The sequence below is a fragment of the Aquarana catesbeiana genome, linkage group LG06, assembly GCF_042186555.1.
Source record: "Aquarana catesbeiana isolate 2022-GZ linkage group LG06, ASM4218655v1, whole genome shotgun sequence".
In the NCBI taxonomy this organism is placed as follows: Eukaryota; Metazoa; Chordata; class Amphibia; order Anura; family Ranidae; genus Aquarana; species Aquarana catesbeiana.
In genome coordinates this window covers 71270662-71847377 of record NC_133329.1, presented here as the reverse complement: position 1 = coordinate 71847377, position 576716 = coordinate 71270662, and the positions used below count along the sequence as shown (strand labels likewise).

The 576716-nt window shown below is 43.6% G+C and overlaps 2 protein-coding genes and 1 gene segment (V, D, J or C); all 3 read right to left on the bottom strand.

Moving 5' to 3' along the window:
* Positions 1 to 32892, bottom strand: part of LOC141147984 (uncharacterized) — a gene marked incomplete at its 3' end in the record, with an annotated part of 183235 nt that extends 150343 nt beyond the window's left edge. The window contains 3 exon segments of the mRNA XM_073635139.1: positions 15395 to 15694; positions 28363 to 28683; positions 32862 to 32892. Coding sequence (XP_073491240.1) covers positions 15395 to 15694; positions 28363 to 28683; positions 32862 to 32892 — 652 coding nt within the window.
* An 89200-nt stretch (positions 32893 to 122092) lies between these two features.
* On the bottom strand, positions 122093 to 528719 carry LOC141148597 (uncharacterized). Of its 2 annotated transcripts, none has more exons than XM_073636195.1 (17): positions 528656 to 528719; positions 487583 to 487903; positions 472053 to 472352; positions 450286 to 450570; positions 388504 to 388611; positions 385484 to 385801; positions 384004 to 384348; positions 376282 to 376590; positions 351068 to 351412; positions 348779 to 349087; positions 343839 to 344192; positions 341408 to 341707; positions 336545 to 336892; positions 327259 to 327555; positions 163461 to 163808; positions 157550 to 157846; positions 122093 to 122476 (listed from the first exon to the last, which is right to left on the bottom strand). In XM_073636195.1, exons 1-17 carry the CDS (start codon positions 528696 to 528698, stop codon positions 122133 to 122135), a joined length of 4971 nt encoding a protein of 1656 aa, XP_073492296.1. In that variant the 5' UTR covers positions 528699 to 528719; the 3' UTR covers positions 122093 to 122132. The 2 variants fall into 2 exon arrangements, with proteins under 2 accessions (XP_073492296.1, XP_073492295.1); XM_073636194.1 differs by lacking the exon at positions 122093 to 122476 and adding an exon at positions 135423 to 135832.
* LOC141147360 (Ig mu chain C region secreted form-like) lies at positions 180190 to 204092 on the bottom strand. The segment is given in 7 exon segments: positions 180190 to 180215; positions 180327 to 180680; positions 185107 to 185415; positions 187606 to 187950; positions 199178 to 199486; positions 201023 to 201367; positions 204008 to 204092. Coding segments are annotated over 7 exon segments (1773 nt in total).
* Positions 528720 to 576716: the final 47997 nt, after the last annotated feature.

The following is a 576716-nucleotide window of genomic DNA, read 5'->3' as shown; positions in this document are numbered from 1 at the left end:
CCTGCCCCAGCTGCTGCACCGCCGAAAGAAGTTTGCTCCCAGCCATCCACATGCCCAGCGGTTGAATGCTAGCTTGGCAAAATTGCTAGCACTTCAACTGCTGCCTTTTCAGTTGGTAGACTCTGCCCCCTTCCGTGAGTTTGTGGAATGTGCGGTTCCTCAGTGGCAGGTACCCAAACGCCACTTTTTCTCATGGAAGGCGATTCCGGCTCTCTACCGGCATGTGGAAGATAATGTCCATGCCTCGCTGGACAGGGCGGTCAGCGGTAAGGTGCATATTACCGCTGACTCATGGTCCAGCAGGCATGGACAGGGACATTACCTAAGTTACATGGCGCATTGGGTGACTCTGCTGGCAGCTGGGCAGGATGCAGGACAAGGAGCAGTAGTGTTGGAGGTTGTTCCGCCACCACGCCTCCAAAATCCTAATGATTGTGACACACCTCTCTCCTCCACCCCCTCCTCTTCTTCTTCCTCCATGGCCTCTTCCTGTGCTTTGTCCTCGGAACCAGCGGTGCTCCGTAGCCGTTCAAGGGGCTACGCAAGAACGCAGGCCAAAAGATGCCATGCGGTGCTTGAGCTGGTGTGCTTGGGGGACAGGAGCCACACTGGGGCAGAGGTTTTGTCAGCTCTGCAGGGGCAGGTTCAGAGGTGGTTGACGCCACGCAAACTTAAGGCAGGAATGGTGGTTTGCGACAATGGCACCAACCTCCTCTCTGCCCTCCGACAGGGACAAATGACCCATGTGCCCTGTTTGGCTCACGTCCTTAACTTGGTGGTGTAGCGGTCCTTGGGCAGGTACCCGGGCTTACAGGATGTCTTGAGGCAGGCCAGGAAAGTCTGTGTGCATTTCCGCCGGTCATATAATGCCAGTGCTCGGCTGACGGACCTCCAAAAGGAGTTTAACCTGCCCAAGATCCGCCTAATTTGTGACATGCCCACCAGGTGGAACTCAACGTTGGCCATGCTGCAGCGGCTGCACACGCAGCAGAGGGCCATCAATGAGTACCTGTGCGACTATGGCACCAGGACAGGGTATGGGGAGCTTGGTTTTTTTCCCCACGCCAGTGGGCCATGATCAGGGATTCATGCACTGTCCTGTCACCATTTGAGGAGGCCATGAGGATGGTGAGCAGTGACAGTGCATGCATCAGTGACACTGTCCCCCTTGTCCACCTGTTGGAGCACACGCTGCGTGGAATAATGGACAGGGCACTTGAGGCAGAACAGAGGCAGGAAGAGGAGGAATTCCTTAGCTTTCAAGGCCCCCTTTATCCAGAGAGTGTTCCTGCGTGCCTGCCGATCACACAGGAAGAGGACGAGGAGGAGGAGGAGGAGGAAGATTGTGTCAATATGGAGGTGGAGCCTGGCACTCAGCATCAGCAGCAGTCTTTAAGGGATCAGTACCAAGAAACACATGGACTTGTATGTGGCTGGGAGGAGGTGGCTGCGGACCATGTCGTCCTTAGTGACCCTGTCACGAAGATCCTGCCAGTAACCGGCATCCCAGGCGCACGGGAACCCGGCCACGGGTCCCATTGCGCATGCGCGCGCGTTCACGGGTGCGGTCACGCACGGGCACGCGCACTCCCGTTGGTGTCAGGTGGGCTATTTAAACCTGCCTGTCACACTCCATCCCTGCTGTCTGCTCTACAGCGTTCTGTGAGTGTTACCTGATCTGATCTGTGTTTCCTGTTATCTGACCCGGCTTCCTGTTTTGACGATCCTGCTATCTGCCTGCACCAGACTCTCTTGGCTTGCCTGACCATCCCTCTGCATTACCCCTGGTACCTCTGCTGTCCGAACGTTACTGACCACCGGCTTGTTGACCCTCCGCTGTGTTTCATCAGCTTTCAGTCTGCTATTACCTGCTGTTGTTCCTGGTTCCAGTCCAGCTTCCAGTCTGCTATTACCTGCTGTTGTTCCTGGTTCCAGTCCAGCGTTCCAGGCTACCTTCTGCTGTGTTCCAGCCCAGCGTTCCAGGCTATCTTCTGCTGTGTTCCAGTCCAGCGTTCCAGTCTACTACCTGCTGTTGTTCCTGGTTCCAGTCCAGCGTTCCAGGCTACCTTCTGCTGTGTTCCAGCCCAGCGTTCCAGTCTACTACCTGCTGTTGTTCCTGGTTCCAGTCCTGCGTTCCAGGCTACCTCCTGCTGTGTTCCAGCCCAGCGTTCCAGGCTACCTTCTGCTGTGTTCCAGCCCAGCGTTCCAGGCTATCTTCTGCTGTGTTCCAGTCCAGCGTTCCAGTCTATTACCTGCTGTTGTTCCTGGTTCCAGTCCAGTGTTCCAGGCTATTTTCTGCTGTTGTTCCAGTCCAGCTTCCAGTCTGCTATTACCTGCTGTTGTTCCTGGTTCCAGTCCTGCATTCCAGTCTCTGTCCTCAGTCTGCTCCTCAGGCTACTGACTCCAGAGGGTGCCACCACTACTTTCAGCAACTGTTGATCCTGCCAGGCACCCATACCACTCTTCACTCCTGACCCTCTGTCTCCATTCCAGGGGAACGGGAGTGGGAGCTGTAAGGGAGGTCTTTTCCTGCACTTCAGGCTCACAACCTACTAGGTACGTGACAGTAGCAGACAGCCATGTCTGAGCCTGAGCAGGGAACGTCTCCCATGGAGGAACTCTGTGCACACCTGGCAGGATTGACTGAAGCAGTCAAAAATCTGCAGCAAGGATACACCAGACTGGAGGAACAAGTGTTAACCCTGTCTAACCCCATTGGGGCCCAGGGAGCTTCCTCTGCGCCTGCTCCTTCAGTTGGGCCTTCCTCAACGTTGGTGATGCTCCCTCCGGAACCTAAGGTTCCCACACCTGAACGTTTCTTTGGAAATCGCCATAAGTTCAGAGCCTTCCGCAATTCCTGCGAACTATTTTTTGCTCTTCAGCCACGTACCTTTTCCCTGGAGGCTACAAAGGTGGCTACGTGATTTCTCTGCTCTCTGGTGACCCCCAAACCTGGGCCCATCGCCTCTTAGAGCAAAAGGACATATCTCTGACCAACCTCTCCACTTTCTTTGACGCACTAGGCCAGTTATATGATGACCCCCAGCTATCTGTAACTGCAGAAGCAGCTCTACATACCCTTCAACAAGATCGCAGAGCAGCAGAGGATTATGTGGCTGAATTCAGGAAGTGGAGTGCGGATACTAACTGGAACGATGCGGCTCTCCGTTATCAATTTCGGTTGGGACTTTCTGATCCTCTGAAGGATGAACTGGCCAGGGTGGGTACACCACAGACTTTAAATGCTTTTATCGATCTAGCTATCCAGATCGATCGACGCCTACGAGAGCGCAGGTCGGAGAGAGCTATGGGGTCTTCTCGTCCAACTTGGGTTACCCCTAAGGTTCCCCATCACCCATCATCAACACCACCTACCTCCACGCTTAACTTACCTGAGCCAATGCAACTAGGTGTCTTGCGACCTTCACTCACCCCAGAGGAACGACAACGTCGTCGTGTAAATAACTTGTGCCTGTATTGTGGGGAACCCAGGCACTACGTCAGGAACTGTCCTCTCAAACTCCGTAAGTGTTTATCCCTATCTACTGACTATGTGACATCTCTGGTTAAAAATACCACTCACCTTGCTCTTCCTCTTCTGCTACAGCTTCCAGGGAAGGATCTACAAATCACCGCCATTATTGATTCAGGAGCTTGCAGCTGTTTCATGGATTCTCGTTTTGCCATCCAACACCAAATACCCTTGTCACCTAAAGCCCATGGACTTTCTATCCATCTAGCTGATGGGACCGCTATCAAGTCTGGACCTGTCACCCAAGAGACTATGCCAATACCCGTTTTCATTTCCAACGTCCATCAGGAACAGCTGCGCCTGGACATTATCGCTTCACCCCTGTTCCCCATAATACTCGGCATGCCATGGTTACAGGCCCATAATCCGGACATAAATTGGATCACGGGTGAGGTGACCTTTCCCTCTCCTTACTGCCAACAGTTTTGCAGAACCCAGAACATCCAGGAGAACTCCACTCTGTTATGCCTAGATACAGATCCTAGTCTGCTTCAATCCATTCCTTCCGCCTATCATGATTTCCTGGACGTATTTAGTAAACAGAGGGCAGAGGTGTTACCCCCTCACCGGGCCTATGACTGTCCCATTGAGTTACTTCCTGGTGCTGAAATTCCTTTTGGAAGAATATTTCCCCTGACTGAGGTGGAGCAAGGGGCATTGAAGGAATACATTGACGAAAACCTCAAAAGAGGCTTCATTCGTCCATCCACGTCCCCCGCAGGTGCAGGCATCTTCTTTGTGCAGAAAAAAGATAAAACCCTCAGGCCGTGTGTGGATTACCGCGAACTAAACAAGATTACTGTGAAGTATCGGTACCCTCTCCCCTTAGTACCAGAGTTGTTTCAGAGACTGGGGACGGCTACCATATTCACCAAACTTGATCTCCGTGGGGCCTACAATTTAGTTCGTATCAGGGATGGAGACGAATGGAAGACCGCTTTTCGTACCCGTTATGGGCATTTTGAGTACCTCGTGATGCCTTTCGGCCTGTGTAATGCCCCTGCCACATTTTAATACTTTATTAATGATGTGTTACGTGACTTTCTAGACCTGTTTGTCATCGTCTATTTAGACGACATATTGATTTTCTCTTGTTCCCTTGAATCCCATCGCAGGCACGTCAGAAGTGTATTGGGCCGACTTCGACAACACGGTCTATATGCAAAGGCTGAAAAATGTGAATTCGAACAGGAAAGTATTCCATTTTTAGGGTTGGTCATCTCCAGTAAGGGCATTAAAATGGACCCCCAGAAGGTCACGGCTGTTCTAGATTGGCCAGTCCCGACTGATAAGAAAGGAATCCAGCGATTCGTTGGATTCGCTAATTTTTACCGCAAATTTATTAAGGGGTTCTCAGCTATCATTGCACCCATCACACAGCTTACCAAACAGGGTACACGCTTCCATTGGTCGGCCGAGGCTCAAAAGGCTTTTGAGACTCTCAAGGGCCTTTTTACCTCCGCCTCTGTACTGAAGCATCCAGATTCCTCTCTGCCATTTATTCTAGAAGTGGATGCATCTGAAATTGCTGTAGGAGCAGTATTATCCCAAAGACAGGGAACCAAAGCCCTGCTGCATCCTGTGGCTTTCTTTTCTCGTAAGTTATCCACGGCAGAGAGAAATTATGATGTAGGTGACAGAGAGTTGTTGGCAATCAAGTCAGCATTGGAGGAGTGGCGCTATCTGTTGGAGGGTGCCGCTCATCCAGTTCTAATCTTTACAGATCATAAGAACCTGGAGTATTTGAGGTCTGCAAAGAGGTTGAAACCACGTCAGGCCAGGTGGGCTCTCTTTTTCTCCAGGTTCTCCTTCCATGTCACTTACCGTCCTGGCTCCAAGAATACCAAACCTGACGCCCTGTCTAGGATGTTCCACAAACCTCAAGAGATTTCCCCTCCAGACACCATTTTGTCTCCAGGGAACTTTCTTCTACTTCAGGGAAACCTGCTTTCACAGATTAAACAGGCCTCCGCAGAAATAGAATCTTCCATTAAGACAGAACTCCAGGTTAAGGATGGGTTATTGTGGCATGAGAATAGGATCTTTATACCTGAAACACTACGAGTTCCAGTACTAGAGCTCTGTCACGATCATGCGCTGGCTGGGCATTTCGGTGTGGCTAAGACCACTGATTTGGTTCAGCGCACCTTCTGGTGGCCTCAGCTGCGCAAAGATTGTAAGGAGTTTGTAGAGTCCTGTACCACCTGCCTTAGGAACAAAGGGCACAAAACAAAGGCATGGGGTCTACTAAAACCCTTGCCTGTCCCAGATAGACCCTGGAAAATGCTCTCAATAGATTTTATTGTAGAACTACCCCCGGCCGGGGGCTTCACTTCAATCTTTGTCATAGTGGACCGGTTGTCGAAGATGGCGCACTTTGTCCCAATGAAGGGTACCCCTTCAGCTACAGAAACAGCACAAGCATTCATTAAAGAGGTCGTCAGGCTCCATGGGGTACCAGTTAACATCGTTTCAGATCGAGAGGTACAATTTACCTCTCGATTCTGGAGGGCTTTGTGTAAAACCTTGGACATTGAACTCTCATTTTCATCGGCTTATCACCCCCAGACTAATTGGCAAACAGAAAGAACAAACCAGACCCTTGAACAATATTTGCGCTGTTTTTCTTCCTTTGCCCAAGATAATTGGATTGCTGTTTTACCATTGGCCGAATTCGCGTATAACAATTCTATTCATTCTGCTATCAAGCAAACTCCGTTTTTTGCGAATTATGGTTTCCACCCCTCATTTTTACCAAACTCTCTTCCAGAATGCACAGTACCCGCAGTCCAGGAGAAATTGGATTTCTTTACCTCTAACAACCAGGTTTTACAGGACACCATGACCAGAACCCAGGAGTACAACAAAGCAACCTTCGATAAAAAGAGGCGAGGTGAGCTCTTACTTGCACCTGGGGATCAGGTATGGTTGTCCACCATAAACCTCAGGTTGGCCTGCCCTTCCAAGAAATTGGGTCCCAAATTTCTTGGACCATTCCCTGTTAAACGGAGAATTAATGAAGTTGCATATGAACTTGAACTCCCGGATTCACTAAAGGTACATCCAGTTTTTCACATGTCCTTGCTTAAACCATCTATTACTAACCCATTTCCAGGTCGAAGTACGGATCCTCCTGATCCAATCCTGGTAGATGGGGAAGAGGAATTCGAGGTGGAGGCTATCATGGACCACAGGAAAAGAGGTAACCAAAATCAATTCTTAATAAAGTGGAAGGGGTTTGGCCCAGAGGAGAATTCTTGGGAACCAGAGGATAATATTCATGCTGAAGATCTGTTACAAGCCTTTAAAACAGCTCATCCAGAGAAATTTTTTCAAAGGGGCATCCGGAGGCTGCCCCTTGGGGGGGGCAATGTCACGAAGATCCTGCCAGTAACCGGCATCCCAGGCGCACGGGAACCCGGCCACGGGTCCCATTGCGCATGCGCGCGCGTTCACGGGTGCGGTCACGCACGGGCACGCACGCGCGCACTCCCGCTGGTGTCAGGCGGGCTATTTAAACTTGCCTGTCACACTCCATCCCTGCTGTCTGCTCTACAGCGTTCTGTGAGTGTTACCTGATCTGATCTGTGTTTCCTGTTATCTGACCCGGCTTCCTGTTTTGACGATCCTGCTATCTGCCTGCACCAGACTCTCTTGGCTTGCCTGACCATCCCTCTGCATTACCCCTGGTACCTCTGCTGTCCGAACGTTACTGACCACCGGCTTGTTGACCCTCCGCTGTGTTTCATCAGCTTTCAGTCTGCTATTACCTGCTGTTGTTCCTGGTTCCAGTCCAGCTTCCAGTCTGCTATTACCTGCTGTTGTTCCTGGTTCCAGTCCAGCGTTCCAGGCTACCTTCTGCTGTGTTCCAGCCCAGCGTTCCAGGCTATCTTCTGCTGTGTTCCAGTCCAGCGTTCCAGTCTACTACCTGCTGTTGTTCCTGGTTCCAGTCCAGCGTTCCAGGCTACCTTCTGCTGTGTTCCAGCCCAGCGTTCCAGTCTACTACCTGCTGTTGTTCCTGGTTCCAGTCCTGCGTTCCAGGCTACCTCCTGCTGTGTTCCAGCCCAGCGTTCCAGGCTACCTTCTGCTGTGTTCCAGCCCAGCATTCCAGGCTATCTTCTGCTGTGTTCCAGTCCAGCGTTCCAGTCTATTACCTGCTGTTGTTCCTGGTTCCAGTCCAGTATTCCAGGCTATTTTCTGCTGTTGTTCCAGTCCAGCTTCCAGTCTGCTATTACCTGCTGTTGTTCCTGGTTCCAGTCCTGCATTCCAGTCTCTGTCCTCAGTCTGCTCCTCAGGCTACTGACTCCAGAGGGTGCCACCACTATTGGACTTTCAGCAACTGTTGATCCTGCCAGGCACCCATACCACTCTTCACTCCTGGCCCTCTGTCTCCATTCCAGGGGAACGGGAGTGGGAGCTGTAAGGGAGGTCTTTTCCTGCACTTCAGGCTCACAACCTACCAGGTACGTGACAGACCCAGAGGACTCCGGACCGAATGCCTCAGCAAACCTACGCTGCATGGCCTCCCTGATCCTGCAATACCTGCGTAAGGATCCTCGTATTCGTGGTATCAAGGAGAAGGACCAATACTGGCTGGCAACCCTCCTTGATCCACGTTACAAGGGTAAGGTTGCGGACCTTATCTTGCCATCGCAGAGGGAGCAGAGGATGAAACATCTTCGGGAGGCCTTGCAGAAAGGTCTGTGCAACGCGTTCCCAGAGACTGGGAGGTTACAAACTCCAGTTTCTGGACAACGTGTTGCTGAGGCTTCGGTCAGTCAAAGAAGGAGCGGTGGAGAAGGTGGCCGTCTGACCGATGCGTTCAGACAATTTTTTGGTCCGCAGCCCCAAGGTATGATCGGTTCCAGCAACCATCGCCAGCGTCTGTTTTACATGGTGCAGGAATACCTAGGGGCAAGATCTGACTTGGACACCTTTCCCACCGAAAATCCTCTGGGTTACTGGGTCTTGAGGATGGATCACTGGCCAGAGCTTGCACAGTATGCAATTGAGCTACTGGCCTGTCCTGCATCCAGCGCTCTTTCGGAATGCACATTCAGTGCTGCTGGAGGCTTTGTAACCGATCACAGGGTGTGTCTGTCCACCGACTCGGTCGATTGACTGACTTTCATAAAAATGAATCAGTCTTGGATCACCACCAACTACCAAGCACCTGATGCTGATGTAACCGAATAATTTTCTTTGAAATCTCAGATCCCTTCAAAGACTGCCTATGCTGATGCTGAGTGACTATCCCTGAGTAGGGATGAGCTTCAAGTTCGAGTCAAACTCATGTTCGACTCGAACATTGGCTGTTCGCAAGTTCGCCGAGCAGCGAACAATTTGGGGTGTTCGCGGCAAATTCGAATGCCGCGGAACACCCTTTAAAAGTCTATGGGAGAAATCAAAAGTGCTAATTTTAAAGGCTTATATGCAAGTTATTGTAATAAAAAGTGTTTGGGGACCTGGGTCCTGCCCCAGGGGACATGGATCAATGCAAAAAAAAGTTTTAAAAACGTCAGTTTTTTCAGGAGCAGGGATTTTATTAATGCTTAAAGTCAAACAATAAAAGTGTAATATCCCTTTAAATTTCGTAGCTGGGGGTGTCTATAGTATGCCTGTAAAGGGGCGCATGTTTCCCGTGTTTAGAACAGTCTGACAGCAAAATGACATTTCGAAGGAAAAAACCCATTTAAAACTACCCGCGGCTATTGCATTGCCGACAATACACATAGAAGTTCATTGATAAAAACGGCATGGGAATTCCCCACAGGGCAACCCCAAACCAAAATTATTAAGGGGAACCCCGGCCAAAATTAAAAAAAAAAATGACGTGGGGTTCCCCCTAAATTCCATACCAGACCCTTCAGGTCTGGTATGGATTTTAAGGGGAACCCCGTGCCAAAAAAACAAAAAAAACAACGGCGTGGGGTCCCCCCAAAAATCCATACCAGACCCTTATCCGAGCACGCAACCTGGCAGGCCGCAGGAAAAGAGGGGGGGACGAGAGTGCGCCCCCCCTCCTGAACCGTACCAGGCCACATGCCCTCAACATTGGGAGGGTGCTTTTGGGTAGCCCCCCAAAACACCTTGTCCCCATGTTGATGAGGACAAGGGCCTCATCCCCACAACCCTGGCCGGTGGTTGTGGGGGTCTGCGGGCGGGGGGCTTATCGGAATCTGGAAACCCCCTTTAACAAGGGGACCCCCAGATCCCGGCCCCCCCCCGTGTGAAATGGTAAGGGGGTACTTACCCCTACCATTTCACTAAAAAACTGTCAAAAATTTTAAAAATGACAAGAGACAGTTTTTGACAATTCCTTTATTTAAATGCTTCTTCTTTCTTCTATCTTCCTTCATCTTCTGGTTCTTCTGGTTCTTCCTCCGGCGTTCTTGTCCAGCATCTCCTCCGCGGCGTCTTCTATCTTCTTCTACTCGGGCCGCTCCGCACCCATGGCATGGGGGGAGGCTCCCGCTCTTCTCTTCATCTTCTTCTCTTCTTCCTTCTTCTCTTCTTCATTTTCTTCTCCGGGCCGCTCCGCACCCATGCTGGCATGGAAGGAGGCTACCGCTGTGTGACGGCGTCTCCTCGTCTGACGGTTCTTAAATAATGGGGGGCGGGGCCACCCGGTGACCCCGCCCCCCTCTGACGCACGGTGACTTGACGGGACTTCCCTGTGACGTCATGGGGAATGCCACAGGGAAGTCCCGTCATGTCCCGTGCGTCAGAGGGGGGCGGGGTCACCGGGTGGCCCCACCCCCCGTTAGTTAAGAACCGTCAGACGAAGAGACACCGTCACACAGCGGGAGCCTCCCTCCATGCCAGCATGGGTGCGGAGCGGCCCGGACAAGAAAATGAAGAAGAGAAGAAGGAAGAAGAGAAGAAGATGAAGAAGAAGATAAAGAGAAGAGCGGGAGCCTCCCCCCATGCCATGGGTGCAGAGCGGCCCGAGGAGAAGAAAATAGAAGACACCGCGGAGGAGATGCTGGACGAGAACGCTGGAGGAAGAACCAGAAAAACCAGAAGAAGAAGATGAAGGAAGATAAAAGAAAGAAGAAGCATTTAAATAAAGGAATTGTCAAAAACTGTCTCTTGTCATTTTTAACATTTTTGACAGTTTTTTAGTGAAATGGTAGGGGTAAGTACCCCCTTACCATTTCACACAGGGGGGGCCGGAATCTGGGGGTCCCCTTGTTAAAGGGGGCTTCCAGATTCCGATAAGCCCCCCGCCCGCAGACCCCCACAACCACCGGCCAGGGTTGTGGGGATGAGGCCCTTGTCCTCATCAACATGGGGACAAGGTGTTTTGGGGGGCTACCCCAAAGCACCCTCCCAATGTTGAGGGCATGTGGCCTGGTACGGTTCAGGAGGGGGGGTCGCACTCTCGTCCCCCCTCTTTTCCTGCGGCCTGCCAGGTTGCCTGCTCGGATAAGGGTCTGGTATGGATTTTTGGGGGGACCCCACGCCGTTTTTTTTTTTGGTGCGGTGTTCCCCTTAAAATCCATACCAGACCTGAAGGGTCTGGTATGGAATTTAGGGGGAACCCCACGTCATTTTTTTTTTTAATTTTTGCCGGGGTTCTACTTAATATCCATACCAGACCTAAAGGGCCTGGTATGGATTTTAGGGGGACTCCCACGTCATTTTTTTTTTAAATTTTGGTTCAGGGTTTCCCTGTGGGGAATTCCCATGCCATTTTTATCAATGAACTTCTATGTGTATTGTCGGCAATGCAATAGCCGCAAGTAGTTTTAAATGGGTTTTTTCCTTCGAAATGTCATTTTGCTATCAGACTGTTCTAAACACGGGAAACATGCGCCCCTTTACAGGCATACTATAGACAACCCCCAGCTACGAAATTTAAAGGGATATTACACTTTTATTGTTTGACTTTAAGCATTATTAAAATCACTGCTCCTGAAAAAACGGCCGTTTTTAAAACCTTTTTTTGCATTGTACCATGTCCCCTGGGGCAGGACCCAGGTCCCCAAACAATTTTTATGACAATAACTTGCATATAAGCCTTTAAAATTAGCACTTTTGATTATTCATGTTCGTGTCCCATAGACTTTAACGGTGTTCGACCAAACTTTTTTCCTGTTCGCATGTTCTGGTGCGAACCGAACAGGGGGGTGTTAGGCTCATCCCTATCCCTGAGTAATTATCCTCTTCCTCCTCAATCATCACGCTGATAGCTTGTAAGAACATTTTTGGTTCTGGGCGCCACCACCAGTGGCTAAGGCCCAATTTTTCAACCCCTGTTTAACAGGGGCGTGTAATTACAATTTTTGATGCAATACTTTGCAGCAGGGCTCGTTTCTGCGTTACAACTAGAGTATCTGTGAGGGGTTGCAGTGTTGTGGCATCAGCACCAGTGCCTAAGGCCCAATTTTTCAGCCCCTGTTTAACAGGGGCGTGTAATTACAATTTTTGATGCAATACTTTGCAGCAGGGCTCATTTCTGCGTTCCAACTAGAGTATCTGTGAGAGGTTGCAGTGTTGTGGCACCAGCACCAGTGCCTAAGACCCAATTTTTCAGCCCCTGTTTAACAGGGGCGTGTAATTACAATTTTTGATGTAATACTTTGCAGCAGGGCTCATTTCTGCGTTCCAACTAGAGTATCTGTGAGGGGTTGCAGTGTTGTGGCACCAGCACCAGTGCCTAAGGCCTAATTTTTCAGCCCCTGTTCAACAGGGGCATGTAATTACAATTCTTGATCTAATATTTCACAGCAGTACCCATTTCTGCACCCACCAAGAGCGAGTGAGGACTTACAGTGTTGTGGCACCAGCACCACCACCACCACCAAAGGCCCAATTTTTCTGCCCCTGTTCAACAGGGACATGTAATTACAATTCTTGATCTAATATTTCACAGCATGGCCCTGTGAGGGCTTACAGTGTTGTGGCCACAACAACACCTAAGGCCCAAATTTCTGCTGAGTATATAGGGCAGGCCCCTACTTTCAAACATCTAACTTACAAACGACTTGCAAACGGAAGGAGACAACAGGAAGTGAGATGAAATCTACCTCTAGGAAGGGAAATTCTCTCCTGTAAGAGTTAATATGGGAAAAACATTTCTCCTTTCCACTGATGCTTTCCAATCCTTGTTCCACAAAAAAACCCCAAATTTTCAAAAAACATTTGTCATTGGGACAAAAAGTGAGGTGAAATCTTCTGAAGAGGAGGACAGACAGCAAAACAAATGTCACAGGGGTGATAACCCTTCCCTATGTTTTCCAAAAAGCTTAAAAAAGATTTTTTGGCTGGAGCTAAACACGTTAAAAATGTACCTATTCAAAATTACAGATTCTACTTAACAACAAACCTACAGTCCCTGTCTTGTTTGCACTGCCTGTATACTGCTGTTCAGAGTATATAGGGCCTGGTGGCCCCACACCTTTCCTTATTTTAATTTGGGTGCGGGGTTCGCCTTAATATCCATACAAGACCCAAAGGGCCTGGTAATGGACTGGGGGGTACCCATGCCGTTTGTCTCACTGATTTTCATCCATATTGCCAGGACCCGACATTACATTAAACCCACAAGCAGTTTTAAATGAGATTTTTTCCTTTAAAAATGACATTTGGTGCAGGGACTGTTCTAAACACCGCAAACATGCGCCACTTTACAGGCATACTATAGACACACCCCAGGTACGATATTTAAAGGAATATTTCACTTTTTTTTTTTTTTTACTTTAAGCATCATTAAAATCACTGCTCCCGAAAAAACGGCCGTTTTTAAAAGTTTTTTTTGCATTGATACATGTCCCCTGGGGCAGGACCCGGGTCCCCAAACCCTTTTTAGGACAATACCATGCAAATTAGCCTTTAAAATGAGCACTTTTGATTTTGAACGTTCGAGTCCCATAGACATCAATGGGGTTCTAATGTTCGTTCGAATATTCGGTCCGTTCGCAGGTTCTGGTGCGAACCGAATCGGGGGGGTGTTCTGCTCATCCCTAGTGGGGAGGATCAGTAGGAAGCATTGCCAACAGGAAATTTGAGCACTGAAAGGCATCTAGTCGACAAAGAGTGGGCGATTTTGGGTTTTTAACCACTTGACCTCCAGAAGGTTTTACCACCTTCATTTATTAATTTAACTGGCAATTGATCAGTCATGCAACCCTGTACATAAAATAAAAGAAAAAACCGTGCTGAGAAATAGTGTAAACACTTATAGCTGCACGGATAAAACACCAATACCTGTGTACAATGAAATTAAGAGAAAAAACAAACGTGCGCTCATATTAAACAAATCATAATCTGTGTAAAGAATAAATAATTAAAAATTGAAAATATACATCAAAAATAATATTGATAATTATTGAGTAGTGGAGAACTGTGAAAAACATGCTTAAAACATAAATCATAACACTTCAAAGAAATTTTCACAGCCCAAATGGATAAATAACAGTCCTTAGATGGAAAAAAAATTGTCCGGGAAAAGATGGTTCATATAATGAACAGTAGGAGAAGAAGTCCCATAAACAAACAGATACTTCACAGAAGCAGGAGGAAACATCCAAGTTCCGACCGGTCAGACACCGCACATGTATATGGGGAGGGAGAGATGTGAAGATAAGAGCTCTCATATAATCCCACAGTGTTAAAAGGTGGACCCTTACCCTCAATGATGGACCTCCTCTCTGGCGAGGTCTCACACGCGAGCAGACTTTGCCCTCTGCAGGGACTGTGGATGGATGACGTCCGGATCCAACTCGTGTAGTGCGCGTCTCCAACTTAGCTTGTACAAACTCGTCCACCTGGGGGGGGTGACAAGCCCACTTATCCCAAAGGGAGGTGGATAAAAAACAAAAGAGGGGCTCCGATGGTGTAGTAGAATTTTAAAATGTATTGCTAATTAAAACAATAGAGTCACAACAAGTAAACTCCGTAAATGCAATGTAAAAAAGCCGGCATAAAAATAGCAAGCACCCGTGCAAATCATGGGGCGGACTGAGTGATGGCTTACAATGCGTTACATAAACGGAAAAAAGACCAAACAATATTTTATACCTTCTGTTATAAAACATATCTAATAAAATCAAATTTCTTCATAAATTTAGGCCAATATGAATTCTGCTACATGACTTTGGTAAAAAAAAAATCCCAATAAGTGTATATTAATTGGTTTGCGTGAAAGTTATAGCATCTACAAACTAGTGTATATATACTGGAATTTTCGCTGCTATAAATGCTATACTGTAATGGCGGTGATCAGAGACTTATAGTGGGACTTTGATAATGTGGCGGAAAATCTGGCACTAACAGACACTGGCTTGGAGGGACACTAACATCGCTAGTGACACTAACACAGTGATAATACTGTGCACTGTAATCATAACACTGGCTGGGAAGGGGTTAACGTCAAGGGGAAATCAAGGGGTTAACTGTGTGGCTAACAAGTGTAATGTGTGTAATGTGTGCTGCTTTTACTCACAGATATGACTGCTTTTGCTCCCTGAAGTCAGATTTGATTTTAGGGAGAAGAAAAAGCCAGATCACTGTCTGTGTACAATTTTCTGTATATTTGTAAGCACAGAACTCTGTGCTGTGATTGGCTACAGCCAATCAGCAGGTTTCAGCCAAAATTATTGGCTGAAATCTGCTGACAAACCCCTGCTGTGTCCAATTTACAGCATGGGTCAGCAGGGGGCGTGCATGTGAGCCCCAAATCTGGAAGAAAGGCCAAAACATATGCGTACATCACCTAGCCTAGCTGTGCCGCCAGTCCGCAGTAGATGTTCTGTGGGCAGGTGGCACTTGGTTAATTTCATTGCAGAGGGGCTGTAAAACCCTTTTGCTCAGTCCCATCCTTTTTATGTGCACTTTGTAAATATTAGAGTATATTACCTCCATACACCAGCTGGAAGTCTTCCTGGAGAGGTGCAGTAAGAGACTTGTGTTGGACTCTACAGGAGAAGATCTGTTCTCTGTCCTCCTCAGTGGGTGTTATTGTTACTGAGCTCCTCACACTGTACGTCCCATCCGGGTCTCTCTGAGGTGTCTCTACGATAACTTTGTCCAGTATTTCTCCATCTCTGAGCCATTTAATGTCGATGTCCACCGGATAGAATCCAGAGATGACACTACGTAGGGAACTCTCTTTATTTTTTACAATGACATTGTCTGTAATGTTGATCTGTGGAGGAGCTGAAACATATATATCATGTTATCCTATAAATTGTAATAAAATGACTAAAATCTTTTTATAGACAGTATTATTTTTTCATATATGTGGGCTTATGTGTATATGCAGATTAAAGTAAACCTTTTGCTATGGAGTCTAAACAAAAGTAATGACAACCTGTGTTAAAATGGTTGCTACAAGTACCTGACACTTCCGAGAGAGTGCAATACCAACTCACTCATCGTGTGCTTTCATTTCTCTTGGTGGCTCCTACATAGCTACAGGTGGGGAGAATTGGTAGCGTATAGCGGAGTAACAGATATTCCACCCACCCAATACAGTCTGGGGATCAGCAATGCAGTAGAGTGTTTGAAAACACGGACCACCAAAAAGTAATAGTATAGAGCATTTCTATTTACAGGGTGGCATTTCTTTAGTTTAGACCCCATGGTGATGGAGTCACTTTCAGCACTGATACACTGGGGTTGATTTACTAAAGGCAAAAAGACCGTGCACGTTTCAGAGCTTAGTAAATGAGGAGAAGCTCTGCTGACTTCCATCATCCAATCATGTGCAAGGAAAAATTATGTTTTTTTGTTTTCCTTGCATGTGATTGGGTATTATTTGCAAAGTGAAGCTTCACCTCATTTACTAATTTCTGGAGCAACAGCACTTGCAAAGTGCACAGTCTATTTGCCTTTGGTAAACCAACCCCAACTGTGTCCTCTTCTCCACATGTGGATCTGTACATTGCATTTGCCCTCATTACCTAGTTCAGTTTTCCCCGTCATTACAGTCTGAATAAGTAGTAAGTTATAACTCAAGCGTAGAAATGAATTCTGTCAACCAGACAGGTCAGCTCCTAGAAAGAATAGTTATTATAAAGCCCAACAAGGATCAAATATTCTGTGTAAAACACAAGATGATTGAGAGTAAAGCCTCGTACACACAATGAGAATATCGTAAGAATGAACGTCCTTTGTTTTTTTTTTTGCATGCTAGTCTCATCTCAAAAACCAATAGGCTACTAAAGTTAAAAACATGACAGAATACACCTTCGGAAGTGATGTAATGTATTTATTGTTTAAAAGGAACACTCACATTTGTGGAGATAAAAAAAGCGCTTGTATTGTAAAATGTAACGTGGGACGGGCTCTGCTGATGCCACTGCGTCACATTTTACAATACAAGCGCTCTTTTATCTCCACAAATGTGAGTGTTCCTTATATACAATAAATACTCTTTCTTTTTTAAATGGAATTACACTATGTGCCCCTTTTTCCTTCTTTCCTCATAATCACACCATATGGGAGGCGTACGCCTGTTTGACTTTGGTAAGCCTTTTAATTATTGGTGGTGGATAATCTATCCACAATTTCTCTGCACAATCCTTCACTTCAAGTCACAATGATGTTTAGCTTTTTCCTTGATGGACATTGAATCACTTTTGGACATTTATTTCACTGTCATACCGTTCACTTGTTTGGTTGATTGCATCTGACTGTCTTATTCATTAGAGATATATCATTTAGATAATTTTGCATTAACTGTCATGATCGGCTCTCAAAAGCTGTGTACTGATGATCAGATTTTCGGATGATTGTTTTGAAAGCTGTATTTTTCGTCCAGTTTTCTCATTGTGTGTAATAGGCATAACACAAAACAGATTTTTTGAGGTTAAAAAAACGGGTAACGCTAAAGCTTAATGTACACGGGATGTTTTACAACCTCACCTGAATGATTTAACGTGACAGATTGTAACCGCCATTTAAAAACGTCTATTTCCCACGTTTACATGCCACGTTTAGCCACGTTTGCGTTTAGAAGCGTTCTTTTTTTTCCCCCAGTCAAAAATTAACAACGCCTATAAACGAAACGCGGCTAAATGCGAGTTACTGCGTTTACACGCGTTTACAAGCTGTTACAGGCGTTTGGTGCTTCACATGCCTCTGAACATTCGTCCTGAACGCTTTTTTTTGCTTTCCACAAAATGCTTCTAAACACAACTGCATATAAACGACTATAAACCATTGTATGCACATGTACTGATAAGATAACATAGAGGAGAGTTCAGGCGCAGCTGAAAAAACGCCCAACTGCTCCTAAACGTCTGTTTACCAGCAGCCATGTACATGAAGCCTAATTCGGCTCTGTACAAATTCTAAAAGCCAGTTTCTTATGTGCCACCTAAATTACAGTTGTTACGTATAAGTATTGTGAAGGTTCTTATTTATCCAGGTCATGGTGCAACTAGTAGTAGTTGTTCACTGTGACAGACCTAGCCGAGACAGAGGCTTTTGGAGGGGACTGAAGTGTTCTGTAGCTGCCTTTGTGTCCGGAAATGGAATGTCTTAAATGACTTTAACCCCTTTCGTACTCGGGGTGTCGTTACAACTGGTGGCAAGCAGTGGAATGATTCCCACAGCCCAGAAGGACAGCTACAAGAGGACGTCCAAACCTCCACCTGGATCCAAGATTGGCATGGCAGACTTCAGTCACCCCAGCGGAAATATGGATCTGGCGTCAGGGTTTGCGGGGCTGCTGCGGATCGTCCTTTCAGCAATCCTCAGGACTGTGTCTGCGGATGAATATCTGGAGCTCAGGCAGAAGATTCGGGTAAGACACTGGATTAGAGCCCTCCAGGTTGCTGGAATGCAACAGGGCAAGTGCTTTCCAACCCCAGAGCAGCAGGCCAGTGAACAACAGGAGTTACGGATGCAATTCCTGGGAGAGCGGCCCCAGGAGCAATGGGTGACAGGCTGGTCCAGCGGGAAATAGAGCTGGAAAATTGGTATCGGGCTCTGCAATGGCACGCAGAGCAGGGATATTTAGGGGAGAGAACAGAATGCTCTCCGGAGGGATATGACTTTGGTGGCCCTGGATTGCTGTGGGAGAGCCTTTCAGATTGTTTTGTGTTTGGCGATGAAGGGGAACCTACCCTTGAAGACCTGCGAGAATACAGAGAGGCTATGCTCGGTCTTGCAGGGGTCTCAGAGCTTAAACCTGATCTAGACTATTTGCTAAGGAAGGAACAGCACCTCGAAAGGGCATACAGAAAACTGCTAGAATGCGTTCAGCAGCATGCCAGAGAATCGGCAATGAAAACTCCGGAGATTGCCGTCTCCAAAGCTGAAGTGCTGACAACAGGGCAGAGCTCTGCTAACCTCTGCCCAACACCAACAGCAGCTTCAGCCTCCCGGAGTGAAGAGGCAGTTGGCCTTTCTCCCACAATACTGACAGAGACATGGGATTTGCTGCCAGCAGCATCGGTGGAGTTACCAGAAACTTATGCAGCTGAAGCGCTGACAACTGGACCGTGGGTCCAAGACCTCTGCCCCACACCTGTGGCAGTTCTGGAGGCACAGGGTGAGGAGGTGGTGGTTACTCCCGAGCAGCTGATCAGGACCCAAGAAGAGAATGCAATCTGCACCTCACAACTGCAGCTTGAGCTGATATCGGTGGATGGGACTGCGGTCTCCACTCACAGCAACCCAGCAGAAGGGCTGGCAACAGAGCAGAGTGCTGCTAGCCTCTGCCCTCACCTAACAGAAGAAGGAGTTCCTGTGGTGGTGGAGGGGACTTTGGTCTTCACTGACACAACTCCAAGGATTGGTGCAGCACGGGACAGGAGGATGTCAGCCATGCTTTGCAAGCACTGGGGGATGTTTGCCTACCGGGGGTGGATGGGACTTCAGTCTTCACTTGTATACCCCAGGGATGCTGGGCGGTCGGCCCAGATCCCCAAAGGCATGACGGAGTGAGCCCAGTGACCCTGTCTTCTGTCCAGCGGCTGAAAAGACTCCAGGGAGAAGGGCCAGTCCAGGCCTCTCCCCAGTGGCGGGCGTGTTCTCTGAGAGAGGCAGAGGTTGGCTGGGTAAGTAATGCTCTGTGTGGGACAATTTATTTGGGGTACTGTGTGGATACCGGCATTGGGGGACTGGAACTATGGACTAACTGCGGAGTCAACCCGTCTGGGGTCTCCTCCTGTGTTGGTCTCCTGCCGAAAGGGGAGAAATGTGACAGACCTAGCCGGGACAGAAGCTTTTGGAGGGGACTGAATGCCAGCCTCTTGCCGACCGATTATGGGCCCTGGCATTTGGGGGAACTGTGTTTGTTGTGAGCTGTATGCCTGGGGACCCTGGAAGTGATATTACTTTGGATTCAAGTCCATGTCCCACCAAAACACAAAACTCTGGAAACCCCTTATGTGCCATATTATAGATAGTGACTGCTTCACAATGTTGTGTGTATATATTGTGTGTTGTCTCATGCTGCTGTGTACTGTTTGCTGTGCTAGTTTTGGGTGGGGCTGTATTCCAATGTTCTATTGTGTCTGTCTGCCTTGGATCACAGGATGTGTATCTTTATGGAGGGAGGGGGGATTCCTCCAGCAGCCCCCTGCTGATAAGACTGTGTACAGATGAGAAGTTTGAACACACCTGACCTGTGTGTCTATTGTCATTGGACGGTTTAACCCGCCCTCTTTTCCAAGGGTGGGGGCAAAGAGTCTCTGAGTTATTTTATCTGTTGTGTCCATGTGTGAAAATAAATGAGTTGATTCCTGCTTGAACCTCAAGACAGAGCTTTGTCTCGTATTTGGGGGGAGAATTATTAGTATGGGTTCCTTATTCGGCTGATTGAAGTGTTCTGTAGCTGCCTTCGTGTTTGGAAATGGAATGTCTTAAACGACTTTAACCCCTTTCGTACTCGAGGTGTCGTTACATTCACATTCAGCTGTATTTATTTAGTAATGTCAGAGGTGTTTCACCTCTCATCCAGATGGCTTTCTCAGCTCTTATGGTGGTTGGGAACATACCCCATGATTTATAGGTAGATCAGGAATATTCTTTTAAGCACAGTGAGGTGCACATTTTGGACAAAGAGGACAACTGTTCTGAAGCAACATGAAACAAGCCATCTACATCAAACTTGCGCAACCATCTCTGAGCAGGGTTGGGGGCCTTTGACACCATCTGTCACCCTCACATAATGCCATTTATATAACCCTACCCTGGCAATTTGACAATTCACACCTTCAGTCATGTAACTCAAACATCTAGTAGCCACTCCACACCACGTGAAACAACAATAATTGGATTAATGAAATAGAACAGGGAGGTTCCTCAAAGTTTCACACCTCTCATTTTGTTTTTGAACAATCAACATCTGCCTTGACGCATTGCATGGTGATCAGATTAATATGACTGAGTTACCTGTGTGACTATAAGTTTTGGTATTTTTCCTAGCACAGGTTTGATTTAATGTATAACTAAAGCCAAACATTTTTTTAAGTTTTGGACAGAGTGCAAAGAATAGAACATATATCAGATTTTGACTGCTGTCTGTTCCTTTTTTACATGGGGCAGAGCGGACATGGACAGAGCCCCTTCTGCTTTGTGGGTAACTGGGTGTAAATGGACTCCACTGTCTGTTTTCATGTATCTACCCTCTGATCTGATGCACCTAGATGGAGATGGGCAGACCGCCTTCCGTTTTTTTAGCGGACTGGATTGCAAAGGAAGTAGGTGTGTGACTACACCCGCTAGTCCATAGGGGTGAATGGAGGGTCCAATAAGGTTGGCCTGAAAAACTAACAGGTGGACCTGATCAGACCCTTCGTGTGAAAGGGGCCTTAGGGAGATTCACCTTCTCTATTTGTCCTGTTTATTGCTATAACAAAGATTGAAAATAAAGGAAAATCCAAATTTTGGGTTGTCACAAGAAAAGGAATATAGGTGGCATCTTTCAATGGGGACACTAGTGCTTGTGACCCTGGTGACAACTGAGAAAATCCCTCACTTTGGAAGGACTTCTTCTAACTTACTGTTTTGGCTATGGGACAGGAAGTAAAGAAAAAAAAAAGTTTGCCTTTAGTTTTTTTTTTATAGACAGGAAGTGGATTTTTTGGTTAATATATACAGTATCAAAAAGTGGTGTGCCTGGATTACAATTGAGACAGCAGTATTCATTATCTGTTGCACATGAGAAATAACCCTTTCCAAACCAGAGGTCATTGAAGCCTAGACCAAATTGAACATTGTCCTTCTGTCATTGAGCCCTCGTTCACACTGAACATTGTTTTGAAATTGTCAGTTCACCTGGGACCAGGTGACAGATGCACTCTGTAGGAGTCGGAAGTGCACCGCTAAGGTAGTGGACCCTAGGACTGACTGCTGTGGATTGAACCCTGGAAGGTTCAGGAAGCAGGTCTAGAAGATAACTAACATGGATCCCAGTGGGAGCTAGAGCATAGATTCCCCAGGGTGCGGAGTCTAAGAGCCAGCGGGTGTTCACCAGAGCCTCTAGTGGTGAGGTTGGACTGCGCTGCAGTCTGGCTCCAGGTCGTGGCCCCCAGGGTCTCACAGCTCACGCTCACCGTAGACTACAGGAGAAGAGGAAGGGGGCAGCAGGCTGGAACGACAGGGAAGTAAGGGGTAAGCCAAAGGTCAGGGTGACTAGCAGACAAGGATAAACATAACACGCCAAAGGTCAGGGTAACAAGCAGACAGGGAGAGTCGAGAATAGGCCAAAGTTGGTAACAGGAATTAGACGTAGGAAACACAGCAAGTACACATGGTGGCTAACACACAATGGTTGATCAGCACTGCTGGCTTGTAGTGCACAGGTTAATATAGGGTTCCCTGATAGAGGCTGAGGTGGGTCCATGCTTAGAGGAGAGGTTATAAAACCAGTCAGGTGAGAGGCAGCTGGTCTTTAGAGATGAACACATGGAGACAGGTAAGCTGACAGAGAAAACTATTGCATAACCATGACAGTACCCCCCGCCTGGGCCCTGGCTTAAAGGGAAACTCCAGATGAAACTTCCTCAACAGACGAGGCACAAAGATCTCAGATGCAGTGATCCAAGACCTCTCCTCAGGACCAAACCCTTCCCAATGTACGAGGTACTGAAGAATGCCTCTACAGCGCCGGGAATCGAGAACTTGACTAACCTCATACTTAAGATTATCCTCAGAGACCGAAACCGAGGTAGGGAGAGGACGAGAGGACTTATTGAGGGCTAAAGGCTTCTTAGGAATAGGTAAAGGCATAAGAAGGCCATCAGGAGTCTGAGCAGGGTCCCCCAGACCCTTAAAGATGAGCTGGACATCCAACATAGGATCATCAGACTGGGCAGAAGTCAGTGGATCCCTGAGACCAGGTTGGTTATAAAGTGATGTGTCACAGAAGTCAAGCTGGATAGCTTCACTGGGCATAGGCTGAACTGGTGCAGAGGCTGACTGAACAGCATTGCCAGGTGCAGCGACCACCAGAATCGAATCACAGGGCGTAGCGACTGTGGAACTGGTAGACGAGTCAGCCTGGGTGTGCATCCAAGGGGGTCCAGGAACAGGCAAAGGTAAATGACCATGCAAACTGGAGTGAATGATCGGCTCAAGTTCACAGGTGGGCTCCTCATCCAGAGTGCCACATGACCCAGAGAGTGCCTTAGCCCAACTATTGCAGGAGACATTCCAGAAATCGCAATATGCAGCGGGAAGAGCAGAAGATACTGGGATGGTGGCAACAGGAAGTTTCTCTTTTGGGGTAACCTTGAGTAGGCAGGAAGAGGAACAGGAGGAACCCCAAGCCAGGATCCGTTCAGCAGTCCAGTCAATGTGTGGAGAATGGAACCGTAACCAAGGAAGACCTAATATGATAGGAGATGAAGCTTTAGGTAAGACAAGGAAGGATACAATGGAGAAAACACATATGCGAGAGCACCCAAGGCTGCACAACCCAAAAGTATAATACAAAAAAGACAAAACAAAAATTCCCCAGGGGGTTTTTTAGGCAGCAATACATTGAATATTATTATAACAATAAAATAAATCAAGTTCATAAAGAATTCGAATGTACAACAAATTTATTATAAAATACAGACTCTGGTTCACGTGTAACAAACATCGGCATAAAACATCAACCATGGCTAAAAAGGGCCCCCAGATGAATGGCGTATCATCAAATTATTATCCACATGAATACCCAGATGCATTTCGACCCATTGGTCTTCTTCAGGGGGATTTAGATTCTAGGGAAATATATCACAATTAGAGTTTGAACTTGAAACTTTAGTCAATATGTCAGACATTTACACAGCTGCTGTGTCCGCTTCGTGTCCCGGGGTGGCATTCCTATCTCTATCTGACTTCCCGGCACGTGGGGGGGAGACGCATTACACTTGTGCGATTCTCCCCCTTGTGGTCTCCACGACAAGGCTCTTGTTTAAGAGCAGCCGTGGGGAGCTTCTCCCGTGCCGGCGGCGTTCCGTGATTACCGCCGTACTGTCAGTGACATCACGTGTGTGCGGGTTCTCTCGCGCACGCGCGTGGCGTCACGCAATTGCGTCGGGGGTGACAGCGACTGCCGGGGCATCCGCCTTCCGGAACGCCGAGGGGGCCACACAGACGCCGCCAGTCGGCGGCGTGGACGTGTGGGGGTTGGTGTGTCGGGGAGGAGCTTACCACCTGGAAGTCGTAGGATAGCCCCCTGAGATTGTATAAATTGGCAGTTCCTGGTTGATCCTTAGTTGTACCTCCGGAAAGCTGCCACTCTACTGAGAAGTATCTAGCACTAGGTAAATGCTATGCTTGGTATACTTACTACAGGTGATATTGATTTCATTATTATTAATAGTACTATCACTAACCCACTACTTTTTGGCTTCAGGCATGCTTACTTAGCATACCTGTTTCACCTCTGCCATCACCATTTACACACATGCTCACATTTCAATTTTTACACTCACCCCATACACTCATGGTATCTAACTCAATAATTGAGACATGGCTTTTTCCGTTCACTGGTACCCATACACATTTTTAGTTTTTATCACAGTTTGGTTTGTTTTAATTTTTTACACCATTTGGTTTTTCACTGTACGCTCCACAGTGCATTCCCACACGATCATCCCACATCCATTACTGTCACCACGGCACTACCAGCACATTCACTTTTTCCACTCATGATCCAATTGGACTTAATACTCCTAATTTATTTTTATCACCCATCATACCCCTTTTACTCATTTGCATCTCACAATCATTATATTATCAATAAATTACATACTTTAAAGTAATAGGTCCTACTAACAAGATATATACATATATATACAAACAACTACCTCGGTGAGGGCTAATCAGCTATTGCCCTACGGCACTAGATACTTTTAGATACTTTTAGAATATAATTACTAAGGTTTGTAACAAAGTCCTTTCATATACAATGGCAGGTGCCTCGCCCCCGTCCTCTCCCTCGTCCCAGTGTGTGGCCCCTTGTAAGTCCGATGGACTGCAGATGTGCCTGTGGGGCACGGAGGGATATGTGTGGTCTCTGGGATCTCTGGGCCTTCATGTTTTTAAACAATCTGGTTCGTGTGGTGCATCTCCACCATATCATCCACTCAATGGTAAATATACCTCCATAGATACGATGTAATACAGTTATTTATTAACGCCAAATGCTGTGTAAATGTCTGACATATTGACTAAAGTTTCAAGTTCAAACTCTAATTGTGATATATTTCCCTAGAATCTAAATCCCCCTGAAGAAGACCAATGGGTCGAAATGCATCGGGGTATTCATGTGGATAATAATTTGATGATACACCATTCATCTGGGGGCCCTTTTTAGCCATGGTTGATGTTTTATGTCGATGTTTGTTACACGTGAACCAGAGTCTGTATTTTATAATAAATTTGTTGTACATTCGAATTCCTTATGAACTTGATTTAGTTTATTGTTATAATAATATTCAATGTATTGCTGCCTAAAAAACCCCCTGGGGAATTTTTGTTTTGTCTTTTTTGTATTAGACAAGGAAGGATATCCACTCCTGGTGGAGTGTCCTTACCGACATCTTAACAGGGAGGGTCTGGAAGTGGATAGGACCCCCTGGGAGAACAGTGCCATCAATCGCCAAGACCACCAATGGCGTTGAAAGGGGCAAAAGGGTAAGTCTCGTGGAAGATGCAGTTTCCCAATCCATGAAATTGCCAGCGGCTCTGGAATCCAGATGTCCTGAGACCGAACGAGGGGAAGCGCCGACATAAAGGAACACCAAAAGAAGAAGACGAGAAGGTGAAGGTGATACTCCACCTTCCAGATGTATTAGCCCCGATCATTTTTCCAAGCGAAGAGAACAAGTGTCAAGAAAATGACCTTTGGCCCCACGATAGAGGCACAGCCTCAGAGTTCTGCGCCTAGCGCGTTCTTCAGGAGACAACTTGGTCCAGCCCAGCTGCATAGGTTCCTCAGCGGGCAGGGGGTGCTCCTCAGATCGAAGAGAAGGGACTGGGAGCTCAAGCTGCCTAAGGAACGGGGAGTACTGGCGTCTTTTTTCCAGGACCCTCTCCTGAAAGCGAATATCGATCTGGTTACACAAGGTGATGACACCGTCCAGATCAGCAGGAAGGGATCTTCCTGCTAATTCATCCTTCACTCTATCAGAGAGACCAAGTAAAAAGGTTGCAACTAGGGCCTCATTATTCCAGCTCAATTCAGCTGTGAGGATACGGAACTGAAGAGCATACTGTCCCACAGAAGTGGACTCTTGACGGAGACGTAAAAGAGCGCTAGCCGCTGAGGAGACACGACCCGGTTCCTCCAAGATATTCAAAAAAAGTTTCAAGAAATCAGACAAGCTAGAAACCACTGGATCATTCAGTTCCCACAGAGGGGCAGCTCAAGCTAGCGAGGGATATAATATAGGCTACTTTTGCCCGATCAGACAGGAAGTTTTGGGGCTGAAGTTCAAAATGAATCGTGCACTGGCTAAGGAACCCCCTGCAAGCCTTGGAGTCTCCAGAGAAACGGGCTGGAGCTGGCAGTTGTAATGAATGTGTGGCTGTGACTGGTGCGATAGGTGCAGCAGCAGATAGCGGTTGAGGTTGTTGAAACGGGGGTCCTAAAGAGGCCTGAACCTGTTCAAAACGGGATGCCAAATCCTGAAGGAATCGCATCACTTGGGTCTGATGCGATTCCTGGGTCTCAAGTCTGCGAACTAAGCCCTGCAACGGATCATCTGCGGGTAGCGGCACATCAGCCGGCTCCATGGCTGATCAAACTGTCAGGTCACCTGGGACCAGGTGACAGATGCACTCTGTAGGAGTCAGAAGTGCACCGCTAAGGTAGTGGACCCTAGGAGTGACTGCTGCGGATTGAACCCTGGAAGGTTCAGGAAGCAGGTCTACAAGATAACTAACATGGATTCCAGTGGGAGCTAGAGCATAGATTCCCCAGGGTGCGGAGTCTAAGAGCCAGCGGGTGTTCACCAGAGCCTCTAGTGGTGAGAATGGACTGAGCTGGAGTCTGGCTCCAGGTCGCGGCCCCCAGGGTCTCACAGATCACGCTCACCGTAGACTACAGGAGAAGAGGAAGGAGGCAGCAGGCTGGAACGACAGGAAAGTAAGGGGTAAGCCAAAGGGCAGGGCGACTAGCAGACAAGCATAAACATAACACGCCAAAGGTCAGGGTAACAAGCAGACAGGGAGAGTGGAGAACAGGTCAAAGTCAGTAACAGGAATTAGATGTAGGAAACACAGCAAGTACACACGGAGGCTAACACACAATGGTTGATCAGCACTGCTGGCTTGCAGTGCACAGGTTAATATAGGGTTTCCTGATAGGGCCTGGGGTGGGGCTATGCTTAGAGGAGAGGTTTTAAAACCAGTCAGGTGAGAGGCAGCTGGTCTTTAGAGATGAACACATGGAGACAGGTAAGCTGACAGAGAAAATTATTGCATAACCATGACAGAAATGGTGCAACTTCATCGGAAAATGCACAATTTCAAAGCCGTGACTTCGGGAGTGACTTGAAAGACATCTGTGCGGCCTTATGCACAGATGTCTATCGAAGTCCCACCCGATATCGGCAAAAGTAGTGCAGGGACTACCTTTGCAAATTGGTACAACCCTGCAAAGTCAGTTTCGCACCGATTGGAACAATGCCATTGCCGGAAATAGGCTGCAGCTTGTCATGCAATTTGACCTGTTAAATTGCTTCAATGTGAAGGAGGGCTTATGCCGCGTACACACGAGCGGAATTTCCGACAGAAAGAGTCCGATGTGAGCTTTTGCATCGTATATTCTGATCGTGTATATGCCTCATCGGACTTTTTCAGTCGAAAATTCAGACGGACCTAGATAGAGAACATGTTCTAAATTTTTCAGACGGAACTAATTACTATCGGAAAAAACACTCGTCTGTATGCTGTTCCGAGGTACCAAAAACGACGCATGCTCTGAAGCAAGTACGAGACGGAAGCGATCGGTCTGGTAGAGCTAACAAACTTCTACTAACACGAGATAAACACGAGATTAGCAGAACGAGCCCAAAGGGTGGCGCACTGGCTATTGAACTTCCTTTTTCTAGTCCCGTCGTACGTGGGGTACGTCACCTTGTTCTGGCCAGTCAGACAGCTTGAGCGGAATTCCGTCAGAACTCCGTCGGAAAAACCTTCAGAGTTTATTCCGACGGCAAAACCGGTCGTGTGTACAGGGCATAAGACAGGAAGAGAAGTTTGATCCTCCTAATAGGGAACAACAATAAAACCGCAATGGAGGTTCTAACCTTACCCTCTGCTATACATAATAAAGAAAAGTTTAAGCCTGAGCTGGGCAATATTTATTTGATGAAACTTTAAGATATATCAGCCAAAAAGTATGTTCTAGACTATATTAAACTGCGTACCTTGTACATCTAGTCGGATCTCCTTCTCTTCTGTCTCTGACCTGTACAGTATGGAGCACTTATAGATCCCTCTATCTGTTATATTGATGTTTGATATCAACAGATCAGCGATTCCATCCTCTGCCGGGCTTGAATAGGACACACGAGGATCTGTAGATTTCACTGCTGTATTCTGAACACTTAATATTTCCTTTCCCTGGAAGTACCAAATTATTAAGAGATCTTTGCGATCAATAGGAGGGCTCTTGACTGTGAAGGAGCAGGAAATGTTCACATCTTTCCCCATCATGGCTTTCTGGGCAGACAACTTCAATGCCCAACCTGCAGATAATAAAATATATACGGTAGTTATACATCAAAAAATCATATAGGATATCCACGTTAAAACATATAAATTACAAATGAGCAGCCGCTTAAGCAATCTGTGACACTAGATACAAGAATTGTGATAAATATATGAAGCAGTACAAAAAAAATTAACTCAATATTGTGAAAACACAAAAATAAAATCAATATAATGACATCAAACTTATTAGGTGAAAAAACGTGTATAAAGAAATCACACCAAATATGTACATAATGTCTATAAGAGCCCATTGACAAGGGCTAAAAAGGAAAAATATATGTGAAACAAGAAAGTCCAAAGGAAACAAATTATCCATGATTCACTTGTCCACCAGTGTCCCAACAATTCCAATTTGTAGTGCTTCCACCACCAGGTGACACCAAGCATTAAAGCCTCTTACCGGATCCTGTGGACCATATAGTGTGGTCAAATGCGCGGGTTACATCTCCTTATGAAGGGAGACTCCAAAGCGCCAAACGTGACCCAGTTGGTTCATCAAAAGGATGAAAAATAAAAAGCATATACGCCCATAGTGTAACCCATGAAAAACATTTATTCAAAAAATAACCACTAAATCTTGCAAAGGGAATCACACTAAGCAAATCCTTGGCAATAGGTATAAAAAAAGCTTGCATATAGCAATAAAAACAGATATATAACAATATAATTGATTTTCCAAAAAGCAGCAGGTTGTGTGGCTGCACCAAACTCAACCGCCGGTCAGCAAGCGTGTGTGATAACGAAGCGCTTTGGAGTCTCCTTTCATAAGGAGATGTAACCCGCGCATTTGACCATACTATATGATGGTTCACAGGAGGCTTTAATAGTTGGTGTCACCTGGTGGTGGAAGCACTACGAATTGTGATTGCGGGGACACTGGTGGAGCAAGTGAATCGTGGATAATTTGTTTCCTTTGGACTTTCTTGCTGCACATATATTTTTCCTTTTTAGCCCTTGTGAATGAGCTCTTATGGACACTTATTTTTATGTCTTTTTTGTGTTTTTACAATATTGAGTTCAATTTTGTAGCACTGCTTCAAATATTTATCATAAAGTTATATATACCGGTATATAACATAAACAGCAATTTTTTTAACCACTTCAGCCCTGGAAGAATTTGCCCCCTTCCTGACCAGGCCATTTTTTGCCATACGGCACTGCGTCGCTTTAACTGAAAATTGCGCGGTCGTGCGACGCTGTACCCAAACAAAATTGACGTCCTTTTTTTCCCACAAATAGAGCTTTCTTTTGGTGGTATTTGATCACCTCTGCGGTTTTTATTTTTTGCGCTATAATATAGATAAGAATAGATAAGTCACATCAAAGTCGTATCAAAGTTGGACTACAAATTTGCACTGAAAGCCTTAAACAGAAAGTATAATGGGTCACTTTGATCAAAATGTGTTTTGTTTTTTTTTTTGTCATGTCTACATGGATTTTTATCATTTGTGTAAAATCTTTATTTCACATTTAGTACAGGATGCATTTTTAAACTGTATTTTTCCACTTCTAGCCCCCGTTCACACTGATGTCAATGCAAGCCACACATGAAGAAAACGCCTACTACAATATATGTTAAAGAAAGAAATACTAATAAACAGTGATAGTAGGACAAAAACAACTATACAGTGGAACCTCGGATTACGAGCATAATCCGTTCCAGGTGAATGCTCGTAATCCCAAAGTACTCGCATATCAAAGCGAGTTTTCCCATTGAAGTCAATGGAAATGAAAATAATTTGTTCCGCATTGACTTCAATGGGATGCAATACCGCATGCGGCCAGAGGCGGGGGGTGCCAGAGAGCCTCGGAAATGGGCGAAAAGGCCTGTGCACACTTCGGCTGACCTCTGCAAACCTCGGAAAGACTCCGTTCACAAGCCTTTCCGAGGTTTGCCGAGGTCAGCCGGCCTTTCCGTGCATTTACGAACGCCGACGATCGCAGCTGTTCGGCTCCGGCGCCCCCCACCTCAGGCCAAAAGCGGTACTGCACACCGCTTTTGGCCTGAATCCTGCTCGTTTTGCGAGACAACACTCGTAAACCAAGTTAGGATTTTTAGAAATACAGTGCTTGTTTTGCAAAACGCTCGTTAACCACGTTACTCGCAAACCGAGGTTCCACTGTAGCTTAAAATGAGTGACTGCAAAACTAAAATGTGTCTGATCAAGCATAACAGCATTTCCCACCATCCTGAACATTCATATAACCATAGCTCCCAACTGTCCCTGATTTGGAGCAAAGAGGGACTCTCTATCTGTCCCTCGTTTTGGTCTGATCTATATAGTTGTATATAAAATGCACTTTTTATCTTTCAGAAAGTGTTTCCCTGTGCTAAACCTTTCATCCAAATTCTAAATTGCTGCATTTGTACATTTTAAAAGCAAATATAAAGGAATAGTAGTGGTAAAATAAAGCTCTTGTGGATTTGATTAACCTTTTTTTTGGTTAATGCTCCTTTAACCACTTGCCATCCGTGCTATGGCTGAATGACAGCCACAGCGCGGACCTGAATTCCCGGGAGGCCGTCATATAATGGCCTCCCCTGTGCATGCGCCCTGCGCGCGCCCTGCAGGGTGCGCGCCGAGCGCGCTGTGATCACCGAGTCACTGAGACTCGGCTGATCACCGATCCGAGTAAGGGGCCGGTCCCGGCCCCTTACCATGTGATCAGCTGTCAGCCAATGACAACTGATCACATGATGTAAACAAAAGATCGGTAATCGTTTTTTTTTCTACTCATGCTGATAGCGTGACTAGAAAAAAAAGCCGATCACCGGCTCAGATGAGAGGGACAAAGGTCCCGAAGTGGAAGAGGCACATCTGCCTCATCTTTGCCAGCTAACAGTGTCACCTAACAGTGCCCACAGTGCCACCTAACAGTGCCCAAAGTGCCACCTAACAGTGCCCACAAGTGCCACCTAACAGTGCCCACAAGTGCCAGCTATCAATACCCACCAGTAGTGCCAATCAGTGCCACCTAACAGTGCTGCCTATCAGTGTAACAGATCAGTGCCCATTATTGCCACCCATCAGTGCCCATCACTGCCACCCATCAGTGCCCATCACTGCCGCCTATCAGTGCCCATCAGTGCAGCCTCATCAGCATACATCAATAAAGGAGAAAAATTACCTGTTTTAATTTTTTTATAACAAATTATACATTTTTTAACAAAAAATAAAAACCGCAGAGGTGATCCAATACCACCAAAAGAAAGCTCTATTTGTGGGTAAAAAATGATAAAAATTTCATTTGGGTACAGTGTTGTATGACCGTGCAATTGTCATTCTGAAATAAATGGCTTAATATTGTATAAAAAGCCTTCAATAATGATGATTCTCGTGAGACGAATTTTGGAATTATTTCTGCTTGAGTCAGCTTAAAACAAAACCGTGTGTTTTATTGTACACACATAAACTTGGAAAATACTTACAAAAATAGTACATTCATATTCAGAATTAGTGTTGTTTCATATATGCAAAAAATGTTCAAATATAGTTCATTTGTTTCAAAGATCTGAAAAAGTCCTTAAAATCATTAGACATGTGCTTCCTTTGTGTTACTTCATTTAAGATGGCCGATTAACCTCTTGTGTCCTGGCTTGGAAGAGATGTATGTAAAGAATAGATGTGTCTGGCTTGGAGGCAGGAAATGTAACAGCCCAAGAAGACTGGAACCCTTGTGTCTATATGAACTCAGTCTTTCAAATTCGCGCCCAAACACAAATCCCTCCCATACACTCCCCTTTTCTCCGTCTAAGAGCGGGGGCTAGCAAAGAGCAACATCTGTTTTTAACTGAACCAAACCTTTTAAACATGAAACCAGATATATGTGAGAGGCTTTCAGCAGACCTCTTAAAACATAAACGCATAAATCAAACAGAGTATCGGTTACATAGGAAAATTCAACCAAAACATATATTATTTACAAAATCCATCAAATTCTGACAGGGTCTTGACCTGCATTTTCAGTCAATGAATGGCCATCTGGAAATCACTAGCTCAAAGTCCTATCATTCACACAAATATGGAAATGCATATTCTTTTCAATAAAGCCAATTAAAATTTAGATATGAAGAATATAACATTCCCCTCTGAAATATGAATAACAATCATATTTTATCCATTCATAGCATACATGGCCCATTCATACTGACCTTGATCCAATAACTCCAAATATATTTCCATCACTAACCGAGTTTGCAATACCAAAACCCATCTTTCTCTTAAGCTTATTTTGCAATAAATCATCTCCTTTCTTGATTTCATTTCTAATTTGATAATATAATTTTTTCATTCTAAACATCAAACATAACTGGAATATAATGAATAACATAATAATAATAAAACGAATAACTATAGGATGTGATAAAATATTTCCTGCTGCTGAGGTTATTGAAGTTTTTCCCCAAATTGATACACTATTACTGAATTTTTTCCACCAATTACTTCCTGAAAGTTCTGACTATTGATGAGATATCTCTTGCAAATTACCTTGTTCATGTTTAAACAATATTTCTGCATTCTGAAGTTCCTTAGCCAAAGCTATCAATAAACCTTTATCCTTATGAATTACATTTGCCCATTCTTCCCAAGGAAATTCATCTATCTGAGATATATTATATTGTGTGGGAAGAGCACTTATATTTTTCATAAGCATGTTTGTTAAATTTGTTCTAAACCCATTAATACTTATTGCTACAATGTCTCCTTCTATACAATACAAGCCTTGATTTAGGTTTTCTGTATTTGTACAAGAAGAGAAAAAAGTTTTAACCCTTTTTGTATCTGACATGATCTGGAAACAAACTTTCTTTTTATCTACACGAGTAATTAATTCAGAAATTGTTTCAACTTTTTCTATTCTTGCTGAACACAATGTATGATTATGATAACAAGAATGAAAAATACTTTTATCTTGATTAGGTAAACAGATAACTTTAGACTGAAATTGTAAACATGATGACAAATCTAATTGTTCTAATTCAGAATTTTCATTGTTAAATGCAAAATCTGTATACTGAAATTTATAATACAATAATTGTGTATTGCTGACGGGTAATCCCAAGACAGTGATTGGAACCAAAATTTGTTCTTGTCCTGCTATTGGAATCATAGAAGAACTATAACAAACATCCTGTTTACATCCTATCCATTTATTTACCCATAAATCTGTATGATTTATAGCATATACATATTCTCTGGGTAAATTCTGTAAAATGCCAAGAGGGGTTATTCCACTCTGAAATGCTTGTGCAATAATTTTAAAATTAGTGGAATATTCAGTCTGGATCTCTAAACATGCTCTGGCAATATGAGAATGTTGTTCACTTAACATTAAATCAAGAGTAATATTTTGAAGATGTAAAATAGATGGACCCATTATATTAGCTGTTTTAATAACCATATTTTCTAAAATTTCATTTAAATTTCTCTGTATTTTAATCCCGTTACTACCCACTAAACCAGCTGTCTCAAGATCAGACTTTAAAGTATTAATGTCCATACTATTAGTAATACTCCCAATTGTGCCAATCCCTCCTAAAATACCTTCAACAATACCACGCTTATTTCTGTTATGATTTCTATTATTAATTCCAAACCATCTTTCAATACCCAATTCCATATTAACCAAATGTCCTTGACATTGTGGAAACCTTGTAGAAATTTTCCATTCTGAAACATTAAAGTTCCACAATATAATGACAAACTTTCCCTCTCTCAAAAGAGTTCTGGATTGGAAATGGTTAATCTGAAATGGATTTGCTGAGACACTTTTCTTACCAACACATGGAGTTTTCCTAGGAGACCTAACAACAACACTTCCCTTCGTACATTTCTTTGGATAATTTACTATTGATATGCAACATTCATATATACCAGTATCATTCAAAGATACTCTAATTTGTTGATAAACAAATGTATTATTGATCCAATTCACACTACCATAAATTCCTTTATGAATCATCATAGTAGAACTGTGAAGAAAACTTCCCAAAAATTAATTGTTCCTTTTCCAAGTTACCAATGAATCTTGAGGTACAGATATTTTTGTTTTACATATCAAATGCAAACTATCATTATCTTCAAAAATGTTCAAAGATTGTGGGAAAATATAAATTTCTGGAATAATCATGTTGACCACAGAAATACTAACTTTAACCCTTATTTGTGTTAATTGTCTTGTTACTTTAAAATCCCATTTTCTTACAACATCCCCTTTTTCATCTCCAATTATATTTAAATGTTCTGGATCTAATATTTTTACGAAACTTTGAAAAAGGTAATAAAAATGATCTAGGGGGTAAAATACTTTCCCAGATCTTGACATAGTATTAGTAACATCTCCAGACCAAATTGTTGAGTCATTACCCTTTAAATATATAGCCCAGAAACTCCTTAACAATATATTGCATTCAAAACTTCCAGTTTTGTTGTTTAGTCTATAAGATCCCTGCATTTTAACAAAATTTGTTTTAGATTCTATTTTAACGTTGATTTCGATATTATTGCTATGAATGAAATACAATTGCAGACAGCAATCATATCCCTGACCTACACAAACAAATCCATACAAATCTTCAGCTGTATCAATATCAACGTATCTAAAATCATGATTCTTATCAAATGCATTAATATCAATAACTCTCTCATTTTTGTCCTTTCTATTGATATTAATGTTTTTATCATTTTGTTCCTCTGAATTGACATCAATGTCTACATCTCTTTTGTCTCTGAATAATGTAATGTCTTTGTAGTGTAATTCTTCAATCCTGTTAACCTCTGCATAGCTGGAACAGTTGGTGATATATTTTACCACAGATAAAATTGTCACTAGGGAAAAGATGAATCCTGTGATGATGATAAATCTTCTCTCTTTAACACTTTCTTTGTTGAACTGTCATCTTTCTTCTTTTTTGGAATCCATGATTCCTCCAGGTTAATGAAATATAATTCATTCCTAGGAAAAATAAAAGCAGCATCATTTATCTCAGAATATTACATTTGTTATACCCACATTTTTATTTATACATGCTTTTTCACTAAATTGAGAAATCCTTGAACTAATACCATTGTCCCTTGAACATCCAAGATGTCAAATGGACCTTCCCAATTACTTTGCCATGGTCCACTTCTCCTGAACCTTTAATTCTGCCTGTGACATGTATCTCACCATCTCTGGGTGTGACCTTACACATGGCAACTCTTTAATCACCATTTTTCTTTCTGTATAAACTTATGCTAACAGCATCTATTTTTTGATTTAAATAAATCTTTCCATTCTTAATCATCAATCTTGATAAACCGTTTATCTTGAATAAAAAATAATTTTGGTTTTAATAATAAAATAACAAAATGTTACAAGAATCAGATATGTGTGTGTGAATGTAACAACAATTATTATGCTGTGTATATGTCTTGTGTATACTGGAGTGAATGTCTGTTCCAACGTCTGCTGGAGTGCATGTCTGTCAAAAAACTCTGTTACAGGCATTCTACTCCTAAAAAAAACAAACCCCCTCCTTTCTTATTCAGAAAGGTTCTTTTTTGTCTTGTAGTCCCACAGATGCAGACTCTCAATGAGTAGTCCCCCCCCTCCTTTTTTAAAAAGGATGGTGTCACATCACTCTCAAATTCCTAAGGGTCGGGCTATGTGCTCTGTGAGTAACCATTTAACTTATACAATACAAGTTTCTTTAAACCTCTAAAACAAATACTACATATCAGTATATATACAAATTGTCTCTTAATAATCTCCTAAACAATGAATATTGTAAAATAAAGAAATTATGATCTTTTAACTCAAACTTAAAAATTTGTGGAAGGACCATTTTTCATACAAGTAACTGCATATAACACCATTCTGTTCAAATTGTCCTGTATCATCTATAACCAACACTGTTATGCAAAAGGAGCACAAAATACCAAAAAGCAATATCATTTTCTGAATGACATTCAATACCTTTAAATAACATCCTAATATCCCTTCTCAAATCACAAGCATTGCAGTAAAATACACTTCAGAGACACAATAACAATCCTTGCTGTATATTGCCAACCAAACATTCATTGTGAAACACAAGTGACAAAATAATTCTTCCTGTCATTAAATCTAATGAAGAATACTCCGTAACTGAACAAACTATTCCCAAGATTTTACACATTACCTGCATGATTTTACCTATAAAATGGAATCCTCTGCCACTACTGAGGTTTGCTAGTATACCTCAAACTAGAAAAACATGATTAATCCATATCCTGTCAGTAATTAAAATATCTTTGTACACAGATTAGACAATATTTAATTACTCTGTCTACCGTCTCTTCCATTTATCCCAATAGAATTTCTCTTTAAGAATTTCAAGCAATTTTTGCTTACCAATGTGATCTAAACTGTCATAGTTAAATTTAGTGAATTCCACCTGTAGGTGTTGTGGTACATTAAAATATAGAAAATCCATCTAAGTCATGATATTAAATCCAGTTTTCATAAACAAAATATAGATATAATATCACCCGATGAGAACTCAAAAGATTAATTTATCACCTTTTAAACCTCTGAAAACGAAGGAAAATCTTATATTTGTTTTTTCCACAACATAATTTTGACCATATTCAGGTTAAAATCACTAATTCTCCATACAAATCTGCATCCTTTGCTAATTGAGTACAAAGCTGTTAATTACCCCCTTATCAGATGAACTAAACCTCTCAATGTTCCATCTGGACAAAACATGAAAAATTAAAATCATAATAATCATAACTGGGAAAAATTAATAAAAAATTAATAATCCAAAGGATTATCCTTGAAAATACTAAAAATATATCAAATAAAAACCAAATCTCTGAACCTCAAATCATAACCTTATTATCCATAGCAAAGAATCAATAACCAGAAAATCCTTACCATCCATGCAGTTCATTTAAGGACTGCTAACATTGTTTTTCACAGTGTTATATGATACATAGTGATACCTTTCCTGTCTTAATGGACTGTTTGCAGTTTGCAATCTTTGCATTTGGGTCTTAAAAGGAAAATTAGTTTGATTATTATGGCCTCTATACCTCAAATTACTACACCAGCGCACAGAATACACTTCATAGCGCCTTGGCATCGTTTTCGGATAATACAACCTCTTTTGTATATCATTATTATTAGCCATCACACAAAACCTAGCTATGTGACCATCTCTTTTGCAAACTAAACATTTAAGAGTTGGTTTTTTTGCATATACCTTTCTTTGAGTATATGGCGATGAAAATTTACATTTCTGTTGAATATTACTAATATTCAAATCAACAGACTTCACGCTTTCATTGTCTGAGGAAACATTAACCTCCTCAAATTATTCCACTGAGTCAAATCCAGAATCAGCATCATTATCCCTCGCCTCTGACTTTGTCACGTGTTCATAAGCTAAACACTGAGCATGTGCAGAAGACTGAGCTTGCAATAATTGCGTTTTAAGCAAACAGATAACATTCTCTTGTTCAATTTCTTTCTGAGTTAAAAAAGCAATACAACTTTCTTTTTCTTTAACTGATTCCAATAATGCATTCATTTTATGTTCTAATGCATCTTTTTCAATCATTAATTGCTCAATATGTAAATTCTCCTGTGTTTGTGCAATTTCTGTTACACTTTGACTTTGTTTTCCTGGCATATCAAAAACCATTGCATTGAAGACTGTAACTAATTTCAACACATTGCTTAATTTTCTCTTAGATTTAGCTAATGAAAATCTAGATTTATCAATTTTATTATTTGCCTGTAGGCATTGCTGAAACATAGATTTCCATAACTTAGCATCAGAAAAATGACTGGCTAAACCTTCAAATTCTAAATTACTTTCTTCAGCTAACACATTTATAAATTCCATATTTTGGTACTTACCGAATATAAAACTTTTCCGTTTTCCGCTGGACTCTAATTAAACCGTCTGTCAAGACTTCAGAATTTCCAAAATCCTCTGGTCTTCACGAATCAAAGTAGCGATTCTAGGTTCTTTCAATAATTGCAAAGTTTTTCTGTTCCTCGCTTTCCCCTCTGAACAACGGAAAAGTGGCCAAAACTTCTGACGATTGAAACTGGCTGGCTTGCCAATGAAATAAATGGCTTAATATTGTATAAAAAGCCTTCAATGATGATTCTCGTGAGACGAATTTTGGAATTATTTCTGCTTGAGTCAGCTTAAAACAAAATCGTGTGTTTTATTGTACACACATAAACTTGGAAAATACTTACAAAAATAGTACATTCATATTCAGAATTAGTGTTGTTTCATATATGCAAAAAATGTTCAAATATAGTTCATTTGTTTCAAAGATCTGAAAAAGTCCTTAAAATCATTAGACATGTGCTTCCTTTGTGTTACTTCATTTAAGATGGCCGATTAACCTCTTGTGTCCTGGCTTGGAAGAGATGTATGTAAAGAATAGATGTGTCTGGCTTGGAGGCAGGAAATGTAACAGCCCAAGAAGACTGGAACCCTTGTGTCTATATGATCTCAGTCTTTCAAATTCGCGCCCAAACACAAATCCCTCCCATACACTCCCCTTTTCTCCGTCTAAGAGCGGGGGCTAGCAAAGAGCAACATCTGTTTTTAACTGAACCAAACCTTTTAAACATGAAACCAGATATATATGAGAGGCTTTCAGCAGACCTCTTAAAACATAAACGCATAAATCAAACAGAGTATCGGTTACATAGGAAAATTCAACCAAAACATATATTATTTACAAAATCCATCAAATTCTGACAGGGTCTTGACCTGCATTTTCAGTCAATGAATGGCCATCTGGAAATCACTAGCTCAAAGTCCTATCATTCACACAAATATGGAAATGCATATTCTTTTCAATAAAGCCAATTAAAATTTAGATATTAAGAATATAACACATTCAAAGTGCATCAGTGCTGAAAGCTGAAAATTGGTCTGGACAGGAGAGGGGTTTAATTGCCCAGTAAGCAAGTGGTTAAAGGAGTGTGGCAGGGGGCGTGTCCTATGCCTACATACATTTGTTAGTAGGTGTCCCTCATTCCCATCTCAAAATGTTGGGAGGTATGATACCTTTTACAACATCTAATGAAGTTCTAGCAGCAAAAACATTAAAAGCTGGATTACACATGCAGCATGGACTACCGTGCTTCTGAAAAACAATTCACAGTTAGTGCAATTTTCAGAGGCATTTGAAAGTAGGTTGAGGAGGTGATATGAGGAAATCCCTTGATTATCTCCAAAACTATTGTTTCCATTGGAGGATTTCCCCTCTGTTCACATTCCGATGACAACCCGAAATTTGGATCTTCTTTCACTCACTCTTGGTGATAGCAATAAACAGAACAAATAGAGAGGATAAATTTAACTAACGGAGGAACAGACAGCAATAAAAACAGCAAAAAAGTGTTTTGACTTCAGTTATACTTTAATTCTACTTTGATCCCCTCAAAAAATCGCCCAATGGTGGCCATACATGCTTCGGTACATAATTCATTCTATAGTCAACAACCTATTCAATCGATATGTCACACACAGGGAAGAGGATTTTGATCGGTAGTTAAAGGGTAACTTCACTTTCCTGGAAAAAAAAAATTATCATGTATATAAAAAAAACAATATGGTGTATCCAATTGCGACACAAGCCATATTGTAATTGGATGTTATTAAAAATGATATTCCATTTCAATCCGCAGTGCAGTCATTTTCTGTAAAATGCAATATGGCCACCTGGAGGCGCTCTGTACACAGATGATATACAGAACGCCTCCAGGTACGTCATTTCATGCTTATGTGATTGGCTGACTGATTTTCCCAGAAGTCTGCACTAAGATACAAATCGGATTTTTGGCATCTCCTGCAACAAAAATGTTATGTAGCGCCCTCTACTTGTAGGTAGGTGCTTTATTGTGTTTTCTGATATGTAGGATATAGAGACAGGTAAATTTAGCCAGGCCTGTCTTCTTTACTAGGCCTGGATATTAATTCAGGATTGGAAGTATCAGGATAGAGGGGGTGTGGCTACACTTAGGGTCAGGGAGACCTTCTCTGCTTAACAGTGGATTCTGCTGGAAAGAGAGGATGGGCTGAGACCTGAGTGGCAGGAAACCCATGTGAGAGAATTGACCAATGGGTAATTTCTATGGTCATGGGGAGGTCTCTCATAAAAGGGGGGTCACATGCTCTGGAGGGGGCAGATTCAGTTCGGGATTCAGAGTCCACAATTTAGGCCCAGAGGCCCGGGAGTTCAGAGATCCCGGAGCCCTGGAGCTGCAGGAGAATCCAGGGGGGCCAAGAGCCTAGGCCCTGAAGAAGAAGTCAACATGTAGTTGTTCAGGAACTACAGGACGTTCCCATGCGGGGATGTACCGGTCGGAGGAGGAGGAAGTAGGAGCAAAGCGGCAGAGCAGGAGGAAGTAGGAGCAAATCGGCGGAAGCTCAACTGGGTGATCAACTTTCTGTGAGTAGAACATGGACTGTTGATTGGGAGAGAGCAAAGGGAGTGCAAACCCAGAAGAGCTAAAGAAGGACTTTATACTGTGCATCCAAGGAACACAGTATTAAGCACTTTCAGGGACTGAGGGAAGATTGACATACAAGTCATGGAAATAGGCAGCGATGGCCTGTGACTTTGAGTTCAACACCCGTAGGATATCTATCAGTCTGACAGAAGGAATTATTCAGAGTAATGCCGCGTACACACGAGCGGACTTTACGGCAGACTTTGCTCGGCGGACTTTTCGCCGGACTTTGTCGGCTCCTTGCGCCGGACTTAAAAAGGGACGGACTTGGCCACACACGATCACTGCAAAAGTCCGCTGGTTTGGAACGCGGTGACGTATAGCACGTATGACAGGACTATAAAAAGGAAGTTCAAGCCCCACTACGGCACCCTTTGGGCTCCTTCTGCTAATCTCGTGTTTATCTCGTGTTAGTAGAAGTTTGGTTAGAGACGATTCGTGCTTTTCACACTTCAGCTTATTTTGATCGTTTTCTGCGGTTCAGTTTGTGCTTGTGAGGTTTGTATCTGCTTTTCAGTGCATGTTGGTCAGTTCGTAACCTGCCTTGCAGGCCGTTCTGGTCCGCTCGTTCCTGATTTTCAGGTCGTTGTTCATAGGTCTTGCTGTTCTTCAGTGCGTTTGTTATAAGTTTGTTTGTTTGACCAGCCGACCGTTTTGAAGCCATGTCGCGTGGACGTACTCGTTCTCGAGTTCGTGCTGCGTGGGGACTTGGTGTTGGGGTTAATACTTTGACCCTAGTCCAGTCCATGAACAGGGCGAGGAGGAGTTCATGGATGAAGAATTGGTTGCGCCAGCGTGACCAATTCTCGCACATGCCTTTGCTCCGTGAGCTCCGTGAGAATAATCCTGAGGATTTCAGGAATTTTCTCAGGATGACGGACCCCGTTTTTGAGCGTCTGCTGGCTATGCTGACCCCCTATATCAGCAGGCAGGATACCTGCATGAGGCAAGCCATCAGTGCGGAGCAGAGGCTAATTGCCACGTTACGTTACTTGGCGACTGGGAGAAGTCTTCAGGACTTGAAGTTCTCGACAGGCATCTCCCCCCAGGCTCTGGGGATAATAATCCCAGAGACTTGTTCTGCCATCATTCAGGTCCTGCAGAAGGACTATATGAAGGTAAGATTTATCCTTTAACATGACATATGTATTAAATGTTTGCTAATGTATTGTATAAATGTCCTCCTTACCTAATTGCCATGCTTTCAATATGCTGTGAATGTCCCCTTTATCTTCATGCATGCCTGTTTTTGGACATTAATCCTTTAATGCCCTACATGCATATTTACCTTCAATAACCTCCCCACCATGCAATCCTGGGTCCATTTATATCTCTAGCCTATAGTCCCTTGAACAATGTATATTGTCTGCTCCATTGTCTTGTTTGACCCTCCCCCACCCCACAAATGTTTAAAACAGTCAGGTGTGTTTTTGACCCTAATTAGAACCCCTCCCCCACCCCACAAATGTTTAAAACAGTCAGGTGTGTTTGTTAAGCTAATTAGAACCCCTCCCCCACCCCACAAATGTTTAAAACAGTCAGGTGTGTTTGTTACTTAATTAGAACCCCTCCCCCACCCCACAAACGTTTAAAACAGTCAGATGTGTTTGTTAACCTAATTAGAACCCCTCCCCCACCCCACAAATGTTTCAACCAGTCAGGTGTGTTTGTTAACCTAATTAGAACCCCTCCCCCACCCCACAAATGTTTGAACCAGTCAGGGGTGTTTGTTAACCTAATTAGAACCCCTCCCCCACCCCACAAATGTTTAAAACAGTCAGGTGTGTTTTTGACCCTAATTAGAACCCCTCCCCCACCCCACAAATGTTTAAAACAGTCAGGTGTGTTTGTTAACCTAATTAGAACCCCTCCCCCACCCCACAAATGTTTTAAACAGTCAGGTGTGTTTGTTAACCTAATTAGAACCCCTCCCCCCACATTCAAATGGATCAATGGGCCATCAGAGGGGGTGATTAATCTTATAAGTGGGCCTTATGTTTTTACAACTTCAATTACAAACACACATATTAATAATGTTTGACTGCTGTTGTTCACTAATGTTTTTGTGTAATCTGATATGCAAGTTATGTTTAAAAGTCCTTATCTTAATGTTTTTTTTTTTTTCACTCCACAGTTTCCTTCCAGTACACAGGAATGGCAGACTGTGGCCTACCAGTTCGCTGACCGTTGGGACTTTCCCAACTGTGTAGGGGCAATTGACGGGAAGCATGTCCGCATTGTGCCACCACCGCATTCGGGGTCTTATTTCTATAACTACAAGGGGTTCCATAGTGTAGTTTTGATGGTGGTGGTCTCGGCACATTTGGACTTTCTGTTTGTGGATGTGGGGAAGAACGGCTGGATGTCTGATGGAGGAGTCTTTGCACAGATAGAGCTGTGCCAGCGTCTCCAGACTGGTGGCCTGGGATTGCCACCTGATGACCAGAATGTTGATGGACTCCCCTCAGTTTTTATCGCTGATGAAGCGTTTGCTCTCGGTGAGCACTTGATGAGGCCGTTCTCCCAAAGGACACTCAGCCATGAGAGGAGGGTATTTAACCACTTCCCGCCCGCCCTATAGCGGATTGACGTCCGGGAAGTGGTTCTGTTATCCTGACTGGACGTCATATGACGTCCAGCAGGATAACATGCCGCAGCGCGGCCCCGGGGGCGCGCATCGCGGCGATCGGTGGAGCGGTGTGTCAGTCTGACACACCGCTACACTGATCTTGGTAAAAAGCCTCCGGCGGAGGCTCTTTACCACGTGATCAGCCGTGTCCAATCACGGCTGATCACGCTGTCAATAGGAAGAGCCGTTGATCGGCTCTTCCTCACTTGCGTCTGACAGACGCGATTAGAGGAGAGCCGATCGGCGGCTCTCCTGGCAGGGGGGGTCTGCGCTGATTGTTTATCAGCGCAGCCCCCCCGCAGATCACCACACTGGACCACCAGGGATCGCCACTAGGACCACCAGGGAAGGGGCAACATGTGGATGGCCAGGTATGTACCCCATGGCCATCCACATGTGCCCAGTGTGCCAAATCTGTGCCAATCAGTGCCCACAAATGGGCACTGATTGGCACCATTATGTTGCAGTGATGCCCAGCAATGCCACCCTTAGGGGCATCACTGCAAACAAGCAGTGTCATCAGTGCCACCCATCAGTGTCCATTCATGCCACCTGTCAGTGCCCATCAGTGCCCATCCATGCCCATCTGTGCCAACTATCAGTGCCACCCATAAGTAATCATCAATGCCACCTATGAGTGCCCATCAATGCCACCTATGAGTGCCCATCAGTGCCGCCTATAAGTGCCCATCTGTGCCACCTATGAGTGCCCATCAGTGCCCCATACCAGTGCCACCTATCAGTGCCGCCTATCAGTGCCCATCAGTGCCGCCTATCAGTGCCCATCATCAGTGCCCGTCAGTGCCACCTCATCAGTGCCACCTCATTGGTGCCACCTCATCGGTGCCCATCAGTGCTGCCCTATCAGTGCCCGTCAGTGCCCGTCAGTGCAGCCATATCAGTGTCCGTCATTGAAGAAGAAAACGTACTTATTTACAAAAAAGTTTTAACAGAAACAAAGAAAAACTTGTTTTTTTTCAAAATTTTTGGTCTTTTTTTATTTGTTGCGCAAAAAATAAAAACCGCAGAGGTGATCAAATACCACCAAAAGAAAGCTCTATTTGTGGGAACAAAAGATAAAAAATTTGTTTGGGTACAGTGTAGCATGACCGCGCAATTGTCATTCAAATTGCGACAGCGCTGAAAGCTGAAAATTGGTCTGGGCGGGAAGGTGTCTAAGTGCCTGGTATTGAAGTGGTTAATTACCGGCTGGCCAGAGCAAGAAGAGTTGTGGAGAATGCCTTTGGGATTCTGGCCAGCCGGTTCCGTTTGTTCCTTTCAGCAATAAATCTGGCGGACTATAAACTAAATTACATCATACTTGCTTGCTGCATCCTACATAACTTTTTAAGGAGACATTCAGCTACATATATTTCTTCTGTTGGGCCTGAGGCCGGACTGAAACAAGATACAACAATGACAGGCCTAGAAATTGGCTGTATTGGCTTGGCCCCCCGAACCGCACGTCAAGTGCGTGAGAGTTATGTTAATTATTTTAATGGTCGGGAGGCCATTGCTATTCAGCAACAGCTTTAATTTTACCAAAAAATACAATAAAAATAATTGATCAAAAATATCTTGTTTTTATTCTTGTTTGCATTTAGTTTTGTCTGTCTCCTAGTGCACTTGTAGTAGTGGCAAGTGCATTTACCTTTAGTTAATCAGGCCCTTTGTCACTGTAACCACCGAAAAAAAAGAAAATTATTTTTCTGAAATAATCAGCCGCACACATTGTATTAGTAAAAACTTTTTACTGTGTGCACATTGAAAGGTGCATTTTTGAATAATTTTTTTGTTTTTATTTTTTTTTCAGATTTTTTTTGGTGTAAAAATATATATATTTTTTAACGTTATTAAAGGCATATTTTTGCTAAAATAGACCTTGATAAAAATATTTACATTCACAACAGTGTTTTTAAAAACATACCAAAACATTAAAGAACTTACAAAGTTCAACATTTAACCACTTGCTTACTGGGCACTTAAACCCCCCTCCTGTCCAGACCAATTTTCAGCTTTTAGCGCTGTCGCACTTTGAATGACAATTGCGCGGTCATACAACACGGTACCCAAATGAAATTTTTATCATTTTTTTCCCACAAATAGAGCTTTCTTTTGATGGTATTTGATCACCTCTACGGTTTTTATTTTTTGTTAAAAAAATTTAAAAAGACAGAATTTTTAAAAAAAAAATTATATTTTTTTTATATTTTGTTATCAATTTTTGCAAACAGTTAATTTTTCTCCTTCATTGATGTACGCTGATGAGGCGGCACTGATGGGCACCGATAGGTGGCAGTGATGGGCACTGATGGGTGGCGGTTATGGGCACTGATGGGTGGCAGTGTTGGGCACTGATTGGGCACTGACTGATGGCAGCACTGCTAGGTGGCACTAATAGGTGGCACTTGTGGGCATTGATAGGTGGCACTTGTGGGCATTGATAGGTGGCACTTGTGGGCTTTAATAGGTGGCACTTGTGGGCTTTAATAGGTGGCACTTGTGGGCACTGTGGGCACTGGCAGATGGCACTTGGAGGCACAGATGAGGCATCTGTGCCTCCTTCCTCTTCGGGACCGATGTCCCTTTGACATGAGCCGGTGATCGGCTTTTTTTTCCTCCTCACACTGTCAGCGTGAGGAGAAAACGAAACCGATCACCGAGGTTTTGTTTATATCATGTGATCAGCTGTCATTGGCTGACAGCTGATCACATGGTAAGGGGCCGGGACCGGCCTCTTACTCGGATCTGTGATCATCTGAGTCTCCGTGACTCGGTGATCACAGCGCGCACGCCGCGCGCCCTGCAGGGTGCGCGCGGTGCGCGTGCATAGGGGAGGACGTCATATGACGTCCTCCCGGAGATTGAGGTCCGCGCTGTAGCCGTCATTCGGCTATGGCCCGGACCTCTAGTGGTTAAAGAATGGTGCATGTGATGTCACCCTTGGAATCGTTCATTTTGAATATGCTCAAAATTAAGCATTACAAAAGGGTCAAGTCAACATGTGCTATCTCCCATCATGGGTGAGCAATGTACGTGTTTTGTGTGTGCAATCCCTTTTTGTTCCAATCACCACAAAATAATTTTGAGGATGAAGGGGTTGCAAACACAAAACAAGTACACTGATAACCCATGATGGAAGATAGCACATGATGACACATCGTGTGCATCATAATGAAAATTTGGGTATCACAAAAAAAATTAAAAACAATTTTCTAGAAAAAACAAACTTCACAAGGAAATGAAGAACATGATTGATGTTTTTAGGCAAAACGTTATTATATTCTGCCCAAAACATCAATCATGTTCTTCATTTCCTGTTGCATGGAGTCTAGGCGAAGTTGCATGCTGTGAATTTGTTCACGCATTTTATCTATTTGGCCATTCCACAGCATTATCTGGCCAATCAGTCTTTGGGCACTGTCTGTGCTGAATGGCTCTGGCGCTTGGCCTTCCACAACCAGAAACTCACCTAAAATGAGTGAATAAAAACAAATACATTACCTTAACCACTTAAGGACCGCCTAACGCCGATTTACGTCGGCAAAGCGGCACGGGCAGGCAAAATCACGTACATGTACGTGATTTGCCTTCCGCGGGTGGGGGGTCCGATCGGACCCCCCCCGGTGCCCAAGGCGGTCCCGTTCTGTTCCCCGGCGATCCGAGATGAGGGGGAGGCCATCCGTTCGTGGCCCCCCCCTCGCGATCGCCGCCGGCCAATGGGAACATTCCTTTGCTGCTGTATGCTAAACAGCAGCAAAGGAAATGATGTCATCTCCCCTCGGCTCGGTAGTTTCCGTTCCAGCGTCGAGGGGAGAAGACATCAATGTGAGTGCACAACACTACACACACACACAGTAGAACATGCCAGGCATACAAAACACCCCGATCGCCCCCCGATCCCCCCCCAATCACCCCCCCCCCGTCACAAACTGACACCAGCAGGTTTTTTTTTTTTTTTTTTTCTGATTACTGCATAGTGTCAGTTTGTGACAGTTACAGTGTTGGGACAGTTAGTATTACCCCCCTTTAGGTCTAGGATACCCCCCTAACCCCCCCTAATAAAGTTTTGACCCCTTGATCACCCCCTGTCACCAGTGTCACTAAGCGATCATTTTTCTGATCGCTGTATTAGTGTCACTGGTGACGCTAGTTAGGGACGTAAATATTTAGGTTCGCCGTCAGCGTTTTATAGCGTCAGGGACCCCCATATACTATCTAATAAATGTTTTAACCCCTTGATTGCCCCCTAGTTAACCCTTTCACCACTGATCACCGTATAAACGTTATGGTTGACGCTGGTTAGTTCGTTTATTTTTTATTGTGTCAGGGCACCCGCCGTTTATTACCGAATAAAGGTTTAGCCCCCTGATCGCCCGGCGGTGATATGCGTCGCCCCAGGCAGCGTCAGATTAGCGCCAGTACCGCTAACACCCACGCACGCAGCATGCGCCTCCCTTAGTGGTATAGTATCTGATCGGATCAATATCTGATCCGATCAGATCTATACTAGCGTCCCCAGCAGTTTAGGGTTCCCAAAAACGCAGTGTTAGCGGGATCAGCCCAGATACCCGCTAGCACCTGCGTTTTGCCCCTCCGCCCGGCCCACCCAAGTGCAGTATCGATCGATCGCTGTCACTTACAAAACACTAAACGCATAACTGCAGCGTTCGCAGAGTCAGGCCTGATCCCTGCGATCGCTAACAGTTTTTTTGGTAGCATTTTGGTGAACTGGCAAGCAAGCACCAGGCAGCGTCAGGTTAGCGCCAGTAGCGCTAACACCCACGCACGCACCGTACACCTCCCTTAGTGGTATAGTATCTGATTGGATCAATATCTGATCCGATCAGATCTATACTAGCGTCCCCAGCAGTTTAGGGTTCCCAAAAACGCAGTGTTAGCGGGATCAGCCCAGATACCTGCTAGCACCTGCGTTTTGCCCCTCCGCCCGGCCCGGCCCACCCAAGTGCAGTATCGATCGATCACTGTCCCTTACAAAACACTAAACGCATAACTGCAGCGTTCGCAGAGTCAGGCCTGATCCCTGCGATCGCTAACAGTTTTTTTGGTAGCGTTTTGGTGAACTGGCAAGCACCAGCCCCAGGCAGCGTCAGGTTAGCGCCAGTACCGCTAACACCCACGCACGCACCGTACACCTCCCTTAGTGGTATAGTATCTGAACGGATCAATATCTGATCCGATCAGATCTATACTAGCGTCCCCAGCAGTTTAGGGTTCCCAAAAACGCAGTGTTAGCGGGATCAGCCCAGATACCTGCTAGCACCTGCGTTTTGCCCCTCCGCCCGGCCCAGCCCACCCAAGTGCAGTATCGATCGATCACTGACACTTATAAAACACTAAACACATAACTGCAGCGTTCGCAGAGTCAGGCCTTGATCCCTGCGATCGCTAACAGTTTTTTTGGTAGCGTTTTGGTGAACTGGCAAGCACCAGCGGCCTAATACACCCCGGTCGTAGTCAAACCAGCGCTGCAGCAACACTTGGTGACGTGGCGAGTCCCATAAGTGCAGTTCAAGCTGGTGAGGTGGCAAGCACAAGTAGTGTCCCGCTGCCACCAAAAAGACAAACACAGGCCCGTCGTGCCCATAGTGCCCTTCCTGCTGCATTCGCCAATCCTAATTGGGAACCCACCGCTTCTGCAGCGCCCGTACTTCCCCCATTCACATCCCCAACCAAATGCAGTCAGCTGCATGAGAGGCATTTTCTTTATGTCCTCCCGAGTACCCCTACCCAACGAACCCCCCCAAAAAAGATGTTGTGTCTGCAGCAAGCGCGGATATAGGCGTGACACCCGCTATTATTGTCCCTCCTGTCCTGACAATCCTGGTCTTTGCATTGGTGAATGTTTTGAACGCTACCATACACTAGTTGAGTATTAGCGTAGGGTACAGTATTCCACAGACTAGGCACACTTTCACAGGGTCTCCCAAGATGCCATCGCATTTTGTGAGACCCGAACCTGGAACCGGTTACAGTTACAAAAGTTAGTTACAAAAAAAGTGTAAAAAAAAAAATATATATATAAAATAAAAAAAAATAGTTGTCGTTTTATTGTTCTCTCTCTCTCTATTCTCTCTCTATTGTTCTGCTCTTTTTTACTGTATTCTATTCTGCAATGTTTTATTGTTATTATGTTTTATCATGTTTGCTTTTTCAGGTGTGCAATTTTTTATACTTTACCGTTTACTGTGCTTTATTGTTAACCATTTTTTTGTCTTCAGGTACGCCATTCACGACTTTGAGTGGTTATACCAGAATGATGCCTGCAGATTTAGGTATCATCTTGGTATCATTCTTTTCAGCCAGCGGTCGGCTTTCATGTAAAAGCAATCCTAGCAGGTAATTAGCCTCTAGACTGCTTTTACAAGCCGTGGGAGGGAATGCCCCCCCCCCCACCGTCTTCCGTGTTTTTCTCTGGCTCTCCTGTCTCAACAGGGAACCTGAGAATGCAGCCGGTGATTCAGCCAGCTGACCATAGAGCTGATCAGAGACCAGAGTGGCTCCAAACATCTCTATGGCCTAAGAAACCGGAAGCTACGAGCATTTTATGACTTAGATTTCGCCGGATGTAAATAGCGCCATTGGGAAATTGGGGAAGCATTTTATCACACCGATCTTGGTGTGGTCAGATGCTTTGAGGGCAGAGGAGAGATCTAGGGTCTAATAGACCCCAATTTTTTCAAAAAAGAGTACCTGTCACTACCTATTGCTATCATAGGGGATATTTACATTCCCCGAGATAACAATAAAAATGATTAAAAAAAAAAAATATGAAAGGAACAGTTTAAAAATAAGATAAAAAAAGCAGAAAAATAATAAAGAAAAAAAAAAAAAAAAAAGCACCCCTGTCACCCCCTGCTCTCGCGCTAAGGCGAACGCAATCGGCGGTCTGTCGTCAAACGTAAACAGCAATTGCACCATGCATGTGAGGTATCACCGCGAAGGTCAGATCGAGGGCAGTAATTTTTGCAGTAGACCTCCTCTGTAGATCTAAAGTGGTAACCTGTAAAGGCTTTTAAAGGCTTTTAAAAATGTATTTATTTTGTTGCCACTGCACGTTTGTGCGCAATTTTAAAGCATGTCATGTTTGGTATCCATGTACTCGGCCTAAGATCATCTTTTTTATTTCATCAAACATTTGGGCAATATAGTGTGTTTTAGTGCATTAAAATTTAAAAAAGTGTGTTTTTTCCCCAAAAAATGCGTTTGAAAAATCGCTGCGCAAATACTGTGTGAAAAAAAAAATGAAACACCCACCATTTTAATCTGTAGGGCATTTGCTTTAAAAAAATATATAATGTTGGGGGGTTCAAAGTAATTTTTTTGCAAAAAAAAAAAAAACTTTTTCATGTAAACAATAAGTGTCAGAAAGGGCTTTGTCTTCAAGTGGTTAGAAGAGTGGGTGATGTGTGACATAAGCTTCTAAATGTTGTGCATAAAATGCCAGGACAGTTCAAAACCCCCCCAAATGACCCCATTTTGGAAAGTAGACACCCCAAGCTATTTGCTGAGAGGCATGTCGAGTCCATGGAATATTTTATATTGCGACACAAGTTGCAGGAAAGAGACATATTTTTTTTTTTTTTTTTTTTTTTTTTGCACAAAGTTGTCACTAAATGATATATTGCTCAAACATGCCATGGAAATATGTGAAATTACACCCCAAAATACATTCTGCTGCTTCTCCTGAGTACGGGGATACCACATGTGTGAGACTTTTTGGGAGCCTAGCCACGTAAAATACTCACTCAAAAAACGTCTGCAAAATACTCACCATGCCTCTCAGCAAATAGCTTGGGGTGTCTACTTTCCAAAATGGGGTCATTGGGGGGGGGGGGGGTTTGTGCCACCTGGGCATTCCATGGCCTCCGAAACTGTGATAGGCAGTAAAGAGTGAAATCAAAAATTTTCACCCTTAGAAATCCTGAAGGCGGTGATTGGATTTTGGGGCCCCGTACGCGGCTAGGCTCCCAAAAAGTCCCACACATGTGGTATCCCCATACTCAGGAGAAGCAGCTAAATGTATTTTGGGGTGCAATTCCACATATGCCCATGGCCTGTGTGAGCAATATATCATTTAGTGACAACTTTATGCAAAAAAAAAAAAAAAAAAAGTGTCACTTTCCCACAACTTGTGTCAAAATATAAAATATTCCATGGACTCAATATGCCTCTCAGCAAATAGCTTGGGGTGTCTACTTTCCAAAATGGGGTCATTTTGGGGGGTTTTGTGCCACCTGGGCATTCCATGGCCTCTGAAACTGTGATAGGTAGTGAGGAGTAAAATCAAAAATTTACACCCTTAGAAATCCTGAAGGCGGTGATTGGTTTTTCGGGGCCCCGTACGCGGCTAGGCTCCCAAAAAGTCCCACACATGTGGTATCCCCATACTCAGGAGAAGCAGCTGAATGTATTTTGGGGTGCAATTCCACATAGGCCCATGGCCTGTGTGAGCAATATATCATTTAGTGACAACTTTTTGTAAATATTTATTTATTTTTTTTTTTTTGTCATTATTCAATCACTTGGGACAAAAAAAATAAATATTCAATGGGTTCAACATGCCTCTCAGCAATTTCCTTGGGGTGTCTACTTTCCAAAATGGGGTCACTTGGGGGGGTTTTGTACTGCACTGCCATTTTAGCACCTCAAGAAATGACATAGGCAGTCATAAACTAAAAGCTGTGTAAATTACAGAAAATGTACCCTAGTTTGTAGACGCTATAACTTTTGCGTAAACCAATAAATATACGCTTATTGACATTTTTTTTATCAAAGACATGTGGCCGAATACATTTTGGCCTAAATGTATGACTAAAATTTAGTTTATTGGATTTTTTTTATAACAAAAAGTAGAAAATATCATTTTTTTTCAAAATTTTCGGTCTTTTTCCGTTTATAGCGCAAAAAATAAAAACCGCAGAGGTGATCAAATACCATCAAAAGAAAGCTCTATTTGTGGGAAGAAAAGGACGCAAATTTCGTTTGGGTACAGCATTGCATGACCGCGCAATTAGCAGTTAAAGCGACGCAGTGCCAAATTGGAAAAAGACCTCTGGTCCTTAGGCAGCATAATGGTCCGGGGCTCAAGTGGTTAAGCTGGGGTGTCAGTCACTCACTTGGTGGGCTTGAAACCTCACACACTTCCTCCACCTCTCCTTCCTCCAGGTTGTCGGGTGGGCGTGGTCTTGGGCTGGGGCTTGGGGTATCTTCTGCCTCAGGCTGGTGACTTGGGGTCCTGGGATCCTTGGACTGTTGTCTGAGTCTTTTCTCCCCTATGATAATTGAACAAAAGGTATAGTTAAAACACAGTGATATTTAAATCTGAAATGTTGGTTAGGAGTTGTGGCCAATTGCCTTTTTTTGTCATCAAAAATTTAGAAGACAGGATGAACATTCCCTCTAAAAAACAATTATAAACAATGCACATTTTCTGGCAAGTTTCACAGATGCAGACACCTCAATGATCCCCTATGTGTATTACCCCTCTAAAATTTCTTTATGGTCACATAGTACACTATAGTGCTCGTGAGTCCAGATGTGTAAACAGCTGCTGTGTCCTGTCCTTACATTACACTGAATCATTTTTGAAGAAGCATTATATTTTCCAACACATCTACAGCACATCAACAAATTGTGGGAATTGGACAAATTATCAAGACATAAATGTATGTCCAACCCTGTCCCATCATATTTGGCGAAAAAATAACGTCATTTTCTAAAGTATCATATGTATTTTACAAAGAACGGTCTTTACGAACGATGCTGTAGAAAGTCAAAAAATATGGATCAGCATGCAAGTTAAGTATCTCAATAGGAAAACACAACAAGTACTTACTGTTTTTAAGCAGCTTCTTTATTCGCCAATATTGTTCTGGCTCCCGACTTTTGATGTCAGACCACCGCTTCCTCAATTGTTTATTCGACCGTTTAGTGCCAAATTTAGCTTCTAGAGCGGTGACAACTGAGGACATTATTTTGTCCTTACGCATATTCGATCGTGTGTACGGTCCTTTTTTGCCATCGTAGTCCTCCCTTCTCAATATGGACACCATCTCCACCATCTCTTCAAAAGCCATGTTGGTGGCCTTATATCTCCTCCGGGATGTGGATGGTTGTAGCTCCGGGCTTTCCTCCGCGCTACTTCCACTGATTCTCTCCACTATCTTTATCTATCTACTCCCACTGCGCAACGAAGAGTGAAAGGGCGGGGACAAATCGTACTAAAGAATGTCAGGGGCGTGCGACGCAGGCGGAGAATGACACATGCGCAGTGTATATAAAATATTACGATGGCCTACGTATGTCCGTGCGGAAGTAGCGAGCGTCAGAAACGAAGGTAAGATTAAAGTGGGGGTGTGTGTGTTTGGTGTGTGTGTGTGTGTGTGTGTGTGTGTGTGTGTGTGTGTGTGTGTGTGTGTGTGTGTACGTATGTGTCCCCTAGATTACAAACCAAAATAATCCTGTGATTTGTGACTGACATTAGTTTGGATCTTGTGTCTTGTCTTTCAGAAACAATGAATCCCTTTAAAGAGGAAGAATTTTTGTCCCAATTTATTGAGCTCTATCAGGAAAAGAAAAACCTGTGGGAGGTCAAACACCCCCTATATTATAATAGGGATGTAAGGAAGGCAACACTGGGCACACTTTTAGAATTTGTGAAGACTCGAGTCCCCCAGGCAGACCTCAAGTTTGTGGACAAGAAAATTGGTATCTTGCGAAACATGTATAAGCGGGAACACAATAAAATCCAGGAGTCGCTCAGATCCGGTGCAGCAGCTGACCAAGTATATGTACCTAAGTTGTGGTACTACCACAAAATGTGATTTCTGGATGACCAGACCGAAGCCAGGCAACCACTTTCGACCCTTCCCCCCACCCTTCCCCCCACCCTTCCCTCCAGCCTTCCCTCCACTCTTCCCTCCAGCCTTCCATCCACCTCCACCCCAGCTGAGGAGTCCCAGGAAGAACTGGGCCTTTTCAGCATTGATGAAGTTGATGCGCCCAGCTTCAGCCAGGTATCCTTTTTTGTGTAATTTGTGATTGAGTAAATGTTATTAATGATGTTAACGTGTTAATTTTTTAAGTGCTTCCTAAAAAATGACTTCAGCACAAATATTAATATGTAGACATATCACTAGACAGTAGGGGCCAAAAATATACTTCTGCATAGGTGTGCGCAGCCTCTTGCATTAGGGTGTGCACCCCAAAGCTCAAATACATATGCATGTGTATATGTACTGATGGTGTCAGTAGGGCAGTGGACAGTGTCATTTTGTTAATTTTCTTTTCCCCAAATTTTTGGGCTTGTGTAACATTTTTTTTGGGGGGGGGGGATGAAATATCAGTGGTCTAAACGGAGGGGGGGGAATATGCAGCACAGAAGGCAATTAGGGTGTGCCCAGGCACACCTGGCACACCCTGTGCGCACGCCTATGTACTTCAGATATTGTTGATCACCTGTAATAATGGTGGTGTCAAATAGATAGCCTTTACTATTTGTTGAGAATTATATTTGCAAGTCATGAGCTAAAAATTGTGTGTGATTGCGTAACACGAAATTACAACTATGTCCCTTTTTTTGACACAGGATGACCTCAGCCAGGAGGAGGCCTTGCCCAGTGGGAGAGAGGAGGAGGCTGTGGCTGAGCCAAGTCGAAGCCGCATAGAGTGTCAGGTGCCTCCCCTCCGCATTCTCCACCAAAGGCCCAGGAGAATGACACAAACTGAGCAGGAATCCCTAGCCCTCATACGGGAAGCAAGCCAAATTCTGAGTACACCACCCAATGCAGAGGAGGCGTATGGCACCTATATAGCCAGCAGATTGCTGGAGTTGGAAAAGGGCCAACGCCTCCTCTGTGAGGGTCTGATTTTTCAGGCATATCAGAAGGGCTTGAGAGGGGAGCTTACTGCTACCACATATCTGGCAGATTAAGCCACTCCTCCTCCTCCTCCTCCTCCTCCTGCCCCAAGTACACCACCAGAGGCACAACCTCCGAGGAAGGCTGCAGAGAAGCGTGCAGGGAAGGCTCCACGGAAGACTCAAAAGTGATTGCCTGGTTTCTGTCTGGTCTGACTGTGCTCCCTGTGCTCCCTAGTCGCAAGATACCAATTTTCTTGTCCTAAAACTTGACGTGTGTCCTGGGGGATGAAAGGCTTCACAGATTCTAAAAGTGTCTCCAGTGTTGCCTTTCTCATTTTTTTTTTACCAAAATAAATGGATTTTTTTGTTACCTTACATTATTGACTATGTGTTTTTATTCAAAAACGCCATTTTGTTTGGGAGTAGGCAGGTACAGGTCAAAAAAGACTATGGGGTTGATTTAAAAAAAGCAAATAGACTGTGCACTTTGCAGAGGGCAGTTGCCCTTTGCAAGTGCAATTGCTCCAGAGCTTCAGAAATGAGGTAAGCTCGACTTTGCAAAGAGTACCCAATCCTGTGCAAGGAAAATTCGAAAAACAGCATTTTTGCTTGCACATGTTTGGATGATTGAAGTCAGCAGAGCTTCTGCTCATTTACTAAGCTCTGGAGCAACTGCTCTTGCAGAGGGCAATTGCACTTTGCAAAGTGCACAGTCTTTTTCCCTTTAGTAAATCAACCCCTATGTGTGTTTTTGACAAAAGGCTAAATCATTTCTCATATCAAGTGAAAAGTACTAGTGAAAAGTTCACTTTAGAAATTGCACAGCAAGTGCACTTGTTGGAAGTGCAGTCGCTGTAAATCTGAGGGGAAGAGCTGAAATGAAATGAAGCTCTGCTGATTTTAACATACAATCATGTGCAATAAAAAGTTTTTGTTTTTTTGGGGGTTCCTTGCATGTGCCCCTCGGATCCACAGCGAAGGCACTTCAAAATGCTCTTTCTGTGCAATTCCAAGTAGAATTTGCACTTGTAGTGAAAAATGAATTTGCCTTTGGAAAATACACCCCCCTATGTCTAATGAACAAGGGCCAACAACCTCATTGAGGTTCATTAAAACAACACAAAATATTAAGGTTATTGTGGTAACTTGAAAATCCACACAAAAAAAAAAAAAAAAAAATGTGGGTATAATTTAGCACACATTGTAAAATTATGGAAGAGCCCTGGGGCCATCATAAAAAAAAAAACTGAATTCTGACTTTGGAACTCAGAATTCTGAGATTGAAATTAAGAATTGTAAGTTTAAAAAAAAAAATACAGAATTCTGAGATTCAAAGTCAGAATTCTGAGATTCAAAGTCAGAATTCTGAGATTCAAAGTCAGAATTCTGAGATTAAAAGTCAGAATTCTGAGATTTAAAGTCAGAATTCTGAGATTAAAAGTCAGAATTCTGAGTTTCAAAGTCAGAATTCTGAGTTTCAAAGTCAGAATTCTGAGATTCAAAGTCAGAATTCTGAGATTCAAAGTCAGAATTCTGAGATTAAAAGTCAGAATTCTGAGTTTCAAAGTCAGAATTCTATTATAGATGAGTGTTGAAATCAATAAAAAAAATAAAGATGAGTCCAAAATCTAATTTAAAAGTTTTTATTTATGGAGATCTGGCTTTTTACAAATATCATATTAGTCATGGCATGAGGATAAATCATGAAGAAAGTAGTTTGTGAGAACTCTGTGTGAATATAAAGCAGAAAAACAACTTAATTCCTCTCGCATTATAAATAAAAAAAAAGCGCTGTATTAAAAGATCACAGAAGAGGAATGTGCTAGCTTCAATACGAAGGCTAGTTTTACCAGACTGAGCGTTTCCGTCTTGTAATTGCTTCAGAGCACGCATCAGTTTGAGTTCGTCGGACTAGCACACAGACGACCGGTTTGTCCGCTAGAAAGAAGAGTCCGTCGGATAGATTTAAAACTTGTTTCAAATCTACACACACGAGCGGACTTTACGACAGACTCTGCTCGGCGGACTTTTCAACAGACTTTATGACGGACTTTCCGAATGAACGGACTTGCCTACACACAATCCACCAAAGTCCGTCAAATTCGTACGTGATGACGTACGACCGGACTAAAACAAGGAAGTTCATATCCAGTAGCCAATAGCTGCCCTAGCGTGGCTTTATGTCCGTCGAACTAGCATACAGACGGCGGACTTTTCGACCGGACTCGATTTCGACGGATTAATTTAAAACATGTTTCAAATCTAAGTCCAACCAACTTTTGAGAAAACAAAGTCCGCTGGAGCCCACACATGATCGAATTGTCTGACGAAATACCATCCGCCGGGCAAAGTCTGCCGTAAAGTCCGCTCGTGTGTACGCGGCATAAGTCCGTCCAACTTTGGAGCAAACAAAGCCCGCTGGAGCCCACACATGATCGAATTGTCCGTTGCAATCCAGTACGCCGGATCAAGTCGGCCGTAAAGTCCGCTCGTGTGTACGCGGCATAAGGCTTATCTGTATAACTTTGGAGTGCTGTGTCACATAGAGAGAAATGGAACCAGGAAAGGATCAATAAAGAGACTTTAATAACAAAGCTATGGCTATACATCTACATCCTTAACAGAAAATGGGGTCTGATGGGGCATCTCATATACCTCACTGAATAGCCCCACAGACTAATATTTCCAAATAAAGAAATACAAATTCGGAACTTTGACTGTTTGGTGTCATGTGAATGCATGGGAGAATCAGAAGTGGAGTGAACGGCAAAAGGTAATGAACAAACTCAGCAGCCCCCATGGGGGTACCGCTACAGTTATTTTTAGTGAGATACTCCCAATAGGAAATCACATCTCAAAGCAGAGGCGTAACTAGAACCCTCAGAGCCCAGGTGCAAGAAACCATGATGCCCCCCACAAGCCCCATGAACATCCTCCCAGAAATCTGCCTCCCACTTGTCCCCGGGACGTGCATCTAGCGCAATCACAGCAGTTCTTACCATGTAATCAGCTGATCATGTGTAAACAGACTTACTGGTTACCTTTCCTCCCATGCTGTGTCTGTGTATTAACTGATAATTAGTGCTCTGATCATCAGTGCCACCTATCAGTGCCGCCTATAAGCATACCTCCCAACTTTTTGAGATGGGAATGAGGGACACCTATCAGCAAAAGTATGCAGACATAGGACACACCCCTGGCCATGCCCCTTAAAGGAGACTTGTACAAAAAAACAAGATTGGTTAAACCCGCAAGTGCTTTTTTTTACTACCACTATTCCTTTATATTGGCTTTTGGAATTTATAAATACAGCAATTTAGAAATCAGGTGAAAGATTTAGCGCTGGAAAACATTTTTTGATAGATAAAAAGTGCATTTTATATACATCTATATAGATCAGACCAAAATGAGGGACAAATGAGGAGGAATGAGGGACAGAGGGTCATAGCTCCAAATCAGGGACAGTCCCTCCAAATCAGGGACAGTTGGGAGCTTTGCCTATCAGTGCTCATCAATGCAGCCTATCAGTGCTTATCAATCCCACCTATCAGTGCCTATTAGTGCCTCCTATTAGTGCAGCCTATCAATGCTCATGAATGCCGTCTGCCTTCTCAGCACAGCTCTGAGCTGAGAGCGTCTATCTCATGGAACAGCTCAGAGTCGGCATTCATAGTTCTCCCTCCCCTTCCTTCCTCTCTTGCACGGGATGGGAGAGTAGACAGCCGATCTGTGCTTTCTCCCCCTATCTCTTTCCTCCTGTGTGCACAGCGGGAAGTCAATGTGAAGCTAACAAGCTCAGACTTCCTGCAGAGCATACAGGAGAGGAGAGGAAAGGAGCAGATCGGCTGTCTCCTCTCCCATCCCATGCAAGAAAGGAAGGAGGGGGAGGGAGAAATATCAATGCCGGCTCTGAGCTGTATGAGAGAGATGCTCTCAGCTCAGAGCCATGCGACTAGCAACCCCCCTGGGGGCCCCCTGACAGTGGCGGAATGCCAGGGCCCAGTTGCAAGTGCAACTGTTCCACCAGTGTCTAAAGGGATGCCGATCCTGCAACTTTCCTCATTGGAGCCCTGCAAATGCACCAGCTGATTGATAATTATAAAGCCAATCCCATACAGATTCACATGGACACAGAAAAACAAACAGCTATTCCTTCAGAATAACAAAAGGTAGGGGGCGTGGCCGACCGGGCTCTAAGATGGACGTGTAATCCCAGAGCTCCGCTCGCCTCAGGAGATAATCCACAGCCATCAGAGCTCTCCAGCATTTCTAAAGACTGACAGACCTACCCTCTAACAAGTAGGTGCCCGCTGCACACACCGGGGATGACCAGACGCCGCAAAAATCCCCAACAGCCGCAAAAAATGACAAGCTATTACGCGGCTCGCGGCCCTCAAAATGGCGGCGGAACGGCAGATGACAGGACGGAGCTTAGGCCCGATACGCACGGCGGCAGACAAGGTCCGGCATCTGTCCCTATCCGCTCCCCGAACCCACCCAGTGTGTCCTCCTCAAGCCCATCCAGCCCCTCCACGAGAAGCCCGGCCAAATCGAAGCCACGGAGGGACTCACCCATAAGGCAAGGAAGCACACAGTGCATGGAGGTAAGCGGGCCTCACAGCAACCCCACACACCAGAGCAGCACTGACGGGGATCCTATCAGGGAATTCCCCACCGCAGACAGGCTGGTCTCTGACACATTACTCAAAGAAATGCTCCTGTCACTACGTTCCTCATTACAAGCAGACATGGTCAGGGGGATAACAGAGTGTCAGAGGGAGGTACAAGCCATAGGACACAGAGTACATCAGGTGGAAAACAAGATGGAGGAATACACCTCAGCATACAATGTAATGGTGGAGGCCCACACAGCTCAGGGGGAAGACATCACTTGGCTCAAAGACAAAATGGCCGACTTAGAAGACAGGTCCAGGAGGAACAACCTCAAACTGAGAGGAATACCGGAAGATATCCCCCCTAACCAGCTCTTACAATATGCCCAGACCCTATTCTCCACATTGGTGCCCGATGCCTCAGCTCATGACCTGCTTGTGGACAGAATACACAGAGTCCCTAAACCGTCCTTTCTCCCCGCTGAAATCCCCAGGGATGTCCTGCTCAGAATGCACTTTTACCATGTTAAGGACAGGGTCCTCCAAGCCTCACGCAAACAAGAGAACATCCCCCAGCAGTATGCGAATGTCAGATTGCTTCCAGATCTTTCCAGACACACTCTGCAATGCCGTCGCAATCTATTAACGATTACAAAAGCCTTGAGGAACCACAAAATCCTCCATAAGTGGAAGTACCCCGCCACACTCTCTATTACCCACAACGGGGTCACCGTCTTAATATCTACCCTGGAAGAAGGGCTCACGGCCCTAAAGAGATGGAACATCATTCTGGATCAGCCTATCCATCAGGCTCACCCCGCAGAGCCATCTCTCCTCCAAAATGATTGGCAGGTAGTGTCCTACAAGAGGTCTAACAAGAAGCCGACAGGTGGAAGCTCGTAAATGAAACCCAAGTTACTACAGGTTTATCTCCAGGGCTGAGTTTCTATTCTAGAATCTCTCCCTTTCCCCTACATCACCAATAGCAGCTACGACTGCACGAGGATCAATTGTGAGATCCATTTCTTATGTTACTCATGTTAACTTTCCGTTTGGTTTACAGTTTTTTTTTATCCTCTTTTTTAAGTGATATACACAGATTCACAGCACCAATTTCACCTCCGAACCAGCAGATGACTCGTTCCAATACGCCGTCTCCACCAGCAACCCTGCAGCACAGAAAATTACATATGACCGCAGTGAGTACCCCCACAACACAGCCTCACAACCTGACCCCCGTCTCTTAAATGACGATAACCTGCCTCTCAATCAACGCCAAGGGCTTAAATCACCCGGCTAAATGCTTTAGCTTATGGAAAGAAGCTCACAAGCATAAGGCGGACATATTAAGCGTCCAAGAGACGCACTTCCAACTACACAACAATACCCCAATGCACTCATAAGGACTACCCATTCATCTACGTGGCATGTACGCCGCATCGCAAGACAGGGGGAGTTCTCCTAGCCTTCAAAAACTCCATATCCTTCGAGCCCAAAGAAATCATTACTGATGATGCAGGAAGATACATCATTGCAACAGGGAACATCAATTCTAATCCCTACACCATAGTGTCATTATACGCTCCAAACACGCACCAGATAAGATTCATCAACAAAGTGATCCAAAAAGCAAAAGCCTTGCAACATGGCAACCTCCTGATTTGTGGAGACTTTAATGCGACACCAGACCCACTCCTAGATACATTGTCTGGCAAGGGAACTTTGTCCCTCCAATCACTACTACACAAAGAGGAGCTATTCGACACGTGGAGATGTCTACACGGCAATGAACGGGACTACACCTTTTTTTCCGGTAGACACTGCTCATACTCCCGTATTGACTTATTCTTAACGGATAAACGGCTGCTACAAAATATTGAAACAACCACTATACATGATATTACGTGTTTAGACCACTTGGCTATTTCTATGTCTGTTGCTGAGAGGGGAATTTCTCCTTCACCCCCCATCTGGCGCTGCAACACACGCATATTACAAGACCCACAACTCCAATCACTACTATATCAGAAATTACACCTCTTTTTTGCTGATAATGTGGGATCAGTCAATGACCCATACATTCTATGGAATGCACACAAGGCCTTCATGAGAGGCGTCTTAATTCAAATAGGGGCCAGAGAAAAAAAGAAAACGGACTCAGCAGCTACGCACTATCCTGTTAGACATTCACGATATCACCACTCAACACAAAAAAACCCCTACATTACCACTTACTGACAAATTAAACTCCCTCAGAGAAAAACTTAGGCATATGCTCTCTCAACAATATGACATACATGTCAGACGCCTTCAACTGAACTATTATGCCAATGCTAATAGAGCAGGCAAGTATCTAGCAAACAGATTAAAAGCGGCTCGAATTAAAACGAGAATAGCTTTCCTACAGCATCCTACACAACCACACAAAATAATAAACCCTCAAGCTATAGCTGACCAATTTGCGGATTACTATAGCTCACTTTACAATCTGCACTCAGATCCCAACACACACCAACCAACAATGGAACAGATTGAGACATTCCTAAAGAACATCAATCTCCCCACTCTTTCTACACACCAGCTAGAATCATTAAACTCAGCAATCACGGCAAGGGAAATAGCACAGATAATAAACACTCTTCCCAATGGCAAGTCTCCAGGGCCGGATGGCTTCTCCAACGAATACTTTAAAACTTTTGCAAACACTTTATCACCACATATGTCAAACATATACAACAAGGCTGCTGAGTCCGCAACCCTTCCCCAAGACATGTTGAAAGCTTACATAGTAACATTACCAAAACCTGGCAAAGATCCTACCACACCAGCAAACTTCAGGACTATATCTCTTCTAAACTCAGATATTAAAATCTATGCCAAATTGTTAGCCAAACGATTAACAGACATAATCCCACACATTATCAAACGCGACCAGATGGGTTTTGTGAAGGGGAGACAAACCTCTGACGCCACCAGAAGAATTATAAATATGATGAATGTTGCTGAAAAAACCCGAACGCCTTCTCTGCTGTTGTCCATTGACGCAGAGAAGGCGTTCGACAGAGTCCAATGGACATACATGAGAATGACTCTTACCAAATTCGGGTTCCAAGGTCCCATACTGCAAGCCATTCTGGCTTTATATTCACAACCGTCGGCACAGGTTTACTCCTCTGGGTTCTTATCCAAACCATTCCCTATTACCAACGGGACAAGACAGGGGTGCCCCCTATCCCCAACAGTCTTTAACTTAATGATTGAACCCCTAGCTGAAACCATAAGATCTCACCCCCTGATTACAGGCTTCCAGTTTGGCTCCAGTCTGCACACCATAAACCTTTTTGCTGATGATGTAATCCTACTCCTGACCAATCCTGCCACATCATTACCGCAGGCCCATGCAATCCTTAACACATTTGGGGAAATCTCATATTATAAAGTCAACTTTACTAAATCTTTCATATTGGACCTGGGTGTCCCACCCCACGAACGCACAATGCTCCAAACACAACTGCCTTATACGTGGAGCTTAAATGGCAAAAAATATCTTGGTATCACACTTACAAACAAAACCTCCACACTTGTTAGAGCAAATATGCAAACACTGATGGCCACACTGGAAGCCCAAATCAAACATTTGTCCAATAAGGAAATATCATGGTTTGGAAGAATCAAAGCATATAAGATGATGTTGTTACCTCAAATACTTTATATATTCCGTTCCTTACCAATCCACATACCTATCCACTATATTCACAAAATGTCAAAAATAGGTTGGAATTACATATGGAATGGTAAAAAAGCTAGATGCTCCAGAAACAACCTCACGTTCAATAAAAAAATAGGAGGGGCAGGCCTAGTGGACCTATATGACTACTACTGGGCAGTCAGACTAGATCAGACAAAACTATGGTTCAAAACTGAAGATACACCACTATGGGTAGACATTGAAAAAACATTAGCCCCAACAAAGGATTTAACCTTACTATTATTAAGCGATGGGTGGTTGCCATGGAAAATGTCCACTTTTACTCCTCCTATGCAGATCTCATTGAGAGCATGGAGATTCCTTCTCAAACAAAAACATCAGGATAACCAAGAACTACCATACACAATACCAATGACGCTACTAGAAACAAAGATTCCATTACTGAAAGTTAATTACTTGACGAGCAAAGGTGTAAATAACATCCTGGACCTCTATGACGGAACACAACTGAAAACATTTGACCAAGTCATGTCCCAATACAACCTCACCAATAAAGGGAAATATTTACACATGAGGATCACAAATTTTCTTAAATCCTACTCCAGACCGTCTCTCCACATACCGAAAGCAATATGGCAATTTTACTCAAACGCCAACAGCAACACTAAAGGTATATCATTTTTCTACCATAAAATAAGGGATAAAAATACATTCATCAAAACTACAGCAATGTCAAAATGGGGGGGCAAATTGGGCAAAACGTTCTCACCAGAACAATGGCGACAGGCATTCACAGAAATACATAAAGCCTCTCATTGCGTTAAGCACTGGGAACTAGCAATCAAACTAGCTAATAGATGGCATTACACACCTTACAGGTTGGCAAAATACTTTCCCGGCACATCACCACTTTGTTGGAGAGCTTGCGGTCACACGGGTTCTTTACTACACATGCTATGGCATTGCCCCACAGTTAAAAGCACATGGAACCAAATATTTCGACTAATCTCCTCCATAACGGGAATGCTCACACCCCCAGACCCTGCTTTAGCAATCTTACACTTAAACATAGACAAACTCCATAAGGACTTCAGACCTGTAGTGACACACATACTGCTAGAGACAAGATCAATGATTCTTTGCAACTGGAAATCCACTACAGCCTTGAATGTGACAGATATAGTCAAAGCTGTCAACAGGAACTGTACCTTTGAACGCCTCATTGCATTAAACTCATCAAAATGTGCGACTTTTGACAAATCCTGGTCTATATGGCCATATAAGCTGTAACTTACCTGCTCCACGAGGTGAATATAACGTATTAACAGAACCAGTAGGTCTAATACTATACCTATTTACCTTTCATACGAATATAACTTCTGAATGTATATCACTATAAGATGTATATCACTTACTACCCTATTTTATGTTATACAATCCACTTACTTTCATCTCCCATTTTTTTTTTTCTTTTCTGTATCTATTTCTTGAAATACTCAATAAAAACTTATTAAAATTAAAAAAAAGAATAACAAAAGGTAGGAATCTGCTACAAAGTTTGTTAAAATCCCTGAAATGCATATAGATCACCCAGAGGGGAAGGTTTTTTTTTCTCAACAAAAGTGGAGTTACTCTTTAAAGTAGAAAAATTTGTTTTTATTTTGGATACAGAAAAAGGAGGGTTATATCCCCTGTCTTTTTTTTCCCATCTGTGTCCCATTGAGGACATTTCCCTTCACTTGCTGTCCTATAGACAAAACAGGAAGTGAGAAGAAATCCCTCCAAATTGAGGGGACCCCTGGTTGTCACCAGAACTAATATCCCCTGTGCAACATTTTTCCTCTATTACTATTCTGGGAAAAACCCCAAAATTTCTTTCACTTTCATTTTCAGTGATAGCAGTAAATAGGACAGATAGAGAGGGTGGATCTCCCTGAGGCTCCTTTCACACGGGCTCCTATGGAGCGACGAATGTTAGTGGTGACATGTCCACTGACACCCGCTGCTATCCGATCCGATCCTGTCCATGAAATCCAGACAGATGGAAACCCTATTTTCCATCCACCTGGAGGATCGGATCAGATGGGATCGAATGAAAAGGGACAGACGGTCTGTCTTCATCTGATCTCTCCATAGAGGAGAGCGGAGCTCTGACAGGTCTGTCTCAGCACAGTGAGCGGAGATGGATCTGTCATCCGCCTGCTCAGCAGTAATCAGCGGAGTCCATCGGGCATACCGGTCATGTGAAAGAGCCCTAATCAGGAATAGCAATAAAACCTGACCTTTGTTTTTTGTATGTTTTTGTAGCAATAAAAACCCGACCTTCGTTCTAATCTCTCTCCACTAAAAAAGGTTTGCTTTTAGTTCTACTTTAACCACCGACCGACCGCCCTATAGCAGTACTACCGGGCGGCCGTGCTGCACAGTATCATGTATATACACTATATTGTCAAAAGTATTGGGACACCTGCCTTTACACGCACATGAACTTTAATGACATCCCAGTCTTAGTCTGTAGGGTTCAATATTGAGTTGGCTCACCCTTTGCAGCTATAACAGCTTCAACTCTTCTGGGAAGGCTGTCCACAAGGTTTAGGAGTGTGTCTATGGGAATGTTTGAATATTCTTCCAGAAGAAGGTCAGGCACTGATGTGGATGAGAAGGCCTGGCTCGCAGTCTCTGCTCTAATTCATCCCAAAGGTGTTCTATTGGGTTGAGGTCAGGACTCTGTGCAGGCCAGTCAAGTTCCTCCACCCGAAACTCGCTCATCCATGTTTTTATGGACCTTGCTTTGTGCACACAGTGCACACAGTTTGGGGGTGGAGGAACTTGACTTGCCTGCACAGAGTCCTGACCTCAACCCGATAGAACACCTTTGGGATGAATTAGAGCGCAGACTGCGAACCAGGCCTTCTCATCCACATCAGTGCCTGACCTCACAAATGCACTATTGGAAGAATGTGCGTGTAAAGGCAGGCGTCCCAATACTTTTGACAATATAGTTGCAAATATACGTGATCCTGCAATTTTGGGTCTGGGGCGCGAGTGCGTGAAGTCGGTGGCTCCTCCTGCTGTGATTCTACACAGCCAGAGCTGATCAGCGGGCAGCAAAGCAGGGACACGGATCTATGCCGTCCTTAAGCAATAGCACCTTCCACACAGTAGTAAAACACCAGTTAGGCACACATTTAACCCTTTGATTGCCCTTAATGTTAACCCCTTCCCAGCCAGTGTTATTAGTACAGTGACAGTGCATATTTTTAGCACTGATTATTGTACTAGTATCACTGGTCTTTAAAAAGTGTCAGTTAGTGTCCAATTTGGCCGCTGCAATGTCACTGTCCTGCTTTAAGTTGCTGATCGTTGTCATTGGTAGTTAAAAATTTAAAAATTACATAAAAATACCCCACAGTTTGTAGACGCTATACATTTTGCGCAAACCAATCAATGTACACTTATTGGGATTTATGTTACCATAAATATGTAGCAGAATATATATTGGCCTAAATTGATGAAGAAATTGGATTGTTTTACATTTTTTTATTGGATGTGTTTTATAGCAGAAAGAAAAAAATATTGTTTTTTTTTTTTTTTTCAAAATTGTCCTTTTTTTTTTTCTTTATAGCGCAAAAAATAAAAGACAGAGGTGAAATTAGGGGGGTGGAATTAGGGGGCACTCTTTTGTTCTTTTTTTTTCCTTTAAGGAAAGGAGGAGAATAGTCTGATATTAGCTGTTATGTCTGGAACATTAGGGGGAGTAGTTGCTGTGCCGGGTCCTGAATCAGGGGTTGCGTCCCCCCTTGACCAGGTTTGGCTAGCAATTTGGAAAGTGGAATTTAGATGGAGATATTTCCTCTTTGATATTCCCCCAGATTTAACTTCATGGTTAAACGATATTGAATTTGATGATATGTTGTTGGTTGCTTATATACAGGTGATGTATGTCAATTATGGAAGAGGCTGTTCATTTTCCTTTGTTAAAACAAAAATAAAGAAATTAAAAAAAAAAAAGAAGAATATTCCATCCTGGCTGATCGGCTCAGTTTGATCAAATATGATCGGATCGGAGAGGAAGTTTTGGTTATTCGATTGTTTGCTGATGCAACTATTTAGATAGAATCACACATCGATCAGATAACAACGTTGCGGTGTGATTCCAGTAAGATGCGGGGAGATTTCTGTGATTCGAGAAGTGATCTGATCTCTCCCCCTCCTCCTCCTCCTGTTGTCATGATGATGATGATGTCATTGTCCCTATCTGCAGAAATACTAAGCCAGGAGGCGGATTGTCAGCTTTGTGGTCTCATCACATTACCAGATCTATTGTCCTGTAATATATACAGAGCCCGCTGTCACCTTATGCCGCGTACACACATCGGAATAAACTCCGAAGGTTTCTCCAGTGGAACTCCGACGGAATTCCATTCAATCGCTCTTGCCTACACACGGCCAAACCAAAGTCCGACCGCCCAGAACGAGGTGACGTACAACACGTATGACGGGACTAGAAAAAGGAAGTTCAATAGCCAGTAGCCAATAGCTTCCATCTCGTACTTGCTTCAGAGCATACGTCGTTTTTGGGCCGTCGGAACAGCATACAGACGATCGGTTTTCCCGATAGGAATTGGTTCCGTCGGAAATATTTAGAACATGTTCCATTTCTAGGTCCGTCAGAATTTTCGAAAAAAAAAATTCAGATGAGGCATACACACGATCGGAATAGAAGATGGAAAGCTTCCGTCTGACTTTTTCTGTCAGACATTCTGCTCGTGTGTACGCGGCATTATTGTTCTCTCTATACAGAAATAATACTTTGTTTCTCTTTCTATACATTATTTACTACATTGTGTTCTATGTGGAATGTATGCAGCCAGAGATGTGCTACAGAGATCCCAACCCCCTCCTCTCCTTATCCTGTATAGGAAATCATTCCCAGGCCTCACTGTACCCCCATCACCCCCCAACCCCAATGTCCTAATACATAGGGTGATAATCACCATATTATGGGGAGATTACCTGATTGTAGAAGGCAGAGAAGGAGCAGAACGTGTCTTATCATTGTGTCTTCTTGGATATTCTGTTTTTTTACTTTCACTTTTATATATTTTTTTTCCTGCTTCCACCACACAAATTATTACCTAGAGAAGTCACACATAGCCAGCCAAGCCGGCAACAAAGACATTCAGGGCCGTCATTTAGCGCTTTTTCAAATAAAAAAAATATATATCTTTTTTTACTTTCTGCTATAAAACACATTTAATTAAAAAAAATTTAAAAAATAGAATTTCTTCATCAATTTAGGCCAATATGTATTCTGTTACATATTTTTGGTAAAAAAAAATCACAATAAGACCCCTTTCACACTGGGGGGCGGTTTGCAGGCGCTACAGCGCTAAAAATAGCCCCTACAAAGCGCCCTGAAAGAGCCGCTCCTGTCCCTGCAATGTGAAAGCCCCGAGGACTCTCACACTGGAGCGGTGCACTGGCAGGACGCTAAAAAAAGTCCTGCTAGCAGCATCTTTGGAGCGGTGAAGGAGCGGTGAGTATACCGCTCCTCCCCATTGAAATCAATGGGCACCGCGGCTATACCGCCAGCAAAGCGCTGCTGCAGCAGCACTTTGCGGGTGGTTTTAACCCTTTCTCAGCTGCTAGCGGAGGGGGGGGTAAGAGCACCCCGCTAGCGGCCGAATAGCGCCACGAAATTGACGGTAAAGTGCCGATAAAAATAGCAGCGCTTTACTGCCGATGCAGCCCCCTCCCCAGTGTGAAAGGGGCCTAAGTGTAAGTTACCGTGTCTACAAAACTAGGGGATATTTTTACGGAATTTGTATTTCTTTTTATATTTTCTACTACTGATGGCAGCAATCAGCAACTTATAGTGGGACAGTGACATTGTGGCGGATAATTTGGATACTAACTGATACTTTTTGGAGACCAATGACACTAATACGGTGATCAATGCTAAAAATATGCACTGTCACTGTACTAATAACAGTGGCTGGGAAGGGGTTAACATCCAGTGCGATCAAAAGGTTACGTGTGTGTCTAACTGGTGTTTTACTACTGTGGGGGAGGTGCTTTTAGAGGAAGACATAAATCCGTGTCCCTGCTTTGTAGGAACACAGGATCAATGCCTTCCTTACCGACAGAAGGGCGATCTGCCTTGTTTACATAGTAAATACATTTCTTCATCAATTTAGGCCAATATGTATTCTGCTTCATATTTTTGGTAAAAAGAATCCCAATAAGCGTATATTGATTGGTTTGCGCAAAAGTTAAAACGTCTACAAACTATGAGATTTTTTTTTTAATTTTTCTTTCTTTTTTTTTTTTTTTCTTACTAGTAATGGTGCTAATCAGCGACTTATAGCGGCACTGCAACATTGCGGCAGACAAATCGGACCCGTTTCACTTTTGACAACTGTCAAAGCTCTCAACTGTTCCTTATTTCGAGGGACTGTCCCTGATTTGGAGCAATGTCCATCTGTCCCTCTTTCCTCCTGATTTGTCCCTCATTTTGGTCTGATCTATATAGTTGTATATAAAATGCACTTTTTATCTTTCAAAAAGTGTTTTCCAGCACTAAACCTTTCATCCAAATTCTAAATTGCTGCATTTGTAAATTTTAAAAGCCAATATAAAGGAATTGTAGTGGTAAAAAAAAAAAACACTTGTGGATTAAACTAACCTTTTTTTGATTAATTCTCCTTTAAGGGGGTGTGGCAGGGGGCGTGTCCTATACCGACATACATTTGTTAGTAGGTGTCCCTCATTCCCATCTCAAAATGTTGGGAGGTATGCTTTTGACACTTTTTTTTTTTTTTTTAAGGAAACTTTATTGAGTTTTACATCATAAGAATCATCGACAATAACACCATGGGGCCAATTTATCAGAATTAGGTGTAATTGTGATCTGATGGGAGATTTGTGGACAAGGGCTATGAAAGGAGAGAATTGGAGCGCACTAGAGATAAAGTAGGAAGTCTGAATAGAGATATTATGCTACAGAACAAAACAAGGAAAAAAACAGAAAGAAATGACGTGCCATTTGTAACGGGATTTAATACTGAGTACAGAGTACTAGAGGGGATTGTAAAGAGAAATTGGCCAATTATTTGTAACAACCCCCTCCTAAGCAAGATTCTACCATCCAAACCCAAGTTCATCTACAGAAGGGCGAGGAGAAGTAGAGACGGGATTGTGAAAAATGTACCTGACCCACCTAAAAAAATGGTAACCTTTTTTGACCATAAGGGTTTTTATAAGTGTGGCAAATGGAAACCCTGCAGAACTACTAACAAAGGAACAAGAAAAACAATGGAATTCCAATCTAATACAACAATGTTAAAATATAACATTGAAAATGTATCACGTGTTGTAGTACCCATGTAACCTATATATTGGAATGTAGCTGTGGGCTACAGTACGTGGGGAGAACAACGAGAAAACTCTCCATTAGGATAGGGGAACATATTAAAAATATAAGGAAGGGGTTCAGACACCATAGTGTCTCGAATCATTTTAGGAACACACATAATAGAGACCCCACGACACCTGAAATTTTAAGCTATAGACAAGGTAGACCAAAATTGGAGGAATTCAAATTTACGCAGGGAGATATCACGTAATGAAACTTATTGGATTTTTTAATTGAATGCGATGAAACCTAATGGGTTGAATGTAGAATTGGATATCAACTGTTTTATAGAAGATTATTAGATTAAGAATTAATTTTTCTATTTTATTTTTGTTTTTATGTATTTTTTTTTTTTTTATCCCATCTCTCCATAAAGAGGACCTGTCAGGATAGATTCCTTTTACAAGGGATGTTTACATTCCTTGTAATAGAAATAAAAGTGATAAAAAAATAAATAAAATGTAAAAGAAAGTTTAAAAAAAAAAAGTAAAATAAAAATTTTTTAAAACGCCCCTGTAGCTCGCGCTCAGAAGCGAACACACACGTAAGTCCCGCCCACATATGTAAACGGCGTTCAAACCACACATGTGAGGTATCGCCGCATGCGTTAGAGCGGGAGCAACAATTCTAGCACTGGAACTCCTCTGTAACTCTAAACTAGTAACCTGTAAAAGGTTTAAAGCGTCGCCTATGGAGATTTTTAAGTACTGAAGTTTGGTGCCATTCCATGAGTATGCGCAATTTTAAAGCGTGACATGTTGGGTATTTACTCGGCGTAACATCATCTTTCACATTATACAAAAAAATTGGGCTAACTTTATTGTTTTGTTATTTTTGAATTCATTAAAAATTTTGTTTTTTTAAACGCATTTGAAACATTATTGCGCAAATACGTGCAAGATAAAAAGTTGCAACAACCGACATTTTATTCCCTAGGGTGTCTGCTAAAAAAAAGCATATATAATGTTTGGGGGTTCTGAGTAATTTTCTAGCAAAAAAATTATGATTTTTACATGTAGGAGAGGAATGCCAGAATAGGCTCGGTATGGAAGTGGATAAACCACTCTTTTTTTCTGCTTGAACACAACAAGGTAAACATTTTGTTTTGTTTATCAGCAGGGATTTTTTTCTCAGAAAATAGGTGCAGGAACTCAGACCACAACTTCCCAAACCCCCACACACCCTCCAAACAGCACCAAATAGTGGGTGTGGTCAAATTTTACTAACAGTGGGAGGATCTTAATGCACTCCTGGTATTTAGTGCCCCTTTAGATACCAAGTGCAGAGTTGGAAGTTCAGCCTTCCTCCATATCTCAATTCAATCCCTCTCTCAGCTCTGACCTCTACATTCAACCCCCCTCCAATGCCCATATTTTCCCCTCATTAAAAGTGCCACCATCTTCCATGTGTCGTACTTTTGTTGCTGTATTAAGCTGAAGCACCCAACTGGCTCTAGTACCTCTCACACACTGTAGGTGGCTCCGGCTCTCTCACTTGCAGGGAGATCATCCAGTAGGGGTGTAGGCATCTGCACTGCACCCTGGGCACCTGCATCTCCCTTGTCCCCATCCTGCACTCAGTGGGAGCCGCTCGGGGTAACAGATCGTTGGGAGACGAGCTGTCACTTGTAAACACAGAAGCCAAACATGTGTTTACAAGTGATAGTGGTGAACAGGGAGCAGAAGACCTGAGACAAAGGTGATGGAACTAAGTTCCACCAAGTTCCAGCTGAAAAAAAAGCCCTATTTATCACAAAGAGCATTTTGTGATCTTTTAAAAATGTATAGTTATTATTAAATTTATATCACTGAAAAATGCAAGAATTGCATCTGATAATGAAACCCTACACGACTTGAAATGTCTCAATGATCATGGCAAGCTTGTAAAAAAAGAATTTACAGGAGGAGGTCTGTAGCAGGATTATAGAAGACTTTAGGTTAGAACTGGATTCCAACAAGAAAGCAAAATTGTAAGAACATACAGTTAAAGTATAACTAAAGGCAAAAGTTTTGGATAAAGCGGAGAGGCGTTAGAACACCTAGTAGGATTTTATTGTTGTCTGTGCCCCTGTTTGGGGAGATACACACTCTCTATTTGTCCTGTTTACTATTATCATTGAAAGTAAAAGAAAATCCCAAATCTTGGGTTGTCCCCAGAAAGGTAATAGAAGGGAAATCTTCTAATGAGGACACTAGTTCTGGTGACCTGGGAGTCCCCAATGAATTCCCTTGATTTTCTGGGGTTTCAACTTACTTCCTCTTTGGGGTGAGACAGGAAGTGAGGGGAAATCACCACAATAGGATACAGGTGATGCATAACAATCTGACAGGGGTTATAACTCTTCCTTACTCTATTCAAAGTGATGAAAAAAAAAGTTTTGCCTATAGTTCTACTTTAATAATTTCCATATGCTATTTGTTTCCGCCCAAGCCTTTTCTTTGCATTCATTTTCAGTATATCTTATCCTTCAAAAGTGTTTAAAGTGGAAATTCAGGCATGTAACCTGCCACCTGTCCTCCCTCACCCCCAAAAAAACCCAGTGGTGTCCTATTTAAAACTCTACATATCTTTTTTTGTAGTCTTCTAGTTGGTCTGGTGACATCACAGAAGGTTCCTCTTCTTCTTCTTCCAGCAGCGGTGGGGAGCAGACATTCTTTTAGGACTGAGCAGCTTTTGCATAATGTTGTGTGAGTACTGCTTAGTCCAGGGAGCCCAACCTTTTGAAGAGCAAGGGCCGCTTTAGCAACTTGGCAGCTGGTCGCGGGCCACAATTAGCAGAGCGGGCAGATGACAGGTCTGTGTCCACTCTGCATATGCAGAGCAGACAGGGACACAGCCCACTCTACTCTATGGGCACACCCAGACAGAAGGGGATGGATTTCCTTTTGTTTTTTAAGTGGATCTGATTGGAGATAGGCAGATGTAAATGGACACAAGTCCATTTACATCTGCTGCTCTATAGAGGTGAATGGAGGGTCTGATTGGGTCCACCTAAAAAACAGACAGATGGACACGAGTGGAACGATCGTGTAAAAGAGGCCTAAGGCTGCTTTCACACAGATACACTGCGGTTTACCTGCACCTTAACTGACCTCAATCTTCACTTCTTCCTCAGGATTCCCACAGGTATTGCTGGCTGCTGCTGTCCCCCAGGTGGGTATGGCTGGTGGCTGCTGCTGGCTGTCCTTCAGGGTGGGTACTGCTGGTGGGTCCTGCTGGCTGGTACTGGAGGGTACTGCTTTGTGGTACGGGTGGGTACTGCTTTGTGGTACTGGTGGGTACTGCTGGCTAGTACTGGTGGGTACTGCTGTCTGCTACTGGTGGGTACTGTTAGCTGTTACTGGTGCGTACTGCTGGCAAGTACTGCTGGGTGGTACTGGGAAGTACTGCTGACAAATACAGGAGGGTACTGCTAGCGAGTACTGGTGGGTACTGCTGACTGGTACTGGTGGGGACTGCTGGCTGGTACTGGTGGATACTGCTGGGTGGCACTGCTAGGTACTGGTGGGTGCTGCTGGCTGGTACTGGCGGGTGCTGCTGGCTGGTACTGGCGGGTGCTGCTGGCTGCTACTGGCGGGTGCTGCTGGCTGCTACTGGTGGGTACTGCTGGCTGCTACTGGTTGGTACTGTAGGCTGATACTTCTGGGTACTGATACATACTGCTGGCTGGTACTTCTGGGTACTGGTGGGTACTGCTGGCTAGTACTTCTGTGTACTGGTGGGTACTGCTGGCGGGTACTTCTGGGTACTTCTGACTGGTACTGGTGGGTTCTTTTTGGCTCTGCTGGGTGGTGCCTCTGGGTACTACTGGCTGGTACTTCTGGGCACTGGTGGGTACTGGTAGCTTGTACTGGTGGGTACTGCTGGCTGGTACTTCTGGGTACTGCCGGGTACTGCTGAGTGGTACTTCTGGGTACTGGTGGGTACTTTTTTGTTTACAAACGTTTTTATTGTAGAATAGTATAATATCTGGGTGAACAAGCGTTGAAGGTACATGAGGTACAATGGTAATATATTCAGTAACAGCTGAACAATATGATACTTGCATAGTATATCTCGTTGTACAGTACATGCAAGGTGCACCCAATAAATCAGAGCAATGAGAAACATAAAAAAAAAGAAATAATACAAAAAAAAGGGAAAAGGGAAAGGAAACAAAAACATATTATTGTGATAAATGTGCATCCCATTCATATTATCATAGCCATCAATCCATGAGGATGTTATGTAACTTTATTCCTGAAGTCAGGAGGCTATGCAGCTTCTAGAGGTACATTCTCATACAGATTCCGTCTTTTGGGAACATAATCATATCTGTTGTGATTCAGCTATTGGGGCCGAGGGATCTCCTAGTCTATCACTCAGTAGGTGAGCCGTCCAAATATTCCATTTACGGTCAAAAATGTGCATGGAGTCCAGGAGAGTGTGGTGTATTCTTTCCATAGCCCTGATGGACTCCATACGTGAGATCACCTGCGACCAAAGTACGTGGGGATGTTTCCAGTTTAAGGCTATTGCCCATTGGATAGCACTAAAAAGAGTGTGAAATAATTTCTGTAATGGGATAGGAACCTCTGGGAGTTCTGCAAAAAGCAGACACATTGGAGAGGTCAGCGTAATCGAGATACCTGAGGTAAGTGAAATGAGAGACATTGTCTTATGCCAAATGGTATCCAGGGCCTTACAACTCCAGAATGTGTGCAACAGCGTTCCCCTGTCCTGGCATCCTCTAAAACATGTGTCAGGCACCAGGGGATAAATTCTGTGGAGACGATCAGGAGTGTAATACCACCTGGTGTGAATTTTGAGAGTTGTCTCTTTAATGGATATAGATCTCGTGCATTTGTGCATATTAGCTATCATATCCTGCCAGTCCTCCGCTGAGAATTCCTGAGCCATCTCTGCCTCCCAATCCTCCATTGCCTTAGATTTTTGAGGAGAGTTATAGTCATTAAGGTATCTATATAGAATGGATATGGTCCCCCTATCTCGTGAAGCCTCCCCACACATCGACTCAAACGGGGTCTTAGATAAGTCGACTCCACTGGAGGTAAGTGCTGAGTAAAAGTGTCTTATTTGCAGGTATTGGTGAAACTCAAATCGTCCCATATCATGGGTCTGCTGCAGGTGAGCATAAGAGCAAAAGGATGTGTTCTGCAGCAAGGATTCAAGGTTCACCAAACCCCTAGCGATCCAACTACAGAATGGTGATCTGGATGAGAAGGCCGGGGGGAAGGACGGCTCTCCCAAAAAGGAGGACAGGAGGGGTCTATCTGATTGTAACTTATATTTCTTGGAGTAAAGGGACCAAAGGTACAGTGATTGGCCTACTATAGAGTTAAGTGGTGTGATATCTTTTGGAGTTATAGTACGAGACCACAATAGACCCGGAAGGTGGTACGGCGCAACCGAGATCTGCTCAAACTGCAGCCATGGTATAGAGGCGAGGGTGATATGCCACTGTGCCAATTGAGTAAGGCGGGATGCCAAAAAGTACTTCCAAAGGTCCGGGCAACCCAAGCCCCCCCTTATCTGTGTTCTATACATCATCAAACGTCCTATGCGAGGTTTTTTGTTTTGCCATACAAATTTGAGCAGAGCCGACTGCACCGTTGCTAGGGTGGAGCAAGAAACATATAAAGGCAAAGACCTAAACAGGAATAGAAGTTTTGGAAGGATGTTCATTTTTATTGCTTGAATCCTACCAAGAAATGATATACGGTATGAGGACCATTGATTTAAAAGGAGTTTAACTTTGGAGAACGCCGGGGGATAATTTAAGGAGTATATTTGTTTGAGAGAGGGGGCCAGCTTAATGCCTAGATATTGTAAAGAGGTGAGGTTCCACGAGAATTTGAATTTATCCTTAAGTGTAGTTAATAAAGGTTGCGGAAGATGGATGGGCGTCGCCGTACACTTGCTAAGATTAATTCCGAGGCCTGTTAATTTTTGGAAGAAATTTAGAGTGGACATGAGGTTAGGGAGGGAGATCAAGGGGTCCGAAATAAATAAAAGTACATCGTCCGCATAGAGGCTAAGTTTAAATTCTCGGTCTCCTTTTATGTAACCTCTAATGTTCTGGTTTTTGGAAATGGACCTAGACAGGGGCTCCATGGCAAGTGCAAATAATAAAGGGGAGAGGGGGCACCCCTGTCTTGTACCACATTTCAAAGAAAAATAGTCTGAGTTACATCCCGGCAGCTTTATGCGGGTCTTAGGGTGATAGTAAAGGGCTTTAAAGCCTTGTAGAAATTCCCCCCTGAATCCAAATTTTAACAATACTGTGTCTAGATACGTCCAGAGGACACTATCGAATGCTTTATTAATGTCCAAACTTAGGAGCAGTACCTGGTTTGAATGCATCTGGGCGTCCTGCACAATGTTGGTGGCCAAACGAATGTTATCTGTGATCTGTCTCGCTGGGATGAAACCGGTTTGTTCAGGGGATATCAGGGATTGTATCACTTTAGCTAACCTGTCTGCCAAGATCTTTCCGAATATTTTAAGGTCGTTATTAATAACCGATATGGGGCAAAAATTTTGAGGGAGAGTATGGTCTTTGCCAGGTTTGGGTATGAGGGACATATTAGCTAACAGCATTTCCTCAGGGAATTGTTTTCCTCTGAGGACCTGGTTGTACATGTTGGTAAGTGTGGGGAGTAAGGAATCTGCAAATTTTTTGTAGTAGGCTGCTGAGAACCCGTCCGGGCCTGGGGCCTTAGATGGCTTAAGGGAGGATATGATAGAAGTCACTTCCTCAGACGAACAAGGAGCATTGAGGATATTAAGATGCTCCTCTGTCAACTGGGGAAGCAAGAGGGTGTCCAACCATGACTGCATGGGTGGGGGAAGGGAGGGATCTGGGCCCGAAAATAGTTTCTGGTAAAAGGCGGAAAAAATATTCAAAACCTGTTTAGGATGGGAGGTAATGTTGCCATTTTTATCTTTCAGTTTATAAAGGTGGGTTGGTTGGGATGATTGTTTTAGTTTACGGGCAAACATCGTGGAGGCCAAGTTACTGTGAAGGAGAAAACGAGCTTTGGACCACCTAAGGGACCTCTCTATGTGACCAGACAGTATATCGTCAAGGGCCCTTCTCTTTTCAGTGATCTGCCGGAGCAACTCCGTTGAAGGAGTCTGAGAGTGACTGTGATATAAACGTTCTAGTTCTGTGGTGAGTTTATGAGTGTCCTGTTGTCTTTGGCGTTTTTGTGTTGTAGAGATTTCTATCAGGTAGCCTCTCATAACCGCCTTGTGGGCAGCCCAGAGGGTGATTGGGGAGATATCCTCGACATTATTGATTCTAAAATATTCTTTAAGGCGATCCGTCAGCTGAGCCAGGATCACTGGGTCTGTAAGTAGTGCTTCGTTTAAGCGCCAAGACCTGGCCGTGTGAGGGAGGCCTAAACAAGAAATATTGGTGGAAACCATGTGATGGTCCGACCAAGGGCATATATGTATATTGGCTGAGGTGGAATTCACCGCTAGAGAAGGGGTGCAGAAAACATAATCTAGACGAGAGTAACTATCGTGGGGGTGGGAATAAAAGGTGTATTCTCTCGAACCTATATTGTGGGCCCTCCATACATCTATCAACTGAGAGGTTCTCAAGGAATACTGGAGGGACTTGGGAAAAGCCTTAGAGGTTGGGCATGTCCTACTTCTGTCCAATCCTGAATGGGCTACCAAGTTAAAATCCCCTCCAATTAACAGATGGGGGGAGTGAAACCCTTCCAGGATCTGGAAGAATTCTTTTAAAAATGTGGCCTGTGAAGCATTAGGCGCATATAGTGAAGCTAGGGTCAGTTGTTTGTGCTGGATGGTGCCCTGAATTATTACAAACCGACTGTTAGGATCTTTATATGTCTGTTGGACTTGAAATAACACTGAATTCCTGATAAAGATAGCGGCCCCTCTAGACCTGGACCCATAGGTAGTGAAAAAGCATTGTTTAAATGTTTTATCAAAATATGATGGGTGGTTATCGCTGGAGAAATGTGTCTCCTGAAGCAGTACTATGTCCGCTCCAAGTGACTTATAGGCTTTAAACGCTTTCCTTCGTTTTTGAGGGGTATTAAACCCTTTTACATTGTGAGAAATAACCTTGATACCCATAGTGGGTCCAGAGGGGCAGCTTTAAGATAGAAATCGGGTCCAGGTCGAGAGTGGGCTCCACAACAGCATGAAGTCCCCCTGGGTGAGGCCCAGTCAGGGAGTACAGCCCCCCCATAATACATACATGCTTTATCTGAGATAGCAATACATATATCAAAATGATAGTACCTTCTGCATTGGGTAGCACAAAAAGAACAAAAAAAGCAAAGAAAATAAAACAATAGAATAAAATAGTAAACCAAAGCAAAGAATTTGAAAACCAGGCCAAAAAATAGCCCACAATAGTCTAGGGGGGCAATGGGGAAAGACATCCCATATACCCAAAAAAAGGTGTCCATTCGGACCAAAAGGTCCAACACTCTGTGTTTTGGTGTCCGTGTGATCTGCACGGATGCAGATATTTCCGGAGGGTTTACCTGTAATGGGTCCGTCGGCACCAACATCACTAAACAGATGAAGAGCCGGCCAGTCCCCACTTTTGACGAGTGTGGGGTCTCACAGGCGGACGCGACCAGGATTCCACATGGAGCCAGGAGATTTTAGGTGCGTCAAAGCATGTCAGGGAAGGATCAGAGTTCTCAACCTTATGGGAGAAAAACAGAACAGAGCAGCGAAAGGAAACCTCGAAGAATGGAAAAACCCAAAACAAAAATGAAATGCTGCTGCTTTGGTTAGTCCCGTCGTTGATCACGGCGGTCTCTTCTGGGTGGAGGGGTAGCCCAAATTGCTGAGTGTCTTGGTGTGGAAGGTAGCCTGGGTAGAGAAGCAGCATCAAGGAGGCCCAGCTTCACAAGTACTTCCTTGCCTTCAGCCAGTGTAGTCACAGTGTAGGTCATGCCGTTATGGGGCACCTGTAGCTTGAAAGGGAAGCCCCAGCGGTAACGAATACTTGCCGATTGCAGCACCGACGTAACCTCCTTCATCTTCCTGCGTTTGTCCAGGGTAGTGGGGGAGATGTCCGGATAGATTTGAACCGGGGTCCCATCCAAACGAATAATAGGGGTGTTCCTAGAAGCCCTGAGGATATCCTCCTTAATCAGAAAGTCCTTAAGGCACAACACTATATCCCTAGGAGGCTTCTCCGGGGGTGGAGGGGGGCGTAAGGCCCTATGAATCCTATCACAGGAAAAGGCAGTCAATGGGGAGTCAGGCAGGAGGGATTGAAATAGCTTTTGAACGGCTGGCAGCAAGTCTGTCACAGATTCAGGGACTCCTCGCACTCTAAGATTGTTACGTCGATTTCTGTTATCGAGGTCCTCTATGTGTGCCTGTAATTGTAGGACCGTTTCTGACAAAGATTCATGTTCTTTTCTAAGATCAGAGTACCCTAGGGACAGTTCATCGTGCTTAGTCTCCAGCAAATCCTTTCTACTGCCTAGCGCTGCAATCTCCAGGGACAAAGTATTAGTGGACTTATGCAGCTCTGATTGAAACTTCTGGGCAATTTTGTCATACATCAGGGTTAGACTTTCATCCAAATCCGCCTTAGTTAGTTGTAATGAGTACTCACTTTCTCCTAAGGAGTGTGCCGGTGAAGTAGCTGCAGCAGGAAGACGTGCTTGTGACTGTGTCTTCCGGGCGCCATCTTGGGCCTGCATGTTCTCCTCCCTCACTCTTAATAGGTATGTGGTTAGCGATCTTTGAGCCGGTTTGGAGCGGCGACTTTTGGGTCCCGGCATGCGCTGAATGTTCCGCCGGGGGAGTTGAAAAGAATTGGGTCGAAATTCCGCTTGGATGGCCCCGGGGAAGTGCCGTTCTCCTTCGTGGCTCACGGAGCTCTCAGCCTTTGCTTCCTCCTCGGTTCGCGCCGTGCATGCGCCCCCGGTGGGTACTTTTTTGGTACTGCTGGCTGGTACTTCTGGGTACTTTTTGGTACTGCTGGATGGTGTTTCTGGGTACTGGTGGCTGGTACTTCTGGGTACTGGTGGCTGGTGCGTCTGGGTACTGCTGGCTGCGCACTACCGAGTACTGCTGGGTGGTACTTCTGGGTACTGCCGAGTACTTTTTGGTACTGCTGGGTGGTGTTTCTGGGTACTGCTGGCTTGGTACTTCTGGGTATTGCTGGGTGGTACTTCTGGGTACTGCTAGCTGGTATTTCTGGGTACTGCTGGGTGGTTCTTGATCCCTCATACCTACTATCAGTGTGACAGGAGCAGCACTGGAGGAAGCATGAACCGATGCTTCCTGTACCGTGCTGGGAACTGTCACAGTGGTATCACCTCGCCTGAGACAGATGGCTCGGATCTTCCTTATAATGCTCGGGGATGGCGAATCGGGAACCCGCGATCTGGGCTTGCCGACCCGCCATCCCAAAGCAGGAGGTGCGGGCCACATCAGAGGACACCGCTGGTCACATGTGGCCTGCGGGCCAGCGGTTGGGCACCCATGGCTTAGTCCAATAGTGCTGTGAACCCAGCCTGCATGATGAGGTGCCCCCTAGAAGGGGAGCATAAATGACAGGATGGGATCACAAGAAATGGGCTGAATGATGGAGTGTTGTTCTGCCCTTAGAGAGAACAGCTAACACTGGATGAAGAATGAAGTCAAAGACAGAACTGGAGCATGGCAAGGGTAAATGACGATTGGCAATATTTCTTTTTATAGGATAAGGGGAACCTAGAAATAATAAAAAAATCAGTTCTACTTAAAATCATTTTTAGATTCCTTCAGAACAGAGTACATGTGCTGCCCCAATGGGGCATAGAATTTATATAGACAGTTTTCCTAACCATTTTCTATGGACGTTTATATTTAATTCACATGCTGCCATCTAGTGACCTTTTGTGGTAATGCACTTGTTTTCTTATGTTATTTTTCCCTGATGTTATGACACACTTCTTTTGAATGTAATGCTCCATCCTTCTTCCTGTTATTGTACTTCTTGTGTCATGGATGCAGCTACAAGCCACATGTAGCAGGGCACATGTATTCTGCATTGTAAGCTACAGACAATATCATCTTTTGACCGCATAAAAAAAAAAACCTATTCATCTGTTTGTATCCTGTCATCTGCTGTAACCCGATGTTCAGAATAAAAGCACCTTTGTGGATGGAATCCATATTTGGTGAGTTCAAACTATCTGATGAGGATTGTCCTCAGTGATTATATCTTATACAGGCCAGGCATAGAGGTCTCCCAAGGGATAAACCGCTTCACAACTATCAGAGTCAGAATAGTCAAAAGATGTACAGAATTCCTACAGCCTGCTGTGTATATGTGTGTGTCTGATCTGCAATCAAGCTCAGTGCCATCCGCCATCTTGTGAAGCACATGGTTGCACAAGCTTACTGCACCTCATGTGAATGTTAAAAACTGCTTCTCTACATTGAATTGTGTTACCCCACCTGTTTAAGCTACTGTTCATCTTCTTAAAGAGACAGTACCGTTTCTTGCAAGAACTTGAAAAAATGTCTAGACAAGACTCTGAGCACCCTTTTGTGGCTGAACCAACGCAGATTCATCGTGCCTCTGAACCCGCAGACGTACAGGGAGCAGATTCTGCAGATATTGACGAACAGAGTGTAAGACCCAAACGTACAATAAAACCTACACAGAAACTCAAAGAAAACTATGAAACCACTATAAATGAGTTCTCCAGCAATCTGTCAGACTTATGGGACAGAACTTCACACCATATGTCAGTTTTGTCACACGTTAATGATCAACCAGCTGAACTAAGAGACTCTATAAATCGCTTATCTGCCGCGCATGAACGCTACCAGCAGCTGTTTGCTAACTACACAGCTGTCTTGCAGGACTGTAATATAGAGGATACTTCAGCAGAACTGATCAGGGCTGATGCACTAAACTAATAAAGGGATCTCTTAGTGCAAAAAGCTCAGTATAAGGCAGAACTCCGCATCGCTCAACTGCAGGAGACCAGATCTCACAGATCAACATCAACCAAGCACACTGCACGTTCTTCTAGATCCTCTCGCTCCAGAAGTTCAACATTAAGCAATAAGATAATAGAGGCCTGCGCTGATGTGGAATCAAAAAGAGTGCAAACCTCCTTTACCAGAAAGGAAGCAGAAATAGAAACACAAAAGGCAAAGATGCAAGCAGAAATAGAAACACATAAGGCAAAGATGGAAGCTCATCAAGCAGAAATAGAAACACAAAAGGCAAAGATGCAAACAGGGATGAAAGCTCAACAAGCAGAGATGAAAGCTCAACAAGCAGAGATTGTAGCTCAACAGATTCCCAAATAAAGATTCTGCAAAAGGAAAGAGAGGAAGCAGCTGCCCTAGCAAGGCTGAGAGTCCTTGAACAAGCGATGGGAGAAAGTGCTAACTCAGACTGTTCCATCCCAGCAGAACTGCAAGACCCAGTTGAACGCACCAGTGAATATGTACTAAAGCATAATGTTTGCAATGATACAGAGTCATCTCCTATAAGTCCTACTAACAACACTGTTCTGACTTTCAACACAGGCCTCCCAGCTCCATATGCCTGAGCTTCTTCAAGTTTACAACACAAGTGCATCTATGCAGCAAACTACATCACCTCTAGCTGACAACAAGGTGACTTCTAGTGACAAGCCACAGCTCAAGCCACAGCCAGCACAAGCCTTAGGGACTACACCACAGTTAAACGCTCCTGCAACATCATTTTATCCTGGTAAACCTCACCCTACTTCACCAAAGAACTTTCACAGACAAAGTGTTCCACAAGTTACTTTGGCACCAAAGAGTGAGAGATCAGACTTGAATGACTTCGCCAAATATATGGTACACCTGGAGCTCATTAACACTACCCTCTCAAGGTTTGATGACTGTCCAGAGAGCTGCAGGGCCTGAAGATCAATCTTCAAAGCTGCTATTGCTGATCTCAACCTTACTACCAAGGAGGAACTAGATTTGCTCATAAAGCGGCTGGGGCCAGAATCTGCAGATTGTGTTAAAAGACTGAGAACAGTGCATGTTGACCACCCAGATGCGGGTCTTGTTGCTGCATGGGCAAGACTTGAGCAAGGCAATGGTAGCTCTGTAGCAATAGAGAGCACTCTATTCAAGAGACTGCTAAACTTCCCAAAAATAGGGAACGAAGATTATCGCAAGCTCCAAGATCTGAGTGACCTTCTCATTAAACTGGAGTTAGCAAAGACAGACCCACGTCTACCTGGACTAAGCTTCCTGGACACTGCTCATGGTGTCAATCCAATGGTGTCTAAACTACCATACGGCCTGCAAGAGAAATGGGCACAACAGGGCTCAAGGTACAAAAGAGACTATAACGTATGTTTTCCTCCATTCGCATATTTTTGCAGGTTCATCAGTGATCAAGCCTGGACGAGAAACAATCCCAGCTTCAGTGAAACCAACTTGCCTGCTTCATCATCATCATCTTCATAAAGGTATGATAACACAGCAGCTAAACGTAGAGACTAGGGATGAGCCGAACACCCCCCTGTTCGGTTTGCACCAGAACATGCGAACAGGAAAAAAGTTAGTTCGAACACGTGAACACCGTTAAAGTCTATGGGGCACGAACATGAATAATCAAAAGTGCTAATTTTAAAGGCTAATATGCAAGTTATTGTCATAAAAAGTGTTTGGGGACCTGGGTCCTCCCCAGGGGACATGGATCAATGCAAAAAAAAGTTTAAAAAACGGCCGTTTTTTCAGGAGCAGTGATTTTAATAATGCTTAAAGTCAAACAATAAAAGTGTAATATCCCTTTAAATTTCGTACCTGGGGGGTGTCTATAGTATGCCTGTAAAGGGGCGCATGTTTCCTGTGTTTAGAACAGTCTGACAGCAAAATGACATTTTGAAGGAAAAAACTCATTTAAAACTACCCGCGGCTATTGCATTGCCGACAATACACATAGAAGTTAATTGATAAAAACGGCATGGGAATTCCCCAAAGGGGAACCCCGAACCAAAATTAAAAAAAAAAAATGACGTGGGAGTCCCCCTAAATTCCATACCAGGCCCTTCAGGTCTGGTATGGATATTAAGGGGAACCCCGGCCAAAATTAAAAAAAAAAAAATGACGTGGGGTTCCCCCTAAATTCCATACCAGACCCTTCAGGTCTGGTATGAATTTTAAGGGGAACCCCGCACCAAAAAAAAAAAAACGGCGTGGGGTCCCCCCAAAAATCCATGCCAGACCCCTATCCGAGCACGCAACCTGGCAGGCCGCAGGAAAAGAGGGGGGGACGAGAGTGCGGCCCCCCCTCCTGAACCGTACCAGGCCACATGCCCTCAACATTGGGAGGGTGCTTTGGGGTAGCCCCCCAAAACACCTTGTCCCCATGTTGATGAGGACAAGGGCCTCATCCCCACAACCCTGGCCGGTGGTTGTGGGGGTCTGCGGGCGGGGGGCTTATCAGAATCTGGAAGCCCCCTTTAACAAGGGGACCCCCAGATCCCGCCCCCCCTGTGTGAAATGGTAAGGGGGTACAAAAGTACCCCTACCATTTCACTAAAAAACTGTCAAAAATGTTAAAAATGACAAGAGACAGTTTTTGACAATTCCTTTATTTAAATACTTCTTCTTTCTTCTATCTTCCTTCATCTTCTGGTTCTTCTGGCTCTTCTGGTTCTTCCTCCAGCGTTCTCGTCCAGCATCTCCTCCGCGGCGTCTTCTATCTTCTTCTCCTCGGGCCACTCCGCACCCATGGCATGGGGGGGAGGCTCCCGCTCTTCTCTTCATCTTCTTCATCTTCTTCTCTTCTTCTTTTCTTCTCTTCTTCTCTTCTTCATTTTCTTCTCCGGGCCGATCCGCACCCATGCTGGCATGGAGGGAGGCTCCTGCTGTGTGACGGCGCTCCTCGTCTGACAGTTCTTAAATAAGGGGGGGCGGGGCCACCCGGTGACCCCGCCCCCCTCTGACGCACGGGACATGACAGGACCTCCCTGTGGCATTCCCCGTGACATCACAGGGAAGTCCCGTCAAGTCACCGTGCGTCAGAGGGGGGCGGGGTCACCGGGTGGCCCCGCCCCCATTATTTAAGAACTGTCAGACGAGGAGCGCCGTCACACAGCGGGAGCCTCCCTCCATGCCAGCATGCGTGCGGAGCGGCCCGGAGAAGAAAATGAAGAAGAGAAGAAAAGAAGAAGAGAAGAAGAGAAGAAGATGAAGAAGAAGAGAAGAGCGGGAGCCTCCCCCATGCCATGGGTGCGGAGCGGCCCAAGGAGAAGAAGATAGAAGATGCCGCGGAGGAGATGCTGGACGAGAATGCCGGAGGAAGAACCAGAAGAGCCAGAAGAACCAGAAGATGAAGGAAGATAGAAGAAAGAAGAAGTATTTAAATAAAGGAATTGTCAAAAACTGTCTCTTGTCATTTTTAACATTTTTGACAGTTTTTTAGTGAAATGGTAGGGGTAAGTACCCCCTTACCATTTCACACAGGGGGGGCCGGGATCTGGGGGTCCCCTTGTTAAAGGGGGCTTCCAGATTCCGATAAGCCCCCCGCCCGCAGACCCCCAAAACCACCGGCCAGGGTTGTGGGGATGAGGCCCTTGTCTTCATCAACATGGGGACAAGGTGTTTTGGGGGGCTACCCCAAAGCACCCTCCCAATGTTGAGGGCATGTGGCCTGGTACGGTTCAGGAGGGGGAGGCCGCACTCTCGTCCCCCCCTCTTTTCCTGCGGCCTGCCAGGTTGTGTGCTCGGATAAGGGTCTGGTATGGATTTTTGGGGGGGCCCCATGCCGTTTTTTTTTTTTTTTTTTTTTTTTGGCGCGGGGTTCCCCTTAAAATCCATACCAGACCTGAAGGGTCTGGTATGGAATTTAGGGGGAACCCCACGTCATTTTTTTTTTAAATTTTGTCCAGGGTTCCCCTTAATATCCATATCAGACTTGAAGGGCCTGGTATGGAATTTAGGGGGACTCCCACGTCATTTTTTTTTTTTAATTTTGGTTCGGGGTTCCCCTTTGGGGAATTCCCATGCCGTTTTTATCAATGAACTTCTATGTGTATTGTCGGCAATGCAATAGCCGCGGGTAATTTTAAATGAGTTTTTTCCTTCAAAATGTCATTTTGCTGTCAGACTGTTCTAAACACAGGAAACATGCGCCCCTTTACAGGCATACTATAGACACCCCCCAGGTACGAAATTTAAAGGGATATTACACTTTTATTGTTTGACTTTAAGCATTATTAAAATCACTGCTCCTTAAAAAACGGCCGTTTTTAAAATTTTTTTTTGCATTGATCCATGTCCCCTGGGGCAGGACCTGGGTCCCCAAACACTTTTTATGACAATAACTTGCATATTAGCCTTTAAAATTAGCACTTTTGATTTCTCCCATAGACTTTTAAAGGGTGTTCCGCGGCATTCGAATTTGCCGCGAACACCCCAAATTGTTCGCTGTTCGGTGAACTTGCGAACAGCCAATGTTCGAGTCGAACATGAGTTCAACTCGAACTCGAAGCTCATCCCTAGTAGAGACTTTAATAGAGCAATATCTGTTAAAAGGACAGACATCTCACCACCCGTATCCTCTCCTGCTCACCAGAGCGATTTGGGTGACAGAGATAAAGACCCTTATCATCAGTGCCCTATTCACAAGAAGCCTCACCCCCTAAAGAAATGTCGTGGGCTTAGGGCAAAGATGTTACAAGAGCGCAGGGAGATTCTTCAGAAACTTGGAATATGCTACAGGTGCTGTGCTTGTTATGGACTGTCAGGTCACCTAGAGGTTGGGTGACAGATGCACACCGTTGGGATCAGGAGTGCACCACAAGGCAGTGGACCCTACGGCTGACTGCTGCGGATGGGAGTCCGGGTGGTAAGGAGGGCAGGGCCGCTGGGACACCAACACTGATCCCACCGGGGTTAGAGCGTAGGATTCCCTGGGGCGCGAGTCTAAGAGCCAGCAGGTGTTCACCAGAGCCTCTAGAGGTGAGGATGGACTGGGCTGCAACTGGCTCCAGGTCGCGACCCCCAGGGTCCCCCAGCTCACACCCACAGTAGGCAACAGGAGGATAGGGATAGTAACGGAATAAGCCAAGGTCAGGGCCACAAGCAGACAAGGACAACAGAGTACACGCCAAAGGTTCAGGATCACAGGCAAACGGGGATAGTCGGAGACACGCCAGAGGTCAGGGTAACGAGCAGACAGGAATAGTCGGGGACACACCAGAGGTCAGGGTCACGAGCAGACAGGAATAGTAGAGAACACGCCAAGGTCGGTAACAGAAACAAATGTAGAGCACATGGCAGGCAGGAACAGGAAGCCAAACACACAAAGGTTGATCAGCAGGGCTGGCCTGCAGTTCAGAGGTTAATATAGAGTTCTCTGATAGGAGCTGGGGTGGAGCCGTGCTAGCGGAGAGTTAATAAAAGCAATCAGGTGAGAGTCAGCTGGTCTTTAGAGATGAACACATGGAAACAGGTAAGCTGATGGACAACACTATTGCATAACCATGACATGGACATTTTGCTAAAGACTGTAAAGTTGTCATCAAGTGCACAGAATGCAGTAGCGACAGACATGTTACAGCTATGCATCCAGACCCACCCTCAGACAATTCACAGCAGCCTCCAACCTCCAGCCCTGTCTCAAATTATGGCGGGGAGCAACAAGGTCATGCTCCAGCCACAGCTAATGTTTCCTCTTTGTGCACAGAAGTCTGTGGAGAAGGCTTAGATCACAAATGCTGCACTAAGATATGCCTAGTCAAGATATACCCAAAGGGTCAACCTGAGGGAGCTATTAGGATGTATGCCATAATAGATGAACAGAGCAATAGATCCCTGGTTAAGCCCAAATTCTTTGAGATCTTTGGTATAGAGGGACACGCATCACCGTATACTCTCAGAAACTGTTCTGGTCGTGAAAAGACCTTTGGTAGAAGGGCCGATGGGCCGATGGGTTCATAGTCTCTTGTATCAATAAGGGAGAGGGCATACCCCTACCAACATTAGTCGAGTGTGACCAGATACCAGAGGATAGGGAAGAAATTCCTACTTCAGAGGCTGCATATCACCATCGTCACTTGAGGCACCTTGTTAAAGAAATTCCTGCAATGGACATGAATGCTGAAATCTTGATCTTGCTAGGAATGACATTCTCAGAGTACACAAATTATGCAAGCAGTGCAATGGACCTCATGATGCCCCTTACGCACAAAAACTTGATCTAGGCTGGGTAATCATGGGCGACGTATGCTTGGATCAAATGCGTGCGTCATCTGAGATCCACTCCTTTAAAACGTACGTGTTAGGAAACGGACGTGCATCCCACTTCAAATAGTGCCCTCGCCATTATGAAGTAAAAGAGAAGCCTCTTGACATTATCCAAGTACCTGATGTCACTCCTAACCTTTGCAATGACAACCTGGGTACCACAGTGTTTTGTACTACAAGCGATGACAACAAAATAGCCTTGTCAGTAGAAGACAGAGAGTTCATCAAGATAATGGACAAAGAATTCTTCCAGGATGAGTCTAACAGCTGGGTTGCGCCATTACCTCTTCGTGCTACAAGGGTTAAACTCCCAACCAATCGTGAACAGGCTCTATCCAGATTCACGAACACTACCAATAGACCAGCTTTCATAGTGGGGGTCCTGGAAACAATCTCTACATGCCTTAGATGGAATCCGTATAACACTTCTGCCTCCCTTGTCACAAGTCAGAGGAAAGAGCTTCACATCTTCTCAGATGCATCTACTGAGGCTATAGCAGCTGTCACTTACCTCAAGGTAAGAGATTCTTCTAATCAAGCCCACATAGGTTTTCTGTTTGGGAAAGATAAGTTAGCATCTAAGCCCGAACACACAATTCCCAGGCTTGAACTTTGTGGGACTGTGCTAGCTGTAGAAAAAGCAGATTTCATACTGCGTGAGCTAGACATTCAGATAGATGATGTCAGATTCTACACAGACAGCAAAGTTGTTCTGGGCTACATATACAATCAGACTAAATGTTTCTATGTCTATGTCAGCAACCGTGTAGAGAGAATCAGGAAATCCTCTAAACCTGAACAATGGCATTATGTTCCATCTGAAATTAACCCTGCAGATCATGCCACCAGGCCAGTGTCTGCAAGTGTCTTTGCAAATTCTTCTTGGTTAACAGGTCCTGAATTCTTGCTGGATAATCCAGAAGAAACCACAGCTGATGTCTTCAGTCTTCTAGAACCTGATAAGGATCCAGAGATTCGTCCTGGGCTGTCAGCGCTTTGAACGTTTCTCCAAGTGGAGAAGGCTTGTACGCGCCATCGCAAGGTTAGTTCATATTGCAGATTGCTTCCACACAAACCCCACAGATGCTCACTGTCAAGGTTGGCACATGTGCCAAAAGCTTCTTTCTGCAAAAAACATTGCTGAAGGTGAACTGATCATAATACGCAGTGTACAACAGAGTGTCTTTGGCTCAAAAATTAAATGTATCCCTGACAAGAGGGACATTGCAAAAAACAGTCCAATTGCCAACCTGAATCCATTCATTGACAGTGATGGTATGTTAAGGGTTGGTGGATGTTTAAACAAGGCTGAGTTGAGTGAGCAAGAACAGAATCCTCTCATTATACCTGCTCGCCATCACATCACCACTTTGCTCATATGGCACTACCATGAAGAGGTTAAGCACCAAGGTAGACACTTCACAGAGGGTGCCATAAGAGCTGCAGGCCTTTGGATTATAGGAGCAAAAAGTCAGATCACAGCTACACTGCACAGCTGTGTTCAGTGCCGCAAACTAAGAGGGAAGCAACAGCAAATGTCAGATTTGCCAGCTGACAGGTTAAGGACTGACACACTTTTCACTCATGTTGGTTTAGATGTCTTTGGGCCATGGATGGTAACAGCCGCAGAACTCGAGGTGGCCAAGCAAAAAGCAAACGATGGGCAGTGCTGTTCACTTGTGCGTGCAGTACACATTGAAGTAATAGAAATAGTAATCTATGGATGCCTCAAGTTTCAGCAATGCTCTAAGACGATTCCTAGCCATCAGAGGACCAGTCAAGACACTAACATTTGACTGTGGAACTAATTTAGTTGGAGCCTGTCGAGAGTTACAGCTCAACTCTAGGCCAATCCAAGACCTTTTAGCTGAAAAAGGTTGTACATGGATTTTCAATCCTCCTCATTCTTCCCACATGGGTGGCTCATGGGAGAGAATGATAAGCATCACACGTAAAATATTGGACTCTATGCTTATGGACTTGAATTCCACAAGACTTACCCACGAGATTTTAACCACCTCCCTGGCAGAAGCATCTGCCATAACCAATTCAAGACCACTTGTTCCAGTATCCAAAGATCCAGAGACCCCCAACTATCCTTACCCCAGCTCCTCTTCTTACCCAGAAGCTTGGGTCTGTTCCTGTTCCACCTGGAAACTTTAAAGCAGGAAATCTGTGCTATGACCAGTGAAAGCGAGTCCAACACCTCGCCAACTGCTTCTGGAATCGTTGGAAGATGGAGTATCTTTCTACTCTACAAGGACGTAGGAAATGGCAACGCCTGAACCCTAACATACAAGTTGGAGATCTTGTTCTGCTTAAAGACCAGCAAGCTGAAAGAATCGAATGGCCCATGGGACTTATTGTAAAGAGCGTTCCTAGTGATGACGGTAAGGTACGTAAGGTGGAGGTGAAGGTTTCAAGACAAGGGACTGTAAAGACTGTCATCAGACCTATCACGGAACTTATTCTGCTCTTTTCCCTTTGGAGAATGAACTTGTTTGCCTACGCTGCTGGATCCTACCTGTGACTTCAAGAAAAAAGTGTTTTGAACTTTAGTTGACATAACTTGAAGCCTTATATTAAGGGTTATTGTTATTGCATTATATGCATGTTCTTTTTAAGTCTTTCAGGTCTTCAAGACATCAAAGCAAATTACACTGTTTGTTATTTGCAGTTGCATAACTACCGTTCTGATGTATATAGTGACTAGGGATGAGCTTCGTGTTCGAGTCGAACCCATGTTCGACTCGAACATCGGCTGTTCGATCGTTCGCCGAATTGCGAACGTTATGGGCCGTTCGCGCTAAATTCGTGTGGCGCGTCACGGCCCATAATTCACTGCGGCATCGCAGTGCATTGCTGGCTGATGATTGGCCAAGCATGCACTATGACCCGCATGCTTGGCCAATCACAGCGCTGTCAGTAGAGAGAGCTGTAATTGGCCAAAGCCAGGGTGGCTTTGGCCAATTACGGCTCAGGGCATTTAGTACACACCCCACACTATATAAGGCCGCCTGCACGGCGGCCCTGTGTAGTGTGTGTTCCGGTGTGCTGAGAGATAGAGAGAGAGAGAGACAGTGTCATTTGATTTGAGTTAGATAGATTAGGCAGAACAGTCAGTCAGTTAGCTGCACTTACAGTGTATTGTGTATATATATGCATCCCAGGTGTTGCATATATATATATACACTGTATTCAGTTTAGCTAGATCCGTTCCTGTTATCTTCTATCTAGACTATTTACATTTAATGCAGTGCGTCCTGCTCACAGTGTTCAGCTAGATCCGTTCCTGTTAAATTCCTACTGACCGGCAGGCTTGTCTGGTTACAGTATATAAAGCTACCTGAAGAAAATTACAGGTGTTCTATTTGATCCTATTAGTACCACGGTCAGGCAGCTAGACTATTTACATTTAGTACAGTGTGTCCTGCTCACAGTGTTCAGCTAGATCCGTTCCTGTTATCTTCCTACTGACAGGCAGGCTTGTCTGGTTACAGTATATAAAGCTACCTGAAGAAAATTACAGGTGTTCTATTTGATCCTATTAGTACCACGGTCAGGCAGCTAGACTATTTACATTTAGTACAGTGCGTCCTGCTCACAGTGTACAGCTAGATCCGTTCCTGTTATCTTCCTACTGACAGGCAGGCTTGTCTGGTTACAGTATATAAAGCTACCTGAAGAAAATTACAGGTGTTCTATTTGATCCTATTAGTACCACGGTCAGGCAGCTAGACTATTTACATTTAGTACAGTGCGTCCTGCTCACAGTGTTCAGCTAGATCCGTTCCTGTTATCTTCCTACTGACAGGCAGGCTTGTCTGGTTACAGTATATAAAGCTACTTGAAGAAAATTACAGGTGTTCTATCCCAGCTTAGTGCAGCTACAGGCCATTAGTATGTCTGGAAGGCCAAGAAGGAGAGGCAGACAGTCACAAGCCAATAAGAGAGGGCAAGCAGGCTCTGTGTCTAGTGCTGGTCGTGGAGACGGTGCATCCTCATCAGCACGTGGCCATGGGACACGCTTGGCCTTTTTTTCGGCAGCTGGCCATGTTGAGCCGCAACATGCGGAAGACTTGGTCGAGTGGATGACCAAGCCGTCCTCATCCTCCTCATCCTCTCTCACCCATGCCCAGGGTGCTTTGTCTGGCAAAGCAGCGGCCTCTTCCCTCAGCTCAATGTCATCAGTGACTCCTTCCCTAGCTCCACCATGTCCTCATGAGGATTCCCTCGAACTGTTTGACCACAGTGTTGGGTACATGCTCCAGGAGGATGCCCAGCGTTTGGAAGGCTCTGATGACGATACTGAGCTCGATGAAGGCAGTAACATGAGCGCGGACAGAGGGGGTGCCCAAGAAGGACAGCAATCTGGCAGTCATGCTCCCCCTGCTGCAGCATACTGCCAGGTTTGCTCCAGTGATGAGGAGGGAGGGGATGATGAGGTCACTGACTCAACGTGGGTGCCTGATAGGAGAGAGGAGGAGGAGGAGGAGGAGGAGGAGGAGGAGGCGGCAGCACATCACCAACGAGGCAGGATGCCCTCCAGGGGCCAGCCTAAGGGCAGCACATTGACTGCATCACACCCCAAAGCTCCACATGTGCAGGGCGCTGCAGTCTCTGCGCGTTATTCAAAAAGTTCTTTGGTGTGGGCCTTTTTTGAGACGAGTGCATCAGATCGCACCGCTGCTATTTGCAACATATGTCTCAAGCGTATCTCGCGTGGCCAAAATATCTCCCGCTTGGGTACCACATGCTTGACCAGACATATGTTGACCTGCCATGCAGTTCGTTGGCAAGCGTATCTAAAAGACCCACACCAAAGAACAAAGAGGATCTCTCCTTGCTCCTCATCAGCTGAGATTTCCAACCCCACTAGACCTTCAGTCCTCTCTGAGACCTACAGTGAGAGGAATGAAGGTGTAGAATTAGGTGTGTCACAGCCAAGTACTTGTGGGCAATCTGCTTTTGGTACACCGACGTCAGATTGTACCAGGCAAATTTCCCTGCCCCAGCTGCTGCACCGCCGAAAGAAGTTTGCTCCCAGCCATCCACATGCCCAGCGGTTGAATGCTAGCTTGGCAAAATTGCTAGCACTTCAACTGCTGCCTTTTCAGTTGGTAGACTCTGCCCCCTTCCGTGAGTTTGTGGAATGTGCGGTTCCTCAGTGGCAGGTACCCAAACGCCACTTTTTCTCACGGAAGGCGATTCCGGCTCTCTACCGGCATGTGGAAGGCAATGTCCATGCCTCGCTGGACAGGGCGGTCAGCGGTAAGGTGCATATTACCGCTGACTCATGGTCCAGCAGGCATGGACAGGGACGTTACCTAAGTTTCACGGCGCATTGGGTGACTCTGCTGGCAGCTGGGAAGGATGCAGGACAAGGTGCAGTAGTGTTGGAGGTTGTTCCGCCACCACGCCTCCAAAATGCTGATTGTGACACACCTCTCTCCTCCACCCCCTCCTCTTCTTCTTCCTCCATGGCCTCTTCCTCGGAACCAGCGGTGCTCCGTAGGCGTTCAAGGGGCTACGCAAGTACGCAGGCCAAAAGATGCCATGCGGTGCTTGAGCTGGTGTGCTTGGGGGACAGGAGCCACACTGGGGCAGAGGTTCTGTCAGCTCTGCAGGGGCAGGTTCAGAGGTGGTTGACGCCACGCCAACTTAAGGCAGGAATGGTGGTTTGCGACAATGGCACCAACCTCCTCTCTGCCCTCCGACAGGGACAAATGACCCATGTGCCCTGTTTGGCTCACGTCCTTAACTTGGTGGTGCAGCGGTTCTTGGGCAGGTACCCGGGCTTACAGGATGTCCTGAGGCAGGCCAGGAAAGTCTGTGTGCATTTCCGCCGGTCATATAATGCCAGTGCTCGGCTGACGGACCTCCAAAAGGAGTTTAACCTGCCCAAGAACCGCCTAATCTGTGACATGCCCACCAGGTGGAACTCAACGTTGGCCATGCTGCAGCGGCTGCACACGCAGCAGAGGGCCATCAATGAGTACCTGTGCGACTATGGCACCAGGACAGGGTCAGAGGAGCTTGGTTTTTTTTCCCCACGCCAGTGGGCCATGATCAGGGATGCATGCACTGTCCTGTCACCATTCGAGGAGGCCACGAGGATGGTGAGCAGTGACAGTGCATGCATCAGTGACACTGTCCCCCTTGTCCACCTGTTGGAGCACACGCTGCGTGGAATAATGGACAGGGCACTTGAGGCAGAACAGAGGCAGGAAGAGGAGGACTTCCTTAGCTCTCAAGGCCCCCTTTATCCAGACAGTGTTCCTGCGTGCCCGCCGATCACACAGGAAGAGGACGAGGAGGAAGAGGAGGAGGAGGAAGATTGTGTCAGTATGGAGGTGGAGCCTGGCACTCAGCATCAGCAGCAGTCTTTAAGGGATCAGTCCCAAGAAACACATGGACTTGTACGTGGCTGGGAGGAGGTGGCTGCGGACCATGTCGTTCTTAGTGACCCAGAGGACTCCGGACCGAATGCCTCAGCAAACCTACGCTGCATGGCCTCCCTGATCCTGCAAAGCCTGCGTAAGGATCCTCGTATTCGTGGTATCAAGGAGAAGGACCAATACTGGCTGGCAACCCTCCTTGATCCACGTTACAAGGGTAAGGTTGCGGACCTTATCTTGCCATCGCAGAGGGAGCAGAGGATGAAACATCTTCGGGAGGCCTTGCAGAAAGGTCTGTGCAACGCGTTCCCAGAGACTGGGAGGTTACAAACTCCTGTTTCTGGACAACGTGTTGCTGAGGCTTCGGTCAGTCAAAGAAGGAGCGGTGGAGAAGGTGGCCGTCTGACCGATGCGTTCAGACAATTTTTTGGTCCGCAGCCCCAAGGTATGATCGGTTCCAGCAACCATCGCCAGCGTCTGTTTTACATGGTGCAGGAATACCTAGGGGCAAGATCAGACTTGGACACCTTTCCCACCGAAAATCCTCTGGGTTACTGGGTCTTGAGGATGGATCACTGGCCAGAGCTTGCACAGTATGCAATTGAGCTACTGGCCTGTCCTGCATCCAGCGTTCTTTCGGAACGCACATTCAGTGCTGCTGGAGGCGTGGTAACCGATCACAGGGTGCGTCTGTCCACCGACTCGGTCGATCGGCTGACCTTCATAAAAATGAATGAGTCTTGGATCACCACCAGCTACCAAGCACCTGATGCTGATGTAACCGAATAATTTTTTTTGAAATCTCAGATCCCTTCAAAGACTGCCTATGCTGATGCTGAGTGACTATCCCTGAGTAATTATCCTCTTCCTCCTCAATCATCACGCTGATAGCTTGTAAGAACATTTTTGGTTCTGGGCGCCACCACCAGTGCCTAAGGCACAATTTTTCAGCCCCTGTTTAACAGGGGCGTGTAATTACAATTTTTGATGTAATACTTTGCAGCAGGGCTCGTTCCTGCATTCCAACTAGAGTGTCTGTGAGGGGTTGCAGTGTTGTGGCACCAGCACCAGTGCCTAGGGCCCAATTTTTCTGCCCCTGTCTAACAGGGGCGTGTAATTACAATTTTTGATGCAATACTTTGCAGCAGGGCTCGTTCCTGCGTTCCAACTAGAGTGTCTGTGAGGGGTTGCAGTGTTGTGGCACCAGCACCAGTGCCTAAGGCCCAATTTTTCTGCCCCTGTCTAACAGGGGCGTGTAATTACAATTTTTGATGCAATACTTTGCAGTAGGGCTCGTTCCTGCGTTCCAACTAGAGTGTCTGTGAGGGGTTGCAGTGTTGTGGCACCAGCACCAGTGCCTAAGGCCCAATTTTTCTGCCCCTGTCTAACAGGGGCGTGTAATTACAATTTTTGAAGCAATCATTTGCAGCAGGGCTCGTTCCTGCGTTCCAACTAGAGTGTCTGTGAGGGGTTGCAGTGTTGTGGCACCAGCACCAGTGCCTAAGGCCCAATTTTTCTGCCCCTGTCTAACAGGGGCGTGTAATTACAATTTTTGAAGCAATAATTTGCAGCAGGGCTCGTTCCTGCGTTCCAACTAGAGTGTCTGTGAGGGGTTGCAGTGTTGTGGCACCAGCACCAGTGCCTAAGGCCTAATTTTTCAGCTGCTGTTCAACAGGGGCATGTAATTACAATTCTTGATCTAATATTTCACAGCAGGGCCCTGTGAGGGCTTACAGTGTTGTGGCCACAGCAACACCTAAGGCCCAAATTTCTGCTGAGTATATAGGGCAGGACCCTACTTTCAAACATCTAACTTACAAACGACTCCTACTTGCAAACGGAAGGAGACAACAGGAAGTGAGATGAAATCTACCCCTAGGAAGGGAAATTCTCTCCTGTAAGAGTTAATATGGGAAAACAAGTTCTCCTTTCCACTGATGCTTTCCAATCCTTGTTCCACAAAAAAACCCAAATTTTCAAAAAACATTTTTCATTGGGACAAAAAAGTGAGGTGAAATCTTCTGAAGAGGAGGAAAGACAGCAAAACAAATGTCACAGGGGTGATAACCCTTCCCTATGTTTTCCAAAAAGCTTAGAAAAGATTTTTTGGCTGGAGCTAAACACGTTAAAAATGTTCAAAATTACAAACAGATTCTACTTAACAACAAACCTACAGTCCCTGTCTTGTTTGCACCGCCTGTATACTGCTGTTCAGAGTATATAGGGCCTGGTGGCCCCACACCTTTCCTTATTTTAATTTGGGTGCGGGGTTCCCCTTAATATCCATACAAGACCCAAAGGGACTGGTAATGGACTGGGGGGTACCCATGCCGTTTGTCTCACTGATTTTCATCCATATTGCCATGACCCGACATGACATTAAACCCGCAAGCAGTTTTAAATGAGATTTTTTCCTTTAAAAATGACATTTGGTGCAGGGACTGTTCTAAACATGGGAAACACGCGTCACTTTACAGGCATACTATAGACACCCCCCAGGTACGATATTTAAAGGAATATTTCACTTTTTTTTTTTAACTTTAAGCATCATTAAAATCACTGCTCCCGAAAAAACGGCCGTTTTTAAAAGTTTTTTTTGCATTGATACATGTCCCCTGGGGTAGGACCCGGGTCCCCAAACCCTTTTTAGGACAATACCATGCAAATTAGCCTTTAAAATGAGCACTTTTGATTTCGAACGTTCGAGTCCCATAGACGTCAATGGGGTTCTAACGTTCGTGCGAACTTTCGGTCCGTTCGCGGGTTCTGGTGCGAACCGAACCGGGGGGTGTTCGGCTCATCCCTAATAGTGACATTTACCATGCCAGACGGGAAGTGTGCCACCCCAATGGGGCATAGAATTTATATAGACTGTTTTCCTAACCATTTTCTATGGACGTTTATATTTAATTCACATGCTGCCATCTAGTGACCTTTTGTCGTAATGAACTTGTTTTCTTATGTTCTTTTTCCCTGATATTATGACACACTTCCTTTGAATGTAATGCTCCATCCTTCTTCCTGTTATTGTACTTCCTATGTCATGGATGCAGCTACAAACCGCATGTAGCAGGGCACATGTATTCTGCATTGTAAGCTACAGACAATATCATCTTTTGACTGCATAAATACTACAACCTGTTCATCTGTTTGTATCCTGTCATCTGGTGTAACCCGATGTTCGGAATAAAAGCACCTTTGTGGATGGAATCAGTATTTGGTGAGTTCAAACTATCTGATGAGGATTGTCCTCCATGATTATATCTTATACAGGCCAGGCATAGAGGTCTCCCAAGGGATAAATCGCTTCACAACTATCGGAGTCAGAATAGTACGACAGCCAAACTTTTCAGTACAAAAGACCATTTCCATTTTTTTACAGATAATCATGGTCCAAATAAATTTGTTTTATAAAAAGAATTAAAAGGCATGACTATTTTTTTCCTTGGAGTTTATTTTTGTAATCAGCATGATGTGATTTAGAACAACAGAAACAATTTCACTAAAATAAAGCAGAGAAATCCCAAATAAATGTGAGCCCATTAGGGTCCCCATCAACTTCCCACTTACATCGGAACCCCCTTACACCAGAGCCCCCCTTTACATTGGAATCCATATCAATGTCCCTCTTATATTGGAGTCACCCTTACATAAGAGGACACCTTTACATGAGAGTACCCATCAGAGTTCCCCCTTACATCAGGTTTCCCATCAGAGTCCCCTCTTACATCAGAGGGCCAAATTCAATTTTGCAGTAGGCTGAATTTGGCCCGTGGGCCACAGATTGGAGACCCCTGGTCTAGTCTATTTTCTGTCCATAGTGGATAAAAGGCAGTGAGTAAAGGTACACCATTTTTAATAGAGGCCTTTAATGCACAGCCATATACCACAATGATTTTTAAAAGAACATTTATGACCTCCTTTCACTCATATATCTGAGCAAATTGTAGTCAATTTTTGATTGATGATCATTTTTTTAAAATATTTGTTAGGTTGTATGTCTACTCAGATCGGAACTAAACTCACAGAAATACTCACCTCTTTATTCCAGCAATGCAGTGGTTAAATCCATCACTGGCCGCTGTCATCTCCCCGGGTAGCTCTGGAGCCAGGTTTTCAGTCTCTTGATTGGCCGGTGCTGAAGAAATGTTATCCCACACATGTACACAGGGGTCTGTCATTCTGGAACACGGCCAGAATTTGCTAGGAATGCATGCTGAGCTGTATATGTATAGCTCAGTATGCATCCTATAGAAGACAAGGCAAGTATTTGTTATTGCAGAAGAGACACGGTACGCTTCCTCTGCAATAAAGAGCTGCCTGCTCATGTTTTTTTTTTTTTATTATTTAGTTCCACTTTAATAGAAAAAAAGTATTTTACGCATGAATTGTAAAAGCAAATCGACAAACGGGATAAAGGACTATTTACTAGTAATTTCTGTTGTCTCCCTGTAGCTAATCCTTGTTCCATAACTGACTTGCCATACTTTGTTTTACACCATGGAACATTCTAAACAAAGGGCCAGTTTATTGAGCTTCAGACTTGGGGGGGGGGGGGGTCGCGCCATGGTCGATGGAAGTGGAATATGTCCCAGCATCAGTAGGATTAAACAGTGTCCCATCTTTGTTACTAGGGGAATTGTTGTTGTTCAGTCGTTTAGTCGTGTCCCACTCTTTGTGATCTCATGGACCATAAGCATGCCAGGCTTTTCTGTCCTCCACTGCCTCCCGGAGCTTGCTTATTTTCATATTAGGGGAACTTTTAGTGCCCTATCATTAGTATCAGTAGAAGGAATAGTGCTTATCATTGATATCAGTGGAAAGAATAGTGCCACATCGTTGGTGTCTGTGGAAGGAATAGTCCCCCATTGGTGATGTCAGTGCAGGAATTATTGCCCTATTGTTGGTGTCAGTGGAAGGAATAGTGCTTTAAGGGCCAGATAAAGGCAAGCAAAGGGCCACATTTGGCCCCCGCACCGCAGTTTGGAGACCACTGTTCTACACTGTAGGTCTGCCTGAAACACCCATCTTTGTAGAGGAAGGGTTCAAGAGACCGAGGAAACGTATATCTACACAATGAATTAAACAAAATGCAGGGAGATACTTGCACTGCAGATCTTTAGGTACAGCTTCTTCTTCAGCAAAAAGAACAGTGAGCAGCACAGCAGTAACATTTCCAAATCTCACTTCAAATCTCCTAAGACTAGCAGTTGGAGGTAGCAATGATCTCATGCTGCAGACATACAGCTATGAGGCTTAAGAGGAGTGGCTATGTATATAAAGTGCACTGCAAGAGGAAATCAGGATGAACGTGCTTAGGCGCAATTTACATTTCTAGATGTTTCCTATTAAAGTGTAAGTAAACCCCCCTATCGTTTTCAGCCAAGGAAGCTGCCATCTTTGCCTCTGTTTAATCTACAACTGCCATGATGCTGCACATGTGATCAGTTATGACACCAGCCATTGGATGGTTTGACAGTTTGGTTGAGAGCAAAACCAATGGCAGTGTTACATTTCCGGCACGTGCCGGAAATGAAAATGTTTTATGGATGAGTTTACTTCCGCTTTAAATACTCTATCTTTAATTTTTGAGTTCAGGTGCTCTTTAAGAAACTTTGAATGGCCACGGTTCTCTCTTCCCACCAGAGTGGATGCACCTGATTCAAATAACTACTTCGAAATCGCTGATCCAGAACCAATAGTAGATGTACCTAAGTCAAATGAAGACTGTTAATCCAGAACCGCCTAAATCTATGTCACCTTCAGAAACTAGAGAGGAACCTGATGAGCTCCAGATTCCTGAGGCCATAGAAACTGAGCTCTTACTGATGGAGAAGATGAGAGTGTGCCCTCACATTCACCACAGCCAAAAGAAAAACAGTCCATCAGACCACCAAAGAGACTAAGGTATGACGTGCTGGGCGAGAACTCAGAGGAAGTCAATCAATCAATGGACTCTTGATAAGCCAGTCCCTTGCACTACCAATTGTGTGAGGGGCAAAGATACCTCACTCTCTGACACCTCTGGGTGGGTCACCTCTGAATTAATAACATCTAGACAAAGTAACCTCGCCCTCTCTAACAATTGGTTCGAGGTTCCATTATGAGGCTCTTTATACCATATTATGAACCATTTACTTTTATGTTCTTGATAAAAAAAATGTGTGTTTCTTATCCTATAGACCAGGGAGTCTTGCTATGCCTCATGGGACATGTAGTTCTGCAACAGCTGGAGGTACGCTAATTGCATATCCCTGCTATAGACGTTTTTACTTGCATTTATATTGAGCTTTTCAAACTCTGTTGGTTTAAGAGCAAATTATAACACTTTGGGGACCAAAGAGATTTAGTGGGGGGAGTATGTAACAAGGCTCATTGTAACTGAAATGTGCAGGTTTACTAATGTATTATCATATTTAATCTTTATTGCCACAAGATGGAGCTTTGTGAACTTGGATTCATCATGAGTAAAGAGGATTGCATTTTGGGAGTTGTGGTGCCAGCCAGAAAGAACTCCATGGTTAAACAGACACAAAAAGACTTCAAATACCAGCATTCTGGTGTAGGGGAGGAGTTATATAAATTAGAGAACCCGGGAAGCCAGAGAGGAGTCTGGGAAAGAGACTGGTGTGTAAAGAAGAATAGGCCCCATCTGGGAGAGTCAAGGAGAAAGATACAGGGGAAGACTTTGCCTTACCATAGGGACAGTGTCTGTCAGTTCCGGACTACTGGTAAAGCTGCTGACATCTGCCAAGACAAGTCTATGTCCATCTCACTGTGTGTGGGAATGGGGGATCATCCTTAATGCCGGTTCACACGGGGGCGACTTGTCAGGCGACCTAGCCGCCTGACAAGTCGCCTCCCGTTCTGTACAATGGAACCGTTCTAATCAGAGCGACACAAGTCGCTCCGACTTAGAAGAAAGGTTCCTGTACTACTTTGGGGGCGACTTGCATAGACTTCTATACAGAAGTCATCTTGCAAGTCGCCCCGGCAGTCGTGTGCAGGTCGCCTGGGTGAGGCGACCTGCAAGTCGTGCCGCCTCTGGTGTGAACCGAGGCTTAGGCTGTTACTGGAGCCACTGGAGACCCAGATCTGCTGATTTCTGTTGTGACGCTGCTGAATCTATCTAAAGGTTGTTGCTGAATTGCAGAGGTACTGCTGTCTGAATACTGCAGAAATACACCTGGAATCGTTTCATCTTAAAGGGGGCCCCCGTTCATCACTGAAGAAGACCTTCTTCTACCAATACTGTGGAATATTAATCCTTTGTGTCACACTGACTGACTCTAGTGAAATCTATTAAAAATCTATTAAAAATCAAACCTCACTATCCCTCCTAAAGGCACCAACTATCCCTGTATGTTCTGCAACAGTCCTGCTACTCAGAATTTAAACCCTGAACATCTGAGATACATCTTATGTTATACTCCTGATAATTAACCCCTTGTTAGACACTTTGCCACTACGTACTCATAGGAAAGCAGTGTTCTACAACAGTTTCTTTATTGTAGAAAGCATTCTCTTTATTGCTTAAACTTCTTCAAGAGCTCCAACGTGGCTGGCCGAAGCGTGCCTGTTACCCTGTTTAGTCAAGAGTTTATAGTTATTTTACCATCATTGCATTATAGCTAGGCCCTAGCCTCCTCACCAGTGGCGGTGCGTCCATAAAGGGTGCATGGGCGCCACCCCCTCTCTCCTGTCACCTCTTCTGAATTGCATGAATCCATCTATGGTCCCCGCTGCCACCCTCTTTGCATGTGCCTGGCCCCTTTTCTGGCACCGGGCACCTGAATTATGGCGGTGGGGTATTTTTTGGTAGCACCTGATTAGAGCCTTAGGCTCTAATAGGCGTCCAAAAAATTGAACAGCAGGCACCATGGTGGGCGCTCGCTGTTTACTCAGCATTGTGTTAGGAAAGCGAATGAATCACTTTCCTAACACTGAACCCCCTCTCAGCCAATCAGGTGCTCAGGCCTGTTACCTGTCACCTGATTGGCTGAAATGACAGGCGCTGTGATTGGACACCGCCTATCAGGCGTCCAATCATAGCAGAGGACAGGAAGAGAGGACGGGAGAAGACATCGAGGAGCGTGGAGGACATCGCCATGACCCGCTGCCCTGCTGAGACAGGTAAGTGCCGGGCGGGGGATGCTCAGTGGCAGCATTTGATGGGCACAGTAGCGGCAATTGGGCACACTGACAGATATTGGTGGGCACAGTAGCGGCAGATGATGGGCACAGTGTCAGCAATTGATGGGCACACTGGCAGCAATTGATGGGCACAGTAGCGGCAATTAATGGGCACACTGGCAGCAATTGATGGGCACAGTAGCTGTGTTTGATGGCACAGTGGCTGCGTTTGATGGGCAGAGTGGCTGCGTTTGATGGGCATAGTGGCTGCGTTTGATGGGCATAGTGGCTGCGTTTGATGGCACAGTGGCTGCAATTGGTGGGTTTTTTTTCCAGCTTGTTTGCGCCCCCCCAAAATTTTTGAGCACCAGCCGCCACTGCTCCTCACCATAAGTGACTCTAGGTGACTTAGTCATTATTCTATTGATACCAAATTCACCGTCGCCGTATGTTGTTCATTTCCAGTGGGGAAACCTACAGTTTATGCAGCCTTATCAAAACCTAAAGAGGCACTCCTACTGCATTGATTGATATTTGAAACTGTAAATGCCAAAAGGAGTACTGCATTGTGATTTCCTGTTATTTTTCACTACCCATATTCTTAATATAACTCTTCATACTTCAAGGTCTCATATCTTATTTCAGGGTGACCCTGAGGCACTTATCTAAAGTTGATAATTTGAGCTTATTGACGGGTATACTCAAAGTGTCTGAGATACAGAGCTCTTTGTAGAGATCAAGGTAAGAACAGAGGACCGAATTCAACCAGTGGCTCCTGCCGGGGTAAAGCTATATGTGTTATTGGCAAGATCACCAAGTGCAAATAAAGGGAAAAAAACTAAAAAGTCTAATGCAACCATCACATCCAAGGGCTGGACATTTTTTTTCTGGTATAGATGCCCTTTAAAGTAAACTTGAAGTGTGTTATACCCACCTAATCTAGCGATGCCAACATGTAATTTCAGGTACCTGCACACTTTTCTCCGTCTGGCTTCTCTGGGATACCTTTGATATACAGTTACCACCTGGAATTGGGTCAGGAGCCCATCATAGAATTGGCCCAATAGTGAGGCTTTGGAGGTGGAAGGGGGCATGTCCAGAGACCAAGAGAGACTTCACAATGTACAAGGACAAAGCGTTAAAGGTTAATGAAAACTTTTATTGTATGTAATAATGAAAATGCACAACATTTCTGAAGAAAACCAAATATTTCAACAAGCAGATATGATTAACATCATAGAAAAACAAAACAAAAAACATAACACAAAATAGTGACTACAGTATTTATGGAAAACGGATATATAGACCGAAGAGTCACTGATTTCAGCTTCAGCTGGTTACAGGGCTGTCACTCAAAGGGGCAGTTACTTCATAATTATAACTTTCCATATACTGTATGTTAAAACCCAACTACTGCCAAATAGTTCTGTTTTTTATTATTATTATTATACAGGATTTATATAGAGCCAACAGTTTGCACACCCTTTACAATATAAAGTGAGACAATACAGCAACAATACAATTCAATACAAGAGGGTTAGGAGGGCCCTACTCCTAAGAGCTTACAATCTAATAGGGAGGGGCTGGTGAAACAAAAGATAGTAACTGTGAGGGATAAACTGATGAGGGAAGTAGAAGATTTGGTTGTTAGCTGAAGGCAGAATAGGCCTTACTGAAGAGATGAGTTTGGGAGGACCTTTTGGATAGGGTTGAGAGGGGTGAGAACTTGGCAGGATTATATTGCTGTCTGAGACTCCATTAAGGGGATTTCCACCTACACTTTTATTCAAAAATTAAGAGAATTTTTGGTCTTTTTTTGTTTGTTTAGCAAAAAATAATACACTCAGTGGTGATTAAATACCACTAAAAGAAAGTTCTATTTGTCAAAAAAAATAGATAAAAATTTAGTTTGGGTACAGTGTTACATGACCGTGCAATTGTCATTCAAAGTGTGACAGCACTAAAAGCAGAAAATTGGCCTGGGCAGGAAGGGGGTGAAAGTGCCCAGAAGGCAAGTGGTTAATGTTTACTTGTGCCGCAAAGATGGTATAAATATGGTTAAAAACAAATATAAAACAGCTTAAAACAAGCCAAATTGAAAACATGAAATGGTTAAATAGGTTTGCGTGTTGTGTGTATAATACATGCCAGTGTGGCTGTCAGTTTGTGCGGATGTGTGTAGTGTGTCAATCTGGGGGGGGGGGGGATGAGTGCAGTGTGGCTGTCAGTCTGGGGGGGGGGGGGATGTGTGGCTGTCAGTCTCTGGGTGGGGGTGCAGTGTGGCCATCTCAGTCTGGGAGCTGTCATTCTGGGGGGGGGGGTGCAGTCAGGCCCGGATTTACTCCCTTTGCCGCCCCCAAGGCCGGGTCCTTCAATGCCGCCCCCCCCCCCCCCACACACACACACACACACACACACACACACACCACCATTCTTGTCCTTTATCGATGACTGCTACAATAGATCAGTTAAAAACATATCTCCACACACGAGAACACTGAAAATAACTGACTTTAATTGTACAATTGTACAGGGCAATGGCTGGTGTTAGTGCTTCAATCATCCCCAGCACCATGGTTGTTATGGTGTCAGGATGAATGAAACACATTATTTCTATCATTACATTGTAATGTAAAATGAAATAGTTCAACTCACCATAATGCAGAATCATTGGGAGCCCTGAGCGTGTCACTTGCCACTATGCCTGCCACCAGATTGAGATGTCACTAGCCACGCTGCCTGCCACCAGATGGGGATGTCACTAGCCACACTGCCTGCCACCAGATTGAGATGTCACTTGCCACGCTGCCACCAGATGGGGATGTCACTTGCCACGCTGCCACCAGATGGGGATGTCACTAGCCACGCTGCCTGCCACCAGATGGAGATGTCACTTGCCACCAGATGGAGATGTCACTAGCCACGCTGCCTGCCACCAGATGGAGATGTCACTTGCCACCAGATTGAGATGTCACTAGCCACGCTGCCTGCCACCAGATGGAGATGTCACTTGCCACCAGATGGAGATGTCACTAGCCACGCTGCCTGCCACCAGATTGAGATGTCACTAGCCACGCTGCCTGCCACCAGATGGAGATGTCACTTGCCACGCTGCCACCAGATGGAGATGTCACTTGCCACTATGTCTGCCACCAGATGGGGATGTCACTTGCCACGCTGCCACCAGATGGAGATGTCACTAGCCACGCTGCCTGCCACCAGATTGAGATGTCACGTGCCACGCTGCCTGCCTGCCACCAGATGGAGATGTCACTTGCCACGCTGCCACCAGATGGAGATGTCACTTGCCACACTGCCACCAGATGGAGATGTCACTTGCCACGCTGCCACACTATGGAGATGTTACATAGTTACATAGTAGGTGAGGTTGAAAAAAGACACAAGTCCATCAAGTCCAACCTATGTGTGTGATTATGTGTCAGTATTACATTACATATCCCTGTATATTGCGGTCATTCAGGTGATTATCTAATAGTTTCTTGAAGCTATCAATGCTCCCCGCTGAGACCACCGCCTGTGGAAGGGAATTCCACATCCTTGCCGCTCTTACAGTAAAGAACCCTCTACGTAGTTTAAGGTTAAACCTCTTTTCCTCTAATTGCAATGAGTGGCCACGAGTCTTATTAAACTCTCTTCTGCGAAAAAGTTTTATCCCTATTGTGGGGTCACCAGTACAGTATTTGTAAATTGAAATCATATCCCCTCTCAAGCGTCTCTTCTCCAGAGAGAATAAGTTCAGTGCTCGCAACCTTTCCTCATAACTAAGATCCTCCAGACCCTTTATTAGCTTTGTTGCCCTTCTTTGTACTCGCTCCATTTCCAGTACGTCCCTCCTGAGGACTGGTGCCCAGAACTGGACAGCATACTCCAGGTGCGGGCGGACCAGAGTCTTGTAGAGCGGGAGAATTATCGTTTTATCTCTGCAGTTGATCCCCCTTTTAATGCATGCCAATATTCTGTTTGCTTTATTAGCAGCAGCTTGGCATTGCATGCCGTTGCTGAGCCTATCATCCACTAGGACCCCCAAGTCCTTTTCCATCCTAGATTCCCCCAGAGGTTCTCCCCCCAGTGTATAGATTGCATTCATATTTTTGACACCCAAATGCATTATTTTACATTTTTCTACATTGAACCTCATTTGCCATGTAGTCGCCCACCCCATCAATTTGTTCAGGTCTTTTTGCAAGATTTCCACATCCTGCGGAGAAGTTATTGCCCTGCTTAGCTTAGTATCGTCTGCAAATACAGAGATGGAACTGTTTATCCCATCCTCCAGGTCATTTATGAACAAATTAAATAGGATTGGTCCCAGCACAGAACCCTGGGGGACCCCACTACCCACCCCTGACCATTCTGAGTACTCCCCATTTATCACCACCCTCTGAACACGCCCTTGTAGCCAGTTTTCAATCCATGTACTCACCCTATGGTCCATGCCAACGCACCTTATTTTGTACAGTAAACGTTTATGGGGAACTGTGTCAAATGCTTTTGCAAAATCCAGATACACCACGTCTACAGGCCTTCCTTTATCTAGATGGCAACTCACCTCCTCATAGAAGGTTAATAGATTGGTTTGGCAAGAACGATTCTTCATGAATCCATGCTGATTACTGCTAATGATATCATTCTTATTACTAAAATCTTGTATATAGTCCCTTATCATCCCCTCCAAGAGTTTACATACTATTGATGTTAGGCTAACTGGTCTGTAATTCCCAGGGATGTTTTTTGGGCCCTTTTTAAATATTGGTGCTACATTGGCTTTTCTCCAATCAGCTGGCACCATTCCAGTCAATAGACTGTCTGTAAAAATTAGGAACAACGGTCTGGCAATCACCTGACTGAGTTCCCTAAGTACCCTCGGATGCAAGCCATCTGGTCCCGGTGATTTATTAATGTTAAGTTTCTCAAGTCTAATTTTAATTCCGTCCTCTGTTAACCATGTAGGTGCTTCCTGTGTTGTGTCATGAGGATAAACACTGCAGTTTTGGTTACTGAAGCCCCCCGATTCACTCGTGAATACTGAGGAGAAGAATAAATTCAATACCTCTGCCATCTCCCCATCCTTTGTAACCAGATGTCCTTCCTCATTCTTTATGGGGCCAATATGGTCAGTCCTCCCTTTTTTACTGTTTACATACTTAAAGAATTTCTTGGGATTTTTTTTGCTCTCCTCCGCTATGTGTCTTTCATGTTCTATCTTAGCCATCCTAATTGCACCCTTACATTTCTTATTGCATTCTTTATAAATTCTGAATGCTGTGGATGATCCCTCAACCTTGTATTTTTTGAAGGCCTTCTCCTTTGCTTTTATATGCATTTTTACATTGGAGTTAAGCCATCCAGGATGTTTGTTCGCTCTTTTAAATTTATTACCCAATGGGATACATTGGCTAATGCCCTTATTTAATATGCTCTTAAAGCAAACCCATCTCTCCTCTGTATTCTTTGTTCCTAATATTTTATCCCAATTTATGCCTTTTAGCAAGGTTTGTAGTTTAGGGAAGTTGGCTCTTTTGAAATTCAGTGTCTTTGTGTTCCCTTCATGTCTCCTATTTGTGTGATTTATACTGAAACTAATTGACCTGTGATCGCTGTTACCTAAATTGCCCCGTATTTCCACATCTGTTATCAGGTCTGTATTGTTGGTAATCAGTAGATCTAGTAATGTTTTATTTCTAGTTGGTGCGTCTACCATCTGACCCATAAAATTGTCCTGCAAGACATTAAGGAACTGGCGAGCCTTAAATGAATGCGCGGTTCCCTCCGCCCAGTCTATGTCTGGATAATTAAAATCCCCCATTATGATAACACTTCCCATCCTTGCTGCTAATCCAATTTGTGATAGGAGATCCATCTCCACTTCCTCCCTCAGGTTAGGGGGCCTATAGCATACTCCCAGTATTATTTTCCCCTTAGCTTCATCTCTTTGGAGCTCTACCCATAAAGATTCCACCTCCTCCCTAGCCCCCTCAGTGATGTCATCTCTCACATTCACTTGTACATTATTCTTGATATATAGGCATACCCCTCCCCCTTTTTTACCCTCTCTATCCTTGCGGTATAGGGTATACCCTTGAATGTTTGCCAGCCAATCATGAGAGCTGTTGAACCAGGTCTCTGAAATTCCCACAAAATCCAAATCCTCCTTGTACAACAGTATCTCTAGTTCACCCATCTTGTCCGCCAGGCTCCTGGCATTGGTGAACATGCCACATAGTTTAGACCGGTCGCATATTGTCCTCGTATTGGGTGTTTCAAGATTGCAACTTGGACTTGCTACTATACTCACCTTGTGTTTTTGTGCTTTGGTTAACCTACCACTAATGCCCCCAATACTACCCTCTGGAATATCTTCCGCGCTGGCTATCACTGTCTCTGGACCCTCCCCCCCATCGCCTAGTTTAAAAACCCCTCTAACTTTTTGGCCATCTTCATTCCCAGCAGATCTGCACCCTCCTCATTTAGGTGCAGTCCGTCCCTTCTATAGTACCGGTTACCGACTGAGAAGTCGGCCCAGTCCTCCAGGAACCCAAACCCCTCCTTACTACACCAGCTCTTCAGCCACTTGTTTACTTCCCTAATCTCCCTCTGCCTCTCTGGTGTGGCTCGATGTACCGGTAGTATTCCTGAGAACACTACCTTGGAGGTCCTTTTCCTCAATTTAGCTCCTAAGTCCCTAAAATTGTTCTTTAGGACACTCCATCTGCCTCTGACTTTGTCATTGGTGCCAACGTGCACCATGACAGCCGGGTCTTCCCCAGCCCCTCCCAGTAATCTGTCCACAAGATCCGTGATGTGCCGAACCCGAGCGCCCGGTAGACAACATACTGTTCGGCGCTTCAGGTCTTGGTTACAGATTGCCCTCTCTGTCCTTCTAAGAATTGAGTCCCCTACCACCAGAATCTGTCTTTCCTTTCCCTTTGCTGCCCCCCCACTCTCACTGGAGGAGTTCTTCCCCTGGCAGCTAGGAGAGTCCCTCAACTCCAGCAGTGCTGGTCCCTGACTGGTTACACCAATGTCACTCAATGGAGCGTACTTATTGGGATGCTCCAGTCCTGGATCGGCCTCCCTGGCACTTCCCCCTCTACCCCTCCTGACTGTCACCCATCTACTCTTTGCTAGTGCCTGCACCTCTTTGTCTCCACCCGCCTCTGTGCTGGCCCCTGCTGGCACCTGCCGTGTACGTTCCTGGCTCACCTTTAGTATGGAGGGACTTCTCAGTGCTGACAGTTGCTTCCCCAGATTCAGAACCTGGGCTTCCAGGGAAACAATGTGCTTACATTTTGCACAGCAGTATTCGCCCTCGATCGGATGATCAAGGAACGCATACATGCGGCAAGATGCACAAAGAGTCGCCTCTCCACACCCGCCGGGCATCGTACCTATTAAATTTAGTGAGGATTTGGGGATTTTACCCTGTCCAAATTACCTAACAACTAGCTTCCTGGCACTAATACTCAAGACAATACACAGGTACACAATACACAAGTACTAACGATCCACACACACTACTCAGACAACACTCAGATACTCACACTACACAGGTACTATGACCCCTGTTATAACCTCCTGTTTTAAACTCTTGTTTATAACTCCCACTTAAAAAAGCTCCACTTACACCAAGCTCCACAGCTTCAAACTGAGCACGCTCAACTGAGTCCTACAACAAGTTAAATAGTCACCTGGGAGCAATTAACCACACCCTTAATTGATAGACTGATGAAACAAAAAAAAAAAAAAAAAAAAAAAAAAGAAAAGCTATTTAAAAAGTGACAGCAAAAGGCAAGATAAAAACTAAAAGGAAAAGTCCCCAAAATGCAACCCAGCAAACACCAACAGACAGCAGCAATACACACACCAGCAGACAGCAGCAATACACACACCAACAGACAGCAAGACTTGTATACTCTAACTCTTGTTTATAACTCCCACTTAAAAAAGCTCCACTTACACCAAGCTCCACAGCTTCAAACTGAGCACGCTCAACTGAGTCCTACAACAAGTTAAATAGTCACCTGGGAGCAATTAACCACACCCTTAATTGATAGACTGATGAAACAAAAAAAAAAAAAAAAAAAAAAAAGCTATTTAAAAAGTGACAGCAAAAGGCAAGATAAAAACTAAAAGGAAAAGTCCCCAAAATGCAACCCAGCAAACACCAACAGACAGCAGCAATACACACACCAGCAGACAGCAGCAATACACACACCAACAGACAGCAAGACTTGTATACTCTAACTCTTGTTTATAACTCCCACTTAAAAAAGCTCCACTTACACCAAGCTCCACAGCTTCAAACTGAGCACGCTCAACTGAGTCCTACAACAAGTTAAATAGTCACCTGGGAGCAATTAACCACACCCTTAATTGATAGACTGATGAAACAAAAAAAAAAAAAAAAAAAAAAAAAGAAAAGCTATTTAAAAAGTGACAGCAAAAGGCAAGATAAAAACTAAAAGGAAAAGTCCCCAAAATGCAACCCAGCAAACACCAACAGACAGCAGCAATACACACACCAGCAGACAGCAGCAATACACACACCAACAGACAGCAAGACTTGTATACTCTAACTCTTGTTTATAACTCCCACTTAAAAAAGCTCCACTTACACCAAGCTCCACAGCTTCAAACTGAGCACGCTCAACTGAGTCCTACAACAAGTTAAATAGTCACCTGGGAGCAATTAACCACACCCTTAATTGATAGAGTGATGAAACAAAAAAAAAAAAAAAAAAAAAAGAAAAGCTATTTAAAAAGTGACAGCAAAAGGCAAGATAAAAACTAAAAGGAAAAGTCCCCAAAATGCAACCCAGCAAACACCAACAGACAGCAGCAATACACACACCAGCAGACAGCAGCAATACACACACCAACAGACAGCAAGACTTGTATACTCTAACTCTTGTTTATAACTCCCACTTAAAAAAGCTCCACTTACACCAAGCTCCACAGCTTCAAACTGAGCACGCTCAACTGAGTCCTACAACAAGTTAAATAGTCACCTGGGAGCAATTAACCACACCCTTAATTGATAGACTGATGAAACAAAAAAAAAAAAAAAAAAAAAAAAAAGAAAAGCTATTTAAAAAGTGACAGCAAAAGGCAAGATAAAAACTAAAAGGAAAAGTCCCCAAAATGCAACCCAGCAAACACCAACAGACAGCAGCAATACACACACCAGCAGACAGCAGCAATACACACACCAACAGACAGCAAGACTTGTATACTCTAACTCTTGTTTATAACTCCCACTTAAAAAAGCTCCACTTACACCAAGCTCCACAGCTTCAAACTGAGCACGCTCAACTGAGTCCTACAACAAGTTAAATAGTCACCTGGGAGCAATTAACCACACCCTTAATTGATAGACTGATGAAACAAAAAAAAAAAAAAAAAAAGAAAAGCTATTTAAAAAGTGACAGCAAAAGGCAAGATAAAAACTAAAAGGAAAAGTCCCCAAAATGCAACCCAGCAAACACCAACAGACAGCAGCAATACACACACCAGCAGACAGCAGCAATACACACACCAACAGACAGCAAGACTTGTATACTCTAACTCTTGTTTATAACTCCCACTTAAAAAAGCTCCACTTACACCAAGCTCCACAGCTTCAAACTGAGCACGCTCAACTGAGTCCTACAACAAGTTAAATAGTCACCTGGGAGCAATTAACCACACCCTTAATTGATAGACTGATGAAACAAAAAAAAAAAAAAAAAAGAAAAGCTATTTAAAAAGTGACAGCAAAAGGCAAGATAAAAACTAAAAGGAAAAGTCCCCAAAATGCAACCCAGCAAACACCAACAGACAGCAGCAATACACACACCAGCAGACAGCAGCAATACACACACCAACAGACAGCAAGACTTGTATACTCTAACTCTTGTTTATAACTCCCACTTAAAAAAGCTCCACTTACACCAAGCTCCACAGCTTCAAACTGAGCACCAGTTCAGCTCCATAGTGTGTCACTTGCCACACTATGGAGATGTCACTTGCCACACTATGGAGATGTCACTTGCCACGCTGCCACACTATGGAGATGTCACTTGCCACGCTGCCACACTATGGAGATGTCACTTGCCACGCTGCCACACTATGGAGATGTCACTTGCCACACTATGGAGATGTCACTTGTCACGCTGCCTGGCTGCCACCAGATGGAGGAGGGTGGAACAGCGGTGCGGGCAATGAGAGATGTCATCTCTCTCCCCCGCTGCCGCACCGCTGACATTACTCCTCGATATTTTCAAAAATGGCGCCGGGCAGCGTAATCACGCTACTGCGCATGCGCCGCCCAGCCGAGCACTTACGAGCTTTCCCGAGCCCGGCCGGCTTCGGAACGGCGCATGCGCAGTAGTGTGCGGCTCGCGGCCATCATTTCTAAGGGCACCGGTGCCCTTAATCGACTCAATGGGCAGTCTGAAGGGGGGGGCGGCCGCAAAGTCACCGCAGGAGCGGCGCCGCCCCTGCACCACTGCCGCCCCGAGGCCTGGCCTCGGTGGCCTTGTGGTAAATCCGGCCCTGGGTGCAGTGTGGCAGTCAGTCTGGCGTAGAGGGAGAGTTGAGTGGTGCAGTATGGTTGTCAGTCCGGGGGGGTGTGCTGTGTGAGTCAGTGCATCACAGAAGGTGGGGTGGGTGTGCAGTGTGGCTGTCAGTTGGGGGGGGGTGTGCTGGGTGGGTCAGTCCATCGGGGAAGGTGGGGTGGGTGTGCAGTGTAGTTGTCAGTCTGAGGATGTGGGCAGTGTGACTGTCAATCCAGAGGAAGGGGTATGCAACGTGGCTGTCGGTCCATGGGGTGCAATGTGTTTGTCAGTCTGGGGAGGTGCAGGATGGCTGGCTGTCAGTCTAGGGCAGTGATGGCGAACCTTAGCACCCCAGATGTTTTGGAAATACATTTCCCATGATGCTCATCTACACTGCAGAGTACATGAGCATCATGAGAAATGTAGTTCCAAAACATCTGGGGTGCCAAGGTTCGCCATCACTGGTCTAGGGGAAGTGTAGTGTATGTGTGTAAAGATCCTCATGAGATTCACCAATTACTTCTGCATTCCTTGGGGGCTGAAGTTTGTATTAGCAGTTTGTGTGCCTGCAAACCTGCAGAATATTGAATGGTAATACATGGACATCTTTTAAAATGTCTCTCCAGGCAATGTATTTTGCAAGGTTCTCATAAAATATGGCTACTCATAATATGCTTTTTTTTATTACCCTAAGTTAGCATAATTCTTTTTCCTGGTGCTTCCATAACTACTTGTCTTTCTATGCTGGTCCGACAACACTAATTGAGCCTCTATTCAAACAGCTGACCCTGCAAGCATTGGTGGTACCTGGAAGCCCCTTCATTCTGTATGCCAAAGCGGTGGGAAGGTTCCTTCAGTGCACATGCGCTGGAACTGTCTATTAAACATTCCCATATAGCTTCTCCCCTCTTCCCTTCCAGCAGTGATATAACAAGTGATTTCACAAGTTTCACACCCCCTGCCACAAAGCTTTAGATACCAAGGAGGATTTATGGCCATGTGACCATTATAGGACTTATCTAAGGTATCTAATTTGACATTTATCATATTTGGAACATTGGAAACTGCTAAACAAAGCTCCTATGTCACACTGGTCTGTTTGAGGAGGGGAACGTTTACAATTACTTCCTGAAGATTAATCAATCTTTAATACTGCTAAAATAGTAACTTTGTAACTAAACATGTCAGGCGTCACAATGCAGGTCCAGGGAAATTGAGATCATTCTTGGTGTCCTCACAGATGGTCAGATTTGGTGGGATGCAGACAGCTTGATAAATCCATACTTCATATCTAGATACTAGTAGTGTTGGGTTATCACCTCATAGCTTCCATTTGTCCTGCAAAGAACTGGTAGAAAACAATATTGTTCCCCTCAGTCAGTTTCAGTAGGGGTATCTTCCAGTATTTCTCTCTTGAAGATCTGTGAAGGAAGGAACACATCACAAAAATGAGGAAACAAAATGCTAAACAACCTGTATAATGCCACAAGATGTCATTGTAGAGATGAATGTAAGACCCCATACACACTATTAGATTTTCTGCAGATTTTTGTCTTCAGATTTACCAAAACCACGTAGTGCAAGGGCCTGCCTGATTGCATACTAATTGAAACTCTTAAGGTTTGATCTCATATTATATGGTTTTGATAAATCTAAAGACAAAAATCTGCAGAAAATCTAATAGTGTGTATGGGACTTAAATTACACTGTACTTTTTGTACTTCCTAATCCACAGATTTGCTCTGTCCTTCTTCTTATAAATACAATATGTTTTCTTGTGTGACCAATACAGTTAATTTGTTTCTCCCTCCTTTTTTTGTTTAGTGTAGCTGTTAGTCTGAGGAAGTGCGCAGTATGGCTGTCAGTTGGAGGTAGGGTGTGCGCAGTATGGCTGTCAGTTGGAGGTAGGGTGTGCGCAGTATGGCTGTCAGTTGGAGGTAGGGTGTGCGCAGTATGGCTGTCAGTTGGAGGTAGGGTGTGCGCAGTATGGCTGTCAGTTGGAGGTAGGGTGTGCACAGTATGGCTGTCAGTTGGAGGTAGGGTGTGCGCAGTATGGCTGTCAGTTGGTGGTAGGGTGTGCGCAGTATGGCTGTCAGTCGGAGGTAAGGTGTGCGCAGTATGGCTGTCAGTTGGGGGTAGGGTGTGCGCAGTATGGCTGTCAGTTGGAGGTAGGGTGTGCGCAGTATGGCTGTCAGTTGGAGGTAGGGTGTGCTCAGTATGGCTGTCAGTTGGAGGTAGGGTGTGTGCAGTATGGCTGTCAGTTGGAGGTAGGGTGTGCGCAGTATGGCTGTCAGTTGGAGGTAGGGTGTGCACAATATGGCTGTTAGTTGGAGGTAAGGTGTGCGCAGTATGGCTGTCAGTTGGAGGTAGGGTGTGCGCAGTATGGCTGTCAGTTGGAGGTAGGGTGTGCGCAGTATGGCTGTCAGTTGGAGGTAGGGTGTGCGCAGTATGGCTGTCAGTTGGTGGTAGGGTGTGCGCAGTATGGCTGTCAGTTGGAGGTAGGGTGTGCGCAGTATGGCTGTCAGTTGGAGGTAGGGTGTGCACAGTATGGCTGTCAGTCCAGCAGGTTGTGTAATGTGGCTGTCAGTTTGGGGCGGGTATACAGTGTGGTTGTCAAACCAGGGTGGTGTACAGTCTGGCTGCAGTACAGGTAGGAGGGGAGTGTTTTTGTCGCTATGGGGGACGTGCAGTGTGGTTGTCAGTAAAGGGTTCAATGTGGATGTCAGTATGTGGGGCTGTGCAACGCAGTTGTCTGTGAGTCCAGGGCAGCATGCAGTACGGTTGTCAGTTTGGTGGGGAGGTGCAGTGCGGTTGTCAGTTCAGAGGGTGTGCAGTGTGGTTGTCTGTCTGGGAAGGTTTGCAATGTTGTTTTCAGTTTGAGTGTTGTGGTGCACTATGGCTGTCAGTGGAGGGGATGCGTAGTGAATGTGCATGAAGATCATCATGAGAAGCACCAATTACTGTGCACAAGGATTTCAGTATCTCACAAAAGTGAGTTCACCCCTCACATTTTTTGTAAATATTTTATTCTATCTTTTCATGTGACAACACTGAAGAAATGACACTTGTCTACAATGTAAAGTAGTGAGTGTACAGCTTGTATAACAGTGTAAATTTGCTGTCCCCTCAAAATAACTCACACAGTCATTAATGTCTAAACCACAAAAGTGAGTACACCCCTAACTGAAAATGTCCAAATTGGGCCCAAAGTGTCAATATTTTGTGTGGCCAGCTGGCAGCACTCATATGTCTTTTTCCCAAAGACAACCTCTGGATATGACGCTGAGCATGTGCACTCAACTTCTTTAGTCGACCATGGTGAGGCCTATTCTGAGTGGAACCTGTCCTGTTAAACCGCTGTTTGGTTTTGGCCATCGTGCTGCAGCTCAGTTTCAGGGTCTTGGCAATCTTCTTATATTCTAGGCCATCTTTATGTAGAGCAACAATTCTTTTTGTTCAGATCCTCAGAGAGTTCTTTGCCATGAGGTGCCATGTTGAACTTCCAGTGACCAGTATGAGAGAGTGAGAGCGATAACACCAAATTTAACACACCTGAGGCCTTGTAACACTAACGAGTCACATGACACCGGGTAGCGAAAATGGCTAATTGGGCCCAATTTGGACATTTTCACTTAGAGGTGTGCTCACCAAAGAAGTTGAGTGCATGTGCTCAGCATCATATCCAGAGGTTGTCTTTGGGAAATGGACGTATGAGTTCTGCCAGCTGGCCACACAAAATATTGACACTTTGGGCCCAATTTGTACATTTTCACTTAGGGGTGTCTCACTTTTGTTGCCAGCGGTTTAGACATTAATGGCTGTGTGTTGAGTTATTTTGAGGGGACAACAAATTTACACTGTTATACAAGCTGTACACTCACTACTTTACATTGTAGCAAAGTGTCATTTCTTCAGTGTTGTCACATGAAAAGATAGAATAAAATATTTACAAAAATGTGAGGGGTGTACTCACTTTTGTGCACTTTTTCAATAAAAATACATTGACAAAAGAATGAAATTCATATTTTTTTCTTTTCCTCAAAACCATTTAATACTTTACACAGGACCCGGCCATGATTGTAACTGGGGTGTGGCAAAAAAAAGTAGTTTAAACAGCGATCCTGTTTGTAGATATTTTAGCACTTCCATTTTCATGTTTTAATAGTGAGCAGCAACTAGAGGATGGGACTCAGGTGCAAACCAGACATTAGATCAACTTTATCTCTCCAGATAGGTAAGTATGAGCTATACAACGAATTATGTTTATTTTTTTATAACATGAAAAAATTAATCAATATATGATGTATGCGGGTTATTTGTCATGCTCTTCCCTGTTTTTGCTGTGCATCTACTCACTTTTATCAGGTAACTGTTGCTGTTGCTGTAGCTGTAGCGGTCCTGTATGTTTCTCAATGGGCTGATCCAGGCTGGGATGCTCCACTCTACATATGAACTCTGACCCCTCATTGTTTGGTTCATACGACAGGCTGGCTGTACAGCTGTAGGTGTTATTTGACTGTCTCTCGTGTACAATGTCTGGGATGTTGTATTTATGATCTTTGGTAACACATTCATATTTTCCATTGCTCTTCTTCATCCAGGTGACTTTCAATCCTTTTGGGGAATATCCAGAGATTCTGCATTCTATTTTGTATTTACCTTTGAGCATTGATGTTTCTAGGGAATCAATATGTGGGACTCCGAGAAGTTCTGCAGAATAATCAGAAATGATCAATGTAAGCATTAGATACTATATAATATTGTTATTGGATTTTTTTTTTCTTGCAACAGACTTGATTCACAAAGGTACATAACACAGCTTACCTAGCCTGCTATGTAAGTCATGGTGTTTACCCCCCTCACTGGTGGTATTACACCAATGTCGAATTTGCCGGTGTTATTTGATGGCTGTGATTATATGCACAGTGGCGAAAAAACAAAAAACTCAAAATAATTCATGAGAATATTGGGATTTTTCCAGTAAAATGTCCATTTCACAATATCAGTTATACTCTTGGGTGATACACTCAGCAAGCAATGTATATTAGGAACATCTTTACACCTACATATTCATGCAGGTATCTAATTAGCATAATATTGGCCCCAGCCCAATGGTCGGGAGCTTCATGTAATCTTTACATCAAACACCAACATGGGGAAAAAAATTAGTTCTCATGGGTTTTGACCATGGTGTAATCATTGGTGCCAGGTGGGCTAGTTTGGGTATATTTCTAACTACTGATCTACAATTTCCTCCCACAACAGTCTCTAGTGTTTGCTTGCATTAACTTGCTACTTAGTGCAAAAGGAAAAATCCAGTTAGTAGGAGTTCTGTGGATGGAAATGCCTTGTTGAGAAGAGAATTTAAGCTGTCCATAGATGGATTAAAATGCTGCTGAACAGTGGCGGCTGTTTTTTAAATTTTTTTGGGGAGGCAGCACACAACCACCCCCCCGGTCAGTCAGTGGCATCCCCTGGCACCCCCCCGTGGGAAGACGGTCGGACATCAGAGCCCCAAACTTACCCCAGGGGGAAAGGTGCCCATATGCCCCTAATGGACGGTCCGCCACTGCTGCTGAGCCTGCTGAATTATCTGAATTTCAATCTATGTGTGGCCATCCCTGCCTGACTGAAGTCGATCTAACAATTGACTACTGTTGAATGGGGATATTGGAAAATGTTCTTGTTCAGCAGCTGAAGCCAATGCAACAAAGAGGAGCCTGTGGGATTGGGTAAGTGAAAGTGTTTTTCCAGGTCTCCAGACCGAAGCAAGTGCTTAATCCTTGTAGTGACCGTGGCATCTTCACTACAAGGCCGGATTTTGACTTTCCTGGGAGTTCAGCTTCAAGTTCTGCCGCCATCGATGAATAAATACAGACCAGGGCTCCTGTTATTTCTTCTCAATATTAAGTACTACTGGTTCTTACTGTTGATGTTCTTTTAAGCAACATGTTCCAACATGACAGTGCCGCATTTATATAGCCAGAACACAGCCAGACACTGTCAGATTAGGCCACATTGTAACATGTCCAGCCCGCTGTTACCAGTAGTTCTGACCGCACTGGTCAAAGCCCCGCTGATTCCAAAATGTATATTTGCCCAGGAGTGGGTGGAATTTGTACGGTGAGTGTGGTCTTCTGTATGGCCAGTAGAGCCTAATTTTGCCTGAAATGTACCCTGTTACATTTTATAGCCATAAGTGTGTGGACACCTGACACCTGGGGTGGGGAGGACACCTGACCATCCCACCTTTATAAGCTTGATGAACATCTTATTCCAAACAAGGGGAATTATTTTGATCCCCTCTTTGGGCTATTGCTGCCTCCATTTTCTGGGAAGGCTTTCCATAAGATTTTGGAGTGTGTGAGAATTTGTGCTTATTTGGCCAAAAGAGCATTTGTGAGGTCAGGTACTGAAGTTGGATGAGAAGACCTGGCTCACACTCGTCATTCCAGTTTATCCTAAAGGTGTTCAGTAGGGCTGAGGTCAGGGCTCTGTCCGGGACACTACAGTTCTTCCACACCAAACTCCTCAAACCTTGTTGTTATGGAGATGGATTTGTACACCATGGGACAGTCATGCTGGAACAGAAAAAGGCCTTCAACAAACTCTTACCACCAGGTTGGAAATGAACAATTGTCTAAATGTCTTTGTATGCATTGTTATAAAAATTAATACATAATTATCATGTTTGATCTCCATACTGCCATTAGATAATATAATCAAATATAGACAAATGCATTAAAGTAGAACCCCAGACTTTATGCCCACCCAGACATCATTTCATCATTTCTTTCTTAAAGTGGTTCTAAAGTTAAAAAGTTTTTTACCTTAATGTTTTCTATGCATTAAGGTAAGAAATTCTCCACTACACCTGTCATACTCCCCACCCCCTCACTGTTTCAGCGATGTCCCTTCTGCAGCACCGCTCCTCCCCCTTCCTGGTCTCACAGGAGACATAGACAGCAGTGGGAGTCATAGGCTTCTGTTGCTGTCAGTCAAACTCCCATGAGGAAGAAGCAGGGGCAAGGCCAAACCATGCTGTGTGTGTCTATAGATGCACACAGCCTGGCTCTGAGTGTTCCGGACTGTGTGCTTAAGGGGCACCCATAAGAAGAAGCGGAGAGCACCTGTGGGGGACTGCAGGAGAGGAGGTAAGAGACTGCTCTGTGCAATATAATTGCACAGAGCAGGTAAGTATAACATATTGATTATTTTAAAGCAAAAAAAAAAGCATTTAGTTTCACTGTACGTTCTTCATCATATAAATGCTAATGTGCAGCCAGGATGCACATTATTTGCTAATTCAGATCACTCACCCACTATTTGGAGAGGTCCTATTCTTTCTTCTTTTGGCTCCTTCAGACTGGGATGTCCTACTTTGCAGATGAATACTAATCTGTGGTCCATTCGTGTTGGGGTGAAGTGTAGACTGGCTGTACAGCTGTATGTGTTATCTGGCTGTCTCTGAGGTTGAGGAATCTTTATGCCATTAGTAACAAGAACAAGCTGCCTTGACTCTTCCTCTTCTTTAAACCAATTGACGGTCAGATCATTAGGGAAATATCCAGAGATTCTACACTGTATTTTGCATTCAGTGTTGAGGATCAGGTAAGGTGTATCTAGTGCTTCAATTTGGGGGCACCAAGGAAAATCTGTAAAGCAATCAGAATGTAATAATGTTATCAACCAGGTTACTTTAAAGATGAATTCCAGATATGGTATATTTTCACATAGCTACATGGGTCCAGCTTGGATCAATGTAACTATGTATATTCTATACCCCTTGAAGCTGGAAATTACTGAAGTAGATACCACTACTAGAGTGATCTCCCCATCCATCCATCCAGGTCCTGATGCATACTCAATGCAGGAGGTCAGGCACTAAGCATGGATGCCATTCAGGGAATTTATTTATTTATTTCAGGTACTTATATAGCGCCGTCAATTTACGCAGCGCTTTACATATACATTGTACATTCACATCAGTCCCTACCCTCAAGGAGCTTACAATCTACGGTCCCTAACTCACATTCATACATACTAGGGACAATTTAGACAGGATCCAATTAACCTACCAGCATGTCTTTGGAGTGTGGGAGGAAACCGGAGTACCCGGAGGAAACCCACGCAGGCACAGGGAGAACATGCAAACTCCAGGCAGGTAGTGTCGTGGGTGGGATTCGAACCAGCGACCCTTCTTACTGCTAGGCGAGAGTGCTACCACTACACCACTGTGCCACCCAGGGAATGCTTTGCATTTTCTGAATGAGTGCAAAGCATTCTCTGAATGGATGAAGTATAGAGGCAGGGCAGTGGCCTCACTCTTCACCTTGTCCAATCAGAGAACATTTTACATTCATTCAGAAAATGCAAAGCATTTTCAGAATAGCGGCCCTCCTGAGCAGCTGACCTCTTGTTTTCAAAATGCATCAGGCCAAATAAGCAGTTAGAGATCAGTGGAGTAGCGGGGTCAGTGCTGGGATATAATCCACAGGAAGTGATGGAAACAAAGAACATTTTTCAAACACTGAATTAAACATGAAATGTCAAAGCTGCTCTAGAGGAGGATGCCAACTATTTGTATGATAGGCTGACTGGTGAGGACTGAAGGAGGATCTGGAATACAGATACAGAGAGACCAAGGAGGACATTGGAGTCACCCGGGAGGGTGATATTTACAAGTGAGGGTGACTCTCGTGCTATACAGCAGAGGGTCGATGTTGTCTGGTGAGTGTAGGGAGGTCACGAGTGATTACATGGATCATATTGGATGGATGAATGCAGTAAATTATTGTACTGGTGGCCTCTTGCATTATATATGGTGCACAGGGCTGCAGGCACACCTGAGCATTTCGTTTTCAGGCTGAAAGTCGCGTGATTTTACTGAGATTTTGCAGCGCTATTTACCGTGTTTTTGGTGCGATTTTGTACAGGTCAAAAGGTCACCAATGTAAAAAGCAGAAAAACGAATGTAATCTGCCTAAAAAGAAGCTCATGTATTTTTTTTGAGCTTCAGGCGTTTTGTTTCAGGCAACAGAACGCTCAGATGTGAACAGGGTCCATTTAAATTAATGGGATTTTGCTTGTTGGGCGTTTTGGAGCTTTTGAGACGAGCGTTTTACGAGCTGAAAACACTCGTAAATGCAGCCTTACACGTTCGAACTTTCCGACAGAATATGTGCGATCGGAGCTTGTTGTCGGAAATTCCGACCGTGTGTGGGCTCCATCAGACTTTTTCCATCAGAATTTCTGACACACAAAGTTTGAGAGCAGGCTATTAAATTTTCTGACAACAAAATCCGATCGTTCAAATTCCGATTGTGTGTACACAAATCGGACGCACAAAGCGCCACACATGCTCAGAATAAATAAAGAGACGAAAGCTATTGGCTACTGCCCCATTTATAGTCCTGACGTACGTGTTTTACGTCACCACGTTCAGAACGATCGGATTTTCCGACAACTTTGTGTGACTGTGTGTATGCAAGACAAGTTTGAGCCAACATCAGTCGGAAAAAAACAACGGATTTTGTTGTCGGAATGTCCGATCAATGTGCGACCGTGTGTACGGGGCATAAGACGTTTCATTGAAATTTATTTTCTTTAATTTTTGTATTCATAGTATTGCTTTAACACATTTTTTTCTGTTTGTTTTTTATTAATAGAGACACCACTGTGTAGATCAGATATTTAAGGATATCAATGAGCAGCACAATAGTGGCTCCACCAAATCTCACTCTTCTCAAATGTAGTGAGATTAATAGAGGAAACAATACCTTAGATGATACCACACTACAGATATACAGCTATGATGTTCAAGAAGACACAGGAGTGCCTAGGCACAGGAGGAGAACTGATATTTTCAGTATAGAGACTAAAGTGCCATTTTATAACAGGTGCTATCATAAACAACAGACTGTTGTCCAATCCAAATAGATCAGAAGATGTTACTAAACCCACAACAGTAAAATCAGTCTGTATATGCAGTAAAGCATGCTTGTTATACACACTGTGGAACCTAAGGGGTTAATCCTTTGCATTGTGTATAAAGGCTGTTTGATCCTGTCTTCTCTGATCATCCTCTGTCCTTTGTTCCACTGTCTCAAAAAAAGAACCTGATATTTACAGAGCCAGTGGTCGGGCATGCTCAGTTTGGTGTGTATTGCGAGATAGTTTTTTTTTCTTGGGAGGGTGCATGTGATCAGCACAGGGCCAATCAGCACTGTCCAGACAGAGAGGGGAGAATGAAAACTCCTCCTACAAGCTTTACTAGGAACTAATAGAAGGCACAAGACTGCTATATACTGCTAAGGAGAAAAGGTATTTAGCAGTTTATATTTACTAAAATATTGAATTTCTGTGTTCTGTGTACTGTGGGAGACCAGATATAGTGACTGCAGGTTGTGAGTTTAGTAATACTTTATGTTCTCTAAGCCTTCAAAGAGGTTTATGTTTTCTTTTCATATAAAGAGGTGTGTGTGTGTGTGTGTGGGGGGGGGGGGGCTGTGAAGATTGCCCGGTGGCTAGCACTACCACATAGATGCACTAGGTTCACTGATTCGAATCCCAACCATTACACTATCTGCATGGAGTTTGCATGTTCTCCCTGTACCTGCAAGGGTTTCCTCCCACCCTCCAAAGACATGCTGGTAGGTTAATTGGCTCTTGTGTAAATTGGCCCTAGTATGTATGAATGTGAGTTAGGGACCTTAGATTGTAAACTCCTTGAGGGCAGGGACTGATGTGAATGTATAATATATGTAAAGCGCTACATAAATTGATGGTGCTATATAAGTTCCTGTAATAAATAAATGATCCCTTGTGCTACTGATGGCACATTTTTACCTTGTGTTCTGTGGTCATTACCTGGTCCAAGTAGCTCTTTAGATTGAGGTTCTGCCATAGACTCGTGTTCCCAGGTGACCCGTACAGGAAATTTCAGCTGTCTCCAGGGAATTTTGCACTCACTGATAACACCGAATGTTTCCACTTCATCGTCTACTAGAAGAGTTTTCTTTGGTGTGTATAGACTGTATTCGTTTTCTCCAAATGTCCATGTAAGATTAATGTTCTTGGGAAAGAACTTCTCCAGGCGCACAGAGCATAGCACCTCCTCAGGTTCACATGGATTTAATTTCACTGAATCTGTTACCATCGGGGCCGCTGAAAATAAACAAAACCAGAATCAGGTACTTGGAAATGAAATGTAACTATAACTTGAAATGGAATCTACAAACATAGCCTATAATTAGGTAGTAGTATAAAAAGTACAATATGATGTGAATTGTGCAACAACTAGTGATGGCTTTAACCACTTCAGCCATGAAGATTTGGCTGCTCAATGACCAGGCCATTTTTTGCGATACGGCACTGCGTCGCTTTAACTGACAATTGCGCGGTCATGTGACGTTGTACCCAAACAAAATTGACGTCCTTTTTTTCCCACAAATAGAGCTTTCTTTTGGTGGTATTTTATCATCTCTGTGGTTTTTATTTTCTGCGCTATAAACAAAAAAAGAGCACCAATTTTGAAAAAAACCCACAATATTTTGTACTTTTTGCTATAATAAATACCCTAATTTTTTCTTTTAAAAGCAAATTTTTTCCTCAGTTTAGGCCAATATGTATTTTTCTACATATTTTTGGTAATAAAAATCACAATAAGTGTATATTGATTGGTTTGTGCAAAAGTTATAGCATCTACAAAATAGGGGAAAGATTTATGGCATTTTTATTATTATAATTTTGTTTACTAGTAATAACGGTAATCAGCAATTTTTATCGGGACTGTGACATTATGTCGGAGAGATCGGACACTTTTGACACATTTTTGGGACCATTGGCATCTATACAGCGATCAGTGCTATAAAAATGCACTGATTACTGTGTAAATGTCACTAGCAGGGAAGGGGTTAACACTAGGGGGCGATCAAGGGCTTAACTGTGTTCCCTAGGGAGTGATTCTAACTGTGGGGGGATGGGACTGCCTGGGTGAGGAGACCGATCATTGTTCATACTTAGTATGAACAACAAATCACTCTCCTCACCCCTGACAGCACGGAGATCTGTCTGTTTACATTGACAGATCTCCGTTCTGTCTCTGTGTGGAGCGATCGCTGGTGCCCGGTGGTCATCGCGACCGCTGGGCACGTGCATCGACTCCAGGTTGGCACTGCGGTGTCACTCCTCCAGTGGTGCGCACGCGCCAACTAGTGGTCGAAAATAGAACCGACAAACAGCTACGTTGGTTCGCCCAGGGGAGCCAACCTGCCGCAGTACAACTGCGGCGGCTGGTGGGAAAGGGGTTAAAGTGGTTGTAAACCCTTACAGACCACTTTTCACTACAGGTAAGCCTATATTAAGGCTTACCTGTAGCTAGCGTGGATATCTCCTAAACCTGCACAGTTTAGGAGATATCCCCTGTATTAACATGAGCCAACGTCATCGTCATACTTCAGCTGATGTGTCGTTATTGGCGGCTCCCACGCGCATGTGCAGGAGTTACGTCATCGCGGCTCCGGCCAATCACAGCACCGCGATACCTGGAAATAACTTCAGGAGACATGTTGCCGGGCAGAGCAGTGTGCCGGGACCGCTGCGGGGGCTTTGATCTAAGGTAAGTATTTCATAACTAGCTCATTATGCCTTTTGTCTTGCAGGGTTTTTTTCTGTGGGTTTACAACCATTTTAAAGGCATTATAAACCTTCTTATTTGCACCTTGTGTTCTTTACCAGCATAAGATATGCATTGATCATATAGTGTCATGGTGGCTTTCGTTGCCCTGAATACACAACCTAGAGTAAAGTAAGTCTTTACATTTTAGTGTCAGCACTTTGTTTTTTTCATTTGACATGAGGCACGCTACTGTACAGATTAATGCATGTCCTCTGTCTGGAGTTTAAGAGCTGACACTTCCTTTGAAGAAACTACAAATCCCACAATCCCTGGGTCTCTCAGTCTAGAACTAGTGCAGGTGTGGTAATTTTATCTGACACAGCCACAAACAGGCAGAACATTCACAGAGAGATCACCATGCTAGAAGAGATGTGTTTTCATCACATTAGCCCTTACATATTTGTAATGCAACACAGAAGTAAAGGCAATGGACTGGACGTAGTATACCCAGAACAATAAGCTGTCTTGCCCCTTTTGCAAACAGGGACAAGCTAGGTGAATGAATATATGGACATAATGGAACTGATCAGCCATGACACTACAAACTGCAGCTACATCATGTGAGCCCGTCATTACAGGGTAAGGCAAACAAAGAACTACACTGTAAGATTGCCATGTATGCACTGGGATTGTTAATGTCAATTGTAAAAGAAAACATTGAATTTGTTTTTATCCATCCAATGCTTTTTCCATGCAATATAATTTGTTTTCACACATGTTGCACTCAGCGAGGTGCATTCTGTAGTTGTGGCTCATTATTAAAGCTTTAAGTCTACTGTATATACTAGTAGAATTTAATGTAAATAAAAATATCACACTCACTCCAGTAAATAGCAATATGAAAGCAATGGGGTTTCAAAATTAAAAACTCTGCCAGAATATGTATATATACAAATGCACCGTGCTACAATAAAATAATAAACCAAAATGTTCAAATATATAAACAAGTGAAAGTAAAATGTAGCGCATAAATTGTGCAAAAAGTCTTCGATCAAGAAAACAACTAAAATACAGTAAACAAATGTCCACAAATGATAAACATAACAATGGTAAAACTTATAAGTCTCTCAATATAGGTGAAAAAAAGGTCCAGTAAGTGAAAATAAAAAACAAATAACATGGAGTGTCCCACTGAAAATGGTAAGTGGATGTAAGACGACAGATGTTGTAACACGGGTAAATCATCAGATCTTCCCCAAGCTGTATCTCACAACTGCATGTGACTTAGTAAAGTTGGTGTGTAAGAAACTCTTACCAGATACATTGGACTCCCTTGTCAGCGACAGGGAGTCACTCGAGCGGGTTGCCTCTCAGGGCCTGAAAGCGGACATCACAGCTCTGCGAACCTTCTGGGTCAAACTCTGCGTGGATCTCCCGGGGCCGCCAGGTGGGTCCTCCCAAAGGATGGCCAAGGTGCGAACCAGAGGGAACCGTGCGTCACGTGAAAAAACACCAGCCCGCAGACAACCAAATAACCTGTCTAACAGTATGTGTTAAAAGCAGGGCCCTGCTTTTAACACATACTATTAGACAGGTTATTTGGTTGTCTGCGGGCTGGTGTTTTTTCACGTGACGCACGGTTCCCTCTGGTTCGCACCTTGGCCATCCTTTGGGAGGACCCACCTGGCGGCCCCGGGAGATCCACGCAGAGTTTGACCCAGAAGGTTCGCAGAGCTGTGATGTCCGCTTTCAGGCCCTGAGAGGCAACCCGCTCGAGTGACTCCCTGTCGCTGACAAGGGAGTCCAATGTATCTGGTAAGAGTTTCTTACACACCAACTTTACTAAGTCACATGCAGTTGTGAGATACAGCTTGGGGAAGATCTGATGATTTACCCGTGTTACAACATCTGTCGTCTTACATCCACGTACCATTTTCAGTGGGACACTCCATGTTATTTGTTTTTTATTTTCACTTACTGGACCTTTTTTTCACCTATATTGAGAGACTTATAAGTTTTACCATTGTTATGTTTATCATTTGTGGACATTTGTTTACTGTATTTTAGTTGTTTTCTTGATCGAAGACTTTTTGCACAATTTATGCGCTACATTTTACTTTCACATGATTCTTTGGTTGTTGTCACCCCGTATGTAGCCGCTCCGCACCATATACTTTTTGAATTTAGCGCAGTGTATACTTCTATTATTTTTGCAAATATATAAACAAAACAGAAGTTATGAAAAAATGTACTGCAAAGGAACCACGCTAAAACATTGGTGTCCATCAGTCCAAAAAATGACTTCAACAAATGCCCAGATTCTTCAATTCAGGTGTGCCACCCTCAAACGTGCCCATGTATTCACCAGCACCCCCACTCATGTGGGTATACGCTCACCTTCCAAGATGGACCTTCAAATTATAAAAAGTCTGGAGTGTGGAGTCTTCCATAAAGCTGGGACAACCTTATTCCACCATATACTCAACCAAGGAAAATCCCAGACAATGACTCAAAATAAAAAAAATGAATAATAAATATTTTATATTTAAATACATATTTTATTTTTATTGTGTGCCATTGCCTGGGATTTAACTTGGTTGAGCATATGGTCTAATAAGGCTGAATCTTCCAATAGAACTTGTCCCAGCTTTAAGGAGGGCTTTTTATAATTTGAAGATTCATCTTGGAAGGTGAGCATATACCTGCATGAGTGGAGGTGGTGGTGACAAACATGGGCATTTTTTAGGATGGCACACCTGAATCAAAGAATCTGGACATTTGTTGAAGTGGTTATTTGGACCTGTGAATTTAATTTAAAAAATCAGGTTTTTTTTTAACATTCCTTCAAATTTCTATTCATTAGTGGTGTCAAAGCAATCTTCCTCTTTGACCCTAGTGACAACAAAATTTGAAGAAGCAGAATGGAAATTTTTTTGTAAACAAGCAAATTTCTAACAGTGTAAAATTCATTCCAAAAGCGAATGTTAAAAGCAAATGGAATTTTGAAATACTTTTGAACAACATTCATCAATTCATTTAATATACTAAAGATGTTCATACGAATGTATGGCATAATCCACTGGTTTAAAAATGTAGGTCTGGGAAAAAAGAGATTGGGAAAGGGGGTAGAGGAAGGGATGGGAAAAGGAAAAATATATACAGGAGAAACTCAAGGGGGGGGGGGTGAGAATGTCTGGCGGGGGGGAATTGATGAATCAAGGCAACTTAAGTTAAGTGGTTAGAAATAGAGGTCAGGGAACAGGGACAACACAGGACTATAAATATCTCAGCTAGAAGTTTTCAAAAATGGAAAAGCATATCTAAGCCACAATTTCCATATTTTTAGGTATTTCGCTTGCAAGTCCTCGAGAATACTGGATCGTTTCCCATGAACTGGCTCCCTATTCATACGTTCCTTAACCTTTTGGAAATTGATTTTGGCTCTTGTCTGTTTAGCAGTCAGAAACAAATATGTAGATCATTTCTGTTGGCAGGAGAGAAAGCCTGGAATCATATATTGAAGAAGGGTCATCCTGGTGTCTTTTGAGACTTCTATAGGAATCAAGGTTTGAAGGAGGCCAAACTTTCTGAACCAAATTGCGGTCAACTTCAGGCCGAACCACCAAATGTGTAGTACATCACTGCATTTACCAAGTGAAGCACTAAGGCCGCGTACACAAGAGCGGACTTTCCAGCAGAAAAAGTCAGATGGAATCATCCTGTCGGACATTCCGATCGCATGTATGCTTCATCTGACTTTTTCTGTCGAAAATTCTGATGGACCTAGAAATAGAACAAGTTCTAAATTTTTCCAACTGACTCAATTCCTATCGAGAAAACCGTTCGTCTGTATGCTATTCCAACGAACCAAAAACAACGCAAGGGCAGCTATTGGCTACTGGCTATTGAACTTCCCTTTTCTAGTCCCGTCGTACGTCATCGCATTCTAAACGATCGGACTTTGGTGTGATCATGTGTAGGCAAGTTCATTTCAGCGCAACTCCATCGGAAAGACCGTCAGAGTTCATTCCAACGGAAAGTTCGCTCGTGTGTACGCGGCATAACTGTTCCTTCACATAGTAGTGCTAAAAAAAGTACTGCATTTCTTACTTTTTTACATGTGGTGGTATGGAAGGGAACACAACTTTTTGACTATGCATTGGGACTGGCTACCTAGCACAGTCCAATGCATGCGGTGTGAACGGGCTCATCAAGCTAGGCGAGGATGTCATCAGTCAAATCAATTAACCAGCTTCTGGTCTAAGACTTTCATGTGTTAGCTAGCTAGGGTAAAGAACATATTTTGTCATTTTATTTTTGAAAACCAAAACTTCAGCAGACCAGGCCCACATCTAATGCCGCGTACACACGATCGGAAATGCCGCCAGAAAAAGACCGATGTGAGCTTTTGGTCAGAAAATGCGACCATGTGTATGCTCCATCGGACTTTTGCTGGCAGCATTTCCGCCAGCAAAAGATTGAGAGCAGGTTCTCTATTTTTCGGTCGGAAAAAGTTCCTATCCGAAAATGCATTAGTCTGTAGCAATTCCGATGCGCAAAATTCCTACGCATGCTCGGAAACAATTTGACGCATGCTCGGAAGCATTGAACTTCATTTCCTCGGCTCTTTGTAGTGTTGTACGTCACCGCGTTCTTGACGGTCGAAAGTTCAGAGGACTTTTGTGTGACCGTGTGTATGCAAGGCAAGTTTGAGCGGAATCCCGTCGGAAAAAAACCATCCAAGATTTTTCCGACGGAAATTCCGCTCGTGTGTACGGGGCATAAGTATGGATGTCAGATTTCTGGGTGAAATCCAAGGGATCATTAGAATACGTTTCATAAAGTTTAAAGCAGAATTCTCAGGAAACAGTTAAATGTATACATTAAAGTATGTTGTAGAACTAATTGCAAAACTTTTTTTTTAAGTGTGAATATAGTTGAGGGGGGGAGGGATGTTATAACACCTGTCTGTTATTTTTTCTATCTGTGTCCCATTGAGGGGATCTCCCTCCACTTCTTGTCTATAGCCAAAACAGGGAGTGAGAGGAAGTCCCTCTAAAGTGAGATAATCCCTGTACCAGGGTCATCAGAACTAGTATTCCTATTGTCTCCAGTGTCCTCATTGGAAGATTTCCACTATATTACTGTTCTGGAGACAACCCAGAATTTTGGATTTTCCTTCACTTTCGCTCTCGGTGATAATAGTAAACAGGACAAACAAAGAAAGTGAATCTCCCTAATAGGAACACAGTAATAAAGACCTGACAAGTGTTCTAATCCCTCTTCTCTGTATCCAGAAGTAGAAGAATTTTCCTACATATTTGGGAACTGTACAGTAACTGCAAGAGGCTGATACCAAGTCACACTCAGGTACCTAAACTGCTTGCAATTAATAATAAAATACATCTAGTGATGTAATGTATACAGAGTTGTATTAGCCCTGGTTCACACTGCTGTGATTTCTCATTAGACTTGCTGCGACGTGCGACACAGACACAGTCAACACATATTAATTTCAATGGGTGCCATCTTAATTGCTACGACTCAAGCTGCAGTGACAAAAAAAAATAGTTCCTGCACTACTGATTGCCATTGACTGCAATGTTATAACCTCAAAAGTCGCAAGGAAGTCATTTCTTTGTCTTATCTTTGCATCTTCGGCTGCCACTTTAACCCTATACTCCACCCCCATTCCATTTTCTGATGTGTGGCCCAGCCCATCCCTGCAGCTCAAAATCTCCTCCCAAGCATTGTCACCTCCCAAAGTACATTGTCCACTTAGCAAGAACATTTTACAGCTGTGTTCACAGTGCAAGAAAGATGGCTTCCAAGAGACTGAGGGATGCTCTGAGCAATGAACAACTCATGCGACTTGTACGTGGGCATCCTGCAATTTTTGATACAAGGGACCCGACCTATAAAGGCAAGCGGGACCAGGTATGGTTATAAATAGCAATACTCTACCATGAGGATTGGAAGAGCTTTTCGATCACAGAACGGTTAAAAAAAAATGCAAGTTCATTGATATGTGTCACACTCCGTATGGTTATGATTGGCAAAAGATTCAAATCCTCATTCACTAGATATTTTCAAAAGCTTGCCATTGTATAGAGAAACATACAGTAAAACCTTGGATTGCAAGCATAATTCCTTCCAGATACATGCTTGTCATACAAAGGGACGACAATGATGGTGGTGAGGAGGACGGTCTATGTGGACAGCTTTACCCCGGATACCTGCATACTTAGATTGTGCCTCTTTTAACCACATCTGGACCGCCGCACGCCAATGTACATCCCTAATTTGAGAATGGGTATTGTTATTATGGCAGCCGCTAGCTGCCATAACCCTGGTATCCCCGTGTTCGGCTGGCGGTCCAGTATAAGATAAAAGTGGTCTCTGCGGCAGATTCGCCGCAAGATCACTTTTATCGGCGGCGGGAGAGTGCCCCCCTCCCACTGCGATCCGGTGCCCTCCGCCGATTACCGGTCTAGTCGGCAGCGGTGGAGGCGATCGGATCCTTCCTGTGGCCTGACATGGAGATAAGTGAGGGGAAGATGGCCCCCCACCCGTCTCCATGACACTGCAGGGCGGAAGCAAGGTCACTTCCGCCCATAGCTCTTAAAGGGCCATTTTTTTCCTTCATTTTTTAAAATGACAAAATGTTTATTTATTTTATTTTTTTATTGCATTTTAGTGTAAATATGAGATCTGAGGTCTTTTTGACCCCAGATCTCATATTTAAGAGGTCCTGTCATGCTTTTTTTTTATTACAAGCGATGTTTACATTCCTTGTAATAGGAATAAAAGTGACACAATTTTTTTTAAGACAGTGTAAAAATAAGAAATAAAAGGTAAAATAAATAAGAAAGTTTTTTTTTAAATGCGTCCTGTCTCGCCGAGCTCGCGTGCAGAAGCGAACGCATACGTGAGTAGTGCCCGCATAGGTAAACAGTGTTCAAACCACACATTTGAGGTATCACCGCGATCGGTAGAGCGAGAGCAATAATTCTAGCCCTAGACCTCCTCTGTAAGGCAAATCATGCAACCGGTAGAATTTTTTAAATGTCGGCTATGGAGATTTTTAAGGGTAAATGTTTATCGCCATTCCACGAGCGGGCGCAATTTTGAAGCGTGACATGTTGGGTATCAATTTACTTGGCGTAACATTATTTTTCACAATATAAAAAAAAATTGGGCTAACTTTTCTGTTGTCTTATTTTTTAATTCAAAAAACTGTATTTTTTTTAAAAAAAGTGTGCTTGTAAGACCGCAAATACAGTGTGACAGAAAATATTGCAAGGACTGCCATTTTATTCTCTAGGGCGTTAGAAAAAAAATGTATAATGTTTGGGGGTTCTAAGTAATTTTCTAGCAAAAAAAACAGTTTTTAACTTGTAAACAACACATCTAAAAAAGAGTCTCGGTCTTAAAGTGGTTAATCATCAACCATGTGAGTTGCTAAATGTTGTACCTTCATTAAATGTAACCACATTTACATCACTTTTATATGAAGTCAAAATTTGTTAAAAAAATTTTTAGCTTGTCTTGCAAAACGCTCTCAAACCAAGTTACTCTCAAACCAAGGTTTTACTGTATTCTAATAGAGCATGTGAGGAAAAGTATGAGGGAGTTTGGGCAAGCTGGATAGTAGAACCTACAACGGACTCTGAGCAACCTAAGGCGTGAACAGCTGGAATAGTGAGAAAGAAAATAACAAGATGCTGGATAGAAAAGCGAAGGGGTACAGCAAACCACACCATCAACACAAGGGTTTAAGGGGAAGAATGAATGTTTTTTATCTGTTACAACTACTATTAAAGTGGATAAAGTTGAAGATTGAAAATACATGTTGTAATATATATTTTTTTGTAAAATTAAAAAAGAGATTAAAAAAAAAAAAAGTTGCAAATCCTCAAAGTTGCATGAAAGTTGAACTGAAGTCGCAAGCAAGTTGCATGGCTTTGGGGTCATACAGCAGTGCAAACCGAGCCTTATTTTGTTTATAGCTGACTGGAGTTCAGCCTGTAATAAAACACAGACTTACATGGTATGAATAGTGGTTTGGTGATCCTCTCTATAGGATGTTCTAGGCTGGGATGTTGCACTTTACACATGAACATAACCCCATGGTGAGAGGAGGATGGGTTGAACTCTACAGAGGCGTTACAGGAGTATCCAGAATCAGAGTATTGTAGCTGGGAGATCACGGTCTTGTAGGGTTTCCTCGGATTCAGCGGGACATATCCCTGACTTCCTCTCTCCTTCACATACCACGTCACAGTCAGGTTATCGGGGAAGAAATTAGAGATCTCACACTCCACCGTCACTGACCGACCAAATAACAGAACTGGATTGGAGAGTTCTGTAACTTCAGGACGCCACGGAAAATCTGAAAATAATAAGAGATCCAGAAATATCAGAGAATTAACCAACATAACCACAAATACCCAAATTCAAACTTACTCTTCAAAAAATAAAAATGTAATAGTGGTGAAAATGAATTGTTGGACTGGTGCATACTCCGAATGTGACCCCTGGATGGGTTTTAAAACTGTGCAGTCACTACTGTAAAATAATACAGGTCTGACACCATATAGGTTCATAAAGAGCAATACAAACTGAAAATGTTTAAAAAAAAATACAGCATGTACATTACTATTGATTTTTGACTAATCCCCTTGGACCTAGTTTGCCGGAAAGTCCGGTCGTGTGTACGTGGCATTGGACTTTTAAATGAAATGTATTTATTTTTTTATTCATAGTATTGCTTTAACACATTTTTTCTGTTTGTTTTTTATTAAGAGAGACAACGCTGTGTAGATAAGATATTTAGGTATATCAATTAGCAGCACAATAGTGGCACCACCCAATCTTACTCTTCTCAAATGTAGAGAGGAAACAGTACCTTAGATGATCCCACACTACAGATATACAGCTATGATGCTCAAGACACAGGAGTGCCTAGGCACAGGAGGAGAACTGATATTTTCAGTATAGAGACTAAAGTGCCATTTTATAACAGGTGCTATCATAAACAATAGACTGTTGTCCAATCCAAATAGATCAGAAGATCTTATTTAAAGTGTTACTAAACCCACTGTCAGAACTATTGAGGTTAAAAGAATATAGAAAGCCTATGTATATCATATTATTTTTACCCCTATTTTTGTGAAGAAAAGCCATTTTGTGAGAGAAGCCATTTTTTAATTTAGTTTTTCTTCTCTCTCTAAAGTTGAAACTAAGTTCATGACTTATAAATAGAAACTTGTTCAAGAGTTTTTTTTTCTTTCCCTAAAGTACCCAGTGTACAATCTTCCCAGGTTATAAATCTTGAGAAGTCTTAGACAAATAAACAAGAGAAGGGAACCTTGAGCTTACAGACATATTTTTTTTCTTCTCTCAGGACTGAGAAACAAAGATAGGGCTTATTCAAAAAGTTGCCTTATAAACAAACTTTATTACTCAAGTACAAATAATCATATTAGTAAAAGTTATATGGTATTGTGAGTATTTATATGCATGATTAAGTGAATAACTTTACATATATTGGTTTATGTATTTTACTAATAATTTTTCTTTCATAATATTTTCATAATATATTGTTTGGATATTCATAAAACCTATTAATGCATATATATTATTATGGTAAGGGTTGCAAATATGGTATCCTATGAAAAGTTAAGGAGTTCTATTAATGAGAATATTCATGAATAGCTGTTATGCTTCTAGTGAGAACCATGACTTAGAGGGCGTGTCCTGGAAGTGTACCTGTGAGGACGTGCGGATACCGAGCTCTCCATACTCAGAGCCAATCCACCGCCATCCGCAGCCCATCCTTGCCTTGGGGACTCCCGGATTGCAGCCCTTCGAGCCTGGATCCTCCTTAACTTGCTCCAGGGGGCTGGTGTGTTTGGCGGCTAGCTGGGCCCGGAGCGGCGTCGGACTAGACAGCGCGGCGGCCTCTGCCATCTTGGGGCCTACAGACAGCCCGGCGTCCTTCTGCCTCTGAAGGCCGTGGTCCGGGGAGAGCGAGCGTGCATCTGGCCTCGGCCGTGGATTAAACCGCCTCCGGAGGACATCGGGCAGAGTGTCAGCCGAGAGACAGCCAGAGGGACCCCCTATTACCGATCCCTCCTGCTCCGCAGCCGGCCGTTCTAGGGAGCCTGCCGGTCTCAGCTTCAGTCCATCCGGGCCGCAGTGAGTACTATGCCAAAAATAGAGAAAAGAGTTTGGGACTTTAAATGAAGTGTTTTTCCAAAAATTGATACAGTGAGCAGGACCTAAGTATGAATACATTGATCCATATACCAAAGGTAAATGCACATTTCAAAAAGTACTTTATTAAAACATCAACATTTACAATTGTAACCATGTTGCAAGATATAAAAGGAATCAAAATGTTACATTAAGATCATAGCTACAGCAAATTAGCAGCAATAAAAAATACAACAATCAAATCAACAATAGTGGGTACATTAGATTGGTCATTTATTGGTCGATCAATAGAGTTGTCGCACAGTATGCTTGACGCGTTTCGTGAACCATCACTCATCAGGAGCAAACGACAACCATCCATCTATAAGTAACGTATAAATATATATAAGTACCACTGTATTCATAAAAATAAGAATATAGCCAAAATGAGGGCCAAGGGCGAAATTTAGTTGGAATTACTCACAAAATCCGCTACCCCCATGGGCGCCAGGTGCCGACACCAAAGGCGCCATCCAAAAAGTGCCCACCACGGGAGCTGAGGGGGCCACAGCAATGCACACTAGACTGCAGTATTGGACCAGGAAGGGGAAACAAAGTATCCATGAAGAAATCACTGGTGGTCCATTGATCATCCGGGAAGTTCTGTAAGTAGGTATAATACAATAAATTTTAGTGTTTGTACTGTATACAACCGTGTTTACAGGGTAAAATGTTTTATGATGTATTGAGTCCCAAACGGATTCAAACCTAGTATATCAAAAGTATATTTATTTGTTTTTATATGTCTTAGACCTATGCATAATATGAAGCATAGTAATTCATTTGCATATATTGTATATAATTATATCACAAAACCATGAATTTAAATGTATTATAATGATGGATAGTTACACCTATATAAAAACAATAATAAATAGTAAACTGGTAATGGTGTGTCCAACCAATGGAGAGGTGATATGGGGATGTGTAAACAATGCGTGAGTGAAGTGTTGGTGTGCAATGTGTGTAAAATGGTGTGGGGGCAAAAGCAACAGTGTCCGTTGGTGTTGAGGTGAGCAAAACAAACAATATAAAAATATAAAATGAGTGAAATGTCAAAAATCAAAAAGATGAACTTGGGTGGATGAAGTGGAAGTGACCCTGGTTACAGGGCACATAGTGAACGCCATCCAAAGGCAAGTTTTGTTTTGCTCACCTCAACACCAACGGACACTGTTGCTTTTGCCCCCATACCATTTTACACACATTGCACATCAACACTTCACTCACGCATTGTTTACACATCCCCATATCACCTCTCCATTGGTTGGACACACCATTACCAGTTTACTATTTATTATTGTTTTTATATAGGTGTAACTATCCATCATTATAATACATTTAAATTCATGGTTTTGTGATATAATTATATACAATATATACAAATGAATTACTATGCTTCATATTATGCAAAGGTCTAAGACATATAAAAAAAATAAATATACTTTTGATATACTAGGTTTGAATCCGTTTGGGACTCAATACATCATAAAACATTTTACCCTGTAAACATGGTTGTATACAGTACAAACACTAACATTTACTATATTATACCTACTTACAGAACTTCCCGGATGATCAATGGACCACCAGTGATTTCTTCATGGATACTTTGTTTCCCCTTCCTGGTCCAATACTGAAGTCTAGTGTGCATTGCTGTGACCCCCTCAGCTCCCGTGGTGGGCACTTTTTGGATGGCGCCTTTGGTGTCGGCACCTGGCGCCCATGGGGGTAGCGGATTTTGTGAGTAATTCCAACTAAATTTCGCCCTTGGCCCTCATTTTGGCTATATTCTTATTTTTATGAATACAGTGGTACTTATATATATTTATACGTTACTTATAGATGGATGGTTGTCGTTTGCTCCTGATGAGTGATGGTTCACGAAGCGCGTCGAGCATACTGTGCGACAACTCTATTGATTGACCAATAAATGACCAATCTAATGTACCCACTATTGTTGATTTGATTGTTGTATTTTTTATTGCTGCTAATTTGCTGTAGCTATGATCTTAATGTAACATTTTGATTCCTTTTATATCTTGCAACATGGTTACAATTGTAAAACAATGTTTTAATAAAGTACTTTTTGAAATGTGCATTTACCTTTGGTACATGGATCAATGTATTCATACTTAGGTCCTGCTCACTGTATCAATTTTTGGAAACACACTTCATTTAAAGTCCCAAACTCTTTTCTCTATTTTTGGCAACGCCACAGGGATGGAGGTGCATATTCATGTGCACCTCATATAAAGTCCCAAACTTTTTTCTTTTTTGCAGTGAGTACTATTACCCCCTGGGAGACAACCCCTGCAGTGCCTGTCCTCCTGTGTGGCAGAGCCTGTCCTGGTCTGTGGGTTCTGGGCCTCAAAGGAGCCGATCTTCCACATCCAGCGGCCGCTCCTTAGGAAAGTCCCCGGCTTCGGCCTACTCATGGAGGGTGGCGGCCATCTTGGTACTCCAGAGACTCTCAAATTCGGCTGCCCGCTCTTACATTGAATTTTAAGCATCATCTGCCTTACTTGACACCCCCTCACAACCCCTTCATAGGCCCTCAGGACTATTAACTAACAAACACATCTTCTTTAATAGAGCCCTTTCTCTAAATATGTAAAATACGGCCTAGGGGGGGCGCATACGCGTGAGCGAGGGCAATGGACGATTGATTCCTTCGCTCCGCGCCATAGAATACTGTTACCTGGCCAATGTCCGCAGAATTGGACGCTCTCAGAGATAAACTAGAGGACGTGGAAAATAGGGCCCGTAGGGACAACCTTCGCATTCGCGGAATCCCTGAAACAATCACCGACCTGCAGGGAACAGTCACCGCTTTCTTCCAAGAACTGGCCCCTGAAATTCCGGTGGACAGGCTGGAATTTGACCGCATTCATCGGTCACTGGCCCCTAAACCTTCCGAAGGCCCCCCAAGGGACGTCATCATTAAATTCCACTATTATAAGACCAAGGAGAAACTCTTACAGTCAGCTCGAGAACAGCGAGATATTTCTTTTCAAGGCAATCATCTCCAAATATTCGCGGACCTCTCGCCGGTCACCATTGCCAGGCGTCGAGGTCTTAAGCCTTATCTCCAAGTTCTACAATCCCACCAGATCAAATACAGGTGGGGGTTCCCCTTTAAACTCTCCTTCTCCTATCAGGGTCGCCAGTTCCATGCCACTTCCCCATCAGGTCTAAAACAACGTCTCCAGGACCTGCAATTGGATATCCCTCTGTCCCAATCTGATGCCCAGCCTTCACATTCCCAACTAGGTCCCTCTAGGCCTCCTCGTAAATCCTCTCAAGCATCGCAACGTTCGCAATCTGGATCCCAGGCACTGCGGGACTTGCAGGCTCAACGATTCCAACAAGCTAATACTGGATGATAATCTCCACCTTTCCTTGATGTGCAGCTCACTTTTCCTGGCCACTTGAGTCGGTGTGCCACTGACTGTTTTTGTTCTAACTTCTAACTTCCAACCTTACTGGAGGATTTCAGTTGCTTGTCTTGGGGGACGTCCCCCTGCTGTACCCTTGCCCTACCAAGTTGACTGTAGATTGGCAGGGGGGGGTCAGTGCCCCATTGTAGACTGCCCCGCCTGTGAGATGGCGGTCTTGGGCATGGACCACCCCATATGGGATTCCCTGAATGGGTCTCCGACAATAGTTTGCCCCCTGAACCACCTCTACATTGCTGGTGGCCCTCATGGAGTAGAGGGTTCATCAGACATAGGCGAATTACTCTTAAATCCTGGTGGGGCGGGGGGAGAGGGGTAAGAGGTCTTAGGCTGGAGGCCTGCCTCCAACGATTGTTATGTAGGTATTTTGTTTGTTTAGTTCATGTGCCATGACCCTTCGCTCCTGTTCAGTGGGGTGCTGGGTCTGGCGCCTTGATTTTGATTTTGGAGTGGGGTCCCGCCCCGCCTCCTGGGAACGATGGTCTTGAGGCTGTCGCCCCTGGGGGACGGGGGGTCCCCTGCATCCACACCTTCGAGGGGCCAATGCTGCACTGAGGTTCTCATACTGTAACTCATTTTAAGTTGCTTGTTTCAATGTTATCTCCTAATTATTGGAAACTGGAGATAACCAGGTGCAAATTACGCCACCCCTGACCTGTATTACCACCTCCGCGCTATGTAAATAAATGTCAAAACCCTACCAAAGCTGCCACTTAACAATAAAATATATATAAACCGAATTCACCAAAAGAAAATTATAGATGAAAAAGTGGCGCTAATCCCCAGGTGGGGAGATGCCAGACACTCTTATCCAGCCAGTGAGCTGAATACAGACGTGACTAGAGAAAAAGTGAAAAAACATATATTGCTAAATATCCCAAAAAGTAAAAATTAATATTAAATAAAATAAAAAATTCAATATGAGCTAATATAAATTATAACACTCAGTGAAAGTGATATACAAATATATAAATCCAAGAAAAAATATAATGAAAATTGAGCACAGTAAATATCTATAAAGTCCAGAAACCAATCAATCGTGAAAAATATTCGTGAAAATATTTGAAGAAAGTCCAAAAAAAGAGTGAGGGTGACTCCAAAACTGCTCAGCTGTGTTTTCAAACATCCACCACACCTCTGTGACGTGAATCCACTCCCTGCTGAAATTCAAACTCACCAGCTGTTAAGGCCTCTCACTCTCGTGTTTGGCCTGACAGAGCCTCTAACCCACTTACATGGGGGTTAACATGTGAGCATACACCTCCACTGCTCCATAGGAACACCGCTTTTCTCAGGTTGGTAGTATGACATAAAAATAAAAGAAGCTCCAATAGTGTAATCTCGTTTAAAAGATTTAATCACATATAAAACAACTTGTATTGAACTCACATTTAAAATAAAATAACAGGCAAGTCACTTCACGGCAAATGGAGAACTCCCACAGCACAGCAAGCAATAGCAACCGAAATAACAACAGGCAGGCCACGGCGGACCCAGGAGGTGTGTGTGCTCACGTTCGTCTCACCCGTCCGCAGCACTCGTCCCTTCACTGGAGCTCCGCTCTGTCCCCCTTCACTCCCTCCTCTAGCACTCGTGTGAGATCGCCGTGTAGCTACGCCCCGACATGTTTCATCATAAAGATTTAATCATGGGGTTGGCTAACCAGCGAATCAATCAAACTATTTATCCACACCAGAATTAGAGTGGGTGGGTGCAACTCACTCAGCATTCACACACTTCCCGTGTCTCCGTGTGTGCAATCTATAGCCCTTCCCTTCATTCTGGTTCACAGTTCTATATTGAATATATTTCAATCAATATTTAAAAGGTATTTTACAGGTACATGCGTGGCGATCAGCTTAACAATATCCCTTCCCTCTACATTAGAATGTTAACCATCATACCAAGGGGTTATTACTTCCCAGATATTTCTCACACAGGTTGAATTGTCTTAAAATGAATCATTTCTACCCCACATTAGAAGTCAGTACAATATATCCACATTCATAATGAATATACATAGTGAAAAAATATTCTTGTGAAAAATATTAAAAATAGAATAAAGAATAAGATAAAAGTAAAAAAAAAAAAATTAAAAATGACAAATAAAAAAAAAAAAATATATACATATATACATACACACACATATATATATATATATATATATATATATATATATATATATATATATATATATATATATATATATATATATATACATATACATAAATACACATACATATATACACATAAATAAAATAAATAAATAAATAAAAAAAAATATAAAAAAAATTAAATATAAAAAAAAATTAAATAAAAAAATATAAAAAAAAAATTAAGTAAAATAAAAAATAAATATATAAATATAAAAAAATAAATAAAAAACAATAAAAAATAAATAATAAATAAATAATAAATAAATAATAAAATAATAAATATAAAAAAATAAAATATGAAAAAATAAAATAAAAATAAAAAATAATAATTATAAAAAAATAATAAAAAAGGAGAAATAGTGATAAGAAACTAGACAATAAATCCTAGTGAAAAACATGCATGTATATAGACATCTGCATATACAAATATACATGCATATAGGTGTAAGCATAAAAGACATAAGTACAGTGTAAATCATAATATGAAATTATAAGTGTGCAATCATATTTACATATGAACTACTACATTATATCATACACGTCTCTCAATTTCAGCATGTGTGACATAGTCTCTCGTGAAAAGTGACCATTGCAAATCCGTAATATCACTATTTAATTAATGTGTATAATATATATATTTGCAAACTGCATTCTAATATCTCAACAATAATAAAAAAATTATATAAATAATTTGTGGATATCTCAACAATAGTGAAAAAATTTGTGGATGGACCAATAATGTACCCATTATGTGTCCCCCTGACTTCTAAACTATGCCCATGTGTTTAACATAGTTAGCTGTTACTGATGAAGCAGTTGAGGTCCAGTTTTATGTTCATACCTCTAGGGAACAAACATTTTAGGAGAAAGATCCATCGAGTTTCTCTCTGAGAGAGATCCCTAACCCGATTGGATCCTCTCCAGGACTGATAAACTATATCCACACCACAGAATTGTAAAAGACTTGGGTCCTGATTGTGTTTCTCCTTGAAGTGGAGAGACACACTGTGGTATTGGAAACCCTTTTGGATGTTAGCTAAATGTTCTGCGATTCGCACTCTTAGTAATCTCTTCGTGCGGCCCACATAGAATAGCCCGCACGGGCACCATAAAAGATAGACTACATAAGAGGAATTGCATGTTATAAATTCTCTAATCCTGAATGTTTCATTATTCAGTAATTTGAGTCACACCCCTATTAATTACTTTCACTGTTTTGCAACAGATGCATTTTCTACATGCATAAAATCCCTGTAGATCAATTTTTATAGTTTGGTCATTTGGTCTATTTAAGATTTTTTTCACTACCCTTTGGCCAAAACTTGGGGCCCGTCTATATATAAATTTAGGGCGACTCGGTAGAACATCCCCCAGGTGTCTTTTCCTGCACAGAATGTGCCAGTGTCTCTTAAAGATCATCTCCACATCCCTGTACTGGTGATGGAAACCCGAGATAAATCCTAGCTGATGTTGATTAGTTGGTACTATACAATCTCTCTCTTTCAGACATTCTTCCCTAGGGATGTTGGCTACCTCCTGGATGATATTATTCAAAGCATCTCCTTTATACCCCTTTTGCAGGAACCTTTCTTTCAGAATATTCGCTTGGATGGCATATGTGTCTAGGTCCGAACAATTTCGTCAAACTCTGAGCATCTGCCCCTTTGGTATATTTTTTATCCAATTCGGATGATGTCCACTCCTAATGGATAAATAGCTGTTCCGGTCTGTCATTTTGAAATAGACCTTTATACTGATGGTATTTTTAATCTTAGTTAGGGTCACATCCAGAAAATTTACTGAGGTGTCACTAATGACATGATCCAACCGAATATTGTTCGAGTTGTTATTAAGGAAAGAGATTAAATCAATTGCAGATTCCCTTGATCCCTCCCAGATGAGCAGGAGGTCATCAATAAATCTACGATAAAATCGCAGCTGGGCGGGTTTTGGGTTAAACACCCATCTATCTTCCCACTCTGCCAGAAATAAGTTGGCTAAGCTGGGAGCATATTTGGCTCCCATTGCCACGCCAACCTTCTGGGAGAAAAAATGCCGTCATACCAGAAGTAGTTGTGGGTCATGCAAAAATCTAAAGCATGACCCACAAACACCTTCTGTACATGAGGGATATCATCCCTCTTACTCAGGGCCCAGTTCAAAGCCAGTGCCGCATCCTCGTGCTGGATAATAGTGTACAGTGAGGCCACATCGGCCGTCACTAAATACACTTCTGAGGTCGGGTCAAATTTGACCTCTTGTAGAGACCGAAGTAGGTCAGTGGTATCTTTAAGATAGGCTCTAGTTGCTTTTACGCTAGGTTGGAGGAATTTATCTAAAAACTCCCCCAAACGAGCCGTCACTGATCCTATGCCATTCACTATAGGACGTGCCGGCGGTACCCTCACATCTTTGTGGATCTTCGGCAACGTATAGATGATTGGGATGCGGCATGAGCTGGGAACCAAGTAATTTTTTTCTCTACCATTTAGGGCATCCATGCTGTAACCCCATTCTACTAAAGCACTCAACTGGGCTCTATATTCATTGGTGGGGTCTGAAGATAATCTACAATATGTAGTACGATCTCCCAACATATCCACCAATTGCTTATGATAGAAAGTTTTTTCCAAAATTACTACCCCTCCCCCCTTGTCCGCTGGTCGAATAATAATATCTTTTTTCTTCTCTAAAGATTTAATGCCATTTATGATATAGTCAGGATTGACCCTTTTGATAGGGTTCAATCATTCTATATCAGTCAGGACAAGGTTTTTGAAGACCTCAATGAAGTGGTTACTAGAATTTTGGGGGTTGATCAGGGATTTATTCCTCAAACCCGAATCTATTCTCCTCTGATTCACAGTGATATCTATCCTTGGTGCAATCGGATGGCTCAAAAAATGTTTTTTAATGTTTAATGTGCGGATAAATTTATGGGTATCAATGAATACCTCAAATTTATTCATTGGTTTTCTTGGGGCACATTTCAGCCCCAAGCCCAGTATATTTAATTCATTATGATTGAGTTGTGTCCCACTGAGATGAAAGATTCCATCATTTACACATCTCTTGGTCTCTTTTTTGGGTTGTTTGGCTCTACCTGCTCTACACCCCCTTCTTCTCTTGGAAAGGGTATAGGTTCTCTGTTTGGGTAGTGATCCGTTCCACTCCTCCCCCCCTCCCTGTTGTTGTTGGGACGAGTGTTCCCTCTGGGAGTTCCTCCCCCCTCCCCCTCCTTCCTCGATGCCCTAAAAAAGGTTGGGGGCCAGATCTTTGGTAACTGGGATACTCCTGCTCATTACCTTCATAATCACTCAAGGGTGCATACCTATTATAAGTGGGGATCTGATTCCCCATATCTGGATAATAGTTATGGGGTGGAGTAGAGTACCCCTCTTGATATGATTGGGGAAAATGGTGGGCATGGTGAGTAGATTGATTCCCTCTATATTGTTGTACTGGACGATATGGGGGATAATGGTTAGGTTGTTGACGATATCCACCCCTGGCCCCATGCATGGGTCTTGGTGAGTAGTAACCTTCCCCCTGTTGGAAACCTGCATATGGGTACCCTCCCCCATATTGAGCTTGTGATCCCCTACGGGGATGTCCTGGTGTATGCTGCTCTATTTTCCCTTTCCCATTCTTTTTCCCAAGGGATTTCTCCAATTGGTTTCCTGATGAAGAAATAGGGGCTACACCTTCTGTATTGTTTAACTCCATGGGTTCAACCCCTACACCGGAGTTCTGCCACGCATAAATTTTATTATTTTTAAAATCTGTAGAATCTCTAATGTATTTTTTAATCTTCTTCTTTTGTACTTCACGATCAAGTTTCTCTAATTTTTTCTTCATATTGTTGTTAAATTCTAGAATGGGATTGGTACCCTTAATGGGCTCCAATTTCCTTTCTATATCCTTAATCTGTTCATTAATTTTAGTCAATTTAAATTCCTTTCTTGTTAATACAAGATTCTGAAGTTCCAAACCTGCTTTGTTAAAAAAATCCAACCACTCTTTCATAAAAGAAGGGTCTGTAAGTGCATCCTGAGGAGGCACTTCCCATCTAAGGCTTTTAAAAATCAATTTTTCTTTAAGATAATGATTAAACGTGAAAACATCCCACCATGTTTTCAGCTGTTTTTCAAGCAGGTGATACAAGTTTTTAAAAAGGGATGTAGTGTCTTCATCACAATCACCCAATTCAGTGCTGCTCGAGAAGACACTATAAGGATTAATCTGTCTTTTTGATAAGAAGTTAATCGCTTCCATAGCAGCAGATGGTTAAAAAATGATAAATATTGGAAACTGGAGATAACCAGGTGCAAATTACGCCACCCCTGACCTGTATTACCACCTCTGCGCTATGTAAATACATGTCAAAACCCTACCAAAGCTGCCACTTAACAATAAAATATATATAAACCGAATTCACCAAAAGAAAATTATAGATGAAAAAGTGGCGCTTATCCCCAGGTGGGGAGATGCCAGACACTCTTATCCAGCCAGTGAGCTGAATACAGACGTGACTAGAGAAAAAGTGAAAAAACATATATTGCTAAATATCCCAAAAAGTAAAAATTAATATTAAATAAAATAAAAAATTCAATATGAGCTAATATAAATTATAACACTCAGTGAAAGTGATATACAAATATATAAATCCAAGAAAAAATATAATGAAAATTGAGCAAAGTAAATATCTATAAAGTCCAGAAACCAATCAATCGTGAAAAATAATCGTGAAAATATTTGAAGAAAGTCCAAAAAAAGAGTGAGGGTGACTCCAAAACTGCTCAGCTGTGTTTTCAAACATCCACCACACCTCTGTGACGTGAATCCACTCCCTGCTGAAATTCAAACTCACCAGCTGTAAATAGACCAAATGACCAAACTATAAAAATTGATCTACAGGGATTTTATGCATGTAGAAAATGCATCTGTTGCAAAACAGTGAAAGTAATTAATAGGGGTGTGACTCAAATTACTAATGCGGATAATTAAACGTTCAGGATTAGAGAATTTATAACATGCAATTCCTCTTATGTAGTCTATCTTTTATGGTGCCAGTGCGGGCTATTTTATGTGGGCCGCACGATTACTAAGAGTGCGAATCGCAGAACATTTAGCTAACATCCAAAAGGGTTTCCAATACCACAGTGTGTCTCTCCACTTCAAGGAGAAACACAATCAGGACCCAAGTCTTTTACAATTCTGTGGTGTGGATGTAGTTTATCAGTCCTGGAGAGGATCCAATCGGGTTAGGGATCTCTCTCAGAGAGAAACTCGATGGATCGTTCTCCTAAAATGTTTGTTCCCTAGAGGTATGAACATAGAACTGGACCTAAACTGCTTCATCAGTAACAGCTAACTATGTTAAACACATGGGCATAGTTTAGAAGTCAGGGGGACACATAATGGGTACATTATTGGTCCATCCACAAATTTTTTCACTATTGTTGAGATATCCACAAATTATTTATATAATTTTTTTATTATTGTTGGGATATTAGAATGCAGTTTGCACATATATATTATACACATTAATTAAATAGTGATATCACGGATTTGCTATGGTCACTTTTCACGAGAGACTATGTCACACATGCTGAAATTGAGAGACTTGTATGATATAATGTAGTAGTTCATATGTAAATATGATTGCACACTTATAATTTCATATTATGATTTACACTGTACTTATGTCTTTTATGCTTACACCTATATGCATGTATATTTGTATATGCAGATGTCTATATACATGCATGTTTTTCACTAGGATTTATTGTCTAGTTTCTTATCACTATTTTAAAATAAAAAATATTATTTTTTTATTATTATTATTTTTTATTTTTATTTTTTCATATTTTATTTTTTCATATTTTTTATTTTATTATTTATTTATTATTTATTTATTATTTAATTTTTATTTATTTTTTATTTTTTTAATATTTATTTATTTATTTTTTATTTTATTTTATTTTTTTTACTTTTATCTTATTCTTTATTCTATTTTTAATATTTTTCACAAGAATATTTTTTCACTATGTATATTCATTATGAATGTGGATATATTGTACTGACTTCTAATGTGGGGTAGAAATGATTCGTTTTAAGACAATTCAACCTTTGTGAGAAATATCTGGGAAGTAATAACCCCTTGGTATGATGGTTAACGTTCTAATGTAGAGGGAAGGGATATTGTTAAGCTGATCGCCACGCATGTACCTGTAAAATACCTTTTAAATATTGATTGAAATATATTCAATATAGAACTGTGAACCAGAATGAAGGGAAGGGCTATAGATTGCACACACGGAGACACGGGAAGTGTGTGAATGCTGAGTGAATTGCACCCACCCACTCTAATTCTGGTGTGGATAAATAGTTTGATTGATTCGCTGGTTAGCCAACCCCATGATTAAATCTTTATGATGAAACATGTCGGGGCGTAGCTACACGGCGATCTCACACGAGTGCTAGAGGAGGGAGTGAAGGGGGACAGAGCGGAGCTCCAGTGAAGGGACGAGTGCTGCGGACGGGTGAGACGAACGTGAGCACACACACCTCCTGGGTCCGCCGTGGCCTGCCTGTTGTTATTTCGGTTGCTATTGCTTGCTGTACTGTGGGAGTTCTCCATTTGCCGTGAAGTGACTTGCCTGTTATTTTATTTTAAATGTGAGTTCATTACAAGTTGTTTTATATGTGATTAAATCTTTTAAACGAGATTACACTATTGGAGCTTCTTTTATTTTTATGTCATACTACCAACCTGAGAAAAGCGGTGTTCCTATGGAGCAGTGGAGGTGTATGCTCGCATGTTAACCCCCATGTAAGTGGGTTAGAGGCTCTGTCAGGCCAAACACGAGAGTGAGAGGCCTTAACAGCTGGTGAGTTTGAATTTCAGCAGGGAGTGGATTCACGTCACAGAGGTGTGGTGGATGTTTGAAAACACAGCTGAGCAGTTTTGGAGTCACCCTCACTCTTTTTTTTGGACTTTCTTCAAATATTTTCACGATTATTTTTCACGATTGATTGGTTTCTGGACTTTATAGATATTTACTGTGCTCAATTTTCATTATATTTTTTCTTGGATTTATATATTTGTATATCACTTTCACTGAGTGTTATAATTTATATTAGCTCATATTGAATTTTTAATTTTATTTAATATTAATTTTTACTTTTTGGAATATTTAGCAATATATGTTTTTTCACTTTTTCTCAAGTCACGTCTGTATTCAGCTCACTGGCTGGATAAGAGTGTCTGGCATCTCCCCACCTGGGGATTAGCGCCACTTTTTCATCTATAATTTTCTTTTGGTGAATTCGGTTTATATATCTCTTAATTATTGCTTTAACTTTATGTCAATATTATTTAATCTGTTTATATTGTCTTCACTATAGACCGGTGGTTCCGACAGACCACTGCTCCCCCCCCTGGGTTGGCACATGGCTAAGATATTTGTCTTGGCTATGGTCCCACCCTGTTGTGGGCTTTATTGCCCACGGCGTGATACGTCAACGTATTCACTACATACTCTAATTAGAGTTCTTTTTGGTATTCTCATCTATTATGTCCTTTCCTGTTCTTACTATTCTTCTCTCACTTTTCTTTCCCTCCCCCCTTCCCTTCTCCCTCGGCCCCTGGGGTATGCGGATGGAGTAGTTGATAGCATTATATCTCAGTCAGAATGACCCTTCACTGGCTGTCCCTGAATGTTCAGGGCATGAATTCCCCACAAAAAAGAGTCAAAATATTTAAATATCTTAAGCAACAAAAAATAGACATAGCCTGTTTACAGGAAACTCACTTTTCTTCTTCTTCCTGTCCCAAATATTTTGCAGCAAACTATCCCCAAGTCTATTTAGCTAACGGTCCTACTAAACAGAGAGGGGTTCTTATAGCCATACGAAAATCGATCCCATTTGTCTGCAATAAACAGACAGCCGACCCTAATGGCAGATATCTTCTCTTGCAGGGCTCCATTCAGGATAATGAAGTAACCATTATGACCTATTATGCCCCGAATGACAACCGGGGTCCGTTTCTGTCTCATGTCTGTTCCCTGTTACAGGTCCACCAGAGAGGCACCCTCCTGTTGGTGGGTGATTCGAACGTGATGCTCAACCCTGCCCTTGATAAATACCTTGCGGATCATAAAGCCCCCCTCCTGCGGCAAAAAAGTTTTTGTTGGCCTTACAAAACCTAGATCTAGTGGACATATGGCGGGAGTTTCACCCCGTGGGCAGGGACTACACCCACTATTCCCACCCTCACCACTCCCACTCTAGAATCGACCATGCGTTTGTGTTGCGGAAACATCTCCCTTTAATAGATTAGGTATTGATTCCAGCAGTTCCGTGGTCAGACCACGATCTGGTTCTAACTGTTTGTCGTTCCCTACTCAATAAACCACAACATGCTCCCTGGGTGATGAACGATTCACTATTATCTTTTAAACCGATCCTCAGTGAACTTAAAGAAGCTTCTGTGGAATACTTTAGAATTAATGCAGGTTTGGTCTCGCCCCCAATAACTTTATGGGAGGCTTATAAGGCGGTCCTCCGAGGTCGTGTTATTCGAATAGCATCTCAACGCAAAAGAGACAGAATTCAGGCCCGGCGCAAGTTAGAGCAGAACTTAGAGGACCGCTCGGCGGCCTTTAAATTAACCCCCACCCCTGCTAATCGCAGACTTTTAGACAAAGCCCCTACAGACTTGGATCTATGCCTGTCAGATGAGGCGGACCGTACCTTACGTTGGGCCCGCCAGAGATGATATGCTAAGGCAAACAAACCCAATGCGCAGCTGGCTAACAGACTGCGCACCTTTACCTCGAAATTTACCCCCATAACCTTGCGCACCCGCCATAACATCCTCACGGGAAACCCCCAGCGGATTTTGGAAGAATTCCGTTACCAACTTACTAAGCTTTACTCCCCCCAATTCACCTTTCAACTCAGGGCCTGACTGCTTTTTTGAGTGAGATATCTTTACCTTCCCTATCGGAATCCCATACTTCCCTAATGGACCGAGACATACAGGTCTCTGAGGTTCTCCAGTGTATTAAGGAACTGAAAGTGGGCAAAAGACCAGGTCCGGAGGGCTTCCCTGCTTTATATTACCAAAAATTTGCAGAGGTTCTGGCCCCACACCTAGCGGCTATGTACAACTCGGTCAAGGGGGGTCATCCATTTACACCAGACTTGCTGACTGCCAACATAGTGATGATCCTTAAACCAGACAAGGACCATTCTTCCTGGGCAAATTTTTGGCCAATCTCTTTAATTAACATTGACATGAAGATATTGACGAAAATTCTAGCCAACCGTTTGAATTCCTTTCTACCGCGCCTGATAAAAAAAGATCAGGTGGGTTTCGTCCCACGCAGGCAGGCAGGAGATGCCATTAGACGACTCCTTCAAATCCAACATATAGCACATGAAAGGTCCCTGGAGACAATGTTTATTTCCCTAGATGTTAATAAGGCCTTCGATCCTTTATCCTGGCCTTATTTGGCACAGGTCCTCACACATTATGGTTTTGGCACCTCCTTTCTGGGTTGGGTCTCAGCCATATACCACTCCCCTCAGGCTAAAGTGCGTTATTATGGATATGAATCACCTACTTTCCCTATTAAGAGAGGAACCCGCCAGGGATGCCCGCTCTCCCCACTACTATTTATACTAGCACTTGAACCCCTGGCGGAGGCCATACGCTCCCACCCAGATATATCAGGAGTGGAAGTAGCAGGGACTGCGCATAAATTGTCTCTGTTTGCAGATGACATTTTATTAACCATTACTAAACCTAGACTATCCCTCCCCAATTTATTCTCTCTCTTAGACGCCTTCGCCTCATTTTCGGGCCTTTCAGTTAATCCGGCAAAATCTAAAGCGATGTCTATCAACCTTCGGGCCCCGGAATTAGAATCCCTACAATCGGCATTTTAATTTCAATGGTTAACCTCACTACCCTATCTGGGTATTAAACTTACTCCAAGGTACTTAGGGTTATACCAAGCCAATTTTCCTCCGCTTTTCCGAAAGCTGGAGGCTATGCTTGCCTCTTGGTCCACACTTCCGATCTCTTGGTTCGGCAGAATAGCGACGGTACGCATGACCTACCTCCCTAAATTGCTCTATTATTTTAGAGTACTGCCAGTCCAAGTGCCCCCCATATCATTCGAATACATCAACGTAAAATTATGCAGTTTATATGGGGCCCCAAGAGACCCAGGATCAAGAGACAAGTGCTTTATGCGCGCAGGGTCAATGGTGGCCTTTCAGTTCCTAATTTGCAAGCATATTATACAGCTGCGGGTATCGCCCCATTATCTCACCTTCATGAAAAGCAACAAATGCCACTATGGGCCACCATTGATTTAGTCGACGCACACCCAACACCTTTAGCTTCTCTTCTTTGGCTTCCTAAAACACATTGCCCTCATACCATAGGTCCCTGTCTAACTCACTCCCTTAAACTGTGGGATACGGTTAAATACTCAGCAGGTCTAATTTCTCCTCATCTCCAACTACTTCGTCTCCTCCACTGCCCTTTATTTAAACCAGGCTGTGATAATCCACTGCAGTTTAAATGGTGGTCCGATAATGGTTTCACGGACGTTCATTCGTTATTCACCCCAACCAAGATCATCTCCTTCGCGGCTTTACGTTCCTCACACGATATCCCCCTTAGAGAGCATTATAGTTACCTACAAATTAGACACTTTCTCCAACACCTTATAAAATCCCATTCTGTCCCCTTTATTATGACCCAATTTGAGAGCCTTTGCAGATTCCGCCCCCAATCCTCCGGTTTGATTTCTCTAATATATATCGCTATAATTGAATCTAAGACACCAACACTGAGACCCTACCATCATCAATGGGAGGCTGAGCTTGGGAAACAATTAGACCCGGAGGATTGGCAAAGCATGACTACTGCGCTATCTAAATGCTCTAAGAATGTTCTCTTTTTGGAGAACGCTTATAAAGTCTTCTATAGATGGTATTATACCCCGGCTAGATTAGCAAGCTTCATTCCAGCCTATTCCCCTCTCTGTTTTCGTGGGTGTTCACAGGAAGGCACAATGGTGCATATTTGGTGGACCTGTCCCAGGGTTTGCAGATTATGGGTCAGAGTATATGCACTACTACGTAATCTTTTTAATACCACCATAAAACGGGACCCTTTTGAAGCCCTTTTATGGAAACCGATTACAGAACTTCTTCGTCCTGAACGTCAATTAGCAGCACATATTTTCACTGCAACTAAATTGACCATAGCAAGGGCCTGGAAAACCCCGAACCTTAGTTTTGAAGCAGTTAAAAACAGTGTGAATGAAATCATGGTAAACGAGAAACTTACGGCCATTTTGTTGGACACACATGACAAGTTCCTCAGGATATGGCAACCCTGGGTGACTTATAACCGCCCATCAAGATTTGATCTAACGCTCCTTTCCCTATAATGAGCCTCCGTTCCCCCCACCCCAGGGCCCTTCCTTCTCTTCTTTCTACCCCCTTCTTCTCCTACTTTCATTTTCTTTCTCCTTCTCCTCATTCAGGCCCTCAGGCCTAATTCTGCAGAGATTGGATATTTAATATAACATACGAATTATCACATGCAGAGGTATGTTCTCCTCTTTGAAGTTATTCAAATTAAGCTGACTTTATTTTTGGTTCGCTGTGTAATTCTTTTTTTAGTTATTCACGTGCGTTTGCAAAGATACTACTTCGTGCTGGTTCTATATAGTTACGCCAGTAAATGTGACTTGAGGATGTGCCTTGTTATGTCGCCTGGCCTCGCCTTAGAGTAGCCTGAGACCAGGCTTAAATTTTTGATCATTAGCACTAATGGCCAGCCACCGGCAGCCATGTACCTATTCATTTATGTTTTGTACTTTTCTGTTGATATATTTTCAATAAAACCTTTGTACAAGAGAACCATGACTTAATTTTTAAGGAATTTTACAATAAGGTAATTAGTGTGGGTATATTTTCTTAAAGTAATAGATCTTAGGAAGTCTCCACCAGGTCTGAGTGGTTTGACAAAATTAAGTTTTTGATAGTTTATTGTGTTTTGCTAAGCTAAGGTCAAAAAGTTATTCAATTATTAAATAAAATCAATTCTAATACAACATCGCCCCCTGGTGGTGAAAATATTAAGAGTCCAAGATGGCTGCCTAGATGAGGTTGTCATAGTTACATGAAAACAACCCGTCATTTTACATCATCAATTATGTAGTAGTGACACACACACACACTTTTTGGGTGGAATAAAAGAGTATACATATAGCAGAGGGGGAAAAATCTTGAAGGAAGATGGAAAGATTTTTTGGGACGAAAAGAATCTTGGAAGACGAGAGGAGAAGGAGAAAGCGTAGAGATGTAGGAATGTTGGAGAAGCCCTGTGGGACACCTACTTGATGCTTCTCAAAACAGAGTTCTTAACACTCTGGTAAAGTATTAATCGTTTATTTTACCTTTTGGGTAATTGAAGTTTTTTGAGCATATGCTTAACTAAACTAATCAATGTTGGTAGTGTCAGTTTTGGGAGTGAGTTGAATTCTAACTCCAGTACAAGTTCTTCTTCCTTTTAAACGAGAGATAAATATTTTGTTATCTCAACAAAACTGACTTCAAAGTATTACGATTGGATTAGTTATAGTATGTGTTGAACCATAGATTCATTCTAAATTTAAAATGAATCTTGGTTAAAATGACCAAGTTTGTATATGGTTAACAAAATTGTCAATATACTGTAAAATATATTTAAGGTAGAAGGTCTGTTTGTTCTGAGAAGGAATCACAGTGCTAAAATCAATACCTAGCTGTTTACATAAGTCTGTAGGGCTACGGAAATCTATTCACTAAGAGTTACCAAGTTATCTTTAAAATGGTGACATATGACATTGTGTAATAAGAACTTGTGGTAAAACATTATTATCTGTATTAACCCCATATATTTGATATTTGAAGGTATATGTTAAATTTTGTATTATCACCTAATATACCTGATATTATTTTACACTGAATTTTTAGTTAATAAAATATATATATTTTAAGCATATTGTTGTTATCTCTTGTCTTCAAAATAGCATGGATAAATGAACTTGAATTAATTGGTTGTATTTGTGGAAAAATGTTAAAATCTCCCTAAAAACACAGATATTTTCATAATTTCATAAATACAATACTGTTTTAATTTTTCAGTATAAACATTCTGACACCACATCAGTAAAATCAGTCTGTATATGCAGTAAAGCATGATTGTTATACTCATTGTGGAACCTAAGGGGTTAATCCTTTGCATTGTGTATAAAGGCTGTTTGATCCTGTCTCCTCTGATCCTCCTCTTGTTCCACTGTCTCAAAAAAATAACCTGATATTTACAAAGCCAGTGGATGGGCTGCACACGCTCAGTTTGGTGTGTATTGCCAGGGAGTTGTTTTTTTTCTTGGGAGAGTGCATGTGATCAGCACAGGGCCAATCAGCAGTGTCCAGACAGAGGATCAGGGGAAAATGAAAACTCCACCTACAAGCTTTACTAGGAACTGATAGAAGTCACAAGACTGCTATATATTGCTGATGAGAAAAGGTATTTATCAGTTTATATTTACTAAAATAATTGCATTTCCATGTTCTGTGTATTGTGGGAGACCAGATATAGTGACTGCAGGTTGTGGGTTTAGTAACACTTTGGGGGGGGGGCTTTGAAGATTGCCGTCCTTTGTAATATGTGCCCTTGTTACATAGTTTCATAACTTGTATGACATCCTCTAATACATTAATGTTTCTGGTGTTTTACATCCTCTTGTAAGCTCCCTTATTTTTTCTATATTACTCTTGTGATTTGTATTGCTCTTGAAAAGATAATGGGCAGCACAGTGACTAGCACTACCACGTAGATGCACTAGGTTCACTGCTTTGAATCCCAACCATTATACTATCTGCATGGAGTTGGCAAGTTCTCCCTGTACCTGAAAGGGTTTCCTCCCACACTCCAAAGACATGCTGGTAGGTTAATTGGCTCTTGTGTAAATTGGCCCTAGTATGTGTATGAATGTGAGTTAGGGACCTTAGATTGTAAGCTCAGGGACTGATGTGAATGTATAATATATGTAAAGCGCTACATAAATTGATGGTGCTATATAAGTTCCTGTAATAAATAAATAATCCCTTGTGTTACTGATGGCACATTTTTACCTTGAGTTCTGTGGTCATTACCTGGTCCAAGTAGCTCTGTAGATTGAGGTTCTGCCATAGACTCGTGTTCCCAGGTGACCCGTACAGGAAATTTCAGCTGTCTCCAGGGAATTTTGCACTCACTGATAACACCGAATGTTTCCACTTCATCGTCTACTAGAAGAGTTTTCTTAGGTGTGTATAGACTGTATTCGTTTTCTCCAAATGTCCATGTAAGATTAATGTTCTTGGGAAAGAACTTCTCCAGGCGCACAGAGCAGAGCACCTCCTCAGGTTCACATGGATTTAATTTCACTGAATCTGTTACCACCGGGGCCGCTGAAAATCAACAAAACCAGAATCAGGTACTTGGAAATGAAATGTAACTATAACTTGAAATGGAATCAACAAAAATAGCCTATAATCATGTAGTAGTATAAAAAGTACAATATGATGTGAATTGTGCAACAACTAGTGATGTCTTTAACCACTTCAGCCCTGAAGATTTGGCTGCTCTACGACCAGGCCATTTTTTGTGATACGGCACTGCGTCGCTTTAACTGACAATTGCGCGGTCCTGCGACGTTGTACCCAAACAAAATTGATGTCCTTTTTTTCCTACAAATAGAGCTTTCTTTTGGTGGTATTTGATCATCTCTGTGGTTTTTATTTTCTGCGCTATAAACAAAATAAGAGCGCCAATTTTGAAAAAAAAAACCACAATATTTTGTACTTTTTTGCTATAATAAATACCCCCAATTTTTTCTTTTAAAAGCAAATTTTTTCCTCAGTTTAGGCCGATATGTATTTTTCCTCATATTTTTGGTAATAAAAATCGCAATAAGCGTATATTGATTGGTTTGCGCAAAAGTTATAGCATCTACAAAATAGGGGAAAGATTTATGGCATTTTTATTATTATAATTTTGTTTACTAGTAATGGCGGTGATCAGCTATTTTTATTGGGACTGCGACATTATGGCAGAGAGATCGGACACTTTTGACACATTTTTGGGACCATTGGCCTTTATACTGCGATCAGTGCTATAAAAATGCACTGATTACTGTGTAAATGTCACTGGCAGGGAAGGGGTTAACACTAGGGGGCGATCAAGGGATTAACTATGTTCCCTAGGGAGTGATTCTAACTGTGGGGGATGGGACTGCCTGGGTGAGGAGACTGATCATTGTTCATACTTAGTATGAACAACAAATCATTCTCCTCACCCCTGACAGCACGGAGATCTGTCTGTTTACATTGACAGATCTCCGTTCTGTCTCTGTGTGGAGCGATTGCGGATGCCCGGTGGTCATCGCACTGGCACTGCGGTGTCACGCCTCCAGTGGTGCACACGTGCCCCCTAGTGGTCGAAAGGAGAACCGACGTACAGCTACGTTGGTTCACCCAGGGGAGCCAACCTGCCGCAGTACAACTGCGGCGGCTGGTCGGCAAGGGGTTAAAGTGGTTGTAAACCCTTACAGACCACTTTTCACTACAGGTAAGCCTATATTAAGGCTTACCTGTAGCTACCGTGGATATCTCCTAAACCTGCACAGTTTAGGAGATATCCCCTGTATCAGCATAAGCCAACGTCATCGTCGTACTTCAGCTGATGTGTCGTTACCGGCGGCTCCCACGCGCCAGTGCGGGAGTTACGTCATCACGGCTCCAGCCAATTACAGCACCGGAGCCCGTGATACCTGGCAATAACTCTGGGAGACATGTTGCCGGGCAGAGCAGTGTGCCGGGAACGCTGTGGGGGCTTCAATCTAAGGTAAGTATTTCATAATGAGCTAGTATGCTATGCATACTAGCTCATTATGCCTTTTGTCTTGCAGGTTTTTTTTGTGGGTTTACAACCATTTTAAATGCATTATAAACCTTCTTATTTGCACCTTGTGTTCTTTACCAGCATAAGATATGCATTGATCATATAGTGTCATTGTGGCATTTGTTGCCCTGAATACACAACCTAGAGTAAAGTAATCTTTACATTTTAGTGTCAGCAGTTTGTTTTTTTCATTTGACATGAGGCATGCCACTGTACAGATTAATGCATGACCTCTGTCTGGAGTTTAAGAGCTGACACTTCCTTTGAAGAAACTACAAATCCCACAATCTCTGGGTCTCTCGGTCTAGAACTAGTGCAGGTGCGGTAATTTTATCTGACACAGCCACAAACAGGCAGAACATTCACAGGGAGATCACCATGCTAGAGGAGATGTGTTTTCATCACATTAGCCCTTACATATTTGTAATGCAACACAGAAGTAAAGGCAATGGACTGGACGTTGTATACCCAGAACAATAAGCTGTCTTGCCCCTTTTGCAAACAGGGACAAGCTAGGTGAATGAATATATGGACATAATGGAACTGATCAGCCATGACACTACAAACTGCAGCTACATCATGTGAGCCCATCATTGTCGGTGATGGCTGCAATATAAGCCCTACCCCCCAAATAAGCCTTAGTGAAAGTCCTTGTAGGTCTTATTTTCAGGGTAGGGCTTGTTTTCGGGGAAACAAGGTAGGGCTTATTTGGAGGGTAGGGCTTATATTGCAGCCATCACTGACAATCACGCTAGGTCTTATTTTCGGGGAAACGGGGTATGGATGTCAGATTTCTGGGTGAAATCCAAGGGATTATTAGAATAAGTTTCATAAAGTTTAAAGCAGAATTCTCAGGAAACAGTTAAATGTATACATTAAAGTGTGTTGTAGAACTAATTGCAAAACTTTTTTTTTTTAAGTGTGAATATAGTTGAGGGGAGGGGGTGTTATAACCTCTGTCTGTTATTTTTTCTATCTGTGTCCCATTGAGGGGATCTCCCTCCACTTCTTGTCTATAGCCAAAACAGGGAGTGAGAGGAAGTCCCTCCAAAGTGAGATAATCCCTGTACCGGGGTCATCAGAACTAGTATTCCTATTGTCCCCAATGTCCTCATTGGAAGATTTCCACTATATTACTGTTCTGGAGACAACCCAGAATTTTGGATTTTCCTTCACTTTCGCTCTCAGTGATAACAGTAAACAAGACAAACAGAGAGAGTGAATTTCCGTAATAGTAACACAGTAATAAAGACCTGACAAGCGTTCTAATCCCTCTTATCTATATCCAGAAGAAGAAGAAATTTCCTACATATTTGGGAACTGTACAGTAACTGCAAGAGGCTGATACCAAGTCACACTCAGGTACCTAAACTGCTTGTAATTAATAATAAAATACATCTAGTGATGTAATGTATACAGAGTTGTATTAGCCCTGGTTCACACTTCTGTGATTTCTCATTAGACTTGCTGCAACGTGGGACACAGACACAGTCAACACATATTAATTTCAGTGGGTGCCATCTTAATTGCTACGACTCAAGCTGCAGTGACAAAAAAAAAAATAGTTCCTGCACTACTGATTGCCATTGACTGCAATGTTATAACCTCAAAAGTCGCAAGATAGTCATTTCTTTGTCTTATCTTTGCGTCTTTGGCTACGACTTTAACCCTATACTCCACCCCTATTCCATTTTCTGCTGTGTGGCCCAGCCCATCCCTGCAGCTCAAAATCTCCTCCCAAGCATTGTCACCTCCCAAAGTACATTGTCCACTTAGCAAGAACATTGTGCAGCTGTGTTCTGTGCTCTGAGCAATGAACAACTCATGCGACTTGTATGTGGGCATCCTGCAATTTTTGATACAAGGGACCCGACCTATAAAGGCAAGCGGGACCAGGTATGGTTATAAATAGCAATACTCTACCATGAGGATTGGGAGAGCTTTTCGATCACAGAACGGTTAAAAAAAAAATGCAAGTTCATTGATATGTGTCACACTCCGTATTGTTATGATTGGCAAAAATTTCAAATCCTCATTCACTAGATATTTTCAAAAGCTTGCCATTGTATAGAGAAACATACAGTAAAACCTTGGATTGCAAGCATAGTTCCTTCCAGATACATGCTTGTAATACAAAGGGACGACGATGATGGTGGTGAGGAGGACGGTCTATGTGGACAGCTTTACCCCAGATGCCTCCATACTTAGATGTGCCTCTTTTAACCACTTCCGGACCGCCGCACGCTGATGTATGTCCCTAATTTGAGGATGGGTATCGTTATTATGGCAGCGGCTAGCTGCCATAACCCTGGTATCCCTGTGTTTGGCCGGCGGTCCATTATAGGATAAATGTGGTCTCTGCGGTGGATTCGTCGCAAGATCACTTTTATCGGCAGCGGGAGAGGGCCCCCCCTCCCTCTGCAATCCGGTGCCCTCCGCCGCTTACCGGAGCCGTCGGCAGCGGTGGAGGTGATTGGATCCTTCCTGTGGCCTGACATGGAGATAAGTGAGGGGAAGATGGCCCCCACCCGTCTCCATGACACTGCAGGGCGGAAGCTAGGTCAAAACGTCACTTCCGCCCATAGCTCTTAAAGGGCCATTTTTTTTTTTTCATTTTTTAAAAAGACAAAATTTTTATTTAATTATTTAATTTTATTGCATTTTAGTGTAAATATGAGATCTGAGGTCTTTTTGACCCCAGATCTCATATTTAAGAGGTCCTTTCATGCTTTTTTTTGATACAGGCGATGTTTACATTCCTTGTAATAGGAATAAAAGTGACACAATTTTTTTTTTTTAAAACAGTGTAAAAATAAGAAATAAAAGGTAAAATAAATAAGAAGAAATTTTTTTTTTTTAAACGCACCCCATCCCGCCAAGCTTGCGTGCAGAAGCTAACGCATACATGAGTAGCGCCCACATATAAAAACAGTGTTCAAACCACACGTGTGAGGTATCGCCACGATCACTAGGGCGAGAGCAATAATTCTAGCCCTAGACCTCCTCAGTAACGCAAAACATGCAACCGATAGAATTTTTTAACTGTCGCCTATGGAGATTATTAAGGGTAAATGTTTGTCGCCATTCCACGAGTGAGCGCAATTTTTAAGCGTGACATGTTGGGTATCAATTTACTCGGGGTAGCATTATCTTTCACAATATAAAAAAAAATTGGGCTAACTTTACTGTTGTCTTATTTTTTATTTCAAAAAATTGTATTTTTTTAAAAAAAAGTGCGCTTGTAAGACCGCTGTGCAAATACAGTGTTACAGAAAGTATTGCAACGACCGCCATTTTATTCTCTAGGGTGTTAGAAAAAAATGTATAATGTTTGGGGGTTCTAAGTAATTTTCTAGAAAAAAAAAAACAGTTTTTAACTTGTAAACAACACATCTAAAAAAGAGGTCCGGTCTTAAATTGGTTAATCATCAACCATGTGAGTTGGTAAATGTTGTACCTTCATTAAATGTAACCATATTGCTACACTTAGAGGGGCCTCTCTTCTCTTTTATACTAAGTTGTGATGTGAGGCTACTTGTATATCAAGACATCGCTTGTATATCAAGTCAAAATTTGTTAAACATTTTTTTGCTTGTCTTGCAAAACGATCTCAAACCAAGTTACTGTCAAACCAAGGTTTTACTGTATTCTAATAGAGGATGTGAGGAAAAGTATGAGGGAGTTTGGGCAAGCTGGATAGTAGAACCTACAACGGACTCTGGGCAACCTAAGCAGTGAACAGCTGGAATAGTAAGAAAGAAAATAACGAGATGCTGGATAGAAAAACGAAGGGGTACAGCAAACCACACCATCAACACAAGGGTTTAAGGGGAAGAATGAATGTTTTTTTATCTGTTACAACTACTATTAATAAATGTTATTTGAAAGCTCCTGCGAGTGTGAATAAAGTTGGAGATTGAAAATACATGTTGTAATATATATTTTTTTGGAAAATTAAAAAAGAGATTAAAAAAAAAAAGTTGCAAATCCTCAAAGTTGCATGAAAGTTGAACTGAAGTCGCAAGCAAGTTGCACGGCTTTGGGGTCATACAGCAGTGCAAACCCAGCCTTATGTTGTTTATAGCTGACTGGAGTTCAGACTTGAATAAAACACAGACTTACATGGTATAAATAGTGGTTTGGTGATCCTCTCTATAGAATGTTCCAGACTGGGATGTTCTACTTTACACATGAACATAACCCCATGGTGAGAGGAGAAAGATGGGTTAAACTGTAGAGAGGCGGTACAGGAGTATCCAGAATCAGAGTATTGTAGCTGGGAGATCACGGACTTGTAGGGTTTCCTCAGATCCACCAGGACATATTCCTGACTTCCTCTCTCCTTCACAAACCACGTCACAGTCAGATTATTGGGGAAGAAATTAGAGATCTCACACTGCACTGTCACCGGCCGACCAAATAACAGAACTGGATTGGAGAGTTCTGTAACTTCAGGACGCCACGGAAAATCTGAAAATAATAAGAGATCCAGAAATATCAGAGAATTAACCAACATAACCACAAATGCCCAAATTCAAACTTACTCTTCAAAAAATAAAAAGGTAATAGTGGTGAAAATGAATTGTTGGACTGGTGCATAATCTGAATGTGACCCCTGGATGGGTTTTAAAACTGTGAATACAAACTGAAAATGTTTAAAAAAAAAATACAGCGGGGGGGAGATGGGCGGAGCCTAGCGGAGCAGACATGCATTGTTAGAGCTCCGCACCGCTGAGGAGAGAAGAGAAGGACAAAACGGAGCCTGCAGGCTCAAAAGGTATCCATTTGAACCTTTTTGCCCCAGGGAACAAACTGTGAAAGTTTGGGCAGGAAATATGGTACTGGGAGGAAACCGTGGCAGAAATAAAAATCACCTCACAAAGAGCTCACAGGCACTCACTGCAACTAAAGCAGCTCCAGTCACCTCACAAGATACAGCATCAGGGCGCTCTCACAGACAGAAAATGTTACAGCAAGACTCTCCATTTGAGTCAGATACAGAACAAATCCTCTCACAAACTTCTCCACAAGCCTCCTCAGCATCCCCAGTAATATTATTACAATTTGAAAAGATGCTTCATAAGGCTTTAAAACAAACCTCAGACCAAATAACAAAAAGCCTAACCAAAGAAATAAGAGAGCTGGGAAACCGCACCGCAGCCTTAGAAATAAAAATGGATGAAATTGAAGTTACAACCCAAGTAAATATAACAGAATTGGAACAATTAAAAGAAGAGAATTTAATACTTCAAACTAAGCTCGAAGATTACGAAAATAGAGCCAGACGTTCAAACTTGCGCATAAGGGGAATACCTGAAACTGTGACAGACCTGCAATCTACTATTACTGCTCTATTACAAGAACTAAAGCCAGATATCCCTATTGAATGTTTAGAACTGGACAGAGTACACAGAGCCCTCACAGCCAAAAAGAAAGATGGACCCCCACATGATATAATCACAAAATTTCATTATTACAGAACGAAAGAACAAATACTAATTGCTGCAAGAGAAAAAAAGGAACTTAATTTTCAAGGACACAATTATCAAATTTTTGCTGACCTATCCCAACTTACTATTACTAAAAGACGATCCATGAAACCCCAACTAATGGAACTGCAACGCCACAACATTATGCATCAATGGGGCTTCCCCTTTTCAGTCAGATTTAACCACCAAGGTACAATTTACAGAAGCAGATCAGCAGATGAACTACAACAAACCCTTTTAAAATTAAATCTGACAGAACCCACAAGCAGCAACTCTCCCACACGCAGAAGAATGACATCATCTTCACCTTCAGGCAGCACCCAGAAAATTTCAGAACAAAATGGGAATCATCATTCTCACAAAAGAGGCCGTTATGCCACATCATCTATGGACCAAGAAGATTCAATGGACTGACATCCTAATTCCTAATATCTCTTCATTTATTATACTAAGAGATGGTTCTCTATAAAAAACCTGTATTTATAACTGAATGTAACTGCATTCTGATAGTCACACACTGTGTGGGATCATGTTACATTCCAGTTATATTTCTTATTACTTCTGATTCATATAGCCTTAGAATATATAAGTGAAATAAGGAAATTCTTGTTCAGTTATATATTATCAGGTAATAACAATAGATTTATTACTTTTTAGGACAAATATGTTCAATAATCCAGAAGTAATGGAAGCTTTTTCTTTCTTTTCTTAAAACAAATATATTATTACCTAACTAGTTCCTAGAATTATGTTTTTTTTTATTCTAATCTGAAGCAATACAACCTCAATTTTATGAGTTAACATATCTAAACAGTTACATATGAATAAAATATGTAATTGTTTACTCTAAAAGGGTTAAAATCCCAAAATAATTCAAACTATCTTCATCAATACCAAAATTATTAACAGTACCTTTCTAACTGAATCATTTAGCCTAGGGCAAGACTAACCATATACAACCACCCTGGAATAAATAATTTCAACAAAAACTATATTCTGCACTCCAATTAATGAAACATCATTTTGATGTCTTTTGACATAGCACTTCTCTCCTGTAAGCGGAAGATCCGTGTACCCCCATTAGCCCTCCTCATTCTCCCAACCATATTATGTGGGAGTGTGACGAAGGCACTTATTCCCCTGAGAGAGATATTTATTCTCTTTCACGGGTAAATTGTGATTACTTGCAAAAAATAATTTATACAATGTATCATCTAATCTCATATGTTTTTTGTTTACTCTTTACTCCAGAATTCACTGGTTTCTTTTCTATCTATTCATCTCTTCAGTCCACACAGGTTGATCTGCGCAGTCAGCTCTGCATAACAAAAAGTAAGTCAAAACTATTTGATCTGTTGCCATGGCACCACTGAATATACTTTCCCTGAATGTTCAGGGAATAAATGTCCCTCAAAAAAGGACCAAAGCCTTCCGTACTTTCCATAACAAGAAGGCTCACATAGTATGCCTCCAAGAAACACACTTCACCAAAGAGTCTACTCCAAAATATATTTCTCCTTTTTATCAACAAATTTACACGGCTTCTGCCTGTACCAAACAAAGGGGAACTCTAATTGCATTTCACCGATCCACACCATTCACCTTATCATCAGAAATTAAAGACCCAGAAGGTAGATACCTGATACTCATGGGTTATATAATGGATACAGCAATCACGGTGATTTCCTACTACGCTCCTAACAAACAACCTACACCATTCCTCTCACATATATTACAAGTGATTAATACACACAAAATAGGAACAGTGATAATGTGTGGGGATTCGAACCAGGTCCTCCTCCCATTTCTAGATAAATCACCTTTTACACCATCCAAAATAACCTCTAGATTACCTTTTTCTCAACTTCTTTCCAAATACAATCTGGTAGATTCATGGAGAGAAAGTAACCCAATGAAAAAGAAATTCACTTATTTCTCGCACCCTCATCAAACCTTCACCAGAATAGATCATATTTTTCTAACAATAGGAATGATACCAGAAATTATTGCATCAGATATAATTCCGATTCCGTGGTCTGACCATAATGCAGTATACACTACTATAGCCTCAGCCATACCAAAAGCGCATGACCCAACGTGGTACTTACCGGACATAATGCTCAAACACCCACTACATCAGATGGCCATTGAACAAGCTTTAAAGGAATACATATCAATTAATAATACAACAGACATCTCCCCAATAACACTGTGGGAAGCTCATAAGCCTGTCTTGCGTGGTACAATACAAAGACAAATGGCACTATTTAAACGGGAATGCAAAAATCTAGCAAAAAAACTAGAACTCAATTTTAATGCAGCCTACATATCATTTCAAGATAATCCATCTCAGAGTACAAAATCTCATCTGGAAAAATCTAGATTGGAATATCTATTTCTCACTGAGAATCTATTTCTCACTCACTCAGTCAGTTGATAAATCCCTCAAACGCTCCAAACACAATTTCTACATGAATACAAACAAACCAGGTACATATTTGGCTCGGGCATGAAATTCAACTAACAAATCTTTCAAACCAATACGTTTGAAATTATCAAAAAATGTTTACACTTGTAATCCAGTTAAAATAGTCCATAAATTTCACTCACATCTCGCAACTTTATACAAGACAAACAATGAATTTAATCCTACAGAGGCTGAATCCTTCTTCTCAAAAATAACCTTACCTGAGTTATCTCAGAATCAAAAAAGCAGTTTGGATGAGCCTATAACTATAGATGAAGTTGCTAACGCCATAAAAGACCTAATACTTAACAAAAGACCAGGCCCAGACGGCTACTCGGCTTTATACTATAAAACATTCTCAGAAATACTCTCTCCCATTCTCACTGAAACTTTTAACAAACTTCTAGATGGACATTCTTTTCGGCAAGAAACACTAATGGCAATTGTTTGTATGATCCCAAAACCCCTTTCTTATGATACTTCCTGTGTGAATTATCGGCCTATCTCTCTGTTAAACCTCGATATTAAATTATTAGCAAAAATAATAGCAAAACGCCTCAATAGCATTATAGGAAAATTAATACATAGAGATCAAGTAGGCTTCATGCCAAATAGACAGGCAGGCGATAATATACGCAGGGCAGTGTTATTGGCACATATTGCTAAAAAACGGAAAATCCCTTTATATTTTCTATCTCTCGATATTAAGAGGGCATTTGACACAGTATCCTGGCAATATATGCAATATTCATTACAAAAATGGGGTTTTGGACCCCACTTTTTAACATGGATCAAAGCATTATATAATAAACTCAAAGCCTATATAAAATATGCTGGATACAAATCTGATGCCTTTAATATCGAAAGAGGTACCCGACAGGGTTGCCCATTATCTCCCTTATTATTTGCCCTTATACTCGAACCCATGGCCCAATACATCAGAACAAACCAAACTATAACTGGCATTAAAGTAGGAGGTATTACACACAAATTATGTATATTTGCAGACGATATATTACTTTTTCTATCATCACCACAGGTCTCTGGTCCTAACTTAATACCAGCTCTTGATGGATTTGCAGCCCTATCCGGCCTTATGATTAATCCTAAGAAATGCCTAGTGCTTAATATTTCACTCACAAACATGGAATTGATCCCGGCTAGGGCTGCACTCCCATTCACATGGGTAGAAAAATCAATCCCATATCTTGGAATTCATTTAACAGCATCTCATTCTGACTTATTCTCAACCAATTATCCTCCTGTATTAAGACAGATCACAAATCTAATAAAACAATGCTCGCAACTTCATTTATCCTGGATAGGGAAGATTAATGCAATCAAAATGACTATTGTACCCAAATTGCTTTATCTATTCAGAGTCCTCCCTATTCCAATTCCTTCCTATTTTTTGAGAATAGTACAAAAAAGAGCAACTTCGTTTATATGGGGCTCTTCTAAACCACGTATACCTATACACACACTACATCTTCCCAAAAATAAAGGAGGCCTGGGATACCCTAATTTTACTAACTACTACAGAGCAGCACATTTGGCCAGTCTGTCCAAATACCATGCAAAACAGGAAATCTCATTATGGGTATTTATAGAGGCTTCAGAAAATGACCCTCTATTAATATCAAATTTATTATGGCTTGATCCTAAAGACCGCTTTAAAATTCATAATCCCATAACTAAACACTTCTTATCTCTCTGGGATAAACTAAAAACCAAATATCAGTTACAATCTCCACACAATCCTCTCCTTTCTTTTATCAGAAATCCGGCCTTTTATCTGGCATGGATCTACCCAAATTCTTTTAAAGCTTGGACAACATCAGGCATTCAGACACTAAATGACTTCATAGCATCTAAATCATTCCTTTCATTCCCATCGCTTAGAGAAAAATATGATCTACCAAACTCTGAGATATTTAGATATCTCCAAATCAAAAATTTCTATACACCATTCCTAAAGGGGGATACACCATTATCCCAATTATCCATTTTTGAATCAATCTGTACAAAAGATCCATTTGCTAAAGGTACAATTTCATCACTTTATAATCAATTATATGGAGTAGCAAATCTTAATAGACCCTCTTACGTTCAGAGGTGGGAGGAGGACCTGGGACGAACTTTAGAAGACACGGACTGGTCTAACATATGGCTCACATCTAAGTCATCTTCACCCAACATCTTAGCACTGGAGACAAATTATAAAGTCCTAACTCGCTGGTACCTTGTACCCGCTAGAGTGGCAAAATATTCACCTAATACCTCAGCTCTTTGTTTTCGAGGATGCCCAGAAATAGGCACGTATTTACACATATGGTGGACGTGCCCGGTAATCCAAACGTTCTGGAAGGAAGTCTTCGTGATTGCTTCTAAAATATTTTAAAAAATAATAAAACCAGATCCATATTTAACTTTACTTAATCTAAAACCGGAATGGTTAACACTCTCTCAATTCAAACTTATGATCCAACTAATAACGGCTGCAAAACAAACAGTGGCCAAGGCATGGAAATCTCCTACATTGGTACTAGCAGAAACAATTCACAGAATGAATAATACAATGTCCCATGCTAAGATGGTAGCCATCGATCAAAATCAAATTCCAAAATTTGAAAAACTTTGGCATCCTTGGATAAAACAACAGTTCCTGTCAAACTTCAATGACTCTGTCCTGTTGCCATGGTAACAGATTAAATGACTTACAGAGACACCCATTCTAAGGCTTCAAAGAGAACTAAAAAGAATAATAAACTGACGAGCGGGACAACCTTGTGGACCATACCTCTACCTTTCAACCCTTTTTCTTCTTTCTCTTTCCTTTTCTCCACCTTACGATTAAAGCTCATTATCAGAATTTATTTGACCTATATACACTCTACTTGTAAACAATATGCATAGTAGGTATAAATCATTTAAATACCTACAAAAGTAACTAAGGAAATTATATATATCTTTAATTTAGGTTTACGTGAACCCGATGTTTAATATTTGAAATTTCATGATATTTACCTATATAAACCCTACTGTAAAACAATAAGCTTACTTTATAGATCCTTGTAAACTTACTTTATGTATCTTTATAACATTGTATATTCAATAAACTTCTTTTGACAAGGAAAAAAAAAATACAGCATGTACATTTCAAGAACATACTATTGATTTTCTTTTGTGTGCTCACTAGGCTATTAGCATGCTATCACACAATGTAAGATATTAGAGTACATCATTTTATTTATGAGTGGTGTGGGATTTATTTAAGCAGCATTTTATTTTAACCATGGCTGGATTGTTTGGTTAAATATACCAGACTCTAGGCCTTCATAACACCTACAATACCCCAAGGAGCAAGAGACTATGAGGTGTATTTATGAAAAAAGCATAGCAGTTTATCCATTGAAGCTGCATGTAAATGGGGCAACTTCAAATGTTCTCTTGCTATATGCTCTGCAGATCGAATGTGTGAATGGGTAGAATACCAAATTGTAGCCATTAGATGGAGCTGAAGAGCATACTTTTTTTTTTCTATGGTAGTGAGTGCCATCCAGTGACTCTTATGCCCCGTACACACACGAGTGTAATTTCCATCCAAGATTTTTCCAACGGAATTCCGCTCAAGCTTGGCTTGCTTACACACGGTCACACAAAAATTCTCTGAACTCTCGACCGTCAAGAACGCGGTGACGTACAACACTACGACGAGCCGAGAAAATGAAGTTCAATGCTTCCGAGTATGCGTCTAATTGTTTCCGAGCATGCGTAAGAATTTTGTGTGTCGGAATTGCTACAGACGAACGCATTTTCGGATAGAAACTTTTTCCGACCGAAAAATAGAGAACCTGCTCTCAATCTTTTGCTGGCAGAAATGCCGCCAGCAAAAGTCCGATGGAGCATACACACGGTCGCATTTTCCGACCAAAAGCTCTCATCTGTCTTTTTCTGGCGGCATTTCCGATCGTGTGTACGGGGCATAATGCAGTATTTTGCCTATTCACACATTCAATCTGCAGAGAATATAGTCTGAGAACATGCAGTTTTGATGGATGAATAAAAAATAAACAAGAGAAAAACAGAAGTACTCGCCTTGCACAGTTAAACCTTTAATGATCAAAGTATTAAAGTCAACAATGGTTGCACTGACATATTTCAGTACATAAAAGTGCCTTGAATGCAGCCCCATCTTGCAAGAACCGCTCACATTGTGGCCAGTGATGTCCGATGGTTGTTCAGCATGAAGTTTGAATTACTCACTGCAGGCTGAAGGGAGGCAACCCAGCTCCACACTGAGGTCAACTCTACATCAGAGCCTGCTGTTACTGGACTCACACAGGTCGCTGTTTGTTGCTTGATGGATACACAACTATACAATATTTTCATAAATACACCCCTTTGTGATCTATGTGACATATTGTTCTATTCTCTATATGTTAGCTAGTAAATGTGGATGTCTGTAAAATAGGTATTTCCATTTTAGCCTAATTGTAACCATAAACCAATTTCTATGCTCCAAGAATTATAATTTCTTTAAAATGCCTAACACCCCACTTCCTTTCTTCCTTTTAAAAAAAAAAAATGCAGTAAGACTTCTCCACCACTAGATGCCACTAATCTGTCTGAATGATGCCCGCCATCGTTTAACCCACTTCCTGTGCGGTCAGGCTGTCATGGACACGCCCTCTGACTCCAGCCTGGGCTCACAGTACTTCTGAATATCATTACATGAGTACCATGCTATCCATGAGTAAGAATCACCCCCTGATGGCAAGGAAGAACTGGTGGCCACAGTGGACTGGCTAAGGAGCTGCAGGAACAAGGTGTGTAAAATAGTATTTTTACAGTAAGTAAGAAAGAATCATCCCCCTTAATGTCCTAGACTAGACTGATCTGTTACGATGTGTTAAACGCTTTCCTCCTTGACTAATGTGAGTTGCCAATTATGCTGTTTTAATAAATATCCTATGTTTTTAACCACTTGCCTACTGGGCACTTAAACCCCCCTTCTGACCAGACCAATTTTCAGCTTTCGGTGCTCTCACACTTTGAATGACAATTACTCAGTCATGTAATACTGTACCCAAATTAATTTTTTGTCCTTTTTTTTCATACAAATAGAGCTTTTTTTTTGGTGGTGTTTGATCACCTCTGGGTTTTTTATTTTTTGCGCTATAAATGAAAAAAGACCGAAAATTTTGAAAAAAAAAAATCATTTTTCTTCTTTTCTGTGATAAAATTTTGCAAATTATTAATATTTCTTCATAAATTTTGGCCACAATTTATACTGCTACATATCTTTGGTAAAAATAACCCAAATTAGTGGATATTATTTGGTCTGTGTGAAAGTTATAGAGTCTACAAGCTGTGGTGCAAATCATAAAAAATTTAGCACACCTAATGTACTCATTTCTTGCGACCCGAACAAGCCAGGAAACTACAAATACCCCCCAATGACCCCTGACAGATGGCACTAATATGTGGCACTGGTGACAGATGGCACTGATATGTGGCACTGATAAAACGTGGCACTGATAAAACGTGGCACTGATGTGGCACAGATGACACATGGCACTGATGTGGCACTGATGTGGCACTGATGACATTGACAGGTGGCACTGATGACTGATGGCACTGATGACAGATGGCACTGATGACTGATAGATGGCACTGATGACAGATGGCACTGTGACACTAACAGTGATGAGCACCGTAGCACCAATGGCACTGATGTGGCACTGTATGGGCACTATTTGGGCTCTGATGTTACTGTGTTTTCACTGTAATCACTCCTAAAGGGTTGACACTCACAGATCTACAGCACAGGTCGCTCTCCCTCCGCGCACGCGGTCTCTGTGTGAGGAGGGAGAGCCGGCCATGAGAGATGATCTCATATGTTTACACTTGAGATCATTTCTCATGGGAAGCTCCGATCAAGTGTTAAATGGCCGCTGTGATTGGCCATTTAGCACAATCTATGATTGGCTGTGTCCAAGGGACATGGCCAACACAGAATTTCCCCAATGTGCGCCCGTGGAGGCGCGCAGAGAGAAAGTAAACAGGAGGACATCCAGGGACGCCCTCCCGGCAATTGAGCACCGCGCTGTAGGCATCTTTCGGCTATAGTGCGGGCACATAGTGGTTAATGCTGCACCCAGAGTGGTGCCCTTGTTTGTTTTTTTCTTGTTGCTGCAGAGATTCCTTCATGTCTCTAAGGAGCTGTGTTCTAGTGCTGCTTTTCTCCAAGTTAACTTTAATTTTGGACTGTTAGTTTACTGTGGACTCTAGAGGCATGCCCTGTCCAGTATACCAATGGTTCTCAACCTCAGTCCTCAATTACCCCCAAAAAAACATGTTTTGGGAATTTCTCTTAGATAAAATAGCTGTCCAAAATACCAAGCAATTGACGCTAATTTAAAGCACCTGTGCAAGATAAAGGAAAACCTGCAAACATGGCCTGTGGGGGTACTTGAGAATTGAGGTTGAGAACCACTGCTGTATACCATCAGTTTGTACATACCGTATTTATCGGCGTATAACACACACTTTTTCCCCCTGAAAATATGGGGAAAATCAGGGGTGCGTGTTATACGCCGACAGTGTACCTCGGAGAAGGAGGGGGAAGAGCGCCGCCACCGCTGGAATCACTGAGCCGTCATTGTTTGTTCACGAGCGCCGCCGGAATCACTGAGCCGTCATGTCTTGTTTACTCGGCTCTGATGTCACACACATGTCCCGCCTCCGCCACCGGCATTGGACCAGTGTTCTGTCAATCACAGGAGCTGGTCCAATGGCGATGGCGGAGGCGGGATGTGTGTGTGTGAGAGCCGAGTACTGTAAACAGAAGATGACGGCTCGGTGATTCCAGTGGTGCTCGTCTCCTCTGCACTGCATGAGAGATGGTGAGCTGTGAATAGGCATCAGGCTGCATTGGATGGGTGCGGATCAGGCTGCAGATAAGCATAGAGGCTGCAGATGGGCATCAGGCTGCATTGGATGGGCGCAGATCAGCCTGCAGATGGGCATAGAGGCTGCAGATGGGTATCAGGCTGCATTGGAATGGCGTAGATCAGGCTGCAGATGGGCACAGAGGCTGCAGATGGGCACTAATCAGGCTGCATTGATTGGCACTGACCATTATTTTGCTTCAAAGTGGTTTATTTGAAAAAAACTTTTTTCCCTGAAACTTCCCTCTTAAATCGGGGTGCATGTTGTACGCCAGCGCATGTTATATGCCGATAAATATGGTATGTGGGTTTTTTTTACAGTAAGTGGCAGAAAGAGACTTTTGGGTGGGATGGGGTAAAAAAAAAAAAAAAACAATTGGAAAACTTGGATGAATTTTCCTAGCTATAGACTCTACTTTCTCCAGGCTGGTTTCATCCTTTTCAAAAGTTTGTTTGTACTCCATAACCATGTGATGTGGTCTCCTTATTGGCTCTTGATGATACAGCACTTCTACCCTTGTGACCGAATGTGGCATGGCATAAGAAGTGAGATAAATGTCATCACATATATCAGTATTTACCTGTATCTCCTAAACACACTTCTCTGGTCTCGGGATCAGTCATAGTATCATGCTTCCAGGTCACCTTGGTTGTAGGATTTGGATGTGTCATGTGTTCCAGAGGAACTCTGCAATTACTTGTCAAATTAAATGTTGAGTTGGAATTAATCTCATAATCATCCTTTGATGTCATAAATCGTCCACAACTGCAGGTCCATTTAATTTCTATATATTTTGGATAAAATTTATGCAGACGGAGACACAGGACAGCTTCTCTATTTATAAGAGACCATTGTATAGGATCCTGGTTTCTGAGAGAAGCTGGACAAAAACATATTTGTTAAATATAAACCATTTGTTTCCTAATTTATAGAACTAAATCATTGTTAGGCATTGGATTGAAGTGTGTGTGTGTGTGTGTGTGTGTGTGTGCTAGCATGCATGTGTGAAATAGCAGTGGGTGTGGAGGTAATGATGGAGGAGAATATTACTTTCTAAGGGAACACGGTTGGCCCTTATTTACCTGAAGAGATGTAGAACAACACAGTAACTTGATAACACTCTAAAATATATTGACCTTCCCCTTAGTCCTTGGTTCTCACAACCCAACTAGGCAACTAACAATCATTGCAAGAACATGGGAGGGACAGTAAAGGAAATACTGATCTACAGGGTTAGAACTGTTCCAGAGTAGATGAGTGTGACCAGGACCATCAAACACTAGTGATGATCTGAATGGTTTCCCTGAATCAAAGTCATTCTACTGTGCCCATTCACCTGCTGGGTAAACGTATCTACTTGTGATCTATTACGTTTGCAGGTGATGATGTTAGTAAAAGGATGACATTGTCCAAATCCTCTGAAAAGATAATTCCAAAAGACTCTCCAACTTCAACTTATTTGATCAAAGTAGTGAAGAAAACATACTCATTCAGCAGGCTCACTGGCTCTGATGAAGCAACTCACAAACAAGGCTACTCTCTTACCCGTTCACATCTGAGTGATTTTCTGCTTAAAGCTTGTAGCTCTAAAATGCTTAACAAGTCAAATCCCATTCATTTTAATTGCCCCTGTTCACATCTGAGCGTTCTGTTGCCTGAAGCTCAAAAAAGTACACAAGCTTAATTTTTGACAGATTACAAGTGTTTTTGGCCCCATAGACTCCAATAGAAATGCCTGACTTGAGCGTTTTACGAGCATTTTCTGCTCAAATAGCCGCTCTCCACCCCTAATTTGCTCTCCCTCTCCTCCCCCTAGTGCTTTCTATTGGCTAAGCAAAAACACCTGAAGCTGTATAACACTTGTAATACGCTTTAGAAAAAGCTTGTTAAAAGCTGCAAATAAGCTTACAAAACGCCAATAAATTGATATATGAATGGAGCCTAATGGGTACCCAGATTGTCATTGAATGTATAGGTGAACAGGTGGAGCACCAAACCAAATGGTAAAGAGTCCAAAATGCTTTAATGGTTCACAGAAAGATCATGTAAAATGGCCAATGTGTCTCCCCTTAATTTTTCTCCCCTTAATTAGGGTTTGAAATCAAGCTTTAGTGGACTTAAAAACAAACTTTAGTAAACCGTTTTCTGGCAGTTAGAATTAGGTAGATAAGGAGAATCAGTGCAAAGGTGTGCCAGCGGTAGTGGTTGAATATCACTATTGCTTAGTACTACTACCACTATCGCTGACAAACCTTTGCACCGATTCTTCTGATTTATCCAATTCTAACTAAAAGAGATCAGTTTAGTAAAACCTGTTTTGGGGTCCACTTACGCTCTGACTTGATTTCAAGCCTTGATGAAAAGGGAGGTGTTTGTCTCCCAAAATGTGTTGGTGGGTTTATGTGATCTCTTTTGAGCTCTTTTACCATTTGGCTTGGTGCTCCTCCTGGTTGAAGATATTGTTTAAAATCTGCTCTCCTTACAATGCAATAGCCTGTGAGTTGTCTGGCATGTCATCACTTCAAGAGAATATGAAAACACTGCGCTCTAATAGCAAAAAAAAAAAAAAATTAAAAAAATTTATGTGAGCCAGCAGCTGCATACATTGTAACAAACAATAACTGGTAACTGGGAAAAAATGCAGCGCTAAGAAATATTGGGAAGTTAGGGTGTAGTGAAACAATTAAGTAAGAGATGCTGTACTGAACAGTAAAGCATATGTGCAAAAACCATAAGTGAAGTGAAATGAACAAACACAGTATAAAGTGTCCACATATGGTAAATGGATGATTCCAAACTCAAATTAATAAGAGGAACTGGTATGGACCAAAAAATGATATGAGACTGGAAATTAAAGTCAATGGTGCACGGTGTGGATCTGTGACTGTGAGTCAACAACGGGGTACAGAACTTCCGTAGCTGTAAACCAACATCTCGATATGGGGCATCAGAATGAAAACATCAGGAAGTAAGATAAGATGGGTACTCTTACCAGATGACGTGGACTCCACTGTCGTATGACATGGAGTCAATGGTGCATGGAGCCAAACCTAGGCTGGGAAACGATATCCGGAACGGTGGAACCTCTGTCTCACTTCTCGACTTCTCTGGTGGGGTGAAGAAACATCAGGAAGGGCCGCCGACTGGATATCAGCCAATAGACCTCAAGGATGTGTTCCAAGGAGAAGCTGGGGACAGATTTGATCCAGACCCCGTGATGGAAGTAGGGCTACTGGAAGGCAGTTTCTTGCATCGGGATAATATGCAAATAAAAAGTAAAAAGCTTCTGCATAGTGCAGATAAACCAGGGATTTTTATTTCTAAAAATGCCATACAAAAAATGGATAGAAGTGATCACAATTGAAATAAAATCTAAGCAGCGTAAGGAAGGGGAGATCGCCCGACGCGTTTCGACCAAGAGGGTCTTCAACAGGGGCATGACCTTCCCCCTTCACGCTGCTCCTATATATAAATATCTAATCCAATAAGATAACCCCTATAGCCAATCACAGTGGAGCTACAAAGGTCAAGTAATCAGGAACTGGATCCTGTTGATCACTAGACCAATCAGAATCATGAATAAAACAGCCGGTGAGTGTAGGACCCAATAGCGCAGTCTAATAGTGAGACTGACGCCTGGAGACCTCCCCACCGCATGGCAAACAATAGTGGACATCACTTCCTGGTAATGCATCACTTCCTGGTCATGTGATGTGGGGTGAAGGGGCGGTGTCCCGGCTCCCTGAGCCAATCAACAACCACCAAAAGGTGCACAGGATGGGAGAGGGTAGTCACGGAAACCGAATCTCCTCAGCTCAAGTCCCGATCACATGATCGGATCTGGTGCTGTCACATGGCTAAAAACATCAATGTGAAAATAAACAATAATAATGGCAAACACTAGATGGCAGCACTAAAGTGAAATAGTGCTAGCAAGTGGTGATAAACCAAAACAGAAAATAAGTTCAGTAATGCTTATTTTCTGTTTTGGTTTATCACCACTTGCTAGCACTATTTCACTTTAGTGCTGCCATCTAGTGTTTGCCATTATTATTGTTTATTTTCACATTGATGTTTTTAGCCATGTGACAGCAAAAGATCTGATCATGTGATCGGGACTTGAGCTGAGGAGATTCGGTTTCCGTGACTACCCTCTCCCATCCTGTGCACCTTTTGGTGGTTGTTGATTGGCTCAGGGAGCCGGGACACCGCCCCTTCACCCCACATCACATGACCAGGAAGTGATGCATTACCAGGAAGTGATGTCCACTATTGTTTGCCATGCGGTGGGGAGGTCTCCAGGCGTCAGTCTCACTATTAGACTGCACTATTGGGTCCTACACTCACCGGCTGTTTTATTCATGATTCTGATTGGTCTAGCGATCAACAGGATCCAATTCCTGATTACTTGACCTTTGTAGCTCCACTGTGATTGGCTATAGGGGTTATCTTATTGGATTAGATATTTATATATAGGAGCAGCGTGAAGGGGGAAGCTCATGCCCCTGTTGAAGACCCTCTTGGTCGAAACGAGTCGGGCGATCTCCCCTTCCTTACGCTGCTTAGATTTTATTTCAATTGTGATCACTTTTATCCATTTTTTGTATGGTATTTTTAGAAATAAAAATCCCTGGTTTACCTGCACTATGCAGAAGCTTTTTATTTTTTATTTGCATATTATCCCGATGCAAGAAACTGCCTTCCAGTAGCCCTACTTCCAATCACGGGGTCTGGATCAAACCTGTCCCCGGCTTCTCCTTGGAACACATCCTTGAGGTCTATTGGCTGATATCCAGTCGGCAGCCCTTCCTGATGTTTCTTCACCCCACCAGAGAAGTCGAGAAGTGAGACAGAGGTTCCACCATTCCGGATATCGTTTTCCAGCCTAGGTTTGGCTCCATGCACCATTGACTCCATGTCATACGACAGTGGAGTCCACGTTATCTGGTAAGAGTACCCATCTTATCTTACTTCCTGATGTTTTCATTCTGATGCCCCATATCGAGATGTTGGTTTACAGCTACGGAAGTTCTGTACCCCGTTGTTGACTCACAGTCACAGATCCACACCGTGCACCATTAACTTTAATTTCCAGTCTCACATCATTTTTTGGTCCATACCAGTTCCTCCTATTAATTTGAGTTTGGAATCATCCATTTACCATATGTGGACACTTTATACTGTGTTTGTTCATTTCACTTCACTTATGGTTTTTGCACATATGCTTTACTGTTCAGTACAGCATCTCTTACTTAATTGTTTCACTACACCCTAACTTCCCAATATTTCTTAGCACTGCATTTTTTCCCATGTCATCACTTCAACCTTCCACACTTTCATGGTTAACATTTCCATTTTTCCAAGAAAGTCGAACACAGACTCATCAGATACAAATGAAACAGATGCAGATAATTCTAGTAAATAAACACTACGTGTTGTATATAATTTGAAATTAACTTAACATAATTACCCCAATTTACTAAGGTAGTAGAACATTGTCACTTTGTAAATTCATTTTCATTTATCTGAATGAGGTGAAACAAAGTGAAAATTAACAATGCAAAGAATACCCAATCATGTTCAAGAAAAAAAAAACACACACACAGGAATTTTTATTGCGCAAGATCGGGTAGAAAAATATCGTAAACAACTTCACCTCATTCACTAACCTAAGTTAACTTTCTCTTTGCAAATTTTCACTTAGTTCAGTCGGTGAGTTGAAGTTGTGCTGACTTCAGTAATCCAATCATGTGAGTTTTTTGTTACGCCTGATCTAAAAACAATTTTTTTTTTCTTTGCTTCACTTAGTTCACTAAGATAAATATAAACTCTCTTTTCTTAATTAAAAATTCACCTTGAAAGAGCATGTTTTACTAATATAGTAAATCAGACCCCGTGTGTTGCTGGGATATTTTTTGTTATTTTTATTATTATTATTGTTTCATTTTAGCTTATTTAGTTGACCACCTTGAAAGATATAAATACAAAAAAAAAAAAAAACACAAACAAGGATAAAGATGGTACTCTGACAGTTGCTCATGGCTTCCCCACTTCATCTTATGCCAAAAAGTAACTCACCACAGACTTGTAATGGTCCCGTACTTATTTCTATGGGTTTCTTCAGGCTGGGGTGCTTCACTCGGCAGATGAACTCTGACTCCTGGTCATCTGGAAGTGTTGGGGTGATCAGTAAACTTGTTGTACAGCTGTATGTGTTATCTGGTTGTAACTGAGGACTGGATGTATTTGATTTATATTTTGAACTATATTTTGGAAGATGTGTCAGATAACCATTCTTCTCTTTCTTCTGCCAAGTGACAGCGAGCTCACTTGGTGAGAAATACTGAGAGATTTTATACTGCAGGTTGGCCTCGGTGTTCTCAAGTATTGGCAATTTGTCTATTTCTTCTATCACAAGGTGCCAGGGAAGATCTGTAAATCAAACCACATTGATTAAACACTGATAACCATTTGATTGGCTTTGTAACTCTAGCTGCATGTATTGCAGTTAATCACTTAAGAACTGCAAGAATTCCCCCTTAATGACCAGGCCATTTTTCTGCGATACAGCGCTGCGTTGCCTTAACTGACAATTGCACGGTCGTGCCATGCTGTAACCAAACAAAATTGATGTCCTTTTTTTCCTACAAATAGAGCTTTCTTTTGGTGGTATTTGATCACCTCTGCGGTTTGTATTTTCTGCGATATAAACAAAAAAAGAGAAAATGAATCACCGCTCAGGAGAACTTGCTTTCAGGTGTGTGTTAGTGAATCCTTCAGAGGTGAGCAGTCCCAGGTGCTGGCTAAATGCAAATTGAAGCAGGGTTTGAAACAGGAAAATCTGGATGCCGCACACCGGATAAAGTTGAAAACATCTTCTTTTTTATAAAACTTGGATCATAAAGAACAGGACAATCAGGCGGGTGGTACAGACACAGCTGACGCGTTTCGCGCTCTAGTTCGAGTGCTTACTCATAAACAAAAAAAGACCGACAATTTTAAAAAAAAAAACAATATTTTTAACTTTTTGCTATAATAAATATCCAAAAAAAAAAAAATATATATATTCAACATAAATAGGATCTAAGTGGTAAATAATGCAGCGCTAATCAATGAACATAAATAAATGAATAAAAAGAATGATGAATAAAAATGGTGAAAAAAATCAAATATACAAAGTGTCCAATAAATGTAAGAAACTATATGGGTGAGTAACCCAACATCAATGAGCACTGGAAGATGTGTGAATCAAAACAGTGCAAAAAAAGTGTATGGATTATAGTCCAACATAAGCTGATCTTCCAACACGGGGGGATGAAGAATCAAACACTGTCTGATATGGAGGACATCTAAGATATTGCATCATCAACAATATAGAGAAATGCGTGTGCCCTTACCGGAACTGGTGGACTCCAATGTCAGCGACATGGAGTCATACAGGTATGGTGCCACAAATGGCCAAAGTGTGGAACTCCACAAAGTGGTATTTTATTTCTAAAAACCAGCATACAAGTATAAAAGTCATCACAAAGATAAAAAGCTTGGCAATGTGGAGAGCGATAAGTCAAAAAACCCTACGCGTTTTTATACTTGTATGCTGGTTTTTAGAAAATACCACTTTTTTTGATCTACACTATGTGGAAGCATTTTCTTTCTCCACATACTACTTTGCTGAGAGTGGCTTCTGAGTCCTGTTGATCTTACCATCCAGATCCAGTTTGACGCACCAAGGATTGGAGGTCCATTTGGAGGTTTCCCGTTTCTTCTCTGGATTCCATCCTGGAGGTCCTGGACCCTGTGGAGTTCCACACTTTGGCCATTTGTGGCACCATACCTGTATGACTTCATGTCGCTGACATTGGAGTCCACCAGTTCCGGTAATGGACACACGCACTTCTCTATATTGTTGATGATGCAATATCTTTGATGTCTTCCATATCAGACAGTGTTTGATTCTTAATCACCCCGTGTTGGAAGATCAGCTTTTGTTGGACAATATGTATTCTTCTAAATATTTTTGGTAAAAAAAGCATATATTGATTGGTTTGCGCAAAAGTTATAGCGTCTACAAAATAGGGGATATATTTATGGCATTTTTATTATTAATTATTTTTTTTACTAGTAATGGCAGTGGTAGCAATTTTTAGTGGAACTGCGACATTGGGGTGGACAGATCGGACACTTTTTTGGGACTAGTGAAATTTATACAGCGATAGGTGCTATAAAAATGAACTGATTACTGTATAAATGACACTGGCAGGGAAGGAGTTAACACTAGGGGGCGATCAAGGGGTTAAGTGTGTTTCCTGGGAGATGTTTCTAACTGTGGGGGGAGGGGAATGACTGGGAGTACAGAGAGATCGCTGTTCCTAATCACTAGGGAAATCAGAATTTCAATAATTGCCGGCATTCTTTTCTTTCCATTTCAGTTGTTAGCGAGGAAATCCCGCTGACAGCTGAAAGAACCGAGCCGGAAGGTATCGATTTCAGGTATTGGTGCATGGGCATGAGTAACGATACCTGTGCAAATGCCTTGTATCGGCACCGATACCAATATTAGTGCAACCATAACCAAAGACATATAATATGAGATCAAACCTAAACACTTTCAAATTGTATGTAATCAGGCAGACCCTTGCTCTATATGAAAGTAAATCTAAAGGAATTGAACAAGAAAACTGTATAATTGTATAGCCAGCTTTATTCTCCAAAAATATTCCATACACATCTCCTATCTACTGGTCCTGTAATCTATATTTTTTAAATTGTTTCTTGCTGTCTTTTTGTCTCCTTTTAACGTCCCCTGTGAGCTCCTGAACCTCTCTGTTTTGCCCTCACTTCCACTTGTTTGGAATCCCATAATCCATAGTCCATCTTGGGAGCGAGGAAGAGAGGGGGGGCTACATTCCTACATACAGGGGGACCATGGAGAACGAATGTAGCCACCCTTTAATAGGAAGCCAGATCACAGCAGCAAAAAAAAAAAAAAAAGAAATTTGGAAGAGGCTGAGAGCTGGAGAGGCGAGTGGATGATGTCACAATCTCCACCTCAGCCAATCAGAGGAAGCCTTGTATTTAACCACTTAAAAACATATACTGCGGCAAGGCTGCTCTATGAGGTACCTGTACGTCGTTTCGTGTAATAGATACAGGGCACGTGCACGCCCGCGGTGCAGCTCGGGAGCCGATGTGCGTGCCCAGCGGACAGGATGTCCGCTGGCCACCTGCGATCACACCTCACAGAGGCAAAACAGGGATCTGCCTATGTAAACAAGGCGGATCCCCGTTCTGACATGGGAGGAGAGAGAGATCAGTTATTCCTTGTGATCAGGAACAGCGAACAGTTAGAAAGCACCTCCCTAGGGAACACGTAACCCTTTGATCGCCCCCTAGTGTTAACCCCTTCCCTGCCAGTGTCATTTATACAGTAATCAGTGCATTTGTATAGCACTGATCACCGTATTGGTGTCACTGGTCACCAAAAAATGTCACTTAGGGCCAGATTTGTCCACCGCAATGTCGCAGTGCCGCTAAAAATCATTGATCCCCGCCATTACTAGTAAGAACTAAATCCAAATCTTTTCCCTATTTTATAGACGCTATAACCAATCAATATACTCTTATCGGGATTTTTTTACCAAAAATATGTAGCAGAATACATATTGGCCTAAAGTGATGAATTTTTTTTTTTTTATTGGATATGTATTATAGCAAAAAGTATAAAATATTGTTTTTTTTTCAAAATTGTCGCTCTTTTTTTGTTAAGGCTCCATGCACACTGGTGTAAAAAACGTTGCTTCTACAGGAGTTCTGACTATAGAACCAACGCAATGTTATCCTATGTGTCCATGCACATTAGGGCGTTTACAGGCATATTTTGATATCAACGTCTAAAGACAGGAAAAAAAAAGAGAACAGACTTTTTTTAAGCCCAGTGTGCATGGAGCTTTATGCCCCGTACACACGGTCGGACATTGATCGGACATTCCGACAACAAAATCCATGGATTTTTTCCGACGGATGTTGGCTCGAACTTGTTTTGCATACACACGGTGGGACAAAGTTGTCGGAAAATCCGATCGTTCGGAACCCGTGACGTAATACACGTACGTCGGGATTATAAACGGGGCAGTAGCCAATAGCTTTCATCTCTTAATTTATTCTGAGCATGCGTGGCACTTTGTGCGTCGGATTTGTGTACACACGATCGGAATTTAACCGATCGGATTTTGTTGTCGGAAAATTTTATAGCCTGCTCTCAAACTTTGTGTGTCGGAAATTCAGACGGAAAAAGTCCGATGGAGCCCGCTGCCCACACACGATCGGAATTTCCGACAACACAATCTGATTGCGCTTTTTCCGTCTGAAAATCCGACCGTGTGTACAGGGCATAATAGTGCAAAACATAAAAACCACAGAGGTGATCAAATACAACCAAAAGAAAGCTCGATTTGTGGGGAAAAAAGGACGTCAATTTTATTTGGGTTAAGCATCACACGACTGCATAATTGTCGGTTAAAGTAACGCAGGGCCGTATCGCAAAAAATGGCCTGGTCATGAAGGGGGTAAATCCTTCCGGGGCTGAAGTGGTTAATAATGAAAAATACATTGTCACCATCACAAAGCCAATCCAGAGCAATGATGTGCAGCTGACACCGGGGTGAGAGATGTAGACAGGAAGTGGCTGAAAGAGGCTGCAAGGAATCAGCAGCATTGAGAAGCAAAAAAAAAAAAAAAGGAAGGAAAATCATGGCAATTGTTTAGGATACACAGTCCTTTGGCAAATTAATTATCATTCAATTAGCTCTACTTTTTATACAGTACAGTGCACTTATTATAATTGTATAAACTATAGTACCTGCTATAGACAGATCTCGGTATCCGTCCTCCTTCAGTGAGTCGTGTGTCCAGGTCACCCGCACCGAGGACAAGAAATATTTCCAGGGAACGGTACATTCACTTATGGCATCAAATGTTTTCTCATTGTCAGTCTGAATGATTTTCTTGATTGATGGTAAAGTTCTAGTATGGTGTTCTGTAGAGCGTTCTGTAGAGCTCCATGTTATGTTAATGTTTTGGGGGTAAAACTTCATTAAACTCAGAGAACAGAGAACTTGGTCTGATCCGAGGAGAGTGAATTTTACATTATTCGGCTCCCGGGGGGGTACTGGAAGGAAATTAATAAAATTAAAGATAGAGATTGGCCTACATCGTTCTATCAATATAAATAATTTTGCATTCTTGAAGCAGTTGTAAACCCTTAATAGCTGCCCCGATCCTCCTCTTCTGGGGTCTCCTATTGGCAGTCTTGGCTCCTCTACTTCTGTGTGTGCCCCCATAGCAAGCCACCTGCTGGCTCGCTCCTAAATCTGGCTGTGTGCATCCATAGACACACAGCACGGCTCAGCCCCACTCCTGCTCCCTCCTCACAGGATTTGATTGACAGCAGCAGGAGTCAATGGCAAGGAGGAATAGAATAGAGACCAGTGCCACTGCAGGGGGGCACAGTGCTGGATCGAGAGAGGGATCAAGTAAGTATATAGGGGGATGAGGGGGTTACATACAGGAATTTTTTTTTTACCTTAATGCAAGGAATACATTAAAGGTAAAAAAAATTGTGTCTTTAGGACCACTTTAATCTTCTAATTAAGGAAGCTGCAGTGTCTGCATCACTTTGGTAGTGAGATGGGGATAGGCTGCACAAGTGTAGTGGTGAGAAGGAGAGTACAGGAGCCGTGGTGGAACATGGAGTGCAGGTGTGCATGGATGGTGGTGAGAGAAAAGGGGTGCAGGCTTAGTGGGTGGTGAGAGAAAAGGGGTGCAGGCTTAGTGGGTGGTGAGAGAAAAGGGGTGCGGGCTTGGAGGGTGGTGAGAACAAAGGGGTGTAGGCTTGGAGGGTGGTGAGAGAAAAGGGGTGCAGGCTTGGAGGGTGGTGAGAGAAGGGGGAGATCAGACGTAGTGGGTAGTTAGAGAAATTGGGGTTGAAGGCACAGTGGATGCTGATAGAATGGAAGTGGCAGATGTGGTGGTGCTGAGAGAAGGTGGTGTAGGGATGGTGGCTAGTAAGAAAAGTGGGGCTTACAAGCGAAGTTGGTTGGTGAGAGAAGGGAGATTGAAGGTATGGTGGGCGGCACCCATAGTAGGTGGTGAAAAATATATAGCTGCGGGTGCTGTGAGTGCTGAGAGATGACAGGTGCAACATGGTGGGGGGAGGCGGTTGCAAACTCTGTTGTTGGTTTGAGAAGTGAGGGCTCCGGCATGGTGGATGGTGAGAGAAGGGGGGGGGTGCAGGTGCAATGAATGCTAAGGCTGCAGGGATGGTGGTAATCTAAAAGTGGGGGGTGCAAGGCAGTAAGTACTGAAAGAAAGTGGGATGTGGGATCATTGGGTGGTGAGAGGAGGGCTGCAGGTGCAGTTCAGGGGGGCAGTTTGTTTGAGTGCAGTGGGGGGTCTGTCTAAGAATGCATGGAGGTTTGTGGTAATAGTGTGTGTGGTGATGGCTGAAATTATAGGGGGGGGGGGTGTGGATGATAGTTTAAGCATAGGAAAGGGGTGGGGGCTGACTGCCATTTCATGGGTGTTGGGTAATGGTGGGGATGGCTGACATTTTGGAAAAAGGGGGGGGGGTTGGATGATAGTGGGGGTGTGTGAGCTGGCTGACATTTCAGGAGGTGAGGGATAATGGGGGGGGGGGGCTGGCTGACATTGTAGCAGGGGGGGGTATACCCTCCTCTTTGCTGTATCTCTCCAGTGTGACGAGTTGTGTGCAGGAAGTGAAACTGTGTTGAGAAAAAAAATCCAACTTAACTTTTATATTATTAGGATCTTCAGAGAAAATCAGTCAATCACAAAAGCAGCTCCTTGTATTTCTTCTACCTCTCCCAGTCTGAGCCCTGCTGTACATTTGACTGCAAGGGGCTGATATAGTAAGATTCTGGTCATAGGTGTGCGCAGCCTCTTGCATTAGGGTGTGCACCCCAAAGCTCAAATACATATGCATGTGTATATGTACTGATGGTGTCAGTAGGGCAGAGGACAGTGTCATTTTTTTAATTTTATTTTTTATTTTTTGTAACATTTTTTGGGGGGATGAAATATCAGTGGTCTAAACACGGGGGAATATGCACCACACAAGGCGATTAGGGTGTGCCCAGGCACACCTGGCACACCCTGTGCGCACGCCTATCATTCTGGTATTTTCACTGCTTGTATTTAATAAAAAATAAATGTAATGATGTAGTAGTGAACAGAGAGCTGTGTTCCTTTGTGTCTTTTGTATCTGCACAGAGTTTAGCTTTATTATTGCTGATACAATGGCTATTTTGAAGGATACATTTATTTCTGTTATAAAACTCACCATTTATCATAGGTGGTCCTGTACTTCGTTCTATTGGATATTCCAGGCTGGAATGTTCCACTCTGCAGATAAATTCCAGATCCTCCTTGTCTGATGTTGGTGTGAAGGATAAGGAAGGGGAGCACTGATAGGAGTTATCAGCCATTCTCTCATGTCTTATATCAGGTATACGGTACTTGGAAGATTTATTTATAAGAACAGATAAAGTTTTCCCTCTCTTTTCCAGCCAAGTCACTCTCAGGTTTTCCGGGAAATAACTGGAGATTTTACAGGTCACTTTGGTCTTCTGACCGACTTGCAGAATGAGAGGGCTCATATCTTCAATTCTCGGACGCCATGGAAAATCTAAAACGTATTAACACAAAATCATTCATTTCAGGAACACAGTTGTAGGTTTGTGAATAGTGTAAAGTTCTGACCCACAATTACACCCTTGTGTATGACAAATGAGGTTTAATGTGGAGAAATGTAAAGTAATGCACTTGGGGTCAAAAAACATAAATGAAAAATATTCACCAGGTGGAGAACAGCTGGGAGAATCAATGATGGAGAAGGATCTGGGGGTGCTAATAGATGACAGATTGAGCAACAGTATGCAGTGCCAAAGCAGGCAGAATATTAGCATACATAAAAAAGGGGATATACTTCAGGGAGAAAACTATAATTCTGCCACTTTATAAAACTCTGGTCCGGCCTCATCTGGAGTTTTCCGTTCAGTTCTGGTCACCAGTCCTCAGAAGGGATGTGCTGGAGCTGGAGAGAGTCCAAACAAGGACAACTAAACTAATAAAGGGACTGGAGGACCTAAATTACGAGGAACGGCTGCAAACACAAAATTTATTCTTATTGGAGCTTGAGAGCGGACATGATAACGATCTACAAATATCTCAATGGGGATCCCAGCATAGGAAATAAACTACCGTATATACTCGAGTATAAGCCCAGTTTTTCAGCACATTTTTTTGTGCTGAAAGTGCCCCCTTCGGCTAATACTTGAGTCAAGCACTTTTCTGCAGCAGAGAATAACATTTTCTGAACCAACTTTGGGGCCCTGTATCTCGGGGGCCACTTAGGGCTAGGGACCCCAAATTTGGTATGTAAACCCAGTGGAGCTACCACTACAAAATTTACAAAGCTGGGGTCCCTAGCACCAAGTGGCCTGAGATACGGGGCCCCAAAGTCGGTTCGGAAAATGTCATTCTCTGCTGCAGAAAAGTGCTTGACATTTTCCGACCCCACTTTGGGGCCCCATATATCGGGGCAATTAGTGCTAGGAATCCCAACTTTGGATATTTTGTAGTGCTAGTTCCACTGGGTTTGCACACTAACTTTGGGGTTCCTAGCACCAAGTGCCCCCGAGATACTGGGCCCCAAATTGGATCAACTATGTCCATCTGACATTTTCCGAACTGACTTTGGGGCCCCGTATCTCGGGGCTGCTTAGTGCTAGGAACCCCAGCTTTGGATATGTTGTAGAATTCTTTTAGGTTTGCACACCAAATTTGGGGTTCCTAGCACCAAGTGACCACGAGATACAGAGCCCCAAAGTTGGTCAACTGCGTCCATCTGCAGCAATGTCATTTTAGGACCCTTTGGGTCCAGAGACTCCAAATTTTGGCTGCAGCTAGGGGGCATCTATGAACCCTTAACTACCAAGTTTGAAGTTCGGGGGACCTATGGCTGCAAATGGGCACAGTGAGACTGCAAATGGGCATTGTTGACCCTCTTTTCCACTTACAGTAGCTGCGCATTTCTCACCCTTGTCTTATTCTCGGGTCAATAAGTTTTCCTAGTTTTTTGTGGTAAAATTCGGTGCCTCGGCTTATATTCGGGTTGGCTTATACTCGGGTATATACGGTATTCAGTCTCAGGGATTGTAAAAGGACACGGGGCCACACAATGAGACTGCAGAAGAAGCGGTTTAACCTTAAACTGCATAGGGGGTTCTTCACTGTTAGGGCAATAAGGATGTGGAACTCTCCCCCACAATTGGTGGTGGCTGCGGGGAGTATGGATATTTTTAAAAGACTCTGATGCCCCGTACACACGGTCGGACTTGCCAATGGGATAACCTCCGTCGGCATTTCCGACGGAAAGATTTAGAACGTGTTCTATATCTAAGTCTGTCGGAAATTCCGACAGAAAAAGTCTGATGGGGCATTCACACAGTCTGAATATCTGACCAGAAGCTCCCATTGGACTTTTTCTGTCGGAAATTCCAACCGTGTGTACACATCATGAGATGTACATCTTAAAGGACACAACATACAGGGATATGGGAAATCATTATAGACACTGATACACATACACCTGCACAGGTAAGGACTGTGTAGCTCTGTCTGTGCCAAGCCTAATATAAACTCTATATACAGTGCTGTGTGTAAAGTTATAGGCAGGTGTGAAGAAATGCTGTAAAGTAAAAATGCCCTCAAACATATACAGGTGCATCTCATAAAATTAGAATATCATCAAAAAGTTAAATTATTTCAGTAATTCAATTCAAAAAGTGAAACTCATATATTATATAGATGCATTACACACAGAGTGATATATTTGAAACATTTATTTCTTTTAATTTTGATGATTATGGCGCACAGCTAGTGAAATCCCCAAATTCAGTATCTCAGAAAATTAGAATATTACATAAGACCAATAAAAAAAAAGGATTTTGAACACAGAAAGACTGGCTTACTGAAAAGTATGTCCATGTACAGTATAGTATGCATATATGGTATCACTGTGCTTGATTTTCCAGCAAACTAAATAGAGATAGACAGAGAATCTGTGGGGTATTGTCAAGAGGAAGATGAGAGACCCCAGACCCAACAATGCAGATGAGCTGAAGGCGACTATCAAAGCAACCTGGGCTTCCATAACACCTCAGCAGTGCCACAGTCTGATCACCTCCATACTACACCGTATTGATGCAGTAATTCATGCAAAAGGAGCCCCAACCAAGTATTGAGTGCATCCTATACTGTACATGGACATACGTCTCAGTAAGCCAACATTTCTGTATTAAAAATCCTTTTTTTTTAATTGGTCTTATGTAATATTCTAATTTTCTGAGATACTGAATTTTGTGTTTTCACTAGCTGTAAGCCATAATTATCAAAATTAAAACAAATAAATGCCTGAAATATGACACTCTGTGTGTAATGTATCTATATAAAATATATAGAGACTGGGCATATAGAGACAGTCAAGGCGCTACTGACTGAAAAGTCACCCTACGTTGTCACAGCTCAACTGTGCTGCCATCCAGTAGCATAGGATTGGATGCTAGGAGACTGAAAACACACAAAACTGACAGCGCTCAGGAGCTGGGAGGATGATGGTGAGCAGTGGTTCAATAAACCATAAACGTTTCTCCAGTAAACTAGTTGGCAGATTATTCATAGCAACAGCAATATACTTCATTATGCATGTAAAGGTAACGTTACCAAAGCACAAAGAAACAGGCAACATTGAGGACCAGAGACGCAATCATCAGCCAAAGAAACAATGCAGCAGATGAAAAACACATCATGCTTACTTCCCTTCCACATCAGAAGATGTCCAGCAGTGCCATGAGCACAGAACTGGGGAAACCAGTGGGACCCAGGTACCCCATCCACTGCCTGGAGAAGTCTGGCCAAAAGTGGTCTTCATGGAACAAGATTTGGTCAGGATTAGAGATGAGCTTCGAGTTCGAGTCAAACTCATGTTCGACTCGAACATCGGCTGTTCGCAAGTTCGCCGAACAGCGAACAATTTGGGGTGTTCGCGGCAAATTCGAATGCCGCGGAACACCCTTTAAAAGTCTGTGGGAGAAATCAAAAGTGCTAATTTTAAAGGCTTATATGCATGGTATTGTCATAAAAAGTGTTTGGGGACCTGGGTCATGCCCCAGGGGACATGTATCAATGCAAAAAAAAGTTTTAAAAACGGCCGTTTTTTCGGGAGCAGTGATTTTAATAATGCTTAAAGTGAAACAATAAAAGTGTAAAAAAAAAAAAAGGACGCTCTGACAGAAAGTAGTTAAAAAAGGGGGTGTGCCACATCCCATAAGTCTAAAAGAGACCAAAGCATTACCCTATAACGGGATTTTTAAGGCACTACCATCAATGATACAATGTACATACAAAATATAATTTTTTATTACAGAAATCAAAAAACGACAAAAAAAAGGCAAAATATACAAATCAAATACAAACAATATGTACAATAGGATACATCAAAAGCAAAAACATGTATTTTTGGACACAACTGCATAGCAATGAAAAAAGAGCCAAAAGTGGAAATGTAATAAATTTCACTGAGACTTATCAGTGAGACTTATTACATTTCCACTTTTGGCTCTTTTTTCATTGCTATGCAGTTGTGTCCAAAACTACACGTTTTTGCTTTTGATGTATCCTATTGTACATATTGTTTGTATTTGATTTGTATATTTTGCTTATTTTTTGTCGTTTTTTGATTTCAATAAAAGTATAATATCCCTTTAAATTTCGTACCTGGGGGGTGTCTATAGTATGCCTGTAAAAGGGCGCATGTTTCCCGTGTTTAGAACAGTCTGACAGCAAAATGACATTTCAAAGGAAAAAAAGTCATTTAAACTACTCGCGGCTGTTAATGAATTGCCGGTCCCACAGTACACATAAAAGTTCATTGATAAAAACGGCATGGAAATTCCCCACAGGGGAACCCTGAACCAAAATTTAAAAAAAAAATGACGTGGGGGGTCCCCCTAAATTCCATACCAGGCCCTTAAGGTCTGGTACGGATATTAAGGGGAACCCTGGCCAAAATTTTTTTTAAAAATGGCGTGGGGTCCCCCTCAAAATCTATACCAGACCCTACAGGTCTGGTATGGATTTTAAGGGGAACCCCGCGCCAAAATGTTTAAAAAAAACGGCGTGGGGTCCCCCCAAAAATCCATACCAGACCCTTATCCGAGCACGCAACCTGGCAGGCCGCAGGAAAAGAGGGGGGGATGAGAGAGTGCCCCCTCCTGTACCAGGCCACATGCCCTCAACATTGGGAGGGTGCTTTGGGGTAGCCCCCCAAAACACCTTGTCCCCATGTTGATGAGGACAAGGGCCTCATCCCCACAACCCTGGCTGGTGGTTGTGGGGGTCTGCGGGCGGGGGGCTTATCGGAATCAGGAAGCCCCCTTTAACAAGGGGACCCCCAGATCCCGGCCTTCCCCCTAGTGTGAAATGGTAAGGGGGTACAAAATTACCCCTACCATTTCACTAAAAAACTGTCAAAAATTTTAAAAATGACAAGAGACAGTTTTTGACAATTCCTTTATTTAAAAGCTTCTTCTTTCTTCTATCTTATATCTTCCTTCGGTTTCTTCCTCCGTCTTCTTCTTCTTCTTCTGGTTCTTCTGGTTCTTCTGGTTCTTCCTCTGGTGTTCTCGTCTGGCATCTTCCACCGCGGCGTCTTCTTCCCTTCTTCTCCTCGAGCCGCTCCGCATCCATGATGGCATGGAGGGAGGCTCCCGCTCTTCTCTTCATCTTCTTGTCTTCATCTTCTTGTCTTCATCTTCTTGTCTTCATCTTCTTTTCAGGCCGCTCCGCATCCATGATGGCATGGAGGGAGGCTCCCCCTGTGTGACGCTTCTCCTCTTCTGATGGTTCTTAAATAACGGGGGGCGGGGCCACCCGGTGACCCCGCCCCCCTCTGACACACGGGGACTTGACGGGACTTCCCTGTGGCATTCCCCGTGACGCCACAGGGAAGTCCCATCAAGTCACCGTCCGTCAGAGGGGGCGGGGTCACCGGGTGGCCCCCCCCGTTATTTAAGAACCGTCAGAAGAGGAGAAGCATCACACAGTGGGAGCCTCCCTCCATGCCATCATGGATGCGGAGCGGCCCGAAAAGAAGATGAAGACAAGCAGATGAAGAGAAGAAGATGAAGAGAAGAGCGGGAGCCTCTCTCCGGATGCGGAGCGGCCCGAGAAGAAGAAGACGCCGACGCCGCGGAGGAAGATGCCGGACGGGAACACCAGAGGAAGAACCAGAAGAAGAAGAAGATGGAGGAAGAAACCGAAGGAAGATAAAAGATAGAATTAAGAAGAAGCATTTAAATAAAGGAATTGTCAAAAACTGTCTCTTGTCATTTTTAACATTTTTGACAGTTTTTTAGTGAAATGGTAGGGTTACTTTTGTACCCCCTTACCATTTCACACAGGGGGGAGGGCCGGGATCTGGGGGTCCCCTTGTTAAAGGGGGCTTCCAGATTCTGATAAGCCCCCCACCTGCAGACCCCCACAACCACCGGCCAGGGTTGTGGGGATGAGGCCCTTTTCCTCATCAACATGGGGACAAGGTGTTTTGGGGGGCTACCCCAAAGCACCCTTCCAATGTTGAGGGCATGTGGCCTGGTACGGTTCAGAAGGGGGGGCGCTCTCTCGTCCCCCCTCTTTTGCTGCGACCTGCCAGGTTGCGTGCTCGGATAAGGGTATGGTATGGATTTTTAGGGGGACCCCACGCCGTTTTTTTTTTTTAATTTTGGCGTGGGGTTCCCCTTAAAATCCATACCAGACCTGAAGGGCCTGGTATGGATTTAGGGGGACCCCCCACATCATTTTTTTTAAATTTTGGTTCAGGGTTCCCCTGTGGGGAATTCCCATGCCGTTTTTATCAATGAACTTTTATGTGTATTGTCAGACCGGCAATTCAACAATAGCCGCGAGTAGTTTAAATGACTTTTTTTCCTTTGAAATGTCATTTTGCTGTCAGACTGTTCTAAACACTGGAAACATGCGCCCCTTTACAGGCATACTATAGACACCCCCCAGGTATGAAATTTAAAGGGATATTACACTTTTATTGTTTCACTTTAAGCATTATTAAAATCACTGCTCCTGAAAAAACGGCCGTTTTTAAAACTTTTTTTGCATTGATCCACTTCGATAACACTTTTTATGACAATAACGTGCATATAAGCCTTTAAAATTAGCACTTTTGATTATTCATGTTCGTGTCCCATAGACTTTAACGGTGTTCGCGTGTTCAAACGAATTTTTTGCCTGTTCGCATGTTCTGGTGCGAACCGAACAGGGGGGTGTTCGGCTCATCCCTAGTCAGGATCAATGGTGTCCTCAATGCTGAGAAATACAGGCAGATATTTATCCATCATGCCATACCATCAAGGAGGCGTGTGATTGGCCCCAAATGTATTCTGCAGCAGAACAACAACCCCAAACATATAGCCAATGTCATTAAGAACTATCTTCACTATGTAAAGTCCTGTAAGTGATAGTTTGACCCCCACAGAATCCTGATCTCAAGATCGTGAGGTCTGTCTGGGATTACATGAAGAGACAGAAGGATCTGAGGCAGCCTACATCCACAGAAGATCTGAGGTTAGTTCTCCTAAATGCTTGGCACAACCTACCTGCCAAATTCCTTCAAAAACTGTGTGTAAGTGTACCCAGAAGAATTGATGCTGGTTTAAAGGCAAAGGGTGGTCACACCAAATATTGATATGATTTGCATTTCTCTTCAGTTCATTTACTTTCCATTTTGTTAATTTATGAAAAATAAATGAATAACAATTCTCTTTCTGAAAGCATTCTTAATTTACAGCATTTTTCACAACTACCTAAAACTTTTGCACAGTACTATATATACTTTGTATTACACCCTGCTCCTCCTAACCTCATCTTTTATCTCACTTGTCCTCAATTTTAGATTATATTATCCCCTCCCAAAACCTTTTTCAGGTAATACATCCACACTAAATTCACACTATACAACTACTCTACATCAGGATCGAATCATTCTACTAGCCTATACATCATTACTTATATACTGCATGTATAATACCATAATCCAGTCGATTCCACTCTTTGATCTATATTACACTGTTAAAGGTGAAAAAACACACAGACAAACTTTTAGCACCCTCTCCCAACCGTTCTGTGACAGGAATTATACCCTCTGTCACATTTCATGGGCAGTACTGCCTTCCAAATGCAACCTATTTAAGTGAATGGGGCCACACTGCAACCGCCCTACAATTACACGTGGCACGGTGATGCAGCCTTAAGGGGCTTAAGCAGGCAATAAAAAGGTGACATATTACCTCCTCACTGCCTGTCAAACACCTCTGAAAAACTATTTGAACAGATTGCTTTTCATTGGCAATCCTAGTAACTATTGTAAATGAGTCCTAAATAAGTGTCTGTATAAAAATGTAAAAGCAAAACTTTTTTTTCTAGTGTTCTATAAAATAAGAAACAGTTAGGCCTCATTCACATTGGTGATCAGTGGCGGCCTATTGTTTTTTTTGGGGGGGGCGGCAAACAGTATCCCAACACCCTCCCCCCTGGGTCGGTAGCACTTACCCCATCACCGGCGGCTTCCCCTGCTTGGCGGCCTCCCATTCTCCTGCTGTTCTCCTGTGGCCTCTTGTTCTTCGGGTCATCATGGCGCCTTCCGTTTCCTCCCTCCTTCTCGGCAGCCAATCGGGAGTCTTCTCTTTTCAGCCAATCGGAAAACGGGTCTCAAACCCACTTCTGATTGGCCCGGGTTGAGGATCCATTTTTTCAACAGCGAATATTCATTCGCTGTTGTAACACACATGGGTGGGATCAGAGCGCATCCTCTGCATCCCGAGTACAACCGATTTTGAAGCCTATTAGAGCCTCTGGCTCTAATTAGGTGCTTAAAAAAAAAACCTGTCGCTGTAATTCATGCATCCGCTATGCATGAATCTATCCATTACCATATAGGGGGTGGAGTGGAGAGAGTGGCCGCCACTGCTGGCGATGACCTACACATAATTATATGAATTTACGTACATTACTAAATTTATGGCCTCTTTCACATGGGTGCCTTCTGTTTTGTCTAAGCAGGGATCCTCGACTGATGCCCTGCTAAATTGTAAATGGATGTCACATACGGTATATGTCATCCTTGTTCATTCTGACTTTTACTACAAAACAGACCCATGTAACCCTATAGGTGGCTGGATGTCAGTACCTGCAAACCAAAAATATAAAATATGTATTTGACACCTACTAAAGGCTGATACAAAATATTTTATTAATCTCCATATAACAAATGTAACAATAGACCCAGTGATCCCCCCCCCCCCCAAGGTCTTCCCTCCTTCATTCCCTCCCCATAATACCAAGTCTCCTTCCCGCTCCCCCGGCCTACAAACTACCCATATAACCCAACTCCCTCCCCTAAAAAAAAAAGGGAGCCTACGATGGAAAAAGGGTGCCCTGTACCAAGGCCATGATGGATATGGCCTCAAGGAGATATACGGTGTAATTGCCAGTTGCATGCCCCATACACACGGTCGGACTTTCCGATGTAAAATGTGCGATCGGAGCTTGTTGTCGGAAATTCCGACCGTGTGTAGGCTCCATTGGACAGTTTCCATCGGAATTTCCGTCGCACAAAATTTGAGATCTGGTTCTCAAATTTTCCGACAACAAAATCCGTTCGCACAAATTCTGAATCGTACACAATTCGGATGCACAAAGTGCCACGCATGCTCAGAATCAAGCAGAAGAGCAGCACAGGCTATTGAACTTCATTTTTTTGGCTCGTCGTACGTGTTGTATGTCACCGCGTTCTTGATGTTCGGAATTTCCGAACAACTTTGTGTGACCGTGTGTATGCAAGACAAGTTTGAGCCAACATCCGCCGGAAAAAATCCATGGATTTTGTTGTCAGAATGTCCGATCAATGTCTGATCGTGTTTACGCGGCATTAGTATGAGTAAAAGCAACTTCTCAAGAAATAAAGCAGATGATAAATAATTAGCCCTGATGGGCTCAGTCCACAGTCCTATGGGACTAACGCTGTATCAAAGTCTATGGTGAGATCTATACAAATCTACAAGTGATCATAGTGTGCAATGCTCTACTTTCCTGATAGCAGTAGGTCCAGCCTACATATGGATGTATAAGGTCTGGTTCACAGGTTGTAGTTTGCATATTCTAGGTACATTTTGCATTTTTCAATACACATTTTTGATCCATTGAAGTCTATGGAACCAAAAACCAGAAACAAATCCCTGGCCCTTTCCATGAAATGCACAGATGTGAACATGACCCATAGGAAACCATGTTAAATGGACTGTGGTGTGTTTCTGCAAAACTGAAAATGCACTAAAAAATGCATAGATGTGAACCAGGCCTTAAAGTGGAGTTCCACCGACTTTTACAACTTTTCAGCATCCCTCACTAAACTGTGCACTGTAAACGAATTGGATATTTTTTTTTTCTCAGCACCTACTGTATATCTGCTGTATTCATTTTTCACTTCCTGCTCCCTGGCCACGGCCCATCGCATCATTTCCTGTTTGCAATGCCTTCTGGGAAGGGGAGGCAACTTCCTCTGACACTGCGGTTGCTATGGAAACCTGACCTGAAACCTATTACACTGCTTGTGCTGCACTGAGCATGTGCGAGATCTGCAAGGATGAGATCCAGGAAGAAATACAGTCTGGCTTCAGATGCCCACACTTAAGATGACCACGGCCTGCTGTAAGTTTATAAAATAACAAACTACTGCTATAAACTAACAAAACAGACCTTAGTTTACAGACTAACTTTACTAGAATACATTAAGCTTGTGTATTATAGGGGTATTTTTTTTTAAAAGTATAATTTCGGCCGGAACACCACTTTAAGTTCTAATGTGCAGCTGATATGACCAAACCTGCTATTATCTTGTTGATGGAGCAGAGTGATGGTAAGTATGTAGATTCTCACCACTGCTGATCATTCCATTAAGCTGCTGTCCATCCAAGGAAGAAAGTCGCTGTCCTGTAGTTATGTGGTGGCTGAAGCTTTGCCATGGCTAACTTGGTATACTTCTGGCTCGTTGGAGTATACTTCAAATGAACTCAGCTAGAGTTTCTGAACCTGGGGGCATGAGAATGTGCATACTTACCTTCACTTTGCTCTGTCAACAAGATAATATCAGGTTTGGTCATATCAGCTGCATATTGGAACTTTTCACTGAGCCAGCATCCGTATGCAGGCTGGACCAACCAGCAATACTCACCCTCACCGAGCTCCTCATCACACGATTTCACAATCTGAGCAGTGGTCAACCACCTTGTAAAACAACCCATTCAGTTTAAAATAGAAATGAAAGGCAAAACATTTTTGTATAGATATAAAAAAAAATATATTAATACTTTGTGTCCCCTTTTTTGTAATGTATCACATTTCCTCTGTTCTCAGCTGCATAAGAGCTGGAGGGAGGAGAAGCAGCAGCACACTGAGCTTCCCAGTGAATGGCTGTGCAGTGGGGTGTGAAGCAATACAAACAGAACAGGATACTTTTCCATACAAGTGCATGGTATAGCAGCCACATATCAGGAATCTGAAATGTTGGAGTAACAACCGATTTAAGGACTCTCACCCCCATCATGTGAAGGAAGGGGTGAAGGTCTCATGCCTCCCCATGCCTGGAAGCATCGGGTATCTATGACAGCTCAAATGAAGGAACAAAGCACCATTTCATTGGTGAATGGTGGAACAACAAGAGGACTTGTCACCTTGTCTTGATTGTCCTATGGTGTGCCTGGTAATTTTATGTTTTACCTCACCTGGATCTTGTATGGAGATCTCTCTGTATTCTGGCCTTTCCATGGTTTCATGTTTCCATGTGAGTTTCATGATAAATTTTGTGTTCTCTAGGAGTTTTCCTGGAATTTTATATTGACTGTCAAGTCTAAATGTGCCATTTTGATTGCCAATGACCTTGTTCTCTGGCATGTTCTCCTTGTATTGGATGGGATTGCAGGTCCAATTAACCGTTATATCTTGGGGGTAAAAGTTTATAAGGGTTAAACAACCCACCACATCCCCGGAGTCTGTGACTGAGAGTTGTATTGGCTGCTGGAGTTCAGGCATAGCTGCAAAAGAAAAATATGAAATATATCGGTAATTCCCCTGGGAAAGGTTAGCAGTAGTTGGTCACATTCAACCGTACTATTCCTCTGTAAGGCTGAAGACTTTTTGCCACTCACCCAAGCAGCTTCCTCAGCTCAGAACACTTTAACTCTCATGCAAGTAGCTTTCCCAGTGCTCGTTCAGTGTGTGGTTCCATCTACAAGCCTCTACATCACTGCTGGGCACAGCAGACATTGGGGTCACAGGTAGAACTACAGCATGCATCAGGGAACCAGGCATCTGACACATGCAGAGGTGAGATAGATGCTAAAGATTCTTTGACAGCCGTAGTTGTCCAAGGGAGTCACTGCCCATTTCTTTTGATAAGTAACATGCAAAGCAATGTAGGTTGCTTCTTACCAAATGTTTTGAACTTTGACAGACTACCTTTAAAGATTTACAAATCCAAATCCTAGAAGTTATGAATTTTATTTACTAGTATTTATAGGACTGAAGATACACTGTGAATGCAGGATGTCATGGACCTGCCCCTGAGGGGCGTGATCATGATACCCTGGACTCACAGTGATATGATGCATTATTGAGGACCACCAAGCACCCAGTGAAGGCCCAAAGAGGAAAAGGACCTTGTACATTAGGTGATCAGTCTGAAGACATCAGGAAAAGGTAAGTACAGTATAAAAAATAAAAGTGTAAAATACGTACTTAGGGGCAGAAGGGACAGTAGGGGCCAAGGGATCGCTTGAAGATGGGCTTTAATATAATGTAATTGTATCAACACTTGGACAAAAGGCGCAGCATCCCCCCATTTACAGACATCGGAAGCTAGCAATTTTGACTTCTCTCTACTTGGCATGCCCAGGAGCAGGGTTTTTGATTCTTGGCATTGCTGCATCCCCATACATCAATATGCCTGTACTTATCCTAACTATGGAGAATAATGGCCATTTTGCACAGAGCTGGGCTTATTCTAAGGCCATGTGGGATTATTCTACAGCAGTGGTCTCCAAACTGAAGCCTGGGGGCCGGATGCGACCCTTTGCCTGCCTTTTGCCTGTCCCTGGGGCACTATTCCTTCTAATAACACCAACAATGGTGCACTATGCCTTCCAATGACACAAACAATGGGACACTATTCCTCCCACTGACACCAATGATGGGGCACTAGTCCTCCCACTAATACCAATGATGGGACACTACTCCTCCCCTAATACTAAAGATAGGGCACTATTCCTTCTAGTAATGCTGGAATATTTTCTACTCCCATAGGCCACAGTCCAGCCCACCTAAGGTCTGAACGACAGTAACGCGGCCCTTTGTTTAGAAAGTTTGGAGACCCCTGTTCTAGAGGATGGCAGAGTGTCTGGGCTGGAACACTGCAATGTTCAGGCAATGAGAAAATTGATTACTCGGCATCTAAGCTCTGTCCTTGTATTTCCAAATTTGGTAAAGGAGGGTGGAAGCTGGGTCACAATTCTGCTTTTGTTATAAAACGAAGCTACCCTTTAAAGATACCAAGGAAGAGCTTTTGTACTCACCCAGCACCTGTAAGGGTCCAGTTGTCCTCTCTATTGATTCCTTCAGACTGGGATGGCTCACTCTGCAGATGACCTCTGACCCCACATCTTCTAGTAATGGGGTGAATTCCAGAAGTGCTGTATGGGTGAATGTTTTATCTGGTTGGAGCTGAGATCTGCTGTCAGGCATTTTGTATCTCGCACTGTTAGTTATAGGAAATTCCCTCGTTCCCTTTTCTTTCATTAACCAATTCACTGTCAGCTCATCAGGGTAAAATTGTGATATTGTGCATTGCAGTTGAGTATGTTTATTGACCATCAATTTTGGTATTCGTATCATCCTGACTTCTGGCCGTGCAAGCAAATCTAAAAGAGATAATATCATAAAAAGATTTTTTCCTATGCAATAACTTTTTTTTAATCAGAAGCTTTCTATCAAGTTCCAATAATACAAAATGAAAAAAAAATGCAGAAGGATAAGTAACAGATACATATGCAAGTGTTTGAGATATATAAACATAGGAAATTATCAGAGCAAATGTGCATGGGAAATGTATTCATGCAGGACAAATCAATAGGTTCATTTTAGGGGGCGTAGCTACGGCATGCAGGAGTGAAGATGTGCTCTCCTTGAGCTCCGTGCAGCCCGCTCTACACAAAGCCTGATCAGCAGCATTAAAGGGGGCTTTATCACCCGCAACGATGCCCCCGAAACGCAAACCATCTCCTCAACCACAGCGGACCCCTCGAGGCCGGTCAGAATCGCTGGAAAACTACTTTCATGGGACTCGCAGAGGAACGGAAAGTACAGCCAAGATGACGCCCGGAGGCCACGCTTCCAGAGCTACCTCCCCTATCAGCTCCCCACGCTTACCGCTACCTTCCCTGCCTCCCCCCTCCTCTCCCTCCGGATCGGACAGGTCAGAAAGGCTCCCTGAAAGTGGAGATGCCTGGGGGGATAGAGACATTCGCTCTCATATACTCTCCCTTCCCACCAAAGATGACTTGGAGAAGTTTGTGCACAGAGTAGAGAAGGCCATGAGGCAGGACATAGAGGACTTACAAGCTGACACAGCACATCTAGGGGGGAGAGTGGAAACGCTGGAGACACAGTGGGAAGAGACTGCTCCCACATTACAAGCCCTTACAGACCGCTGTAAATCGCAGGATTGAAGCCCTGCTTGACCAAATGGATGATGCTGAGAACAGGAGCAGAAGGGTTAACATACGCATCAGAGGCCTACCTGAGGCCACAGGCCAGAGAGATATTGTTCCTACCCTGCAAGGTGTCTTTAAACAAATATTAGGCCGCCAGGCGCCAGAACATATTGAGATAGACCGGGCACATAGAGCCCTGAGACCTCCATCTGAAGACCCTGACAAGCCCAGAGACATTATCTGCAAACTGCATAAGTATTCTCTTAAGGAACAGATCATGACTCAAGTCCGCGGACTCAGACATGTGGATTTTGATGGAGCCAAACTATCTTTTTTTCCAGATCTCTCCAGACGCACGCTGATGCAGCGTCGTGCCCTCAAACCACTGCTGGCGGCCTTACAGGATGCTCAACTGCCCTATAGGTGGGGATTCCCCTTCAGCCTATCTGCAACTAAAGACGGTAAACAATCTACACTGCGGAGCAAGGCTGATTTACCCCATTTTCTGGAGTCTCTTGGAGGACTGCCGCAGGTGGACATTCCAGACTGGAGGACCTCGCCGGAGATACCCCTCCCAAACCGCCCTGAACAGTGGCAAGCGAATCGCCGCAGACGCCACCGAGGATCCAGGAGAGGCCCCCCTGCTCGGGCATCCCACCCTCCATCTCCTCAAGGAGAAACCTAAGAAACAGAACTTCCCAACATGGGTATCCTAAATGTCCCCTGGACGTTATTTTCTCTTTGTTTTTTTTTTCTTTGTCATTTTTTGACATCCCCCCCAGCTGCTGATTCATCATATGCACTTGGCATTGAGGTGCAATTTTTGTGCCCAACACAATGAGCGGGTTTCACCACGGTCTCACCCCCCGTGCTGTTTCACTTACCTCCAATAGGTCAACTCCTAGGAGTTTTGTTCCCGTATTGGGAATTGGCGCTGCTCGCTGACCCCCACTGCTCCTTCTTACTGGGGGAGGGGTGGGGGTCACCGACCGGTGGCAAGGTTGCACTTTTCCCTACTTTTAGGGCTTTTGGTTTTCCTATGTTTTTTGTTATGACTGTTTTTTCTTATATGTTTATGTTCTTTACACCTGCAATAATCATGGTTTATTTCTTAGGCACATATTGGCGCTTAATGTGTCCCTCAGGTTACATCTTGATGATAAGATTACGCTTTGGATCAATTCCCCTCTTGCTGACAGAATGGCGACCCTCCCCCATACTCTTCTAATATGGCTGATCTAAAAATCGGGTCCTACAATGTGCGAGGCCTGGGATCACCCTCCAAAAGGGGTAAGTTGTGGCTTGAGATGAAACGTTCAGGAGCACATGTGTTTTTTTTGCAGGAAACTCACTTCAGTGCTGACTCGGTCCCCCGGCTCCCCACACACCTATATCGGTCCTGGTTTCTTAGCAACTCCCCAAGACCCAAATCTGGAGGTGTTGCAATTGCGATACACAAAAATTGCCCCTTTGTCCTAACGGATCAACTCATAGACCCCCATGGCAGATATGTGTTCGTCAAGGGCTCCATTTATTCCCGTAGGTTCACGTTTGCAGCTGTGTATGCCCCAAATAACAAACAACTTACCTTTATAGACTCTATCTTAGATACCCTGACCTCCTTTAAAGAAGGCCAACTTATAATGGGAGGGGATTTCAATGTCAGCCCCGACCCACAGATAGACACTTCTTCCAGTCGCTCAGCCCACTCCTTTGCCTTTTTGAAACACTTCAGGAAATCACTACAGGCACACCATTTAGTGGACTGCTGGAGGCTATTACACCCAGTAGATAGAGATTATAGCTACTTCTCAGCTATACACAATGTCTACACTCGTATAGACTTACTACTAATGGACCAATACTCCCTAGACTCCCTGTCTGGTGCTTCAATTGGCTCCATCACACTGTCGGACCACGCTCCGGTCTTCATCTCCTTGCGGCCCTTGTCAGCGGAAGCTCGGACATGGAGCTGGCGCCTAAACTAATGCATTTTGGATGATGCGGTAGCACACAAACAGGTGCTAGATGCCATCTCTCTATACTTTGATGAGAACACAACTGGTGAGGTGGGCATGGGCTCGGTGTGGGAAGGACATAAAGCGGTTATCCGAGGGGAGCTAATATCTCAGGGATCAAGATTAAAGAGGGCTAGAGAAGGGGAATTGCAGGACCTATTAGGGAAGATTCAAAAAACAGAACTGATACACAAACGACACATAACCCCTACAGTCACCTCAGAATTACAGGCCCTCAGACAGGATTTATCCAGACTGCTGGATGCTAGGATCAGGGCACGAATGAGGCATGTAGCACACAAATTCTACGAATTTGGTAATAAGTGTGGGCGACTATTGGCGAGAGCTCTTAGGCCCCAACGGGCTTCAGGCCATGTACACAAACTGACTTCGACAACAGGTACACCGGTAGTGCACTCCTCAAGAATAGCCCACGCCTTCAAAGAATATTATGCTCAGCTATATCACCTCCCGAGCACAGTATCTGGTCTAACGGATACCCAACGGACTGACCGTATTGCACAATACCTTACAGAAGCCCAATGCCCACAGCTGGCGGCTTCCATTAGTAAACAGCTGGATATACCTATCTCCCTTTTAGAAATTAAGACTGTGATTAAAGATCTCCCTAATGGGAAAAGCCCGGGTCCAGACGGCTATACTAACGCATACTATAAGAAGTACTCAGAAGTACTCTCGGAACCCATGTGTGCTTATTTTACAGCCTTGGCTTCCGGTACGGTGATGCCTAAGGAAGCTCTGATGGCGCATATCACAGTCCTTCCAAAAGAAGGGAAAGATCATTCCATGCCAGGGAGCTATAGGCCGATATCCCTTCTAAACACCGATGTCAAAATCCTAGCAAAAATTCTGGCCAATAGACTCAAACCGATCCTTCCGTCACTTATACACCCTGACCAGACGGGATTCATAATGGGTAGGGAAGCCAGGGACAACTCCAATAGAGCACTCCAACTGATACACTGGGCAGAGTCTTGGACCACAGCACATCCTCGTCTCTTGCTCTCTACCGATGCCGAAAAGGCATTCGATAGGGTTGATTGGACTTACATGAGGGCAGTGCTGACCAGGCTTGGCCTGGGCCCCAGCATGCTCTCATGGATATCCTCCCTATACAGTTCTCCAACAGCTAGAGTAAAGGTGAATGGTTTACTGTCAGACGCCTTTCCAATACATAATGGGACACGCCAGGGGTGTCCTTTATCCCCTTTGATCTTTGCTCTGACATTGGAGCCCTTGCTAAACAAAATACGCCTTAATAGGGATATCAGGGGCTTCACTGTGGGGCCAACTGAACATAAGCTTTCCGCCTACGCGGATGACGTCTTATTCTACGTCTCGGAGCCTCATATCACTACCCAACATCATGGCAGAACTGAAGGAATTTCACTTATTATCTAACTTTAAGATCAACTACAACAAATCTGAGATCTTGTCCCTAAATATACCCATAGCTTTACGTACACAGCTGCAGACTGCCTTCTCGTTTACGTGGTGCCAGACCTCCCTGAAATATTTGGGGATATACCTGCCCACACAGTGTTCCCAGCTCTATACATGTAACTATTCACTACTGCTCACTAACATCAGAACAGACCTAAAATCTTGGAATAGAGATGCATTCTCATGGATGGGCCGAGTCAGCATTTTGAAGATGAATGTGCTACCCCGCATTTTATTTTTCCTGCAGATGGTGCCCATCGCCCTGCCTAGGACTTTAATCTCAACCCTCAACAGCCTGTTTATACAGTATATATGGAGTGGGAAGTGCCCCAGACTAGCCCTTTGCACGATACAACGCCCTAAAGCAAGAGGGGGAATGGGGGTCCCAATGATACGCAAGTACTATGAAGCTATAGCCTTACAGCGTATTTTGGATTGGTATCACAATGTCTCCCTTAAACTGTGGGTCCCGCTCGATAAATTCCTAGCTGGCCGAAATCTATCACATGCACCATGGGTTCCCAGGGAGAACAGAGGTCTGTCAATGCTGGTCTCTCCTATGGCTTCACACACCTTAAACGTGTGGGATGCCTTGAATAGGAAAGGGAAGCTCGCTCCGGCGATTTCCCCTCTGGCACCCCTAGGTGGCTTCCCATGGTTCACTCCGGGGGAACACCCATCTTTTTTCCGTATGTGGACAGCTGATGGAGAGATCAGATGCGGTAGATTTGTTCAGGATCAAGGCCTACTACCATTGGCTAAGTTGAGGGAACTGTTCGGCCCATTCCCAATGGACGAATGGCGATATAGACAGCTTAAACATTTTATTGATAGCTTACCACAGGGGGTTCGTTCCCCCACGGTGGCATCGCCTTTTGAACGATTATGTATGTCATCCTCTATCACCCCCCATGCGATCTCCGTGTTATATGAGCTACTGCAATCTTCACAGGAAGAGGGAAAACTGGGATTTATTAGGGAGTGGGAGAAAGATCTTAACCACACCTTTACAGAACCTCAATTAGAACATCTTTTCCGCCTTACCCATTCGAGCACTGTTGACACCAAAATGCAAGAGAACAGCTATAAGGTTTTGACCAGGTGGTACAGGGTCCCCGCTAAGCTCACTAAGATCTATCCGTCTCTTTCCGCCGCATGCTGGAGGGAATGCGGGCTTCGGGGTTCATTCCTCCACATTTGGTGGGAATGCCCCAAATTACGACCATTCTGGTTGGACATACATACTCAAATTAAACTCATCTTGGATGTGGAACTCCCAGACTCACCACTGGAATCCTTACTGCACTTCCCTACCATTCCTCTCGGCCAGTATCGAAAGTCAATTTTACCACACTTACTTAACGCAGCTCGAAGGCTGATCCCTATACATTGGAAAAAGCCTCAAATACCCACACGTGCCGAATGGATAGGGTTGGTTGATAATATTATGGCCGCAGAGGAATGGATGGCGAAGTGTAAAGACAAATACGAAAAGTTCTACTCGATATGGGCCACATGGATGCACTACACAGGTCAGGGGAAGGTGCCAGCCAGAGGATCTTCTCAAATACAGAACCCCAATTGATCCTCGCGTCTGAGCAGGGGCGTCGGGAGGGGGTGGCTAGGGGGGGCTGAAGCCCCGAATTGGTCCCCGAAAAGCCCCGAGTGTCAAGAAGGCACCGTTTAATTGTTAGCCCCGAGCGCCGCCGGCCGCTGACGAGCGGGGACCGATCTGATCCGAGTGCGGCCGAGTGTGGCCAAATGACATACAGGTCCCGACTTCTGGAGCTATGATGGACATCCCACTGGTCCAATGCTGGGACCGCGGGACGTGTGACGTCCATCATAGGCGCTGCACGCTCCAGAAGGCGGGAATTACAATCCGCCGCGCCACATCACTGAGATCCCCGCTCCCCGCGCTCAGATAGATCAGGGCAGCGGAGGAGCGATCTGGCGAGATGTGCCACTGCCAGTGACTGCACCGATTATTGTAGAGGAGGCGGGGATGAGGATAACCTGAAGAGGAGCTGTGCTGGGGGCGGATGGCAGAGTGAAGAGCTCCAGATCTCGGTGTGTCTGATCATGGGCACCGGAGTGTGCAGCAGGAGGCAGAAGAGTCTTCTCCATACCGCCTTGTGCCTGCTGGCCGTGCTGGGACTGGGAGGCAGGCTCTACTTTGTATATCTACGTGCAGGACAAAGCCTGGAGCTCCAAGGTCCAGGCGATGAAATTCAAGCAGTCTCCTCTCCTCTGGCTGCCTGCTGTGCCACATGATGAGTGGGCTGCACACCGCACACTACAGCTGAACTGAACTGCAGGACACCTGGACACATGAAGTCTGTCTCCTGGTCAGGTAGGTGAGGTCAGTGTATGTATGTCACGGTATGTTAGGTAGGTCAGTGTATGTCAGGTCAGTGTATGTTAGGTAGGTGTATGTATGTATGTCAGGTCAGTGTATGTTAGGTAGGTGTATGTATGTATGTCAGGTCAGTATATGTTAGGTAGGTGTATGTATGTATGTATGTCAGGTCAGTGTATGTATGTATGTATGTATATCAGGTCAGTGTATGTTAGGTAGGTGTATGTATGTATGTATGTATGTCAGGTCAGTGTATGTTAGGTAGGTGTATGTATGTATGTATGTATGTATGTCAGGTCAGTGTATGTTAGGTAGGTGTATGTATGTATGTATGTATGTCAGGTCAGTGTATGTTAGGTAGGTGTATGTATGTATGTATGTATGTCAGGTCAGTGTATGTTAGGTAGGTGTATGTATGTATGTATGTATGTCAGGTCAGTGTATGTTAGGTAGGTGTATGTATGTATGTCAGGTCAGTGTATGTTAGGTAGGTGTATGTATGTATGTCAGGTCAGTGTATGTTAGGTAGGTGCATGTATGTATGTCAGGTCAGTGTATGTTAGGTAGGTGTATGTATGTATGTATGTCAGGTCAGTGTATGTTAGGTAGGTGTATGTATGTATGTCAGGTCAGTGTATGTTAGGTAGGTGTATGTATGTATGTATGTCAGGTCAGTGTATGTTAGGTAGGTGTATGTATGTATGTCAGGTCAGTGTATGTTAGGTAGGTGTATGTATGTATGTATGTCAGGTCAGTGTATGTTAGGTAGGTGTATGTATGTATGTATGTATGTATGTCAGGTCAGTGTATGTTAGGTAGGTGTATGTATGTATGTATGTATGTCAGGTCAGTGTATGTTAGGTAGGTGTATGTATGTATGTATGTATGTCAGGTCAGTGTATGTTAGGTAGGTGTATGTATGTATGTATGTATGTCAGGTCAGTGTATGTTAGGTAGGTGTATGTATGTATGTCAGGTCAGTGTATGTTAGGTAGGTCAGTGTGTCAGGTAGCTGAGATTAGTGGTCAAAATTGATGGGCACTGCTAAGCCCCAGGCAGCAACCAGCAAGTAAGCTTACCCCCCGCCACACAACCCCAGCGCTCAGCCAAAAAACCCCGTGCCATGACCACTCACGACCCCCCCCCCCCCCCCATCGGTGCCAACATCGGACTTCGGGCTGAAGCCCCTGGTCTTTTTGCCACCTAGCAACGCCCCTGCGTCTGAGGTTGTTTTTTGACAGATATTGAAGTAACTACCAACAGGTGACTGATACACAGACGTGCTCTAATAAGCCCAGAGCAGTTCAATATGGTTGAATATGATAAGAGGTGTAACATTTCCTTTTCTTTTTCGTTCTCCCTTTGTCCCCCCCCCCTCCCCCTTTTTTCTTTTTCCTGTTTTTTCTGATACTTTCATTATTATAAAAAGAATAATTACAGTATGTTATGGCTTACATCAAGGTTTATGACCTGGCGTTCGACCTGGTCTCAGGTACTATGGGTTCCAGTTAAACCCATACAGTTGACTGATGGTTATAGTCTTGTTCTGGGATCCTCCATCAGGGTGCAATAGGGGCGATCAATGGTTGTGTGAATTTATAAGTGTTGATTAGATCAGGGTTTCTCAACTCCAGTCCTCAAGGCGCACCAACAGGTCATGTTTTCAGGATTTCCCTCAGATGAAACGGCTGTGGTAATTACTAAGGCAGTGAAAACTGATCAAATCACCTGTGCAAAATAGTGGAAATCCTGAAAACATGACCTGTTGGTGCGCCTTGAGGACTGGAGTTGAGAAACACTGGATTAGATGACAATAAATATCCCCCTACCATATTGCCCCTGATGTGTGTAAGATCCTGGGTAATACACATATTCATTTGATACATAACACCCCCTTATGTAATTCGTACATACTTCGTATGTATTAACTGTTATGCTATGTCTCTCTGTATGTTTTTCATGGAAATATCCTTAAAATAAAGATTATATAAAAAAAAAAAAAAATAGGTTCATTTTAATAATGGTTCCACCAGCAGCTTCCTTTCACTCTCTCCCTGGTTTGTTAAAGGGGTTGTAAAGGCAGAATTTTTTTTTATCTTAATGATTTATCATTAAGATAAAAATCCTTCTGTTTGCAGCAGCCCCTCTCAGCCCCCCTAACACTTACCTGGGGTCCCTCTCTGTCCAGCAATGTCCATGAGTGTCTCAGCCATCCGAGATTCTCCCTCCTGATTGGCTGAGACACAGCAGCGGTGCCATTGGCTGCCGCTGCTGTCAATCGAAGACAATCAGGGAAGAGAGGGGGCGAGGCAGGTCGGGGCTCCGTATCTGAATGGACACAGGGAGCTGTGACTCGGCTCAGGTGCCCCCCATAGCAAGCTGTTTGCTGTGGGGACACTCAACAGGAGGGAGGGGCCAGGAGCACAGAATAGGGACCCGAGAAGAGGAGGATCCAAGCTGCTCTGTGCAAATCTATTGTAACAGAGCAGGTAAGTATAACATGTTTGTTATTTTTATAGGAAAAAAAAAGAGAGACTTTACAATCACTTTAAGCTCAAGGTCTTGGCTTGGAGATAACATAGGACTGAGGTTTATCCTCCCTCCCCCACGTTACGGTGTTACCTGGAATACCTCCTTAAAGTAAACACACGAATATCTAAAAAATGAACTAATCTTCCTCATCTCTCATTTTTCCACAGTTCATGCTTTTTATCAGGAGCTACAAAATGTAAAGAAAGGTAATCACATTTTTTGAATTAAGTAAGCAAACCTTGAACTGGAGTTGTGTTTATGTGTCTAATTTTTATTTTTTTTTGTTTTGTTTTAACATTTTAGCTTCTGCTAAAACTTTTGTGAATCAGTACTGCTTGGACCTTGAAGAAAGGGACACCCCCCGAAAGCTCGTCCATGAAAAATGATATGTCAGTGCAAATAAAAAAAGTATCACGGACAGTACTCTGTCACAATTGCACTAATACAGCTACAATCACCTCAAGTATGTGTCTAATTGAAAACCAGTCATTTTAGTGAAATTATATTTTGAATTTTGGGCTTCAACCATGTCAGATTTATGACAATGTTGTCCTTAATAAATTATTGATCATACTTTTGGTATCTTTATCATCGCTTCTCCATTCTCTTTGTTTTACGTGTTTCAGTTTTCTGTGACTCACCACGGCTCGCACAACATATACCTCGTTTTCATTGATCAGCCCTCTGAGGCTTTCACAAGTGCTGGTGGCATTGAAAGTTCCATCTTGGTTTTGAGTTATTATAATGGTAGATTCTATGGGATGAGGCTCTGTGCTTGACGGTGGCTGAATCACCTCCCACGATACAGTAATTTTTTCTGGGTAAAAATGATGCACATCTAAGCTGAAAGTTCCACCCCAGGAGCGAGTGATATTCCTCACCTTTGGAAAGCCTGTAATACCAAAAAGAAACTTTTAAATATTATCTTTACAGAGGCACAGAAGTAGAACAGGCTCAGAAAATTGGCAATGGAATCATTAGAGGATGATTGTACATTTAGTGCAAATATCCTTTAAATTGGCCCCACCCCACGTCCCATCCAACTCTTATATTTACCGATCCCCACTCCTCCTCTATACAATTTTCTTATACAGTTTCCTTTAGATTTACAGTGCAAGGGCCTGCCTAACTGCATACAAATTCAAAGTGTTTAGGTTTAACCTAATTTTTTGTAGTTTTGGTAAATCTAAAGGAAAATTGTACAAGAAAATTATATACTGTATGACCAGCCTAGGATGTATGCTGTGGGAGCCACACTCATATTCCCCAAGTCTCCAAGCCTGGCCTCTATCACTGTTTATTCATATGGAACAGCAATCCACTGATGGGACCAGTAATTGGTGGTCTTTCCAAAGGGTTGAATGGACATTCTTTTACTGAAGATGTAGAGCCTGGCCAGAAGTTGAGTGCACGTGCTCAGCGTCATATCCAGAGTATAAGGGCTGTGTCATGAAGATCCTGCCAGTAACAGGCAGATTAGGTCCATCGGTGCACGATTGCGGGCGTCTATGCGCATGAGCACATGCACTTGTTAGTGTCTGGCGGGTTATTTAAACTTGTCTGGCACTTGCATCATTGCTGTTTGCTCTGCAGCTCTGTGTATGTGTTCCCTGAAAACCTGATATCTGCTCCTGTTTTGACCCGGCTTGCTTTGAGACTATTCCTGTTATCTGCCTGTACTTGATCCTTGGCTTGTTTGACGATCCCTCTGCCTGCTCCTTTTGTACCTCTGCTGCCAGCCTGCTTACTGACCCGGCCTGTCTGACGATCCTGGACTCCCATCCAGTCTGCTGAGCCTGTCTGCTGAGCTATCCAGGCTGTTCACCTGTCTGCTGAGCTATCCAGGCTGTTCACCTGTCTGCTGATCCATCCAGTCTGCTGGGCCTGTCTGCTGAGCCATCCCGGCTGCTCACCTGTTTGCTGATTCCTCCAGTCTGCTGAGCCATCCAGGCTGTTCACCTGTCTGCTGATCATCCAGTCTGCTGGGCCTGTCTGCTGAGCCATCCAGACTGCTCACCTGTCTGCCTGATTCATCCAGTCTGCTGTCCTGTCTGCTGAGTTGTCCAGTCTGCAGTTCCTGTCTACTGATCCATCCCATCAGCTGTGCCGGCCATCTGATCCTTCTGCTGTTGATCCTGCCAGGCACTCATACCACTCCGCACTCCTGCACCCCTGTCACCACTACCAGGGGCCCTCGAGTCGGAGGCGTAGGAGAGGCCATCCTCTGCAATTCGGGCTCACCCTTTAGGTACGTAACAGTAGCAAACAGCCATGTCTGAGCCTGAGCAGGGAACCTCTCCTATGCAGGAACTTTGTTTGCACTTAGCAGGCCTGACCCAGGCTGTCAAAAGCCTTCAGGAAGGATACACCCGGTTGGAGGAACGGGTCAAAGTACTGTCTTCCCCCACTGGAATTCAAGGAACCCCTCAAGCCTCTACCTCTTCTACAGGCACCACATCCTCTCCTACTAGGGTGATGCTTCCGCCCGAACCACGTGTCCCCACACCCGAAAAATTTGCTGGGGAACGTAGCAAATTCAGCAAATTCAGGGCGCTTCGCAATTCCTGTGAACTGTACTTCGCCGCACTGCACTCTCTTCAGCAAGGGCGCTGAGCGGCGGAAGATTATGTGGCTGAATTTCGGTGGTGGAGCGCAGACACTGACTGGAATGACGCTGCACTCCGTTACCAGTTTCGCATGGGACTGTCTGACCCTTTGAAGGACGAGCTAGCCCGAGTTGGTGTGCCTCAGACCCTAGACGCATTAATCAATCTTGCCATACAGATTGACCGGCGGCTGAGGGAATGTAGGTCGAAAAATGCAACTGGATTTTCCCGACCAACCTGGATGTTACCTAGAGTGCCCAGTCACCTGCATCCGGCCCCTACCTCTCAGTCCACTTCTACAACGGACACTTCGGAACCCATGCAGTTGGGGGTGCTTCGCCCTTCTCTTACTATGGAAGAGCGCCAACGCTGCCGGGAAAATAATTTATGTCTCTACTGCGGGGGAACCCGGTCACTATGTCAAGAATTGCCCTACTAAACTTCGTAAGTGTTTCCGAAAATCTCCTGAACATGTGCTTACTGGAATCCAGACCTCTTCTCATCTTGCCCTCTCTATCTGTTTACAGCTTCCAGGAAAGACTCTGTCAGTGCCCGCCATTATTAATTCAGGAGCCTGCAGCTGCTTTATGGACAACAAGACATCAGATTCCTCTGCTTCCTAGGACCCAAAGACTGTCCATTCACCTGGCTGATGGGTCCACTATTAAATCTGGGCCGGTTATCCAAGAGACTTCCCCTTTGCCAGTCACCATTGCCGGTGCCCACCACGAACTGCTTCGTATGGACATTATCTCCTCACCTCTGTTTCCTGAAATTCTTGGAATGCCTTGGCTACAAGCCCACAATCCTGGTGTCAACTGGGCCACAGGGGAGGTCACTTTTTCCTCTCCTTATTGCCAGCAATTCTGTGCCTCAAAGGACCCCCATGGGCCCTTTCCTTTGCTATGTCTGGACACTGAAGCTATGCCAAACTGTCCCGAAAGCCTACCATGACTTCATTGACGTGTTCAGCAAGAAAGGAGCAGAAACTCTACTTCCCCATCGGGCTTATGATTGCCCTCTCGAGCTCCTTCCAGGGGCCGAAATTCCCTTCGGAAGAATCTTCCCGTTAACCGAGTTAGAACAGGTGGCCCTTAAGGACTATATCGATGAAAACTTAAAGAAGGGTTTCATTTGTCCATCCACTTCCCCGGCAGGTGCGGGTAGCTTTTTTGTAGAGAAGAAGGATCACACACTTCGGCCTTGCATAGACTACCGTGAGCTAAATAAAATTACCGTCAAGAACAGGTACCCCCTTCCCTTGGTCCCCGAGTTATTCCAGAGACTGGGAACAGCTACTATCTTTACTAAACTTGATCTTCGAGGAGCCTATAACTTGGACCGCATCAGGGAAGGAGAAAACGGCGTTCCGCACCCTTTTTGGGCAATTTGAGTACCTAGAAATGCCCTTTGGGTTATGTAACGCTCCTGACACATTCCAGTATTTTATTAACGATGTTTTCCGGGATTATTCAGATCTGTTTGTCATTGTCTACTTAGACGATATTCTAATCTTTTCTTCCTCCCTAGATGCTCATCGCAGACACGTCAGGTGTGTTTTGACACGACTTCAACAGCATGGCCTGTACGCAAAGTCAGAAAAATGTGAATTCGAACAAGAGAGTATATCATTCCTTGGATTAGTCATCTCCATAGAAGGTATCAAGATGGATCCGCAGAAGATCGCTGCAATACTTGACTGGCCAGTTCCTGTTGACAAAAAAGGAATCCAGCGTTTCGTTGGATTCGCTAATTTCTACCGGAAATTCATTAAGGGGTTTTCTACCATCATTGCCCCTATTACCCAATTAACCAAACTGGGGGTTCGCTTCCATTGGACCCCAGAAGCTCAAGTTGCCTTTGAATCTCTCAAAGAATTGGTTACACCTGCCTCCGTTTTAAAACACTCTGATACCGCCCTGCCATTTGTACTTGAGGTAGATGCTTCTGAGATCGCTGTTTTAGCAGAACTCTCCCAACGCCAAGGAGCCAAGGCACTGCTCCACCCGGTAGCCTTCTTATCCTGCAAACTTTCGACTGCCGAAAGGAATTACGATGTGGGGGATAGGGAACTGCTGCCAATCAAATCTGCACTTGAAGAATGGCGGTACTTACTTGAAGGAGCAACTCACCCAATCTTGATCTTCACTGATCATAAGAACTTAGAGTACTTGAGGTCGGCAAAGAGGTTGAAGCCACAGCAGGCCAGATGGGCGTTGTTTTTCTCCAGGTTCTCTTTCCATGTTACTTACCGGCCAGGCTCTAAGAATACAAAACCTGACGCCCTATCCAGAATGTTTCACAAATCCAAAGAAATGACTTCCCCCGATACCATTCTTTCTCCAGGGAATTTTCTTCTGCTGCATTAAGATTTGCTCTCCCGGATCAAGCAGGCTACTCTAGGGTGGATGCCCCCCGCTAAATTGGAACTACGAGCAAAAGACAGGTTGTTTTGGTACAGGGACAAGATTTTTGCACCTGAAAGCATACGAGTCCCTATATTAGAACTCTGTCACGATCACGCACTAGCTGGACATTTTGGCATAACTAAAACCACCGATTTGGTACAACGTACCTTCTGGTGGCCTCAGGTAGGCAGAGACTGCAAGAAGTTTGTGGAATCCTGTGTCACTTGCATTAGGAACAAGAGCAGTAGAGCCAAGGCCTGGGGATTATTGAGACCACTGCCTGTTCCGGATAGACCCTGGAAGATGTTATCCATAGACTTCATTGTAGAGTTACCCCCAGCAAAGGACCATACCACCATCTTTGTGGTGGTAGATCGGTTGTCAAAAATGGCACACTTTATCCCTATGAAAGGCACTCCCTCTGCTTCTGAGACTGCACAGGTATTCATCAGAGAAATCATCAGACTCCATGGAGTACCGGCCAACATTGTCTCAGATCGGGGGGTACAATTTACTTCCCGATTCTGGAGGTCCTTATGCAAAGCTTTGAAGATCAAGCTATCTTTCTCTTCCACTTATCACCCCCAGACAAATGGGCAAACAGAGAGGACCAACGAAACCCTCAAACAATACCTCCACTGCTTTTCTTCATTTACTCAAGATGACTGGATCTCTTTGCTTCCGCTGGCTGAATTCGTCTACAACAATTCTACGCACTCTGCTACAAAACAAACCCCATTTTTTGCCAATTATGGCTTCCATCCATCATTCCTGCCCAGCTTCATCCCAGAATGTCCTGTACCAGCAGTTCATGAAACAATTATTTTTTTTTCTCTCAACAATCAACTCTTGCAAGAAACTATGGCCAGGACACAGGAACACAATAAAGAAGTTTTTGATAAAAAGAAATGTGGAGAACTGTTACTGGCACCCGGTAATCTAGTTTGGTTGTCTACACTGAACCTGAAGATGGCATGCCCTTCGAAAAAGCTGTGTCCTAAATTCACTTAAAATTCATCTTGTTTTCCATGTAACACTATTAAAACCCTCTGTTGCTTATCCCTTTCCTGGCCGAAGCTCTGACCCTCCTGATCCTGTATTAGTAGATGGGGAAGAGGAGTTTGAGGTAGAAGCAATAGTGGATTGCAGGAGGAGAAACAATCAAACTCAATTCCTGATCAAATGGAAGGGCTATGGGCCCGAGGAGAATTCATGGGAACCTGAAGAAAACATCCACGCTGAGAGGCTGGTTCAATCCTTCAAAAGGTCCCATCCTGAAAAATTGGCTCGGATGGGCATCCGGAGGCTGCCCCTTGGGGGGGGCAATGTCATGAAGATCCTGCCAGTAACAGGCAGATTAGACCCATCGGTGCACGATTGCGGGCGTCTATGCGCACGCACACATGCACTCGTTAGTGTCTGGCAGGTTATTTAAACCTGTCTGGCACTTGCATCATTTCTGTTTGCTCTGCAGCTCTGTGTATGTGTTCCCTGAAAACCTGATATCTGCTCCTGTTTTGACCCGGCTTGCTTTGAGACTATTCCTGTTATCTGCCTGTACCTGATCCTTGGCTTGTTTGACGATCCCTCTGCCTGCTCCTTTTGTACCTCTGCTGCCAGCCTGCTTACCGACCCGGCCTGTCTGACGATCCTGGACTCCCATCCAGTCTGCTGAGCCTATCTGCTGAGCCATCCAGGCTGTTCACCTGTCTGCTGATCCATCCAGTGTGCTGGGCCTGTCTGCTGAGCCATCCCGGCTGCTCACCTGTTTGCTGATTCCTCCAGTCTGCTGGGCCTGTCTGCTGAGCCATCCAGGCTGCTCACCTGTCTGCCTGATCCATCCAGTCTGCTGTCTTGTCTGCTGAGTTGTCCAGTCTGCAGTTCCTGTCTACTGATCCATCCCGTCAGCTGTGCCGGCCATCTGATCCTTCTGCTGTTGATCCTGCCAGGCACTCATACCACTCCGCACTCCTGCACCCCTGTCACCACTAGTCGGAGGCGTAGGGGAGGCTGAATCCTTCCAAAAAGTTGTTTGGGCGCTTTCCCACCCCATCATGTTGGACATGTTCATATAGCACTGGGGTTAGGCCCCATCCAACCCTTCAAAGATCCAATGGCAATGCCTCCATAGGCTGCATAGACTTTGGTATTGTATTGTTGAATGATGGAGTGGAGTAGGTCAGTTTAGTATAAGTGAAGGCCAATAGTATGTAGACACTGGGGAAACTAATTATACCCCAATAAAACAAATAAAACGCTCATAAAATCTTACACTGTGGCGTTTCACATTTAGTTTGTTCTATATATCAATAAGCCTTGCCCCATCTCCACATCTTAGAACTGTCATCTTACCTGTGCATATGGCCTCCTCCCTAAACCCCTTGAGGCCAAAGACAGAGGGGAAAGGCATGAAGCCTCCTCTCCAAACCCCTTATACCCACTATACCAGTAATCCCTCTGGGCTCCTTCCTCCTCCACAGCCATCCACAATACCTGACCTACCCTGGGCCAGTTCCAAGGTCTAGCTGACAAACATTAGGCCTGAGCACTGTCAAATAACCGGGAAAATTATATCATTGGCTGCGGGGGAAGAAGTTGGCTTTTGCAGAGACACTGTCACTTTGCTCTGAATGGCAAGGTAACGGTGTCTTTTTTTTTTTTTAAGGGTACATTCACACATTAGCATGTGTTAAATTTCGTTAAGGAAGCCAATTCATTATGAATGGGCTGCCAATGTACCACAATGGATAAAAATATTTGCATGACTTTTTTTTTTTCAAAACACAACGCTCCACAATGTATGGTATTTATTGGGCTGCTGTGCAACCTGAGATGCATTCTACTGTACAGTGCGTTTTGGTCCATACACTATGAATGACAGCGCACTGCATATAGAGCATGTACATTGGCATGCATTGTGGCAAAATACTTTATTGTATGCATTTTAGCATGCATTGTTGCAATGCACAAGTGTAATTGGGCCCTATAATGATCCCAGAAGGAGTTGTAGAAGATATTAGACCTAAGTTCACAGATATGCAGTGCGGGAAACAGCGATCCCTGTGAGTTTCCCGCACCGCATTGCAATCACAGTGTATTTGCAATTCACTTTGAGTGTTGATACAAAGTTAAGGACACTCGAAAAGGATTGTAAACGCAGTGCGGTTTGCCCACACCAGATCACATGGTACAAAAAGACCATGTGATGCGGTTGCAGTACAATTCCAAAAAAGATACTTGCAATTTTTTGGTGCGATTTGAGCCCATTCAAAATAATTGGACTCAAATCAAACCACACAGAATCACATGTAAATTGCTCAGGAATGCTATGTGGTTCCTGTGCGATTCACATGCGGGTTACAGCATGTCCTAATGTTTTGTTACAGACATGCTGATACATTCTTAAAGGGTGGTGGTACACTTGCCTGGTGATAACATAAGATACTTATTCGTGTAACAGACAGGACACAACCCTTTGCTTTATCATGTAAAAAAAATGTTTCAAGTCACTTACGCTTTCTTCTTTGCTTATTGAATAACAGAACAATGATTAAAGCTCCAGTAATTAAGATCAGCGCTACACTGACTAATACAACATGGCGTTTATACCGTGCCTTTAGATCTGAAAACAAGAGGAAAGTAGAATATGGTTTATTTTTACACTTTATACTCATTACATTTACACTGATATTAAATCCTCCATGAGGGAAGGTAAAGCAAATCTTTTTTTATTTTTGTTTCATAAATTTTTATTGAGTGAACATATGAAAATCGTACAACATTCCATTGTAACATTTGAATGCATTAAGGTACAGTGAGAAAGAAAAACATTCTGTTTCTGCAAAATGGGTTCTAGTAATAATTAAGAGTCAATTAATACTTTACAGAGATATACATACTGTATTATTCAGATATATATTGATTCTGTATTCTAACTTGTAGATGAGGGATTTCAATTGTTCTTACATTAGTAAAGTGATTTTAGAAAATGTCAGTTTATGACTATCTTTAAATAATAATACAAAAATAAAATAAAAATGAAATAACAAAAAAAGGAGGGGGGGGGGGGTAAGTAGGGGAATGGGTTAAGGGGTTCAGTTTGTATCTGAGTTTTCCCTTTTTTCTTCTTTATTCTTTTCTCTCTTCCTCTAATGTCTAGTGTATTCTATTGTTGAGTATTGTTTTCTGTGATTATACAATAGTTGCTTCGTAGGCTGAAGAGGATTTGAATTGTATCCAGTTATACCATGTAGAAGTGAATTTAGATATTTTTTCTTGTGATATGCTTATAAACTGTTTTATTTAAAAAAAAAAATTCTTCTAAATCTTAAAGCGGAGTTCTGCCAAAAAAAAAAAATATTAAAAGTCAGCAGCTACAAATACTGCAGCTGCTGACTTTTAATATATGGACACTTAATTGTCCAGGGCGCCCGCGATGTCGGGTCCCGAAGCCGATCTGTCCCTCAGCCCTCGGGTGCTGTCGCCGCCATCCTCGGTAAGGGAATCAGCAAGTGAAGCGCAAGGCTTCACTTGCTGGTTCCCTACTGCACATGCCCGAGTCACGCTGCGCATCCTTACTGGTCCCTGCTGTCTTCTGGGACCTGTGTGTCTCCCAGAAGACTGCGGGGGAGGGGGAGTAGGTGCCGGACGTGGCGTAGGTCACAGCAGTCACCGCGGTGATCTATGTCCAGAAGTGGGAGAAAATACCTGGATTATAGAGGTATCTGCTCCCTCCTCCCCCCTGAAAGGTGCCAAATGTGACACCAGAGGAGGGAGGATTCCAAAAAGCGGAAGTTCCATTTTTCGGTGGAACTCCGCTTTAATGGCTGAACCCAGTTTTGCAACTTTGAAATGAGTAAGTAAAACTGTACATATAACAACTTAGTGTATCCAGATGAATTATACCGCAATGGAAGCTTTCATTGGTAATGGCTATTTCCTTCTGTTTTTGTTTTTATCAAAGGAAAACTGGCCTTAAATGGTATACAAAAAAATCATATTCGGCACAAACACAGATTCACACATATGTGGCTCTACAGAAGAAGACCCACTTCAAAGAAGCTGCATATATGCGTACACTCAGCAGGAAGGGGTTAAAGAAGCCTGGACAACATTGCCTGGCCTTTCAGCGCTGAACTCCCTTTATAAAATATTAGATGCCTTGCCGTCATCCTGATTCATGTAAGTGACTCCGAAAGTGCCAAGACCAGAGACAGCTAGGTAGCTACAAGTTTAAAAAATGGATCAGCATTTTTATCCTTTATATGTTTCTCAGTAAAAATACTGAGGTTGGGGGAGAGTGGATTGTACCAGCTACCAGTATGTAGGGAAAAGAATAGCAATTGTTAATGAAAATCCTTTCAGCATGGTCAGGCTGAGATCGGCTGGCCTGGCTGTGTCTGCACATGTCAGGGGCATAGGAATGCGCATAGGGCGTGCCTGGGCACACCCTAATCATCCTGTGTGGCGCAGATTCCCCCTGTTTAAATCCCTGATTCTTCACCAAAGCCCTCTGATGGGGCTCCTAAAAAATGTTAAAAATACAAAAAATAGAATTGTAAAAAATAATAAAAATGAAAACTACTGACACCATCCACTGCCCTACTGACACCAATCCCTGTCCTAATGACACCGTCTACTGCTCTACTGATACCGTCACTATAAATACATATGCATACACATGTGTATTTGAGCTGTAAGGTACACACCCTAATGCAATAGGCTGTGCACACCTATGGCCAGGGGTGTTCCTAGCTATTAGGAACTCACCATCTGTCTCTCCTCACAGAACAGAACAGGGATGTGTGTGTGTTTACACACACACATCCCTGTTCTGCCTCTCGTGCCCACGATCGCTCGCGACCGTCGGCCATGAGCATCGGCACCCCCGCTGTGCAGCGGGCGCCTGCTATCCTGCTTAAAGGAGCCGACGTACAGCTACAACAGCTTGCGGGAACGTGCCGACCTGCTGCAGTATAATGACGGTGGCTGGTTGGCAAGTGGTTAAAGCGATTAAAAGTGGTTAAAAAACGATTTCTACCTGTATTCACAGTGTCTTGCAGTGATCACATGACTCCAGGTTCTCTGCTCTCTCCTCCCCTCCTCCCTGGCTGACATCAGCAGGGGAATCTCGGCCCTGCCCACTGGAGATATCACACAGGGAGAGCTGACAGCCTGGAGTCATCATATCGCTGAAAGATACTGATAAAACAGGTAGAAATTTTTTTTTATATAAAGCACAGGCACTAGGATGCAGCTTTTTATCTGACAGAGGGGATGATAAAAAGAGGAGCTAGTGGCTTAACAACCATTTTAACTGATCCTAATTTTAAAAAATGTATTTTTTAAAAACAAAATCCTACCAAAAATATACAGACACTGACCTAGAGGGGGCGCCTTTGTGTGGGTCTGGTGTTCCGGGGGATTTCAACACCTCAGCTCCCGGGGAGACTGATATGGCGACTCTTGCACACCAGTATCACTCGGGTTTAACATTTTTTTTTTTTAACAATGGAGGGAGAGGTATCAGAGGGCTTGTTTTCCTTAAAGTATTGTGATAAATGAGAAGCTAACAAGGATACCTCCGCTTCATCAGTAAGAAAGGAGTCATTAAGTTTCCAGTTGTTATTGCGCCGTGGTAAGGAAGACATGGTCAACGTCATTGACACAGGTGCGTGGTCTGAAACAGATGCGGTGCCTATGTGGGTAGATTGTAGGAGGGGGAGATGAAAATGATCTAGGAACATATTGTCTATTCTGGAATAGGACTGGTGTGTTGTGGAAAAATGTGAAAAGTCCTTCTTCTTGGGATGGAGGAGGCGCCAAACATCCATTAATTGAAGGTCCAGAAGCCTTTTTTTGATAAATTTCAGTCGTTTGAAAGAAATGTTGGAGCAGCCTTGGGACGTATCCAATATTGGGTCTAGTGCCATGTTTATGTCACCCGCTAGAAGGGTAAGACCCTTGGCGAAGTGTGACAATTTAGTTAGGATTTGTGAGAAAAAAGTAGGCTGATTTTGATTTGGACAATACACATTTGCCAAAGTACATTGAGTGTTGCCTAGGAAGCCCCTAAGAAAAAGAAAACGACCATGGTCATCCGCTAACATATCAGATAACCTAAAGGATACATTTCTGCAAAAACCAATGGCTACACCCTTAGCTTTATTGGTGTCCAATAAGCTATAATACCACTGCGGAAAGTGGGGTGAAGTCAATTTAACAGGTGTTGTGTGGGTTAGATGCGTTTCCTGAAGAAAGGCAATAGTGCATGCGGCCTGTTTTAGTTCACAAACTATTTGGTGTCGCTTAGCAGCGACATTAAGACCCTTGACATTGTATGATATAACCTTTAACGTGGCCATTGTTAAAATAAAATGTGTTCCTTCAGCTTATCCTGACATGCATGCCAGCAGGGAGGGGGGGGGGGGGAGAATATTCAGAGAGAGAAAGAGAGAAACGAGGAAGAGGATGAACATATGTAGAAATTGCATACATGAATCGTATAACTTGTGGGAAACAAATGATTAACACGCAGAAATCTGCAGTGGTCCCATTGGGGAAAGAGAGAGCGAGAGGCCATCCCAGTCCCTGAACAGGGATTAAATAGGATAGCTGAAGGCCGATCGCACTCGCCAACCCCAGAATGGAGAGGGGGGACGGGGTTACGCTGTAGGGAAGGGGTAGTGAGGGAAGTGCGCCCCGACAGCACACGGCCTGTAAAAAAAAGAACATATAACTTATGACTATAGGTAAACAATTAGTTCCAGTTAGAAATATAAAGGACATTTATGTAGGACCAGGATTATTTCAACCAATATATATCCTACCAGGTAACATAAATGTAGACCAAACTGGAGCGTGAACCAAATAACAAAAGAAAAAATAGAACATTGGTCAGATCAATGATGAGTCATCTTTGGCCAAGTATAGTCAAACAAAAGTAGAAAAAACTCAGTTCAGCCATGGTTTTGTGTAGAACCTGGGAGAGAGGTACGCCTTTTCTTTCAAGGGGGTTTTTCTCCAAAGTGTATCCATTGGACTCGAAAATTTGGGGATTGGATCCTGCCAGCATGGGAGCTCCATGGACGGAAGGTGAAGATCCTGTAAAAAGGTTGAGAGTTCCTCAGGAAATCTTAGTGTATGGGAACGACCATTTTTTGTGGCAATCAGACAAGCTGGGAAGCCCCCTCTGTATGTGATCCCATCTGAGCGTAGTTGATCAAGGAGCGGTTTTAGGGCTCTACGGCGGTCCAAAGTATCCTTGGAGAGGTCCGGATATATGGTGATAACTGCCCCGTCAAAGTCTATGTTAGGCAAGCCCCGCATCTTCATCATAACAGTGTTAGCATTACGGGGTCTCAATGCACGATGCACACATTCAAAGCGTAATGGTGCAGTGACAGGGTTGCCCAGGATGGTATTAAAGATGCCTCTTTTAGATGGTTCAAGGTCATTATCTCCAGTTGCTTCCGGCAGACCTCGAACACGTATATTGTTTCTACGGTTACGGTTTTCGAGGTCTTCGAGCTTATACAGAGAGGCCCGATGGGCAAATGCCAGCTGGGTAACAGTGTCCTGTAATTCTTTAATGTCTAGGGCTTGTGTGTCCTGCCGTTGCTCCGTTTCCTCTACTCTGACCAGGATATGTGACATATCAGATCTAACAGCGGTTATTTCTTTTTTAATGGATTTCTCCAAACTGTGAAACATACCTGCAAGTTCTTTTTTGAGACCACTCATTATTGTAGTCATTTCGGAACCAGCAGGGAGACCCAGGGTCGTCCATAAGGTCCGAACAATATGAGGAGGCCGGAGAGCTCTCCCTCACAGAGGCAGCGTGAGATGATGGAGAGGCACTCGTTCTCGAGGTTCGGGCCTGGTCGCCACATGCGTTGGCTAAGTATTGCTGAATGGAACCCGTGGAAACTGGAATGGACAGTGATCTCTTGCTTGATCATTTACCTGAGGCAGCCCGGAGTTTAGGCGTTTTGGCTGGCATAACTGGAACTATACGGCCAATAGCTGCAAGGGGCACACCCTACTCACATCTGTTCAATGCCATGCATACATCAAAGTAGAGATATCATGCAGAAAGATACTCATGCAGGTAGTATGCAGATAGAAATAAATTCACTTCAGCAGCAACAGAGAGGAGCCTCCAGAAGCAGGCCGAAGCCACAGACTTTCCTGAAAACAGTATCCGGCCGGGAGAGCGCCGCTCCTTACCGGCCCGGGACGTCTTTATATAATACGGAATTCGGGGACCCGGTGGAACAATAGCGCGGAGACACTATTAAGGGAGCCGGCAGAGGAAATAATAGGCGGCAGCCGCATTACTCACTGTGTCCTTGAGATGTAAAGGCCGGAGCGGCAGGCCGCAAGATGGCGTCTGGTTGAGGGGAGCCGTCGGTAAAAGAGGAGATCCTGAGGTGATGTTACTTCTCCACACGAGCCCTGTAGCTGGAGGCGATTTGACTTAGGAGCCAGGACAAAGGTCCCACGTGTCCTCCGATTCGTGGGAGAGGAGGGCGGCGGGCTTCGGGGATTCAGCAGGCCCCAAGATGGCGGTGGGTACACAAGGCTCAGGTCTAGCTGCAGGCCAGAGTCTGAAAAATGCAGGAAATCCAGCCAATACCCCACAGCGTCAGTAACAGAGAGGAAGCCAGTCTCTCTTGTCAGCAGAATGCGGCTTGAAAGAGTAAAAATGGGCTAGGATGGCTGTGGATGCTAGTGCTTTGAGCGGAGCTCGGCTTCCACACGTCCTCTCTGCTGCTCGTCCAGACACGCCCCCCCCCCCGGTTCAACATTTAATGAGATGTAAGTTTGTGGATTAGACCATCTGTTTAACATTTTTTACATACAGTGGGGCAAAAAAGTATTTAGTCAGCCACCAATTGTGCAAGTTCTCCCACTTAAAAAGATGAAAGAGGCCTGTAATTGTCATCATAGGTATACCTCAACTATGAGAGACAAAGTGTGGAAACAAATCCAGACAATTACATTATCTGATTTTTGAAAGAATTTATTTGCAAATTATGGTGGAAAATAAGTATTTGGTCACTTACAAACAAGCAAGATTTCTGGCTCTCACAGACCTGTATCTTCTTCTTTAAGAGGCTCCTCTGTCCTCCACTCATTACCTGTAATAATGGCACCTGTTTGAACTTGTTATCAGTATAAAAGACACCTGTCCACAACCTCAAACAGTCACACTCCAAACTCCACTATGGTGAAGACCAAAGAGCTGTCGAAGGACACCAGAAACAAAATTGTAGACCTGCACCAGGCTGGGAAGACTGAATCTGCAATAGGCAAGCAGCTTGGTGTGAAGTAATCAACTGTGGGAGCAATAATTAGAAAATGGAAGGCATACAAGACCACTGATAATCTCCCTCGATCTGGGGCTCCATGCAAGATTTCACCCAGTGGGGTCAAAATGATCACAAGAACGGTGAGCAAAAATCCCAGAACCACACAGGGGGACCTAGTGAATGACCTGCAGAGAGCTGGGACCAACTTAACAAAGGCTACCATCAGTAACACACTACACCGCCAGGGACTCAGATCCTGCAGTGCCAGACGTGTCTCCCTGCTTAAGCCAGTACATGTCCGGGCCCGTCTGAGGTTTGCTAGAGAGCATTTGGATGATCCATAAGAGGATTGGGAGAATGTCATGGTCAGATGAAACCAAAGTAGAACTGTTTGGTAGAAACACAACTCGTGTTTGGAGAAGAGAGAATGCTGAGTTGCAACCAAAGAACACCATACCTACTGTGAAGCATGGGGTGGCAACATCATGCTTTGGGGCTGTTTCTCTGCAAAGGGAACAGGACGATTGATCCGTGTACATGATAGAATGAATGGGGCCATGTATCGTGAGATTTTGAGTGCAAACCTCCTCCCATCAGCAAGGGCATTGAAGATGAAATGTGGCTGGGTCTTTCAGCATGACAATGATCCCAAACACACCACTCGAGCAACGAAGGAGTGGCTTCGTAAGAAGCATTTCAAGGTCCTGGAGTGGCCTAGCCAGTCTTCAGATCTTAACCCCATAGAAAATCTTTGGAGGGAGTTGAAAGTCCGTGTTGCCCAGCGACAGCCCCAAAACATCACTGCTCTAGAGGAGATCTGCATGGAGGAATGGGCCAACATACCAGCAACAGTGTGTGATAACCCTGTGAAGACTTACAGAAAACATTTGACCTCTGCCATTGCCAACAAAGGATATATAACAAAGTATTGAGATGAACTTTTGATAACTTCTGAACTTTTGACCAAATACTTATTTGCCACCATAATTTGCAAATAAATTCTTTTAAAAATCAGACAATGTGATTGTCTGGATTTGTTTCCACATTTTGACCCACTGTATAACTTTCCCATAACATGGGTTTTTATTTATACCATCTTTTATTATCTACAAATACTCTAGCATCCGCTCCTGATGAGTCAGATTATCAAATTATGAAACACGTCGAGCTTTTAAGGATGCAGTCCCCATTTCCATCATTGGTTTTATGAACAATTATTTTTACACCACAAGGTTTATTCCATCACACTTATGTACTGTGTATATTTGCTTCCTTGTTATGGCATTCATGTTTTACATTATGGTTATCTGTATGTAATGTTTTCCAAGTTCATTATACTCATTATTTTAGGTTGTTGTATATGCTTTGAGCAGCTCTGCATAGCAAGCCAATCAGCTTCTAACTTCAGCTTGTTCAATTAAGCTTTGGCAATAAACCTTATGCCGCGTACACATGGTCGGAATTTCCGACAGAAAAAGTCTGATAGGAGCTTTTCATCGTATATTCCGACCGTGTGTATGCCCCATCTGACTTTTTCCCTCGAAAATTCAGACGGACTTAGATAGAGAACATGTTCTATATTTTTCTGACGGAGAAAATTCCTATCGGAAAAAACGCTCGTCTGTATGCAAGATAAACACGAGATTAGCAGAAGGAGCCCTTTTTATAGTGCCATCGTACGTTTTGTACGTCACCGTGTTCTTGACGGTCAGAATTTGGTGTGACCGTGTGTATGCAAGACAGCTTGAGCGGAATTCCGTCAGAAAAACCTTCAGAGTTTATTCCGAAGGGGGAAAACCGGTTGTGTGTACAGGTCATTAGAAGCTTATTGGCTTACTATGCAGAGCTGGCCCAGATTCTGTGTGCACCAGTTTTAGCAAATCTCCCCCATTGTATCTCTCTCTCCATTCAGAAGAGGAAGAAAACACAGAGGTGGGCTGCACAGTGACTGACCACTGTGATAGCCAGTCAAAGGCTATCACAGTGATCAAGTGACCGGGAACCGGGAGTCCTGGGTCCCGATCGTTAGTGCAAGTAGCGTGAGTGCTGTGGTAGTGAGTGCTCCCAGAACAAAGAGAGGTACACATATATGCGTCCTCACAAATAAAGACCCACTTCAGTGAGGCCGCATATCTGCGTACAGGTGCCATCAATGGGCTAACACCTTCCGCCCTGCCAGTAGAAAATTGACGGTCGAGCAGTGGTTCAGTTATCCTGACTGGGCGTCATATGATGTACTGTTAGGATGCGCTGATCGTGGGGCCATGCAGAGGTGCAATCTGTCACTGGCTGCATCCACGGAACACGACCGATGACCGATCCGAGTACCAGCTTGCTGCCGGTACCATGTGATGTGAGGAAAAAAATGTAATAAAAAAAATGTAAATAAATTATTTAAAAAATTGGTTTCTTTTGTACTGTCACCAGTCAGTATCCCTGATCACCACCACATCAGTTATATGAGAACGCTGTACAGCACTGGTGACAGTATGTTAAAAAAAATAAATAAAGAATTCCTTAATTTTCTACAATATTCTGACAAAAAAATTACAAACTTCAAAAAACTTGCCATTCCTCTTACTAAATACCTTGGACTGTCTACTTTCCAAAAAGGGTCATTGTGGGGGTATTTGTACTTTCCTGACATTTCAGACCCTCAAGAAATGAGATTGGCCGTCAGAGCATCAGATGTGATCAGATGTGATCAATTTTCAATGATTTGCACCATAGCTTGTACACTCTATAACTTTCACAGAGACTAAATAATATCCACTAATTTGGGTTATTTCCAAAAAAGGGTCATTTGGGGTAAATTTGTACTGTCCTGATATTTTTGGGCCTCAAGAAATTAGATCGGCCGTCAGTAGATCAGGATTGATACATTTTCAGATATATACCATCATTTGTGGACTCTATAACTTTCCTACAGACTAAATAATACTCACTGATTTGGCTTATTTTCACCAAAGAAATGTAAGTCAGCAATGGCAGCATCCATACTCCTTTCAGGAATTGTTGGACCAATATAAAAAAATACTGAGGTATGGGGAAAGTGGATTGCCAAAGCTACCAGTATCTGGGTAAAAGGGTAGCAATCGTCAATGGAAATCCTTTCCGTATTATCAGTCTAAGATCGGCTGGCCTGGGTGTGTCTGCACACGTCAGGGGTGTTCTACAGACATACAATTAGCATACACTATAGTACCAAAAGTATTGAGACGCCTGCCTTTACACGCACATGAACTTTAATGGCATCTCAGTCTTATGCCCCGTACACCGATCGGACATTGATCGGACATTCCGACAACAAAATCCATGGATTTTTTCCGACGTATGTTGGCTCAAACTTGTTTTGCATACACGCGGTCGCACAAAGTTGTCGGAATTTCCGATCGCCACGAACACGGTGACATACACCACGTACGACAAGGCTAGAAAAGGCCAGTTCAGAACCAAGCGCGGCACCCTTTGGGCTCCTTTTGCTAATCTCGTGTTAGTAAAAGTTTGGTGAGAGACGATTCGCGCTTTTTCAGACTCGTGGCTTTCAGATCGTTTTCTGCTGTTCAGTTTGTGTTTGTGGGTTTGTATCTGCTCTTCAGTGCATGCAGCAAGTGACGCGTGACTCTTGTCATTCTGTTCTTGTTCGTTCGTTACTGTTTTTCAGGTCGCTCTTCACAGGCCTTGCTGTTCTTCAGTGCGTTCTGTTACTTCGTTCTGAGCAGCCGACCGTTTTCTAGCCATGTTGCGTATACGTACTCCTCGTAGAGTTCGTGCTGTGCGGGGGCTTGGTGTTGGGGTCCTGACCTTGACACAAGTCCAGTCCATGAACAGGGTGGGGAGGAGTTTATGGACCAAGAATTGGTTGCTTCAGTGTGACCAGTTCTGTCACATGCCTTTGCTCCGTGAGATCCGTGAGAATAATCCTGATGATTTCAGGAACTTTCTCAGGATGACGGACTCCGTATTTCACCGTTTGTTGGCTTTGCTGACCCCTTATATTAGCAGGCAGGATACCTGCATGAGGCAAGCCATCACTCCGGAGCAGAGGCTTGTCGCCACCCTGCGGTACTTGGCGACGGGGAGAAGCCTGCAGGACCTCAAGTTCTCGACAGGCATCTCCCCCCAGGCTCTGGGGATCATTATCCCAGAGACTTGTTCTGCCATCATCCAGGTCCTGCAGAAGGAGTATATTAAGGTAAGATTTTTATCCTTTAATATCACATTTTATTGTATTTAATGTTTGCTAATATATTGTATTTCTTTCCTCATTCCCTAATTACCATGATTGGAATATGCTGTGAATGTCCCCTTTGTCCTCATTCATGCTGGATTTTTATGTAATCATTTTTGTTGTCCTTCATACATATTTGCCTTCACTTACCTCCCCAGAATGGTCTCCTGGCCCTATATTCACCTTGTGTAGTCACTTAACAATGTATTTTATCAGCTCTATAGTAGTGCTTTACCCCAAACACCCCTAAAATGTTTTGAAATGTGATTGGTGCTTCAAATTCAGGCAGAGTGCCAGAGGCTTTTTTTGGGTGTCCCCAAATCATTTTGAACCCTCCCTCCCCCCAACCGCTAAGTCAGCTGATAACAATTCTCTATCTATCCTCAATCATCTATCTGCTGACTTTGCCAAACCCAAACACACTATACCCACCTCTTTAGTGGTCAGATTTATGGATGAATTCCCCAAAGCATGTAGTGCAAGGGCCTGCCTGTATACTTTCAAATGGTACTGTTTAAAGTTTTAGTATCCTATTATTATCTTGATAGGTAATAGCAGAATGTCCAAATGTGCTGGTATCTTCATGTTGGCCAAGAATGTTTGTGTCTAATCTGCTTTCCATGTTTATGTGCAAAAAGACTAATTTCTTTTTTTTTTTTACTCCACAGTTTCCTTCCATGTCACAGGAATGGCAGACTGTGGCCTCCCACTTTGCCCAGCGGTGGGACTTTCCTAACTGCGGAGGGGCAATTGATGGGAAACACGTCCACATCATCCCACCACCCAACTCGGGGTCGTACTATTATAATTATAAGGGGTTAAATAGTATTGTGATGTTGGCGGTGGTGTCAGCTACTTTTGAATTTCTGTATGTGGACGTGGGGAAGAATGGCCGGATGTCCGATGGTGGAGTCATCGCCCAGACGGAGTTCTACAGGCGTCTCCAGAATGGCAGCTTGGACTTGCCACCTCCAGAAGACAATGTGGAAGGACTCCCATTCGTCTTCGTTGCGGATGAAGCTTTTGCGCTGGGGGGCTATCAATATGCCAGACAATGTGTAAAACCTTTTTCAAATAAAAAAAAAAAAGCAAATCTTTGGTGACATTTACTGCTTGTGTTTGTTTTAGCTGACCCTGACAGAAATGTAGTGAGTCCTGAAAATGGCGTGATTGTGTAACCTTACAAAGCACTGTTGGGTGTTATTTACTAAAGGCAAAGACACTTTGCACTACACTACTACTTGAAACTGCACTTGTAGTGCAAAGTGGATTTGCCCTTAGGAAATAACACCCATTGTCACAGAAAGCAGCAATTAGAGCACCACAAACGTGTTGTAGCGTTGAGACAATAATCCACACATTCTTGATTAACAATCTTTTTAATACCTGCACAATCACATGTGCATTTAGAAAAGTTTTTTTAAAACAAACCAACATGTTTGTTGTATAACAATTTTTGGGGTCACATTAGAAAAAGTAGAAATGTCCATTTAAGATAAAACAGGCATGTTTAAAACCAACAAGAAAGACACAAATCTTGAACTTACAAATTTCACATTTGGTAGAACTTGAAGGCAATATCAGACATGAGTATTTAGAAACTGTGTTTGATATTGCGTTCAGATGGGGTGAAGTCACCCCAGGAAAAGCCAAATTTTGAAGATGCACACAAACAGCCGAATGTTAACATGTGCTAGCTGCCACCATGGGGGTTCAAGGGACGTGTTTTGGGGGAGCAACCCCTTCCTCTCAGCTACTTTATCATTGAGGAAGGGGTTGCATCCCCAAAACGCGTCCATTGATCTCCCGTGATGACAGATAGCACATGTTGACACACTGCGTGCATCTTCAAAATTTGTCTTTTCTCCAATTTGACAAAAAATGTTAAAAAATTGTAGCACACCAAAAAACAAAGGGATTTGGAGGGGTTTTAAACTCTCCCCAAAACATCAATGATGTTCTTATTTTTTGAAGAACATCATTGATGTTTATGTTGATGTTTTCCAAGTCCCTATTACACCCCATGATCTCCCCAATCAGGATCTGTGCACTTTCCGAGGTGAAAGGATCTGGATCCACAACATCACGATCACCTAAAAAGATAGAAACCAAAAAAAAAACATGTATTATAAATATGCCGGCATCCATCTCTTACCTGAGCCTGTGGTCGCAGACACTCACCTGTTGTGGTGCCAATTTCCACCACGTCTTCCTCCTCCTGCTCTGTTTGTCTTGGGTGCATTTCCCCTTTTTCCAGAGATGGGGGGTCTCTGGTCTCCTCGGATGAGGGGTGTCCTCCGAGTCTTTTCTCCCTTATGTAAAAAAAAAATGGTATACTTAGCACACAGATATTTGAGGGAAGAAATATAAATATGAAACATTGCTTGGAAGTGGGGTACAATTGTTTTGGCAGAGTTCCAAGATGTAGAATTTTTAGTGTCCTTTGCCAAGCTTCAATACTTTACCTGTTTTGTACAAGCTTCACAGATGGAGACACCCCTATAGTATACACTGGAGCACCTGTGTGGGCCCCCTAATAAAAAGGGTGTTCTTGTGTCCCACAGTAGTGCTCCAGCGTCCAGATGTGTAACCAGCTGCTGAGTGTCCTCTCCTTACACAGAATCTAGTTTGCATTTCATTCTAGTAACAAACCCATCTACACAACCAAATTATTTTCAGACAAGTAGGCCCTAAAAAAATGTGGGCAAATGCATATGGCCAAAACAATGGTGTTTTATAGGCCAAAAGAAAAATGTTTGATACGAACGAATAATGTGCCCATGAACATGAAAGTTGACATTTTAAACTGGATAACAGTTAAGAAAAGCACATGGAGCAGCACGAACGTAATAAACACAAAAAGACTAGGAACACAGCACAACTACTTACTTTTTTGCAGCACTCTCTGGATCTTTCGGTACTGCTCATGCTCTCTTAATTTTAGGTCCGACCACCGCTTCCTGAGCTGATCTTTCGATCGTCGTACCCCGAAATTCCGGTGCAGACTTTTGACCACCTTCGCCATGATCTTGGCCTTTCTGACATTGGGGTTGGGGTAAGGTCCATACTTCCCGTCATAGTCGGCCCTCTTCAGTATGTCAACCATCTCCAACATCTCCCCAAAGGACATATTTGATGCCTTAAATCGTCTCCTTCTGGATCGGGACGTTTCAGGCTCTGGGCTTCCCTCCTCCTCGTTGGTGTAAATATCAGACACCTGCTCTGACTCCACCATGTGCTCTTCCCCACTGCGCCGAACGAGAAGGGGCGGGGAATAGACTAGAAAGAACATCAGGGGCGGGCGGAGTTTCACGCATGTGCAGTGTCTATAAAGCATAACACGCGTGCGTAGTACGTACGATCTGTGAGCGGAGGAAGGAGTAACGGAAGCGCCGATCGTGATAACGAAGGTAAGATTTAACATTGGGCCTATACTGCTTCTAGATTGAGGCCTGTATTTGCACAAGTTTAGAAGACTTTAGGCTGACATTAGGGTTTGTCTTGTGTTGTGTCTTGCAGTGAAAATGGATATCTTGAAAGATAAGGACTTTATGGCAATCTTCATTGATATGTTCAGGGAGCTGCCTTGTCTGTGGCAGATAAACCACCCTGAATATAAGAACCAAGCAAAGAGGAAGGCAGCGCTGGATAATTTGTTGGAATTTGTGAAGACGGTGATCCCCACGACAGACATCACCTATTTGAAGATCCTAATTGGTGGCCTGAGGAGCACTTATCTAAGGGAGCACAAGAAGGTCCATGACTCCCTGGGATCCGGAGCTGCAGATGATATTTATGTGCCCTGATACTATGACAGACTGCATTTTCTGGCAGGTCAGACTGAACCCAGGCCAGCACTCTCCACTCTTCCTTCCACGCTTCCTCCCCCCCCCCAGCTGAGGCTTCTGACGCCCAACCTAGGCCTTCCAGGCAGCAACATGTGGAGGAGCCCAGCTTGAGCCAGGTATAGCATTCTTCTAAATATTTCTGGTTGTCCAATCAATGATGTTAAATAGATGTTAGTTTGGAGTACAAATTTATGATTGTGAGTGATGATGCAAAAACTACAACCATGTCCCTTTTTCATACACAGGGAAGTCTCAGCCAGGAGGTGACTGGGCCAAGCAGGCTGCCTGATATCCAGGTCCTTACCCTACACCTTCAAAGACAAAGTGGCAGGAAGAGGAGTAACCTGGAGGAGGCTGCCATAGGCCTCTTTTGGAAGGCTACAGAGGCCCTGAGAAGCCCCCACAGTGTGGAGGAGGACTTTGCTGGCCTAACTGCCTGCAAAATGCTGCAGATGGAGGAGGGCCAACAACTCCTGTGTGAGTCCTTAATTTTGGAAGCTCTCAATAAGAGGTTGAGGGGCCAAATAACATGTGCTACCCACATTTGTAACCTCACACATAGTCCTCCTCCTCCTCCAGGTCCTACTACTCCTACTCCTTCTCCTCCTCCTCCAGGTCCTACTCCTCCTCCTCCTCCAGGTCCTACTCCTCCTCCTGCCACATCTCTAACACCAGAGCCACAGCCGGGAAGGAAGTGTGGAAAGAAGACCAGAGAGTGATGACCCTGGGTCCAGTCTGGTCTGGCAAAAGATGCAGCCTCTTGTAGTACCACAGCCTGGGGACACAGATGTCATCTGCTGCTTTCATGATCTCTGGGACTTCCGGACCAGACTGCACTCCCTTAGATAAGGACTCCTCAGGCCACCAATTTTGCATGAAAAGATTTGATGTCTGCCCTGGGGGTCCAAGGCTTCGCCGAATTCTGATGTTTCTCCAGCGTTGCCTCCCTCTTTGGTTCTGAGCCCTTAATAAAGGATTTTTTGTTTCAATTATACTCGCCTATGTGTGATTTCCTTAAAAAAGGACAATTTGTTTCTGAGGATTCAGGTACATTTCAAAAATACAATGTGAAATTAACAAGGGACACCAACACCAAGCAACCTTCTTGAGATTAAATAATACAAGATAATAATGGTGTTGTAGTAACTTGACACACAAAACACACACAAAAATATTATGAAGTAAAACTAAAACAAAACAAAGATCAGCCTTGAAAAAAATAAACCCCCCCCCCCCCCAAAAAAAAAGCCTTTAAAATAAATAAATAAATAAATAAAACAACAAAAAAGAAATTTTGTCAGATGTGACAAATCAAAATATATTGAGGGAATCACGATAAATAATAAAGAAAGGAGTTTGTGAGAAGTCTGTGTGAATTAAAGCAGCAAAACTACTTCATTCTTCTCACATTATAAAGAAGAAGAGAGTGCGCTGTATTAAACCATTTTTTACATTGCAGCGTGACGATGATTTTACCAGACCGAGCTGTTCCGTCTCGGAATTCCTTCTGAGCATGCATGGCACTTTGTGCTTCGGAACTGGCCACACATGGTCGGAATTGACACGATCGGATTTTGTTGTCGGAAAATTTTATAGCCTGCTCTCAAATTTTGTGTGTCGGAAAATCCGATGGAAAATGTCAGATGGAGCCCACACACAGTCAGAATGTCCGACAACACGCTCCGATCGCACATTTTCCGTCGGAACATCCAACCGTGTGTACGGGGCATTAGTCTGTAGGGTTCAATATTGAGTTGGCCCACCCTTTGCAGCTATAACAGCTTTTTAACTCTTCTGGGAAGTCTTCCACAAGGTTTAGGAGTGTGTCTATGGGAATGTTTGACCATTCTTCCAGAAGTATATTTGTGAGGTCAGGCACTGATGTTGGAGGAGAAGTCCTGTCTCACAGTCTCTGCTCTAATTCATCCCAAAGGTGTTCTATTGGGGTTGAGGTCAGGGCTCTGTGCAGGTCAGTCAAGTTCCTCCACCCCAAATGCACTCATCCATGTCTTTATGGACCTTGGTTTGTGCACTGGTCCATATCATTTGGTGGAGGGGTAATTATGGTGTGGGGTTGCTTTTCAGGGGTTGGGCTTGGCCCCTTACTTCCAGTGAAAGGAACTCTTAAGGTGTCAGCATACCAAGACATTTTGGACAATTTCATGCTCCCAACTTTGTGGGAACAGTTTGGGGATGGTCCTTTACTGTTCCAACATGACTGCGCACCAGTACACAAAGCAAGGTCCATAAAGACATAGGTGAGTGAATTTGGGGTGAAGAAACTTGACTTGCCTGCACAGAGTCCTGACCCCAACCCGATAGAACACCTTTGGGATGAAATAGAGCGGAGGCTGCAAGCCAGGCCTTCTCATCCTATGTCAGTGCCTGACCTCACAAATGTGCTTCTGGAAGAATGGTCAAACATTCCCATAGACACACTCCTAAACCTGGTGGACAGCCTTCCCAGAGGAGTTTAAGCTGCAAAGGGTGGGCCAACTCAATATTGAACCTTTAAAACTAAGATTGGAATGTCAATAAAGTTCATGTGCGTGTAAAGGCGTCCTAAATACTTTTGGTAATATAGTGTGCCTTGCCATTATCCTGATCCAAGTGACTCAGAAAGTACCAAGCCCAGAGACAGCTAGGCAGCTAAAGTTTTGAAAAGTAGGCCAGCAATGGCAGCCTCCATACTCCTTTCAGGAATTGTTGGGCCAATGTAAAAAAATACTAAGGTATAGGGAAAGTGGATTGCTGGGAAAAGGGTAGCGATCGTCAATGGAAATCCCTTCCCCATAATTAGTCTGAGATTGGCTGGCCTAGGTGTGTCTGAAGATGTCAGGGGTCTTCTACGGACATACAATTATCTCAATATGACTGTAAAGACCTGTACACATGATACCAAAATTGGATGGAAAAATTTGTACGATGAGCTGTCTGCCGATTTTCGGATCGTTAGTACGGTGCTTTTGACAGCCGATTTCGCTTTTTCGTCAGACAAAATCTGGATGTGCAGACTATAAAATTTGACTATAAAATTGGTAGCCAATCAGCTTCTAACTTCAACTTGTTCAATTAAGCTTTCGCAATAAAACCAGGAAGCTGATTGGTTTCTATTCAGAGTTGCACCAGATTTTGCACTCTCCAGCTTTAGTAAATAACCCCCACAGACATCATGGCTCGGCTCCTCTCACACCGGTGGTAGTGTTTACCTCCCTCCCTCCTTTTCAGATGAAGGTGAAAGGAGTTTTGTAGGCTTTCAGCACGTGATACCGCTGCCTCCTAATACCTGTTTTTTTTGGCTTTCTTTATTCTTATCTCAAATATTTTGTATTCAGAGTTTTACAGCATCCAGAATACAAGCAAATATACCTCTGAAAAGAACAGCACGGACAGACCTATAAATTGGTAGATAAGGCATAGCTCCCAACTGTCCCTGATTTCGAGGGACTGTCCCTGATTTGGAACAATGTCCCTCTGTCCCTCTGTCCTTCTCATTGGTCCCTCATTTTGGTCTGATCTATATAGATGTATATAAAATGCACTTTTTATCTTTCAAAAAGTGTTTCCCAGTTCTAAATCTTTCATACAATTTCTAAATTGCTGCATTTGTACATTTTAAAAGCCAATATAAAGGAATAGTAGTGGTTAAAAAAAGCCCTTGTGGATTTAATTGACCTTTTTTTTGGTTAATTCTCCTTTAAGGGAGTGTGGCAGGGGGCGTGTCCTATGCCTACATACGTTTGCTAGTAGGTGTCCCTCGTTCCCATCTCAAAATGTTGGGAGTAATGCTGTGTACACACGATCTGACTTTCCGACAACAAAGTTTTGTTGGAGGAAAATTTGAGAACCTGCTAGCCAACATTTGTTGGCGGAAAGTCCGACAGCAAATGTTCGATGGAGCATACACACGGTCGGACTTTCAGCCAACAGGCTCACATCCAACATTTCCTGTTGGAAAAATTCGACCGTGTGTACGCGGCATAAGGCTCAATCTTTACAGAACATACTCATTGCTACTTAGTAACCTCTATGCACAGATGTGCGATTGAAAGCAAAAAAAGGTTTTAATAAATGTCAAACCAGGATAAAAGACAAAGGAACATCACCACTGCTACATCCATGGCCGCTAATAAGGCAGTACAGCCAGCCCTCCTGTGCTGGGCCCAGGCCCCATCAGTTAAAGAGAGGGGCCCAGGAACCTGCTGAGCAGGACATCCGGCTGTACTGTCTTATTGCAGACACCAATCTTCTTCTGTCTTCCCCTGTAGCATTGCCTGCTTCTCCCTCCGGCTGCACTACAGGGGAGTGGTTTTAGCACATGCACCCCTTCCATCTGCTGTCCGGGCCCCCCTGTGTGCCCCCTTTCCCCTACAGCACTTCTGGCTTCCCTCTTCTTCTCTCCTGCCAGCAGCTGCTGTGGGCACACAGGGGAATGTTTCAGGATGGAGAGCGTGGGAAGGGACCAGTGAATACATGATTTAGTTGCCCCTTCCTTTCCTGAATAAACACAGTGAGTGATCAGTACCAATCAGTCCTGTGTCCATTCATCACTGAAGCATAGTAAGCTCTATTTACTATGCTTCAGTTTGTGGATGAGCAAGAAGCTTCAGAGTGCTTCCAATTCATACATCTTTGCAACTGAGGCTGCAAAGAAAGGGACTGAAAAAATCTATGTCCTCGGTCACTTACGGCTGGGGGGTAGGGTGACCACGCGTCCCGGTTTGCCCAGGAAAGTCCCGCATCTTGGAGGTCTGTCCCGGGTCCCTGGCACCTTCATTTCGGGACAATACAGTGTCCAAGAATGAAATTGACATGGCCGATGCAGCCGTTCACGATTCTGTGGCCATGTCTGTCTGTCTCCTCTTCCGGCTCTCCCGCCCCACCAATGATTTCATCCTATCAGCACAGAGCAAGTGGGCGGGACGAGCTGGAGATCTGCACAGACAGCGGGATTGGCGGAGTATTTTCATAACAGCTCCTCCTGCCCCCTGCTCTGCTCTGCTGATAGGCAGGGTCGTCTTTGCCCTCAAGGTAGTAGAGGGTGATTGATTGGAGAAGCGGGCCTGGCAGTCGGGTAGTAGTAAGGTGGATGGAGGTGATAGTGGTGCTGGTTCCTTGTCAGATGTGCAGTGTACGGCTGATCCCAGTGATCGGTGCTCTGGCACTGCTCATCTCTCATGACTGAAATGGGGGCAGGGCGCTGCCTGTGTCTGTGTTCCCGAGTCCCTCCTGTGCTTCCCAGTCCTCGGGTCCCTCCTTATTGTTGCTCGCTCACCCCCAGCTGCTCCCTCCCTGATCGTCTCCCCCAGCTCTGATCCAGGTCTCTCTGACCGTTCCAGGCTGTTAATGTCCAGGGCCCCCTCTGACACTGTCCTCTGCCCTCTACTCCTCCATTGAATCCTATGCGGGAGCCCTCTCATCTTCCTGTACCTCTCATCTACCCTGCACCCCTCACCTCTCGAATCTACAGAACCCTGCCATAGTACCCTGCACCCCTCTACAGAACCCTGCCACCAACACATAGTACTCTGCACCCCTCTACAGAACCCTGCCCCCAACCCATAGTACCCTGCACCCCTTTACAGAACCCTGCCCCCAGCCCATAGTACCCAGGACTTCTCCACAGAACCCTGCCCTCAACCTATATTACCCTGCACCCCTCCACAAAACCCTGCCTCCAACCCATAGTACCCTGCACCCCTCCACAGAACCCTGCCCCCAACCCATAGTACCCTGCTCCCCTCTGCAGAACCCTGCCCCCAACCCTGTCTGTGGGTGGCAAGTGGCACACAGCATCTGGTGGAAGGGTATGGGTGGCAAGTGGCACACTGCATCTGGTGGCAGGCTACGGGTGGCAAGTGGAACACTGCATCTGGTGGCAGGCTATAGGTATAGGTGGCAAGTGGAACACTGCATCCGGTGGCAGGCTACGGGTGGCAAGCGACAAACTGCATCGGATGGCAAGTGATACACTGCATCTGGCAGCAGACGATGGTGGCAAGTGACAACCTGTATCTGGGGGCAGGCAATGGTGGCATGCTGTGTCTGGTGGCAAGTGACAAGCTTAGGGTTCCCACTGATTCTGCATTATGGTGAGTTGAACTATTTTATTATATATTACAATGTAGTAATAGAAACAATGTGCTTTGATCATCCTGAAACCATATCAAGCATGGTGTCGGGATGATTTAAGTGTTAACATCAGCCATTCACCCGACAAATCACCCGCCGCCGAATTCCCTGTCAACTCAGAGACTACATTCCTCACCCTCTTCCATGAAACCGGTCCCCCATGCAAAAAAGGTTGGGGGCCGCTGTTCTAAAGTGACATCACTTCCTCCTAGCGTTCTATGATAGAGATAGCCACACAGGAAGGAAACGAGTGAAAGATTCCATCGTCAAATCCTATATTTTGGGAAGGGGGGTGGGTGTCCCTGAATGGCAGTTTGAAAATATGGTCACCCTACTGGGGGGTGGGGGGGTGCGGGTGCCCTGTCAGGTAGACTGTATGGAGCCCCATGATTTGTAACAGCAGCCCTGGCTACATCCAGTAAGGGTAACAAACTATACTCAACAAAAGTGTGCCTACTCACAAAGTATCCCAACTACCCACAACTACCAGTGCTACACACCAGCAGAATCAACATTGAAGAATCTGCATAGATACCAATGATAAAGGGGCTAGACGTGGAAAATGCAGCTATGGATCCCACAGTTTGTGAAACTTATGAGGAGTTCCCCTGTTGCAACTGAATTGGCCTTTCTTTAACTATTTAACTTGTTGGGGAACTTGAATTTGAATGCAAAAAAACGCAATACACAACCCATTTTTTTTTGTAAAATATAAGAGATGAAGTTATGCTGAGTAAATAGATACCATATAAGTCACGCTTTAAACAAACAACGTAAATTTTACTATCCACAGACGACGTTTTAAAAGCCTTTACATGTTACCACTTTAGATAAAAGTCCCCTAAAAAAATAAATATAAATGAATAAAAATAAAAAGCTGAATCCAAAATAATAACTGGTTAAAAAGTTAAGAATTTGATACAGACATTAAAGTCCATAAACTTAATAGTCCATAGTACATCCGTGGGTGTGGAAGAAATATATTGCACATATGGATGTGTGTCTGAACAGGGGTATGATAGGCGGCAGCTGTCCTCAGAGTATTGCCAGCTCTGTGTAAGACGGGAGGAGAAAAAGGGGGAAGCGCCACCTAACTGCAGAGATTAAAATGCTTTATTAGCGCAAGGCTGAATAACACAGAATAAAAGGTAGTTAAAGCTCATAAGTCCAAGGATGAAGGAGATGTTTAAGTCTTTTGGCGTCCTTGGGGGTTCTCTGTCACCCTTCAGGCTGTGTGGATGGATGTTTGTTCTGTGCGCCCCGTGGCCATCAGGAAGCAGGAAACAGGAACCAACAACCAGCGTGGAACACGGCCCAAACGGACAGAAATGACGTAAGCGGAACGAGACACGGCCGTGCTGAATGGGAAAAGGTTGGGCAGAGGATAGGCTATGCACTCGAAGCACCAGATCTTTCTACAGGCCTGGAAAGGTTTCTTTTTTTTTTGTACTTTCATACTTACCTAGGTGGATACAAACAAAGCCTGGGGAATGCCCAGGAAAAAATTCCAAGCCTACTTACCACCAGCTCACAGACAACCAAATTGACCTGTCTAACAGTATGCGTTAAAAACAGGGGTTTAGTCCGCACGCATTTGCAAATGCATGCGTAAGCTACAGAGCCTCATCACAGCACCCTGATATCTGTGGTCCTAACATTAAAATATGAGTGTCCCCACAGTGGAGGCACATGCATTCTGATGGATAAATGCTGGCAGGTAGACTGAAGGGCAGCCCACCCCTTCTTAAAGGTACAGGAGCACACCAAACACCCAGCAAATAGCACTATGGCTGCAAAGGTGCTGGTGCATTGATGTACCAATACACACATCAACGTGATTTCAAAAAACTTGAAATCCTCATTTATCCTCATTTATAGCTGGCTATCGCAGTAAGCGGCATTGGAGGGCTACAACAGATACAAACAAAGCATGGGGAATGCCCAGGAAAAAATTCCAAGCCTACTTACCACCAGCTCGCAGACAACCTAGGTACCTAGGTGGATGCAGCATCTCTCCAATGCTGCATCTGTCCCCCGGCGCCTCTTCCACTGAGAACTAAACAATCGAATACCACCGATGGCTCAGTTCTCTCGGCTCCCCGAGCAGAGAGCTGTAGACTGTCAGTCTCAGCTCTCCGCTCTGCTCCTCCAAGCTCATTGGAGCTCTGAGCTGTGGAGGGGCGGGGAGTGGCCGTCCCAGGCTCTCAGATCTCAGTCCAGGCACCTGGTGGATCCAGACTCCCATTATAGGGATGACGCGGTGCCTGGACTGATTCTAGTGACGTCAGCCCGCTCTCTGCTAAAAACGGGTCACAGGAGTGCAAAATGAATTGCACTCCTGTGACCCATAGGAGAAGTCCAGCTAAACGAACTCAGGCTGGACGTCTCCTTTAAGTGCCCAGTAAGCAAGTGGTTAATAGTAGATATAACGCACCAATTTAAGAAATTTCCAGAGCATGTGCGTTAGATCTCCAGGGGATCCTCTGCATCTGGAACAATCCGGTCTCCCTCTATGGTGTCATTGAAGTAATTGATATGGTGTTTTACAAGCCCTATGGTGTCCGTTTATGAAGCAGTGATTAGCGGTGATCGCGAGGATTGCCGCTGATCACAGTCCATAAACAATTTATGAAACAGAGATAATCGGGGGAGAACACCTATGTATGACAAAAGGATGGGATAATCGTTGTGTTGGTGAAATGGAATCAAGTAGAACCTGTTCCAACACAGTTTGCCACACCTCTCCATCTAAAACCAGCGATATTTTTATCCCATCCTTTCCTGCCAGGGAGCTGTTGGTTACCATGGTAACTATCCAATAGGGATTTATACATGGAAGAAAAGAGACTTCTCTTATCTGTAGTATTAGCTAACTGATCCATAAGCGGTGCAGCGATCAATCTGAAAGTGGACTGTTTAAATTGGGCTGAAAGGGTGTGACGAGTTAAAGCTATTGGTAAATCCTATGAGAGGGGATGCCAAATTCCTGTTGTATATCATGAAAGGATTTTAAGTGGTCCCTTTTTTCTTCATTCTTGAATAGCAACGTATAACAACGCAAAATAAAAAATAAGTAGTACACCTCTGAAATACATGCATATTTCCCTCTGGGTTTGATTTACTAAAGGCAAATCCACTGTGCACTACAAGTGCACTTGGAAGTGCAGCCGCTGTAGACATGTGTGATTAATTTAGTTACGAATCAAAATTCAAATTTTTGTTATTGAGAGATTCAGATTTATCTAAATCCCTGAATCACATTAATAATGAATTTCAACTAATCCAAAATAAATTGTAACAATACAACCAAATTTATTCCTATTCATTCGGACCTTTTGTCAATGTTTGAAGCATCCGAAATAACATAACGACATAACAAATGATCCAAATTGATTCAGATCCATTTCATTTTTATGTTGAATTAACATTTTTCATTATTTCTATAAAAATGCACTACATATGAAATGGAAAAATATTGCAATAAATACAGGGAGGTACAAAAGTGACATAAGATGATGATTCATACTTATTGTGTTTGGCTTGGATGGAGGTGGATCCTGTTTCCTTACAACTACTACGGTCACCCTTTTTTTCTATCCTATGCTCCCTCACTCACATCTTCAATCTCTCCCTCTCTACTGGCACCTTCCCCTCCCCTCTGAAACATGTGCAGATCACTCCCATACTTAAAAAGCCCTCACTGGACCCTACCAACCTGAACAACTTAAGACCAATCTCATTGCTCACATTCACCTCTAAACTTTTAGAACGCTTAGTCTACAACCGTCTTAGCTCATACCCCTGTGAAAATAACCTTCTTGACCCCTTACAGTCTGGCTTTCGCTCACAGCACTCCACGGAAACTGCCCAACTAAAACTCACTAGCAATTTACTAACTGCTAAAACCAACGGCCAATATTCCATACTCCTACTTGACCTCTCTGCGGCCTTTGATACTGTTGACCATCCGCTCCTTCTCAATATTCTCCATTCCCTTGGCCTCCAAGATTCTGCTCTATCCTGGTTCTCTGCCTACCTATCACAGTGCTCCTTCAGTGTTACCTACAAATCTGTCTCCTCCTCTGCATTGCCCCTTTCTATGGGGGTCCCCCAAGGCTCTGTTCTTGGACCCCTTCTCTATCTACACCTCCTCCCCTGGTCATTTGATAATCGCCCATGGCCCATGGCTTCCAATACCACTTATACGCCGATGACACCGAAATCTATCTGTCTACTTCTCACCTCACTCCTTCACAGTCTCCTCTCGCATTACTAACTGACATATCAACATGTATATCAAAATAAAAGAAAAAAACTGCGCTTAGAAAAAAAAAGAAAGAATAAGTCATAAGTGTGGCCCACCAAATTAAATCAAAAAGGAAAAAAACGCGCTATAAGTGATATACACAAAAGTCCAGTTGTGAAGTCCCATGTAAGATGAAATGAATAGTCCCAAATACAGTCCAGGCAAGAAGGATAAGTGGATGATATAAAACTTCTTCCAAAGGAAACAGTAATGGTGGACACAATAAGCAGAACACTCCAATATATATTGCGCTTACCAGAAGTAAGACATAGAAGGGCGAGTGGCTTAAACCCAGCCTGGGCCTTTAGATGTACACTCCAGGTGAGGCAGGAAGGGTGCCCTAGTCCCGTGTATCCACAGATATGATTCAAAAAAGGTATAACAAAAATATAGCGTAATATTGTTTTTAAAAAGCACACCAAACCAGAAAAAGAAGTGACACTCAATAAGCCTTAAATCACGTGTGATCATATAAAATCCTATGCTGGATAGCTAGGACAATATGGTGAGTATCATGCAATCATGCAGAAATAAGTGGAATCAAAAAATTAAATATAAATGTAAATTATATATAGGTGAAAAATACAACGACTTCCAAAATCTGCTTACCAGATATAGTTGGACCGTCGACGTGTGTAGAACACCCCAAAAATATGTGAAAGATTGTGGAGAAAACTCCCACCAGGTGCTGAGAAAACTAATAATACGAGCTGCTTACCAGAAGGCAGACCCTCGTATGCCTTCCTCTTAATGCAGGGCCTGGGACTGCAGACTGGGCTCACTGTGTATTGATGTTGGTTGTGGTATGATCCTTGGCGGTACATATGTCTAAGTAACTATTGCTGTAGAGCGAAGAACATCGAGGACACACTGAAGGAATCCCTAACACCGGACCAGCAACACCGGACAACTAAGATCCTGAGAACAAGGAAGCATAAACTACTAACTATGTGCTGCTGAGTCCGGACAGAGAGGGCAAGATGAGGTACACCATTCCGGTCGGGAGCCTGGCTGGGATCGTAATACATCTGCCTCTTTGCTTTATTTGTCTGGTAAGGGGACAATCCCGAAGGTCCGTTTAAATATCTGTTCTTTGGTGTTTGGTTCCTGTTTTCACTATATCTGCATACGAGGGTCTGCCTTCTGGTAAGCAGCTCGTATTATTAGTTTTCTCAGCACCTGGTGGGAGTTTTCTCCACAATCTTTCACATATTTTTGGGGTGTTCTACACACATCGACGGTCCAACTATATCTGGTAAGCAGATTTTGGAAGTCGTTGTATTTTTCACCTATATATAATTTACATTTATATTTAATGTTTTGATTCCACTTATTTCTGCATGATTGCATGATACTCACCATATTGTCCTAGCTATCCAGCATAGGATTTTATATGATCACACGTGATTTAAGGCTTATTGAGTGTCACTTCTTTTTCTGGTTTGGTGTGCTTTTTAAAAACAATATTACGCTATATTTTTGTTATACCTTTTTTGAATCATATCTGTGGATACACGGGACAAGGGCACCCTTCCTGCCTCACCTGGAGTGTACATCTAAAGGCCCAGGCTGGGTTTAAGCCACTCGCCCTTCTATGTCTTACTTCTGGTAAGCGCAATATATATTGGAGTGTTCTGCTTATTGTGTCCACCATTACTGTTTCCTTTGGAAGAAGTTTTATATCATCCACTTATCCTTCTTGCCTGGACTGTATTTGGGACTATTCATTTCATCTTATATGGGACTTCACAACTGGACTTTTGTGTATATCACTTATAGCGCGGTTTTTTTCCTTTTTGATATCAACATGTATGTCACACCACTTCCTTAAATTAAATCTCTCTAAAATCGAGCTAATAATATTGCCCCCCACCCGTGCCCCCCTCCATGACTTGGCAAATGAAACCACCAAGCTCCTCATTCACTCCCTTGTTATCTCTCGCCTTGACTATTGCAACTCCCTTCTCATTGGCCTGCCTCTCCATAGGCTATTCCCTCTTTAGTCTATCATGAATGCTGCTGCCAGGCTTATCCACCTTACCAACTGCTCAGTGTCTGCCAACCCTCTCCTCCAATCCCTACATTGGCTCCCAATACTATCTGTGATACTTGTTTTATTTGCACAAACAGTTACATTTTCAGGACACATTACTGATACACAAAGTTTTATCGAAATAATGAATGATAAAATCTGCAATGATAGTCATCTCTGGAAACACACGCAAGGCAATAAAAGGGAGAAAGTTTTAGTATATTAGGTGTTAAATCCGGTGTCTTTGTGCTAAGTGTTCTGTATTTTGGAGGGTTCCATATAATGTGACCTAGGTGTGTGCTACTCATACTATGTTCAATATTGACCCATCTCTTATCCGAGACCTCCCCTGCCCATTCCATAACCCGTGAAAGTGTCGCTGCAATGTAGTATTTATTAAAATCCGGTAGAGCTAATCCTCCTTGTTTTTTCCCCCTAGTCAAAACCGTGTATGCAATTTGTGGCTTTTTGTTACACCAGACAAACCTCGCAATTAGGCCTCGTAGGGCTCTCATATATGGCTGTGGGAGGGAAATCGGAAGCATTTGGAATTTATAAAGTATTTTTTCGGGGCCAACACCATTTTTACTGTGTTAATGCGTCCGATCCAAGAGAGGGGTGCATTAACATATTTTTTATTTCTTGCTTAATTTCGTCTAATAAGGGTATGTCGTTTATTAAATACATTTTCTTTAGAGAATTAGATAAATATTTTATGTCCTTTCTCCAGGGAAAATGAAATTCCCTTACAAGTTTTTCTTCTTCCTGCTTGTCTATATTTATGTTTAAGACTTCAGATTTGCTGAGATTTATCTTGAAATTTGAAATGTCACCATATCTTTTTAAAATCTGCAGCAAATTTGGAATCGTAATCCTGGGGTTAGTAATATAAAAAAGGACATCATCAGCAAACGGCGCAAGTTTATGTTCCTCTGTTCCTATCTTTACCCCGCTACAGTCTGGATTGTTTCGGATAGAAGACAGCAAGGGTTCCAGAGTTAATGCAAATAAGAGGGGAGACAATGGACACCCTTGTCTGGTTCCGTTCTCCATCTTAAAAGGTCTCAAAAGGACCCCATTCACTTTACTGGATCCCGGCGGGTGATTGTATAATATTCTTAACCATGTAATAAATCTTGGGCCTACTCCCATTAATTCCAATGTTTTGATCATGAGTCCCCAGTCTACCCTGTCGAACGCTTTCTCGGCATCCATCGACAGGAATAGAGCTGGGGACCCACCGGACTTAATGGACTCGAGAAGGAGCAATGATCTCACTCCATTGTCCCTACCTTCTCTTTCCGGTATAAAACCCACCTGGTCTGGGTTCACCAGGGTAGACATTTTATCCTTCAACCTGCCCGCTAGAACCTTGGCATATAATTTGGTGTCCGCATTTAATAGGGCAATGGGTCTATAGCTAGAGCACAGCATGTTGTTTTTTCCCTCTTTTAATATCAGGGTGATGGTTGCAGATAGGGCATCTCCCCCCATTTCACATTTGGTACCCAGTTCATTCCAATAATGGCAGAGCTTCGGAAACAAAGTTTTTTTATGTTTTTTTAAAAAAAAAGTAGTAAACCCGTCTGGGCCCGAACTCTTTCCCAGGGGCGAATCCTTTAATGCGGTATAAACTTTGTCTTCAGTTATAGGTATATCCATGTTGACTCTGTCACCCTCAGACAGCCCTGCCACCCCTGCTCCGTTCAAGAATTCTTCCACCTTCCTGTCCTCTATTTGTACCGGATATTTCTTTTGTCCTACAGTATAGAGGGCTTCATAGTACTTCCTAAACTCTTCTGCTATCCCTTTAGTTGTAAATACTGCCTCGCCATTTTTTTTTTTAATTTTCTCAATAAAATTCAAGTCTCTTTTCTTTTTCAATAACCTCACGAGGTGCTTGCTTGTTTTGTTTCCCCAAAAATATCTATCTCCTATTATTTTATTTAGGGCCCTCCTTGAGTCCTGTTCCATGCTGTCCCTTAACTCCTCCCTTTTAATGGTCAGCTGGTGTAAGCTTTCCTGGTGGTGTCCCTTGTATTTTTTATGTTCTTGTTCTATTAAATGTTTTTCCACAATGAGTTTTTGCCGTCTTTTTGTTCTCTCTTTTTTTTCCCCAGCCCCATTGGATATAAGGACCCCCCCAATATATGCTTTGAAAGCCTCCTAAATTGTGGAGGCAGCTATTTCGCCTGTTTCATTAACCTTAAAAAAAATTCAATCTCTTTCTGCACTATTTCTGCCACTTTATCATCTTTTAATACATTTTCATTTAGCTTCCATGAGAGTGGTTGTCTTTGGGACCCCGGTAACCTAATTCTCATTGAGATCGGAGAATGGTCAGATAGCGTTGTTATTTCTATTCTGGTTTCCTCCACACAGTTCAGTAGGCTATGGTCAGTCATAATATAATCTAGTCTTGAGTACGTCCCGTGCACAGGGTAGAAGAAGGTATAGTCTTTTACTTTTGCATGCTGTACTCTCCACACGTCCATAATATGGCATTCATGCAGCTTACGCCCGATCGTTTTTAAATGAATCTTACTTGTCCCCTGTGCCCGGGACGTACTGTCCAAGGAAGGATTAAGACAAAAATTGAAGTCCCCTGCCAGAACAACCTCCCCTGTCTTGAACTCCATCAGCTTGTCCAATACCTGCTTTAAGAATACAGTCAGGTTTTCATTCGGACAGTAGACATTAGCTAGAGTAAACATTTTATTCCCCAGCTTACCCTTCAGAAAGAGATAGCGGCCCTCGGGGTCCGTCAGTCTATTAGTCAGAGAAAACTTAGACGATCTTGAAAACCCAATTGCAACCCCCTTAGCTCTCCTTATGGATGTGTCACTATAGAACCAGGTAGGCAATGCGGGAGAATATAACCTAATATTTGTATCCAGAGCTAGGTGGGTCTCCTGGAGGAATACCACATCTGCTCTGTAATGATGGGGTTCTTTCAGTACTTTGTGTCTCTTAACCAGAGAATTCAGGCCCTTAACATTGCATGATAAAAAATGTAAATCTGTAATTTATTTTGGTCTACTGAGGGATTTTGTCTACCTAACATAAGCAGTCTTCCAAAGGAAATTTGTACCCATCCCTGCAGGATAGAATCCCCCCCCCCCCAATCCCCCAAACTCCCCTCCCTCCATCCCCGTCTGCGATCCGGCCCTGAACCTGCAGATGTGAATCACCACTGATCCCATACTACACGCTTCTTCACCCAGGGTGAGACTCTGATCGCAGCCACCGGTGCCACCACCCCCCACTCCGCAATGAGCGGGGGGGAGGCAAAGATGGGTGAACCAAACCGAGCCGCACCTTTCCCTGAAACCCCCCATCCACAACACCACATTTTATCTATGTTAATTTAACATAACTGGTCCAAAGGAAACAGGGGTTTAAAAAGAGGCAGCCATCCTCAGAGTGTGTCCATAGACTCTATAAGGCTCCATTCACACTAGCGCGTTTTTTGATGCATTTTGCATTTTGCAGAAATGCATGGGAATTTTTTAACATGGGTTCCTATGGAACATGTTCACATCAATGCTTTTTTGTATCTCTGCGTTTTTGGAAAGGGTCGGGGACTTTTTTTCATGCAAAAAGCAGCGTTTTGCATGTAATGGATTTCAATGGACAAGCATCAAAAACGCAAGTGCACCGTTTTTGCAGCGTTTTTGCAGCGTTTTTGGTGCGTTTTTGGTGCGTTTTTGCCTTTTTTTTTTTTTTTTTTTGTAATTTTTTTTTAAGACTGTAAAAAAAAATGAAAAAAAAAAAAAAAAAACGCAAAACGCAAATCGCGGCAAAAACGCGACAAAAACGCCGCAAAAACGCTACAAAAACGCTGCTCAAAAACGTGCCAAGCATGAAAAAAAAACCTCCAAAAACGCTCAAAAGCAACATGCATAGGTGTGAATCGAGCCTAAGACATGTAAAGAAATGTTTCTTCACAGAATTTGGTGCAGCTGTGCATAGTAACCAATCAGCTTCTAAGGCCTGGTTCATACCTATACATTTTTTAATGCATTTTCAGTTTTGCAGGAACACACTACAGTCCATTTAACATGGTTTCCTATGGGTCACATTCACATCTATGCATTTTATGGAAGGGGCCAGGGACTTTTTTCTGGTTTTTGGTTCCATAGACTTCAATGGATCAAAAACATGTATTGAAAAACGCAAAATGCACCTGGAATATGCAAACTGCAACCTGCATAGGTGTGAACCAGGCCTAACTTCAGCTTGTTCAATTAAAGTGGTTGTAAAGGCACAAGTTTTTTACCTTCATGTATTTTATGCAAGAAGGTAAAAAATCCTTCTGTGTGCACCAGCCAAAACCCCCCCAATACTTACCCGAGCCTCCTCTCAATCCAGCGATGTCCATGATAGCCTTGCCCCTCTGGGGACTCACACTCCTGATTGGCTTTTGGCCATTGGCTCCCGCTGCTGTCAATCACAGCCAGTGAGTCAATCAGGAGACGGAGGGGCTGGTCGTGCCACGGCTCCGTGTGTAAATCGACACATAGAGCCATGGCTCGAGAACATGCCTGATTGGGTGCCCCCGGAGCAAGCTGCCTGCTCTGGGGGGCACCCAGCAGGAGGGGGGAGCCAGGAGAGGAACCCAAGAAGAGAAGGATCCGGGCTGCTCTGTGCAAAACCACTGCACAGAGGAGGTAAGTATAACATGTGTGTTATTTAAAAAAGCAAAGCTTTAATATCGCTTTAAAATATGACAATAAAACCTGGAAGCTGATTGGTTACTCTGCAGAGCTGTACACACTTATGTGTGCACCAGTTTTAGTAAATCTTTCCCAGACTGTTTGCCTCCATGTGTTGGAAGTTGTGGAGGCCGTTGCAAAACAGGTTTGAAAAAAACTGCAATAAATCCACACGATGAAACATTGTCTGGATTATAACAACAATAATGAGGGCAGGAACATTCAACTTAGCACCACATCCCATAAATATTATGAACAGAAAAAGGGAAAATGGGGTAAACAACCCCGGGACTGAGAGAAAGATTGATTTTTTTTTTTATTTTTTTTTTCATTGTTTATTTTCAATTTTTTCGAATACCGTAAATATATTGTATATAAGTACATATCCTTCCCTATTTGTCTGGTATTCCTCAGTTTCTTTCCAGGCTGCCTCTAAATTATTCCCAAATACTATAATTACTATTGCTAGCATTAGTATCTATTAAGCATCATCTAGGCCCTCATTCATTTGTATTCCTGTTCTTTTATTGTTTGGCTCACACGGACGCCAGGGGCACGCAATGAACTGTGCGGGTAATCAATAGCTGTTCATTTGGGAGCCCTAGAGGTGACAGTCCCATGGGAGGTTATGTTGTGGATATTATATTTATTTATCCTCTATTCATTTTCCTAGGTTTATATTTTGAATGTGCCATCTTTTACCCAGTCTATTTTTTCACTGATATTCATCCTATTCAGATCCTTCCCTTTTCCAATATGGCGCCGTTGGCCTTTGCCGTGTTAAATTACTTGCTCGGCTTATTCCCCATTTTCCAGATCCTTCCCTCTTCTAAGATGGCGCCATCGGCTTTTGCCATGATGAATGACGCGCTCTGTACACTTTACCACTTGGCGCATGCGCATTGTAGGTAATGACACGTTTTGCGTCACGCCATGATGCCTCCGGCTCTTCCATTATCCACACGCTCCCCTGGGCCTCCTCGCTATACGTCCGCATCCCGGTTGTGACGTCAGACGCCACCAGGATGGAAGGACTATAAGAACGCGGTTTCATACCGCAATCTTCTTTTGTAGGCTCCTTTTCTAGGGGAGAGGTTGTTTCTCTCCTACCCCATGCCTGTCTGAACCATCACCATAGGTAAGTGTCCTATATTTGACTCCGCTTGATGGTCTACACATATGGACCTCATTGTACCAGTACTTTTATTACTTTGTTCTTCTAGTTGTATCCTTGTGCATTTACACCTTTGGATACTATCAAGATCTTCTTGACCCTTCAATTGCTGGCTGGGAATCTCCATTCTAAACCGACACTTGTGATTGCAATGAGGATTTTTTACCTCCAGCAAAAGAGTTTTGATTCCACCTAAGGTAACCCCTATGTTAATTTGGTGCTCAGACTTGATGCCTTTTTGACATCATCTGGCTGATACCTTATTCCATCTCTCTTATTTTTCCTATTAAGGATTTATTAATTCTGTGTCCTTCTGTGGCCATAAGCGGATGGGAACCTCTGTCTGAGAGACCTACCTGATGCCTTGTATCTCTGATGTTATTCATCGGTAATACTCCCTTACCAATCCAACTCACATTCAATCTTTGGCAAGATTACTATTATTATTGATGGATTGATTTTTGATTGTCGTTCGATCTTTTTGATTTTTTTCAGCTGTTTACAGTTTTATATGATATGTTATCCATATATATACTAATATATTCTAGATTGAAAATTTTATTATGTAACACGATATCTCATCCATGTTTTTCTTATCATTTCTAGTATACCATAAATTTATACCAAAACTCCTGAGGAAGCTCCAAATGAACGAAACATGTTGAGTGGTATCTATTGAGTGGTATTTTTCTACTGTCTACCCAAAGTGGATGTGGATACTCAGATACTGAGATACTTTTTAATCATGTTGTGTAATTTGTATCAATTGTAATAAAAATCTTTTTTTTGGATAAGCTATACATGTCTATCTACGCTATTTACTTCTTAATAAAAGCACCTTAAAAGTCCCGGGGTTTTTCACCCCATTTTCCCTTTTTCTGTTCATTGTCTGGATTATAATTAACAGTCATTGGCAGTAACTGTAGCTACATAATTGCTTTGGTTTTAATAACATGACATGACACTAAACCACATCCTTATTCTTCAAAAATAAACCATACACATCCACTATTTAATGGCCCTGTAATCTATTTTTCATGAAATTGTGTCTTATAACTTTCTCTGTGAGCTCCTGAACCTCTGCTTTCCCCCCCTCACTTCAACGAGCAGTGCCCGCAAGTGTGCCACTGTAGGAAGCGGCTTCCTACGGTGCAACATTGAGAAGAAGAGGAGCCAGCAGCACCAGCAGGGGACCCGAGAAGAGATGGTTTAAGGCTGTTCTGAGCAATTTCATAGCACAGAGCCAGTAATTCTAAACCTGTTTTTTAGTTTGAAAATACATGTCCCAGACAATGAGGAATGAGAGACGCAGGAGAAGCTCAGCTCTTGTGCACATTGCTGGATCGAGAGGGAGCTCAAGTGAGTATTAGGGGGGGGGGGGGCGCTACACACAGAAGGTTTTTTATACATGAAGGTAAAAAACCTTGAGCCTTTAAAAATACTTTAAGTAATAAAACTGTTTTTTTATTTTGGCCTGAGGATTTGTTTAAAATAAGATATGACCCTTGTATGAAAAAAGATTAGAGACCCTGGTAGAAAATTATACAAAGTGCCATATTGCATTACATGTTACCTCAGTCATTGCCTATTAGGGGCAACAAACCCACCACATCTACCTGATTCCCTATGATATAGTCGACAGCAGTGGTGAACTTTCGTGATATGGTGGGCCTCAAGTGCAGACATGGTACAGGAGAGGGTCATAGACTGCAGACATGATGCCAGAGATGATCAGAGACTGCAGACATGATACAAGAGATGGTCAGAGACTGCAGACAACATAAAAGAGATGGTCAGAGACTGAAGACATGATACAAGAGATAGTCAGAGACTGCAGACATGACACAAGAGATAGTCAGAGACTGAAGTCATGATACAAGAGATGGTCAGAGACTACAGACAGGATACAGGAGATGGCCAGAGACTGCAGACATTATCAAGGAGATGGTCAGAGACTGCAGACTGGATAAAAGAGCTAGTCAGAGACTGCAGACATGATACAAGAGATGTTCAGAGACTGCAGACAGAACACAAGGGATGGTCGGAGACTGCAGAAAAGATACAAGAGATGGTCAGAGACCGTAGACATTATATGAGATATAGTCAGAGACTGCAGACAAGATACAAGAGATGGTCAGAGACTGTGGACAGGATACAAGAGATGATCAGAGACTGCAGACAGGATACAAGAGATAGTCAGAGACTGAAGACATGATACAAGAGATGGTCAGAGACTACAGACAGGATACAAGAGATGGCCAGAGACTGCAGACATTATCCAAGAGATGGTCAGAGACTGTAGACATGATACAAGAGATGGTCAGAGACTACAGACAGGATACAAGAGATGGCAGGAGACTGCAGACATGATACAAGAGATGGCCAGAGACTGTAGACATGATACAAGAGATGGTCAGAGACTACAGACAGGATACAAGAGATGGCAGGAGACTGCAGACATGATACAAGAGATGGCCAGAGACTGCAGGCAAGATACAAGAGATGGCCAGAGACTGCAGACATGATACAAGAGATAGTCAGAGACTGAAGACATGATACAAGAGATGGTCAGAGACTACAGACAGGATACAAGAGATGGCCAGAGACTGCAGACATTATCCAAGAGATGGTCAGAGACTGTAGACATGATACAAGAGATGGTCAGAGACTACAGACAGGATACAAGAGATGGCAGGAGACTGCAGACATGATACAAGAGATGGCCAGAGACTGCAGGCAAGATACAAGAGATGGCCAGAGACTGCAGACATGATACAAGAGATGGTCAGGGACTGTAGACATGATACAGGAGATGGTCAGAGACCGTAGACATTATATGAGAGATAGTCAGAGACTGCAGACAAGATACAAAAGATGGTCAGAGACTGTGGACAGAATACAAGAGATGATCAGAGACTGCAGACATGATACAAGAGATGGTCAGAGACTGCAGACAGGTTACAAGAGATGATCAGAGACTGCAGACATGATACAAGAGATGGTCAGAGACTGCAGACATGATCCAAGAGAAGATCAACGACTGCAGACATGATACAAGAGATTGTCAGAGACTGCAGACTGGATACAAGAAATTATCAGAGACTGCAAACTTGATAAAGAGATAGTCAGAGACTGCAGTCATAGTACAGAAGATGTTTAGAGATGTCAGACCTGATACAAGAGATGGTCAGAGACTGTGGACATGCTATAGGAGACTGTCAGAAACTGTGAATGTGCTATAGGAGTTGTTGGAGACTGGGGAAAAGCTTCAGGTGACAGTCCTAGACTGGAGACATATTGAATAAGACTAGTGGGAATCACTGTTATAACAGGGCAATAGGGAGACACAGATCAGTGACCGCAGGTGGCCCTGAGGGCCGCAGAAAGAGTGCCAAAGGGCTGCAGATTGGGCACCCGGGGTCTAAAGAGATCATTCTTTGTGAATTATATATATTAATGTTTATTTTAAAATACTTCTGTTAAATTGGGTGTCTCTCACCTTTGGCTTGTACCAGCAGTCTCTCCATATGTGGGATGTTGAGGGTTCCATGTTCCACAACACATTTCAGCTCCATGTCCCAGCTCTGTTGTGTCGGGGTGAAGAAGTAGACAGATTCCACATCTGAACTACTGATCCTCCGAGTCTTGGCTTTCTCCACCAGGGTGTCATTCAAGTACCAGTTCACTGTGATGGATTCTGGGTAAAACCCAGAAACACTGCACACCAATTTCTGCTCCACATTCAACGTCAACGCGTGGGAAGGGATGTGAACGGATGGGATATCTGCCAAAAAAAGGGACATGTATGTCATTCCAATACTTTCTTTTTGTGTACTGTATAAACTATTGCCTATCTACAAAATTAGAAGCCAAAAACATTAGTACAGCTATCTTCTAAAAAAATGTTCTAGTGCAGTCTAACATGAACTGTTGTCTAGACTATCACTTTCCTTTTTGTTTTAATCAATTATTCCACAAACATTGTGGACAAAGGAGGCAGAGGAAAAAACAGAATAAAACGGAGGTGGCAGTAGCACCTCCTTGATGCCTGCCAGCCACTACTATGCCGCTTTCTGAAAAGTAATCCCTTTTCAGAGGGTAGTAAGCAGTACTGCTTGTCTGAAAGAGCTCTATAGCAAATCTTTCAGCAGTTACCACTAGAGTATTTATAAATCTAACAATGTTTTTACTTTTTGGATAGAGAAGAGAAGGGCTAAAATCCCACTGGGGGAATTTCCCTTCACTTCCTGTCCTGTTGACACAACAGGAAGTGAGAGGATAGCTTTTAACTCTCCTAGACAGTTGTCACTGGAATGAGTGTCCTCAATGCAGGATTTCTTTATTTCTATTCAGGTGGCAACTCCAAATTTTGGATTTCCTATTACTTTCTGTTCTGGTAACAATGGTTGACAGGATAAATATAGAGGGTGAATCTACCCAGCAGGGACACAGACAGCTGACTGGGGTTCTAACCCTTCTCTACATCCAAATTTAACCACTTGACCTCCAGGCCAATTCTGATACTTCTCATATATATGTAATAATCAGCTTTTACTAGATAATTACTTAGAACCCCATAACATTATATATTTACTGAAAACAAATGGCGACTGTGACAGACTCACCCGGGATAGAGGCTTTTGGAGGGGACTGAATGTGAGCCTCTTGTCTACAGATTATGGGCCCTGGAATATCTGATATCTGTATACAGACTGGGAGGAAGTGGTATATGATGGAAGCACTCATGCGGAATGTGGGACGTTCCGTGACATTGGTGGCAAGCAGTGGGAAGCTTCCGGCAGTCTGGGAAATCTAAACCTCCAACTGGATCCAAGATCAGCATAGCAGACTTCAGTCACCCCAGCAGAGATATGGACCTGGCATCAGAGTTACCGGGGCTGCTGCGGATCATCCTTTCAACATACACGAGGACTGTGACTGAGGATGAATACCTTGAGCTCAGGCAGCAGATTCGGATTGAGCTCTGGATTGGAGCCCTCCAGCTCCCTGGTATAAAACAGGGCAAGTGCTTTCCAACCCAAGAACGAGTCAGTGACCAACGGGCATTGCGGATGGCATTCCTGGGAGAGCGGCCCCAGGAGCAATGGGTGACTGAGTTGGACAGGCTGGTCCAGCAGGAGATAGAGCTGGACAATAGTTATCAGGCTCTGCAATGGCACGCAGAGCAGGGATATTTAGGGGAGACAACAAAATGCTCTCTGGAGGGATATGACTTTGGAGGTCCTGGATTGCTGTGGGAGAGCCTTACAGATCATTTTGTGTTTGGCGACGAAGGGGAACCTGACCTTGAGGACCTGCAAGAATATAGAGAGGCTATGCTCGGTCTTACAGGGGTCTCAGAGCTCAAACCTAATCTGGACCATTTGCTAAGGAAGGAACAGCATCTGAAAAGGGCATACAGGAAACTGCTAGAACACATTCAGCAGCATGCCAGAGAATCGGCAGTGGAAAATCCGAAGATTGCCGTCCCCAAACCTGAAGTGCTGACAACAGGGCAGAGCTCTGCTAACCTCTGCCCAGCAATGATAGCATCTTCTGGGTTCCATGGACAGGAGATGGTGAACCTATATCCCCAGACATCAGTTGCAGAGACATGGGATTTGATAGACTTTTCTGCTGAGGAAGAACAACCTGATGAGCCTCCAGCAGAAGAGCTGCTATCAGGGCCAAAGTTCACTGTGCTCTGCCAAGCACCAACAGTGGCTTCGGCCTTCTTGAGAAAAGAGGTAGTCGGCCTTTCTCCCACAACACTGACAGGGACATGTGATTTTCTGCCAGAAGCATCTATGGAGTTACAACAAACTTCTTCAGCTGAAGATCTGGTAACGGAACAGAGGGTCCAAGACCTCTTCCCCACACTTTTAGCAATTCCAGAGACTGGGGATTTAATAGACGTTTCTGTAGAGGAGGAACCACCTAGCAAACCCCCAGCAGAAGTGCTGGCAACCGGACAGAGGGTCCAAGACCTCTGCCCCACACCTGTGGCAGTTTCGGAGGCTCAGGGTGAGAAGGTGGCAATCACTTCCCAGCAGCAGAAACAGGGGGAGAAGGGAGAGGAGGTGTGTGTTGTCCCTCCCCAACAGTTGGCCAGGGTGGAGGAAGCGGACTTTCCTCCCCAGCAAAGATCTGTGCACCTGGGAGACAGTATCATAGACATGTCGTCCCAACAGCCAGATGAGGGAATGGAAAAGTAAGCAACCGGCTCACCTCTCCAATGGCAGCTACACAGTTTGGGAGTGGAGGAAGCCAGCCTCCTGCCCCAACGGTTAGCCGGAGTGGAGGATGCGGAGTCCCCAGCAGAAGTGCTGGCAACAGGGTAGAGTGCTACCAACCTCTGCCCAGCACTGGCAACAACTTTGGAGTTCCAGGGAACTGGGACAGTGGGCCCCTCTGCCCAGCAACAGGCCAAGCCATGGAATGGTAAACACCACCCAGATGAAGCGCTGACAGAGGGACAGAGAGTCAATGACCTCTGCCTCACACCTACTGAGGTCAACTATTCCTTGCAACCAAGAAAGGAGATCATGCGAACACACTTTGTGAGTTCACTCTGCCTGACTAACGCATGTCCAGATCAGGTGGAGGTCTGGGACCTTGTTAGTCAACTTTTGATGGGGGAGAAATGTGACAGACTCACCCGGGATAGAGGCTTTTGGAGGGGACTGAATGTGAGCCTCTTGCCTACAGATTATGGGCCCTGGCATTTGGGGTACCCTTGAGGTGTTGTTACTTTGGCTTCGGGTCCTTGTCCCCCAGGACACACAGACTCTGGGGACCCTGTATTTGCCATAGTAGCAATAGTGACTGAGTCATACTGTTGGGACTCATACTGTGAGACGATGCTAATGTCATCAACTCCACTCACCTGTCTGATGTCAGCTATAATGTGTTTAATGTAAATGAGTTTAGTCTGGCTAACCACAGGTTCTAAGGGTATTAAACTCATTGTTGTTTGTTCTAATTAACCCTGTGTTGATGTTTATGGTAATGTGTGTTGAATAGTCAATGAGCTAGGAGACAAAGTCACTTAGTCTGGGTAAAAGGATTAGTTAATTAGCTCATGTTAATTAGGTTAGGTTTTAGTCATTCTGCTGTGTATATATTTGTGTGAGATCTCAAATAAAAAGTCAGTTCATGTTAGCATTTAAGCAAGTGTCGCCTTCTTTTGTGCTCAGAGCGGTTGGAATATCTGATATCTGTATACAGACTGGGAGGAAGTGGTATATGGCAGAAGCACTCAAGCGGAGTGTGGGACGTTCCGTGACAGCGACAAACTACAGTACTTAAAAATCTCCATAGAGGATGCATTAAAAGACTTTACAGGTTACCAGTTTAGAGCTACACAGAAGGTCTGGTGCTGAAATTATTGCTCTCACTCTGACGTTCGTGGGGAAACCACACATGTGTGCCGCAATTGCCATTTACATACGTGTACAGGACCGACGCATGTGTTCGCATTTGTGCATGAGCACAATAAATGTATTATTTATTTTATGTAAATTATTTTTTACTCCAGTCTTTTAAAAAAAAATGTATTGACTTTAATCCTATCACAAGGGATAAACAACATCCCTTGTGATAGGTGGGGCAGTGACAGGTACTCTTTACTGAGAGATCTGGGGTCTATTAGACATCAAGTCTCATCTCTGCTCTCAAAAGGGCAAACTTTACAAGCTGGTAACGGCTTGTAAACAACAATCCGAAGCAACAAAGTCTTCATTGCTTCCGGTTTCATAGACCATAGAGACGATGCGAGAACGGAAGCTGGAGCAAATTGGATCATGCTTTGCTGGGGTTTTTTGCCTTCCTCTGCATTAACTGTAGGTATAGGATTGTGTATATGGCAATGTATATTGGGATTGTATTTTTTTTCCCTTTTTCTCTTTTATAGGTTGAACTAGATGGACTTTTTTTCAACCTGACTAACTATGTAGCTATGTAACTATGTAAGTTCCTCCTTCATCTCTATGGCGTGCGGCCCAGTCACCGGTTTCAGTCCCAGGCTCCCAGATACAACAGGAGAGCCCAGAAGGTTGGTAGGAGGGGGAATTATATTCCGCCACATGTAAAAGTGATCCAGTGGCTGTATAGCAGTTCGGATCACTTTTACATTATAGAGCATCGCTCAGCTCTAAAAAATTATATCAAGGTCATGACTGCCGCAGCAGCCATGACACTGGTAGAACCACTGAAACCCGAGGACATACAGGTAAGTCCATTTGAGAGAAGTGGTTAAAAAAAATAACTTGGCCGTAGGTATAGTTTACTTGGATTACCTGTCATTCCCCTCCTCCAACCTTTCACTTACACGACTGCAAACAATTTTCATTTTTGTGTGTTCTTGTGATTCCTCAGCATTCACTATTTTGCAGCCTTATAGGATATGTTACTTGGATATTCCAGAAGACCTTGGGAGCTTAGGGTATTTAACTCTCAAGAGGGCAAGAAATTAGGAAGTTGGAGAATGGAGGAAAGAAAATAAGGTAAAAATAAATAAATAAAATAAATAATAAAAAAAAAAAAATAAGGTCCTGTTTATAGAATACACACACACACAAAAAAATTGCAGTTGTGTAAGAGACTGACGGAGGAAGGGGATGAGAAAAAGTGCAATTAATGCCCGTAGATCAGCCTTTCTAACATGAATTAACCCTTGAGATAACTTTCCAGGCTCAGGGAACTCCCAATAAAAATTATTATATCTACAGTATAGCTCATGGTACATCGGTGTGATGGTCAGTGGAAAGAATGCTCCTTACATTTATGGTCATAGAGAATAATGCCCCCTAACAGACATAAAAAGATCACTGGTGTCAGTGGTCACTTATCTGAGAGGCAGGAGTAGCTTAGGGAACCCATGGCAACTTCTAAGGAACCCTAGGGTTCTATGGAACCCTGGTTGAAAAAGACTGCCCTAGATGATGATGTGTTTCATTGTATTATCCAAGAATCACCCCACTAACCCCTTCCCCCACACACCACCCCAACATAGCATCAGTCATGGTGCTATTGGGCATTCATGACCTACTAAAACTAGTTCTTTGTTTTGTTTACTTTGGAAATTCAACTGTTCATTCGATAATATACAGTATATATACTTTTTTTTTCCGCTTTCCTTTTTGGTTTGTCTTTTTGCATACTATGTTTAAAGTAGTATTAAACCCTCAGGTTTTTTTTAGTTTAACTCATTGAGCTCAATAAGATAAACATACTAATCAACCCAGTTGAAGCTGTTATAGCTGAAAAAGGTGGGCCAACTCAATATTGAACCCTACAGACTAAGACTGGGATGCCATTAAAGTTCATGTGCGTGTAAATACTTTTGTTAATACAGTATACCTTCTGCTGTGTCAGACCTATCAGTCAGTAACCAACAAAGTAGCTAAAGTGATAGAATTTTACACTGGAAGGTGGGGAGGATCAGGAGAGTAGGAAGCATTGCCAACAGGAAATTTGAGGATTGAAAGGCATATAGTCAACCAAGAGTGGGTGATTTTGGGTTTTTAACCACTTGACCTCCAGAAGGGTTTACCAACTTCATTCATTAATTTAACTGGCAATTGCTCGGTCATGTAACCCTGTACATAAATTTAATTGAAATATTTTTTTCACAGAAATAGAGCTTCCTTTTGGTGGTATTTGATCACCACTGTTTTTTTTATTTTTTATTATTATTATATAAACGGAAAAAGACCAAACAATATTTTCTACCTTCTGTTATAAAACATATTTAATAAAATCAAATTTCTTCATAAGTTTAGGCCGATATAAATTCTGCTACATGTCTTTGGTAAAAAAAAATCCCAATAAGTGTATGTTAATTGGTTTGCGTGAAAGTTATAGCATCTGCAAACTAGTGTATATATACTGGAATTTTTGCAGCTATAAATGCTATACTGTAATGGCGGTGATCAGAGACTTATAGTGGGACTTTGATAATGTGGCGGAAAATCTGGCACTAACAGACACTGGCTTGGAGGGACACTAACTGACACTGACATCGCTAGTGACACTATCACAGTCATAATACTGTACATTGTACTCATAAAACTGGCTGGGAAGGGTTTGACGTCAAGGGGAAATCAAGGCGTTAACTGTGTGCCTAACAAGTGTAATGTGTGTAATGTGTGCTGCTTTTACTCACAGATCTGACGGATTTTTCTCCCTGAAGTCAGATTTGATTTTAGGGAGAAGAAAAAGCCAGATCGCTGTCTGTGTACAATTTTCTGTATATTTGTAAGCACAGAACTCTGTGCTGTGATTGGCCACAGCCAATCAGCAGGTTTCTGCCAAAATCATTGGCTGAAATCTGCTGACAAACTCCTGCTGTGTCCAATTACAGCACGGGTCAGCAGGGGGTGCGCATGTGAGTCCCAAATCTGGAAGAAAGGCCAGAAAAAACATATGCGTACATCACCTAGCCTAGCTGTGCCGCCAGTCCGCAGTAGATGTACTGTGAGCAGGCGGCACTTGGTTAATTTCATGGCAGAGGGGCTTTAAACCCTTTTGCTCAGTCCCGTCCTTTTTATGTGCACTTTGTAAATATTAGAGTATATTACCTCCATACACCAGCTGGAAGTCTTCCTGGAGAGGTGTAGTAAGAGACTTGTGTTGGACTCTACAGGAGAAGTTCCGTTCTCTGTCCTCCTCAGTGGGTGTTATTGTTACTGAGCTCCTCACACTGTACGTCCCATCCGGGTCTCTCTGAGGTTTCTCTACGATAACTTTGTCCAGTATTTCTCCATCCCGGAGCCATTTAATGTCGATGTCCATCGGATAGAATCCAGAGATGACACTACGTAGGGAACTCTCTTTATTTTTTACAATGACATTGTCTGTAATATTGATCTGTGGAGAAGCTGAAACATATATATCATGTTATCCTATAAATTGTAATAAAATTACTAAAATCTTTCTATAGACGGTATTATTTTTTCATATATGCGGGCTTATGTGTGTATATGCAGATTAAAGTCAACCTATTACTATGGAGTCTAAACAAAAGTAATGACAACCTGTGTTAAAATGGTTGCTACAAGTACCTGAAACTTCCGAGAGAGTGCAATACCAACTCACTCATCGTGTGCTTTCATTTCTCTTGGTGGCTCCTACATAGCTACAGGTGGGGAGAATTGGTAGTGTATAGCGAAGTAACAGATATTCCACCCACCCAATACAGTCTGGGGATCAGCAATGCAGTAGAGTGTTTGAAAACACGGGCCACCAGAAAGTAAGTATAGAGCATTTCCATTTACAGGGTGGCTTTTCTTTAGTTTAGACCCCATGGTGATGGTGTCACTTTCAGCACTGATACACTGGGGTTGATTTACTAAAGGCAAATAGACTGTGCACGTTTCAGAGCTTAGTAAATGAGGAGAAGCTCTGCTGACCTCCATCATCCAATTATGTGCAAGGAAAAATTATGTTTTTTTGTTTTCCATGCATGTGATTGGGTATTATTTGCAAAGTGAAGCTTCACCTCATTTACTAATTTATGGAGCAACAGCACTTGCAAAGTGCACAGCCTATTTGCCTTTGGTAAACCAACCCCTATGTGTCCTCATCTCCACATGTGGATCTGTACATTGCATTCTCCTTCATTACCGATTTTAGTTTTTCCCGTCATTACAGTCTGAATAAGTAGCAAGTTATAACTCAAGCGTAGAATTGAATTCTGTCAACCAGAGACAGGTCAGTTCCTAGAAAGAATAGTTATTCTAAAGACCAACAAGGATCAAATATTCTGCGTAAAACACAAGATGGTTGAGACTAAAGCCTCGTACACACAATGAGAATATCGTAAGAATGATCATCCTTTGTTTTTTTTTGCATGCTAGTCTCATATCAAAAACCAATAGGCTACTAAAGTTACAAACATTTTCGTATGACAGAATACACCTTCGGAAGTGATGTAATGTATTTATTGTATAAAAGGAACACTAAATTTGCGGAGATAAAAAAATGCTTGTATTGTAAAATGTAACGTGGGACGGGCTCTGCTGATGCCACTGCGTTACATTTTACAATACAAGCGCTTTTTTATCTTCACAAATGTGAGTGTTCCTTTTATACAATAAATACTCTTTCTTTTATAAACGGAATTACACTATGTGCCCCTTTTTCCTTCTTTCCTCATAATCACACCATATGAGAAAAACCATTCTTCTGACTCCCCCCCCCCCCCCCCCTTTAAAATCCCCATTGAGGGCCACCCATTTGGAGTGTCATTGAGAGGGACCACTGGAGTTTATCCCCAAACTGGAGGTCGTGTTTGCCGAGGCTGTTATTCCCTGGTGTATCACACAACAAGTCTGATTGACTCATTAGACGTACGCCTGTTTGACTTCAATCGCTTTGGTAAGCCTTTTAATTATTGGTGGTGGATCATCTATCAGCAATTTCTCTGCACAATCCTTCACTTCAAGTCACAATGATGTTTAGCTTTTTCCTTGATGGACATTGAATCACCTTTGGACATTTATTTCATTGTCATACCATTCACTTCTTTGGTTGAATTCATCTGACTGTCTTACTCATTAGAGGTATGTTATTTAGATAATTTTGCATTAACTGTCATGATCGGCTCTCGAAAGCTGTGTACTGATGATCAGATTTTCGGATGATTGTTTTGAAAGCTGTATTTTTCGTCCAGTTTTCTCATTGTGTGTAATAGGCATAACACAAAACAGATTTTTGGAGGTTAAAAAATGGGTAACGCTAAAGCTTAATGTACACGGGAAGTTTTACAACCTCTCCTGAATGATTTAACATGACAGATAGTAACCGTCATTTAAAAACATCCATTTTGCCACGTTTACATGCCACGTTTAGCCGCGTTTGCGTTTAGAAGCGTTCTTTTTTTCCCCAAATAGTCAAAAACTAAAAACGCCTAGAAACGAAAGGCGGCTAAGTGCGAGTTACTGAGTTTACACGTGTTTACAAGCTGTTACAGGCGTTTGGTGCTTCACATGCCTCTGAACATTCATCCTGAACGCATTTTGTTTTGCTTTCCAAAAAATGCTTCTAAACTCAACTGCCTATAAACGACTATAAACCATTGTATGTACATGTACTGACAAGATAACATAGAGGAGAGTTCAGGCGCAGCTGAAAAAACGCCCAATTGCTCCTAAACGTCTGTTTACCAGCAGCCGTGTACATGAAGCCTAATTCGGCTCTGTACAAATTCTAAAAGCCAGTTTCTTATGTGCCACCTAAATTACAGTTGTTACGTATAAGTCTTGTGAAGGTTCTTATTTATCCAGGTCATGGTGCAACTAGTAGTAGTTGTTCACATTCAGCTGTATTTATTTAGTAATGTCAAAGGTGTTTCACCTCTCATCCAGATGGCTTCAGGGCCGTCTTTAGCGCAGGGCAAATGGGCACTTGCCCTGGGCCCAATCTTTGTTGGGGGGCCCGCGCTACCCATGAATTGGGGCCTCGTTGACAGCTTTGCAGAGCGCACAGAGGACACGGGAGGCTGTATTCCCACGCCAACCAGCTGAGAGGGGGCGGGGCCGGGAGCTCCACTGACGCTCTGACCCCGCCTACGTGCAGCCTGTATACTCGGAACAGAGCGTCTGTAGTGAGAGCCAGTGATTGGAGTGGGAGTGTCAGTAGAGCTCCCGGCCCGCCCCCTCTATACTGGCTGCTGAATATAGAGGTCCGGGGGCGGGGCCGGGAGCTCCACTGACATTCCCACTCCGATCACTGGCTCTCACTACAGTCACTCTGTTCCGAGTATACAGGCTGCACGTGGGAGGGGTCAGAGCGTCAGTGGAGCTCCCGGCCCCGCCCCCCTTAGCTGGCTAGCGCGGGAATACATCCTCCCGTGTCCTCTGTGCACTCTGCAAAGCTGTCATCGGGGCCCCAATTCACAGGTAGCGCGGGCCCCCCAACAAAGCATCAGTGGAGCTCCCGGCTGTTGTAGTGAGAGCAGAGAGTGGAAGCCCCGCCCACACACCTGAATGTATGTAGTGAGCTTGGCTGGCCAGGTATGACCTTACATCCATAAAATGCCTGACTGTTTAAACCCTGAGCTGTGTTATTCAACTGTAAAGCTGTGCGTTGCTGAAAGTTCTCTGACCATCACCTGTATAATGTCTGCAGTCTCTGATTGTCTCCTGCAGTATGTCCGCATTCTCTAGTAATCTCCTGCAGTATGTCCGCATTCTCTAGTAATCTCCTGCAGTATGTCCGCAGTCACTAGTAATCTCCTGCAGTATGTCCGAAGTCTCTAGTAATCTCCTGCAGTATGTCCGCAGTCTCTAGTAATCTCCTGCAGTATGTCCGCAGTCTCTAGTAATCTCCTGCAGTATGTCCGCAGTCAATAGTAATCTCCTGCAGTATGTCCACAGTCTCTAGTAATCTCCTGCAGTATGTCCGCAGTCTCTGGTAATCTCCTGCAGTATGTCCGCAGTCTCTGGTAATCTCCTGCAGTATGTCCGCAGTCTCTGATTGTCTCCTGCAGTATGTCTGCAGTCTCTGGTAATCTCCTGCAGTATGTCCGCAGTCTCTGGTAATCTCCTGCAGTATGTCCGCAGTCTCTGATTGTCTCCTGCAGTATGTCCGCAGTCTCTGGTAATCTCCTGCAGTATGTCCGCAGTCTCTGATTGTCTCCTGCAGTATGTCCGCAGTCTCTGGTAATCTCCTGCAGTATGTCCGCAGTCTCTGGTAATCTCCTGCAGTATGTCCGCAGTCTCTGATTGTCTCCTGCAGTATGTCCGCAGTCTCCGAACCTCTTATGCAGTTTGTCCGCAGTCTCTGAACCTCTCCTGTAGTATATGTATTAATGTGCCCCTTTACTTGCTCAATTATTTGGGATTGCTCCACTGCTCAGTGAGAGGTAATGATGTGCATTAACCTCTAGCAACCAATCAGCGAACAGTAGTGATCTGCTTTAATTTCTAGCAACCAATCAGTAAGTAGTAATGATGTGCTGTAACCCCTAGCAACCAATTAGTGAGCGCTAATAATGTACATCAACCTCTAGCAACCAATCGGCAAGCAGAAATTATGTGTTGTAACCTCTAGAAACCAGCCAGTGAGCAGTAAGGATAGGCTGTAACCTCTGGCAAACAATTGCAATCGCTGCGTGATCTGCTGCAGTAAACTGATTTTGAGTTTACCTGCTATTTTTTGTATGTTTCAGAATAGAGGGGGGGGGGGCAAGAAAATGTTTACCCAGGGCCCAATCAAAATTAAAGACAGCCCTGGATGGCTTCCTCAGCTCTTATGGTGGTTGGGAACATACCCCATGATTTATAGGTAGATCAGGAATATTTTTTTAAGCACAGCGAGGTGCACATTTTGGACAAAGAGGACAACTGTTCTGAAGCAACATGAAACAAGCCATCTACATCAAACTTGCGCAACCATCTCTGAGCAGGGTTGGGGGCCTTTGACACCATCTGCCACTCTCACATAATGCCATTTCTATAACCCTACCCTGGCAATTTGACAATTCACACCTTCAGTCATGTAACTCAAACATCTAGGGAGGGAACCGCGCATTCATTTAAGGCTCGCCAGTTCCTTAATGTCTTGCAGGACAATTTTATGGGTCAGATGGTAGACGCACCAACTAGAAATAAAACATTACTGGATCTACTGATTACCAACAATACAGACCTGATCACAGATGTGGAAATACGGGGCAATTTAGGTAACAGCGATCCTCAGGTCAATTAGTTTCAGTATAAATCACACAAATAGGAAACATGAAGGGAACACAAAGACACTGAATTTCAAAAGAGCCAACTTCCCTAAACTACAAACCTTGCTAAAAGGCATAAATTGGGATAAAATATTAGGAACAAAGAATACGGAGGAGAGATGGGTTTGCTTTAAGAGCATATTAAATAAGGGCATTAGCCAATGTATCCCATTGGGTAATAAATTTAAAAGAGCGAGCAAAAATCCTGGATGGCTTAACTCCAATGTAAAAATGCATATAAAAGCAAAGGAGAAGGCCTTCAAAAAATACAAGGTTGAGGGATCATCATCAGCATTCAGACTTTATAAAGAATGCAATAAGAAATGTAAGGGTGCAATTAGGACGGCTAAGATAGAACATGAAAGACACATAGCGGAGGAGAGCAAAAAAAAATCCCAAGAAATTCTTTAAGTATGTAAACAGTAAAAAAGGGAGGACAGACCATATTGGCCCCATAAAGAATGAGGAAGGACATCTGGTTACAAAGGATGGGGAGATGGCAAAGGTATTGAATTTATTCTGTTCCTCAGTCTTCACGAGTGAATCGGGGGGCTTCAGTAACCAAAACTGCATTGTTTATCCTCATGACACAACACAGGAAGCACCTCCATGGTTAACAGAGGATGGAATTAAAATTAGACTTGAGAAACTTAAAGTGGGGTTCCACCCAAAAAACAAAACTACCTGGAAAAATTCTAAAAAAAAAAACAAAAAAACATTTGGATATTTTTTTTTTTTCACTTACCTCTAAATGCCTGTTGCTAGGTGGTCCCTCATAGTCTGCCTGTTCCTTAGCCTGGGCTGGTGCCATCACTTCCTCCTCGGCACAGGAAGGGCTCCGCTCTGCTCCCTCCCTCCTGTCAATCATCTGGGACCCATTACAGGTCCCAGGTTATTGAGCGGCCAATCACGGCGCGCGGCGCCGCTCGCGCATGCGCAGTGGGTGCCAGGCTGTGAAGCCACAGCCCGGCGCCCACAGTTGAAATGCCAGCGCCGACGAGCGGAGGGGGGGACGAGCATCGCTGGACCCAGGGACAGGTAAGTGTCCAATTAAAAGTCAGCAGCTGCAGTATTTGTAGCTGCTGACTTTTAATTTTTTTTTTTTTGACGGCCCCCCTGGGTGGAACTCCTCTTTAACATTAATAAATCACCGGGACCAGATGGCTTGCATCCGAGGGTACTTAGGGAACTCAGTCAGGTGATTGCCAGACCGTTGTTCCTAATTTTTACAGACAGTCTATTGACTGGAATGGTACCAGCTGATTGGAGAAAAGCCAATGTAGCACCAATATTTAAAAAGGGCCCAAAAAACATCCCTGGGAATTACAGACCAGTTAGCCTAACATCAATAGTATGTAAACTCTTGGAGGGGATGATAAGGGACTATATACAAGATTTTAGTAATAAGAACGATATCATTAGCAGTAATCAGCATGGATTCATGAAGAATCATTCTTGCCAAACCAATCTATTAACCTTCTATGAGGAAGTGAGTTGCCATCTAGATAAAGGAAGGCCCGTAGACGTGGTGTATCTTGATTTTGCAAAAGCATTTGACACAGTTCCCCATAAACGTTTACTGTACAAAATAAGGTCCGTTGGCATGGACCATAGGGTGAGTACATGGATTGAAAACTGGCTACAAGGGCGTGTTCAGAGGGTGGTGATAAATGGGGAGTACTCAGAATGGTCAGGGGTGGGTAGTGGGGTTCCCCAGGGTTCTGTGCTGGGACCAATCCTATTTAATTTGTTTATAAACGACCTGGAGGATGGGATAAACAGTTCAATCTCTGTATTTGCAGACGATACTAAGCTAAGCAGGGCAATAACTTCTCCGCAGGATGTGGAAACCTTGCAAAAAGACCTGAACAAATTAATGGGGTGGGCGACTACATGGCAAATGAGGTTCAATGTAGAAAAATGTAAAATAATGCATTTGGGTGGCAAAAATATGAATGCAATCTATAGACTGGCGGGAGAACCTCTGGGGAAATCTAGGATGGAAAATGACCTGGGGGTCCTAGTAGATGATAGGCTCAGCAATGGCATGCAATGCCAAGCTGCTGCTAATAAAGCAAACAGTATATTGGCTTGCATTAAAAGGGGGATCAACTCCAGAGATAAAAGGATAATTCTCCCGCTCTACAAGACTCTGGTCCGGCCGCACCTGGAGTATGCTGTCCAGTTCTGGGCACCAGTCCTCAGGAGGGATGTACTGGAAATGGAGCGAGTACAAAGAAGGGCAACAAAGCTAATAAAGGGTCTGGAGGATCTTAGTTATGAGGAAAGGTTGCAAGCGCTGAACTTATTCTCTCTGGAGAAGAGACGCTTGAGAGGGGATATGATTTCAATTTACAAATACTGTACTGGTGACCCCACAATAGGGATAAAACTTTTTCACAGAAGAGAGTTTAATAAGACTCGTGGCCACTCATTACAATTAGAAGAAAAGAGGTTTAACCTTAAACTACGTAGAGGGTTCTTTACTGTAAGAGCGGCAAGGATGTGGAATTCCCTTCCACAGGCGGTGGTCTCAGCGGGGAGCATTGATAGCTTCAAGAAATTATTAGATAATCACCTGAATGACCGCAACATACAGGGATATGTAATGTAATACTGACACATAATCACACACATAGGTTGGACTTGATGGTCTTTTTTTAACCTCACCTACTATGTAACTATGTAACTATGTAACTATCTAGTAGCCACCCCAGACCACGTGAAACAACAATAATTGGATTAATGAAATAGAACAGGGAAGTTTCACACCTCTCATTTTGTTTTTGAACAATCAACATCTTCCTTGATCAGATTAATATGACTGAGTTACCTGTGTGACTATAAGTTTTGGTATTTTTCCTAGCACAGGTTTGATTTAATGTATAACTAAAGGCAAACATTTTTTTTAGTTTTGGAATGAGTGCAAAGAGAACAGAACATATGTCAGATTTTGACTGCTGTCTGTTCCTTTTTTACATGGGGCAGAGTGGACATGGACAGAGCCCCTTCTGCTTTGTGGGTAATCTGGTGTAAATGGACTCCACTGTCTGTTTTCACGTATCTACACTCCGATCTGATGCACCTAGATGGAGGTGGGCAGATCGCCTTTCGTTATTTTAGCGGACTGGATTTCAAAGGAGGGTCCAATAAGGTCGGCCTGAAAAACTGACAGGTGGACCTGATCAGACCCTTCGTGTGAAAGGGGCATTAGGGAGATTCACCTTTTCTATTTGTCCTGTTTATTGCTATAACAAAGAGTGAAAATAAAGGAAAATCCTAATTTTGGGTTGTCACAAGAAAAGGAATATAGGTGACATCTTTCAATGGGGACACTAGTGCTTGTGACCCTGGTGACAACTGGGAAAATCCCTCACTTTGGAAGGACTTCTTCTAACTTACTGTTTTGGCTATGAGACAGGAAGTAAAGAAAAAAAGAAAAAAAGTTTGCCTTTAGTTCTATTTTAAAGACAGGAAGTGGATTTTTCGGTTCATATATACAGTATCAAAAAGTGGTGTGCCTGGTTTACAAGTGAGGCAGCAGTATTCATTATCTGTAGCACATGATAAATAAGCCTTTCCAGACCAGAGGTCATTGAAGTCCAGACCAAAATTTAACATTGTCCTTCCGTCATTGAGCCCTCGTTCACACTGAACACGGCTTTGAAACGGTGCAACTTCATTGGAAAATATACGATTTCAAAGCCGTGACTTCGGGATCGACTTGAAAGACATCGGTGCGGCTTTATGCATAGATGTCTATTGAAGTCCCACCCGAAATTGGCAAAAGTAGTGTAGGGACTACTTTTGCAAATCGGTACGGCCCTGCAAAGTCTGTGTTGCACCGATTGGAATGATGCCATTGCCAGAAATAGGCTGCAGCTTGTCATGCGATTTGACCTGTCAAATTGCTTCAATATGAAGGAGGGCTAAAACAGGAAGAGAAGTTTGATCCTCCTAATAGGGAACAACAATAAAACCGCAATGGAGGTTCTAACCTTACCCTCTGCTATACTTTTTTTTTTTTTTTTTTTTTTTTTATATCCACTTCAGCGAAAATTTTTCTGAGAGACATTATTTCAACTTTATAAGTCAAACTTTATCTCTTCTCGTTTTTCACATCATTGTGGTTTATTTCCGTCACATCTTTATTATTTTTCCCTTCAAGGGTATTGTTTACTAATTTTAAAAACCAACTACGAAACACCTCCTATATATATGAACCCGCTATTATCTTATTCTCTCCCAGTCCCTCTTATTTCCCCCCTCCCCCCCTCTGCTATACATAATAAAGAAAAGTTTAGGCCTGAGCTGGGCAATATTTATTTGATGAAACTTTAAGATATATCAGCCAAAAAGTATGTTTTTAGACTATAATAAACTGCGTACCTTGTACATCTAGTCGGATCTCCTTCTCTTCCCTCTCTGACCTGTACCGTATGGAGCACTTATAGATCCCTCTATCTGTTATATTGATGTTTGATATCAACAGATCAGCGATTCCATCCTCTGCCCGGCTTGTGTAGGACACACGAGGATCTGTAGATTTCATTGCTGTATTCTGAACACTAAATATTTCCTTTCCCTGGAAGGACCAAATTATTGAAAGATATCTGCGATCAATAGGAGGGTTCTTGACTGTGAAGGAGCAGGGAATGTTCACATCTTTCCCCATCATGGCTTTCTGGGCAGACAGATTCAATGCCCAACCTGCAGATAATAAAATATATAGTTATACATCAAAAAATCATATAGGATATCCACACTAAAACATATAAATTACAAATGAGCAGCCGCTTAAGCAATCTGTGATACTTTATACAAGAATTGTGATAAATATATGAAGCAGCGCAAAAAAAAATTGAACTCAATATTGTGAAAACACAAAAATAAAATCAATATAATGACATCAAACTTATTAGTTGAAAAAAACATGTATAAAGAAAACACACCAAATATGAAAATAAGTGTCCATAAGAGCCCATTCACAAGGGCTAAAAAGGAAACATATATGTGAAACAAGAAAGTCCAAAGGAAACAAATGATCCACGATTCACTTGCTCCACCAATGTCCCCACAATCCCAATTCGTAGTGATTCCACGACCAGGTGACACCAAGTATTAAAGCCTCTTACCGGATCCTGTGGACCATCATATAGTATTGTCAAATGCGCGGGCTACATCTTCTAATGAAGGGAAACTCCAAAGCGCCAAACGTGATCCAGCTGGTTCATCAGCAGGATGAAAAATAAAAAGCATATACGTCCATAGTGTAACCTATGAAAAACATTTATTCAAAAAATAACTAAATCTTGCAAAGGGAATCACACTAAGCAAATCTTTGGGCAATAGGTTTTAAAAAAAACTTGCATATAGCATTAAAAACAGATATAATTGCTCTTCCAAAAAAGCAGCAGGTTGTGTGGCTGCACCGAACTCAACCGCCGGTCAGCAATCGCGTGTGATAACGAATCGCTTTGGAGTCTCCTTTCATAAGGAGATGTAACCTGCGCATTTGACCATACTATATGAGGGTCCACAGGAGGCTTTACTACTTGGTGTCACCTGGTGGTGGAAGCACTACGAATTGGGATTGTGGGGACACTGGTGGAGCAAGTGAATCATGAATAATTTGTTTCCTTTGGGCTTTCTTGTTTTACATATATTTTTCCTTTTTAGCCCTTGTGAATGAGCTCCTATGGACACTTATTTTCATATTTGGTGTGATTTCTTTATACATGTTTTTTCACCTAATAGGTTTGATGTCATTATATTGATTTTATTTTTGTGTTTTCACAATATTGAGTTCCATTTTGTAGCACTACTTCATATATTTATCATAAAGTTATACATATATACAGGGCTTTTTTTCTCAGGGAATAGGTGCAGGAACTCCCTCCTTTTCGAATCACCCCTTGTCTCCACCCCCTACACACCTCTGAGCACTGACCTTGGGTTCCACACCCTACCCACCTCCCAGTACCCTCCCTCCCAGGGAATACAGAACCAAGTAATTTGTATAGAATTTGATACTGATAACAAGAAAAGCAATAAAATAGATCCCTTTCAGCCAACAACAATAGACAACCCGCATTCAATAACATACCTCCAGCAACAATAGACCCCTCCCTCAACAATAGATCCCTCCCTCAACAGTAGATCCCTTTCAACAACAAGTAACCCCCCTCCTACAACAATAGATCCTCCACCAGCAACAATAAACCTCCCCAGCAACACTAGACCCCTCACAACAATAGATCCCCCCAGCGACCATAGATCCCCTAGCAGCCACCATCAGTAGTCTCTCCAGCATACTATAGTACCCCTCGCCATTACATACATTCTGTGCTGGATGTGCCGGAACTGCGTTTCCCCGTGTTCCCGCTAAAAAAAAAGCCCTGCATATATAGCATAAACAGCAATTTTCTTAACGACTTCATCCCTGGAAGAATTGGCCCCCTTCCTGACCAGGCCATTTTTTGCGATTCGGCACTGCATCGCTTTAACTGACAATTGCGCGGTCGTGCGATGTTGTACCCAAGCAAAATTGACGTCCTTTTTTTCCCACAAATATAGCTTTCTTTTGGTGGTATTTGATCACCTCTGCGGTTTTTATTTTTTGAGCTATAAAGAAAAAAAGAGCGACAATTTTGAAAAAACACAATATTTTTAACTTTTTGCTATAATAAATATCCCAAATTAAAAAAAAAAATTCTTCCACAGTTTAGGCCAAAATATATATTCTCCTACATATTTTTGGTAAAAAAAAAATGCAATAAGTGTATATTGATGGGTTTGCGCAAAATTTATAGCGTCTACAAAATAGGGAATAGATTTATGGCATTTTTATTATTATTATTTTTTTTTTTACTAGTAATGGCGGCGATCTGCAATTTTTATTGAGACTGCGTCATTGTGGCGGACACGCGCATCAGCTCCTCAGTGACACAGCGGGTGCACGCACCCACTATACCCCTTAAAGCGGCCGCCGTACAGCTATGGCGATTCACGCAGGGGAGCCATTCGGCAGTTTGGCAAGAGGTTTAAGTGTAACTAAAGGCAAAACTTAGTTTTGGATAGAGTGTAGAGTAATTAGAACACTTGTCAGTTTTATTGCAGTCTGTGCCCCTCATGGAGACTCATCCTCTCTATCTGTCCTGTTTACTGTTATCATTGAAAGTGAAAGTGACCCTGCCATCTAGTGCTGAAGAAGAAGCTTGTTGCTTCGAAACGCGTTACCGCCCACTCCATGTCAGCATGTCCCACACTCCCTCCATGTGACATCACGTCCCGGCGCCATCTTGCTTTCCACGCTGGTTACAGCAGCATTTGGCCGCTTCCTGCTCCAATCCAGGCTACATGGACAACACAGCCTGTACGCAAGGCAGCCATGGCACCAGGACGATCCGGAGAAGCTTTGGATCGGCCACTTTTACCCTAAATGCTTGTTATATCAACCATCTCGTGAGTTGCCAATTGTCTTTTGTGTAATAAATCATTGATTTTAATGCTGCACTTAGACTAGCGCCCCTCTGTCCCTGCTTTAATCCACAAAGTATTAGTGGGACTGAGAGAGGAGCTACACACAGAAGGTTTTTTATCTTAATGCATAGAATTTATTAACATAAAAAAACCGTGTGACTTTAGAACCCCTTTAACTGATACTACATAGGTCAGTCCGACTTCAGAAAAGGTTCCTGCACTACTTTGGTCCGATTTTGTTATGACTTCAATGCCACAGAGTATAACAAGTCACATCACAGTCGTGTCAAAGTCAGACTACAAAGTTGCACTGAAAGCCTTAAACAGAAAGTATAATGGGTCACTTTTATCAAAATGTGTTTTTTTGTTTTTTTTTTGTCATGTCTACATGGATTTTTATCATTTGTGTAAAATCTTTATTTCACATTTAGGACAGGATGCATTTTTAAAGTGTATTTTTCCACTTCTAGCCCCCGTTCACACCGATGTCAATGCAAGCCGCACATGAAGAAAACGCCTACTACAAAATAAGCTAAAAGAAATACTAATAAACAGTGATAGTAGGAAAAAACAACTGTACAGTGGAACCCCGGATTACGAGCATAATCCATTCCAGGAGTATGCTCGTAATCCAATGTACTCGCATATCAAAGCCAGTTTTCCCTTTGAAGTCAATGGAAACGAAAATAATTTGTTCCACATTGACTTCAATGGGATGCAATACCGCATGCGGCCAGAGGTGGGGGGCGCCGGAGAGCCTTGGAAACGGCCGAAAAGGCCTGAGCACACTTCACACATTTACGAGCCTTTCCAAGGTTTGCCGAGATCAGCCGAACTGTCCTTGGGCCTTTCCCTGCATTTCTGAACGTCGCCGAAACCTCAGGCCAAAAGCGGTACTGCACAGCGCTTTTGGCCTGAATCCTACTCCTTTTGCGAGACAACACTCGCAAACCGAGTTAGGATTTTTAGAAATACAGGGCTCGTTTTGTGAAACGCTCGTTAACCGCGTTACTCGCAAACCGAGGTTCCACTGTAGCTTAAAATGAATGACTGCAAAATTAAAATGTGTCTAATCAAGCACACCAACATTTCCCACCATACTGAACATTTATATAACCATAGCTCCCAACTGTCCCTGATTTGGAGCAAAGAGGGACTCTCTATCTGTCCCTCATTTTGGTCTGATCTATATTGTTGTATATAAAATGCACTTTTTATCTTTCAGAAAGTGTTTCCCAGTGCTAAACCTTTCATCCAAATTCTAAATTGCTGCATTTGTACATTTTAAAAGCAAATACAAAGGAATAGTAGTGGTAAAATAAAGCTCTTGTGGATTTAATTAACCTTTTTTTTTGGTTAATTCTCCTTTAAGGAGGTGTGGCAGGGGGCATCTCTTATTCCTACATACATTTGTTAGCCTCGGTTCACACTGGGGCGACTTGTCAGGCGACCTAGTCGCCTGACAAGTCGCCTCCCGTTCTGTGCTATGGAACCGTTCTAATCGGAGCGACGCAAGTCGCTCCGACTTAGAAAAAGGTTCCTGTATTACTTTGGGGGCGACTTGGGGCGACTTGCATAGACTTCTATGCAGAAGTCGTCTCGCAAGTCGCCCCGGCAGTCGTTTGCAGGTCACCTCGCTGAGGCGACCTGCAAGTCGTGCCGCCCATGTGTGAACCGAGCCTTAGTAGGTGTCCCTCATTCCCATCTATAAATGTTGGGAGGTGTGATACCTTTTACAACATATAAAGAAGTTCTAGCAGCAAAAACATTAAAAGCTGGATTACACATGCAGCATGGACTGCCGTGCTTCTGAAAAACAATCCACAGTTAGTGCAATTTTCAGAGGCATTTGAAAGTAGGATGAGGCGGTAATATGAGGAAATCCCTTGATTATCTCCAAAACTATTGTTTCCATTGTAGGATTTCCCCTCTATTCACATTTCGATGACAACACGAAATTTGGATCTTCTTTCACTCACTCTTGGTGATAGCAATAAACAGAACAAATAGAGAGAATAAATTTAACTAACGGGGGAACAGACAGCAATAAAAACAGCAAAAAAGTGTTTTGCCTTCAGTTATACTGTAATTCTACTTTGATCCCCTCAAAAAATCGCCCACGTGTCAGCCCAATGGTGGCCATATATGCTTCAATACATGATCAATTCATTCTATAGTCAACAACCTATTCAATCGATATTACACACACAGGGAAGAGGATTTTGATCAGTAGTTAAAGGGTAACTTCACTTTCCTGGAAAAAAAAAATTAGCATGTATATATAAAAAAAATATAGTGTATCCAATTGCGACACAAGCCATATTGTAATTTAATGTTATTAAAAATGATATTCCATTTCAATCCGTAGTGCAGTCATTTTCTGTAAAATGCAATATGGCCACCTGGAGGCGCTCTGTACACAGATGATATACAGAAAGCCTTCAGGTATGTCATTTCATGCTTATGTGATTGGCTGACTGATTTTCCCAGAAGTCTGCACTATGATACAAATCGGATTTTTGGCATCTCCTGCAACAAAAATGTTATGTAGCGCCCTCTACTTGTAGGTAGGTGCTTTATTGTGTTTTCTGATAGTGTAGGACAGGGATATGCAATTAGCGTACCTCCAGCTGTTGCAAAACTACAAGTCTCATTATGGCTCTGCCTCTGGGTGTCATGCTTGTGGCTGTCAGAGTCTTGCTATACCTCATGGGACTTGTAGTTCTGCAACAGCTGGAGGTCCGCTAATTGCATATCCCTGGTGTAGGATATAGAGACAGGTAAATTTAGCCAGGCCTGTGTTCTTTACTAGGCCTGGTTATTAATTCAGGATTGGAAGTATCAGGATAGAGGGGGGTGTGGCCGCCTACACTTAGGCTCAGGGAGACCTTCTCTGCTTAACAGTGGATTCTGCTGGAAAGAGAGGATGGGCTGAGACCTGAATGGCAGGAAACCCATGTGAGAGAATTGACCAATGGTTAATTTCTATGGTCATGGGGAGCTCTCTTATAAAAGGGGGGGTCACATGCTTTAGGAGAGGCAGATTTAGTTCGGGATTCAGAGTCCACAAGTTAGGCCCAGAGACCCCGGAGATCAGAGATCCCGGAGCCCTGGAGCCGGAGGAGAATCCAGGGGGGCCAAGAGCCAAGGCCCTGGAGAAGAAGTCAACATGTAGTCGTTCAGGAACTACAGGACGTTCCCATGTGGGGATGTACCGGTCGGAGGAGGAGGAAGTAGGAGCAAAGCGGCGGAAGCTGAACTGGGTGATCAACTTTCTGTGAGTAGAACATGGACTGTTGATTGGGAAAGAGCATAGGGAGTGCAAACCCAGAGGAGCTAAAGAAGGACTTCATACTGTGCATCCAAGGAACACAGTATTAAGCACTTTTAGGGACTGAGGGAAGATTGACATACAAGTCATGGAAATAGGCAGCGATGGCCTGTGACTTTGAGTTCAACACCCGTAGGATGTCTATCAGTCTGACAGAAGGAATTATTCAGAGTAAGGCCTATCTGTATAACTTTGGAGTGCTGTGTCACATAGAGAGAAATGGAATCAGGAAAGGATCGATAAAGAGACTTTAATAACAAAGCTACGACTTTGTACCGCTATTTTCCCAATAGGAAATCACATCTCAAAGCAGAGGCGTAACTAGAACCCTCAGAGCCCAGGTGCAAGAAACTATGATGGGCCCCCCCAAGCCCCATGAACATCCTCCCAGAAATCTGCCTCCCACTTGTCCCCTGGGACGTGCATCTAGCGCAATCACAGCGGTCCTTTACCATGAGATCAGCTGATCACGTGTAAACAGACTTGCTGGTTATCCGCAGCCCTTTCCTCCTACACTGTGTGTGTGTGATAACTGATAATTAGTGTCCTGATCATCAGTGCCACCTATCAGCACACCTCCCAACTTTTTGAGATGGGAATGAGGGACACCTATCAGCAAAAGTATGCAGGCACAGGACACACCCCTGGCCATGCTCCTTAAAGGAGACTTGTACAAAAAAACAAGATTGGTTAAACCCACAAGTGCTTTTTTTTTTACCACCACTATTCCTTTATATTGGCTTTTGGAATTTAGAAATCAGATGAAATGTTTAGCGCTGGAAAACACTTTTTGATCGATAAAAAGTGCATTTTATATACAACTATATAGATCAGACCAAAATGAGGGACAAATGAGAAGGAATGAGGGACAGAGGGACATTGCTCCAAATCAGGGACAGTCCCTCCAAATCAGGGACAGTTGGGAGCTATGCATATCAGTGCTCATCAATGCAGCCTGTCAGTGCTTATCAATCCCACCTATCAGTGCCTATTAGTGCAGCCTATCAGTACTCATGACTGTTGTCTGCCTTCTCAGAACGGCTCTGAGCTGAGAGAGTCTATCTCATGGAACAGCTCAGAGTCGGCATTCATAGTTCTCCCTCCCCCTCCTTCCTCTCTTGCACGGGATGGGAGAGGAGACAGCCGATCTGAACCCCCCCCCCCAACTCTCTCCTCCTTTGTGCACAGCGGAAAGTCAATGTGAAGCTAACAAGCTCAGACTTCCCGCACAGCACACAGGAGAGGGGAGGAAAGGAGCAGATCGGCTCTCTCCTCTCCCATCCCATGCGAGAGAGGAAGGAAGGGGAGGGAGAAATATCAATGCCGGCTCTGAGCTGTATGAGAGGGATGCTCTCAGCTCAGAGCCATGCGACTAGCAACCCCGCTGGGGGCCCCCTGACAGTGGCGGAATGCCAGGGCCTGGTCACAAGTGCGGCTGTTGCGACCCTGGTAGTTTCACCACTGTCTAAAGGGATGCAGATCCTGCAACTTTCCTCATTAGAGCCCTGCAAATGCAGCAGCTGATTGATAATTATAAAGTCACTCCCATACAGATTCACATGGACACAGAAAAACAAACAGCTATTCCTTTAGAATAACAAAAGGTAGAAATCTACTACAAAGTTTGTTAAAATCCTTCCAATGTACATAGATCACCCAGAGGGGAAGGTTTTTTTTTCTCAACAAAAGTGGAGTTATGCTGCGTACACATGAGCGGACTTTATGTCAGACTTTGCTCGGCGGACTTTTCGACGGACTTTCGGAATGAACGGACTTGCCTACACACAATCCACCAAAGTCCGACGAATTTGTACGTGATGACGTACGACCGGACTAAAACAAGGAAGTTCATAGCCAGTAGCCAATAGCTGCCCTAGCGTGGCTTTTTGTCCGTCGAACTAGCATACAGACGAGCGGACTTTTCGACCGGACTCGATTTCGACAGATTAATTTAAAACATGTTTCAAATCTAAGTCCGTCCAACTTTTGAGAAAACAAAGTCCGCTGGAGCCCACACACGATCGAATTGTCCGACCAAATCCCGTCCGCCGGGCAAAGTCTGCTCTAAAGTCTGCTCATGTGTACGCAGCATAACTCTTTAAAGTAAAACAATTTCTTTTTTATTTTGGATACAGAAAAAGGAGGGTTATATCCCCTGTCTTTTTTTTCCTATCTGTGTCCCATTGAGGACATTTCCCTTCACTTGCTGTCCTATAGACAAAACAGGAAGTGAGAAGAAATCCCTCTGAATTGAGGGGACCCCTGGTTGTCACCAGAACTAATATCCCCTGTGCAACATTTTCCCTCTATTACTATTCTGGGAAAAACCCCAAATTTCTTTCACTTTCATTTTCAGCGATAGCAGTAAATAGGACAGATAGAGAGATAGGGAGGGTGGATCTCCCTGAGGCTGGATTCACACCTATGCATTTTTAGTGCTTTTTGCATTTTTCAGATCTGCACTATAGAACATGTTCCATAGGAAACCATGTTAAATAGACTGTATTGCAAATCTGCAAAATGTAAAAAGCACTAAATATGCATCGGTGTGAATCCAGCCTCAGGGCTCCTTTCACACGGGATTCCGTTCAGGTCCACCTGTCAGTTTTTCAGGCAGACCTGATCCTCTATTCACTCCTATGGAGCGGGGAATGTTAGTGGTGACATGTCCACTGACACCCGCTGCTATCCGATCCGATCCTGTCCATGAAATCCAGACAGATGGGAACCCTATTTTCCATCCACCTGGAGGATCGGATCAGATGGGATCGAATGAAAACGGACAGGCGGACTGTTTACATCTGATCTCTCCATAGAGGAGAGCGGAGCTCTGACAGGTCTGTCTCAGCACAGTGAGTGGAGATGGATCTGTCATCCGCCTGCTCAGCGGAGATCAGCGGAGTCCATCGGATGTACCGGTCGTGTGAAAGAGCCCTAATGAGGAACAGACAGCAAAAAAAACCCAACCTTCGTTCTAATCTCTCTCCACTGAAAAAGCTTTGCCTTTAGTTCTAATTTAACCACCTCCCGATCAGCCTATAGCAGTAATACCAGGCAGCAGTGCTGCGCAGTATCATGTATATACACTATATTGTCAAAAGTATTGGGACACCTGCCTTTACACACACATGAAATTTAATGGCATCCCAGTCTTAGTCCGTAGGGTTCAATATTGAGTTGGCCCACCCTTTGCGGCTATAACAGCTTCACCTCTTCTGGGAAGACTGTCCACAAGGTTTAGGAGTGTGTCTATGGGAATGTTTGACCATTCTTCCAGAAGAAGGTCAGGCACTGATGTGGATGAGAAGGCCTGGCTTGCAGTCTCTGCTCTAATTCATCCCAAAGTTGTTCTATCGGGTTGAGGTCAGGACTCTGTGCAGGCCAGTCAAGTTCCTCCACCCAAAACTCGCTCATCCATGTCTTTATGGACCTTGCTTTGTGCACTGGTGTGCAGTCATGTTGGAACAGGAAGGGGTCATCCCCAAACTGTTCCCACAAAGTTGGGAGCATGAAATTGTCCAAAATGTCTTGGTATGCTGACGCCTTAAGAGTTCCCTTTATTGGAACTAGGGGTCCTGATCTCAACCAGATAGAACTTCTTTGGGATGAATTAGAGCGCAGACTGCGAGCCAGTCCTTCTCATCCAACATCAGTGCCTGACCTCACAAATGCACTATTGGAAGAATGTGCGTGTAAAGGCAGGTGTCCCAATACTTTAGTATATATATAGATATATATATCTATATATATACAATCCTGCAATTTTGAGTCTGGGGCGCGAGTGCGTGAAGTCGGTGGCTCGCTCCAGCTCTGATTCTACACAGCCAGAGCCGATCAGTGGGTACCGCAAACCTAATGTCTGCTGGCATCCGCTGATAGTTCTGTATGCAGGCAGAAGGGTGATCTGTCTATGTAAACAAGACAGATTGCTGTTCTGTCAGTAAGGAAGGCATTGATTCCGTGTTCAGGGACACGGATCTATGCCTTCCTGTAGTAATAGCACCTTCCACACAGTAGTAAAACACCAGTTAGGCATACATTTAACCCTTTGATCGCCCCTAATGTTAACCCCTTCCCAGCCAGTGTTATTAGTACAGTGACAGTGTATATTTTTAGCACTGATCATCGTACTAGTATCACTGGTCTATAAAAAGTGTTAGTGTCCAATTTGCCTGCTGCAATGTCACTGTCCTGCTTTAAGTTGCTGATCGTTGTCATTGGTAGTTAAAAATATAAAAATTACATAAAAATATCCCATAGTTTGTAGACGCTATACATTTTGCGCAAACCAATCAATATACTCTTATTGGGATTTATGTTACCATAAGAAATTGGATTTTTTTACATTTTTATAATTGAATGTGTTTTATAGCAGAAAGTAAAAAGTATTTTTTTTTTTTTTTTTTTCAAAATTGTCATTTTTTTTTCTTTATAGCGCAAAAAATAACCCTTTCATGACTAAGCCTATTTCTGACATTTGGTGTTTACAAGTTAAAATCCGTATTTTTTGCTAGAAAATTATTTAGAGCCCCCAAACATTATATATTTTTTTTTAGCAGAGAATCAAGAGAATAAAATGGCGATTGTTGCGATATTTTATATCACACGGTATTTGTGCAGCGGTGTTTTAAACGCAACTTTTTGGGAAAAGGGACAATTTCATGAATTTAAAAAAAAACAAACAGTAAAGTTAGCCCAATTTTTTTGTATACTGTAAAATATGATGTTACGCCAAGTAAATGTCTGAAACATTAGGGGGAGTAGTTGCTGTGCCGGGTCCTGAATCAGGGGTTGCGTCCCCCCTTGACCAGGTTTGGCTAGCAATTTGGAAAGTGAAATTTAGATGGAGATATTTCCTCTTTGATATTCCCTCAAATTTAACTTCACGGTTAAACGATATTGAATTTGATGATATGTTGTTGGTTGCTTATATACAGGTGATGTATGTCAATTATGGAAGAGGCTGTTCATTTTCCTTTGTTAAAATAAAAATAAAGAAATTGAAAAAAAAAAAAGAATATTCCATCCTGGCTGATCGGCTCAGTTTAATCGAATATGATCGGATCGGAGAGGAAGTTTTGGTTGTTCGATTGTTTGCTGATGCACCTGTTTTGATAGAATCACACATCGATCAGATAATGACGTCGCGGTGTGATTCCAGTAAGGTGCAGGAAGATTTGCTGATTCGAGAAGTGATCTGATCTCTCCCCCTCCTCCTCCTGTTGTCATGATGATGATGTCATTGTCCCTTCCTGCAGAAATACTAAACCAGGAGACGGATTGTCAGCCTTGTGGTCTCATCACATTACCAGATCTATTGTCCTGTAATATATACAGAGCCCGCTGTCACCTTATGCCGCGTACACTCAACCGGTTTTGCCATCGGAATAAACTCCGAAGGTTTCTCCGGTGGAACTCCGACGGAATTCCATTCAATCGGTCTTGCCTACACACGGTCAAACCAAAGTCCGACCGTCCAGAACGCGGTGACGTACAACACGTACGGCGGGACTAGAAAAAGGAAGTTCAATAGCCAGTAGCCAATAGCTTCCGTCTCGTACTAGCTTCTGAGCATGCGTCGTTTTTGGTCCGTCGGAACAGCATACAGACGATCGGTTTTCCCGATAGGAATTGGTTCTGTCGGAAATATTTAGAACATGTTCCATTTCTAGGTCCGTCAGAATTTTCAAAAAAATAAAGTCAGATGAGGCATACACACGATCGGAATAGAAGATGGAAAGCTTCCGTCTGACTTTTTCTGTCGGACATTCCGCTCGTGTGTACACGGCATTATTGTTCTCTCTGTACAGAAATAATACTTTGTTTCTCTTTCTATACATTATTTACTACATTGTGTTCTATGTGGAATGTATGCAGCCAGAGATGTACTACAGAGATCCCAACCCCTCCTCTCCTTATCCTGTATAGGAAACCATTCCCAGACCTCACTGTACCCCCATCACCCCCCCAACCCCAATGTCCTAATACATAGGGTGATAGTCACCATATTATGGGGAGATTACCTGATTGTAGAAGGCAGAGAAAGAGCAGAACGTGTCTTATCATTGTGTCTTCTTGGATATTCTGTTTTTTACTTTCACTTTTATATATTTTTTTTCCTGCTTCCACTACACAAATAATTAATTAGAGAAGTCACACATAGCCAGCCAAGCCGGCAACAAAGACATTCAGGGGCATCATTTAGCGCTTTTTCAAATAAAATAAAAAATATATCTTTTTTTTACTTTCTGCTATAAAACACATTTAATTAAAAAAATGTAAAAAATAGAATTTCTTCATCAATTTAAGCCAATATGTATTCTGTTACATATTTTTGGTAAAAAAAAAATCACAATAAGACCCCTTTCACACTGGGGGGCGCTTTGCAGGCGCTACAGCGCTAAAAATAGCGCCTGCAAAGCGCCCTGAAAGAGCCGCTCCTGTCCCTGCAATGTGAAAGCCCCGAGGACTCTCACACTGGAGCGGTGCGCTGGCAGGACGCTAAAAAAAAGTCCTGCTAGCAGCATCTTTGGAGCGGTGAAGGAGCGGTGAGTATACCGCTCCTCCCCATTGAAATCAATGGGCACCGCGGCTATACCGCCGGCAAAGCGCTGCTGCAGCAGCACTTTGCGGGTGGTTTTAACCCTTTCTCAGCTGCTAGCAGAGGGGGGGGTAAGAGCGCCCCGCTAGCAGCCGAATAGCGCAGCGAGATTGATGGTAAAGTGCCGATAAAAATAGCAGCGCTTTACCGCTGATGCTGCCCCCGCCCCCGCCCCAGTGTGAAAGGGGCCTAAGTGTAAGTTACCGTGTCTACAAAACTAGGGGATATTTTTACGGAATTTGTATTTCTTTTTATATTTTCTACTACTGATGGCAGCAATCAGCAACTTATAGCGGGACAGTGACATTGTGGCAGATAAATTGGACACTAACTGATACTTTTTGGAGACCAATGACACTAATACGGTGATCAGTGCTAAAAATATGCACTGTCACTGTACTAATAACAGTGGCTGGGAAGGGGTTAACATCCAGTGCGATCAAAAGGTTACATGTGTGTCTAACTGGTGTTTTACTACTGTGGGGGAGGTGCTTTTGGAGAAAGACATAGATCCGTGTCCCTGCTTTGTAGGAACACAGGATCAATGCCTTCCTTACCGACAGAACGGCGATCTGCCTTGTTTACATAGTAAATACATTTCTTCATCAATTTAGGCCAATATGTATTCTGCTTCATATTTTTGGTAAAAAGAATCCTGATAAGCATATATTGATTAGTTTGCGCAAAAGTTAAAATGTCTACAAACTATGAGATTTTTTTTGAATTTTTCTTTCTTTTTTTTTTTTTTTCTTACTAGTAATGCTGCTAATCAGCGACTTATAGCGGGACTGCGACATTGTGGCAGACAAATCGGACCCTTTTCACTTTTGACAACTGTCAAAGCTCCCAACTGTCCCTTATTTCGAGGGACTGTCCCTGATTTGGAGCAATGTCCATCTGTCCCTCTTTCCTCCTCATTTGTCCCTCATTTTGGTCTGATCTATATAGATGTATATAAAATGCACTTTTTATCTTACAAAAAGTGTTTTCCAGCGCTAAACCTTTCATCCAAATTCTAAATTGCTGCATTTGTAAATTTTAAAAGCCAATATAATGGAATAGTAGTGGTAAAAAAAAAAAGCACGTGTCCTATACGACATACATTTGTTAGTAGGTGTCCCTCATTCCCATCTTAAAATGTTGGGAGGTATGCTTTTTTTTTAAGGAAACTTTATTGAGTTTTACATCATAAGAATCATCGACAATAACACCATGGGGCCAATTCATCAGAATTAGGTGTAATTGTGATCTGATGGGAGATTTGTGGACAAGGACTATGAAAGGAGAGAATTGGAGCGCACTAGAGATAAAGTAGGAAGTCTGAATAGAGATATTATGCTACAGGAAAAAAACAAGGAAAAAAACAGAAAGAAATGACTTAACATTTGTAACGGGATTTAATACTGAGTACAGAGTACTAGAGGGGATTGTAAAGAGAAATTGGCCAATTATTTGTAACGACCCCCACTTAAGCAAGATTCTACCATCCAAACCCAAGTTCATCTACAGAAGGGCGAGGAGAAGAAGAGACGGGATTGTGAAAAATGTACCTGACCCACCTAAAAAAATGGTAACCTTTTTTGACCATAAGGGTTTTTATAAGTGTGGCAAATGTAAACCCTGCAGAACTACTAACAAAGGAACAAGAAAAACAATGGAATTCCAATCTAATACAACAATGTTAAAACATAACATTGAAAAATGTATCACGTGCTGTAGTACCCATGTAACCTATATATTGGAATGTAGCTGTGGGCTACAGTACGTGGGGAGAACAACGAGAAAACTCTCCATTAGGATAGGGGAACATATTAAAAATATAAGGAAGGAGTTCAGACACCATAGTGTCTCGAAGCATTTTAGGAACACACATAATAGAGACACCACGACACCTGAAATTTTATGCTATAGACAAGGTAGACCAAAATTGGAGGAATTCAAATTTATGCAGGGAGATATCACGTAATGAAACTTATTGGATTTTTAAATTGAATGCGATGAAACCTAATGGGTTGAATGTAGAATTGTAGATCAACTGTTTTATAAAAGATTATTAGATTAAGAATTAATTTTTCTATTTTATTTTTGTTTATATTTATTTATTTTTTTTTTATCCCATCTCTCCATAAAGAGGACCTGTCATGATAGATTCCTATTACAAGGGATGTTTACATTTCTTGTAATAGAAATAAAAGTGATCAAAAAATAAATAAAATGTAAAAGAAAGTGTAAAAATAAAAAAAATAAAAAAAAAGTAAAATAAAAAAAATTTAAAACGCCCCTGTAGCTCGCGTTCAGAAGCGAACACACACGTAAGTCCCGCCCACTTATGTAAACGGCGTTCAAACCACACATGTGAGATATCACCGCGTGCGTTAGAGTGCGAGCAACAATTCTAGCACTGGAACTCCTCTGTAACTCTAAACTAGTAACCTGTAAAAATTTTAAAGTGTCGCCTATGGAGATTTTTAAGTACTGAAGTTTGGCGCCATTCCATGAGTATGCACAATTTTAAAGCGTGCCATGTTGGGTATCTATTTACTTGGCGTAACATCATCGTTCACATTATACAAAAAAATTGAGCTAACTTTATTGTTTTGTTATTTTTGAAGTCATTAAACAGTTTTTTTTTAACCACTTGCCGACCGCCTCACGACGATATACGTCGGCAGAATGGCACGGGCAGGCAGAATCATGTACCTGTACGTGATCTGCCTCCCGCGGGTGGGGGGTCCGATCAGACCCCCCTTCCCCGTGCCCGAGGCGGTCGGCGTTTCTCCCCCCGGCGATCGGAGGTGAGGGGGGGGCCATCCATTCGTGGCCCCCCCCTCGCGATCGCTCCCGGCCAATGAGATCATTCCTCTGCTGCTGTATAGTAAACAGCAGCAGAGGAAATGATGTCATCTCTCCTCGGCTCGGTATTTTCCGTTCCAGCGCCGAGGAGAGAAGACATCGATGTGAGTGTAAAACACAACACACACACAGTAGAACATGCCAGGCACACATTACACCCCCGATCACCCCCCCCGATCACCCCTCCCTCCCCTGTCACACTGACACCAAGCAGTTTTTTTTTTTTCTGATTACTGCATTGGTGTCAGTCTGTGACAGTTAGTGTGGTAGGGTGGTTAGTGTTAGCCCCCTTTAGGTCTAGGGTACCCCCCTAACCCCCCTAATAAAGTTTTAACCCCTTGATCACCCCCCGTCGCCAGTGTCACTAAGCGATCATTTTTCTGATCGCTGTATTAGTGTCACTGGTGACGCTAGTTAGGGAAGTAAATATATAGTTTCGCCGTCAGCATTTTATAGCGTCAGGGACCCCCATATACTAACTAATAAAGGTTTTAACCCCTTGATTGCCCCCTAGTTAACCCTTTCACCAGTGATCACCGTATAACTGTTACGGGTGATGCTGGTTAGTTAGTTTATTTTTTATAGTGTCAGGGCACCCGCCGTTTATTACCGAATAAAGGTTTAGCTCCCTGATCGCCCAACGGTGATATGCGTCGCCCCAGGCAGCGTCAGGTACCGCTAACACCCACGCACGCACCGTACACCTCCCTTAGTGGTATAGTATCTGAACGAATCAATATCTGATCCGATCAGATCTATACTAGCATCCCCAGCAGTTTAGGGTTCCCAAAAACGCAGTGTTAGCGGGATCAGCCCAGATACCTGCTAGCACCTGCGTTTTGCCCCTCCGCCCGGCCCAGCCCACCCAAGTGCAGTATCGATCGATCACTGTCACTTACAAAACACTAAATGCATAACTGCAGCATTCACAGAGTCAGGCCTGATCCCTGCGATCGCCACCAGTTTTTTTGGTAGCGTTTTGGTGAACTGGCAAGCACCAGCGGCCTAGTACACCCCGGTCGTAGTCAAAACAGCACTGCAGTAACACTTGGTGACGTGGCAAGTCCCATAAGTGCAGTTTAAGCTGGTGAGGTGGCAAGCACAAATAGTGTCCCGCTGCCACCAAGAAGACAAACAGGCCCGTCATGCCCATAGTGCCCTTCCTGCTGCATTCGCCAATCCTAATTGGGAACCCACCGCTTCTGCAGCGCCCGTACTTCCCCCATTCACATCCCCAACCAAATGCAGTCGACTGAATGAGAGTACCCCTACCCAACGAACCCGGCCAAAAAAGATGTTGTGTCTGCAGCAAGTGCGGATATAGGTGTGACGCCCGCTATTATTGTCCCTCCTGTCCTGACAATCCTGGTCTTTGCATTGGTGAATGTTTTGAACGCTACCATTCACTAGTTGAGTATTAGCGTAGGGTACAGCATTGCACAGACTTTCACAGGGTCTCCCAAGATGCCTCGCATTTTGAGAGACCCGAACCTGGAACCGGTTACAGTTATAAAAGTGTTAAAAAAAAAAAACGCACAAAAAAATATATCACATTAAAAAAAATAGTTGTCGTTTTATTGTTCTCTCTCTCTCTATTCTCTCTCTATTGTTCTGCTCTTTTTTACTGTATTCTATTCTGCAATGTTTTATTGTTATTATGTTTTATCATGTTTGCTTTTCAGGTATGCAATTTTTTATACTTTACCGGTTACTTTGTTTTATTACAAATGTTTTCCCCACACCAGTGCAGATCTGAACCAGGTATGGAATGGATGTTGCTCTCCAGAGATAAGGAGCCCCAGGTGCTGGCTAATGCTGATTGAAGCTGTGAGCAAACGAGAAAATCCGGACAGCCACACACCAGGAGAATATAATCCAAAAAAGACTATATATAAAGAGTACTTGGTCACATAGAAAAGAAGAGAGGAGAGCATATAAATACATGCCTCCACTATTCTCAATAAAAGTTATATAATTGTGTCAAAATTGTATATATTTATATTTATATCTACAAATGTATCATTTTAATGATGACAATATCCTATGGTTTGTAAGGATAAAACACTTCTCTTAAACAGAAGAGAACCAAGAAAAACAAATACAATAATAAAAAAGATTGACCAAAAAACAAAGGACCTCCATCAATTGACATATGTGGACATATATCCGTACTCTAAATGAAATCTTGAATACTGTAATGAAAGAAAATCATTTTATAAACATAAAAACCATGCTAGTAGCCAAACCAAACCATGTTTAACTGTATATGCGTAAAAACCCATAAACAGGATATCTGAGCACACTAAACAATGTTTGTGTGCATGTATGTGTGTGTGTGTGCGCGGATAAAATCACATTTACCGAGATAAAGCGCCTTCCGTGTCAGTGAGCCCGCGCACACACATACACATGGGGACTGTGCTTATTAGGACTGCAATTTTCTATAAAGGTGAAAAAATCATCATTTAGGCTGGGTTCACACTGGTGCGACACGACAGCCGTCCTACTTTGGATCCGACTTTGCCCTGCGACATGAAGCCGGCATGTGTCCGACTTTCAATGAACGGGGATCCGACTTGGATCCCCGCCAATGCCCGGCACTGTGTTTGGTATGAATCTTTAGGGGGAACTCCGCGCCAAATTTTAAATAAAAAACCGGCATGGGTTCCCCCTCCAGGAGCATACCAGGCCCTTGGGTCTGGTATGGACCTTGAGGGGAACCCCCTACGCCGATAAAAACGGCGTGGGGGTCCCCCCCAATCCATACCAGACCCTTATCCGAGCACGCAGCCCGGCCGGACAGGAATGGGGGTGGGGACGAGCGAGCGCCCCCCCCCCTCCTGAACCGTACCAGGCCGCATGCCCTCAACATGGGGGGTTGGTGCCTTGGGGGAGGGGGCGCGCTGCGGCCCCCCACCCCAAAGCACCTTGTCCCCATGTTGATGAGGACAAGGGCCTCTTCCCGACAACCCTGGCCGTTGGTTGTCGGGGTCTGCGGGCGGAGGGCTTATCGGAATCCAGGAGCCCCCTTTAATAAGGGGGCCCCCAGATCCCGGCCCCCCACCCTATGTGAATGAGTATGGGGTACATGGTACCCCTACCCATTCACCTAGGGAAGTGTCAATAAAAAAAACCACAGTACACAGGTTTCGAAATTAATTTATTGGGCAGCTCCGGTATCTTCTTCCGACTTCTCCCGGTGTTCCGCCTCTTCTCCCGGGCCCCGCCGCTATCTTCTTCCAGCTCTATTGCCAGCGAGGGGCCCGGTCTGCTGCCGCTGTCTTCTCGCCGATGCCTCGCCGCTTCTTCTCTTCATCTCTTCTTCCGATGTTGACACGACGCTCTCCCCGGCTGGAATGCTCTCTGTGCGCTCTGCTCTGACTTATATAGGCGGTGACCCCGCCCCCTTATGCCGTCACAGTCTCTGGGCATGCTGGGACTGTGACGTTTTAGGGGGCGTGGTCATCACCCGATGACCACGCCCCCTTATGCCGTCACAGTCCCAGCATGCCCAGAGACTGTGACGGCATAAGGGGGCGGGGTCACCGCCTATATAAGTCAGAGCAGAGCGCACAGAGAGCATTCCAGCCGGGGAGAGCGTCGTGTCAACATCGGAAGAAGAGATGAAGAGAAGAAGCGGCGAGACAGCGGCGAGAAGACAGCGGCAGCAGACCGGGCCCCTCGCTGGCAATAGAGCTGGAAGAAGATAGCGGCGGGGCCCGGGAGAAGAGGCGGAACACCGGGAGAAGTCGGAAGAAGATACCGGAGCTGCCCAATAAATTAATTTTGAAACCTGTGTACTGTGTTTTTTTTTATTGACACTTCCCTAGTGAATGGGTAGGGGTACCATGTACCCCATACTCATTCACATAGGGTGGGGGGCCGGGATCTGGGGGCCCCCTTATTAAAGGGGGCTCCTGGATTCCGATAAGCCCTGCGCCCGCAGACCCCGACAACCAACGGCCAGGGTTGTCGGGAAGAGGCCCTTGTCCTCATCAACATGGGGACAAGGTGCTTTGGGGTGGGGGGCCGCAGCGTGCCCCCTCTCCCAAGGCACCAACCCCCCATGTTGAGGGCATGCGGCCTGGTACGGTTCAGGGGGGGGGGCGCTCGCTCGTCCTCACCCCCATTCCTGTCCGGCCGGGCTGCGTGCTCGGATAAGGGACTGGTATGGATTGGGGGGGACCCCCACGCCGTTTTTATCGGCGTAGGGGGTTCCCCTCAAGGTCCATACCAGACCCAAGGGCCTCTATGCTCTTGGAGGGGGAACCCATGCCGGTCTTTTATTTAAAATTTGGCGCGGAGTTCCCCCTCAAGAACATCTGAGCACAAGTCGCGTGCCGAAGTCGGATCATGCAAGACGGCAATCCGACTTTGATCCGACTTCAATGATAGTCAATAGGCTGAAGTAGGATCAAAGTCGGACCAAAGTAGTACAGGGAGCATTTCTAAAGTCGGAACGACTTGTGTCGGACCAGTTAGGACGGCTCCCATAGGGAAACATTAAATTTCACACGTCATGCGACATGAGCTCCCAATGTCGGAGCGTTTGTCGGACCAGTGTAAACCCAGCCTATAACTGTGTATGCATACTAGTTGAAATGAAAAGCTATATAGAAAACCATACAGAAAATTGTATATCTGTCCTAAGGTTGAACCAACAAACAAAGGGAATACCTGCAAGTATATGCTTGTTAAAAGTATTTGATAATTTGATAATGAATTTCCAGGAAGAGGGGGAAAAAATCAAATTTGATAGCGGAATACTCAAAAGGGGGCGCACGATTAGAGCCCCCTTTTTTGGGACGGCAGTCACCCAGCCCTGGTGATAGTTAGGTTTAGCAGGTATTTAGTTGTACTATGTCTTTAAATTTATACCTGAGTTACAGGTGGCCCAATCGGATCCCAGAGAAGGTTCTGGTATTCCCTGGGGAAGTGTTAAAAGGGGCTGCTGAGGGTCTGTACTTCCTCTTACAGCAGCTGGACCTGGAAGAGAAGAAGCTACAGCCGGACCTGGGACTGAAGCAGAAAATTACTGACCTGCCATTCAAACTGTTCTCTCTCCTGTCGCTGTGAGCGGTGCGGATGGAAGACCTTGTGAGGGCTTTCGTGGAGAGAGCAGAGAGCCAGGGCGGGGAAAAATGGATGCGCCGCTGCCTGGCACTGTCTGTCACGGAGGACGGTCAGCAGAACACGGAGGTGGTAGGGGCTCAGCCAGTCCAGCCCTCATCTCAGACAAGAGCAAGGCGGAGTGTGCCCCCGGAGCATCTTGTGGCCGGGGGAGGAGAAGAACATGCCGCCGGGCGGGCGCGTGAAGAAGAGAGGGGAAGCATGGCGGCGGTGCCTGGGAGACGGTCAGGACAGAAGAGGCGGACCTGTGCACAGTCGCCAGCCAGGAGGAGAGGAAGAGGACACTCAGCGCCACGAGAGGAACGACAGGAGAGGACGGAGCTGCCTGTGTCTGCTGCAGGCTCTCAAGCAACAGCTACTCCACAGCGGTCGGCTCCTCAGAGTGACCTGGTCCCGGGTGCGCTGTTCCACAGCCTACAGACAAGCATGAGTGTCCCAGCGGCGGAGGTTTCATCGGCTGGGCAGGGTGAGTTACGAAAATCTACTGTGAATGATATTTTGGGTTACCTGTCTGCTATCTCTCATGCTCTCTCTGCTGCTGGTATTGCCTCTCCTATTCTTCCTTCTTCTCTGGCTGTCTCCCCCCTCTGGGTCTGCCTCTGCTAGCTTTGTCTCTGCACCTGTAATTGTCCCAGCTCCTGTGTTACTCAGTCAGTCAGGCAGTATACACACTGAGGATGCACACATGCACACTCCTGTTAGGGATAACTTGTCAGTCCCTGAATCATGTTTAAAAGGGGTTATGCCTTGTGAAATTTCTCCTTTGGGGTACCATCTCCCTTCGGTGGTTAAGGAGAAAATCTGGCGGGGAGAGTTTGTGGAAGTATTATCTCTTCTTCCCACTGCAAAAGATTTTATTTTGAAATCGGGAAAAAAAGGTGATCAGGAGGAGGATAGGTGCAGAACGGTACCACGATCGTTCAATAATTGGTTGCAGGCATTTTTTGTTTTTGCGAGTGTTTTAGTCGAGAAGCACCCTGAATTGAGCGGGGGCTTGTTTCAGCACTTGGATCACGTCCTGGAGGCTTATAAGAATTTTGGCAGTCTGGGCTGGTACGCTTATGACGAGTCTTTTCACCAGAAGCTAGCGGTCCACCCATCTTTAAGATGGGGAATGAAAGACGTGGGCTTATGGCTTAATTTAATCTTGCCTCAGAGAGCGCCTGGTATACGGCAGTTCCCGGCTAATCCGGGTACTCTGGTTACGTCAGGGTATAGCAGTGGTTGGTGTTTTGCATTTAATGAGAGTCAGTGTCGTTTTAATACCTCATGTAAGTATAGACATGAGTGCTCTTTTTGCGCGGGGCCCCATCCTGTGGTGAAATGTTTTAAGAAAACAGCGGTTGCGGGGGTCCCGTCTCAGCGCAATATTTTTCCCAAAAGCCTGCACGCCAGTGAGGCTGGAAAACATGCGCCCTTGGCTGGATCTATACCCAAGCAGGGCGAAAGCGCTTTTACTAATTGAAGGGTTTTCTTTTGGTTTCCCTCTTCCTTCTTTTACAGGCTCTGGATGTACTATTGTGGATAATCTGAAATCAGTTAGGCAGTTTCCTGAAATGGTGAGGGAAAAAGTTTCCAAGGAAATTGCAGAAGGTCGCATGGCTGGCCCGTTTAAATTTCCCCCATTTAGCGATTTTCGCATCTCACCGCTAGGTGTGGTCCACAAGAGGGAACCAAATTCATTCCGTTTAATACAGCATCTTTCTTTCCCAAAAGGGGGCTCGTTGAATGACGAGACTGACGATTCGCTGTGTTCAGCCGCTTATGCGACTTTTGAAGAAGCAGTGGGGAAAATTAAAGCACGCGGCCGGGGGGCCTTGTTGACAAAAGCCGATGTGAAGTCGGCGTTCAGGCTTTTACCCATTGCCCTGGCAGCTTTCAGTTCTTTGGGTTTTTACTTTGACGGGTTTTATTTTTTTGACAAATGTCTTCCTATGGGATGTTCTTTGTCCTGTACATACTTTGAAACTCTTTTTACTTTCATTCATTGGGTTATGTGTTTTGAGTCAGGTCAGGATTCGGTAGCACACTACCTGGATGATTTTTTGTTTATCAGCCCGGCGAATTCTGACATCTGTTCTCGTCTTCTGCAGTTATTTGTGGTTGTTACAGAACATTTTGGGGTTCCTCTGGCTGTCGATAAAACTTGTTATCCTGCGACTTCCATGGAGTTTTTGGGTATTCTGATCGATACCGCGGTGGAAGAATTTAGTTTGCCGCAGGCTAAGGTGGACAAGATGAGGAACCTTATTGCAGTTTTCTTGCGGAGATGTAAGATGTTGTTGAAGGAGATGCAGTCACTATTAGGTCTCCTGGCTTTTGCTGGTAAAATCATGCCAGTTGGGAGGATTTTCTCTAGGCGGTTGTACATGGCAACTGCAGGTTTGAAATCTCCTTTTGCTCACATCCGCTTGACGGCTTCCCTCAAGGATGACTTAGTAGTGTGGGCTGATTTTTTGGCGACATTTAACGGGCGTTCCTTTTTTCAATCGGATTTTATCTTTGCTCCTGATTTTCGTTTGTTCACTGACGCGGCAGGCTCCAAGGGTTTTGCGGCAATTTGGGGATCACATTGGAGCTGTGGGGCTTGACCGGAGGCATGGATTCGAAAAAAGGCTACTAGGAACGTCGTGCTGTTAGAGCTTTTTCCAGTTTTAGTGGCTGTGTCGCTTTGGGGAGAGTTTTTTGCCAACCGGCGGATTCTGGTGAAAACGGACAATAAAGGGGTCCTCTTCGCTGTCAACTGTCTTTCTTCCAGCTCTCTCTGGGTGGTTAAGATTTTGCGGCATCTGGTCTTTTTATGTTTAAAATTTAACATTTGGATCAAGGCGGGGGGGTTTTGAATAATTTAGCTGACTCTCTTTCCCGTTTCCAGATGCAGCGTTTCCGGGAACTGCTCCCAGGGGCGGACGCGGAGGGAATGCAATGCCCGGCGTACTTGTGGGATCTAATTTAACAAGAGTGGTTGATGCCATTAAATTCTCAGTTTCTTCCCGTACGTGGGCAGATTACTCCACGGCTTGGAGAAAGTGGATGCAATTCGCTGAAAGTGCTGGTTTTGATTGGGAGTCTCCCGGGGAGCAGGCTGTTTTGGCCTTTTTGGCTTTTCTAATGGAAGGCCAGCCCTCTTATGGTTCTCTGGCTAAGACCTTGGCGGGGGTATCCTTTTTCTTCAGGATGAGGGGTCTCCCGTTCTGCTCTAGCTTTTTTCTGGTAAAGCAGGCCTTGAAAGGCTATCGGAGATCAACTTTTGTCCCGGATGACAGGCGTCCTATTGACTTATCTCTTCTTAGGCGCTTGTGCGATGCCATGATGGGGGTATGTTTTAACAGCTATGAGGCTTTGCTGTTTAAAGTGACTTTTGTGTTGTTTTATTTTGGTGCTTTTCGGGTTTCCGACCTGCTTCCTGGATCCAAACTGAGCTCCTTGGGTTTGCGGTCGGAGCATGTGCTAGTTGACCACGGTCAAGTACGGGTTTTTTTGAGACGATCGAAAACTGACCAACTGGGGCGGGGGGAATGGGTGACAGTGTCGGCATGGGGAGATGCCTCAGTTTGTCTGGTGGCGCTGGTTACCGGTTTCCTCGCTGCACGTCCGGTTGGGGCGACTCATTTTCTCAGTCATTGGGACCAGTCTCCTTTAACTAAGTACCAATTTGCTTATGTTCTGAAAAGCTGTCTTGGGAAATTGGGTTTACAAGATTTCAAGTTTTCCTCCTTGGGAAGGTGGAGGTCAAACTGTTTTATGAGATATATCAGACCTAACTTGTCACTTTAATTTTCCAGGTTTTCAGCATTGTGTTTGGATTCTGGACCACTCATACATATATTGGGCTCGGAAACGTGCGGCCCAATGCAGGTATTCTGTCAACCTATCGCTAATGCCGGAATCCTTCGCTCTGTATTGGAAAGGTATAAGAGGTTTGCGGTGGCAACATTTATTTTTTCATTTGTCTCAGTTGCATCAGTTTTGGCCACCGCCTTCAATTTTGATAGTCCATCTAGGAGGCAATGATTTGGGTTCAGTTCGTACTTTAGACCTTTTAATTATGATTAAACGGGATCTGTACAGGTTCCATTTGACTTCCCCGGGTACGGTCATTGTATTTTCAGAAATTGTTCCCCGTTTTGCTTGGCTGTCTTCCCCGTTTTCTAAAGTAATAGAGAGGATGAGGAAGAGGGTCAATCGGGCGATGGCAAAACTCATGCCACTTTTGGGGGGATTTTCTTATAGGCACGTGGATCTGGAAGGGGGCATCCCGGGGCTTTATAGGCAGGACAGGGTCCACCTTTCAGATGTAGGTGCAGATATTTTTAATCTCGGTCTGCAAAGCAGCATTGGGAGGGCCGCGTATTTGGGGTAGGCCGGCCTGGTTACACAAGTCTGGCTGGTGGGGACGTATTTCTTTGTAAATAAAGGTTGAGTAGCCCGTGTTCTGAAAACTGGTTTTGCTGTTATATATTTATTTTCATTTGAAAATTGGAATTATTATGTTTATTTGTATGAATATTTGTAACCAATAAAATTACTGCGGCCAATTTTTGCCATATATGGTGTGTGTGTGTTTTCCTATCAATAGGTTTTTTGGTTGTACCTGGGGAACTAAGGTTAGGGGCAAGGTATGGCCTGTTGTCCCATACTCAAAAGGGGGCGCACCATTAGAGCCCCCTTTTTTGGGACGGTGGTCACCCAGCCCTGGTGATAGTTAGGTTTAGCAGGTATTTAGTTGTACTCTGTCTTTAAATTTATACCTGAGTTACAGGTGGTCCAATCGGATCCCAGGGAAGGTTCTGGTATTCTTTGGGGAAGTGTTAAAAGGGGCTGCTGAGGGTCTGTACTTCCTCTTACAGCAGCTGGACCAGGAAGAGAAGAAACTCCCTCCCCGTCGCGGTGTATTTTATGTGGTTGGGTCACCCCGGATTCCGGGGGGGACGTATTTCTTTGTAAATAAAGGTTGAGTAGCCCGTGTTCTGAAAACTGGGCAAAGGTTTTGCTGTTATATATTTATTTTCATTTGAAAATTGCAATTATTATGTTTATTTGTATGAATATTTGTAACCAATAAAATGACCGCGGCCAATTTTTGCCATATATGGTGTGTGTGTGTTTTCCTATCAATAGGTTTTATTGTTGTACCTGGGGAACTAAGGTTAGGGGCAAGGTGTGGCCTGCTGTCCCATCCCAAGAAGAAAGATGAGGAGAAGAACTCTCACAAGATAGTTTATTGCATTATATAGGGTGGGATGTTTGATATGTTCACATAAGGACTTCAAGAAATATTTATTTACCAAAACCGTTATCGGTTGTATTAAACCGTAATAAGAGTTAAAATTAGTGAAGTATTAAAATATAGTAAATTATATTAAATTCAATGTGAACTCGACCACCCTAACAAGCAGCTAAAATAGAGCCATGTTTATGCCACTCAGGAAGGGTGTAAAAGCCTCACTTTGAACATAGTGATATGTGAGTGGATTTGAGGAAGATGTTACACTAATGGCCTCACAGTGATCTATGAATTTTATTGATTCCGGTGTGGGTCTAATCATTGATCGCTGCAGCGGGGACTACTATGAAGCTCTAGGTGTTTAAAACTTCCTATCACTAAGTAAAGTAATAACGGAATGTCCAAATGACCCCTGTCGGTTATAGATCGAAATAACAAAGCTAGTAAAGGCAGATGAAAGACTATAGCCATAGTGACTCAGTGAGGATGTAGTTATGTCCACAGGTACAGCGATCCGTGGTTACGCTAAGGAGTGAGACCCTACATAGAAATAGTCGGAGAGATACATGATATGCGTCTCAAACTCTATGAAGATAAAAATTGGGACAGCGATATCGCCGTGTCTATGGACACTGTCGTTAATAAACATTATGTGGTCCTGAAAGAAGGCTGGAATTAAGATGTCACCGTATATATACGGATTGATCTGTGAAGGTGGAGACAAAGCAAACGTAGGTTACAGTGTTACCAGGTTTGTAGACACAGCAATCTGTAAAGATAATGAATGAGGCTAAAACATTTGCTGCACATTCGGCAAATGCATTGCTCTGTTAACTGTGTCTCTGAACTTGGTAGTCTGTATATTTTTGTTATTATATTAGGAGTTGAAACTTTAGTGAATAGAAGTATAGTATAGAAACCTCTTTATAAAGCCCCAACATGAATAGTGTTTTATTGTAATTATACTTATATTACGTTCTATCATGCCTCAAAACTATCTTCAAGTGTGGATGTATGGAAGTAAATATAACCACACCTATGGTCATATTAACAGTAACAAATGGGTGGTCAAGATTGATAGAGGTATATATCATGGCAACCATTAAGGATTTTAAAGAAGTGAATTGGGCTGGATAATGAATACTAGGGCTGAATAATCGCAAATTAGAACGGGTAAGCTATACATTAGTCATAGTGGTAAGAGACATCCCATTCGAAGTTTAAGCCAAAGGAAATTCTAGTGTTCAAAGACAAAATCCAAAAAACTTCACGTTTACATAAAAGATGGAATTTATCCCCTCCTCTTGTGGGCATGACTATTTTTTCTACTCCTTGAATGAATAGACTGGAAACATCTTTTTGGTGTGTGAAAATCCAGTGCTTGGCCACATTTGCTAATTTATCTTTTGCTATGTCATATAAGTGATCATGTAATCGGTCTTTTAAACGCCGTGTTGTGCGGCCAACATACTGGATTTGGCATTTGATACAGGTAATAACATACACTAAAAACTGGGTATTGCAGTTGATGAAGGAGGGGATTTTGAAGATTCTGCCATTCGTACATGAGTGAATGTTTTTATCTACATTATTGTGACGGCAGTAATTGCAGCCCCTCTTCCCACATCTGTAGTTCCCTGTTGAGCTCAACCAGCTAATTTTGTTCTTTTTTTTGGGGAATAAGCTCGGTGAAAGGGAATTTCCCAAAGTGGGTGCTCTACGTGAAACCACTTTGATGCCTTTTTTGTTTTGCATTTTAGATTGACTACTTGGTCACATGATTAATAATGGATAGTATATATGTGGTCTACTTTCCAAAATGGGGTCATTTAGGGGGGTTTGTGCCACCTGGGCATTCCATGGCCTCCGAAACTATGATAGGCAGTGAAAGTCCCACACATGTGGTATTCCCATACTCAGGAGAAGCAGCTAAATGTATTTTGGGGTGTAATTTCACATATGCCCATGGCTTGTGTGAGCAATATATCATTTAGTGACAACTTTGTGCAAAAAAAAAAAAATTGTCACTTTCCCGCAACTTGTGTCAAAATATAAAATATTCCATGGACTCAGCATGCCTCTCAGCAAATAGCTTTGGGTGTCTACTTTCCAAAATGGGGTCATTTGGGGTGGTTTTGTGCCATCTGGGCATTTTATGGTCTTCAAAACTGATAGGTAGTGAGGAGTGAAATAAAAAATTTACGCCCTTAGAAATCCTGAAGGCAGTGATTGGTTTTCGGGGCCCCGTACGCGGCTAGGCTCCCAAAAAGTCTCACACATGTGGTATCCCCGTACTCAGGAGAAGCAGCTGAATGTATTTTGGGGTCCAATTCCACATATGCCCATGGCCTGTGTGAGCAATATATCATTTAGTGACAACTTTTTGTAAATGTTTTTTTTTTTGTCATTATTCAATCACTTGGGACAAAAAAAATAATATTCAATGGGCTCAACATGCCTCTCAGCAATTTCCTTGGGGTGTCTACTTTCCAAAATGGGGTCATTTGGGGGAGTTTTGTACTGCCCTGCCATTTTAGCACCTCAAGAAATGACATAGGCAGTCATAAATTAAAAGCTGTGTAAATTCCAGAAAATGTACCCTAGTTTGTAGACGCTATAACTTTTGCGCAAACCAATAAATATACACTTATTGACATTTTTTTTACCAAAGACATGTGGCCGAATACATTTTGGCCTAAATGTATGACTAAAATTGAGTTTATTGGATTTTTTTATAACAAAAAGTAGAAAATATCTTTTCTTTTCAAAATTTTCGGTCTTTTTCCGTTTATAGCGCAAAAAATAAAAACCGCAGAGGTGATCAAATACCATCAAAAGAAAGCTCTATTTGTGGGAAGAAAAGGACGCACATTTCGTTTGGGTACAGCATTGAATGACTGCGCAATTAGCAGTTAAAGTGACGCAATGCCAAATTGTAAAAAGTGCTCTGGTCGGGAAGGGGGTAAATCCTTCCGGGGCTGAAGTGGTTAAACGCATTTGAAACATTATTGCGCAAATACGTGCAAGATAAAAAGTTGCAACAACCGCCATTTTATTCCCTAGGGTGTCTGCTAAAAAAAACATATATAATGTTTGGGGGTTCTGAGTAATTTTCTAGCAAAAAAAATTATGATTTTTACATGTAGGAGAGGAATGCCAGAATAGGCCCGGTATAGAATTGGTTAAACCACTCTTTTTTTCTGTTTGAACACAACAATGTAAACATTTTGTTTTGTTTATCACCAGGGCTTTTTTTCTCAGAAAATAGGTGCAGGAACTCAGACCATGACTTCCCAAACCCCCCACACACCCTCCAAACAGCACCAAATAGTGGGTGTGGTCAAATTTTACTAACAGTGGGAGGATCTTAATGCACTCCTGGTATTTAGTGCCCCTTTAGGTACCAAGTGCAGAGTTGGAAGTTCAGCCTTCCTCCATATCTCACTTCAATCCCTCTCTCAGCTCTGACCTCTACATGCAACCCCCCTCCAACGCCCATATTTTCCCCTCATTAAAAGCGCCACCATCTTCCATGTCTGTACTTTTGTTGCTGTATTAAGCTGAAGCACCCAACTGGCTCTAGTACCTCTCACACACTGTAGGTGGCTCCGGCTCTCTCACTTGCAGGGAGATCATCCAGTAGGGGTGTAGGCATCTGCACTGCACCCTGGGCACCTGCATCTCCCTTGTTCCCATCCTGCACTCAGTGCGAGCCGCTCGGGGTAACAGATCGTTGGGGGACGAGCTGTCACTTGTAAACACAGAAGCCGAACATGTGTTTACAAGTGATAGTAGTGATAAGGGAGCAGAAGACCTGAGCCAAAGGTGGTGGAACTGAGTTCCATCAAGTTCCAGCTGAAAAAAAGCCCTGTTTATCACAAAGAGCATTTTGTGATCTTTTAAAAATGTATAGATATTATTAAATTTATATCACTCAAAAATGCAAGAATTGCATCTGATAATGAAACCCTACAAGACTTGAAATGTCTCAATGATCATGGCAAGCTTGTAAAAAAGAATTTACAGGAGGAGGTCTGTAGCAGGATTATAGAAGACTTTAGGTTAGAACTGGATTCCAACAAGAAAGCAAAAATGTAAGAACAAACAGTTAAAGTATAACTAAAGGCAAAAATTTTGGATAAAGTGGAGAGGCGTTAGAACACCTATTAGGATTTTATTGTTGTCTGTGCCCCTGTTTGGGGAGATACACACTCTCTATTTGTCCTGTTTACTATTATCATTGAAAGTAAAAGAAAATCCCAAATCTTGGGTTTCCCCAGAAAGGTAATAGAAGGGAAATCTTCTAATGAGGACACTAGTTCTGGTGACCTGGGAGTCCCCAATGAATTCCCTTGATTTTCTGGGGTTTCAACTCACTTCCTCTTTGGGGTGAGACAGGAAGTGAGGGGAAATCACCACAATAGGATGCAGGTGACGCATACAAATCTGTCAGGGGTTATAACTCTCCTTTACTCTATTCAAAGTGATGAAAAAAAAAGTTTTGCCTATATCTCTACTTTAATAATTTCCATATGCTATTTGTTTCCTCTCAAGCCTTTTCTTTACATTCATTTTCAGCATATCTTATCCTTCAAAAGTGTTTAAAGAGGAAATTCAGGCATGTAACCCGCCATCTGCCCCCCTCACCCCCAAAAAACCCAGTGGTGTTCTATTTAAACCTCTACATATCTTTTTTTGTAGTCTTCTAGTTGGTCTGGTGACATTACAGGAGGTTCCTCTTCTTCTTCCATCAGAGGTGAGGAGCAGACATTCTTTTAGGACTAAGCAGCTTTTGCATAATGTTGTGTAAGTACTGCTTAGTCCAGGGGTGCCCAATCTTTTAAAGGGCAAGGGCCACTTTAGCGACTTGGCAGCTGGTCGCGGGCCACAATGAGCAGAGCTGGCAGATGACAGGTCTGTGTCCACTCTGCATATGCAGAGCAGACAGGGTCACAGCCCGTTCTACTCGATGGGCACACCCAGACAGAAGGGGACGGATTTCCTTCTGTTTTTTAAGTGGATCGGATTGGAGATAGGCAGGTGTAAATGGACACAAGTCCATTTACATCTGCTGCTCTATAGAGGTGAATGGAGGGTCTGATTGGGTCCACCTAAAAAACAGACAGATGGACACGAGTGGAACGATCGTGTAAAAGAGGTCTAAGGCTGCTTTCACACAGATACACTGCGGTTTACCTGCACCTTAACAGACCTCAATCTTCACTTCTTCCTCAGGATTCCCACAGGTATTGCTGGCTGCTGCTTTCCCCCAGGTGTGTATGGCTGGTGGCTGCTGCTGGCTGTCCTTCAGGGTGGGTACGGCTGGTGGGTCCTGCTGGCTGGTACTGGCGGGTACTGCTTTGTGGTACTGGTGGGTACTGCTTTGTGGTACTGGTGGGTGCTGCTGGCTGGTACTGCTGTCTGCTATTGGTGGGTACTGCTAGCTGTTACTGGTGCATACTGCTGGCAAGTACTGCTGGGTGGTACTGGGAAGTACTGGTGACGAATACAGGAGGGTACTGCTAGCGAGTACTGGTGGGTACTGCTGGCTGGTACTGGTGGGGACTGCTGGCTGGTACTGGTGGATACTGCTGGGTGGCACTGCTAGGTACTGGTGGACACTGCTGGCTGGTACTGGTGGGTGCTGCTGGCTGGTACTGGCGGGTGCTGCTGGCTGCTACTGGTGGGTACTGCTGGCTGCTACTGGTTAGTACTGTTGGCTGGTACTTCAGGGTACTGGTAGATACTGCTGGCTGGTACTTCTGGGTACTGGTGGGTACTGCTGGCGGGTACTTCTGGGTACTTCTGACTGGTACTGGTGGGTTCTTTTTGGCTCTGCTGGGTGGTGCCTCTGGGTACTGCTGGCTGGTACTTCTGGGCACTGGTGGGTACTGATAGCTGGTACTGCTGGGTACTGCTGGCTGGTACTTCTGGGTCCTGCCGGGTACTGCTGGATGATACTTCTGGGTACTGGTGGGTACTTTTTTGGTACTTCTGGGTACTGGTGGGTACTTTTTGGTGCTGCTGGGTGGTGTTTCTGGGTACTGGTGGCTGGTACTTCTGGGTACTGGTGCCTGGTGCGTCTGGGTACTGCTGGCTGTGTACTGCTGGGTACTGCTGGGTGGTACTTCTGGGTACTGCCGAGTACTTTTTGGTACTGCTGGGTGATACTTCTGGGTATTGCTGGGTGGTACATCTGGGTACTGCCAGCTGGTATTTCTAGGTATTGCTGGGTGGTTCTTGATCCCTCATACCTACTATCAGTGTGACAGGAGCGGCGCTGGAGGAAGCATGCGGCTGCAGTAGAGAGCAGAACCGATGCTTCCTGTACCTTGCTGGGAACTGTCACAGGCGAAGCACATTTGGTATCACTCCGCCTGAGACAGAAGCCAGCGCTATACAGGAAGCATCGGCTCTGCTTCTTCTAGCGCTGGCTCAGATCTTCCCTTTAATGCTCGGGGATGGCGAATCGGGAACCCGCGATCTGGGCTTGCCGACCCGCCATCCCAGAGCAGGAGGCGCGGGCCACATCAGAGGACACCGCTGGCCACATGTGGCCCGCGGGCCAGCGGTTGAGCACCCATGGCTTAGTCCAATAGTGCTGTGAACCCAGCCTGCATGATGAGGTGCCCCCTAGAGGGGGAGCATAAATGACAGGCTGGGATCACAGGAGATAGGCTGATTGATGGATTGTTGTTCTGCCCTTAGAGAGAACCGCTAACACTGGATGGAGGATGAAGTCAAGGACAAAACTGGAGCATGGCAAGGGTAAATGAAGATTGGCAATATTTTTTTTTTATAGGATAAGGGGAACCTAGAAATAATAAAAAAATCAGTTCTACTTAAAATCATTTTTAGATTCCTTCAGAACAGAGTACATGTGCTGCCCCAATGGGGCATAGAATTTATATAGACAGTTTTCCTAACGTTTTTCTATTGATGTTTATATTTAATTCACATGCTTCCATCTAGTGACCTTTTGTGGTAATGCATTGTTTTCTTATGTTCTTTTTCCCTGATGGTATGACACATTCCTTTGAATGTAATGCTCCACCCTTCTTCCTGTTATTGTACTTCCTGTGTCATGGATGCAGCTACAAGCCACATGTAGCAGGGCACATGTATTCTGCATTGTAAGCTACAGACAATATCATCTTTTGACTGCATAAATACTACAACCTATTCAACCAGACTAAACGTTTCTATGTCAGCAACCGTGTAGAGAGAATCAGGGAATCATCTAAACCTGAACAATGGCATTATGTTTCATCTGAAATTAACCCTGCAGATCAGGGGTTATTAACCCCTGGCGCTATAATCAACTAAAGCATTTTATAGATTCCCTTCCGCGACCAATTAGATCGATGGATAATTTACTGCCACTAGAGAAAATATGCACGAACAAAGAGGGGAAGGGGGGTTTTTCTCAGATCTATAAAGTTCTAGTGGAACTAGGAAGGCCAGACACTCCGGCCTTCATAGGGAAATGGGAAAAGGAGCTAGAGAGAACACTTTCAGCTACAGAAGTCGCAATGATATTAAAAAGAGTTTCTGCCACATCGGTCAACAGTAAACTGTTAGAACTAAACTTTAAGTGCCTGACTAGAATGTACCTGACCCCGGACCGGGTACATAAAATCCGAAGGGATAAGCCGCAGCTCTGTTGGAGGTAGGGACAATGGCCCACATTTGGTGGCTATGTCCGGAAGTGAGAATGTTCTGGGGTGAAGTAAAAAAGTATATCAAAGAGATCACAAATCTTGATGTACCCAATGACCCTTGGATATTCTTATTTCACTTGAGTGATATGCCCACCAAAACATATCTTAGAACACTCTTGCCACACGTTATTGACGCAGAGAGTTTAATCCCTAAGTATTGGCAAAAGAAGGAGAGACCAACGATGAGAGAATGGTTTAATAAAATCAATGAGATACAGTGCCTAGAGTATTTAAGGTTTAGTGAAGGGACAAAAATGGGGGCTTATGAAATAAAATGGAAAGAATGGGAAAAATTTAAAGAATCCTCAAAAGTGGTCGAGATGTGGACCACTTAGCCCAGATTTAGGGGTCTTCGCTCCAGTGTAAGATATAGAGGTAAATCTAAAGGGGGGCAGATAAGAAGAGAAAATGGGAGGCCAGAGGAGAGGAACGTGGGGGGATGGATGGGGTACGGTCTCGGGGGAGTGGGGGAGGGGGGGTATATCAGGAGGGAAGTATTTGTAAACTGTTGAGTAAACACTTATTTTTTCCTTTTTCTGTAACAAGATGATTTGGCCTATCAAATGAACTTATAGCCACTATGATGTGATGATAAGATGGGAAAAAAAAATTTGAATTTTAAATAATTGAAAAATTTATTTCCCGGGGAAAACTCTCTAGCTGACGTGGCAAAAAAAAAAAAAAAAGAAAAAAAAAAAGAACCCTGCAGATCATGCCACCAGGCCAGTGTCTGCAAGTGTCTTTGCAAGTTCTTCTTGGTTAACAGGTCCTGAATTCTTGCTGGATCATCCAGAAGAAACCACAGCTGATGTCTTCAGTCTTCTAGAACCTGACAAGGATCCAGAGATTCATCCTGAAGTTAAAACCCTTGTCACCAGAACTGAACAAGGACTCGTCTTGGGCTGTCAGCGCTTTGAACGTTTCTCCAAGTGGAGAAGGCTTGTACGCACCATCGCAAGGTTAGTTCATATTGCAGATTGCTTCCACACAAAGCCCACAGATGCTCGCTGTCAAGGTTGGCACATGTGCCAAAAGCTTCTTTCTGCAAAAGACATTGCTGAAGGTGAACTGATCATAATACGCAGTGTACAACAGAGTGTCTTTGGCTTAGAAGTTAAATGTATCTGTGACAAGAGGGATATTGCAAAAAACTGTCCAATTGCCAACCTGAATCCATTCATTGACAGTGATGGTATGTTAAGGGTTGGTGGACGTTTAAACAAGGCTGAGTTGAGTGAGCAAGAACAGAATCCTCTCATTATACCTGCTCGCCATCACATCACCACTTTGCTCATACGGCACTACCATGAAAGGGTTAAGCACCAAGGTAGACACTTTACAGAGGGTGCCATAAGAGCTGCAGGCTTTTGGAATTATAGGAGCAAAAAGACAGATCACAGCTACAGTGCACAGCTGTGTTCAGTGCCATAAAACTAAGAGGGAAACAACAGCAACAGCAAATGTTAGATTTGCCAGCTGACAGGTTAAGTACTGACCCACCTTTCACTCATGTTGGTTTGGATGTCTTTGGGCCATGGATGGTAACAGCCTGCAAAACTCGAGGTGGCCAAGCAAATAGCAAACGATGGGCAGTGCTGTTCACTTGTGCGTGCAGTACACATTGAAGTAATAGAATCTATGGATGCCTCAAGTTTCACCAATGCTCTAAGACAATTCCTAGCCATCAGAGGACCAGTCAAGACACTAAGATCTGACTGTGGAACTAATTTCGTTGGAGCCTTTCGAGAGTTACAGCTCAACTTTAGGCCAATCCAAGGCCTTTTAGCTGAAAAAGGCTGTACATGGATTTTCAATCCTCCTTATTCTTCCCACATGGGTGGCTCATGTGAGAGAATGATAGGCATCACACGTAAAATATTGGACTCTATGCTTATGGACTTGAATTCCACAAGACTTACCCAGGAGATTTTAACCACCTTCCTGGCAGAAGCATCCGCCATAATCAATTCAAGACCACTTGTTCCAGTGTCCAAAGATCCAGAGACCCCCAACTATCCTTACCCCAGCTCCTCTTCTTACCCAGAATCTTGGGTCTGTTCCTGTTCCACCTGGAAAATTTAAAGTAGGAAATCTGTGCTATGACCAGTGGAAGCGAGTACAACACCTCACCCACTGCTTCTGGAATCATTGGAAGATAGAGTATCTTTCTACTCTACAAGGACGTAGGAAATTGCAACGCCTGAACCCTAACATACAAGTTGGAGATCTTGTTCTGCTTAAGGATCAGCAAGCTGAAAGAATCGAATGGCCCATGGGACTTATTGTAAAGAGCGTTCCTAGTGATGACGGTAAGGTACGTAAGGTGGAGGTGCAGATTTCAAGATAAGGGACTGTAAAGACTTTCACCAGACCTATCACGGAACCTATTCTGCTCTTATCCCTTTGGAGAATGAACTTGTTTGCTTACGCTGCTGGATCCTACCTGTGACTTCAAGAAGAAAGTGTCTTGAACTTTAGTTGACATAACTTGAAGCCTTATATTAAGAGTTATTGTTATTGCATTATATGCATGTTCTTTTTATGTCTTTCAGGTCTTCAAGACATCAAAGCAAATTACACTGTTTGTTATTTGCAGTTGCATAACTACCGTTCTGATGTATATAGTGATACATGGGGGTCTAAAAGACCCCCGATCCCTCCTTTGCACTTCAAAGTATTCAGATCGCTGAAAACGGCGATTATGAATACTGTATATTTTTTTTAAACCGGCGCCATTGGCAGCTGAGTAAACGGGAAGTGACGTCATGACGTCGCTTCCGCGTTTACAATGAGAAGGCTGGAATGAAGCCGCCCACAGCTTCGTTCCAGCCCGCCCCCAGCTGCCAAAGGCACACGATTGGACACCGGGCCTCCCGATCGCACGGGAGGCCCGGTGAGAGCGGCGGGAGGCGGCGGGAGGGGGGGATGTCCCCTTCCACTCCTCCAGTATAACAGCCGAGCGGCTTTTAGCCGCATCGGTTGTTATACTCGGGTAGCCGATCGCCCGCTGTAAACAACGGTACTGGGATGATGCCTGCAGCTGCGGGCATCATCCCGGTATAACCCCGGAAAGCCGAGTACGCATATCTGTGTACGGTCGGCGGGAAGAATATATAGACTGTATTCCTAACCATTTTGTATGGACGTTTATATATAATTAACATGCTGCCATCTAGTGACCTTTTGTGGTAATGCACTTGTTTTCTTATGTTATTTTTCCCTGATGTTATGACACACTGCCTTTGAATGTAATGCTCCATCCTTCTTCTTCTTGTTATTGTATTCCTGTGTCATTGATGCAGCTACAAGCCACATGTAGCAGGGCACATGTATTCTGTATTGTAAGCTACAGACAATATCATCTTTTGACCGCATAAATACCACAACCTATTCATCTGTTTGTATCCTGTCATCTGCTGTAACCCGATGTTCAAAATAAAAACCTTTGTGGATGGAATTTGGTATTTGGTGAGTTCAAACTATCTGATGAGGATTGTCTTCAGTGATTATATCTTATACGGGCCAGGCATAGAGGTCTCCCAAGGGATAAATCACTTCACAACTATCGGAGTCAGAATAGTACGACAGCCAAACTTTTCAGTACAAGAGACCATTTCCATTTTTTTACAGATAATCATGGTCCAAATAAATTTGTTTTATAAAAAGAATTAAAATGAATGACTATTTTTTTCCTTGGAGTTTCTTTTTGTAATCACTGCAGCATGATGTGATTTAGAACAACAGAACAATTTCACTAAAATAAAGCAGAGAAATCCCAAATAAATGTGAGCCCATTAGGGTCCCCATCAACTTCCCACTTACATCAGAGTCCCCCTTTACATTGGAATCCATATCAATGTCCCTCTTATATTGGAGTCACCCTTACATAAGAGGACACCCATCAGAGTTCCCCCTTACATCAGGTTTCCCATCAGAGTCCCCTCTTACATCAGAGGGCCAAATTCAATTTTACAGTAGGCTGAATTTGGCCCGTGGGCCACAGATTGGAGACCCCTGGTCTAGTCTATTTTCTATCCATAGTGGATAAAAGGCAGTGAGTAAAGGTACACCATTTTTAATAGAGGCCTTTAATGCACAGCCATATACCACAATGATTTTTAAAAGAACATTTATTACCTCCTTTCACTCATATATCTGTGCAAATTGTAGTCAATTTTTGATTGATGATCATTTTTTTTTAAATATTTGTTAGGTTGTATGTCTACTCAGATCGGAACTAAACTCACAGAAATACTCACCTCTTTATTCCAGCAATGCAGTGGTTAAATCCATCACTGGTCGCTGTCATCTCCCCGGGTAGCTCTGGAGCCAGGTTTTCAGTCTCTTGATTGGCCGGTGCTGAAGTAATGTTATCCCACACATGTACACAGGGGTCTGTCATTCTGGAACACGGCCAGAATTTGCTAGGAATGCATGCTGAGCTGTATATGTATAGCTCAGTATGCATCCTATAGAAGACAAGGCAAGTACTTGTTATTGCAGAAGACATGGTACGCTTCCTCTGCAATAAAGAGCTGCCTGCTCATGTTTTTTTTTTTAATTATTTAGTTCCACTTTAATAGAAAAAAAGTATTTTACTCATGAATTGTAAAAGCAAATAGACAAACGGGATAAAGGACTATTCACTAGTAATTTCTGTTGTCTCCCTGTAGCTAATCCTTGTTCCATAACTGACTTGCCATACTTTGTTTTACACCAGGGAACATTCTAAACAAAGGGCCAGTTTATTGAGCTTCAGACTTTAGGGGGGGGGGTGTCGGGCCATGGCCGATGGAAGTGGAATATGTCCCAGCATCAGTAGGATTTAACAGTGTCCCATCTTTGTTATTAGGGGAACTGTTGTTGTTCAGTTGTTTAGTCGTGTCCGACTCTTTGTGATCTCATGGACCATAGCACGCCAGGCTTTTCTGTCCTCCACTGCCTCCCGGAGCTTGCTTATTTTCATATTAGGGGAACTTTTAGTGCCCTATTATTAGTATCAGTAGAAGTAATAGTGCCTTATCATTGATGTCAGTGGAAAGAATAGTGCCACATTGTTGGTGTTTGTGGGAGGAATAGTCCCCCATTATGGATGTCAGTGTAGGAATTATTGCCCTATTGTTGGTGTCAGTGGAAGGAATAGTGCTTTAAGGGCCAGATAAAGGCAAGCAAAGGGCCACATTTGGCCCCCGCAACGCAGTTTGGAGACCACTGTTCTACACTGTAGGTCTGCCTGAAACACCCATCTTTGTAGAGGAAGGGTTCAAGAGACTGAGGAAACGTATATCTACACAATGAATTAAGCAAAATGCAGGGAGATACTTGCACTGCAGATCTTTAGGTACAGCTTCCTCTTCAGCAAAAAGAACAGTGAGAAGCACAGCAGTAACATCTCCAAAATCTCACTTCAAATCTCCTAAGACTAGCAGTTGGAGGTAGCAATGATCTCATGCTGAAGAGATACAGCTATGAGGCTCAAGATGCAGGAGTGACTGTATATAAAGTGCACTGCAAGAGGAAATCAGGATGAACGTGCTTAGGCGCAATTTACATTTCTAGATGTTTCCTATTAAATACTCTATCTTTAATTTTTGAGTTCAGGTGCACTTTAAGAAACTTTGAATGGCCACGGTTTTCTCTTCCCACCAGAGTGGATGCACCTGATTCAAATAACGACTCCGAAATCGCTGATCCAGAACCAATAGTAGAAGTACCTGATTCAAATGGAAACTGTTAATCCAGAACCTATAGACGTTTTTACTTGCATTTATATTGAGCTTTTCAAACTCTGTTGGTTTAAGAGCAAATTATAACACTTTGGGGACAAAAGAGATTTAGTGGAGGGAGTATGTAACAAGCAGTGGTGTATTTAGGTTTTGTGCTGCCCTAGGCCTGACTAAACGCATGCACCCCCCTAATTTAAATACGACCCACCCCATTGTGCCGAGGCCACACCCCATCATCTGTAAACAACACCCCTTCCTCTTTAGGCTTATTTGGCACCTTTCAGGGGGGAACGGGTACCTGTTTCTGACAGGTACCCTTCCCCACTTCTGGGAGACTGCGCTGTCCCCTCTAAAGTTTGCCCCCCCTCCTCCTTCCTCCACTGGGCCATTCAGAAAGTGCAACGCACTTCGCACATGTGCAGTAGGGAATCGGTCGGTTTCCCTTACCATGAATGATAGTGGCAAAACCCGAGAGCCAATCCGAAAATCGGCTGAGGTGTCGACATCGCTGAATCCCTGGACAGGTAAGTGTCCTAATATTAAAAGTCAGCAGCTACAGTATTTTTAGCTGCTGAGTTTTAATGCTATCACGGGGGGGGTTGCTCACTGTGCCCATCAATTGCAGCCTCACTGTGCCCATCAAATGCAGTCACTGTGCCCATCAAATGCAGCCACTGTGCCCATCAAATGCAGCCACTGTGCCCATCAATTGCAGCCACTGTGCCCATCAATTGCAGCCACTGTGCCCATCAAACGCAACCACTGTGCCCCATCAAACGTAGCCATTGTGCCATCAAACGTAGCCATTGTGCCATCAAATGTAGCCATTGTGCCCTCAAACGCAGCCACTGTGCCCATCAAAAGCTGCCACTGTGCTATCAAACGCAGCCACTGTGCCCATCAATTGCAGCCACTGTGCCCATCAAATGCAGCCACTGTGCCCCATCAAACGCAGCCACTGTGCCATCAAACGTAGCCATTGTGCCATAAAACGTAGCCACTGTGCCCATCAAATGCTGCCACTGTGCTATCAAACGCAGCCACTGTGCCCATCAATTGCAGCCACTGTGCCCATCAATTGCAGCCACTGTGCCCATCAATTGCAGCCACTGTGCCCATCAAATGCAGCCACTGTGCCCCATCAAACGCAGCCACTGTGCCATCAAACGTAGCCATTGTGCCATAAAACGTAGCCACTGTGCCCTCAAACGCAGCCACTGTGCCCATCAAAGGCAGCCACTGTGCCCATCAAAGGCAGCCACTGTGCCCATCAAATGCAGCCACCGTGCCCATCAAATGCAGCCACTGTGCCATCAAACGCAGCCATTGTGCCCATCATATGCAGCCACTGTGCCCCATCAAACGCAGCCACTGTGCCATCAAACGTAGCCACTGTGCCCTCAAACGCAGCCACTGTGCCCATCAAACGCAGCCACTGTGCCCATCAAATGCAGCCACCATGCCCATCAAATGCAGCCACTGTGCCATCAAACGCAGCCACTGTGGCCATCAAATTCTGCCAGTGCCCATCAAATGCTGCCAGTGCCCGTAACACTGATATACTTTATTAAATCATTGTACCTGCTGTCCTGGGGGTTTCCCTCGTGCTCCTCTCTCTCCTGACGTCACAGCCCCAGGGCCGAGGAGAAGATTCACTGCAGGAAAGCAGTGCAGGGGAGGGTAGGCGGAGCTTAAGGCTCCACCTGTCACCTGTTGCTTATGGGGTGCGAGTGACACACGCCGCCCCCCCTGCATGAGAGAAAGCCCCCCCACCCGTCTTGCTGATTCCCGGCTCCCGCTGCCGCCTCCCGCACACTTGCAGCCCACGGCGGCCGGCTTTCTGTAGCGGCGCCGTGGTGTATGGGCGTGCTTGTCATAGAGTAGGGAGCGTGAGATACACGCCCCCATCCTCTGCCAAGCAAGCCCATACACAGTGGCGCCGCTACAGAAAGCCGGCCACCGTGGACTTCAAGTGTGTGGGAGGCGGCAGTGGGAGCCGGGAATCAGCAAGATGGGTGGGGGGGCTTTCTCTCATGCGGGGGGGCGGCCCTTTTTGCCGCCCCCCGCAAAGTGCCGCCCTAGGCCTAGGCCTCGTCGGCCTAGGCCAAAACACAGCCCTGGTAACAAGACTCATTGTAACTGAAATGTGCAGGTTTACTAATGTATTATCATATTTAATCTTTATTGCCACAAGATGGAGCTTTGTGAACTTGGATTCATCATGAGTAAAGAGGATTGCATTTTGGGAGTTGTGGTGCCAGCCAGAAAGAACTCCATGGTTAAACAGACACAAAAAGACTTCAAATACCAGAAATCTGATGTAGGGGAGGAGTTATATAAAGCCAGAGAGGAGTCTGGGAAAGAGACTAGTGTGTAAAGAAGAATAGGCCCCGTCTGGGAGAGTCAAAGAGAAAGATACAGGGGAAGACTTTGCCTTAAAATAGGGACAGTGTCTGTCAGTTCCGGACTACTGGTAAAGCTGCTGACATCTGCCAAGACAAGTCTGTGTCAATCTCACTGTGTGTGGGAATGGGGGATCATCCTTAGGTCTATTACTGGAGCCACTGGAGACCCAGATCTGCTGATTTCTGTTGTGACGCTGCTGAATCGATCTAAAGGATGTTGCTGAATCGCAGAGGTACTGCCGTCTGAATACTGCAGAAATACACCTGGAATCGTTTTATCTTAAAGGGGGCCCCCATTCATCACTGAAGGAGACCTTCTTCTACAAATACTGTGGAATATTAATCCTTTGTGTCACACTGACTGACTCTGTAGTGAAATCTATTAAAAAACAACCCGCACTATCCCTCCTAAAGGCACCAACTCTCCCTGTATGTTCTGCAACAGTCCCGCTGCTCAGAATTTAAACCCTGAACATCTGAGATACATCTTATGTTATACTCCTGATGATTAACCCCTTGTTAGACACTTTGCCACTCCTTACTCATAGGAAAGCAGTGTTCTACAACAGTTTCTTTATTGCGGAAAGCATTCTCTTTATTGCTTAAACTTCTTCAAGAGCTCCAACTTGGCTGGTCGAAGAGTGCCTGTTACCCTGTTTAGTCAAGAGTTTTTAGTTATTTTACCATCATTGCATTATAGCTAGGCCCTAGCCTCCTCACCAGTGGCGGTGCGTCCATAAAGGGTGCACGGGCTCCGCCCCCTCTCTCCTGTCACCTCTTCTGCATTGCATGAATCTATCTATGGTCGCCGCTGCCACCCCCTATTAATGTGCCTGGGCTCTTTTCGGGCACCGGGCACCTGAATTACGGCGGCTGGGTATTTTTTGGTAGCATCTGATTAGAGCCTTAGGCTCTAATAGGCGTCCAAAAAGGTGTGCTGCAAAGATGGTATAAATATGGTTAAAAACAAATATAAAACAGCTGAAAACATGCAAAATTGAAAACATGAAATGGTTAAATAGGTTTGTGTGCTGTGTGTATAATACATGCCAGTGTGGCTGTCAGTTTGTGTGGATGTGTGTAGTTTGTCAATCTGGGGGGGGGGATGTGTGCAGTGTGGCTGTCAGTCTCTGGGGGGGTGCAGTGTGACTGTCTCAGTCTGGGAGCTGTCTGGCTGTCAGTCTAGGGCAGTGATGGCGAACCTTGGCACACCAGATGTTTTGGAACTACATTTCCCATGATGCTCAACTACACTGCAGAGTATGATGAGCATCATGGGAAATGTAGTTCCAAAACATCTGGGGTGCCAAGGTTCGCCATCACTGGTCTAGGGGAAGTGTAGTGTATGTGTATAAAGATCATTATGAGATTCACCAATTACTTCTGCATTCCTTGGGGGCTGAAGTTTGTATTATTAGTTTTTGTGTGCCTGCAAACCTGCAGACTATTGAATGGTAATACATGGACATCTTTTAAAATGTCTCTCCAGGCAATGTATTTTGCAAGGTTCTCATAAAATATGGCTACTCATAATGTGCTTTTTTTTTATTACCCTAAGTTAGCATAATTTTTTTTCCTGGTGCTTCCATAACTACTTGTCTTTCTATGCTGGACCGACAATACTAATTGAGCCTCTTGGTGGTACCTGGAAGCCCCTTCATTCTGTATGCCAAAGCGGTGGGAAGGTTCCTTCAGTGCGCATGCGCTGGAACTGTCTATTAAACATTCTCATATAGCTCCTCCCCTCTTCCCTCCCAGCAGTGATTTCACAAGTTTCACACCCCCTGCCACAAAGCTTTAGATCCCAAGGAGGATTTATGGCCATGTGACCATTATAGGACTCCAATAAAATGTATCTAATTTAACATTTATGATATTTGGAACATTGGGAACTGCTAAACAAAGCTCTTATGTCACATTGGGCTGTTTGAGGAGGGGGGTGTTTACAATTACTTCCTGAAGATTAATCAATCTTTAATACTGCTAAAATAGTAACTTTGTAACTAAACATATCAGGCGTCACAATGCAGGTCCAGGGAAATTGAGATCATTCTCGGTGTCCTCACAGATGGTCAGATTTGGTGGGATGCAGACAGCTTGATAAATCCATACTTCATATCTAGATACCAGTAGTGTTGGGTTATCACCTCATAGCTTCTATTTGCCCTGCAAAGAACTGGTAGAAAACAATATTGTTCCCCTCAGTCAGTTTCAGTAGGGGTGTCTTCCAGGTTTTCCCTCTTGAAGATCTGTGAAGGAAGGAATACATCACAAAAATGAGGAAATGAAATGCTAAACAACCTGCATAATGCCACAAGATGTCATTGTAGAGATGAATGTAAGACCCCATACACACTATTAGATTTTCTTCAGATTTTTGTCTTCAGATTTACCAAAACCACATATTGCAAGGGCTGCCTGATTGCATACAAATTGAAACTCTTAAGGTTTAGACCTCATATTATATGTTTTTGGTAAATCTGAAGACAAAAATCTGCATAAAATCTAATAGTGTGTATGGGACTTAAATTACACTGTACTTTTTCTACTTCCTAATCCACAGATTTGCTCTGTCCTTCTTCTTATAAATACAATATGTTTTCTTGTGTGACCAATACAGTTATTTTGTGTCTCCCTCCTTTTTTTGTTTAGTGTAGCTGTTAGTCTGAGGAAGAGTGCAGTCAGAGATAGGGTGTGCGCAGTATGGCTGTCAGTCCAGCATGTTGTGTAATGTGGCTGTCAGTTTGGGGCGGGCATACAGTGAGGTGTACAGTCTGGCTGCAGTACAGGTAGGAGGGGAGTGTTTATGTTGCTATGGGGGACGTGCAGTGTTGTTGTCAGTAAAGGGTTCAATGTGGATGTCAGTATGTGGGGCTGTGCAACACGGTTGTCAGTGAATCCGGGAGGTGTGCAGTGTGTCTGTGAGTCCAGGGCAGCATGCAGTACGGTTGTCAGTTTGGTGGGGAGGTGCAGTGCGGTTGTCAGTTCAGAGGGTGTGCAGTGTGGTTGTCTGTCTGGGAAGGTTTGCAATGTTGCTTCAGTTTGAGGGTTGTGGTGCACTATGGCTGTCAATTGAGGGGATGTGTAGTGAATGTGCATAAAGATCATCATGAGAAGCACCAATTACTGTGCACAAGGATACAGTATCTCACATAAGTAAGTACACCCCTCACATTTTTGTATGTATTTAATTATATATTTTCATGTGACAACACTGAAGAAATGACACTTTGCTACAATGTAAAGTAGTGAGTGTACATCTTGTATAACAGTGTAAATTTACTGTCCCCTCAAAGTAACTCAACACACAGCCATTAAAGACTAAACCACTGGCAACAAAAGTGAGTACACCCCTAAGTGAAAATGTCCAAATTGGGCCCAAAGTTTCAATATTTTGTGTGGCCAGCTGGCAGCACTCATACGTCTATTTCCCAAAGACAACCTCTGGATATGATGCTGAGCACGTGCACTCAACTTCTTTGGTCGACCATGGCGAGGCCTGTTCGGAGTGGAACCTGTCCTATTAAACCGCTGTATGGTCTTGGCCACCGTGCTGCAGCTCAGTTTCAGGGTCTTGGCAATCTTCTTATAGCCTAGACCATCTTTATGTAGAGCAACAATTCTTTTTGTTCAGATCCTCAGAGAGTTCTTTGCCAGGAGGTGCCATGTTTAACTTCCAGTGACCAGTATGAGAGAGTGAGAGCGATAACACCAAATTTAACACACCTGAGGCCTTGTAACACTAACGAGTCACATGACACCGGGTAGTGAAAATGGCTAATTGGGCCCAATTTGGACATTTTCACTTAGAGGTGTACTCACCAAAGAAGTTGAGTGAACGTGCTCAGCATCATATTCAGAGGTTGTCTTTAGGAAATGGACGTATGAGTGCTGCCAGCTGGCCACACAAAGTATTGACACTTTGGGCCCAATTTGGACATTTTCACTTAGGGGTGTACTCACTTTTGTTGCCAGCGGTTTAGACATTATTGGCTGTGTGTTGAGTTATTTTGAGGGGACAGCAAATTTACACTGTTATACAAGATGTACACTCACTACTTTACATTGTAGCAAAGTGTCATTTCTTCAGTGTTGTCACATGAAAAGATAGAATAAAATATTTACAAAAACTGGCTACAAGGCGAGTTCAGAGGGTGGTGATAAATGGGGAGTACTCAGAATGGTCAGGGGTGGGTAGTGGGGTCCCCCAGGGTTCTGTGCTGGGACCAATCCTATTTAATTTGTTCATAAACGACCTGGAGGATGGGATAAAGAGTTCAATCTCTGTATTTGCAGACGATACTAAGCTAAGCAGGGCAATAACTTCTCCGCAGGATGTGGAAATCTTGCAAAAAGACCTGAGCAAATTAATGGGGTGGGCGACTACATGGCAAATGAGGTTCAATGTAGAAAAATGTAAAATAATGCATTTGGGTGTCAAAAATATGAATGCAATCTATACACTGGGGGGAGAACCTCTGGGGGAATCTAGGATGGAAAAGGACCTGGGGGTCCTAGTGGATGATAGGCTCAGCAATGGCATGCAATGCCAAGCTGCTGCTAATAAAGCAAACAGAATATTGGCATGCATTAAAAGGGGGATCAACTGCAGAGATAAAACGATAATTCTCCCACTCTACAAAACTCTGGTCCGGCCGCACCTGGAGTATGCTGTCCAGTTCTGGGCACCAGTCCTCAGGAGGGACGTACTGGAAATGGAGCGAGTACAAAGAAGGACAACAAAGCTAATAAAGGGCCTGGAGGATCTTAGTTATGAGGAAAGGTTGCGAGCACTGAACTTATTCTCTCTGGAGAAGAGACGCTTGAGAGGGGATATGATTTCAATTTACAAATACTGTACTGGTGACCCCACAATAGGGATAAAACTTTTTCGCAGAAGAGAGTTTAATAAGACTCGTGGCCACTCATTACAATTAGAAGAAAAGAGGTTTAACCTTAAACTACGTAGAGGGTTCTTTACTGTAAGAGCGGCAAGGATGTGGAATTCCCTTCCACAGGCGGTGGTCTCAGCGGGGAGCATTGATAGCTTCAAGAAACTATTAGATAATCACCTGAATGACCGCAATATACAGGGATATGTAATGTAATACTGACACATAATCACACACATAGGTTGGACTTGATGGACTTGTGTCTTTTTTCAACCTCACCTACTATGTAACTATGTAACTATGTAAAATGTGAGGGGTGTACTCACTTTTGTGCACTTTTTCAATAAAAATACACTGAAACAAACAAAAGAATGAAATTCATATTTTTTTCTTTTTTTTTGTTTTTCTCAAAGCCATTTAATACTTTACACAGGACCCGGCCACGATTGTAACTGGGGGGGTGGCAAAAAAAAAGGTAGTTTAAACAGCGATTCTGGTTGTAGATATTTTATCACTTCCATTTTCATGTTTTAATAGTGAGCAGCAACTAGGGGATGGGACTCAGGTGCAAACCAGACATTAGATCAACTTTATCTCTCCAGATAGGTAAGTATGAGCTATACAACGAATTATGTTTATTTTTTATAACATGAAAAAATGAATCAATCAGTGTATGATGTATGCGGGTTATTTGTCATGCTCTTCCCTGTTTTTGTTGTGCATCTACTCACTTGTATCAGGTTGCTGTAGTGGTCCTGTATGTTTCTCAATGGGCTGATCCAGGCTGGGATGCTCCACTCTACATATGAACTCTGACCCCTTATTCTTTGGTTCACACAACAGGCGGGCTGTACATCTGAAGGTGTTCTCTGACTGTCTCTCGTGTACAATGTCTGGGATGTTGTATTTATTATCTTCGGTAACACATTCATAATTTCCCTTGCTCTTCTTAATCCAGGTGACTGTCAATCCCTTTGGGTAATATCCAGAGATTCTGCATTCTATTTTGTATTTACCGTTGAGCATTGATGTTTCTAGGGAATCAATATTTGGGCGTCTGAGAAGTTCTGCAGAATAATCAGAAATGATCAATATAAGCATTAGATACTATATAATATTGTTTAGGGCTGCAACTAACGATTATTTTCATAATCGATTAGTTGGCCGATTATTGTTTCGATTAATCGATTAATCGGTTAATCGGTTAATAACCTTTATAAAAAGTGTGGTGTATAATTTAGTTAATATGTAAAGTTTAAAAAAAAGGCAATTTATTCCTAAATATCAATACGCAGGGGTAAATATAAATAACCAACTATATGGTTAGGGAGTAAAATCTTTAATCCACTCTCAGAATAGACAGAAGAGATATACTCTATATACTATTAGAGGTTGAATCTGGACTCAGATCAACTTTTTTTTATTTAAAGAAAAAAAATTCTAGACTGTTTTGCAGATTTTCAAACAGAACTGTAATATTACATGCTTTTCTGCAGCTTCTCCATTGAAGTATATTGAACCAAAAAAGCACTGTTTTGCATTGAAAAAGGTCCTTGACCCTTTCCAAATACACAGCAGCTGAAAAAAGCATAGATGTGAACGTTAATTGAACTGTAGTGCATTTCTGCAAAAAGCACCAAAAAACACATGGGTGGGAACCAGGCCTGAGACATTTAGTAACATAATGGAGTTAAAAAAAATAAAAATAAAATAAATGTGTTTTTTTACTGTGCAACAGAGAAAGTAATATTTACAGTAGAGATTATTTGCTCTTTTTGTACTATATAGGGCTAATTTTAGCTTTTTTAACCCCATTATGTTACTGGCCGATTAATCGATTATGAAAATAGTAATCGATTAATTTCATAATCGATTAGTTGTCGATTAATCGATTAGTTGTTTCAGCCCTAATATTGTTATTGGATTTTTATTTTCTTATAACAAACTTGATTCACAAAGGTACATAACAAAGCTTTCCTAGCCTGCTATGTAAGTCATGGTGTTTACCCCCCTCACTGGTAATATTACACCAATGTCAAATTTGCCGGTGTTATTTGATGGCTGTGATTATATGCACAGTGGTGACAAAACAACAAACTCAAAATAATTCATGAGAATATTGGGATTTTTCCAGTAAAATGTCCATTTCACAATATCAGTTATACTCTTGGGTGATACACTCAGCAAGCAATGTATATTAGGAACATCTATACACCTACATATTCTTTCAGGTATCTAATTAGCCAAATATTGGCCCCAGCCCAATGGTCAGGAGCTTCATGTAAATCAAACACCAACATGGGGGAAAAAATTAGTCCTCATGGGTTTTTGACCATGGTGTAATCATCGGTGCCAGATGGGCTAGTTTGGGTATATTTCTAACTACTGATCTACAATTTCCTCCCACAACAGTCTCTAGTATTTGCTTGCATTAACTTGCTACTTGGTGCAAAAGGAAAAATCCAGTTAGTAGCAGTTCTGTGGATGGAAATGTCTTGTTGAGAAGAGAATTTAAGCTGGCCATAGATGGATTGAAATGCTGCTGAGCAGTAGCGGCTGGTGTTTTTTAAATTTTTTTGGGGAGGCAGCTAACAACCACCCCCCCGGTCAGTCAGTGGCATCCCCTGTGGGAAGACGGTCGTACATCAGAGCCCCAAACTTACCCCAGGGGGAACTGTGCACATACACCCCTAATGGACGGTCCGCCACTGCTGCTGAGCCTCCTGAATTGGCTGAATTTCTATGTGTCGCCATCCCTGCCTGACAGAAGTCGATCTAACAATTGACTACTGTTGAATGGGAATATTGGAAAATGTTCTAGTTCAGCCGCTGAAGCCAATGCAACAAAGAGGAGCCTATGGGACTGGGTAAGTGAAAGTGTTTTTCCAGGTCTCCAGACCAAAACAAGTGCTTAATCCTTGTAGTGACCGTGGTATCTTCACTACAAGGCGGGATTTTGACTTTCCTGGGAGTTCAGCTTCAAGTTCTGCCGTCCTTGATGAATAAATACAGGCCAGGGCTTATGTTATTACTTCTCAATATTAGGTGCTACTGGTTCTTACTGTTGATGTTCTTTTAAGCAACATGTTCCAACATGACAGTGCCGCATTTATATAGCCAGAACACAGCCAGACACTGGAGACTCTGTCAGATTAGGCCACATTGTAACATGTCCTGCCCGCTGTTACCAGTAGTTCTGACCGCACTGGTCAAAGCCCCGCTGATTCCAAAATGTATATTTGCCCAGGAGTGGGTGGAATTTGTACGGTGAGTGTGGTCTTCTGTACTGCCAGTAGAGCCTAATTTTGCCTGAAATGTACCATTACAATTTATAGCCATAAGTGTGTGGACACCTGACACCTGGGGTGGGGTGGACACCTGACCATCCCACCTTTATAAGCTTGATGAACATCTTATTCCAAACAAGGGGCATTATTTTGAATTTTGATTCCCTCTTTGGGCTATTGCAGCCTCCATTTTGTGGGAAGGCTTTCCATAAGATTTTGGAGTGTGTGAGAATTTGTGCTCATTTGGCCAAAAGAGCATTTGTGAGGTCAGGTACTGATGTTGGATGAGAAGACCTGGCTCACACTCATCATTCCAGTTTATCCTAAAGGTGTTCAGTAGGGCTGAGGTCAGGGCTCTGTTCAGGACACTACAGTTCCTCCACACCAAACTCATCAAACCTTGTTTTTATGTAGATGGAGTTGTACACCATGGGACAGTCATGCTGGAACAGAAAAAGGCCTTCAACAAACTCTTACCACCAGGTTGGAAATGAACAACTGTCTAAATGTCTTTGTATGCATTGTTCTAATAATTAATGCATAATTATCATGTTTGATCTCCATACTGCCATTCGATAATATAATCAAATATAGACAAATGCATTAAAGTAGAACCCCAGACTTTATGCCCATCCAGACATCATTTCATAATTTCTTTCTTAAAGTGGTTCTAAAGTTAAAACGTTTTTTACCTTAATGTATTCTATGCATTAAGGTAAGAAATGCTCCACTACACCTGTCATACTCCCCACCCCCCTCACTGTTACAGCGCTGTCCCTTCTGCAGCACCGCTCCTCCCCCTTCCTGGTCTCACAGGAGACATAGACAGCAGTGGGAGTCATAGGTTCCTGTTGCTGTCAGTCAAACTCCCGTGAGGAAGAAGCAGGGGCAAGGCCAAGCCATGCTGTGTGTGTCTATAGATGCACACAGCTCGGCTCACGAGTGTTCCGGACTGTGTGCTTAAGGGGCACCCATAAGAAGAAGCGGAGAGCACCTGTGGGGGACTGCAGGAGAGGAGGTAAGAGACTGCTCTGTGCAATATAATTGCACAGAGCAGGTAAGTATAACATATTGATTATTTTAAAGCAAAAAAAAAATAGCATTTAGTATCACTGTAAGTTCTTCATCACATAAATGCTAATGTGCAGCCAGGATACACATTATTTTCTAATTCAGATCACTCACCCACTATTTGTAGAGGTCCTATTCTTTCTTCTTTTGGCTCCTTCAGACTGTGATGTCCTACTTTGCAGATAAATACTAATCTGTGGTCCATTCGTGTTGGGGTGAAGTACAGACTGACTGTACAGCTGTATGTGTTATCTGGCTGTCTCTGAGGTTGAGGAATCCTGTAGTTTATGCCATTAGTAACAGGAACGGCCTGCCTTGTCTCTTCCTCTTCTTTAAACCAATTGACGGTCAGATCCTTAGGGAAATATCCAGAGATTCTACACTGTATTTTGCATTCAGTGTTGAGGATCAGGTAAGGTGTATCTAGTGCTTCAATTTGGGGGCACCAAGGAAAATCTGTAAAGCAATCAGAATGTAATAATGTTATCAACCAGGTTACTTTAAATATGAATTCCAGGTATGGTATATTTTCACATAGCTACATATTTCCAGCTTGGATCAATGTAACTATGTATATTCTATACCCCTTGAAGCTGGAAATTACTGAAGTAGATACCACTACTAGAGTGATCTCCCCATCCGTCCAGGTCCTGATGCATACTGAATGCAGGAGGTCAGGCACTAAGCATGGATGCCATTCAGGGAATGCTTTGCATTATCTGAATGAGTGCAAAGCATTCTCTGAATGGATGAAGTGTAGAGGCAGGGCAGTGGCTTCACTCTTCACCATGTCCAATCAGAGAACATTGTACATTCATTCAGAAAATGCAAAGCATTTTCAGAATAGCGGCCCTCCTGAGCAACTGACCTCTTGTGTTCAAAATGCATCAGGCCGAACCTATAAGCAGTTAGAGATCAGTGGAGTAGCGGGGTCAGTGCTGGGATATAATCCACAGGAAGTGATGGAAGCAAAATCATTTTTCAAACACTGAATTAAACATGAAATGTCAAAGCTGCTCTAGAGGAGGATGTCAACTATTTGTATGATAGGCTGACTGGTGAGGACTGAAGGAGGATCTGGAATACAGATACAGAGAGACCAAGGAGGACATTGGAGTGACCCGGGAGGGTGATATTTACAAGTGAGGGTGACTCTCGTGCTATACAGCAGAGGGTCGATGTTGTCTGGTGAGTGTAGGGAGGTCATGTGTGATTTCATGGATCATATTGGATGGATGAATGCAGTAAATTATTGTACTGGTGGCCTCTTGCATAATATATGGTGCACAGGACTGCAGTCACACCTGAGCATTTTGTTTTCAGGGTGAAAGTCGCGTGATTTTACTGAGATTTTGCAGCGCCTTTTACCGTGTTTTTGCTGCGATTTTGTACAGGTCAAAAGGTCAGCAATGTAAAAAGCAGAAAAATGAATGTAATCTACCTAAAAAGAAGCTCATGTACTTTTTTTGAGTTTCAGGTGTTTTGCTTCAGGCAACAGAATGCTCAGATGTGAACAGGGGCCATTTAAAATAATGAGATTTTGCTTGTTGGCCGTTTTGGAGCTTTTGAGATGAGCGTTTTAGGAGCTGAAAACGCTCAGGTGTGAATGTAGCCTTATGCTGCGTACACACGTTCAAACTTTCTGACAGAATATGTGCGATCGGAGCTTGTTGTCGGAAATTCCGACAGTGTGTGGGCTCCATCGGACTTTTTCCATCAGAATTTCCGACACACAAAGTTTGAGAGCAGGCTATAAAATTTTCTGACAACAAAATCCAATCGTTCAAATTCCGATCGTGTGTACACAAATCCGACGCACAAAGTGCCACGCATGCTCAGAATAAATAAAGAGATGAAAGCTATTGGCTACTGCCCCTTTTATAGTCCTGACGTACGTGTTTTACGTCACCGCGTTCAGAACGATCGGATTTTCCGACAACTTTGTGCGACCGTGTGTCTGCAAGACAAGTTTAAGGCCAACATCCTTCGGAAAAAACAATGAATTTTGTTGTCGGAATTTCCGATCAATGTCCGACCGTGTGTACGGGGCATTAGACTTTTCATTGAAATTTATTTTCTTTAATTTTTTTATTCATAGTATTGCTTTAACACATTTTGTTCTGTTTTTTTTTTTTTTTAATAGAGACAACGCTGTGTAGAAAAGACATTTAAGGATATCAATGAGCAGCACAATAGTGGCTCCACCAAATCTCACTCTTCTCAAATGTAGAGAGATTAATAGAGGATACAATACCTTAGATGATCCCACACTACAGATATACAGCTATGATGTTCAAGAAGACACAGGAGTGCCAAGGCACAGGAGGAGAACTGCTATTTTCAGTATAGAGACTAAAGTGCTATTTTATAACAGGTGCTATCATAAACAATAGACTGTTGTCCAATCCAAATAGATCAGAAGATGTTATATAAAGTGTTACTAAACCCACAACAGTAAAATCAGTCTGTATATGCAGTAAAGCATGCTTGTTATACTCACTGTAGAACCCAAGGGGTAATCCTTTGCATTGTGTATAAAGGCTGTTTGTCTTCTCTGATCCTCCTCTTCTTCCACTGTCTCAAAAAAAGAACCTGATATTTACAGAGCCAGTGGTCGGGCATGCTCAGTTTGGTGTGTATTGCCGGAGAGTTTTTTTTTACTTTGGAGGGTGCATGTGATCAGCACACGGCCAATCAGCACTGTCCAGACAGAGGGTCAGGGGGGAATGAAAACTCCTCCTACAAGCTTTACTAGGAACTGATAGAAGGCAAAAGACTGCTATATACTGTTGATGAGAAAAGGTATTTAGCAGTTTATATTTACTAAATATTGCATTTCCATGTTTTGTGTACTGTGGGAGACCAGATATAGTGACTGCAGGTTGTGAGTTTAGTAATACTTTATGTTCTCTGAGCCTTCAAAGAGGTTTATGTTTTCTTTTCATGTAAACAAGGTGTGTGTGTGTGGGGGGGGCTGTGAAGATTGCCGTCCTCTGCAATATGTGCCCTTGTTACATAGTTTCATAACTTGTATGACATCTCCTAATATATTAATGTTTCTGATGTTTTACATCTTCTCATAACCTCCCTTATGCTTTCTATATTACCCTTGTGATTTGTATTGCTCTTGAAAAGATAATGGGCAGCACAGTGGCTAGCACTACCACATAGATGTACTAGGTTCACTGGTTCAAATCCCAACCATTATACTATCTGCATGGAGTTTGCATGTTCTCCCTGTACCTGCAAGGGTTTCCTCCCACACTTCAAAGACATGCTGGTAGGTTAATTGGCTCCTGTGTAAATTGGCCCTAGTATGTGTATGGATGTGAGTTAGGGACCTTAGATTGTAAGCTCCTTGAGGGCAGGGACTGATGTGAATGTATAATATATGTAAAGCGCTACATAAATTGATGGTGCTATATAAGTTCCTGTAATAAATAAATAATCCCTTGTGTTACTGATGGCACAGTTTTACCTTGTGTTCTGTGGTCATTACCTGGTCCAAGTAGCTCTGTAGATTGAGGTTCTGCCATAGACTCGTGTTCCCAGGTGACCCGTACAGGAAATTTCAGCTGATTCCAGGGAATTTTGCACTCACTGATAACACAGAATGTTTCCATTTCATCGTCTACTAGAAGAGTTTTCTTTGGTGTGTATAGAATATATTTGTTTTCTCCAAATGTCCATGTAAGATTGATGTTCTTGGGAAAGAACTTCTCCAGGCGCACAGAGCAGAGCACCTCCTCAGGTTCACATGGATTTAATTTCACTGAATCTGTTAACACCGGGGCCACTGAAAATCAACAAAAACAGAATCAGGTACTTGGAAATGAAATGTAACTATAACTTCAAATGGAATCAACACAAAGGTGTCCTTTTATGAAACTGAGATCAGCAGCGATCCCGAGTCTCACCGCTGATCTCAGCTCATTACCAGTTTATGAAACTGAGATAATCAGTGGAGAACATGTTCTCCACTGATTATCTCAGCACAGTGAGAATTTGTAACTGACTTCACAGAAACGGCCAGTTTATGAAGGTGCGATCTCCACACTTCACTGGCGATCTGTGACAGAATTCGCACTTTCTGATTCACCATTTCAGAAGTGGAGAATCAGAGTGAGAAGCCTGAAACTGGTGAAATTTATAGTGTGTAGATATATATATATATAGATATATATCTATAGATATAGATATATATCTATATATCTATATATAGATATAGATATGTATATATCTATATCTATATATATATAGATAGATAAATAGATATTTATTGACATATATAGACTATATCTATCTATAGATATATCTATAGATAGATACATCTATTATATATATTTTTACATATATATATATATATATATATATAATATATATATATATAGATAGCTATATAGCTCTATATATATATATAGATATATATAGATATAGATATATCTATATATATCTATATATATATCTATATATAGATATATATAGATATATATATAGATATATATAGATATATGTATATATTTTTTTTTAGATGTTCACGTCTCTGGCTGGGTTCACACTTGTGCGATGCGTGAACCAGCGTGATTCCTAAGTGGGTTTTCAAATCGCACCTACATTGACATCTGCGCACCACTGCGGGTGTCAATGTAAAGTTAATGACACCCCCAAATCATTTCACAGATCGCAGTGCGAACTATGTAATGGTGCAGGAATCGGATCGCATGGGTGTTCACACCCATGCGATCCGATTCCAGTGCGGACCAAATAAAGGGTCCTGTACCATTTTGGTGCAAATGCAATATGATTTAGGGCCAGTTCCCACTGCTGCGGTGTCCGAGATCGGATGTGATTCGCACCGCACTGCAGTGCAAAATCACATCCGATCTCTGTGCAATGCGATTTCAGCCATACAGATAGTATTGCTAAATTTGCATTGCCCTCGGACCAAACTCTTACAGGACCCTTTTTTTGGTCCACAGCAGAATCGGATCGCATGGGTGATTCGATTACTGTCCGAGTTTGCAGATCACACTGCGATATGCGAACTGATTCGGGGGTGTTAACTTTTAGGCCCAGTTCACACTTGTGCGATGCCGGACATCGCACAGGCATCGCATGTAATTCGCAGCACACTGCCATTCACATTACATGCGATGTCTGTGCGTTTCGATATCAGCTGTACAGGTAGTATGGCTGATATCGCACCGCATTCGGTGCAAACACGCACAGGACCCTTTTTTCTGTTCGGACCAGAATCGGATCGCATGTCCGGACTGTCAGTTCGCAGTGCGATATGCAAGCTGAACTGGGGGTGTCCTTAACAATGTATTGACACTCCCCAGCGATTCGCATATGGCAGTGTGAACTGACATGCGAGTCGGTGCGATGCGGGAACCCGCAGTGGATTCGCAGTGTTCTCGCATTGCACCAGTTTATCAATTTTTATGTTTATCAATTATGAAATACTTAGTATGAACAACAAATCACTCTCCTCACCCCTGACAGCACGGAGATCTGTCTGTTTACATCGTACAGCTATGTTGGTTCACCCAGGGGAGCCAACCTGCGGTTGTAAACCCTTACAGACCACTTTTCACTACAGGTAAGCCTATATTAAGGCTTACCTGTAGCTACCATGGATATCTCCTAAACCTGCACAGTTTAGGAGATATCCCCTGTATCAACATGAGTCAATGTCATTGTCGCACTTCAGCTGATGTGTCATTACCGGTGGCTCCCGCGCGCATGTGCAGGAGTTACGTCATCGCGGCTCCGGCCAATCACAGCGCCGTGATACCCGGAAATAACTCCGGGAGACATGTCGCCGGGCAGAGCAGTGTGGCGGGAATGCTGCGGGGGCTTCAATCTAAGGTAAGTATTTCATAATGAGCTAGTATGCTATGCATACTAGCTCATTATGCCTTTTGTCTTGCAGTGATTTTTTTTGTGGGTTTACAACCATTTTAAATGCATTATAAACCTTCTTATTTGCACCTTGTTATCTTTACCAGCATAAGATATGCATTGATCATATAGTGTCATGGTGGCATTTGTTGCCCTGAATACACAACCTAGAGTAAAGTAAGTCTTTACATTTTAGTGTCAGTACTTTGTTTTTTTCATTTGACATGAGGCACAGCACTGTACAGATTAATGCATGACCTCTGTCTGGAGTTTAAGAGCTGACACTTCCTTTGAAGGATCTACAAATCCCACAATCTCTGGGTCTCTCAGTCTAGAACTAGTGCAGGTGCGGTAATTTTATCTGACACAGCCACAAACAGGCAGAACATTCACAGAGAGATCACAATGCTAGAAGAGATGTGTTTTCATCACATTAGCCCTTACATATTTGTAATGCAACACAGAAGTAAAGGCAATGGACTGGACGTTGTATACCCAGAACAATAAACTGTCTTGCCCCTTTTGCAAACAGGGACAAGCTAGGTGAATGAATATATGGACATAATGGAACTGATCGGCCATGACACTACAAACTGCAGCTACATCATGTGAGCCCGTCATTACAGGGTAAGGCAAATAAAGAACTGCACTGTAAGATTGCCATGTATGCACTGGGATTGTTAATGTCAATTGTAAAAGAAAACATTGAATTTGTTTTTATCCATCCAATGTTTTTTCCATGCAATATAATTTGTTTTCACACATGTTGCACTCAGCGAGGTGCATTCTGTAGTTGTGGCTCGTTATTAAAGCTTTAAGCCGTCTACTGTATATACTAGTAGAATTTAATGTAAATAAAAATATCACACTCACTCCAGTAAATAGCAATATGAAAACAATGGGGTTTCAAAATTAAAAACTCTGCCAGAATATGTATATATACAAATGCACCGTGCTACAATAAATAAATAAACCACAATGTTCAAATATATAAACAAAACAGATGTTATGAAAAAATGCAAAGGAACCACGCTAAAACACTGGTGTCCATCAGTCCAAAAAACGACTTCAACAAATGCCCCAGATTCTTCAATTCAGGTGTGCCACCCTTAAACGTGCCCATGTATTCACCACCACCTCCACTCATGTGGGTATACGCTCACCTTCCAAGATGGACCTTCAAATTATAAAAAGTCTGGAGTGTGGAGTCTTCCATAAATCTGGGACAAGTTCTATTGGAATATTCAGCCTTATTCCACCACATACTCAACCAAGGAAAATCCCAGACAATGACTCAAAATAAAAATAAAATGAATAAATATTTTATATTTAAATACATATTTTATTTTTATATTGTGCCATTGCCTGGGATTTAACTTGGTTGAGCATATGGTCTAATAAGGCTGAATCTTCCAATAGAACTTGTCCCGGCTTTAAGGAGGGCTTTTTATAATTTGAAGATTCATCTTGGAAGGTCAGCGTATACCTGCATGAGTGGAGGTGGTGGTGACAAACATGGGCATGTTTTAGGATGGCACACCTGAATCAAAGAATCTGGACATTTGTTGAAGTGGTTATTTGGACCTGTGAATTTAATTTAAAAATTCAGTTTTTTTTTTAACATTCCTTGAAATTTCTAGTCATTAGTGGTGTCAAAGCAATCTTTCTCTTTGACCCCAGTGATAAGAAAATTTGAAGAAGCAGAATGGAAATTTTTTTGAAAACAAACGAATTTCTAACAGTGTAAAATTCATTCATTCCAAAAGCGAATGTTAAAAACAAATGGAATTTTGAAATACTTTTGAACAACATTCATCAATTCATTTAATATACTAAAGATGTTCATACGAATGTATGGCATAATCCACTGGTTTAAAAATGTAGGTCTGGGAATAGATTGGGAAAGGGGTTAGAGGAAGGGATGGGAAAAGGAAAAATATATATAGGAGAAACTCAAGGGGGGAGGAATGAGAATGCCTGGCGGGGGGGGAATTGATGAATCAAGGCAACTTATAAGTGGTTAGAAATAGAGGTCAGGGAACAGGGACAACACAGGACTATAAATATCTCAGCTAGAAGTTTTCAAAAATATAAAAGCATAACTAAGCAACAATTTCCATATTTTTAGGTATTTCGCTTGCAAGTCCTTGAGAATACTGGATCGTTTCCTATGAACTGGCTCCCTATTCATACGTTCCTTAACCTTTTGGAAATTGATTTTGGCTCTTGTCTGTTTAGCAGTCAGAAACAAATATGTAGATCATTTCTGTTGGCAGGAGAGAAAGCCTGGAATCACACAGTGAAGGAGGGCCACCCTTGTGTCTTTTGAGACTTCTATAGGAATCAAGGTTTGAAGGAGGCCAAACTTTCTGAACCAAATTGCGGTCAACTTCAGGCCGAACCACTAAATGTGTAGTACATCACTGCATTTACCAAGTGAAGCACTAAGGCCGCGTACACAAGAGCGGACTTTCCAGCAGAAAAAGTCAGACGGAATCATCCTGTCGGATATTCCGATCATGTGTGGGCTTCATCGGAGTTTTTCTGTCGAAAATTCTGACGGACCTAGAAATAAAACAAGTTCTAAATTTTTCCGACTGACTCAATTCCTATCGAGAAAACCGTTCGTCTGTATGCTATTCCAACGGACCAAAAACAACGCAAGGGCAGCTATTGGCTACTGGCTATTGAACTTCCTTTTTTTAGTCCCGTCGTACGTCATCGCATTCTAAACGATCGGACTTTGGTGTGATCATGTGTAGGCAAGTCCATTTCAGCGCAACTCCAACGGAAAGTTCGCTCGTGTGTACGCGGCATAACTGTTCCTTCACATAGTAGTGCTAAAAAATACTGCATTTCTTACTTTTTTACACGTCGTGGTATGGAAGGGAACACAACTTTTTGACTATGCATTGGGACTGGCTACCTAGCACAGTCCAATGCATGCGGTGTGAATGGGCTCATCAAGCTAGGCGAGGATGTCATCAGTCAAATCAAGTAACCATCTTCTGGTCTAAGACTTTCATGTGTTAGCTAGCTAGGGTAAAGAACATATTTTGTCATTTTATTTTTGAAAACCAAAACTTCAGCAGACCAGGCCCACATCTAATGCCGCATACACACGATCGGAAATGCCGCCAGCAAAAGACCGATGTGAGCTTTTTGTCAGAAAATGCGATCGTGTGTATGCTCTATCGGACTTTTGCTGGCAGCATTTCCGCCAGCAAAAGATTGAGAGCAAGTTCTCTATTTTTCGGTCGGAAAAAGTTCCTATCCAAAAATGCATTAGTCTGTAGCAATTCCGATGCGCAAAATTCCTACGCATGCTCGGAAACAATTCGACGCATGCTCGGAAGCATTGAACTTCATTTTCTCGGCTCGTTGTAGTGTTGTACGTCACCGCGTTCTTGACGGTCGAAAGTTCAGAGAACTTTTGTGTGACCGTGTGTGTGCAAGGCAAGCTTGAGCGGAATCCCGTCGGAAAAAAAAACATCCAAGATTTTTCCGACGGAAATTCCGCTCGTGTGTACGGGGAGTATGGATGTCAGATTTCTGGGTGAAATCCAAGGGATCATTAGAATACGTTTCATAAAGTTTAAAGCAGAATTCTCAGGAAACAGTTAAATGTATACATTAAAGTGTGTTGTAGAACTAATTGCAAATTTTTTTTTTAAGTGTGAATATAGTTGAGGGGGGGGGGGTGTTATAACCCCTGTCTGTTATTTTTTCTATCTGTGTCCCATTGAGGGGATCTCCCTCCACTTCTTGTCTATAGCCAAAACAGGGAGTGAGAGGAAGTCCCTCCAAAGTGAGATAATCCCTGTACCAGGGTCATCAGAACTAGTATTCCTATTGTCTCCAGTGTCCTCATTGGAAGATTTCCACTATATTACTGTTCTGGGGACAACCCAGAATTTTGGATTTTTCCTTCACTTTCGCTCTCGGTGATAATAGTAAACAGGACAAACAGAGAGAGTGAATCTCCCTAATAGTAGCACAGTAATACAGACCTGACAAGTGTTCTAATCCCTCTTCTCTGTATCCAGAAGTAGAAGAAATTTCCTACATATTTGGGAACTGTACAGTAACTGCAAGAGGCTGATACCAAGTCACACTCAGGTACCTAAACTGCTTGTAATTAATAATAACATACATCTAGTGATGTAATGTATACAGAGTTGTATTAGCCCTGGTTCACACTTCTGTGATTTCTCATTAGACTTGCTGCGATGTGCGACACAGACACAGTCAACACATATTAATTTCAATGGGTGCCATCTTAATTGCTACGACTCAAGCTGCAGTGACAAAAAAAAAATAGTTCCTGCACTACTGATTGCCATTAACTGCAATGTTATAACCTCAAAAGTCGCAAGGAAGTCATTTCTTTGTCTTATCTTTGCGTCTTCGGCTGCCACTTTAACCCTATACTCCACCCCCATTCCATTTTCTGATGTGTGGCCCAGCCCATCCCTGCAGCTCAAAATCTCCTCCCAAAGCACATTGCCCACTTAGCAAGAACATTGTACAGCTGTGTTCACAGTACAGGAAAGATGGCTTCCAAGAGACTGAGGGATGCTCTGAGCAATGAACAACTCATGTGACTTGTATTTGGGCTTCCTGCAATTTTTGATACAAGTGACCCGACCTATAAAGGCAAGCGGGACCAGGTATGGTTATAAATAGCAATACTCTACCATGAGGATTGGAAGAGCTTTTCGATCACAGAACGGTTAAAAAAACACAAGTTCATTGATATATGTCACACTCCGTATTGTTATGATTGGCAAAAGTTTCAAATCCTCATTCACTAGATATTTTCAAAAGCTTGCCATTGTATAGAGAAACATACAGTAAAACCTTGGATTGCAAGCATAATTCGTTCCAGATACATGCTTGTCATACAAAAGGAACGACGATGATGGTGGTGAGGAGGACGATCTATGTGGACAGCTTTACCCCAGATGCCTGCTTACTTACAGTAGATGTGCCTCTTTTAACCACTTCCGGACCACCGCACGCCAATGTACGTCCCTAATTTGAGGATGGGTATCGTTATTATGGCAGCCACTAGCTGCCATAACCCTGGTAACCCTGTGTTCGGCCGGCGGTCCAGTATAAGATAAAAAGTGGTCTCTGCGGCGGATTCGCCGCAAGATCACTTTTATCGGCGGCAGGAGAAGGTCCCCCCCCGCTGAGATCCAGTGCCCTCCGCCGCTTACCGGAGCCGTCGGCAGCGGTGGAGGCGATCGGATCCTTCCGGTGGCCTGACATGGAGATAAGTGAGGGGAAGATGGCCCCCACCCGTCTCCATGATACTGCAGGGCGGAAGCAAAACGTCACTTCTGCCCCTAGCTCTTAAAGGGCCATTTTTTTTCTTCATTTTTTAAAATGACAAAATGTTTATTTATTTATTTTTTTATTGCATTTTAGTGTAAATATTAGATGTGAGGTCTTTTTGACCCCAGATCTCATATTTAAGAGGTCCTGTCATGCTTTTTTTTATTACAAGCGATGTTTACATTCCTTGTAATAGGAATAAAAGTGACAATTTTTTTTTTAAACAGTGTAAAAATAAGAAATAAAAGGTAAAATAAATAAGAAAAAAAAAAATTTTAAATGCGCCCTATCCCGCTGAGCTTGCGTGCAGAAGTGAACGCATATGTGAGGAGTGCCCGCATAGGAAAACAGTGTTCAAACCACACATGTGAGGTATCGCCACGATTGGTAGAGCGAGAGCAATCATTCTAGCCCTAGACCTCCTCTGTAACGCAAAACATGCAACCAGTAGAATTTTTTTAAATGTCGGCTATGGAGATTTTTAAGGGTAAATGTTTGACGCCATTCCACGAGCAGGCGCAATTTTGAAGCGTGACATGTTGGGTATCAATTTACTCGGCGTAACATTATCATTCACAATTAAAAAATAATTGGGCTAACTTTACTGTTGTCTTATTTTTTAATTCAAAAAAGTGTATTTTTTAAAAAAAAAGTGCGCTTGTAAGACCACTGCGCAAATACAGTGTGACAGAAAGTATTGCAACGACCGCCATTTTATTCTCTAGGGTGTTAGAAAAAAAATGTATAATGTTTGGGGGTTCTGAGTAATTTTTTAGCAAAAAAAAAATGTTTTTAACTTGTAAACAACACATCTAAAAAAGAGGCTCAGTCTTAAAGTGGTTAATCATCAACCATGTGAGTTGCTAAATGTTGTACCTTCATTAAATGTAACCATATTGCTACACTTAGAGGGGCCTCTCTTCTCTTTTATACTCTGTTGTGATGTGACGCTACTTGTATATCAAGACATCACTTATATATCAAGTCAAAATTTGTTAAAAATTTTTTTAGCTTGTCTTGCAAAACGCTCTCAAACCAAGTTACTCTCAAACCAAGGTTTTACTGTATTCTAATAGAGGATGTGAGGAAAAGTATGAGGGAGTTTGGGCAAGCTGGATAGTAGAACCTACAATGGACTCTGGGCAACCTAAGGAGTGAACAGCTGGAATAGTAAGAAAGAAAATAACAAGATGCTGGATAGGAAAGCGAAGGGGTACAACAAACCACACCATCAACACAAGGGTTTAAGGGGAAGAATTAATGGTTTTTATCTGTTACAACTACTACTAAGAAATGTTATTTGAAAGCTCCTGCGAGAGTGGATAAAGTTGAAGATTGAAAATACATGTTGTAATATATATTTTTTTGTAAAATTAAAAAAGAGATTAAAAAAAAAAAGTTGCAAATCCTCAAAGTTGCATGAAAGTTGAACTGAAGTCGCAAGCAAGCTGCGCGGCTTTGGGGTCTTACAGCAGTGCAAACCGAGCCTTATGTTGTTTATAGCTGACTGGAGTTCAGCCTGTAATAAAACACAGACTTACATGTTATAAATAGTGGTTTGGTGATCCTCTCTATAGGATGTTCCAGGCTGGGATGTTTCACTTTACACATGAACATAACCCCATGGTGAGAGGAGAGAGATGGGGTGAACTCTACAGAGGCGGTACAGGAGTATCCAGAATCAGAGTATTGTAGCTGGGAGATCATGGACTTGTAGGGTTTCCTCAGATCCACCGGGACATATTCCTGACTTCCTCTCTCCTTCACAAACCACATCACAGACAGATTATTGGGGAAGAAATTATAGATCTCACACTGCACTGTCACCGACCGACCAAATAACAGAACTGGATTGGAGAGTTCTGTAACTTCAGGACGCCACGGAAAATCTGAAAATAATAAGATCCAGAAATATCAGAGAATTAACCAACATAACCACAAATACCCAAATTCAAACTTACTCTTCAAAAAATAATGTAATAGTGATGAAAATGAATTGTTGGACTGGAGCATAATCTGAATGTGACCCCTGGATGGGTTTTAAAACTGGGCAGTCACTACTGTAAATCAATACGTTCATAAAGAGCAATACAAACTGAAAATGTTTAAAAAAAAATACAGCATGTACATTTCAAGAACATACTATTGATTTTCTTTTGTGTGCTCACTAGACTATTAGCATGCTATCACACAATATAAGATATTAGAGTACATCATTTTATTTATGAGTGGTGTGGGATTTATTTAAGCAGCATTTTATTTTAACCATGGCTGGATTGTCTGACAGGTTAAATATACCAGACTGTAGGCCTACACCTACACCTAACACCTACAATACCCCAAGGAGCAAGAGACTATGAGGTGTATTTATGAAAAAAGCATAGCAGTTTATCCATTGAAGCTGCATGTAAATGGGGCAACATCAAATGTTCTCTTGCTATATGCTCTGCAGATCGAATGTGTGAATGGTTCAAATACCAAATTGTAGCCATTAGATGGAGCTGAAGAGCATACTTTTTTTTTCTACGGTAGTGAGTGCCATCCAGTGACTCTTATGCCCCGTACACACGATCGGAATTTCCGTCGGAAAAATCTTGGATTGCCGCTTAAGCTTGGCTTGCATACACGCGGTCACACAAAAGTTCTCTGAACTTTCGACCGTCAAGAACGCGGTGACGTACAACACTACGACGAGCTGAGAAAATGAATTTCAATGCTTCAGAGCATGCGTCGAATTGTTTCCGAGCATGCGTAGGAATTTTGTGCATCGGAATTGCTACAGACGATCGCATTTTCAGATAGGAACTTTTTCCGACAGAAAATTAGAGAACCTGCTCTCAATCTTTTGCTGGCAAAAATGCCGCCAGCAAAAGTCCGATGGAGCATACACACGGTCGCATTATCCGACCAAAAGCTCTCATTGGTCTTTTGCTGGTGGCATTTCCAATCGTGTGTACGGGGCATAATGCAGTATTTTGCCTATTCACACATTCAATCTGCAGAGAATATAGTCTGAGAACATGCAGTTTTGATGGATGAATAAAAAATAAACAAGAGAAAAACAGAAGTACTCGCCTTGCACAGTTAAACCTTTAATGATCAAAGTATTAAAGTCAACAATGGTTGCACTGACATATTTCATTACATAAAAGTGCCTTGACTGCAGCCCCATCTTGCAAGAACCGCTCACATTGTGGCCAGTGATGTCCGATGGTTGTTCAGCATGAAGTTTGAATTTCTCACTGTTGGCTGAAGGGAGGCAACCCAGCTCCACACTGAGGTCAACTCTACATCAGAGCCTGCTGTTACTGGACTCACACAGGTCGCTGTTTGTTTCTTGATAGATACACAACTATACAATACTTTCATAAATACACCCCTTTGTGATCTATGTGTCATATTGTTCTATTCTCTATGTGTTAGATAGTAAATGTGGAGGTGTGTCAAATAGGTATTTCCATTTTAGCCTTATTGTAACCATAAACCAATTTTTATGCTCCAAGAATTATAATTTCTTTAAAATGCTTAACACCCCACTTCCTTTCTTCCTTTTAAAACAAAAAATATGCAGTAAGACTTTTCCACCACTAGATGCCACTAATCTGTCTGAATGATGCCCGCCATCATTTAACCCACTTCCTGTGCGGTCGGGCTGTCATGGACATGCCCTCTGACTCCAGCTTGGGCTCACAGTACTTCTGGATATCATTACATGAGTACCATGCTATCCATGAGTAAGAATCACCCCCTGATGGCAAGGAAGAACTGGTGGCCACAGTGGACTGGCTAAAGAACTGCAGGAAAAAGGTGTGTAAAATAGGATTTTTACAGTAAGTAAGAAAGAATCATCCCCCTTAATGTCCTAGGCTAGATTGATCTGTTACGATGTGTTAAGCGATTTTCTCCTTGACTAATGTGAGTTGCCACTTGCCAATTATGCTGTTTTAATAAGTATCCTATGTTTTTAACCACTTGCCTACTGGGCACTTAAACCCCCCCCCCCCCCTCGACCAGACCAATTTTCAGCTTTTTGGTGCTCTCACGCTTTGAATGACAATTACTCAGTCATATAATACTGTACCCAAATTAATTTTTTGTCCTTTTTTTCTTACAAATAGAGCTTTCTTTTGGTGGTATTTGATCACCTCTGGGTTTATTTTTTGCGCTATAAATGAAAAAAGATCGAAAATTTTGAAAAAACAAACACATTTTTCTTCGTTTCTGTGATAAAATTTAGCAAATTATTAATAATTCTTCATAAATTTTGGCCACAATTTATACTGCTACATATCTTTGGTAAAAATAACCCAAATTAGTTGATATTATTTGGTCTAGTTAGAGAGTCTACAAGCTGTGGTGCAAATCATAAAAAATTGATCACACCTGATGTACTGGTGGCCTATCTCATTTCTTGCGACCCGAACAAGCCAGGAAAGTACAAATACCCCACAATGACCCCTGACAGATGGCACTAATATGTGCCACTGGTGTCAGATGGCACTGATATGTGGCACTGATGACACGTGGCACTGATGTGGCAGGTGACACTGACAGATGGCACTGATGTGGCAGGTGACACTGACAGATGGCACTGATGACAGATGGCACTGACAGATGGCACTGAAGACTGATAGATGGCACTGATGACAGATGGCACTGTGACACTAACAGTGATGAGCACTGTAGCACCAATGACACTGATGTGGCACTGTATGGGCACTATTTGGGCTCTGATGTTACTGTGTTTTCACTGTAATCACTCCTAAACAGTTGGCACTCACAGATCTACAGCCCAGGTCGCTCTCCCTCCACACACGCGGTCTCTGTGTGAGAAGGAAGAGCCGGCAATGAGAGATGATCTCATATGTTTACACTTGAGATCATTTCTCATGGGAAGCTCCGATCAAGTGCTAAATAGCCTCTGTGATTGGCCATTTAGCACGATCTGTGACTGGCTGTGTCCAAGGGACACGGCCAACACAGAATTTCCCCGATGCGCGCCCGCGGCGGCGCGTAGAGAGGAAGTAAGCAGAAGGACATCCAGGGATGCCCTCCCGGCAATTGAGCACCGCGCTGTAGGCGTCTTTCGGCTATAGCGATAGTGGTTAATGCTGCACCCAAAGTGGTGCCCTTGTTTGTTTTTTTCTTGTTGCTGCAGAGATTCCTTCATGTCTCTAAGGAGCTGCGTTCTAGTGCTGCTTTTCTCCAAGTGAACTTTCATTTTGGACTGTTACTTTACTGTGGACTCTAGAGGCATGCCCTGTCCAGTATACCAGTGGTTCTCAACCTCAGTCCTCAAGTACCCCCAACAGGCCATGTTTTGGGAATTTCTCTTAGATAAAATAGCTGTCCAAAATACCAAACAATTGACTCTAATTTAAAGCACCTGTGCAAGATAAAGGAAAATTTGCAAACATGGCCTGTTGGGGGTACTTGAGAACTGAGGTTGAGAACCACTGCTGTATACCATCAGTTTGTACATACCGTATTTATCGGTGTATAACACGCACTTTTTCCCCCTGAAAATAGGGGGAAAATCAGGGGTGCATGTTATACGCTGATAGTGTACCTCGGAGAAGGAGGGGGACGAGCGCCGCCGCCACAGGAATCACTGAGCAGTCATTGTTTGTTCACGAGCGCCGCCGGAATCACCGAGCCGCCATGTCTTGTTTACTGGACTCTGATGTCACACACATGTCCCGCCTCCGCCACCGGCATTGGACCAGTGTTCTGTCAATCAGAGGAGCTGGTCCAATGGCGATGGCGGAGGCGGGATGTGCGTGTGTGAGAGCCGAGTACTGTAAACAGAAGATGACGGCTCAGTGATTCCGGTGGTGCTCATCCCCCTCCTGATTTCCTGCACTGCATGAGAGATGGTGAGCTGTGAATAGGCATCAGGCTGCATTGGATGGGCGCAGACCAGGCTGCAGATGGGCATAGAGGCTGCAGATGGGTATCAGGCTGCATTGGAATGGCACAGATCAGGCTGCAGATGGGAACAGAGGCTGCATTGATTGACACTGACCATTATTTTGCTTCAAAGTGGTTTATTTGAAAAAAACTTTTTTTTCCTGAAACTTCCCTCTTAAATTGGGGTGCGTGTTATACGCTGGCGCCGATAAATACGGTATGTGGTTTTTTTTTTTACAGTAAGTGGCAGAAAGAGACTTTTGGGTGGGATGGGGTAAAAAAAAAACTATTGGAAAATGTGGATGAATTTTCCTAGCTATAGACTCTACTTTCTCCAGGCTGGTTTCATCCTTTTCAAAAGTTTGATTGTACTCCATAACCATGTGATGTGGTCTCCTTATTGGCTCTTGATGATACAGCACTTCTACCCTTGTGACAGAATCTGGCATGGCATAAGAAGTGAGATAAATGTCATCACATATATCAGTATTTACCTGAATCTCCTAAACACACTTTTCTGGTCTCGAGATCAGTCATAGTATCATGCTTCCAAGTCACCTTGATTGTAGGATTTGGATGTGTTATGTGTTCCAGAGGAACTCTGCAATTACTTGTCAAATTAAACGTTGAGTTGGAATTAATCTCATAATCATCCTTTGATGTCATAAATCGTCCACAACTGCAGGTCCATTTAATTTCTATATATTTTGGATAAAATGTATGCAGACGGAGACACAGGACAGCTTCTCTATTTATAAGAGACCATTGTATAGGATCCTGGTTTCTGGGAGAAGCTGGATAAAAACATATTTGTTAAATATAAACCATTTGTTTCCTAATTCATAGAACTAAATCAATGTTAGGCATTGGATTGAAGTGTGTGTGTGTGCTAGCATGCATGTGTAAAATAGCAGTAGGTGTGGAGGTAATGATGGAGGAGAATATTACTTTCTAAGGGAACACGGTTGGCCCTTATTTACCTGAAGAGATGTATAACAACACAGTAACTTGATAACACTCTAAAATATACTGACCTTCCCCTTAGTCCTTGGTTGTCACAACGCAACTAGGCAACTAACAATCATTGCAAGAACATGGGAGGGACAGTAAAGGAAATACTGATCAACAGGGTTAGAACTGTTCCAGAGTAGATGAGTGTGACCAGGACCATCAAACACTAGTGATGATGTGAATGGTTTCCCTGAATCAAAGTCATTCTACTGTGCCGATTCACCTGATAGGTAAACGTGTCTACTTGTGATCTATTACTTTTGCCGGTGATGATGTTAGTAAAAGGATGACATTGTCCAAATCCTCTGAAAAGATAATTCCAAAAGACTCTCCGACTTCAACTTATTTGATCAAAGTAGTGAAGAGAACATACTCATTCAGCAGGCTCACTGGCTCTGATGAGGCAACTCACAAACAAGGCTACTCTCTTACCCGTTCACATCTGAGTGATTTTCTGCTTAAAGCTTGTAGCTCTAAAATGCTCAACAAGTCAAATCCCATTCATTTCAATTGCCCCTGTTCACATCTGAGTGTTCTGTTGCCTGAAGCTCAAAAAAGTACACAAGCTTAATTTTTGACAGATTACTAGTGTTTTTGGCCCCATAGACTCCAATAGAAATGCCTGACTTGAGCGTTTTACGAGCATTTTCTGCTCAAATAGCAGCTCTCCACCCCTAATTTGCTCTCCCTTTCCTCCCCCTAGTGCATTCTATTGGCTAAGCAAAAACACCTGAAGCTGTATAACACTTGTAATACGCTTTAGAAAAAGCTTGTTAAAAGCTGCAAATAAGCTTACAAAACGCCAATAAATTGATATATGAATGGAGCCTAATGGGTACCCAGAATGTCACTGAATGTATAGGTGAACAGGTGGAGCACCAAACCAAATGGTAAAGAGTCCAAAATGCTTTAATGGTTCACAGAAAGATCATGTAAAACGGCCAATGTGTCTTGGGGGGGCCAAACCATTTTTCTCCCCTTAATTAGGGTTTGAAATCAAGCTTTAGTGGACTTAAAAACGAACTTTACTAAACCGTTTTCTGGCAGTTAGAATTAGGTAGATACGGAGAATCAGTGCAAAGGTGTGACAGCGGTAGTGGGAATATCACTATTGCTTAGTACTAATGCCACTATCGCTGACAAACCTTTGCACTGATTCTTCTGATTTATCCAATTCTAACTAAAAGAGATCAGTTTAGTAAAACCTGTTTTGGGGTCCACTTACGCTCTGACTTGATTTCAAGACTTGATGAAGAGGGAGGTGTTTGTCTCCCAAAATGTGTTGGTGGGTTTATATGATCTCTTTTACCATTTGGCTTGGTGCTCCTCCTGGTTGTAGATATTGTTTAAAATCTACTCTCCTTACAATGCAATGTGAGTTGTCTGGCATCCCATCACTTCAACCTTCCACACTTTCAAGGTTAACATTTCCATTTTTCCAAGAAAGTCGAACACAGACTCATCAGATACAAATGAAACAGATGCAGATAATTCTAGTAAATAAACACTACATGTTGTATATAATTAGAAATTAACTTAACATAATTACCCCAATTTACTAAGAGAGTAGAACATTGTCATTTTGTAAATTCATTTTCATTTATCTGAATGAGGTGAAACAAAGTGAAATATATCGTAAACAACTTCACCTCATTCACTAACCTAAGTTAACTTTCTCTTTGTTAATTAAAAATTCACCTTGAAAGAGCATGTTTTACTAATTTAGTAAATTAGCCCCTGTGTGTTGCTGGGATATTTTTTGTTATTTTTATTATTATTATTGTTTCATTTTAGCTTATTTAGTTGACCACCTTGAAAGATATAAATACAAGAAAAAAAAAAACACAAAAAAGAATAAAGATGGTACTCTGACAGTTGCTCATGGCTTCCCCACTGCATCTTATGCAAACTCACCGCAGACTTGTAATGGTCCTGTACTTCTTTCTATAGGCGTCTTCAGGCTGGGGTGCTCCACTCGGCAGATGAACTCTGACCCCTGGTCATCTAGAAGTGTTGGGGTGATCAGTAAACTTGTTGTACAGCTGTATGTGTTATCTGGTTGTAACTGAGGCCTAGATGTATTTGGTTTATATTTTGTACTATTTTTTGGAAGATGTGTCAGATTTCCATTCTTCTCTTTCTTCTGCCAAGTCACAGAGAGGTCACTTGGTGAGAGATACTGAGAGATTTTATACTGCAGGTTGGCCTCGGTGTTCTCAAGTATTGGCAATTTGTCTATTTCTTCTATCACTGGGTGCCAGGGAAGATCTGTAAATCAAACCACATTGATTAAACACTGAAAACCATTTGATTGGCTTTGTAACTCTAGCTGCATGGTTTGCAGTTAACCACCTAAGAACCGGAAGAATTCCCCCCTTAAACCAGGCCATTTTTTGCAATACGGCGCTGCGTTGCTTTAACTGACAATTGCGCGGTAGTGCCACGCTGTACCCAAACAAAATTGATGTCCTTTTTTTCCCACAAGTAGAGCTTACTTTTGGTGGTATTTGATCACCTCTGCGGTTTTTATTTTTTGCGCTATAAACAAAAAAACACCGACAATTTAAAAAAAAAAAAAACAATATTTTTTACTTTTTGCTATAATAAATATCAAAAAATAATAATATAATATATATTCTTAATAGGATCTAATTGGTAAATAATGTAGCACTAACCAATGAACACAAATAAATGAATAAAAAGAATGATGAATAAAAATGGTGAAACAAATCAGATATACAAAGTGTCCAATAAATGTAAGAAACTATATGGGTGAGTAACCCAACATCAGTGAGCACTGGAAGATGTGTGAATCAAAACAGTGCAAAAACGTGTATAGATTATAGTCCAACAAAAGCTGATCTTCCATCACGGCGGAGATGAAGAATCAAACACTGTCTGATATGGAGGACATCTAAGATATTGCATCATCAACAATATAGAGAAATGCGTGTGCCCCTACCGGAACTGGTGGACTCCAATGTCAGCGACATGGAGTCATACATGTATGGTGCCAAAAATGGCCAAAGTGTGGAACACCACAGGGAGTGTGGAACTCCACAAAGTGGTATTTTATTTCTAAAAACCAGCATAGAAGTATAAAAGTGATCACGAAGATAAAAAGCTTGGTAATGTGGTGAGCGATAAGTCAAAAAACCCTACGCGTTTTTATACTTGTATGCTGGTTTTTAGAAATAAAATACCACTTTTTTTGATCTACATTATGTGGAAGCATTTTCTTTCTCCACATACTACTTTGCTGAGAGTGGCTCCGGAGTCCTGTTGATCTTACCATCCAGATCCAGTTTGACGCACCTAGGATTGGAGGTCCATTTGGAGGTTTCCCGTTTCTTCTCTGGATTCCATCCTGGAGGTCCTGGACCCTGTGGAGTTCCACACTTTTTTGGGACCAGTGAAATTTATACAGCGATAGGTGCTATAAAAATAAACTGATTACTGTATAAATGACACTGGCAGGGAAGGAGTTAACACTAGGGGGCGATCAAGGGGTTAAGTGTGTTTCCTGGGAGATGTTTCTAACTGTGGGGGGAGGGGAATGACTGGGAGTACAGAGAGATCACTGTTCCTAATCACTAGGGAAATCAGAATTTGTTCCTGATCACCAGCTGCTACCACCTGGGAGTATAGCGAATGAACACCACATTCATAATTTATGCTGGAATTTTTTTTTAACCTTGTGAGTGTATTTCTTACCTTTTATATTTATTAAATTTGCGCTCATACTGCACTTAGAGGGTGCAGCTCTCTCTGTTCTTCAGGAAAGGAGGGTGACAGCTGGCGGGAGGGGAGGAGGCGGTAACAGATGAGAAGTCCCACAGACAAATGAAATGTCATTGGTTGTTAAGGACACGGCAGCCCCGCTCCTTAACAACCAATAATTGCCGGTGTCTTGCCGAGAAAGTTCCCTCGGCGGATAGGTTTCCCCCCTGTACTGCGCAGGCGCAGCGCCTGCGCAGTACGAACAACTATCAGCTGCCGGAGATAGCCGAAGCACAAAATCTACAATCAGCTGTACACGGCGCCTGCGCCCTGGGTCCAGGTTCCTTCCCCACCATCCAAGTGGACTTAGAGGGGGAATAAAAAAGAGCCGAGCGAAGCGAGGCCGTGCCCGAAGTGTGGCGAGCGGCCCTCTTACAGGCGCCGTGTACAGCTGATTTTCCCCTATTCATCTTCGGCTATTTCCGCCGGATCCTACTGCGCAGGCGCAGCGCCTGTGCAGTAGAGGGGGGTTCTTATCCGCCGAGCGGAACTTTCTCGGCAGAACATCGGCATTCTTTTATTTCCATTTCAGTTGTTAGCGAGGAAATCCCACTTACAGCTGAAAGAACCGAGCCGGAAGGTATCGATTTCAGGTATCAGTGCGTTTGCATGAGTAACAATACCTGTGCAAATGCCTTGCATCTGCACCGATACCAATATTAGTGTAACCCTAACCAAAGCCATATAATATGAGGTCAAACCTAAACACTTTCAAATTGTATGTAATCAGGCAGACCCTTGCTCTATATGAAAGTAAATCTAAAGGAATTGAACAAGAAAACTGTATAATTGTATAGCCAGCTTTATTCTCCAAAAATATTCCATACACATCTCCTATCTACTGGTCCTGTAATCTATTTTTATTAAATTGTTTCTTGCTGTCTTTTTGTCTCCTTTTAACGTCCCCTATGAGCTCCTGAACCTCTCTGTTTTGCCCTCACTTCCACTTGTTTGGAATCCCATAATCCATAGTCCATCTTGGGAGCGAGGAAGAGAGGGGGGCTACATTCCTACATACAGGGGGACCATGGAGAACGAATGTAGCCACCCTTTAATAGGAAGCCAGATCACAGCAGCAAAAAAAAAAAAAAAAAAAGAAGAAATTTGGAAGAGTCTGAGAGCTGAAGAGGCGGGTGGATGATGTCACAATGTCTACCTTAGCCAATCAGAGGAAGCCTTGTATTTAACCACTTAAAAACTGCCCACCGCACATATACTGCGGCAAGGCTGCTCTACTGTGCAAAATCAGGTACCTGTATGTCGTTTCATGTAATAGATACAGGGCAGGTGCACGCCCGCGGTGCGGCTCGGGAGCTGATGTCACGATGTCTGCTGGCCACCTGCGATCACTCCTCACAGAGGCAGAACAGGGGTCTGCCTATGTAAACAAGGCAGATCCCCGTTCTGACATGGGAGGAGAGAGAGATCAGCTGTTCCTTGTGATCAGGAACAGTGAACAGTTAGAAAGCACCTCACTAGGGAACACGTAACCCTTTGATCGCCCCCTAGTGTTAACCCCTTCCCTGCCAGTGTCATTTATACAGTAATCAGTACATTTTTATAGCACTGATCACTGTATTGGTGTCACTGGTCACCAAAAAATGGCACTTAGAGCCAGATTTGTCCACCGCAATGTCGCAGTGCCGCTAAAAATCATTGATCCCCGCCATTACTAGTAAGAACTAAATCTAAATCATTTCCCTATTTTGTAGACGCTATAACCAATCAATATACTCTTATTGGGATTTTTTACCAAAAATATGTAGCAGAACACATATTGGCCTAAATTGATTAATTTTTTATTTTTTTTATTGGATATGTATTATAGCAAAAAGTAAAAAATGTTGTTTTTTTTTTCAAAATTGTCGCTCTTTTTTTGTTAAGGCTCCATGCACACTGGTGTAAAAAACGTTGCTTCTACAGGAGTTTTGTGTTCTGACTATAGAACCAACCCAATGTTATCCTATGTGTCCATGCACATTAGGACGTTTACAGGCATATATTGAGATCAACGTCTAGAGGCAGGAAAAAAAATCCTTCTCATTCGCGTTTCTGATTGGATCTTACTGGCAGAAAAAACGTAAAACTCTCCTAAACTCGTCCAAATGCTCTATATGAGCTTTTTTTACTCCAAAGAGAACAGAGTTTTTTAAGCCCAGTGTGCATGGAGCTTTATGCCCCGTACACACGGTCGGACATTAATCGGACATTCCGACAACAAAACCCATGGATTTTTTCCAACGGATGTTGGCTCAAACTTGTCTTGCATACACACAGTGGCACAAAGTTGTTGGAAAATCCGATCGCTCTGAACGCGGTGACGTAATACACGTACGTCGGGATTATAAACGGGGCAGTAGCCAATAGCTTTCGTCTCTTAAATTATTCTGAGCATGCGTGGCACTTTGCGCTTGGGATTTCTGTACACACAATCGGAATTTAACCAATCGGATTTTGTTGTCGGAAAATTTTATACCCTGCTCTCAAACTTTGAGTGTCGGAAATTCCGACGGAAAAAGTCCGATGGCGCCCACACATGATCGGAATTTTCGACAACACAATCCGATTGCACTTTTTCCGTCGGAAAATCTGACCGCGTGTACAGGGCATAATAGTGCAAAACATAAACACCACAGAGGTGATCAAATACAACCAAAAGAAAGCTCGATTTGTGGGGCAAAAAGGATGTCAATTTTATTTGGGTACAGCATCCTAGGACTACGCAATTGTCGGTTAAAGTAACGCAGTGCTGTATCGCAAAAAATGGCCTGGTCATGAAGGGGTAAATCCTTCCGGGGCTGAAGTGGTTAATAATGAAATATACATTGTCACCATCACAAAGCCAATCCAGAGTAATAATGTGCAGCTGACACCGGGGTGAGAGATGTAGACAGGAAGTGGCTGAAAGAGGCTGCAAGGAATCAGCAGCATGGAGATGCAAAAAAAGGAAAAAGGAAGGAAAATCATGGTAATTGTTTAGGATACACAGTCCTTTGGCAAATTAAATATCATTCAATTAGCTCTACTTTTTATACAGTACAGTGCACTTATTATAATAGTATAAACTGTAGTACCTGTTATAGACAGATCTCGGTATCCGGCCTCCTTCAGTGAGTCGTGTGTCCAGGTCACCCTCACCGAGGACATGAAATATTTCCAGGGAACGGTACATTCACTTATGGCATCAAATGTTTTCTCATTGTCAGTCTGAATGATTTTCTTGATTGATGGTAAAGTTCTAGTATTGCGTTCTGTAGAGCGTTCTTTATAGCTCCATTTTATGTTAATGATTTGGGGGTAAAACTTCATTAAACTCAGAGAACAGAGAACTTGGTCTGATCCGAGGAGAGTGAATTTTAAATTTTTTGGCTCCTGGGGGGGTACTGGAAGGAAATGAATGAAATTAAAGATAGAGATTGGCCTACATCGTTCTATCAATATAATCACCTTGTGCATTCTTGAAGCAGTTGTAAACCCTTAATATTTGTTTTCTAAAATAATAAACATGTTATACTTATCTGCCCTGTGCAATGCACAGAGCTGCCCTGATCCTCCTCTTCTGGGGTCTCCCATTGGCAGTCTTGGTTCCTCCTCTTCTGTGTGCCCCATAGCAAGCCGCCTGTTATGGTGGCACACCTGCTGGCTCGCTTCTGAGCCTGGCTGTGTGCATCCATAGACACACACAGCATGGCTTGGCCCCACTCCTGGTCCCTCCTCACAGGATTTGATTGACAGCAGCAGGAGTCAATGGCAAGGAGGAATAGAATAGGGGGGCACAGTGCTGGATCGAGAGACGACTTGTGTAGGTATATAGGGGGGTGAGTGGGTGATACAATTACTGGGAATTTTTTTTAGCCTAATGCAAGGAACACATTAAGGTAAAAAAAAGTCTTGTCTTTAGGACCACTTTAACCTTCTAATGAAGGAAGCTGCAGTGTCTGCATCACTTTGGTATTGAGATGGGGGTAGGCTGCACAAGTGTAGTGGTGAGAAGGAGAGTACAGGAGCCGTGGTGGAACATGGAGTGCAGGTGTGATGGATGCATGCATGGAGGGTGGCGAGAGAAAAGGGGTGCAGACTTGGAGGGTGGTGAGAGAAAAGGGGGTTCAAGCTTGGAGGGTGGTGTGAGAAAAGGGGTGCAGGCTTGGAGGGTGGTGAGAGAAAAGGGGTGCAGGCTTGGAGGGTGGTGAGAGAAATTGGGGTTGAAGGCACAGTGGATGCTGATAGAATTGAAGCGGCAGATGTTGTGGGTGCTGAGAGAAGGTGGTGTAGGGGTGATGGCTAGTAAGAAAAGTGGGGCTTAAAAGTGAAGCTGGTTGGTGAGAGAAGGGAGATTGAAGGTATGGTGGGCGGCACCCATAGTAGGTGGTGAAAAATATATAGCTGCAGGTGCTGTGAGTGCTGAGAGATGACAGGTGCAACATGGTGGGAGGAGGCGGTTGCAAACTCTGTTGTTGGTTTGAGTAGTGGGGGCTCCGGCATGGTGGATGGTGAGAGAAGAGGGGGGGGGGTGCAGGTGCAATGAATGCTAAGGCTGCAGGGATGGAGGTAATCTAAAAGGAGTGGGGGGTGTAAGGCAGTAAGTACTGAAAGAAAGTGGGGTGTGGGATCATTGGGTGGTGAGAGAAGAAGGGCTGCAGGTGAGGTTCAGGAGGGCAGTTTGTTTGAGTGCAGTGGGGGGTCTGTCTAAGAATGCATGGAGGTTTGGGGTAATAGTGTGTGTGGTGATGGTCGAAATTATAGGAGGGGGGTGGGGGTGATAGTTTAGGCATAGGAAAGGGGTGGGGGCTGGCTGCCATTTCATGGGTGTTGGGTAATGGTGGGGATGGCTGACATTTTGGGAAGAAGGGGGGGGTTAAATGATAGTGGGGGTGTGTGAGCTGGCTGACATTTCCGGAGGTGAGGGGTTTTGGTAATAGCGGGGAAGGGGGGGGGGTGTGGGCTGGCTGACATTTCAGGAGCGGGATGTACCCTCCTCTTGGGCTGTATCTCTCCAATGTGATGAGTTTTGTGCAGGAAGTGAACCTGTGCTAAGAAAAACAAATCCAACTTAGCTTTTATATTATTAGGATCTTAGTGCAGACTTCAGAGAAAATTAGTCAGCCAATCACAAAAGCAGCTCCTTGTATTTCTTCTACCTCTCCCAGTCTGAGCCCTGCTGTACATGGGACTGCAAGAGGCTGATATAGTAAGATTCTGGTATTTTCACTGCTTGTATTTAATAAAAAATAAATGTAATGATGTAGTAGTGAATAGAGAGCTGTGTTCCTTTGTGTCTTTTGTATCTGCACAGAGTTTAGCTTTATTATTGCTGATACAATGGATATTTTGAAGGATACATTGATTTCTGTTATAAAACTCACCATTTATCATAGGTGGTCCTGTACTTCGTTCTATTGGGTGTTCCAGGCTGGGATGTTCCACTCTGCAGAGAAATTCCAGATCCTCCTTGTCTGATGTCGGTGTGAAGGATAAGGAAGGGGAGCACTGATAGGTGTTATCAGCCATCCTCCTATGTTCTATATCAGGTATAAGGTACTTGGAAGATTTATTTATAAGAACAGATAAAGTTTTCCCTCTCTTTTCCAGCCAAGTCACTCTCAGGTTTCCCGGGAAATAACTGGAGATTTTACAGGTCACTTTGGTCTCCTGACCGACTTGCAGAATGAGAGGGCTCATATCTTCAATTCTCGGACGCCATGGAAAATCTAAAATGTATTAACACAAAATCATACATTTCAGGAACATTGTTGTAGGTTTGTGTACAATGTAAAGTTCTGACCCACAATTACACCCTTGTGTATGACAAATGAGGTTTAATGTGGAGAAATGTAAAGTAATGCACTTGGGGTCAAAAAACAATTAATTAAAAATATTCACTAGGTGGAGAACAGCTGGGAGAATCAATGATGGAGAAGGATCTGGGGGTGCTAATAGATGACAAATTGAGTAATAGCATGCAATGTCAAGCTGCATCTGCCAAAGCAGGCAGAATATTAGCATACATAAAAAAGGGGATATACTTCAAGGACAAAACTATAATTCTGCCACTTTATAAAACTCTGGTCCGGCCTCATCTGGAGTTTTCCGTTCAGTTCTGGTCACCAGTCCTCAGGAAGGATGTGCTGGAGCTGGAAAGAGTCCAAAGAAAGGCAACTATACTAATAAAGGGACTGGAGGACCTCAATTATGAGGAACGGCTGCAAACACAAAATGTATTCTCTCTGGAACAAAGGCGCTTGAGAGGGGAGATGATAGCGATCTACAAATATCTCAATGGGGATCCCAGCATAGGAAATAAACTATTCAGTCATAGGGATTGAAAAAGGACACGGGGCCACAAAATGAGACTGGAGAAAAAGCGGTTTAACCTTGAACCGTATAGGGGGTTCTTTACTGTTAGGGCAATAAGGATGTGGAATTCTCTCCCACAATTGGTGGTGGCTGCGGGGAGTATTGATATTTTTAAGAGACTCTTAGATGTACATTTTAAAGGACACAACATACAGAGATATGGGAAATCATTATAGACACTGATACACACATACACCTACGCAGGTTGAACTGGATGGACTATTGTCTTTTCTCAGCCTAACTGACTATGTAACTATGTATGGACTGTGTAGCTCTGTCTGTGCCAAACCTAATATAAACTCTATATACAGTACTGTGTGTAAAGTTATAGGCAGGTGTGATGAAATGCTGTAAAGTAAAAATGCCCTCAAACATATAGAGGTGCATCTTATAAAATTAGAATATCATCAAAAAGTCAAATTATTTCAGTAATTCAATTCAAAAAGTGAAACTCATATATTATATAAATGCATTACACACAGAGTGATATATTTTACGCATTTCTTTCTTTTAATTTTGATGATTATGGCGCACAGCTAGTGAAAACCCCAAATTTAGTATCTCAGAAAATTAGAATATTACATAAGACCAATAAAAAACGATTTTTTACACAGAAATGTTGGCTTACTAAAAAGTATGTCCATGTACAGTATAGTATGCATATATGGTATCACTGTGCTTGATTGGCCAGCAAAGGAGCCCCAACCAAGTATTAAGTGCATACTATACTGTACATACTTTTCAGAAATCCAACATTTCTGTATTCAAAATCCTTTTTTTAAAATTGGTCTTATGTAGGAATGAGCCGAACACCCCCCGGTTCGGTTCACACCAGAACATCGGAACATGCAAAAAAGTTTGTTTGAACACGCGAACACTGTTAAAGTCTATGGGACACGAACGTGAAAAACCAAAAGTGCTAATTTTAAAGGCTTATATGCAAGTTTTTGCCCTAAAAAGTGTTTGGGGACCTGGGTCCTGCCCCAGGGGACATGTATCAATGCAAAAAAAGTTTTAAAAACGGATGTTTTTTCGGGAGCAGTGATTTTAAGAATGCTTATGCCCCGTACACACGATCGGAATTTCCATCCAAGGTTTTCCGACGGAATTCCGCTCAAGCTTGGCTTGCATACACACGGTCACACAAAAGTTCTCTGAACTTTTGACCGCCAAGAACGCGGTGACGTACAACACTACAACGAGCCGAAAAAATGAAGTTCAATGCTTCCGAGCATACATTGAATTGTTTCCGAGCATGCGTAGGAATTTTGCACGTCGGAATTGCTACAGACGATTGGAATTTCTGATAGGAACTTTTTCCGTCGGAAAAATAGAGAACCTGCTCTCAATCTTTTGCTGGCGGAAAGTTCTTTGGGTCTGGTATGGATATTAAGGGGAACCCCTCACCCAAATTAAAATAAAAATGGCATGGGGGGCCTTCCAGGCACTATATACTCTGAACAGAAGTATATATACTATACGGCCTGCCCTATATACTCTGCAGAAAATTGGGCCTTAGGTGTTGATGGTGCCAGAACACTGTAACCCCTCACAGTTATGCTTGTTGGGCGCTGGAACGGGCCCTGCTATGAAATATTATATCAAGAATTGTAATTACATGCCCCTGTTAACCACTTGACGACCGCCTCACGCTGATATATGTCAGCAGAATGGCACAGGCAGGCAAAATCACGTACCTGGTACGTGATTGCCTTCCCACGGGCGGGGGGTCCGATCGGACCCCACCCCCCACCCCCCCCCGGTGCCCGAGGTGGTCGCCGTTAGTCTGGGAGCGTTCAGTGATGAGGGGGAGGCCATCCGATCGTGGGCCCCCCCTTGTGATCGCTCCCAGCCAATGGGAATCCTCCCCTGCCTGTGTGTAGTACACACAGGCAGAGGATGTGATGTCATCTCTCCTCGGCTCGGCAGTTTCCGTTCCGGCGCCGAGGAGAGAAGACATCACTGTGAGTTACACAACACATACACCTTCAGTAGAACATGCCAGGCATACATTACACCCCCAATCACCCCTCCCCCCTCCCTGTCACACTGACACCAAGCAGTGTTTTTTTTTTTCTTCTGATTACTGCATGGTGTCAGTTTGTGACAGTTAGTGTGTTAGGGCAGGTAGTATTAGCCCCCTGTAGGTCTAGGGTACCCCCTAACCCCCCCTAATAAAGTTTTAACCCCTTGATCACCCCCTGTTGCCAGTGTCACTAAGCGATAATTTTTCTGATCGCTGTATTGGTGTCACTGGTGACGCTAGTTAGGGACGTAAATATTTAGGTTCGCCGTCAGCGTTTTATAGCGACAGGGACCCCCATATACTATCTTATAAATGTTTTAACCCCTTGATTGTCCTCTAGTTAACCCTTTCACCAGTGATCACCGTATAACCGTTACGGGTGACGCTGGTTAGTCCGTTTATTTTTTATAGTGTCAGGGCACCCGCCGTTTATTACCGAATAAAGGTTTAGCCCCCTGATCGCCCGGCGGTGATATGCGTCGCTCCAGGCAGCGTCAGATTAGCGCCAGTACCGCTAACACCCACGCACGCAGCATACGCCTCCCTTAGTGGTATAGTATCTGAATGGATCAATATCTGATCCGATCAGATCTATACTAGTGTCCCCAGCAGTTTAGGGTTCCCAAAAACGCAGCGTTAGCGGGATCAGCCCAGATACCCGCTAGCACCTGCGTTTTACCCCTCCGCCCGGCCCAGCCCAGCCCACCCAAGTGCAGTATTGATCGATCACTGTCACTTACAAAACACTAAACGCATAACTGCAGCGTTCGCAGAGTCAAGCCTGATCTCTGCGATCGCTAACAGTTTTTTTGGTAGCATTTTGGTGAACTGGTAAGCACCAGCCCCAGGCAGCGTCAGATTAGTGCCAGTACCGCTAACACCCACGCACGCACCGTACACCTCCCTTAGTGGTATAGTATCTGATCGGATCAATATCTGATCCGATCAGATCTATACTAGCATCCCCAGCAGTTTAGGGTTCCCAAAAACGCAGTGTTAGCGGGATCAGCCCAGATACCTGCTAGCACCTGCGTTTTGCCCCTCCGCCCGGCCCAGCCCAGCCCACCCAAGTGCAGTATCGATTGATCACTGTCACTTACAAAACACTAAACGCATAACTGCAGCGTTCGCAGAGTCAGGCCTGATCCCTGCGATTGCTAACAGTTTTTTTGGTAGCGTTTTGGTGAACTGGCAAGCATCAGCGGCCTAGTACACCCCGGTCGTAGTCAAACCAGCACTGCAGTAACATGTGGTGACGTGGCGAGTCCCATAAGTGCAGTTCAACCTGGTGAGGTGGCAGGCACAAGTATTGTCCCGCTGCCACCAAGAAGAAGACAAACAGGCCCGCTGTGCCCATAATGCCCTTCCTGCTGCATTCGCCAATCCTAATTGGGAACCCACCGCTTCTACAGCACCCGTACTTCCCACATTCACATCCCCAACCAAATGCAGTCGGCTGCATGAGAGGCATTTTCTTTATGTCCTCCCGAGTACCCCTACCCAACGAACCCCCCCAAAAAAGATGTCGTGTCTGCAGCAAGCGCGGATATAGGCGTGACACCCGCTATTATTGTCCCTCCTGTCCTGACAATCCTGGTCTTTGCATTGGTGAATGTTTTGAACGCTACCATACAATAGTTGAGTATTAGCGTAGGGTACAGCATTCCACAGACTAGGCGCACCTTCACAGGGTCTCCCAAGATGCCATCGCATTTTGAGAGACCCGAACTTGGAACCGGTTACAGTTATAAAAGTTACAGTTACAAAAAAAAAGTGTAAAAAAAAAAAAAAAACACAAACAAAAATCTAAAAAAAAAAAAAAATAGTTGTCGTTTTATTGTTCTCTCTCTATTCTCTCTCTATTGTTCTGCTCTTTTTTACTGTATTCTATTCTGCAATGTTTTATTGTTATTATGTTTTATCATGTTTGCTTTTCAGGTATGCAATTTTTTATACTTTACCGTTTACTGTGCTTTATTGTTAACCATTTTTTTGTCTTCAGGTACGCCATTAACAACTTTGAGTGGTTATACCAGAATGATGCCTGCAGGTTTAGGTATCATCTTGGTATCATATTAACAATTTTTTTTTTTTTTTTTTTGCACAAAGTTGTCACTAAATGATATATTGCTCAAACATGCCATGGGAATATGTGAATATGTGAAATTACACCCCAAAATACATTCTGTTGCTTCTCCTGAGTACGGGGATACCACATGTGTGGGACTTTTTGGGAGCCTAGCCGCGCATGGGACCCCGAAAACCAAGCACCGCCTTCAGGCTTTCTAAGAGCGTAAATTTTTGATTTCACTCTTCACTGCCTATCACAGTTTTGGAGGCCATGGAATGCCCAGGTGGCAAAACCCCCCCAAATGACCCCATTTTGGAAAGTGGACACCCCAAGCTATTTGCTGAGAGGTATAGTGAGTATTTTGCAGACCTCACTTTTTGTCACAAAGTTTTGAAAATTGAAAAAAGAAAAAAAAATTTTTCTTGGCTTTCTTCATTTTCAAAAACAAATGAGAGCTGAAAAATACTCACCATGCCTCTCAGCAAATAGCTTGGGGTGTCTACTTTCCAAAATTGGGTCATTTGGGGGGGGTTTGTGCCACCTGGGCATTCCATGGCCTCTGAAACTGTGATAGGCAGTAAAGAGTGAAATCAAAAATTTACACCCTTAGAAATCCTGAAGGCGGTGATTGGTTTTCGGGGCCCCGTACGCGGCTAGGCTCCCAAAAAGTCCCACACATGTGGTATCCCCATACTCAGGAGAAGCAGCTAAATGTATTTTGGGGTGCAATTCCCCTAATGCCCATGGCCTGTGTGAGCAATTTATCATTTAGTGACAACTTTGTGCAAAAAAAAATTGTCACTTTCCCGCGACTTGTGTCAAAATATAAAATATTCCATGGACTCAACATGCCTCAAAGCAAATAGCTTGGGGTGTCTACTTTCCAAAATGGGGTCATTTGGGGGTGGTTTATGCCATCTGGGCATTTTATGGCCTTCAAAACTGTGATAGGTAGTGAGGAGTAAAATCAAAAATTTACGCCCTTAGAAATCCTAAAGGCGGTGATTGGTTTTCGGGGCCCCGTACGCGGCTAGGCTCCCAAAAAGTCCCACACATGTGGTATCCCCATACTCAGGAGAAGTAGCTAAATGTATTTTGGGGTGCAATTCCACATATGCCCATGGCCTGTGTGAGCAATATATCATTTAGTGACAACTTTTTGTAATTTTTTTTTTTTTGTCATTATTCAATCACTTGGGACAAAAAAAATGAATATTCAATGGGCTCAACATGCCTCTCAGCAATTTCCTTGGGGTGTCTACTTTCCAAAATGGGGTCATTTGTGGGAGTTTTGTACTGCCCTGCCATTTTAGCACCTCAAGAAACGACATAGGCAGTCATAAATTAAAGGCTGTGTAAATTCCAGAAAATGTACCCTAGTTTGTAGGCGCTACAACTTTTGCGCAAACCAATAAATATACACTTATTGACATTTTTTTTACCAAAGACATGTGGCCGAATACATTTTGGCCTAAATGTATGACTAAAATTGAGTTTATTGGATTTTTTTTTAGAACAAAAAGTAGAAAATATCATTTTTTTTCAAAATTTTCGGTCTTTTTCCGTGTATAGCGCAAAAATAAAAATGGCAGAGGTGATCAAATACCATCAAAAGAAAGCTCTATTTGTGGGAAGAAAAGGACGCAAATTTAGTTTGGGTACAGCATTGCATGACCGCGCAATTAGCAGTTAAAGCGACGCAGTGCCAAATTGGAAAAAGTCCTCTGGTCCTTAAGCAGCATAATGCTCCGGTCCTTAAGTGGTTAAACAGGGGCAGAAAAATTGGGCCTTAGGCAGTGGTGGTGGTGCACAACACTGTAACCCCTCAGAGATACTCTTGTTGGGCGCAGGAATGGGCCCTGCTATGAAATATTATATCAAGAATTGTAATTACATGCCCCTGTTAAACGGGCAGAAAAATTGGACCTTGGGCAGTGGTGGTGGTGGTGCCACAACACTTTAACCCCTCACAGATACTCTTGTTGGGCGCAGGAACGGGCCCTGCTATGAAATATAGTATCAAGAATTGTAATTACATGCCCCTGTTAAACAGGGGCAGAAAAATTGGGCCTTAGGCAGTGGTGGTGGTGGTGCACAACACTGTAACCTCTCACAGATACTCTTGTTGGGCGCAGGAACGGGCCCTGCTGTGAAATATATCAAGAATTGTAATTACATGCCCCTGTTAAACAGGGGAAAAAAAATTGGGCCTTAGGCAGTGGGGGTGGTGATGCCACAACACTGTAACCCCTGACAGTTACGCTTGTTGGGCGCAGGAACGGGCCCTGCTATGAAATATTTGATCAAAAATTGTAATTACATGCCCCTGTTAAACAGGGGCAGAAAAATTGGGCCTTAGGCAGTGGTGGTGGTGCCCTAAACTAAAAATATTGTTGAAAGCTAACATCATCAAGATTGAGAAGGAATAGGATAGTCACTCAGCATAGGCAGTCTTCAAGGGATCCCACATCCATAGAAAAATCAATCAGTTACATCAGGATCAGGTGCTTGATAGCTGCTGCTGCTCCAAAGACTGATTCATTTTTATGAATGTGAGCCTATCAACAGAGTCTGTGGACAGGCGCACTCTATGATCCGTCACAAAGCCTCCAGCAGCACTGAATGTGCGTTCAGAAAGAACGCTGGATGCAGGACAGGCCAGGAGCTCAATTGCATATTGAGCAAGTTCTGGCAAGTGGTCCATCCTCAAGACCCAGTAACCCAGTGGATGGTCTGTTGGAAAGGTCTCCAAGTTTGCTCTTGCCCCAAGATATTCCTGCACCATGTAATGCAGACACTGGTGATGGTTGCTTGAACCGATCAGACCTTGGCGCTGAGGACTTCTCGGCCACCTTCTCCACCACTCTTCCTCTGACTGACCGAAGCCTCAGCAACACGTTGTCCAGCACCAGGAAATTGTAACCTCCCAGGGTCTGGAAACACATTGCACAAAATTTTCTTCATGGCCTCCTGAAGATGTTTCATCCTCTGCTCCCTCTGCGAAGGCAGGATGAATTCCGCAACCTTACCCTTGTAACATGGATCAAGAAGGGTTGCCAGCCAGTAATGATCCCTCTCCCTGATACCACGAATCCTAGGTTTCTTTCGCAGGCTTTGCAGAATCAGGGAGGCCATGCAGCGTAAGTTTGCAGACACATTAGATTGTGAATCTTCTGGGTCACTGAGGATGACGTTGTCAGCAACTACCTCCTCCCAACCACATACAACTCCTTGGGTTTCTGGGGACTGAAAACCATCCCTTGAAGACTGCTGCTGAGTGTTATCATCTGCATCCATGCTGACACAATCCTCCTCCTCATCTTCCTGTGTGTTTGGCGGGCCCACAGGGATGTTATTTGGATAAAGGGGGCCTTAAGAGGTAAGGAAGTCCTCCTTTTCCTCCCGCTGTTCTGCCTCAAGTGCCCTGTCCATTATTCCACAAGGCGTGTGCTCCAACAGGAAGACAAGAGGGACAGTATCACTGATGCATGCATTGTCACTGCTCACCATCCTCGTGGGCTCCTCAAATGGTGACAGAACAGTGCATGCATACTTGATCAGTAGCCACTGGCGTGGTGAAAAAAAGCCAAGCTCCCCTGACCCTGTCCTGGTGCCATACTCACACAGGTACTCATTGATGGCCTTCTGCTGTGAGTGCAGCCGCTGCAGCATTGCCAACATTGAGTTCCACCTGGTGAGCATGTCACATATGAGGCAGTTGGTGGGCAGGTTGCATTCGCTTTGAATGTCAGCCAGCCTAGCACTCGCATTGTATGACCGGCGGAAATGACCACAGACTTTTCTGGCCTGCCTCAGGAGATCCTGTAAGCCTGGATACCTGCTCAAGAACCGCTCCACCACAAAATTCAGGATGTGTGCCAAACATGGGACATGTGTCAAGTGTCCCTGTCGAAAAAGCGGAGAGAAGGTTGGTGCCATTGTTGCATACAACCATTCCTGGCTGAAGCTGGCGTGGCGTCAACCACCTCTGAGCCTGCCCCTGCAGAGCTGACAGAATCTCTGCCCCAGTGTGGCTCCTGTCCCCTAAGCAGACCAACTCAAGCACTGCATGGCATCTTTTTGCCTGAGTGCTTGCGTAGGCCCTTGACCGCTTACGGAGCACCACTGGTTCAAAGGAGAAAGCAGACAAAGAGGCCATAGAGGAAGAAGAAGAGGAGGGGGTGGAGGAGAGAGCTGTGGCAGAATGATCACTAGCATTTTGGAGGTGTGGTGGTGGAACAAGCTCCAACAATACTGAACCCTGTCTTGTATACTTCCCAGCTGCCAGCAGATTTACCCAGTGTGTCATGAAGGAAAGGTAACTTCCCTGCCCATGCCTGCTGGACCATGAGTCAGCGGTAATATGCACCTTACTGCTGACCGCCCTGTGCAAGGAGGCCAAAACTTTGCCTTCCACATGCCGGTAAAAAGCTGGAATGGCCTTCCGTGAAAAAAAATGGCGTTTTGGAACCTGCCACTGAGGTACAGCACATTCCACAAATTCACGGAAGGGGGCAGAGTCTACCAGCTGAAACGGCAGTAGTTGCACTGATAGGAATTTGGCCAAGCTAGCATTCAGACGCTGAGCATGCGGATGGCTGGGACCGAATTTCTTTTTCCGGTTTAGCAACTGGGGTAGGAAAATTTGCCTGCTAAAATCAGATGGAGGTGTACTGATAGCAGATTTGCTGCAAGTACTTGGGACACCTATTGCTATACCTTCATTCTTCTCAGTGCAGGTTTTTGAGAGGACTGGAGGTATAGTGGGCTTAGAGATCCCAGATGAGGAGCAAGGAGAAGTCCGCCTTTTTCTTTGATGTGGGTCTTTCAAGTGCTGTTGCCAACGAACTGCATGGGAGGTCGTCATATGTCTGGTCAAGCATGTGGTGCCCAAGCGGCTGCTGTTCTGGCCACGCTTGATCCGCTTCAGACATAGGTTGCAAACAGCAACAGTGGGATCTGCTGCACATATGTCAAAAAAGGCCCACACCAAAGAACTTTTCAAAATCAGCGGGGAGTCAGCAGTGTCCTGCACCTGTGGAGCTCTGCGGTGTTATGCAGTAGGGTGGCTGCCCCCTAGAGGACATCCTGCCTCATTGGAGTTGTGCCTCCTCCTCCTCCTCTCGTCTATCAGGCACCCAAGTAGAGTCAGTGACCTCATCATCCCCTCCCTCCTCATCACTGGAGCAAACTTGGCAGTATGCTGTGGCTGGGGGAACACGACTGCCAGTTTCTAGTCCTTCTTGGGCACCCCCTCTCTCTAGGCTCACGTTACTCCCTTCCTCAACCTGGGAACCAACATCAGAGCCTTCTAATCGCTGTGCATCCTCCATCAGCATGTACCCGACACTGTGGTCAAATAGTTCGGGGGACTCCTCCGTGCATAAGGGTGGGGATACAGAAGGAGTGACTGTGGACAAGGAGCCGGTGGAATAGACCACTTTGGCAGCTGCATTGGAAGGCAAACTACTCTGAGCCTGGGTGACAGAGGATGAGGGCAAGGTATAAGTGAAAATGTCCTTCGCGCTAATAACGAGAAATAATGGAATGGTGACAACAAAATATCAAAAATGATCAAAATGGGGAATTGTGATAATAAACGTGGTGTGATAATGTCTAATATAGACTGCAGCAAAATCAAAAAGTGTTCACATTACACTCCAATATCAATAAAAGTAAAAAGATCTTGCGCATCAAATCTATCACCTTCTAGTGTAAATAGTGACTAATACGTACAGTGTAATCAAAAGGAAAAAAACAATTACACACTGTTTAAAATAAATAAATGTCCTAATGACGTGATCTTAAATGAATATAAAAATTGTTAAAATATAAAGTACAAAGGTGACAAGGTGAATAATCTGGGATCAAATATGTAGAGAAGATGAATAGTCATTCATAGTGATCTTCATATAGAGAATCCCGATGTTATCAGGCTCTCAGAACTCTCACATTAAAAGGAATAAATTCAGGCATCAATGGGTGTCTTTAGTTGACCCTGTATGTTGTAGCGTAGTGGTCATCTGGATTTTGCCTCTGTTGGTGGCTAAATTCATTGCCTATTCATATACCTATTCAAAACACTTTCCACCCAGGCTCCACAAGACCAGTGGAACGAAGAGAGGGAAAGAGAAAGAAGCCTCCAATAGTGTAGTAGGATGAATAAATCTGCTTTATTTATATCTAAAAAATGGTCTCTTACATTTAAAAAACGTAGCATAAAACAGGAGGAGCGGCGTCTGAGGCGCCTCCTTACGTGACTTCCGGTTTGCGTCTGCTCTCTGCCGTTACGTCACCGCTCGTGACTTCATCTGGGGAACCAGATTGGTCAGAGAGGGATGTCCTTTATGTTGCCAAACCGGAAATAGTGCAGGGGCCATTTTCTTGTAGTTCGTTTGTGTGTATCAATGCGGCCATCTTTATGGTGGCTAATATACACAGACGGCGGCCATTTTTAGATGGATCAAGCTAGTGTAAACAGGCGTACTGCTGTACAAAATGGAGTAAAATCATCACTGGTTTTAATATGTATTGAATAACAGAGAAGTACTAAAGTGATGGGGAGAAGGTCTAAAAGATTGTGATGGGCACGTCAGTCGTATACCTTAGTACCTAAGGAGATACCTCTTACACATGTATACATAGTGATAAATCTATATACAAAAACATATTCCATAGTGTACATACATGTTCAATATACATCCATCTCAAAAATAGCTATATTTAAGACAATAAATTGTGTATGTCCTATAAAATGTATCTAAAATCAGATGGTATATAATAAATTAATATAATCAATAAATATGCATAAACTTATTAGATAAAAATATTTCTTAAATTTATGTAAAATGAAATAAAAGATTAAAGTGTTAAAAATTACTAAGAAAACAATTTAGGTCGAACTCCACGTTCATACCTCTGGGGGTTAGTGTACGCAAAGTGTGTATCCAGTATGACTCTCTTTGACTAATACTTCTTATTTTGTGACAACCTCTCCATGAACCTTTATATCTTTCTATCCCCCAAAATTGGAGGTGTATGGGATCCTGATTGTGTACTGCTGCAAAATGTTTTGATACGTTGTGTTTAGGGTTTCCCTTTTTTATATTTTGTATGTGTTCCTTAATTCTAACTTTGAGGGCTCTTTTGGTCCGCCCTACATATTGGAGTTTGCAACTGCATTGGAGAACATATACCACCCCCTCGGTATGGCATCCTATAAAATCTTTGATTTTATATGTTTCTCTTGTGGTGGTGGCTGTAAATTCCATCCTTTTGCCCTGGAATTTCTGAGCATGTTTACACGCATAGCAATTTCTACACGGAAAGAAACCTTTTCCCGAAAAGAAGGAATATGGTGCTTGATGTGGAGGTTCTATTACTGATTTCACCACCATATCTCTAATGGTCGGTACCTTTCTATATACAATATTTGGCAGTTCTGGTAGTATATTGTTAAGATCGTTGTCATTTTTGAGGATATGCCAATGACGTTGGATGATTTTTGATATTTGTTTGTGCTGTACGTTGTAATCCAGGATTAGACTTGGTGTTTCTTGTTGGAACATTTTCCTAGGGTATGTTTCCAGCATTTTGGTCCTGTCCATATTGTTGACTTCTTGGATTTGTTTATCTATCCATGTATGTTCATATCCTTTTTCCTTGAATCTAGATCCAATTAATTTGGCTTGTTCTTTGTAATCCTCTTCTTTCGTACAATTTCTTTTGATTCGGACATATTGTCCTTTTGGTATATTGTAAAGCCATGATTTGTGATGGCAGCTATCTGTAGAGAGGTAACTATTGGTGTCCACATTTTTGAAGAAGGTTTTAGTGACCAGTTTGTCTCCTTCCAGACTGATCTTTAAATCTAGGAATTCCACTGTCCTTTCATCAATGTTCCACGATAGATGAATATTATTTTCGTTTGTGTTCAATTTGTTTAAAAACTGTTCTAATGCCTCTCTTTTGCCGTTCCAAACTATAATTACATCGTCAATGTACCTTTTATATAGAGTAAGTTCCGCTGGGGTATCTTCGTAAATGGATTGATCTTCCCACTGTGCCATAAAGGCATTAGCCACGCTTGGTGCAAACTTGGCTCCCATTGCAATGCCGATGGCTTGTTTGTAATATGCCTGGTCATGCCAAAAATAGTTGCACTTCAAGCAAATATCTAGACACTTTATAAGATAGTTTCTCTGTTTACATATCAAGTTGCTATACTTTCTAAGAAGCCACTTTGTTGCTGAGCATGCATCGTGGTGTTGTACTATAGTGTATAGCGAACTTACATCCGCCGTGGCTAATAGTGTTCTTCCTTCTAATACTGGTAGTGTGTTTAAAAGCTGTAACACATGTTTCGTGTCTTTCAGGTAGGCTGGTGTGTGTTGTACTGCTGGTTGAATTAACTGGTCCAGGTATTCTCCTACTCGAGACGTGAGGGAATCAATACCATTCACGATTGGCCTACCTGGGGGGTTATCTAATGTTTTGTGAATTTTTGGGACAGTGTAGATAACTGGTATCCTGCATGCTTCCGGTATGAGATACTTGGATTCTTTTTTGTTCAATATATCTTTTTTCATTCCCAACTGTATTAGATGTTCTAACTCCTTCTTATATTTATTCGTGGGATTTCCCAATAGTTTGATGAACGTTCTGTCATCCTGTAGTTGTCTTTGTAGTTCACCAAGATATTGTTCCTTTGATTGTATCACAGTTGCTCCTCCCTTGTCGGCTGGGCGCATTATGATATCTTTTCTCTCTTTTAAGGATTTGATGCCTTTCTTAATATGTATAGGATCCGACACTTTTTTAATTTCTAGAGAATCCAGATCTTTTGGTACCAGTTTTTTAAACACTTCTATGTGTTGGTTATCTGAGACTTGGGGGTTAAAAACAGAATTGTTCCGTAATGTGCTATGTGTTATTGTTGGAGAGGTATTTTTTTATCGTATTGATCGTTTTGTAGGGGTTAGATAAATAATATTTTTTCACATTTACTTTTCTAATGTATTTGAGTATTCCTATATAGGTGTTGAATTTACTCAAATTGTTGACTGGTGCGTACTTTAATCCTTTGTCTAAAACCGAGAGTTCATCCGATGAAATGGGGTGACCACTGAGATTCACCACATTTTCTCCCACTACTCTCTTTTGCGCTTGGATTCTCTTTCCCGCTCTCCGTCCTCTCTTCGCTCTGGGCTGTTTCCTGTTCTGTCTTCCTGTGTTCTTCTCCTGGGTGAGGGGTAAGGATCCTGTGGCTGTCTTTGTGGGGTGTGGTCCCTTCTCTCTCTCTCTCTAAAAAATGCTGCTGTGGATTATATTCATATTCATCTTGGTAGTGTCTAGAGCCATAATGGTATTGATCTTGATAATTTCTGATAGGTTCAAACCTATTGTAAGTTGGTATCGGGGTTCTTTCTGGTTCTCTATATGTGTCCTGGACGTAAGTAGGTCTGTTGTAATCTCTCTGATTTCTATCATTATTTTGCCGGTGGTTATATGGTTTCTTAAAAGGTTTTTTAAATGGTTTCTTCCATTGTTGTTTCGGAGTACGTTTTGCATAGTTGTTAGAATTCCGCTGGTCATAATGTGGTGTTCTAGTTCCCTGTTGTGGCCTAGTATCATTATATACTTCTCTAGGTTACGGTGGGAATTACCACCTAATGATGGTTTAACAGACAAAGAATCAATGGATGAATTGTTTGAATTTTTCAACAGCAAAAGCATAGAAGGTCTCAAATTCCTATTAGGAAGAAAATATAAAAAAAAATAGAATACTAGAACAACAAATAGAAGAGATCAAGCTGAAACTGGAACCCTACAAGGAATCTTCAGATTTCAAGAAATTGGTCACACAACTTAATAAAGATCTCATTAGTAAAGATCTTGAGGTACAACAACGTAAGATGAAAAAATACCAACGGGACATAGAAGATTATAAAACAGAACAAGTCTTTAAATGGCAAAAGAAAACAGATCCAATACCATCAAGTTCAACATATTCTACACCAGAAAGAGAAGTGAGAATACAAGATCCTACCATAGCCTATGCCCAAAATCCACCAAGATGGGATGATAGAGAAGTAAATAATGATACTAGGCCACAACAGGGAACTAGAACACCACAGTATGAACAGCGGAATTCTAACAACTATGCACAACGTACTCCGGAACAACAATGGAAGAAAGCATTTAAAAAACCTTTTAAGAAACCATATAACCACTGGCAAAATAATGATAGAAATCAGAGAGATTACAACAGACCTACTTACGTCCAGGACACATATAGAGAACCAGAAAGAACCCTGATACCAACTTACAATAGGTTTGAACCTATCAGAAATTATCAAGATCAATACCATTATGACTCTAGACACTACCAAGATGAATATGAATATAATCCACAGCGGCATTTTTTAGAGAGAGAGAGAAGGGACCACACCCCACAAAGACATCCACAGGATCCTTACCCCTCACCCAGGAGAAGAACACAGGAAGACAGAACAAGAAACAGCCCAGAGCGAAGAGAGGACGGAGAGCGGGAAAGAGAATCCAAGTGCAAAAGAGAGTAGTGGGAGAAAATGTGGTGAATCTCAGTGGTCACCCCATTTCATCGGATGAACTCTCAGTTTTAGACAAAGGATTAAAGTACGCACCAGTCAACAATTTGAGTAAATTCAACACCTATATAGGAATACTCAAATACATTAGAAAAGTAAATGTGAAAAAATATTATTTATCTAACCCCTACAAAACGATCAATACGATAAAAAATACCTCTCCAACAATAACACATAGCACATTACGGAACAATTCTGTTTTTAACCCCCAAGTCTCAGATAACCAACACATAGAAGTGTTTAAAAAACTGGTACTAAAAGATCTGGAATCTCTAGAAATTAAAAAAGTGTCGGATCCTATACATATTAAGAAAGGCATCAAATCCTTAAAAGAGAGAAAAGATATCATAGTGCGCCCAGCCGACAAGGGAGGAGCAACTGTGATACAATCAAAGGAACAATATCTTGGTGAACTACAAAGACAACTACAGGATGACAGAACGTACATCAAACTATTGGGAAATCCCACGAATAAATATAAGAAGGAGTTAGAACATCTAATACAGTTGGGAATGAAAAAAGATATATTGAACAAAAAAGAATCCAAGTATCTCATACCGGAAGCATGCAGGATACCAGTTATCTACACTGTCCCAAAAATTCACAAAACATTAGATAACCCACCAGGTAGACCAATCTTGAATGGGATTGATTCCCTCACGTCTCAAGTAGGAGAATACCTGGACCAGTTAATTCAACCAGCAGTACAACACACACCAGCCTACCTGAAAGACACGAAACATGTGTTAGAGCTTTTAAACACACTACCAGTATTAGAAGGAAGAACACTATTAGCCACGGCGGATGTAAGTTCGCTATACACTATAGTACAACACCACGATACGTGCTCAGCACAAATCATGGCTTTACAATATACCAAAAGGACAATTTGTCCGAATCAAAAGAAATTGTACGAGAGAAGAGGATTACAAAGAACAAGCCAAATTAATTGGATCTAGATTCAAGGAAAAAGGATATGAGCATACATGGATAGATAAACAAATCCAGGAAGTCAACAATATGGACAGGAACAAAATGCTGGAAACATACCCTAGGAAAATGTTCCAACAAGAAACACCAAGTCTAATCCTGGATTACAACGTACAGCACAAACAAATATCAAAAATCATCCAACGTCATTGGCCTATCCTCAAAAATGACAAAGATCTTAACAATATACTACCAGAACTGCCAAATATTATATATAGAAAGGCACCGACCATTAGAGATATGGTGGTGAAATCAGTAATAGAACCTCCCCATCAAGCACCATATTCCTTCTTTTCGGGAAAAGGTTTCTTTCCGTGTAGAAATTGCTATGCGTGTAAACATGCTCAGAAATTCCAGGGCAAAAGGATGGAATTTACAGCTACTACCACAAGAGAAACATATAAAATCAAAGATTTTATAGGATGCCATACCGAGGGGGTGGTATATGTGCTCCAATTCAGTTGCAAACTCCAATATGTAGGGCGGACCAAAAGAGCCCTCAAAGTTAGAATTAAGGAACACATACAAAATGTAAAAAAGGGAAACCCTAAACACCATCTGATTTTAGATTCATTTTATAGGACATACACAATTTAATTTCTTAAATATAGCTATTTTTGAGATGGGTGTATATTGAACATGTATGTACACTATGGAATATGTTTTTGTATATAGATTTATCACTATGTATACATGTGTAAGAGGCATCTCCTTAGGTACTAAAGAGGAGTTCCACCCAGGAGGGCCGTCAAAAAAAAAAAAAAAATTAAAAGTCAGCAGCTACAAATACTGCAGCTGCTGACTCGTCGGCGCCGGCATTTCAACTGTGGGCACCGGGCTGTGGCTTCACAGCCTGGCACCCACTGCGCATGCACGAGCGGCGCCGCGCACCGTGATTGGCCGCTCAATCACCTGGGACCTGTAATGGGTCCCAGATGATTGATAGGAGTGAGGGAGCAGAGCGGAGCCCTTCCTGTGCCGAGGGGGAAGTGATGTCACCAGCCCAGGCTAAGGAACAGGCAGACTACGAGGGACCACCTAGCAACAGGCATTTAGAGGTAAGTGAAAAAAAAAAAATATCCAAATGTTTTTATGTTTTTTTTTTTTAGAATTTTTCCAGGTATTTTTGTTTTTTGGGTGGAACCCCACTTAAGGTATATGACTGACGTGCCCATCACAATCTTTTAGATTCTTCTCCCCATCACTTTAGTACTTCTCTGTTATTCGATACATATTAAAACCATACCAGTGATGATTTTACTCCATTGCGTACAGCAGTACGCCTGTTTACACTAGCTTGATCCATCTAAAAATGGCCGCCGTCTGTGTATATTAGCCACCATAAAGATGGCCGCATTGATACACACAAACGAACTACAAGAAAATGGCCGGCACACTATTTCCGGTTTGGCAACATAAAGGACATCCCTCTCTGACCAATCCGGTTCCCCAGATGAAGTCACGAGCGGTGACGTAACGCGTAGGACGTGGCAGAGAGCAGACGCAAACCGGAAGTCACGTAAGGAGGCGCCTCAGACGCCGTTCCTCCTGTTTTATGCTATTTTAACGTTTTTTAAATGTAAGAGACCACTTTTTAGATATAGATAAAACAGATTTATTCATCCTACTACACTATTGGGGGCTTCTTTCTCTTTCCCTCTCTTCATTCCACCGGGCTTGTGGAGCCTGGGTGGAAAGTGTTTTGAATAGGTATTTCCTCACATGAAGATTGAGAAGGCAATAAATTTAGCCACCAACAGAGGCAAAATCCAGATGACCACTACGCTACAACATACAGGGTCAACTAAAGACACCCATTGATTCCTGAATTTATTCCTTTTAAGGTGAGAGTTCTGAGAGCCTGATAACATCGGGACTCTCTATATGAAGATCACTATGAACGACTATTCATCTTCTCTACATATTTGATCCCAGATTATTCACCTTGTCACCTTTGAACTTTATATTTTCACAATTTTTATATTCATTTAATATCACGTCATTAGGACATTTATTTATTTTAAACAGTGTGTAATTGTTTTTTCCTTTTGGTTACACTGTACGTATTAGTCACTATTTACACTAGAAGGTGATAGATTTGATGCGCGAGATCTTTTTACTTTTATACAGGATGAGGGCAGCTTTGTTATCCACTCCACCAACTCTTCTGCATGTTCTGGCTCAATAACACGGCCAGCAGCAGAAAAAAAAGAAAAGCGTGCCCCACGGCCACCTGTAGAGGGTGCACCATGTCCGTGACCAGCACTGTTGACTGTAGTCAAAGAGCCTGCTTGCCCTCTTTTAGTGGCCTGTGAGCATCTGCTTCTCCTTGGTGGCCTTCCGGACATGATGTATATTTTGTTTGGCAACACCACACTGCACTGTATTGTGTGTTGTGTACACCAAAAGAAAAGTAGTAGCAACTGCACTACGGTTGCACTGTATTGTGTGCTGTGTACACCACCAGAAAAGTAGTAGCAACTGCACTACTTTTGCACTGTATTGTGTGCTGTGTACACCACCAGAAAAGTAGCAACTGCACTACGGTTGCACTGTATTGTGTGCTGTGTGCACCACCAGAAAAGTAGTAGCAACTGCACTACAGTTGGACTGTTTTGTGTGCTATGTACACCACCAGAAAAGTAGTAGCAACTGCACTACGGTTGAACTGTTTTGTGTGCTGTGTACACCACCAGAAAAGTAGTAGCAACTGCACTACGGTTGCACTGTATTATGTGCTGTGCACACCACCAGAAAAGTAGTAGCAACTGCACTACGGTTGCACTGTTTTTTGTGCTGTGCACACCACCAGAAAATTAGTAGCAACTGCACTATGGCTGCACTGTATTGTGTGATGTGTACACCACCAGAAAAGTAGGAGCAACTGCACTATAGCTGCACTGTATTGTGTGATGTGTACACCACCAGAAAAGTAGTAGCAACTGCACTACGGCTGAAGTGTATTAAGTAATGTGTACACCACCAGAAAAGTAGTATCAACTGCACTACTGCTGCAGTGTATTAAGTAATGTGTACACCACCAGAAAAGTAGTAGCAACTGCACTACGGTTGCACTGTATTGTGTGCTGTATACACAACCAGAAAAGTAGTATCAACTGCACTACTGCTGCAGTGTATTAAGTAATGTGTACACAACCAGAAAAGTAGTAGCAACTGCACTACGGTTGTACTGTTTTGTGTGCTGTGTACACCGCCAGAAAAGTAGTAGCCACTGCACTATGGTTGCACTGTATTGTGTGCTGTGTACACCACCAGAAAAGTAGTAGCAACTGCACTACGGTTGCACTGTATTGTGTGCTGTGTACACCACCAGAAAAGTAGCAGCAACATCACTACGGTTGCACTGTTTTGTGTGCTGTGTACACCACCAGAAAAATAGTAGCAACTGCACTACGGCTGCACTGTATTGTGTGATGTGTACACCACCATAAAAGTAGTAGCAACTGCAATACGGCTGCAGTGTATTAAGTAATGTGTACACCGCCAGAAAAGTAGTAGCAACTGCACTACGGTTGCACTGTATTGTGTGCTGTGCACAACACCAGAAAAGAAGTAGCAACTGCACTACGGTTGCACTGTTTTGTGTGCTGTGTACGCCAGAAAAGTAGTAGAAACAGTACACCACGGAATGCACTGTAGATATACGCTACACTGGATGCTGCAGAGTATATATATATATATATATATATATATATATATATATATATATATATATACTAGACTGTCTATATATATAAAATACACCACCTGAAGTAGATTAGAAATAGTACACCAGGGAATGCACTTTAGAATGTAGATCTCTAGTCTACACTGACTGGATTCTGCAGAGTATATATATATATATATATATATATATATATATATATATATATTAGACTGACTGTATATATATTAAATACACTGCCACTAACTGAATAACCTGCCTGCTTAATCTAAATCAAGCTATGTCTCCGTCCACGCCAACAACACTACACAGGGCCGCCATGTAAGCTGCCTTATATAGTGTGGGATGTGGACTAATGCCGCGTACACACGAGCGGACTTTACGGCAGACTTTGCCTGGTGGACTTTTCGACGGACTTTATGACGGACTTTCCGAATGAACGGACTTGCCTACACACAATCCACCAAAGTCCGTCGAATTCGTACGTGATGACGTACAACCGGACTAAAACAAGGAAGTTCATAGCCAGTAGCCAATAGCTGCCCTAGCGTGGCTGTTTGTCCGTCGAACTAGCATACAGACGAGCGGACTTTTCGACCGGACTCAAGTTTGACGGATAGATTTAAAACATGTTTCAAATCTAAGTCCGTCCAACTTTAGAGAAAACAAAGTCCACTGGAGCCCACACACGATCTAATTGTCCTACGAAATCCCGTCCGCCGGGCAAAGTCTGCCGTAAAGTCCGCTCGTGTGTACGCGGCATTAGTCCCCCTGGGCCATGATTTTGGGGAATTCCGCGGGCGCTTGAATTTCCCGCGAACGCCCCATAATGTTCGATATTCAGCGAACGGGCGAACACCCAATGTTCGAGTCAAACTCATGTTTGATCTGAACATCAAGCTCATCCCTAGTCTTATGCAATATTCAAATTTTCTGAGATACTGAATTTTGGGTTTTCACTAGCTGTAAGCCATAATTATGAAAATTAAAAGAAAGAAATGCCTGAAATATGTCACTCTGTGTGTGACGCATCTATGTAAAATATATAGAGACTGGGCATATAGAGACAGTCCAGGTGCTACTGACTGAAAAGTCACCCTACGTTGTCACAGCTCAACTGTGCTGCCATCCAGTAGCATAGGATTGGATGCTAGGAGACTGAAAACACACAAAACTGACAGCACTCAGGAGCTGGGAGGATAATGGTGAGCAATGGTTCAATAACCATAAACACTTCTCCAGTAAACTAGTTGGCAGATTATTCATAGAGCATAAAAACAGAATTATACTTCATTATGCATGTAAAGGTAACGTTACCAAAGCACATAGAAACAGGCAACATTGAGGACCGGAGACGCAGTTGTCAGCCAAGGAAACTTAATGCAGCAGATGAAAAACACATCATGCTTACTTCCCTTCCACATCAGAAGATGTCCAGCAGTGCCATCAGCACAGAACTAGGGAAACCAGTGGGGCCCGGGTACCCCCATCCACTGCCAAAAGTGGTCTTCATGGAAGAAGATTTGGTCAGGATCAATGGTGTCCTCAATGCTGAGAAATACAGGCAGATATTTATCCATCATGCTATACCATCAGGGAGGCATGTGATTGGCCCCAAATTTATTCTGCAGCAGGACAACCACCTCAAACATACAGCCAATTTCATTAAGAACTATCTTCAGTGTAAAGAAAAACAAGGAGTCCTGTAAGTGATAGTTTGACCCCCACAGAATCCTGATCTCATGATCGTGAGGTCTGTCTGGGATTACATGAAGAGACAGAAGGATCTGAGGCAGCCTACTTCCACAGAAGATCTGAAGTTAGTTCTCCTAAATGTTTGGCACAACCTACCCGCCAGTGTTGCCAACCGTCAGTATTTTTACTGGCAGCCAGTAAAAAACAGGAAATTTTCTTCTGCCAGTAAATGCCAGTAAAAGGAAAAAGTTGCCAGTAAAAATATGGCTGTGATGTTCGGCAGGGTCCAGAGCCTGGCCCAGACCATCCGAGTGCCTGCTACAGTGTGTTTGGGCAGCTCTGGTGGAGGCGGTGCCCGAGTGTGTCATGTGATGTCATAGTGCAAGGGAGCCAAGCAGAGCGGCCAGAGCCTCGTGTGTGGGTCTGCAGGACAGGAGCAGGGTAGGTCGGGAGCGGGACTGTCAGTGCTGTTTAGACTGGAGTGGACTGAAGGTACCAAGAGTCAAATTTGTGTGTGTGTGTGTGTGCCTTCCTATTCCAATTTCTTGCCCTTCTGAGTCCTGTCCCTGAGCTACTTACTTACTATATCGAAATTAAAATAAGAAATATGTTTTTTGCCCTAATACCTTAAATCACATTGCTAATTGCATATTGTATTTGTTTGTAGCCTAAATACTAAAATTTGTACTTAAAACTAAATTTTGTAACTTTTGGAAATGCCAGTAAAAACTTGGCTTTGCCAGAAAATTTGGGTGTCGTGTCAGTAAATTTCAATCTGGTAGGTTGGCATCACTGCTACCCACCGAGTTCCTTCAAAAACTGTGTGTAAGTGTACCCAGAAGAATTGATGCTGGTTTGAAGGCAAAGGATGGTCACACAAAATATTGATGTGATTTGCATTTCTCTTCTGTTCATTTACTTTCCATTTTGTTAATTGATGAAAAATAAATGAATAACACTTCTCTTTCTAAAAGCATTCTTAATTTACAGCATTTTTCACAACTGCCTAAAACTTTTGCACAGTACTATATATACTTTGTCTTACACCCTGCTCCTCCTAACCTCATCTTTTATTTCACTTGTCCTCAATTTTAGATTTCTCCACTGAAAACATTGAAGTCCAATTTATATTATATTATATTATCCCCTCCCAAAACCCTTTTCAGGTAGTAATACATCCACACTAAATATACACTATACAACTACCCCACATCAGGATCGAATCATTCTACTAGCCTATACATCATTACCTATATACTGCATGTATAATACCATAATCCAGTCGTTTCCACTCTTTGATCTATATTACACTGTTAAAGGCGAAAAAAAGCACACAGTTGAGACAAATTTTTAGCACCCCTCTCCCACCCGTTCTCCCATTAGCTCTAAAGGCAGCAGCCAGGGGTGTACACATTGCTATGACAGGAATTATAACCTCTGTCACATTTCATGGGCAGTACTGCCTTTAAGTGAATGGGGCCACACTGCAACCTCCCCACAATTACACGTGACACGGTGATGCAGCCTTTAGGGGCTCAAGCAGGCAAGAAAAAGGCGACATATTACCTCCTCACTGCCTGTCAAACACCTCTGAAAAGCAATTTGAACACAGATTGTTTTTCATTGGCAGTCCTAGTCACTACTGTAAATGAGCCCTAAATAAGTGTATGTATAAAAATGTAAAAGCAGAAATTTTTTTATAGTCTTTTATAAAGTAGGGAACAGTTAGGCCTGATTCACGCTGGCGATCAGTGGCAGCCATTGGAATATTTTTTTGGGGGGCAGCAAACAATATGCCACCCCCCTGGGTCAGTCGGTAGCCCTTACCCCATCACCAGCGGCTTCCCCTGCTCATCGGCCTCCCGTTCTCCTGCTGTCCTCCTGCGGCCTCTTGTTCTCCGGGTCATCATGGCGGCTTCCGTTTCCTCCCTCCTCCTCGGCGGCCAAAAGGGAGTCTTCTCTTTTCGGCCTATCGGAAAACAGGTCTCACACCCGCTTCTGATTGGCCGGGTTGAGGATCAGTGTTTCAACAGCGAATATTCATTCACTGTTGTAACACACATGCGTAGGATCAGAGCGCATCCTCTGCATCCCGAGCCCACCTGATTTTGAAGCCTATTAGAGCCTCTGGCTCTAATCAGGTGCTTCAAAAAAAAAAACCCAGTCGCTGTAATTCATTCACCCGGTGCCCTGAAAGGGGCCGGACGCATGAATAGGGGGTGTCTGCGGAGGCCGTGGATAGTTTCAAGCAATGCATGAATCTATCCATTACCATATAAGGGGTGGAGTGGAGAGAGGGGCCGGCACTGCTGGCGATGACCTACATATAATTATATGAATTTACACATAGGACATTACTAAATTTATGGCCTCTTTCACATGGGTGCCTTCTGTTTTGTCTAAGCAGGGATCCCCGACTTATGCCCCGCTGAGTCGGGGCATGAGAATGAGAATCTGCATACTAACCTTCACTTAGCTCTGTCAACAAGAGAATAGTAGGTTTGGTCATATCAGCTGCATATTGGAACTTTTCACTGAGCCAGCATCCGTATGCAGGCTGGACTAACCAGCAATACTCACCTTCACGGAGCTCCTCACCACTCGATTTCAAAATCTGGGCAGTAGTCAACCACCTTGTAAAACAACCCATTCAGTTTAAAATAGAATTGAAAGGCAAAACATTTTTGTATAGATATGAAAAAAATATATAAATACCTTGTGCCCCCTTTTTAATAATGTATCACATTTCCTATGTTCTCAGCTGCATTAGAGCTGGGAGGAGGAGAAGCAGCAGCACACTGAGAGGAATTGTGAATGGCTGTACAGTGGGGTGTGAAGCAATACAAACAGAACAGGATACTTTTCCATACACGTGCATGGTACAGCAGCCACATATCAGGAATCGGAAATGTTGGAGTAACAACCGATTTAACGACTCTCTCCCCCATCATGTGAAGGAAGGGTGAAGGTCTCATGCCTCCCCATGCCTGGAAGCATCGGGTATCTATGACAGCTCAAATGAAGGAACAAAGCACCATTTCACTGGTGAATGGTGGAGCAACAAGAGGACCTGTCACCTTGTCTTGATTGTCCTATGGTGTGCCTGGTCATTTAATGTTATACTTCACCTGGATCTTGTATGGAGATCTCTCTGTATTCTGGCCTTTCCATGGTTTCATGTTTCCATGTGACTTTCATGATAAATTCTGTGTTCTCTAGGAGTTTTCCTGGAATTTTATATTGACTGTCAAGTCTAAATGTGCCATTTTGATTGCCAATGACCTTGTTCTCTGGCATGTTCTCTTTGTATTGGATGGGATTGCAGGTCCAATTAACTGTTATATCTTGGGGGTAAAAGTTTATAAGGGTTAAACAACCCACCACATCCCCGGAGTCTGTGACTGATAGTTGTATTGGCTGCTGGAGTTCAGGTGTAGCTGCAAAAGAAAAATATGAAATATATCGGTAATTCCCCTGGGAAAGGTTAACAGAAGTTGGTCACATTCAACCGGACTATTCCTCTGTAAGGCTGAAGACTTTTTGCCACTCTCACCCAAGCAGCTTCTTCAGCTCAGAACACTTTAACCCTCATGCAAGTAGCTTTCCCAGTGCTGGTTCAGTGTGTGGTTCCATCTGCAAGCCTCTACACCACTGCTGGACACAGCAGACATTGGGGTCACAGGTAGAACTACAGCATGCATCAGGGGACCAGGCATCTGACACATGCAGAAGTGAGAGAGATGCTAAAGATTCTTTGACAGCCGTAGTTGTCCAAGAGGGTCACTGCCCATTTCTTTTGATAAGTATTATGCAAAGCAATATAGGTTGCTTCTTACCAAATGTTTTGAATTTCGACAGACTAACGTTAAAGATTTACAAATCAAAATCCTAGAAGTTATGAATTTTATTTACTAGTATTTATAGGACTGAGGACACACTGTGAATGCCGGATGTCATGGACCTGCCGCTGAGGGGTGTTACCATGGTACCCTGGAAACAGGGGCGTAACTAGAAATCACAGGGCCCCATAGCAAAATGTTGTATGGCCGCCCCCCCCCCACAAAAAAATGGTGGGGCTTAAAATAAATAGTGGGCATGGCTTAAAGGGCGTGGCTCAAAGGGGGAGTGGTTCAAGTCTGAGAAGAAAGAAAGAAAGAAAGAAAGAAAGAAAGAAAGAAAGAAGCAATATATGTATTCCAGAAAGTTTAACAATCAACAGATACTCCCAACACCTGGTGTTAGCGCTTCAATCATCCCGGCACCATGGTTGTTATAGTGCCAGGATGATTAAAGCGCATTATTTCTATTATTACATTGTAATATAAAATTAAATAGTTCAACTCACCATAATGCAGAATCAGTGGGACCCCCGAGCGTGTCACTAGCCACGTCGCCTGCCACCAGATGCCCCCAGTAGAGTCCCTCCTTACATCAGGCATTCCCAGTAGAGTCCCTCCTTACATCAGGCATTCCCAGTATAGTCCCTCCTTACATCAGGCATTCCCAGTAGAGTCCCTTCTTACATCAGGTGCCCCCAGTAGAGTCCCTCCCTACATCAGGCATTCCCAGTAGAGTCCCTCCTTACATAAGGTGCCCCCAGTAGAGTCCCAACTTATATCAGGCATTCCCAGTAGAATCCCTCCTTACATCAGCTGTCCCCAGGTACCAGTGGCGTCACTAGGGTTGGTGTCATGTGGTGCGGAAAAACATGGCGTTACCCCCCTCCCCCCATTGTCCTCCCTCAGTACAGGCCCTCCTCCATCAGTACAGACCCCCCTGGACAAACCAGCCCCATCTGTACAGACCCCCCCAGGACAACTCAACCCCCTCCAACTGTACAGACCCTCTCCAGGAGTACAGACCCCCCAGGACAATTACCCCCCAGGACAATTCACCCACCCAGGAGTACAGACCCCCCCAGGAGTACAGACCCCCCCAGGACAATTCACCCCCCCCAGGAGTACAGACCCCCCAGGACAATTCACCCCCCCAGGAGTACAGACCCCCCAGGACAATTCACACCCCCAGGAGTACAGACCCCCCCCAGGAGAATTCACCCCCCCAGGAGTACAGACCCCCCAGGACAATTAACCCCCTAGGAGTACCGCCCCCCCCATTCATGCACCTGTTCAGCCACCCAAAGAGTTACTTGCTCAAACTGTCACTGACTCTCCGGGCGGCACAATGTGATAGGAGGCAGCCAGTGAGAGAGACAGCTGAGTCTCAGTCAGACAGGCATAGCACGGACCCAGGACTCTCCATCGGGCCTCGACGCCGCTCAGGACTCACTGTGCTCGTCTCCGCGCCTTTTACAAAACCAGGAGGCAGAGCCTGGGTGGCAAGAAAGCGGCCAATAGAAACGGAGCTCCATTTCTATTGCAGCCGCTTTCATTGCCACCCGGGCTCTGCCTCTTGGTTCTTCTTTAACTGGTCTTCTGTAAAATGGCGACTTAGACAGAAATGACCAGTGCCGCGGATCTCTGGACTCACAGGGATATGTTGCATTATTGAGGACCATACAATGGTCAGAAGAAGGGTTAAGGGATTATCACGGTGCCAGCCAATAATTGAAATCCATAGGATAAAATAACAATAGTTTGTTCACATATAATTAAAAAGAGATGTACAAACATACATATCAATGGTGTGAGCAATACAAAAATTATACAAATAGATAAAAAGCCAACTGAGCAATAGTATCACACAAACTCGCCTATGGCGTGATGGCAGGTCATGTGAACAGGTATATGAAGTCCTACATGTTTCGCCTAAAAAGGGTTCCTCAGGGACAGTTGGTAATACCTGTATTCTTATCTTGGAATTCTATAACAAAAAAGGATAATGATCAGACAATACAATGGCAACAATTATAATTACAAAGTTGTATGGAAGTGATAAAGTGCCTTGTGGTTGTCATGCATAACTACAGATCATCCCACATCATGTTAACCGGTGCTAGGGCCTCATTCACCAGCCATCACATTAGACTGATTTCTTCAAAGCTTCCCAGGACCTTTATTTCAGACTCAGAAATAGAGGATACAGTCACACTTTGCTCAAATGTTCCTTCAATAGGGTCAAAAAACTTGACCGGAAAAAAATCATCTTTTCCACTAGGAATCGAGATACTGTTCAACCAGTCCGCCTCATCACTCAATTTTCCAAAGACCATAAACAAGTAAGGAATATTCTTAACAGATTTTGGCCCCTGCTTACAGCAGACACCACAATCAAAAAATATATTAACCGCATCAGCCCCGGAAGATTTTACCCCCTTCCTGACCAGAGCAATTTTTGCGATTCGGCACTGCCTCGCTTTAACTGACAATTGCGCGGTCGTGCGACATGGCTCCCAAACAAAATTGACGTCCTTTTTTTCCCACAAATAGAGCTTTCTTTTGGTGGTATTTGATCGCCTCTGCGATTTATATTTTTTGCGCTATAAACAAAATAAGAGCGACAATTTTGAAAAAAACGCATTATTTTTTACATTTTGCTATAATAAATATCCCCCAAAAATATATAAAAAAACATTTTTTTTCTTCAGTTTAGGCCGATTGTATTCTTCTACATATTTTTGGTAAAAAAAATCGCAATAAGCGTTTATTGATTGGTTTGCGCAAACGTTATAGCGTTTACTAAATAGGGGATAGTTTTATGGCATTTTTATTAATAATTTTTTTTTTACTAGTAATGGCGGCAATCAGCGATTTTTATTGTGACTGCGACGTTATGGCGGACATGTCGGACATTTTTGACACATTTTTGGGACCATTGTCATTTATACAGCGATCAGTGCGAGTAAAAATGCACTGATTCCTGTGTAAATGACACTGGCAGTGTAGGGGTTAACCACTAGGGGGGCGGGGTTAAGTGTGTCCTAGGGAGTGATTACTAACTGTAGGGGGATGGGCTGTGTGCGTGACGTCACTGATCTCTGCTCCGATGACAGGGAGCAAAGATCCAGTGACACTTGTCCCTAGGCAGAACGGGGAGATGCTGTTTACAACGGCATCTCCCCGTTCGTCCTCTCCGTGAGGCGATCGCGGGTATCCCCACGGCGATCGAGTCCGCGGGACCCGCGGCCCAACTCATGGAGCTCCCGGCCGGCGCCCGCCGGCGGCCGGCGCGCACGCAATGGCACGGCGGGGAATTCAAATGGACGTACAGGTACGCCCATTTGCCCAGCCGTGCCATTCTGCCGACGTACATCGGCGTGCGACGGTCGGGAACCGGTTAAACCTCTTCCGGACATTACTTATAGACGTTCATCGTCATTGAAGGATCGTCTAATAATCAGCCACCATTCCCCAAAATCAACCTTGGCCTTGAGTACCTTCGGCACGTTTCCATGTGGAAATTGTGACATGTGAATTCATATATGACTCGCAAGAGACACCGCTTCCGAACGGTCATATCCATATAATCAAACACACAATCACATGCCAAACCATAGGAGTAGTGTATCTAGCCACATGTCGATGTGGATACTTTTATGTCGGAAAAACTAAACGACCCTTCTGTATACGAATCAGGGACCACATAAAACCTATTTACAAACACACCACATCCACTGCTATCAATAGACATGTGGCACTGAGTCACAACTATAACCCCCAGATGATCAGTTTTACTGCTCTGGAGCATGTCCCCCCACACATTGGGGGGGGACATTGATCAAAAATTACTCCAACTTGAAACCAAGTGGATACACACCCTTGAAGCAACAAAATTTCCGGGGTTAAACGAGTACATAAGTTTTAAATCATTTTTATAATGAAGCTTGAGCTAAATGTGGATGAAACATACTCATATTATTTTTTGTTTGCATCTCCCTCAAATCTCCTTCCCCACTATATAGTCATATCATATATCCGCGACCCCAAAAAAATCCTTTTTTCCCCCTTTTTTTGGCTTTGAATTCCCTTTTTTCTCCCCCTCCTTTATTTACGTTTCATTAGTCACTATTCATTTACTCTATTGCATTAAACTATGTATATAGACTTTGTATTTGAATCATTTTGCTCTTTTATGAAGTTTTCATATCCTAATTGAATTGTATTGATGCTTTGTGGCTGTCATGCCTGGCTCACTGCATGATCGACGGGAATGCCCCTCGTCCCCCCAAAGGTGTGTGGGGGTACGTGGGTCATAGATGCCCCCCGTGCGGTCTTGGCTTCTTCCTCCCACATTGCCGGGTTACTGGCTCTCCTCCGATGTCCTCCCTTACTCCCCCATGTGTCCCTGGGGCATACTCCTCTGGCCCCTGACATTCACTTTATCATCAAGGGATTGCCGTGGGTGAATGTGGGTTGGATCCTAGTCAGGTGATCTCGGGCCATTACAGACACCTTGGCTGTATGGACACCCAAGGGCGATGCTGCTCACACCAGCATTCGCCCGCCCCCAGCCACTGCTTTGAGAGGATCTTTAGCCATCCCTGTATCCTCCTGTGATTGGCGGCTCTGTCTATTGACAGGTCTAGTTGCCCACTGTGTTCAGCGCTGCACGTACTATACACGGCAGCGTCAGACTCTCCCGCATAGCCCCCTGGACCTTGTAGGCTTACTGGGTCCAGGTTTGGGCGCATGCGCAGTGGCGACTCCTGTCCGATCACACGCCTCGGCAACGTCAGACCCTGGACGTGGATGGGGGGTTTGAAAAGGCCGGTGAACCCGGCCATTCCATTGCCGGCGTTCTCAGGGTACCCACGCTTATGCTAGATCAAACAAGGTATGTCATTCTTCTCAGTGATGCGACTCCCCTGCATTTCCTCCTTGCTTTATTATTATACCGCTTTGTGTTGCTTTCTTGCAGAGAGATGGTCTAAAACCAAAACTGCCTTCACCATTCCTTGTTCCACTGGCTTTTTACTACTTTAATAGCAATAATGGACTTCTTGGTGAGTTAAGCTATTCCTGGGCATATGTAAAAGTCCTTTGCAATAATAGTGATGCAGGAGATGTTTTTTGTAACCCAGCCATGTATCTGTTTTATTTTTATTTTTTCCTATTTTTTAATTTTTTGTTTATAGTGATTTCCATCTGCCACTTTTGCCTTAAAATAAGCCAGCATACTGGGTGCCCTGCTCTTTTCCCTTCCCCCATTTTTTGCACAAATAGTAAGTATTTCTTGAGGCTATGTTAGCCCTATATACTGTCGGCTTGTACACCCAGGACTCCCTGGGGGCTTTGCCTTAATCCCCTAATTTATATTGGTAATTTCCTTTTCCAGGTCCTTTTTCGCCCCCTGCAGCCTTCTACTGTGTCTATAGCCCTTGCATTCACTTCGGGGTTTCCCACGCCTGCCCATTGGTAGGTATTTTTCCATCGTTTGCCTGGGTAGGTCTGAGTATGCCCTGTTGGTTAACACTGGGTGGGATCTGGGATGTCTGGTGAATGAGGCCCTAGCACCAGTTAACATGATGTGGGATGATCTGTAGTTATGCATGACAACCACAAGGCACTTTATCACTTCCATACAACTTTGTAATTATTATTGTTGCCATTGTATTGTCTGATCGTTATCATTTTTTGTTATAGAATTCCAAGATAAGAATACAGGTATTACCAACTGTCCCTGAGGAAGCCTATTTAGGCGAAACATGTAGGACTTCATATACCTGTTCACATGACCTGCCATCATGCCATAGGCGGGTTTGTGATACTATTGCTCAGTTGGCGTTTTATCTATTTGTATAATTTTTGTATTGCTCACACCCTTGATATGTATGTTTGTACATCTCTTTTTAATTATATGTGAATAAACTATTCTTATTTTATCCTATGGATTTCAATTATTGGCTGGCACCGTGATAATCCCTTAACCCTTCTTCTGACCATTGTATTTATACTATTGGGATGAGGTGCTGTATTGTCACGAGGACTATCTAGTCATTCAATCCCCCATTATTGAGGACCACCCAGCACCCAGTGATGGCCCAAAGAGGAAAAGGACCTTGTACTTTAGGTGATCAGCCTGAAAATATCAGGAAAAGGTAAGTACAGTATAAAAAAGAAAACTGTAAAATATGTACTTAGGGGCAGAAGGGACAGTAGGGGCCAAGGGATCGCTTGAAGATCCCCTCATTTACAGACATCGGAAGCTAGCAAATTTGACTTCTCTCTACTTGGCATGCCCAGGAGCAGGGTTTTTGATTCTTGGCATTGCTGCACCCCCATAAATCAATATGCCTGTACTTATCCTAACTATGGAGAATAATGGCAATTTTGCACAGAGCTGGGCATTATTCTTAGGCCATGTGGGATTTTTGTACAGCAGTGGTCTCCAAACTGAAGCCGGGGGCCGGATTTGGCCATTTGCCTACCTTTTGCTTGTCCTTGGGGCACTATTCCTTCTAATAACACCAACAATGGGGCACTATGCCTTCCAATGACATCAACAACGGGGCACTGTTGCTCCAACTGACACCAACAATGAGGCACTATTCCTCCCACTGACACTAATGATGGGGCACTAGTCCTCCCACTAATACCAATGATGGGACACTACTCCTCCCCTAATACTAAAGATAGAGCACTATTCCTTCCAGTAATGCTGGAACATTTTCTACTTCCGTAGGCCACAGTCCAGCCCACCTAAGGTCATAAGGACAGTAATGCAGCCCTTTGTTTAGAAAGTTTGGAGACCCCTGTACTAGAGGATGGCAGAGTGTCTGGGCTGGAACACTGCAATGTTCAGACAATGAGAAAACTGATTAATCGGCATCTAAGGTCTGTCCTTGTATTTTCAAATTTGATAAAGGCGGATGGAAACTGGGTCACAATTCTGCTTTTGTTATAAAATGAAGCTACCCTTTAAAGATACCAAGGAAGAGCTTTTGTACTCACCCAGCACCTGTAAGGGTCCAGTTGTCTTCTCTATTGGTTCCTTCAGGCTGGGATGGCTCACTCTGCAGATGACCTCTGACCCCACATCTTCTAGTAATGGGGTGAATTCCAGAAGTGCTGTATGGGTGAATGTTTTATCTGGCTGGAGCTGAGATCTGCTGTCAGGCATTTTGTATCTCCCGCTGTTAGTTATAGGAAATTCCCTCTTTCCCATGTCTTTCATTAACCAATTCACTGTCAGGTCATCAGGGTAAAATTGTGATATTGTGCATTGCAGTTGAGTATGTTTATTGACAAACAATTTTGGTATTCGTATCATCCCGACTTCTGGCCGTGCAAGAAAATCTAAAAGAGATAATATCATAAAATAATTTTTTCCTATGCAATAACTTTTTTTTAATCAGAAGCTTTCTATCAAGTTCCAATAATACAAAATAAAAAAAAATTGCAGAAGGATAAGTAACAGATACATTACATATCCAAGTGTTTGAGATACAGTATATAAACATAGGAAACTATCAGAGCAAATGTGCATGGGAAATGTACTCATGCAGGGCAAATCAATAGGTTCATTTTAATAATGGTTCCACCAGCAGTTTCCTTTCACTCTTTCCCTGGTTTGTTAAAGGGGTTGTAAAGACAGAAGGTTTTTTTTATCTTAATGATTTATTATTAAGATAAAAAGCCTTCTGTTTGCAGCAGCCCCCCTCAGCCCCCCTAACACTTACCTGAGGTCCCTCCCTGTCCAGCGATGTCCATGAGTGTCTCAGCCGTCTGAGATTCTCCCTCCTGATTGGCTGAGACACAGCAGCAGCGCCATTGGCTGCCGCTACTGTCATTCAAAGTCAGCTAGACAATCAGGGGAGAGAGGGGGCGAGGCAGGTCGGGGCTCCGTATCTGAATGGACACAGAGAGCTGTGACTCGGCTCGGTGGCCCCCATAGCAAGCTGTTTGCTGTATGGACACTCAACAGGAGGGAGGGGCCAGGATCACAGAAGAGGGACCCGAGAAGAGGAGGATCCAGGCTGCTCTGTGCAAATTCATTGTAACAGAGCAGGTAAGTATAACATGTTTGTTATTTTTATAGGAAAAAAATAGAGACTTTACAATCACTTTAAGCTCCAGGTCTTGGCTTGGAGATAACATAGGACTGAGGTTTATTCCCCCCCCCCCCCCCCCCCACGTTACAGTGTTACCTGGAATTCCTCCTTAAAGTAAACACACGAATATCTGAAAAATTAACCAATCTTCCTCATCTCTCATTTTTCCACAGTTCAAGCTTTTTATCAGGAGCTACAAAATTTTAAGAAAGGTAATCACATTTTTTGAATTAAGTAAGAAAACCTTGAACTGCAGTTGTGTTTATGTGTCTGATTGAAAACCAGTCATTTTAGTGAAATGATGGGTGCTATTTTGAATTTTGGGCTTCAACCATGTCTGATTGATGACAAAGTTGTCGTTAATAAATTATTGATCATACCTTTGTTATCTTTATCATCGCTTCTCCATTCTCTTCGTTTTACGTGTTTCAGTTTTCTGTGTTCCACCACGGCTCGCACAACATATACCTCATTTTCATTGATCAGCCCTCTGAGGCTTTCACAAGTGCTGGTGGCATTGAAAGTTCCATCTTGGTTTTGAGTTATTATAATGGTAGATTCTATGGGATGAGGCTGTGTGCTTGACGGTGGCTTGATCACCTCCCACGATACAGTAATTTTTTCTGGGTAAAAATGATGCACATCTAAGCTGAAAGTTCCACCCGAGGAGCGAGTGATATTCCTCACCTTTGGAAAGCCTGTAATACCAAAAAGAAACATTTAAATATTATCTTTACAGAGGCAAAGAAGTAGTACAGACTCAGAAAATTGGCAATGGACTCATTAGAGGATGATTGTACATTTATTTATTTTATTTATTTTATTTCAGGTACTTATATAGCGCCGTCAATTTACGCAGCGCTTTACATATACATTGTACATTCACATCAGTCCCTAACCCTCAAGGAGCTTACAATCTAAGGTCCCTAACTCACATTCATACATACTAGGGACAATTTAGACAGGATCCAATTAACCTACCAGCATGTCTTTGGAGTGTGGGAGGAAACCGGAGTACCCGGAGGAAACCCACACAGGCACAGGGAGAACATGCAAACTCCAGGCAGGTAGTGTCGTGGTTGGGATTCGAACCAGCGACCCTTCTTACTGCTAGGCGAGAGTGCTACCCACCACACCACTGTGCCGCCCGTTTAGTGCAAATATCCTTTAAATTGGCCCTACCCCACGTCCCACCCAACTCTTATATTTACCGATCCCCACTCCTCCTCTATACAATTTTCTTATACAGATTCCTGTAGATTTACAGTGCAAGGGCCTGCCTAACTGCATACAAATGCAAAGTGTTTAGATTTACCTAAACTATAAAAAATTAGGTTAAACCTAAAGGAAAACTGTACAAGAAAATTACATAATGTATGGCCAGCCTAGGATTTATGCTGTGGGAGCCACACTCATATTCCCCAAGTCTCCAAGCCTGGCCTCTATCTCTGTTTATTCATATGGAACGGCAATCCACTGATGGGACCAGTAAGGACATGGATTTCTGGAACCATGTCCTGTGGTCTAATGAGACCAATATAAAGTTATTTGGTTCAGACCAATGAGACCAATATAAACTTATTTGGTTCAGATGGTCTGGTGAACTCCATGCCCATGAGGGTTAAGGCAGTGCTGGAAAATAATGGTGGCCACACAAAATTTTGACACTTTGGGCCCAATTTATACATTTATACATCACTTTGGGGTGTACTCACTTTTGTTGCCAGCAGTTTACACATTAATGGCTGTGTGTTGAGTTATTTTGAGGGGACAGCAAATTTACACTGTTATACAAGCTGTACACTCACTACTTTACATTGTAGCAAAGTGTCATTTCTTCAGTGTTGTCACATGAAAAGATATAATAAAATATTTACAAAAATGTGAGGGTGTACTCACTTTTGTAAGATACTATATACTAGTTTATAATCTGTAAATATGGCTGAATCCTTCCAAAAAGTTGTTTGGGCGCTTTCCCACCCCATCATGTTGGACATGTTCATATAGCACTGGGGTTAGGCCCCATCCCAACCCTTCAAAGATCCAATGGCAATGCCTCCATAGGCTGCATAGACTTTGGTATTGGATTGTTGAATCATGGAGTGGAGTAGGTCAGTTTATGTAGTATGTAGACACTGGGGAAACTAATTATACCCCAATAAAACAAATAAAACGCTCATAAATCCTACACTGTGGCGTTTCACATTTAGTTTGTTCTATGTATCAATAAGCCTTGCCCCATCTCCACATCTTAGAACTGTCATCTTACCTGTGCGTATGGCCTCCTCCCCAAACCCCTTGAGGCCAAAGACAGAGGGGAAAGGTATGAAGCCTCCTCTCCAAACCCCTTATACCCACTATACCAGTAATCACTCTGGGCTCCTTCCTCCTCCACAGCCATCCACAATACCTGGCCTACCCTGGGCCAGTTCCAAGGTCTAGCAGACAAACATTAGGCCTGGGCACTGTCAAATAACCAGGAAAATTATATCATTGGCTGCGGGGGAAGAAGTTGGCTTTTGCAGAGACACTATCACTTTGCCCTGCATGGCAAGGTAACGGTGTCTTTTTTTCCATTCACACATTAGCACGTGTTAAATTTCATTAAGGAAGCCAATTCATTATATATTGGCTGCCAATGTACCACAACGGATGAAAATATTTGCATGACTTTTTCAAAACACAACACCCCACAATGTACGGTATTTATTGGGCTGCTGTGCAACCTGAGATGCATTCTACTGTACAGTGCGTTTTGGTCCATATACTATGAATGACAGCGCAATGCACTGCATATAGAGAATGTACGTTGGCATGCATTGTGGCAAAATACTTTATTGTGTGCATTTTAGCATGCATTACTGCAACGCACAAGTGTAATTGGGCCCTATAATGACCATAGAAGGAGTTGTAGAAGATATTAGGCCTAGGTTCACACATATGCAGTGCGGGAAACAGCGATCCCTGCGAGTTTCCCGCACCGCATTGCAATCACAGTGTATTTGCGATTTGCTTCGAGTGTTGATCCAAAGTTAACGACACATGAAAAGGATTGCAAACGCAGTGCGGTTTGCCTACACCAGATCACATGGTACAAAAAGACCATGCGATGCGGTTGCAGTACAATTCCAAAAAAGGTGCGATTTGAGCCCATTCAAAATAATTGGACTCAAATCAAACCACACAGAATCATATGTGAATTGCTCAGGAATGCTATGTGGTTCCTGTGCGATTCACATGCGGGTTATAGCATGTCTTAATGTTTTGTTACAGACATGCTGATACATTCTTATAGAATGGTGCTACACTTGCCTGGTAAAAAGATAAGATACTTATTAGTGTAACAGACAGGACACAACCCTTTACTTTATCATGTAATAAAATGTTTCAAGTCACTTACGCTTTCTTCTTTGCTTATTGAATAACAGAACAATGATTAAAGGTCCAGTAATTAAGATCAGCGCTACACTGGCCAATACAACATGGAGTTTATACCGTGCCTCTAGATCTGAAAACAAAAGGAAAGTAGAATATGGTTTATTTTTACACTTTATACTCATTACATTTACACTGATATTAAATCCTCCACGATGGAAGGTAAAGCAAATTTTTTTTTTTGTTGTTTTATAAATTTTTATTGAGTGAACATACAAAAATCGTACAACATTCCATTGTAACATTTGAACGCATTAAGGTACAGTGAGAAAGAAAAACATTCTGTTTCTGCAAAATGGGTTCTAGTAATAATTAAGAGTCAATTAATACTTTACGGAGATATACATACTGTATTATTCAGATATATATTGATTCTGTATTTTAACTTGTAGATGAGGGATTTCAATTTTTCTTACATTAGTAAAGTGATTTTAGAAAATGTCAGTTTATGACTATCTTTAAATAATAATACAAAAATAAAATAAAAAATGAAATAACAAAAAAAAGGAGGGGGGTAAGTAGAGGAATGGGTTAAGGGGTTTAGTTTGTATCTGAGTTTTCCCTTTTTTTTTTTCTTTATTCTTTTCTCTCTTCCTCTAATGTCTCGTGTATTCTATTGTTGAGTATTGTTTTCTGTGATTATACAATAGTTGCTGCGTAGGCTGAAGAGGATTTGAATTGTATCCAGTTATACCATGTAGAAGTGAATTTAGATATTTTTTCCTGTGATATGTTTATAAACTGTTCTAATATTTAATTTTTTTCTTCTAAATCTTAAAGCGGAGCTCCGCCAAAAAAAAAAATATTAAAAGTCAGCAGCTACAAATACTGCAGCTGCTGACTTTTAATATATTGACACTCACCTGTCCAGGGCGCCCGCGATATCGGGTCCCGAAGCCAATTTGTCCCTCAGCCCTCGGGTGCTGCCGCCGCCATCTTCGGTAAGGGAATCACCAAGTGAAGCTCTGCGGCTTCACTTGCTGGTTCCCTACTGCGCATGCCCGAGTCGCGCTGTGCGTCCTCATTGGTCCCTGCTGTCTTCTTTGACCTGTGTGTCTCCTAGGAGACTGCGCGGTGGGGGGGGGGGGAGAGTAGGCGCCAGACATGGCGTAGGTCTCAGCAGTCACCGCGGTGATCTATGTCCAGAAGTGGGGGAAAATACCTGAATTATAGAGGTATCTGCTCCCTCCTCCCCCCTGAAAGGTGCCAAATGTGACACCGGAGGGGGGGAGGATTCCAAAAAGCGGAAGTTCCATTTTTGGGTGATACTCTGCTTTAATGACTGAACCCAGTTTTGCAACTTTGAAATGAGTAAGTAAAACTGTACATATAACAACTTAGTGTGTCCAGATGAATTATACCGCAATGGAAGCTTTCATTGGTAATGGCTATTTCCTTCTGTTTTTGTTTTTATGAAAGGAAAACTGGCCTTAAATGGTATACAAAAAAAATCATATTCGGCACAAACACCGATTCACACATATGTGGCTCTACAGAAGAAGACCCACTTCAAAGAAGCCGCATATATGTGTACACTCAGTCGGAAGGGGTTAAAGAAGCCTGGAAAACATTGCCTGGCCTTCCACCGCTGAACTCCCTTTATAAAATATTAGATGCCTTGCCGTCATCCTGATTCAAGTAAGTGACTCCGAAAGTGCCAAGACCAGAGACAGCTAGGTAGCTACAAGTTTAAAAAATGGATCAGCATTGTCATCCTGTATATGTCTCTCAGTAAAAATACTGAGGTTGGGGGAGAGTGGATTGTACCAGCTACCAGTATGTAGGGAAAAGAATAGCAATTGTTAATGAAAATCCTTTCAGCATGGTCAGGCTGAGATCGGCTGGCCTGGCTGTGTCTGCACATAACAGGGGCATAGGTGTGCGCATAGGGCGTGCCTGGGCACACCCTAATCACCCTGTGTGGTGCAGATTCCCCCTGTTTAAACCCCTGATTCTTCACCAAATCCCCCTGGCGGGACTCCTAAAAAGTGTTAAAAATAACAAAAATGAAAACTACTGACACCATCCACTGCCCTACTAACACCAATCCCTGTCCTAATGACACCGTCTACTGCTCTACTGACACCGTCACTATAAATACACATGCACACACATGTGTATTTGAGCTTTAAGGTGCACACCCTAATGCAATAGGCTGTGCACACCTATGGCCAGGGGTGTTCCTAGCTATTAGGAACTCACGATCTGTCTCTCCTCACAGAACAGAGCAGGGATTTGTGTGTTTACACACACACGTCCTTGTTCTGCCTCTCATGCCCATGATCGCTCGTGGCTGGCGGTCATCGTGACCATCGGCCACGAGCATCGGCACCCCTGCTGTGCAGCGGGCGCCTGCTATCCTGCTTAAAGAAGCCGACGTACAGCTACAACAGCTCGCAGGAACGTGCCGACCTGCTGCAGTATAATGACGGTGGCTGGTCGGCAAGTGGTTAAAGTGATTAAAAGTGGTTAAAAAACTATTTCTACCTGTATTCACAGTGCCTTGCAGTGATCACATGACTCCAGGCTCTCTCCTCTCTCCTCCCCTCCTCCCTGGCTGACATCAGCAGGGGAATCTTGGCCCCGCCCACTGGAGATATCACACAGGGAGAGCTGACAGCCTGGAGTCATCTTATCGCTGAAAGATACTGTTAAAACAGGTAGAAATCTTTTTTTTATATAAAGCACAGGCACTAGGATGCAGCTTTTTATCTGACAGAGGGGATGATATAAAGATGAGCTAGTGGCTTAACAACCACTTTAACTGATCCTAATTTTAATAAATGTATTTTTTAAAAACAATATCCTACCAAAAACATACGGACACTGACCTAGAGGGGGCGCCTTTGTGTGGGTCTGGTGTTTCCGGGGGATTTCAACACCTCGGCTCCCAGGGAGAATAATATGGTGACTCTTGCACACCAGTATCACTCGGGTTTAACATTTAATGAGATGTAAGTTTGTGGATTAGACCATCTATTTAACAATTTTTACATATAACCTTCACACAACATGGGTTTTTATTTAGACCATCTTTTATTATCTACAGATACTCTAGCATCCGCTCCTAAAGAGTCGGATTATCAAATTATAAAACGCGTCAAGCTTTTAACCACTTGCCGACCGCCGCACGACTATATACGTCGGCAGAATGGCACGGGCAGGCAAAAGGACTTACATGTACGTCCTTGCCTGCCCGCGGGTGGGGGGTCCGATCGGACCCCCCCCCGGTGCCAGCGGCGGTCGGCAAATCTCCCCCGGCGATCGGAGGTGAGGGGGAGGCCATCCATTCGTGGCCCCCCCCTCGCGATCGCTCTCAGCCAATGGGATCATTTCCCTGCCTCTGTATTGTACACAGAGGCAGAGGAAATGATGTCATCTCTCCTCGGCTCGGTATTTTCCGTTCCGGGCCGAGGAGAGAAGACTGCAATGTGAGTGCACAACACACACACACACAGTAGAACATGCCAGGCACACAAAACACCCCGATCCCCCCCCCGATTGCCCCCCGATCCCCCCCCCAATCACCCCCCCCCCTGTCACAAACTGACACCAGCAGGTTTTTTTTTTTTTTTTTTTTTTTTTTTCTGATTACTGTATTGGTGTCAGTTTGTGACATTTACAGTGTTAGGACAGTTAGTATTACCCCCCTTTAGGTCTAGGGTACCCCCCTAACCCCCCCTAATAAAGTTTTAACCCCTTGATCACCCCCTGTCACCAGTGTCACTAAGCGATCATTTTTCTGATCGCTGTATTAGTGTCGCTGGTGACGCTAGTTAGTGAGGTAAATATTTAGGTTCGCCGTCAGCGTTTTATAGCGACAGGGACCCCCATATACTACCTAATAAATGTTTTAACCCCTTGATTGCCCCCTAGTTAACCCTTTCACCACTGATCACTGTATAACCGTTACGGGTGACGCTGGTTAGTTTGTTTATTTTTTATAGTGTCAGGGCACCCGCCGAATAAAGATTTAGCCCCCTGATCGCCCGGCGGTGATATGCGTCGCCCCAGGCAGCGTCAGATTAGCGCCAGTAACGCTAACACCCACGCACGCAGCATACGCCTCCCTTAGTGGTATAGTATCTGATCGCATCAATATCTGATCTGATCAGATCTATACTAGCGTCCCCAGCAGTTTAGGGTTCCCAAAAACACAGTGTTAGCGGGATCAGCCCAGATACCTGCTAGCACCTGCGTTTTGCCCCTCCGCCCGGCTCGGCCCAGCCCACCCAAGTGCAGTATCGATCGATCACGGTCACTTACAAAACACTAAACGCATAACTGCAGCGTTCGCAGAGTCAGGCCTGATCCCTGTGATCGCTAACAGTTTTTTTGGTAGCGTTTTGGTGAAATGGCAAGCACCAGCCCCAGGCAGCGTCAGGTTAGTGCCAGTAGCGCTAACACCCACGCACGCACCGTACACCTCCCTTAGTGGTATAGTATCTGAACGCATCAATATCTGATCCGATCAGATCTATACTAGCGTCCCCAACAGTTTAGGATTCCCAAAAACGCAGTGTTAGCGGGATCAGCCCAGATACCTGCTAGCACCTGCGTTTTGCCCCTCCGCCCGGCCCAGCCCAGCCCACCCAAGTGCAGTATCGATCGATCACTGTCACTTACAAAACACTAAACGCATAACTGCAGCGTTCGCAGAGTCAGGCCTGATCCCTGCGATCGCTAACAGTTTTTTTGGTAGCGTTTTGGTGAACTGGCAAGCACCAGCCCCAGGCAGCGTCAGGTTAGTGCCAGTAGCGCTAACACCCACGCACGCACCGTACACCTCCCTTAGTGGTATAGTATCTGAACTGATCAATATCTGATCTGATCCGATCAGATCTATACTGGCATCCCCAGCAGTTTAGGGTTCCCAAAAACGCAGTGTTAGTGGGATCAGCCCAGATACCTGCTAGCACCTGCGTTTTGCCCCTCCGCCCGGCCCAGCCCAGCCCACCCAAGTGCAGTATCGATCGATCACTGTCACTTACAAAACACTAAACGCATAACTGCAGCGTTCGCAGAGTCAGGCCTGATCCCTGCGATCGTTAACAGTTTTTTTGGTAGCGTTTTGGTGAACTGGCAAGCGCCAGCGGCCTAGTACACCCCGGTCATAGTCAAACCAGCACTGCAGTAACACTTGGTGACGTGGCGAGTCCCATAAGTGCAGTTCAAGCTGGTGAGGTGGCAAGCACAAGTAGTGTCCCGCTGCCACAAAGAAGACAAACACAGGCCTGTCGTGCCCATAATGCCCTTCCTGCTGCATTCGCCAATCCTAATTGGGAACCCACCGCTTCTGCAGCGCCCGTACTTCCCCCATTCACATCCCCAACCAAATGCAGTCGGCTGCATGAGAGGCATTTTCTTTATGTCCTCCCCCTAGTACCCCTACCCAACGAACTCCCCCAAAAAAGATGTCGTGTCTGCAGTAAGCGCGGATATAGGCGTGACACCCGTTATTATTGTCCCTCCTGTCCTGACAATCCTGGTCTTTGCATTGGTGAATGTTTTGAATGCTACCATTCACTAGCTGAGTATTAGCGTAGGGTACAGCATTGCACAGACTAGGACACACTTTCACAGGGTCTCCCAAGATGCCATTGCATTTTGAGAGACCCGAACCTGGAACCGGTTACAGTTATAAAAGTTACAGTTACAAAAAAAGTGTAAAAAAAAAAAAAAAAAACACAAACAAAAATATAAAATAAAAAGTAATAGTTGTAGTTTTATTGTTCTCTCTCTATTCTCTCTCTCTCTATTCTCTCTATTGTTCTGCTCTTTTTTACTGTATTCTATTCTGCAATGTTTTATTGTTATTATGTTTTATCATGTTTGCTTTTCAGGTATGCAATTTTTTATACTTTACCATTTACTGTGCTTTATTGTTAGCCATATTTTTGTCTTCAGGTACAGCATTCACGACTTTGAGTGGTTATACCAAAATGATGCTTGCAGGTTTAGGTATCATCTTGGTATCATTCTTTTCAGCCAGCGGTCGGCTTTCATGTAAAAGCAATCCTAGCGGCTAATTAGCCTCTAGACTGCTTTTACAAGCAGTGGGAGAGAATGCCCCCCCCCCCCCATCGTCTTCCGTGTTTTTCTCTGGCTCTCCTGTCTCAACAGGGAACCTGAGAATGCAGCCGGTGATTCAGCCAGCTGACCATAGAGCTGATCAGAGACCAGAGTGGCTCCAAACATCTCTATGGCCTAAGAAACCGGAAGCTACGAGCATTTTATGACTTAGATTTCGCCGGATGTAAATAGCGCCATTGGGAAATTGGGGAAGCATTTTATCACACCGATCTTGGTGTGGTCAGATGCTTTGAGGGCAGAGGAGAAATCTAGGGTCTAATAGACCCCAATTTTTTCAAAAAAGAGTACCTGTCACTACCTATTGCTATCATAGGGGATATTTACATTCCCTGAGATAACAGTAAAAATGATTAAAAAAAAAAAAAAAATGAAAGGAACAGTTTTAAAATAAGATAAAAAAGCAAGAAAATAATAAAGAAAAAAAAAAAAAAAAAGCACCCCTGTCCCCCCTGCTCTCGCGCTAAGGCGAACGCAAGCGTCGGTCTGGCGTCAAATGTAAACAGCAATTGCACCATGCATGTGAGGTATCACCGCGACGGTTAGATCGAGGGCAGTAATTTTAGCAGTAGACCTCCTCTGTAAATCTAAAGTGGTAACCTGTAAAGGCTTTTAAAGGCTTTTAAAAATGTATTTATTTTGTTGCCACTGCACGTTTGTGCGCAATTGTAAAGCATGTCATGTTTGGTATCCATGTACTCGGCCTAAGATCATCTTTTTTATTTCATCAAACATTTGGGCAATATAGTGTGTTTTAGTGCATTAAAATGTAAAAAAGTGTGATTTTTCCCCAAAAAATGCGTTTGAAAAATCGCTGCGCAAATACTGTGTGAAAAAAAAAAATTAAACACCCACCATTTTAATCTGTAGGGCATTTGCTTTAAAAAAATATATAATGTGTGGGGGTTCAAAGTAATTTTCTTGCAAAAAAAAATAATTTTTTCATGTAATCAAAAAGTGTCAGAAAGGGCATTGTCTTCAAGTGGTTAGAAGAGTGGGTGATGTGTGACATAAGCTTCTAAATGTTGTGCATAAAATGCCAGGACAGTTCAAACCCCCCCCAAATGACCCCATTTTGGAAAGTAGACACCCCAAGCTATTTGCTGAGAGGCATGTCGAGTCCATGGAATATTTTATATTGTGACACAAGTTGCGGGAAAGAGACAAATTTTTTTTTTTTTTTTTTGCACAAAGTTGTCACTAAATTATATATTGCTCAAACATGCCATGGGAATATGTGAAATTACACCCCAAAATACATTCTGCTGCTTCTCCTGAGTACGGGGATACCACATGTGTGAGACTTTTTGGGAGCCTAGCCGCGTATGGGACCCCGAAAACCAAGCACCGCCTTCAGGCTTTCTAAGGGCGTAAATTTTTTATTTCACTCTTCACTGCCTATCACAGTCTCGGAGGCCATGGAATGCCCAGGTGGCACAAACCCCCCCCAAATGACCCCATTTTGGAAAGTAGACACCCAAAGCTATTTGCTGAGCGGTATAGTGAGTATTTTGCAGACCTCACTTTTTGTCACAAAGTTTTGAAAATTAAAAAAAGAAAAAAAAAATTTTTTTTTTTGTCTTTCTTCATTTTCAAAAACAAATGAGAGCTGCAAAATACTCACCATGCCTCTCAGCAAATAGCTTGGGGTGTCTACTTTCCAAAATGGGGTCATTTGGGGGGGGTTTGTGCCACCTGGGCATTCCATGACCTCCGAAACTGTGATAGGCAGTGAAGAGTGAAATCAAAAATGTACACCCTTAGAAATCCTGAAGGCGGTGATTGGTTTTCGGGGTCCCGTACGCGGCTAGGCTCCTAAAAAGTCCCACACATGTGGTATCCCCATACTCAGGAGAAGCAGCAGAATGTATTTTGGGGTGCAATTCCACATATGCCCATGACCTGTGTGAGCAATATATCATTTAGTGACAACTTTGTGCAAAAAAAAAAAAATAAATAAATAAATTGTCACTTTCCCGCAACTTGTGTCAAAATATAAAATATTCCATGGACTCAACATGCCTCTCAGCAAATAGCTTGGGGTGTCTACTTTCCAAAATGGGGTCATTTGGGGGGGGTTTGTGCCATCTGGGCATTTTATGGCCTTCAAAACTGTGATAGGTAGTGAGGAGTAAAATCAAAAATGTACGCCCTTAGAAATCCTGAAGGCGGTGATTGGTTTTCGGGGCCCCGTATGCGGCTAGGCTCCCAAAAAGTCCCACACATGTGGTATCCCCATACTCAGGAGAAGCAGCTAAATGTATTTTGGGGTGCAATTCCACATATGCCCATGGCCTGTGTGAGCAATATATCATTTAGTGACAACTTTTTGTAATTTTTTTTTTTTTTTTTTGTCATTATTCAATCACTTGGGACAAAAAAAATGAATATTCAATGGGCTCAACATGCCTATCAGCAATTTCCTTGGGGTGTCTACTTTCCAAAATGGGGTCATTTGTGGGGGTTTTGTACTGCCCTGCCATTTTAGCACCTCAAGAAACGACATAGGCAGTCATAAATTAAAGGCTGTGTAAATTCCAGAAAATGTACCCTAGATTGTAGGCGCTATAACTTTTGCGCAAACCAATAAATATACACTTATTGACATTTTTTTTACCAAAGACATGTGGCCAAATACATTTTGGCCTAAATGTATGACTAAAATTGAGTTTATTGGATTTTTTTTAGAACAAAAAGTAGAAAATATCATTTTTTTTCAAAATTTTCGGTCTTTTTCCGTGTATAGCGCAAAAAATAAAAACGGCAGAGGTGATCAAATACCATCAAAAGAAAGCTCTATTTGTGGGAAGAAAAGGACGCAAATTTCGTTTGGTTACAGCATTGCATGACCGCGCAATTAGCAGTTAAAGCGACACAGTGCCAATTTGTAAAAAGTGCTCTGGTCAGGAAGGGGGTAAATCCTTCCGGGGCTGAAGTGGTTAAGGATGCAGTCCCCATTTCCATCATTGGTTTTATGGACAATTATTTTTACACCACAAGGTTTATTCCATCACACTTATGTACTATGTATATTTGCTTCCTTGTTATGGCATTCATGTTTTACATTATGGTTATATGTATGTAATGTTTTCCAAGTTCATTATACCCATTATTTTAGGTTGCTGTATATGCTTTGAGCAGCTCTGCATAGCAAGCCAATCAGCTTCTAACTTCAGCTTGTTCAATTAAGCTTTGGCAATAAACCTTATGCCGAGTACACACGGTCGGAATTTCCGACAGAAAAAGTCTGACGGGAGCTTTTCATCGTATATTCCGACCGTGTGTATGCCCCATCAGACTTTTTCCATCGAAAATTCAGACGGACTTAGATAGAGAACATGTTCTATATTTTTTTGAGGGAGCAAATTCCTATCGGAAAAAAACGCTTGTCTGTATGCAAGATAAACACGAGATTAGCAGAAGGAGCCCTTTTTATAGTGCCGTCGTACGTGTTGTACGTCACCATGTTCTTGACGGTTGGAATTTGGAGTGACCGTGTGTATGCAAGACAGCTTGAGTGGAATTCCGTCAGAAAAACCTTCAGAGTTTATTCCAAAGAGGGAAAACCGGTCGTGTGTACAGGGCATTAGAAGCTTATCGACTTACTATGCAGAGCTGCCCCAGATTCTATGTGCACCAGTTTTAGCAAATCTCCCCCATTATATCTCTCTCTCCATTCAGAAGAGAGGAAAACGCAGAGGTGGGCTGCACAGTGACTGACCACTGTGATAGCCAATCAGAGGCTATCATAGCGATCAGGTGACCGGGAACTGGGAGTCCTGGGTCCCGATCGTTAGTGCAAGTAGCGTGAGTGCTGTGCTTGTGAGTGCTCCCAGAACAAAGAGAGGTACACATATGTGTCCTCACAAATAAAGACCCACTTCAGTGAGGCCGCATATCTGCGTACAGGTGCCATCAATGAGCTAACACCTTCTGCCCTGCCAGTAGCAAATTGACGGTCGAGCAGTGGTTCAGTTATCCTGACTGGGCGTCATATGATGTCCTTTTAGGAATGCGCTGATCATGGGGCCATGCAGAGGTGCAATCTGTCACTGGCCGCATCCATGGGACACGGCCGATGGCCGATCCGAGTACCGGCTCGCTGCCAGTACCATGTGATGTGAGGAAAAAAATGTAAATAAATTATTTTAAAAATTGGTTTCTTTTGTACTGTCACCAGTCAGTATCCCTGATCACCACCACACCAGTTATATGAGAACGCTGTACAGCACTGGTGACAATATATTAAAAAAAAAAAAAATTCCTTAATTTTCTACAATATTCTGACAAAAAAATTACAAACTTCAAAAAACTTGCCATTCCTCTTACTAAATACCTTGGACTGTCTACTTTCCAAAAAGGGTCATTGTGGGGGTATTTGTACTTTCCTGACATTTCAGACCCTCAAGAAATGAGATTGGCCATCAGTGCATCAGATGTGATCAGATGTGATCAATTTTCAATGATTTGCACCATAGCTTGTAGACTCTATAACTTTCACAGAGACTAAATAATATCCACTATTTGGGTTATTTCCAAAAAAGGGTCATTTGGGGTATATTTGTACTGTCCGGATATTTTTGGGCCTCAAGAAATTAGATCGGCCGTCAGTAGATCAGGATTGATACATTTTCAGATATATACCATAGTTTGTGGACTCTATAACTTTCATGCAGACTAAATAATAGACACTGATTTGGGTTATTTTCACCAAAGAAATGTAAGTCAGCAATGGCAGCATCCATACTCCTTTCAGGAATTGTTGGACCAATATAAAAAAATACTGAGGTATGGGGAAAGTGGATTGCCAAAGCTACCAGTATCTGGGTAAAAGGGTAGCTATCGTCAATGGAAATCCTTTCTGTATTATCAGTCTGAGATCGGCTGGCCTGGGTGTGTCTGCACACGTCAGGGGTGTTCTACAGACATACAATTAGCATACACTATAGTACCAAAAGTATTGAGACGCCTGCCTTAACACGCACATGAACTTTAATGGCATCTCAGTCTTATGCCCCGTACACACGGTCGGATTTTCCGATGGAAAATGTCCGATCGGAGCGTGTTGTCGGAAATTCCGACCGTGTGTGGGTGCCATCGGACATTTTACATCGGATTTTCCGACACACAAAGTTTGAGAGCAGGAGATAAAATTTTCCGACAACAAATTCCGATCGCGTCAATTCCGACCGTGTGTGGCCTGTTCCGACGCACAAAGTGCCACGCATGCTCAGAAGAAACTTCGACACGGAACAGCTCGGTCTGGTAAAATGAGCGTTGGCAATGGATACAGCACTTTCGTCACGGTACAATGTTAAAAAAGGTTTAATACAGCGCACTCTCTTCTTCTTTATAATGTGACAAGAATTAAGTAGTTTTGCTGCTCATATTCACACACACTTCTCACAAACTTATTTTGTTGTTTTTTTCTTGGGATTCCCTGAATATATTGTTATTTGTCACATCTGACATAATGTTTTTTTTTTCTTTTAGTTTTTTTGTGCTTTAAAGCCATTTTTCCTTTAGATTTTATGTTTGTATTTTTTCCAAGGCTGATCTTTGTTTAATCTTATTTTTACTCCAGACTATTTTTGTATGTGTTTTGTGTGTCAAGTTACCACAACACCATTGATATCTTTTATTATTTAATCTCAAGGAGATTGTTTGTTGTTGGCGTCCCTTGTTAATTTCACATTGTATTTTTGAAATGTACCTGAATCCTCACAAACCAACTGTCCTTTTTGAAGTAAAACACACATAGGCAAGTATAATTCAAACCAAAAATCCTTTATTAAGGGCTCAGAACCAAACAAAGAGGGAGGCAACGCTGGATCAACAGGAGAAATTAGCGAAGCCTGGGACCCCCAGGGCAGACAACAATTCTTGAACATCAAAATTGGTGGCCTGAGGAGTCCATATATAAGGGAGGGCAGTCTGGTCCAGAATTTGCAGAGATCCGGAAAGCAGCAGATGACATCTGTGTCCCCAGGCTGTGGTACCACAAGAAAAGCTAAATGTACACAATAATTCTGCGCTACCAGAAAAAACAAACGAATAAGCAGCTAACACAACCAGCAAGTGTAAACAATATAAACAACGAAATAAGTGTAGCGCTTTTAGACAAAAGTCAGATGCAAAGTCTATGAGTCAACAGTTCAAAATGCATATATCAAGGGGAAAAAAATCCGTGTGGGAGAAAAAACTCTTTTTTCTTAAAGTTCTCTGAAGCAGATCACATCAAGGATGTAAACCATAAGGAGAAGGAGCCCACACACCACCATTGAAAGTGAAAAGGCTTACCGGACTGGATGGACTCAACAAGGTGTACGCCAGGCTTGGGTGGTGCTGGACTGTAGATGGTCCAAAGGGGCAATGTTGGTGGAGTGGCTACCACTAAGCTGTTTTCCCTGGATGGTGCCGAACCAGAAGAGGTGAGATGAAACGCACGTGGATCATATCCCTCGGACCGACGTTGGAACCAGAGGTGACAACAGCAAATGAAGGGAAGGAAGGAATAGCCAAATAGTGTAAATCTGTATAGAAGGGAATTTATTAAAAAAAGTATACACTCACATGTACAAATGGTTAAAAACAGCGCTGTATGAAAGTGGCGACAGTGGGATCCTACCCGACGCGTTTCGTCTGCATAGACATCATCTGGGGGGTTACCCCCACTGTAGCCACCGAGATATATATATAGAGAATGTCATAATTAATGAGAAAACAGCTCCACGGAAATTACGAACGTGACTTCCGGTATGGGGGAAAATGGCCGACCGGCGTGCGTTCCATGCCTCATAATAATAAAAACCGGAAGTGAAAGAGATAAAAGCCCCTGTGATTAACATAGAGATAACCAAATAAATAATGACAATCGCAGGAAGATGCGAAGCGAGGATAAGTGAATATAGGAAGTGACACGAAATAATGTTGGGCGTGTATGTGGCGCGGCAATATGCGCGCGCATTGGAAAAGTGTGTACAGCGCAGGTGCGTGGAGCGCGTACGTCAAGGGGCAGTGAAGGGGCGGACCAACGGCAATGAAAATGACGAGGATCCGAAGCCGGACACAGCGGCATGTGTGTGCGTGCTTACGTGCATGCAAAACAGGAACCTCCCAATGGGGCCGGCCAATGTAAATGCCGGGGAAGCAAAAGTATGCCGGGTGGGCAGATGTAGCGAACCACAACAACGGCAATACATTCAAATAAGAAAAAACAAAAAAGAAAAATGTCAAGCATGTAGTGGTCTGGTGACACAAAGAAATAATGGCCTGGTGACACAAAAGTGTATAAAGTGTCCCCAAATGGGAGATATATAAAATTCAGGACAAATACATGAGTGAAGTGCAATAATGCAGAATATACCAATTATAGGTATAGAGATAAGGTAACTGGTGATGTTAAACCAAAAGGGAAATGTAAACCGTTAAAATAAAACTCGTGGAGCTGATTTCAAAATATAATAAATAAAATAATCACACTTATAATGATCAAAAGAAAAACAAAAACCATATGTACTGAATAGCGTGTCTCTGTATATGCAACATGTCCGCAAGACTAAATTACATATTTATATGCCACGTTAAAAAAAGTCTATGTCTATCAGAATAAGATACAAGACTATCTGTACAAATGTAGCCAAAATAAAGTAAACAAAATGGAAAAGGGATAAAATACATAAGATTGAAGTGTATATATAAAAAGGAGAGAGAGTCACTTCTAAAATAAACAAAAAACAAGAAACAAACAAAAACTGGGATGACCCAATCAAGCTTTGTTGATAAAAGCGTTGACATCTATTTCAACATTCATACCCAATGGAAAGAGTGTACGGAGCTCGTGGATCCAATAGGTCTCTAGACGGGACACACCCCTGGTCCTAGCACCACCCCTCCAGGGGGGGACATACCATCAATCACGCGATTATGATGTAACTTGTAGTGGCGGGGGACAGTGTGTTTGGTGTCCCCGCTTTTAATAAGCGCGATATGCTCTGCTACTCATATGGCAAAAGAACGGATGGTACTCAATTCATTTTTTGAACGTTTGAACAACAACGATCGTGGCATCTCCCTATCCCATACAGCCAGTAACCACAAAATTAATTTTCTGGATCTAGAAATTGAGATATGTGATGGTGGCTTCCAACTCCAGACACATTTCAAAGCCACAGACCGGAATAGTTTTATACCACCTGATAGGTGGCATCACCGGTCGTGGCTTGACTCAGTACCTCGGAGTCAATTTCTCAGATTACGAAGAAATTGCTCTAACGTGGATGCCTTCAAAACACAATCGGCACTTCTGATGGCCAAGTTCACTGATAGGGACTACGATCCCTGTCTCATTGACACACTTGTGTCACCAGGCCATTATTTCTTTGTGTCACCAGACCACTACATGCTTGACATTTTTCTTTTTTGTTTTTTCTTATTTGAATGTATTGCCGTTGTTGTGGCTCGCTACATCTGCCCACCCGGCATACTTTTGCTTCCCCGGCATTTACATTGGCCGGCCCCCTTGGGAGGTTCCTGTTTTGCATGCACGTAAGCACGCACACACATGCCGCTGTGTCCGGCTTCGGATCCTCGTCATTTTCATTGCCGTTGGTCCGCCCCTTCACTGCCCCTTGACAAACGCGCTCCACGCACCTGCGCTGTACACACTTTTCCAATGCGCGTGCATATTGCCGCGCCACATACACGCCCAACATTATTTTGTGTCACTTCCTATATTCACTTATCCTCGCTTCGCATCTTCCTGCAATTGTCATTATTTATTTGGTTATCTCTATGTTAATCACAGGGGCTTTTATCTCTTTCACTTCCGGTTTTTATTATTATGAGGCGTGGAACGCACGCCGGTCGGCCATTTTCCCCCATACCGGAAGTCCCGTTCGTAATTACCGTGGAGCTGTTTTCTCATTAATTATGACATTCTCTATATATATCTCGGTGGCTACAGTGGGGTAACCCCCCAGATGACGTCTATGCAGACGAAACGCATCGGGTAGGACCCCACTGTCGCCACTTTCATACAGCGCTGTTTTTAACCATTTGTACATGTTAATGTATACTTTTTTTAATAAATTCCCTTCTATACGGATTTACACTATTTGGCTATTCCTTCCTTCCCTTCATTTGCTGTTGCCACCTCTGGTTCCAACGTCGGTCCGAGGGATATGATCCACGTGCGTTTCATCTCACCTCTTCTGGTTCGGCACCATCCAGGGAAAACAGCTTTGTGGTAGCCACTCCACCAACATTGCCCCTTTGGACCATCTACAGTCCAGCACCACCCAAGCCTATCTGACTCCACCTGGCATACGCCTTGTTGAGTCCATCCAGTCCGGTAAGCCTTTTCACTTTCAGTGGTGGTGTGTGGGCTCCTTCTCCTTATGGTTTACATCCTTGATGTGATCTGCTTCAGAGAACTTTAAGAAAAAAGAGTTTTTTCTCCCACATGGATTTTTTCCCCTTGATATATGCATTTTGAACTGTTGACTCATAGACTTTGCATCTGACTTTTGTCTAAAAGCGCTACACTTATTTCGTTGTGGTACCACAAGAGGCTGCATCTTTTGGCCGGCCAGACTGGATCCAGGGTCCTCACTTTCTGGTCTTCCTTCCACGCTTCCTTCCTGGCTGTGGCTCTTCTGTTGGAGATGTGGCAGGAGGAGGAGTAGGACCTGGAGGAGGAGGAGGACTGGGAGGACCTGGAGGAGAAGGAGGAGGAGGACCTGCAGGAGGAGGAGGAGGAGGACCATCTGTGAGTTCGCAAAGGTGTGTCTGAGATGTAATTTGGGCCCTCATACCTTTATTAAGAGCCTCCAATATGAGCGACTCACACATGAGTTGTTGTCCCTCCTCCATCCTCTGCATTTTTGAGGCAATGGCAGAAGTCATCCTCCACGGTGTGTGGTGCTCCCAGGGCCTCTGTAGTCCTCCAAAAGAGGCCTATGGCAGCCTCCTCTAGGGCACTCCTCCTCCTGCCACTTTCTCTTTCCAGGGGGAGTGGAGGGACCTGCATATCAGGCAGCCGGCTCGGCCCGGCCACCTCCTGGCTGAGACTTCCCTGTGTATGAAAAAGGGACATGGTTTTAGTTTTTGCTTCATCAATCACAATCCTAAATTAGTACTCCCAACTAACATCTAGTTAACATCATTGATTGGACAAGCAGAAATATTTAGAGGAATGCTATACCTGACTCAATCTGGGCTCCTCCACATGTTGTTGCCTGGAAGGCCCAGGTTGGCCGTCAGAAGCCTCAGCTGGGGGGGAAGGAAGCGTGGAAGGAAGACTGGAGAGGGATGACCTGGGTTCAGTCTGACCTGCCAGAAAATGCAGCCTGTCATAGTACCACATCCTGGGGACATAGATGTCATCTGCTGCTCCGGATCTCTGCGAATCCTGGACTTTCTGGCGCTCCCTTACATATGTGCTCCTCAGGCCACCAATTAGGATCTTCAAATATGTGATGTCTGCCGTGGGGATCACCTGCTTCACAATTTCCAACAGTTGATCCAGCGCTGCCTTCCTCTTTGTTTGGTTCCTGTAATGTGGGTGGTTGATCTCCCACAGACATGGCAGCTCCCTTTAACATATCAATGAATATTGACATGAAGTCATTATCTTTTAATAAGATATCCATGTTCACTGCAAGACACAACACAAGACAAAGCCTAATGTCAGACCAAACTGTACTAATCTTGTTACAATATAGGCCTCAATCTTGAAGCAGTATAGGCACAAGTATGTCTCTTACCTTCGTTCTTACGATCGGCGCGTCCAATGCTCCTTCGTCCGCTCACAGATCGTACGTAATACGCACGTGTATTACACTTATACACACTGCCCATGCGTGTAACTCCGCCCGCCCCTGACGTTCTTTCTAGTCTATTCCCCGCCCCTTTTCGTTCTGCGCAGTGGGGGAAGAGCACATGGCGGAGACACAGCAGGTGCGTGCTAATTACATCAACGAGGAGGAGGAGGAGGAAAGCCCGGAGCCGGACACGTCCCGATCCAGAAGGAGCAGATTTAAGGCCACAAATATGTCCTTTGGGGAGATGTTGGAGATGGTGGACATCCTGAAGAAGGCCGACTATGACGGAAAATATGGGCCTTACCCACACCCCAATATCAGAAAGGCCAAGATCATTGCAAAAGTGGTCAAAAGTCTGCACCGGAATTTCGGGGTACGACGATCGAAAGATCAGCTCAGGAAGCGGTGGTCGGACCTGAAATTAAGAGAGCCCGAGCAGTACAGAAAGATCCGGAGAGTGCTGCAAAAAAGTAAGTAGTTGTGCTGTGTTCCTATTCTTTTTGTTTTTATTACGTTCGTGCTGCTCCATATTGTTTTCTTAATTGTTGTACACTTTAAAATGGAAATTTTAATGTTCATCGGACCATTTGAATCGTTCGTATCAAACAATTTTATTTCGGCCTCTAAAACACCATTGTTTAGGCCCTATGCATTTTCCAACATTTTTTAGGGCCTACTTGTCTGAAAAAAATTTGGTTGTGTAGATGGCTTTGTTACTAGAATGAAATGCAAACTAAAGAGGACACTCAGCAGCTGTTTTCACATCTGGACACTGAAGCACTATAGTGTGGGACACAAGAACACAATTTTTATTAGGGTGGGCACACAGGTGCTCCAGTGTGTACTATAGGGGGTCTCCATCTGTGAAGCTTGTACAAAACAGGTAAAGGATTGCAGGTTGACAAAGGCCAGTAAAAAAGCTACATCTTTGAACTCTGCTAAAATTGACAATTGTACCCCAATTCCAAGCAATGTTTCCTATTTATAGTTCTGCCATCAAATATGTGTGTGCTTATTATACCATTTTTGTTTAACATAGGGGAGAAAAGACTTGGAGGACACCCCTCATCCGAGGAGACCAGAGACCCCCCACCTCTGGAAGAAGGGGAAATACCCCAAAAACAAGCTGAGCAGGAGGAGGAAGAAGATGTGGTGGAAATTGGCACCACAACAGGTGAGTGTCTGCGACCACAGGCTCAGGTCAGTGATGGATGCTGGCAGATTTTTGATACCTGTTTTTGTTTGGTTACTCTCTTTTTAGGTGATTGTGATGTTCAGGGCCGATCCTAGGGTCACCGGCGCCTGGGTGCAGAAATATTTCTGGCGCCCCCACATGGGCGTGGTCATCTTACCAACTCCTCCCCTTTACAAACGATTCTATGGCAACGACTCAAATACAGAGCTGCTCCTCTAAGAAGTCTTCGTTACCCTGAAATCCTCCCATGATCTCTTAACAATAAAGAAAATACAGGAAGAGAGAACACTAATGAGACCTGGAGGGGAGTCTCTCTGATGCACACAGAGAGGGCTTCTGTTAGAAAGAGTCCCCAGACATAATACAGGATACGGTCAAAGACTGCAGACATGATACAAGAGATGGTCAGAGACTGCAGACATAGTACAGAAGATTATCAGAGAATGCAGACATAATACAGGAGATGATCAGAGACTGCAGACATAGTACAGGAGATGATCAGAGACTGCAGACATGGTACAGGAGATGATCAGAGACTGCAGACATGGTACAGGAGATGATCAGAGACTGCAGACATGGTACAGGAGATGATCAGAGACTGCAGACATAATACAGATGATCAGAGACTGCAGACATAGTACAGGAGATGGTCAGAGACTGCAGACATGATACAAGAGACAGTCAGAGACTGCAGACATGGTACAGGAGATGATCAGAGACTGCAGACATAGTACAGGAGATGGCCAGAGACTGCAGACATGGTACAGGAGATGATCAGAGACTGCAGACATGATACAAGAGATGGTCAGAGACTGCAGACATAGTAAAGGAGATGATCAGAGACTGCAGACATGATACAAGAGACAGTCAGAGACTGCAGACATAGTACAGGAGATGGTCAGAGACTGCAGACATAATACAGGAGATGATCAGAGACTGCAGACATAGTACAGGAGATGATCAGAGACTGCAGACATGGTACAGGAGATGATCAGATACTGCAGACATAGTACAGGAGATGATCAGAGACTGCAGACATGATACAAGAGACAGTCAGAGACTGTAGACATGATACAAAGTTTGAGAGCAGGAGATAAAATTTTCCGACAACAAATTCCGATCGCGTCAATTCCGACCGTGTGTGGCCTGTTCCGACGCACAAAGTGCCACGCATGCTCAGAAGAAACTTCGACACGGAACAGCTCGGTCTGGTAAAATGAGCGTTGGCAATGGATACAGCACTTTCGTCACGGTACAATGTTAAAAAAGGTTTAATACAGCGCACTCTCTTCTTCTTTATAATGTGACAAGAATTAAGTAGTTTTGCTGCTCATATTCACACACACTTCTCACAAACTTATTTTGTTGTTTTTTTCTTGGGATTCCCTGAATATATTGTTATTTGTCACATCTGACATAATGTTTTTTTTTTCTTTTAGTTTTTTTGTGCTTTAAAGCCATTTTTCCTTTAGATTTTATGTTTGTATTTTTTCCAAGGCTGATCTTTGTTTAATCTTATTTTTACTCCAGACTATTTTTGTATGTGTTTTGTGTGTCAAGTTACCACAACACCATTGATATCTTTTATTATTTAATCTCAAGGAGATTGTTTGTTGTTGGCGTCCCTTGTTAATTTCACATTGTATTTTTGAAATGTACCTGAATCCTCACAAACCAACTGTCCTTTTTGAAGTAAAACACACATAGGCAAGTATAATTCAAACCAAAAATCCTTTATTAAGGGCTCAGAACCAAACAAAGAGGGAGGCAACGCTGGATCAACAGGAGAAATTAGCGAAGCCTGGGACCCCCAGGGCAGACAACAATTCTTGAACATCAAAATTGGTGGCCTGAGGAGTCCATATATAAGGGAGGGCAGTCTGGTCCAGAATTTGCAGAGATCCGGAAAGCAGCAGATGACATCTGTGTCCCCAGGCTGTGGTACCACAAGAAAAGCTAAATGTACACAATAATTCTGCGCTACCAGAAAAAACAAACGAATAAGCAGCTAACACAACCAGCAAGTGTAAACAATATAAACAACGAAATAAGTGTAGCGCTTTTAGACAAAAGTCAGATGCAAAGTCTATGAGTCAACAGTTCAAAATGCATATATCAAGGGGAAAAAAATCCGTGTGGGAGAAAAAACTCTTTTTTCTTAAAGTTCTCTGAAGCAGATCACATCAAGGATGTAAACCATAAGGAGAAGGAGCCCACACACCACCACTGAAAGTGAAAAGGCTTACCGGACTGGATGGACTCAACAAGGTGTACGCCAGGCTTGGGTGGTGCTGGACTGTAGATGGTCCAAAGGGGCAATGTTGGTGGAGTGGCTACCACTAAGCTGTTTTCCCTGGATGGTGCCGAACCAGAAGAGGTGAGATGAAACGCACGTGGATCATATCCCTCGGACCGACGTTGGAACCAGAGGTGACAACAGCAAATGAAGGGAAGGAAGGAATAGCCAAATAGTGTAAATCTGTATAGAAGGGAATTTATTAAAAAAAGTATACACTCACATGTACAAATGGTTAAAAACAGCGCTGTATGAAAGTGGCGACAGTGGGATCCTACCCGACGCGTTTCGTCTGCATAGACATCATCTGGGGGGTTACCCCCACTGTAGCCACCGAGATATATATATAGAGAATGTCATAATTAATGAGAAAACAGCTCCACGGAAATTACGAACGTGACTTCCGGTATGGGGGAAAATGGCCGACCGGCGTGCGTTCCATGCCTCATAATAATAAAAACCGGAAGTGAAAGAGATAAAAGCCCCTGTGATTAACATAGAGATAACCAAATAAATAATGACAATCGCAGGAAGATGCGAAGCGAGGATAAGTGAATATAGGAAGTGACACGAAATAATGTTGGGCGTGTATGTGGCGCGGCAATATGCGCGCGCATTGGAAAAGTGTGTACAGCGCAGGTGCGTGGAGCGCGTACGTCAAGGGGCAGTGAAGGGGCGGACCAACGGCAATGAAAATGACGAGGATCCGAAGCCGGACACAGCGGCATGTGTGTGCGTGCTTACGTGCATGCAAAACAGGAACCTCCCAATGGGGCCGGCCAATGTAAATGCCGGGGAAGCAAAAGTATGCCGGGTGGGCAGATGTAGCGAACCACAACAACGGCAATACATTCAAATAAGAAAAAACAAAAAAGAAAAATGTCAAGCATGTAGTGGTCTGGTGACACAAAGAAATAATGGCCTGGTGACACAAAAGTGTATAAAGTGTCCCCAAATGGGAGATATATAAAATTCAGGACAAATACATGAGTGAAGTGCAATAATGCAGAATATACCAATTATAGGTATAGAGATAAGGTAACTGGTGATGTTAAACCAAAAGGGAAATGTAAACCGTTAAAATAAAACTCGTGGAGCTGATTTCAAAATATAATAAATAAAATAATCACACTTATAATGATCAAAAGAAAAACAAAAACCATATGTACTGAATAGCGTGTCTCTGTATATGCAACATGTCCGCAAGACTAAATTACATATTTATATGCCACGTTAAAAAAAGTCTATGTCTATCAGAATAAGATACAAGACTATCTGTACAAATGTAGCCAAAATAAAGTAAACAAAATGGAAAAGGGATAAAATACATAAGATTGAAGTGTATATATAAAAAGGAGAGAGAGTCACTTCTAAAATAAACAAAAAACAAGAAACAAACAAAAACTGGGATGACCCAATCAAGCTTTGTTGATAAAAGCGTTGACATCTATTTCAACATTCATACCCAATGGAAAGAGTGTACGGAGCTCGTGGATCCAATAGGTCTCTAGACGGGACACACCCCTGGTCCTAGCACCACCCCTCCAGGGGGGGACATACCATCAATCACGCGATTATGATGTAACTTGTAGTGGCGGGGGACAGTGTGTTTGGTGTCCCCGCTTTTAATAAGCGCGATATGCTCCGCTACTCATATGGCAAAAGAACGGATGGTACTCAATTCATTTTTTGAACGTTTGAACAACAACGATCGTGGCATCTCCCTATCCCATACAGCCAGTAACCACAAAATTAATTTTCTGGATCTAGAAATTGAGATATGTGATGGTGGCTTCCAACTCCAGACACATTTCAAAGCCACAGACCGGAATAGTTTTATACCACCTGATAGGTGGCATCACCGGTCGTGGCTTGACTCAGTACCTCGGAGTCAATTTCTCAGATTACGAAGAAATTGCTCTAACGTGGATGCCTTCAAAACACAATCGGCACTTCTGATGGCCAAGTTCACTGATAGGGACTACGATCCCTGTCTCATTGACACACTTGTGTCACCAGGCCATTATTTCTTTGTGTCACCAGACCACTACATGCTTGACATTTTTCTTTTTTGTTTTTTCTTATTTGAATGTATTGCCGTTGTTGTGGCTCGCTACATCTGCCCACCCGGCATACTTTTGCTTCCCCGGCATTTACATTGGCCGGCCCCCTTGGGAGGTTCCTGTTTTGCATGCACGTAAGCACGCACACACATGCCGCTGTGTCCGGCTTCGGATCCTCGTCATTTTCATTGCCGTTGGTCCGCCCCTTCACTGCCCCTTGACGTACGCGCTCCACGCACCTGCGCTGTACACACTTTTCCAATGCGCGTGCATATTGCCGCGCCACATACACGCCCAACATTATTTTGTGTCACTTCCTATATTCACTTATCCTCGCTTCGCATCTTCCTGCAATTGTCATTATTTATTTGGTTATCTCTATGTTAATCACAGGGGCTTTTATCTCTTTCACTTCCGGTTTTTATTATTATGAGGCGTGGAACGCACGCCGGTCGGCCATTTTCCCCCATACCGGAAGTCCCGTTCGTAATTACCGTGGAGCTGTTTTCTCATTAATTATGACATTCTCTATATATATCTCGGTGGCTACAGTGGGGTAACCCCCCAGATGACGTCTATGCAGACGAAACGCATCAGGTAGGACCCCACTGTCGCCACTTTCATACAGCGCTGTTTTTAACCATTTGTACATGTTAATGTATACTTTTTTTAATAAATTCCCTTCTATACGGATTTACACTATTTGGCTATTCCTTCCTTCCCTTCATTTGCTGTTGCCACCTCTGGTTCCAACGTCGGTCCGAGGGATATGATCCACGTGCGTTTCATCTCACCTCTTCTGGTTCGGCACCATCCAGGGAAAACAGCTTTGTGGTAGCCACTCCACCAACATTGCCCCTTTGGACCATCTACAGTCCAGCACCACCCAAGCCTATCTGACTCCACCTGGCATACGCCTTGTTGAGTCCATCCAGTCCGGTAAGCCTTTTCACTTTCAGTGGTGGTGTGTGGGCTCCTTCTCCTTATGGTTTACATCCTTGATGTGATCTGCTTCAGAGAACTTTAAGAAAAAAGAGTTTTTTCTCCCACACGGATTTTTTCCCCTTGATATATGCATTTTGAACTGTTGACTCATAGACTTTGCATCTGACTTTTGTCTAAAAGCACTACACTTATTTCGTTGTGGTACCACAAGAGGCTGCATCTTTTGGCCAGCCAGACTGGATCCAGGGTCCTCACTTTCTGGTCTTCCTTCCACGCTTCCTTCCTGGCTGTGGCTCTTCTGTTGGAGATGTGGCAGGAGGAGGAGTAGGACCTGGAGGAGGAGGAGGACTGGGAGGACCTGGAGGAGAAGGAGGAGGAGGACCTGCAGGAGGAGGAGGAGGAGGACCATCTGTGAGTTCGCAAAGGTGTGTCTGAGATGTAATTTGGGCCCTCATACCTTTATTAAGAGCCTCCAATATGAGCGACTCACACATGAGTTGTTGTCCCTCCTCCATCCTCTGCATTTTTGAGGCAATGATGGCAGCGAAGTCATCCTCCACGGTGTGTGGTGCTCCCAGGGCCTCTGTAGTCCTCCAAAAGAGGCCTATGGCAGCCTCCTCTAGGGCACTCCTCCTCCTGCCACTTTCTCTTTCCAGGGGGAGTGGAGGGACCTGCATATCAGGCAGCCGGCTCGGCCCGGCCACCTCCTGGCTGAGACTTCCCTGTGTATGAAAAAGGGACATGGTTTTAGTTTTTGCTTCATCAATCACAATCCTAAATTAGTACTCCCAACTAACATCTAGTTAACATCATTGATTGGACAAGCAGAAATATTTAGAGGAATGCTATACCTGACTCAATCTGGGCTCCTCCACATGTTGTTGCCTGGAAGGCCCAGGTTGGCCGTCAGAAGCCTCAGCTGGGGGGGAAGGAAGCGTGGAAGGAAGACTGGAGAGGGATGACCTGGGTTCAGTCTGACCTGCCAGAAAATGCAGCCTGTCATAGTACCACATCCTGGGGACATAGATGTCATCTGCTGCTCCGGATCTCTGCGAATCCTGGACTTTCTGGCGCTCCCTTACATATGTGCTCCTCAGGCCACCAATTAGGATCTTCAAATATGTGATGTCTGCCGTGGGGATCACCTGCTTCACAATTTCCAACAGTTGATCCAGCGCTGCCTTCCTCTTTGTTTGGTTCCTGTAATGTGGGTGGTTGATCTCCCACAGACATGGCAGCTCCCTTTAACATATCAATGAATATTGACATGAAGTCATTATCTTTTAATAAGATATCCATGTTCACTGCAAGACACAACACAAGACAAAGCCTAATGTCAGACCAAACTGTACTAATCTTGTTACAATATAGGCCTCAATCTTGAAGCAGTATAGGCACAAGTATGTCTCTTACCTTCGTTCTTACGATTGGCGCGTCCAATGCTCCTTCGTCCGCTCACAGATCGTACGTAATACGCACGTGTATTACACTTTATACACACTGCCCATGCGTGTAACTCCGCCCGCCCCTGACGTTCTTTCTAGTCTATTCCCCGCCCCTTTTCGTTCTGCGCAGTGGGGGAAGAGCACATGGCGGAGACACAGCAGGTGCGTGCTAATTACATCAACGAGGAGGAGGAGGAGGAAAGCCCGGATCCGGACACGTCCCGATCCAGAAGGAGCAGATTTAAGGCCACAAATATGTCCTTTGGGGAGATGTTGGAGATGGTGGACATCCTGAAGAAGGCCGACTATGACGGAAAATATGGGCCTTACCCACACCCCAATATCAGAAAGGCCAAGATCATTGCAAAAGTGGTCAAAAGTCTGCACCGGAATTTCGGGGTACGACGATCGAAAGATCAGCTCAGGAAGCGGTGGTCGGACCTGAAATTAAGAGAGCCCGAGCAGTACAGAAAGATCCGGAGAGTGCTGCAAAAAAGTAAGTAGTTGTGCTGTGTTCCTATTCTTTTTGTTTTTATTACGTTCGTGCTGCTCCATATTGTTTTCTTAATTGTTGTACACTTTAAAATGGAAATTTTAATGTTCATCGGACCATTTGAATCGTTCGTATCAAACAATTTTATTTCGGCCTCTAAAACACCATTGTTTAGGCCCTATGCATTTTCCAACATTTTTTAGGGCCTACTTGTCTGAAAAAAATTTGGTTGTGTAGATGGCTTTGTTACTAGAATGAAATGCAAACTAAAGAGGACACTCAGCAGCTGTTTTCACATCTGGACACTGAAGCACTATAGTGTGGGACACAAGAACACAATTTTTATTAGGGTGGGCACACAGGTGCTCCAGTGTGTACTATAGGGGGTCTCCATCTGTGAAGCTTGTACAAAACAGGTAAAGGATTGCAGGTTGACAAAGGCCAGTAAAAAAGCTACATCTTTGAACTCTGCTAAAATTGACAATTGTACCCCAATTCCAAGCAATGTTTCCTATTTATAGTTCTGCCATCAAATATGTGTGTGCTTATTATACCATTTTTGTTTAACATAGGGGAGAAAAGACTTGGAGGACACCCCTCATCCGAGGAGACCAGAGACCCCCCACCTCTGGAAGAAGGGGAAATACCCCAAAAACAAGCTGAGCAGGAGGAGGAAGAAGATGTGGTGGAAATTGGCACCACAACAGGTGAGTGTCTGCGACCACAGGCTCAGGTCAGTGATGGATGCTGGCAGATTTTTGATACCTGTTTTTGTTTGGTTACTCTCTTTTTAGGTGATCGTGATGTTCAGGGCCGATCCTAGGGTCACCGGCGCCTGGGTGCAGAAATATTTCTGGCGCCCCCACATGGGCGTGGTCATCTTACCAACTCCTCCCCTTTACAAACGATTCTATGGCAACGACTCAAATACAGAGCTGCTCCTCTAAGAAGTCTTCGTTACCCTGAAATCCTCCCATGATCTCTTAACAATAAAGAAAATACAGGAAGAGAGAACACTAATGAGACCTGGAGGGGAGTCTCTCTGATGCACACAGAGAGGGCTTCTGTTAGAAAGAGTCCCCAGACATAATACAGGATACGGTCAAAGACTGCAGACATGATACAAGAGATGGTCAGAGACTGCAGACATAGTACAGAAGATTATCAGAGAATGCAGACATAATACAGGAGATGATCAGAGACTGCAGACATAGTACAGGAGATGATCAGAGACTGCAGACATGGTACAGGAGATGATCAGAGACTGCAGACATGGTACAGGAGATGATCAGAGACTGCAGACATGGTACAGGAGATGATCAGAGACTGCAGACATAATACAGATGATCAGAGACTGCAGACATAGTACAGGAGATGGTCAGAGACTGCAGACATGATACAAGAGACAGTCAGAGACTGCAGACATGGTACAGGAGATGATCAGAGACTGCAGACATAGTACAGGAGATGGCCAGAGACTGCAGACATGGTACAGGAGATGATCAGAGACTGCAGACATGATACAAGAGATGGTCAGAGACTGCAGACATAGTAAAGGAGATGATCAGAGACTGCAGACATGATACAAGAGACAGTCAGAGACTGCAGACATAGTACAGGAGATGGTCAGAGACTGCAGACATAATACAGGAGATGATCAGAGACTGCAGACATAGTACAGGAGATGATCAGAGACTGCAGACATGGTACAGGAGATGATCAGATACTGCAGACATAGTACAGGAGATGATCAGAGACTGCAGACATGATACAAGAGACAGTCAGAGACTGTAGACATGATACAAGAGACAGTCAGAGACTGCAGACATGGTACAGAAGCTGGTCAGAGATTGCAGACATGATACAATAGATGGTCAGAGACTGCAGACATGGTACAGGAGATGATCAGAGACTGCAGACATGGTACAGGAGATGGTCAGAGACTACAGACAAGATAGAATAGATGGTCAGAGACTGCAGACATAGTACAGGAGATGATCAGAGACTTCAGACATGGTACAGGAGATGATCAGAGACTTCAGACATGGTACAGGAGATGATCAGAGACTTCAGACATGGTACAGGAGATGATCAGAGACTGCAGACATGGTAAAGGAAATGATCAGAGACTGTAGACATAGTACAGGAGATGATCAGAGACTGCAGACATGGTACAGGAGATGATCAGAGACTGCAGACATAGTACAGGAGATGGTCAGAGACTGTAGACATGATACAAGAGACAGTCAGAGACTGCAGACATAGTACAGGAGATGATCAGAGACTGTAGACATGATACAAGAGAGAGTCAGAGACTGCAGACATAGTACAGGAGATGGTCAGAGACTGCAGACATGATACAAGAGATGGTCAGAGACTGCAGACATAATACAGGAGATGGTCAGAGACTACAGACAAGATAGAATAGATGGTCAGAGACTGTAGACATGGTACAGGAGATGATCAGAGACTGCAGACATGGTACAGGAGATGATCAGAGACTGCAGACATAGTACAGGAGATGATCAGAGACTGCAGACATAATACAGGAGATGGTCAGAGACTACAGACAAGATAGAATAGATGGTCAGAGACTGCAGACATAGTACAGGAGATGATCAGAGACTTCAGACATGGTACAGGAGATGATCAGAGACTTCAGACATGGTACAGGAGATGATCAGAGACTTCAGACATGGTACAGGAGATGATCAGAGACTGCAGACATGGTACAGGAGATGATCAGAGACTGTAGACATAGTACAGGAGATGATCAGAGACTGCAGACATGGTACAGGAGATGATCAGAGACTGCAGACATAGTACAGGAGATGGTCAGAGACGGTAGACATGATACAAGAGACAGTCAGAGACTGCAGACATAGTACAGGAGATGGTCAGAGACTGCATATGATACAAGAGATGGTCAGAGACTGCAGACATAATACAGGAGATGGTCAGAGACTACAGACAAGATAGAATAGATGGTCAGGGACTGTAGACATGATACAAGAGACAGTCAGACACTGCAGACATGGTACAGAAGCTGGTCAGAGATTGCAGACATGATACAAGAGATGGTCAGAGACTGCAGACATGATACAAGAGATGGTCAGAGACTGCAGACATGATACAAGAGATGGTCAGAGACTGCAGACATGATACAGGAGATGGTCAGAGACTGCAGACATGATACAAGAGATGGTCAGAGACTGCAGACATGATACAAGAGAAGGTCAGAGACTGCAGACATGATACAGGAGATGGTCAGAGACTGCAGTTCCTATGGGCGTTAGTAGATAATGGCCGATCGGCCCTCTCACCTGACCCAGCGATGGTTCCTCTGATCAGGAGTCAGCTCACTCTGAATTGCCCATGGTGACTCCGCTGGGTAGAACCCAGATCTGTATTCTGGCAATGACTGCATTCCTTTCTCTGCCAGGGATGGCACCAGGCTGTGTGTCTTTCCCTCTGGTGGCGCAGGGCAGTGGGGTTTCCTCTCTGATGGTGTTCCCTCAGCACTGCCCTCTCCCTCTGGAGTCCTGGGTGTACTTCCCTGAAAGCTTTCCCAGGCTCCTGTATCTCTCTCTCTCTCCCATTCAGCTGAGCCTGCTGTGTGGGCTGCAGTTTCCGTGTTACAGTGGGGCTGCCAGTCCTCGGGACTACATGTCCCACAATCCTCTTCTCCTTTTTCTATTCTATTTTTCCCTGGCTGATATAAAGGCGGGGGAAGAAACATAGTGGGAGGCTGTGCTGGCCAGCGCCGCTCACTAGTATAGCAGTGCACGTGTGGAGGAGAGGGAGAGGGAGAGGAAGGGGCGAAAGGAGAGCTCGCAGCTGCAGTGACGTCACTAGGGTTGGTGTCACCAGGTGCGGTATAACATGGTGTCACCCTCCTTCCACCAACTTTAGTCGCCCCTCAGTACAGACTCCCCCTCCACTAAGTATAGACCCCCCCTTCGTCAGTGCAGACCCCCCACTAAGTATAAACCCCTCTCTCAGTACAGACCCCCCCCAGGACAAACCACCCCCCCTCCATTAGTAGACCCCCACCAGGACAACCCCCCCTCCATTAGTACAGATCCCCCCCAGGACAAAGCCCCCCTTCATTAGTACAGACCCCCCAGGACAACCCCCCTCCATTAGTACAGACCCCCAGGACAAACCCCCCCTCTATTAGTACAGACCCCCAGGACAAACCCCCTCCATTAGTACAGACCCCCCAGGAGAACCCCCCTCCACTACTACAGACCCCCACAGAACAAATCCCCCCTTCATTAGTACAGACCCCCCAGGACAAACCCCCCCTCCATTAGTACAGACCCCCCCAGGACAAAACCCCCACCATTACTACAGAACCCCCCCTCCACTAGTACAGACCCCCACAGGACAAATCCCCCCTTCATTAGTACAGACCCCCCAGGACAAACCCCCCCCTCCATTAGTACAGACCCCCCACCAGGACAAACCCCCCTCCAATAGTACAGACCCCCCACCAGGACAAACACCCCTCCATTAGTACAAACCCCCCCCAGGACATCCCCCCTCCATTAGTACAGACCCTCCCGGACAAACACCCCCCTCCATTAGTACAGACTCCCCCAGAACAACCCCCTTGCATTAGTACAGACCCCCCCAGGACAACCCCCCTCCATTAGTACAGACCCCCAGGACAAACACCCCCCTCCATTAGTACAGACCCCCAGGACAAACACCCCCCTCCATTAGTACAGACCCCCAGGACAAATCCCTCCATTATTACAGACCCCCAGGACAAATCCCTCCATTAGTACAGACCCCCCAGGACAAATCCCCCCCTTCATTAGTACAGACCCCCCCAGGTCAACCCCCCTTCATTAGTACAGACCCCCCCAAGACAACTCCCCCTCCATTAGTACAGACCCCCCAGGACAACCCCCCCATTAGTACAGACCCCCAGGACAACTCCCCCATTAGTACAGACCCCCAGGACAACCCCCCCATTAGTACAGACCCCCCAGGACAACCCCCCCATTAGTACAGACCCCCAGGACAACCCCCCATTAGTACAGACCCCCCAGGACAACCCCCCATTAGTACAGACCCCCCAGGACAACCCCCCCATTAGTACAGACCCCCAGGACAACCCCCCCATTAGTACAGACCCCCAGGACAACCCCCCATTAGTACAGACCCCCCAGGAAAACCCCCCATTAGTACAGACCCCCAGGACAACCCCCCATTAGTACAGACCCCCAGGACAACCCCCTCATTAGTACAGACCCCCCAGGACAACCCCCCCATTAGTACAGACCCCCCAGGACAGCCCCCCATTAGTACAGACCCCCCAGGACAGCCCCCCCATTAGTACAGACCCCCAGGACAACCCCCCATTAGTACAGACCCCCAGGACAACCCCCCCATTAGTACAGACCCCCCAGAACAACCCCCCCATTAGTACAGACCCCCCAGGACAGCCCCCCCAGGACAGCCCCCCCATTAGTACAGACCCCCAGGACAACCCCCCCATTAGTACAGACCTTCCAGGACAACCCCCATTAGTACAGACCCCCCAGGACAACCCCCCCATTAGTACAGACCCCCCAGGACAGCCCCCCCATTAGTACAGACCCCCCAGGACAACCCCCCCATTAGTACAGACCCCCAGGACAACCCCCTCATTAGTACAGACCCCCCAGGACAACTCCCCCATTAGTACAGACCCCCCAGGACAGCCCCCACATTAGTACAGACCCCCCAGGACAGCCCCCCCATTAGTACAGACCCCCAGGACAACCCCCCATTAGTACAGACCCCCCAGGACAACCCCCCATTAGTACAGACCGCCCCAGGGACAAACCTCCCTCTATCAGTACAGACACATAACACCCGTGCGGCAGCTAGAGAGGACAGTGTGAAGCCGCGCCGCCCGGGTGAAGAACAGATCAAGACAGGCAGCAGCTTAGGCGGGAGTGAGAGACAGAGGAGAGAACCTGTGTCAGGCTGCAGGCACGGGCCGCCCCCCCTCCTCCCCCCAGCGAAGTCACTGCGCGGCTGGTCTCTCTCAACACTGAGACCAGCCGCTCCGATCTCCGGCGGCTGCTCTCCTCTGACAGGAGGAGGGGGGACGGGCTCTAGCAGTGAAAAGCACAGCGGCCGCTCCGCAGCGGTGACCTGCGGACAGAGCTATCCAAAAGTAGATCCAGAAGTGTCCAGAAGCACGGAGGGGAGAAGGAGGAGGGAGGGGAGCACTCTGGCGCTTCAGCGCCCCCACCTCTCTGGCGCCTGGGTGCACTGCACCCCGTGCACCCGCCTGGGACCGGCCCTGGTGATGTTATGGATCAAGATCCTTTCACATCAGAAAGTGCACAGATCCTGATCGGGGAGATCATGGGGTGCAATTTTGAATTGGAAAACCTCAAGAAAAAAATCAATGATGTTATTCAAAAAAATAATAACATCATTGATATTTTGGGGCGAATTTAAAACCCCACAAAATTACTTTATTTTATTGTGTGCTACAATAGGAAAAAATTTAGACCAATGTTTTGAAATTACAAATTTGGAGGATGCACACAGTGTGCCAACATGTGCTATCTGCCATCACGGGAGATCAATGGACGCGTTTTGGGGGTGCAACCACTTCCTCAATTATAAAGTCGCGTTGAGGAAGGGCTTGCTCCCACAAAACACGTCCCTTGATCCCCCGTGATGGCAGCTAGCACATGTTGACATTCGTAAATTGGTGTGCATCTTCCAAATTTGGCTTTTCAAGGGGTGACTTCACCCCATCTGAACGCAATATCAAACACAGTTCCTAAATACTCATGTCTGATATTGCCTTCAAGTTTTACCAAATGTGAACTTTGTAGGAAAGGATAAGACCCTTAAGTTAGGGAACTTATATACCCCCCAGTATAATGGGACTTTATAGGCGAACCATACATGGATTAGATAAAAAGTGTTTTATTTATTTGAAAAACCATAAAAACAAGGTACATTTAGCAATAGATCTCAACAGGAGTATCTATACAATAAAATTTGCTATCCTGTAATAATTTTTGTATACTTCCATTCATAATAGAGTGTTTTCTCTAGAAGCCTGACATGTTTCAGGACGATGTCCCTTCTTCAGAGGCGTATTGCAGAGAGAAAAGTCGCATATATAGGAGATACATTCTGAAATAACAAATGAAAACAGTTTGCACAGAGGGAACAATATGAAGCACAGAAGGTTTGGTAACCCAACAACCCACCATGTCCAACATACATACCAACAAGAAGTTTTCAAGAATGAAAGATACATATTTAACTGCACCCCAACATGCGATTTGGCATAGGGTAGCAGACTAGATCCTTTTAAATGAAAAGCGCACTGGTTGTCGGCTGATCAGCCAGTGTAGAATAATGGCTATCCGTCGGCTTCAGAAATGGCCTCGCAAAGGCCCCCCCCCCAAAAAAAAAAAGGAAGGACAACCCCCCGTTGGATCCCAGATTGCCCTTTAAAAAGGAAAGGAAAATAACCTTATAAGTAATTTTCTCTAAAGACATTAAATTTGCATATACCCTTTACATATCTTATCATCCATTCACCCAAAAGAAAGGGGAGACTTTTTTCTCCATTTATACAAAGAATATGAGGACTATAGATTGTGGCTAATATTTCAGTATATCAAAATCATGCTCTCTGAAATATCAGAAGGAAGGCATATTGGCAGGCCTGCTGGATATAGGGGATTAATGATGGGTCCTTTTTAGTTGGAAAAGAATTGAGTATAGATTAATTAATTAATCACATCAGTGAGCCATTAGTCAAGTAAGTATAGAGCAGGCAAATAGGAAGAGTGTGGCAAAGTATGCTTAATTTTGTCTCATAGGGAGGTGTTACAGAGCAGTAAAGTATCCAGTTCAGAGGGAAGGAGATTTTAGTCTTACTTACTTTTTTAAGTGCAAGGATGGTACATAGGACGCTCTCCATTCCAGCTGCCTAAGGGTTGGATGGTGGGATAGCACACTGGGCAGAACGCCGAGACGCGGCTTAAATAGCCGCCGGCGCCTGCGCAGTGAGATTCCAGCCGGAGGTGTCAGCAGAGGAAAGAATATCACTCTGCAGTGTGCGCATGCGGCAGACAAAGCGACGCATACAGGGAGGGCGGATATCCGGAGATCCTAGAGAAGAGGAAACTCCGGAGTCACGCCGTCCCAGGGGGTGGTGTCATTGCGCATAATGCAGCGCATGGCAGCGTCCTGTCAAACTGGTACTGGATGAGGATAAGGAACTAGGCTGAAGCATTTAAGGAAGAGAGAAAAAGCAACTTTTGCTATAGTAACTAAAGATACAATCATGTGGACAAAGGGAGAGGAGAAGAAAAGAGGGGAAAGAATAAAAAATAAAAAGAAACAATGAAAGGAGGAAAAAAAAAAAAAATCACATGCATATCTAACAAAATGTCAATCATTTTCGTAGGACATTTTTTGATTTTTCCAGAAATAATGGACGAGTTAACCAGGTCTGTGATGATGAACTCTGTGTAGATATCCTTTGACGACGTTGTCTGTTTTCATAAAATATATCCCCAATATGTTTACATATGTATAACAACAGTTGTATTTTGATGTATTGAATTGATTGCACATACAAAATTTCCTGTCATGTACGTTTATCCATCCTTTGCCTACCCAATTATGCCCAACGTGCTTTACTTGCAAGAATGATGTTTTCTGTAATCACCTGCGGGCTATTATCCAAAAAAGTCTCCGCCTTAGTTCTAAAACTCTCTTATTTGGCCCATAATTATTTTCGTGGTTGCCTGGCTTTGGATCTGTCCTCGCCCGGCTCACGTGGGCCACGCCGAACCATCTTTGATGACGGCGTGGCACTTTTTTACACTGCAGACTCGTCCGTCCAATCGGGCTTGTCATGCCGGTGTGTTCGTGCGTCGGTGGGGTTGATCTGCATGGCGCTCTCCCAGCACCTCGGTTTTCTGGGGGGGGCGCCGTGCAGACCGTCCCCTGGGGCCCCCTCTTCTGGACACCTCGTTTTTCTCCCCCTCCCTCCCATTTTTTGAATATATAAAAATATACATATACATACTTTTTCATACATCTCCCCTTTTAAGGAATTGCAGTTTGGTTGTCAAAATAAATGGAATCGATGTTGATTCTAACTTCATGATTTTTGATATTTTTGATATTTATTTTTCCATATTTTTTACACATTTCTTCATTCATATTTTTCATTTATTTTCATTATTTATCGTTCCATACATATTTCCATCCTCCCTCTCAATCCAATTTATTCTTTCCCCTCTTCTTTCCTTTCCCTTTTTTTTTTTTTTTTTCCTCCTTTCATTGTTTCTTTTTATTTTTTATTCTTTCCCCTCTTTTCTTCTCCTCTCCCTTTGTCCACATGATTGTATCTTTAGTTACTATAGCAAAAGTTGCTTTTTCTCTCTTCCTTAAATGCTTCAGCCTAGTTCCTTATCCTCATCCAGTACCAGTTTGACAGGACGCTGCCATGCGCTGCATTATGCGCAATGACACCACCCCCTGGGACGGCGTGACTCCGGAGTTTCCTCTTCTCTAGGATCTCCGGATATCCGCCCTCCCTGTATGCGTCGCTTTGTCTGACGCATGCGCACACTGCGGAGTGATATTCTTTCCTCTGCTGACACCTCTGGCTGGAATCTCACTGCGCAGGCGCCGGCGGCTATTTAAGCCGCGTCTCGGCGTTCTGCCCAGTGTGCTATCCCACCATCCAACCCTTAGGACGCTCTCCGTTCCAGCTGCCTATGTACCATCCTTGCACTTAAAAAAGTAAGTAAGACTAAAATCTCCTTCCCTCTGAACTGGATACTTTACCGCTCTGTAACACCTCCCTATGAGACAAAATTAAGCATACTTTGCCACACTCTTCCTATTTGCCTGCTCTATACTTATTTGACTAATGGCTTACTGATGTGATTAATTAATCAATCTATACCCAATTCTTTTCCAACTAAAAAGGACCCATCATTAATCCCCTATATCCAGCAGGCCTGCCAGTATGCCTTCCTTCTGATATTTCAGAGAGCATGATTTTGATATACTGAAATATTAGCCACAATCTATAGTCCTCATATTCTTTGTATAAATGGAGAAAAAAGTCTCCCCTTTCTTTTGGGTGAATGGATGATAAGATATGTATAGGATATATGCAAATTTAATGTCTTTAGAGAAAATTACTTATAAGGTTATTTTCCTTTCCTTTTTAAAGGGCAATCTGGGATCCAACGGGGTTGTCCTTCCTTTTTTTTTTTTTTTTTTGGGGGGCCTTTGCGAGGCCATTTCTGAAGCCGACGGATAGCCATTATTCTACACTGGCTGATCAGCCAACAACCAGTGCGCTTTTCATTTAAAAGGATCTAGTCTGCTACCCTATGCCAAATCGCATGTTGGGGTGCAGTTAAATATGTATCTTTCATTCTTGAAAACTTCTTGTTGTTATGTATGTTGGACATGGTGGGTTGTTGGGTTACCAAACCTTCTGTGCTTCATATTGTTCCCTCTGTGCAAACTGTTTTAATTTGTTATTTCAGAATGTATCTCCTATATATGCGACTTTTCTCTCTGCAATACGCCTCTGAAGAAGGGACATCGTCCTGAAACATGTCAGGCTTCTAGAGAAAACACTCTATTATGAATGGAAGTATACAAAAATTATTACAGGATAGCAAATTTTATTGTATAGATACTCCTGTTGAGATCTATTGCTAAATGTACCTTGTTTTTATGGTTTTTCAAATAAATAAAACACTTTTTATCTAATCCATGTATGGTTCGCCAATAAAGTCCCATTATACTGGGGGATATATAAGTTCCCTAACTTAAGGGTCTTATCTTTTCCACTAATTCGGGATGTTGGCAACTCTTTGAAGGCAATTACTGATAATTCTTTCCTTCAGTGGTTCAATCCATTATATACTAATGTGAACTTTGTAAGTTCAAGATTTTTGTCTTTCTTGTTGGTTTTACACAGGCCTGTTTTATCGTAAATTGACATTTGTATTTTTGCTAATGCCACCCCAAAAATGTTATACAACAAACATGTTGGTTTGTTTTAAAAACCTTTGGTAAATGCACATGTGATTGTGCAGGTATTAAAAAGATTGTTAATCAAGAATGTGTGGATTATTGTCTCAACGCTACAACACTTTTGTGGTGATGTAATTGCTGTTTTGTGAGAAAATGGAGGTTATTTCCTAAGGGCAAATCATCTTTGCACTACAAGTTCAGTTTCAGTGCAGTTTCAAATGCACTTGTAGTATAAAAAGTGTCTTGGCCTTTAGTAAATAACACCCAACAGTGCTTTGTATACGGTTACACAATCACGCCATTTTCAGGACTGCCCACATTGCTGTCATGGTCAGCTAAAACAAACACAAGCAGTAAATGTCAACAAACATTAGCTTTTTCTTTTTTAATTGAATAATGCTTAACAAATTGTCTGGCATATTGATGACCCCCTACCCGCAAAGAACTCAAGGTATCTTAACCGCACATCACAGGCACTCAGGGAGGGCAAGCCAGGACGGCCACTTTCAAGCGCCGTCAGGGTTGGATCATGTATAATTCCGGCCTCAGGCCCAACTGAGCCAGCATAGTTGGCAGAATGTTTGCGTAAAAAGTTATGGAGAACACAGCACGCCAGGATTAGATGATTAAGTTTATACTCCACCATATGGATGGGTGTCAGAAATAGGAACCGGCTGGCCAGGATTCCAAATGTGTTCTCCACCACTCTTCTGGCTCTGGCCAGCCAGTAATTAAAAACCCTCTGTTCCGGGGTGAGGGTCCTCATCGGGAATGGCCGCATAAGATGGTCCCCCAGCGCAAATGCTTCATCCGCAACGAAGATGAATGGGAGTCCTTCCACATTGTCCTCTGGAGGTGGCAAGTCCAAGCTGCCATTCTGGAGACGCCTGTAGAACTCTGTCTGGGCGATGACTCCACCATCGGACATCCGGCCATTCTTCCCCACGTCCACATACAAGAAGTCGTAATTAGCCGACACCACCGCCAACATCACAATACTATTGAACCCCTTATAGTTGAAATAGTACGACCCCGAGTTGGATGGTGGGACGATGTGGACGTGTTTCCCATCAATTGCCCCTCCGCAGTTAGGAAAGTCCCACCGCTGGGCAAAGTGGGAGGCCACAGTCTGCCATTCCTGTGGCGTGGAAGGAAACTGTTGAGGAAAACAAAAATAATTTACTATTTTTGCACATAAACATGGCAAGCAGATTAGGCACAAACATTCTTGGACAACCTCCAGATAGCATTTATTAAGGGGAAATTAACACCAAAGTATAAGGTACACCTATCATATTCAACCTCCCCCCCTCTCATGGGCCATTTCTAACATTATAGGGGGGGGATCTTGGACAGGTAACCCTCTTCACTTCATTGAGAGATGAATGCCTAAATAATGGGTTTTACTTGTAACAGCCCCTCCTTAGTTACACTATTGGCAGCCCACTGGACAGGTAAGAAGTGTCATAATACAAAGATATAAATACACACTGTACACATTTGAGGACATTTGGACATTCTGATATTACCTATCAAGATAATAATCGAATCCAAAAACTTTAAACAGTACCATTTGAAAGTATACAGGCAGGCCCTTGCACTACATGCTTTGGGGAATTCATCCATAAATCTGACCAGTAAAGAGATTGGTATAGTGTGTATGGGTTTGGCAAAGTCAGCAGATAGATGATTGAGGATCGATAGAGAACTGTGATCAGCTGACTTAGCAGTTGGGGGGAGGGAGGTTTTAGAAAAATGATTTGGGGACACTACAAAAAAAAGCCTCTGGCACTCTGCTTGAATTTAAAGCACAAATGACATTTCAAAACATTTTAGGGGGTGTTTGGGGTAAAGCACTACTATGGAGCTGATAAAATACATTGTTAAGTGACTACATGAGGTGAATATAGGGGCAGGAGAGCATGTTGGGGAGGTAAGTGAAGGCAGATATGTATGAAGGACTTAAAAAATAATTACCTAAAAAACCAGCATGCATGAGAACAAAGGGGACATTCACAGCATATTACAATCATGGTAATTAGGGAATGAGGAAAGAAATACAAGATATTATCAAACATTAAATACAATAAAATGTGATATTAAAGGATAAAAATCTTACCTTCATATACTCCTTCTGCAGGACCTGGATGATGGCAGAACAGGTCTCTGGGATAATGATCCCCAGAGCCTGGGGGGAGATGCCTGTCGAGAACTTGAGGTCCTGCAGGCTTCTCCCTGTCGCCAAGTACCACAGGGTAGCGACCAGCCTCTGCTCCGGAGTGATGGCTTGCCTCATGCAGGTATTCTGCCTGCTGATATAGGGGGTCAGACGGTGAAACACGGGGTCCGTCATCCTGAGAAAGTTCCCGAAATCATCAGGATTATTCTCACGGATCTCACGAAGCAAAGGCATATGACAGAACTGGTCATGCTGAAGCAACCAATTCTTGGTCCATGAACTCCTCCCCACCCTGTTCATGGACTGGACTTGTGTCAAGGTCAGGACCCCAACACTAAGCCCCCGCACAGCACGAACTCTACGAGGAGTACGCATACGAAACATGGCTAGAAAACGGTCGGCTGCTCAGAACGAAGTAACAGAACGCACTGAAGAACAGCAAGGCATGTGAAGAGCGACCTGAAAAACAGTAACGAACGAACAAGAACACAATGACTACTTAAAGTCACGCGGAATTTGCTGCACGCACTGAAGAGCAGATACAAACCCACAAGCACAAACTGAACGGCAGAAAATGATCTGAAAACCACGAGTCTGAAAAAGCGTGAATCGTCTCTCACCAAACTTTTACTAACACGAGATTAGCAAAAGGAGCCCAAAGGGTGCCGCGCTTGGTTCTCAAATGGCCTTTTCTAGTCTCGTCGTACGTGCTTGACGTCACCGCGTTCTTGGCGATCGGAAATTCCGACAACTTTGTACGACCGTGTGCACGCAAAACAAGTTTGAGCCAACATCCGTCGGAAAAAATCCTAGGATTTTGTTGTCGGAATGTCCGAACAAAGTCCAACCGTGTGTACGGGGAATTAGTCTGTAGGGTTCAATATTGAGTTGGCCCACCCTTTGCAGCTATAACAGCTTTTATCTCTTCTGGGAAGTCTTCGACAAGGTTTAGGAGTGTGTCTATGGGAATGTTTGACCATTCTTCCAGAAGTATATTTGTGAGGTCAGGCACTGATGTTGGAGGAGAAGTCCTGTCTCACAGTATCTGCTCTAATTCATCCCAAAGGTGTTCTATCAGGTTGAGGTCAGGGCTCTGTGCAGGCCAGTCAAGTTCATCCACCCCAAATGCACTCATCCATGTCTTTATGGACCTTGGTTTGTGCACTGGTCCATATCATTTGGTGGAGGGGTAATTATGGTGTGGGGTTGCTTTTCAGGGGTTGGGCTTGGCCCCTTACTTCCAGTGAAGGGAACTCTTAAGGCGTCAGCATACCAAGACATTTTGGACAATTTCATGCTTCCAACTTTGTGGGAACAGTTTGGGGATGGTCCTTTCCTGTTCTAACATGACTGCGCACCAGTGCACAGAGCAAGGTCCATAAAGACATAGATGAGTGAATTTGGGGTGGAGAAACTTGACTTGCCTGCACCTCAACCCGATAGAACACCTTTGGGATGAATTAGAGCGGAGGCTGCAAGCCAGGCCTTCTCATCCTATGTCAGTGCCTGACTTCACAAATGCACTTCTGGAAGAATGATCAAACATTCCCATAGACACACTCCTAAACCTGGTGGACAGCCTTCCCAGAGGAGTTTAAGCTGCAAAGGGTGGGCCAACTCAATATTGAACCCTCCAGACTAAGATTGGAATGTCATTAAAGTTCATGTGCCTGTAAAGGCGTCCTAAATACTTTTGGTAATATAGTGTGCCTTGCCATTATCCTGATCCAGGTGACTCTGAAAGTACCAAGCCCAGAGACAGCTAGGCAGCTAAAGTTTTGACAAGTAGGCCAGCAATGGCAGCCTCCATACTCCTTTCAGGAATTGTTGGGCCAATGTAAAAAAATACTGAGGTATAGGGAAAGTGGATTCTTGGGAAAAGGGTAGCGATCGTCAATGGACATCCCTTCCCCATGATCAGTCTGAGATCGGCTGGCCTAGGTGTGTTTGAAGATGTCAGGGGTCTTCTACAGACATACAATTATCTCAATATGACTGTAAAGACCCGTACACATGATACCAAAATTGGATGGAAAAATTTGTATGACAAGCTGTCTGCCGATTTTCAGATCGTTAGTACGGTGCTTTTGACAGCCGATTTCACTTTTTCGTCAGACAAAATCTGGATGTGCAGACTATAAAATTTTTGTCGGTTGTAAATTCAAAGTCTGAATTTCGTTTCATTAGTACGGTTTTCGTACGAAAAAAAATTGTAAGAGCAAGACTACGCATGCTCAGAAATGAAAGAATACATACAAAACTATTCAACACATTATGTCACTTCTGAAGTTGTATTCTGTTGTATGAGAATTTTTGTATTGTGAGTAACCTCTTCACTTTCGACATGAGACTAGCATGCCACAAAAAAAGGACGTTCGGTCGTCCGAAAATCTGATCGCGTGTACGAGGCTTTAGTAAGTGGTGATCTGACCTATGAGTACTCGTACGGTATGACAACAATGAAACTGATGCCATACAATGTATATTTGTGTACCTCTGCATGTCATGCATATGCAAAAGATAATAGACAATTTTAATACACAAGTTGGCTTTTATGAAGAAAAAGTTATTGAAAGTGTGAATTGCTGTGTAAATATTTCAGGAGCTTCTCAGAACCAAAGAGGGTTGAACTTGTGAGATGGATTCCTGAGAACAGCTGACTTCCCGTAAATGCTCCATTATATATATATATAGATACTACATTCCGCCACCTCAATCCCCCCCCCCCTCGGGCTCATAATGGCTAAGATAATGAAAAGGTTTTGGTTTGGCAGGCGGACGGGTCTTTCCAGCATGAAAGCTAAAGTACAATCTGTCTCTGGGCTTGGTAAAACAGAAGGCACTTACATGACATTTTATCCATTACATAAGTAAAGGACAAAGGGGTTGATTTACTAAAACTGGAGCACTCAGAATCTGGTGCAGCTGTGCATGGTAGCCAATCAGCTTCTAACCTCAACTTGTTCAATTAAGCTTTCGCAATAAAACCTGGAAGCTGATTGGTGTCCACTCAGAGTTGCACCAGATTTTGCACTCTCCAGTTTTAGTAAATAACCCCCACAGACATCATGGCTCGGCTCCTTTCACACCAGTGGTAGTGTTTACCTCCCTCCCTCCTTTTCAGATGAAGGTGAAAGGAGTTTTGTAGGCTTTCATCACATGATATCGCTGCCTCCTAATACCTGTTTTTCTTTGGCTTTTTCTTTATTCTTATCTAAAATATTTTTTTATTCAGAGTTTTACAGCATCCAGAATTCAAGCAAATATACCTGTGAAAATAACATAACGGACAGACCTATAAATCAGTAGATAAGGCATAGCTCCCAACTGTCCCTGATTTCGAGGGACTGTCCCTCATTTGGAGCAATGTCCCTCTGTCCTCCTCATTGGTCCCTCATTTTGGTCTGATCCATATAGTTGTATATAAAATGCATTTTTTATCTTTCAAAAAAGTGTTTCCCAGTGCTAAACCTTTCATCCAATTTCTAAATTGCTGCATTTGTAAATTTTAAAGGAATAGTAGTGGTTAAAAAAAAGCCCTTGTGGATTTAATTTTCTTTTTTTTTTGGTCACTTCTCCTTTAAGGGAGTGTGGCAGGGGGCGTGTCCTATGCCTACATATGTTTGCTAATAGGTGTCCCTCATTCCAATCTCAAAATGTTGGTAGTAATGCTGTGTACACACGATCGGACTTTCCGACAGCAAAGTTTTGTTGGCGGAAAATTTGAGAACCTGCTAGCCAACATTTGTTGGCGGAAAGTCTGACAGCAAATGTTCGATGGAGCGTACACACGGTCGGACTTTCAGCCAACAGGCTCACATCCAAAATTTCCTGTCGGAAAATCCGACCGCATGTACGTGGCATAAGGCTCAATCTTTACAGAACATACTCATTGCTACTTAGTGACCTCTATGCACAGATGTGCGATTGAAAGCAAAAAAAGGTTTTAATAAATGTCAAACCAGGATAAAAGACAAAAGAACATCACCACTGCTACATCCAGACAGTACAGCAAGCTGTCCTGTGCTGGGCCCAAGCCCCATCAGTTAACCACTTCAGGCCAGAAGGATTTACCCCCTTCCTGACCAGAGCACTTTTTACAATTTGGCACTGTGTCGCTTTAACTGCTAATTGCGCGGTCATGCAATGCTGTACCCAAACGAAATTTGCGTCCTTTTGTTCCCACAAATAGAGCTTTCTTTTGATGGTATTTGATCACCTCTGCCGTTTTTATTTTTTGCGCTATAAACGGAAAAAGACCGAAAATTTTGAAAAAAAATGATATTTTCTACTTTTGTTATAAAAAAAATCCAATAAGCTCAATTTTAGTCATACATTTAGGCCAAAATGTATTCGGGCCACATGTCTTTGGTAAAAAAAATGTCAATAAGCGTATATTTATTGGTTTGCGCAAAAGTTATAGCGCCTACAAACTAGGGTACATTTTCTGGAATTTACACAGCTTTTAATTTATGACTGCCTATGTCATTTCTTGAGGTGCTAAAATGGCAGGGCAGTACAACCCCCCCAAATGACCCCATTTTGGAAAGTAGACACCCCAAGGAAATTGCTGAGAGGCATGTTGAACCCATTGAATATTTTTTTTTTTTTGTCCCAAGTGATTGAATAATGACAAAAAAAAAATTACAAACAGTAAGCTGTATTTACTATGCTTCAGTTTGTGGATGAGCAAGAAGCTTCAGAGTGCTTCCAATTCATACATCTTTGCAACTGAGGCTGCAAAGAAAGGGACTGATAAAAATGTCCTCGGTCACTTACAGCTGAGGGGTAGGGTGACCACGCATTGAACCCTATGTGGGAGCCCTCTCTTCTTCCTGTACCTCCCATCTACCCTGCACCCCTCATCCCTCTACTCTACAGAACCCTGCCCCAAACACATAGTACTCTGCACCCCTCTACAGAACCCTGCCCCCAACCCATAGTACCCTGCACCCCTTTACAGAACCCTGCCCCCAGCCCATAGTACCCAGGACTCCTCCACAGAACCCTGCCCCCAACCCATAGTACCCTGCACCCCTCTACAGAACCCTACCCCCAACCCATAGAACCCTGCAACCCTCTACAGAACCCCGCAGCCCTCACTATACACCCTGCCCCAACCTAAAGTACCCTGTACCCCTCCACAGAACCCTGCCCCAACCCATAGTACCCTGCACCCCTCTACAGAAGCCTGCAGCCCTCACTATACACCTTGCCCCCAACCCATAGTATCCTGCACCCCTCTACAGAACCTGCACCCTTCATTTTACACCCTCACTATTGGCTGGCAAGTGACACTGCAACTGGTGGCAGGCTGTGGGTGGCAAGTGGCACACAGCATCTGGTGGACGGGCATGGGTGGCAAGTGGCACACTGCATCTGGTGGCAGGCTACGGGTGGCAAGCGACAAACTGCATCGGACGGCAAGTGACACACTGCATCTGGCAGCAGACGACGGTGGCAAGTGACAAGCTGCATCTGGGGGCAGGCGATGGTGGCATGCTGTGTCTGGTGGCAAAGTGACAAGCTTAGGGTTCCCACTGATTCTGCATTATAGTGAGTTGAACTATTTTATTATATATTACAATGTAGTAATAGAAACAATGTGCTTTGATCATCCTGACACCATAACAAGCATGATGTCGGGATGATTTAAGTACTAACATCAGCCATTCACCCAGCAAATCACCCGCCGCCGAATTCCCTGTCAACCCAGAGACTACATTCCTCCCCCTCTTCCCCTCTTCCATGAGATCCGGTCCCCCATGCAAAAAAGGTTGGGGACCGCTGTTCTAAAGTGACATCACTTCATCCTAGCGTTCTATGATAGAGATAGCCACACAGGAGGGAAACAAGTGACAGATTCCATCGTCGGTGAGGGTTTTGAAATCATATCGGGAAGGGGGGGTGTGTGTGTCCCTGAATTGCAGTTTGGAAATATGGTGACCCTACTGGGGGGGGGTGTGGGGGCCCTGTCAGGTAGGCTGTATGGAGCCCCATGATTTGTAACAGCAGCCCTTGCTACATCCAGTAAGGGTAACAAACTATTCTCAACAAAAGTGTGCCTACTCACAAGTATCCCAACTACCCACAACTACCAGTGCTACACACCAGTAGAATCAACATTGAAGAATCTGCATAGATAATAATGATAAAGAGGCCAGACTTGTAAAATGCAGCCATGGATCCCACAGTTTGTGAAACTTATGAGGAGTTCCCCTGTTGCAATAGAATTGGCCTTTCTTTAAAGTGGAGTTCCACCCACTTTTACAACTCTTCAGCATCCCTCACTAAACTGTGCAATGTAAACGAATTGGATATTTTTTTTTTTCTCAGCACCTACTGTATATCTGCTGTATTCATTTTTCACTTCCTCCTCCCTGGCCGTGGCCCATCGCATCATTTCCTGTTTGCAATGCCTTCTGGGAAGGGGCGGCAACTTCCTCTGGCACTGCCGTTGCTATGGAAACCTGACCTGAAACCTATTACACTGCTTGTGCTGCACTGAGCATGTGCGAGATCTGCAAGGACGAGAACCAGGAAGAAATACAGTCTGGCTTCAGATGCCCACACTTAAGATGGCCACGGCCTGCTGTAAGTTTATAAAATAACAAACTACTGCTATAAACTAACAAAACAGACCTTAGTTTACAGACTAAATTTACTAGAATACATTAAGCTTGTGTATTATAGGGGTTTTTTTATTTAAAAAGTATAATTTCGGCCGGAACACCACTTTAACTACTTCCAGTCAGGAAGTTTCTGGCACTTTTTTGGTAACAATCAGTATTTTTTGCTAGAAAAGTACTTACAACCCCCAAACATTATATATCTTTTAAAAGCAGAGGCCCTAGAGAATAAATTGTTGGGTTTTGCAATTTTATATGTCACACAGTATTTGCGCAGCGTTTTTCAAATGCAATTTTGGGGGGGAAGATTTACTTTTTTTGAATCTTAATGCAAAAAAAAACACAATACACAACCCATTTTTTTTTTGTAAAATATAAGAGATGAAGTTATGCTGAGTAAATAGATACCATATATGTCATGCTTTAAACCTGTGCACACCTGTGCCAGGCTGACAAACAACGTAAATTTTACTATCCATAAACAACGTTTTAAAAGCCTTTACACGTTACCACTTTAGATGTAAGTTCTGTCCTGCTGCTTGTAATAGCAGTCAAGCAGCTGGTGAGCTGCTCTAATTGCTATTACAAGAGATACCGGGTGATGCGTATGAGAGGGGATTCCAAATTCCTGTTGTATATCATGAAAGGATTTTAAGTGGTTATTAGCATATAATGGACAAAAGAACTGAACACCCATTTTTTCTTCATTCTTGAATAGCAACGTATATCAATGCAAAATAAAAAATAAGTAGTACACCTCTGAAATACATGCATATTTCCCTCTGGGTTTGATTTACTAAAGGCAAATCCACTGTGCACTACAAGTGCACTTGGAAGTGCAGCCGCTGTAGACATGTGTGATTAATTTAGTTACGAGTCAAAATTCAGACAAAATTTTTGTTATTGAGAGATTCAGATTTATCTGAATCCCTGAATCACATTAGTAATGAATTCCAACTAATCCAAAATAAATTGTAACAAAACAACCAAATTTATTCCTATTCATTCGGACCTTTTGTCAGTGTTTGAAGCATCCAAAATAACATAATGACATAACAAATGATCCAAATTGATTCGGATCCATTTCATTTTTATGTTGCATTAAAATTTTTCATTATTTCTATAAAAATGCACTACATATGAAATGGAAAAATATTGCAATAAATACAGGGAGGTACAAAAGTGAAATAAGATGATGATTCCTACTTATTGTGTTTGGCTTGGATGGAGGTGGATCCTGTTTCCTTACAACTACTAGGGTCACCCTCTTCTTCTATCCTATGCTCCCTCACTCACATCTTCAATCTCTCCCTCTCTACTGGCACCTTCCCCTCCCCTCTGAAACATGCGCAGATCACTCCCATACTTAAAAAGCCCTCACTGGACCCTACCAACCTGAACAACTTAAGACCCATCTCATTACTCCCATTCACCTCTAATCTTCTAGAACGCTTAGTCTACAACCGTCTTGGCTCCTATCCCTGTGAAAATAACCTTCTTGACCCCTTACAGTCTGGCTTTCGCTCGCAGCACTCCACGGAAACTGCCTTACTAAAACTCACTAGCGATTTACTAACTGCTAAAACCAACGGCCAATACTCCTACTTGACCTCTCTGTGGCCTTTGATACTGTTGACCACCCACTCCTTCTCAATATTCTCCATTCCCTTGACCTCCAAGATTCTGCTCTATCCTGGTTCTCGACCTACCTATCACAGCGCTCCTTCAGTGTAACCTACAAATCTGTCTCCTCCTCTTCATTGCCCCTTTCTGTGGGGGTCCCCCAAGGCTCTGTTCTTGGACCCCTTCTCTTCTCTATCTACACCTCCTCCCCATGTCATTTGATAACTGCCCATGGCTTCCAATACCACTTATACGCCGATGACACCGAAATCTATCTGTCTACTCCTCACCTCAATCCTACAGTCTCCTCTCGCATTACTAACTGACATATCAGCATGGATGTTACACCACTTCCTTAAACTAAATCTCTCTAAAACCAAGCTATTAATATTCCCCTCCCCCTCCCATGCCCCCCTCCATGACTTTTCCATCAAAATCAACAATGCAACTATCAGTCCCTCCCCTCACGCCAGGGTACTAGGTGTAATCCTAGACTCTGACTTGTCATTTCAGCCTCAAATCCAATCGTCAAAAGTTTGTAGAATCCACCTCCGTAACATCTCTAAAATTCACTCCTTTTTAACAAATGAAACCACCAAGCTCCTCATTCACTCCCTTGTTATCTCTCACCTTGACTATTGCAACTCCCTTCTCATTGGCCTGCCTCTCCATAGGCTATCCCCTCTTCAGTCTATCATGAATGCTGCTGCCAGACTTATCCACCTTACCAACCGCTCAGTGTCTGCCAACCCTCTCCTCCAATCCCTACATTGGCTCCCAATACTATCTGTGATACTTGTTTTATTTCCACAAACAGTTACATTTTCAGGATGCATTACTGATACACAAAGTTTTATCGAAATAATGAATGATAAAATCTGCAATGATAGTCATCTCTGGAAACACACACAAGGCAATAAAAGGGAGAAAGTTAATCAGTTAAGCAGTACAGAAGTGATGTTTATGAAATGGGAATGAAGGAAGAATCACAGAGGTGAGGGGTCGGTCCTTAATAGGAACTTTAAGCAAAGTAATGCCGGCCATACAGTAGAACCACGGGTTGCAGGAAAGAAATCAGTCAGTGCTGATGGGGGGGAATCCCTCCTGCAGAGACATTGTGTTCTCTCAGCAGGGGGGGGGGGGGGAGCCATCCCTGCCAGGAGAACACAATGATTATTGCTAGCGGGACCATAATCGCATGAAAACTCTAACATACTGGTTGTACCCAAGTGGATCAATCAATCTATTTAGGTACAATCAGCTTGCCCATACATGGTTCCAATCTCAGCTGGTCCCTGTTGAACCGGCCGAGATTCAAACCGTCTATGGCTGGCTTAAGACCATTGAACCATGAATCATAATTCTGTATGACACAAGAGATAAGAAGAGATAACGGACCTCAGCTTCCAAAATCATTATCAAATTGGTTTATTCCCCATTTTTAATAAAAGCCTGTCCCTACATTATACAGTTTTCTTGTAAAAATATTTCCTTTAGATTTAACAAAGTCATATAAACACTTTCAATTTGTATGCAGTCAGACAGGCCCTTGCAGTACATAGTTGTAGGTAAATCTAAAGGTAATTGAATAAGAAAATTGTATAATGTATGGGCAGCTTAAGGGAGAATTATAACCCCTGTACGTTCCTTTTTTTGCCATCCCATCGGGGGGGTGGAGGGGTCCCATTGGGTTCCAGGACTGGGGGAGTGTGGAGGGTGTAGGATGTTAGCTTATGTTTTCATTTTTTGTAAAAAAGGTTAACTTACGCTTTAAGTGCAATTTTTAATGAATTGATTCATGTTTTTTACATACTATGTGATAGGTGGTTTTGTTCATTCATTGTATCGGTTTGCATGGTGCAGGTTAATTAGAATGACCCTGCACCACCCGAAAGTACTGTGGGCTGGTCCTCACCACTAGTGTCACCTGCGGAGGACCTGTGGAAACTGGATGGACTCGGCAGTGGATTGGGTACTGTCTATTTTGCTTCTTGGACCCTTTGCCCATGGGTGCATGGGGCCATACAAAGTAAAATTAGGGAGTATTTTCCCACCCTGGAGTCACAGACACCTATGGATATCAATGGCTCTAAGCAGGTATTCACAGGACTTGTGTGAACACTCTTATTTGTAGGGACATATGACCTTGGACACAGGAGGAAATTTACTAAAACTTGTAAAAAAATGTGCGTATATGGAACTTTTAAGGTGCTAATCCCTTCACCCTCAGAAAAAGAACACACTATACCAATATTATAAGAACATATCTTTAATATGAATTAGCAAAATGTTAAAAAACTGACTTGGAAATCCTCATAAAAACATATTAGATGCATATAGAAGTATATCCATCAGGTGGTGTGAGGACTGCTGGTCATTTGTGTTCTCAGGCTATCCATGAAGAGCTTTATGTGAATTTATTGATTATACTATAGTTGGATTAGCTGTGGTTTACCATCACACTGTGCGGATCCTGGAGCATAGGCACTTATGTGTGATTTTGTTTGCCTTAACTAGTACAGACTATAATTAGGATGGTTTGTGGCTCTCATTCTGTACCCTCCAGGGGGGTCTTTTTGCCCTGCCTTGCTGCGTTGTTTGTCCATACCCCAAGCCTTGCTCCCTGCAAGTCTTCACTTACATTGAAAGGATCATTGTACTGTGGAGGCATAGTGTTCTGTACCCCTTGAACCCCTGAAGAAACTCAACCAGTGAAACGTGTTGGTACATTGCACCTTCCATTGTCTTCTTTTTTTTTTTTCTTTTTTTTTCTTTTTCCATTGTCTTCTTTGTTACCTTTTATAAATCTGCTATTGGTTGTATTGTGAAAATTAGGATTGAATCTAACTAGGAAGGCGTATGGGGTATATGTCGCTATGTATACGTCTATATGCATCTAATATGTTTTTATGAGGACTTACCAGTGCATTTTTTTTTTTAATTTTGCTAATTCATAATAAAGATTTGTTCTTATAATATTGGTATATTGTGTTCTTTTTCTGAGGGTGAAGGGATTCGCACCTTAAAAGTCCCATATATCCACATTTTTTTGACAATCTTTAACTTTATGGATGTGGTGCTGAAGTTATCAAATATGCCCTTTATTCTTTTTAATTTACTATAACTGGTGCACACAGAATTTGGTGTGAGAAATTGTCAATTGGGGATCTAGCGCTCCAGGAGGTAATGCTCTTAAAATGGAATGTTGTACATTTGCTGGGATAGCAACATAGTCATAAAAGCCATAAAATGGTCATGAACTGATCCAAAGGGAACAGGGGTTTAAAAAGAGACAGCCATCCTCAGAGTGTGTCCAGAGACTCTGTAAGACATGGAAAGAAATGTTTCTTCACAGAATTTGGTGCAGCTGTGCATAGTAACCAATCAGCTTCTAAGGCCTGGTTCACACCTATACATTTTTTAATGCATTTTCAGTTTTGCAGAAACACCCTACAGTCCATTTAACATGGTTTCCTATGGGTCACATTCACATCTATGCATTTTATTGAAGGGGCCAGGGACTTTTTTCTGGTTTTTGGTTTCATAGACTTCAATGGATCAAAAACATGTATTGAAAAACGCAAAATGCACCTGGAATATGCAAACTGCAACCTGCATAGGTGTGAACCAGACATAACTTCAGCTTGTTCAATTAAAGTGGTTGTAAAAGCACAAGGTTTTTTACCTTCATGTATTTTATGCATGAAGGTAAAAAAACCTTCTGTGTGCACCAGCCCCAACCCCCCCAATACTTACCCGAGCCTCCTCTCAATCCGGCGATGTCCATGATAGCCTTGACTCTCTGGGGACTCACACTCCTGATTGGCTTTTGGCCATTGGCTCCTGCTGCTGTCAATCACAGCCAGTGAGTCAATCAGGAAACGGAGGGGCGGGTCGCGCCTCAGCTCTCTGTGTAAATCGACACATAGAGCCATGGCTCGAGAACATGCCTGATTGGGTGCCCCCAAAGCAAGCTGCCTGCTCTAGGGGGGGAACCCGGCAGGAAGGGGGAGCCAGGGGGGGAACCCGGCAGGAAGGGGGAGCCAGGAGAGGAACCCAAGAAGAGGAGGATCCGGGCTGCTCTGTGCAAAACCACTGCACAGAGGAGGTAAGTATAACATGTTTGTTATTTAAAAAAGCAAAGCTTTAATATCGCTTTAAGATTTGACAATAAAACCTGGAAGCTGATTGGTTACTCTGCAGAGCTGCACACACTTATGTGTGCACCAGTTTTAGTAAATCATTCCCAGACTGTTTGCCTCCATGTGTTGGAACTTGTGGAGGCCGTTGCAAAACAGGTTTGAAAAAAACTGCAATAAATCCACACGATGAAACATTGTCTGGATTATAACAACAATAACAAAAACAATAATGAGGGCAGGAACATTTGAAACTTAGCACCACATCCCATAAATATTATGAACAGAAAAAGGGAAAATGGGGTAAACAACCCCGAGACTGAGAGAAAGATTGATTTTTTTTTCTTTTTTTTCATTGTTTATTTTCAATTTTTTCGAATACCGTAAATATATTGTATATAAGTACATATCCTTCCCTATTTGTCTGGTATTCCTCAATTTCTTTCCAGGCTGCCTCTAAATTATTCCCATATACTATAATTACTATTGCTAGCATTAGTATCTATTAAGCATCATCTAGGCCCGCATTCATTTGTATTCCTGTCCTTTTATTGTTTGGCTCACACGGACGCCAGGGGCACTCAATGAACTGTGCGGGTAATCAATCGCCGTTCATTTGGGAGCCCTAGAGGTGTCAGTCCCATGGGAGGTTATGTTGTGGATAATATATTTATTTATCCTCAATTCATTTTCCTAGGTTTATATTTTGAATGTGCCATCTTTCACTGATATTCATCCTATTCAGATCCTTCCCTTTTCCAAGATGGCGCCGTTGGCCTTTGCCGTGTTAAATGACTTGCTCGGCTTATTCCCCATTTTCCAGATCCTTCTCTCTTCTAAGATGACGCCATCGGCTTTTGCCATGATGAATGACGCGCTCTGTACACTTTACCACTTGGCGCATGCGCATTGTAGGTAATGACGTGTTTTGCATCACGCCATGATGCCTCCGCCTCCTCCATTATCCACACGCTCCCCTGGGCCTCCTAAGAACGCAGTTTCATACCGCAATCCTCTGTCGTAGGCTCCTTTTCTAGGGGAGAGGTTGTTTCTCTCCCACCCCATGCCTGTCTGAACCATCACCATAGGTAAGTGTCCTATATTTGACTCCGCTTGATGGTCTACACATATGGACCTCATTGTACTAGTACTTTTATTACTTTGTTCTTCTAGTTGTATCCTTGTGCATTTACCCCTTTGGTTACTATCAAGATCTTCTTGACCCTTCAATTGCTGGCTGGGAATCTCCATCTAAACCGACGCTTGTGCTTGCAGTGAGGATTTTTTACCTCCAGCAAAAGAGTTTTGATTCCACCTAAGGTAACCCCTTTGTTAATTTGGTGCTCAGACTTGATGCCTTTTTGACATCATTTGGCTGATACCTTATTCTACCTCTCTTATTTTTCCTATTAAGGATTTATTAATTCTGTGTCCTTCTGTGGCCATAAGCGGATGAGAACCTCTGTCTGAGAGACCTACCTGATGCCTTGTATCTCTGATGTTATTCATCGGTAATACTCCCTTACCAATCCAACTCACATTCAATCTTTGGCAGCCTGGTAAGATTACTATTATTATTGATGGATTGATTTTTTATTGTCGTTCAATCTTTTTGATTTTTTTCAGCTGTTTACAGTTTTATATGACATGTTATCCATATACTTACATACTAATATATTCTAGATTGAAAATTTTATTATGTAACACGATATCTCATCCATGTTTTTCTTATCATTTCTAGTATACCATAAATTTATACCAAAACTCCTGAGGAAGCTCCAAATGAACGAAACATGTTGAGTGGTATTATTGAGTGGTATTTTTCTACTGTCTACCCAAAGTGGATGTGTATACTGAGATACTGAGATACTTTTTAATTATGTTGTGTAATTTATATCAATTGTAATAAAAATCTTTTTTATGGATAAGCTATACATGTCTATCTACTCTATTTACTTCTTAATACAAGCACCTTAAAATTCCCGGGGTTGTTCACCCCATTTTCCCTTTTTCTGTTCATTGTCTGGATTATACGGTAATTAACAGTCATTGACAGTAACTGTAGCTACATAATTGCTTTGGTTTTAATAACATGACATGACACTAAACCACATCCTTATTCTCCAAAAATAAACCATACACATCCACTATTTAATGGCCCTGTAATCTATTTTTCATGAAATTGTGTCTTATAACTTTCTCTGTGAGCTCCTGAACCTCTGCTTTTCCCCCCTCACTTCAACGAGCAGTGCCCGCAAGTGTGCCACTGCAGGAAGCGGCTTTGTCAGGAGGCACAAGCCGCCTCCATCCGCCGGGCTCCACGGCGCATGCGCGGAGGACTCACGCTGCGCCGTACACCCGTTCGCGGCCCAATGGTGCGGCGCGCGCTGGTGCACGGCGGTCCCCGTGTGCGCGCCGTGGCCGTGCGGGTGCCCGGCGGCGCGTCACGCTGACGCGCTCGCCGGTGGGCTACTTCTGACGGCTCCAGCACCCAGTCGGGTTGCTGGTTAGTCGTGAGCTGTGCCCTGTCCCCTGTGCCTGATATTCCCTGCTACCTATTGTGTTCCCTGTGCTAACTCTGCTTGTGAAACGGATTACTCTCCCTGCCTGCCTGATACCCCTGATCTCTGCTGGTGAAACGGACTACTCTCTCTGCCTGCCTGATACCCCTGACCTCTGCTTGTGAAACGGATTACTCTCTCTGCCTGCCTGATACCCCTGACCTCTGCTTGTAAAACGGATTACTCTCTGCCTGCCTGATACCTCTGACCTCTGCTTGTTTAACGGATTACCCTCTGCCTGCCTGATACCCCTGATCTCAGCCTGTTACACGGACTTGCTCTTGCCCGATACCCCGGTCCTGATCTCTGCCTGAATAATGGACTTGCCCGACCTGATACCCCAGTTTCAGCTAACCACTTGTTTGCAGCTCCTCCAGTGCCCAACGGCTACACGGACTTCCTTTGGGAATTCAGTCACCACCGGAAGCCCGTGCCTCCGCGTGCCCCCAACTCCCTGTATCACCTCCAGGGGTCAGGTGCGCGTGGTCGTAAGGGCGAGCCGCTCTGGGCATCTCAGCCTCGGTGAGTATAGTCTTTGACAGTACTAACCAGCCAGATGTCCGAGGCCGACAGAGCGCGCTCTCCTTTGGAGATCCTGTGCCAACAGGTCTCCACTTTGGCCGACTCAGTCCAGAAGTTACAGGAGGGGTATACTCAAATTGACAACCGCCTCCAACAGATTACTGGAGTACTTCCCCCTGCCGCTGCAGTTCCGGCACCCAGCAATGAAGGTCCGCTTCCCCAGGCCACCGCCAGCCCTACCGTTGTCATGGCGCTTCCCGAGCCTAGGATCCCTACGCCCGAACGGTTCTCCGGGGACCGTAAAAGATTCAGAGCTTTTAAGAACGCATGTTCTCTTTACTTTGCCCTCCAGCCCCGGACATTTGCATCAGAGATTGTCAAGGTGGGTTTCGCTATCTCGCTGCTGTCAGAGGAACCTCAGGCCTGGGCCCACGGCTTAATGGAACAGGGAAGTCCTGTGTTAAATTCCATAGATACCTTCTTCGAGGGTATGTCCAAACTCTATGATGACCCGCAACGGAAGGCTACCGCTGAAGCCATTCTCCACCACTTGTCCCAAGGAAGGAGACCCATTGAAGATTATACGGTAGAGTTCCGTAAATGGGCGGCCGACACGAATTGGAACGAGCCGGCTCTTCGCTACCAGTACCGTCAAGGCTTGTCTGAACTCCTCAAGGATGAGCTAGCCAGGATGGAGACTCCGGAGACCTTGGAAGAGCTCATTCAGGCAGCCACGAAACTGGACAGGCGCTTGCGAGAACGCCGCTCGGAGCGGTTTCAGGGTCCACGCCCTACGTGGACGTCGTTTAGAGCCCCATCCATGCCGTCACCATCTTCCACAACACCTCCTGAAGCTGAGCCCATGCAGCTAGGCCTGGTCCGGGCCCCGCTAACTTCGGAAGAGAGGCAACGCAGACGGCAGTCCAATTTGTGTCTGTACTGCGGGGGAGCGGGACACTTCCTGCGCAGTTGTCCAATAAGGCCCAGTAAGTTCCTTCAGCCTAGATTGATGAATTACCAGGATAATGATGCTCCAAAGTCTTATGTGATGTTGTCTGTTTCCTTGCAGCTACCGGAAGGGGAGTCTCGCCTACCCGCCATCATTGATTCGGGGGCTTGTAGCTGCTTCATGGATGCAGCCTTGGCCCGCAGCCTCCGTATTCCCTTGCAAACAAAGGCCCAAGGTTTACAAGTGCATCTAGCCGATGGGTCTCTTCCTAGTTCAGGTCCAATCACCCAAGAGACCCAGCCTATCCTAGTAACCACCGACTCCGGGCATCAGGAACTCCTACGGCTCAACCTCATCCACTCTCCCATCTTCCCAGTCATCCTCGGTCTGCCCTGGTTACAAGCTCATGATCCGCAGATCCAATGGAGCACCAAGGTGGTGTCCTTCTCCTCTCCATACTGCTCTGAGCATTGCCTCCCTTTAACCCCGAAGGTTTGTGCTACGGTTACTACCTCGTCAGACAAACTTCAGCAGATTCCCTCTGAATATCTGGAGTTCCAGGAGGTCTTTAATAAACAAATGGCTGATCGCCTACCACCTCATCGGCCTTATGACTGTCCGATCGACCTGTTGCCGGGATCAGTGATTCCGTTCGGTCGTATATTCCCTCTCTCCGAGACTGAACTGGAGACGCTCAGACAGTACATCGATGAGAACCTGGAAAAGGGGTTTATCCGTCCTTCATCCTCATCTGCTGGAGCAGGGATATTCTTTGTCGGGAAAAAAGATGGGTCCCTTAGACCTTGTGTGGACTACCGGCAGCTTAATAATATCACCATTAAGAACAGGTACCCACTACCACTCATCCCGGAGCTATTCCAACGATTCCGATCTGCCAAGGTCTTTTCCAAATTAGACCTGCGGGGTGCCTATAACCTTGTTAGAATCAGAGCCGGGGATGAATGGAAGACAGAGTTCAGGTCCAGGTTTGGACACTTCGAGTACCTGGTGATGCCATTCGGGCTATGCAATGCTCCAGCCACCTTCCAGCACCTAGTTAACGACATATTCCGAGAATACCTGGATGACTTCCTTGTTGTTTATCTAGATGACATACTCATTTTCTCTTCCACGATTGAGCTACACAAGGGGCATGTCAAAAAAGTCCTTACCATATTAAAACAGCACAAGCTCTATCTGAAAGTGGAGAAGTGTGAATTCGAGAGATCAGTGGTACAATTCCTGGGGTTCATCATATCGGCCGGCGGGATCGCAATGGATCCCCAAAAGATACAAGCCATCCAAGATTGGCCAGCTCCATCCGATAAAAAAGGGGTTCAACGATTCATAGGATTTGCTAACTTTTATCGGAAATTCATTATCGGATTCTCGACCATTGTAGCACCTATCACCCAGCTAACCCGTCAGCACAACTCTTTCCGGTGGAGTGAGGCCGCACAAGAGGCCTTTCTGAAATTAAAGGATCTGTTTAGTTCGGCTCCAATTCTTCGCCACCCCGATCCTTCTCAGCCATATGTTTTGGAGGTGGACGCTTCGGAAATTGCCACAGGAGCAATTCTCTCCCAAAGACAAGGGCCCAAGGCTATCCTTCACCCCGTTGCATTTGCTTCTCGGAAACTCAGCCCGCCCGAGTTAAACTATGACGTGGGTGACAGGGAGCTGCTGGCCATAAAATTCGCTCTAGAAGAATGGAGGTATCTGCTCGAAGGCGCATTACATCCGGTAATGATCTTTACAGATCATAAAAACCTTGAATACTTACGGACAGCAAAACGACTAAAACCTAGACAAGCCCGCTGGGCTCTCTTTTTCTCTCGCTTCAACTTCCACATATCCTATAGACCTGGCTCAAAGAATGGAAAGGCAGACGCACTCTCACGGATGTTCTCAGCAGAGTCCCAAACTTCAGAACCTGGTACAATCCTCTCTTCCCAAAACTTCCTTGGGGTGGCACAAGTGGATTTGATGTCATCCATCAAATCATCATCCAACTCTTGCATGGAACCAGAGGTGCAATCCTTGAAAAGAAATGGTAATTTCTTTTGGATCTGTGGAAAAATTTTTGTACCTCGGGAGACACGGTCACTAACCCTTCAGATGTGCCATGACCATAAACTCGCAGGGCATTTTGGAGTAAGGAAGACGTCCGAGCTGGTCTCTCGTTCCTTTTGGTGGCCTGGGTGGAGACGGGATTGCAAAGAATATGTGGCAACCTGCCCTCCGTGTCAGCGGAACAAGGGTCGAAACATCAAGTCCTGGGGTTTACTAAGACCTCTACCGATCCCCGAACGACCATGGTCTGACGTCTCCATGGATTTTATAGTGGACCTGCCAGCCTCGGGGGGTTTTACCACTATTTTTGTCGTGGTTGACCGTCTCTTCAAGATGGCCCATTTTTTGCCCATGAAGGGCACCCCCTCGGCCTTAGAGACTGCCAATATTTTTCTCAAGGAAATCATCAGGCTCCATGGAGTACCAAAGAACATCGTATCAGACAGGGGTGTACAATTTACGTCCAAATTTTGGAGGGAGCTCTGCAAAGCCTTAAATATCAAAGTCTGCCTCTCATCAGCTTACCACCCTCAGAGTAACGGCCAAACGGAGAGGACGAACCAGACTCTAGAGCAATATCTGCGGTGTTTCTGCTCGGGATCTCAAGATGATTGGGCAAGCCTTCTCCCATACGCAGAGTTCGCGGATAACAATTCTGTTCACGCTGCTACCAACCAAACGCCTTTCTGGGCAAATTGTGGATTCCATCCCACCTTCCTGTCCAACGATGTTCCTGAGATAGCAGTCCCTGCCGTGCATGACAGAGTGGCCTCTTTACAGGCAAATTTCCAGAGGATTCAGGACATGTTGCAGAGGGCTCAAACGGATTACAAGGAGCAATATGACCGGGGCAGGAGGGAAAATCCAACCTTTAAACTTGGAGAAGAAGTCTGGTTATCCACTACCAACCTTAAACTATCCGTGCCTTTGCGGAAATTGGGACCCAAGTTCATTGGTCCTTTCCCCATCAAAAGGATTATCAACCCTGTGGCTATGGAGCTAGCATTACCAAAGACTTACAGAATCCACCCTGTCTTCCACGTGTCCTTACTGAAGCCTGTGGTGGACAGCACTTTTCCGGAAAGAGGGGAGCTTCCTCCGCCACCAGTTAGGGTGGATGGAGAGAATGAGTTTGAGGTGGAGTCCATCCTTAACTGTAGGAAGAAGGGCAGACAACTGCAGTATCTGATCCAGTGGAAGGGTTATCCACCTGAGGACAACTCTTGGGAACCCGCAAGGAACCTACATGCACCACGCTTAATTCAATCTTTCCACCGAGACCACCCGGAGGTGATGTCCAGTCTGGGCGTTCAGTGTCCGCCCTTAGGAGGGGGGCACTGTCAGGAGGCACAAGCCGCCTCTGTCCGCCGGGCTCCACGGCGCATGCGCGGAGGACTCACGCTGTGCCGTACACCCGTTAGCGGCCCAATGGTGCGGCGCGCGCGGGTGCACGGCGGTCCCCGTGTGCGCGCCGTGGCCGTGCGGGTGCCCGGCGGTGTGTCACGCTGACGCGCTCGCCGGTGGGCTACTTCTGACGGCTCCAGCACCCAGTCGGGTTGCTGGTTAGTCGTGAGCTGTGCCCTGTCCCCTGTGCCTGATATTCCCTGCTACCTATTGTGTTCCCTGTGCTAACTCTGCTTGTGAAACGGATTACTCTCCCTGCCTGCCTGATACCCCTGATCTCTGCTGGTGAAACGGACTACTCTCTCTGCCTGCCTGATACCCCTGACCTCTGCTTGTGAAACGGATTACTCTCTCTGCCTGCCTGATACCCCTGACCTCTGCTTGTAAAACGGATTACTCTCTGCCTGCCTGATACCTCTGACCTCTGCTTGTTTAACGGATTACCCTCTGCCTGCCTGATACCCCTGATCTCAGCCTGTTACACGGACTTGCTCTTGCCCGATACCCCGGTCCTGATCTCTGCCTGAATAACGGACTTGCCCGACCTGATACCCCAGTTTCAGCTAACCACTTGTTTGCAGCTCCTCCAGTGCCCAACAGCTACACGGACTTCCTTCGGGAATTCAGTCACCACCGGAAGCCCGTGCCTCCGCGTGCCCCCAACTCCCTGTATCACCTCCAGGGGTCGGGTGCGCGTGGTCGTAAGGGCGAGCCGCTCTCAGCATCTCGGCCTCGGTGAGTATAGTCTTTGACAGGCTTCCTGCGGAGTCACATTGAGAAGAAGAGGAGCCAGCATCACCAGCAGGGGACCAGAGAAGAGAAGGTTTAAGGCTGCTCTGAGCAAATTCATAGCACAGAGCCAGTAATTCTAAACCTGTTTTTTAGTTTAAAAATACATGTCCCAGCCAATGAGGAATGAGAGACGCAGGAGAAGCTCAGCTCTTGTGCACATTGCTGGATCGAGAGGGAGCTTGGGTGAGTATTAGGGGGGGTTCTGCACACAGAAGGTTTTTTTATACATGAAGGTAAAAAACCTTGAGCCTTTAAAAATACTTTAAGTAATAAAACAGTTTTTTTTATTTTGGCCTGTGGATTTGTTTAAAATAAGATATAACCCTTGTATGAAAAAAGATTAGAGACCCTGGTAGAAAACTATACAAAGTGCCATATTGTATTATATGTTACCTCAGTCATTGCCTATTAGGGCAACAAACCCACCACATCTACCTGATTCCCTATGATATAGTCTACAGCAGTGGTGGTCAACTTTCGTGATATGGTGGGCCTCAAGTGCAGACATGGTACAGGAGAGGGTCAGAGACTGCAGACTTGATGCCAGAGATGATCAGAGACTGCAGACATGATACAAGAGATGGTCAGAGACTGCAGACAACATAAAAGAGTTGGTCAGACACTGAAGACATGATACAAGAGATAGTCAGAGACTGAAGACATGATACAAGAGATGGTCATAGACTACAGACAGGATACAAGAGATGGCCAGGGACTGCAGACATTATCCAAGAGATGGTCAGAGACTGTAGACATGATACAGGAGATGGTCAGAAACTGCAGACATGATGCAAGAGATGGTCGGAGACTACAGACAGGATACAAGAGATGGCAAGAGACTGCAGACATGATACACGAGATGGTCAGGGACTGTAGACATGATACAGGAGATGGTCAGAGACTGCAGACTGGATAAAAGAGCTAGTCAGAGACTGCAGACATGATACAAGAGATGGTCAGAGACTGCAGACAGAACACAAGGGATGGTCAGAGACTGCAGAAAAGATACAAGAGATGGTCAGAGACCATAGACATTATATGAGAGATAGTCAGAGACTGCAGACAAGATACAAGAGATGGTCAGAGACTGTGGACAGGATACAAGAGATGATCAGAGACTGCAGACATGATACAAGAGATAGTCAGAGACTGAAGACATGATACAAGAGATGGTCAGAGACTACAGACAGGATACAAGAGATGGCCAGAGACTGCAGACATTATCCAAGAGATGGTCAGAGACTGTAGACATGATACAGGAGATGGTCAGTGACTGCAGACATGATACAAGAGATGGTCAGAGACTACAGACAGGATACAAGAGATGGTAAGAGACTGCAGTCATGATACAAGAGATGGTCAGAGACTGCAGACGAGATACAAGAGATGGCCAGAGACTGCAGACATGATACAAGAGATGGTCAGAGACGGTAGACATGATACGGGAGATGGTCAGAGACTGCAGACTGGATAAAAGAGCTAGTCAGAGACTGCAGACATGATACAAGAGATGGTCAGAGACTGCAGACAGAACAAAATGGATGGTCAGAGACTGCAGAAAAGATACAAGAGATGGTCAGAGACCGTAGACATTATATGAGAGATAGTCAGAGACTGCAGACAAGATACAAGAGATGGTCAGAGACTGTGGACAGGATACAAGAGATGATCAGAGACTGCAGACATGATACAAGAGATAGTCAGAGACTGAAGACAGGATACAAGAGATGGCCAAAGACTGCAGACATTATCCAAGAGATGGTCAGAGACTGTAGACATGATACAGGAGATGGTCAGAGACTGCAGACATCATACAAGAGATGGCCAGAGACTGCAGACAAGATACAAGAGATGGCCAGAGACTGCAGACATGATACAAGAGATGGTCAGAGAATGTGGACAGGATACAAGAGATGATCAGAGACTGCAGACATGATACAAGAGATGTCAGAGACTGCAGACAGGTTACAAGAGATGATCAGAGACTGCAGACATGATACAAGAGATGGTCAGAGACTGCAGACATGATCCAAGAGAAGATCAGAGATTGCAGACTGGATACAAGAAATTATCAGAGACTGCAAACTTGATAAAGAGATAGTCAGAGATTGCAGTCATAGTACAGAAGATGTTTAGAGATGTCAGACCTGATACAAGAGATGGTCAGAGACTGTGGACATGCTACAGGAGACTGTCAGAGACTGTGAATGTGCTATAGGAGTTGTTGGAGACTGGGGAAAAGCTTCAGGTGACAGTCCTAGACTGGAGACATATTGAATAAGACTAGTGGGAATCACTGCTAAAACAGGGCAATAGGGAGACACAGATCAGTGACCGCAGGGGGCCCTGAGGGCCGCAGAAAAAGTGCCAAAGGGCTGCAGATTGGGCACCAGGGGTCAAAGAGGTAATTCTTTGTGAATTATATATATTAATGTTTATTTTAAAATACTTCTGTTAAATTGGGTGTCTCTCACCTGGGGCTTGTACCAGCAGTCTCTCCATATGTGGGGTGGTGAGGGTTCCATGTTCCACAACACATCTCAGCTCCATGTCCCAGTTTTGTTGTGTCGGGGTGAAGAAGTAGACGGATTCCACATTTGAACTACTGATCCTCCGAGTCTTGGCTTTCTCCACCAGGGTGTCATTCAAGAACCAGTTCACTGTGATGGATTCTGGGTAAAACCCAGAAACACTGCACACCAAGTTCTGCTGAACATTCAACCAAAACGCTTGGGAAGTGATGTGAACGGACGGGATATCTGCAAAAAAAAAAAGGGACATGTATGTCATTCCAATACTTTCTTTTTGTGTACTTTATATACTATTGCCTATCTACAAAATTAGAAGCCAAAAACATGAGTACAGCTATCTGCTAAAAAAAAATGTTCTAGTGCAATCTAACATGAACTGTTGTCTAGACTATCACTTTCCTTTTTGTTTTAATCAATTATTCCACAAACAATGCCGCTTTCTGAAAAGTGATCCCTTTTCAGAGGGCAGTAAGCTGTACTGCTTGTCTGAAAGATATAGCAGATCTTTCAGCAGTTACCATTAGAATATGTATACATCTAAAAATGTTTTTACTTTTTGCATAAAGTAGAGGAGGGCTTAAATCCCACTGGGGGAATTTCCCTTCATTTCCTGTCCTGTTGACAGAACAGGAAGTGAGAGGATAGTTTTTAACTCTCCTAGACAGTTGTCACTGGAATGAGTGTCCTCAATGCAGAATTTCTTTATTTCTATTCAGGTGGCAACTCTAAATTTTGGATCTCCTATTACTTTCTGTTCTGGTGACAATGGTCTCCAGGATAAATATAGAGGGTGAATCTACCCAGCAGGGACACAGACAGCTGACTGGGGTTCTAACCCTTCTCTACATCCAAATTTAACCACTTGACCCCCAGGCCAATTCTGATACTTCTCATATATATGTAATAATTAGCTTTTACTAGATAATTACTTAGAACCCCATACCATTATAGATTTACTGAAAACAAATGGCGACAAACTACAGTACTTAAAAATCTCCATAGAGGATGCATTAAAAGTCTTTACAGGTTACCAGTTTAGAGCTACACAGAAGGTCTGGTGCTGGAATCATTGCTCTCACTCTGACGTTCGTGGAGAAGACTCACATGTGTGCCGCAATTGCCATTTACATACGTGTACAGGACCGACGCATGTGTTCGCATTTGCGCATGAGCACAATAAATGTATTATTTATTTTATTTAAATTATTTTTTACTCAAGTCTTTTTTAAAAAAATTATTGACTTTAATCCTATCACTGAACAACATCCCTTGTGATAGGTGGGGCAGTGACAGGTACTCTTTACTGAGAGATCTGGGTTCTATTAGACATCAAGTCTCATCTCTGCTCTCAAAAGGGCAAACTTTACAAGCTGGTAACAGCTTGTAAACAACAATCCGAAGTGACAAAGTCTTCATTGCTTCCGGTTTCATAGACCATAGAGACGATGCGGGAACGGAAGCTGGAGCAGATTAGATCATGCTTTGCTGGGGTTTTTTGCCTTCCTCTGGATTAACTGTAGGTATAGGATTGTGTATATGGCAATGTATATTGGGATTGTATTTTTTTTTTCCTTTTTCTCTTTTATAGGTTGAACTAGATGGACTTTTTTTCAACCTGACTAACTATGTAGCTATGTAACTATGTAAGTTCCTCCTTCATCTCTATGGCGTGCGGCCCAGCCACTGGTTTCAGTCCCAGGCTCCCAGATACAACAGGAGAGCCCAGAAGGTTGGTAGGAGGGGAAATTAAATTCCGCCACATGTAAAAGTGATCCAGTGGCTGTATAGGAGTTTGGATCATTTTTACATTATAGAGCATCGCTCAGCTCTAAAAAATTATATCAATGTCATGACTGCAGCAGCAGCCATGACCCTGGTAAAACCACTGAAACCAGAGGACATACAGGTAAGTCCATTTGAGAGAAGTGGTTAAAAAAAAGAACTTGTCTGTAGATATAGTTTACTTGGATTACCTGTCATTCCCCTCCTCCAACCTTTCACTTACACGACTGCAAACAATTTTCATTTTTGTGTGTTCTTGTGATTCCTCAGCATTCATTATCCTGCAGCCTTATAGGATATGTTACTTGGATATTCCAGAAGACCTCGGGGGCTTAGGGTATGTACAGTAACTCTCAAAAGGGCAAGAAATTAAGAAGTTGGAGAATGGAGGAAAGAAAACAAGGTTCTGTTTATAGATACACACACACAAAAATTGCAGTTGTGTAAGAGACTGGCGGAGGAAGGGGTGAGAGAAAGTACAATTAATAGTGAAAGGTCCACTTGTTGACCAGCAGTTGGCCATGCCTGTAGGTCAGCCTTTCTCAGCCTCTTCAACATGAAGTAACCCCTGAGATAACTTTTCAGGCTCAGGCATGGCTCATGGCAACTTCTAAGGAACCCTAGTTGAAAAAGACTGCCCTAGGCGGGGCGTGGCCTGACCGGGATCCGAATAGGACATGCTGCTGCAGAGCTCCTGTAATCCCCCTGCAGAATCCTTGCCATCCTTTCTCCAGCAAGGCAATCCTGCTCCCCACAAGGCATCCAGGGCTAACCAGACAGCCAGCGAGCCGCTTGAGCCTGTATCGCGGCTTTCTTCTGTGTTCGAGGCAGCCTGGAGGACAGGCCGTGGCTCCGGCCTAGCCCCGGGAGCGGCGGCCATCTTTCTAAACCCGGCCGTGGTCCGGGCGCCGAATCCTGGCCCCCAGACCTCCCTTTAAGCGGCTCATCCTCCACACGGAAACCGGAGACCACCCGCCACCCGTGGCACCCACTGACGCCCCTCCACGGTGGCTTGAAAGCAGAAAAACGGCTCTGGCCCTGTGAACAGCGGCCATTTTGCTGCACCCGGCCGCGCTGCTGGAGCCTAATCCTGGCTTCCCAGACCTCCCTATCCATGGCTATTCCTCCCCACGGCAACCGGAGACCACCCACCACCTGGGGCACACACTGACACCCCTCCAAGGCAGCCTGCAGCCTCCAAAACAGCTCCGTCCCTGTGAACAGCGGCCATCTTGCTCCACCCGGCGGCCATCTTGCTATACCCGGCACTCACCATTTGGATTCCCCTGAGACCGGTAAGCCGCCCCTGGAGGCTGGAGCACTCTGGCTGGCCAGGCTGTGACCCCCAGGGATGGACAGATTGATTTTACCCTGTAACGAAAGCTGAAATCGCAGTTCTAGGGGGGTGCATGCGCGTGAACAGGGAAAATGGCTGCCTGATTCCCCTGCTCCACGCCAACGGAATGGCAAACCTCGGCTAGCATAGCACAATCTGCACCCGGCACACACTGAAAGCCTCCCGCAGCTCCGGAACACATCAGGCATCCGGCGGTTATGTACCACTCAACGAAGAACCGTCACAAGTGTAACACACAGCCCAAATCAGCTCTGGCCACAGGGAAGGGGAAAAGGGCAATGGCGCCAAATCCACTGGAGCTGGACGACTCCTCACAACACTCGGCAGCAGACCCTACCTCCCCAGCCGATAGCCTGCACCAGTTCCCTACAGACCTGGTAAGTCCCCTGCATGCAGACTCAGATGCCCTGCTGAACAAATTTCGCTCCATTGTTAGAGATGAAATCACACAGGCCTCATGCAAGCTCTCCCCTGACCTTGTAAAAGGACTTAATGAGATAGGCCACTGCACTAACCAGTTAGAGCAAAGAATGGACTTAGCAACCACTGTGCTTGAAGGCCATGAAGAAGAGGTGGATAAATTGTCTGCAGAGCTGGAGTCCCTGCGAGACAAACTAGAGGATGCTAAAAATAGGGTCCGCAGGGATAATCTCCGTATCCGCGGAATCCCAATACAAATCACTGATTTGCAGGGTATGGCAACAGCCTTTTTTTAGGAGCTGGCACCTGAGATACCCCTGGAGAGACTGGAATTTGACCGTATACACAGATCCCTAGCACCCAAACCATCAGAGGGCCCCCCAAGAGATGTCATCATCAAGTTCCATTTTTACCACACCCAAGGAGCGTCTCCTCCAAGCGGCACGGGAACAGCAAGACCTCTCTTTCCAGGGTAACCCCCTTCAGCTTTTTGCGGATCTCTCTCCAGCAACCATTGCAAGGAGAAGAGGCCTGAAACCCTACCTCCAGATCCTGCAGACCCAAGGGATCAAATATAGATGGGGTTCCCTTTTAAGCTCTCATTTTCGCATCTCGGTCGCCAGTTCCATGCATCCTCCCCCTCTGACCTGAAACGACATTTTCAGGAACTGCAGCTGGATATACCACCTTCCCAGGGAGATGAACCCTCTTCCTCCCGGCCCAGATCCTTGCAGCCTCCTCGCCAGACCCCTCAGCCCCTCCAAAGGTCTCAAGGTCATCACAGGCCTTGCGAGACCTGCAGGCCCAAAGGTTCATGGCAGGCCCTAAGGGCTGATGGCATATAACCTCTCAAGTTGACGGTTCTTCACAGAAAAGTTACAAATTACTCCATGAAACCCTAAGCCTGCCTCCGGCTGCTATTGGACTTACATTATGTCTAGCACCCGCTGATACCCAGCATGTTGTTACTGAATTGGTATTGGGCAGAACTGACCTCACAGATGCTATTTTTTTCCGTTCAATTGAACCTGATCTGACACTCAATTTCTTGCAAGAACTTCATGGGACTGGGCCCCCCCTGAGGCACCCCAACTGCGAGATGGTGCCTCCGGGACATGTCGGCCTCACCCAGGCAAGACATTGAGCACTCAATAGGGCATGTCACTTTGGCCCCCCTCACAGGGGTCTTACGTGGCAGCTGCGGAGTGTTCAGCTGACTGCTTACTGCCGCCTCTGTAGCGGGGTGCACTCACACCCTGTTACACAGCGGGATAATAGAATTTTGACAGGTTCTACTTTGTTTTTTCCTGCTCTGTCGAGGTTTTTTTTTTTTTTTTATTCAAACATGCTGGTTCCCTCAGCTCTCAGGCAGCCGTCAATATGCTGCAGACGGCTGACAGCAGTTTCCCGTCCCTGCGGGGATGCGGGTGGGTTTCAAAATATGTTGTTATATTTTCTCACCCTGTTAGTGTTGTGAGTTACATTGTATTTTATTATTTATTTATTTATTTATTTTTTCAGATTGATTGCCTCTCCCTCTCTATATATTTGGTAGCCATATGGGACTACCTCAATGTTATTTTGGTCGCTCGCTCGCCATGGGCCTCCTCGACAGTGGAGGGGAACCCAGGGCGACAGAGAAACCTAAAATAAAAGGCAACCACATATTTCAGGATGTTTGTGTTCCTCTTTAGTGCCTTAAGCGGTGCACCAAGTCTTGTGCTTAAAGATTTAAAGTAAATTTTACTATATAACAATGCCGAGCGGTTCCGTTGGATCACTGCTCCCCCCATGAGTTGGCTCTTTGTTCGGACATTAGTCCCGACCAACATTCAACCCGCCTGTGGGCCTTTAGACCCACAACCAGTTGCACTCATACTTTTTCAGTACTATATGCTACAATTTTTTTACTGGCTATTATATGTACTACAGTATGCCTTTCTACCTTGTTCTTTTCTTTGTTTCACTCCCTCTCTACCTCCCTTTTCCCCTTTACAGGTCCTCGCGGTGGGTGAGTAAAGTAGTTTTATGGCTAACTTCCCATGTACCATGACACTTAATTGGTTATCGCTGAATGTGCAGTGAATGAACTCCCCCCAGAAAAGGGTTAAAGTTTTTAAATATCTTAAGCAACAGAAAGTGAACATAGCATGCCTACAGGAGACCCATTTCTCATCTTCTTCTTGTCCTAAATACTTCGATGCCATGTACCCTCAAGTTTTTCTGGTTAATGGCCCGACTAAACAGAAGGGCGTTTTGATTGTCATACACAAGTCGGTCCCCTTCAGTTGCAGTAGAGAGATTGCTGACCCGGATGGTAGGTACCTTTTACTACAAGGCACTATTCAGGACACGGAGGTCACCATCCTAACATATTATGCTCCAAATAATAACCCGGGACCCTTCCTCTCCCATATCTGCTCCCTGTTGCAGTCCCACCAGAGAGGCACTCTCCTCTTAGCGGGAGACTCCAATATTACGCTGAACCCTGCTCTGGATAAGTACCCCTCGGAACACAAAGCCCCATCACCCAATGCAAAACAATTCACGCATTCTTTACAAAGTTGTGACCTGGTAGATATCTGGAGGGAGCTACACCCCATTGGCAGGGACTACACCTATTACTCCCATCCTCATCATTCCCATTCCAGAATTGACCATATGTTTGTTCTGAGGAAACATCTCCCCCTGGTTGTGTCTGCTTCCATTTTAGCAGCTCCTTGGACAGACCACGACCCTGTTTTGGTTATATGCCACTCACTGCTCAGCAAACCCCAATATTCCCCTTGGACTATGAATGACTCTCTCTTATCTTTTAAGGAAGTCCTTACCGATATTACTCAAGCCTCAGTGGAATATTTCAGGCTTAATGCTGGGTCGGTTTCCTCCGAGGTGACTCTCTGGGAAGCATACAAAGCGGTACTCAGGGGGCATATAATGCAGCTGGCAGCAAAACGCAAACGAGAACGCATAGCAATGCGGAACTCTTTAGAAGCGCACCTAGAATCCCTATCCACAATTTTTAAACAGTCCCCTACTCCGGCTAATCGTAAACTATTAGATGGGGCGCGTACAAAACTCGACCTATGCCTCACTGAAGAGGCAGAACGTACATTACGCTGGGCCCGCCAGAAATGGTACACCAAGGCCAACAGACCCAACTCAATGCAGGCCAATAGGCTGCGCACCTTTACCCCGAAACACAACCCTATCACTCTCCGCACTAGACATAATGTCCTCACTAGGGATGAGCTTCGAGTTCGAGTCAAACTCATGTTCGACTCGAACATTGGCTGTTCGCAAGTTCGCCGAACAGCGAACAATTTGGGGTGTTCGCGGCAAATTCAAATGCTGCGGAACACCCTTTAAAAGTCTATGGGAGAAATCAAAAGTGCTAATTTTAAAGGCTAATATGCAAGTTATTGTCATAAAAAGTGTTTGGGGACCAGGGATCAATGCAAAAAAAAGTTTTAAAAACGGCAGTTTTTTCAGGAGCAGTGATTTTAATAATGCTTAAATGTCAAACAATAAAAGTGTAATATCCCTTTAAATTTCGTACCTGGGAGGTGTCTATAGTATGCCTGTAAAGGGGCGCATGTTTCCTGTGTTTAGAACAGTCTGACAGCAAAATGACATTTTGAAGGAAAAAACTCATTTAAAACTACCCGCGGCTATTGCATTGCCGACAATACACATAGAAGTTCATTGATAAAAACGGCATGGGAATTCCCCAAAGGGGAACCCCGAACCAAAATTAAAAAAAAAAAAAAAATGACGTGGGAGTCCTCCTAAATTCCATACCAGGCCCTTCAGGTCTGGTATGGATATTAAGGGGAACCCCGGCCAAAATTTAAAAAAATAAAATGACGTGGGGGTTCCCCCTAAATTCCATACCAGACCCTTCAGGTCTGGTATGGTATTTAAGGGGAACCCCGCACCAAAAAAAACGGCGTGGGGTCCCCCCAAAAATCCATACCAGACTCTTATCCGAGCACGCAACCTGGCAGGCCGCAGGAAAAGAGGGGGGGGCGAGAGTGCGGCCCCCCCTCCTGAACAGTACCAGGTCACATGCCCTCAACATTGGGAGGGTGCTTTGGGGTAGCCCCCCAAAACACCTTGTCCCCATGTTGATGAGGACAAGGGCCTCATCTCCACAACCCTGGCCGGTGGTTGTGGGGGTCTGCGGGCGGGGGGCTTATCGGAATCTGGAAGCCCCCTTTAACAAGGGGACCCCCAGATCCCGCCCCCCCCCTGTGTGAAATGGTAAGGGGGTACTTACCCCTACCATTTCACTAAAAAACTGTCAAAAATGTTAAAAATGACAAGAGACAGTTTTTGACAATTCCTTTATTTAAATGCTTCTTCTTTCTTCTATCTTCCTTCATCTTCTGGTTCTTCTGGTTCTTCTGGCTCTTCTGGTGCTTCCTCCGGCGTCACAGGGAAGTCCCGTCAAGTCACCGTGCGTCAGAGGGGGGCGGGGTCACCGCGTGGCCCCGCCCCCCGTTATTTAAGAACTGTCAGACGAGGAGCGCCGTCACACAGCGGGAGCCTCCCTCCATGCCAGCATGGGTTGCGGAGCGGCCCGGAGAAGAAAATGAAGAAGAAAAGAAGAGAAGAAGAGAAGAAGAGAAGAGCAGGAGCCTCCCCCCCATGCCATGGGTGCGGAGCGGCCCGAGGAGAAGAAGATAGAAGACGCCGCGGAGGAGATGCTGGACGAGAACGCCGGAGGAAGAACCAGAAGAGCCAGAAGAACCAGAAGAACCAGAAGATGAAGGAAGATAGAAGAAAGAAGAAGCATTTAAATAAAGGAATTGTCAAAAACTGTCTCTTGTCATTTTTAAAATTTTTGACAGTTTTTTAGTGAAATGGTAGGGGTAAGTACCCCCTTACCATTTCACACAGGGGGGGGGCTGGGATCTGGGGGTCCCCTTGTTAAAGGGGGCTTCCAGATTCTGATAAGCCCCCCGCCCGCAGACCCCCACAACCACCGGCCAGGGTTGTGGGGATGAGGCCCTTGTCCTCATCAACATGGGGACAAGGTGTTTTGGGGGGCTACCCCAAAGCACCCTCCCAATGTTGAGGGCATGTGGCCTGGTACAATTCAGGAGGGGGGGCGCACTCTCGTCCCCCCCTCTTTTCCTGCGGCCTGCCAGGTTGCGTGCTCGGATAAGGGTCTGGTATGGATTTTTGGGGGGACCCCACACCGTTTTTTTTTTTTTTTTTTTGGCGCGGGGTTCCCCTTAAAATCCATACCAGACCAGAAGGGTCTGGTATGGAATTTAGGGGGAACCCCACGTCATTTTTTTTTAAAATTTTGGCCGGGGTTCCCCTTAATATCCATACCAGACCTGAAGGGCCTGGTATGGAATTTAGGAGGACTCCCACGTCATTTTTTTTTTGGTTCGGGGTTCCCCTTTGGGGAATTCCCATGCCGTTTTTATCAATAAACTTCTATGTGTATTGTCGGCAATGCAATAGCCGCGGGTAGTTTTAAATGAGTTTTTTCCTTCAAAATGTCATTTTGCTGTCAGACTGTTCTAAACACAGGAAACATGCGCCCCTTTACAGGCATACTATAGACACCCCCCAGGTACGAAATTTAAAGGGATATTACACTTTTATTGTTTGACTTTAAGCATTATTAAAATCACTGCTCCTGAAAAAACGGCCGTTTTTAAAACTTTTTTTGCATTGATCCATGTCCCCTGGGGCAGGACCCAGGTCCCCAAACACTTTTTATGACAATAACTTGCATATTAGCCTTTAAAATTAGCACTTTTGATTATTCATGTTCGTGTCCCATAGACTTTAACGGTGTTCGCGTGTTCGAGCGAACTTTTTTCCTGTTCGCATGTTCTGGTGCGAACCGAACAGGGGGGTGTTCGGCTCATCCCTAGTCCTCACAGGTAACCCGTTGAAAGTGCTGGAAGAATTTAGGTACCGCCTCACCACCCTCTACAAGGCCCCCACTCAGCCTCCTACTCAAGACCTGACATCCTTCCTGACAGGACTGACATTGCACAAGCTGTCCGACACACACGCATCATTAATGGATCGAGATATTCAGTTAACGGAAGTATTACAGGGTATAAAAGAACTAAAAGTAGGCAAACGTCCAGGCCCGGATGGCTTCATGGCAATTTACTATAGGAAGTTAGCAGACGTCTTAGCCCCCCATTTAACAACTATGTTCAATGCAGTAAAAGATGGCGATGCACTCACCCCTAACCTTTTAACCGCCAATATTGTTATGATTCCAAAACCCGACAGTGACCACACGTCTTGGACCAATTTTAGGCCCATCTCACTTATTAATGTAGACATTAAAATACTGACCAAGATCCTAGCCAATCGTTTAAACTCCTTCCTACCATGCCTGGTCAAAAAGGACCAGGTGGGGTTCGTTCCGGGGAGACAAGCAGGAGACGCTATTAGACGTATAATACAACTTCAGCACACAGCCCATAGCCGGTCTATAGCAACTATGTTACTGTCTCTTGACATGATCAAGGCCTTTGACACTTTGTCCTGGCCTTACCTGACGAAGGTACTCAGCCACTATGGCTTCGGATCGTCATTCTTGCAATGGGTAATGGCACTATATGATTCCCCCCAGGCTAAGGTCAAATACTATGGTTTCGAATCAGTTCCATTTTCCATCAGGAGGGGGACTTGGCAAGGCTGCCCACTCTCCCCACTCCTATTTATTTTGACCATGGAACCGTTGGCAGAGGCGATCCGATCCCACCCGGACATAACTGGTGTTGAGATAGCAGGGACACCCCATAAGATATCACTGTTCGCAGATGATATTCTCCTAACCCTAACAAACCCTAGAATCACCCTACCTAACCTGTTCTCTTTACTAGACTCTTTTGCCTCCCTTTCTGGCTTGTCCGTTAACCCCACCAAATCAAAAGCCATGTCAATCAATCTTCGGTCCTCAGACTTGATAACCTTAAAAAACACCTTCACGTTCCAATGGCTGATCTCATTACCCTACCTGGGGATCCAGCTCACCCCAACCTACGCGGGACTCTATAAGGCAAACTTTCCTCCTATACTTAAGAAGCTGACGGACATGTTGTCCTCCTGGACTCATCTCCCATTATCCTGGTTCGGCAGGATCGTGACAATTCGGATGAAATTCCTCCCGAAATTACTCTACTTCTTTAGAGTCCTACCGGTCCCGATCCCGCCGCATATCCTACGAATACATTAGCGCAAAATCCTGAAATTTATCTGGGGTTCTACCCGCCCCAGGATCAATAAGCAAATACTATATGCCCACAGAATCAATGGTGGACTTTCAGTCATTAACCTACAAACCTACTATATAGCTGCAAACATAGTCCCGTTATCCCAACTCCATGCACAACACCAAATGCCGCTATGGGCCACTATGGACCTAGTGGATTCACACCCAACACCCATCTCCTCATTGCCCTGGCTCCTTCCCACACATCACCCTCTCGTGACGGGGCCATGTCTGGCCCATTCCCTTTGCATGTGGGACTCGGTAAAGTATCCGGCCGGCCTGATTTCTCCTCATCTACCCCTACTTCAACTTCTCCAGTGCCCATTGTTCCCACCAGGCTGCGAAAATCCCCAGCAGTTCTCCTGGTGGAAGACAAACGGATTCACGGATATTCACTCTTTTTTCACCCCCACCAGAATAATATCATTTGAGGCTCTACGCTCCTCTCACGATATCCCATTACGCGAACACTACAGCTACCTACAGATTCGTCACTTTCTCCAGGGGCTTATAAAATCTCAACTGACCCCTTATATTTTGACCCCCTTCGAGAACTTCTGCAGAGCAAGACCCCAAACCTCGGGTTTAATATCACTGATCTATTCCTCTATTATTACCTCTAAAAAACCACTGACACGGCTCTGTCACCTTCAATGGGAAAGGGAACTAGGAAAACAGCTCGATCCGGAGGACTGGCAGGTCATGACTTTAGCAATATCCAAATGCTCAAGGAATGTCATCTTTTTAGAAAATGCCTATAAGGTACTTTACAGGTGGTACTACACACATGCTAGACTGGCCTGGTTCATCCCAGCCTACGCTCCTTTGTGCTTCCGAGGGTGCTCCCAGGAGGGCACAATGTCACACATCTGGTGGACCTGTCCGAGGGTACGCAGGTTATGGATTAGAGTTTACTCCCTCCTCCGAAACATACTCCATGCTGACCTCACAAAGGATCCGTTCGAGGCACTTCTCTGCAACCCAATTGCGGAGCTGCTTCGCCCGGAGCGCCAGCTGGCTCTGCATCTCTTTACTGCAACCAAACTAGGGCATGGAAGACACAGACAATAAGTTTTGAGGCGGTTAAGAATCGCATGGACGATATATTGGTTAATGAAAAGCTGACTGCTGTCCTTTCGGACACTCATGATAAGTTCCTGAAGGTATGGAGGCCATGGGTCGAATATACTAAACCCACCAGATTTGATACCACCCTTCTTCGGATTTAATGCACTCTTGCTCCCCACCGCGAGGACCCACCCTCCTTCTTTCTTCCTCTTCTCTCCTTTCCCCCTATTCTTTACTCCTCCCTTCTTAACTAATCTCTGCCCCTAGCTCTACTTTAACCTCCCTCTCAAAACTGTTTTCAGCCTCTGTTATATTCTTATTGTTTTGTTTTTCTTTGATTTACTAGCATACTTATTTTATTTATAAGATGCTAAACTTTATGTTATGTTTATTCATGATGCATTATCTACACTGTTAAACTGTGAAATTGCTATGATTATCAATAAAACCCTTTGTAAAAGAAAAAGACTGCCCTAGATGATGATGTGTTTTATTGTATTATTATCCAAGAATAGGGATGACTCACGGGGAATGCCACAGGGAAGTCCCGTCATGTCCCCGTGCGCCAGAGGGGGGCGGGGTCACCGGGAGGCCCCGCCCCCCGTTATTTAAGAACCGTCAGAAGAGGAGAAGCGTCACACAGCGGGAGCCTCCCTCCATGCCAGCATGGGTGCGGAGCGGCCCGAAAAGAAGATGAAGACAAGAAGATGAAGAGAAGAAGATGAAGAGAAGAAGATGAAGAGAAGAGCGGGAGCCTCCCTCCATGCCATGGATGCGAAGCAGCCCGAGGAGAAGAAGGGAAGAAGACGCCGTGGAGGAGATGCTGGACGAGAACACCAGAGGAAGAACCAGAAGTACCAGAAGAACCAGAAGAAGAAGCAGATGAAGGAAGATAGAAGATAGAAGAAAGAAGAAGCATTTAAAGTAATTGTCAAAAACTGTCTCTTGTCATTTTTAACATTTTTGACAGTTTTTTAGTAAAATGGTAGGGGTACCCTTACTATTTCACACAGGGGGGAGGGCCGGGATCTGAGGGTCCCCTTGTTAAAGGGGGCTTCCAGATTCCGATAAGCCCCCCACCCCAAGACCCCCACAACTACCGGCCAGGGTTGGGTTGTGGGGATGAGGCCCTTGTCCTCATCAACATGGGGACAAGGTGTTTTGGGGGGCTACCCCAAAGCACCCTCCCAATGTTGAGGGTATGTGGCCTGGTACAGTTAAGGAGGGGGGGTGCTCTCTCGTCCCCCCTCTTTTCCTGCGGTCTGCCACGTTGCGTGCTCGGATAAGGGTCTGGTATGAATTTTTTTTTTAAATTTTGGTTTGGGGTTCCCCTGTGGGTAATTCCTATGCCGTTTTTATCAATGAACTTTTATGTGTATTGTCGGACCGGCAATGCATTAATAGCCGTGAGTAGTTTTAAATGACTTTTTTTCCTTTGAAATGTCATTTTGCTGTCAGGCTGTTCTAAACACGGAAAATATGCGCCCCTTTACAGGCATACTATAGACACCCCCCAGGTATGAAATTTAAAGGAATATTACACTTTTAATGTTTCACTGTAAGCATTATTAAAATCACTGCTCCCGAAAAAACGTCCATTTTTAAAACTTTTTTTTGCATTGATCCATGTCCCCTGGGGCAGGACCCAGGTCCCCAAACACTTTTTATAACAATAACTTGCATATAAGCCTTTAAAATTAGCACTTTTGATTGTTCATGTTCATGTCCCATAGACTTTAATGGTGTTCGCGTGTTCGAACAAATTTTTTGCCTGTTCGCATGTTCTGGTGCGAACTGAACAGGGGGGTGTTCGGCTCATCCCTATCCAAGAATCACCCCACCAACCCCTTCCCCCACACACCACCCCAACATAGCATTAGTTATGGTGCTATTGGGCATTTATGACCTACTAAATCTAGTTCTTTTTTTTTGTTTTGTTTACTTTGGAAATTCAACTGTTAATTCAATTATATACAGTATATATACTTTTTTTTTTTTCGCTTTCCTTTTTGGTTTGTCTTTGCATACTATGTATAAAGTAGTATTAAACCCTCGTTTTTTAGTTTAACTCATTGAGCTCAATAAAATAAACATACTAATAAACCCAGTTGAAGCTGTTATAGCTGCAAAAGGTGGGCCAACCCAATATGGAACCCTACAGGCTAATGCCCCGTACACATGGTCGGATTTTCAGACGGAAAATGTGTGATAGGACCTTGTTGTCGGAAATTCCGACCGTGTGTAGGCTCCATCACACATTTTCCATCGGATTTTCCGACACACAAAGTTTGAGAGCAGGCTTTAAAATTTTACGACAACAAAATCCGTTGTCGGAATTTCCGATCATGTGTACACAAAGTGCCACGCATGCTCAGAATAAATAAAGAGATGAAAGCTATTGGCTACTGCTCCGTTTATAGTCCCGACGTGCGTGTTTTACGTCACCGCGTTCAGAATGATTGGATTTTCCGACAACTTTGTGTGACCGTGTGTATGCAAGACAAGTTTGAGCCAACATCTGTTGGAAAAAATCCTAGGATTTTGTTGTCGGAATGTTCGATCAATGTCCGACCGTGTATATGGGGCATAAGACTGGGATGCCATTAAAGTTCATGTGCGTGTAAAGGCAGGTGTCCCAATACTTTTGGTAATATAGTGTACCTTCTGCTGTGTCAGACCTATCGTTCAGTAACCAACAAAGTAGCTAAAGTGATAGAATTTTCAACTGGATGGTGGGGAGGATCAGTAGGAAGCATTGCCAACGGGAAATTTGAGCACTGAAAGGCATCTAGTCGACAAAGAGTGGGCGATTTTGGGTTTTTTGTTCAAATAGTTTTTATTGAAAAATTTTTAGTGCAAATACAGATAAATGCAGTCATACAGGAGTATATAGAAACAATCCCGTACTTACTGTACAGAAAGCAATTGAAAATAATAATTACAAATTTTTATTATAAGCATTGAGTATGTCTGTAGCCATTCCAAGGTATCTTAAAGAGTGTAGCTTTATTACTATAGAGAGACCGTGAGATGATGTTATTTACTCTAGTCCACGAGTAGTAGTGGAGAAGTAATGGGAAATACTTTGCTTGTATAACGGTGGGGGAGACCCCCGGGCACCCCAATGGGATCACACTGTGCTCACACAGGGACATCCCCCCTTAATTATATTAGTAAATCAGTAAACATTCCAAAAATAATCAGTATAACTCGGGAGTCATTGAGATATATTACTTTGCATAGCTTACCAGCTACAGCTAGTTGGAATGTTGAGACGAAAAAGAAAAGTTAAAACAAATAATTAGAAGATAGAAGGAGTTTCCATGGGGACCAGTTAGATTCAAACTTTGAAAAGGTTCCATCCCTGTAAGCCATAATTTTTTCATATTCTATAATAGTGTTAATTTTTATTTTTATATCATTAATAGTAGGTACATCAGTAGATTTCCATCTGTATACTAATTCCATTCTTGCTGCCAGCAAGACTTGTGTTGCTATACATCTAAGTTCTGGTTTGTATTGGTCCATGTTTAATCCTAGAATAGCTTGTTCTATGTTTGGGACCACCGTGCTATTAGTTATTTTCGAAAGCATATCATAGACCCTCCACCAAAATTTTTTGACTACCGGGCAAGACCACAGCATGTGTGCTAGGGTCCCTATCTGACCACATCCTCTCCAGCATAGATTTGAGTTGTCTTTGGAGAATTTTGCTGAAATATATGGTGTGTAGTACCATCTTAACATCAATTTTTGTGTTAGTTCCTCATAATTGGCGCATCTGGAGAATTTGCGATTGTTAGCAATCGCTTGTTTCCATTGTAGATCTGTGAATTCTTTGCCTAATTCTTTTTCCCATTTGGAAATCTTGTTATTTTTTGTAAAGACATCTTTAGAGTGAAGATAATTGTTGATTATTTTTATTCCTTTTATATTGGGGTTTTTGGATTGAAGGAAAGTCCATATCTTTTCTACTATGGATACATGTGTGGCCCTAGACCCCTGAAGATATGAAGAAATCTGGGTATATGTTAGGAATTCAGAAGTATTGAGATTAAATTTCTGTTGTATTGTACTAAACGGTAGGAGTCCATCGCCACACATGACATCCACTATATTTAGTATATTTGCTTTATACCAGTTACGAAGGTTGATATTGGGAATTATCCATTGCAGTGTGTCAAGGGGAATGGGTATCATTGTTGAGGGGTAAAAAACATTCCCTGTAATGTTGATTTCTTCCCAAGATTGTAGTATCGCTTGCATTGTTTGTGGGAGGGGTCTTCTATTCTGTTTATGTGCTTTAGTAGCAATTAAAAATGATAATGGTGAAGTCTTGTTTAGTCGTGCAATCTCCAAGTGGCACCATGGTTTAGTAATAGGGTCGGAGAACCAATTTTTAAGTTGGTCCAGAACTGCCGCTGTGTGATAGTCTTTCAGGATTGGTAAACCCATGCCTCCCACCGTTTTGTTTTTAGTTTGTATTTCAGGGGAACATCTTGGTCTTTTTCCTGCCCATACAAAGTTAGATAATTGTTTTTGCATTGATCTAAAAAATGATGCTGGTGCCGGTATAGGTAGAACTCTGAATATGTATATTAGTTTCGGTAAGATAAGCATTTTGTACGCTGCTAATCTGCCTAGCCACGTCAAGTGGTGCTTCCCCAGTCTAGACAATTCTGGTTGAAGGGAGGAGAGAAGTGGGGTATAGTTAATGGTATATGTTTTCGAAACTGGATAGGTGAGCTTAATACCTAGGTAATTGATTGATTCGTTCGTCCAGGGATATGGTAGGGAGTGTTTGAGGAGGTTTTCAAGTTTTTTGTGTATATGTATTCCTAAAATGCTGGATTTAGATGCATTAACTTTATAATAAGATATGTTACTAAAATGTGCAAGGACTTTGTGTGCTGCGGGTAGTGATTTGTCTGGGTTTGATAGGGCTAAAATAACATCGTCTGCAAATAGTGAGATTTTGTGGTGGTGTTCTTGTGACGTGATACCTTGTATGGAGGGATGGGACCTAATTTTTTCCGCTAATGGTTCCATAAGCATGGTAAAAATTATGGGGGATAGGGGGCACCCTTGTCTTGTTCCATTTGTAATGGGAAATGGTTTAGAGAACATGCCTTCAGTATAAACAAATGCTGAGGGTGATGAATATAGTGCCATTATTGCATTCTGCAATGGGCCGACCAGACCAAACTTATCCATGACCTTGGACAGGTACCCCCAATGCACTCTATCAAAGGCCTTCTCTGCATCTAAGGCCAGAAGCAGAGAAGGCTCTTTGTTCTCCTCTACCAAATGAAGGAGATTTAACATTCTTCTGGTGGCGTCTGTGGTCTGGCGACCCATTACAAATCCCACCTAGTCATAGTTTATCAAGTTGGGTAGAATACGTGATAATCTGTTAGCTATCAGTTTAGCGTGCAATTTGACATCTACATTTAATAGGGATATCGGCCGAAAATTTTGTGGGAGGTTGGGTTCTTTGCCTGGTTTAGGGAGAGTTATAATTGTGGCTGTAAGCATTTCTGGGGGAAATTTTGCTGTAATAGTTGCAGCTTCAAAAACATGGAGTAAGTGGGGGGTTAGAATGGGGGAGAATAATTGATAATATTCTGAAGAATAACCATCTGGGCCTGGGGCTTTGTTGCGGGGGAGATGTTTAATGGCATCATTTGTTTCTTTTAGCGTGAATGGTTGGTTTATGTATGCTAGATCTTCTGGAGATACTTTAGGGAGATGTATTGATTCCAAAAATTCTGAAATTGCTTTGTCATTGGGCTGGAAAGTATCTGGGTCTTTTTGAAGGTTATATAGTTTCTCGTAGTAATCGCTAAATGCATCGGCTATTTCTTGTGGGTTGTTAACTTTTTTGTTGGATTTAGGGTTAATGAGGTAGGAAATTTTTTGTTTAATAGTTTTTTCTTTTAATTGTGTGGCTAGGGACTTTCCTGCTTTATTCCCGGATCTATATGTTTGAGCTTTAAGTGATCTCAGTTGGTAGTTGTGGCGTGAAATTAGGAGAGTTCGCAATTCTTGTCTGGACATAAACAATGCCTCTCTTATCTTTTGTGTGGTATGTTGTTTGTTTAAGTTTTCTAACTGTTGGATTTGAGCTAATATAGTATTGAGGTTTTCTAATCTTTGTCTTTTTGCTCTAGCGCTCATCTGTATGAGTAGACCTCTTACATAAACTTTATGTGCATTCCATAGCGTGAAGGGGTCGCTGACCGAGGGGGCGTTGATGGCAAAGAATTCTTTAATTGCTTTTTCGATTTTCGTTTTTGCGGTTGAGATAATGTGAAAATGTCATTGCGCCATCTGTTAGCCCTGGTCTCGGCACAGCGATCCCCCACGTCCACCGAAATCGGAGCATGGTCCGACCATGTAATACAATGCAGTTCAGATTTAGTAATCTGTTGTAGAATAAATTTATCTACTAAAAACAAATCTATACGAGAATATGTATGGTGAACGCTGGAAAAAAAAGTAAAGTCCTTTTCTGAGGAATGTTGGCACCTCCACACATCATACAAACCGGAAGATGAGATGAAATCATTCAGAGTCAATCTGTTTCTTGAATGCTTGGTCTGGCTGGACACATCTAGGTCTCTGTTGGGGACAGCATTAAAGTCTCCATACAAGATGGTATGACCTTGTTGCATTGAGGAGACTTTTTTCCATATTTTTTTTAGAAAAGATAGCTGTTTGGAGTTTGGAAGGTAGATGTTCACTAAGGTGAATTTTTTGCCGTTAAGCTCACATACTAAGATGATGAATCTGCCTGAACTGTCCAAATGGATATCTAGACTTTGGAATTGCACAGAATCCTTAATAGCTATGGCTACACCTCTTTTTTTTTAGGTATAATTTGCTTGGAAAATGTGCGGGAACTGGCGATTTTGAAAGTTAGGCGATTTGTTTGCTGCAATGTGTGTTTCCTGGAAACAAATCACATCACAGTGAAGACTTTTAGCTTCTTTCCAGGCCATTTGTCGTTTGTATGGGCTGTTCAGGCCTTTTACATTAAGAGATACAATTTTGATCGGCATGGTGTGGGTTTTTGTTGGTCTTAGTTATATGGTTTGATAGTTATTTAGATGTTGGTTACCTTAAGGTCGATGAGTGGTTCGGTTCTGGTCCTGAAGGCGATGAGCAGACGCTGGCAGTGTGGTGGTCCGTAAGGTGGAACTTGTGGATTAGGAGACTCTCAGGTGGTAGCTGTTGCGGATATGCTGAGGTGAGTTACTGCAGGTGGGGTTTCTATTCAGGTGGAGTAGTATGCGATTCCTTGGGATATACAGGGATGGATCCTAGTCTTGGAAACTTCTTGGAGAAAAGAAATAGTTAACAACAACAAACAAAACTTGATTCTTAAAAGAATCAGTGCGGTAGGAATAACTGCTCAAATGTGGGGTGTTTAACAGGTAAACGAAAGGTGGCAATCCCCGGGGCCATCAGGGATGTAATAGCAGTAGAGGTTGCCTAGAAGTAGATCTTGTTTGTGGACCTCTTTCTTTCTAGCCATGATTGACTTGGTCGTCTGCTTCAGGGAGAATGATTTGCCAATCTCGCAGGAGGCGGAGGAAATCTTTGATGTTAGAGATCACATGTGTAGTTCCTTCTCTTGTTATCATGAGTTTTGCTGGATATATCCACCGATAGGTGATATGGTGATTGTTCAGTGGCTTCGTGATAGAGGCTAGTTGACGCCTCTGTTGCATGGTGAAGGCTGAGAGGTCAGCATAAAAGGAAAGTTCTTGGAACTCCTCTGGAAGGGAATCACGGTTTCTTGTGGCTGCCATAAACTGATCTTTAACATGATAAAAGTGTATTCTGACAATGGTGTCCCTGGGAAGGTGGGCGGCTACATGTTTAGGCTTAGGCAGTCTGTGGATACGATCCACTACTAGTTCATCATGGGGAACTTCTGGAAGGGCAGATTTCAGCATTTGTATAAAGTGGGGTTTCAGGTCAGGATTTTTAACTGATTCAGGTATTCCCCGTATTTTAACGTTGTTTCTCCTGGACCTATCTTCTAAATTTGCTAATTTTAGTTTCAGTTGCATCATGTCGTCATCTCTATCATTATAGGCATCCACTAAATCATTAAAAGTGCATGCGAATTCACCCATCTTTGTTTCGACATGTGAGATTCTCTTGTTCACTGAAGATATTTCAGATTTAAATTGTCTAGTTAGTGATTGAATGTCAGCATGCAATGTGGATCTGAGAGATATCAACATGTCTTTAAGTGTAGTGTCCATTATTGGTGTATTAGCGGTGGGGAAATCAGTTATGGAGTCTTGTAGTTCTCTGGTATCATCCTGAGATGAATGCAGGCTTACCTCTTCATCATCCTCCTCTGTGTGATCCAACTTTGGCTTGCTTTTGGCTGGACTGGATGAGGCTGAAGGAGGCAGGGAGTACTGCTCAGCGGTGGGTGAGTTGTAAGCTCTGTTTGGTCTTCTCCCCTGTGCAGCGCCGTTCTGTGTATGAGAGCCTCGTGTGCCTTTCCCCTGCTTGCCGCCGCCATCTTGCTCAGGAGACCGCCGCTGCCACATGAAGTAATCTGGCAGCTTGTTGGGGTAAGTATCCTCTTTTCTTTCCTGGAAGTCATCCCTGATGTTCCCCCAGCTGAACCGCTTTGGTTGTGGTAAAATTTCTAGGTTGTAAGTCGCTGTTTGGATGTCTGATGGCCCTTGGCAGAGAGGAGCTCTTTCAGTGAGCGTCCATACACCGCGCCGGCTAGCCAGGCCCCCCCGCGATTTTGGGTTTTTAACCACTTGACCTCCAGAAGGTTTTACCACCTTCATTTATTAATTTAACTGGCAATTGCTCAGTCATGCAACCCTGTACATAAATTTAATTTAAATATTTTTTCACAGAAATAGAGCTTTCTTTTGGTGGTATTTGAGCACCACTGTTTTTTTTTTTAATTTTTTATTATTGTTACATAAACGGAAAAAGACCAAACAATATTTTCTATTTTCTGTTATAAAACATATCTAATAAAATCAAATTTAGGCCAATATAAATTCTGCTACATGTCTTTGGTAAAAAAAATCCCAATAAGTGTATATTAATTGGTTTGCGTGAAAGTTATAGCATCTACAAACTAATGTATAAATACTGGAATTTTCACAGCTATAAATGCTATACTGTAATGGCGGTGATCAGAGACTTATAGTGGGACTTTGATAATGTGGCGGAAAATCTGGCACTAACAGACACTGGCTTGGAGGGACACTAACTGACACTGACATCGCTAGTGACACCAACACAGTGATAATACTGTACACTGTACTCATAAAACTGGCTGGGAAGGGGTTAACGTCAAGGGGAAATCAAGGGGTTAACTGTGTGCCTAACAAGTGTAATGTGTGCTGCTTTTACTCACAGATCTGACTGATTTTTCTCTCTGAAGTCAGATTTGATTTTAGGGAGAAGAAAAAGCCAGATCGCTGTCTGTGTACAATTTTCTGTATATTTGTAAGCACAGAACCCTGTGCTGTGATTGGCCACAGCCAATCAGCAGGTTTCAGCCAAAATCATTGGCTGAAATCTGCTGACAAATTCCTGCTGTGTCCAATTACAGCATGGGTCAGCAGGGGGTGCGCATGTGAGTCCCAAATCTGGAAGAAAGGCCAGAAAAAACATATGCGTACATCACCTAGCCTAGCTGTGCTGCTAGTCCGCAGTAGATGTACTGTGGGCAGGCGGCACTTGGTTAATTTCATGGCAGAGGGGCTTTATACCCTTTTTGCTCAGTTCTGTCCTTTTTATGCGCACTTTGTAAATATTAGAGTATATTACCTCCATACACCAGCTGGAAGTCTTCCTGGAGAGGTGCAGTAAGAGACTTGTGTTGGACTCTACAGGAGAAGGTCCGCTCTCTGTCCTCCTCGGTGGGTGTTATTGTTACTGAGCTCCTCACACTGTACATCCCATCCAGGTCTTTCTGAGGGGTCTCTACGATAACTTTGTCCAGTGTTTCTCCATCTCTGAGCCATTTAATGTCGATGTCCATCGGGTAGAACCCAGAGATGACACTACGTAGGGAACTCTCTTTATTTTTTACAATGACATTGTCTGTAATGTTGATCTGTGGAGGAGCTGAAACATATATATCATGTTATCCTATAAATTGTAATAAAATGACCAAAATCTTTCTATAGACGGTATTATTTTTTCGTATATGCGGGGTTATATGTGTATGTGCAGATTAAAGTCAACCTTTTACTATGGAGTCTAAACAAAAGTAATAGAAAACAAGATCAACCAGCGCAAACCAAAATCCCTAATTAAGCAGCTGTGATACTGAGGGTAAATTTATCAAATCCCAAAAAGTGCATCAAAGAAAAAAGCAGTACAGCGCATAAATAAAACTAAATAAATATATAGACAAAAAATATGAAATGTATAAAAAATATGAAATATATTAAAAATATAAAGTCCAATATAAACAAAATGCAGGCAAAATCCAGTGATTCTTCCAGTGATAATAGTGACATAAGGTAAAATGTTGCAGGGTGACTGTGGTGACAAACGTAGACCTCCACCTTCAGTGATACTAACCGCTCACCTCAATGGATGGACCCCTGAGTTAATCAGTCAGGTCAAACACAGCAGTTCCCTCACCAAGGAATTAATCAGGAGGAGATGAGTGCACCGTAAAGCATCAGCAGCAGCAGCTTTCAGTAACCAACAGACAGGCAATGATCACATGTAAAAGATAAGGAAGGAATCTAGTGCTCTCTGAATGATAATCAAATCAATTTAATAAAAAAGCGAAAGAACTCACAATAAGATGCACTGTACCCCAGTGCGGAGGATAAAAGCATGGAAGGAATGGATGTCCCATAGAGGATGGACGAGCGGAGCGCGGGTGACGTCACGATCAGGGCACGTTCTCCTTGCCGTACGCGTTACGTCCCTCAAAGTGGGCGGGACTTCCTCAGCGGCGACGGCTGAGCGCGATGACACCCATTTAAATACTAGTCCGCTCCTCCCAAACAACCAATGAACTGAGTTGTGTACTAATCACCATGGTGACCATAAACGAGACTTCAAACCAGGAAGTGACTGTCTCCATAGGATAGCCATATAAGTGGTGAATAGTGAGGCTATTAATAAATAGCCTCCGTTAGAAATACCAAAACGTCCTGTCTCTAAAGCTATAGAAAATATATAAAATAATGAGACCACTGTAAGGATAAATAAATAATTAAAAAAAAAAAATTGAAAAAATCAAACAAAGCAACGGCGGCAAAATCCCCACGTATCCGCTCATCCTCCTGGGTCATCCAATACCATATTATAAATACATGTAAAATTAACATATTAGAAAAAAGTAAAAAATTCAAAAATTAAAAAATTAAAAAAGGGCACTAACGATCAGAAATAAAACAGTTAACGTCAAACTCGACGTTCAAGCCTCTTGGTACAAAAACCTTGGTCTCGTGAATCCAATGGGATTCTCTACGACTGAGTTGGCGCAGGAAGTTGCCCCCCCTCCAATGTTTATTAACTCTCTCTACACCCCAGAAGCTCAAACCCCTGGGGTTCTGATTGTGTACCAACTTAAAGTGCTTAGAAACATTGTGTGTTTTTATACCTTTTTTAATGTTGTTGACATGTTCCCCAAGACGAACATGCAAGGGGCCAGATGTTCTGCCAATGTATTGTAAGCCACACTCACACTGTAACATATAGACAACCCCAATAGTGGTGCACGTGATGAGTTGATCTATCTTATATTCTTTACCTGTGGAGGTGGCTTTGAAACTTTTACGTTTTTTGTTATTGCACTTGGAATGTCTGCAGGCTGTGCACCGCCCACAGGCATAGAATCCTGAGAGAAAGGAAAATAATCTGCTTTCAGATTGTATGGGGGGATCCACCACACCTGAGGCTAGGCGATCTCGTAAAGATGGAGCTTTTTTGTAGATGAACGAGGGGCGGGGTGGCAACAGGGGACCCAGCACTCGATCCTGTCTGAGAATTGAGAAATTTCAGATTGTATGGGGGGATCCACCACACCTGAGGCTAGGCGATCTCGTAAAGATGGAGCTTTTTTGTAGATGAACGAGGGGCGGGGTGGCAACAGGGGACCCAGCACTCGATCCTGTCTGAGAATTCTTCAAAACAAGTTTCTCAAATTGTTTGTGCTGGATGTTATAGTTCAATACCATTTTGAAATTGAAAACCTCTGAACCAATATTTTTAACCTTATCGGAGATCAGGGAAGTTCTATCCATGGCCAAAACTTTCTCAACCTCACTATTCAGTGTGTGTGTATCATATCCTTTTTCTGCAAACCTGGATGAAAGTAAGGCAGATTGGGAAATTAAATCACTATCTCGCGTGCAATTACGTCTGAGTCTAACATATTGTCCCCTGGGTATATTACAAAGCCAAGACTTATGATGGCAACTTCCCAGGGGAATGTATGAGTTACGGTCTGTTGGTTTAAGGTAATTGCATAATCTAAACCCCTTATTCTCTTTCCAGATCTCAAGGTCAAGAAATACTATTTTTTCTTTACTAAGATTCCAGGACAGTTGAATATTTTTAGTATTGCTGTCAAGTTTCTGGATAAAGGAGTCCAACCCAAGCTGATCTCCATCCCAGATCATGATAAGGTCGTCTATGTACCGTTTATAGCACACCAGCTCCGGGGGGCGATCCTTGAACATTACGTCTTCCTCCCAGTGGGCCATAAAAAGATTGGCCACACTGGGAGCAAAGCGAGCGCCCATCGCAACGCCCCTTTTTTGAAGGAAAAATTGGTGATTGAACCAAAAATAATTCTTGGCCAAACAGAAGGCAAGGCCCTTTAACAGAAACTGTTTATGTTTATCAGGGAGGTCAGAGAACACAGATAGGGCCCATTGGACAGAGGATAGAGCATCCTCATGACTAATTATAGTATAAAGGGACCCTACGTCAGCTGTAATTAGTATACTGGAGGGGGAACAACTAACAGATTCGATAATTTGGATAATATGTTTTGTATCCTTAAGGAAGGCTTCCGTCTTGAAAACTAGAGGCTGAAGAAAATGGTCAATATATTGACCTAACCTGGAAGATATGGAGTCGATACCATTTACTATGGGCCTCCCAGGGGGATTGTGAATATCCTTATGGATTTTTGAGAGGCAGTAAATGATAGGGGTTCTACAAAAGAGGGGATCCAAATAGGAAGCCTCCTTTTTATTGAGAGCATTCTCCTTTTTTCCTTCCTCTATTAACCAATGGAGCTCATCCTTATAAGTTAACATAGGGTCCTTGTACAGAATCTGATAGGTATCACGGTCATCCAATAGCCTATTTAGTTCTTCCAAATATTTGCACTTATCCAAAATCACCAGACCCCCCCCCTTTATCCGCAGGGCGGATGATGATATCATTCCTTGTTTCTAAGGATTTAATACCTTGCCTAATGGGTAATGGGTCAACAGCCTTTCTAACTCTCATTTTATCCAGATCATTAAATAACATATTCTTGAATACTTCAAGATACTTGTTATCGGCATTGAGAGGATTGAAAGTCGACTTGTTGCGTAAGTTAGAATGGTGCCCTCCTGTAGTAGTGGCTGGTCTGCTAGAGTTGGACAAAAAATACTTCTTCATGTTGAGATGTCTGATGAATTTGTGGATATTGACATAAGTGTCAAATTTGTTCAGGTTCTGAACGGGGGCGAACTTAAGCCCTTTATCAAGGACTTGGACTTCACTCTCACTCAGAACAACACTACTTAAGTTGTATATCCCTGTTCCTAATGGGGTCTTTGTTTTTTGTAATCGCCTACCCCCTCTAGTTCCTCTCTCTCTTTTCTTTTTCGAGGTGGGCCTGTTAATTGAGGAGGAGGAGTTTGTGGTCGATATTTCCACCACTCTCCCGGATTGGGCTGGTAGGACTGCGAGCCTCTCCCCGGTCCACTCTGAGCCCCTTGAAAATCCCCTCCCTCATTGTTACCCTGCTGTAATGGAGCAAACCTATTGGACAGGGGTACTGGTCCCCCATATGCATAATGGGATGACTCTCTTCTTCCATCATTGTTATGATGAGGGTATGGGCCATGTTGTTGATTGTCCCACCCCCGAGAAGACCCATAATCCTGCTGATAATATGAATGGTCAAAATTATCTCTACTGGGGGTATTTTGGGGGCCCCTACCTCTGCCTCCACCTCTTTTTGAGTTCCCTCTATTTCCCCGACCCCCTCTCATGGGAGGGGCAGGTGAGGGATGACTATGAGGATTGGAAATAGCAGGGAGTGGGGCTGATAAAATTTGAGAGTTGGTTCCGGATGGATTAGGAGGGCGAGGAGAAGCCTGCCATTTGAATATATTCCCACTCCTAAAATCATCCGAATCTCTCATATATTTTTTCTTTTTCTTATTTTGAACCTCAAGGTCCCATTTTGTCAGTTTATTACCAAGCTCAGTGGGGTCCATCCATTGAGGTGAGCGGCTAGTATCACTGAAGGTGGAGGTCTACGTTTGTCACCACAGTCACCCTGCAACATTTTACCTTATGTCACTATTATCACTGGAAGAATTACTGGATTTTGCCTGCATTTTGTTTATATTGGACTTTATATTTTTTATATATTTCATATTTTTTGTCTATATATTTATTTAGTTTTATTTATGCGCTGTAATGCTTTTTTCTTTGATGCACTTTTTGGGATTTGATAAATTTACCCTCAGTATCACAGCTGCTTATTTAGGGATTTTGGTTTGCGCTGGTTGATCTTGTTTTCTATTTGTTCATTTAATTTATCACAACTTCAGCTGCGACCATGGATGTATTCTATTATCTTGAAAAACGAGAAATTAAATTGGATGAGGTTTTCTCACATACTCCTTTACCAGAACAAAGCAATGACCTTACCTCTTCTTTCAAAAAGTTAAATCACATTTTTGAAAAGAAGGTAAAAACCTGGTGGGACATTGCTTCTTTTAAACAATATCTCTCCTCTAATCTTGTTCCCAGGAGGCTAAGGTGGGATATTCCACCAAATGATGGCCTATTGGATGAGGCATCTATGATTGAATGGAAAGATTTTTGTTAAAAAGGGTTCTGAATTAATACAGCTATTATTATCACGTAAAGAGAGGAAAATGGAATTGCTTGAGTCCCAAATTCGCGACATTAAGAATAACATTGAACCTTTAAAAACAGTGAAGAGTTCCTTAGGTTATCCACTGAGCTTGGTAATAAAGTGACAAAATGGGACCTTGAGGTTCAAAATAAGAAAAAGAAAAAATATATGAGAGATTTGGATGATTTTAGGAGTGGGAATATATTCAAATGGCAGGCTTCTCCTCCCCCTCCTAATCCATCCGGAACCAACTCTCAAATTTTATCAGCCCCACTCCCTGCTATTTCCAATCCTCATAGTCATCCCTCACCTGCCCCTCCCATGAGAGGGGGTCGGGGAAATAGAGGGAATGGGCGGCACAGTGGTGAAGTGGTAGCACTCTCGCCTAGCAGTAAGAAGGGTCACTGGTTCGAATCCCAACCACGACACTACCTGCTTGGAGTTTGCATGTTCTCCCTGTGCCTGCGTGGGTTTCCTCCGGGTACTCCGGTTTCCTCCCACACTCCAAAGACATGCTGGTAGGTTAATTGGATCCTGTCTAAATTGTCCCTAGTATGTATGAATGTGAGTTAGGGACCTTAGATTGTAAGCTCCTTGAGGGTAGGGACTGATGTGAATGTACAATGTATATGTAAAGCGCTGCGTAAATTGACGGCGCTATATAAGTACCTGAAATAAATAAAATAAAATAAATAAATAAAAACTCAAAAAGAGGTGGAGGCAGAGGTAGGGGCCCCCAAAATACCCCCAGTAGAGATAATTTTGACCATTCATATTATCAGCAGGATTATGGGTCTTCTCGGGGGGTGGGACAATCAACAACATGGCCCATACCCTCATCATAACAATGATGGAAGAAGAGAGTCATCCCATTATGCATATGGGGGACCAGTACCCCTGTCCAATAGGTTTGCTCCATTACAGCAAGTTAACAATGAGGGAGGGGATTTTCAAGGGGCTCAGAGTGGACCGGGGAGAGGCTCGCAGTCCTACCAGCCCAATCCGGGAGAGTGGTGGAAATATCGACCACAAACTCCTCCTCCTCAATTAACAGGCCCACCTCGAAAAAGAAAAGAGAGAGAGGAACTAGAGAGGGTAGGCGATTACAAAAAACAAAGACCCCATTAGGAACAGGGATATACAACTTAAGTAGTGTTGTTCTGAGTGAGAGTGAAGTCCAAGTCCTTGATAAAGGGCTTAAGTTCGCCCCCGTTCAGAACCTGAACAAATTTGACACTTATGTCCATATCCACAAATTCATCAGACATCTCAACATGAAGAAGTATTTTTTGTCCAACTCTAGCAGACCAGCCACTACTACAGGAGGGCACTATTCTAACTTACGCAACAAGTCGACTTTCAATCCTCTCAATGCCGATAACAAGTATCTTGAAGTATTCAAGAATATGTTATTTAATGATCTGGATAAAATGAGAGTTAGAAAGGCTGTTGACCCATTACCCATTAGGCAAGGTATTAAATCCTTAGAAACAAGGAATGATATCATCATCCGCCCTGCGGATAAAGGGGGGGGGGTCTGGTGATTTTGGATAAGTGCAAATATTTGGAAGAACTAAATAGGCTATTGGATGACCGTGATACCTATCAGATTCTGTACAAGGACCCTATGTTAACTTATAAGGATGAGCTCCATTGGTTAATAAAGGAAGGAAAAAAGGAGAATGTTCTCAATAAAAAGGAGGCTTCCTATTTGGATCCCCTCTTTTGTAGAACCCCTATCATTTACTTCCTCCCAAAAATCCATAAGGATATTCACAATCCCCCTGGGTTGGCCCATAGTAAATGGTATTGACTCCATATCTTCCAGGTTAGGTCAATATATTGACCATTTTCTTCAGCCTCTAGTTTTCAAGACGGAAGCCTTCCTTAAGGATACAAAACATATTATCCAAATTATCGAATCTGTTAGTTGTTCCCCCTCCAGTATACTAATTACAGCTGACGTAGGGTCCCTTTATACTATAATTAGTCATGAGGATGCTCTATCCTCTGTCCAATGGGCCCTATCTGTGTTCTCTGACCTCCCTGATAAACATAAACAGTTTCTGTTAAAGGGCCTTGCCTTCTGTTTGGCCAAGAATTATTTTTGGTTCAATCACCAATTTTTCCTTCAAAAAAGGGGCGTTGCGATGGGCGCTCGCTTTGCTCCCAGTGTGGCCAATCTTTTTATGGCCCACTGGGGGGAAGACGTAGTGTTCAAGCATCGCCCCCCGGAGCTGGTGTGCTATAAACGGTACATAGACGACCTTATCATGATCTGGGATGGAGATCAGCTTGGGTTGGACTCCTTTATCCAGAAACTTGACAGCAATACTAAAAATATTCAACTGTCCTGGAATCTTAGTAAAGAAAAAATAGTATTTCTTGACCTTGAGATCTGGAAAGAGAACAAGGGGTTTAGATTATGCAATTACCTTAAACCAACAGACCGTAACTCATACATTCCCCTGGGAAGTTGCCATCATAAGTCTTGGCTTTGTAATATACCCAGGGGACAATATGTTAGACTCAGACGTAATTGCACGCGAGATAGTGATTTAATTTCCCAATCTGCCTTACTTTCATCCAGGTTTGCAGAAAAAGGATATGATACACACACACTGAATAGTGAGGTTGAGAAAGTTTTGGCCATGGATAGAACTTCCCTGATCTCCGATAAGGTTAAAAATATTGGTTCAGAGGTTTTCAATTTCAAAATGGTATTGAACTATAACATCCAGCACAAACAATTTGAGAAACTTGTTTTGAAGAATTGGTCAATTCTCAGACAGGATCGAGTGCTGGGTCCCCTGTTGCCACCCCGCCCCTCGTTCATCTACAAAAAAGCTCCATCTTTACGAGATCGCCTAGCCTCAGGTGTGGTGGATCCCCCCATACAATCTGAAAGCAGATTATTTTCCTTTCTCTCAGGATTCTATGCCTGTGGGCGGTGCACAGCCTGCAGACATTCCAAGTGCAATAACAAAAAACGTAAAAGTTTCAAAGCCACCTCCACAGGTAAAGAATATAAGATAGATCAACTCATCACGTGCACCACTATTGGGGTTGTCTATATGTTACAGTGTGAGTGTGGCTTACAATACATTGGCAGAACATCTGGCCCCTTGCATGTTCGTCTTGGGGAACATGTCAACAACATTAAAAAAGGTATAAAAACACACAATGTTTCTAAGCACTTTAAGTTGGTACACAATCAGAACCCCAGGGGTTTGAGCTTCTGGGGTGTAGAGAGAGTTAATAAACATTGGAGGGGGGGCAACTTCCTGCGCCAACTCAGTCGTAGAGAATCCCATTGGATTCACGAGACCAAGGTTCTTGTACCAAGAGGCTTGAACGTCGAGTTTGACGTTAACTGTTTTATTTCTGATCGTTAGTGCCCTTTTTTAATTTTTTAATTTTTCAATTTTTTACTTTTTTCTAATATGTTAATTTTACATGTATTTATAATATGGTATTGGATGACCCAGGAGGATGAGTGGATACGTGGGGATTTTGCCGCCGTTGCTTTGTTTGATTTTTTTAATTTTTTTTTTTTTTTAATTATTTATTTATCCTTACAGTGGTCTCATTATTCTATATATTTTCTATAGCTTTAGAGACATGACATTTTGGTATTTCTAACGGATGCTATTTATTAATAGCCTCACTATTCACCACTTATATGGCTATCCTATGGAGACAGTCACTTCCTGGTTTGAAGTCTCGTTTATGGTCACCATGGTGATTAGTACACAACTCAGTTCATTGGTTGTTTGGGAGGAGCGGACTAGTATTTAAATGGGTGTCATCGCGCTCAGCCGTCGCCGCTGAGGAAGTCCCGCCCACTTTGAGGGACGTAACGCGTACGGCAAGGAGAACGTGCCCTGATCGTGACGTCACCCGCGCTCCGCTCGTCCATCCTCTATGGGACATCCATTCCTTCCATGCTTTTATCCTCCGCACTGGGGTACAGTGCATCTTATTGTGAGTTCTTTCGCTTTTTTATTAAATTGATTTGATTATCATTCAGAGAGCACTAGATTCCTTCCTTATTTTTTACATGTGATCATTGCCTGTCTGTTGGTTAGTGAAAGCTGCTGCTGCTGATGCTTTACGGTGCACTCATCTCCTCCTGATTAATTCCCTGGTGAGGGAACTGCTGTGTTTGACCTGACTGATTAACTCAGGGGTCCATCCATTGAGGTGAGCTGCTAGTATCACTGAAGGTGGAGGTCTACGTTTGTCACCACAGTCACCCTGCAACATTTTACCTTATGTCACTATTATCACTGGAAGAATCACTGGATTTTGCCTGCATTTTGTTTATATTGGACTTTATATTTTTTATATATTTCATATTTTTTATACATTTCATATTTTTTGTCTATATATTTATTTAGTTTTATTTATGCGCTGTACTGCTTTTTTCTTTGATAAACAAAAGTAATGACAACCTGTGTTAAAATGTTTGCTACAAGTACCTGAAACTTCCGAGAGAGTGCAATACCAACTCACTCATCGTGTGCTTTCATTTCTCTTGGTGGCTCCTACATAGCTACAGGTGGGGAGAATTGGTAGTGTATAGCGAAGTAACAGATATTCCACCCACCCAATACAGTCTGGGGATCAGCAATGTAGTAGAGTGTTTGAAAACACGGGCCACCAGAAAGTAAGTATAGAGCATTTCCATTTACAGGGTGGCTTTTCTTTAGTTTAGACCCCATGGTGATGGTGTCACTTTCAGCACTAATACACTGGGGTTGATTTACTAAAGGCAAATAGACCGTGCACGTTTCAGAGCTTAGTAAATGAGGAGAAGCTCTGCTGACCTCCATCATCCAATCATGTGCAAGGAAAAATGTTGTTTTTTTGTTTTCCATACATGTGATTGGGTATTATTTGCAAAGTGAAGCTTCACCTTATTTACTAATTTCTGGAGCAACAGCACTTGCAAAGTGCATAGTCTATTTGCCTTTGGTAAACCAACCCCTATGTGTCCTCATCTCCACATGTGAATCTGTACATTACATTCTCCTTCATTACCAAGTTCAGTTTTCCCGTCATTACAGTCTGAATAAGTAGCAAGTTATAACTCAAGCGTAGAATTGAATTCTGTCAACCAGAGACAGGTCAGCTCCTAGAAAGAATATTTTTTATACAGACCAACAAGGATCAAATATTCTACGTAAAACACAAGATGGTTGAGACTAAAGCCTCATACACACAATGAGAATATCGGACGTTAGATCGCCTTTGTTTTTTTTTGCATGCTAGTCTCATATCAAAAACCAATAGGCTACTAAAGTTAAAACATTTTCATATGACAGAATACAACTTCGGAAGTGATGTAATGTATTTATTGTATAAAAGGAACACTCACATTTGCGGAGGTAAAAAAGCGCTTGTATTGTAAAATGTAACATGGGACGGGCTCTGCTGATACCACTGCATTACATTTTACAATACAAGCGCTTTTTTATCTCCGCAAATGTGAGTGTTCCATTTATACAATAAATACTCTTTCTTTTTTAAACGGAATTACACTATGTGCCCCTTTTTCCTTCTTTCCTCATAATCACACCATATGGGAAAAACCATTCATCTGACTCCCCCCCCCCCCCCCCCTTTAAAATCCCCATTGAGGGCCACCCATTTGGAGTGTCATTGAGAGGGACCACTGGAGTTTATCCCCAAACCCCAAAAAGTCGTGTTTGCCGAGGTTGTTATTCCCTGGTGTATCACACCACAAGTCTGATTGACCCATTAGACGTACGCCTGTTTGACGACAATCGTTTTGGTAAGCATTTTAATTATTGGTGGTGGATCATCCATCAGCAATTTCTCTGCATAATTCTTCACTTCAAGTCACAATGATGTTTAGCTTTTTCTTTGATGGACTTTGAATCACTTTTGGACATTTATTTCACTGTCATACCGTTCACTTGTTTGGTTGATTGCATCTGACTGTCTTACTCATTAGAGATATGTTATTTAGATAATTTTGCATTAACTGTCGTGATCGGCTCTCGAAAGCTGTGTACTGATGATCAGATTTTCGGATGATTGTTTTGAAAGCTGTATTTTTCGTCCAGTTTTCTCATTGTGTGTAATAGGCATAACACAAAACAGATTTTTGGAGGTTAAAAAATGGGTAACTCTAAAGTTTAATGTACACGGAACGTTTTACAACCTCTCCTGAATGATTTAACATGACAGATAGTAACCGCCATTTAAAAACATCCATTTTGCCACGTTTACATGCCACATTTAGCCGCGTTTGCGTTTAGAAGCGTTTTTTTTTTTTCCCAAATAGTCAAAAATTAAAAACGCCTATAAACGAAACGCGGCTAAGTACGAGTTACTGAGTTTACACGTGTTTACAAGCTGTTATAGGCGTTTGGTGCTTCACATGCCTCTGAACATCCATCCTGAATGCATTTTGTTTTGCTTTCCAAAAAATGCTTCTAAACTCAACTGCCTATAAACGACTATAAACCATTGTATGTACATGTACTGATAAGATAACATAGAGGAGAGTTCAGGCGCAGCTGAAAAAACGCCCAATTGCTCCTAAACGTCTGTTTACCAGCAGCCGTGTACATGAAGCCTAATTCGGCTCTGTACAAATTCTAAAATCCAGTTTCTTATGTGCCACCTAAATTACAGTTGTTACGTATAAGTCTTGTGAAGGTTCTTATTTATCCAGGTCATGGTGCAACTAGTAGTAGTTGTTCACATTCAGCTGTATTTATTTAGTAATGTCAAAGGTGTTTCACCTCTCATCCAGATGGCTTCAGGGCCGTCTTTAGCGCAGGGCAAATGGGCACTTGCCCTGGGCCCAATCTTTGTTGGGGGGCCCATGCTACCCGTGAATTGGGGCCTCGATGACAGCTTTGCAGAGCGCACAGAGGACATGGGAGGCTGTATTCCCGCGCCAGCCAGCTGAGAGGGGGCGGGGCCGGGAGCTCCACTGATGCTCTGACCCCGCCTACGTGCAGCCTGTATACTCGGAACAGAGCGTCTGTAGTGAGAGCCAGTGATCGGAGTGGGAGCATCAGTAGAGCTCCCGGCCCGCCCCCTCTATACTGGCTGCTAAATACAGAGGTCCGGGGGCGGGGCCGGGAGCTCCACTGACACTCCCACTCCGATCACTGGCTCTCACTACAGTCGCTCTGTTCCGAGTATACAGGCTGCACGTGGGCGGGGTCAGAGCGTCAGTGGAGCTCCCGGCCCCGCCCCCCTTAGCTGGCTAGCGCGGGAATACATCCTCCCGTGTCCTCTGTGCACTCTGCAAAGCTGTCATCGGGGCCCCAATTCACAGGTAGCGCGGGTCCCCCAACAAAGCATCAGTGGAGCTCCCGGCTGTTGTAGTGAGAGCAGAGAGTGGAAGCCCCGCCCACACACCTGAATGTATGTAGTGAGCTTGGCTGGCCAGGTATGTCCTTACATCCATAAAATGCCTGACTGTTTAAACCCTGAGCTGTGTTATTCAACTGTAAAGCTGTGCGTTGCTGAAAGTTCTCTGACCATCACCTGTATAATGTCTGCAGTCTCTGATTGTCTCCTGCAGTATGTCCGCAGTCTCTAGTAATCTCCTGCAGTATGTCCGCAGTCTCTAGTAATCTCCTGCAGTATGTCCACAGTCAATAGTAATCTCCTGCAGTATGTCCGCAGTCTCTAGTAATCTCCTGCAGTATGTCCGCAGTCTCTGGTAATCTCCTGCAGTATGTCCGCAGTCTCTGGTAATCTCCTGCAGTATGTCCGCAGTCTCTGGTAATCTCCTGCAGTATGTCCGCAGTCTCTGATTGTCTCCTGCAGTATGTCCGCAGTCTCTGATTGTCTCCTGCAGTATGTCCGCAGTCTCTGGTAATCTCCTGCAGTATGTCCGCAGTCTCTGGTAATCTCCTGCAGTATGTCCGCAGTCTCTGATTGTCTCCTGCAGTATGTCCGCAGTCTCTGATTGTCTCCTGCAGTATGTCCGCAGTCTCTGGTAATCTCCTGCAGTATGTCTGCAGTCTCTGATTGTCTCCTGCAGTATGTCCGCAGTCTCTGAACCTCTTATGCAGTTTGTCCGCAGTCTCTGAACCTCTCCTGTAGTATATGTATTAATGTGCCCCTTTACTTGCTCAATTATTTGGGATTGCTCCACTGCTCAGTGAGAGGTAATGATGTGCATTAACCTCTAGCAACCAATCAGCGAACAGTAGTGATCTGCTTTAATCTCTAGCAACCAATCAGTAAGTGGTAATGATGTGCTGTAACCCCTAGCAACCAATTAGTGAGCGCTAATAATGTCCATGAACCTCTAGCAACCAATCGGCAAGCAGAAATTATGTGTTGTAACCTCTAGAAACCAGCCAATGAGCAGTAAGGATAGGCTGTAACCTCTGGCAAACAATTGCAATCGCTGCGTGATCTGCTGCAGTAAACTGATTTTGAGTTTACCTGCTATTTTTTGTATGTTTCAGAATAGAGGGGGGGGGGGGGGGCAAGAAAATGTTTGCCCAGGGCCCAATCAAAATTAAAGACAGCCCTGGATTGCTTCCTCAGCTCTTATGGTGGTTGGGAACATACCCCATGATTTATAGGTAGATCAGGAATATTTTTTTAAGCACAGTGAGGTGCAAATTTTGGACAAAGAGGACAACTGTTCTAAAGCAACATGAAACAAGCCATCTACATCAAACTTGTGCTACCATCTCTGAGCAGGGTTGGGGGCCTTTGACACCATCTGCCACCCTCACATAATGCCATTTCTATAACCCTACCCTGGCAATTTGACAATTCATACCTTCAGTCATGTAACTCAAACATCTAGTAGCCACCCCAGACCATGTGAAACAACAATAATTGGATTAATGAAATAGAACAGGGAGGTTCCTCAAAGTTCCTCAAAGTTTCACACCTCTCATTCTGCCTTGGCGCATTGCATGGTGATCAGATTTATATGACTGGGTTACCTGTGTGACTATAAGTTTTGGTATTTTTCCTAGCACAGGTTTGATTTAATGTATAACTAAAGGCAAACATTTTTTTTAGTTTTGGATTGAGTGCAAAGAGAACAGAACATATGTCAGATTTTGACTGCTGTTTGTTCCTTTTTTACATGGGGCAGAGTGGACATGGACAGAGCCCCTTCTGCTTTGTGGGTAATCGGGTGTAAATGGACTCCGCTGTCTGTTTTCACATATCTACACTCCGATCTGATGCACCTAGATGGAGATGGGCAGATCGCCTTTCGTTATTTTAGCGGACTGGATTTCAAAGGACGCTCCAATAAGGTCGGCCTGAAAAACTGACAGGTGGACCTGATCAGACCCTTCGTGTGAAAGGGGCCTTAGGGAGATTCACCTTCTCTATTTGTCCTGTTTATTGCTATAACAAAGAGTGAAAATAAAGGAAAATCCTAATTTTGGGTTACCACAAGAAAAGGATTATAGGTGACATCTTTCAATTGGGACACTAGTGCTTGTGACTCTGGTGAAAACTCGGAAAATCCCTCACTTTGGAAGGACTTCTTCTAACTTACTGTTTTGGCTATGAGACAGGAAGTAAAGAAAAAAAGTTTGCCTTTAGTTCTATTTTAAAGACAGGAAGTAGATTTTTCGGTTAATATATACAGTATCAAAAAGTGGTGTGCCTGGTTTATAAGTGAGGCAGCAGTATTCATTGTCTGTAGCACATGAGAAATAATCCTTTCCAGACCAGAGGTCGTTGAAGCCCAGACCAAAATTTAACATTGTCCTTCCGTCATTGAGCCCTTGTTCACACTGAACACGGCTTTGAAATGGTGCAACTTCATCGGAAAATGTACGATTTCAAAGCCGTGACTTCAGGAGCGACTTGAAAGACATCGGTGCGGCTTTATGCACAGATGTCTATTGAAGTCCCACACGAAATTGGCAGAAGTAGTGTAGGGACTACTTTTGCAAATCGTTACGGCCCTGCAAAGTCTGTGTTGCACCGATTGGAATGATGCCATTGCCAGAAATAGGCTGCAACTTGTCATGCGATTTGACCTGTCAAATTGCTTCAATGTGAAGGAGGGCTAAAACAGGAAGAGAAGTTTGATCCTCCTAATAGGGAACAACAATAAAACCGCAATGGAGGTTCTAATCTTACCCTCTGCTACACTAAAGAAAAGTTTAGGCCTGAGCTGGGAAATATTTATTTGATGAAACTTTAAGATATATCAGCCAAAAAGTATGTTTTTAGACTATATTAAACTGCATACCTTGTACATCTAGTCGTATCTCCTTCTCTTCCGTCTCTGACCTGTACTGTATGAAGCACTTATAGATCCCTCTATCTGTTATATTGATGTTTGATATTGACAGATCAGCGATTCCATCCTCTGCCCGGCTTGTGTAGGACATACGAGGATCTGTAGATTTCACTGCTGCATTCTGAACACTTAATATTTCCTTTCCTTGGAAGGACCAAATTATTGAAAGATATCTGCGATCAATAGGAAGGTTCTTGACTGTGAAGGAGCAGGGAATGTTCACATCTTTCCCCATCATGGCTTTCTGGGCAGACAGATTCAATGCCCAACCTGCAGATAATAAAATATATAGTTATACATAAAGTTATACATCAAAAAATCATATAGGATATCCACGCTAAAACATATAAATTACAAATGAGCAGCCGCTTAAAGGGGTTGTAAAGGTAAAAATTTTTTCACCTTAATGCATTCTATGCATTAAGGTGAAAAAACTTTTGACAGTACCGCCGCCCCCAGCCCCCCCCGTTTTACTTACCTGACCCCTCGAATCTTCGCTGCTCGTCCTCATTGCAGCTCAGCCTGGTCGCTGATTGGCTGCAGTGGATGGATTGAAAGCAGCGCAGCCATTGGCTCGCGCTGCTGTCAATCACATCCGATGACGCGGCGCGCCAGGGGGCGGGGCCGAGTGATACAGCGAGCGGCTATAGCCGCCGGCTGTATCACGGGAGCGCGCCCGCAAGCACTCACCACCGTGCGAGGGAGCTCGCATTAAGGTGGTAAATGCTTGCGGGGAGGAGCCGAAACAGCCGCCGAGGGACCCCAGAAGACCAGGTTCGGGGCCACTCTGTGCAGAACGAGCTGCACAGCGAAGGTAAGTATAACATGTTTGTTATTTTTTTTTTAAAAAAAATTACCTTTACAATCACTTTAAGCAATCTGTGACACTAGATACAAAAATTGTGATAAATATATGAAGCAGTGCAAAAAAATTGAACTCAATATTGTGAAAACACAAAAATAAAATCAATATAATGACATCAAACTTATTAGGTGAAAAAAACCCCAATAGACTTATCGGTGACGGTATTTCCAGGAACCTTCCTGGACAGCTACTTGAGAGATGATCGGCTCCGCCCTCTACAGGAAACACAAATCAGATAGAATTTAAAAGGCCTCTCCCTTTCCTCTGACCCTCAGTTGTTTAGAAGATCAAGTAACCTCCACCGAAGGTGCACTCGGCAGAGGAAAAAAATAGAAAACATAAAACACACCACCACCAGGAAAACATAGTTGACCAGTGAAAAAATAGAATAGGGTGGGAATATAGACGCTGTCCTGGAAGGTTCCTGGAAATACCGTTACCAGTAAGTCTAACGGGGGTTTTCCCCCCTCACCTTCCAGGACAGCTACTTGAGAGGATAAGCAAGATATTATACCTTAGGGAGGGACGACAGCCTGAAGCACTTTCCTACCAAAGGAAAGGTCCTGGCTGGAAAGCATCTGAACTCTATAATGCTTGACAAATGCATGAGAGGAGGACCAGACGGCAGCTTTAGAGATATCTTCCCATGATGCTCCCGCTCTTTCTGCCCATGATGTGGCCATGGATCTCGTTGAATGGGCCCTAATTCTAGAAGGAGGGGTGCGACCTGACGCTTTATATGCCTCACAGATCGCTCCCCTAATCCACCTAGCAATAGAACTTTTAGATGCTTTGGACCCCTTCTTGGGGCCACTGAACAAAACTAACAGTTGGGAGGAACTCCTAAACCCACTGGTCTTTTCTAGATAAAGTAGAAGACATCTCTTACGTCCAAACCTTTCCTCTTCCGCATTTTTGGGAGAGGTGCAGAAACTAGGGAGGACTACCTCCTGGGACCTATGAAAGTTGGAATTAACTTTGGGTAGATAGAGTGGATCGGGTTTAATCACCACCCTATCCTCTAAAATGCTCAGGAAGGGATCTTTACAGGAAAGGGACTCTAGATCAGAAATCCTTCATCCTGACGTAATAGCTAAAAGGAAGGACAACTTCAAAGAAATCATTTTCAGGGAAGCCTCATGCAAAGGCTTAAAAGAAGCCCTTGTTAGTGCATTTAATACCAACGACAGATCCCAGGGAGGAACATGTTTGAGGATCCTGGGAGTATGCCTAGCTCTGGCTAAAAGGAACCTCCTGACTAAGGGATCTACCGCTAGTCTTCTCTCTGAAAATAAGGATAGGGCAGCAACCTGAACCCTAGGGGTATTGACAGAGAGCCCCTTTTCCACTCCTTCCTGCAGAAAATCTAAAATGCAGGGAGTGGAAAAAGAATCTAAACCAAATTTCCTTTGCCAGGAAATAAAAGTTTTCCAAACTTTCCCATAGATTCTTCTTGTGACCAGTTTACGGCTGTCCAGGACAGTATGAATAACCCTCTCTGAACATCCACTTAACTGTAGGATGCGCCGCTCAGCCTCCAGGCCATCAAATGGAAGGTCTGAGGGTTTGGATGCAATATTGGTCCCTGATGGAGTAGATCCTTCCGAACTGGAAGGGGCCAGGGAGGATACACAGATAGGGCCTTCAGAGAGGAGAACCAACTCCTTCTGGGCCACCAGGAGGCAATCAGAACGACTTCTGCTCTGTCCTGAATAATCTTCCGAACCACTAGGGGCAAAAGGGGAAAAGGAGGGAAGGCATAGGCCAGGCTGAAGTCTCAAGGGAAGGATAGTGCATCCATCCCCAAGGACTCTGTTTCTCTCTCCAGAGAGAAGAACGCCGGTAGTTTCTTGTTGAGACTGGAGGCAAAAAGATCCACTTTGGGGAGACCCCATCTTAGCACCACCTCCTGAAACGTGCCTTGATGTAGTTCCCAAACGCTGGAACTGATGCTCACCCTGCTCAGAATGTCCGCCAGCACATTTTCTGACCCCTTGATGTGAACTGCCCTTACTGAAGACACATAGATCTCTGCCCAGGACAGAATCTGCTGCGTTAATGACAGAAGTGATTCCGAGCGAGTGCCCCCTTGTTTGTTCAAGTACGCCACTGTTGTGGCATTGTCTGAAAATATTAAAAGGTCCTTTAAATAGACCCTCTCCCCCAGAGACATAAGAGCTTTCCTCACAGCCAGAAGTTCTCTGAAATTCGAGGAGCGACCTGCTTCCTCTGGCAACCAGGGTCCTTGAGCCAGCCAATCCTGTGAGTGAGCACCCCAACCCCACAGACTGGCGTCTATGGTAATTTTGACCGGGCAATGTTTTGCCCAATCCTCCCCCCTCTGCGGATGTTCTCGCTGCTCCCACCAGGCGAGATCTAGAAAATTCCCTTCTGGTAGTTTTACCAGCTGATCCAGAGAATTTTTCCTGCAATCCCAATGGAGCAAAAGAAAAGCCTGAAGGGGTCTGGAGTGCAATTGAGCCCAAGGCACCCCTGGAATGGCTGCAGTCATAAGTCCCAGCAATTGCATGATTCGCCGAAGGGAGGTCTGAGGGAGCAGTTTGAAGGCCTGCACAGAGAGAAGAATTTTCACAATTTTCTCTTCGGGGAGAAAAATCTTTAGGGCAACAGAGTCTATTAGATAACCCAGGAAAAGTATGATCTGTGAGGGTACTAGGCAAGATTTCTGTTGGTTGACTTTCCACCCTAATTTTTGAAAGGTCCGCAAAACAAACTGTAGGTTCTGAATAAGGGACTCCTTGCCCTGAGAAAAAAAATCAAAAAATAGTCTAGATATGGGACGATTGATACACCTTGAATCCGAAAAAAAGCCATGACTTCAGCCATGATTTTTGTGAAAATCCTTGGTGCTGCCGAGAGAACAAAAGGAAGGGCATTGAACTGCCAATGAGACGGCTCGTTTCCCACGAGCACTGCAAACCTGAGGAACCTTCGGTGGTTCTGGCAGATTGGTACATGAAGATAAGCGTCCTGAAGGTCCAGGGTCACCATGAAGACCTCTGGTAACAGATTTCTTACTGAATAAATGTTCTCCATGCGGAAACGTCTGTAAACTATGTATTTGTTCAGGACGCTTAAATTTATGACCATACGAAAGCCTCCGGAAGCTTTCTTGACCAGAAAGACGTGAGAATAAGATCCCCGGAACTTCTGATCTACTGGGACAGGAGAAATAACTCCCTCTGTTTCCCACACAGAGATCAAATTCAACATGGCTTGCAGTCTCTCTTGGTCTCTCGGCAGGTGGGTAAGAAAAAACCTCTGGGGGGGAGATTTTTGAACTCCAATCTGTAACCCTTTAACAGAGTTTGAAGGATGAAGGAATTGGTGGAAATTTCTGCCCATTCCTTGATGAAATGGCACAATCTTCCCCCTACCCCTAACCTGGCGTCACTGGGTATTCTTGGAAGGGGCTGAAGGAGCAAAGGGAGTTCCCCCTTTGAGTTTGTCTTTGTTAAAGGACCATTTCTTTTTAGCCTGTTGCCTGTTGGCTTTAAAATTAGCCTGGTTTTGGAAGCCACGAAAAGGCCTCTTATTCTGGGGCTTATTCCTTTGGGAAGAAGGGAATCATTTACCTTTCTCAGAGGAACGAGATAAGACTTCTTCTAAGGAAAAACCAAACAACAGTTTACCTTAGAAAGGAATGCCACAGAGCTTATTCTTGGAGGTAAGGTCACCTTCCCAAGATTTAAGCCAGATAGCTCGCCTAGCTGAATTAATGAGAGCAGAAGCCCTAGCTGCGGATTTCACCGAATCTGCTGCTGCATCAGCTAGGAAGGCGACTGACTTGGCAATGAGTGGGAGAGATTCTCTAATCTCTTCCTTGGGGGTGTCAGATGCCAGAAGATCATCTAGACGCTGTACCCATACATCTAAATTTCTGGCCACACAGGTAGATGCAACCGCTGGGCCTAAAGAAACAGCTGAAGCATCCCAGGCCTTATGCAGCAATGAGTCGGCCTTCCTATCCATTTGATCCTTAAGGACCCCAGAATCCTCAAAAGAAAGATCTGTTCTTTTGGACACCTGCGACATAGGGGCATCTAATCTAGGACACTTAAAGAAAACCTCCTCAAAGTCAGGCTGAAAAGGAAATCTTTTGTATCCTCTGGATTGGAACAACCTTTTTTCAGGTTCTTTCCATTCAGATAGAATCATGTCTCTAATGCCCCGTACACACGGTCGGACATTGATCGGACATTCCGACAACAAAATTCTCTGATTTTTTCCTACGGATGTTGGCTCAAACTTGTTTTGCCTACACACGGTCGCACAAAGTTGTCGGAATTTCCGATCGCCAAGAACGCGGTGACGTCAAGCACGTACGACGAGACTAGAAAAGGCCGGTTCAGAACCAAGCGCAGCACCCTTTGGGCTCCTTTTGCTAATCTCGTGTTAGTAAAAGTTTGGTGAGAGACGATTCGCGCTTTTTCAGACTCGTGGCTTTCAGATCGTTTTCTGCCGTTCAGTTTGTGCTTGTGGGTTTGTATCTGCTCTTCAGTGCGTGCAAGCAAGTTCCGCGTGACTTGAGTCACTGTATTCTTGTTCGTTCGTTACTGGTTTTCAGGTCACTCTTCACAGGCCTTGCTGTTCTTCAGAGCGTTCTGTTACTTCGTTCTGAGCAGCCGACCGTTTTATAGCCATGTTTCGTATGCGTACTCCTCGTAGAGTTCGTGCTGTGCGGGGGCTTGGTGTTGGGGTCCTGACCTTGACACAAGTCCAGTCCATGAACAGGGTGGGGAGGAGTTCATGGACCAAGAATTGGTTGCTTCAGCGTGACCAGTTCTGTCATATGCCTTTGCTCCGTGAGATCCGTGAGAATAATCCTGATGATTTCAGGAACTTTCTCCGGATGACGGACCCCGTATTTCACCGTTTGTTGGCTTCGCTGACCCCCTATATCAGCAGGCAGGATACCTGCATGAGGCAAGCCATCACTCCGGAGCAGAGGTTGGTCGCTACCTTGCAGTATTTGGCCACAGGGAGAAGCCTGCAGGACCTCAAGTTCTCGACAGGCATCTCCCCACAGGCTCTGGGGATCATTATCCCAGAGACCTGTTCTGCCATCATACAGGTCCTACAGAAGGAGTATATGAAGGTAAGATTTTTATCCTTTTATATCACATTTTATTGTATTGAATGTTTGATAATATATTGTATTTCTTTCCTCATTCCCTAATTACCATGATTGTATTATGCTGTGAATGTCCCCTTTGTCCTCATGCATGCTGGATTTTTATGTAATTATTATTTTAGGTCCTTCATACATATTTGCCCTTCAATAACCTCCCCAGCATGGTGTCCCCTGCCCTATATTCACCTCATGTAGTCACTTAACAATGTATTTTATCAGCTCCATAGTAGTGCTTTACCCCAAACACCCCCTAAAATGTTTGGAAATGTTATTTTGGATTTAAATTCAGGCAGAGGGCCAGAGGCTTTTTTTTGTGGTGTCCCCAAATTTTTGGTAACCCTCCCTCCCCCAACTGCTAAGTCAGCTGATCCCAATTCTCTATCCTCAATCATCTATCTGCTGACTTTGCCAAACCCATACACACTGTACCCATCTCTATAGTGCTCAGATTTATGGATGAATTCCCCAAAGCATGTAGTGCAAGGGCCTGCCTGTATACTTTACAATGGTACTGTTTAAAGTTCTTGTATCCTATTATGATCTTGATAGGTAATAGCAGAATGTCCAAATGTGCTCAAATGTGTACAGTGTGTATTTATATCTTTGTATTATGACACTTCTTACCTGTCCAGTGGTCTGCCAATAGTGTAACTAAGGAGGGGCTGTTCCAAATAATACCCTGTATTTAGGCATTCATCTCTCAATGAAGTGAAGAGGGTTACCTGTCCAAGAGTTCCCCCCCCCTATAATGTTAGAAATGGCCCATGAGAGGGGGGGAGGGGGAATATGATAGGTGTACCTTATACTTTGTTGTTGTTAAATTCCCCTTAATAAATTCTATCTGGAGGTTGACCCATAATGTTTGTGTCTAATCTGCTTGCCAGGTTTCTGTGAAAAAATAGTAATGTTTATTGTTTTTTCCTCAACAGTTTCCTTCCACGCCACAGGAATGGCAGACTGTGGCCTCCCACTTTGCCCAGCGGTGGGACTTTCCTAACTGCGGAGGGGCAATTGATGGGAAACACGTCCACATCGTCCCACCACCCAACTCGGGGTCGTACTATTATAATTACAAGGGGTTTAATAGTATAGTGATGTTGGCGGTGGTGTCGGCTAATTACGAGTTTTTGTATGTGGACGTGGGGAAGAATGGCCAGATGTCCGATGGTGGAGTGATCGCCCAGACGGAGTTCTACAGGCGTCTCCAGAATGGCAGTTTGGACTTGCCACCTCCAGAGGACAATGTTGAAGGTCTCCCATTTGTGTTCGTTGCTGATGAAGCATTTGCGCTGGGGGACCACCTGATGCGGCCATTCCCGATGAGGACCCTCACCCCAGAACAGAGGGTTTTTAATTAGCGGCTGGCCAGAGCCCGAAGAGTGGTGGAGAACACATTTGGAATCCTGGCCAGCCGGTTCCGACTATTTCTGACACCCATCCATATGGCGGAGTATAAACTGAACCATATTATACTGGCGTGCTGTGTTCTCCATAATTTTTTAAGAAAACATTCAGCCAACTATGCTGGCTCAGTTGGGCCTGAGGCCGGAATACCAAATACATCAACAATGACGGCACTTGAAAGCGGCCGTCCTGGCTTGCCCTCCCTGAATGCCCGTGATGTGCGGTTACGATACCTGGAGTTCTTTGCGGGTAGGGGGGCTATCAATATGCCAGACAATCTGTGACACCTTTTTCAAATAAAAAACAACCAAAAGCTATTCTTGGTGGACATTTCCTGCTTGTGTTTGTTTTAGCTGACCCTGACAGAAATGTGTTGAGTGCAGAAAATGTCGTGATTGGGTAACCTTATAAAAAACAGTGTTGGCTGGTACTTCCTAAATGCAAAAACACATTTCACTACAAGTGCACTTGCAACTGCACTGAACCTGCACTTGTAGTGCAAAGTGTATTTGCCCTTAGGAAATAACCCCCATTTGTGCATAAAACAGCAATTACATCACCCCAAAAGTGTTGTAGTGTTGAGACAATAATCCACACATTCTTGAGTAAGGCACTTTTTTATACCTGCACAATCACATGTGCATTTACCAAAGGTTTTTAAAACAAACCAACATGTTTGTTGTATAAAATGTTTGCATTAGCATTATGAAAAATCAAAATATCCATTTCAGATAAAACAGGCCTGTATAAAACCAACAAGAAAGCCAAAAAACTAGAACTTACAAAGTTCACATATGGTAAAACCTGAAGGCTATATCAGACATCAGTATTTAGGAACTGGGTTTGATATAGCGTTCAGATGGGGGGAACTCACCCCCTGGAAAAGCCAAATTTGGAAGATGCACACCAATTTACGAATGTCAACATCTGCCATCAGGGGGGATCAAGGGACGTGTTTTGGGGGAGCAAGCCCTTCCTCAACGCTACTTTATAATTGAGGAAGGGGTTGCACCCCCAAAACGCGTCCATTGATCTCCCGTGATGGCAGATAGCACATGTTGGCACACTGTGTGCATCCTCCAAATTTGGCTTTTCTAAACATTGTAAAAATTTACATTACATAAAACAGGTGATTTTGTGGGGTTTAAATTCACCCCAAAACATCAATGATGTTATTTTTTTTAATAACATCAGTGATTTGTTGCTGGATGTTTTGCAATTGGAGATTACATCCCATGATCGCCCCTATCAGTATCTGGGCACTTTCTGATGTAAAGCGTTCTCTCTCCCTCACATCACGATCACCTAAAAAGAGATAAAGAACAAAAAAAACAGGTCTCAAAAATCTGACACCAGCCATCTCTTTTACCTGAGTCTGTGGTCGCAGACACTCACCTGTTGTGGTGCCAATCTCCACCACGTCTTCTTCTTCCTCCTGCTCTTCTTCTTGTGTTTGGGGTAGTTCCCCTTCTTCCAGAGGGGGGGGGCTCTGGTCTCCTGGGATGAGGAGTGACATCCGAGTCTTTTCTCCCCTATGTAAAACAAAAATGGTATACTTAGCACACAGATATTTGATGGCAGAACTATAGAAATAGGAAACATTGCTTGGAAGTGGGGTACAATTGTCTATTTTAACCGAGTTCAAAGATGTATATTTTTTATTGCCCTTTGTCAAGCTGCAATACTTTACCTGTTTGGTACAAGCTTCACAGATGTAACCCCCCCTATAGTAAACACTGGAGCACCTGTGTGCCCCCCCTAATAAAAATGGTGTTCTGGGGTCCCACACTAGTGCTCCAGTGTCCAGATGTGAAAACAGCTGCTCAGTGTCCTCTCCTTACACACAATCTAGTTTGCATTTCATTCTAGTAACAAACCCATCTACACAAACAAATATTTGGCATCCAAGTAGGCCCAAAAAAAATGTGTGAAAATGCATATGGCCTAAACAATGGTGTTCTAGAGGCCGAAAGAAAAATGTTTGATACGAACGAATAATGGGCCCATGAACATTAAAGTTGCCCTTTTACAATTACTAAAAGCATATGGAGCAGAACGAACGGAATAAAGACAGAAAGAATATGAACACAGCACAACTACTTACTTTTTTGCAGCACTCTCCGGATCTTTCGGTACTGCTCCGGCTCTCTCAACTTCAGGTCCGACCACCGCTTCCTGAGCTGATCTTTAGACCTTCGTACCCCGAAATTCCTCTCCAGACTCCGGACCACTTTATCAATTATTTTGGCCTTTCTGATGTTGGGGTGGGGGTAAGGCCCATATTTTCCATCATAGTCGGACTTCTTCATGATGTCGACCATCTCCAACATCTCCCCAAACGACATATTTGTGGCCTTAAAACGTCTCCTTCTGGATCGGGATGTGCCTGGATCCGGGCTTTCCTCCTCCTCCTCGTTGTTCGAATTATCACGCACCTGGTGTAACTCCGCCATCATGCTCTTCCCCCACTGCGCCGAACGAAAAGGGGCGGGGAATAGAATAGAAAGAACGTCAGGGGCGGGCGGAGTTACACACATGCGCAGTGTGTATAAAGCGTAACACGCGTGCGTATTACGTACGATCTGTGAGCGGAGGAAGGAGCATTGGACGCGCCGATCGTAAGAACGAAGGTAAGAGACAAACTTGGGCCTATACTGCTTCTAGATTGAGGCCTATATTGTAACAAGATTAGGAGAGTTTGGTGTGACATTAGGCTTTGTCTTGTGTTGTGTCTTGCAGTGAACATGGATATCTTAATGAGAGATACTAGACTTCATGTCACTATTCATTGATATGCTAAGGGAGCTGCCCTGTCTGTGGGAGATTACCCACCCCCATTTCAAGAACCAAGCAAAGAGGAAGGCAGCACTGGAGCAATTGTGTGAAATTGTGAAGCAGGTGATCCCCACGGCAGACATCACTTATTTAAAGATATTAATTGGTTGCCTGAGGAGCACATATCTGAGGGAGCGCAAGAAAGTCCTGGATTCACAGAGATCCGGAGCAGCAGATGACATCTATGTCCCCAGGATGTTGTACTACGACAGGCTGCACTTTCTGGCAGGCCAGACTGAACCCAGGCCATCCCTCTCAAGTCTTCCTTCCACGCTTCCTTCCCCCCCGGCTGAGGCTTCTGATGCCCAACCTGGGCCTTCCAGGCCATATGTGGAGGAGCCCAGATTGAGCCAGGTATAGCATTCCTCTAAATATTTCTGCTTGTACAATCAATGATGTAGATATACCTAGATGTTAGTTGGGAGTACTAATTTATGATTGTGATTGATGATGCAAAAACTAAAACCATGTCCCTTTTTCATACACAGGGAAGTCTCAGCCAGGAGGTGGCTGATCTGCAGGTCCCTCCACCCACCCTGAAAACAGAAAGTGGCAGCAGGAGGAGTAGCCTAGAGGAGGCTGCTATCAGATTTTTTTGGAGGGCTACAGAGGTCCTGGGAGCACCCCACACCATGCAGGAGAACCTTGCGGCATTCATTGCCTATAAAATGCAGAGGATGGAGGAGGGCCAACAAGCCATGTGTCAGGCCCTCATATCTGAGGCTCTGGAGAAAGGTGTGAGGGGCCAACTTACACCTCACACACAGCTTTGGGATGGTCCTCCTCCTCCCTCTCCTCCAGGTCCTCCCAGTCCTCCTCCAGGTCCTCCCAGTCCTCCTCCAGGTCCTCCCAGTCCTCCTCCAGGTCCTCCCAGTCCTCCTCCTCCTCCAGGTCCTACTCCTCCTCCTGCCACATCTCCTACTGCACAGCCACAGCCCGGAAGGAAGTGTGAAAGGAAGACCAGAGAGTGATTGCCCTGGATCCAGTCTGGTCGGCCAAAAGATGCAGCCTCTTGTGGTACCACAGCCTGGAGACACTGATGTCATCTGCTGCTATCCAAGTCTCTGTGAATCCCGGACCAGACTGCCCTCCCTTATATATGGACTCCTCAGGCCACCAATTTTGAGGTTTAAGAATTGATGTCTTCCGTGGGGGTCCCAGGCTTCGCTAATTTCTTATGTTGATCCAGTGTTGCCTTCCTCTTTGTTTGGTTCTGATCCCTTAATAAAGGATTTTTGTTTTGAATTATACTCTCCTATGTGTTTTACTTCAAAAATGATGGTTTGTTTGTGAGGATTCAGGTACATTTCTAATATACAATGTGAAATGAACAAGGGACACCAACAACAAAAAATCTCCTGGAGATTAAATAATAAAAGATAATAATGGTGTTGGGGTAACTTGACACACAAAACACACACAAAAATATTCTGGAGTAAAAATAAAAATAACATTGAACAAAGATCAGCCTTGGAAATAATCCAAACATTAAAGAAAAAAAAAGGCTTAAAAAGAAAAAAAAAAAACCATAAAATATATAAAACTGTCAGATGTGACAACTAATAACAATATATTGAGGGAATCCCACTAAAAAAACACAAATCAAACTTTGTGAGAAGTGTGTGTGAATATGAGCAGCAAAACGACTTAATTCTTGTCACATTATAAAGAAGAAGAGAGTGCGCTGTTTTAAACCATTTTTAACATTGCAGCGTGACGAAAGTGCTGTATCTATTGCGAACGCTAAGTTTACCAGAACGAGCTGTCCCGTGTCGGAATTTCTTCTGAGCATGCGTGGCACTTTGTGCGTCGGAACAGGCCACACACGGTCGGAATTGACGCGATCGGATTTTGTTGTCTCCTGCTGTCCAACTTTGTGTGTCGGAAAATCCGATGGAAAATGTCCGATGGAGCCCACACACGGTCGGAATTTCCGACAACACGCTCCGATCGGACATTTTCCATCGGAAAATCCGACCGTGTGTACGGGGCATAAGAGACTGATGTACCGGAAAGGTTCTAGATTTCCATCCCTGAAGGCCTCTATACATTTTATCCTGCACAGATTGAGCATGCTGTGTTATCTCAATCTGCTCTGAGGTATAAATAGTTTATCAATATCCTCCACTGGAAAAAGATACTTGGATGAGCTACCTGTATCCTCCTCTGATGCAGACTTTTCATCAGATGAAGAGACTGAATTCTTACCTTCCTCCAGATCGGAGGTATTACGTGAACTAATAGTCTCAGGTACTAATAAGGGAAGGGACCTGGCAGACGTTGAAGAATCTTGAGCTATGGGTCTAGAGGAGGAAGGGCCTATACTAGCAACCCTGTCATTCAGTGACCGAAAAGAATTCACTACCTCCTTCATAGAAGTCATTAACTCCTTAAAGGAGGAAGACTCTGAACTAGCTCTGGGTGGGATACAATCCTCACAAAACAGCTTTTTGTAACTATCAGAGAGCCTGGCTCTACAGTTCCCACATTTCTTCTTCACCAGTTTGGCCTTGAAGAGAGCAGAAACAAGGGCCATGAAAAAAGGATCCATACAAAAAGAAGTCCCTTGCTGCAGCTATCCACAGACCAGGGCTTACCTTGGGGGCAGTATGGGACCCGGATGCTGCCGCTGGCTCAATACGAGCGGATGTTCCATCAGACCTGTCCTCAAGCTCCATGAAGTAAGCGGAGCTGCAGCATGTCCTCAGTGTCTGCACACCATGCTCCTTATGAGAACTCGGCGTCCGGAAGTGCGTCATGTGACTTCCGGTTCCGGCGCCATCTTGCTGCATCACCGGAAGTCCTCCTGACGCCATCTTGGTACACCAGAATGAAGCATTTGGGAGGACACATTTCCACACAGCAGCGCTGGGGAAAAGAAGGGATTTGCCAGCATTTTCAAAGGCAAGTAACCCTTAGAAATAGGGAACCCTTCTGGTACAGACCATCATCCAGGACTTGGCCACAACCAGTACTGGAAGAAACCAGAGAAGGGGGGTCCACCAACCACAGTTACCAGACCATAGGAAAACAAAAAACGTGTCGGTGCTCCTGGAGGGCCTGGAAACACAAAACAACTGAGGATCAGAGGAAAGGGAGAGGCCTTTTAAATTCTATCTGATTTGTGTTTCCTGTAGAGGGCGGAGCCGATCATCTCTCAAGTAGCTGTCCTGGAAGGTGAGGGGGGAAAATGTGTATAAAGAAATCACACCAAATATGTAAATAAGTGTCCATGAGAGCCCATTCACAAGGGCTAAAAAGGAAAAATATATGTGAAACAAAGTCCAAAGGAAACAAATTATCCATGATTCACTTGCTCCACCAGTGTCCCCACAATCCCAATTCGTAGTGATTCCACCACCAGGTGACACAAGTATTAAAGCCTCTTACCGGATCCTGTGGACCATCATATAGTGTGGTCAAATGCGCAGGTTACATCTCCTTATGAAGGGAAACTCCAAAGCACCAAATGTGATCTAGTTGGTTCATCAGCAGGATGAAAAATAAAACGCATATATGCCCACAGTGTAACCTATAAAAAACATTTATTCAAAAAATAACAACTAAATCTTGCAAAGGGAATCACACTAAGCAAATCCTTGGGCAATAGGTTTAAAAAAACGTGCATATAGCAATTATTGTAAAACAGATATAATTGATTTCCCAAAAAGCAGCAGGTTGTGTGGCTGCACCAAACTCAACTGCCGGTCAGCAAGCGTGCGTGATAACGAATCGCTTTGGAGTCTCCTTTCATAAGGAGATGTAACCCGCACATTTGACCATACTATATGATGGTCCACAGTAAGCTTTACTACTTGATGTCACCTGGTGGTGGAAGCACTACGAATTGTGATTGTGGGGACACAGGTGGAGCAAGTGAATCATGGATAATTTGTTTCCTTTGGGCTTTCTTATTTCACATATATTTTTCCTTTTTAGCCCTTGTGAATGAGCTCTTATGGGCACTTATTTTCTTATTTGGTATGATTTCTTTATACATGTGTAGCACTAACCCCCGAAGGAGCTGCTGATTTATTTGGGCCTGTACTCTGCTTTATACCCCATTGAATATCTCAGTCCCCCTGACACAACTGTGGTGTAATAGTGTGCAGTCAGAACGAAATCACAAAGGCAAGTTCACAATAGTCAATATAATATACCTGTTGTAATTACCTTACCCTCCTCTTGGCTGTTGATGAAGAGTACAACAACACTCACACAGTTGTACTTAAATAATAACCGTATTTACTGTTATCATATTAGAAGGGTTAAACTACAATGGCTGTACTGTCAGACCAACATAGTCTGACAGACAACTACTTTCCAAAGGTACAATACAGGTATATAATGTCTGAAATATATGAGAGGTATCACAAAGTAAATAGGATAACCTTCAGAGTGAGAGTATCTCACTCTGAGCAACGTCCTATTTCCTGCGCGCTTAAAGATTTACTAAATCAAATGCTGACTTTGATTAAGTACAATACAACACTAAGGAGCTCCCTCCTGTAATATCACACCGCCCTGATATAGTAAAATAACCCAAGGCCTTATGTGCCACTGAGCAGTCCTTCTTTATCTTCTCTTCTTCCCTAGCAAGACAAAGGAGGTTTTGTAATCCAAAGGGTTAATGAACTCCTGGTCAAAGTAACATGAGATATAAGACAAAGTTCTAGTGCAGCAGCACTATAACTAACTTTGATGCAGTGACTTAGTATTGAATCCTCTTGACTCTACTTGTGGGACTATGGGTCCCAGCAACTCTGTCTTGTGTAAACTGAGGTATGAAAGTGCGTCAAGAAACTTGTGGGCCTCAGCTATCTCACCCAACCAGGACAGTGCTGTCAGAAGACTCCTTTCTGATGTACAGGGTTCTGTCTCTACAGTATCTCAGTTCGTTCGCTACGGCCACGCTGTACCACTTCACAGACGACCAGGAGTCCTCGGTTACCTCCTTCAAGAGTCTCTGGATGATCACACTGCTGCTCCAGCACGCTGTGATGTAAGGCAGGATCGCTGGCTGCTGTTCCACTCTGCACAGGGTAGGCCGCAATGGGCTGGGGACCTCACACAGATCCTCCAAGGCTGGCCATGTGTCTCCAAGAGACTTAAGATGGCCGCTCCCAGCCTTTTTATAAGCTTCCCACAATGCAGTTCTGCTCCCCAAGGACCATGGGAGTCACTGTGCATTGTGGGCAGGTCAAGTTATTGTCCAGATATAAACAAACAAAAACTTCCAGGTCAAACTCCTGAACAGTAAAAATAAACTAAAGTTACAGGCCATAACGCCATAAGTGCATGGGGGAAAAAAAACGTGATATGTGAATGTCAGTGTGCGGGAACAATGACATCTAAAAAACTTAATTGGTGCATGCCAGTGTTACTAAAAAATAAGAAAGTTGGCAGGTCAAAAGATGACATGAATAAATATCATAGAAGAACCTGGACTCTCATGGAGAAAACTAATTAGTAAAGGGGATAGGAGTGTTGTGAACATCAATAAAAATGCACACTCCTGGAGCTGGTTTACATGTAAAATTAACATATATATAAAAGGCATCTTCTATATGTATAACAAATGTAGAACAGAATGTTGTTCTTATAAGAAAATTAACCATTCATATATACAAGGTATTGTGATAGGTATCAGATGCATATGGACAAAAAATGAAAAATATATAAAATATAGAAAATGCAGTGTACATAAGGATATATATGCACATTAAATAAATAGAGCTTAATATAAAATGCAGGGATTAAATTACAATAAGGAAAGGGAACTTCTGCGGAAGGGGCAAATGTAGTGTCAACCTCAGGCTTTGTTGATAAAGGCGTTGACGTCAACATCAACGTTCATACTGAGTGGGTGGAGTGTCCGGAGCTCATGGATCCAGTAAGTCTCCAAACGAGACACACCCCTGGTCATGGCCCCGCCCCTCCAAGGAGGGACATATCTGTCAATGACCACAAATTGTGTGCCTTCAATCCTACGATTATGTTGTAACTTATAGTGACGGGGGACAGTATGTACCCTTTGATGAGTGCAACGTGTTCCGCCACTCGTATTGAAAAGGAACAAATGGTGCGGCCCACATATTGTTTACCGCAGTGACAAGTAATCAGGTACACAATATAACTGGTAGTACAAGTGCAAAATCGTCTGATTGAATATGTCCTGCGAGTAACTGATGACCTGAATGATACTGTCTTTCTACCTACGCCTGAGTTATGCTGGCAAACAGTACATCTCCTACAAGAATAAAATCCATCCATCTCATAAAAGAGGGGCTGACGTACAGGAGGGTTAATAATGTTTGGGGCAATCTTGCTCTGCAGGGTTGGGGCTCCCTTAAAGATAACTTTGGCCTTATCAGGTAGCACATTGCCCAAAATACTGTCATTCTTGAGGATGTCCCAATGTTTAGTGAGGATAGCTTTGATGCATCTGTGTTGGTTAGAAAAGGAGGTCAATAGGGACCACCTAAAAGTATCATCTGGTTCTCTCATGGGCCTATCTGCCAGAAGGGATTCCCTATTAGTTGCAAGGGCATGTTGGAATTCTCGCTCTACAAGACAAGGATCGTAGTCCTTATCTATAAACTTGGCCTTAAGGAATGCCGATTGTAATATAAAGGAGTCGGTGGTTGAGCAGTTTCTTCTTAATCTAAGAAACTGACTCCGCGGTACCGAGTCAAGCCAAGACCGGTGGTGACAGCTATCAGGTGGTATAAAGCTATTCCGGTCTGTGGCCTTAAAGTGTGTCTTAAACTGAAAAACGCCATCATGCAACTCTATCTCAAGGTCCAAAAAATTGATTCTATGGTTGCTAGCTGTATGGGATAGGGAGATGCCCCGATCATTGTCATTCAAACGTGCAAAGAATGAATCCAACGTCTCAACACTACCCTTCCAAAGGAGGAGGATGTCGTCAATATACCGGGCCCAGACAATCAGGGATGGGTCCCTGTTGGTATAGACGACATCCTCCTCCCACTGCGCCATGAATAGATTGGCGAGGCTAGGGGCGAACTTAGCGCCCCTAGCCACGCCACGTAGCTGAAGATAAAATTGCTGGTCAAACCAAAAGTAACTACGTTTGGTGGCGAATTCGAGTAACTCGATAACAAAAGCGCACTGGAAAGGAAAGGGGCGATGGTGGGTTCCTTCTCCAAAAAATATTGAACCGCTTCCAATCCCTTGTCCTGAGGTATACAAGTATACAGGGAGGCGACATCAGCGGTGGCAATGATATAGTCACCCTGTAAATTCAGACTCTCAAGTAGACGTATGGTAGCCCCTGTATCCTTCAAATAAGAAGGCATGCGTCTAACGATAGGTTGCAAGTAAAAATCAATATAACGGCCTATGCGTGAGGTGACAGAGTCTATCCCACTCACGATAGGCCGACCGGGAGGCTGTACCGGGTTCTTGTGCACCTTGGGTAGATAATAAATAGTAGGAACCCTTGGTGCTGAGGGTACTAAAAAATCTCTTTCCTTCTTGTTTAAAATACCTTGATCATAACCCCTCTTTATGATGACAGAAAGCTCCCTTTTAAAAGAGGGTGTGGGATTGTTTGGCAATGTCTTGTATGTATCAGGTTCTTGAAGGATCCTATACATTTCAGACATATAATCCTTTTTGTCCAGAACCACAATCCCACCCCCCTTGTCAGCCGGACGGATGACAAGGTCCTTCTGTAGACACAAAGATTTGAAACCTTGATTAGAAAAAGGGTGATGATGTATGCGTTTTTCAGGGAGTTCAGCCAAATCCTTGAGAACCAAATCCCTAAATATAGTGATGGCTGGCGCCATGGGAACAGGTGGGGTGAATAGTGAGGGATTGGACAGACCAGAGTGGACTGTCCCCGAAGTGGCGCTAATCTCGTTTCTAATCGGGTTAGAGACGAGATAGCGTTGAATATGTAATTTACGTGTGAATTTGTGGATATCCATAAATGTACCAAACCGATCGAGCTTCTTAGGGGGGGCAAATTTGAGTCCCTTGTCAAGCACAGAAAGCTCTTCATCAGTGAGTGGTTTAGTACTCAAATTAAAAACACCTTGACCTCTCATGTTCTCCTTCTTTTTCCTCCTTCGAATTTTCCACCCTCCCCTGGTACCTCTCTTGAGTCTGCGCCCCTTTTCCTGGGTCTTCGGTCCTCGTGAAAAACCTGCCCATTGCGTGTGTTGGTACTGGGGGGATAATAACCATGGGTGGGTTGACTATACATGGATCCTGAATCATGTCCATGTTGGTCCCTGTATTCATCATCCCATGTGTCCTGAAGAGGGAGGAACCTATTATTAGTGGTGGGGGGTGGTTCATAGTAGTAGGAATTGGCAGGATATGTATCTGCATAGGCACCATGTCGGGATATGGGGGCTTCACGTTGTCCCAAATGTGAATTAGAGGGCATGTTGTGACCTCGTTGTCCCCTTCCCCCCTGTTTACCTCTATTACGACCCCTACCCCTCTGGTAGGTAAAAGGGGCATGGGAATAGGTGGGTCCAGGGCGAGAGGGGGATTCATATCTGGAATATATCCTCCTCCTGGGGCCAGCTGGAGTTGCCGACAGTGGACCCTCTGTGTGGGTCGTTGTGGGGACAACGTTATTGGGGGGTCCCACAACAGATGGTGTAGTGTTGGTGACACCAGGATTGGAAATAAACAATTTTTGCCAACCAAAAACATTATTGGTCTTGTAGTCACCCACATCCCTAGAATACTGTTTTTGTTTTTTAGTCCTCTGCTCCTTGTCTTCCTTCTCCAGATGTTTTTGGAGATTGGAAGAGAGGGCAGTGTATTCAGGGGAGTTCTTATGGGTTAACAGTTTATCCTTGAGCTCTTTAATCTCATTATCTAGCAAGGAAAGTTTATTGCGTTTCTTGGTAATGAGGATCCCTAAGAGGTTGACTCCTGCCTCATTAAAATATTTAAACCAAGAGTCCACATCCAGTTCCCCTTGTGGTGGGTGTACATCCCACCTGAGGCTTCTGGGGACCATGCGTTCAGACACATACTGTTCGAGAAATGCCGCGTCCCACTGTAGATGGAGTTCAGAGGACATGATGTTTCTCAATCTCAAGAATAAACCACCTAATTCAGTGTCACTATTGGTGACTACAAACACACCCTCCGTATTTACAGTTCGGGAGGCCCTGTAGTCAAAAACATCCATATTTCTAAGGATGTAAATAGGTTGCAGCAGAATCCGCTAACAAAACCAAACCCAAAATGTATGTACAATAATTCTGCGCTACCCAAAAGGGGGGGGAAAAAGCAGCTAACACAACCAACAAATGTGAATAACAAACAGGAATACAACTTAAGTGTAGCGCTCAAACAACAAAAAAAAAAAAAGGGGGGGAATAGAATATATATAGTTGAAGAGCTAGCAATTCAGAGTTCGAATGCTGACAACAATGTCTTTGAAGAAAATTGAAAGATAAAATATAAAGTCCTCTGGAACAAATATTTGACCGTGGTACAAATCCTCTATGGAGAGAGCCCACACACCACCAATGACAATGGGGAAGCTTACCGGACTTGATGGACCCGACAAGGCATACGCCAGGTGGGGTCAAACAGGCTTGGGTGGTGCTGGGCTGGAACGGATGCTGGAGAGCAGGGATGATGGAGTAGCTTCCACGTGACTATGTTCCTTGAAGGTAGTCCGGACAGAGGTCGTGATGCTCAAATCCGTGTTGGAATGTATGGAGGGGAGAAAGAATGGGCCAAATAGTGTAAATCCGTATTGATTTAAAATTTATTATAGTGATAATAAACACTTACATGGAAAATAGCTAAAAGCAGCGCTGTGTAACAAAATGGCGACAGTGGGGTCCTACCCGACGCGTTTCGTCTGCATAGACATCATCTGGGGGGATCCCCCCACTGTAGCCAGCAAAGTATATATAAGAAAACCATAAAAAATTATGCAAAACAGCTCCAAGGACGCTCAAAACGTCACTTCCGGTATCGGGGGAAGATGGCCGAACGGCGTGCGTTCCACGCCGGCCGCCATGCGTTCCATGCCTCATAATGAAAGGCGCCGGAAGTGAAGCAAACTCACATGTGTTCCATGCCTCATAATGAAAGGCGCCGGAAGTGAGGCAAACTAAAAACAAATAAAGTGAGGTGAGAAGGCCTCTAAATAATGTATAAGTGAGGACATATTCCCTGGTCCCAAGTGAATGAATCCACGTGAAGTGATACAACAAATATGTTGTGCGCACGCACCGAAAAGAGCCTGCGGTGTACTGCGCATGTGTCAAGACGACGGACTGATTACGCATGTGTCCAGACGACGGAATGATGTCGAAAGGTCCGTGCGGCGTACGGGGGGTGTAAAGGTGCGAGTGTGTTACAGGCCTCGAAAGGGGGCGGGTACGATGCCGAGGACTGGGTATCCAGGGTAACAAGTCGAGGCCCCGGGAACGCCTATTAAAGTAACAAACCACATAGAGAAACAGGCCGTAGTTACAGGCCATAACGCCATAAGTGCATGGGGGAAAAAAAACGTGATATGTGAATGTCAGTGTGCGGGAACAATGACATCTAAAAAACTTAATTGGTGCATGCCAGTGTTACTAAAAAATAAGAAAGTTGGCAGGTCAAAAGATGACATGAATAAATATCATAGAAGAACCTGGACTCTCATGGAGAAAACTAATTAGTAAAGGGGATAGGAGTGTTGTGAACATCAATAAAAATGCACACTCCTGGAGCTGGTTTACATGTAAAATTAACATATATATAAAAGGCATCTTCTATATGTATAACGAATGTAGAACAGAATGTTGTTCTTATAAGAAAATTAACCATTTATATATACAAGGTATTGTGATAGGTATCAGATGCATATGGACAAAAAATGAAAAATATATAAAATATAGAAAATGCAGTGTACATAAGGATATATATGCACATTAAATAAATAGAGCTTAATATAAAATGCAGGGATTAAATTACAATAAGGAAAGAGAACTTCTGCGGAAGGGGCAAATGTAGTGTCAACCTCAGGCTTTGTTGATAAAGGCGTTGACGTCAACATCAACGTTCATACCGAGTGGGTGGAGTGTGCGGAGCTCATGGATCCAGTAAGTCTCCAAACGAGACACACCCCTGGTCATGGCCCCGCCCCTCCAAGGAGGGACATATCTGTCAATGACCACAAATTGTGTGCCTTCAATCCTACGATTATGTTGTAACTTATAGTGACGGGGGACAGTATGTTTAGTGTCACCCCCTTTGATGAGTACAATGTGTTCCGCCACTCGTATTGAAAAGGAACGAATGGTGCGGCCCACATATTGTTTACCGCAGTGACAAGTAATCAGGTACACAATATAACTGGTAGTACAAGTGCAAAATCGTCTGATTGAATATGTCCTGCGAGTAACTGATGACCTGAATGATACTGTCTTTCTACCTACGCCTGAGTTATGCTGGCAAACAGTACATCTCCTACAAGAATAAAATCCATCCATCTCATAAAAGAGGGGCTGACGTACAGGAGGGTTGATAATGTTTGGGGCAATCTTGCTCTGCAGGGTTGGGGCTCCCTTAAAGATAACTTTGGCCTTATTAGGTAGCACATTGCCCAAAATACGGTCATTCTTGAGGATGTCCCAATGTTTAGTGAGGATAGCTTTGATGCATCTGTGTTGGTTAGAAAAGGAGGTCAATAGGGACCACCTAAAAGTATCATCTGGTTCTCTCATGGGCCTATCTGCCAGAAGGGATTCCCTATTAGTTGCAAGGGCATGTTGGAATTCTCGCTCTACAAGACAAGAATCGTAGTCCTTATCTATAAACTTGGCCTTAAGGAATGCCGATTGTAATATAAAGGAGTCGGTGGTTGAGCAGTTTCTTCTTAATCTAAGAAACTGACTCCGCGGTACCGAGTCAAGCCAAGACCGGTGGTGACAGCTATCAGGTGGTATAAAGCTATTCCGGTCTGTGGCCTTAAAGTGTGTCTTAAACTGAAAAACACCATCATGCAACTCTATCTCAAGGTCCAAAAAATTGATTCTATGGTTGCTAGCTGTATGGGATAGGGAGATGCCCCGATCGTTGTCATTCAAACGTGCAAAGAATGAATCCAACGTCTCAACACTACCCTTCCAAAGGAGGAGGATGTCGTCAATATACCGGGCCCAGACAATCAGGGATGGGTCCCTGTTGGTATAGACGACATCCTCCTCCCACTTCGCCATGAATAGATTGGCGAGGCTAGGGGCGAACTTAGCGCCCATAGCCACGCCACGTAGCTGAAGATAAAATTGCTGGTCAAACCAAAAGTAACTACGTTTGGTGGCGAATTCGAGTAACTCAATAACAAAAGCGCACTGGAAAGGAGCGATGGTGGGTTCCTTCTCCAAAAAATATTGAACCGCTTCCAATCCCTTGTCCTGAGGTATACAAGTATACAGGGAGGCGACATCAGCGGTGGCAATTATATAGTCACCCTGTAAATTCAGACTCTCAAGTAGACGTATGGTAGCCCCTGTATCCTTCAAATAAGAAGGCATGCGTCTAACGATAGGTTGCAAGTAAAAATCAATATAACGGCCTATGCGTGAGGTGACAGAGTCTATCCCACTCACGATAGGCCGACCGGGAGGCTGTACCGGGTTCTTGTGCACCTTGGGTAGATAATAAATAGTAGGAACCCTTGGTGCTGAGGGTACTAAAAAATCTCTTTCCTTCTTGTTTAAAATACCTTGATCATAACCCCTCTTTATGATGACAGAAAGCTCCCTTTTAAAAGAGGGTGTGGGATTGTTTGGCAATGTCTTGTATGTATCAGGTTCTTGAAGGATCCTATACATTTCAGACATATAATCCTTTTTGTCCAGAACCACAATCCCACCCCCCTTGTCAGCCGGACGGATGACAAGGTCCTTCTGTAGACACAAAGATTTGAAACCTTGATTAGAAAAAGGGTGATGATGTATGTGTTTTTCAGGGAGTTCAGCCAAATCCTTGAGAACCAAATCCCTAAATATAGTGATGGCTGGCGCCATGGGAACAGGTGGGGTGAATAGTGAGGGATTGGACAGACCAGAGTGGACTGTCCCCGAAGTGGCGCTAATCTCGTTTCTAATCGGGTTAGAGACGAGATAGCGTTGAATATGTAATTTACGTGTGAATTTGTGGATATCCATAAATGTACCAAACCGATCGAGCTTCTTAGGGGGGGCAAATTTGAGTCCCTTGTCAAGCACAGAAAGCTCTTCATCAGTGAGTGGTTTAGTACTCAAATTAAAAACACCTTGACCTCTCATGTTCTCCTTCTTTTTCCTCCTTCGAATTTTCCACCCTCCCCTGGTACCTCTCTTGAGTCTGCGCCCCTTTTCCTGGGTCTTCGGTCCTCGTGAAAAACCTGCCCATTGCGTGTGTTGGTACTGGGGGGATAATAACCATGGGTGGGTTGACTATACATGGATCCTGAATCATGTCCATGTTGGTCCCTGTATTCATCATCCCATGTGTCCTGAAGAGGGAGGAACCTATTATTAGTGGTGGGGGGTGGTTCATAGTAGTAGGAATTGGCAGGATATGTATCTGCATAGGCACCATGTCGGGATATGGGGGCTTCACGTTGTCCCAAATGTGAATTAGAGGGCATGTTGTGACCTCGTTGTCCCCTTCCCCCCTGTTTACCTCTATTACGACCCCTACCCCTCTGGTAGGTAAAAGGGGCATGGGAATAGGTGGGTCCAGGGCGAGAGGGGGATTCATATCTGGAATATATCCTCCTCCTGGGGCCAGCTGGAGTTGCCGACAGTGGACCCTCTGTGTGGGTCGTTGTGGGGACAACGTTATTGGGGGGTCCCACAACAGATGGTGTAGTGTTGGTGACACCAGGATTGGAAATAAACAATTTTTGCCAACCAAAAACATTATTGGTCTTGTAGTCACCCACATCCCTAGAATACTTTTTTTGTTTTTTAGTCCTCTGCTCCTTGTCTTCCTTCTCCAGATGTTTTTGGAGATTGGAAGAGAGGGCAGTGTATTCAGGGGAGTTCATATGGGTTAACAGTTTATCCTTGAGCTCTTTAATCTCATTATCTAGCAAGGAAAGTTTATTGCGTTTCTTGGTAATGAGGATCCCTAAGAGGTTGACTCCTGCCTCATTAAAATATTTAAACCAAGAGTCCACATCCAGTTCCCCTTGTGGTGGGTGTACATCCCACCTGAGGCTTCTGGGGACCATGCGTTCAGACACATACTGTTCGAGAAATGCCGCGTCCCACTGTAGATGGAGTTCAGAGGACATGATGTTTCTCAATCTCAAGAATAAACCACCTAATTCAGTGTCACTATTGGTGACTACAAACACACCCTCCGTATTTACAGTTCGGGAGGCCCTGCAGTCAAAAACATCCATATTTATAAGGATGTAAATAGGTTGCAGCAGAATCCGCTAACAAAACCAAACCCAAAATGTATGTACAATAATTCTGCGCTACCCAAAAGGGGGGGGGGGAAAGCAGCTAACACAACCAACAAATGTGAATAACAAACAGGAATACAACTTAAGTGTAGCGCTCAAACAACAACAAAAAAAAAAAGGGGGGGAATAGAATATATATAGTTGAAGAGCTAGCAATTCAGAGTTCGAATGCTGACAACAATGTCTTTGAAGAAAATTGAAAGATAAAATATAAAGGATGGATTTTATTCTTGTAGGAGATGTACTGTTTGCCAGCATAACTCAGGCGTAGGTAGAAAGACAGTATCATTCAGGTCATCAGTTACTCGCAGGACATATTCAATCGTAGGATTGAAGGCACACAATTTGTGGTCATTGACAGATATGTCCCTCCTTGGAGGGGCGGGGCCATGACCAGGGGTGTGTCTCGTTTGGAGACTTACTGGATCCATGAGCTCCGCACACTCCACCCACTCGGTATGAACGTTGATGTTGACGTCAACGCCTTTATCAACAAAGCCTGAGGTTGACACTACATTTGCCCCTTCCGCAGAAGTTCTCTTTCCTTATTGTAATTTAATCCCTGCATGTTATATTAAGCTCTATTTATTTAATGTGCATATATATCCTTATGTACACTGCATTTTCTATATTTTATATATTTTTCATTTTTTGTCCATATGCATCTGATACCTATCACAATACCTTGTATATATGAATGGTTAATTTTCTTATAAGAACAACATTCTGTTCTACATTCGTTATACATATAGAAGATGCCTTTTATATATATGTTAATTTTACATGTAAACCAGCTCCAGGAGTGTGCATTTTTATTGATGTTCACAACACTCCTATCCCCTTTACTAATTAGTTTTCTCCATGAGAGTCCAGGTTCTTCTATGATATTTATTCATGTCATCTTTTGACCTGCCAACTTTCTTATTTTTTAGTAACACTGGCATGCACCAATTAAGTTTTTTAGATGTCATTGTTCCCGCACACTGACATTTACATATCACGTTTTTTTTCCCCCATGCACTTATGGCGTTATGGCCTGTAACTACGGCCTGTTTCTCTATGTGGTTTGTTACTTTAGTAGGCGTTCCCGGGGCCTCGGCTTGTTACCCTGGATACCCAGTCCTCGGCATCGTACCCGCCCCCTTTCGAGGCCTGTAACACACTCGCACCTTTACACCCCCCCGTACGCCGCACGGACCTTTCGACGTCATTCCGTCGTCTGGACACATGCGTAATCAGTCCGTCGTCTTGACACATGCGCAGTACACCGCAGGCTCTTTTCGGTGCGTGCGCACAACATATTTGTTGTATCACTTCACGTGGATTCATTCACTTGGGACCAGGGAATATGTCCTCACTTATACATTATTTAGAGGCCTTCTCACCTCACTTTATTTGTTTTTAGTTTGCCTCACTTCCGGCGCCTTTCATTTTGAGGCATGGAACACATGTGAGTTTGCTTCACTTCCGGCGCCTTTCATTATGAGGCATGGAACGCATGGCGGCCGGCGTGGAACGCACGCCGTTCGGCCATCTTCCCCCGATACCGGAAGTGACGTTTTGAGCATCCTTGGAGCTGTCTTGCATAATTTTTTATGGTTTTCTTATATATACTTTGCTGGCTACAGTGGGGGGATCCCCCCAGATGACGTCTATGCAGACGAAACGCGTCGGGTAGGACCCCACTGTCGCCATTTTGTTACACAGCGCTGCTTTTAGCTATTTTCCATGTAAGTGTTTATTATCACTATAATAAATTTTAAATCAATACGGATTTACACTATTTGGCCCATTCTTTCTCCCCTCCATACATTCCAACACGGATTTGAGCATCACGACCTCTGTCCGGACTACCTTCAAGGTACATAGTCATGTGGAAGCTACTCCATCATCCCTGCTCTCCAGCATCCGTTCCAGCCCAGCACCACCCAAGCCTGTTTGACCCCACCTGGCGTATGCCTTGTCGGGTCCATCAAGTCCGGTAAGCTTCCCCATTGTCATTGGTGGTGTGTGGGCTCTCTCCATAGAGGATTTGTACCACGGTCAAATATTTGTTCCAGAGGACTTTATATTTTATCTTTCAATTTTCTTCAAAGACATTGTTGTCAGCATTCGAACTCTGAATTGCTAGCTCTTCAACTATATATATTCTATTCCCCCCCCCCTTTTTTTTTTTTTGTTGTTTGAGCGCTACACTTAAGTTGTATTCCTGTTTGTTAGATTGAGAAACATCATGTCCTCTGAACTCCATCTACAGTGGGACGCGGCATTTCTCGAACAGTATGTGTCTGAACGCATGGTCCCCAGAAGCCTCAGGTGGGATGTACACCCACCACAAGGGGAACTGGATGTGGACTCTTGGTTTAAATATTTTAATGAGGCAGGAGTCAACCTCTTAGGGATCCTCATTACCAAGAAACGCAATAAACTTTCCTTGCTAGATAATGAGATTAAAGAGCTCAAGGATAAACTGTTAACCCATAAGAACTCCCCTGAATACACTGCCCTCTCTTCCAATCTCCAAAAACATCTGGAGAAGGAAGACAAGGAGCAGAGGACTAAAAAACAAAAAAAGTATTCTAGGGATGTGGGTGACTACAAGACCAATAATGTTTTTGGTTGGCAAAAATTGTTTATTTCCAATCCTGGTGTCACCAACACTACACCATCTGTTGTGGGACCCCCCAATAACGTTGTCCCCACAACGACCCACACAGAGGGTCCACTGTCGGCAACTCCAGCTGGCCCCAGGAGGAGGATATATTCCAGATATGAATCCCCCTCTCGCCCTGGACCCACCTATTCCCATGCCCCTTTTACCTACCAGAGGGGTAGGGGTCGTAATAGAGGTAAACAGGGGGGAAGGGGACAACGAGGTCACAACATGCCCTCTAATTCACATTTGGGACAACGTGAAGCCCCCATATCCCGACATGGTGCCTATGCAGATACATATCCTGCCAATTCCTACTACTATGAACCACCCCCCACCACTAATAATAGGTTCCTCCCTCTTCAGGACACATGGGATGATGAATACAGGGACCAACATGGACATGATTCAGGATCCATGTATAGTCAACCCACCCATGGTTATTATCCCCCCAGTACCAACACACGCAATGGGCAGGTTTTTCACGAGGACCGAAGACCCAGGAAAAGGGGCGCAGACTCAAGAGAGGTACCAGGGGAGGGTGGAAAATTCGAAGGAGGAAAAAGAAGGAGAACATGAGAGGTCAAGGTGTTTTTAATTTGAGTACTAAACCACTCACTGATGAAGAGCTTTCTGTGCTTGACAAGGGACTCAAATTTGCCCCCCCTAAGAAGCTCGATCGGTTTGGTACATTTATGGATATCCACAAATTCACACATAAATTACATATTCAACGCTATCTCGTCTCTAACCCGATTAGAAACGAGATTAGCGCCACTTCGGGGACAGTCCACTCTGGTCTGTCCAGTCCCTCACTATTCACCCCACCTGTTCCCATGGTGCCAGCCATCACTATATTTAGGGATTTGGTTCTCAAGGATTTGGCTGAACTCCCTGAAAAACGCATACATCATCACCCTTTTTCTAATCAAGGTTTCAAATCTTTGTGTCTACAGAAGGACCTTGTCATCCGTCCGGCTGACAAGGGGGGTGGGATTGTGGTTCTGGACAAAAAGGATTATATGTCTGAAATGTATAGGATCCTTCAAGAACCTGATACATACAAGACATTGCCAAACAATCCCACACCCTCTTTTAAAAGGGAGCTTTCTGTCCTCATAAAGAGGGGTTATGATCATGGTATTTTAAACAAGAAGGAAAGAGATTTTTTAGTACCCTCAGCACCAAGGGTTCCTACTATTTATTATCTACCCAAGGTGCACAAGAACCCGGTACAGCCTCCCGGTCGGCCTATCGTGAGTGGGATAGGCTCTGTCACCTCACGTATAGTCCGTTATATTGATTTTTACTTGCAACCTATCGTTAGACGCATGCCTTCTTATTTGAAGGATACAGGGGCTACCATACGTCTACTTGAGAGTCTGAATTTACAGGGTGACTATATAATTGCCACCGCTGATGTCGCCTCCCTGTATACTTGTATACCTCAGGACAAGGGATTGGAAGCGGTTCAATATTTTTTTGAGAAGGAACCCACCATCTCTCCTTTCCAGTGCGCTTTTGTTATCAAGTTACTCGAATTCGCCACCAAACGTAGTAACTTTTGGTTTGACCAGCAATTTTATCTTCAGCTACGTGGCGTGGCTATAGGCGCTAAGTTCGCCCCTAGCCTCGCCAATCTATTCATGGCGAAGTGGGAGGAGGATGTCGTCTATACCAACAGGGACCCATCCCTGATTGTCTGGGCCCGGTATATTGACGACATCATCCTCCTTTGGAAGGGTAGTGTTGAGACGTTGGATTCATTCTTTGCACGTTTGAATGACAACGATCGGGGCATCTCCCTATCACATACAGCTAGCAACCATAGAATCAATTTTTTGGACCTTGAGATAGAGTTGCATGATGGCGTTTTTCAGTTTAAGACACACTTTAAGGCCACAGACCGGAATAGCTTTATACCACCTGATAGCTGTCTCCACCGGTCTTGGCTTGACTCGGTACCGCGGAGTCAGTTTCTTAGATTAAGAAGAAACTGCTCAACCACCGACTCCTTTATATTACAATCGGCATTCCTTAAGGCCAAGTTTATAGATAAGGACTACGATCCTTGTCTTGTAGAGCGAGAATTCCAACATGCCCTTGCAACTAATAGGGAATCCCTTCTGGCAGATAGGCCCATGAGAGAACCAGATGATACTTTTAGGTGGTCCCTATTGACCTCCTTTTCTAACCAACACAGATGCATCAAAGCTATCCTCACTAAACATTGGGACATCCTCAAGAATGACCGTATTTTGGGCAATGTGCTACCTGATAAGGCCAAAGTTATCTTTAAGGGAGCCCCAACCCTGCAGAGCAAGATTGCGCCAAACATTATCAACCCTCCTGTACGTCAGCCCCTCTTTTATGAGATGGATGGATTTTATTCTTGTAGGAGATGTACTGTTTGCCAGCATAACTCAGGCGTAGGTAGAAAGACAGTATCATTCAGGTCATCAGTTACTCGCAGGACATATTCAATCAAACGATTTTGCACTTGTACTACCAGTTATATTGTGTACCTGATTACTTGTCACTGCGGTAAACAATATGTGGGCCGCACCATTCGTTCCTTTTCAATACGAGTGGCGGAACACATTGCACTCATCAAAGGGGGTGACACTAAACATACTGTCCCCCCGTCACTATAAGTTACAACATAATCGTAGGATTGAAGGCACACAATTTGTGGTCATTGACAGATATGTCCCTCCTTGGAGGGGCGGGGCCATGACCAGGGGTGTGTCTCGTTTGGAGACTTACTGGATCCATGAGCTCCGCACACTCCACCCACTCGGTATGAACGTTGATGTTGACGTCAACGCCTTTATCAACAAAGCCTGAGGTTGACACTACATTTGCCCCTTCCGCAGAAGTTCTCTTTCCTTATTGTAATTTAATCCCTGCATTTTATATTAAGCTCTATTTATTTAATGTGCATATATATCCTTATGTACACTGCATTTTCTATATTTTATATATTTTTCATTTTTTGTCCATATGCATCTGATACCTATCACAATACCTTGTATATATGAATGGTTAATTTTCTTATAAGAACAACATTCTGTTCTACATTCGTTATACATATAGAAGATGCCTTTTATATATATGTTAATTTTACATGTAAACCAGCTCCAGGAGTGTGCATTTTTATTGATGTTCACAACACTCCTATCCCCTTTACTAATTTAGTTTTCTCCATGAGAGTCCAGGTTCTTCTATGATATTTATTCATGTCATCTTTTGACCTGCCAACTTTCTTATTTTTTAGTAACACTGGCATGCACCAATTAAGTTTTTTAGATGTCATTGTTCCCGCACACTGACATTCACATATCACGTTTTTTTTCCCCCATGCACTTATGGCGTTATGGCCTGTAACTACGGCCTGTTTCTCTATGTGGTTTGTTACTTTAGTAGGCGTTCCCGGGGCCTCGGCTTGTTACCCTGGATACCCAGTCCTCGGCACCGTACCCGCCCCCTTTCGAGGCCTGTAACACACTCGCACCTTTACACCCCCCCGTACGCCGCACGGACCTTTCGACGTCATTCCGTCGTCTGGACACATGCGTAATCAGTCCGTCGTCTTGACACATGCGCAGTACACCGCAGGCTCTTTACGCTGCGTGCGCACAACATATTTGTTGTATCACTTCACGTGGATTCATTCACTTGGGACCAGGGAATATGTCCTCACTTATACATTATTTAGAGGCCTTCTCACCTCACTTTATTTGTTTTTAGTTTGCCTCACTTCCGGCGCCTTTCATTATGAGGCATGGAACACATGTGAGTTTGCTTCACTTCCGGCGCCTTTCATTATGAGGCATGGAACGCATGGCGGCCGCGTGGAACGCACGCCGTTCGGCCATCTTCCCCCGATACCGGAAGTGACGTTTTGAGCGTCCTTGGAGCTGTTTTGCATAATTTTTTATGGTTTTCTTATATATACTTTGCTGGCTACAGTGGGGGGATCCCCCCAGATGACGTCTATGCAGACGAAACGCGTCGGGTAGGACCCCACTTTCGCCATTTTGTTGCTTTTAGCTATTTTCCATGTAAGTGTTTATTATCACTATAATAAATTTTAAATCAATACGGATTTACACTATTTGGCCCATTCTTTCTCCCCTCCATACATTCCAACACGGATTTGAGCATCACGACCTCTGTCCGGACTACCTTCAAGGAACATAGTCACATGGAAGCTACTCCATCATCCCTGCTCTCCAGCATCCGTTCCAGCCCAGCACCACCCAAGCCTGTTTGACCCCACCTGGCGTATGCCTTGTCGGGTCCATCAAGTCCGGTAAGCTTCCCCATTGTCATTGGTGGTGTGTGGGCTCTCTCCATAGAGGATTTGTACCACGGTCAAATATTTGTTCCAGAGGACTTTATATTTTATCTTTCAATTTTCTTCAAAGACATTGTTGTCAGCATTCGAACTCTGAATTGCTAGCTCTTCAACTATATATATTCTATTCCCCCCCCTTTTTTTTTTTTTTTTTGTTGTTTGAGCGCTACACTTAAGTTGTTTTCCTGTTTAATAATAGATTTCCCAACTGCCAGCAACAATAGACCCCTCCCTCAACAGTAGATCCCTTTCAGCAACAAGTAACTCCCCTCCCACAACAATAGGTCATCCACCAGCAACAATAAACCTCCCCAGCAACACTAGACTCCTCACAACAATAGATCCCCCAGCAACCACCATCAGTAGTCTCTCCAGCATACTATAGTACCCCTCGCCATTACATACAATCTGTGCTGGAGGTGCCGGAACTGCATTCCCGCTGAAAAAAAGCCCTGCATATGTAGCAAAAACAGCAATTTTCTTAACCACTTCATCCCTGGAAAAATGTACCCCCTTCCTGACCAGGCCATTTTTTGCAATTCTGCACTGCATCGCTTTAACTGACAATTGCGCGGTCGTGCGACATTGCACCCAAACAAAATTGACGTCCTTTTTTTTCCCACAAATAGAGCTTTCTTTTGGTGGTATTTGATCACCTCTGCGGTTTTTATTTTTTTGCGCCATAAACAAAATAAGAGCGACAATATTGAAAAACACAATATTTTTTACTTTTTGCTATAATAAATATCCCAAATTAAAAAAAAAAAAATTCTTCCACAGTTTAGGCCGAAATATTTATTCTTCTACATATTTTTGGTAAAAAAAATTGCAATAAGTGTATATTCATTGGTTTGCGCAAAAGTTATAGCATCTACAAAATAGGGGATAGATTTATGGCATTTTTATTAATTTTTTTTTTTTACTAGTAATGGTGGCGATCTGCAATTTTTATTGGGACTGCGTCATTGTGGCGGACACGCGCATCGGCTCCTCAGTAACGTGGCGGGCGCACGCGTGCCCCCTATACCCCTTAAAGCGCCTGCCGTACAGCTACGGCGATTCACGCAGGGGAGCCATTCGGCAGTTGACAAGAGGTTTAAGTGTAACTAAAGGAGAAACTTAGTTTTGGATAGAGTGTAGAGTAATTAGAACACTTGTCAGTTTTATTGCAGTCTGTGCCCCTCATGGAGACTCATCCTCTCTATCTGTCCTGTTTACCGTTATCATTGAAAGTGAAAGTGACCCTGCCATCTAGTGCTGAAGAAGAAGCTTGTTGCTTCGAAACGCGTTACCGCCCACTCCATGTCAGCATGTCCCACACTCCCTCCATGTGACATCCCGTCCCGGCGCCATCTTGCTTTCCACGCTGGTTACGACAGCATTTGGCCGCTTCCTGCTCCAATCCAGGCTACATGGACAACACAGCCTGTACGCAAGGCAGCCACGGCACCAGGACGATCCGGAGAAGCTTTGGATCGGCCACTTTTACCGTAAATGCTTGTTATATCAACCATCTCGTGAGTTGCCAATTGTCTTTTGTGTAATAAATCATTGATTTTAATGGTGCACTTAGTCTGGCGCCCCTCTGTCCCTGCTTTAATCCACAAAGTATTAGTGGGACTGAGAGAGGAGCTACACACAGAAGGTTTTTTATCTTAATGCATAGAATTTATTAACATAAAAAAAACCTTGTGATTTTAGAACCCCTTTAACTGATACTACATAGGTCAGTCCGACTTCAGAAAAGGTTCCTGCACTACTTTGGTCCGATTTTGTTATGACTTCAATGCCACAGAGTATAACAAGTCACATCAAAGTCGTATCAAAGTCGGACTACAAAGTTGCACTGAAAGCCTTAAACAGAAAGTATAATGGGTCACTTTTATCAAAATGTGTTTTTTTGTCATGTCTACATAGATTTTTATCATTTGTGTAAAATCTTTATTTCACATTTAGTACAGGATGCATTTTTAAAGTGTATTTTTCCACTTCTAGCCCCCGTTCACACCGATGTCAATGCAAGCCGCACATGAAGAAAACGCCTACTACAAAATATGCTAAAGAAAGAAATACTAATAAACAGTGATAGTAGGACAAAAACAGCTGTACAGTGGAACTTCGGATTACGAGCATAATCCGTTCCAGGAGAATGCTCGTAATCCAAAATACTCGCATATCAAAGCGAGTTTTCCCATTGAAGTCAATGGAAACGAAAATAATTTGTTCTGCATTGACTTCAATGGGATGCAATACCACATGCGGCCAGAGGCGGGGGGCGCTGGAGAGCCTCGGAAATGGCCCAAAAGGCCTGAGCACACTTCGGCTGACCTCGGCAAACCTCAGAAAGAGTCCGTTCACAAGCCTTTCCGAGGTTTGCCGAGGTCACCCAAACTGTCCTCGGGCCTTTCCCTGCAATTCCGAACGTCGCCGAAATCTCAGGCCAAAAGTGGTACTGCACGGTAATGTGAAAGATGATGTTACGCCGCGAGAATCGTGAGAGAATCGCGATCTATCCTCTAAGCAAAAAAATCGTGATTCTCATTTTAGCCAGAATTGTGCAGCTCTAGTTCCACTGTAGCTTAAAATGAGTGACTGCAAAACTAAAATGTGTCTAATCAAGCACACCAGCATTTACCACCATCCTGAACATTCATATAACCATAGCCCCCAACTGTCCCTGATTTGGAGCAAAGAGGGACTCTCTATCGGTCCCTCATTTTGGTCTGATCTATATAGTTGTATATAAAATGCACTTTTTATCTCTCAAAAAGTGTTTTTCCCAGAGCTAAACCTTTCATCCAAATTCTAAATTGCTGCATTTGTACATTTTAAAAGCCAATATAAAGCAATAGTAGTGGTAAAATAAAGCTCTTGTGGATTTAATTAACCTTTGTTTTGGTTAATTCTCCTTTAAGGGGGTGTGGCAGGGGGCGTGTCCTATGCCTACATACATTTGTTAGTAGGTGTCCCTCATTCCCATCTCAAAATGTTGGGAGGTATGAGACCTTTTACAACATCTAAAGAAGTTTTAGCAGCAAAAACATTAAAAGCTGGATTACACATGCAGCATGGACTGCCATGCTTCTGAAAAACAATTCACAGTTAGTGCAATTTTCAGAGGCATTTGAAAGTAGGATGAGGCGGTGATATGAGGAAATCCCTTGATTATCTCCAAAACTATTGTTTCCATTGGAGGATTTCCCCTCTATTCACATTCCGATGACAACACGAAATTTGGATCTTCTTTCACTCATTCTTGGTGATAGCAATAAACAACAAATAGAGAGGATAAATTTAACTAACGGGGGAACAGACAGCAATAAAAACAGCAAAAAAGTGTTTTGCCTTCAGTTATACTGTAATTCTACTTTGATCCCCTCAAAACATCGCCCGCATGTCAGCCCAATGGTGGCCATATATGCTTCGATACATGATCAATTCATTCTATAGTCAACAACCTATTCAATCGATATGCCACACACAGGGAAGAGGATTTTGATCAGTAGTTAAAGGGTAACTTCAGTTTCCTTGAAAAAAAAAAAAATTAGCATGTATATAAAAAAAAATATAGTGTATCCAATTGAGACACAAGCCATATTGTAATTGAATGTTATTAAAAATTATATTCCATTTTCAATCCACAGTGCTATCATTTTCTGTAAAATGCAATATGGCCACCTGGAGGCGCTCTGTACACAGATGATATACAGAAAGCCTTCAGGTATGTCATTTCATGCTTATGTGATTGGCTGACTGATTTTCCCAGAAGTCTGCAAGATACAAATCGGATTTTTGGCATCTCCTGCAACAAAAATGTTATGTAGCGCCCTCTACTTGTAGGTGGGTGCTTTATTGTGTTTTTTGATAGTGTAGGTAGGATATAGAGAAAGGTAAATTTAGCCAGGCCTGTGTTCTTTACTAGGCCTGGATATTAATTCAGGATTGGAAGTATCAGGATAGAGGGGGTGTGGCCGCCTACACTTAGGCTCAGGGAGACCTTCTCTGCTTAACAGTGGATTCTGCTGGAAAGAGAGGATGGGCTGAGACCTGAGTGGCAGGAAACCCATGTGAGAGAATTGACCAATGGTTAATTTCTATGGTCAAGGGGAGGTCTCTCATAAAAGGGGGGGGGGTCACATGCTCTGGGAGGGGCAGATTCAGTTCGGGATTCAGAGTCCACAAGTTAGGCCCAGAGGCCCGGGAGATCAGAGATCCCGGAGCCCTGGAGCCGCAGGAGAATCCAGGGGGGCCAAGAGCCAAGGCCCTGGAGAAGAAGTCAACATGTATTCGTTCAGGAACTACCGGACGTTCCCATGTGGGGATGTACCGGTCGGAGGAGGAGGAAGTAGGAGCAAAGCAGCAGAGCAGGAGGAAGTAGGAGCAAATCGGCGGAAGCTGAACTGGGTGATCGACTTTCTGTGAGTAGAACATGGACTGTTGATTGGGAGAGAGCAAAGGGAGTGGAAACCCAGAGGAGCTAAAGAAGGACTTCATACTGTGCATCCAAGGAACACAGTATTAAGCACTTTCAGGGACTGAGGGAAGATTGACATACAAGTCATGGAAATAGGCAGCGATGGCCTGTGACTTTGAGTTCAACACCCGTAGGATGTCTATCAGTCTGAAAGAAGGAATTATTCAGAGTAAGGCTTATCTGTATAACTTGGGAGTGCTGTGTCACATAGAGAGAAATGGAACCAGGAAAGGATCGATAAAGAGACTTTATTAACAAAGCTATACATCTACACCCTTAACAGAAAATGGGGTCTGATGGGGCATCTCATATACCTCACTGAATAGCCCCACAGACTAATATTTCCAAATAAAGAAATACAAATTCGGAACTTTGACTGTTTGGTGTCATGTGAATGCATGGGAGAATCAGAAGCGGAGTGAACGGCAAAAGGTAATGAACAAACTCAGCAGCCCCCCATGGGGGTACCGCTACAGTTATTTTTAGTGAGATACTCCCAATAGGAAATCACATCTCAAAGCAGAGGCGTAACTAGAACCCTCAGAGCCCAGGTGCAAGAAACCATGATGGGCCCCCCAAGCCCCATGAACATCCTCCCAGAAATCTGCCTCCTACTTGTCCCCTGGGACGGGCATCTAGCGCAATCACAGCGGTCCTTTACCATGTGATCAGCTAATCACGTGTAAACAGACTTACTGGTTAGCCGCAGCCCTTTCCTCCCACACTGTGTCTGTGTGATAACTGATAATTAGTGCCCTGATCATCAGTGCCACCTATCAGTGCCGCCTATAAGCATACCTCACAACTTTTTGAGATGGGAATGAGGGACACCTATCAGCAAAAGTATGCAGGCATAGGACACACCCCTGGCCACGCCCCTTAAAGGAGACTTGTACAAAAAAACAAGATTGGTTAAACCCACAAGTGCTTTTTTTTACCACCACTATTCCTTTATATTGGCTTTTGGAATTTACAAATACAGCAATTTAGAAATCAGGTGAAAGGTTTAGCGCTGGAAAACATTTTTTAAAGATAAAAAGTGCATTTTATATACATCTATATAGATCAGACCAAAATGAGGGACAAATGAGGAGGAATGAGGGAGAGAGGGTCATTGCTCCAAATCAGGGACAGTCCCTCGAAATCAGGGACAGTTGGGAGCTTTGCCTATCAGTGCTCATCAATGCAGCCTATCAGTGCTTATCAATCCTACCTATTATTGCCTCCTATCAGTGCTCATGAATGCCGTCTGCCTTCTCAGAACGGCTCTGAGCTGAGAGCATCTATCTCATGGAACAGCTCAAAGCCGGCATTGAGAGTTCTCCCTCCCCCTCCTTCCTCTCTTGGACGGGATGGAAGAGGAGACAGCCGATCTGTGCCTTCTCCCCCCAACTCTCTCCTCCTGTGTGTGCACAGCGGGAAGTCAATGTAAAGCTAACAAGCTCAGACTTCCGGCAGAGCATACAGGAGAGGAGAGGAAAGGAGCAGATTGGCTGTCTCCTCTCCCATCCCATGCGAGGGAGGAAGGAGGGGGAGGGAGAAATATCAATGCCGGCTCTGAGCTGTATGAGAGAGATGCTCTCAGCTCAGAGCCATGCGACAAGCAACCCCCGCTGGGGGCCCATCGACAGTGGCGGAATGCCAGGGCCCAGTCGCAAGTGCGGCTGTTCCACCACTGTCTAAAGGGACGCAGATCCTGCAACTTTCCTCATTGGAGCCCTGCAAATGAAGCAGCTGACTGATAATTATAAAGTCACTCCCATACAGATTCACATGGACACAGAAAAACAAACAGCTATTACTTCAGAATAACAAAAGGTAGGAATCTGCTACAAAGTTTGTTAAAATCCCTGAAATGTACATAGATCACCCAGAGGGGAAGGTTTTTTTTTTCTCAACAAAAGTGGAGTTACTCTTTAAAGTAGAAAAATTAGTTTTTATTTTGGATACAGAAAAAGGAGGGTTATAACCCCTGTCTTTTTTCCCATCTGTGTCCCATTGAGGACATTTCCCTTCACTTGCTGTCCTATAGACAAAACAGGAAGTGAGAGGAAATCCCTCCAAATTGAGGGGACCCCTCGTTGTCACCAGAACTAATATCCCCTGTGCAACATTTTTTCTCTATTACTATTCTGGGAAAAACCCAAACATTTCTTTCACTTTCATTTTCAGTGATAGCAGTATATAGGACAGATAGAGAGATAGAGAGGGTGGATCCCCCTGAGGCTCCTTTCACACGGGTTTCCGATCAGGTCCACTGACACCCGCTGCTATCCGATCCGATCCTGTCCATGAAATCCAGACAGATGGAAACCCTATTTTCCATCCACCTGGAGGATCGGATCAGATGGGATCGAATGAAAACGGACAGACGGTCTGTCTTCATCTGATCTCTCCATAGAGGAGAGCGGAGCTCTGACACGTCCGTCTCAGCACAGTGAGTGGAGATGGACCCGTCATCCGCCTGCTCAGCAGTAATCAGCGGAGTCCATCGGGCATACCGGTCACGTGAAAGAGCCCTAATCAGGAACAGCAATAAAATCTGACCTTTGTTTTTTGTATGTTTTTGTAGCAATAAAAACCTCACCTTCCTTCTAATCTCTCTCCACTAAAAAAGCTTTGCTTTTAGTACTACTGGGCGGCCGTGCTGCACAGTATCATGTATATACACTATATTGTCAAAAGTATTGTGACGCCTGCCTTTACACGCATATGAACTTTAATGTCATCCCAGTCTTAGTCCGTAGGGTTCAATATTGAGTTGGTCCACTATTTGCAGTTATATGAGCTTCAACTCTTCTGGGAAGGCCGTCCACAAGGTTTAGGAGTGTGTCTATGGGAATGTTTGAATATTTTTCCAGAAGAAGGTCAGGCACTGATGTGGATGAGAAGGCCTGGCTCGCAGTCTCTGCTCTAATTCATCCCAAAGGTGTTCTATCAGGTTGAGGTCAGGACTCTGTGCAGGCCAGTCAAGCTCCTCCACCCGAAACTCGCTCATCCATGTTTTTATGGACCTTGCTTTGTGCACACAGTGCACACAGTTTGGGGGTGGAGGAACTTGACTTGCCTGCACAGAGTCCTGACCTCAACCCGATAGAACACCTTTGGGATGAATTAGAGCGCAGACTGCGAACCAGGCCTTCTCATCCACATCAGTGCCTGACCTCACAAATGCACTATTGGAAGAATGTGCGTGTAAAGGCAGGTGTCCCAATACTTTTGACAATATAGTGTCAAATATACGTGATCCTGCAATTTTGGGTCTGGGGCGCGAGTGCGTGAAGTCGGTGGCTCGCTCCCGCTGTGATTCTACACAGCCAGAGCTGATCAGCGGGCAGCAAAGCAGGGACACGGATCTATGCCTTCCTTAAGCAATAGCACCTTCCACACAGTAGTAAAACACCAGTTAGGCACACATTTAACCCTTTGATCGCCCTTGATGTTAACCCCTTCTCAGCTAGTGTTATTAGTACAGTGACAGTGCATATTTTTAGCACTGATCATTGTACTAGTATCACTGGTCTTTAAAAAGTGTCAGTTAGTGTCCAATTTGGCCGCTGCAATGTCACTGTCCTGCTTTATGTTGCTGATCGTTGTCATTGGTAGTTAAAAATATAAAAATTACATAAAAATACCCCACAGTTTGTAGACGCTATACATTTTGCGCAAACCAATCAATATACGCTTATTGGGATTTATTTTACCATAAATATGTAGCAGAATACATATTGGCCTAAATTGATGAAGAAATTGGATTTTTTTTTTACATTTTTTTTATTGGATGTGTTTTATAGCAGAAAGAAAAAAATATTTGTTTTTATTTTTTTCAAAATTGTCGTTTTTTTTCTTTATAGCGCAAAAAATAAAAGACAGAGGTGAAATTAGGGGGGTGGAATTAGGGGGCACTCTTTTGTTCTTTTTTTTTTTTTTTTTAAGGAAAGGAGGAGAATAGTCTGATATTAGCTGTTATGTCTGGAACATTAGAGGGAGTAGTTGCTGTGCCGGGTCCTGAATCAGGGGTTGCGTCCCCCCTTGACCAGGTTTGGCTAGCAATTTGGAAAGTGGAATTTAGATGGAGATATTTCTTCTTTGATATTCCCCCAGATTTAACTTCATGGTAAACGATATTGAATTTGATGATATGTTGTTGGTTGCTTATATACAGGTGATGTATGTCAATTATGGAAGAGGCTGTTCATTTTCCTTTGTTAAAATAAAAATAAAGAAATTGAAAAAAAAAAGAAGAATATTCCATCCTGGCCGATCGGCTCAGTTTGATCAAATATGATCGGATCGGAGAGGAAGTTTTGGTTATTCGATTGTTTGCTGATGCACCTGTTTTGATAGAATCACACATCGATCAGATAACAACGTCGCGGTGTAAATCCAGTAAGATGCGGGAAGATTTGCTGATTCGAGAAGCGATCTGATCTCTCCCCATCCTCCTCCTGTTGTCATGATGATGATGTCATTGTCCCTACCTGCAGAAATACTAAACCAGGAGACGGATTGTCAGCCTTGTGGTCTCATCACATTACCAGATCTATTGTCCTGTAATATATACAGAGCCCGCTGTCACCTTATTGTTCTCTCTGTACAGAAATAATACTTTGTTTCTCTTTCTATACATTATTTACTACATTGTGTTCTATGTGGAATCTATGCAGCCAGAGATGTACTACAGAGATCCCAACCCCTCCTCTCCTTATCCTGTATAGGAAACCATTCCCAGACCTCACTGTACCCCCATCACCCCCCCCCAATGTCCTAATACATAGGGTGATAGTCACCATATTATGGGGAGATTACCTGATTGTAGAAGGCAGAGAAGGAGCAGAACGTGTGTTATCATTGTGTCTTCTTGGATATTCTGTTTTTCAACTTTCACTTTCATATTGACTTCTTATTTTCTGCTTCCATTACACAAATAATTACCTAGGGAAGTCACACATAGCCAGCCAAGCCAGCAACAAAGAATCTGCCTTGTTTACATAGTAAATACATTTCTTCATCAATTTAAGAAAATATGTATTCTGCTACATATTTTTTGGTAAAAAGAATCCCAATAAGCGTATATTGATTGGTTTGCACAAAAGTTATAGCGTCTACAAACTATTAGATATTTTTATGGAGTTTTTCTTTCTTTTTTTTTTCTTACTAGTAATGGTGCTAATCAGCGACTTATATCGGCACTGCGACATTGCGGCAGACAAATCGGACCCTTTTCACTTTTGACAACTGTCAAAGCTCCCAACTGTCCCTTATTTCGAGGAAGTGTCCCTGATTTGGATGTCCCTCTGTCCCTCTTTCCTCCTCATTTGTCCCTCATTTTGGTCTGATCTATATAGTTGTATATAAAATGCACTTTTTATCTTACAAAAAGTGTTTTCCAGTGCTAAACCTTTCATCCAAATTCTAAATTGCTGCATTTGTAAATTTTAAAAGCCCAATATAATAGAATAGTAGTATTAAAAAAAAAAAAAAAAAAAGCACTTGTGGATTTAACTAACCTTTTTTTGATTAATTCTCCTTTAAGGGGGTGTGGCAAGGGGCGTGTCCTATAACGACATACATTTGTTAGTAGGTATCCCTCATTCCCATCTCAAAATGTTGGGAGGTATGCTTTTGACACTTTTTTTTTTTTTTAAGGAAGCTTTATTGAGTTTTACATCATAAGAATAATCGACAATAACACCATGGGGCCAATTCATCAGAATTAGGTGTAATTGCGATCTGATGGGAGATTTGTGGACAAGGGCTATGAAAGGAGAGAATTGGAGCACATTAGAGATAAAGTAGAAAGTCTGAATAGAGATATTATGCTACAGGAAAAAAACAAGGAAAAAAACAGAAAGAAATGACGTGCCATTTGTAATGGGATTTAATACTGAGTACAGAGTACTAGAGGGGATTGTAAAGAGAAATTGGCCAATTATTTGTAAGGACCCCCACTTAAGCAAGATTCTACCATCCAAACCCAAGTTCATCTACAGAAGGGCGAGGAGAAGAAGAGACGGGATTGCAAAAAATGTACCTGACCCACCTAAAAAAATGGTAACCTTTTTTGACCATAAGGGTTTTTATAAGTGTGGCAAATGTAAACCCTGCAGAACTACTAACAAAGGAACAAGAAAAACAATGGAATTCCAATCTAATACAACAATGTTAAAACATAACATTGAAAATGTATCACGCGCTGTAGTACTCATGTAACCTATATATTGGAATGTAGCTGTGGGCTACAGTACGTGGGGAGAACAACGAGAAAACTCTCCATTAGGATAGGGGAACATATTAAAAATATAAGGGGTTCAGACACCATAGTGTCTCGAAGCATTTTAGGAACACACATAATAGAGACCCCACGACACCTTAAATTTTATGCTATAGACAAGGTAGACCAAAATTGGAGGAATTCAAATCTACGCAGGGAGATATCACGTAATGAAACTTATTGGATTTTTAAATTGAATGCGATGAAACCTAATGGGTTGGATGTAGAATTGGATATCAACTGTTTTATAGAAGATTATTAGATTAAGAATTAATTTTTCTATTTTATTTTTATTTTTATGTATTATTTTTATTTTATTTTTATTTTTAACCCATCTCTCCATAAAAAGGACCTGTCAGGATAGATTCCTATTACAAGGGATGTTTACATTCCTTGTAATAGAAATAAAAGTGATCAAAAAAAAAATAAAATGTAAAAGAAAGTGTAAAAATAAAAAAAAAGTCAAATTAAAAAAATTTAAAACGCCCCTGTAGCTCGCGTTCAGAAGTGAACACACACGTAAGTCCCACCCACATATGTAAATGGGGTTCAAACCACACATGTGAGGTATCGCCGCATGCATTAGAGCGCGAGCAACAATTCTAGCACTGGAACTCCTCTGTAACTCTAAACTAGTAACCTGTAAAAAATTTTAAGCGTTGCGTATGGAGATTTTTAAGTACTGAAGTTCGGTGCCATTCCATGAGTGTGCACAATTTTAAAGCGTGACATGTTGGGTATCTATTTACTCGGCGTAACATCATCTTTCACATTATACAAAAAAATTGGGCTAACTTTATTGTTTTGTTATTTTTGAAGTCATGAAACAGTTTTTTTTTTTAACCACTTGCCGACCACCTCACGACGATATATGTTGGCAGAATGGCACGGGCAGGCAGAATCACGTACCTGTACGTGATCTGCCTCCCGCGGGTGGGGGGTCAGATCGGACCCCCCCCCGGTGCCCGAGGCAGTCGTCATTTCTCCCCCGGCGATCGGAGGTGAGGGGGAGGCCATCCATTCGTGGCCCCCCCCTCGCGATCGCTCCCGGCCAATGAGATCATTCCTCTGCTGCTGTATAGTAAACAGCAGCAGAGGAAATGATGTCATCTCTCCTCGGCTCGGTATTTTCCATTCCGGCGCCGAGGAGAGAAGACATCGATGTGAGTGTAAAACACACACATAGTAGAACATGCCAGGCACACATTACACCCCCCCATCACCCCCCAATCACCCCTCCCCCCCTGTCACACTGACACCAAGCAGTTTTTTTTTTCTGATTACTGCATTGGTGTCAGTTTGTGACAGTTAGTGTGGTAGGGCGGTTAGTGTTAGCCCCCTTTAAGTCTAGGGTACCCCCCTAACCCCCCCTAATAAAGTTTTAACCCCTTGATCACCCCCCATCGCCAGTGTCACTAAGCGATCATTTTTCTGATCGCTGTATTAGTGTCATTGGTGACGCTAGTTAGGGAGGTAAATATATAGTTTCGCCGTCAGTGTTTTATAGCGTCAGGGACCCCCATATACTATCTAATAAATGTTTTTGTTTTTTTTCAAATATCAAGTTTATTCAACTCCAAACAGGGGTGGGGGCCCCGATACAAAAACATAAACAAAAAGCACTTCGTCATGGTCGTTATACAAGGGTCAAATTAGTACAAAATATGATACAGTACATATTTAGGCCTGAGACTTCCGAGTATATGAATATTTCAGGTAGAGAATAGAGAAACCCGAGACAAAGTGCTGATATCTACAGCTCCGGGGTACTCCCCCCCCCCAACTTTTTCCATGTTTCTATAGAAAAATGGGGACCGAAGTCCCTAGACCAGAGAGGAGGTGGGAAAGATAAGGGAGAGGGTTTAGAGGAAGAAAGAAAGGTAATAGAGAAGTAGCGGAAGGTGGGAGAAGAAGGAGACATGGCGGTAGTTAAACCAGTATACCGACCTCAACGGAGTCCACCCAACACATATGGGGGAGAAATGCTTCCCTACTTCCTTGAGCCGGTGCTGGCGCTGCGCTGAGGAGGAGGGAACTTTGATCCACATTTTTTGGTCATGCCCGAAGTTAAAGGACTTCTGGGGAGAAGTCAGATGGATAACACAAAAATGCACAGAGTATATTATCCCAGACGAGGCCGCGTTCTTTCTCCTACACCTTTCCTCGATCCCCATCAAGAGATATAAGAAATCTCTCACACGTCACTTGCTCAATGCAGCAAAGACATGTATCCCACTTTGCTGGAAACAACCCTCTCCACCAGCCCTCTCGTTGTGGCTGCGGAGAGTGGAGGACATAAAGCATATGGAAGACCTGATCCTTACTGCTCAACATAAACAAGAAGCCTATAAAAAAACTTGGGACATCTGGAACGCATTTATTTATTCCGAGGAAGGACAACGCTTACTTGGGTAAGCGTTGTCCTTCCTCGGAATAAATAAATGCGTTCCAGATGTCCCAAGTTTTTTTATAGGCTTCTTGTTTATGTTGAGCAGTAAGGATCAGGTCTTCCATATGCTTTATGTCCTCCACTCTCCGCAGCCACAACGAGAGGGCTGGTGGAGAGGGTTGTTTCCAGCAAAGTGGGATACATGTCTTTGCTGCATTGAGCAAGTGACGTGTGAGAGATTTCTTATATCTCTTGATGGGGATCGAGGAAAGGTGTAGGAGAAAGAACGCGGCCTCGTCTGGGATAATATACTCTGTGCATTTTTGTGTTATCCATCTGACTTCTCCCCAGAAGTCCTTTAACTTCGGGCATGACCAAAAAATGTGGATCAAAGTTCCCTCCTCCTCAGCGCAGCGCCAGCACCGGCTCAAGGAAGTAGGGAAGCATTTCTGTAGTCTGGAGGGGGTCAGGTACCAGCGGGTGAGGAGCTTGAAATTTGTTTCCTGAATTTTAGTGCAAAGCGAAGACTTAAGGGCGAGTGTGATTATACGTTGTCGCTGTGCTACTGAAAACGAGCAGTTCAGGTCTCTCTCCCATCTGGCCAAGTAGGGAGGTGGGGGTTGTTCGTTTGGTGAGATTAATAGTGAGTAGGTTTGGGACAGAATATGGGCTAATGGGCCTTCTCCTGTACAGAGCTCCTCGAACGTCGTTAGTTGGCGGACAAACGTTTGTGTTTTTGGTAGGGAGTGGAGGAAATGGTGCAGTTGGGCAGCTTTCCAGAAACAGAGATGGTAGTCACCTGCTGGGTTGGTTAAATCATGTATGGATAGCCATTTTCCTCCAATGATAAATTTGGCTGCGTGATCTCTACCTGAGTCTCTAAGGTTGTTATAGTTCACTGTATGTAATCCCGGAGTAAAGTTTGGGTGGCCAAGGATGGGAAATAGAGGCGAGTTTTTTGTTGTGAGGGAGGTCTGCATGGCTGTTTGGTAGCTATGTCTCAGGGTGGTACCTATTAAAGAATGTGACCTCAATTTAGGTGGGAGGGCATCAAAACACCATAGTGCACTCTTTAAAGGTATCAGTGTTTGGGACTGTTCCAGTTGGACGCAAAGTTTAAATGTTTTATTTCTCCTCCAGTCCAGTATTCGTCCTAGGTGAGAGGCAAGATAATATTGGCGAATGTCAGGTAATGCTAGTCCCCCCTCTCTTTTGGGAAGCGTGAGCTGTGAATGTTTCAAGCGGGGCTTTTTATGAGCCCAAACAAATCTGGTGAAAAGGGATTGGACCTGCTTGAAGAATGAGGATGGGATATGAATGGGTAATGCTTGGATCAGGTAGGTAAATTTAGGTAGAACGCACATTTTCAAAAGATTACATCTCCCGAACCAGGAGTGAAAACCTGCGTTCCACTTTTCTAGCAAAATCCGGGTTTTAATCAGCAAGGGTGGGAAGTTCAGGTCAAACGTACGTGACAGGTCAGAGGGGATCTTTGTGCCTAGGTATGTTAGGGCTGTATCCGTCCACTTAAAGTTGAAGCTAGACTGTAAGTCCCTTAGTGTCGGGGGGGGGTATAGAAATGCCCATTGCTTCTGACTTTGAGAAGTTTATCTTTAAGTGAGACATGGCTCCATAGATTCTAAATTCTTGCATGAGGTTTGGCAGAGAGATTCTGGGGTTGGTTAGGGAGAATAGAAGATCATCTGCATATGCTGAAATTTTGCAGTGGGAGTCACCTATTTGAAGCCCTGTTATGTCTGGGTTTGCTCTAATAGTGCATAAAAAAGGTTCCAAGGACAGGGCAAATAGTAGGGGGGAAAGGGGACAGCCTTGTCTAGTGCCATTAGCAATAGAAAAGGGGTTTGATAGCACACCGTTAACTTTTACTTGGGCTGAGGGGTTGGAATAAATATTTTGGATCCACTTCAGCATCTTGTTTCCTAAGCCAATATGATGGAGAACTGAAAACATGTAGTTCCAGTTCACCCTGTCAAAAGCCTTTTCGGCATCGGTGTTTACAAATATGCAGGGGGTCTTGTTATCGTTTGCTACGTGGATAAGATTAAGGGCCTTGATGGTGTTGTCCCTTGCCTCTCTGGAGGGAATGAACCCAACCTGGTCTAAGTGTATTAGGTTTTGGAGATGTTGTGCCAGTCTAGTGGCAATTATCTTGGAGAATAACTTTAGATCCAAATTTAAGAGGGAAATGGGTCTGTAGCTTCCGCAAGCGCTCGGGTCCTTCCCATCTTTATAAATCAAAGAAATGTGGGCTTTTAGAGTCTCACTCGGGAACTTAGCCTCTTCTCCTAGGGCATTAAAAAAAGCTACCAGTCGTGGGCCTAAAATGGGGAGAAAGGCTTTATAGTATTGGGCAGTGTAACCATCTGGTCCTGGGGCCTTACCTATTTTCATAGATTTCACTGCTGACTGGAGATGGGAGCTGTGAGTCTGAAATGTATTTATCTATATTTGCTCGTTCGGAGGGGGAGCTGGGGAGATTATATAAGCTTGAGTAAAAGTCTCCAAATTCTTTGGATATTTGCTTTGGGGTAGTGGCTCTTTGGCCATCAGGGCCAATTATTTGTGGGATATAATTTGCTGATTTAAGTTCTTTCACAGATCTGGCCAATAGTTTCCCGCACTTGTCTCCCGATTCGTAGGATAGTTTGCGGCAAAACTGAAGGGCCGCTTTTGCCTTGTAGTGTAATAGGTCTGTTATTTGTGTGCGTAGCGTCATCAACTGCGCCTCAAGGTCCCGAGTGGGTGTTTGTTTGTGTTGCATTTCTACTGAGGCCAAAGCTGCGAGTAATTTAGTGATTTGTTCATTTCTTTTTCTCTTTATGGACGCCCCGTGTTTAATTAGAACTCCTCGCAGGACACACTTGTGAGCCTCCCATAATATTCCGGGGTCACATCCCTGAGTATCATTCTCCCGGAAGTAGAGATCAAGCTCTTTGGTTACATCCTCCAGTACCTCGGGAATTTGTAGGAGACTCTCGTTCAGACGCCAAAACAGGGATCTGGGTGAGGGTCGGTCTGTGAGGATGTATGTGAGGGAAATGGGAGCGTGGTCGGACCACGTGATCTGACCTATTGATGAGGAGCTCACAAGGTGTAACTGATCATGGGGCATCAGGAAGAGGTCGATTCTGGAATACACCTTGTGTGGGGGAGAGAAGAAGGAATAGTCTCTCTCCCCTGAATGCTGAAGGCGCCACACATCGGTCAGCTGAGCACTATGTAAAGTCTGCATTATTCGTTTCCTGGCAGCGGGGGAGAAGGAGGAATTACCAAAAGATGTGTCTATTGAAGGGGTCAGAGGGACATTTAGGTCTCCTCCCAAGAGTAGTTGGCCTTGTTTATATTTTGTCAGTTTTTCTATTGTGCGTTTAAGGAATCTGTCCTGATGTTCGTTCGGGGCGTACAGTGTGGCCAATGTGAACTGGTTCCCCGCAATCAAGCCCTTTATAAATATAAAACGCCCCTCGGGGTCTGCTAGCATCTCTTGAAATTCCTATGGTAGTTTGCTGGAAATCACTATGGAAACCCCCCTAGATTTAGATTGGGAGTTAGTTGAGTGGTAAACACGGGTAAAAGATCTATTTTGCAGTATAGGGGATTTATCTGTTTTAAAGTGGGTCCCCTGGATGAAGGCAATGTCAGTCCGTGATTTTTTAAGGTCACAGAATAACATACGTCTCTTCTCCGGGGTGTTCAAGCCCCTGGCGTTAAGAGAGGTCACCGTAAGAGAGTCTACCGCCATGTCTCGGGGTAAAAAGGGGGGGTAGACTAACCCAGGAAGGGAAGGGAGGGGGGAAGGAAGGATAGGGGTGAGTGGGACAGAGACAGAACAGAACAGAAAGAAGAAGGAGGTAAGGGAAAAAGGTATATAAGGGTTTAGGTCAAATAAAACCCGTAAAACCAACTAATTAGGTGAGTCTTAATAACTTTCTTATGTATACAGAGCCGGAGCCCCGACTGTACACAATGGCCTATGTGGGGAGTGGGTGGGCAATAACCTGTAGATAAGAGCCCAGAGCTCCCACCCACCCCGACATCTCATCGATAGTAAGCAAAGTAAAGAAAAATAAAAACAGAATGCTAAAATCAACACAAAAAATCAACATTGGACACCTGAAAACCTGTGTTCTCAACATTAAGCCAGTGAATCGCCCACTTCTGCGTCACGCGCCCACCAGAAATTGTTTGTGGGAGTATGACTGAAAATGAGCGCTCCCATGGCCTCTTCAGTTTACATCAATAGACCGGGTTCTGTACTCATCCCGGGTAAGGAGAAGGAACTATCAGCTCAAGGTGCAGTGGTATACATTTCTCCAAGCAGCTAAAACATCTAAACTAACATAGCTGTGGGTTCACTTGACGTTGGAGCAGATGGCAGCATACTCTACAAGCTGGGAAGATATCCAGATAAATTCTGTAGCTGAGAGTATAGGAGACGTCCATATAGGAGGTGGTATAGGTATTAGGTTATGTCAGTTCTCCTGAACTCCTGCGCCCTGCACGGAATGGCATGGAGCAGAGAGGATGTCCTCCAGCACGGTGGGTGCACTGTTCATTGTGGTTGAACCTAAAACACTGCACATCATGGCCTCAGTACAGCATGAATTCCTCCATGAGGCTAATTGGGCAAAAGGGGGGCATGTCCGCGGCGGTGTATCAAAGTCAAGGGCAAAAAATGAGCAGGAGGGATTCTCAGTAATGGCTCGTGGCGTGGTAGCTGACTTATAAGGTGCACTGGATCAGCCACATCGTTAGTGTGAGAATATGTAGGGGAGAGACATAACAGTATGAGGTCTTGGAGTCTTAGCAGCGAGAGATAGAAGACAGTCACATCTACTCACGTTTCCCGTATCTCATCTTGAGATAAGGAGCGGGGCCGACGTTCGTATCTTTGCTGCCTCTGTGGTTGAGGAACTTGTCCCCGCGAGGTGGTTATTTGTCCTGGCGCTCGAGGGAGGTAATCCAGCCAATTAGGGATGTCGATCGGGTCTGTTCCCAGGAAGGTGAAGAGCGCAGGCAGAGACTCCGGGGACCTCAGGAGGAATGACTTCTGGTCCTTGAGGAAGGTGACCGACAGCGGAAATCCCCAGCGATAGGTGGCATTGCTGCGTCTGGCTAGGTCCAGCAAGGGTTTCAAGAGGGCACGTCGGTGGAGAGTCGGTCTGGAGATATCAGGTAGGATCTTCACTGTTGCGCCATCGAATTCTATATCCCCTGCTTCCCAGGCACCACGAGAAATGGCCTCCTTGTGAATGTAGTGATGTAGTCGGCAGATCACATCGCGCGGTCTGGTAGGGTCTGACGGGCGCGGACCCAGGGCTCTATGGACCCGGTCGTTCTCCACATTCTCAGGTAGATGGTCCCCCGCCACTCTTCTGAAAATATCTGTGACCGTGGCTAGTAGGTCTGATGGGCCCGTTGCTTCCAGGAGGCCTCGGAGCCGCAGATTGTTCCTACGGCTCCGGTCCTCCATCTCCTCCATGCGTAGCTGAAGATCTACTGCGGAGCAAGCCTGGTCTTTGTGCGTGGATTCTAATGAGGCCACTCTCTGTTCGAGGGTCACCAGAGAGGACTCGCCTGTTGTGAGACTGGAAGATAGGGATTGCACTTCTTGTTTAATTTCTTTCATCTCACGTTTATGCGCGGCCTCCACCTTTCCCACTAAGGCCTCGATATCCGCTCTTGTCGGGAGAGCCTGCAGGATGGCCTTTAACTCTGCGTCCGCCCTGAAGGTAACAGGAAAGGGAGTCATGTTCCCCCGAATCTCAGCAGACACTCCCGGGGAGTTTGGGTACACCACAGGGCTCCTTGATCCCTCTGAAGACTCTGGATCCATCAAAAGGGCTGGTGTCTGTGAGAGAGAGTCACGAGGTCCCGCCATCTTGGGGTCCGGGGAGCTGGGTTGCGATCTCCCAAAAAGTCTCTGGAAATCTCCTATAACAGGTGTGTTTGTAGCCGGGCTGGTTCTCTGTTTGTTCCTTTGATTTGTTCGTCTTCTAGAAGAGAGCATTCTGCTTTAAAAGAGCTGGAAATGCCAGGATGGGTGAGAGGTGGCCGGGAGCTCTCAGTGAACACAACTCCACTCGGCCATGTCCAGACCACGCCCCCCTAATAAATGTTTTAACCCCTTGATTGCCCCCTAGTTAACCCTTTCACCAGTGATCACCGTATAACTGTTACGGGTGACGCTGGTTAGTTTGTTTATTTTTTATAGTGTCAGGGCACCCGCCGTTTATTACCGAATAAAGGTTTAGCCCCCTGATCGCCCGGCGGTGATATGCGTCGCCCCAGGCAGAGTCAGGTTAGCACCAGTACCGATATCACCCACGCACGCAGCATACACCTCCCTTAGTGGTATAGTATCTGAACGGATCAATATCTGATCCGATCAGATCTATACTAGCGTCCCCAGCAGTTTAGGGTTCCCCAGATACCTGCCAGCACCTGCGTTTTGCCCCTTCACCCGGCCCAGCCCAGCCCACCCAAGTGCAGTATCGATCGATCACTGTCACTTACAAAAACTAAAAACATAACTGCAGCGTTCGCTGAGTCAGGCCTGATCCCTGCGATCGCTAACAGTTTTTTTGGTAGCGTTTTGGTGAACTGGCAAGCACCAGTGGCCTAGTACACCCCGGTCGTAGTCAAACCAGCACTGCAGTAACACTTGGTGACGTGGCGAGTCCCATAAGTGCAGTTCAAGCTGGTGAGGTGGCAAGCACAAGTAGTGTCCCGCTGCCACCAAGAATTAGACAAACACAGGCCCGTCGTGCCCATAATGCCCTTCCTGCTGCATTCGCCAATCCTAATTGGGAACCCACCGCTTCTGCAGCGCCCGTACTTCCCCCATTCACATCCCCAACCAAATGCAGCCGGCTGCATGAGAGGCATTTTCTTTATGTCCTCCCGAGTACCCCTACCCAACGAACCCCCCAAAAAAGATGTCGTGTCTGCAGGATATAGGCGTGACACCCGCTATTATTGTCCCTCCTGTCCTGACAATCCTGGTCTTTGCATTGGTGAATGTTTTGAACGCTACCATTCACTAGTTGAGTATTAGCGTAGGGTACAGCACTGCAAGGACTAGGCACACTTTCACAGGGTCTCCCAAGATGCCATCGCATTTTGAGAGACCTGAACCTGGAACCGGTTACAGTTATAAAAGTTACAGTTACAATAAAAAGTGTTAAAAAAAAAAAACACACAAAAAAATATATATAATAAAAAAAAGTTGTTGTTTCATTGTTCTCTCTCTCTCTATTCTCTCTCTATTGTTCTACTCTTTTTTACTGTATTCTATTCTGCAATGTTTTATTGTTATTATGGTTTATCATGTTTGCTTTTCAGGTATGTAATTTTTTATACTTTACCGTTTACTGTGTTTTATTGTTAATAATTTTTTTGTCTTCAGGTACGCCATTCACGACTTTGAGTGGTTATACCAGAATGATGCCTGCAGGTTTAGGTATCATCTTGGTATCATTCTTTTCAGCCAGCGGTCGGCTTTCATGTAAAAGCAATAATTAGCCTCTAGACCAGTGTTTCTCAACTCCAGTCCTCAAGGCGCCCCAACAGGTCATGTTTTCAGGCTTTCCATTATTTTGCACAGGTGATTTGATCAGTTTCACTGCCTTAGTAACTACCACAGCCGTTTCATCTGAGGGAAATCCTGAAAACATGACCTGTTGGGGCGCCTTGAGGCCTGGAGTTGAGAAACACTGCTCTAGACTGCTTTTACAAGCAGTGGGAGGGAATGCCCCCCCATATCTTCCGTGTTTTTCTCTGGCTCTCCTGTCTGCCGGTGATTCAGCCAGCTGACCATAGAGCTGATCAGAGACCAGAGTGGCTCCAAACATCTCTATGGCCTAAGAAACCGGAAGCTACGAGCATTTTGTGACTTAGATTTCGCCGGATGTAAACAGCGCCATTGGGAAATTGGGAAAGCATTTTATCACACCGATCTTGGTGTGGTCAGAAGCTTTGAGGGCAGAGGAGAGATCTAGGGTCTAATAGACCCCAATTTTTTCAAAAAAGAGTACCTGTCACTACCTATTGCTATTATAGGGGATATTTACATTCCCTGAGATAACAATAAAAATGATTAAAAAAAAAATGAAAGGAACAGTTTAAAAATAAGATAAAAAAGCAAAAAAATAATAAAGAAAAAAAAAAAAAGCACCCCTGTCCCCCCCCGCTCTCGCGCTAAGGCGAACGCAAGCGTCGGTCTAGCGTCAAATGTAAACAGCAATTGCACCATGCATGTGAGGTATCACCGCGAAGGTCAGATCGAGGGCAGTAATTTTAGCAGTAGACCTCCTCTCTAAATCTAAAGTGGTAACCTGTAAAGGCTTTTAAAGGCTTTTAAAAATGTATTTATTTTGTTGCCACTGCACGTTTGTGCGCAATTGTAAAGCATGTCATGTATATAGTGTGTTTTAGTGCATTAAAATTTTAAAAAGTGTGTTTTTTCCCCAAAAAATGCGTTTGAAAAATCGCTGCGCAAATACTGTGTGAAAAAAAAAAATGAAACACCCACCATTTTAATCTGTAGGGCACTTAAAAAAATATATAATGTTTGGGGGTTCAAAGTTATTTTCTTGCAAAAAAAAATAATTTTTTCATGTAAACAAAAAGTGTCAGAAAGGGCTTTGTCTTCAAGTGGTTAGAAGAGTGGGTGATGTGTGACATAAGCTTCTAAATGTTGTGCATAAAATGCCAGGACAGTTCAAACCCCCCCCAAATGACCCCATTTTGGAAAGTAGACACCCCAAACTATTTGCTGAGAGGCATGTCGAGTCCATGGAATATTTTATATTGTGACACAAGTTGCGGGAAAAAGACAATTTTTTTTTTTTTTTTGCACAAAGTTGTCACTAAATGATATATTCCTCAAACATGCCATGGGAATATGTGAAATTACACCCCAAAATACATTCTGTTGCTTCTCCTGAGTACAGGGATACCACATGTGTGAGACTTTTTGGGAGCCTAGCCGCGTACGGGACCCCGAAAACCAAGCACCGCCTTCAGGCTTTCTAAGGGTGTAAATTTTTGATTTCACTCTTCACTGCCTATCACAGTTTCAGAGGCCATGGAATGCCCAGGTGGCACAAACCCCCCCCCAAATGACCCCATTTTGGAAAGTAGACACCCCAAGCTATTGGTGCATGTGGTATCCCCATACTCAGGAGAAGCAGCTAAATGTATTTTGGGGGGCAATTCCACATATGCCCATGGCTTGTGTGAGCAATATATCATTTAGTGACAACTTTGTGCAAAAAAAAAAAAAAAATTGTCACTTTCCTGCAACTTGTGTCAAAATATATACACTGGCTGGTACTTCTGGATACTGGTGGGTACTTTTTGGTACTGCTGGATGGTGTTTCTGGGTACTGGTGGCTGGTACTTCTGGGTACTGGTGGCTGGTGCGTCTGGGTACTGCTGGCTGCGTACTGCTGGGTACTGATGGGTAGTACTTCTGGGTACTGCCGAGTACTTTTTGGTACTGCTGGGTGGTGTTTCTGGGTACTGCTGGCTTGGTAATTCTGGGTATTGCTGGGTAATACTTCTGGGTACTGCTAGCTGGTATTTCTGGGTACTGCTGGGTGGTTCTTGATCCCTCATACCTACTATCAGTGTGACAGGAGCGGCGCTGGAGGAAGCATGCGGCTGCAGTAGAGAGCAGAACCGATGCTTCCTGAACCGTGCTGGGAACTGTAACAGGCGAAGCACATTTGGTATCACTCTGCCTGAGACAGAAGCCGGCGCTATACAGGAAGCATCGGCTCTGCTTCTTCTAGCGCTGGCTCAGGTCTTCCCTCTAATGCTCGGGGATGGCGAATCGGGAACCCGCGATCTGGGCTTGCTGGAGTGTTGTTCTGCCCTTAGAGAGAACAGCTAACACTGGATGAAGGATGAAGTCAAGGACAGAACTGCATTGTAAGCTACAGACAATATCATCTTTTGACCGCATAAATACTACAACCTATTCATCTGTTTGTATCCTGTCATTTGCTGTAACCCGATGTTCAGAATAAAAGCACCTTTGTGGATGGAATACGTATTTGGTGAGTTCAAATTATCTGATGAGGATTGTCCTCAGTGATTATATCTTATACAGGCCAGGCATAGAGGTCATAAAGGGAGAAATCGCTTCACAACTCTCGGAGTCAGAATAGTCAAAAGATGTATAGAATTCCTACAGCCTGCTGTGTATATGTGTGTGCCTGATCTGCAATCAAGCTCAGTACAAACCTCCTTTACCAGAAAGGAAGCAGAAATAGAAACACAAAAGGCAAAGATGAAAGCAGAAATAGAAACACAAAAGGCAAAGATGGAAGCTCACTAAGCAGAAAAAGAAACACAAAAGGCAAAGATACAAACAGGGATGAAAGCTCAACAAGCAGAGATGAAAGCTCAACAAGCAGAGATGAAAGCTCAACAAGCAGAGGCAGATTCCCAAATAAAGATTCTGCAAAAAGAAAGAGAGGAAGCAGCTGCCCTAGCAAGGCTGAGAGTCCTTGAACAAGCGATGGGAGAAAGTGCTAACTCAGACCGTTCCATCCCAGCAGAACTGCAAGACCCAGTTGAACGCACCAGTGAATATGTACTAAAGCATAATGTTTGCAATGATACAGAGTCATCTCCTGTACGTCCTACTAACAACACTGTTCTGACTCTCAACACAGAGACCTCCCAGCTCCATATGCCTGAGCCTCTTCAAGTCTACAACACAAATGCATCTATGCAGAAAACTACATCACCTCTAGCTGACAACAAGGTGACTTCCAGTGACAAGCCGCAGCTCAAGCCACAGCCAGCACAAGCCTTAGGGACAACACCACAGTTAAATGCCTCTGCAACATCATTTTATCCTGGTAAACCTCACCCTACTTCGCCAAAGTGTTCCACAAGTTACTTTGGCACCAAAGAGTGAGAGATCAGACTTGAATGACTTCGCCAGATATATGGTACGCCGTGAGCTCATTAACACTACCCTCTCAAGGTTTGATGACTGTCCAGAGAGCTACAGGGCCTGAAGATCAACCTTCAAAGCTGCTATTGCTGATCTCAACCTTACTACCAAGGAGGAACTTAATTTGCTCATAGAGTGGCTGGGGCCAGAATCTGCAGATCATGTTAAAAGACTGAGAACAGTGCATGTTGACCACCCAGATGCAGGTCTTGTTGCTGCATGGGCAAGACTTGAGCAAGCCAATGGTAGCTCTGAAGCAATAGAGAGCGCTCTTTTCAAGAGAGTGCAAAACTTCCCAAAAATAGGGAACAAAGACTATCGCAAGCTCCAAGATCTGAGTGACCTTCTCATGGAGCTGGAGTTAGCAAAGACAGACCCACGTCTACCTGGACTAAGCTTCCTGGACACTGCTCATGGTGTCAATCCAAAGGTGTCTAAACTGCCATACGGTCTGCAAGAGAAATGGGCACAACAGGGCTCAAGGTACAAAAGAGACTATAACGTATCTTTTCCTTCATTCGCATATTTTTGCAGGTATATCAGTGATCAAGCCTGGACGAGAAACAATACCAGCTTCAGCGAAACCAACTTGCCTGCTTCATCATCATCATCTTCATCAAGGTATGATACACAGCAGCTAAACGTAGAGAATTTAATAGAGCAATATCTGTTAAAAGGACAGACATCTCACCACCCCTATCCTCTCCTGCTCACCAGAGCGGTTCGGGTGACAGAGATAAAGACCCTAATCATCAGTGTATGTACAAGAAGCCTCACCCCCTAAAGAAATATCGTGGGCTTAGGGCAAAGACGTTACCAGAGCGCAGGAAGATTCTTCAGAAACTTGAAATATGCTACAGGTGCTGTGCTTGTTATGGACATTTTGCTAAAGACTGTAAAGTTGTCATCAAGTGCACAGAATGCAGTAGCGACAGACATGTTACAGCTATGCATCTGGGCCCACCCTCAGACAATTCACAGCAGCCTCCAACCTCCAGCCCTGTCTCAATTTATGGCGGGGAGCAACAAGGTCATGCTACAGCCACAGCTAATGTTTCCTCTTTGTGCACAGAAGTCTGTGGAGAAGGCTTAGATCACAGATGCTGCACTAAAATATGCCTAGTCAAGATATACCCAAAGGATCAACCTGAGGAAGCTATTAGGATGTATGCCATAATAGATGAACAGAGCAACAGATCCCTGGTTAAGCCTAAATTCTTTGAGATCTTTGGTATAGATTGACACGCATCACCGCATACTCTCAGAACCTGTTCTGGTCGTGAAGAGACCTTCGGTAGAAGGGCCAATGGGTTCATGGTCTCTCATATCAATAAGGGAGAGGGCATACCCCTACCAACATTAGTCAAGTGTGACCAGATACCAGTCAATAGGGAAGAAATTCCTACTCCAGAGGCTGCATATCACCATATTCACTTGAGGCATCTTGTTAATGAAATTCCTGCAATGGACATGAATGCTGAAATCTTGATCTTGCTAGGAAGACACATTCTCAGAGTACACAAAGTACACAAGCAGTGCAATGGACCTCATGATGCCCCTTATGCACAAAAACTTGATCTAGGCTGGGTAATTGTGGGCGACATATGCTTGGATCGAATGCGTACGTCATCCGAGATCCACTCCTTCAAAGGTACATGTTAGGAAATGGACGTGCATCCCACTTCAAACAGTGCCCTTGCCATTATGAAGTAAAAGAGAAGCCTCTTGACATTATCCAAGTACCTGATGTCACTCCTAACCTTTGCAATGACAACCTATGTACCACAGTGTTTTGTACTACAAGCGATGACAACAAAATAGCCTTGTCAGTCGAAGACAGAGAGTTCATCAAAATAATGGACAAAGAATTCTTCCAGGATGAGTCTAACAGCTGGGTTGCACCATTACCTCTTCGTGCTGCAAGGGTTAAACCCCGAACCAATCGTGAAGAGGCTCTATCCAGATTCAACTTACTTCAACAACACTACCAATAGGCCAGCTTTCAAAGTGGGAGTCCTGGAAATAATCTCTACATGCCTCAGATGGAATCCGTATACCACGCTGCTATACTTCTGCCTCCCTTGCCACAAGTCAAAGGAAAGAGCTTCACATCTTCTCAGATGCATCTACTGAGACCATAGCAGCTGTCGCTTACCTAAAGATAAGAGATTCTTCTAATCAAGCCCACATAGGGTTTCTGTTTGGGAAAGCTAAGTTGGCACCTAAGCCCGAACACCCAATTCCCAGGCTTGAACTTTGTGGGACTGTGCTAGCTGTAGAAATAGCAGATTTCATACTGCGTGTGCTAGACATTCAGATAGATGATGTCAGATTCTACACAGACTGCAAAGTTGTTCTGGGCTACATATACAACCAGACTAAACGTTTCTATGTCTATGTCAGCAACCGTGTAGAGAGAATCAGGAAATCATCTAAACCTGAACAATGGCATTATGTTTCATCTGAAATTAACCCTGCAGATCATGCCACCAGGCCAGTGTCTGCAAGTGTCTTTGCAAATTCTTCTTGGTTAACAGGTCCTGAATTCTTGCTGGATCATCCAGAAGAAACCACAGCTGATGTCTTCAGTCTTCTAGAACCTGACAAGGATCCAGAGATTCATCCTGAAGTTAAAACCCTTGTCACCAGAACTGAACAAGGACTCGTCTTGGGCTGTCAGCGCTTTGAACGTTTCTCCAAGTGGAGAAGGCTTGTACGCACCATCGCAAGGTTAGTTCATATTGCAGACTGCTTCCACACAAAGCCCACAGATGCTCACTGTCAAGCTTGGCACGTGTGCCAAAAGCTTCTTTCTGCAAAAGACATTTCTGAAGGTGAACTGATCATAATACGCAGTGTACAACAGAGTGTCTTTGGCTTAGAAATTAAATGTATCTGTGACAAGAGGGACATTGCAAAAAACTGTCCAATTGCCAACCTGAATCCATTCATTGACAGTGATGGTATGTTAAGGGTTGGTGGATGTTTAAACAAGGCTGAGTTGAGTGAGCAAGAACAGAATCCTCTCATTATACCTGCTCGCCATCATATCACCATGCTCATACGGCATTACCATGAAGGGGTTAAGCACCAAGGTAGACACTTTACAGAGGGTGCCATAAGAGCTGCAGGCTTTTGGATTATAGGAGCAAAAAGACAGATCACGGTTACACTGCACAGCTGTGTTCAGTGCCATAAAACTAAGTGGGAAACACCAGCAACAGCAAATGTCAGATTTGCCAGCTGACAGGTTAAGTACTGACCCACATTTCACTCATGTTGGTTTGGATGTCTTTGGGCCATGGATGGTAACAGCCCGCAGAACTCAAGGTGGCCAAGCAAATAGCAAACAATGGGCAGTGCTGTTCACTTGCATGAGTGTGCATGCAGTACACATTGAAGTAATAGAATCTATGGATGCCTCAAGTTTCACCAATGCTCTAAGACAATTCCTAGCCATCAGAGGACCAGTCAAGACACTAAGATCTGACTGTGGAACTAATTTCGTTGGAGCCTTTCGAGAGTTACAGCTCAACTCTAGGCCAATCCAAGGCCTTTTAGCTGAAAAAGGCTGTACATGGATTTTCAATCCTCCTTATGCCCCGTACACACGGTCAGATTTTCCGATGGAAAATGTCCGATCGAAGCATGTTGTTGGAAATAACGACCGTGTGTGGGCTCCATCGGACATTTTCCATCGGATCAGAAATTCTAAGACGGAACAGCTCGTTCTGGTAAACTTAGCGTTCGCAATGGATACAGCACTTTCGTCACGCTGCAATGTTAAAAATGGTTTAATACAGCGCACTCTCTTCTTCTTTATAATGTGACAAGAATATATTAGTTTTGCTGCTCATATTCACACACACTTCTCACAAACTTATTTCTTTACTATTTATCGTGATTCCCTCAATATATTTTGATTTCTCACATCTGACAACATATTTTTGTATATTTTTTATATATTTTTTGGCTTTAATGTAGATTCTTTTTTTGTGTTTGTATTTTATTTTTATTTTTTTTGCTATTTTGATTTGTACTCCCGAAAATTTTTGTGTGTGTTTTTTGTGTCAAGTTCCCACAACACCATTGATATGTTGTTCTATTTAATCTGTAGGAGATTGTTTGGTGTTGTTGTCCCTTGTTAATTTCACATTTTATGTTAGAAATGTACCTGAATGGTCACCAACAAACTGTCCTTTTTGGATGAAAACACACACAGGAGAGTAGAATTTATCTAAAAAATTTTATTAAGGGGTCACAACTAAACAAAGAGGGAGGCAACGCTGGAGAAACTGCAGAAGTGGGTGAAGCCTTGGACCCCCAGGGCAGACATCAACTTTTTTTAAGCAAAATTGGTGGCCTGAGGAGTCCATATCTAAGGGAGGGCAGTCTGGTCCAGAAGTCCCAGAGATCCGCAAAGCAGTAGCCAGGCTGTGGTCATACGAGAGACTGCATCTTCTGTCAGACCAGACTGAACCCAGGGCCATCACTCTTTGGTCTTCCTTCCACGCTTCCTTCCACGCTGTGGCTCTGGTGGTGGAGTTGTGGCAGCAGAAGGAGGAGGAGGAGGAGGATCGTTCATCTCAATGACATCCGTCTTGGGTGTTAGTTCCCCACTCACCCCCTTACGTAGGACTTTGTACAGAAGGTCCTCACAGAGCCTGCGTTGACCCTCCTGCATGCCCTGCAGTTTGGTGGCAGTCATGCAGGCAAAGGCCTCTTCAGGAGTTGGTGAGGCTCTGAGGGACGCAGAAGCCTCCTGGATCAGCCTGAACGCTGAATCCTGCACGGGACTTGGAGTGGCCTTCCTGGCTCGTTTATATGGCAGGCGGAGGGGAGGGACCTGAGACTCAGTCAGGCTGCGACTGGTCCCTGGCTTCTCTTGGCTGACACTTAGCCCCGCCTCCTCCTGGCTGCCACTAATCCCCGCCTCCTCCTGACTGCCACATTCCACAGCCTCCTCCTGGCTGAGGTCTTCCTGTGTATGAAAAAGGGACATAGTTTTAGTATTTTTTCTATCAATCACACACAATTTTCACCTCCTGACTGTTGCAAATTGAATGTTAACAAATATAACAGACTATCCTTCTGAGCCCAGCATTTTTAATTTGTGTCCCAATTTTGGGTGCCCACTACTGTCTATTGATATGTAAAACACTTTTTTTTATCAGCAATTAGTGATCAATAATAACATCTAGTAAACATCATTTCTTTTTTGATCAGAAATCTGTAGAGGAATGCTATACCTGACTCCAGCTGGGCTCCTCCACTTCTTCCTGGCTGGAAGGCCCAGGTTGGACATCGGAAGCCTCAGCTGGGGTGGAAGGAAGAGTGGAAGGAAGAGTAGAGTAGATAGGGATTCCCTGACTTCAGTGTGGTCTCTCATAGTACCACAGCCTGGGGACATAAACGTCATCTGCTGCAGCTCCGGACCTCAGGGAATCTGTGACCTTCTTGCGCTCCCTCAGATATGTGCTCCTCAGGCCACCAATTTTAGCTTTTAAATAGGGGATGGTTGCTGTGGGGACCACCGGCTTCACCAACTCCAGCAGTTTCTCCAGCGCTGCCTGCCTCTTCTGTTTGTGGTTATAGTGGGGGTGTCTCACTTGCCACAGACAGGGGAGCTCCCTGTACTTGTCTATGAACAGGGACAGGAAATTGTGGTCGTTGAACCCATCCATTTTCTCTGCAAGACACAACACAAGACAAACCCTAATGTCAGGCCAAACTCTCCTAATCTTGTTACAATATAGGCTTCCATTTCGAAGCAGTATAGGCGCAAGTTTAGATCTTACCTTCGTTATCACGATCGGCATCTCCGATGCTCCTTCCTCAGCTCACAGATCGTACATAATACGCACGTGTGTTACGCTTTATACACACTGCGCATGCGTATAACTCCGCCCGCCCCTGACGTTCTTTCTAGTCTATTCCCCGCCCCTTTTCGTTCGGCGCAGTGGGGGAAGAGCACATGGCGGATAGACAGCAGGTGCGTGCTAATTGTAGCAACGAGGAGGAGGAGGAGGAGGAAAGGCCGGAGCCTGAAACGTCCCGATCCAGAAAGAGATTTAAGGACTCAAATATGTCCTTTGGGGAGATGTTGGAAATGGTGGACATCCTGAAGAAGTCCGACTATGATGGAAAGTATGGGCCTTACCCCAACCCCAATGTCCGAAAGGCCAAGATCATGGCGAAAGTGGTCAGGAGTCTGCACCGGAATTTCGGGGTACGACGATCGAAAGATCACCTCAGGAAGCGGTGGTCGGACCTGAAATTACGAGAACATGAGCAGTACAGAAAGATCCGGAGAGTGCTGCAAAAAAGTAAGTAGTTGTGCTGTGTTCCTATTCTTTTTGTGTTTATTACTTTCGTGCTGCTCCATGTGCTTTTAGGAACTGTTGTACAGTTTAAAATGGCAACTTTCATGTTCATGGGCTCATTATATGTTCGGATCCAACATTTTTCGTTGCAACTATAAAATACCATTGTTTAGCCCATATGCATTTGGCCACCATTTTGACGCCCTATACTTGTCTTCAAAGAATTGGGTTGTGTAGATGGCTTTGTTACTAGAATGAAATGCAAACTAGATTGTGTGTAAGGAGAGGACACTGAACAGCTGTTTTCACATCTGGACGCTGGAGCACTAGTGTGGGACACAAGAACACCATTTTTATTAGGGGGGCCACACAGGTGCTCCAGTGTATACTATAGGGGGGTCTCCATCTGTGAAGCTTGTACCAAACAGGTAAAGTATTGCATGTTGACAAAGGACACTAAAAATGCTACATCTTGGAACTCTGCTAAAATTGACAATTGTACCCCACTTCCAAGCAATGTTTCCTATTTATAGTTCTGACATTAAATATCTGTGTGCTAATTATACCATTTTTGTTTTACATAGGGGAGAAAAGACTCGGAAGACACCCCTCATCCGAGGAGACCAGAGCCCCCCCCCCCTGGAAGAAGGGGAAATCCCCCCAACACAAGCTGAGCAGGAGGAAGAAGACGTGGTGGAACTAGTCACCACAACAGGTGAGTGTCTGCAACCACAGGCTCAGATAAGAGATGGATGGCGGCATATTTTTTAGACCTAATTTTTTGGGGGGTTCCTCTCTTTTTAGGTGATCGTGAGGTTGTGGATCCAGATCCTTTCACATCCGAAAGTGCCCAGATCCTGATCGGGGAGATCATGGGGTGTAATTTACAATTGGAAATCATCAAGCAAAACATCAATGATGTTATTCCAAAATATAAAAACATCATTGATGTTTTGGGGCGAGTTTAAAGCCCCTCCAAATCACTTTCTTCTTTTGTGTGCTACAATGTGCTAAATGTTTTTGTGATTTTTCCCAAAGCCAAATTTGGAGGATGCACACAGTGTGTCAACATGTGCTATCTGCCATCACGGGAGATCAATGGACGCGTTTTGGGGGTGCAACCCCTTCCTCAATTATAAAGTAGCTGAGAGGAAGGGCTTGCTCCCCCAAAACACATCCCTTGATCCCCCGTGATGGCAGCTAGCACATGTTGACATTGTGAAATTTGTGTGCATCTTCCAAATTTGGCTTTTCCAGGGGTGATTTCACCCCATCTGAACGCTATATCAAACACAGTTCCTAAATACTCATGTCTGATATTGCCTTCAAGTTCGACCAAATGTGACATTTGTAAGTTCAAGATTTGTGTCTTTTCTTGTTGGTTTTACACAGGCCTGTTTTCTATAAAATGGACATTTTGATTTTGGATAATGCCACCACAAAAATTGTTATACAACAAACATGTTGGTTTGTTTGAAAAACATTCGGTAAATGCACATGTGATTGTGCAGGTATTAAAAAGATTTTTAATCAAGAATGTGTGGATTATTGTCTCAACGCTACAACACTTTTGGGGTGATGTAATTGTTGTTTTCTGAGAAAATGTGGGTTATTTCCTAAGGGCAAATCCTCTTGGCACTACAAGTGCAGTTTCAGTGCAGTTGCAAGTGCACTTGTAGTGAAATGTGTTTTTGCATTTAGGAAATAACAGCCAACAGTGCTTTGTCTAAGGTTACACAATCACGCCATTTTCTGCACTCAACACATTTCTGTCAGGGTCAGCTAAAACAAACTACATGCTTTGGGGAATTCATCCATAAATCTGATCAGTAAAGAGATGGGTATAGTGTGTATGGGTTTGGCAAAGTCAGCAGATAGATGATTGAGGATAGAGAATTGGGATCAGCTGACTTAGCAGTTGGGGGAGGGAGGGTTACTAAAAATTATTTGGGGACACCACAAAAAAAGCCTCTGGCACTCTGCCTGAATTTAAATCAAAAATAACATTTCCAAACATTTTAGGGGGTGTTTGGGGTAAAGCACTACTATGGAGCTGATAAAATACATTGTTAAGTGACTACATGAGGTGAATATAGGGCAGGAGACACCATGCTGGGGAGGTTAGTGAAGGGCAAATATGTATGAAGGACCTAAAATAATAATTACATAAAAATCCAGCATGCATGAGGACAAAGGGGACATTCACAGCATATTACAATCATGGTAATTAGGGAATGAGGACAGAAATACAATACATTATCAAACATTAAATACAATAAAATGTGATATTAAAGGATAAAAATCTTACCTTCATATACTCCTTCTGCAGGACCTGTATGATGGCAGAACAGGTCTCTGGGATAATGATCCCCAGAGCCTGGGGGGAGATGCCTGTCGAGAACTTCAAGTCCTGCAGACTTCTCCCTGTCGCCAAATACCGCAGGGTAGCGACCAACCTCTGCTCCGGAGTGATGGCTTGCCTCATGCAGGTATCCTGCCTGCTAATATAGGGGGTCAGCGAAGCCAACAAACGGTGAAACACGGGGTCCGTCATCCTGAGAAAGTTCCTGAAATCATCAGGATTATTCTCACGGATCTCACGGAGCAAAGGCATATGAGAGAACTGGTCACGCTGAAGCAACCAATTCTTGGTCCATGAACTCCTCCCCACCCTGTTCATGGACTGGACTTGTGTCAAGGTCAGGACCCCAACACCAAGCCCCCGCACAGCACGAACTCTACGAGGAGTAGGCATACTAAACATGGCTAGAAACGGTCGGCTGCTCAGAACAAAGTAACAGAACGCACTGAAGAACAGCAAGGCCTGTGAAGAGCGACCTGAAAAACAGCAACGGGCGGGCAAGATCGCACAGAAAACTCCGATACGATCTGACTGCACGCACTGAAGAGCGGATACAAACCCACAAGCACAAACTGAACGGCAGAAAACGATCTGAAAGCCACGAGTCTGAAAAAGCACGAATCGTCTTTCACCAAACTTTTACTAACACGAGATTAGCAAAAGGAGCCCAAAGGGTGCCGCGCTTGGTTCTGAACCGGCCTTTTCTAGTCTCGTCGTACGTGGTGTACGTGACCGCGTGGTTGGCGATCGGAAATTCCGACAACTTTGTGCGACCGTGTGTAGACAAAAAAAGTTTGAGCCAACATCCGTCTGAAAAAATCCTAGGATTTTGTTGTCGGAATGTCCGAACAAAGTCCGACCGTGTGTACGACCTATTATTCTTCCCACATGGGTGGCTCATGGGAGAGAATGATAGTGAAGTAGAATAGTAAAGTATTGAACCAGGCAGAACTTCAGCAATGCAGGTTTATTAACAGCTGATAACATACAGGTTTATGTTCAAAGTATTACAAGATACAGATCTAATTTATACAGTTTCTTACAATGCAAGCATATTAGATATAAATATTCTTATCCTCTAACCAAATTTAAACAATTGTGAATTGTTCTCACCTTGAACCAGAATGGGTCTTTTCTGCCAGTTCTTGGGAACCTCTCACCTGATAGGGACCAGCCGATCTGCCGGTGGTCTGGTCCCCTCACAGAGTTCTGAGTTCCAGCTCGACCAAGTTCTTGAGGGAAATTCACCTGAGACCACATTCTGGAACAAGTTAAGAAGTCTTCTCTGACTCGTACGAGGAGACAAGTTATGAACAGATACTTGCCCATTGGTTCTGACCTCTATGACCCGTGCAATAGGGCAGCATACACAGAGTTCAGCCTTATGAGCTCCTATCTGACTTGTCTGTCTAACAATTGCAGAGCTTGCATTTATATACCATTTTACAAGTCTTATCTCAACTATCTCTCTTACATATGATTGGTCGCTAAGATCTACGTCAAAGTATCCAACCATAAATCTGACATCTGTTCTACAACCAGATAAACTTAATTATTCCCAAAATTCCTCTATGTTCAATAAAGTGATTTATAACTGTTTTTGTCCAATTAAAAACACCTGTATAGAGACAGTCTGGCACCCAGCTGTGTTATCAAACTCTCCTTATCTTCATAAGATTTAACTAAGTTCAAGAATGACAGATTTATGACATTTGGGAAAATGAACTTTCAATAACCCCACCAGATGTGTTATATGTCTCACTATATGTATGTATTTTAACAGTTTTAATGAGGGCACAAGCAGACCTTTGTTTGACCTTGTCAAACTTATTTAACCACTTAAGGACCAGCCTCGTTTTGGAGTTTAGGTGTTTACATGTTTAAAACAGGTTTTTTTGCTAGAAAATTACTTAGAACCCCCAAACATTATATATGTTTTTTTTTCTAACACCCTAGAGAATAAAATGGCGGTCATTGCAATACTTTTTTTTGCACCGTATTTGCGCAGCGGTCTTATAAGCGCACTTTTTTTGGAAAAAATTCACTTTTTTGAATAAAAAAATAAGACAACAGTAAAGTTAGCCCAATTTTTTTATATTGTGAAATATAATGTTACGCCAAATAAATTGATACCCAACATGTCACGCTTCAAAATTGCGCCCGCTCGTGGAATAGCGTCAAACTTTTACCCTTAAAAATCTCCATAGGCGACGTTTAAAAAATTCTACAGGTTTCATGTTTTGCGTTACAGAGGAGGTCTAGGGCTAGAATTATTGCTCTCACTCTACCGGTTGCGGCGATACCTCACATGTGTGGTTTGACCATCGTTTTCATATGCGGGTGCTACTCACGTATGCGTTCGCTTCTGCGCGCGAGCTCGTCGGGACAGGGCGCTTTAAAATTTTTTTTTTTTATTATTTATTTTACTTTATTTTATTTATTTTTTCACTGTTTTAAAAAAAAAAACATCCCTTGTAATAGAAAAAAACATGACAGGTCCTCTTAAATATGAGATCTGGGGTCAAATAGTCCTCAGATCTCATATTTACACTAAATTGCAAAAAAAAAAAAAAAAAAAAAAGTCGTTTAAAAAAATGACACAAAAAATTGTGCCTTTAAGAGAAGTGGGCGGAGCCGTCATAATGACGTCGCTCCGGCCGTCACATGGTATAGAGACGGGTGGGAGCCATCTTGGCCTCACTCGTCTCAGTACCTCAGCAGTGACAGGTCCCGATCTCCTCCGCCGCTACTGACGGCTCCAGTAAGCGGCGGAGGGCGCGGGAGAGCGGCGGGAGGGGGGGTGGCACCTCTCCCGCCGCCGATAACGGTGATCTCGCGGCAAACCCACCGCAGAGACCACCATTATCGTGTACAGAACCGCTCGCTGTAAAGATGGATACCTCGGTTGTGGCAGCAGCTGCTGCCGTTACCGAGATATCCATCTTTAAAAAAATGACGTACATATACTGTGAGCGGTCGTCAAGTGGTTAATGTACTGTACATAACTTTAATTATTTCTAAACCACCTGTTTTCATATCTTTATCTGTCTGATTTATATGCATTTCAGACTTGAGACAATTCTATATTACTTGAATCTATCCTAATGAACTTTCACCCAGTAGACTATCTTAATACATTTTCGAGAACACCTGTGTACAAGTACTTGTCATAAAGCAGAGGTCATTTAAAGTTCAACACTTAAAAATGAAGACTTTCTAAATCTATGGAAAACACAGTATACATTATTAAAGATTAATAATTGTTGCTTTACTTATTGAATAATAATATTGATAAAACCACTACTATATAATAATATTAATAATAATAATAATAATAATAATAATAATAATAATAATAATCAATAAAATATATGCAAATCAATATGACTAATATGAAATACATTGGCTAATATGAGATTTTACAACATTTCCCCCCTGTTGAGGCTTCACATAAGCCTCACAGCAATTACAATACAGATCACCCACCATGCTCCTCAGAGACCCCATGCATCCGACACTTATCACAAATTGTCCAAAAAATAAAAACAAATCAGTCCAAAAAATAAATAAATAAATCAGTCCAATCAAAAACACTGCATCTTCTTCTGTAGCTGCAAAGTCCTTCTCCATATGTGGCACGGAAAACATAGTTGTCAGTCTCAGTGGCATTGTGATCATTCTTGCCACAAACTTCTTGCAACAGGCAACAGTTACTCAGCAACATCACATCAAGGATAACAGGGAAGAGGAACAATCCGTTTAGTTAGTGAATGAAAGCCAAGTATGTGGTTCCAGGGAGCATTCAGCAGACTCAGTCCCATAAGGCTCTGCCTTTTCCTGCATAGGTCTTTTCAGCTTAGCCAAGTGCTTGATGTTTTTTGGAGAGATCTCCTTCTTCATCATCAGTTGCTGGTCCAGTATCATAGCACAAGCTGCTTTGGATGCTGTAAGACACAAGTTCAGTGCATACCTGTTCTGCAAGGGTACAAGTCTCAGATGTTCCTTTATTGCATGAAATCCTTCCTTTGCAGCAATTACCATTTGTAACAAGTTGCATCATGTCTTCTGCGATCACCCGATATTTGTCTGGAAATAAAATACACTTCAAAAATATAGTTATAAAAATAAAAATAAAGTCAGTGTCAGGATACAATAGGCCCCTGGCAAGCATTTCAGGGCAACCTACAAAGCAATGGCTCCTACACTCTCATCTTATCTAATAACTTAATTTAGTGTGTTCCTTTTACTTCTACAACATCCGCTAAAATAATATACATGTATCTATATAGTTTTATCATAATACAATACTCTTACAATATTAATAATATTTATTATTATAAATCCCTTGAAGTACATGTTTTCACTACAAAGTATTTTATATAGACTATTCTTTTTACATTTCCCAACCTATACTATTTCCCATACAATAATTGTAAAATTCTCATCATTTCTTAACCTTGACTTCACCTTTCAGTCACTATTACCCTGGTCATGTCATACTGTCAAAATAGTCAGTCCAGATACTTCATTAGTTTTAATTTTGTAGTCTTCCCACAAAGTTTGCTAAACCCAAAACCATTTCACTTTTTGTCCATTTCTGCACATACCATACTGCAGAATATTATACAATAACAGTCAGCATGGGTCTCTTCTGTCAGTCACTGCTATACTGTCTAAATCAGTAGCCTACCTCTCCTATGTCTTAAAACATAATTTATAAAACAATATCAAGATAAATATCATAACGTATCTTATAAAGCATCAATATCATACAGTCTTTAGCGAAAATGTCATACTCATTACATTACACCTCCCCACTTTTTTTTTTTTTTTCAAAAAATGATAAAACTATTTGTTTATAATGATTGAACATTTACTCAAAGTGGAACTCTACTCACAAAAATGTGATAAAATAAGGTTCATTAGCAAGAAAAATACATTCCACATTAATTATTATGCTACCATTTTACTGAAGCCCAGAACCTTTGAGCAGCAGTAGAATTTCAGGCTGTCAGCAGACTGGCCTCTAGATTTTAATCAGTGCAAAAAATAGAGCACAACTGAGCCTGTGTAGAGCAGGGTGGAACAGTGGATTTTAAATAGTATAGGCACTTATTTTTTACTGTGTTTCATAGCTACACCTGCAAAAGGGGTCAGCCTCAAGTAACCCAGCAAGAATTAATTTTCTGACCAAAGTTCCACTTTAAGGTGTTCACAATAATAATACTTATAACATATATAACATACAAAACAACAGTAAGTCTCTACATAGAAAGTATCACATATAATTAATTAGCATTGTCCATTACTGAAATACTTCCAATGTCTTTGTCTGCAACAGTCTCTTGTATGTATTCCACTTGCACTTATGTGAATAACATTCATGCTAATCTCATTCAGACTTTGACTACTATAGAAACTGAAAATGTCATTGTCACAAATGTGGATTTAAATGGACACTTGAATTGTGAATTTTTCCACTTCCTTTTATGATCTTTAACCACTTGAGCCCCGGACCATTATGCTGCCTAAGGACCAGAGGTCTTTTTCCAATTTGGCACTGCGTCACTTAAACTTTTAATTGCGCAGTCATGCAATGCTGTACCCAAACGAAATTTGCGTCCTTTTCTTCCCACAAATAGAGCTTTCTTTTGATGGTATTTGATCACCTCTGCAGTTTTTATTTCTTGCGCTATAAACGGAAAAAGACCGAAAATTTTGAAAAAAAATGATATTTTCTACTTTTTGTTATAAAAAAAATCCAATAAACTCAATTTTAGTCATACATTTAGGCCAAAATGTATTCGGCCACATGTCTTTGGTAAAAAAAATGTCAATAAGCGTATATTTATTGGTTTGCGCAAAAGTTATAGCGTCTACAAACTAGGGTACATTTTCTGGAATTTACACAGCTTTTAGTTTATGACTGCCTATGTCATTTCTTGAGGTGCTAAAATGGCAGGGCAGTACAAACCCCCCACAAATGACCCCATTTTGGAAAGTAGACACCCCAAGGAAATTGCTGAGAGGCATGTTGAACCCATTGAATATTTATTTTTTTTGTCCTAAGTGATTGAATAATGCCAAAAAAAAAAAAAAAATATATATACAAAAAGTTGTCACTAAATGATATATTGCTCACACAGGCCATGGGCGTATGTGGAATTGCACCCCAAAATACATTCAGCTGCTTCTCCTGAGTACGGGGATACCACATGTGTGGGACTTTTTGGGAGCTTAGCCGCGTACGGGGCCCCGAAAACCAATCACCGCCTTCAGGATTTCTAAGGGTGTAAATTTTTGATTTCACTCTTCACTGCCTATCACAGTTTCGGAGGCCATAAAATGCCCAGGTGGCACAAACCCCCCCCAAATGACCCCATTTTGGAAAGTAGACACCCCAAGCTATTTGCTGAGAGGCATATTGAGTCCATGGAATATTTTATATTTTGACACAAGTTGCGGGAATGTGACACTTTTTTTTTTTTTTGCACAAAGTTGTCACTAAATGATATATTGCTCACACAGGCCATGGGCATATGTGGAATTGCACCCCAAAATACATTTAGCTGCTTCTCCTGAGTATGGGGATACCACATGTGTGGGACTTTTTGGGAGCCTAGCCGCGTACGGGGCCCCGAAAACCAATCACCGCCTTCAGCGTTTTTAAGGGCGTGAATTTTTGATTTTACTCTTCACTGCCTATCACCGTTTCGGAGGCCATGGAATGCCCAGGTGGCACAAAACCCCCCCAAATGACCCAATTTTGGAAAGTAGACACCCCAAGCTATTTGCTGAGAGGCATGGTGAGTATTTTGCAGCTCTCATTTGTTTTTGAAAATGAAGAAAGACAAGAAAAAACATTTTTTTTTTCTTTTTTCAAATTTCAAAACTTTGTGACAAAAAGTGAGGTCTGCAAAATACTCACTATACCTCTCAGCAAATAGCTTGGGGTGTCTACTTTCCAAAATGGGGTCATTTGGGGGGGTTTTGTGCCACCTGGGCATTCCATGGCCTCCGAAACTGTGATAGGCAGTGAAGAGTGAAATCAAAAATTCACGCCCTTAGAAAGCCTGAAGGCGGTGCTTGGTTTTCGGGGTCCCGTACGCGGCTAGGCTCCCAAAAAGTCTCACACATGTGGTATCCCCGTACTCAGGAGAAGCAACAGAATGTATTTTGGGGTGTAATTTCACATTTTCTCTTTCCCGCAACTTGTGTCACAATATAAAATATTCCATGGACTCGACATGCCTCTCAGCAAATAGCTTGGGGTGTCTACTTTCCAAAATGGGGTCATTTGGGGGGGTTTTGAACTGTCCTGGCATTTTATGCACAACATTTAGAAGCTTATGTCACACATCACCCACTCTTCTAACCACTTGAAGACAAAGCCCTTTCTGACACTTATTGTTTACATGAAAAAGTTTTTTTTTTTTGCAAGAAAATTACTTTGAACCCCCAAACATTATATATTTTTTTAAAGCAAATGCCCTACAGATTAAAATGGTGGGTGTTTCATTTTTTTTTTCACACAGTATTTGCGCAGCGATTTTTCAAACGCATTTTTTGGGGAAAAAACACACTTTTTTAAATTTTAATGCACTAAAACACACTATAGTGCCCAAATGTTTGATGAAATAAAAAAGATGATCTTAGGCCGAGTACATGGATACCAAACATGACATGCTTTACAATTGCGCACAAACGTGCAGTGGCAACAAAATAAATACATTTTTAAAAGCCTTTAAAAGCCTTTACAGGTTACCACTTTAGATTTACAGAGGAGGTCTACTGCTAAAAATACTGCCCTCGATCTGACCTTCGCGGTGATACCTCACATGCATGGTGCAATTGCTGTTTACATTTGACGACAGACCGCCGCTTGCGTTCGCCTTAGCGCAAGAGCAGGGGGCGACAGGGGTGCTTTTTTTTTTTTTTTTTTTCTTTATTATTTTTTTGCTTTCTTATCTTATTTTTAAACTGTTCCTTTCATTTTTTTTTTTTTTTTATCATTTTTATTGTTATCTCGGGGAATGTAAATATCCCCTATGATAGCAATAGGTAGTGACAGGTACTCTTTTTTGAAAAAATTGGGATCTATTAGACCCTAGATCTCTCCTCTGCCCTCAAAGCATCTGACCACACCAAGATCGGTGTGATAAAATGCTTCCCCAATTTCCCAATGGCGCTATTTACATCTGGCGAAATCTAAGTCATAAAATGCTCGTAGCTTCCGGTTTCTTAGGCCATAGAGATGTTTGGAGCCACTCTGGTCTCTGATCAGCTCTATGGTCAGCTGGCTGAATCACCGGCTGCATTCCCAGGTTCCCTGTTGAGACAGGAGAGCCAGAGAAAAACACGGAAGACGGTGGGGGGGGCATTCCCTCCCACGGCTTGTAAAGGCAGTCTAGAGGCTAATTAGCCACTAGGATTGCTTTTACATGAAAGCCGACCGCTGGCTGAAAAGAATGATACCAAGATGATACCTAAACCTGCAGGCATCATTCTGGTATAACCACTCAAAGTCGTGAATGGCGTACCTGAAGACAAAAAAATGGTTAACAATAAAGCACAGTAAACGGTAAAGTATAAATAATTACATACCTGAAAAACAAACGTGATAAAACATAATAACGATAAAACATTGCAGAATAGAATACAGTAAAAAAAGAGCAGAACAATAGAGAGAGAGAATAGAGAGAGAGAACAATAAAACGACAACAATTTTTTTTTATTTTATATATATATTTTTTTTTTACACTTTTTTTGTAACTAACTTTTATAACGGTAAACGGTTCCAGGTTCGGGTCTCTCAAAATGCGATAGCATCTTGGGAGACCCTGTGAAAGTGTGCCCTAGTCTGTGGAATGCTGTACCCTACGCTAATACTCAACTAGTGCATGGTAGCATTCAAAACATTCACCAATGCAAAGACCAGGATTGTCAGGACAGGAGGGACAATAATAGTGGGTGTCACGCCTATATCCGCGCTTGCTGCAGACACGACATCTTTTTGGGGGGGTTCGTTTGGTAGGGGTACTCGGGAGGACATAAAGAAAATGCCTCTCATGCAGCCGACTGCATTTGGTTGGGGATGTGAATGGGGAAAGTACGGGCGCTGCAGAAGCGGTGGGTTCCCAATTAGGATTGGCGAATGCAGCAGGAAGGGCATTATGGGCACGACGGGTCTGTGTTTGTCTTTTTGGTGGCAGCGGGACACTACTTGTGCTTGCCACCTCACCAGCTTGAACTGCACTTATGGGACTCGCCACGTCACCAAGTGTTACTGCAGTGCTGGTTTGACTACAACCGGGGTGTACTAGGCCGCTGGTGCTTGCCAGTTCACCAAAACGCTACCAAAAAAACTGTTAGCGATCGCAGGGATCAGGCCTGACTCTGCGAATGCTGCAGTTATGCGTTTAGTGTTTTGTAAGTGACAGTGATCGATCGATACTGCACTTGGGTGGGCTGGGCCGGGCGGAGGGGCAAAACGCAGGTGCTAGCAGGTATCTGGGCTGATCCCGCTAACACTGCTTTTTGGGAACCCTAAACTGCTGGGGACACCAGTATAGATCTGATCGGATCAGAAATTGATCCGATCAGATACTATACCACTAAGGGAGGTGTACGGTGCGTGCGTGGGTGTTAGCGCTACTGGCGCTAACCTGATGCTGCCTGGGGCTGGTGCTTGCCAGTTCACCAAAATGCTACCAAAAAAACTGTTAGCGATCGCAGGGATCAGGCCTGACTCTGCGAACGCTGCAGTTATGCGTTTAGTGCCTTGTAAGTGACAGTGATCGATCGATACTGCACTTGGGCTGGGCCGGGCGGAGGGACAAAACGCAGGTGCTAGCAGGTATCTGGGCTGATCCCGCTAACGCTGCGTTTTTGGGAACCCTAAACTGCTGGGGACGCTAGTATAGATCTGATCGGATCAGATATTGATCCGTTCAGATACTATACCACTAAGGGAGGCGTATGCTGCGTGCGTGGGTGTTAGCGGTACTGACGCTGCCTGGGGCGACGCATATCACCGCCGGGCGATCAGGGGGCTAAACCTTTATTCGGTAATAAACGGCAGGTTCCCTGACACTATAAAAAATAAATGAACTAACCAGCGTCACCTGTAACGGTTATACGGTGATCAGTGGTGAAAGGGTTAACTAGGGGGCAATCAAGGGGTTAAAACATTTATTAGGTAGTATATGGGGGTCCCTGACGCTATAAAACGCTGACGGCGAACCTAAATATTTACCTCACTAACTAGCGTCACCAGCGACACTAATACAGCGATCAGAAAAATGATCGCTTAGTGACACTGGCGACAGGGGGTGATCAAGGGGTTAAAACTTTATTAGGGGGGGTTAGGGGGGTATCCTAGACCTAAAGGGGGGTAATACTCACTGTCCCAACACTGTAACTGTCACAAACTGACACCAATGCAGTAATCAGAAAAAAAAACTGCTGGTGTCAGTTTGTGACAGGGAGGGGGGGGTGATTTGGGGGGATCGGGGGGCGATCGGGGGGGGATCGGGGTGTTTTGTGTGCCTGGCATGTTCTACTGTGTTGTGTAGTGTTGGTGCACTCACAGTTCAGTCTTCTCTCCTCGGCGCTGCAACGGAATACTGAGCCGAGGAGAGATGACATCATTTCCTTTGCTGCTGTTTAGCATACAGCAGCAAAGGAAGTGATCTGATTGGCCGGCGGCGATCGCGAGGGGGGCCACGAACGGATGGCCTCCCCCTCACCTCCGATCGCCGGGGGACCAAACGGGACCGCCTCGGGCGGCGGGGGGGTCCGATCGGACCCCACCCGCGGGAGGCAAATCACGTACATGTACGTGATTTTGCCTGCCCGTGCCGCCTTGCCGACGTAAATCGACGTGAGGCGGTCCTTAAGTGGTTAATGTACTTGCAGTCATCAAGAGTTACTGACATACATTCCTTTAGTGGTTTTGACTGGAACAAGAGATCGCATCTAAAACAAGGATCTGTTTAGAAACAAAACTACAACAATTTGGTTAATTATTTTAAACACATGAACATTTTATCTTCCATTGTACAGCATGAAGTCTAAGCAACTATCATTTGCCTCTAGAACTCCTAAACTTAGTGACAAATCTATCCAAAGTTTCATATGGCCCAGCAAATTGTATTTAATTTGGTCTACAACAGCCCATACAACCTATCCACCAATAAATATGAGTGTGGACACAAGGTTCTATTGTCTATGCCAAGCATAGAGCAAAAATGGAACTGATTTTTCATAAAAATAGGTACAATTATCTGATATCAGTGCTGTATACACTCCAATCCTGGGAAAAATTTCCCACATCAGACACTTAGCTGTTGTCTCATACATTTGCATGACCATATGAAAAACTGTGATTTACTTTAAAAAGGAGCAGACATTTATTAAAGTATATCTATATCTACAGCTTTGTTCTTTCATTGCAATAAAGTCTATATACAGGCACACAAAATAGACTTTGAAGAACTACATTTTGTGAAGCTACATTGTGATTGATTATAATTAAAAGGAAATCAAAATAAAATTACATTGTGATTGTTCATAATTAAAAAGAAATCAAAATAAAATTACATGGTCACTTGCACAGTCTGTTAAATCTAAAGAGGTCAAGAAAATGTGCATTACTATGTCCCTTCCTTAAGAATAATTATATACAAATTTTATTGTTAATTAGATCATATTAATGCAGAGTGACCCTAATCAAAAAAAACTGACTTTGCCACCTGTAGTAGCATAACTAGGAACTTGAATAATAAAAAATCAAAAGGAGTGAAATTTTACAAAGTATAACTTTACATATGAAAACGTGCTGGCTGCTCCTGGAATAAAGAAACAAATTATTTATTTAAGCAAACTAATAATCAACCTGATGATTACTAAATATTGTAATCAGGTAGGACAAAATAAGTTATAGCCAATACCAATAAGGGACCTTGCTCACCAGAGCTTAGAAGCTAAGATTAACAATTAAGAGTCTAATTATCTAATTCACCCCCCTGTATGTGCTAGATATAGCACATATAATAGGATGGTAGCACTGTTGTTACCATGCATCACTCTTCACTATTCGTTTTAGAAAATAAGAAACAAAAATAAATTTGGAGTTCCCTTGTACCAAATAAATAAATCCCATTACTATCTTTGTGATTACTACTAAGTAGGCAAATATATAAAGATGACAGTATACATAATACTGTACAATAAGATAGGGACATGACAAAATAAACAACAAAAGCTACAAGGGAGAATAAGCACCCTACTTACAAGAGTGATACACTAAAAATAAAATGCACCTTTCACTACTACAGTCCATAATATAAAAGACAGAATACCTATTATAACCTACAGTTTATATTCTAATAAAAATCAACAAATGTTTAAGAATAAGAACGTATTCTGAGATTTTATTTTATTTATTTATTTATTTTTATGGTCAGCTCATCCAGTTTCTGTCTAAAGGCACCAGACATAACTCCCCTAAACGTGCCTCTTTCATCTTAGTACAGAATGATTTAATGTTTTTTTTTTTTTCTTTTTTCACATACGTGCAGACAGCTATTTCTAAAATGGTGGCTAAACTTTCTACGCTCATACTGAAAGAAATACATTATCTTGTCTAACATAAAAAAACCTACAACTGTAAAATCTTTTTAAGCATGACATGAATTACATTAGCAGCATTGAATTTATCTACAGATATTTTCCTTCTAGAAGCAGTATGCTGGATACAAAAAAATATGGGTGAACTTTGTGTCGTAAATTACTTAAAACAAACAACTTTCTTTTTTCTACAGTTTAAATAACTTCTAACTCCCTCAGCTCATTCATGGTGCTGACTAGCTGAGGTACATATTCAAAAGAATATAAAAAAAGATTAATGATTCGTGCCTTCTACACACACACTCACTCATTGCCAATAACATTTAGAACTTTGACGCTAAAGTCAATCAGTCACCATAGATGTATCAATCCCTAGCCTCTCAACGAAAGACACATACAATCAATCACATAGGGATTCATTTTACATCTCATACAAATAAAAACACACACACACATTTAACTCATATAAATATAAATTCTCCTAACAAATACTAATAACACGTGTCACAAAATCAAAGGTATGACACAGAAAGTTCTAATTGTATTTGTATGGAAGATCCATACCATTTCCATATTCGTCATACACTATGCAGAATTCAGCATCAGTTGCATACTTCTTACAATTTACTCATAGAACTAACACACAGAGTCCTTTCATACCAACGTTTTTACAACCACTACAGACTTATTCTAACCTAATTTGGGAGATGATCAGTCTCCCTCACACATACAATATTCCCTAACAGTCTACAAAGATTACAAAAAAATTAACTTACATTTGTGAACATTCATTAACAAAATGTCATTATCTTCTGTTTTCTATATAGCAATACAGTCACTCCACCTAGCAAAGTATGCATACACATGAACACAAATTCCTGACTATATATAAATATACAAATATTCACAGAATTATTAAAACTGACAGGTTAGTTAGTAATTACTTATGGACAGCAGTGCTCAGAGTAAAGCCAATAGGCACCGTACGCGCATACGTCTCCTTACCAAAACGCTTGTCTCAAGACACGAAAAACCGCCAAGCCCTGCTTGCCACGGCGATCAGGAATGTCTCAACCTGATCTTAACTCAGTTAGTACACAGACCGTTACAACAGATACATATAAACACATACACTTATAGCACAAAGACGATACATACCTTTTAACTTTGTTAACAAATGGAGCTCCAAAACCTTTACCTCATTTACCTGTCAGGACTTACCTCTCCTGACATGTCTAAACTCATGAGTATTATTTTACACCACAATTTTAATGTTCAATATTATACGAAACAAAGGTACCTTTTTCTACTAGTAGCTACATATCAGTACTGTTTTTGTTTTTAACTTAGGCTTTCCAGGGGTCTGATAACCCCAAAGCCTCCTCCAGATTGATTGCCAATCCAGGATACCAACATGCATGTAAATTTAGGCAACTCAAGAACCTCTTCCAAACTGGAGTAACCAGTCTAGGATACCAATTCTTCTAGAACTCTTGTAGGGCTAGCATACCAATCAAAAGTAAGTCTAGACCGATTTACTAGTCTAGGATATCAACATGCATGTTAAAGGTAGGTTCTCCAGGGGTCAAAACATTTACCCCAGAACCTCATCCAGACCTCTTGTAGGTCTAGGATACCAATCAAAATAAACCTCTTCTAGACCGATTTACTCAGTCTAGGATACCAACATGCATGTTAAAGGTAGGTTCTCCAGGGGTCAAAACATTTACCCCAAAACCTCATCCAGACCTCTTGTAGGTCTAGGATACCAATCAAAATAACCTCTTCTAGACTGATTTATTCAGTCTAGGATACCAACATGCATGTTAAAGGTAGGTTCTCCAGGGGTCAAAACATTTACCCCAAAACCTCGTCCAGACCTTTTGTAGGTCTAGGATACCAATCAAAATATACCTCTTCTAGACTGATTTATTCAGTCTAGGATACCAACATGCATGTTAAAGGTAGGTTCTCCAGGGGTCAAAACATTTACCCCAAAACCTCGTCCAGACCTTTTGTAGGTCTAGGATACCAATCAAAATATACCTCTTCTAGACTGATTTATTCAGTCTAGGATACCAACATGCATGTTAAAGGTAGGTTCACACAGAGAGTAGCTAGCCTTCTACAGGGGTACCCCTTTGGAAAAATTTTTCTTTTTTTTTTTTTTACCCAAGGTATCTCATCCTGTACAATACATTTTAAGGCATTTACAGTTGAGAAAACCCAACCTACCATCACAAAGATCTGCCTGGTGGACAGCGATACCCCAACAACAACCACCTGCCCCTCCTAGCGCTAGCAAAACACGGCACAACACAATGCAGAACTAATAATAGGTGTCTGCTAACCTGATTTATTGCGCAATATTGTGTTGATCTCAGTGCCTCGCCAGCATGGAGTTAGGCAAGATCGGAGTTGAGGTTATGCTGTCCCCGTACGGGCCACCAAATGAAGTGGAATAGTAAAGTATCGAACCAGGCAGAACTTCAGCAATGCAGGTTTATTAACAGCTGATAACATACAGGTGTATGTTCAAAGTATTACAAGATACAGATCTAATTTATACAGTTTCTTACAATGCAAGCATATTAGATATAAATATTCTTATCCTCTAACCAAATTTAAACAATTGTGAATTGTTCTCACCTTGAACCAGAATGGGTCTTTTCTGCCAATTCTTGGGAACCTCTCACCTGATAGGGACCAGCCGATCTGCCGGTGGTCTGGTCCCCTCACAGAGTTCTGGGTTCCAGCTCGACCAAGTTCTTGAGGGAAATTCACCTGAGACCACATTCTGAAACAAGTTAAGAAGTCTTCTCTGACTCGTACGAGGAGACAAGTTATGAACAGATACTTGCCCATTGGTTCTGACCTCTATGACCCGTGCAATAGGGCAGCATACACAGAGTTCAGCCTTATGAGCTCTTATCTGACTTGTCTGTCTAACAATTGCAGAGCTTGCATTTATATACCATTTTACAAGTCTTATCTCAACTATCTCTCTTACATATGATTGGTCGCTAAGATCTACGTCAAAGTAACCAACCATAAATCTGACATCTGTTCTACAACCAGATAAACGTAATTATTCCCAAAATTCCTATATGTTTATTAAAGTGATTTATAACTGTTTTTGTCCAATTAAAAACACCTGTATAGAGACAGTCTGGCACCCAGCTGTGTTATCAAACTCTCCTTATCTTCATAAGATTTAACTAAGTTCAAGAATGACAGATTTATGACATTTGGGAAAATGAACTTTCAATAACCCCACCAGATGTGTTATATGTCTCACTATATGTATGTATTTTAACAGTTTTAATGAGGGCACACGCAGACCTTTGTTTGACCTTGTCAAACTTAATTTAATGTACTGTACATAACTTTAATTATTTCTAAACCACCTGTTTTCATATCTTTATCTGTCTGATTTATATGCATTTCAGACTTCAGACAATTCTATATTACTTGAATCTATCCTAATGAACTTTCACACAGTAGACTATCTTAATACATTTTCGAGAACACCTGTGTACAAGTACTTGTCATAAAGCAGAGGTCATTTAAAGTTCAACACTTAAAAATGAAGACTTTCTAAATCTATGGAAAACACAGTATACATTATTAAAGATTAATAATTGTTGCTTTACTTATTGAATAATAATATTGATAAAACCACTACTATATAATAATAATAATAATAATAATAATAATCAATAAAATATATGCAAATCAATATGACTAATATGAAATACATTGGCTAATATGAGATTCTACAACAATAGGCATCACACGTAAAATATTGGACTCTATGCTTATGGACTTCAATTCCACAAGACTTACCCACGAGATTTTAACCACCTTCCTGGCAGAAGCATCTGCCATAATCAATTCAAGACCACTTGTTCTAGTGTCCAGCGATCCAGAGACCCCTGTCCTTACCCCAGCTACCCTTCTTACCCAGAATCTTGGGTCTGTTCCTGTTCCACCTGGAAACTTTAAAGCAGGAAATCTGTGCTATAACCAGTGGAAGCGAGTTCAACACCTCGCCAACTGCTTCTGGAATCATTGGAAGATGGAGTATCTTTCTACTCTACAAGGACGTAGGAAATTGCAACGCCTGAACCCTAACATACAAGTTGGAGATCTTGTTCTGCTTAAGGACCAGCAAGCTGAAAGAATCAAATGGCCCATGGGACTTATTGTAAAGAGCGTTCCTAGTGATGAAGGTAAGGTACGTAAGGTGGAGGTGAAGGTGATAGGGTTGAAATAATGACTTAGAGTTCCACTTTAATTGTTTCTGTTTTTTCTTACCTGTGTACGTATCAATTGTTCTATTTAAATTGTTTGTGCTCCTTTCTTACCTGTGTACGTATCAATTGTTCTATTTAAATTGTTTGTGCTCCTTTCTTACCTGTGGGGCAGCACAGTGGCGCAGTGGGTAGCACTCTCGCCTAGCAGTAAGAAGGGTCGCTGGTTCGAATCCCGACCACGACACTACCTGCCTGGAGTTTGCATGTTCTCCCTGTGTCTGAGTGGGTTTCCTCCGGGTACTCCGGTTTCCTCCCACACTCCAAAGACATGCTGGTAGGTTAATTGGATCCTGTCTAAATCGGCCCTAGTATAGGTATGAATGTGAGTTAGGGACCTTAGATTGTAAGCTCCTTGAGGGTATAGGGACTGATGTGAATGTATAATATATATATGTAAAGCGCTGCGTAAATTGACGGCGCTATATAAGTACCTGAAATAAATAAATAAATAAATAAATACCTGTGTACGTATCAATTGTTCTATCAATCTGTATCTAGATGGAATTTGGAACTGCTGAATAATCATTACATGTTCGCTGATGAGAAACTCTTTGTACCTTAACCTCATTTGGTAATGCCGATAAGATTACTGCTTTTGGAACTGCCTATAAAAGAAGTAAAGGGAGCAGTCCTTTTTTTTTTTGCTCAGAACTGTGATACAGACATACCTGACCCCGTGTCATTATTCTTATAGAAGCAATAATTTGGCAAAGCAATATAAACTTAAGCAACTTGTTTAAAAGTTGAACCTAACATTTTGACGCTCGGAACAGGGACTCACCGATGATACTACAAGAGGTGGACGAACGCGGCTGACGGAACAAAAAGGAATAGGCATTCTGGGAATCACAGATCAAAAAACCTGCGCAGGTAAGAAAAAGCTTTATTTTTCTTATATTCTGTGGTCCCCTGATTTGTGCCTATCCGTTCTGTCAGTTACGGTTCTCCTGGTTTTAAAACACCAGCCTCTGTAGTGGTGAGTCTAGAATTACTGGATATTTTAGTTTATATTGCTGGAATTATTTGTTTGTTTTGTCTGTCTTGTCTGTCTTGTCTGTCTTGTTGAGAAAGTGAATGAGCCTTGTCAAGGATGGTATGAGTTAGAAGGGGATTGCCGAACTAAGCAACGGAATGCGCCTTACCTCACACGATTGGGAACCTGAGGGCTTGTGAGCTTGGGGGTCTGACGCTTATGCTTAACCTCACATCTAACTCATAAACCATAGACGGGTTGAGAGTATAAGCCCTGTCTGCTCCATAAAGCAGGGATAAGAGTGTATGAGAGATATTCCCAGATACGGGGAGGGAATAAGGTCTCAAAGTCCCGAGATCTAATCGGATACCTGGCCACTTAAAGGAATGCTTGTATATGTTGTAGCCGCATTTTTGTATATGTTGTAGCCGCATTCTGGTTTGTTATTGGGCTAGCATATAAAGTAATTATTTATTATTGGGCTAGCATATAAAGTAATTCGGTTTCAGAAATCTCATTCCGGAGAGGTTTCTAGAATTCTAGCACCCTAGGAGGAAGGCAACGAGGAACTAGTGTAACTTAGCTGGTTTGCTATTGGGCTAGCATATAAAGTAATTATTCATTCTTGTATATGTTGTAGCCGCATTATATTGTACACTAAGTGTCCCACACGCTACCTAGGCAGGACTGTTAGAATGGGCCAGAGGAACACAAAACCCCGTCAGGGAATTGTGGCGCACTATACGGTGCCACAGATAATTAAGAACATTTATGGGAAAACCGAAGCACAGGACTTAAAGGATGTCCTTCGTAAATTTAAGGTGAAAGGAGCAGCGGGCTTAGACCCGGATGTATGGAGTGAAATAAAAAGGGACAGACAAGGAGAGGTGTTAGAGAAGCAATGGATGCGTCAGGTTCAATGCTTAATTAAGGTCTCAAATAGAGCGAAAGAAGAAGGGTGGAAGTATAATCCAGATTGTGATGGTTGGGATATGAAAGATAGAAGAACAAAAAAAAATGTCGAGGCTCCCAGCTCAGCCATCCCACCCCCATACACTGACGTAGAACGCAAACCACACAAGATATATCCGGTACTTGAGGGGAGAGGATGGGTTTGTCAGGATTGTGGAGCACAAAACCCAGAATGGGCAGTAGAATGTGTGCATTGTGGGGCACAAAAACCTCATCCAGAAACTGTAGCTCCCATACGCACTGATACACGCATTGTTCAGGTAAACAATCCAGAATTTGGACAAGCAGCCCATCCAAATGCCCCGCCTACTGTCACTCGTAGAATGCAAATAAGGACTTGGGCACCATGGTCGGCAGACACCCTTATGGCATTAATACAGAGCGCCCCAGACCCGGTAGCAAAGCCAGCTGCTTTTTGTAGATTTGTGACACAGTTAATGAATACACATGAAGCGACCTGGCAGGATGGGGAGGATCTATGCAGACACAAAATGACTCTGACCCTGTTTAACCAGTTTATGACAGAAATAGGTCCACACAGACCTGCAGGACAAGTTGATGGGGATGGCAATTTAGAGACAGGACATGTCAGACATATAGACTCAAGGGCCCCTTTTATTGCTAGATTAGAAGCTTTTTGTCAGGCAAAACAACAGGAGAGGGGGTCCATATCACCCATGAAGCAAATGCCAGGACAGACTGTATCGGAATTTTACTTATCTATGGAAAGTATGATGGCAGATGAGGGATTGGACTTGGCCCTGCCAGTCACAATCCGAGCCTTCAATAGACAATTTATGGAGGGATTAATTCCACAGATAAGTGAGAGACTGAAAGCCTGCACACCAGAGTGGAGGGCAACTAGAGATAGAGGGACGTTGTTACAAAAAGCGCAAGGCATAGAGGCGGACTTAGCAGAAACCAAAGGGAGGAAATCTCATGCTATCAACGCACTCGGGGGTCCCCAAGAGCAAGGTAGAGGTTCCTTTCGCAAACCCCTTACCTGTCACTACTGTAACAAGATTGGTCACATCAGACGCAACTGTAAGAAAAGAATAAGGGATGAAGGAGAGGAAGGTGTTGATTCTCCAGTTAATCAGAGAAGGAACCAGCCCAGGGACAACAAAAATAGTCATATCAGGCAGCAGGGAGATGGTCCACGGGCATGACTCACCCCGGTTTTAGAAAAATCCAAAACAACAATGCTTAAGACAAATATAACGGTTGGTAATAAGAAAATCTCTTGTTTAGTCGATACAGGAGCTTCACGCTCGTTACTTTCTGACTCTGAACTACTCCCTGGCCAAAAATCACCTGACACTTTACTAATAACTGGATATGATGGCATTTTAGCCGACGCCCCGCTTACAAAACCTCTGAAAGTTAAAGTAGGAAACCACATGTTCCTTTCACGCTTTCTGGTATCCAGAGGAGCCCCCACTAATTTGTTAGGAGCTGACATTTTGCAGAAAATAGGAGCTAACATTACCTATCACCCAGATGGCACTGTCACCTTAGCTATAGGGGATAATCAAGAACACATGGAGATGTGTAACCTGATACAATACCTAGAGGAGGAATCGGAATTGTCCGGCACACCTCCTTCAGACTTAGATCAGATTTTGTCGTCCCTTCCAGGAGAACTATGGGAAAAACATCCAGCTGATGTTGGACTTTTGCCCATACCTCCGGTTACCCTACAGCTGATTCCAGGAGCAGTGCTTCCCCAACAAAAGCAGTATCCACTTAGTGCACCCCAAGAGACGGCCATAGAAATGCAGGTCCAATCCTTCTTAAAAAGTGGAGTTCTAAAAGAGGTAAAATTACCGGCAAACACTCCCTTGTACCTGGTTAAAAAGAAATCAGTAGCCGGTAGTCCGGTTAAGTATAGAATGGTCCAAGACCTTAGAGCGGTCAACAAAATACTAGCCCCGATGACACCTTTAGTACCCAATCCACATACATTACTGTCACAAATACCATCAACCAGTATGTACTTTACGGTTATAGATTTAGCGAATGCTTTCTTTTCCGTCCCGCTTGCTGAAGAATGCCAACTTTGGTTCGCATTTTCAATAAAAAATCGGCAACTAACCTGGACACGCCTACCTCAGGGTATGGCGCATTCACCTACCTTGTATTCGCAAGCATTGCAAACGGTGTTGGGAGAATGGGTACCACCAGATTCCTGTGTATTGTTACAATATGTGGATGATTTATTGTTATGCTGCCCTGACAAAGAAACTTGTTTGGCCACCACCCTTAATTTGTTGCGATTTTTGGCAGAAAAAGGTTGCAAGGTTAATAAGAAAAAGTTACAAGTGTGTCAGGAAAAAGTTATCTTTTTGGGACATTGTATATCACAGGGTACGAGACATCTCACTGAGGAGAGGGTTCAAGTGATAAAGGGAATGTTACCCCCACGGAATTTCAAACAATTGCGTATGTTTCTAGGTATCGTGTCATATTGTAGACAGTGGATACCACATGCTAGCGCTTTGATGCAGCCATTATACGATTGTTTGAAAATTGTACCGTATGTGCTTACAGAAGTAGCTTATGAGTCGTTTATCACTTTGAAAAAGTTGTTGATTTCTGCCCCGGCTATTGGTATACCAGATTACACCAAGATATTTAATCTGTACATTGCTGAGATCACTGGACACGCCACAGGTGTTCTGACACAGGCACATGTAAAACAAAGACCAGTCGCTTACTTTTCAGCAGCATTAGATCCAGTATCTAGAGGTTCACCGTCTTGTGTACGGGCGGTAGCTGCAGTGTCAATTATCATAGATAAGTCATCAGAGATTGTTCTAGACAATCCAGTCGTAGTGCATACCACACATGACATACATGCAATCTTGTCTCAGGTACAGCCCAAACACATTTCAATGGCTAGGCAATTAAGATTACAGCGTACTTTACTCTTACCTCCAAATGTTACTTTTCAGCGCTGTACAACCTTAAATTTGGCCACCTTTTTGCCTCTTCAGTCACCAGATTTGGCAAGGGGGAATGATAGTACTAATAGTACTAGTGAGAAAAGAAATGAGGACACTGACACTCTTTTGTTTAAAGAAGTAGATCAGCACGATTGTTTTCAGCTCATGGAACAGGAGACAATGGGATTCCCACATGTTACAGATACACCGATTTTAAATGCTGAGCACACCTTGTATATAGATGGTAGTAGGTTTGCTGATGACAAGGGTAAATATCACACAGGGTATGCTGTAGTGACTGATACGCAGGTAATTGAAGCACAGGCCTTACCAGCCCACATGTCAGCACAGGAAGCAGAATTAAAAGCTTTAGAACAAGCCCTAGAATACTTAAAAGAACAAGAAGGGAATATTTACACTGACTCTGCCTACGCTTATGGTGTAGCGCACGATTATGGCCACATATGGAGGGCTAGAGGTTATCTGACAGCAGCAGGTACACCTGTAAAACATGGAGAAGGGATTAAGAGAGTCCTGAACAATCTTCAAAAGGTTAAACGAGTAGCCATTATGAAGATAGCGGCACACACGAGCGCAAAAACAATTGAGGCAAAAGGAAATGCATTTGCAGATTTGACTGCAAAACAGGCAGCTCTAGGGGAAGGAAGCCCTGAGACCTTAGCAGCGGTAGAGGTGAGTATCCCAGAACCAACATGGCAGCAGCTGAGTAAATTACAGGAGCAAGCAGGGGAGAGCGAGAAAGATAAGTGGGTCAGGATGGGAGCAGCACCAGACCTTGACAATGTATGGAGGGAAGGAGGCAAAATATGCCTGCCTGCCTCTCTGTACCCAGAAATGGCAGCGGCAGTTCACCTACCCACACACGTCAGTTCCAATTCCATGTATAGGATTGTGAACCAAGGATGGCTCGCCCCTGGATTCAGTAGCACTGCAAGAAACTACTGTGCAGCCTGCCAAATCTGTCTCCTGAATAACCCAGGACAGAAAGTGAAAACCCCACGAAAACACCAGGTCCGGGCCCAATACCCCTTCCAGAGACTGCAAATTGATTACATACAAATGCCTAAGAGCGGCCCCTTTGAATTTGTCCTCATGTGTATCGATTTATTCTCAGGTTGGCCCGAAAGTTATCCAGTAAAATCAGCTACAGCTAAAGCCACAGCTAAGAAACTGATCACTGAGTTAATACCTAGGTTTGGTCTTCCTGAAACCATAGAATCAGATAGGGGGACACACTTTACAGGAGAAATCATGCAGAATGTGATGACCATGTTAGGGGTTCAACAAAGTTTTCACACCCCTTACCACCCACAGAGTTCAGGATCAGTGGAGAGAGTAAATGGGACAATAAAGTTAAAAATACAAAAAGCCATGCAAGAGTTAAACAAGCCTTGGTCAGAATGCCTGCCTTTGGCTTTGTTCTCTATAAGGTACACTCCAACAGGAAAGACAGGATTATCCCCATATGAGATACTTTTTGGGAATGCACCTAGATTGGGTTTATACTTTCCACAGAGTATGCCATTGCAATGTGATAGTTTGACTGCATATGTGATACAATTACAACAACGTCTAACTAAGATCCACAAAAGTGTGTATTCTTCTCTTCCAGACCCTAATTCAATAACAGGTACACATACTCTGCTACCAGGGTATTATGTATATGTGAAGAAACACACCAGAAAGACATTGGAACCCAGGTTTGAAGGTCCTTACCAAGTACTCTTGACCACAGCCACCTCAGTAAAGCTGGAAGGAAAACCTACCTGGATACACGCATCACATTGCAAGAAACAACCCGAGAAAACAACATGATGAAATATCTACTTACAGATTTTTTGTTGAAGATTGTTGTTTTACAAATATATGCATGGACTCCTGGTATTAATGTACTTGAAGTAGAGGAAACAACAACTTTCGAATGGGCTATAGATGATCCTAAAGTAGCAAATTATTATTGACAAAGGTAGACTAGTACATCTTTCCTCACAGATACAACAGGATACTGCACCACATTGGTGGCATATATTTAGTGGAATGTCTTCTACAGCAACCAATACCTTTCACTGGTTGTTAAGTCCAATGGTAATTATTATTCTAATATTAATATCACTTACAATCACGAATATATGTTTATACAGGAAAATAAATAGGAAAATTAGGAGAATAGACAGGGTATACTGATAAGTGTGTATTGACATCACCCTACTCCTATAAAACTCCTCTTCTTGAATTTTAAGATGTTGGTAATACCTAGGGGGATGGGTTCTACCCCTCTGACAACTCACGGTCAGGGAAAGGACTCTGGGGAAAAACTGACTAGAACTTATTCATGAGGACCCAGGGGGAAGGAGAGGATGATGTCAAAGGGGGAAATTGATAGGGTTGAAATAATGACTTAGAGTTCCACTTTAATTGTTTCTGTTTTTTCTTACCTGTGTACGTATCAATTGTTCTATTTAAATTGTTTGTGCTCCTTTCTTACCTGTGTACGTATCAATTGTTCTATTTAAATTGTTTGTGCTCCTTTCTTACCTGTGTACGTATCAATTGTTCTATCAATCTGTATCTAGATGGAATTTGGAACTGCTGAATAATCATTACATGTTCGCTGATGAGAAACTCTTTGTACCTTAACCTCATTTGGTAATGCCGATAAGATTACTGCTTTT

Excerpts from the sequence above, each read along its gene's own strand:
- LOC141148597 (XM_073636194.1), bottom strand. The coding sequence starts at position 528,698 with ATGATAACACACGTTCTGCTCCTTCTCTGCCTTCTACAATCAG. Across the intron at positions 341,708-343,838 it reads AGGACCATTACAAGTCTGCG|CTTCTCCCAGAAACCAGGAT; the intron begins GTGAGTTTGCAT and ends GTTTTTATCCAG. Across the intron at positions 157,847-163,460 it reads CAAACCACTATTTATACCAT|CGGCCCCGGTGGTAACAGAT; the intron begins GTAAGTCTGTGT and ends GTTGATTTTCAG.